The sequence below is a fragment of the Sturnira hondurensis genome, unplaced genomic scaffold, assembly GCF_014824575.4.
Source record: "Sturnira hondurensis isolate 20B ecotype Veracruz unplaced genomic scaffold, ASM1482457v3 Scaffold0003681, whole genome shotgun sequence".
Classification (NCBI taxonomy): Eukaryota; Metazoa; Chordata; class Mammalia; order Chiroptera; family Phyllostomidae; genus Sturnira; species Sturnira hondurensis.
This window is the reverse complement of record NW_028076312.1, coordinates 4,713,867-5,287,706: the sequence shown is the minus strand read 5'-3', so window position 1 is coordinate 5,287,706 and position 573,840 is coordinate 4,713,867. Positions and strand designations below refer to the sequence as shown.

At 47.6% G+C, this 573,840-nt stretch overlaps 10 protein-coding genes and 2 long non-coding RNA genes across 34 annotated transcripts; 4 read left to right on the top strand and 8 right to left on the bottom strand.

Moving 5' to 3' along the window:
* The first annotated feature begins 13,128 nt into the window (after nt 1–13,128).
* On the top strand, nt 13,129–19,554 carry LOC118984288 (uncharacterized). Its single transcript, XM_037042139.1, has 2 exons — nt 13,129–15,835; nt 19,475–19,554. Exons 1-2 carry the CDS (start codon nt 13,129–13,131, stop codon nt 19,552–19,554), a joined length of 2,787 nt encoding a protein of 928 aa, XP_036898034.1.
* A 17,814-nt stretch (nt 19,555–37,368) lies between these two features.
* Nucleotides 37,369–41,261, bottom strand: LOC118984253 (uncharacterized). The gene is made up of 2 exons (XR_005065886.1): nt 40,692–41,261; nt 37,369–40,587 (listed from the first exon to the last, which is right to left on the bottom strand). It is a non-coding gene; the product is annotated as an uncharacterized LOC118984253 (long non-coding RNA).
* Nucleotides 41,262–41,363: 102 nt separating this feature from the next.
* Nucleotides 41,364–69,797, top strand: GRTP1 (growth hormone regulated TBC protein 1). Its single transcript, XM_037042076.1, has 8 exons — nt 41,364–41,558; nt 41,951–42,102; nt 48,973–49,131; nt 53,352–53,476; nt 56,340–56,436; nt 65,548–65,720; nt 65,805–65,990; nt 69,585–69,797. Exons 1-8 carry the CDS (start codon nt 41,512–41,514, stop codon nt 69,672–69,674), a joined length of 1,029 nt encoding a protein of 342 aa, XP_036897971.1. The 5' UTR covers nt 41,364–41,511; the 3' UTR covers nt 69,675–69,797.
* Nucleotides 69,798–70,876: 1,079 nt separating this feature from the next.
* Nucleotides 70,877–87,546, bottom strand: LAMP1 (lysosome associated membrane protein 1). Of its 2 annotated transcripts, none has more exons than XM_037042075.1 (9): nt 87,287–87,546; nt 82,203–82,321; nt 80,157–80,373; nt 79,881–80,039; nt 74,303–74,523; nt 73,524–73,649; nt 72,631–72,697; nt 72,379–72,549; nt 70,877–71,851 (listed from the first exon to the last, which is right to left on the bottom strand). In XM_037042075.1, exons 1-9 carry the CDS (start codon nt 87,336–87,338, stop codon nt 71,712–71,714), a joined length of 1,272 nt encoding a protein of 423 aa, XP_036897970.1. In that variant the 5' UTR covers nt 87,339–87,546; the 3' UTR covers nt 70,877–71,711. The 2 variants fall into 2 exon arrangements, with proteins under 2 accessions (XP_036897970.1, XP_036897969.1); XM_037042074.1 differs by having other exon boundaries at nt 82,203–82,324; nt 87,287–87,545.
* A 15,458-nt stretch (nt 87,547–103,004) lies between these two features.
* Nucleotides 103,005–168,934, bottom strand: CUL4A (cullin 4A). Of its 2 annotated transcripts, none has more exons than XM_037042065.1 (20): nt 168,763–168,934; nt 167,588–167,703; nt 153,620–153,723; nt 147,602–147,671; nt 146,270–146,343; nt 143,344–143,506; nt 142,687–142,776; nt 140,874–140,956; nt 133,485–133,552; nt 131,209–131,327; nt 127,930–128,122; nt 120,178–120,282; nt 119,740–119,850; nt 119,546–119,631; nt 118,998–119,105; nt 113,540–113,653; nt 108,502–108,607; nt 108,145–108,317; nt 106,035–106,187; nt 103,005–104,102 (listed from the first exon to the last, which is right to left on the bottom strand). In XM_037042065.1, exons 1-20 carry the CDS (start codon nt 168,914–168,916, stop codon nt 104,007–104,009), a joined length of 2,286 nt encoding a protein of 761 aa, XP_036897960.1. In that variant the 5' UTR covers nt 168,917–168,934; the 3' UTR covers nt 103,005–104,006. The 2 variants fall into 2 exon arrangements, with proteins under 2 accessions (XP_036897960.1, XP_036897961.1); XM_037042066.1 differs by having other exon boundaries at nt 108,145–108,314.
* A 483-nt stretch (nt 168,935–169,417) lies between these two features.
* On the top strand, nt 169,418–191,630 carry PCID2 (PCI domain containing 2). 3 transcript variants are annotated; one of them, XM_037042069.1, is made up of 15 exons: nt 169,453–169,540; nt 174,011–174,044; nt 175,351–175,440; nt 177,149–177,222; nt 178,486–178,551; nt 179,535–179,576; nt 180,541–180,595; nt 183,842–183,945; nt 186,086–186,161; nt 186,891–187,032; nt 188,448–188,548; nt 189,534–189,607; nt 189,760–189,885; nt 190,677–190,800; nt 191,156–191,630. In XM_037042069.1, the coding sequence occupies exons 1-15, from the start codon at nt 169,473–169,475 to the stop codon at nt 191,243–191,245; spliced, it is 1,266 nt and encodes a 421-aa protein (XP_036897964.1). In that variant the 5' UTR covers nt 169,453–169,472; the 3' UTR covers nt 191,246–191,630. The 3 variants fall into 3 exon arrangements, with proteins under 3 accessions (XP_036897965.1, XP_036897964.1, XP_036897966.1); XM_037042070.1 differs by lacking the exon at nt 174,011–174,044 and having other exon boundaries at nt 169,418–169,540; XM_037042071.1 differs by lacking the exons at nt 169,453–169,540; nt 174,011–174,044; nt 175,351–175,440; ... (2 more) ...; nt 179,535–179,576; nt 180,541–180,595 and adding an exon at nt 183,313–183,541.
* A 1,931-nt stretch (nt 191,631–193,561) lies between these two features.
* Nucleotides 193,562–203,237, bottom strand: PROZ (protein Z, vitamin K dependent plasma glycoprotein). The gene is made up of 8 exons (XM_037042073.1): nt 203,067–203,237; nt 202,526–202,689; nt 200,489–200,513; nt 199,775–199,888; nt 198,616–198,747; nt 197,949–198,034; nt 195,184–195,301; nt 193,562–194,320 (listed from the first exon to the last, which is right to left on the bottom strand). Exons 1-8 carry the CDS (start codon nt 203,134–203,136, stop codon nt 193,806–193,808), a joined length of 1,224 nt encoding a protein of 407 aa, XP_036897968.1. The 5' UTR covers nt 203,137–203,237; the 3' UTR covers nt 193,562–193,805.
* Nucleotides 203,238–207,188: 3,951 nt separating this feature from the next.
* F10 (coagulation factor X) lies at nt 207,189–227,347 on the bottom strand. The gene is made up of 8 exons (XM_037042067.1): nt 227,204–227,347; nt 222,199–222,359; nt 217,445–217,469; nt 216,410–216,523; nt 214,620–214,751; nt 212,265–212,518; nt 209,118–209,235; nt 207,189–207,892 (listed from the first exon to the last, which is right to left on the bottom strand). Exons 1-8 carry the CDS (start codon nt 227,271–227,273, stop codon nt 207,297–207,299), a joined length of 1,470 nt encoding a protein of 489 aa, XP_036897962.1. The 5' UTR covers nt 227,274–227,347; the 3' UTR covers nt 207,189–207,296.
* On the top strand, nt 219,786–236,877 carry LOC118984250 (uncharacterized). Its single transcript, XR_005065885.1, has 3 exons — nt 219,786–219,849; nt 236,761–236,765; nt 236,866–236,877. It is a non-coding gene; the product is annotated as an uncharacterized LOC118984250 (long non-coding RNA).
* On the bottom strand, nt 231,403–244,798 carry F7 (coagulation factor VII). Its single transcript, XM_037042068.1, has 8 exons — nt 244,682–244,798; nt 241,072–241,232; nt 239,775–239,799; nt 239,583–239,696; nt 237,960–238,100; nt 236,913–237,022; nt 232,697–232,820; nt 231,403–232,067 (listed from the first exon to the last, which is right to left on the bottom strand). Exons 1-8 carry the CDS (start codon nt 244,749–244,751, stop codon nt 231,472–231,474), a joined length of 1,341 nt encoding a protein of 446 aa, XP_036897963.1. The 5' UTR covers nt 244,752–244,798; the 3' UTR covers nt 231,403–231,471.
* Nucleotides 244,799–247,209: 2,411 nt separating this feature from the next.
* MCF2L (MCF.2 cell line derived transforming sequence like) lies at nt 247,210–416,559 on the bottom strand. 14 transcript variants are annotated; one of them, XM_037042064.1, is made up of 34 exons: nt 416,380–416,559; nt 415,028–415,123; nt 409,259–409,425; nt 305,763–305,846; nt 302,393–302,507; nt 286,556–286,646; nt 279,044–279,163; nt 277,016–277,132; nt 276,329–276,478; nt 275,231–275,355; nt 273,786–273,900; nt 270,423–270,542; nt 269,932–270,123; nt 269,267–269,458; nt 268,454–268,613; nt 267,567–267,640; nt 267,216–267,292; nt 265,378–265,444; nt 264,410–264,525; nt 262,878–262,947; nt 261,596–261,688; nt 261,215–261,307; nt 260,164–260,289; nt 258,916–259,137; nt 258,605–258,697; nt 257,338–257,416; nt 257,092–257,158; nt 256,227–256,345; nt 255,883–255,975; nt 254,721–254,795; nt 251,149–251,270; nt 249,449–249,561; nt 249,262–249,365; nt 247,210–249,126 (listed from the first exon to the last, which is right to left on the bottom strand). In XM_037042064.1, the coding sequence occupies exons 2-34, from the start codon at nt 415,033–415,035 to the stop codon at nt 249,041–249,043; spliced, it is 3,645 nt and encodes a 1,214-aa protein (XP_036897959.1). In that variant the 5' UTR covers nt 415,036–415,123; nt 416,380–416,559; the 3' UTR covers nt 247,210–249,040. The 14 variants fall into 14 exon arrangements, with proteins under 14 accessions (XP_036897959.1, XP_036897945.1, XP_036897946.1 ...); XM_037042050.1 differs by lacking the exon at nt 255,883–255,975 and having other exon boundaries at nt 409,253–409,425; XM_037042051.1 differs by lacking the exon at nt 255,883–255,975.
* Nucleotides 416,560–426,925: 10,366 nt separating this feature from the next.
* On the bottom strand, nt 426,926–573,635 carry ATP11A (ATPase phospholipid transporting 11A). 6 transcript variants are annotated; one of them, XM_037042045.1, is made up of 32 exons: nt 573,281–573,635; nt 503,674–503,796; nt 496,380–496,469; nt 495,502–495,582; nt 492,816–492,923; nt 484,394–484,522; nt 481,776–481,879; nt 481,209–481,259; nt 478,214–478,278; nt 477,461–477,542; nt 476,067–476,217; nt 473,645–473,842; nt 471,159–471,332; nt 469,751–469,914; nt 467,983–468,054; nt 465,305–465,378; nt 460,871–460,974; nt 458,149–458,330; nt 455,768–455,810; nt 455,336–455,544; nt 453,387–453,561; nt 451,654–451,756; nt 451,249–451,394; nt 450,666–450,725; nt 447,906–448,033; nt 446,987–447,122; nt 446,476–446,499; nt 440,236–440,301; nt 439,153–439,256; nt 436,765–436,930; nt 432,449–432,552; nt 431,266–431,351 (listed from the first exon to the last, which is right to left on the bottom strand). In XM_037042045.1, the coding sequence occupies exons 1-31, from the start codon at nt 573,317–573,319 to the stop codon at nt 432,460–432,462; spliced, it is 3,444 nt and encodes a 1,147-aa protein (XP_036897940.1). In that variant the 5' UTR covers nt 573,320–573,635; the 3' UTR covers nt 431,266–431,351; nt 432,449–432,459. The 6 variants fall into 6 exon arrangements, with proteins under 6 accessions (XP_036897938.1, XP_036897939.1, XP_036897944.1 ...); XM_037042046.1 differs by lacking the exon at nt 432,449–432,552 and adding an exon at nt 435,340–435,426 and having other exon boundaries at nt 431,269–431,351; XM_037042043.1 differs by lacking the exon at nt 432,449–432,552 and having other exon boundaries at nt 426,926–431,351.
* Between the last annotated feature and the right edge of the window lie 205 nt (nt 573,636–573,840).

Here is a 573,840-nt window from a genome sequence, read left to right as displayed (position 1 = left end):
AGCTACTCAGTCTCCATCTTGTTGACAATTTAGGAGAATTCAGCCCATCCTTAGGAACCAGGGAGTGAGTTTGTTTATGGATTGATTATAAATTAAAACACATAAAGAAAAATGCATAAACATCATAAGATGAGTGAACCTGTTTTCCCCATTTCGTTTTCCTATTATAGGGAAGTGCAAAAGTTGAAAAGGAAAACAAAGGCATAGAAAGTAATGAAGTGAATACTTTACCTACTTGCATTTTTAGAAATGTAATACTTGCTGATTTCACTTTTATCATAAAAGTAATACATGCACACAGTTTCACAAATTTAAATGCCATAAACGGTGCATGTGGAAAGCAGGATTCCTCCAAACTCTCAACCAGACTCACATTACCAGGCCCCAGAGAAAGCTATAGGTCATGATGCCTTATGTCTCCTTCCAGAAAGTTCCTCTACACATATACTCAGGGGTCGTTGTGTATAGAGGAACACACATATGCAACCCATATTGTGTGGGTTGCATACTTGCATTTGTGTGTTATATACATGCATACGCATGATTTCTCTCCACAAATAAGAATTATATACTATTCATAATGGTTTCCTTTTGACATTTTTCACTTAACTGAGTTTTTAAATAGTTTTCAATATCCTCAATACATATACATGCCTCCACCTTTTTTAATTGTTGCTTTACATTCCATTTACACATGTGCCATATCTGTATAACCAGCCCCGATCGACATTGTCTTTACGTCATTTCTATTTCTTAGGCGGCATTTTAAAACACCACGCCTTACGTTAACTTCAAATTGTTGCTTCCCCATCTCCTCTGAAAAGGAATTAAACTGAATAGCACAGTAATTTTTCATTCCAGGATACATTTTTTTCATTTAACATTTCTAAAATTGAGATGCATCATCTATTTTTATTGTATTTGATCATTTAATTGGCAGAGTCTGTTTTCCTTTTCCTGAGAATTACAAAGTAAGGGCACAATCTATAGCATGTTACACCCAAGAGCACTGATGTTAAACCCATGTGAAATCACATCCCCTAGAACACACTAGGCGTGGGGGCAGGATTGCCTCTCCCTCCCAGGTGACCAGTCAGGATGACTGAGAGGCAGGCATGGTCCTGGCACGTGACCTACCGTTCCCTGCTTTCCTCCCTCATCTATAGCCCACCCCTCTTCACTCACGATCCCTTTGCTGGCACAGGCTGTGGGCATGTGAGGTCTGAATCTGGGCCGCTGGATAGATAGCGACCATGGCCAGGAGATGTCATGGCCATCAGAAAGGGTTTGCACTCTGGCAGCCACCTGTGTCCCCAGGGACGGCCGCACGTTTTCCCGACTGCAGGCTGATTTTGCTTTTGCGTTCAGATTTCAAAGCACTTTTTCCCACACGTTGGTACCTGGAAGCCAGATAGGAGGAGGGTTTGGCAGATGTTGCTGCTCCTCTCTGACAGCTGGGGGAACCCACTCGGGGCTCAATCCCTTGACAAGATGGGAAGAGCCCACTCAGGGAGTCCAATGACCATAGTGCAATGCAGAGCTGCCTCAGCGCCCAGTTCTGTGGTGCCACCACCGTTACTAGGTGCGCATTCCCAAAATTGGTATCTTCCTTGTAGGAGGTGCAGAGATGGGTACCATTAGTCCCCCTGTTCCGTAGGAATTTGGCGGGGTTGGAGTCGTTAGTGAATGAAGAGTGGGAACTTAAACCCAGCCAGTCTGACACCCCAACTTCTGCCTCTGAATCTCCAGTCGGCCTCCCTAATCAAGCAAGACTGGACCACAGCCCAGCATCTCCCAGGGAGATCCCTCAGTGAGTTATCGAACCCCAGCACCTCAAGCAGACAGGACTGGAAAAAATCAATCAAATGTCAACAGATGCAACTGGAAATGCCCAAATTAATATTCCCTCCAAATTATTATTCCCTCCAAACATCCAGGTTTTAAAAACTCCATCATTGAAATTCATCCCAAAGCTCGTCTAAATGAGAATAACTTGTGACAGTGCAGGCACCGTGACCACTTAAGTCCCTCATGTGTTGACTTGTTTCCAGTTATCAAGCAGAAATAAAGGGTAAGCACCCTCCCAATGTTACAGGGAGAAGCCAGCAGGGGAAGGAAAATGGGCCTCCTGGTGGGTTCCACCTACCCTGGTCACTGGACAGAGATGACCAGCCGGCAGACGGGAGGTTAAATATGCGAAACAGAAAGAGCAGCGGCGGTGGCTCCCATTGGTTGGCCATGACTGCATCAGGGTGGGCACGGTGGGCACCAGACGGTGCCCGAGCCGTAGGAAAAAGGATGGCGCCAGGCTCTCAGCCCAGTCCATGGCCCCACACAGCACCTCCACCTCAACAACTACTCAGACCACCACCCCGCAGCCATGGGGACATTACACAGAGAGGGCGACCCGAGGAATATGGGGCCTTCTCGGAGCCCGAAGCTCCCCTGGTGTAGACTGCTTCAGGTCATCCCACACGCCTGAGAAAACCCAGACCACCCCTGCCCTCCCCCTGGCGCCAGGCCGGCAGGTGTTAGCACACTGCCAGGGGCCCAAAGGTCACCAGTGACCCAGGGCGTATCTGTGCTTTCGGATCCTGGAATGCACTTACCACCCCATGGCCTTGCTTCCTTCCTGCCCTATCCTAACGGTTTGTTTCAAGTACTTCAAACACATAAGAGGTGACAAAAACGTGCAAAGAACTCCCACATTCTGTTCACCCAGCTTCACCAGCCATTAACACTGGGCAACATTTGCTTTATCATTCTCTCTCTCTCTCTCACTGCACACACAGAGACACACAAAGACACACACAGGCACATAGAGATATGCACTTGCACTCAGATACAAAAAGAGAGATGTCCACACACAGATACACACACAGAGGTGTGTATACACAAGAAGAGGGGTAACCACATACAAATACACACACAGGGTGTACACAAAGAGGGGTATATGCACACAGATACACACACAGAGGTGTACACACGCAAAGAGAGGTGTCCATGCACAGATATGCACACAGATATGTACACACACACACAGAGGTGTCCATGCACAGATACACACACAGAGGTGTACACACACAAATACACACACAGAGATGTGACCATGCACAGATACACACACAGAGGTATCCACACACACACAGAGATGTCCATGCATAGATACACGCACAGAGGTGTACACACACAGAGAGGCGACCATGAACAAATACACACACAGAGGTGTACACACAGAGACACACACGCAGACACACAGAGCCCACACCTATATACAGACACACACAGAGGTATACACAGTGACACACACATGCTGCACACATGGCAGTAGTTGGCATTAGGTATGACAGGAGTGTCTCAAGAACATTGCTCACGTGTTAACTCCCAGGGCCGGGCACAGTCTTCACGACTCCGGGGACCTCAGTCCTCCTGGGCTGTGCAGACGCCCCTTTATCCACCATAGCCAGGGCCATGCCTGGGAGCTTCAGGTGAATGGCCATGGGTACCCCAGGCCAGACGGCCACACACCATTTTTTAACCAGAATTATTTCCAGGAAAATGTAGAGGTTCAGGTTCTCTGATTGAGTCATTGGCACAGTTTAAACTGTTAGCTACTTAGTCACCAGGAAAAAATATGGAAGAGTTGACAGACACTTGTTATTGTGCTTTACTAGAAAAATAGTTACTGTTAAAATGATGCTTACAAATTATGATTTATAGCCAACACTAGATGTGACCTTACGAGCTCCCTGCTGTAACAGCCACATGGGCTGGCTCAGAGCCGCCCGCCCCAGGCTGCTGTCTGGTCCCTGCTGAGTAACGTGGGTGCCCCCAAAAGGACCACAGAGCCTGTGGGAGAATTTACCTCCTCCCTCACACACGCTCTGATTCAGTGACTTTGGGGGTGCAGAGCTCCATATTGTCACCCCCTGGGAGGATACCGAGAGGCCTCCTGGGACCAGTGGGGAGGGGCTGGCACAGCTGGGCCACTGGAAAGGCTCCACTGAGCAGGGCGTCTGAACTAGGACATGAAGGATGAGCGGCAGCTCCTCAGGAGTGTGGCTACTCCAGGCCAGGGGGCTCCGCGTGGGCAAAGCGTGGAACTGGGAAAGAGCCCTCACGGCCACAGAATAGAAGTTCAGGAGGACAGAGCCCCAGGGAAACGGAGTAAGGCAGGGACAAGAGCCTGGAAGAAAGTTTTGGGAGGGTGAGCGGCACCCGCATGCAGCAGGGAGTGGCACTGCTTGAAGCTTGGGGCGCACAGACCTGAGTCCCTCGGCCCTGGCTGTGACCTGTAGGGTGGACCAAGGCCTCCAAACAAGGCCCCCCCCGTGGGTGTTTGCCGAGTGCCTGCTCTGGCCAGATGTTACTGACAGCCCTGGGGGAGAGTGGAGAACAAAATGAGTTTCGTGCCCACATGGAGCCTCCATTCGAGTGAGGGAGCCAGACAAAACCCACGTGATATGTTTGAAACTGCACTCGAATCTCAGAGTTATAAATGCTCCGGTGAGGGTTACCCCAGGTGATGTACTGAGAGCACCGTGGGTTGAGTGCTCAGGGGGCAGCTTCAGGAGGGGACACGGGAAGCCCCAAGGGCAGACTGCACAACACAGAAGGAATGGTTCTAGCAAAGGCCTTGGGGTAGGAATGAGCTTCGAACACTGAATGGCCAGGGCAGATGGAGCGTAGTACAAGCTGGGGTCAGAGGGCCAGATGGGCCGAGCTCGTGGGCCTGACGAGCAGGGGAGGGTGTCTCTGCAGGGAGAGCAGGAGCCCAGCTCAGTAGTGACAGTGGACGTGGCTCAGAAGGTTACTGGGACATGGACATTGTGAAGATACACTGCTCAAGTGTCCTGCCGGCAATTCAGCATCCAACCTGGGGCAGGGGTGGTCCAAGGAGATCACCAGGAGAGCTGGAGCGGTCACAGGTGCAGAGCAGGCTGACTTCGCGGACGACCGCTCAGTGCACGATGCGCGTTAAACACGAACCGCTTATTGACAGAGGTCCTGCCATGTCCCTTCTCTATCACAGCCCCAGGACATCATCCTGCACCTCATCCACTCCAAACTGCCACGAGCTCATGGGCAAGGCCACCTTGGCAGGCACGGCTCACCTAAGACAGAACTCCATGGTCCTGGTTAATCTCCTATTCCTCGGCCTACAAATCTTAGAAAGGCAACCTGACCTTCTCTGGGAGTGCAAACATCTCTTAGGTGATCATGAAAGCATTTGGGAATATTTTGAAACTCCACCCATGGGCTGGTAGGTAAAAGCCAGCTGTAACATACACCTGGGGCTCTCCTAGGCAGCTTGGGGCATCTCTGGGACATTGAGTTTTTGGTGTCTGTTTGCTTAGAGGGACGCTAAACAATGCCTTGACGACCCATCAACTTCACGACTGGCTCACAAACGTACAGGTGGCACAGAAGCCCTGCCTGGCTGGAACAGCTAAACTGATGTAGGATGAGTCCTGTCCCTGATAATGTTTCATAAGAATGACACATGGCACGTCCAATCAAGTCTGTGGCCCCTTTTGTGTCACTGTCATCATGAAGGTGCACCACTGGGCTTCCCAGGAGAGATGTTCGGCATCACAGCCATGGCTTGGAGCATGTGGAAAGTGGCATCAGGTTACCGAGATGCACCGCAGATGGATCACAGAGTGATGGACATAATCAACACTGAACGCACATACTTTCCCCAGCTCTTCCAAATCCGCCTCCTCTCAAGACAGGAGGCTTACAGGAATTTGATGTCAGCTCTGTCTCCGCCTTTCTACTTAGGCTGTGGAACTCAGAAGCCTGTTGTCAAAGTGCATGAAGTGGCAGATGAGCTCATAGATGGCTGATCCTTGTGGCCTTTCTTCAGACATCTGAATGTCCCCGAAGCACATTGTCACTGTAACTATTTCAGACATCTGCATGACTCAACTGCGAAGTCATAAAGATGATTGAAATGACCAAGTGAGCAAATGACTCCAAGCTGGGTGTTGGTCCAGCAACAAGACTAGGCAAGTCTGGAAGCTTTTTCCTGCCTGGGACCAGGAGAGGCTGCTTCCAGGCCACTCTTGGAAACTGAGGTCCTAGGCCCCATAGGCTCCCAGGTCGCATGGAGACAGCAGGCTCTACTCTGCTGCTGAATTTACCGTCTCTGCTGCCGTTGCCCTTCCCCACTTAGCTGGGCTCCCCACACGTAACAGTCATGTGAGAGCTCATTGATAAAAGTGCATGATGATGTAGGAGGCCCTGTGCACACCGCTTAGTCACAGGCGTGTTATGCAGTCCACAAATGCTTACTGGGGATGCGCTGGGTGCCAGGCTCTGAGCTATGTGTTCCGATCCTGTGTGGAGAGGCTGGCATAATACAGTGGAGATGGATACTAAGTAATTAGGTCAAGAACTCAGTATGGCTCTGATCAGTGCTAAGAAATGTCCTGAGAGCGGCAGGGCCTAGTCCAGGGAGGCGCCAGGAAGGATCCCCTTGAGCGGTAGCATTTATGCCAAGACCTAGATGAGGAGGATGAAGGAAAGTGCGGGTAGAGCTGCTGAAAGAAAAAAGAGCACTTGAGGGCTAGGAAGAACTAACAACATTAAAAAGCACACACTACCTAAAACTATCTATAGGTTCGATACTATTCCTATTGAGATACCAATGATGTATTTCACAGAACTGGAACAAATATTTCAGAAATTTACATAGAACCACAGAAGGTCCTGAATGGCAACAGTGATCTTGACAACAAAAACAAAGAACAAAGTTGGAGAAATCACACTACCTAATAGCAAACTATACATAAAAACAGACACATAGATCAATGGAACAGAATAGAGCCCCAAAATAAACCCATACCTTTATAGTCAATTAATATTTGACAGAGGAAACCAACCCATATTCAATGGGCTAAAGACAGTTTATTCAGTAAATGGTATTGGGAAAATTGAATAGACACGTGAAGAAAAGTGAAGCTAGACCACCTGGCTCTGGCCAAGTGGAGGCATAGGGAGAAATGCCTCACACAACTGAAAGAAGTGTAACAATCAAGTTAGAAACAATAAACAACCAGAACTGCCAGAAGGTCAAACTGCATGCAACTCTGAAAACCAAGGAGTTAAAGAAACATTCATCCAGACCAGTAGGAGGGGCGGCGATGGGCAGCTGGGCGGAGAGGATATGGCTGCAGACCACGCAGGACAGGTGGGGCTGGCTACCAGGAAACTAAACGCTCTGTAATCTCTGGGGGTTGCAAAGGTGAGAGAAATTCCAGTCTCACAGGAGAGTCCATTGGAAAGTGGGGCTAGAGTGGAGCAAGCAAGCGGCATTGTTCATTCTCTGACCCCTCCCCTTCAGACAGAGCCTCAACACAGGAATGTGAGTTGTCCCACTTGGCAAATACCTAAGGCTCCATCCCCTTCCAACATATCAGGTGTGCCAATACAAAGAAATATGGCCGAAATGAAAGAACACATCAAAACTCCAGAAAAAGAGCTAAACAACGAGGAGACAGCCCATCTGATGCAGAGTTCAAAACACTGGTAATCAGGTTCTCAGAGAATGGATTTAGCTCTGTTACAAAATGAAGGAAGAAATGAAAGCTATACAAATTGAATAAAGGAAAATAACAGGGAACCAACAGTGAAGGGAAGGAAACCAGGACTCAAATCAACAATTTGGAACAAAAGGAAGAAATAAGCATTCTACTGGAACAGAATGAAGGAACAAGAACTCAAAAAAGTGAAGAGATGCTTAGAAACCTCTGGGACAACTTTAAGCACTCCAACATCTGAATCACAGGGGTGCCAGAAGGAGAAGAACAAGAGCAAGAAATTGAGAGCTTATTTGAACAAACAATGAAGGAAAACTTCCCCAACCTGGCAAAGGAAATAGACTTCCAGAAAGTCCAGGAAGCCCGAGAGTTCCAAAGAAATTGGACACAAGGAGGAACATACCAAGGCACATCATAATTAAGTTACCTAAGATTAAAGAGAAGGAGAGAATCTTAAAAGCAGCAAGAGGAAAGGTGACTGTTATCTACAAAAGAGTTCCCATAAGACTCTCAGCTGATATCTTGAAAGAAACCTTGTAGGCAAGAAGGGACTGGAAAGAAGTATTTGGAGTCATGAAAGGCAAGCACCTACATCCAAGATGACTCTATCCAGCAAAGCTATCATTTAAAATGGAAGGACAGATAAAGTGCTTCCCAGATAAGGTCAAGTTAAAGGAGTTCATCATCACCAAGCCCTTATTATATGAAACGTTAAAGGGACTTATCTAAGAAAAAGAAGATAAAAAATATGAACAGTAAAATGACAACAAACTCACAACTATTAACAAATGAACCTAGAAAAAAAAACCAAACACTAAGCAAACAACTACAACAGGAACAGAATCACAGAAATGGAGATCACATGGAGGGTTAGCAGTGGGGAGTGGAAGCAGGGAGAGTGGGGAAAAGGTTCAGGGAATAAGAAGCGTAATTGGCAGGTACAAAATAGACAGGGAAGAGGGGTTAAGAATAGTAAAGGAGATACAGAAGCCAAAGAACTTACATGTACAACCCAGGGACATGGGCAAAGTCGGGGGAAGAGTGCTGGAGGGTAGGGGCATGTGGGGCAGAGGGTGGGATAAAGGGAAGAAAAATACTGGGACAACTGAAATAACATAATCAATAAAATACACTTAGAAAAAGAAACCAGACCACTTTCTTATGTCACATACAAGAATAAATTCAAACTGGACTATAGACTTAAATGTTACACACAAAACCATTAAAATCCTAGAAGAAAACACAGACAGTAAAATCCCAGACTTTGCTCATAGCAATGTTCTACCTGATATAGCTCTCCAGGCGAAAGAGAAAAAAAGAAAAAATAAGCAAATAGGACTACATCAAAGTAAATTTTTTTGCACAGCAAGAGAAACCATCAACAAAATAAAAAGACAACCCACAGAATGGGAGAATATATTTGCCAATACATCTGATAAGGGGTTAATATCCAAAATTTATAAAGAACTCAATGCAAAAATAAACAAATAATCTAATTAAAAATGGGCAAAGGACCTGAATAGACACTTCTCCAAAGAGGACATACAGATGGCCAATGGACATATGAAGAGATGCTCAATGTCACTAGTCATCAGAGAAATGGAAATTAAAACCACAATGAGACATTACCTCACGCCTATCAGAATGGCTGTCATCAATAAATCAACAAGCAACAAGTGCAGGAGAGGATGTGGAGAAAGGGGAACCTTTTTGCACAGTTGGTGGGAATGAAGACTTGGACAGCCACTGTGAAAAGCAATATGGAGATACCTCAAAAAATTAAAAAAGGAACTGCCTTATGACCCAGTGATTCCAATTCTGGGAATTCATCTGAAGAACCCCAAAACACTAATTCAAAAGAACACAAGCATCCCTATGTCCACTGCAGTGTTATTTACAGTCGCCAAGACATGCAAACAGCCCAAGTGTCCATCAGTAGATGAGTGGATGAAACAACTATGGGACATGTACAAAATCGACTACTACTCAACCCTAAAAAAGAAGAAAATTTTACCCTTTGTGTCAGCATGGCTGGACCTGGAGGGCATTACACTAAGTGAAATAATCCAATAAGAGACAGACAGATACCATATGATTTCACTCATACGTGGAATCTAATGAACAAACTGAACTAACAAACAAAGCAGAGAGAGACTCATAGAGAGAGAGAGAGAGAGCAGGCTGTCAGCTGTGGGGGACAGAGTTGGGGGATGGGGGAATCAAGGAAAAAGGACTCATGATATGGACAACAGTGTGGTGATTTGGGGATGAGGAGAGGTTATAAGGGGGATAAATGGTGATGAAAAAATGCAACAAAAAGAAAAAAGGAAGAGCACCTGGGAGAGGGCAGAATGGGGCGGCTTGGCACAATAAACAAGTTGGCACAAAGGGAGGCTTGGGTCCTGCAGGGCTCACTGGCAGAAGTTCTCACTCAATTCTGAAAACAGTAGAGGCTACTGTGTGGATGCAGCCTTCACTGGTGTGACGCAGAGAAAGTCGTGGCCGAGAGTAGAGTGAAAGCAAGTGGAAGAGGTTTTTGTGTCACTAGTGAGGGTGGCAGAGACGGATTCTTCCCATCCTCAGACCATAGGATTGCAGGTGCCATTGCCAAGGCACAGAAAATGGGAGGAGGGACTTGGGGAGTGGGAGGTGAGTTCAGTTACATGTGATGTGCCCGTGAGACCCCAGATGTCCAGTCAGTCCCTGAGATCTGGGCCGTCCCCAGGAATGGTCCCCACAAAGTTCCACGAAGCTGGACACTGACCACATTGCGGTTCTGTGCTTAGCCAGAACCGTGATCTCCAACAAGTCACTGAATATCTCCACAGTTAGATTTCTCCAATGTGGAAGGGGTAACAACCTTGCCTAAGAGATAACAAGACACAATGAGATAAGTCAGAGCAAGGAGCCGGAGAGCTCACCAGCAGGCACTGGACAAGCGCCCAGAGAAGTTAACCATGGGGCATCATGACAAATTCTATTGAGGCCACCCAGAGATGTGCCTCTGGGAAATAAAAAATGCCACCAGCCAGTCAAGCTACTCACGAGGCCATGATGCCACCAACCACAACTCCCAGATTGGAGCACCTGTGTTGAGCAGCACTTTCTCCCAACACCCCCAGCACTCGCCACAGGGACCAGCCCCCACCTCCTCACCATCCCTGTGGGGTCCGGGACTAGGTCTCCTTCAGGCTGCTTTTGAATGTCTGGGAGAGATATTTTGAGGGCTCTGGAGGAAGCCCCAAGAGAGACTGTGGCCCCGATTACTGAGTCCCTGCATGGGCTGCGGACAACCTGCCTTCTCTGGAGATAGGAGGTCTCTGGTAACCTGATGCATCCTTGCTGTCATACCTAATCCTAATGGAGAGAGTCTGTTCCTGTAGACCCCTGGGGGTTCAGGGAAAGTCGGCATTTTGGCGATGATGCAGGTCCCGCAGATGGGTGAGGTGTGATGCCAACCTTCTCAAATAGAGCTCAGGGCACCAGAGCCTGATATGACAATACGGAAATTGGCCTGCTCAGCTGTCCCCCCAAATCCCTAATGTTGGTCCAGAACCTGTGTGTGTCCTGGGTGGGCTTACCAGTTTCCAGGACACAGGTGGGCATCTTCCCAGGGGGCCTTGCCCCTCCTGCCAGTTCTCAGTGAACAGCAAGCTGCTCAGCCTTGTTGGTGCTGGTGGGTGCCCGTGCCCCTTGGGATTTCTTTGCAGTTGCTATTTCCAGGCCGTGTTGGCTTGTACCACAGCAGGGCTTAGTAGTGGGTTCAGATACCAGCTCTGGGTTAGGAGCCTAACCCACTGCTTCTGTTCTCCAAATCCACAGCGGTCCAAGGTTGGGCAGCAGCATTGGCCACTCAGGAAACTTGTTTGAAATGCAAGTTCTTGGCCGGTCAAAGACAGACTGAGTCGGAAACCGTAGCCCAGCGCCCTGGGTTTCAGTGAGTCCCCTCTGTGTTCTGATGTCCTCTGGGGTCTGAGAATAACTAAAGCAGCCCCTTCCTGTGTGAATTCACCGCGTGGAGGTGAATTTGAAGTTCTCAGAGAGCCAAGGAAGGCAGACCTCCAAGGTTACTTCTGCCGTCCTCTTGAAATTTTCTGTATTGAAATCCACTCCCAAGCATTGGGTGATGGTGTGGGCTCACCTGGTGGGCGGGGCCAGACTGCCCCAGGCTGAATGACCTGTGTCCTGGGGGGGGGCACCAGCAAGGGGAGGGCTGCCGGTGCTCCCCCATCACACAGGTACACGCCTTTTTGAAAGGATATTTGTTTGTGGCTTTTAAAAACAGAACTCTGTTTTTTGGAAAAACCCATAGAAGTTCAACAAAAAGATGTTTGTATATTTCTTTCCAGCCTGTTTTTAGTCTGTGTGTGTCTGTCTGCACAATTTCTTAAGAACATAGTTGGGCTGAAATATACATTCAGCTTCACTGCTTGTACGTCAGGGTCACTGTCCTGTTCCAGACTATATTCCCACAAATACGGCCGTGCTGTTATTTAAGCAGGTTTTGGACATTTAGGACATTTCCAAAATTTTAATATTATAATAGCACTGTGAAGACTTTCCTTGCTCTCCATCCTGACCCTCTCATTGGGAAGAACGAGAATGTGCAATGGCAAGGCTGTAACTCTGGGTGCAACGTGACAAACCTACCACCTGGGGAGGCCGGAGGTGGTGCTGCCCCACCAGGAAGGACACTCTGGCTCTGACAGCGTGGTTGACAGACTCAGCGCCAGGCGGCTCAGCAGAGCGCTTCTCAGGCTGGGTGCTGGGTGCTGGGTGCTGGGTTGAGAATCCCCTGGATGTATCAGAGCCCCGCCCCCAGGAGTGCTGCGAGGTCACTGCCTGTCAGTAGCTGGCCCGGGGTGAAATCTTGGTAGCCTTGATGATGGGGTCTCACCAAGATAGAGTGGCTTGAGCTGATGGCTCACACCTTCCTCAGCCCCAGGGCATTTCTGGGAGAGTTTTCAAAGGGATCTGGGAAGGCAGGTCCGAGTGGTGGCACAGCCATGTTCCCATCCACTGTGCAACAAAGCCCACTCCTTCCCGCTCCGGGGCCCACCACGTACTCACCACCACGGTGTTCTACCCCAGCGACTCCCACCCCAAAGCTGAGTGCCCTCGAACCAACCCAGGGCGGGCGGTCTGACTGATCTCTCTCAGAGGCTCTTTGAGATTTAGTCAGGACATAACTTCAACGTCAATGTCACTTCTCATACTTACACTTAGAGACATGCACAGACCCACACAGAGAATATGCATTCTTTATGCTCGCTTTCCCCGCATTTATACAAGTATAATATCATCCATTATAAAAACATTAAGTACCATTTACATGCAGAGTGGTTTTCCAAGCCGCTTTCAGAAAACTATGTAATGTCAACCATCCAAAGCCCTCAGGAAGGTATTAAGTCAGAAACGACTGCTACTTAACAGAAAAAGGAACAGTGACCAGAGAGGCGCAGGGAGCCCCTGGCATCTCCGAGTTACCAGTGCGGATGCACTAGAATGCGAGCCTCTTGGCTCCCACTCTCTGTTCTTCCTCCTGGACTTCTTGTGCATTTAAAATGAGATTGTTTCACAAGACATGTTCTATGGGGTTACCGTGGAAGAAATGATAGCAATATCTGTGACAATTGTTTCTTTTTCCTACAGCCCCAAGAGGGTCAGGGTTTGCAACAAGCCGCCCATTGATGCCCAAGCTCTGAAAAAGAAGGTCAGCAAGGTGACCTGCGACCCAGCTGTCCGTGCGATCCTCAGCAGCCTGCTGCTCTACATCACCAACCACAAAGATGGGCCCCAGGGGCCGCCGTCCACTAACAGGGCAGAGGGTAGGGACAGCCAGGTGAGCCGAAAGCCGGAACCCCAAGATGCCAACCGGAGGCCCACACGTTTCCAGCTTCTGCAGGCCAAGTTCATGGGCACTGGCCGGGAGCCCTGCCTCAAGAAGACCCGGGAGGTGGGAAGGCTGATCTTTAAGGACAAGCAAGGCCCAGTCAAGAGTGTGGTGACTGCCACCATCAACAAGCTCCTGGAGAAGACCAGGGAAGGGGCCGGCAGCCCGGCACAGGGCCAGGAGCCCCTCTGCAGTGACAAACCCCGGTGGGGCCTGCCCACCGGAAAAAACACGGTGAAAAATATTCTGAAGAAGTTCTTGGCCGCAGAGGAGAAGGAGGCTGAGGAGAAGAGGCTTCGTGAGAAGCCTCCTGCCGAGCGACCCAAAACTGCCAGGGGCCTTCTGCCAAAGATTGTGGGCAAGAAGAGCTCGGTCCTATCCAAACTGCGGGAGAAGTTTGAACAGAGCGGCTGCCTTTGCTCAGAGGCCAGCGTGCTCCTGATCCACACAGAAGATCGGAAGAAAAAGAACCTGCAGAGGAAGAAGATGCACCGGCCTGAGGCCCGTGTGCTCTGCACGGCCACCATGGCCAGCACCTGCATCAAAATGCCCCCGGCCCGCTTTCTGGCCTGCTCAGCGGAGCCCATGCTGCCCTTCAGCATTGCCACCATCGTCTGTGGCCCCAGGAGCTGGCTGTCTCACTGTGCCAAAATCAGACACTCGGACCTGGGGCGCATGCCCCCAAAAGAAACAGGCATGCCCCCGAAGGCAGAGGAGATGGTGCCTGGCGGGAACAAAACACCAGGAAAGGAGCTGCTTCATGGGGGGCCAGCACAGCCCCTGATACCGCAGGCCATACCTCCCAGCCTGAAAACGGTGTCCCCCATTGCGGGGCCTGAGTGCGTCCCCGAGCCAGCCACCTTGCCTGCCTCCCAAAGGGGTGACACCCTTCCTGGCCTGGAACCCAAGTTATCCTCACTCAACCCAGCCAGCCCAGGGCACCCTGGGGTATCAGGAGGTGACAGGGTGTGGGACACCCCATCAGGGAGCATCACGGGTGATCCCCAGGGGGTAAAGGAGGCGAGAGCAGAGCCCCGTCCTGCACCTGCAGGCGAGGGAGCAGAGGAGGCCCCTCAAGTAGACCTGATGGTTTGCAGTTCAGAGGACGAAATGGAAAGAGTGATTTCAGACTCAGAGCAAGACCCTCTCTTTGCTGTCCAGGAGAATTTCCCAGAACAGAAAGTTCCAGAACACATCCCGCCGCTCAACATGCCTGCAGCCCAGGCTGCCCGGCGCACACAGTTGGCCTTCGAGCCTCCACAGGTAACTGTCAAATTGCCGGCTTTCCACGAAATGCCACTCCTTCCTGTCACGCTGCAAACGGCATCAGACAGGGAAGGCCCACGATGTCGAGTGCTGGGAGGAGGGAGTGTGTTTGAAAATGCGGAAGTGCTCTTTCCCATTACGACAGAGAGTGAAAGCACCAACACGTCCACGACGGGAGTGCGCACGTCTGCAGGGGTGCACGGGGGACTCAGCACCCCTTCTCTGTGGGACTCACAGGCAGACCTAAGTCTCACACCTCCAGGGGGTGCTGCCAATGTTGACTGTGCCATCCCAGACGTAGCCCCGATGCTGAGACCACAGGCCAGCCCCACTGGAGGAAAGGAAGACCGAGGCAGCTTTGGGAATTCAAACAAACTCAAGAGCCATGAGAACGTTTCAGGGGAGGATGCTCCTGAGAAGCATCACCTGCCAGACGCAGAGGAAACGCCCATCTGTGATGAGGGCGCCCCATCCCATCATCCCACAGCTTCAGAAAACCATCTTAGAGGAAATAGCCACTCTGCCCCTGGCAGTCACCAGGTGCCATCTCTCAATGAGGGAAAGCCAGCAGACATCCCAACGCTGCTGGTGGCACCGACCGAGGATTGGACAAGGTCTGAGCACGTGACCGCAACAGATAAGAAGAGCGGGCAGGAGCAAACACGCTGGAGGCCACAAGGAACTGAGTCCGCCCAGCCCCTACTGGTGGGTGATGGGCGCTGCAGCCATGATCTTGGTGAGAACAGACCAGCCTCGTTAAATGAAGGCCCAAAACCAAGAATCAAAGCCGCTGGGAGGGGAACGGCTACAGAGGTCGCTATAAGTCACACAGCACCAGCACCAGGTAATGCTGTGAACCCCGAAAACAGTACTGCTGAAAAGTGGGACACTTCACACAAGGGAGAACTCAGCTCCTCACCAACAGTCCACAGTCTTGTAGCCGAGGATCTTGGTCACGAGCCCACCGGCTACCTCTTCTTGTCACCAGATGGGCTCCTGAAGCATCCCAGCAGCAGGGCCACAGAGGGCCATGCCTGCAAAGACTTGGGACGGCACCTGCCTGTGACCTCAGAGTCACTGGCCACCCTCCCACAGGAGTCTGCAGGCCCCCTACTCACACCTGACGAACCCGGTGTGGGGCTTTCACATAAACTGGCAGCAAGCAAAGGGAGCACCGCGGTAGGGGGCAGAAGTGCTGCGCCTGCGAAAGCAGGTCCTCGGGGCAATAGCACAAAGTCCCCAGTGCCAGCCTCAAATCACCCCGCACCACAGGGAGTCGGTGTAGAGCGGGCCCCCTGCCACAATTTGGAGAAGCTGCCATGGTCTTCTGAGAAGCAACAGACCAAGGGTGAGAAGCATGTCATGTCTGAAAAGCCACTTCCTGTCCATGCTGGGGTTTCCCATCAGTTTCCGTCTGTGCTATTGACAGTAGCAGAAGAGCAGCAGGCGGTCAGGGCTCCCCAAAGGTGTCCTGACCTGCTGCCTGTATCCTGCACACAAGCAGGTGTCCTGGAGGAAACAGAGGTCAAGGAGAGGCCAGGGCCACAGGCAGGCCTGGTGGGTGGAGAGGAGGGGGTCTCGGGCACCGTGGGGCTGAAGGGTGCTGAACAGAAGAGAGTGGCTCCTTCAGACCCAGAGAAAATCAAGCTTGGGGAGAGGCCAGGGCCATGGGCAGGCCTGGTGGGTGGAGAGGTGGGGGTCTCAGGCACCGTGGGGCTGAAGGGTCCTGGACAGAAAAAAGCACCTTCTTCAAGCCAGAAGACCTCATTCTGTGGCTCTAAAGAGGCTCAGACACAACCCCAGAATGACACCGCGGGGAGTAATACTGTGACCGTGACCACCGAAGTGGAGGCTCCCTGCAGACAGGCTAAGAAAGGTCCAGAACATCCCCCAGGGCAATGGATGTGGATGGCAGGGGAAACCTCAGAGCAACACAGTGCCCACTCTGAAGACAGCCAAGCACCTTCCTGCCCAGAGAGGCTGGGGCTCGTGGCAGGGGCCCAGGCCAGAAGGACGGTACCCCACAGCTCGGTGCAGCCCACCGGCACCTCCACAGCAGCGGCAAGTGGGCAGTCCCAGAGGCCAGCCCCCAGGGAGGCCCTGGGGGCACCTGAAGTGCCACCGAAAGGAGAACACGGTGAGGTGGCCAAGAGCCACACACCCTCCTGCCCTGACCCAGGACAAGGTTCTGCAGTGCCCACACCCGAGCCTGGGCGCTGCCAGGCTCCCAGTGCCTCCGCCCAGGTGGGGCCCCCAGACATCTCTGGGGCAGGAAGAGGCACACTGGGTCTCGAACACCAGAGAAGGTCAGCACACCTTGCAAAGTATAAAGCCCAGAGCTTCAAAGACCAGAAGTCCTTTGATTTGTCCTTTAGAACAAAAATTATCAGGACAAATGACACAGTCAAGCTTCCAAAGTGAAGCCCCTCAGCTCTCAAACCACCGGCACCTCTGACAACTCAATTTCTGCTCCTCACTCAGGCTGTACATTGGTTTCCCACCTCCCGAGGGGCACAGCTTCCAACAGGCCCCCACTTCACTCCTGTCCTTTCACCCTTACAGTAACTGACCCCAGGAGGTCAAAGTCCCATGCCTAAGGCCAGTCTTGCCTCTGCGTGTTGTGGCGCTCTGCACCATTTTCTTAGCACGCGTGGGCCTTCTCCTCGAGAGATTTGAACAGTGAGGACAAGGAATGTGCCAGGCACAGCCGGCCTCTGTCTCCTACGGATCTGTTCCTTATTTTATTTGAGGCATCAATACTTGGAGTTCATTCGAGCACAGCTTCTACCTTTTCACAGAACAGTGTTGCCTTTAGCACTTGAAGGTTTGGTGCTGAACCTCGTGTGTCTGTCCTGTCTCCTCTCAGAAGACTCAGCCAGCTTCTGTCTTTGCGGGCACCTCTCTCCTTGCGGGTCATCAGCAGGCCTGGAAGTGGCTGGCCTCAGATTGCGGGCCCTGCCTCACGCAGACACAGCCAGCGCGGCCCCCTCAACATGACTTAGGCAGGTGAGCTACCCACAGCGTGCCTGGAGTCAGGGCCCGTGACACAGATGTAGACGGCCGACCCCAGCATTCCTGACACATTCTGGAGTGTGGGCTAAGTTCGCCTCATCGACTCCCAGGAGGATGGCCTCGGTCCATAATTTCTACTTGGCCTTGATGATGGTCAGGAAGGTGAAGTTAGGACATTGGGATCTGAGCTCTGGCACGTCCTGCCCCTGCTTAGGAAGGTCTGCACCTGGGGCCAGCTGGGCTGGAGCAGAACAGACCAGGGAAATGCCTGAGTCAGTTACGGAAAAGGTGAGGAAGCAGAGCCATCAAAAGGTCTTTAAGTGCTGTGTTTCCAGGTGCGCAAGGCTGAGGAAGTTTTTGTTTAGAAACAGGTGTGGTCAGGAAAATAAAGTGTCACACAATCTGTGTCTTTCACAGTCATCACAGCAGCCTCCACAAGGTCTCTGAGACCTGTTGAGATGCTGGACGGCCCTGCAGGTTAATGACATGATAGCGACGCTTTCTTGTCCGCTGGTACTCTCCTAAAAGCACACAAGCGCTTTCTATCACTGTCTGGGACGTTATAGTATTCTCATGTACTTCAGCCACTAAGATAATGCCTTTTCAGCCTAGACTATTTGAATGTTGTATAAAAGTATCAGGAAGGAAATTAAAATCACCGATAATCACATTACCTCAAGATAATTTTTGTTACCACCTGGGACTGTGTTCTCTCTCAACTTTCCCCTCAACTATTTTTTCTATAGCACAGACACCTTAGAGTCACTCTGGTGTAGTTTTACGATCCTAATGTCACGGCGCACACATTCGCAGGGGCTGTGCAGTGGTCTTTGAAAACCTAACGCGTGTGCGTCTCAATCGCTCCGTGGCCACACTTGGGCTTCGGGTTTTCAGAAGCTGATGCTGTGACTCCCCACTGCCCAGCACACTCTCTTCTTGATGATATTCTCTTGCAGAAGATGGATTTCTGTTTTTTGAAGATTTCTTGATGTTTGCTACCTTTTCTGCAGAACGATTTCCTAGTCAATCTCTATTCGTCTGGGAATAGCTTCCTTGATGTGCTTGGCCATCTCCTTTACTTTCTGATTTGAATGCTCATTTAGAGGAGGGTTTGTTTTTTTGTTTTAATTTAAGCTTTGTTTGGGTGCTCAGTAAGAGCTGCGTTTGCCAGTTTCCGCCCTCCCCGTGGCGAGGTCCCGGCTGCAGCAGTGTGTCCTCTCAGGACAGGTCAGCGTGCAGCGCCAGAGCAGCACTGAGGTTGGAGCGTGAGGCCCACACACGCCGGCCCTGCTGTGCCCAGGGGCGGAGCTCGTTACCCGGCGTCCTCCTCTCTCCAATCAGGCAATTCATTTAAAATCTGACAGATTGGAAGCTCCTCAGCTGTAGCGTCAGGTGAGTCTGAGTGCCCCACGGGAGCTCCCAGAATGGGCTGATCCTGGACTGAGGCGCTGGGTCTCCCTCAGTCACCCCCCAAAGGGCACCTTGGGGTGCTCCGTGTAAAGTAGCGGCAGTTCTCCCACAAGGCGTCTGCCTGGTTTGCTAGTTGTCAGCGGGGGTCGGTGCAAGGGACAGTTACCTGCATGGACCGCACTGCCCCATGTCCAGTGTCCGGACTCCTGGATGAGGAGCCCGGCTTCTGGGTAGGGGAGCACTGGGGACACGCCTCCCTCACTGCCTTTTGCTCTTCCTTGGCGTTGAGGGCTGGCCGTGGACAGACCTGGGGCCACTGGCCCTCATGCCATTTCACCCCCCCTGGGAGGTCGGGGTACCCATTCCTTCGAAGAGCACAGGCCGCAGAGGTCCGAGGTGTCCCTACCCCCGGGGGAAGTCCGCATCTAGACTTAGGATCCGCTTCTCAGAGCCGCAAACCCCAGGAAGCGCATGAGACAAATACTCAGGGTCTCAGCAAAGGGCCATGGACAGCAGGGCCATTTTCGGTCCAATCGCCCACACCTGCTCACACCCAGGAGTTTTTTTTCAGGGGCTGGGAAGGTGACTTCCTGCTACCACGCCTGGCAGGGCACCACCTTTTTTATTTACTTATTTTTATTTATACTTTGTTTCACAAAGGATCTGAAGCAATGTTTGGCAAAGAACTGGATGGCCAACAGAGGGGATAAAAATATTGTATTTACTGGGTGTTCCCTTTTTAAAATAAGAAGCAGTAGGGTTTCATTGCTATTTTTAAATAGACCAGAAGGTCCACTGGAGAACTCACTGAGGGGTATTATTTTAAGTGGTGGAAAAAACGATCAGAATCTCCTCCGCACCGCGGCCTCAGAGAAGTCGCACACTGAGTGCCGGCCGACACCTGGCAGGGGCAGGGCCGTGGGACCCCGGGCCAGCAGGCCACCTGCTCCGCCTGTGGGCCTTGCTCAGGTTTCACTAACTATGGCTGCAGGTTACACTGCCCTCCGTGCCGATGCCCGAGTGGCTCCGTGGAAGAGAACAGAGAGTGATTTTTCAGTGGTCTGTGCATTCACGATGCACTTGATACAAGAGTCTACACTGCCGACATAGCAGCCATTTCTATAAAAGAAAGACCCATGAGGCCTCCTGAGGTGAAAAAATTACTACAAAAGCGTTACTTTATTTAAATAAAGCCACGGTAACCATTTGTGCGCTTTTTAGTTGATGTACTTGATTTTGCTTATCTGAGTAGCTTATCAACTTACATCTGACTTCAGGATTTTACAGCTGCTTGCACTGTGTACAGACTCTCTGTGAGCCACGCCTTTGGTATGTACCCTGCAGGGAGGGGGTGGCTCACAGAGGAAACGCCTGTGATGAAGATTCAGCCCTGAGTGGTGTGGCTCAATTGGTTGAGCGTCATACCTGGTTGTGGATTGGTCCCTGGGCAGGACATGTGCTCCAAAGTTTCTCTTTCTCTCGCCCGCCCCCTCCCTCTTGAAATAAATGAATAAAATCTTTACAGAAAATAAAAGAATAAGGGTGAGCACACTTGTACTTCAGATGCTCCATCAGGAATGTCACTGTTTAGGATTTTACAGATTCAGCACTGCTTCTTTTTTAACGAGGGCATCTTTGCTGTCTGAGTTATGACTTTTTAATAACTGAATTCCGTATTGACCCGAATTATGTATTGCTCAATGCTCCTTGTTTTTTAATCCTTTGTATATAAACTCTAAGGTGATTCATGAGAAGGAAAATCACTACTTTGTTGTATTTTTTTTGAACTTTTACTAACTTTATCCAGTTAGAAATAATTTCAATAAAAGAAAATGAAATGTATTGCCCATTCTGAATCTCTTCCTTGCCTCTTTGAGGAGGGGCTGCGGAAATTAGATGTGGGGCCAGGAGCAAGAACAGCGAGTGGCTGAGGCCCAGGCCCCAGTGTGGAGTGAGTCGGTCAGCAAAGGAGAGGCGAGGCGCTCCCGCACCCTCCAAGCTGGAAGGCCCTGGGCTTGGGAGGAGAAATCCTCCGGGGACGCTGAAGGAAAACAAGCAGGACTTCCCAGGACACTACCTAGGCCTGCTCCCCAGGCCACGCCAAGTACAGGCAGAGTACAGGCCAGCTAAGGCACCCCTGGGAGATGCCCGGGACAGACTGCACAGAAGAGGAGCGTGGGAGGCCAGGGGTCGGGGTACAGCACTTCAATGTCCCAGGACATTCAGAAAAGCTGCTGGGCCCTGAGGGAGGCCTGCGAGTTCTCAGCGCGGTGGGAGAGCCAGAACTGCTTCCGCGGCAGCAAAGAGCACGAAGGTTGTCGAAGGGGGTGAACCTGTGCCGCTGCCTCCCGGGGCTGCCCCAGGGGGAGGGGGTGCCAGCACTGCTCCTGGGAGAGGGTTTGTCGAGGCCCAGGCAGGCTCCTCCCGAAACGTTACTCTGGGAGCTGTAGGTGAGTCCCCTTCCCTCCCGCCTGGGAGGCGCCCCCGTGTGGATCGGCATAACTATCGGAAAGCCCTGAGCGACCTCGCTTTCCGGCTGACTAGGACCAGCTCGGCTGCCGTCAAGGGCCCAGGGCCCAGGGCCCCAGGGCGGTGCCACGGAACTCACTCCAAGGTTGGGGGGCTACTGGACGCTCAGTTTGTGAATCTACCCTAAACCTGTGCAAGTGTTGGGGGAATTTTCCCTAAAAAAAACAAAGGGGCCTAGGAAAAAAACTGTTCCATACTCAAGATATTTCTGACACCAAATGTTCGGTTTTTCCATACCAGCCAATTCTCCAGTTCTCTGAGACACTGGCTGGGTGTCCTACTATTCAATTCAATTTGGACACCATATACCTGGGGACAATGCACACCCCACAGGTGAAGCGCTCAGCCCCACAGGGCTGCCCCGACTCGAGAATGATGGGTCCCCAGGTTTCCACACTTCTGTCCAACTTGGCTACAGATCAGGGGTTCCCATGAGCCCCTCCTCAGGTTTGATAATTTACTATAATAGCTCACAAAACTCAGAGAAACACTCCACTTACTATTCCCAGTTTATTATAAAGGATACAGTCAAATTACAAAACCACAGCCGGATGAAGAGGTCCACCGGGCCAGCTGGGGAGGAGTCCTGAGCGCATCAGCTTCTGTCTCTGTGGCATGGGGCTGCACCGACCCCCACATGGGAATGTGTTCACTCCAGAGGTTCTCCAGTCCTGTAGTTTGGGGTTTTTAGGAAAGTCCCATTACCTAGGCCTGATTGGTTAAATCAGTGATCACGGTAACGGCGCCCCGCCCGCCCCTTTGACTAGATCTGGGGTGGGGTTATAAATTCCAACCCTCTAACCACGTGGTCGGTCTCCCAGGCAACCAGCCTTCTTCCGCCCAGAGCAACCTGGTTACGTCAAACTCAAGTGTGGTAGAAAGGGCTTACTGTGAATAATAAAAGGTGCCCCCCTCACCCCATCACTCAAGAAATTCCCAGAGTTTTAGGAACTCTGTGTCAGGAACTGGGGACAAAGACCACATGTACCTATCTCGTTAGTCTTGTGGTGGAGGAAAGACTACCCTCTACCTTTCAAGGTTCTGCTGGCTGGACTAATAATCAAATTAACATGAGCAGAACACACATACCTCCTGGACCCATGGCAGAGGCCCCAGGAAACAATAACTCGCCAACACTGGCATTAGCGATCATCTCAAATACCACCTTCAGCCGAAGACCGAAGATGTTGAGGGTGCAGAGTCAGTTATAGTTGGTGACCAGGAAAAGTGCGGTGACCAGGGTGAGGTCGTTACGCAGATTTAAGAGACCAAGCCTTCTCCTCTGACAGCAAAGCTAGGCCTGGCACAGGGGGTGGGGAGACGGCTCCACAGACCGCGACTCCCACACAAATGCAAACGTCCTTTACCAAGGGTACCTGCTCCTTGGTTTGCAGAGCTTCTCCCTTGCCTGTTCTTTCTTAAAATCGACCAGCCTAGAATAGTCAACATCCCAAAGGGGCGTATTTAGGGGTGGCAGACTCTGCTGCCCTCAGTGACAATGTCACGGGGCCCCAGGCAGTGCTGTACTGTGCACGGGGACAGAACGACCTTATTATTTTTTTTACATTTCCCAGTTCCCCACAGGCAAATCCTGGCTCCTTTGCACAGAAGCCGAAACCCATGACCTCCCCCCTCCCCTCTTCTGGTGGGTCACAGACCCCCTTACATTCCCACCAACAACCTTTGTGCTACTCAACTCTACTTGCTTCGTCCCTCTCCCTGACCTTCGCTGGGGCGGGCGCATCTCCTACAACCAAGACCCAGGCGCGGCGCCACAGCGACACCCCACAGAACGCACGCGCACAGCGCCTGAGTCGGGCTAGGCGGATCTGGCCGAGCATGCCAGAAGGTAACAGACACCCGGCTATCGAACTGGAGAACCTTCCCCTCCACCCCACCCCACTTTTTTAAGGAAACATTAACACTCATTACTTTGGAGAATGTGCTGAGCTGGGCATTTCTAATGGGCCCAAATTGGTGCCTCCCTTTGTAAGAACAGCACGGTCATTGAAAGGACCAAGCCGCGCCATTCGCGGTTGAGGCACCGTTTGCTGAGCAGGCCTGTGACCTTGTGGAACTTATCTGCCGATTTACTCTTCTGCGCCTACATCCCCAGGACAGGGAAACAGTGAAAGCAGGAGCAATCTAGGACTAACCGCCCGCTATAGCCGCAGGCAAAAGATATCACTGGAGTCAACTGCAGTGGCTGCAAAATCGCCCAAAAGAAACCTCCTGTGTTACAGCGCCCCCAACAGCCCAGGGGCCACACAACAGCACCCCTCCCTCCCCTTTGCCCATCTCTCAGAGAATGAGTGAAAAACCTGGCTCACTGCACTTTGCTCTCCGTGAATTCTTTCACAGTCGGCATCTCTGACCACCCATACAGTGATCAGTATGAAGAACCTTTAGAAAGTGTGGGTCCTTAGCACAGCAACTTTACTTTTTTGGGCGATCACATTAAGCACATTTTTCTCATAAAAATGCAAAACAGCAATCTGTTCAGTGATATTAAACAAGACAGACACACGTGACATAAAAGTCTGCCCCCTCCCCAGTAGTGGCTGATTAAATGAATTATTGTGTGGAAGAAAAAGGGCCTCAAAAAAAAAAAAAGAAAGAAAGAAAAGAAAGGAGAGGAGGCCACAGAGTAGCCTGACAAACTCAAGGGTGGCCTGTGAGGCAGACTTGCACACCCAGAGACCCACAGTCACTGCAAAGGATGGTCTGAAATCAAAACTTACCAACCAAAAGCGGTTCACAGCAGGTAGTCCTGCAGCAGTATTTTTCCCCAACGACAGTCGGTCTTTATCTTAACCTGTCTGCTGTTGTTTTGCATGTATGATAACATGCCTTGGGAATGTCGGGGTGGCTTCCCCTTTTCTCAAACCCCTTGGGCACACACTGAGACCATACGTTCCCTCATTGTCTTGTTATTGTTATGGAAAAAACTCCATTCTTCTTGCCCACAAAACTCGGTTCTTCTTGCCTATGCAGTACAGAATTATAGATCAAGTTTATTAGTGATAGTTCTCATGGAAGAGAACAGGCTTTCCAAGGTGGGGGAGAAAGGCATTGGTAAAAGCAAGGGTGGCAAAAAACATCAGGTCCTTTGTCGTGAGGACTTATAAAGTGGGCGGGATGGGGTGAGGGAGTTGGCGCTACATACTGATTGGTGAGTAAAGGTGGTGCCAGCTTCCCCTGGGGGAACATGGCTACCTAAGCACAGGTGTGTGTGGAGCTCTGTGTTTGCGAATTATCTTGCTCCAGACCACATTTGGTCATCTTGTTGTAAAACAGATACTGACGAGGGACTCAAGAGTTGGAAAATTTGGGTTTAGGTGACAGCTAATAAGCTTAGTAATCAATGCATATAAAAGCTATTGTTCCAGGAACTGAAGATACACCCACCCTGGCTCCAGGGGACCTCGGCAGTCCCACCTTTGTGCCTCAGGAGGACGCAGGCAATCAAGATGGTATCTGAGCCATTGTGCTCCAGGTGTGACACCTTGCCGCCCACGACACAGATGCAGGAATGCTGTGCGGTTTTATCTGATTGGCTTTCCCCTGGAATTCCAAACCCCTTACTTACACTTTGTCTCCTTATTAAAAGCATCGGTTTAAAATGAAATTTAAGATGGTCTGTTAGGGTACATAACCCACTGTCTTCTCAGATCACCAGCCCTCTGAATAATGTGTGCTTAAAGATTCCATCCCTGTCTCTGCTTACTGGGTCTGGTAGGTGATAGGCAGCACAAATGCAGCTTTTCCAGTTTCAAAATGAGACAGGAGGCTGTTCATTAAAGTTGAGGCACTTACCCAGAGTTATTTATGGACTCTTTTGTAAGCACTAAAACAGATAAACAGATAGTGACTAGAGGCAGGCAATTAACCAAAGCTGTTTTATGGGCTTTTCCTCTGGGCATTGTGGACCCCCTCTTCGTCCCCCTTCCAGACCTTGGGATGAGCACACAAGTTTCAAAGGCTCTCTCCACGTAGTGGAAACGGTACACACAAAATTTCAAGGACTCCCCTCCTCCCGTGGTAGCATGGTGTTTCCTGTGCTGTTGGAACACCTGGCAATCTTATTGGGACCAGGCTTAGGGCTGCTGAGTCGGTGGGTGAGACATGCCTCCCTCCTGAAAGGACAGAGAAGCGCCATTTGCTGAGCAGGTCTATGACCTTGTTAAATGTGACTGCCATTTTACTTTTCTGCACTTACGTCCCTAGAACTGGAAAACAGCGAAAAGCAAGAACAGAGCATGACGAACGGCCCCCCATGATTGCAGGCAAAAGATATCACTGGAGCCAACTGCAGTGGCTGCAAAACCACCCCAAAGAAACCTCCTGTGTTACAGCGCCCCCAACAGCCCAGGGGCCACACAACAGCAACTTCCCCTTTATAATCTAGTTAGAATCCAATAAAAGCTCAGAGCCCCGGGCCCTCAGGACTGGTGCATATCTTCACACCTAGCACTTTCCCTCTCTTGGGAAAGTAAAATACAAACTTTTTTCTCTGTATTTTCTTTCCTTAGTGAATTCTTTCACACCCTAACACCTCCTCCTCCCTGCCTTGGTTTGCTATCCTGACTACCTAACATCATCATGTTAATTGTTGACTGTCGACTGTCCCTTCTCACCTATATAAAAGAAGTCTGTGTCTATCACTTTACCTTTTTTCCAACCCCAGAGGTTTCCCCACTTTGCTTTCTGCCTCCTCCTTAACCATCACCAGTGGATCTCAGGTAAGCCCCTCAGTCTCCTCCTGCGATGGGAAAGTATAAAATAAGGTGCTAAGCTGCCCTTCTCCAGAGCACTTCTCAGTCCATTGAGATAATTGCTTCCTGGCAATTGTCTTCATTTTGGCTCAAATAAACTCACCAAAAATTCGCTGGAGGTTTGAATGTTTCTTAATGTTGACAGTTACATATCTAACATCATACTTAATAATAATTTTGTGAAATGGATAATAGTTTACCATTTAATGCTTAAAACCCAATACAAAAATAGTAGATCTAAACACGTAAAAAACATGTACAGGGAAGAAAACACAAACAAAAAAACCCCCCAGAAAAGCAGGTGGGTTTCTGTGGGTGGTGAATGTACAGGTAATTTTCTTTTTCTTCTCTTCACACTTGTCGTTGTTTTCTAAGTTAACTTAAATGCATTGACATTTTATGACCAGAAATTAAGAACCTATGCTTTCATGTGTCACGGGACCCACCCAAAGCCTCTGTGAATTACAGCTGTGTGACTTTGTCCAAGTTAGCGCACTTCCGGATCTCAGTTACCTGTCTCTTAGTTTGGGACAGGTAGTGGCCCAGTCTGACAGGTTTCTGGTGGTCATGTGGTCACTCAGTCCAGGGCTGGTGGGGAGGGGTCTGTGGTGGAGTCAGCTCGAGCCTGCAGAGGACACTTTCCTGGAAGCACCTTAGACAGAGGGCGGGCCCAGCTCCACGTTCCAGCCCCATCCTGACCCATGCTACTGAGGAGGGGAGTCCTGTGCCCTTGCCGTAACAGTAACGATGTCCCCTGGGCCACTACCTTGCCCACCCTCTGTGACCACTCTTCCAGGGGAGGTATGGGGGCTGCTCAGAGACAGGACTCATGTAGCTGTCATCGCCCCCAGGCCTCTCAGCCAGGGCCTCCTCGGAAATCTTAGTGCTGGAAGTGACAGAGCCACAATCGTCAGCATGTCACCAGAGGGCGCTGTGGGCTTCTGGTGAGACCAGTCCTGAGATCTGTGACCCACGTGGTTTTGCTACACCCAGAGGAGAAAAGAGTGAGCTCACGGGCATCAGAGCACAGGAGAGGTAGACCACTTTGGTGGTCACTGCTTTCGACTGTGCACCACGGAGTGGACCCTTTTGAGTGGCTCGGCCCTGGCACACAGGTCCCTCCGAGCCTTCCTGGAGCAGAGCATAAAGGCAAGGGCGGGCTCTTTCCTCCCCTGGGGTTCCAGGGAGCTGCTGTGGCCTTGGGACCAGGGTGGAGCTGCTGGCTTTGAGTCCTGCCTTGCCACAGACCGCTGGCTACATGGCCTTGGGAGAGTTCCCTGTGTGTGCATATGTGTGTATGTGTGGGGTGGGGGGATGTCTGGGGGTGGAGGTGGAGAGCCTCGCGTGCATGTGTGGATGCTGCTCCTCAGCTCCCCCGACTCTGAGATGAGAATCTTAGCCCTTACCTTAGGCTTCAGGGGGCGGCGTGAACACTAAGTGAGGCCCTGCTATGGGACTCAGCACTGAACGTTGCCTGGCACTGCACGGCTGCATCGTTACTGTTACGGCTGAGTGTGGGGCCTCCCAGTCTCTGACCAGTAGCTGTGATTTGGGAGGAGCCAGGCCAGGCTCAGCACTTCCTCACTCTGGGGGATGGAAGCTTCTGGCACTGGCCTGGCACACCTGAGCTGTTCGATTGGACCCTCTGTGCTCCCTCCTGCCCCTGACAGGTGTCCGGCACAGGGAGTTTGTCGTGCCAACCAAAAGGTAAACCCTCCTCTTTTGTCCTGTACTTTTATCTGTGAGCCATTCACAGGTACCACCTCACTCAGTCAGCATCCCTGAGCCTCATGCAAACAAGGTCACGGCTCAGGAGGCATCGCAGGGTCAGGGACACACAGGCCAACCACATAGCACCCTTCCTCCAGCAGTCTTCAGGTGAGTGACTGCAGGAGTTTGCTATCAGTGCCCTTTGCTGGGGAGGAACTCATAAATCCCGCCCCTGTGTTTACCTACCGCCTGTGAAGGCAGCTCTCAGGGTCACGCCTTCCCACCGTGGGGCTGTGACTTCTCTGGAGCTCTGCTAGCTCCCTGTAACTTAGGACCCAATTAATATTTCTCCACGCCTTTACTGAGAAAAATGGGCCCTGTAGGAGGGCAACCGACTGTAAGTCTCAGGCTTGTTCCTAGGGAGAATTCACCAGATTTTACGCTGATACCCTCTTTTTTAGATGTGTTGTTTTGTTCTCAGTGGCTTTGGCGAACAGAGTTAAAAGGGTTCCGCTCGGGCGTGCTCTCTGTGGTGGGGCGCTTTCCTTTCTGACTCTCGCTGGGATTGAAGACCGACCTCTTGGAGCTCTATGACCCTCAGTATCTCCTTCTCCTCGCAGAGAGTTCTTCTCACTGTACACTGACCCACCCAGCCAGACACCTGTGCAGTACGCTCAAAGGGAATCAACTGAAACTCTCTCTCGAGTACTTCCCAGCAGTGGGAAGGGTATGCCGGCTACAAAGCCACGGAGACCTCCCTGCACTGTGTCATGGTGGGCCTTTGAGGAGGCGGTGTTAATAGAAATAGGCCAGGCACAAAGGGCTAAACACCGTGTGATTCCACCCACACGAGGTGCCTGGAGTAGTCAGATCTGGAGAGACAGAAAGTAGAGTGTCGGCTGCCCTGGGCTGGGGGAGGGGGTGAAGGTTAGGGGTGCAGAGTCTTCGTTTGGGAAGATGAGAGCATTCTGGAAACATGCGGGGGTGACGGCAGCACAACAATGTGAATACGCTTAACGACATGAAACCACACACTCTAACATGGTCACAGCGGTACATGTTACATCAATGTGCCTGGGTGGGCAGGAGGGGGTGAGTCAGGGCGGGACGGCTGGAGGAACAGCACTGACAGGAGGAGAGGGGAGTGGGCCACCAGCAGGTCCCCTTTCCTGCACTTGTGCTGGGGAGCAGCGGGGAGCCAGCCCCCATGCATAAGGCGAGGGGTTGCACCACCACCCAGCCCGGAGGTGGCGGTCAGTGGTCAGGAAATGTCAACAAGTCTCTACAAATACACAGCCCCCTGAACTTCTGCCCCATTAGACTTCTCTTTCAGTGATTTCTTCTCGAAGTGGTGCCTCCAAACACATCCTGGGAGAATAAGTGGAGTTATTTTTTATCAATTTGGTTTTGGGGTCATCGTGAACAATTTGCTTGACCCTTTACTTGAAGAAACGGGAAGTATACAAAATTAGCTTTATACTTGTTTGTTCTGGAGGCCCTTTGCCACGGTTTCAACCTATGCAAAATCCTCCAAAAAATCTGAGAGAATCTTTAGAATGTTTTCTAGAAAGCTTTAAAAACAAAGAAACAAAAAAAAGCAAGTTTCTCACCTTGTCTGGTTGAACTTTTTATGACACTCTTATTCCAAAGAGTATGCGGATAATTTTATTTTATTTTCTAAGAAAAAACCTCAATGGGAGAAAAATGGCCAAATGGTGATGAAGCTGAAGTTCATGAAGACCAAACAACAGCTGCAGAAAATCTGGTAAATCCTTAGCTAAAAATACCTGACTCTGAGTGATGCCACTTCCCAGGAGACACACAGTCGTCTCCGGGTTACCATGGAATTGGCAGAGGGGGACCTTTGGGAGAAATCTGCCACCAAACAGTCCCGATCTAGAAACCACAGCGGAAGATGGAAACTGCAGTAATCACACGTGCGGCACCTATAGAGTCGAGCCCCGTGTGACCGTGTTTTTAACATTGGTCATTTGTCCCTGGCATCACAGGACGCACCCAACAATGCTCATATGGAGGCAAAATGTCCTAAGGTAAGACAAATCCCCTCTGACGAGTGGAGCAGGCGAGTTCTTCCCGGCAGTGGGGAGGCGCTCCCTCCGGGCTGCGGGCCTTCCTGGGAGCCTGGCTGTGGTCTGAGCTGTTCTGAATGCTGTGGGGAGGTGGTGACTGCACCCAGGATTCCCACTCCGTCCTACCGTGTGACATCGTTGCTGGAAGCAGCTGCTCAGCCAGGGCCGCGTTTCCTACCCCCTTTGCTTCCAGGCCCTGTAACCTATGCTCCCAAGTGGGACGTGAGCAGAAGTCATACATGGGGCAGCTGGGATGACATGGTTGGTTAGGAGGCACTTTCCCCATGCTCCACCCAAAAGCTTCAGGGGACAGTAGAGCCACAGAAGGGACACTGCCCATCAGACACATTGGATTATTATGTGAGCAAGACACAGCCATTCACTGTGTGAGATCACAGAGAGGCCCTTTGCTTTGGGTGTACTGAATAGAATTCATGGAAGCTGGATTCTAACTGATGTAAATGGTTCTCTGATCATAAATATTTGTGGATGACCCATTCACAGCAACCAAAGAACCTTGGCTGAGGTAGATGTACTGCCCTGATAGATGGGGCAGCTTTTTCTTCTCCAAAAAGAAGCTCTTGTCCTGTGGCTCCAGAGAAAGCTACCATGGAGTGTCCATGCCTGTGTGACCAGCTTGGTCAGCACAAAGCAACTGGCCGACCCAGTGCTGAGTGCTCAGAACACAGTCAGTCTCTCTCTCTCTCTCTCTTTCACTCCCCCCACCTCATAACCAGTGGTCCCAGCACATTCTTCCTTTCCCCACCAATCTGCACTTTCTGCTATCAATCAGGTTTTTATATAATCCCAGTTCTGTTCTGGGGGTCTGTATTTGGTCCGCTCAGTGTACTGAATTGAACAGAGTCTCTGCAACCTATGTCCTCCTGGAGCCTCGTACGGTGACATTATTTAGAAATAAGGTCTTTGCAGACTTAGTTAAGATGGAGTCATCTTAGTTAAGTTAGTTAAGTTAACTGAGTTAGTGAAGACTGGATCAGGGTGGGCCCCAAAGCCAAGGACCGGTGCCCTCCTAAGAAGAGCCATGCAAAGGGAAGAGGTCTGTGTGGCCACAAAGGAAGAGGTTGGAGCGAGGCACCCGCAAGCCCAGGAATCCCAAGGATTGCCAATGGCCGTGGGAAGAAGGAAGAGGCAGGGAGAACCTCCCCCGACAGGTTTCAGAAGGAGCACAACACTGCCCGCACCTCAGCTGTGGACCTCTAGCTTCCAGAACCGTGAGAAAACCGATTTGTATTGCTTAAGCCACCCAGCCTGTGGTGCAGGGTTAGGGCAGCAGCAGGAGACAAGTTCGATTGGTCAGTCTGTCCATCCTCACAGAAACACCACACTGCCTGGAGCGTTATAACTTAATTATTACAAATCTTCGTGTCTGACCGGGCTGCTTTCTTTCATTTGGCTCTTCTTCAGTATTATGCTAGTTCTGCTTGGCGCGTTAATTTTTTTAGTTCTTATTTGTTTATCTTTAGAGTTACAGGAAGGACGAGAGGAAGAGAGGAAAACATCAGTCGGTTGCCTCTTGCACCCCCCAACCTGTGACCTGGCCCCCAACACATGCCCTGACCAGGAAAAGAACCAGGGACCTTTCGGTTCGCAGTCCAGCACTCCCTTCTCTGAGCCACCCCGCCCAAGGCTTGGCCTGTTATTCTTCTTCATAGATGCAGGCCTACTGATAAGGCATCACAGTTCATCTTTTCGCATTTAACAAACAGAGGTGAAATTCATGTGCAGTTAAATGCCCAGGTCTCAGGTGCACAGTTTAATGGGCTCTGACACATATAACACAGAGGTGGGCACATCTCCCTCACACCAGAAGCCCCTGTTCCTTGCACATCGGTCTCCAAGCCCCTTGACAGCCACTGTGCCACTTCCGTCACTGCAGATTAGATTCCTCGTTTCTGAACATCATACAAATCAATTATACCCTATATGCTCTTTTGGGTCGGGCTCTTTTACTTAGCATGATTTGACTTTTAATAAAAAGTCATTTATTAAAAGTCATCCGACGACATTTACTCTTGGTCTTACAGGTGTTAGAAAGGATAGGGTTTGGCTACTGAGGGAATGTGGGCTGAGGATGCAAGGAAGTCTCCAACGTTGTGTAGAATGAGAGCCCAGGAACAAGATTGCATGTGGGTGCAGCGCGTGTGTCTGGGAGTACATGTGTGTATTTGTGTCTCCCTTTATGTGTATGCATGTGTGTGCCATTCTATTCCTTGCAAGGATAGAAAGTCTGGAAGAAAACACACAAAACTCTACCCACCAGAGGCCCCTGGGAAATGGGAATAGGAGCGAGTAGTGAGGATTACCTTTCCTTTTTGCTTCAGTTCTGTATAATTTCAGTGCCTTTCAGGGAGCGTTGATAACTTTGCGATGATGCATTTTTGAGGAGTGGCCCCCAGGATCCTGGCCTGGGAGGATAGATTCACTGGTGGTGCCCAATGCCAGGTTGGAGCTGGGACAGGAGCACCGTGTTTGCCCAGGGATGAGCTCAGTTCATCGACTGAGTGGGAGGCACCCCCAGGGCATCTTGGTGGAAATGTCTGTTTGGTTGTTGAAAACACAAGACTAGAACTCAAAAAGGGGGTAGGAGCTAGAGGTAAAGGTCTGGGAGTCAGCACTTTCTTCAGGAAGGAAAGTGGACTCAGCACTTTCAGATCTAAACAGAAGCATCGCCCCCCAGGATGGTGTGAGTCTGTGCTTCCCAGCGCGGCATCAGGGAAGTTTAAAAAATCCCACGCCTGCACCTCAGCCTAACAACAGAAGTAACAATCAAATCTCCTTCTGGCCCAGGAAACCTCTCCACAAGGTGGGAGAGAAGAACAGTTGTATTACCGAGTGAGCACAAAGCCAGAACCTGGTGCTCATCACAGGCAGCGCGCTCAGAGGTGGTGAAGACAGAAAAAATCCCACCCTTTTGTGTGGTCAGGCCGGTATCACCCACAACATCCACTTCGGTTGACTTCATCCAAAGGAGAAATGAAACGCCTGTCTTTCCGACAAGAGGAAGTTCATCGTGCAGACAAGCTCCTGGGTTAAGGTTCCCCAGACAGGGGCACCCTCTCCCAGGCTCACATTTCAAAGACAGGACTGCACGCCCAAGAAAGACACCCAGAGACGCAAACTGATGACCGGCTGCTTCCGCTTTTAGACAATTTTACATGCATCTCAAAGAGGGAGAGAGGGCAAACGGTGTTGAGTTTTCTCTAGAAACTGTTGATGAGGAGGTGGGAACTGTCGCTCCCCCTTGACACTGGGAAAATTTTTAAATTAAATTTTATTGTTTAGATTTGCATTTGCCCTGACAGTAATTACCCTGTCCTCGACTAAATTTGTTTGACCAACTGACTGAACAAAGAAAGCCCTTAGAAGTTTGTGTTCTTGCTCTGGCAGACCTGTGAACCAAAGTGTCACTGGTCTGATTCCTGGTCAGGGCGCTGGCCTGGGTTGTGGGTCAGGTCCCCAGCTGGGGGCGTGTGAGAGGCAACTGATCCTACGTTGATGTTTCTGTTTCTCCCTCCCTTTCCCTCTCTAAATATAAATAAATAAAATCTAAAAAGAAAGTTTGTGCTCTTGTATTTGAATACAATTTTGGTATGACCCTAATTCCAGTTTCAAACATTTATTTTAAAATGAATATTCTGAGGATTGGGTTCTGCGCTGGCTGGTGTGGCTCAGTGGATTGAGCGAGGCAAAGGGTGGCCAGTTTGATTCCCCGTCAGGACACACGCCTGGGTTGCAGGCCAGGTCCCCAGTAGGGGGCACATGAGAGGCAACCGCACATTGATGTTTCTCTCCCTCTCTTTCTCCTTCCTGTCCCCTCTCTCTAAAAATAAATAAATAAAATCTTTTCTTTTTAAGTAAAGATTGGGTTCCTAGTCTAGATAGCCGATACTACCTTTGTGTATTCAAAACATTCCTGAACTGGCCTTGAGGAGCCCTGCATCTCACTGCTCTGAACTTAGCAAGTCCCCGGAACTCTTAACCCGAAATCCGGGTCTAAGCAGCTGAGGGAGACCTGTTTCACATCCAAGGAAGAAGGCGCTGCCCACTACTTTTCCAGGCGGACAGAGAGGCAGGTTGGTGCTCGGACTGTTAGAAAACGTCAAAAGCAAAAAGCCGAGGAAGGACATTATTGCGTTTCCTGACTAGTGGCCTCTTAAACAAAAATTCTGCAGAAAAAAGATCTCCTTATTCTTACTTAAAGCAATCTGGGTCGTCGTGTTTCCGACGTCCCCAGGGAAGGAGCGCCAGCTAAGGGAGAGAATGCCCCTCTCTCCTGAGGTGCAGACGCGCAGGAATGCTTTGCCGGTGTGAGTGTGTCCCATACTGGTGCTCTGTGTGTGGGTTTTATTTGCTAAATCTGTCAGCCCTAGTTCAGACTGAAGTGAAGTGGGTGTGGAGCTTCCATGTCATGAATCTGAGACATTTTTTCCTTATATTATTTAAGTTTCAAAGTTAAGAGCATTGTTACTTTTCAACAATAGAACTATTTTTTAACGTGACGGCACTTGGAGGTAGGGTCTTTCAAGGGGTGATTCAGTTAAGATGATTCTTTCAAGGGGTGATTCAGTTAAGATGAGGTTGGTCATCGGGACAGGTCCTATCCCATGCGACTGGTGTCCTTCTAAGAAAAGGTGGTTGGACAGAGACAGCACAGAGGAGAGACCCTATGAGGACTCAGGAAGACATGGCTGTCTGTGAGCCGAGCACAGAGGCCTGAGGAGAAACCAGCCCCGTGGACACCTTGATTCCAGTCTTCCCGTCCCCGGGACTGCAAGACAGCGAATGCCTTTCGTCCAAGCCACCCAGGCTGCGGCACTCTGTTCCAGTGGCCTGAGCTGAGCAATACAGCACCAAAGCCTGGGGTTCTCTGATGAAAGGGTGGTGGGGGCGCTGCAGTGACTGCAGAGTGCCATACGTGTCCCTGCCAGGTGTCCTTCTGCCTCTCCCCGGACCGTCTGGCAGGGGCGCAGGTGCAGGTAGAGGCCTGCTTCCCAGGTGTCTGCAGTGCAGACTCCCACGGTCAGTCAAGACCTGACAGACAGACAGCACTTCCTGGGCGGGGCTCCCTTTGCCTGCCCTGAGAGGAGTACCTGCCCCCTCTCCCCATTGGTAGTATCTGACACCAAACTTTGTTAGGGTTGTTACACAATATCATGCATCACAATGTTTTCCTTTAAAATGTTTGTTTTATTGCCCTGACTAGTGTGGCTCAGTTGGTTGGGTGTCATCTTGCAAGGTGAAAGGTCACAGGTTCGATTCCTAGGCAGGGCACCTGCCTGGGTTGAGGATTTGGTCCCAGGTCGGGGTGCCTGCAAAAGGCAGCTGATTAATGTTTCTCTCCTTCTCCCTTCTCTCCCCCACCTCTAAAAGTAAATAGAATCTTTTGAAAGCCCATTTTATTATTATTTTATAAAAATGAATCTTGCTTCTAAGTGCTACTTTCGTAAAATTGTCTCAGGAACCAAATTGAAAGCTTCCTGTAATGCCCAGAGCCCACAAACACCTTACATCGGAGTCTGTACTGAAAGGATGAGGGGGTGAAACAAACTGCGAGAGTCTGGTTTAGAAACTGTACTTGCAATCAGTCCCCTTGTTTTATAGTCCTGCCTCTCGTCTGCAGGAGGCAGATTACCTGGGCACAGCAGAGCAAGAAGCCTTTGGCTCTGCCACCCCTCCAAACCTGTTTTTCTTCTTTAAAGATCTTCACGGAAGACTCTAAGGTGATTTCCTGCAGGTCACGTGGGGCATGTGGGGCCTTCTGAGCCAGAATCTTCTCTCAGATAAAAACGTACGTGAAGCACCGAGTTTGGAAGATCAGGAACAGGGACAACAAAATAGCAAGCATTCACTGAGTGTGTTCCACCCTCTAGACCCTGCGAAGTCTCCAAGATGACAGGACTCAACCAGGGTCCCACACCCAGAAGCCATGAGCTGAGACTTGAACCTGCAGTCTCCAAGACCCAGGTTCTTACTCACTGCAGCCTTGAAGAGGCCCATGGAGGCTGACCCCGGGGCCTGGTGTTTGCTGGGCAGTTCTGGTTGTTGCCTGGGGTCCTAGCACATTTATTGCACTCTGTCATTCTGCCCTGGACCTCCCCCACAGGGCAGAGAAAAGGGCAGGAGGTGTGGAAGGGAAATGTGCCCTCAGAATAGAGCCTCCTGCGTTTGCTCGAGGCAGGTGTCCAGCTCCCGCTGGAAGATGTGGGCATTTTGTGGGGTCATTGGAAACCACATAATGTCCCCGCTTTGGTCTTTTTTGTCCCCCACCCCAATTCCTTTGGCTGGGGGTCAAAGTCAAGGCTTAGACTCAAGGCAACAGGGTCGGCTCCAAGGACCTCCAGCTGCCTGCTGTCCTGTTCTGCCCTCAGGGAGGGGACATCCCTCCTTTACTGTTTAAATAAATTATTATGGAATTTTCAAAGATGCCAAGATCCCTTCATGTACTTAATGCCCATCTTCAATGATTTTGCCTTTTCCCATCTACCACCTCCTTTCCCCATGCTAGAGTGTGTTTAAATCCGTCTCTAGACTTCATATCATTTCACCCACAGACACTCCTATTTGTCAAACAAAAACAAAACCCAGACTTAGTACCTCAATCAAAAGGATGGCTACAAATGTGTGGGGCACTATTGCCATAGTGAGAACTCTGACCGATCGGTCTAGAACCTTCTGAAGAGCTGAGCCTAAAGAGGTGCCTTGTGCGTGTGCGTGTAACAGAAAGGAGTAAGCCAGGTGAGAGAGAGCCAGTGTGGAGTCTGAGCTGAGACCGCAGACAGAGCCGGCTCCCACAAGCCACCTGTTCTTGGGAGGAGCCTCTGCTGGCTCAGGTGAGGATGGCAGGGGAGGAGGGACATTGTTCCAGCAGGTCAGTGGGGACAATGCTCTAGATCAGCACCCATGGGGCGAGGAAGGGAGCGCAGAGGGCTGCTTGGCTTGCCCTGGGTGGACAGGGAGCACGAAAAGTCTCACACAGATCACAGGGGACAGGGGCTCCTCTGTGGTGAGCCACTTTCCAGAACACAAAGCCGGGCAGGGGGGCTGTTTTTTAACTTTTATTATTTTCCAAGGTCATGGGGTTTGGAAAGTTCAACAGTTTCCACTAAAATATACATATACATACTGAAACGTATACTTGTATATCAAATCAGGGCTTAAGGACATCATCTTAATATCATTAACACACTCAGTATCATTCATATATAATTCCTTAATCTTACCCACTCTCCAGTCCATATTAAATTCCCTCCCAGTTGCCAGCCGGACCTTCACTCTTGTTTTTGGGGCACATGTTGCATCTCGTTGTCACCTCTCTGAAGCCTCTTTTCACCTGTAACAGTCTCCCCCACCAGCCATCTGTTGAACACTGGGTCGCAATGTTGTACAGACCATGGCTCATGGGCCGGCACCGGGAGCTGTGCGAGACACAGAGTCTCAGGCTGCGCCCCCCACCCCTGCCCTGCCACATCCGGTTCACACTGCACTCAGTCCCCAGCGGTGGGGGGGCGCTGGATCCCCCAGTCAGTGTCTGCACAGCACTGATGTGATTTGGGCAAGACACCCTTCCCTGTTTCCTGTGAGTCCTGTAACCCCACAGCCTGTGCAGAAGCTCTATGGGCCCCAGGTCCACTGATACCACAAGGAAACCCCCGTAGCCTTGGCTAGCCTATGACTCACACTGGGAAGCACTGGGCGTCTGGTGTGCCACTGTAGTGATCTGCAGTGGGTCAGCAGGTTCAGATGTCACCTTTGTCCCTCCACCACCTGCAGGTTTATGACTGTCACTTAAATAGTCTGTTAGTCTTGGGGGGATGGGCACCTCTAACAGCTCTTATGATCAGGCAACTGAGAACCAAGAAACAGCATTCCTGTAGAACAAGGGATATCCGTTGGGTGGTGACTCCAGACTGGGCTGCAGGTGGCCCTTGAGGTCCCAGGCCAGTTCAGCATGTCCTCCCCAAAGGAGCTGGGTCCCCTGTGCAGGAATTCTCACACTGCCAACTGGCCGGCCCCCTGCTGCCCAGAGGATTTAGTGCTGCAAAACAGGGTCCACCACACAGCTCCACTCAGAGCACCAGGGAGAGGTACTGGGGAGACCAGGATCGGGCTGGTCGCCCTCCGCACAGACTGCATGATCACTCCTGGGGTGTGTGTACAGTTGCGTTTCCTTACTCCAACATGACCTGTCCACCATGGATTGTCACAACTGCCAGCTCTGACAAAAGGGAGCCTGGCCAGGAAGGTGCCCAGGACACTCAGAGCACTGCGCACATGCAAGCCGCGGAGGCACACCAAGGATGCAGGGAGCTGGGACAGATCTTGGGAAGGGCCTGAGGGCGTGATGGGGGAGGGGGTTCCAGCAGCCCTGGGACCTCCTGGAGGCCTTTCTAGCCTCACTGCCTTCTGGCTGCTGCCCATCCTTGCCTGCCCTTGGCACTGGTCCTTTCTTTCTCTGTATCTTCCCTTCCACTCTTCCTGGAGGGCAGCCCGCTCTTATCTAACTCACCCCTGGCACAGAATGCTCACACTCTAGTTTTATCTGGCTCTGAAATAGACTAGGTCTCAGGTATTGCCATCACACTCAAATTTAAGGCATGGATCCCATGGTCTGTGCTTCCTGTCATGGCATAGGGCATTGAAGCAACAGGACCGGGGCTGTTCTTCAAGGCTCTTGTATATGTCCTGCCGAAGCGAGCACCTTCAAGGCTTAAATCCCCCTTTATCTCATCATGTCTCCAATGCAACATTCAAAACAAATTTGCAGTTTGGAAGCATAAGATGCTGAGTGCAAGAGACCTGTGGGACATGCTTGCAGAAACAGCGACAGGAAGTAGGAAATGGGGTTCAGATCCCAGAGAGAGGTCAGAGAGGGAGGGGTGTTGGGAGAATCATTCTAAGGAACAGACCAGGGCAAAAACAAGAGGATGAGGGTCTGAAGGGATTGGGGGAGGTCGCTATGTGCTTGTTCTGCTTGGTAAGGCCCAGCAGAGGTAAAACAGTGTGTAAGTATGTGCTACCCTGTCTGTGGACTTGGGCCTGAAGAAAAAGGACCATTGTTGAGAATGCGTCAGGAAGGTCAGAGCATGGATTCAGGGTCCTCGAAAGAAGTGACACTGTCTTTGAAAAGCAAAATGCCGTGAACTGAGCTGAAAGCTTGAGAAATGCTCCCAGAGCAAGCCCCCTGGGAAGGCTGGCAGCACTGGCGTGTGGGTTGCGCTGCCTCGAGCGCTGAAGTTCCTACAGTCTTTCAGGGTTTGGGGAGGCATGACAGTGGGCAGACGCACATCCCCAGTTTGGGGTGCAGGTGTGCCCCACACATTACTTTCCAACTTCCTTGTTTAGTTCTCTGATAGAACATTCCTGAAACACCAATGTTAGGTGCCCATCCTGGTTCACAAAAGCCCTGGCAGAAGGGGAGTGGAATGCCGACAACATTATTTCTACGAAACGTAGCAGTGGCTTATGGGTACTTTTCTGGAGAAAGAACATTTGGAATCCCAGAAGGACTCTTCCTCAGAGGTGGGCTGGCCGGGGTGGAGTGGGGTCCCTGGCACAGGAAGGTGGTCATGTGACATTTGCAGAGGCGTCTTCCTGGTTTGCCTGATTGCATACTGTTCTGAGACCATCAATTTCAAAAGGACTCTTTGGCGACAAAAGTACCTCAAATATTAAACTATCTGAAATCCCCTTTTATCTCACCACGTCTCCAATGCAACATTGAAAACAAATTTTCCATGGCCTCTCAGATGGGAGGGGCAGTTGAGGCAGAGTTTGCAGCCATAACTGTGAAGTCTCAGTGTGAAGGTGAGCAGGGAGCAAAGCAGGCACCACGCTGAAGCCGGGCAGCCCTGCAGTGTCGAGGGAGGAACGGCTGCTAGCGGCTTTTGTTTGGTGGTGCTTTCCCTCAGCAGAACGCGGCGGATGAAGCTGTGCGATCCCAGTGCTGTTCATTTGCGGACAGTACTGGGAGTTGACTCATGCTCCCAGGATTCTGGGCACAAGCATCAGGGAAGCCGCAGTCAGAGAAGGGACCCCTCACTTCTGCCGTCCGGGGATTGGTGCAGATGCCTGAGCTGTTAACCCGGTCACCCCAGATGGCCATCCTGCAGGGCGCAGCACAGCTAATTCGTCTGTTGCGCTGTAACAGCCATACAGCCAGCCAGTTCTCCTGACGCCGTGGCTCTTGGCAGGGGCAATTTTCCTAGGCCCAGCTCCCTGCAGGTGGGGTTGGAAGGGGCAACTAGGCAGGAGGGTCTGGGACCGACCCCCCCCCCTCCACAGATCCGGTTTGGGGAGGCAGGAAGGGACAGGACAGGTTCTCAGGTCTGACCTGTAGGCTGAAGGAGAGCAAATTAAAACAAACAAACAACAAGACTTGTTTTTTCTGCATAAAGCAAATTAAAAAGGGGTCACGAGTTAGAGCTCTGGCCTTTGGACCTACTGATCACTGAGGTTTGAAGGAATCTCGGAGGAATTCAAACTGGGTTCATCTCTTCCAATCTTTACTCAAGGCCTACGAGGCCTGGAGGTTGAGAGGACGGGCCGCCAGTCAGTGCAGCCAGCTCTTCTGCGCCCCGGCCCCAGGTTCCCCATCCCCCCACCCCCCTCATCCCTTACCCGGGAGGCGTCTGCCCTCTACCCGCCGCTGGGCACCCACCTCACCCAGCCCCACGTCCCCCCATCACATCCCCCAGGTCACCCCCATTCTGTCCCCCTTGTCCCCAACCACCCCCGTTCCTACCCAACATAATCCCACCCAGCACCAGGTCTCCCCATTCCCCAGCTCCCGGTGCCTCCTCCCTTCAGGCCTGGGAGGGAGTGGTGGGCAGGGCTACTACCCGCTCCCAGCCTCCCGGCTCCAGCACACTCCAACTGCGCCCTCGGGAGGAGCCGCAGGAGCAGGTGCAGGCCCCAACCGCCCCTCCCTCCCTCCCTCTTCCCCGGCCTGCGGATTCCAACACCACGCACTCTCCTCCCCATTCCCAAGCACTGCCTCCCTCTCCCTTGCCCCCTTTCCAGCACCGCCCTTCCCCCTCCCTCTGCCCCAGTCCCGCCCCCAGCACCGCCCCTCCCCCACCCGAGCGCCTCCCCCCCCCCCCCGCCTCCCGCCGCCGCCTCCCTCCACCCCCACCTCGCAGCACCGCCTCCTGGAGCCCGAGGCACTGGCAGGGCTCTAGCTGCCTGAAGTCCGGGGAGACGGACTAGGCACCGCCACCTCGCCGAGGTCTGGGCAGCTCCGAGCCGCCATCCCCCTTCTCCGCATGGAGCCTGCGGAGCGCGGGCAGGCGGCGCGGGACCGGGTCCCCAGGTGGGCGCGCAGGGACCCAGACGCCCCTCGCTCAGCCTGGGCGTGCGGGGTGGTGGTGTGGAATTTGGAGATGCGGGGACGGGACCGTGAGAGATTTGGGGGCGCGCGAAGTAGGACCGTGCGGTGGTGGGTGTTCGGGCGCTTGCGCGTCCCTGGGCAGGGGTGCGTCCTCACCGCTCTCGGCCCGCAGTCCGTCTGCGCTTCCAGAGGGTGCAGAGCGCGCGCCCCTCGGGTCGGTCACTGCTCCGGACGGGCCCCAGTCCCTCCAGGCCGAGTGCCCGCAGGACCCCGGGGACAGGCCCCGGGCAGGGTCTGGCCACTCTGTGCCACAGGTCGCACCGGCGTGTGGAACTTAATTCTGGAGCTACAGGGTTTTTCTTTTTATATTGTAGGATTGATCCATACGGGTTTGAAAGGCCTGAAGATTTTGATTATGCAGCTTATGAAGAATTTTTTTCCACCTATCTAGTGATACTCACTAGAAGAGCAATAAAATGGTCTAAACTTCTAAAGGGAAGTAATAGTATCCAGAAAAGTATGACAGGTGAGTTTGGAACTTGGTCTACGGTGCACTTAACAAACAGGTCACTGGCTAAGAAACACTCCTGAGAGGACCGACCAGAGTTCCGGGTTCCATAGGCCCCTAACCCACGGAGGCTGCCTGGAGTCTGGTACCCTTCCCAGGGATCCCGAGATGGTGAAGGTGCAAGGCAGGTGCGTGTGTGTCGTGTCCTATGTAGGCTCAAAGTTGAAGTTCAAAACGTTGAATTCAGCTAGAACTTGCACTTTTAAGGTACAGGGGCGTCCTTTCTTTTCTTTGAGATGGGCTTGTTTGCTTTCCAGAAGAAAATTGATTTTCTGCTTTTCAAAAATCTCAGAATGAGATTGCCCAGGGCTCTCCCCTTGCTCGTGCCAGTGACAGAGCCCTCCCTGCTTCCCCTACTGGACCCCTCCTCACCTGCTCTCCTGCTCCAGCCCCTTCCCTCCTTCATGCTAGGCCTGGTGCCCCTGCCCTCAGGTCTCCTCTCTGTTCCTCCAGCACACCCCTGGTTTGCACCTGACTCTCCCTCCCCACCCCACCCCACCCCAGCCTCCCTACCTGTACCTCATCTTTTTCAGGTGTTGACTGGAGTGCCACTTCCATGAGGCCTTCCTGAGCTCCCCTCTGGAATGACAAGCCCCCCGTTACACTGCACACCCACACAATTTTAACCCCTTCCCTGCCTATTTTCTCCTCTCGGCCTGACACAGTGCAGATCTTATTTATTTTATCATTCGTTTCCCCTGCCAGCATCAAAGCTCCCTCTCTGCTGGCAGGGACTGGCCAGGATAACTGCTTCAGTATTTGTGAAATGAGTGAAGTGTTTAGTCGGCACCTGCTGGGCTGGTCCAAGGGCTTTGGTAGGAGTGTGCCCCTTGGTGGGAGTTAAGGGAACACAGATAAATGGCACAGAGGAGTTTCCTGAAAGAGGACATTAATGACAATTAAGAGGTGAGGGCGGGGACAGCTGCAAGGGAGAGAGCTGTGTGACCAGACTGTTAGAGATGTGCTTAGAAGGGGTCAGAGATGGAGCCAGGGGGCCCTGCATGGGACCCTGTGAAGGCAGGCACGTATCACATGGACAAGGATTTATAAGCAAGGACGTGAAGAGATTTTTTGCTTTTAAAGATGTTTATGAATAGGGCCCGGAGTGGTCCCAGCACACAGTAGGTGCTTGAGAAACACTTGTGGGGTTGACCGAGAGGGCTGGGTGCAGGCACATGGACCTCGGAGCTTGCTGTCTGGTAGGGCAGGGGTCAGGGGGCTGTCCCAAGACAGTGGACAGCCCTCCCTTCTCAAGGCCTTCCTGATGGGGCTGCCAACTAGCGTTTCATGAAGTCAGCTGGAAGGGACCTTAAAGGCCGGTCCTTTGTGCCTTCACAGACCCCTGAGGCTAATACCCCGTGTTCCCTCCTACGTGGGCTGCACATGGAGGTCTGTCCCCGAGGCATGACCCCTGTGTTAACAGATTTCCAGCAGCACATCTGCCTGTAATTTTTCCTTTTGATTTCTTCTTAAAAGTTGACTTCTCTTTTTGGTTGAAAAAGTTACATTATAGGTATTTAAAAATAAACAATTTACATACATGGTAAATGTCTTACTCCTACTAAAAGATGTAAAGTGACATTAAGTTTCTCTCCTGCCCCTGGCCGCAACCTCCTGTAGAGGCGACCACTGGTTGGTTGTCCTCACATCTCCCTGCAGGAACGGGGGTGCAGGCGAAGGCCTCCTGCCCCACATGGTTGACTCTGGATAACTGACCCAGAGGTCAGTAAAAGCAGAGAATCCCTACAAGGCGCACATAAGTGCAGGATTTTTTTTTTGTTTTTATATAAAGCACAAATGCAGGCTTATTCTGCCATCTCTGACTTTGTCATCCGGTTCTCTCTTACCATCTCCTTTCCTTTGACTAGGTGGGTCCACTAATTTAAATTGTGTGTCTTTCCTGCAGAAACCACACTCTCAGTTCATTGTCTCTATTTTCCAGTATTGAGTTTTTCCCCAAGTAGGGAGCAGGAATAAAAGCAATCTGAATGCAGACTCATCCCAAATGTTTGCCAGATCGGCCCCCCCCCCCCCCCCCCGGTTGCAGCTGTCTTCTCCCTGGTTCAAAGATTCTGTATTGGCTTTGCTTTTGCTTGGAGCACCTGTCTCTTTCGATTCTTTCTGAAAATATAGCTTGGATTTTGTTGAAATAACAGTTCTTTCTTTTTGGCTTTAATATTTCTCTGATTTATGTCACATTAGTTGAACTGTGTGATTATGGAACAAGTGTCATTGGATAACAGGTGTAGGAGCAAATGTATGTGATTCCCGGTGAGCCTGCAGCCTGGGGGATGGATTCAGTGTCAAGGTGAACGGGAGAGCCTGTCAGCCTGATGGTGTTTCAGGAAATGAGGAGACAGCTCAGCGACAGTGCGTGGTGTGGCTTCCCAGGGTTCTGCGATCCAGGGTGTCACCGCTGGATTTCGGTGTAGTTTCCGGCCGTGTTGGCCTGGAAACTACAGGGAGCCAGTCAGAGAGCGGCTGTCAGGCACAAACACGACTGGCCAAGTTACTCCAGAAATGGGGATCCAGTTTTTTCCTGCTGTGTAGTCTAGGCTGACTGTAGTGTGCCAGGTGTGTGACTTCCCCGGGGAAGAAGTGACATCATAAGGGGGTCTGGTCCTACCTCGTGGACATGTGTAGTCCTAGGAGCTCAGCCTTGAGACCCTGTCCTGGACTATCAGCAAGCTCATCTTGAAATCTCCTTTTGATCCTGTTTTTTCACCTTATCTTGCTTTTTATGGTCCTACTAAGTTTTTTTCTCTTTTGGTAGGATTTTCATCTGTTATTGTCCCTCGTAATGTCTCCAGTAACACAAGCCTCTACAAGTCTGGACATTCAGCGTATGTCCAGATAACTTGTGCTGCTTGATTTTGCTATTTGTGGACACGATGAGTGTTTTCATTTTTCTTTGTAGCAAATATCCAACAGGAGCCCTTAAGACAGCTTGCTGTTCCTCCCTCGACCTTAAAGACCTAGTTCCACAAACTGCCCTATGTTGGCCTGGCTCCTGCCCTGGTTCCTGTTCGTTTCCCATCTTGGTGCGAAGGGACTCCGCAGCAGAAAAAGCCTCAGAGGCGTTTGCTTCTTCTCGATCTTCTTCCTCGTGGCTTAGAAAATCAGCACCACTTGAATTAGAAATAAATTACGGAAACGTATTTTCAAGGACAAATGCCAAAAAACCGAAAGATTTGCTTAACTTTGTTGAGTCAGACAGTTGGAGGTTAATTCTCTGGTGTCCAGCTTCCTAAAAAAAAAAACATTTCCCCACTGTTTTTCCTTTATATTTTGTTCTTCTGCAGACGTCAGGGATGACCCGTGGGTGAGCCCTGCCCTTGGGAGTGGCAGTCTCTGAGGCTGAGTAAACCATTCTCGCCTTTTTTCTGAAGAAACATTGTAAATTCAGATAACAAACATTGAAAAGTAGCAAAAGCGTTTGTTCTTCACCTTCTGGGTACAGTCACCGGTCACCGCTGTTACAACAGCTAAAATTCTCTGAGCTCCAACTATGTTTCGGGCACGAGGCTGAGGGCTTTATTTCTGTTTTATAGACAAGGAAACTGAGTCCCGTTCAAGGTCTGGGGCTAGGAAGTCACAGCAGAGCCGATGTCTGTCTCCGTAGTGAGGGATTCAGCTCTTCCGCACTTTCCCTCCTTTTACTTTACAGTTTAGTTTTTTTAATTTATAGTGACATTCACTCTTACGGCTACATCTGTGACTTTAGACAAACACGCGGAGTCACAGAACCTCACCGCAAGCAGGTTCAAAGCCGTCCTTCTCCTTCAGAATTCTGTCCCCACCCCCACCCCAGGCCACCACTGATCTCATTCCCACGGTTCAGCCATCAGATAGATGTTGTCCTATAAATGGGATCATATGCCTTGTAGCTTTTTGAAGTCTAGCTTCTTTCTTTTTTTGAAGTTTATTTTGTTATTGTATTTTTTCTATTACCATTCATGCCCCTTACAGCCCTCTCCCAAGTCTAGCATCTTCAGCTAACGGAGTGCATTTGAGATGTGTTCATGATTTGGGTGTATAAATAGTTCACTGTATTGCTGCGGCCTGTTTCATTGATGGTATACTATCATTTGTTTTTATTGTCTGTTCATCAAAGGACATTTGGGATGTGTAAAGCCAACTTATAAATATTCATCTATGGGTTTTTGCTTGAATTTAAACTTTCACTTCTCTTAGGGAAATACATAGGAGAGAGAACCCTGGGTCATATGGTAACTATATGCTTCATTTTTAAGAAATTGCAAACTGTCTTTCCAAAGGAGCTGCACAATTTTGCATTCCACCATCAGGGAATGAGAATTCCTGCTGGGTCACATTCTGACAGCGCTTAATATTGTTGGTATTTTAGAGAGGAAATCCAGCCACAGCTGCCTCTGCTGTGCAGATGCATCTCATCTGTCCTGACTGTGTCAAGGGATGGCTGCTGGTCGGTTCCCAATACATTGTATTGAATTTATAGATCAATTCGGGGAGGACTGACATCTTAGCAATACTGAGTGTTCCGATCCGTGGGCCAGATATGTGGTTGTGTCTCCTCTTATTCGTCTGCTCTGACTCCTTTTTCAGTGTTCAGCACTCAGATCCGACAGGTGTTTTGTTAGGTTTTTACCTAAGAATTTCTCTTTTTAGTTTTGGTGCTATTGTAAATGATACTATTTTCACTATTTTGATTTCAGTTGTTTGTTATTAGTGTGCAGAACTACCATAGATTTGCACATGTCTTTTCTTTTTTGCTACCAGCTAAGTTAGAACAGTCCCCACCCACTTTGGGCTTCCCCTGCCCCTTGCTGGTCAGCAGAGAACCATTCACAGCTCTTTCAGGTGTTTGTGGTCATGTTGCCTCCAGGGGCTCATGAGACCCACTGCCAACCTTCGGTTCAAATCATACTAAGTTGGGGGGAAAGTCAGACTGAATTATAAGTGTCTTTGATGGACTTAAAAAATAAAACAAAGCTTGTGCTTTTCACGTTTCCGTGACAGTATAAATAGACTTAAGTGTGGAAACGTTCTTGTCGAGGCACAGTTCTCCAATGTGCATTGAAACTGGCAAAGAGGGTTTCTGGGATTTTCTTGGTCTTTACGTGGGTTATTTCGGAAATGTTCTTTCCCTCTTCTGGATCTTCCCTTGTCATCCCTGCCTCCTTCTGCCAATTTTTGGTGTGCCCTCCTGGGCAGGTGCAGGAGGCTTGGCCTCCTGGGGTTTCCACTTTAAGGTGCTTGTGTACAGGTGATCCTGTGTGGGTTGCCTTGGAGTTTACGTTTTTGTCAGCAGTGCTTTTCCATACTGTGACCTAGACCGTTCTCCCCATAACTGTGTCCTGTTAAATGCAATTGGTGCCTCAGATCTTTTTCTTTTTATGGCTGCTTATAGAATTTCACTAATTGCATAGCTTTTGTTTTTTCCCTAAAGTGTGCTTTTTAAAAAAATAATAATATTTTGTCTACGGCCATACCACCCTGAATACGCCCCATCTCGTCTTAAAAAATAATAATATTTATAGTATCAAAGCAAAACAAGCCCGTGAATATTTCCTTGGAAAACGAACTGTTTGGGGGGTTCAGTTAAGAGTATTAAAAGCATTGAGTGGCATCCCTGGGCAACTTTAATTAACTTGAATGTTAATCTTAGACATTTGTTCATTTGCCTAGGAAATTATTGAATATTGATTAATTGAGGTCACTCATGGTTTTTGGCTTATTTTCCTTTTTGTTGTTATGGTCATTAGGAAATTACCAATCACCTTTTCACATATTTATTTTCAGTAAATACATCCCTCCAAAATGTGCTAGTTACAGATTCACGGAGACCAGCTGCAGAACAGGACGAGGACGTCTGTGGCTGCAGCCCGTGCTCGCCGTCAGGCGCTTCACACAAGTGCACAGCTTGCACACTTGCCGTCCTCCATTTTCAGTTTGTCCTCTCACTGGTCTCTGCCCTGTGGAGGGCTTCCCAGAACACTCAGGTGACCTCAGGCCCCACTGCTTCACGGTCACCTCCAGAGAAGGACCATGCACCTGAGCCTGATTCACTGGTGCCTCTGGGTCTGTCCCTACTTCCCGCTGTCCCTCCAGCCCTTGTGTCTCTGCTTACACTCCCTGGGACCAGCTGAGGGTCTCTTCCTGCTTCATGTCCCTTCACTTTGATGAGGTTGCCGTCACTCCTGCTCTCCTGGCATTTCCAGATGTGTGCAGTGCCTGGGTCACAGAGACTATTCCTGGTCCAGGTCACCCCTGGGCAGGGACTTGAGTCTGGCCCTGTGGCTAACCTGTCTTCACATCTCAGCATCTGTCACAGTGTGTGTGACAGGCAGCATGAGAGGACCAGAGGATGGACCTCGAAGCCCCTGGCATTGGGTTATTGTAGCTTCTTGCCTCATTGTGGTCAGTTTGGGCAGAAGAGCTGAATTCTGTGATGAGTGAATATACCAGTTTTGGTAGAGATGTGTGAAGTTTTGCATTTTTTGAAAAAATTTTTATCTACGATATGTTTATTGATTTTCAGAGAAAGGAAGGGAGGGGGAGAGAGAGAGACAGACAGACAGACAGACACACACACACACACACACACACACACACAGACAGATGTGAGAGAAAAACATCAATCAGTTGCCTCTCTTACACGCCCAAGCTGGGGATCAAACCCACAACCTTTTGGTGTGCAGAAGGATGCTCCAACCGACTGAGCCACCTGGCTAGGGGAGGCTTTGCATCTTCTTAATGTCTGACCTAAGGAGAGAATTGGTGAGCTAAAGGTATTGAAATTCCTGCCACGGGCCCTGTCCTTCTGACGCTGCCCTTCCTCTGTTCCAGTGAAGCGCTACATCCGGAAAGGCGTCCCCCTGGAGCACAGGGCCCGAGTCTGGATGGGGGTGAGTGGAGCCCAGGCCCGGATGGAGAGGAACCCCGGCTATTACCACCGACTTCTCCAGCGAGAGGGAAATGACAGCCTGGAGGAGGCCATCAGGACAGGTGACACCCGGTATCCATCCCTTGGGTGTGGGGGGGCCCAGGCAGGAGGAGGGGGGTGGGGCGGGGGGAGGAGGTGTGGGAACTCTCCTCCAAATTGGGTCTGCATCCAGTCTTTGAAGTCATGATGCTGATGAAGAAAGGGCATTGTGAAAGATGCAAAGACCAGGTTTCTTTCAAGAAGAAGCCCCCAAGGAGAATGAGAAGGCTGCCGAGCCAGCAGCCCTAATGGGGTGGGGCGTTTGGTGGAAGGGGTGTGTGCCTGACCGGAGCACATGGGACTGATGGATGCAGCTACACAAGCATCACAAAGCCACACACTGAAGTTTTCTTTCTTTGTGTCAATCTCTAATAATTCTCTAAGGATGCTGATATTTTTGGCCTTTAATCTTCTTCCCTTTAGTTTTCTCAATATTTATACAGGCTCCCTGTCTCTTAAAAGTTTAAAGCGCCCAAGGAAAAAAAAATGTTTAACCTAAAATGAATAATTAGATTTTAAGGAAATACATCTGCCTTCCTGATTTTAACAATTTTTGAGAAATACAAATTTAAACAAAATAGCTAATTAAAAAAATTGAGTTAATCTCCCCGGGCCGATGTGGCTCAGTGAGTTGGGCGTCAGGGCGGAAAGGTCACCAGTTTGATTCCCAGTCAGGACACCGCGCCTGGATTGCAGGCCAGGTCCTCATTGGCGGGCATGCGCGAGGTAACCAATAGATGTTTCTTTTCCTCTCTTCCTCCCTCCCTTCCTCTCTCTAGAAAATAAATAAATGGAACCTTTAAAAAAATTTAAAAATCAGTTACTTTGAAGTGCTGAGAGATTGGACTGACTTATGACAGTGAGAGTGGTGTGTCTCCAACATAATAAATGGGGGTCCTTCAGTCTTTGGGGTCTCATATGCCCAGGGCTGGTACCAGTGGGAACTGGGGGTCCTGAACCCTTTGGCTGCAACCTGACTGCACAGCAAACCAGGGTCAAAGGTCTCAGCACAGAGGCTGCTGCTGGCTTTCAGGCACAGCGGGGGGCCCTCACTCAGCAGGGCTGGAAATGCTTGTTTAGGTTGGGAAGAGACTTTAGGTCCGAGGGAGGCTGAACATACTAAATAAAACAGAATGTTGCTCCTGGTTTGAAAATTAAATTTAGAGGCTCTGTTTAGTTCCAAGCATTTTCAGGTAAATTTTCACTATTGTGATAAAATATACATAATATAAAATTTACCATTCTGTCTTCCCTGACTGAAACTCTGTCCCCATTAAACACTCACCTTCTGTCCTCCAGTGCCTGGTGGCCACCATTCTTTCTGTTTCTAGGACTTTGATGACTGAGTACCTCCTACAAGGGGGATGGACCAGAGAGTAGAGTGTCTGTCTTTCTGTAGCTGGTTGAGTTCACTGAGCATAAAGTCCTCAAGGTTCACGCATGTGGCAGAGTTTCCTGTGTGAGGCTGGATGGTGTTTCACAGTGCGTCCACACCGTTTTGTTTCGCTGCTCATCCACCGGTGGGCACCAGGGCTGATTCCACGTTCTGGCTGTTGTAAAGAATGCTGCTGGGGACATGGGTGGAAAAACGCCTTTTGGAGACCCTGCTTTCGGTTTTGGGTGTATTCCCGGGAGTGGCATTGCTAGCTTCCCATAGTAATTCCACATCTGTTTTTCTGAGGAGCTGGACAAATCCTTTTACGGGGTTGGTGGAGCTGGATGTTCTGTTCCAGGCACGCGCAGACTGAGTATCCCTGTTCACATCTGCTTCCACGATGCGAGGCGGCATTTCCTGTGGAAAGATTTTAACACATAATGGAAAACTTTTCATAATAAAAAATATTACATAGGAATGAACACAGCTGGTCATTCTAATCTGAATTAGTAAAAAACACTCATTTTTCTCCTGATCAGTTGCACTTTAGAATGCTTAGAACTCCAGAAAAGAAATGTTTTGTAGGAACTTTTAAAAAGATTTTATTTATTTATCTTTAGAGGGGAAGGGAAGGAGAGGAGAGAAATATCAATGTGTGATTGCCTCTCGTGTGTCCCCTGCTGGGAACTGGCCTGCAACCCAGGCGTGTGCCCTGATTGGGAATGGAACCCTGATACTCTGGTTCGCAGGCCTGTGCTCAATCCACTGACCTACACCAGCCAGGGCATGTTTTGTAGAATTTTTGAAAAATCTAAATGAATTATGGACTTTTGTTAATAACAGTGCTGTATTCATTAGTTCATTAATTATAACAAATGTGCCATACTCATAAAAATAAATAATATAAAATATATTGGAATATAATTTTTTAAAAAAGAAAAAATAAACATAGCCATGGTCAGTACAACAGAGGAACCCTGTGCCTTCCACCTCTTGTCCTTCTTGGGGGTGAGACCATTGAGTCGTGAGTGATGGTCAGGCTGCTTCTCACTGTCCCCAGTGACACTGTCAGTCCTTCGGGCCATCCGAACGCTGAAAGACAGGACTGAGGGAGGCAGGGACAGAGAATGAGACACCTTATGGGAGGCATTTAAAAAACAAAGCAATACTCTTTTAAGAAAACATACATGAAAAATAATGTGCTTTGGGACACCGAACTCCCTGTTCTGCGCAGACCTAGTGTTTTAGAAGCAGGGACAAGGCCTGAGGCTGGGGGCTGGGAATAGAACGAACGCTGCAGCATTTCACTGCAGGTGTGCAGGCCTCGTGCTGAATGAAGTGCAGGCTGGGTTTCCTCGGGCATGTGGGGAGCTGCTGTGCCTGTGGAGGTCGGAGGTCAGAGGTCGTGGCAGAGAGAGCTGCTGGTTATGCAGGTCCCGCACTGAGATCTGCGGGCTGTGGGTGTCCTGGGTTGTTCTGGTTATTGGACATAGCACAGTGGCAACCACACTGATCTAAGTGGGCAAACACACGAATCTAAGTGGCAAACACACTTTTCTAAGTTGAGTTAGAAAAGATGTAATGGTTTAGGTTGACATACATCCTCTCTGTTCTTGCACTTGGGTACAGAGTTAACATCTGAAACTCAACATGAAGGAGTCAGGCGTTGGCCCTGGCCAGTGTGGCTCAGTTGATTGGAGCGTCGCTCCGTAGCCTGAAAGGTCACAGGTTTGATTCCTGGTCAGAACACATGCCTAGGTTGTGGGTTCAGTCCCCATTTGAGGTGTGTACAAGAGACAACCAATTCATATGTCTCTCCCACTCTTTCTCTCTCCCTCCCTTCCCCTCTCTCTAAGATCAATAAGCATGGCTTTGGGCGAGGATTAAAAAAAATGTCAGGTGTCATCTTGGTGACCTCCACCAGCACCTGTGTTCCTGCACTGGGCCCCCGGTGGGACTGGCTGGGCCGGGCTGGGAGGGCCGGGCTGAGGAAGTGGGGGTCTGACGAACTGGAAGAGGTTGGCTGGGAAACTCTGCTGTAGACAGAGGTTGACAGTGCTGAGTTAATTTTGTTCTTAGTTTTCACTTTTTTTTTCTTTTACAATTTTTAAAATTTACTTTTAGAGGGGACAGGAGGGAGAAAGAGGAGAGAAACATCAATGTGTGGTTGCCTCTTGAGTGCCCCCTACTGGGGACCTGGCCCACACTCCAGGCACGTGCCCTGACTGGGAATCGAACTGGTGACCCCTTGGTTCTCAGGCCAGTGCTCCATCCATTGAGCCACACCAGCCAGGGCTAGTTTTCCATTTTGTCTGTTTATTTCTGAAAGGGGATCTCCATGTGTTCTGCTTCTTTATGTTTTTGTGATCTTCAGGATTGTGAAAATTTCCTGAATTTTGTGTAAAATGGTCATCTGTCACCTGTTGTCCTAGAGTTAGCCACCACTTAGCTAAGAGGGGCGGGCAGTGCGAGGACAGGTTTGTGGGGTGGAGACAATGAGGAAAAAATCAGGGCCCCTCAGTGGCCCGGGCCTCAGCTGGAGAAGCTCACTTTGTTGTCACTGATTTTGGGAGAACTGCTGCTTGAGCCCACAGTGTCCCTTTGACGTGGCTGTAGCAGGACGGGGGTCCTCGAAGTACTCTCTCCTTCCTTCCTGACTGCAAGTCAGCCAGGACCTTGACGGCTGCAGGTGCTCACGGCCAGGGAAGGGCAGCCAGGCTCTCCCGGGGCGATTCAAACCACAACCAGGGCTGAGCCAATCCCGAGACCCAAGACAGAGCCCAGCACTTCACCAGGTGGGGTTTGGTGCATCGCAGACCGTCTTCCATTCCCACCTTTTGATTAATTCTGCTGTTAATGTCTCTGCAGATATGAACAGGACCTTCCCAGACAATGTAAAATTCCGCAAGAGCGCAGACCCCTGTTTACAGAAGACCCTGTACAACGTGCTCTTGGCCTATGGGCACCACAACCGAGGTGTGGGGTACTGCCAGGTAAGCCCCCGGGAAGGAGAACACCATCGACACCCCCCAAACTTACAACAGACACACTCTCCAGGTGTACATTAAGCATTCTTTGTTAATGTAGTTCATAAACTCCCTAAGTTATAAAACCTGCATGACTGTGACTTTAGATATTTGCCAGTTACAAAGTTAGTGGAACCTCTATTAATGATTTCTTTTGGTGTCAGACTGCAGTGGGAGGGGGTGGAGGGGGGAGTTGGTAAGCAGGTAGGAGGAACTTAAAGGAACACAGAGCTGTATCTTCTAGGACAACAGGTAGACAAAGAGCACCTTATTGCCCTGGTGCATATTGTGTGTGTGTGTGGAGGGGAGGGTGGGGATGGGGGTGTTTCTTCAAGGTTGTTTTGGAAGTCAGATCTTCCCTGTGTTAAAAGTAACAGTATACCTCATCACCTGCCACCTTGTCACCCTGTTTTGGATTCGCTGTGTGAAGCACACGTGAGGTGGGGAAGAGTCATTTCTCGTTTCTCCGTGAAACGGTCCCAGCCTGGAGTGTATCAGCGGGACACTTGTATACATAACGGGGAACACAGGAAGAGCCTGAGTTAGGAGCAGCCGAAGCTGTGCCCTCTGCGGGTGCTGCATGAGACACAGCCGCCCCGCCTTTGAGACGGGCTGGTGCAGCCTCTGAGTTCGCTGGAGGCTGGTGAGGCCCAAGCGGCCAGATGTGCCAGGCAGGGTGTTGTCAGGAGCCGCCTGCTTCCTGTTGCCGGGAATGCTGCTTGTCACCATAGCTGCGAGCAGACGCCCATGCTGTCACGGGAAGAGAGTGGCGTTCCCTGTCCCTGAGGCTGCATGCTTCTCGTGCTGCTGGGGCCTGAGGCTTGTCTAAAGGTTTCCTGAGAGGAAGGTGAGTAAACCCTGTTGTGTGATGGGAAGTGTGCATCTAACAGCCATGGGTTCCAGAAGCTGCTCGTAAAGGCCAGGGGGCCACGAATGTCTGGGCCCTTAAGAAGGTTTGAACAAACGGTTGTGCAGCGGGGTGCTTTGGGGATTTGCGTGCCTGTGTGATCAGCACGTGGCGAGGCTCTGGGCTCCAGAGAGGGACGAGGGAGAAATGGGACAAGGAGAGAGGCAGATCATTTACAAAAGACCGGCAGCAGAGACACATCAGAGTTACTACTCACATTCACCTGAATAATTCATCAAGTTTGCATTGCTCTGTTACCCAGAGGCGGTGCCTTCAGAAAGACGAAGCTGGGATGGGCCCATTTTTCCCATATGGGATTCCTGTCATTCTTCACTTTTATGGCTGTCATTAACTTGTCCTGAAACAAGGACTCTGCCCTTTGGAGATGGGGACACAGGATGGCTGAGAAACTGTCCTAAGATCATTCTAGTTACTGTTCTTGTGGACTAAAAAAAAAAATAGCTTTAAAAAAAGCACACAATTTTAAATATTAGCATGATGACAAAACTACTGGCTTTAGCGGCCCCTGGCCGGGTAGCTCAGTTGGTTACAGTGTCGTCCCAATACACCAAAGAGTCGTGTTCCATCTCCTGTCAGGGCGCGTACAAGAATCAACCAATGAGTGCATAAATAAGTGGAACAACAAATCGGTGTTTCGATCGATGTTGGCTTTTGGAATGTGTGTGCATACACACACACACACACACACACACACACGTGTGTTGGCTTCCTGGGGCTGCCATGGCAAAGCTCCATAAGCTGAGAGGTAAGACCACCGGAAACCGTCTCTCAGTTCTGGAGTTCAGAAGTCTGAGATCAAGGTGTCGTCAGGGCTGATTCCTTCTCAGGCTGTGAGAGAATCTGTTCCAGGCCTCTCCCCCAGCGCCTGGTGGTCTCTGGCACCCCTTGGTGTTCCTGGGCTTTTAGACACATCACCCAGTCTCTGCCTTCCTCTCCACACGGTGCTCTCCCCGTGTGGTGTTTCTGTGTCCATATTTATCTTGTTGACTGACAAGAGCTGGATTTTCCCCTTGCTGTTAGAGACATACATACTTACTTTAGAAAATGCAGGCATGCCAAAAAGAAAATAGAAATTGTTTTAAACCTAGTCACCCAGAGATGACTGTAACTCACTGTTGTTCAGCGCCCAGCCTCCTCGCTCTCCCCCGGGTCTAGCTGATTCTCTCAGACGAGAGTCACATACCTCGGGTATTTTAGCCACATCTGCCCTTTGGCAAGTGTTCGCTGTGAATTTCTCGACAGTCTCAATCACGAGGATCTCTTTCAGCATCCCCCTGTGTCAGACCACGTTCCTTTGTGGATGTTATGAAATATGGTTACTGGTATAGTTTCCCCTCTGATATAGTTACATGCTATTAGACTGATTTTTACGAAAACAGTTGGAAGTTATATTTTATAAGGTAACCATTAGTTGAAGAGCTTTTGATTGTAGTATTCTAAGGCAGTATTCAGAAGAGTTTCTTTTCATCATTTTCCTTCCTTCTCTTGTAGGCTTGATTAAATGCATTACTAGATGTCAAATCCTTAGTCTCTCCAAAGTTGTACTAAAAGGTCCTTGGAGAATTATGCAAGTTTTAGGGAAATGGAAAGTTAGTAGTTAGCAGCCCAACAATTACAGAATCTTATGGTGTTTTAAAATTTGACATGAGCCCTGGCCGGTGTAGCTCAGTGGATTGAGTGCAGGTCTATGAACCAAAGGGTAGCCAGTTCCATTCCCATCAGGGCACATGCCTGGGTTGCATACCAGGTCCCCAGCATGAGGCGTGGAAGAGGCAACCACACATTGATGTTTCTCTCCCTCTCTTTCTCCTTCCCTTCCTCTCTCTCTAAAAATGCATAAATAAAATCTTGAAAAAAACAAAACTCAACATGAATTTCTGTTTCTCATTTTTCTAATTTCAGGGAATGAATTTTATAGCAGGATACCTGATTCTTATTACAAAGAATGAAGAAGAATCCTTTTGGCTGTTAGATGCTCTTGTTGGAAGAATACTGCCTGGTATGTTGAAAATCCACGCTGTTTGCCCCTCACTGTCTTGTTTCTGGTGTTATTGAAATGATTCAGCTGACCAGCCAAGATTTAATGAAAATATAACTGAGTTGTTTGGGAGTTGAGGTTAACAATCTTTTTGCAATGACGTTAAAGAGAAGAAAAATATTTGAGATGATCGGCAGCTGGCACAGCTGATTATTTTTGGGTCTTAGACCTTGAATTTGGCTGAGACTGTGTGCTGAGCTCACCTGTTCCTCAGTCTGTACCGTTCATGTTGAGACTTGTTGGGCCTTAGTATGTCCTGTGACATGGAATCTATGAGAGCTTCCCTCAGTTACATGTGTGTGTTCGTTAGTGAGTCTGTGAATAGCGCTAAGACTGAAATAATTGTCAGCTGTTGTTATTACTGTTACTAAGTTGAGGATCATTGTTTTCATGCATTTCTACCTTTCTATGTATTAATGGCTATGGTTTTAGTTAATAAGTGATTTGTTAATAAACACCGGCGGTTTGGGTGATGCACAGCATGGACTGTGAGCTGCAGGGTAGGACCCCTTCAGGAGAAGTGGCAGAGCCGTGTCAGTGGGGGAGGACTTGATGGTGGTGATGGGTCACAGTGAGCCTTGCGCTTGTCCTCAAAGACAAGCACAGTTGCGGAATCCTCGTGACTGGTGGACGGGGAGGTTGGAGGCCCCCCACAGCAGTGAGCCCTGGGTTGCTCTTGTTTTCTGTATCTGGGTCTGAGTTTTCTTTGTGCCCCTCCCCTCTCTCACACGGGCCTGGGTTAAGCTAGACCCACCCCAGGGCAGCTCTCTCTGGAGAGCTGGCACCCATCTCTGGAAGCTCTGTGCTGAAGACATGCCTGTAGCACATTCAGCTTCCATGCTACACTGCGCTTGCATTCTCATTTAATCCTCAGAACTACTGGACCACACAGACCCAGCTATGATGTCTGTTTCACAGAGGAGGACACTTAAAGCCTGAATCCCACAGCTGTCTGTGGCAGAGCCCAGGTTCACATCCACGGCTCTGTGACTCTAAGACCTTGGCATGGAAGAGTGAACCTGAGTGCAGCCGTTGGAGAAAGGGGGAATCTAGGAAGATAGAGGGGAGTGGGGGCGCTCCTCATGCTCCGGTGCTGCCGTTAACAAGGGCTCAGCAGTGGGTGTGCAGAGGCCAGGCTGACGAAGCTGCCCGTGAGGAAGGGAAAGGTGGAGAGGTCCTGAGTGCGAGAAGAGAGCCTAAAGGCGGAGAGGACTGGAGCAGGCCCAGCTTCCATGTGAAGGCCCGAACTTCAGTGGTGGGGAAATTACGAGGAAGGGGGAGTCAAGACCTTCCCAGATGAAATATTGACAGAGCTCTGTATCACCTTCACCGTTTGCTTCAGTTATGTCCTCAGACTGACTTGCAATGACTGTTTATATCCATGATCAGTTCACAGTTCTGGGGGTATGGGAAACATCGCTGAACCGAACACAGAAGGTCCTGCCTTGTGCAATGCCCGTTGCAGGAAAGAGGTCAAACAGTGAGCAGCCGCAACCGCAACCCAACCCATAATAAATAGGTCAATGGCGTAGTGTTCGTGTTCACATACACAGACCCAGCAAAATGCCCCAAGACTGAAAATCTACCTCCCTAAGTGGAGGGCAAGGAAAGACCTACGAAAGAGGCTGGCAGTTGATAATTTATTGAGAGCAACTTACATTTGAGTCATGTCTTCGGCAGCTGCAAGACAAAATGGGTCCCCGTGCCCCTTGGCAGGCGCCAGAGAATTCCACAGGGTGGAAGGGGGAACACTGTCGGTGCTAGAACGTGATGCTGCCAGGTACGGGAAATTACTTTACATGCTCGACCAGGTGGAGGCAACAACCTGTTCCAGAGACCAGCTCTTGTTCAAGGAAGGGGTACTGATTGTATCAGGATGAATGTCGATTAGGATCAGACGGCCTCTAAAGACGGTTTGCAGAAAGCAGCCTCCATTCTGGCCTGGGTCCAGCTTGAGGGACAGAGAGCGGCTGTGACGGAACAGTCTCCCCTCCACAGTTAACAAACCACATTTAACTGAGTAAATTTGAAGATATAATTGGCTTTATTAAGTGATTCATTAATCAAGCAGCAACTCAGCTAATAAGTAGATACTAGGAGGGGTTATACAAGATGGAAGGTTTTTATAGAAAGGAGGGCACATCAAAGAAATCATCAGCAAGAGAAAAATGAAAGCCCATTAAAGGAAGGTAAGAATTCAGGTGATGATGGCTTCTCATTGGCTGAGCTGTGCCATTCCCATTGGCTAGGCTTGTTGCTGGGTGGAAGGAAAATCTTCCTTCCTCCTGCTGGGTATTAAAGTAGTAAAGAGTTGAGGGCTGCAACTGAGGTCTTCCAGTTTGGGGTAGTTGACCTCTCGTGGTGGGGTGTGACGGCTCTCTCTACAGGCCTTCCCAACTCCAATTTTAGTTGAGGTTTCCTTTAAAATTCACCATAGATTAGTGGCAGGGGATAAACGCTTACTTGGAAAAGTAAAAAAGCAAAACTCCAGATTGCTCCCAAAATGTCATGTCCTGTCATTATTAGGTTCAGTCAGAGTGAACCGAAGAGTAAGCCGTTAGGTCCTGATTCAAAAACAAAAGAAAATACCAAAACAAAAATGTCAGGACTGTGAGGGAAGAAAAAGGGATTATCCTTGTCATTACAGCTGTCCAAACACAGAGAGGCAGCTCTATGGCCTGTAATTATATGGAAGACTCGAGAGCAAAGCCAAGCCAAGAAGGCTTGAGAGAAGAATACTGGAGATTTACTACAATGCTGCAATGATTAAAATTGTGTGGCGTTAGCTTACTGATGTACAAATAGCAAAGAGGCCAGACGTCAGTCGGTCTACTGATCTGTTAATCTATTAGGATCTATGTGGGATTAATGGAGGAAAAAAGATTATTTGAAATATCATTTGGTGACAATTGACTATTTATATGAAACAAGATGAAATTAGGTCCTTATTTCTGTTCCACATGGAGTCAGACTTTTGTGAAAAAGAAAATAGGCATTTTACAAAGTAAGAAACCCGAATGGCCAACAAAGTTAAGAAGAGATAACCAAGCTCTGCTGTGAGCAAGGAAATGCAGATTTAAACAAAATGAAGTAGGACGTCAAAGCCAGAGTAGCTGCCCGATGGCCACTGTCCTAGGCGACTGACACCCCAATTTCAGAGCACGTGAAATGGGATAAAAGTCAGTGTTGAGCTGAAGACCACGTTGTTACAGACCTCTCATGAAGGAAGTCTCGGTGACAGAGTCACTTGTACGAAGTCACAGAACTCCTGGTCTTGTGCACGCCTCGCTGGCCTCCCGTCTGGCCACTGAGCCCTCCTCAGGCACCGCTGCCTCTCGGAGCATTACTGTGTCGTGAACAGTCACTCAGATAAGGTTTCCTCAAGGGATTTCACTCTCACACGTAAAGGCCTCTCATGGTCCCTAGTCAGCAAAACCCTAGCGAACAATGTCCATGCAAGCTAAACTTACCCTTCGTACACCCACACCCAGAATCCTCTCTCACACAGGCTCCTGTGACAGGAGTGGCTTCTTGGGAACCAGTGGTGGCGCTCCTGATTAGCCACCACTCAAACCAAGGCATTAGGTGAAAGGGTACAAGAGAAAAAGCAGATTCACTTCGTGGATAGAAGAGGATTCCTGAGCCTGGAGGATAAGCCAGACAAGGACCAGGCTCTGAGCCCCTGGTGCTAATGGTGCCCGTCTGACTTCCAGAAGCAGAAGGGGGAGCACCATTCCACTTTAATTGCATCAAATAATGAGTGAGTGCAGCACTGAGCTGATAATATATTGGTGTCCTGAAAAGCTGGTCAGACCTGTTTTCCTTTGAAACACAGAAAAACAGGTTGCTAATTGCTGCTCACAGAAATAACCCAGCTCAAGCTAGAGGGTGTGGCTGAGGTGGGGACTGATAAGGCACATTCTGTGGGGTGAGGTTCAGAGCCCCTGCGGAGCAGAGCCGGGACCGGGTGAGGACCACTGGGCTCCACCCACCTCTGCTGCACCCGACTTTGTGAATCAAGGGTTCTCTTGTTTAACTTGCCCGTAGGGTCTCCCCTATAGTATTCCATGGCCCGTGGGACAAGCGCTTGCTTTTTCACAGGCAGGCGCTGCATCCGTGGGCTGCAGAGCATCGGTTTTGGAATTAGACTATACGGGCTTGAATCCCAGCTCTACCACTTACTACTCTTGTAGCAATAATCACGGGTGCATTTTAAATCTGTGTCCCCCACCCCCGCAGCAGCAGCAGCACCCACCCCAGAGACAGAACCGCTGCACCTGCCCTGCCCCCCGAAGCACCATTTAGCCTTTAGATGTTCTGACAGAGCCATTAATTAGGTTGTCTGCAAAGATGAATGTCCACAGGAGAAGCATAACTAGGGGCCCCAGAGAGGTGAGGCCAGCTCAGGGGCTACGGAGGGTTTCTCTCTTCCTGTGCACAGCGGGGTGTGGGGCCTGATGGTGCTCTTCTGCTCCAACAGTGGTTAGGGGAATGCTGCAGGCGGGGCCTACAAGAATCATGGTTGTCTGGCCTTCCAGCATTCGAAGGCAGAATGCATTGCGGAGGGAAAGTGGATACAGAGGGTTTCAGTGATCATCCCCAGGTGACCGGCTCAGGCCTGTGGCAGTCTGGGGTGTGACTTCGATGTCTATTTTTGGAAGCTGCCATAAGCCCTCTCCGTAATCAAGGACAAGGTTATGCAGTGCTCACAACTTAAATGTCCTTCTTGGAAAATCCTCTTATCTCTCCTGCACTTAAACCTGGTCCCCCCTGAGTCAGTGCAGTTGGGTTGGCCCTCAAGACTGTCTGGAAAGGAGAACAGAGAATCTTGGCTGCTCTCTCCCACTTGGACCAAACTATGGCTGAATTTAAAAGGAAAAAGGAGCAAATGGCCGAGTTTCAAGAAATAGATGCAAAATAAATAGATGAAAGTGTTTTTTTAATCTCTGGTATTTTATAACTGACTTGGCTTCTATTAAATTATTTTCAGTGTACAGTGTTTCAGTCTTGAACATAGTTTATTGTAGCTTACTCTTTGAAAATTAGCAACATGACAGTGATATTGTGTCAGTATTCATAATGACTGTTTAATTGACAAGACCGTCTCGTTCCTTTGCCATGGTGAGTGACCAAACTGTGACGGGGTGCAAAGCATGGGTCCCCTGAAAGTAGGGGAACAACCCCGGGCAGTCCTGCCTCCAGGCAGGAAGTGAGGCTGGACTGAAGGTGGAGCGAGCGAATGGTACAGCAGTTAAGATACATGGCACAACAAAGGGCAAGTTAATAGCCATGCCTTCCTGAAGGGAAGAGGGCTGCCGCCCAGTACGTGACTCTGAGCATGTGCGATGACTCGCATGATGTGGGGGGTGGGGGTGGAGGAAGCTCACACAGCACCTGCGTGAGAGGCAAGGGGCGGATGCCCACCCTGGATGCCCCTGTGTTCATGGGAACTCCTGCCCTGACTAAACATGGCAGCCAAAAAAGGGCAAAAGACACTGAGGAACTGACAAAACTGGCGTACCATAGGACGGGCGGGGTATAATATTGCATAGAAAGCTATGGGCTGACCTTTAAATTAGGGTGGGCTGAAGGTCAGGAGGAGAGAGAGCCATGAGGTCAGCAGTGAGAGAGGAAGTCTGCCTGGAGAAGGCGGCGCCAGAGCTGATGGAGCTGCAGGGACCCGCCTAGCCACCCAGACTCGTGAACAATGCTCGAAGCCGAACTATGACCAGGAATGCTGAGTCGCCGAGTTCTGCTTCTCTGGAAGGTGTACAGAGAAGCCACTCTCTGGGACATGTGCCCCCGGGGCTACGCTGCGATCCAGAGCAACACAGCACATGCTTTCCTGAACCACTGCATGAAGGCTAAGAACAGTGCACCCCAAATCCTAAGGAAAAAAGCTGCTGTGACAATACGGCAACTCTGAAACCCACATGTACACATCCTAAAAAGGGTGGAAATCTGTTTGCGTGACCGGCTAATGTAATGGACAGATAAGAGTATGGGGGAGCCCTGGCTGGTGTAGCTCAGTGGATTGAGCACAGGCCTGTGAAACAGTGGATCGCTGTTCGATTCCCAGTCAGGACACATGCCTGGGTTGCAGGCCAGTTCCCTGAGGCCAACTCCCAGCAGGGATGCACAAAAAGCAACCATACATTGATGTTTCTCTCCCTCCCTCCTTCCCCTCTAAAGGCAAATAAATAAATAAAATCTTTTAAAAAAAAGTTAAAAAAAAAGAGTATGGGGAACTTCTGGGCATGGNGGATCGCTGTTCGATTCCCAGTCAGGACACATGCCTGGGTTGCAGGCCAGTTCCCTGCAGGCCAACTCCCAGCAGGGGATGCACAAAAAGCAACCATACATTGATGTTTCTCTCCCTCCCTCCTTCCCCTCTAAAGGTAAATAAATAAATAAAATCTTAAAAAAAAAGTTAAAAAAAAAGAGTATGGGGAACTTCTGGGCATGGTTTTGGCTTGTAGCCTTTTGGGGAGCAAGGGAAGTTCTGCGTCTCGTGGGAGAGGAGGGCTCTGAGCAGGAGTGCTCTCAGCACCCCCAAGGCTGAACCCTGTTAATAAAAACCCGTTTCCTTCAACAGTAATTGCTGGGTCCTGTGTAAAGGCACCAGGTGGCCAAGCCCTGGTTCACTTGGTAACAAAACCACAGGTGGGTCGCAGGACGAGGTGCTATGTTTGACGGTGTACAGAATGTGACACGGTTTCCTATTTTATTACATGCGTCACTTAACTAAGCATTAAAATGAAATTAAGCATTAAAGTGTATTATAATACATTGCACTAACAAGCTAGGAAGTTTTGGGGCAAGGCAAGATATCCGTTCAAAAGTTGGACACGCTTTTGGAAGCCTTGGTCTGTCTGCCCATGGAGCGTGTGGCCGCAGAGCTGCAGGGGCCACCGCCTGGCAGCCAGTGCCTGGGCCCTGTAACCGCAGAGGCAGGGCGGCCATGAGCCTCCTCGGCAGGTGCTGCTTTCCGTGGTTCAGCAGCCCGAGGCCCCCAACCCCCTAAACCAAAAGAAAAGAACTTTCTCCAAATGAAGTCGTCAGCTGTCTTTGGAAAAAATTTTAAACTTAACACTGCCTCTGCCTTTTTGTATTTAGAGAGGTGGGGATGTTTGGCTCCTTCTAGAATATCTGGCAAATACAATGACGTGTCCTCTGCCCTTGAGTGGGAGAAAGCATGTAGGATTCCTTGAGTCTTCAGAGAGGAGAACCCTCGCCCAGCAGCTGTCTGTGTAGGCGTTCCCCTGCACACGTGACCACACACAACCGTACACCACCACACACCACTGCACACCAGCATCTGAACGACTATCCGTCAGGGGCCAGTGAAGTGGGTTATGGCCTAACCCTGCAAAGGCACCTCGAAGCAAAGAGGGCAGGCCATGTCCATGAGGGTGTGCAAAGGCATCAGGGAACTTTGTAAAGAGATGTCTGACAGGGTGCTGTTCGCAAGATTTGTCAGTGTGTTAGGTGGTACTACAAGTACAGAGGAGGCCCATCAAACTGCTTAGTGATGACTGGTTACCTAGGGGAGGACTTTGACTGTTCACCTCAGTCTCCAGTAGTGTTCAGATTTATCGTATGCATGTATCATCTTCATAACAAAAAAGAGAGACAGAAATAAATAAAAAACACAATACCAGCAAAGAAGGGAGCGCGCGTCCTGTGCTCAGAGGATCCTGGGATGTTTTGGGCATCGGCATGATACTGGAGAAACCGCCGTGGCCAAGGCAGCCACAGTCTCAACAAGTCCGTCCTATCAAGGGCACACATTTCACCACCCAGCTGTGGGATTAGAAATCTGTGATTTAGGCCAATTTAAAAAAAAAAGTGTTTTATGGCACTACTTTGTGTGCCTGTGCTGTCCCCTCTGGAGAGGTGGTGGGTGCAGGGGGGTGATGTAGAGGGACCACCTGCCTGGAGCCCCACCCCTTCCTCCCTGTGTACATGGGGGGCGGCGCCATGGCACCTCGTGGGCCAGGTTTGCCTGCACCTGCTCGCTTGCCCTACGTGGCCAGGCCATGGGCCACCTGCACCCGGCAGCTTCCCTTGCTCCTGAGACTGAGCTCACTGTCAGGCAGTGCTGTCCCTGCAGCTCCGGTGTCCGCCCCCCCCACTCCCGAGTCTGCTCCTCCTGCCCCCAAAGCCTCCCTTAGCTCGGGGTGGGCAGAGCCACTGGGGCAGGGCAGCAGGTCTGTGGCTGCTGGGCCTGCCCTCAGTCGGGATGACACGGAGCGGCAGCTGCCATTGTAGATTTTTAAGGTTTTATTTTTACTGTGATAAAATACACATAACATCACATTGACAGTCTTTCTTGTTTTGAAGTGTACCGTTCAGCGGCATCAAGCACACTCACACTGTTGCATAACTGTCCTCACCATCTGTCTCCAGAGTCTTCTCATCTCCCCAAACTCAAACTCTGTCCCCATTAGATAGCCACCCATCCTCTGCTCCTGCTCCAGCCCCTGGCTCCCTCCATCCTACTTTTGGCCTCTGAGTTTGATGGCTCTAGGCACTTCACACAGTATTTGTCCTGTGGGGGCTGACCAGCTTCACTTGGCATGATGTCCTCAAGGCTCATTCATATTGTAGCACATGTCAGTGTCCCTCCTTTTTAGGCTAAGAGTAGTCCATTGTGTGTGTGTATGTCACATCTCGTTTACCCATCTAATCACCCGCAGGCGAACTCTTGGTTGTGCCCACCTTCTGGCTGTTGTGAATAACACTGCTATGAATGTGGGTGTGCAAATACCCCTTCATCTGCTAGCAAATTTTAACTGACGCCCAGCAGGGCTTCACTATCCAGGCCCCTAGGGACCCCGGGGGCCCTTGCTTTGGGAGTCACTCCCAGGAGTCCCTTCATTCACCCAGCGTGGTGTCTCGCCCTGGGTCCTCCCTCCACCCTCCCCCTCCTCTCCCTGGGAAGGATCCCACATGGACAGCCCCATTTTCCTTCCCTGGCTCAGGAAAGAGTGAGGGATGAGGCTGTCAGGGACTGTGGTTTGTAGAATAGAGATGCATGTTTTGGGGTTTTTCCCCTTGTCTCTCTGACAGATTACTACAGCCCTGAGATGCTGGGCCTGAAGACGGACCAGGAGGTCCTGGGGGAGCTGGTGAGGACCAAGCTGCCCGCAGTGGCGGCCCTGATGGATGGGCATGGTGTCCTGTGGACTCTGGTCGTGTCCCGCTGGTTCATCTGCCTCTTTGTGGACATCCTGCCCGTGGAGGTGAGCATGTTGTGCGCCTCTCTGGGACCAGGGCTGGGTCGGGTCACCAGGAAGCGATGCACCATTTCTCTGTTTTCTCTGCAGACAGTACTGCGAATCTGGGATTGTTTGTTCAGTGAGGGCTCGAAGATTATCTTCCGGGTGGCTCTAACCTTGATCAAACAACATCAGGCTTTTATTTTGGAAGCCACCAGTTTTGCAGACATTTGTGAGAAGTTCAAGGAGATCACCAAAGGGAGTTTTGTGACTGAATGTCACACCTTCATGCAGGTGAGTGTCTGGGTGGCTCAGCCTGTGTTTTGCTCTGCTCTTCCATGTGCCTGGCCTGGGAGGTGGCTATTCTGGCTTTGCCCAGGTCTCTGTCGGGCAAAGCACCTGTCCCTGCATTTCCTTTGGGCCTCTGTCTCAGCTGGGGCCCTTCACCCCCGCCCCCCATCTTAAGCGGCTCTGGAGAGGGACTCCAGCCGCTTCCAGGCCCATCTTCTCCTGGAGCCTAGGGCCTGCCAGCAGATGCGTGGGTGCCACCTACCTGGAGTCCAGTGGCTGCTGCCCCTCCTCCTGTGCCACCAGCCATGGAGTGGCTTGCCCCAAGGTGGGCAGGGTCCAGTGCCAATGGGACACCCAATAGGGACAGTCCAGGTTCACTGGGATGGAAGCATCAGGGTACGAGTACACGACTTGTCGAATCCGGACCTGAGTTTCTCTGGGCCTGGGAGCCCGAGAGGTGGCAGAGTTCTGCGAGGTCTGGAGTCCTCCACAAGCCAGCTGCCCATGTACTTGGTCTCAGGGGCTTTCCTGAGGACCCCGTGTACAGCAGGTCTCCTGTTTTTCCTGATCCTAGGGCGGGGGTGCAGGCTATGAAGGTGACTCAGACCTGCTGAAGGAATGAAGGGGGAGTTGCATTCAACAGGCCTTCTGAGGAGGCCTCAGAGCTGGGACAGGCGTAGGCTGGGAAGGCAGGTTTTAGGTGGGCTAGCAGGAAGAGGGGAGAGCCAGGAGCAGAGCCCAAAGCTTGAACGGCCCTCGTGGGAGGTGTTGCGTGCTAGCACCTATGCGGCCTTCATCTAGAGAGCCTGGCCCACCTGGCCTTCACCTTTTCATTTGATATGGTTACAAATTCAGAGGTGGCAGAGGGCATGCTGGCTCCATCCACAGGGCACAGTGTCTAGATGCCTGGGAGGCCAGGTGCTTCTCTGGACCTCCCTGGGTGGCAGCAAGCACCTCGCTGGGCTGCTGTGCCTGGGAGTGACTCAGGGGCAGCCTTCTAGTGGCTGGGACTGTCTTGGAAAACATCCAGGGCTCTGAGCCAGAGAGTGCATGCCTTGAGCTTTCTCCACTCACTCTGGAGGTGAAGGGTGGATGTTGGACAGCTCCTGGGAGGGAGAGAAAACCCAGGCCCCTGTCCTGGGTTTTCTGGCTACATCCAGAAGAGGGTTCTGTTCCACCTGGCCTCAGAAGACATCCAGTTTAGGCTCTGTGCTGAGGACTGGTGTGGCCACGAGGGTCCCATGCATCCTCTAATTGGTTGGGCAGGCGTGGGTGCTGACATTTCAGCTGGTATCAAGCCCTGCTCACCTGCCAGCAGCCTCAATAAAGAGAAGGTAGTGACAGATGATAAATGTCAGAAACCTGTGACTGAGTCCTTTGAGGCATGACAGGTAGAGCTGGACCCTGTTACAGAATGCCTCCCCCAGAGGGTAACTTCTCCATCTATGGAAGTCTTCACACTGGCTGGTGGCCTCTTGGGGAGAACGTGATAGGGGAATTCAGGCAGCAGACGGCAGGACCGTGCTTCTCCCAGGCCTCACGTATGAGTCTGTGATTGTGTGTCGGAGTCTGCAGAAGCCAGATGCTGAACTCGGACAGAATCATTGCTTGCCCTCGTGTGTATGACTGCTGGCAGGTCTTGGGATTCCTTCTGGGCTCAGGTTCCTCATTTACAAAAGGAAGACGACAGGGGGTCCTGCATCCTAGGATTGTTCAGGGTATTTTGTTTGAATGTCACTCCCAGATGACAAAATTCACCCTTTTAAAAAAAGATTTTATCTATTTACTTTTAGAGACAGGGGAGAGGAGGGAAAAAGAGAAGTATCAGTGTGAGAAACATGGATAGGATCGGTTGCCTCCGCCAGGCCCCCAACTGGGGACCTGGCCTACAACCCAAGGCATGTGCTCTGCCTGGGAACTGAATTGGTGGCCTTTGTTTGCAGGATGCTGCCCAATCCACTGAGCCACACCAGCCAAGGCAAAATGCACCCTTTTAACACACACAGTTCAGAGGTCCAGTTCCATTACTTAGTTCCAGAACATTTTCATCACCCCAAAAGGGAGCCCCATACCCGCCCCCCTCCCATCCCCCAAGCAGCCACCAGTGCGCTTCCCATCTCTAAGTAGTTTCCTCTTCTGGACATTTCACAGAGGTGGAACCTAACAGTGTGTGCGCGCCTTTCTGTGTTGGCTTCTTTCACTCAGCACGCTGCTTTCAAGGGTTACTCCAACTAGTTTCATGTTCGTGTTTCAGAGTACCTTGCGTGTACGGTGAGTGCTCAGTGTTAGTACTTACACAGTGCGAGAGGCGGCAAGGCGACTGTTCTCCCCGTGGGCCTGTAGAGGCGGGGCTTTGCCTGTGTTGCAGTGCAAAGGTGCGCTGGGCCTGTGAGCTCGGTGGGCGTGAGGGAAGCAGAGGGTAGTGAGGACACCGCGTGGGTTTCACAAGTCTCCTCATGTTGAAATAAAAATGCTGTGTATCAGTGCACAGGATAGATTAGCCATTCAAGGGAAGCTGGCAGGGAAACAGCCCTCATACAGTGAGTCTCATTTTCTCCAACTCCAGGCAACCCCGTTGGGAAGACGACAGTTAATTCTGCGTCGTGGCACATTTCAGTGGTCTGATCTGCTTCCCACTTTTCAGGAACATGGACAGTTGTTATGTAAACACTCTACCCTGACCTCAGGTGCTGTGTATCACGAAACTCTGGAAGAATTCTGAAATACTTTTTAAAAAGAGATTTTATTCATTTTTAGAGAGGGAGAAAAACATCAATGTATGGTTGCCTCTCACACGCCCCCAATGGGGACCTGGCCCACAACCCAGTCATGTGCCCTGACTGGGAATCGAACCTGTGACCCTTTGGTTCACAGCCCTCGCTCAGTTACACCAGCCGGGGCTGAAATGCAATTTCTTTTTAAAAAAACAAAACAAAACTTTTAAATGACTAGCCCTTACACTTGGCCTAATTTATAACCACAAGTTCCTCCACAGTAACTGCACAGATGATTAAATTATGCATAAAAGATGCGACGGCACACCTGCCAGCCTGCAGTGCTGGTTCTGTCGTGGGCCCCACGGCCGAGGCCACCTGCCTACTGGCTCTCTGCTCTCCCTGCCTCCCCAAGATGCCACCTTTTCGCCTGTGGGAAGTAGTTTTCTCTTATTAGAAATGAATCCGAGTCTCCTCCCACTTCCACTTTTCAAATCTGATTTCTTATGCTTTACTTCGTCTACTCATGAATGGCCTGACTTTGGAGCTGCCACAGGATACAGCAGTTAAAGGATCTAAACTAAAACAACACAGACGACAGAAGCAAAAAATGCACAAACGGGTTTGCATTGAACTTAGAGTCCTGTACAGCTGAGGGAGTACACAACAGAATTACCAGAAAATATGTTTGCAAACCGTGGCTCTGATAAGGGTTAATGTCTGAAATTCACCAGGAACCCCTCGGGGCGGAGGGCTGTCTTCCCTCCAAGTGCCACAGGCCAGCAGTCTCTCCAGCTTCTGACCACCATGGCCTAGCCTTCAACAGGGGACAGATACGATGAAAGCTTGTTTGGTTTGTAAACCAATTCCATTTCCCTTGCAGAAAATATTCTCGGAGCCCGGCAGCTTGTCCATGACCACCATCACCAGGCTTCGAGAGAGCTGCCGGGCCAAGCTGCTGGCGCAGGGGTGACATGGGCATTCTGCCCCCTGCACTGACCACGGGGCTTCATTCCCAGAGTTGACCAATTTTTACTACTTTCCTTTTTAGTGCTGTAAATACTTGATGTTTCTATACTTTGGTCAAATTTTTTAAGAGTGATTTAAAAATCACATTTTCTGCAATGGATGAGCTATGAAGTCAAATTTCTACAGATATATTTTTACCCAAGACAATAATATATAAAATGTGAGATGTGTTTGTATTTAATAATAAAGTATGCCAACATTTATGAGTTTGTGATCACTAGCTTGCCCAGGCATCAAAGCCTCAGGGAGCCATGGAGCATCTGGGTCCGTGGAAACCTTTGCCCTAATGCTAAATGTTGCAACACTAACAAAGACCCGAACCCAGGCCAATTGTGGCTTTCTCTCAGCTATGCACCGAGTGTACAGTGTCTGCACTGCCCAGACTAGGAAACTAGAATCAAAACCTTTTAAGGCACTAACGCTTGTGGTCATGGTGTCTGTAGGCCCTGCGCTCCACCCCCAGGCAGCTTTCAGACCGGCCCCATCTTGCTGTCACATGGCCCCAGTCTGCTCCACTTGGTTTAGAAAGGACTGCTCGAGTTAAGAACCACGCAGGGCTACAAGCTCTACAAGTCAGTCTCGTACCCGTGTGGACGGTGGATTCTGGGGTGCAGGCATGTGGGTGGCGGTCAGCGGTACTTCAGTCCCGGTGTCTCACAGCAGTGATGCCGCCCTCAGCCTCAGCCATCAAGGCGCATGGATCCTCACAGGACACAGGCCATTGCTTAAAAAGTTAAGACCAAATAAACTGTAGGCTTGAGCTCCTGCTCTGCAGGCTCTGAGCACAGCCAGGAGGGCCACTGCTGCCATTGTCCTGGAGACTCAGGTAAGGGTGCACTTTCAAGGGGCGATCTTGTCCCCAGAGTCACAGGGAACCAAGCAGTGCTGTGAGGGAGCCCACACACTGCCCTGCAACCCCTCATTCTCACGGTGTAGGTAGAACACTATGGCTCTACTGTCACAACTGAAGACCACCCTTAAGACATGGTCTCAAACTGCCACCCAGCAGACTGGCTGCACATCAGCTCTCCCAGAAGCAGATGTCTCGGGCAGACCCTCCACTTGCAGTCGTTACCGGCACCCACTCCATCCCAGCTTACACACCACTCTCCACCGTTCATTCCGAGAGCTGACAAGAGCACAAGGTCCAGACAGAGAAAGAAAGAGACGTTTTATTAGCATTGTTACAGCAATGCGTTACATGAAGGGACCCTCAGTGCACAGCCCACCTGAGCCGCAAGCGGATAAATCAGGGAGTGAAACCGATTATTGTACACAAGTGCAGACACAGGATCACCCCGAACCTCCCACAGAAGACTGAAAATCACTTTACAAAAAAAAAAAGGAAATAAAAATAACACCCATTTTTCTATTTAAAAAAGTACCGCTCTGAGTGGCAGAGCACGCAGAGACCGGTTGCTTTAATGCCTGCTCAAGTGTTGAGCCGTGCAGCCCGTGGGGGCCAGGCCTGTCCCGGCCTCTGAAGCTTAATTTAAGCATTCCAGAGTTTCACCTTCTGAAGTACTTCTGTTCTACAATTTTTTTCTCTACTAATTTATTAACTCTGTCAGTCTAACAGTTAGCCAGCCTTCATCAGTTTTAAGTGTTAAGACCAGAGAACCTCCCTTTGTAAGACTCGTATCTGAGTCCAGAATAAAGACACCAAACACCAGAACCTTAAAAAGCCAAATGATAGTGGAGCCAGTGCCCATCTAGAAAAGCACTCTTACCCTCCCCCCCACCTCCAAGTTCTACTTTGGTAAATATTAACGTTTAACCAGTTAGCAAAATATTTAACCCCGTTAGCAAAATTAACACCGTCATTGCAATAGTTACTCTTTTGTGCATAGATGTTGCAAGATGAACTTCACATTGGATAAAGCAGATCTGAAAATCAGTTTGCAATAAAGTGTGCCTCCCTCAACATCAATCTAAGCTCAGGGAAATGAACCTCAGCCCTGCAGCTTCTGCTGGTCTTCGGCTAAATCGTCTGGTAGCCGGCATGGCTCCTCTTCCTGCCGATGAGGTAGGCGATGAGGACGATGAGGACCAGTCCCGCCAGGGCACCACCCACGGCGATGGGGATCAGCATGTTGTTCTCATCCAGCTGGCATTCTTCCACTGAGGGGACAGAGAGGTACACACCGCGCTCAAGTGGGCATGTGGACCTTAGAAAGGGCCTCGCCCTCCTCTCCACCTCTGCCCACTGTCCAGCGGGGGGACATTATATGAGGGAGAGGGGCCCCAATTCCAATCAATCATCATTGGAGAAGCCTCTCCAAGGGCAGGACATTCTGTATGAGCATGGAAATTATGGTCAGTGCACAGTCCAGGGAGCCTGGGCCCTGCTGGACACGGAACTCACCGGGTGGACAGCATTTTTATTCCAATTTCACAGGAGGAAGAGCCATACTATTTCTTTAAAACAATCTGCTTTGCTCAAATGTGATGTGTGTATGACTAAGACGTGCTGCGCATTTTGAAAGCAAGGTAACACAGGAAGGGGAACTTGCTCTAAAACTCTGACTGGGAAAGGGAACCCTCACCCTCACCCCTTCCCTGCACCACAGAAGCTGTTTAAACCCAACAGACTCAAAGCCTGCTGAAGCCCACTCAGGGTCTGAAACGCTGCCTTCAATGTTACTCACCAGACCCAAACTTGTTGCCTTCTACCTGGAAAGCCTGGACCCACACTTGGAAAATGTTGACAGAAAAGGCCTCTGTGACCCAAATGTGCTCCTCGGAGTTACACTTGTAGGAATTGCCCACGGTGGCCTGCAGTTCTCTCAGTGAGTTGTTGGTGGCCTTGAAGGTGGGGTCTGAAACGGCATGGGAGAGTCAGTGCTCTGAGAGTCAGTGCTGAGACAGCTGTACAGGCAGGTGAATTGTAGGGATCTTACCTTTGGCTTCAGGGAGACTCATGTCCAACTGGATTCCTTGCAGAAAAAACCGGCTAGAACTTGCATTCTTAAAGAGAAGAAGATAATCCTTAACCAGTCAACAGATCCACATGTTTACTATAAACCAGGTAATAAATTCAATCTCCCCTATTTCTAGCTTTAGAATGAAACTGAAGAGTATCCTGTCTGGAAAAGGCACCATATAAATCTCAAGAACACTAATGTTGATTAGTTCCTTCAGGATATTTTTTACAAAATCATATTCTGCTAAAAGGTTTGAAGGAGCCTTATTCCAAAAAGGTAAACTCCCCAAAAGTTGACTGAACTTTTAAAGAAGTTAAGCTTTAGGAAAGTTAAACTTTATTATGAGAACCAACTGTTCAGTTCATCAGCATATTGTATTATAAATATTTTTAAGTTTCATTTTGATTTTTCCCATATTATGTTAACTTTACATATAGTTCCCAGGCAGGTCTAAAGGAAAGGAGGCACAGAATGCAGTAAAGGGCGAGGGAGGCCAAACTGACCACCCCCAAGCTGTCCCTTCCCTCTCCGCAGCCAAAGACACCGTGCACTCTGGCATTATCAGTGGCTCCTGGGCACACGGCAGGCACTCCCTAACGTCTGATGAATACGGAAGGGAAGGCCCATTTGTAAACAAAACACAGGAAGGCAGAGCTGAGGGTCCAAAAAACTGTCAGGAAGGGAAGGCAGAGAAGAGAGCTCTAGGTTCCAGGACCTGTGTTCGATGTTCCCTCTGGCTTACACGCGGTGCGCTTGGCTCAGGTACGGGGCACCACGTGTGGGGAAAGCAGTGTTAAGGAAACCACATGGTAAGATGCAGGCAGGTCTGACAACGAAGTCCCCCTGAGTGAAAGAACAGGGACACGCACCATTCCAAAATGGAAGATTAGGAACCTGATGTTCTCGCTGTGCAACTCCAGGGTCACCAGCTGGGGAGTGCAGCTCCCATTGACATGGGTCTTATTCGGGTTGATATTGAACACTCCTGTCACCGTCTGAGCAAGAAAAACAGACAAGTTACTATTTCGTCTCATGTCTTGGGTCCTCCGTTCCTGAAAAAACACAAGCAATCATCAAAAAAGGCCACCTGAAGGTCAAGTACAGTAACCTTCACTTTAATGAAAACCAGAAGTTTACACTAGTGCAGATTTCATTTTAGTGCTACTTCTGATGTTTCCAGAATGGCATGTACCTGAGGGAAAGGGGCAGCAGATCCTAGCGCCCTTCTCTCTCAGCCTGTCTCCCAAAGGTCACACACTTTACCTTCATCACAAGCAAGTGACTTGTCACAGCCTCCACAGACTCTGTCATTAGGGAGAAATATTATTTCAAAGGAAAAGTATAAAAAATAACACTTAAACGTTTGAGTAGTAAGAGTTTAAGCAAAATTTAACATTCTCTCAGGGTCAACAAGCTTGTTCTGTAGAGTCAAACGCCGTATGTTTTAGGCTCTTGTGGACCACACGGCAGTCTCCGCCGTAAGAGTTCGAGACTCTGCTGTTTCAGAGGGAAGGAGCCAGTGTGTAAAGGTGTGTACGGCCGTGGGCCAACAAGCTGACCAGAGACACAGGCACACTGACTTGCAATACTCATGTGCACCAACACTCCAATGCACAAAGAGAAAGGGGGTCCTCAGAGCTGAGCCTACCGTGTTGTCCTTCCTCTTATAGGTGATGTTCAGCTGCAGCCCCATGGTGGCCAGCAGACAGGTCCCGTTGGTGCCACTCACATTGTACTTGTCTACATGGGGGCTCTCGGGCACTGGTGATGGCGAGGGGTGAGGAGGTGCCGGGTGGGTAGGGGGCGGCGAGGGGTGCGGCGTCGTTGGTGGAGCTGTCGGGGAAGGTTCATCTTGCTTACAGCGCGTCTCTGGAAGGACAAGGTAGAACTGATCATACTGTTCGCAGGGAAGGAGGGCACAGTTCTGGTCCCGCAGAACCAACAGGAGCCACAGCAGCCCCGAGCTCCATCTCCATCTCCCTGAGCTTAGCACACTTTGGAATGCAGACAGGCCACAGTAGGGGGGCTCGGGGTTGACCAGGAGAGGCCAGATTTTTGGGGGTGGTGTCTGTGGGGAGAGGTCACACTGTTCCCCCAGGGGACATACTGAGGATTTTGAATGTTGATTCCATCCCTCAGAATTTGACCCACCATGATTGTTTACAGCAAAAACGTATATTCAAAATCAAGGCGGATGGAACCCAAAGTAGAATAAAAATTTTCTACAGGAGTAGGCAGAATAAACAGGTGCCTTCTATGAAGGTTAGAGATTACTTAACGTTTTTAAAACACCAAGATATGCAACACTTCTAGGATACCACCAACCCCCAAATTAGGGTCTTTTACACCTCCTTGTTTCTGTGAACTATCGAGAAGTTTAAAATAATGTTCATACAACTTCCATCCAATTCCAATGCTTCCCATAATTTTGCTAGGCAAAGCCAAGGCAAGATGGCTCAAATATTCAGTGTGGGGAGCCAGGCAGGAGTTTGTGTAACTTTACCCACCACCTATTTCCACTTACTCTAAGCTTAACTGAAACTTCCATGCAACTCTTCTCCAGTTGCCCATTTCGCCTCCACATCCCATCTACTTGGGGGAGAAGAGATGGGAAAACTTCACCTCATAAAACTAACACAGGGGAAAAGTTAACACTCTCTGGGAGGTTCAATTCCCACAGGATGCCTTCTCATAATGTGATCTTGTGAAGTAAAATGCCTTTCTAGATGGAGGCTGAAGATGGGGGAAGTCCTTTCCAAAACGGAGGTAAACTTGGGCTGACTGTGGCAGGGCAAATACTGCCGCCGACGTTCCGACCTGGGGTGTGCTGGCCAACGCCGTCAGCTCTTACCTTACACTGGGCTACAGGCTGCCATTTTCAGTTGCACTTTTAAAAAGAGTTTCATCATTACTTGAAGAACTGTTACAGAACATAATTAAAACCACATCAAAACAAAAGAGGGCAGACCAGTCTCCAGATTCTGGACTAGGGGGAAAATAACCTACACTAATCTGACATTCATTACTTCCTCAGAGCAGGCTACAAAGTATCAGCTTGGAACAGGAATAACAAACATCAGGTCTAATCCCCTAGTCAGAAAACCTCAGGGCTTTGGAGATCTCTTTGAATAAAATGTCCTCTTCTTTCAACCTGACTTATAAATGCAAACCCCTCTCTCGAATCCAATACCACAGTCCTTCCTGCAGAAGGCTCACAATCCACAAGGAGACAGTCACGAACACAACCCACTGAAGTACATTCAGTGCCACCTGCGGGAAGGCCTCTGGAAAGACTAGCGGATCCAAAGGTTGCTCCTGGATCTCCCTCAGTTTCCCGCAAAGGAAACAATGGGGTGGGGGGGGGCAGGGCTGAGTGAGTGCCCTTCCAGATGCTCTTCTCACCCCTTCTAAAGCTAGTATATGCTAAGGCCCCAAAGGGTCTCTAGGCAGCAGTAGACATTCAGATAAACCTGAATGTTGCAGTTAAGGAGTCTCAAATAGAGATGCTTTGGCATCCATTTCTTCAATTTAAACTAGACTGGCAGTGAGACCCTGGTTCCTAAGGAATGAAAAAGAAATACAGCCAAATTGGGTAGGAAGTAAAAGTTATGAACTATATTTAGAAGTGGTTTCTGTTTTGAACTTCTAATGGGCCACAAAGGAGCTGACTGACAAGTACCCATGTGTCAAATTTTAAATAGAAAAAGATGAATAAATCCAAATCCCTTGGTGAGCCATTAAAACCAGATGCCCACAGGGGCCTCACCCCAAACCCACTAACCCAGCATGAGCCTGGGTCCAGAAATCCAATTCTGATGAACAGTGAGGCTCACTCACCTGGTTTCCCCAGGCAGAGCTACCTACACTCAGACCATTCCAGAATGATAATCATCTACCCTACTTTTACAGACCTTTGGGAAAGAAGGTATCTGTTTTCTTCAGAACTTATCCTCATCAGCAAAACTGACGGGAAAGTCAATGCAGCCTTGGCTTTTATTTATTTCCTTTTAAAATAAAATCTCTAAGTACTTAAGTTTTCTTAGGTAAAACGATACCTATGTGAAGGCAAAATGAACAAGGCCTTTCTGGTTGAGACAGCTACTATATTACTGTTAAGTAAGACCATAGGAGCCTACTTTAATACCCTGAACAGGTAGTCCAACAAACAAAAACTTTGAACAGCCTTTGTGACCAAAAATTTACTGACTTATTGCAAATATGTCAATTCAACAATTTATTAAGGATTCATGGGTAGAACAGGGTAGGGTAGGGGGCTATAAAAATATACTTAACATATCTGATATGGGAATCTTTTCCCTGAAGCAGCTTTCAATTTAGGTTGACAAGGAAAATATTTAAGAAGTACTTAAGAATCAAAGAAATGAAATTGGCACAGAAGGAGATTTAAAAAAAGAGAAATGGCTCCATTTTAATAGAAATCAAGTATTTTTAAGTGATTCAGCTGTCATGGTAGTATATGAGGCCAGTAACATCAAACCTCCCACTTCTAGGGAAAATACCGGTCCCTTTGATTGCAAAGTAACATTAATACCAACCACTGTAAAAAACAAATAAAACAAATAAAAAACACCCAATAAGACACTGAGAACAGACACAAAGTGGTGTGATGACATGCCACCCGGGAGGCTCCCCAAGGGCCAGACTCTGAGTCAGGTTCATGACAAGCTCAGTAACTGTGGAACATGCTAGCAGCCGAGCTTTAAAAACAATTCAGATCAATTGTATAAGGATATAAAATGTACGACCACTATGTTGTACACTAACACTGTATGTCAACTCTAACAGGAATTTTTTTTTAAAAAGGATGCAGATCATGTCATCAATTACTATGTTGCTGTGCAGTGACACCCTTCCTTATGGAGCATGAACCCATTTTGAGGTCCAGAGGCCTCAACTTCTCCCCAGCACCTCCACCCTGAGCAGCTGCCTGCCAGTCCCTAGGACCCAGACCACCGGAGGACCAAATCCCATAAAACTGTGTGAAGCAAGAAATCATGGTTGTGTGAGGTGGGGCAGGAGCAGCTCTCAAGAGAGTGTTCAGAAGCCTTCAAAGCAAAAGTAAACAAATTGTAAAAGTGAGGAGCTCTATCTAGGAAGGACCACGTTCAGGCCCAGTTACAGTGAAGTCAGTGCCATGAGCCATAACCCAGAGATACCATCATTTCCTAAGACCTTTGGACAGTTTTCACTTTATCTTTCTGCTCCTGAGACCTGAGCCAGACAATGATGCAATCCAGATGTATTCAGTCCATTACGAAACTCAGGTAGTCGGGAGATTTATAGCAAACAACTTGAAGTCTTTAGCTCCCTGGCCCAACCCCCACTAGGTTAGCCGCTGTGTGACAAGTCACCTTCTGTACGCCGGAGGAGGTGTACCTGCTGCTCTCCAACACTGCTCACACCAGCCTGAGGGGGAAAGGCCTCCCGGGAGGTTCCATCGGCCCTCCCTAGTGAAGGTGCACACTCACGCAGCCCTCTAGACCTGTCCAGGAAGAGGCTGCCCAGTGGGAAGGTTGAGCCCTTTTCCTTCAGAGCCCCTGCTGCCCCAGCTCATGCTGGCCTCCACCTTTAAAGACCTGTGTGTTCGCGACTAGTTGTATTTCCCCCAGCTCCACTCGGTTTCTCTTAGTCCTAGCTCGGTCGCTGACACTCTTCCCATGACATCAGGAGTCAGCTAATTTTCTCCTTAAGGGGCCAGAAACTAAACATTTTAGACTCTGTGGCTGTTGGGTGCCAGTCCCAATTCAGCTCTGCCACCATGAACATGAAAGCAGCCACAGAAACAGGTGAGTGAATGGTCATGGATGGCAGGTTCTAGTAACACTTTAGTTACGGGCACTGAAACTTGAATTCCAAAGAATTTCATGTGTCATGAAAATTCTCTTTTGATTTTCTTTTTTAACCTTAAATTTAACCTTAAGCATAAAAACCATTCTTAGCTTACTGGCTATACAGAACCCAGAGGCAGGCTGGACCGGGCCCGCATACGGGTGTGCCAGCCCCGTGAGGAGGGCCCCCATCTGAGGACTAACGAGCAGCACGAAGGGCTGTTCATCCTGCCCACTAGCTCTGGCGAAGGCACAAACCAGCAGCTCTCCGACAGTCACCCTGAGCCTTCAAGCAAGACCACTGAGGGACAATTCTAATCAAAGGCCTATCGGCAGTGGCAGGTGTAAAGACCAGAAGGAGACTGGGAGGGCTGCAGTAAAGGTGAGGGGATTAAGTGAAAACAAAACAAACCTCTTAAGACAGGCGATAACAGTATGGTTATCAGCAGGAAAGGGGAGGTGGGAGGAGGGAGAAGAGGATAAAGAGGGGACAAATGATGATGGAAGGAGACTTAGGTAGCCAACACACAGCACAATATACAGATGATGTACTGTAGAACTGTACACCTGAAAACTGTAATTTTATTAACCAGTGTCACCCCAATACATTCAACAAACAGACCAGAAGGAGGTGCTGTCCTCAACACACCCTCCTGCCTTGGGGAAGTGGTCTCCGCCACTTCCCCAAGGCAGTCAACTCCTTACCCTCAGGAAAAGGACAGGAAAATGTGAGTTGCCTGGGGGAATTTGGGGCAGAGAATTTTTTGAAGTCACGGTAAAATGACAGCCCTATTTATTACTTTCTCTGTGCCAGACACTGAAATAAGCTCTTCATGTAAGTCTTCTCTTTAATCCTAACCACCTTCTGGGACAGGTTACTATCCTTATTTTACAAGTGAAGGACATGAGAGACTAACCACCTCCCAAGGCCATGGGCAGGCAAGTGCATCCGGGTGGTAGTGGTAGTTGTGGTGTCATGATTCCAGAAAGGCACTCCTGGTCCTTCCCCGACCTGCCCCTGGGTCTATCCGAGCTGGACCAAAGTAAGACTAGGTCTCTTTGTAAAGACGGCTGGCTGGAATGGGAAGAGGTCCTGTGACCCTGGATCCTATTAGCTCTACCAAGGGAAGACACAGAGAAGGCTTCAATTACTTTGCCCTTTTATCTATTTTTATAAATATTTGCCATCCTAATTTAAAGAGATCATCTCTAAAAAGAAAAATGGTTTGGTGGACACCTTTCTAAAGCAGGAGCTTGTTTGCTCTGCCCCAGCTATGCAGGTTCTCATTCCCACACAACTCCCTCGGGCACAGGGCACAAAGCTGCTTCAGCAGTCACTGGAGTTGACTATGGCGTCAGGGTCAAAGGCAGTCTTACCTTCCTTGCTGAAGTTATTGTTTGACAGGTAAGCCTGGATAATGGCATCACTGAACGTGACAGTAACATTCTTCATGTGGATCTGGTTGCTGCTCACACATCTGTATTTTTTATTTATGTCTGCCATGATGTCAGTTATCGATTCTGCAGTCTTGACTTCTATATTTAAAAAAGAATTAAATTTTAAATACCCAGAAGCACTTAGTTAAAAGCATTTCTAGACACAACCCTAACCCAATTTTCTTCACTTCATAATCAGTCGGTTTTTGTTCTTACCCTTTGAGCTTGCATTGGGGAAAACCTCTGTGTCTGACAAGTTATAAACAAAACTCATCTTGTGGACACTGTAGCGTGTTGCATTTCTTGCGAAACTGAGGGTCAGTTTATGTCCTTTTCCAAAAGCAATCACGAGACTGGGGTTAGACACGTTCTCTTTACCACAGGAGCTGCTATTTAATACTCCTGCATCGGATGGCAGGTCGAAGGTCACATTCTAGAACAAACACAATGACGGCAGAACCAAATTAGAATGTAGGTTATTTAGGGGATTCAGAAAAACTAAAAAAAGATCTTTTTAGAGTCTGATATAAACTTAGTTCTCGGTTACACCTCAGATGTCACTGCTAAGGTTCTTTTAACATAAACAAAAACTACGAAGAAAGCCAACATTATATACATGTTAATAACAGAAAGGTAATTCAAGTGTAAGACAAAGTTGACTTAATTTTTCATATAATTACAAACTTTTCTTCATTAATATAATTTTAATTTACAACAGAACATTGATCTGTTGCCCAAATAGGGACCTGACCCACAACCTAGGCATGTGCCCCTAACTGGGAATTGAACTGGTGACCTTTTGACTTACAGGCTGGTACTAAATCAACTGAGCCATACCAGTCAGGGCTAAAGAATGTCTCTTTAAACAAAGAAAAGGTGTTTATGCAAGATGGTTTCAACTTACTATTATATGCAAAACAAGCAACCAGAAAACAACTTAACGTTCATCAAAATGGACTGGACTGATAAGGGAACTGTGGCTAAGCTGTATACTAATGCTGTCCTAAGAAAATGAAAAACTACACAAGGTGAGAAACACATGCTTTGTGAAATAGTAAGACACATAATAGCATATGGCTGATTCCATTTGTATAACAATTAAGATAAATTAATATTTAAAACATCAAGCACAAAAAAAGTGAATAGAAATTAAAATAAAAGGTGCTTGGCAAATATTTAGAATCTGAGACATTTCTATAGAACAGAACCTTCCCAGTTTTCTTCTACTTTCACAGAAACCACATTTGTATCCAGTACAAATGAATGGATGAGGCCGAGCACTGGCACAAAGTCCAGAGCGCTCTAAAGAAACTGCTGATCTTCCCGGCAACCCTGGGCCCCACTGCTGCTCTCGGAGAGGTAGTAAAAAGATACGGTGCTATCGAAAGAGAGAGAAAGAAAAATGGTGGTTTCAACAAGAACTTGAAAATAAAATTTGAATTAGGGACCTATTTAAAAGAGTACACATTAAATAGAACTACAGGTAACAGGCAATTGATGAAGACAGACATACAAATGCAGCTTATTTGTTAGAAATCTAGGAAATGCACCCTGGTTGGTGTGGCTCAGTGGACTGAAAGCTGGCCTGCAAATTGAAAGGTTGCCGGTTTGATTTCTTCATCCTTGGGTTAAAGGCCAGATCCCTGCGTGAGGGCGTGCAAGAGGCAACCGACTGCTGTTTCCCTCATGTCAATCTTTCTCTCCCTCCCTTTCCTCTCTGAAAATAAATTAATTCTTAGGGGGCAAAAATCTAGGAACTGCAAAAGCCTTACTCATCCTGTATCAGTACAGAGCTGTTTTAACAAAACTAAGAGACATTTTATCTCTTGTTTGTGCTGAAGCACTGCACAAACTAGTTTATATAAAGCAAATTCAACAGATCAACAAAGTTATATTCACAGAGCTTTATAAGGGGCATGAAAAAAAGAATATAAAAACACTTAACTACCAACAGAGTAGTTAACAAATTAGGTTGACTAACATAATGAAGTATTACAAAAAATAATCATAAGGAAAACTGAAAAAACGCTCATAGTAAAAGAGTGAAGGCAGAGCACAAAATGGTTTGCATATTATGACTGCAGGTTCAATATAAAACAGCACCGGCTACTGATGAGCCAAGAAGGCACTATGTATAGAATGAGAATTGTGTTAAGGTGGGATAATTTTTCAAACATTTACTTGAACATTTTAAATAATTTTGTTTCTCATGTGCGTGAACACACACACATGCACACACATACTCAACGTAAGGTTTCCTACCTTAGAGCCACTGCTGGTAACGTAGTTGGTCAAGAAGGCAGCAGAGAAGTTGGCCATTATACACGCCGTCTGGTTGCTGTCTTTCACCACAAACACTGCTGATGCACCGTGCATGAGGCCTGCTGACTCCAGGAAAGACAAACATTACCAAACGCCTTTTCAAAAACACTTTGGGTATTTCTGTGGTCTTCAACTGTAGCAATACCGGATTTTACTTCAGAATACTTATCAGGAAGTCACACGTTACTTTCTGGGTCACCCCTGGGCACAGGTGCTCTACACTCATTCCTCAGGGTTCCATGGGGAATGGAGATTCCAAGGGGTTCTGGAGGCACAATCAGCCTCTACGTTGACTTCCTAGAGAACTTCACAGTATGGATTCTTTCACTGTGGACACAAACTGCTATTTAAAGTAAGATTTGTTTTTACCTCCCATGGACTGGTGGTGTGGAGAGAAGTCACAGGTTCAAAGATCTAAGGTTTTTGCCTTAGAAAGGTCCTCAAAAACCAGTAATTCAGTTAAACCTGGACATGGCTTTGTGACCTTAGGACATCAATCTGTCCAGGTAGGGCCTCCATATGTCAGGGGCACAGGACAGCATGCAGCTCTCACAGGTCCTTCTCGCCTGAGAGTTGTCACTGCTAAATATTTCCTTTTTAAGTTCTCAGGGCCAGTGCCATCTGACTTCTTTATATCCCATTGTGGTATCAAGCAGTTTAGAAGCAAATGTAATCTGATCACTATGGCAGAGGTGTACAGCGTGTGTTCAGAAATAGTGTGCCCTCCCCCGGCTTCTCCACTGCTGCAAGCTCCTGCACGCCTTTACCAAGCAAGCATTTCCACATCTGGCTCTGATCACTCACTCTAAGCGTAGCTATGACTCAGGCATACTCTGAAGGCAACACACTGAGGACACTCAATTAACTTCTCCCTGTCCCTGGCAAGGTAAATGTCTCTAATGAAACCAATTCATTTTACCCTTCACGCTTTCACAAAAGAAAATCTCCAGAGCCAACAACTCAAGCCTAAAAAGCAAAGTACAGTCACAAACCTCAAGTGTTTTCTTCCCATAAGTCTCTGGTAAAGGTAATACCAAAATTGATGTGCAAAAGAAAAAGTTGCTACACCAAAATGAAACCAACTATAGCAAACAAGAAAACCTGTGCAATTTTTTTGGTCTGTTTTGATTTGCAAAATTTTAACCCACCTCTGGAATACTTGGGCAAGATTACACTAAAAGCACTTTCTATAAATTGAATATATCATTAAAAACACCTAGAAAGAACTATTCTGTAACTTGTTTTTGACACTGTAAAGGTTGTAAAAATGTATGTTTTCTGAGGATGGGTAAATGTACCAAAGCGGGAAAAAGCATGTGTTACAGCACAGGCCTTGAAGCCAGAGACACTGGACATTCACCCAACTCACTGTGTACATGGGCCACTGCCTGCCCTGTGCACAGGCTTCCTCAGGTCTGACACGCCTGTGCTTGGCCAGCTGTTGGAGGGTGGGTCACATGGGCATAGCAGGTCACTGCCTCCCATGGGAGCACACACAGGTCTGTTCTCACCAAGCCTGCCTTTGATAAACCAGCTCTCTGAATCATCAAAAAACCTACTGACTGAAAGCACTTTACTAGGAAACACTTCACATTATGTAACTTTCAGTCATGCAACTTTTTCAGCTAGTAAAATATGCTGAGGGTCCAAGCTTTTGAAGAAAAGCAAAATAAGCTTTAGCAGCACTGGATGCCCACATTTATTCTGGAAAGGCCAAAAAAATGTTCAATTATTAAAATAAGAAACTTACCCCAGAAACCAATTTTGGTCAAGGGAAAAATGTCTGTAAAAGCATCAGAACATAAAATTCTGAGACATTATGTATATTAATGGCCAAAAGTTTATTTTTATTTTTTAAAGCCGAAATAGTGGCAGTTGTTGGGGGGGGGGCGGGGAAGAGACCCATATCAAGTTAGTTAAAATGCCTGCAGTTACCTGAGGGGTGTCTCTCTCCAAGTCAGCTCCCTGGCCTGCTGGCAACTGCTAATCTCTAGCCGTCCTTCACTCAGATGCAAACTCTGTTTCTCCAGGAGTCATATAAGGAGTAACCTTGTCTCATTCCTTTAAAATACTCCTATTTGTAGAAATCCCATTCCCTAAAATAAGTGCAGCTATGGGAAACGTTGAAAACAGGCCTGCTTCAGAGTAAGAGATCTTGGTTCTCTGGTTCTCTGATAACCCCCTCCCCCCAATACTTACTAGGGGCATAACCTTAGGCCAGCAGCAACTACCAAACCCTGGGTTCAGGCACCTGTGAAATGGAGGTGAGAGTGCTGACACCCCAGGGTCATTAGAGTGTCAAATGAGCCAACCGTATGAGGAGCATCAGTACAGGGCATTAGCACTGACTATGATGTTAGCTATTATTATTTAAACATTCAGTGCCATACTGACCTCATCTATCAAGTTTATCATTGAATCCTCAGTATCTGATACAAAATGTCAAATACGTATTTTACTTAACAAGCACTTGTAACACATTTGCTATATGCCAGGTACAGCTCCAAACACTCCGCAGTCAAATTATCCTAACAATATTAACTGGTAGACACTGTATTATGATTTTCCTTTAGATACAGGGATAGGCAAATGCAGAGAGATGTTAACTAATTTATGCAAAGCCTCACAGCCAGTGAGTGGTACAGAGCCAAGTGTGCTGACTCAGAGCATGTCCCTGTCATGTTAGCGTGGGCTGGCTGGCTGCAGGGTGAGTGGCATGGCTGAACCCTGCTTTCTCTCCAGCACTTAGTGAGCAGGCAAATATGTTTCAAATTATGAAACATTTGCTTTTGAAATGAACCACAAGCTCTAGTGGCAGGGCACAAGCACGTACATTTCTAAAGAGCTGACTTATGCATGTTTACTTAGGGCCCACTACTGTGAAACTAGATGTCTCTGCATGTATGTACTGGGTACTTCCTATGTGTGAAGCATGACATAGGTTGTAAGATGGGGAAAGAGAAATACATGAGCAAAAATAATCCCAACTCAGCCGAATCGATGCTCTAGTAAAAACACATACTGTAGCATGTAATCAACTTCTGTGGTTGCAGACACAGGGAGAACTAATGTCTGAGATAAAACAAACAATATAAATTCAAAATTATGGACCCAAAACATTTTGACCTCAAATCTACATAGGAATCTGGTTGCAAACCTGTGGTAACTGACAAACTCCCACAAACAAGGGTAAGATTAGCATAAAACTTTTCAAACTTCCTAAGTGACAGTTCTTCGTTTGGACACGGAAAGGCAGCCGTCTAGTTGACTTCACTAGTTTAAAGAGGTAAAATTATGTAATTACATTGGATCCTACGTATCCATAGCAAAACGTTTCAGATCATGATTACCTATGCTTTCCACCAAGTATTCAATCGCAAAAGGTTAAGTAGTTTCTAATTGTTAATGCAAAAGATGTTAGTAATTTAGAAGTTTGTCATATATTTTAGAAAAGATGTTTCTGGTGCAACTGTGTATTAAAATACACATTATTTTAAATAGGCCGAAATTCAAGGTAACAGACCTTTTCTAAAAGCTGGGTTTTAATTGACTATAAAATTGAAAAGATATGATGCAATGGGCACTGAAAGGTAATTTCATGCACAACACTACAAGCGATTATAATGTAGGGAAGTTATGAACTTTTCATTTTTAAGCAGTTTTTAAAGCATGAAACAAAATATTCAAGTCCTAATGCTTGTGAGCTCTTCTAATAAAGAACAAACAGCCGTTCCGACACGACAAAACTTGTTCCAGCAACTCCTCTTGTAACTAATTACACCAGCCAGTAAAGGGCAAGGCTTCAGGTTTACTGCTGGAATAAGGTCATCCACTTGTGGCTACTCATGCAACTCAAAGAACTAATCTACACAACAGGCAAAACAAAAATGTGAGATTGAAATCCATGGAGTCACACAAAAAAAGAATTTTCGAGTAGGATGAGACTTACAGAGGGCCTCTACAGACTTAAAATGAAACCATGTAGTGATTCCCCTTTAAGAGAAAGCACATACTACACTTTCTTACTAGGACAAAAGAAAACAAAATTCCTCAATCAATAAAACTGAGAACCCACCGACAGCTACTATGACTGGTGGAGTGTCAGACGCTTCCCAACGTGTTAATGGAGTCTCTCATTTTGAGTCGCAGGAACCAGCACAAACAGAACAGTGGCAGCAGCTATTTACAAGGATCCACTAGCAATGCACACACACTGCTGCCATTGAGAAGTCGAGGCCTGGTCCTACCTCTCATTTTGTCCACTGTGGGTCCTCCTAAACTCTTAAAAATGACTTCAAGTCAGTCCAACACAATTTTAAATTCACAGTAACACACACACACACACTCACTCTCTCTCTCTCTGCAGGCCAAACTGAAAAGCAGGCCAAGGTTAAAGTACCAAGGACGAAGTCTAAAAGGCTGGCATCACCACGCCGCCCACTTCCCTTCTGGTAAAAAGAAAAGCCGAGGTGGGACATCCGCTGGGAGCACCGCAGGACCACGCAGGTCCTGGCATCTCAGGCCTCACCTGGACCTCCGTGGCTAAACTTGCACATAAGTTGAAGAAACAAAAGACACCTTCCAAAAATCACCAAGTCACCCAAATAATTTTCAACTAAACACGCCCCAAAACGAGTTTACTGACCCTTTAGTAACCCGAGGGCAGAACCGGGCCCTAGGCTGAGAACCTCGGATCCTCCCTCGTCCATCTCTGAGCAACTGGATTCGATGCCCCGTCAGCGGCCAGCAGGCTCCGGTCAGACCCCACGCGGACCTCGGCGTGTGCGAGGACGACTCGCAGTCCCCCAAGCCCCCGGCGTGTGCGAGGACGACTCGCAGTCCCCCGTAGCCCCCGGACCCCGAGCAGTCCTCACCACTCCCCGAAAACACCCTCCCCGCAGATGTAGAAAGCCTCGGAGTCCCAAGCCTCGGAGTCCCAAGCCTCGGAGCCCCACCGCGCAGCTCCCAGACCGCTTGGAATCCCTCCTCGCCCTGCAGACCCCTGCTCCCGGCCTGACCCTCACCAAATAACAGCAGGAGCAGCGGCTGCCACCGGGAGCTACCGGGGTCCGCCATGGGCACCGGGGCCACCGGAGCGGGAACCGGGCGGGGTCGGGTGGTTGAGCTGCCTGACGGCCTGCGCTGGGAGGACGGGCTGGGGGCCGGCGTGAGAGCCGCAGGTCCCACGGTCAGAAGGCCCGGTCGCTGTGGCGCCCGCCGCAGGAAAGAGACCCCCCGCAGCCCGCTGCGCCCGTCACGTGAAGCCGCGCCGCACCCACGCCGTCACGTGACCTCACAGATCTCGCGAGAGTAAGCGGGTGCAGTGGTGGTGGGGGCTTTCTTTCTCAAGTGCGGTGTCCTCCCCGCGCCCAGCGCTGGCTTCCTACGAGACCTGGAACCGGGCGCGTGACATCGCCAGGCATGTGACCGTGGTGCCATGTGACTCGGACCGGGCTCCAAGATTCCTGACTTTGTTAATCGCGGCCGGAGGCGGAAAGTGGGCGGTGGCTCGGGGTAGAGGAGGTGGTATCGGTGAGAAATCAGGAGGCGGGGCCAGGCGGCGGGGGGTCGGGCGGAAAGGGATTTGTCCTGGGTTCGTGAGCAGTGGGGTCTCTTAGCAGCCAGTCGGGCGGCCGCCGGAAGTTAAGACGAGTTTGGACCCGGAGAAGTGCGGCTTCCCGCCGGAGAACCGGGGACTAAGGTGGACCGCGCGGTGGATCGCTCCTGGCAATACATGAATGTTCTGCGGCATCCCTGACGGTCGGGAGATGACTAGCCCACCCGATAGGAGTATTTCCACAGGAACCTCTTTTTTGTGGGATCTCTTGAAATCCCGCCACTTTTAACTTTGGGGCGCCTCTATGCCACTACTCTCAAGGCGGATGGAAGTGAAATTTAGGAAGGAGGTGAGATGTTTGAACACGCTTACTGAATATTATTACAATTCGTGTTTCAAAACAAATCTTTTTAAAAACAACACGAAGTACAGAATTTAAAGCTAGACAGATCTTGGAGGACATTCAGAGGTTGCAGTGATTGGCAGCTGTCACACCCTCCTAAGGGTGCCTGCGAATGGGGGTGGCATTTATCAAAATAAGTTCAGAAACACTGGTCCATTCCATACAATCCATACATTCCACAGAAAAGAAAGTCGCTGTCTCTCTGTTTCTAGAACCCTTCTAAAGTACCCCTCTCTCTTCATTCCGTATTGCCTGCGAGTAAGGTCACTTTCCTTGGTTTGCCTCGAGGCGCTCTGGGTTTTCTCCGACTGCTGGCTGGCTCTCAGGCTCCAGTCACCCTTTGCCCTTTGCCGCGTCAGCTACCAGCCTTTGGAGAGAGGCCTACCTCTCTCTCTCTTCTTCCTGACCCTGCCGGCTTCCTTGAGACTTCAAATCCCTCTTTTTCCAGAAATGTGCCTTGAGCCACTTCATTTAGCCTTGTTGATTACTGCCTGTCATTGTAATGAATATTGTCACTTTTTTCTTAGTTCTTACATTTATTTCCCTTATGTAGATTTTTTTTCTTCTTTCTATTGTCAATTCTTCCTGCCCAGTTTACCTTCCTTTCCAGCTTTTGACATATAATCAGCTGGAAAAAGTCACGAAGCTGAAGAGCGCTACAAGTAAAATGGGAGCAAATGGGCTCTGAGAGAGAACCAAGACTTGTTGGGTTTTGTGCTGTTGTTGGGGCAGATACCTGCTTTTACTAAGAGTAGATTTGGTGATCTGGTTTAAGTTTGAGGACTTCTGGGGTTTTTTTGTTTGCCTTTCCAGATGGGGCAAGAGTTGAAACAGCAAGAATTCCGCTTAGGTGAAGTGCTATCCAATTGAGGAACACCGTAGAAAAGAGAAAATACTGAATCCAGGGTCTGTTTATACTTTCACTGTTAAGTAGTTTATGGACAGTAACTTTTCAGCGAATGATACTGGTGCGCTATGTGGAAATGTTACAAGAGCCTGGGTAGTTCCTATGAAGCAGAGTGTTAAGTTCAGACGTAACTGGAGAAATGCTAAAATACTTCCATTTTCTCCTGAACACCCTTATGACAAACTACCAAATAGTCTTGACTATAGAAACATAAAGGTCTCTTAGTTGTCTTTTCTGCCCGAAGCTTCTTTCTGTGTTGGGAGTATTCCTCCTTTTTGTGAATATGGATGGTAGGCAGAGCCCCTAGTAGAAACTGAAAAAACCAGATGACCACTTTCCCAGGCTTCCTAACGGCTAAGTTCTGAACTTGGCCAGAGTTCAGTCTTTCAGACTGAATCAGGAGCTAGTGATTGCAAAAGAAAGCTACTGGTATGCCCTCGAGGATCTGGTGTTTGGTGGGGACAGCAGCTGCAGCCTTAGCGAAGTGGAATTTCTGGAGGAAGTGGTGGAGGGCCGGAACTCCCTGGGTCATCGGCAGTTTGTGTTTGTAGTGTGTTTTTGTCTGGTGCTCACTGCTCCCTTGTACCTGCTGTTTCCCTGACATTGTTCTGCATCCTTTTTTTGGAAGTTCTGTGAGCTGCTCAGCACTTCATTCTGCTTGGATCAGTCAGTGCCCTTTCTGTCATGTACCACTTAGACTCCTTGCCCAGTGCAGGCTTTGTAATCATCTCCTTTTACTGTTACAGCCTCGTTAAAGACAAAGTGGTTTGTGTCGGCAGTAGATCAGGGAATACCAATGGAAGATGAAGACTGAAAATAAAAGCAAACATTTTGTGATACAACACTTTCATATGATAATATGAAACATTTATCTTACTTTCAGTATGATAAAGTAATATGGTGGATTTGTATTGTTTGTGGTGGTTGTTGAATCCTTGATATGGGCCAAGTGTGATCTATTGCTGACCGTGAACAAAAGACATGGAAAACCAAACACAAGGAATGACTGTATCTGCTGAACTCTTTCAGGGAGGGGAGACTTTTTTCTCCCATTAAGCAGGGAGGGCAGTAGGCAATAGAGAGATTTGTTTCAGAGTTACTTAGAGTTGAGTAGTAAAACTTATGCATTGCTTTGGTAACAAGTTTACAATTTAAAAGCAAGGGATTTTTTGTATCTGAAATGACTATTAAGCTGGAGACTTGTGCCACTATGAGGGTGTGGTGATTTATATATAAGCTCAGTATCTCACCGAGATAAAGTTAAGTGGTGATTGGCAGGAGGTAAAGTTGAGATGAGTGGCCTAGTAAGCAGTCTGTGCCTGTTTTTCTTCCTTTTCGCTCTATGATTTTTCTTGAGAATTGATGAACAAAAATAGTAATTTTGAATAGAGTGGTAATTTTTGTTTGTTTTGTAAAAAACATTTTAAAACAAAGTTGCAAATAAAGTGGAAAAATAACATTAATCCCGTTGATTATTATGACTTATTGTTGCCTCCTCACTTGTGTTGTTTTGCTTGAATATTATAAAACAAACCTCAGACATCTTATTTTTTCATGTACTCTTTTTACATAACAACAATGCCATTATGTCATGTAATATAAAAACCTAGTAATTCTTTAGTAGCTAGTTTCTAGTTCACATTTCTCCACTGGTGTCAAAAACATCTTTTTATAGTTAGTTGCCTCAGATCAGATCCAGCAAAGTCTGTACATTGCCGTTGATAATATGTCTAAGTTCCCTCCCACCTTTTGCATAACCACTTATTTGTTGGGGAAACTGGGTCACTTGTGCAATAGGGTACCCCGCATTTTGGACTGCGCTGATGGATTCCCTGGATGGTCATCGTTTCCTTTACTCCAGTAAACTAGGAGTTGGTCCAGAGGCTTGATTAGATCGGGCTCATTTCCCTCGGGTAGCGGGCTTCATCAGTAGTGCCAGACTCTCACCACTCAGCGTGAGGTGTGGGACTGCAGTTTTGGCTTGGCTTTGCCTGGGGGCTCGTTAGCAGTTCGGTCCCTGGCCCCACTGAATCAGAACCTGTATTTCAACAAGATCCTTGGGTTATTTATAGGTGCCTTCTAGGCCCTGCTGTATATTTCTGACTGCATTGCATCAGGTGTTTATTATCTGGTTGGCCCACTTTAGAGATGTTGTCAGCTGGCCCCATCCTTACAAAGGCAGGGTAAAGGCAGGTTAAGTGCCTGATTGTGATTCTTTTATTTATCTGTTTTCAGAATAATGATTTGATGGTACCCAAGCAACTTCCAAAAGTGATCCACATCCTGTAGAGTGAACCCTGATGTAAACTGTGGACTCTGAGTGATGATGATGTGTTGATGCAGGTTCATCAACAATTGTCCCACTCCTGTGGGAGAAGCTGGTAGTGGAGTTGGCTGTGTGGGGGGCGGGGCAGGGGGCATACAGAACTCCGGACTTAACTTCTCAGTTTTCTGAGAGTTCTTCCTAAAACTGCTGTAAAAACAATAAAGTTTAGCCCTGGCTGGTGTAGCTCAGTGGATTGAGTGCGGGTCTGTGAACCAAAGGGTCACGGTTTGATTCCCAGTCAGGGCACATGCCTGGTTTGTGGGCCCGGTCCTCAGTGGGGGACATGTGAGAAGCAACCACACATTGATGTTTCTCTCCTTCTCTTTTTCTTTCCCTTCTCCTCTCTCTAAAAGTAAAAAAAAATTAAAAAAATAGTTTATTAAATTTTAAAAAGTAAACCATAACATTTAAAATATATATTTTAAAATGTATTACCATGGATTTTTATGTAGTTTATATGTTTGAAATTCTTTGTGGTTATTATCATTTCGAAGTGGAAACTGTACTGTCTTTGCCAGTGCACCCCTGCAGGTATATGGAACTTGATGATACTTCTCTCTGCCTGGGCCATCTGAGTGCATGTATCAATCAGAGTGCTTGTTTCCCCTTGGCCAGAGTGTTGTCGCATGTTTAGACTGTGGCTGGTCTGATAGGCGAGACATTGTATCTCAGAGTTCTCATTTTCATTTTCCTTATGAGTGAGGGTGAACTTCTTTTTGTGTTTAAGGGCTGTTTGCCTTACTTTTTCAACAAATAACCTGCGTCTTGTGCTCAATTTTCTGTTGGATTATAGAAATACTTGTGATATAGGTTACATTTTTAAAGTTAGCATGCCATTTTAAAAATAGTTTATCTGAAATTTTACTTTGCTTGTGGTGTGTTATTGTTTTGCAAGTCGTTTTTTTTAAACATGATTTATCACTCTGCCCTGATGGCTTCTGGATTTTGAGTTATAGGTAGGACAGTTCTTCCTAGTCTGAGGTTATAAAAAGTACACTTTTTAAAGTAAAAATGCATTTTCTGCCAGTACATTTATAATTTCATTCTTTGCATTTATAGTATCTGTGGTTTGTTATCCCGAGTACTGCAAAGAATGGATTGCAGTTTTTCCATGTAGGACTCTGGCTATCCTAATGCTATTTGCTAAAAACCTCACCTTTTGACCACTGATTTGAGATTCCACCCTTATCCTGTACTAAATTTGAGACATACTTTATTTTATAACTTTTTACTGAGTTCCAGTGCTATACTTTTAAGTCATAGATGTTTTGTCTGCAGGGATAGCTCCCTCACTTTTCTCTTTTCAGTATTTTTCTAACTATTCTTGCCGGGTTATTTTTTCACATCTTTGCAATCAGTTTGCTTTAAAAATAAAATTAATATTCAACCAAGGGAAATGAAAACTTACATTTACATAAAAACCTGTATTTGAAGTTTATAGTGGCTTTATTCGTAGTCATCCCAAACTGAAGAACTCAGATGAACTCTAATGAATGGCGAAATAAACTGTGGTATATCTAAACAATGAAAAATACTTAACAGTAAGAGAACGCACTACTGATTTATGTGACAACATGGATGAATCCTAAATGCATTCTGTGAAGGAAGGAAAACCAGCCCCCAAAAGGTACATGTATGGTTTGCTGCATATGGCATTCTGAGAAAAGGCAAAACTAGGGATTGCTGGGGTTGGGGGTGTGGGGAGCAGTTGACGACATGGGTCAGCAAGAAAGTTTTTGGGGTGAATGAGATGTTCTGCATGGAATTGTGGTGGTGGATAGGGATTCTGAATATTTGTCACACTTACAGAAATGTACACTACAAAGACTGAATTTTACTGTATGATAATTCTTAAAAAACATTCAACTGGTATGTAGGGGTCAGGAGTGGACCTAAGACAGGATGTTGCTGTTACGTGCAGTTGAATTGCTCCTGATGACGCTGTGGGTGAGTGATGCCCACAGCACCCTGCCCTGCTCGGCTCCTGGAGACTCCTGTGCCGTGGCTTCTCTTGTGGAGGCAGTCCATTTCAAATTTGGTCTCACTCTTTCCCTGCTGTTTTCCCCAGCATTATTGTCTTGTCTTTTTTACTTAGAGAGGGGGGAAAGGAGGAAGAAAGCGAGAGAGAAACATCGATCAGTTGCCTCTTGCATGTCCCCACCTGGAGACCTGGCCCACAACTCAGGCATGTGCCCTGACCGGGAATCAAACTGGCAACCTTTTGGCTCCCAGGCTGGCACTCAGTCTATGGGCCATACCAGCCAGGGCCGTTGTCTTTTCTAAAGAACCCTACTTTCTCATGGTGTGCCCGAAGTAGGACAGCTTCAGTTTGGCCCCTTTTGCCTTCAGCGATGTTTCAGGCTTAGTACGCTCTGGGACCCACTGGTCTGCTGTCTGGCAGTCCTGGGAGCCAGGAGCCCTTCTCCATCACCAGATAGAATGCAGTTTGTGACAAAGGTGAGGAATGGGTCACACGACCATATTGAAAGATGTGGGGGAGAGGGGGCTGCCCTTAGTCACTTTGTGTTTTGACTGGGTATCCTGAGGCCAAAATACAGAGAGCCGTATGGACACTGTCCTCTAGTTAGTAAATTTGTTCTCATGGCAGTAGGGATTAGCATTTCTGAAACTGTCCACCAGTGTTCTTATCAGTAAGTAGATATTTTGCAGATTTCTCACTACAGAAGAAGTTACAAGAAAAGGGGAAGGTGTGAATGAATCCTGTGAAACTGGAGCTCGTGTGTGTGTGTGTGTTTAAAATACAGATACTGAAATAAACAGAGCTCTGTGTGTGTACTTGGGTTAGACACACTTGTCTCCTCTAACTGTCCAGCCAGAAGGTCAAGAAGCAACAGTGATCCAGATCATAAATTCTAAATACTGCTCTCTGATGAGGGGAACCAGGCACTTAGGATGAACTTGGTTCCAAGGCTGGGCAGGGAAAATACGAGAGGAGCTTGGAGCACCTTGTGGAGCTAGAAGGACAGGCTTAGAAAATAAGTATGGGCTTGTCTTCCGGACACAGGAGCTAACTTGAGAATGTTCCCAGTGGCCAAACTGGTCCAGTAATGATACAAAAGGCAAGTAAATCATGGCTGATAAGTGTAAGAATAGTAGTAACATATCAGAAAAATAGAAAACAGTAAGCTTTCAAGTAAATATATGCCAACAGGTGGGAAAATGAAGCAAGACTCCCATGATACAATTAAGAAGTACAAATTGTGAGTTAAAAAATTGTCATGGGGATGTAAAGTACAGCATAGGGAATATAGTCAATAATACTGTAATAACTGTATGGTGTCAGGTGGGTACTAGACTTAATCAGGATGATCATGTCACAAAGTCTCAACGTCTAATTACTATGTTGTACACCCGAAACTAATAATATTGTATGCCAACTGTAATTGAAAATGAAGTAAGAATTCTATGCAGCTGAAAGAAAGAAGGAGCTCCTACCCTTTGTGACTGCATGGATGCAATCAGAAAGCATTAGGCTAAGTGAAATAAGCCAGGCAGTGAAAGACCAATACCATATGATCTCACTTTTAAAAGGAACCTAATCAACAAAACAAACAAGCAAAATATAACCAAAGACACTGAAATACAGAACAGGCTGACAGTGACCAGAGGGGAGAGGGGAGGGAATTTCAGGGGAAAAGGGGAAGAGTTTGCAGGGAGAAGTATAAAGGACACATGGACAATAACAAGAGGGGGGTGGAAACAGGAGAGAGACGGGGAGGGCTGGGGGGTTGGCTTGGGGTGGGAGTAAAAGGCAGAAAACTGTACTTGAACAACAATTTAAATTTTTAAAAAATGAGAAAATGAAGTAAAAAAAATTAAAAAGACTTCCATTAAAAAGACTTTAATTATACAATAATTAAAAAAATCAGCCCTCTAACTTTGGGATATTTAGATTTCTCACACTTTTGCTATTTAATGCCATTGACATCTTTTCTCCATACCTCGTGTACATCTCTGATAATTCTTTGAAATACTTAAACCATGGTCATCTTCCTTTTAGGATGTTATGAAAGAGGATCTCTCTCAAAAAAGAACCAAAACTTTTATATTCTTAGAGAGCAGACTAAGTAGTTCCAAGTCTTTTGCAGCAGGAGAAACGTGGTCATTTCAATCATGCTCATGTTTCCAACGAATACACTCTCCTGGTTGCTGTCTGGAGCTTGGGGTCTGAGGTGATGTTAACTAGGGCCTCTGCTTGTTTAAAAATGAACAGTGGTTAACCAGAGCTTAGTGGAAGAAGACATGGAGTGGGCCGGGAGATCAACATTTGTAACACAGGATTAGAACTCGGGATGAGGTGGATTTCACAGTGGTTCTGTGCTGTCAGTTCCACACATAAGTTAGCAAGAGGCAGGTGCATCAAAACCTCGTTCTCACGGCTGAGCAGACTGGGGGGGGGGGGCGTGCAAAACCTCTTCAGACAAGGGCCTGCATTGAGACAGAGGTGGTATTAGTGGCAGTATTATAGTAGCATACAGATGGTTACATGGAAGCATTAACATCACCTACTTTGGCTGTTGTTATTAATAAAAAAAAGTTTAGGACCAAGAAAAAAAGGTTAAGAAAGAGCACAATCACCATGATTCCAATGGACAAAAAGGCTCCATCAAGGAGCCAGTGTTGTCTCCAGGTGGAGTCAGGTAAAAGTGCCCTGTTCATTTTCTTTCTTTTTTTCTTGTACTCTTTACCTTGGCAAATCAATTTTATCAATGCTAATTTATATACAATAAACATACTATCTTGGATTCACAGTAACATGAGTTTTGACAAACATACGCACCCATGAAACCACCATTTCAATCAAGATAGAAAACGTTTTCATTCCATGAGGTTCCCTTGAGTCTTTGTAGTTAACCCGTGCCTAAACCCCAGGGCCGCTGGTCTGCCTTCTGTCCTTTGGTTTCATTGAGTCCTCTGTTTGTCCGTGTTCTGTTTCTTTGGTTTCTGCTTTTAGAAAGGACTTTCATTATTTTCTTCCATCTATTTACTTTGGATTTAAAATGCTCTCATTTTTCTAGTTTTTTAAAGTGGATACTTAGGTCATTGTACTTACCCTACGTCTTTTTAAATGTAAGCATCTAAAGCTATAAATTTTCTTCTAAGCATTTCTTTAGCTTTATCTCACAAATTTGTGGTATGTTGCATTTTCCTATTCATTGAATTCAAAATATTTTCCAATTTGCCTTGTGATTTTTTTGACTCATGGGTTATTTATTTAAAAGTGTGTTATTTATGCCCTGGCTGGAGTGGCTCAGTAGATTGAGTGCCAGTCTGTGAACTGAGAGGTTGCTGGTTCGAGTCCCAGTCAGGGCACCTGCCTGGATTGAGAGCCAGGTCCCCAGTTGGGGGTGCGTGAGAGGCAACTGATTGATGTTTCTCTCCATTTCTTTCTCCCTCTCTTCCCCTATCTAAAAATAAATACATAAACTATTTTAAAAATAAGTGTTATTTACTTCTATTACCTACATTAGAATTATTGACTTATTTATTTAGGAGTGAATTGCCTAATTTCAAGCATTTCGTTATTTGCCAGTTAACAGAAAGATTTGTTACATTTCCAACTTAATGTCCTTGTAGTTGGAGTACTTTTCTCTATAATCTCAGGCCTTTTAAATATATTGAGATTTCTTTCATGTCACCATCTGCCTGCACTGGTCAGTGTTCCCATGCACTGGGAAGAATGTTTTGCTCCTGTTGGGTTTAGTATTCTTTAATTATCAAGGTCACACTGGTTGATAGTGTTCATACGAGCCCCAATTTTCTGTCTATAATATACTGAAAGAAGAGTGTTGAAATCTCCAAACACAATTACGGACTTTTCTGCTTCTCCTGTTGCTCTTTTCAGCTGTGTCATTTTTAGGTTCATGTATTTGAGGCTTTGAAACCGGAGGCTCCACATTTAGGATTAAATCTGATGAACTGCTTCTTTTGTCTTTGTGAAATACCCTCTTTATCTCTGGAAACACTCCTTGTCCTGAAGTCCACTTGATACTAGTATTGCCACTCCAGCTTCCTTACGATTAGTTTTCATGGTAGATCTTTTCCTTCTTTTACTTTAACCTGTCTGTGTTTGTTTTTATATTTTAAATACCTTTATTATAGATGAGGTTTACTTTGGTCTTAATTTTTTATCCAGTCTGAAAATCTTTACCTTTTATTTGGAGTCTTAGATCATTTTATTTCTAATTTTTATCCCCCTTTCCTTTGGACAGATTTCAGATTTATACCAAAATTGTTTTTCCTAACCAAGAATTGCACTATATATTGGTAATACGCACTAATAGAGCTATTCACCTTTTCGTGGCATGTGGCACATGTTAAAAGTACCTTAGTATGCATTAAGAACAACCTCATAAGCCCTGGCTGGTATAGCTCAGTGGATTGAGCACGGGCCTGTGAAGCAAAGGATCGCAGTTTGATTCCCAGTCAGGGCACATGCCTGGGTTGCAGGCCAGGTCCCCAGTAGGGGACACATGAGAGAGAACCACACATTGATGTTTCTCTCCCACTCTTCCTCCTTCCCTTCCCCTCTCTCTAAAAATAAAATATTTTAAAAAAAGACCCACCTCATGAGCTGACTAGCATTATTGTCTCCTTTTAAAAGATAAGAAGACCAAGTTTAGAGAATTTAAGTAATTTTCTTAAGGGCACCAAGGTAGTGACAGAACCAGGCTTTGACCCCTGGGTCGTCTGACTTCAGAGCTCCAGCCCATAACCTTTTCTCTTTGCTGACTCAGCGCCTTGAAACTTGCTAGTACTGTCACTGAGAAACTGACCAACAGTGTGTCCATTTACTTAGCAGTTGACTTTGATTCCCAGATCACAGATAATGCAAACTCTTAAAAATATCTTTAGCTTTTTATCCTGTTACTTAACCTTTGTCTACGTCTGTACCTACCTTTACAAAATGACCTCTTAGCAAGAACTCACATGCACACAAATACATATATACACACAAACATACACATACACACATACAAATACACGTATACAAGCACATGCACGTGCACACACATACCCTGGGCTTTGAATCCACTCTATCCTATCTTTGTAGAAACTTGACCCATCTGTTACTCCTCCTTTTTCCCAAGTTCAAATTCTTCCCTTCCCTTTCTGTCTGTAAACTTGCTCATTTCACCATCCAAAAGAACCTGTCTCTGCCTCTGATCCACGCTACCACAAACTGCACCCCACGCAACCTGCTTCTGTCCCACACTTGGACTGTAATGCCCCTAGCTGCCACAAAGACTGACTATATTTCTGTTCTCATTACACTGAACTATTTCTTCCTTAAAACTCCCTTCTTCCTTGATTAGTTTCACTCATAAAGAATATGTAACAGGGACTATATGTGGCCCACAAAGCCTTTATAAAAAAAGTTTACCATGCCTACCCTAGACATGAGGGAAGTACAAAGAACTTTAACAATCTGAATCATTGCCCTCAGAGTTTCAAGATGTTGCAGCCATTAAAAAAACTCTATTAAAGTTGAGTAATCAGAAACCAAATGATACTCTGATACAGAGGCCCCTGCCAGGAAAACTAACCAGAAACAGAAATGGAACAGTGCACTGTGGGCGGGGACTGTTGGGTTGCATTGTAAGATCGTCTGGCTTATTTCCTTAACAGAAATTCCTTAGTGAAAGTGAGAGGAAAAAAAAAAAAATGGAGGGGAAGATACGATAGAGGAAGTAAGTGAGGAACATTTCCCAGAACAGAAGGACATCACAAGTCTTTTGAGGAAGGAGGTTTGCTGAGTTCTGACAGGAAAAATAAAAATGGGCTCACATGTAGATAGGTTTCAAAAGTTTTGTGGGGAAAAAAAAGGCTAGTTACAAAATGGCATCAGACGTTAGGGCTGTAAATTAGACGACTATGGAGCAATGCCTTAAAAGTTCTGAGTAAAATGATTTTGAACTTAAAATCTGTAAGTAGCCAAATTATTAACCATAAATGCCAAGTAAACCAGACAAGCAAGGAAACGGAAAGTTCATCTCCCAGCATTCTCCTGAGAAAAACAAGTCAGGAAAATAAGTAAAAGGGAGACTGGAGATCTGAGTGGTGGACCTAAACAGGAATGGAAACAAAGGCAATTCCAGACCACAGCTGTGCATATGGTTCAAATTGAAAAGAATTTCAGAGTGCTAAGGAAACGTCTGTAAGAAATGGGACTCATGCGAATCACGTAATGAGAAAGTTGACCTTAGTGACAAGACAAACAGTTGCCCTGGCATCGCACCCACTTCACTCCTTCTGGGCTAGGTGCACTCCTTGCCTCTGGGGTGAAGAATCATGTCACAAATGCCACTTATGTGTTTTCAGCTTCTAGCTAAAACATGCACGATTTAATTATTCAATGCATAAACTCAAAATCTGACAAGCGCTGTCAGAGTGGGGGAAATCATGGGGAAAATATGGGCTCTTATTTTCTCATTTTCATAATAGATGTTCTTGAAAAATAGTAAATTTATGGATCAAGAAAACAGAGGTTCCAACATTACTTCATATAATAAAGGTAAGTATAAAAGAACTAAAAATGATACAACTGACCAGACTGGGAGAAGGGGTGGGGAGTGCAGTTGTTTGGGTTGGCTGCTTCCTCTTATGGTAGGAATAGGATGCTGTGCGGAATGGGAGGTGGAGCCATTTTGTTTTTAACAATTTGTGATTAATCTTACATTGTTTTGACCAAAATTCAAAAAGCACAGAAGGGTCTGCAACGAAAGCTTCCCTCTCACCTGTTCTGGCCTTCCAGAACTCATTTTGCAGGGACAGCTATTATTAGTCTATTCTTTCCTGTCATTATTCATATGTACATGTGTATTGGTATGTATACACATACATATACACACCATAACACTATTATTATACTTATTTTATACTGTTAAAAAACAAAATTTGAGTGAATTTTAAAGATTGCTTCATTTAATGGTTCACGAATTGGGCAGCATTCCATCTATCAGATAGAAAGGCGTAGGGAGCCAGTTCTCGTGGTGTGGAAATGTAGCTCAGCACCCACATGGAAAACCAGTGGGCAGAGAGTCAGCACACAGAACTATGCCCAAGGAGAGGTTTTCCTGTGGGGAATCTGGCCTGCATTGTACCTAGATTGCTGAGATTTGCTTTTGCTAAAGTCCCTCACCCTGAATTGAGGCAGCAAATGCTTACTGTAACTTCCTAAGATCTGTGCTAAACCTCCCCAGTATGAATGTAACTGGTCCAGACACTTTTCCCCCTGGACCTGCAACATCCTTCTCTTTGAATTAGCAACATGCTTTCCTTTGTTATCTGTAAATGGTAACCACCTGCAGCGAACTTGTGCATAGTAAATGAGGACCATCTTCCATGTAATGTACCCAGGAAAGCAATAAAAGCCTATCCAGGCGGGGATTGGGGCTCGCTCTCTCTCACAAAGCAGCTGTACCGTCACTTTTTGTCCGCAAGACTTCTGTAGTCCTCGTGTAATTGTTCATTGCAGCCACAACACACGTGGATCCTGCTGGCCAGGATCCACATCCGAAAGGAGCTCTGAGGAGCTGTACAAAATGGAAGACTGAGGTAGAAGGCAGTGGGTCAGGAGGTTAAACTAGCAAAAGCACACTATTTGTGGCAAGGTCACAGGGTAATCAAGCAGATTACCGCACTAGTGCTCACCAGGTCATCCCTGCTGACTGGGTCAAGGTTCTCTTTCTGGGAGGGGCTGCAACTGGCATTAAACTAGGTATTCTCATTTCGGTGATGGGCCAGCAGCATAGTGTTTCGGTTGTATCGTGGTAAAGGTTTTTAAACGGTATCTCACTATTCTTGCCTATTTGCTTTTCTGTTTTAACTTCAGGATCATCTTGTCCATTTGTGTTTTAAAGTAAGGGACATTTGCTGTCTTAAGATACTACATAAATGTACATATTTCATAAATGTGTGCAAAAGTGTTTTGAAGTGATTTAGGAATATTCCTAATATGCTGCTGTTCGTATAAAACAGATAACTTTTTGTTACTAGGTATGTTATTTTCGTTGCTATTGAAAAAATGGCCTTCTATTATGAGTTTTCTGTTAATTTTGTGTTCAATTAAAAACTTGGTGATATTTTTTTCAGTCATAGCTTTTCTGTTGATTTTCTCAAGATTTTCTGGGAATCGTTTATCTGTGAATAAATTTCATTTCCTTTCCAATTTTATAGCTTTTTTCTGATCTAAGTGCCTTTTTTTAAAGCAATGAAAAATAACCAAATTTAATACATGCTTTTATATATGGGCATCCTACATGCATAGGAGTCAGAGATAGAAGTTGGGGTGGTAGATTGTTCTGTATGTCATTAAGCCAGTCTCAGACTTGGGACGAGTTCAGTTCAGGTAAAAGTGGTGTGGCATTTCAGGTGGCAGTGATGCAGGCGGGCTCCCAAAGCCAAGCCTAGGGTGCAAGCAGTAAGAGGCATTCTCAGTCGGTCAGCTTGCCTAGAGCCTCTGCTTGCTCTGAGGAAGGACTGCTCGCTCATCCCCACGGTGTCGCTCGGACGGAAGGGAACTGGAGCCTGTGGCACGTTGCCTGTGCTGTCCTCCCACTTGGACTCGCTCCCTGAGCACCTGGGTGGCAGCTTGAAGGGCACCAATGGCGTGCTGGGAGGGGCAGGAGTGTCTGGCACTGGGGCAAACGGAGGACACTGCCTGTTTTCTGAGCCCTCCCCCCACAGAGCCACAGAGCTGGCAGGCTGGTGCCATATCTGAAACTCCACCAACCTTAAGTGCCTTTTCAGTCCTTTCCTCTACACTATTTGTTTTGCCACATTAACTTTTAACTGTAATAAAACATTAAATGATACTGAGAATAAATGGGTGGGAACAAATACAACAGGAGGTGCAGTATGTTGCTCTTAATCATCCCGAGGTCAAACCAGTCTGCAGTGTTCCACTGAGTAGTGGTTTGAGAACGAGGACTGGAAAGGATCCTTACCTGAGGGTGTCTGCACCGCTTCTGGTTCTGTCTGTTGTACTAGTGATGAATTTTAAGTTGTTAAAGAGAGGAATGTCATTTGCATACCACAAAGTTTTATTAATGTAATTTTAAGGCCAATTAAACTAATTTTATTCGGAGTAAGTCTACATTAAATTACAATATTAATCTCTAGAGACAGTGAACTTAAAGTATATAAGAAGTAGAAATCTATTTGGTCTTTTACAGACCACATATAGAACTCAAAGGAAAATATACAAATATAGAAATGATACTTGAAGAGGATTTTCATATGGAAACCCATGTCATGTTTTAAATACGCATGTTTCAAGAAGGCAGAATCTTTGAATTTAGCACAAAATCAAATTTATATAAACTTGGTATATTCCAGAAAATATTGCTTTAAACACTTGTACCATGATCAAAATTCCTTTGGTAGTTTTTAATCAAAATGAAACATGCTGCTATGTAAAATATAAAGTATTTTAAATGTTATCAGAAAAGTATCTTTGTTATAGTTAGCATACTAACACCATCTGCAGTTCAACCTCATCTACACATACACAACATGAAACCAGGTGCCAATGAAATCCTTTTAATCTTTTGACAAAATAACCTCTGCTTCACAATAAAGACTTTGAGTCTCCTATAAAACTTTTTACAGTGGTTATAGCAGAGAGAACAACGACCGTCCCTGCACATGACTGTAAAAACAAAACCAAACTTTATTATAGCAATCATACAAATACTGCAATTAAAAAAAAATCAAACAGCAGTTACCCACATGAAAAAAAGAGGGACTGCTAGACTCAATCTTAGAATGGTGAACACAAACTATCCCCCCAAACCCCTAAACAGAAAATTCACAAGTAATTCAGTGGAAATAAAGACGCTGATGGGTTCACTGCATCAAACACATCAGGCCTGATGTCCTCTTGGCACATCAGAGATCTCGCTGAGAAACCTCATTACAGAAAAATCAGTCACCAAAGTTTAAAACTTTTTGAAAATAAATGAAACTAACAGATCCCAGTATTCAGCTTGCATAATCAATAAGCCAGTTTTTAACACTGACTTCCTCCTCATGTTCACCAGGTTAAGGGTTCTTGTTTTCAATATGAGTGTTCATCGACTAAAACAGCTCATCCTCAGGAACACCTAAGTAATCTCTGTAGCTAAAGAATGCAGCATAGCGGGTCTTTTAAACTGTGCATTCATGATCACACACGAAACAAACCAAACTTGCAGGGTTTCTTTTTTTGCCACAAGAACATCTTGCAAAGGAACCTCATTTAACTAAAATCTTCTTGTCCAATTCCAATGTCATTCTGCACAGAGCAGTGGAAACAATTTAAACACTTAAAAGAACAAGAGGGAGAACTGGAGGGTGAAAAGATACATATGCCATTTGTAAATTCTTAAGCCTTGTGAAAGGTTATCCAAGAACCACCTCCCTTCCTTCTAATCCACAGTATCTGTGCTGGCTCATTCCCAGAAAGCCCTGAAAACAGCACAGAAGTGTTTCAATGCTCTGAAGATACATTCCAGTGTGTCACTGAAAGAAAACAGCTGGTCGACACATCAGGCCACGTAGTGGTACTGATTTGGATTGTCTTTGTCTCTCTCCATATAGTCTCTGTCTATGAGAGATTCGATTCTCTTTTTCAAATCTCCAGGCTGAAATAGAAAAATAAAACTCACAATTACAGTGGCATTAAATTTATAACTGGGAATATAACATCATGCACAAAGTTTGTGATTATAATTATGTATACGTATCACACATATAATTATATAAATATACATATTTATTTGTAGTTATAAACTAACTGCACAACACATAGACTAAAACTCCCCACTTCAAAGACAATGTCAGTGTTAACACTATCTCTTGATCAAAGTGCTTCCATGTGAATTTACAGCCAGAGTGGGGCTTCCTGTGGGAACTGTGAAACTTGTGAAATGTAAACACGTTATTTATGACCACTAATAAGTGCATACGCATGGCATGTCCTATCAGGTAGCACATTTCTGTTTGTTTGAAAGGGAACTCTGACAGTGTCCCAGGGCACTCTCATCTGTGGTTAAGGACATTTCTCCCTGAGCACCATATTTTATTTACTCCAGAGGCTACATTTATATAATATAATCACAGATTCTGAATGTTCCTTTGCTCTAAGTAGATAACTGAAATGACATGTCCACACCACGACACGTCTGCTCAGGAAGGGTGCCCTTTGTGCTCTTAGGAAGCATGACTATGACAATTACGAGCAAGTTTTTCCCTGTATATTCTAACTTCCAAACAGCACAACTTTCTGTTTAGTGATAGGACATACATTTTACAATATGTGGCTAAAACCCAGTTACTTACCAAGGAGAACTAGGTGCTATGGCTGTATGCACACCTTCCTGGCTATTTAAGTCTTTGAATTGTTGGCTCTCTCATCTGCAAAGGGGAAAATCAACACTTTCCCTGGCTCATGGCAGGGACGAATGGTGTCGAGCAGTGTTCCATGACCGCAGAGCACTGCAGAGTGCTCGCTGCCTCTGGGGCGAACAGGAGCCTAGTATTTGCTGAGGCAGGATGGTTCTCCCCCCCACCATTTCAGTGTCAAGGCTCATCTGTCCACCTCAACCTGACTCCCTTGGTGAGAAGGGAGGGTCAGCTGCTCTTTCTTCCAACTGTAACACGCAGCTAGGACACGTCCACCTCAAAAGCATGTGAGACAGGATTAGACACTGAAAGGCCAGGAGTTGTGAGTCCCACACTTTCTAGGGGGATAGATACATTTTAAAGAGCTTTTCATAACGATCCCCTTATCCTGTACTCTGCCTATAGCCAGGACAGATCTCAGTTCCGGAAGTACACACAGACTGAAAGATTTTCGGGTAGCCTTCTACTCAACATTAACAGGACATATTACTGAGGTAGAGAATGCTGTGTAGCTTGTAAAATGCTGAGTAACTTAGTTGTTAGTATGATCTTAAAATCCTGTGATACAACCTGAACTGTTAACAAGTACGGCGAAAAAAGTGTCTATTTCTTTTTTTAAAAAGATTTTTATCTATCTATCTATCTATCTATCTATCTATCTATCTATCTATCTATCTTTAGAGGGGAAGGGAAGGAGAGAGAAGGAGAGAAATATCAATGTATGGTTGCCTCTTGTGAGTCCCCTGCTGGGAACTGGCCTGCAACCCAGGCATGTGCCCTGACTGGGAATCGAACCGCGATCGTGTGGTTCGCAGGCCTGTGCTCAATCCACTGAGCTATGCCAGCCAGGGCAAAAAGTGTCTATTTCTATGTGGTACTTACTCTCCTTTCCCTTCTTGAAAATGTAAGCACTCCCCTACAAGTGGGAGTTTAGGTATCTAGTTTAGGTATCTACCATTCCTACAATGCTGATAAAGAATATCTGAGATAAAGTTCCTACTACTATCACTTGCCAGGTTTTCTACATTTAATATATACACAAAGGTAGATTTTTGAAGCAAATGATCACTTATAATGTAGAACAAATGATATGCTGAAGGTAGTGAGACTCAAACAGCTTTGTCAATCGTTAGCACAATACTACAGGTTTAATTAAGCTCATATACATTTACCTTCACGGGAAATTTCAGCTGATTATACAATTCAGAAACTAGGAGATTGTGGCCAAGAGTCTTCCTCATCTTCATTATTCTGACAATCGCAGCGTCAATCTGATACTGTCTGTCCTGAAACACTCTCTCAGTGGTGCTGACTTGTTCTTCAACCTGAACAAAAGAGACAAAAAATGAAGTATAAAGATATATTTTACTATGAGTTATTTCATACTGTTGAGTTGGATCAGCAACATTTGATGAAAAAAACAAGGCCAAACTTTGGATGAATCCTGTTCTGCTATGCATTTTTATATGTTCTAATAAAACCTAGCTTCCCAAGAACAGTACAACTTCAGTACCAAATCTTAAAAAATAATTTAAAAAGTTATAAAGAGGCTGTAAACCCTATATAATCTCTGGTTAAATCAAGAGCCCAGTAACAAAAACAAAGTATACTAGTCATCAGAATTTATTCTAGAAATTTAAGCTTTGGTCAACACTGGTATCCTACGAATACAACTGAGGTCTCCACAATAATCTCGAGGTTAGATCATAATCATCTTGATAAGGCATGGTAAAATCGAAAATCTATTCTTGATTTAAAACAAACGAGCATATAGGAGTAATGAAAAAAAAAGAACAACCTGAATAAAGAGCTACTATCAGAAGCAAAGAGCAAATACTGATAGCAACTTCCTGTTAAAAAGCCAGCTAATGGGGACCTGCAGATCCAAGCGGGGTTGGGGGTGTCGGGGCAAGTCTGTGTCTGTATATAAGGTATGTTTCAGGAAGGTAGAATCCAAGCTTTCAACATATTTTCAAAGGGATCATAATCCTCCCAAAAGTTACTGCTCCCTGTACTGGTGATTAAACAAGACAAAAACAAAACCAAAAAATACTGCATGAGTGTAAACAAAAGTGGTTTTATATGGAGGAAAGAGATGACAGTCCCATGTTGGAATTATAACTTCCAAATTGTATACCTCTTAATCACTCTGATTATAAATTCCTAATAGTAAAAAGCATGGATCAAAAGATAAGTCCATTTAAATCTTTAGCAGATATGTCAAATTACACACTAAAAAAGGTGTACCAATCCAAACATCTTAAAAAACATACCAACCCTGAATATGACAAACTTTTAAACATTTCCCAAATGGATAGATGAAAAATGGAACATTAATTTAATTTGAATTGCATAAGAATTACTGACCAGAGTGAACATATTTTATATATTTACTGGTTTTTTATATTTCTTTTGTACAATAAATATATTCTGGCTGGGCCACTTTACTACCTCTATGTAAGCGATCACTGTCTAATGCTGGAAGTGAAGGAAACATTTGTGACTAGACCCATTAAAAGCTGTCCTTGTATTGTCTGAACTGAACTCTTTCAAACTGCCTCTCCTCACTCATTTTCATGTACAAGGGGGCCAGCTGGACACTGTATCGTATAGATGGGTGCCACGGGTGCACCTGCCCACCTGGCCCGTACATCTGACAGCAGCCCAGGGCTGCAAGGGCTTCTGCATGAGGAAGGGCCTGTGGGCGGTGGGCCAGAACCTGCTCTGGACACAAACCTGGAGAATCTGGAAAAAGCTACAGATCACAAATACATGTCAGTGGGTTCCTGACACCCATAACTCATACCACTTCTACCCCAGGTCCCTGGCTGAGGCTGAGGCTGAGAGAATGACTGAAATGTGCTGTGCAAAAATAAAAAGATATGTCGCTGGGTTTTGGAAATGACACACTCTCTCCACTAACAGAATTTGATACAGGAATCTGATTTATCACACCATTTTTGTGAATATGAATACTTGTTATATGCATTTCTTTCTGATTTTTGTTCCTTTTACAAATATAAAGCGAATGAAGGCCACATTAAAATGAATACTCTGGGGGGGGGGAGGGAAGTGCAGGGTGGAGGGGAATAAAGGGAAAATGGGACAACTGTAATAGCATAATCAATAAACTATATTAAAAAAGTACTCTTATAAACATTGTATTCAAATTAGATACTTCAAAAATATGCTTACAACTCTTACAGTCAGGACATTATAAAACTAATGAATCCTTGATGAACAACCCTCCATATTAAGTAAAAAGATAAAGTTTATACATACAGTTTCCTTCATCTGAATTTGATTGATCTTTATCCGAAACAACTTGTGCTTGAATTCTCCATTAAAAATGAATTTATCTCCATCTTCTACCTCCTTTCCTTTGGGACTTTTAATCAAAACTCGTGCTTTGCCACAGGCCAGGGACTGTAATGTTCTTCGCAACTCACTGTCCTCTGAGGGGAGAAAATGCAGGCCCAGATCAGCATTGCAATGAATAAGGACACTCAACAAAAATGAAAGAAGGCGCACTGTCAAGAGCCACAAGCAGAGACAGAGTCTACCTCTTCTCTTAAATGAACAAATGTTTTAAAGACAAGGACACTCAGAACCACACATTCTCCAAGAGGGTTTGCACACCTATCCCAGTGGCCATTTTTATTTCTTCAAAGCTGAACTCGTCCCCTTCATTGAACATGAGCAGCACCAGAGTCTGGAAGAGGGACACCTGGAACTCCTTCTTCCCCTTAAAGAAAAGAGACACATCATGTATGAAGCTATTTTGCAAAATCTTAAAGAATTTTAAGAGGCTTCTTTTGGCTTTCGAACTTTGGGGGATGTAAGAAATTATTAATCAGCCACCGAATAAGAGATTATGTTACCAATTATGTAAGAATAAAATGACTTGGTTATTGCAGTCAAAAATTCTTCTCTTAAAGTATTTTTAAAGTAGGAAAAAAGTTCTTTAGCAAATTGTATTGAACAAGAAGGGGCTAACGACTACTTGCAGTCAGACACTGCCGACGCAAACCCAACAGCACCCTTTTGTGTTCAGCTCGCCGAGGTCCTATTAATGACGGTGGGCATGCCACGGAGTGAGTGGGCAGAGCATGAGAATGCCCAGTGACAAAACCTGTATGGACAGAAAATCTAGCAAAAGATTCAGCCAACATCGTTGTTAAAGGAATGAATAATGGAATAAGCACATAAATGGTTATCAACTGTTGGCCCAGCTTCCCTTCCTATGTGCCTGTGATGTACATGATTAACGTAATCCAGCTTTGCACCTTACAGTTTCCCAGCTCTATTCAGAAAGTCCCCACTTCGCAAACTTTCCACATGCAATCAGTTCTGAGTGGGTGACGGAGCATCCTGTGTGAGTGCTTCATCCTCAGGCCTAGCCAAGGAAGGCAAGAACTGTGTCATGTGACCACGCTGCAGAGGTGCAGTTCCGAAGTTGCCAGTGAGGGGAACATCGCTACACATTAAAGACTAGTAGGTGTGGCTTTATGTATATAACCCTGCACAGTAACACAGAGTGCAACATGTATGCATAATGTATATATATAACTATACACATATGTATATATAGTTGACCCTTGATCAATGCAGGTTTAAGTGTGTCCACTTATACTTTACTTTTATTGAATTTATTGGGGTGACATTGGTCAATGAAACTGTATCAGTTTTAGGTGTACAATGTATTGTGTGTTCAAGCCCCAAGTCAAATCTTCCATCACCATTTATGTTTACCCTCTTCTACCTCCCCCACCCCCTTTCCCTTTAGTAATCACTATATTGTTGTGTCTATGAATTTTTTTGTTTGCTAAATCCCTTCATCCTTTTCACCCACCTTCCCAACATGCCTCCCCTCTGAGAGCTGTCAGTCTGTTCTCTGTGTCTATGAGTCTGTTTCTATCTCGTGTGTTTATTTTATTAGCATAATGCTCTCCGGGTCTTTCCGTGCTGCTGCAAAGGGTAAGATTCTTTCTCACGGCTGAGTAGTCGTCCACTGTGTGAATGTACCGCAGCTTTTTTACCCACTCATCTTCTGGTGGACACTGGGCTGCTTCCAGATCTTGACTATTGTAAATAACACTGGAATGAACACAGGGAAGCATATATTCTTTCAAATTAGTGTTTTGGGTTTCTTTGGATATATTCCCCAGAAGTGGAATCACTGGCTCATAAGGCAGTCAATTCTATTTTTAAGTTTTTGAGGTAACTCCATACTGTTTTCAATAGTGGCTGCACCAATCTGCATTCCAACCAATAGTGCATGAGGTTTCCCTTTTCTCCACATCCTCGCCAACACTTGCTGTTTGTTGATTTATTGATAGTCATTCAAACAGGTGTGAAGTGACATCTGATTGTGGCTTTATCAATAACTTGCATTTATCTAATGATTTAGTGATATTGAGCATCTTTTCACCTGTCTGTTGGCCATCAGTATATCCTTTTTGGAGAAGTGGACATTTTTTAATTGGATTGGTTTGGTTTTTTTGGTGTCAGGTTTTATAATTTCTTTATAAATTTTGAATATTAACCCCTTATCAGATGTTATCAGTGGCTAGTATTTTCCCCCATTTGGTGGGTGGGTTTTTTCATTTCTGTTGATGGTTTCCTTTTCTGTGTAAAAGCTTTTTAGTTTGATGTAGTCCCATTTGTTTATTTTTTCTTTTGTTTCCCTTGTCTGAGCAGATATAGCAGGAAAAAACACTGTTACAAGAAATGTCTGAGATTTTACTGCCTGTATTTTCTTCTAGGATATTTATGGTTTTGAGTCTTACATTTAAGTCTTTAATCCATTTTGAGTTTCCTCTTGTGTATGGTTTAAGAAATTGTCTAGTTTCTTTTTTTTTTTTTTTGGCACAAATCTGTCCAGTTTTCCCACCATCATTTGTTGAATAGACTAGCATTTCCTTATTGTATGTTCTTGCCTCCTCTGTCAAATATAAATTGACCATAAAGGCATGGGTTTATTTCTGGGCTCTCTCTCTACTGTCCCACTGATCTGTGTGTCTTTTTTTAATGCCGGCACCATGCTGTTTTCATTACTACAGCTTGTAGTACGGTTTTGTATCAGGTGGCGTGATACCTCTAACTTTGTTCTTCTTTCTAAAGATTCCTGTGGCAATTCTGGGTCTTTTGTGGTTCAATATAAATTTTTGGAATATTTGCTCTAGTTCTGTGAAATATACCACTGATACCTTAATAGGAATTGTGTTGAATCTATGGACAATTTAATGATGTTAATTCTTCCTAACCATGAACACAGTATATGCTTCCACTTATTTGTATCTTCTTCGATTTCTTTCTTCAGTCTTGTATTTTCTGAGTATAGGTCTTTTACTCCCTGGCTACATTTATTCCTAGGTACTTTATTTTACCTGTTTGATGCACTTTTAAATGAGATCATTTTCTTAGTTTGTTACTGACATATATATATGCAACTGATTTCTGGATACTTATTTTGTATCCTACATTACTGAATTCATTAATCAGTTCTTAGCGGTTTTTTTGTGGAATCTTTAGGAATTTTCCTAAATAATATCATGTCATCTGCCATTATACATTAAAAATTTTTAATTATTTTTTAAAAGAGGGGAAGGGAGGGAGAAAGAGGGAGATAATCATCAATGTGTGGTTACCTATTATGCACCCCCTACTGAGGACCTGGCCTACCACCTAGGCATGTGCCCTGACTGGGAATCAAACAGGATATCCTTTGGTTCGCAGGCTGGCACTTAATCCACTGAGCTACACCAGACAAGGCCCATTATACTTACCAAAAAAAAAAAAGTTTTTATTTTTTAGAGAGAGAAGGGAGGGAGAAAGAAAGGGAGAAACATCGATGTGGGAGAGACACATTGGTTGGTTGCCTTTAGCCCACCCCCAATGCCTGGCCTGCAACCCAGGCATGTGTCCTGATAGGGAATCAAACCCACAATCTTTTTGCTTGTGGGATGATGCCCAACCCACTCAGCCACAGTCAGGGCAATACTTTTTTAAATTTAATATTTTATTTATTTATTTTTAGAGAGAGGGGAAGGGAAGGAGAAAGAGTGGGAGAGAAACATCAATGTGTGGTTGTCTCTCATGTGTCCCCTACTGGGGACCTGGCCTGCAACCCAGGCATGTGCCCTGACTGGGAATCGAATGTGACCCTTTGCTTCACAGACCTGTGCTCAATCCACTGAGCTACACCAGCCAGGGCACTTTTTAAAAATTTTATTTATTTTTTTGAGAGAGGAGAAGGAAGGGAGAAAGCGAGGGAAACATAGAATTAGTTGCCTCTCACACACCCTCAACTGGGAACCCCGCCTGCAACCCAGGCATGTGCCCTGACTGGGAATCAAACTGGCGACCTTTTGTTTTGCAGGCCAGTGCTCAACCTGTTCAGCCACACCAGCCAGGGCAGGGAATACTTTCTAAAAAATAAAATCCAGCCCTGGCTGGTATAGCTCAGTGGATTGAGCACCGGCCTGTGAACCAAACAAATGTGGTTTGATTCCCAGTCAGGGCACATGCCTGGGTTGCAGGCCAGTTCCTGGCAGGGTACACACGAGAAGCAACCGTACATGGATAGTTCTCTCCCTCTCTCCTTCCCTTCCCCTCTAAAGATAAATAAATGAAATCTTTAAAAATAAATAAATAAATAAACAAAATCTACATGTAAGTGGACTCGCACAGTTTCAATCCCAAGTTGTTCAAGGGTCAACTCTATAAATTATAGTGCATAGAGTATGTATTATAATAGTTCCCAAAACAGGAATTTTGTAATATTTTTGCTTAGTGTAATTTTATTTATAAAATTAAAGTTAAATTCAAATATGAAGATATTGTTTTTGTGACATGCTTCTTTCATTTAGTGATACATTACATACATTTCCCCTCTTAAATGATCACTCTGTTTTTGATTTTTTATTTATTTATCTTTAGAGAAGAAGGGAAGGAGACAGGGAGAGAAATATCAATGTATGGTTGCTTCTTGTGAGTCCTCTGCTGGGAACTGGCCCACAACCCAGGTATGTGCCCTGACTGGGAATCGAACCTCCATCGTGTGGTTCGCAGGCCCGTGCTCAATCCACTGAGCTACACTGGCCAGGGCAAATGATCACTTTTAATAATAGCACTGCAACAGATATTTTTATTCATTAACCTGAGAAAAGGTCTTATTAACAAGAATTCCCAGGACTGGAACTACTGCAACAAAGCATGTGACTCTGGAAGTTTTGAGCTACGCACGTCAAACTGCCCTTCCTAAAGCTCATACTCTACCCCCGCAGTGCGCAAGAGGCAAGAGTTGCTCTTTTAGTTTTAGTCTTCATCAATTTCATAGTCAAAAAGTGGCATTTTACTGTATTTTAAGTTGCAACCCTTTTATCGACAAAGAAGTGGAACACATTTTTATTGATGATTTTTTTAATCTCGCTTTTATGAGTCGCCTCTCCACATCCTTTGCTCTTTTTTCAGTTGGGTAAATAGCTTTCTATTCTGGTTGATTTCTTACTGATTGGGATAGTAATCATCAAGCTGGTTAATTTTATTGACCTAGAAAGCCAGTTTTGAGTTATACTGAATAATCTTTTCCTTTGCTACCAAGTTCAATCACGATTTAAAAAATTCTATTAACATACAAAAATAAAAAAAAAAATGTAACAGACAATGCACTTACTTCCTTAAACTCTGCTTTCAAAACAGCATGTCCCAGTGTAGTTTGCCATTGAAGTTTTCGACCACTGTGCTTTCCGAGATAAAATGTTTTAAATACTTCCTGAAGTTTAATCATCTGTAAAGCATAGGACAATGATTTAATTATGCTAAACACCATCAATCATTCAAAATATAATATTTTCACAATTTTTCACAGCTGAATAAAAAGGTCTGTTCTGACACTTATTTTTCTGGATTCTATTACCTGTGAAACTGTCCACCACTGTAGGACATTGGGGTTGCCCCTCACACCATGCAACAATACTTCCACTGGTGTTTAATGTACAAACGGGTTGCATTCAGCAGTATCTACACCCCCAAACCAGGCTTCCCTGGCCAGTGGCATATTAATGAAGACAAGAGCAGCTGTCCCATGGTAGATACTGTCAAAGGCACCAGTATAGCCTGCCAGGTCTTAGCTCGAGCTCTCACCGACTCCTGTCATGCACAGGAAGTATGCCATAAGCTAGCCATTACTTTCATTGTTATTTTCTTAGAAGACTTCTTACACCTTCCAAACTTTGTCATTTTAAAAAGATTTTATTTATTGCCCTGGTTGGTGTAAGCTCAGTGGATTGAGTGTGGGCCTACAAACCAACAGGTTGCTGGTATGATTCCCAGTCAGGGCACATGCCTGGGTTACAGGGCAGGTCCCCAGCAGGGGACATGTGAGGTGCAACCACACATGGATGTTTCCCTCCCTCTCTTCCTTTCTCCCTTTCCCCCTCTTTAAAAGGGAGAGAAACATTGATGTGAAAGAGAAACAGTGATCAGTTGCTTCTTGCACAGCCCCGACTGGAGATTGAACCTGCAACCTAGGCATGTGCCCTGACCAAGAATTAACTGGTTACCTTTTGGTTTATGAGTTGATGCCCAACACACTGAGTTACTCAGGACACTGTACTGCTGTCATCTCACTTTTACATCCTGAACTCTTCCTTCTTCTCTAGATGTCCCCTCCTTTCCCACTCCTGTATCTGTTCTTATTTATAGACAAACTCTTACTTCTCTGACCAAATTCCTGTACTTGTTCCTATGCACTACATCTGTTCCACTAACTTCCTTTGCTATTTTCTTTAGTTCCTTTCATATCTGCTTCACTCTGCAGCCAGGATCACCAGCGGTCTGTGCTGCCAAATCTAATGGCTCTCCTCAGGCCCCATCTTGTGAGATGATTGATCCCTCTCAGCTTCCCACACAGTAGCCTGCTCCCACGGAGCTCTCATTGCTTGAACTCCATCTCTATGTGTTGAGTTCATACCTTCTGAGTCTTTGGTTTGTCTTCCCACCCACCCCACAGAAGCCAGCGTTTCCAGGAGCCTGTGCCGCTCCCATTTTACGCTCTGGTCATTCCCTTGTCAGCATCCCCAGCCACTTGCAAGTTCTTCCTGAGAGTGAGATTCTTCCATGACTTTCCCTTGGAACTTGTGACCTCACTGGCCGGTCCTATGCCTCCCTCCCCCGACACTCCATGGTTCCTTTCTCCATTTCAGTGAGCACAGCTGTCTCATCCTCCCTCAGGCTTTCTCCCATGTTTCCTCCACCAGAGCTGGGAACGCACTTCCCTAAAAATATCTACTCATTTTTTCCAGAACTCTTTCCTCAGAGAAGCCTTCTCCAACCACTCTCAGCTCTGACGGCATTTACAGCAATTTGTGAGTATCTCCTTCGGACAGAGAGCTGAGAGAGGGCAGGACCAGGTCTGGACTTTCATTCTGGCGCACCGCACGGGACTAGCAGGTGCCACATGAGTACGTAATTCCTGCTGTTCCTGGGTCTGACGTGCCCTTTCAGTGAGCGCAGCGCTTCTGTCAAAGTGGTGCCCTCTGTCGGAAATGCCTGTCAGCCTCACATCTGCTTAGCAACTCCTCTTCATGCTTCAAAACTCAGCTCAACAGTCACGATTCAACAATGGCAAATCCCAGGCAAGGTATCACTTAATTTCTAAGTATTTTCGTATATATCTAAAAGATAAAAACTTTCTAGGAAACATATCTACTATACCATATCACACCTAAAAATTAAAAGTCAACACTGTGATAAAACTCTGAATGCACCCATTTCCTAAAAATTGGAAACTTCAAATTTGAAGTTATTAAACTCCATGTTCCCATCACACACCTTCAACAATAATCAATACAACCCCCATTTTATATCACTGTGTACACATTTCTTTGCCATTAATTCCTTATGTGGTAATAACAGCAATTATAATAAGGTAGCAGCAACTAACAGTGGATGCTTACTATGTGCCAGTTACCATTCCAGGCTCAATGGATGAAATACCTAAATGTAAGAATTAAAACTGTAAAACTCTGAGAAAACATAGGTAAATTTTCATGACCTTGAATTTGGTAATAGTTTTTTTTAAAAAATATGACACCAAAAGTAACAACAGAAATAACAGATTAGTTGGACTTTATCAAAGTTAAAATCTTCTGTATGAAAGACACTATCAAGCAAATAACAAGACAGCTCACAGAATGGAAGATTATTTGCAAATCACAGAACTGATAAGGACCTAGTATACAGAATACATAAAGAACCCTTACATTTCAACAACAGAGAGACAACACAATCAACAGGCAAAAGGTTTAAACAGACTTCTTTAAAGATCTGCGAATGGCCAGGAAGCACATGAAAGGATGCTCAGCATCATTAGTCACTAAGGAAAAGCACATCCAGTCAAAACGGGCTCCCACTCACTAAGATGGCTACTGTCAGTGAACTGAAGATAACAAACACTGAAGATGTAGAGGAAATGGAACCTTTGTGTGTTGCTGATGGTAATGTAAAATGGTGCAGCTACTATGAAAAACTGTTACAGTTGCTCCAGAAGTTAAAGAGTTATCACATGGCCCAGAAATTCTACTTCTAGGAATATATCCGAAGAACATACAACAGCTATTCAAACAAAAACTGCGCGCTGCATTATTCACAACAGCCAAAAGTGGAAACAACCCCAGTGCCTGCTAATGGATGAATGGATGACCAAAATGTAGCATATCCAAACAGTGGAAAATTAGTGAGCCTTAAAAAGAAGCCTTAAGAAAGGAAGCACTGACACGTATTAGACCATGAATGAACCTCGAAAGCACACTAACTTAAAGGAGTCAGACACAAAAGGCTACAGATGATCTGAGTTCATTTATACGACATGGCCCGCATAGGCGAATCCACAGACAGAGCGTGGCTTAGTGGTTGCCAGGGGCTGGGGCAATGTGTGTGTGGTGGGGGTGGAATGGGAGCGATTGCTTAATGGGTCCAGGGTTTCTGTTTTGGGATGATGAAAAAGTTTTGAGCATCAAATAAATAAGGTTCTATGAATTCATATTCATAGAGATAAGAGAAATACATAGTGAGGTAGAGAAGGGAAAGCTCTTAAGAGTAAAATGCTGATTTTCCAAACATAGAGAAATGATGAAGCTAAAAAAAAAAAGTCAGTGTTCATCAAGGTAAAAATGGACCCAGGCAGGAATCAAGCAAGTGAGAATCTGATTGGGGAAACAAGAGGCTTACACTGTCTTAAAATATCTCCCCACAAATTCCTTAATAATTACAAAAGGAAAATACCAACAAAGTGAGGAAACCAGGTATCACCAATGGGGGCAAATGAATATAGATAGTGTGTGCCTCTGGACATGATACTGAGAACAAGTGACACCTCCTGTGTGGGATTCTGGTTAGATACACATGATCTGAATCTAATCAAACAAACCCGAACTGACTGACAGTCTATGAAAACCGGTCTGTCTTTTAAAAACATCTCTTCCTTTCATGTCATGAAAGGAAAAGAAAGGCTGTGTAGCTGTTACAGATGAAAAGACACGACTAAATGAAATATGGGGTCCTGGACTGGATCTGGTACCAAGGAAAAATGCTAAAAGACACAGTTTTGACAACTGACAAAAACAGAATATGGCTGTATACTGGACGAAAGTATTACATCAGTGTTAACTACCTGAATTTGACAATGTGCTCTGATTATGTTTTTGGGAAATTCCCACTAAAGTATGAAGCCTCTTATGCAATCTACTCTCAAAGGGACCAGGAAAAAATGGCATATATAGGGAGAGAAACATAATAATGAAGCATATATGGAAATGCTTTAAAAAACCCCCAAAACAAACTCCCCCACCAAACCAAAAACCTCAGTCACATGTACTGAAAATTATCTGAACTATTCTCGCTAATTTCCTATAAGTCTGAACTACTTTAAAATAAAATAAGAAGTGAATCAACCTGCAATGCCACGAGAGGCATGCCCAGGGTGGAGCCTGCACCCAGCGGAGGTGAAGTGGGGTAAGGAGGTGAGGGAGGGTTTTCTGGGGAAGGTGACTGAGGAGATAAGTCTTAAGAACCTTTAAGTGCTAGGGAGAGATAAGCTGTGGAGGTTTTTCTGGAGAACGAGGTTCCATTTGGAGGGTTATACACAGAGGCCTGAGAAGATGAGAGAAATGGGTGGGTGTGGGGCCTACAACTAGTTTAGAATAGAGGGAACATGACATCCATGTGGGCAAGCTGGGCCTTAAAGAGACGTTTCACGTCTCAGAGAAAAACCAATTGAAGTGCTATCACCATTCCCCACAGGATGGAGAGGTTCAGGGAGGGCGAGGGCAACGGTGAGGAGAGAAATCTGGGTTTTTGAGTCTGAGAGCCAGTGTGGGCTGAGTTCACAGAGAGGGTGTGAAGTGAGAAAGGAGAAGAGGGGTGATTCCAGAGAATGTTAGCATTTAGGATTTGGTGGAGGAAAAAAACGAGAAGGAAAAAAATGGCAACTGACCAGTGAGTTTAGCAAAAAACAAAAAAATCAAGAAAAGATACTGTCTTGGACTTGGAAAAAAAAGCTTCAAGAGGGACTATTACTGATCCAGGCTCCCAGGCCTTTCTGGAAGATCCCTCAGCTGGAAGGCCCTCACCCTCGCTCATCTTTACTTCTCATACTCCACACTGGAAGTAGCTCTTTTCCATGTCACCCGGTATTGTAATTAACGGTGCTTGTGCTGTTTCTCCCACTGGATTTTAAGTTCCTGCGCCCTGGCTTCTCCCTTATACCTGAAAATTCCTGAGTACCCATGTCATGGCTGACATATAATAAGCCCTCAGTAGTAGCATTTACAAGACTTTGGCATTGTCTGTAATGGAAGGAAATAACTCGACAAGCAATATCTATTAAAACGAGTGTTGTGTTGATGCCTTCTTGATGGTTAGTCAGACTTGGGTGAGCCAGGAACAGTGGACAGACAAAAGCAATCACTTTGGTTTTTGGCTGTGTGGTTTCAAAAACACCTCTCATTAAATAATTTTTGAAAGAGAACATGTCTCTGCATGGTATAGGGAGAACAAAAGAAGGAGTCCTTAATGTTTTGGCAGCAATGATATATTAAAAATAAATGACAACCAGTCTTTAAAACACTTACTTCCGGAGTTAAATGTACTTCCATAGGTGTGTATGTTGGCCAGTATCCCATTGTAAGTATATTCACTGTCAGATCTATAGAGCCTGGGTCACTTTGATTCTGCATATACTAAAAGCACAGAAAATGAAGATAAAAGTAATTATTTTAGAATGTCATAAAAATAACTATAAAAAGGTAAGAGGTGTAATTTTCCAAATACAGTTTAACATTGTTTGAATTTATTTTACTCTCTAGAACATATTCCACTGAAGCCAGATAATGTGCTCCAGAGTCACAGGCAATTTTTTTTGCTTCTTTGGTTACATCACCAACATAAGATACCATTAAACTCATTTAAATCAAAGTTTTACTATACTTTCTTGGGGATTATTTTTCTTTTTCATTTTTAATTTAGGTTATTTGAATATGTGACATCAACAGTGTAATTTTTAAGGGTAAGGATTTTATGTATTTATGTAATTACTTACATACTTTACACAATCATATCATATTAATTTAAAGTGGGATACTTTCTACAAAGCTGTTTTACTCAAAAAAACACAACTTGCCTGCTTGAAATGAACCATGATGTCCTTGGAGAGCTCCATGTCCTTGAACATGCCTTCCAGTTTGCTGGTGAAAGCAGCGCCACACTCTGGGATACAAGTGAAGGGTTGGTGAAAAACACCAGGAGCAACGTGCTGTTAGTGCAATAAATTCCCAGCACAGGGGGAGGGCAGAACCCCAGGTTCCACGTGCTTACCATGCTTTAGTTTCGACAACATAGATTTTTCAGCATCGACTGAAGCACTTTTTCCGACAAGGAGTCTTTTTGCCAAATCTTTTTTATAAAATGCTTCAAAGACATCTTTACCTATTTATAATCCAATGAAAATAAAATGACATTAGACAGTTAATTAGACACACCTATCCACTTTAACTGCTGAAAAAAGCCAAGAAGTGGTTCACTCTGATGCAAGGCAGCTCTAATTTCACTGAATACTTGTGTTAAATTTCCACAAAGGAATACTTTCAATTTGATCAGGGGGTGGCCATCTCTCTAGTTCCTATATTCATATTAAAGTAGAAATGTTTCTCCATTTTTCTCAAGAGAAGATAGGGCCCAAACATACCTATATTTTGATGCTGTAGCATTTTTCTATCTGCCAAATGTTAATAAAAATAACAGAATATTTCTCACCATGAATAAACCTGAATATTATCATGATTTTGTCAAGGATCCTCTCCAGTTCTTCATCTGTTGCTTCTTTATTACCAGCTCTCAATTTTGAATCAACATGCTTTGCTGTGAAATCAAGAGTTTAAATTGTTTGAAAAATAAGCATTTGTTACATAATACATTTTCTAACTCAGAAAAGAACATCTTTAATTTCTATAAGCAAAAATTGGACCATAACACCTCGGAGCCTTTCCAAAATTATAATTATTATATGATAAAAAGGCAAATATCTGATTGTGTAAGATATGTTCTTTCAAGTCACATGAGAATAAATACTTTAATCACATGCTTTCATTTTTAAGAACTGGAATGTCCCATTTTCAAGATGTGGTATTAGAATCTGGGTAAGGCTGAAAGGGTTTTTCTCAGGGCTTCATGTGATTATATCCATGGTGACAGTGTCTTATCCCTGAATGCAGGGATTAGAGCAATTCTACTCTGGCTTCCCGTCTAATACACATCAACCGTGACCTGGCTTAAGCAAGGGAGAACCCAAGAAATCTAAGAAGCCTAAACTCCTAAGAGTTAAACATTCATCTTTAAAAAAACAACAATCCATAACGTGGTACAAAGACCAAATTAAATTGCCTTGTGAATTTCCTCTGTTGTTGCTGTTATTAGTATTTTTCTTTATAATTTTTATTACAAAATGTTCTGAACACACACAAAAGCAGACAATTGTACACTGAACTCCATGTTCCCATTACACACCCTCACCAATAATCAATACAACCCCAATGTTATATCACTGTGTACACATTTCTTTGCCTTTTGCCACCTATAAAGTAAAAAAACTTTTACTGACCAGTGAAATTCTATGAATCATAAACTGTATTTTGATGTTACCATGAAATAATTGTGTAATATGGTAATTTAAAAATCGCTTCATCTTAGGAACACAAAACCTAAATAGACCAATTACTAGTAAGGAGATTGAATCAGTAATAAAAAACCCCCAAACAAACAAGAGTTCAGGACCAGATGGCTTCAGTGGTGAATTCTTCTAAACTTCAAAAAACCAAAACCAAAACCCCCTTTCATTCATTCATTCATTCATTCATTCATTCATTCATTCATCTTTAGAGGGGAAGGGAAGGACAGAAGGAGAGAAATATCAATGTGTGGTTGCCTCTCGTGGGTCTCCTGCTGGGAACTGGGCCTGCAACCCAGGCAAGTGCCCTGACTGGGAATTGAACTGCGACTGTCTGCTTCGCAGGCCTGTGCTCAATCCACTGAGCTACACCAGCCAGGGCAAACCCCTGTCTTTCTTAAGTGCTTCCAAAAAATTGAAGAAGGGAGGATTCCAAACATATTTTACAAGGCCAGCATTACCTTGATACCAAAACCCAACAAGGACACCACAAATAGAGACATAAATAGGTCAATATCCTTGATGAACACAGATGTAAAAGATCTCAACAAAGTATCAGTAAACTGCATTCAACAACACATTAAAAGGATCACAGATCATGACCAAGTGGGATTTACTCCAGGTATGAAAAAATGGTTCTGCACATCAATCGACATGATACAGCATATTAACATAACAGAACAAAAATTTTATGATCATTTTAGTAGATGCAGAAAAAGCATTTGGTAAAATTTACATCCGTTTATGATTAAAAACTTTCAACAAAGTGGGCACAGAAGAACGTACTCAATAGAAACACGTCTAACATCTAACACTATGCTCAGTGATGGAAAGCTGTAATTTCACTCAAAGATCAGGAACAAGACAAGGATGCCCATTCTCGCCATTTTTATACAACATAGTATTGAAGTGACAGCAATTAGGCAAGGAAAAAAAGGCATTCAAATAGAAAAAAAGGAAGTAAAATTGTCACTATTTGCAGATATGATATCATATAAAAACCCTAAACATTTCACCAAAAACTTGTTAGAATAAATTCAATCCAGTAAAGTCACAGGACACAAAATTAATACACAGAAATCTGTGGCAATGCACAAGTAACAAACTGTCAGAAAAAGAAATTAAGAAAGCCACCCCTTCTACAATTAAGTCAAAGAGAATACAATCCCTGACCAGCATGGGTCAGTTAGTTGAGCACTGTCCTGAAAAGCGAAAGGTCACTGGTTCAACTCCAAGTCAAGGCACATGCCTGGGTTATGGGCCTGGTCCCCAATTGGGGTGCACACAAGGGGCAACCAATTCATGTTTTTCTCCCTTTCTCCCTCCCTTCAACTCTCTAAAAATTGATGAACAAAATCTTTAAAAAAATGCAGGAATAAATTTATTAAGGCAGTGAACAATATGTAAACTGATGAAAGAAATGGAGGAAGACATAAATAATGGAAAGATATTCCATGCTTATGAAGTGGGAAGAATAATACTTTTAAAATTACAGGTATTTTAAAGCAATCTACAGGTTCAGTGGAATCCCTATCAAGATTCCAATGGCATATTCACAGAACTAAAACAAATAATCCTAAAATTTGTATAGAACCACAAAAGAGCCTTAATAGCCAAAACAATCTGGAGAAAGAACAACAAGAGGTTACCATGATCCCTGATTTCAAACTATACTACCAAGTTATACTAATCGAAACAATATGGTGCCCTGGCTGGTTTAGCCCAGTGGATTGAGTGCTGGCCTACAAACTGAAAGGTCACTGGTTTAATTCCCAGTCAGGGAACACGCCTGGGTTGCAGGCCAGGTCCCCAGCTGGCAGGGTGTGAGAGGCAACCAATTCATGTTTCTCCCCCTCTCTTTCTCCAACCCTTTATCTCTGTAAAAGTATGTAAGTACAATCTTTAAAAAAATGGAACAACAAAAAACACATACATACACAGGAGAATCAATGGAACAGAACTTAGAGCTCAGAAATAATCCTGTACATATACAATTTATGGCAAAGGAGACATGAATATACAATACTGGAGAAAGGACAGAATTTTCAATAAATGGTGCTAAGACAACTGGTCAGCCACATATGGAAGAATGAAACTAGATAACTATCTTATACCATACATAAAAAATTAACTCAAACTGGATTAAAGACTTGAAAGTAAGACCCAAAACTATAAAATTCTTAGGTAAAAAACGTTGAGGAAAGCTTAGTGATGTTTTTCTGAATCTGATTCCAAACGCAAAGAAAACAAAAGCAAAATAAATAAATAAGGGCCCTGGCTGGTGTAGCTCAGTGGATTGAGCGCGGGCCTGTGAACCACACTATCACGGTTCAATTCCCAGTCAGGGCACATGCCTGGGTTGCAGGCCAGTTCCCAGCAGGGGACTCACGAGAGGCAACCATACATTGATATTTCTGTCCTTCTCTCTTTCCTTTCCCCTCTAAAGATAAATAAATAAAATCTTTCAAAAGTAAATAAATAAATAAGACAACATCAAACAAAAAAGCTTCTACACAGCGAAGAAAACTATCATCAAAATGATATGGGAGATCAAACGATCACATACTGAAATGGGAGAAAATATGTACAAATCATTCATCTGAAAAGGTGCTAATATCCAAAACATAAAAGAACCCATACAACCAAACAACATCAACGACAACAAAACAGTGGGCAGAGGAGCTGAATAGAAATTTTCCCAAAGAAGACAAAGATAGCCAACACATAAAAAGATGTTTAAAACCACTAATTATTAGGGAAATGCAAGTCAAACCACAATGAGATGATCACCTCACACCTGTTAGAATGGCTATTAACAAAGAGACAGGAAATATCACGTGCAGGAGAACATACGGAGAAAAGGGAAGCTGCACCCACTGTTGGTGGGAGTGCACACTGGTGCAGCGCTATGGAAAACGGTATGGAGACTCCCCAAAGTCAAGAATAGAACAGCCACATGATCCAGCTATTCCACTTCTGGGCATTTACCCAAAGAATACAAAAACACGAATTTGAAAAGACGCATGCACTCCTATATTTACTGCACTAGTATTTGTAACAGTCAAGATATGGAAACAACCGAAGTGTGCAATGATAGATGAGTAGATTAAGTAGATAAAGATGTGGTATATATTGGATTTGCCAAAATATCCATTTAGTTTTTGCCACAAAATAAAAGATACATTTTCATTTTACCAATAACTTTATTGATTTGGTTATTTCGAGTATGTTGGCTATCTCCCATCATTGGCTTCTAGTAGGTAGAGGCCGGGGATGCTGCTAAACATCTTCCAATGCATAAGACAGCCCCACAGCAAAGAATTATTGGCCAAAATAGTACCAAGAAACTTCACAAAACACTTTTGACACATTTGATCAGTCACAGCACCTTCTCCATACACTGCACAAATCTATTTCTGTGTTTCAGCTGCATTTTTACCTTTCTTGAAATATAAAACCGTAATTCGCCAAAAATGTTTGCGTACCTTCCTCCATCTTCAATATAAAATGGCTGCACAAAAATTCACCAATTTTGATGTTTTTTAAAAAAATGCACACTGATATGACAGCTGTCACAATACAATCTAAAATTCCAAATGAAGTTAAAGACAATTAAGCCCTACTGGGTTGCAGGCCAGTTCCTTGCAGGCTAACTACCAGCAGGGGACGCACAAAAGGCAACCATACATTGATGTTTCTCTCCCTCTCTCCTTCCCCTCTAAAGATATACAAATAAATAAAATCTAAAAAAAAAAAAAAAAAAAGAAGAAGTGTTAAAACAAACTGGGAAAGAATATTTTTCAACAAATGGTTTTGGGTCAAGTGGATATCCACATGGCAAAGACTGAGGCTGAACTGCTTGCTACCTCCCACCATATTCTAAAATTAACTCAAAATGGGTCAAGGACCTAACTAACTTCTATAGTTTTAAGAACTAAAATTAAAATAGGTAAAGATTTCTTACATAGAACAGGAAAGAGCAAAAGCATAAGAAATACATAAAATTGACTAAGTAAAAAAATTTACTTTTTAAATATACTTTTAAGGAATTAAAGCACAAGCTACAAAGCAGGAAAATGTTTGCCAATATTATGTCTGATAAGACATACACACTCATATACAGAGTGTGCATGTATTTTAAAAGTCAAAAAATACAAAGTTTCATCTTAAAATGTGTTCTTTTGCCTGTCCAATTTTAATACTGATTAAAAAAATAATGCAAAAATAATGACTAAATAGTGTCTCATGTTAAATATTAGTGGGACTGATGAACTTATTGTCCTAACGCAGAGGCATCATATACAATAAACTTTTCCACTCCAATTTCTGAGCGGAAATTACTTACAAGTAATTAAGACAGAGAATGAAGACTTTGGGCGAAGATGGGAGGTGTAGGTAGACACACTGGGCCTCCTCACACAACCAAAATAAGGACAACAACAATTTAAAAACAAAAAACAACCAGAACTGACAGAACATTGAACTGTATGGAGGTCTGACAACCAAGGAGTTAAAGAAACATTCATCCAGACCGGTAGGAGGGGCGGAGACAGGAGTGGGACCTTCATGGCACGGCAGCAGATTGTGAAGCAAGTGGTCTCACATTCACGTGTAGATAAAACGGGAGGAACAACTGGGGAGTGAGACACACCATACAACTCAGGGTTCCAGGGTGGGGAAATAAAGACTCAAACCTCTGATTGAAAACACTGGTGGGGGTTGAGGCGGCAGTAGGAGAAACTCCCAGCCTTAAAGGAGAGTTCATTGGAGAGACCCACAGGGTCCTAGAAGGTACACAAGCCCACCCACATGGGAATCAGCACTAGAAGGGCCCAATTTGCTTGTGGGAAGCTACAGAAGTGACTGAAATCCATCAGAGAGCAGAGCCAACACCACTGCTCCCTCTCAGACCCCCTCTCCCACACATATAGTGTCACAACGCAGCAAGGTGGGTTACCCTGCCCTGGTGAACACCTAAGGCTCTGCCCCTTACTACATAACAGGAGTACTGAGGAAAAAAAAAAAAAGGCCCAAATGAAAGAACAGATCAAAGCTCCAGAAAAAATACAACTAAGCAATGAAGAGATAGCCAACCTATCAGATGCACAGTTCAAAACACTAGTAATGAGGACACTCACAAAATTTGTTGAGTATAGTCACAAATTAGTTGAAAAAAATGAAGGCTATGCTCAATGAAATGAAGGAAAATATAGAGAACAGTGACAGGGAGGAAACTGGGACTCAAATCAATGGCGTGGACCAGAAAGAAGAAACACTCAACCAGAAAAGAATGAAGAAACAAGAATTCAAAAAAATGAATTCTTTTTTCAGAGGTTTAGGAACCTCCAGGACATCTTTAAACGTTCCAACATCCGAATCATAGGGGTACAAGAAGAGGAGAAAGAACAACAAATTGAAAATTTATTTGAAAAAATAATAAAGGAGAACTTCTCCAATCTAGCCAAGGAAATAGATTTCCAGGAAGATCAGAGAGTCTCAAAGAAGTTGGACCCAAGGAGGAACACACCAAGGCACATCATAATTACATTACCCAAGATGAAAGATAGAGAATCTTAAAAGCAGCAAGAGAAATCAGCTGATTTCTTGAAAGAGACCTTGAAGGCAAGAAGGGACTGGAAAAAAGTATTCCAAGTCATGAAAGGCAAGGACCTGCACCCAAAATGACTATTCAGCAAAGCTTTCATTTAGAATGGAAGGGGAGATAAAGTGCTTCCCAGATAAGGTCAAGTTAAAGGAGTTCATCATCACCAAGCCATTATTATTATATGAAATGTTAAAAGGACTTATCTAAGATAAAAAATATTAACAGTGAAATGACAGCAAACTCACAGTTATTAATAACCACACCTAAAACAAAAAGATAAAACAAAGCAAACAATTAGAACAGGAACAGAATCACAGAAATAGAGATCACATGGAGGGTTATCTGCAGGGGAGTGGGAGGAGGAGAGAGGGGGAAAAGGTACAGAGAATAAGTAGCATAAATAGGTAGAAAATACACCGGGAGGTTAAGAATAGTACAGGAAATGGAGAAGCCAAAGAACTGACATGTATGGCCTATGGACATCAACTAAAGGGGGAAAAGGTAGGTGGGAGCAAGTGTGCAGGGTAGAGGGGAATAAAGGATGAAAATGGGACAACTGTTAAGAGCATAATCAATAAAATATATTTTTTAAAAAAAGAATCAAGGTTCATCTTTACAAAAAATATAGCTCTGGGTGTTAGAACAGGAAATGCAAACTAGACTAAATCTTTATTGTTCCCTTTTTCTTTTGTGAAGTTAAACCTCAGTTTTCACAGAATTATTACTACATTGTCTCCCTTACGGAAATACCCCCCTCCACACACACACACACACACACACACACACACACAACAAAACAAAACAAAACACATGTATATGGGTGGAGGGACTGAGCACAACAGAAAGAAAAAACACTTAACGAACATGGACAGCAGCGGGATGACTGCCGGGGCCAGGGGAGCGGTGAAGGTAGTTGGAGCAGGGATAGATGGAGATGGGACCTGGCGTGGGGAACACGCAATGCAGTGTACAGATGATGTGTCCTGGAATTTGCACCAGAAATCTGTATAATTTTGTTAATCAGGGTCACCCCAATAAATTCAAGAAAAAGAAAAAAGTATATATACATGCACACACATATGTATATGGCTTTTTGAAAAAGTGTCCTCTAATAAGTTGTGATGCGAATCCTTCCCTCCCTCCACAAGGAGCTTGAATATTTTGAGAAAAAACGTGCTTGAGTTATGCCTTACCTTCCCATATTAAATAAAAAGGTATAGAAATACGTTTTTTTTACCGATCAGTTCAGCGGGCTTATTGGGCCTCTTGTTAATAAACGTTTCAAAGGACTCCTTCATCAAGTTGATGAACTTCTCGTTCCTCTGAAAGCACACTTCTATCACGTGGTCCACTCTGTCCTTAAAATCCAGCAGGTCCTGCACCATATCTTTATCTTTTTCCGGATTGATGACAATTGTTGTCCCAAAAGTCTGCAAACACACACACATACTAAGTCATCAATAGGCCCGTGATACCACACACTTATTTTCTCCTACTATAAAACAATCATGACAGTGTACAAATTTCATAAATTCAGCCAGTATTCTAAAAACTAAGTAAGTACTGTAGTTCCTCTCTATCCTTGGGGAATCCATCCCAAGACCTCAACTGGATGCCTGACACCACCCACTCTGTGGTTGGAGAGCAACTACACACACACACAGTTTTTCCCTTTACGTACAGACATACAAGGACCCGAGAGCAACTACACACACACACACACACACACACACACACACACACACACACACACAGTTTTTCCCTTTACATACAGACATACAGGGACCCGAAGGTTCCTCTCTGGCATCACCTGATTACCAGCACTCCTACTCTCGCACTTGGGGCCATTATTGAGTAAAATAGGGCTATCTAAACAAAAGCACTGCGATACCATGACAGGCTACTAAGTGACCTATGGGCAGGTAGTGGATATTCTGTACAAAAGGATGATTCGTTTCCCAGGTGGGACAGCTAGAGATTTCACCACGCTACTTGGAATGGCTCCCAATTTAAAACTCACAAATCGCTGATTTCTGACATTTTCCATTTAATGTTTTTGGAATGCAGCTGACTGCAGGTAACTGAAACTGCAACAAGTGAAAATAAGGATAAGAGGGGCACCTCTGTAAAAAATGCTTTAGTGTTACAATTCTACTTCGGGAAGGATTTACAAATTACTGGAAATTTTCTGTTGCTTTTTGAAGAACTTTTACTTATAAATTCCTCAAACAGGCTAAAACATTAACCCAATACACCTATTTGGACTTCTTGAGTATAGTTTTCTTTCTCCTTCATTTCTAATTATAAACAGCATGGTTTTTGGCCTGTAATGTTTTTCATGTTCACTGACTTGAGAGAGAGAGGAAGAAAGGGAGGGAAGGGAGGGGGAGAAAAGGGAGAGAGAGTGAGAGAGACACAGGACTGGCTGCCTCCCATACGTGCTCCGACTGGGAACTGAATCCACAACATAAGTATATGCCTTGACTGGGAATAGAACCTTCAGCGTTTTGGTATATGGGACGATGCTCCAACCAGCTGAGCTAAACACTGGCCAGAGTGTTTAGCCTGTACTCCTAATTAAAAAATGCTACATTACCTGGCTGGTGCAGCTCAATGGATTGAGCACGAGCTGCGAACCAAAGGGTCACAGGTTCGATTCCCAGTCAGGGCACAAGCCTGGGTGGCAGGCCAGTTCCCCTGTGAGGGGTACGTGAGAGGCAACCGTATGCTGATGCTTCTCTCCCTCTCTTTCTCCTTCTCTAACCCTCTAAAAATAAATAAAAACTAAAAACAAAAAATGTTATATTAAACATTACTCAAAGTCTGTGTGACAATAGTTAGCTATTTGAAGACATAAACTACCAGCTGAAAGGTGTTACAATTAATCAAATTTTTTGAAAAACTGGTCTTACGTATATATTTACACTTAGACATCATTTATGCACATGGAGGTAGATTATTGGTGAAAAGGTACAAATAAATCAGCATAAATACCTCCTGGCCACTATGACTGCCAGGGGTCGGAGGGATTTACTTTTCACTCTACCATCTATACTGACTGCATTTAAAAATAATGTACGCACATTGCAAGCATGAACTTTATTTTGTTAATAACACACCGCCGAATGTAATCTCCCACTCCGCCGCAGTGTAACTCCTTATCACTAATGAACACTCAGGAACTGTGGTTGCATCACTGCCTTTTACTACCCAGATCAAAAATTGTGAAGGGGATCTTTTTGTGCTCAGCACCCATTGCTGTCCCCTCAGGGCTACCGCCGGCAAAACTCTAAATTTCCATTAGCTTTTCCTTAATGAAAAGCTCTACTGCTGATCCAGCTTGTCAGTCATGACCTGAAGCTCATATCGCTGTATAGGATTTTGGGGCGGTTATGTGTGTGTGTATAAGCTTTCAACCTGCAGACTGGTATGAAACCTCAGGCCTGATATTCTAGAAAGCAGCCTGAAAGTTTTATCTTAAAAAAAAAAACCCCCACAAAACACAAAACAACAAAACAAAAAAAACTTTAAAAAAAGATTTTATTTTTTAGAGAGAGGGGAGAGGAAGGATAAAGAGAATGAGAAAAACACTGATGTGCAAGAGAAACCTCAATTGGTTGCCTCCCACATGTCCCCAGATGGCAACCTGGCCCACAACCCAGCCATGTGCCCTGACTGGGAATTGAACCAGGAACCTTTTGGTTCACAGGCTGGTCCTTAAACCACTGAGACACACCAGACAGGGCAAGTTTATCTTTTTTATTTGACATTTTTCTTGTGATAATTAGATTCACATGCAGTAGAAATAGAAAAGAGATTCCCCATAAACCGCCTATTTTCTTGTGTTGTAACATCTGACAAAACTCCGGAACAGCATCGCCTCCAGTATATTGGTACTGGTACACTCTACTCAACTCACCCAGTTTTAACTCTGGCTCATTTGTGCATGGATTATGTTCTTTAGACTTTATCACCTGTGCAGGTTTGTGTACCCACCAGCATGGTCAAACACCCCAAGGATTCCTCCCGTTGCCTTTTTTATAACCATACAGTACACACACGCACGCTACAGAAACATGGAAGAGTATATTTATTTCCTAGATTGCCAGGAAATAAAGTAGCACACACACCAACTTGACCTACCAAAGGGTGTCGATAGTTCTCACTGTGCAAAGGCATGAGATCAGGTAGAAAAAGCAGATTCATAAAAAAAATGACTACTTTTTGAAAACATGAGTGTAAAATTAAATGTATGTGCTTATGCTGAGGATAAATAGCCTTTTAAGTCATGTTTATGCTTAGATGGTGTTCATCACTGTTGGTGTTACCATAAAAAAGTTTGCACGAGTGACATGGAAGGAAATGGAAGACTACCTTCCACCCCATCACCTGAGGTGAAAAGACAAAGGTACTGCCGGTTGGTCCACTCGGCCAGGGTACTGCAGTACCCTCAAGACGGGCCACCCACCCCTTGAGTAAGACAGACAGTGTCACTGTGAAGACAAACCCCACACACCTTGATGTACTCGCTCCAGTGCTGCAGCAGGATCTGCTGCCCGCCCTTCACTCGGCTGAACAGCTGGTACATCTGAGTGAGGTCCGGCACTCTGTTCTCGTCAAGTAGGTGATCGAGTCCTGGGATCACACAGTAGGTGTTAGCATCTCACATCAGCAAGTCAACATGAATACCAACTACAGTAAAATATAGTGTGCCTCGCAAAAAAATACTTAATGTAGAAATTTAGGGAGCATTGCTTCTATCTACACAGGGCAGCTGGTCTAGTGCAGTACCTGAGATAGATCCTATCAGGTGAAGCTCAGCTTTCTGACCATGCTGGGAGATACACACCTGATTTCTTCATGTCACTAAAGCCCTTTTAATCCACCAAAGTAGCCATGATCTGAAAAATGCTCACACCAACTCTCTGACCTAGGAGGTTCATGATTCCAAGTTCCTTCTGATTTAGTACACCAGTCCAAAAGTGTATTTGTCAAAGGATAAGCTATCAAATCTAATCTTTTAGATGAATAATTTTATCTACATGCATAAGAAACTGAGAAAAAGCACTTACTGTGTATTAGATATTTTGAAATACTTAACATAGCGTTTTAAAAGTTTTCCCCATTTTACGTATTTTAAATTTACAAAGACTTTCTAAAACCATACCACCATTAGAAGAACTCCCACTGGAGATTTTCTAAATACTGCTTCAGGGTAAGAGGCAGCTAAGTCAGAGAAGCTGTGAGCTGGCCGCGCCACTTCACAGTTGCGGCCCTTCTATGAGCGGGCACGGCCTGGGCACACTGAAGGGGGTCTCAAGGTGTGCCTGAGGCACTGGGGGTTGCAGCGAAGACCCTCAGTAAAAACTCCAATGTTTGCCATTTCTCTGAACTATATTTTCATCTACTGGTGCAAATTATTGTATAACTGATCTTACTGAATCTCTAAATAATGTTTTCTTAAGAGTCCAAATTTTACAGCTATTTTTTTAAATGCCTCTAATAAAATTTAGATCAAGCTCCTACATATATAAGACACCATTTTCTTGAAACAATATATATGACACCATTTTCTTGAAACAATATATACAAAGTTCTGTTTACTTGAAGTCCTTTTTTTCTTATAAAATGATTGACTTAAAAAAAAGAAAATGCCTAGTGTGAGTTCTGAATGCATTTATTTTAGATGGACCTCATTCATGTGCAGATACACCAGCTGTACAGGCTCCAGTGAGGCTTAAGTAGAAGGACATCCAGACTTGCAACCTGGCTCTTGGCTTAGGAGATGTGACTTGAGGCACCAATGTCAAGCTGCTGTTAGCCTCAGTTTTCTCACTTGTAAAATGGGGTTAAGGATTTCAATGGGTTGTTCAAGGACTAGAAGATATGTACGTGAAATACAGTGGGTGCTCAATAATGTGATGCTCTCTCCTTTTGGCATTACTGTGGTTTCACTTGGAAGTTCCACTTTGACTACCTGGGGAAGTAGAATACAAACGAATATATTTGGGTGCTATTTAGGGCCTTCCCAAAGTTAAACTTTGAGGTTTCTAATATCTTGAAACAAGATTCTGTAGTCCAAAAAGGACTTCCAAATGGTAACATTAAAAGTTTAAGTTGCTCTTTATTTAAGAGTTATAAAAAGTAACATTAAGTACTAGAGTGTTTATAAATAGTCTCACTGTTGTTGCAAAGCACCCACATTTCAATTACTCTTTAAAGCTTTAGGATCACAAGGGGAATATAAAATTAGCAATGTAATGTGTTCTATTTTCTGTCTGCCTATTTTCCACGGGAGTCAGGGTAAGAGAGTGTACAGTTTTCTGGCTTAAGCAGACCATGTATCTGGCCATTCATTTGACATTTAGCTGCTCAAAGGGCACAGGGAGGAAGTCTGTGCAATGAAGTACACCTGCACCTGCAGAAGCATTCTGAGCATTACCTGTATGTCGGTTACAGGGACAACGGCAAAAAGGAAGGAAGACGAATATTTAAAAGTACCCAGCTGCAAGATGTTTGTTGTCTGAAGGGTCTCTTGGAACCTTTTAGCCTAGATAGTATTTCACTGGACTTCAGCATAAACTGTAGTTCTACCACATGCCTTTCAACATTTTTCCTAACTAATTTCTCAAAGGCTAATTACTATGCTCACTATTGTTGATGATTTTTAGAGATAGTCTTATGACAAATGACAGATGTCCTGACATTTTGATTTGCAGTGTTTCACTCACTTTTTTAATAAACTGAGGACTATCATTCAGTTTAGCTGACACAAGAGTTAGGGAAATCTACCTTTCTGCAGAATTGCTGTTAAATGTTCTCCTAATAGCTGTTTCTCCACACACGCAATCAGTGGTTTCCTAAAGAAGGCAAAAAGAGAACATGTCAGAAGTATGGTTAGAGGAGAGACTTCAGTTAATGGTAAAAGATGGGGAGCTGACTGTTCACACAGATACTCAATGGAGCCAATCAGAAGCCAACGGGTTACAGGACAACAAGCATTTCCCTCACATACAGACAGTCGCCACCATTGTTAACACAGACCCTGAAGTATTTCTAAAAACAATTTACTGAACAACATAAATAGACCAATGAATGCAGGGAAAGGTGACACCAGAGACAGGCAAGTGTGCCCCACCCCACGATAAAAGTGTGCTCCCACATCTGCGTGGCAGTTGGCGTTCATGCTGTGGTCATTACTTGAATTTTACGTTTGCCCTCCATTATGCACCTTACTTCTTGGATTGCTACTGCATTTCTGCCTTCTTCTTCCACGCCAATCACTTCTCCAGGTCCTGTGAAACCCTGCCCCCCACTGTTACAGCTAAGCCTCTCTGTCCTCACTTCTGCTTTCCACCATTGTCATTTATCAAAATCCATCTCATGGAAGTGCCTCCGTGAAGTTTAAGTGGCACACCACACCCATGATATTTGAAAATTGGGAAATTCAGCAAGCCAGACTGCCATTATCACAGGGTGTACACAACCCATTATTCTTCCTGGGTTCATTATTCACAACTTTTTTTAAAAAAGATCAGAGAGTATCTGCTTCATGCCAAGGATTATTAATTTTGGCCACCTTCCCAAGCCACTTTATAAGAACTTTTCAATGTATCATTGTAATTAAACCTCACAGCAACCCAAGAAAAAGGCACGACAGACATTCTGGTCTCCATCCCACAGATGCGGAAACAAGAGTTCGGATGGTGTGGCCTGCCCAGATCACATGGCCAGGGCTGTGCTGGGAGTCGAGTTCAGGGAGCCATCAGCACCGTCTCCATTCTGCCTCCAGGAGGAGGAGGGGCAGTGACCCAGGGGAGCCGGGGGCTGGGGGAGGTGGGCCAGAGAGGAGAAAGTCACAGAGGGACAGTAAGAGGGGTCCGTCACTGCTGCTGCTTTTTGTCTTAACAGCTTTATTTGAAATAAAAATTATCATGGTATAAAATTCACCCGTTTAAAGTGTACAATTCAATGGATTTTAGAATGTTTACAGAGTTGTATAATCATCACCATGATGTAATTTTAGAACATTTTCATCATCCTAAAAGAAACTTCATACCCATCAGCACTTCCATTCTCTCCATCCACCCATCCTGCCTCCTGGTCAGAGGCAGACAGTAATTTCTACAGATTTTCCTATTCTGAACCTTGTCTATAAATGACATCTTGTTTTCTATGTTTGGCTCTTTAACTTAGCATAGTGTTGTTAAGGTCATTCATGTTGTAACAGGCGTTGGCACTCCATCTTCTTTATTGCTCAATAACGTTCCATTTTCTTTTACCCAGTCACCAGTGGACAATGGGTTGTTTCCACTTTTTGACTATTATGAATAATGCTCCTGTGGACATTTGTGTACAAGTTTCGTATGGATGTGTTTTCATTCCTCTATATATTTAGGGGCAGAATTGGTATATTGGAGAATCATATGGTAATTCTGTTAAACATTTTTAGGAAATACCAAATTGCTTCTCACAGCAGCTGACTTGGTTTACACTCTCACAAGCAATGCAGGAGGATTCTAATTTCTCCACATCCTCGCCAATGCTTTTGACTGCTGCTTCCCCTTTTTATTATAGTGATCCTGGTATTACATTGTCGTTTTGATTTACATTTCTGGGATGACTAACAATATTGAGCACCTTTTCATGCGCTCACTGATCACCTTAAAAAAATATTTTACTGATTTATTTTTAGAGAGATCGGAGGGAAAGAAAAGAGAGACAGAGGGAGAAACAGAGAGAGAGAAAGAGAAACATCTATGGGTTGCCTCTCACATGCTCCCAACTGGGGACCTGGCCTGTAACCCCGGCACGTGCCCTGACCAGAGACCAAGCCACGCAAGCCAGAGTGACTCACCCCTTCTTGACACTGTGTGGCCTAGGCTTTAGTTCTGCAGGGCAAAAAACTTAAAATCATTTTTCATTTCAACAGTTCAAGGAGTGCCTGCCATAGCCTAGATGCAATGACAGGTGGTGAGCCCGGGGGGCAGATAATAAACACAGAGGTGAGCAGAGCTCAGGAGCAGCCGTGGGGAATGAACTGTAGCATCTGAGGCCCTTTAAAGACTGATTTCATGACTTCCGCCAAGATGGAAGCATAGGTGGAAACACTGTGCCTTCTCCCACAACCAAGTTTGAATGCAACAAAGGTTTGGAGAACAAAGACACAGCCAAAAAACAGAAAATTGAATTATGCGGAAGTCCGACTACAACTAATCGTTCCACGGGGACGGTAAGAGGGGTGGAGCCAGCAGCGGAGTGGGGTCGGGCAGGACAAATCCCCTGACCTAGGCGTGCAAGTGGCCTGGACCCAGGGTGTGGGGCAGGCTGACCACGGTCGCACATTCGCGCACAGTGAGACGGACCGCGCAGGTCCCAGGGGGCGAGGGCTGATGGCGGTGGCAAACTCGAGTGCAGTGGGATGAAACGTGTGGGCCTGGTGACGGTGGCAGCTGCCACACCTGTGGGGGCCACAGCAGGAGACGGCAGACGGGACGCCATTGCTGCTCTTTGACCCCGCCCCCACATACAACCTCACAACTCAGCGACTGAGTTGCCCTGCTCTGGTGAACACCTAAGGCTCCGATCCTGCTACGGAACAGGCACGAACAGCCCAAAAGATGGCGCAAGAAGAACTCAAACTCCCAGAGCCAATAACGCTAAGTGACCGAGAAATTGCCAGCCTCTCTGAAGCACAATTCAAGACACTGTTTATCAGGATGCTCACAGAACTGGTTGATTATAGTCACAAATTAGAGGAACATATAAAGGCTAAACTAATTGAAATGAAGGGAGATACACAGGAAACCAATAGTGATGGAAAGGAAACTGGGACTCAAATCAATGGAATGGACCAGAAGGAAGAACGAAACAACCAACCAGAAAAGAATAAAGAAACAAGAATTCAAAAAAATGAGGAGAGGCTCAGGAACCTCCAGGACATCTTTAAACGTTCCAACATCCGAATTATAGGGGTACCAGAAGGGGGAAAGAAACAGCCATGAGTGGAAAACATATTTGAACAAATAATAAAGGAGAACTTCCCCAGTCTGGCAAAGGAAATAGACTTCCAGGAAATCTAGGAAGCTCAGAGAGTCCCAAAGAAGTTGGACCCAACAAGGAACACACCAAGGCACATCATAATTACATTAGCCAAGATGAAAATGAAGGAGAGAATCCTGGAAACAGCAAGAGATAAGGGGACAGTCACCTACAAAGGAGTTCCCATCAGACTGTCAGCGGATTTCTCAAAAGAGACCTTACAGGCAAGAAGGGGCTGGAAAGAAGTATTCCAAGTCATGAAATCCAGAGACCTACAGCCAAGATTGCTTTATCCAGCAAACTTTCATTTAGAATGGAAGGACAGATAAAGTGCTTCTCAGGTAAGGTCAAGTTCAAGGAGTTCATCATCACCAAGCCCTTGTTATATGAAATGCTAAAGGGACTTAAAAAAGAAAAAGAAGATGAAAAATATTAACAGTGAAAGGACAGCAAACTCACAGTTATTAACAACCACACCTAAAACAAAAGCAAACCAAGAGGACAGCTAGATCAGGAGTGGAACCATAGAAATGAAGAACACATGGAGGGTTAGCAACAGGGGAGTGGGAGGAAGAGAAGGGGGGAGAAGGCACAGAAAATAGCATAGACAGTAGGTAGAAAATAGATGGGGGGAGGGCGAGAATAGTGGGGGAAATATAGAATCTAAAGAACTTGAGACACGTGGTTATAAACTAAGGGGGGAGAATGGTGGGGGAGGGAGTGTGCGGGTGGAGGGGAATGAAGGGGGGGAATAGAACAACTGTAATGGTATAATCAATAACATATATTAAAAAAAAAGACTGATTTCATGAACTTCAGGAACAGTTCACTGATTTGTAGTAAGAGAACTCCTGCCACAGCATCTATGGGTCCTTTCAGGAGACTCACACTGAGAGGCAAAGGTCCCTTGGGCAGAGCCTGTGGAGTGACCTGGCTGTGTTCTTTGCATGAGGTTTCACGTGGATCAGTAAGGGGGTAGGTCACAAAGTACAGCACTGACAGACTGCAGCTCTCAAGCACACTTTTCATCTGTACTGTCACCTGCTGTGCTCTGAAAGAAGGCAGGTGGGATGTATGGCTTTGAGTCTGGAAGGGGTGCTCGAAGCCCAGCCTCTAAGGCAGGTGTGGGCTGTTTCTCCTTAGGTTTCCCTCTGCATTCCTTGAAAATTACTTTTTGGTTCAGCAGAAGGGAGGGTCGTTGGCGGGGGCCCGCGGGATGCCACTTCGGTGTGGGGCTCAATCGCAGCCACCCAGCCTGCTGCTTTTCTGGTGCACTCCTCCGGCCCACCCGACGAGATGGGCTGGTAGCTGGGCATGATTCCTTTTGTGCTCTGGGGGGCTGCTTTGAGCAGTGTCACCCTTTATACCGGAAAGCTGGTGGGCAGAGCGTGGAGCAAACAAAAGAACAAGAGAGTGGGGGAGGTGCTAGAGGAGAAAAAGGTAAATGCAGTGGAAAAGTTTCACACCATCGAGTATAAAGAGCAAGGTGGAGCACTTCCTCAGATGAAAGGGGCTCCTGGTGAGGACAACAGGGTGAGGACAACACGGTGAGGACAACACGTGGGAGCTAGGAGAGAACCTGGACTGCCCCAACCTCACTGGCCAGTTTCTACAGTCACAGAAAACTGCATGAGAGAGAAATCAGAAGCAGCTTGCATAAATCTGTCTCTGATTCTGAAGGTAAAGAGGAGGAGAGCAAACCAAAGAAGAAAGAAGAGTCAGAAAAGTCAAGAGGCTTTGCCCGGTGTTTGGAGCTGGAGCGGATTATGGGAACTGCAGACTCCTGGGAAGAACTTGGTCCTGGGGAAATGGGAAAACTCTGATGAGGCTGACATGGTCCCAGCCAAGGAAACCAATGTCAGGTGCCCCCCAGGTTGTCATATACTTCTACGAGGAGAGGCCACCATGGCATTCTTACCCCTTGGAGATGATGACAAAAAAGATGACAAGCATTAACTCTCCAGAGTACCAGCCCCTGTCACATATGACTGTGGGTTTCAAGGGGGGAGGGGAAGGAGTTCGACTTCTCTTGACACCATAGAGATGTCTTGAGATGTCTTTTGAAAAACGAATATAGTTTCTGTGCCGTACAGCAGCCCAAGGGCTTTAAAGCCATTCCATGCTGTATGGTTTGCACACCCATCCAAGTGGAGGGGAAGGAGCGTAAGTGTTTCAGGGTAACCCATTCTCCACTTTGCTGAGAAAAGAAAAGGGCCTTTTATGAAGGACAAAACTTGCCGAACGGGTTTGGGGAAGAGCAAAAAGTCACTGTAGATCTTCGAAGAGCATCTCCACAACCCATAGCCTTCTTCCTAATAGTGTTAACTGCATTTTTACAGCATAGCATGTGTGTAGTTTTGGCTATTCCTGGTGTATTATTTAGGGGTGTGTTAGGAACTGCCCTGCTTGGTTTCAGCAGCTATAATCCCTCGTTACTAAGGCTGAATAAAAAGACCTTGGGACCATAAGCCATTAGGGAGACAAAGCTTATCTTCCTTGCAGGGACACCGCCTCTGCCCCCTTTTACTTCACCATGACTGGCACGAGGGGGATGACTGGTTAGTGAATGACAGTTCGATTCCTCAAAGGAAGGATGACCTAAGACAGGAATGGTCAATGAAGGGGCCCTCAGGGAAGGGCTTGGGTGGGCTATAGAAAAAGGGGGTGATGGACCATGGCCCCTCAGCTTTGACATAGCCTAAGTCCTTATTCTGTCTGCAAGAAGTCTCCTAATCTCTTGGCTGCCTTACTTCCCCCACCTGACTTAAGCCTGAAACAATCCCAGAGGTGGGTGTGGCCCTGTGCTGGAAACCCTGTGCAGGTTTCCCAGGGCAATCAGGCCTAAGAAAGAATGCATAAAATCCTGTGAAACCTGCTTTACTAAGAATGCCCTCAATTAAAATAATAAGGGTCCAAGCATAGAATGAGTTTGTTTCTCCCAAGTTTTATGGCCCTTTAGCTAACTAACCCTGAATCAGGAATTGAGTTCTCTGAATGTTATCTATTGTTTGATCCTTACTGCCTGACAACGATTGATGAGCTTTATGTATACACCCTGTATTCCTATGCAAATTAAACCCAATAAAAGCTCAGTGAGGAACAGGCTCCTGATCCTTCTCTTCTGAGAGATCAGCCACCTTTCCTCCCCAAGCAGATCATTCATGTCTAAGTAGACTTATTCTCATCCACAGTGGACAGGAGGACTCTGCGGGCAAAGCTCCCCCACAGGGGTGGGTAGGGTGGTAAGGGAAGGAGTTGGGTAGGATTGTTTTTGTTAAAATTTGGGGCCTTGTTGGGGAAATGGGGAAATAATGGATAGAACAAACAACTAATGATTCAGTTCTGTGTCTAGAATATTTTATTTTTTCAAAAATGTCACTGCCAATCTAACTGAGGACTGTGAGGGACTACTGAAAAGCTATGAATGCCTGAAACTTATGAGCCAGGGTATTCTCTGCCGGAGCTTAATGCTGTTCCCAACAAAGTACTAAACCAGGCAATCAGTTTTCAAAGCTGCCACTTGGGGGGTGGAAACTGGTTGAGAAGAGACAGTCTTTTATTGGAGCACACACATAGGCAGATCATTCTAGTCTAGTCCAAATACACAGAGGGAGGTAAGAGCATAATTGGTAGGCACAAAATAGACAGAGGGAGGTAGAGGAAACAGAGAAGCCAAAGAACTTACACGTACAACCGTTGGACATGAACTAAGGAGGGGCGAATGCGGGAGGGAAAGGGGTTTTAGGCAGAGGGGGATAAAAGGGAGAAAAAACAATGGGAAAACTGTAATAGCCTAATCAATACATTATACTTTTAAAAAAAGATTACAATCAAAATTGCCTAATATTCAATTATATCCCATCAACATAAATAGAATACCTTGTCTCAAAACCCCCAAATGCCAAGTACCTCAGCTTGAATTACTCCCTTTGGATGGTAATTCATGAAAAAGCAGTTTATCTTATAAGTGCTGTGTAAATCAAAAATAATATAAGTAAAGTGTGCTAAGAGCAAAAATACTCGAGACAGTACTGGATGAGTCTACAAAGATTTATCGGACATTACCGGAATTTTAAAAGCCAGCCAGGAAAAGGTTTCACCTATGACTGAATTGCAAAAACTAAAACGAACAGTACTTACTGTGTGCTGTGGTCTAAATATGTGATTACTCGGTCTCCTTCTTCCTCTAAACGTTTACTTACATGGTTAAGATATTCTGGAACCTTCCAAACAAAACATTTAAACATGTCAGTAACAAAAAGATTCTTGATTCTACCCAAGAAGCTGAAATACTGTTTTCCTTACAAATATTTTTTTAAAAGCAAAATATATGTTCAAACCAAATGTTAACACAGATTAATGGGGGTAGAGGAGAGGTAAAGTGGAAAGTGTATGCAGATTGGGTGAAATACAGAGATGTTTCCTTAAACTCAACTCTGGAGATTAAAATGAACCTCTAGAACTAGGGCCAAGGCAGTACTGCACTGTTGTGCCTTGTTCACAATGAAGTCACGGGGATGAAGCCACAGGGCTCTCCATCACTGAGGCTCCACGGACAGGTGAGCAGCAGCACCTGGGTCAGAGGTTACAGAGCCTAATGGCACCCCATGGCCCGCACACAAAGGGGTCAGCAAAAACTAATCAACAGACTGGCTGTTCATTTGGGAATGCCAAACAGCGTGGTTGCAGAAGATCTGAAAGTGCACTTCCTATTTCCAGGGGCAAAGCGTGCCCCTGCTGTCATCTGACAGTGCAGCAAAGGCCCGATAACACAGGTCTTCGAGGTTCTGATCTAGTGACAGCAGCAAGGCCTGGTATCTGACATGAAACTCCCTCTTCAAATGTACTAGGCTGGCCAAAAAGTTTGTTTTTCCCCTGTAAAATGGCTCTAGTAGCATTTAGTTGTCTCTAACTTCATTTGGAGCAATTTTGTTGAGATTGTATTGGGATAGCTGTTGTATCAGCATGTATTTAAAAAACACACATCAAAATTGGTGTACTTTTGTGCAGCTATTTAAATACTGAAGATGGAAGACAATACACAACATTTTTGGCATATTATACTTTATTATTTCAAGAACAGTAAAAACACCACTAGAAACGCAAAAAAACAATTTGTGCATTATACGGAAAAAGTGCTGTGACTGATCAATTGTGTTGAAAGTGGTTCGCAAAGCTTTGTGCAGGAGATTTCTCACTGGGCAATTCTCCATGGACAGCTCCAGAACAGCTGATGTTGACAGCAATCAAACTGAGACATTAACTGGGAACAATTGACGTTATACCGCACGGGAGAGAGCCGACAAACTCAAAATATCCAAATTGATAAAGTTGTTGGTGAAAGTGAAAAATGTGTCTTTATTTTATGGAAAATACTAAACAGACTTTTTGGCCAACCCAATAGGATGAAGGAAACAATGGTCGGGTTCATCCTGCACAGTATCAATCAAGTACCACCTGGGTGATGGTCCCCAGGGGCTTCCTCTAAGACTGTGCTCTAACACCTGCAAAACTGACTGTCAAGTTTTCTGGATTTATATCACTGTGTATTTCACATGGCTTCTGGGGTAAATTTTTTTTTAATGAGTCACATATGTAACAATTTTTCATGTGTTAAATAGTCATCTTTCCTACTTAAGATTTACCTCTTGCTTCAACTTAAGTTCCTTTACATACTTTCTTTCAGAAGCTATCTTACTGCCTTTATTTTTATTTGGAGGGAAGGCAAAAAATGTTTCTAAGGAAAAGAAATTAAATTCTTACTATAGTAAGAATAAAGCTCGTTAATGAGGATTTCAGCCACATTGTAGCTTTCAAAAGATTTTCAATAAAATGCCTGCATGTGTGAAGACATACATTTCAAAAAAAGAAAAAACACTTAGAAATTACACTTAGATGCACATCTATGGAAACGAAATAAGGCAATTCATAAACAAACATTTCATTGTCTCACCTCTCTTTCTTGCATCAACCTTTGGCCTTCTGCAGCATATAAACAATTTGTCTCTTCCAAAAATTTCAGTTCAAATGAATCTTTGTACACCTAAGAAATGAACAGAGTTATCAACCAATAAGGAAAACTACCTTTTGAAGTGTTGGTGTACCCCAAATTTCAAGGGAGCACACTTGCAGTGGCCTGTACTAATAAGCTGCCTGTACCTGCCATTCCCTGGCTGAGGCCTCACAGGCCAGCTCAGTTGCCTCCTGTGTAGCTGACCCCAGAGGCTTAGCTAACCTTGGGTCAGCTATTCTTGGCTGGCCGACCTCTACTCAGCTGACTGGGGCAGCCCAGCCCACTTCACTGCTCTCTTCTGAGAGCACCACCACGCCCTTGTCCTTTTTCTACAGAGCACTGGGCCCATGTGGTAAAGGGTCTTTCTTTCTGTGGCTTGAGGTGTGGTGTTAGTCTAGGAGTCATTCACTTTCTGGGGGTTGAAAAAAAATTTCCCATATTTTCAACAAATGCTTCTATGATTTCTTTTTTTTGCACTTAAATCTTTGGTACATTCATTTATTTTGGTGTAAGTAGTTAAGCAGGGACTCAATTTTTTCCTTATATACTTACTATTAAAAGTTATTGGTAGTACATGTAGAATAATGAGATATTTACCTGAAGATCAGAGAGCATACTCAGCAGACTTCGTAATAAACTTCGGTCAACAGCTTCACCATTTCTTTCTTTTTCAATCAACAGCAGAATTCCATCAATAGTTTTACTCTGAACCATTTTATCACTAATAATATGGTTTCTAAATAGTTCTAATCCCATATCCCTGCACAAACAATAAAAAACCAAACTATATTTTAGTTTCACCTTTTAGAAATTTTAGGTGAAGCTCTAGCTGCATTATGAGTATCATCCAAATCTGTTTCTTCTGCTAATTCTCTACAACCAGGTGTCAAGAATGTTTAACTTTCATTTCTGGCCAGTCTCGTGTGCCTCGTGTGTCCTTCCTTATCAAGGCCATTATGTTTTCCTGGGACGGGTAGGCCACTGTGGCATGAGGAGTGCTGAGGCTTCACTAGGTCAAGCATGTCACCGAAAAGTATGTGAATCTCGCAAAACCCACAATTCACGCCATTCTTTCTGGGGGCACGAACAGAGATGCTCAAGGGTTTAGGAAGGCACCCTGCTCCAGTGCCCTCACCAGCCCTCTGTGTCCTTCCCTTTTGCATCTCTGGTCCTTCTACAGAGCTTGTCATCTAGCTGCTCCTCCCTGGTACTTGGTTCTCTCCTCTCTCTGGCCCTTTCAATCAGAGAACTGACATTAAAATGTGATTTTAAGCCCTGGCTGGTGTAGCTCAGTGGATAGAGTGTGGGCCTGCACACCAGAGGATCGTGGTTCGATTCCTAGTCAGGGCGCATGCCTGGATTGCAGGCCAGTTCCCAGCAGGGGACACATGAGAGGTAACCATACATTGATATTTCTCTCCCTCTCTCCTTTCCTTTCCCTCTAAAGATAAACAAATAAAATCTTTTAAAAAAAGTGATTTTAAGGGTTCTTCTTACTTCCTCAGCTCACTGCCTGAGGGATTTAGGAGGAAATGAAGCTGCCAGCTACTATCTATGAAAACCAGCGATAACAGACTGTGTGCAAAACACTTCTGTAGATTCCCTGGGTGCCAAACACTGAGGGGACCAAAATTCAGATCCCTGGGCTGAGCCAGATCTTCTGAATGGGCAGCCCAGGGACAGCATTGGTGGTGAGTGGTGAGCAGTGGCGGTGGCAGCGGCAACGGGAGCACTAATGGTAAGCAGTATTAATGGTGAGTGGCAGTAGCGGCAAGCACTGCGCACGCTGGTGAGCACTGGTTCTGGGGAGCCCTGTCTGTGTTGGGAACCTTCTCCTCTTGCATCGTGCCCCACAATCACAATGGCCCTTTCCTGTTCCCCGGAAAAGCTGTCCATCACAGTCTTCCCTAAATTTCAAAGAAGGATCAGTAAAGTCCAGTGGGCAGCGTCTGAGTTCAAGCCAGTCACCTGAGCTTGAATTCTGGCCCCCCATTCACACGTTTGCTGTGACTCCGAGCCAAGGAACTTAACCTCTGTGTGCCTGTTCTTCAGTAACACTAAATTACACATATTATTTCACATCTGTAAAACAGTTCATATTGGCCCAGGCAGGTACCCATTGCATAGGAAGTTCTGTCTGCTAGAATCTTCTTCCTAAAATCTAAATCTCAATTTAAGGCTTCAGAAGCAGCCCACCGACAGCCATCAGGGTATTTCATCAGCTTCATCTCTCCAGTTCTCCCACACAGGACACATTCTGGGTATGCTGCCGTCTAGTTTCCAATGTAGACTTACTTTCTGTCCTGCCTCTTCCTCTCTTAGCTACTGGGCCAACACATGCTCCTCCTTCCTCGTCCTTCCCTGTGTTTCTCACACACCTTCACCACGATTCTTGTACTACACTATCATGCTCAGTTTTTCTGCCAGTTGCAATGGACCGAGTGTGGTACCGTTTATGTTCTAAGCAATGTTTATAGTTTACATCATGGTTATGTTATAAATAACATTTATAAATTAAGAGATCAGGCTAGGTACCCTGACAACCCAGCTATAGGAACTTTTTGAACTTTCTGCCTTAGTTTCCCCATCTATAAAACAGAGACAATAAGTCACCCCTTACAGAGTTGTTCTAAGGATTAAGTAAATTAGTAGGTGTTGAGGCCCTTAGAAAAGGGCTTTGCCCAGAGTAGAAGCCATGTTACCAGTGTTACCAACCTCATCATTTCTCTGAATAGAAGCTATCTTTTCTGCGCGGTGCCTGCCTTATAGAGGCCGTGCATGAGCGTCTAGCGTGAAATGTGTAGGAGTCAGAGGAGATCAGAGAGGTATGTGGAACAAAGGGAGAAAGTATCATTAAGGAAGGGGAGAATTTCAATAAAGACGGTGTCCAAAGCTGCAAAGGCGTTAGTTTAGATATATATAAAAGTGACTATCGGGTCTGGTAACCAGGAGATCACTGATGTCTAAGGCGAGGGCAGCACCCACGTGGTAAAAGGAGAAATTATGCTGCTTACCGTTAGGGTGAAAAGTTGGTGAGTAAGTTGGAAAACAACTTTTTAAAGAATTCATGTTTAAAGGTAATGAGAGCATACAACATCACTTCTGAACAGAAGCGGAGTCCCCCGACCTTTCTCTCAGAGCAGAGGTGAGCACTTTGCTATCACCAACTCACTCCAGGTGATCTTGAAGTCCAGTGCTCAATTACAGAAATGTGGCTTCACACACTACTTCTGTGCTTGCCTGCTGCCTCCGCTGGAACACTCACTGCAAACTGGAGAACAAGCTAGAACTTGCTTCCCCTAAGCTGGCCTGCCCCAGCTCCACCCTGTCACCTTCACTGGTAATGGAGATGCTCCAACGCTACGATTCACCTGGGCCCAGATGTGTGCACTAGTGATTTTGGCTGACATAAAGGACCACAGACAAACGACCACATATGCCATCCAATTAAACCAGAAGACACAATCCAACATGCGATTTTAGTTACAGCAGCAGAGGCAGTTCTGCTGACTAGGGCACTCACCAGATAGAAGGAAGCATGGAATTCTGAAGTACATAAGTACGATCCAAAAATAGGAAAATACTTCTGATCATGATCTGGAAATTAGAAAAGAATCTACTTACGTATCTCATTAACAAGCTATTCAAGATAAGGCCATTTGAACTGTAACTGTGCTAGGTGTCTCAAATCTAACAATCACTGTTTCTTGATGAAAGGTGTTTCCCTCCAAGACCCTCAGGATTTATATCCCCCCAAACTTAATTGTTCCCCCTTAATTTTTGTTTTTCATCTCTTTTATCCAGAAATCTGACTGTAGGGATTTTAAAACACTTAGCCTGAAAGATACCTTTGAAGTTTGGTTATTTCCTGACTGATGTGATAAATCTCATTAGACTGGGGAGATGCTGGAAGCTTTTTAAACACTTCTTTTTACATTAGAATGAGGCTCTACTTGGACTCTGCTTTGCAAGCAGAGTGAGGACACAGGTTAATCAGCTGCTTTGCCATGCTAACATGCACACTGTAACCCTGTAATTCTCCTATCAGGGAACTCAACAGACTCTGTTGTAGAGGTTTGCTTACACTTGTAAGCAAAACCTCCCCAACAGACATTTATCCGTTTCTACCATCTACCAGGTGCCTGGCCCAGAACAGAGACACATTCACTGTCCCCTACTTACTCACGTAGGAAACAAAAGAATTCAACCTACTTAGGAAAGCTATTGATACTATTTTCTCACTTACACAATGAACAGCCAGGCCACTCTAAAAACTCGTAACACATAAAATCAAATAGAATCTATACATTTACAAAAGCCTAATACATTGGTCATCTAGTTATAGTAAAGTTCTGGCATTTAGGATTGATTATCAGTCATAAGCTGGGATAAAGGAAAAACTTAAGAGACCCACTGAGGGATTATGAGTACTGTGAGCCTTCTATCATCTGTCAGGTCAGTTTGAAGGCCAAGTTTGCAGCCAGAACCATTCTGAAAGAGCACTGCTCACCTTCCCCGATTTTCTCTACTCTGGTGTCCAAATATGTTGGACATTTGATCCCAAAGAGAATCCCCCGAATAGAACCTCCCTATCTGAGCTCACAATCTGGCCCACACCTACCTCAGGTGGGTGAGGGGAGATGGATGAGGCCATGCTTTGATAAAAAAGAAAAAGGTGGCTGAATTAAAAGAGGGCACGTACTCCTAGCTACTCAAATTTCTTTCTAACCTAAACGAGGGGCTGAGTAACACCCAACAGGAAGTGAGATCAGACATAAAAAAGCAGTACTAATGAAGATCTGGGGAGAGTGTACCATATGTAAAATTGATATTAAAAAAAAGTCAATATGCTTACCATTTGTCTGCAATGATCTTGCCAGCATTTGTTAATCTTCTTTAAAAACAAAACACTATCTAGTGAGTCTGTGCAGACCTGCTAAGGAAAACTTTAGAAACACTGGGCAATTGATTGCAATTTTAACCTCTTAATTTCAGCTCTCTTTACCACGGAATACTACAAAACCAGAAGTTCAAACACCATAAATGTAGTTTCTCTTATTTCCGCATCTCGTAACCTATCTGTAATTACCCCCACCTGCACTCCCATTTTTCATTTCTGATTGCCCCCTTTCCGGTTTCCCTCCCTTCTGGTAGCACTTTATTGCCAGATAACTTTCAGAACCCTGCCAGCTGAAACTAACAGCCAGGTCATAGGTTTCTCAGACCTGGGGGACTGAACCAAAGGCCCTGTCCCACAGAGGGCAAATCCCGACTCAATCCTGTACCCGAGCTCCTCGAGACGCTATCCCAGGGACGAGGAAGCAGGTTGATTATTAACAGCATGAAGGGACTGGCAGCCATTGAAAAATGGCTGAGGTTTAACTTTAACTTCTTGTCTCCATGAAGACAAGAAGTCTCATTCATGCACTAAATGAAGAACACTCTCGGCTTGACTCTTGGAATATGTTTTAAAAGAAACACCTGAAATGTTGTTTATAGGGGAAAAAGACCCTGAATGCAGGCTCCTAGAGCAAACCACGGGTAAGTGCCATAAGTGCCTGGCAGGCTTTTGCAGTCAAACAGTCACAAATGCCTAACACTGCTTGATGGTTTACACAGCAGTTTTCGTGCCTGTGCTCATTTAACATTTGTACAGATGCACAAAACAGCTTGTTGAAGTGAAAGGACAGGTGTCCTAGGCTTCAGTTCTGCTCCACCACTTCTAAGCTCTATGACACTGGACAAATGATGAACTCTCCTGGACCTCAGTCTCTCCGTGTTTAGCAGACTCAGAGCTGATGTTGAGGTTATATAGAACTTTTAGCACGTAGTGAGGAGAAAAAACACACTACCCAGGGTGTGACTTGTAAATCAGACAGTCGTTGGGAGCCTTCAGTTGCTGAAAGGTCTGACAGAGGGAAGGGGGAGCCAGCAGAGGGCAGGACGGCAGCCAGGCCTTTAGAAAGGGGACAGAAAATCAGGACAGCAGAGATGGACTGACGGGTACATCTGTATCCTTGTCATACCAGTAAGGGTAGTTGACCACAACCAAAGGGGCCCTAGCCAAACATTTTATTTTCTCAAGGCTTTGCCAATACATTAAAAATAGATAATCGGTCACGGGGAAGACCTAATAGTTCAATGGTTAACAAATTATTCTGGAAGAACTCTGTTACAATTGCTCAAATTATAATAGCCCACTGCACTAGAACCTTACATGGACAGTCTGAAAAAACAAAGAATCAGTCACAAGCACATTCACACAGGTGCCACCGTGGCAGCAACCCAGCAGCTCTGGCACCCAGTCGGTGCTGAACACAAGGCACTTGCCTGGGGTAGACGCCCTGGCTGGTCTCCACAAGCAGCTGCAGACTGCGAGGCTGCACAGGGTTAAACTCACACCAGCCAAACTGACACCACTGGCTGGCTCAGGTGCTGCAACTAAGCAAGGCAGAGCTCTACCCAGGACAGGGTTTTGTTTCATTAGGATAGATAACTCCAATGTGAAGGGTTCAGTAAACAAAAGATACTTTTCTTTAAAGAGCTAGGTAAAACCAATATACATCTTTAATAACTGTTAGCCATTTCCTGGCGGGGGGGGGGAGGGGAGTGTGAAATGGTAGACTAGTATCACATAGTGAGGCATCTACTGAGCTCCAGCCTTCTAAATACTAAAACCAATTCCATACCCAAAGCTGCAACAGTAGCCACAAAGCCGCATACGAGTACTCTCAGGATGTAAGACACATAGGCATGCTTGGCATAGGCATAGACACATAGACAGCTTGTCAACAGTTTATTCTTCAGGTAGGTTCTCCGACAACCATCCTTCTTATCTTTTCGGAGAAGAGCCGATCCTAGTTAAAGAACTTACATAGTCTACTATGGTGAGGTAGGCAAGTCTTCAAATAACAGAAAAATCCAGTGGCAAAAATGCTCATAATACACCATGGAAAAAACTACACGTATGTGTGATTACAGTGATTTAAACAAAAGAAAAACAAAACAGTACTTACACTGGAGTAGAAAACAGATCCCGTTCTGCCAACATTTCCTAAACCAGGTTACCCTGCTTTTCTACTCCCAGCAAAGAGAGTGACACTGAGCTTGCCTCGCGGCAGTGGAGGAGATAGCAACGATTCTGAATCACACACTAGTAGCGATTACTTACCACCTGACACCCCTCATCTAAATTAGGTCCCCTTCTTATAATTGCTGAGCAATTCTCATTCATAATTATCAAAGTTTAGCCCTGGCTGGTGTAGCTCAGTGCACTGAGTGCCGGCTTGCAAATCAAAGGGCTGCCGGTTTGATACCCAGTCGGGGCACATGCCTGGGTTGCAGACCAGATCCCCAGTGAGGGGTGCATGAGAGACAACCATACATTGATGTTTCTCTCCCTCTCCTCTCCCTCCCTTTTCCTCTGTCTAAAAATAAATAAAATCGTATTTAAAAAGTTCACACTTTACAATACTTAATTACTGCCTCCCTCAGTCTACAGAGCACACGGCAGCAGGAACTATGTAACGTTCACCTCTGAGCCCCAGCACTAACTCACGGCAACTCTCCTGCTATGTGGTCTTGGGCCTTCTGGCTAGAGAGAGTACTTGTAACTTGGAATCCCGTGCAAATGTTCAACGCTTAGCCTACTGCCAAGTGCTCCGTGCGTGCTAACTGCACACCAGTCAGGTGCGTACAAGCAGTCTTTATAAAGAAGCCCAAAGCCTGCTGTCATCAGCAGGTTATAAAAGACATGCTTAAATGGTGCAGCTTCATGATTTCCCTAATAGCAAAGATTTTGTTTCTTTATGCACCCTTCTGTTTTTAAGAACTATAATTTTTGTGTGTGATCAATCACTGATGCCTCATGCTAATTAGCATTTCTCTGACTAAACAACGCTGCATAGCTATAAAGCTGAATCAGGGAAAGGAAAACGTGACTTCTGTACATAGTTATTTACAGGTTTAGATTCTCCTTTGGGGGAAGGGCATACCACACCAAGAGAAATTAACTTATTTTGAAAGGGGCAGGTAAGTGCAGAATTTGTCAAACATATGAACAGAGGAATGGATATGGTAACCTAAGAAAATAACAGTACATGATGCAATGCCACAGGAGTCCTGTATATCTGACGTTTACCTTTTGAAGGATTCCCTGAAGTTCCCCTGAATTCTTATGTTGACTTCAATAGCAGCATGCAACTAACACACAGTAGGTTGCGGTCCCTGAATCTTAAGAGTTATTTAACTTAGAGTATTCCTAGCCCAGTGAGAATCTGGGCATCTGCAGTAGCACTAACACTTGGCCACTTGTAAGACCAGGACAGGTCACACACCCCTCTCAGCAAGGATGAGTTCTGATGGCAGGACTGTGCCACTCATCACCTGCCTCTACCCCTAGTGCACCACTCGACCTCTGCACGGCCAAACTCTCGCTTAGGCAGGCTGGCTATTCCTTCTTTACACCCCAGGAGCTGTTAACTCTTACCACACTGTTTCATAAATGTGTATCTTTATGTTTCTGTCAATCTCAATGGAGTTTAAGCTCTAAAGGGCCAGAATCCCATTTCATTCATGTTTACTTTTTCCAGGACCTAGCACATGGTAAATACCTAATAAATATGTACTTTCTCTACCTTATTTGCTAATCTATCTCATCATTCTGTTAAAATGACTTTCCCAAAATACAGTCTAAATACACCGGGTTCTTGCTTTAATAAGCTGTAAGGACTCTCAGACACACACAGATTTAAGTCCAAAGACTTAAGATGTAGATAAAGACTCAAATTAAGTTGCAACTTAGTGTTATTACACCCTCAAATTTCATCAACTCTCCCCAGATACAGTCCAACCTCAATGCTCCAGGTGAAAAACCTTCCATGCTCTGCTTTCTGATGTCTCTTTACTTTGTAGCTGGCTATAACCTACTCATCCTTTGAGATGCAATTCAAGTGTTACTTCCTTTGGAAAGATTTGTCCCAAATGCTTCATGTATTGCAGTTCCTGTCCTTTATTACAATTTAACCCTCTGAACTCCGGATGCTTCACACTACTAAAGCACACATTTCATCTGGTAGTGTCTTTTTTCCCCCTTTCTTCTTTTATGAAATAAAGAGTACTTTTTAAAATCATGGCTTTGTCACAGCATCTAGGGAATACGGTAATTCCCTTGCACCTATCACAGCGTTGTTACTTCTTGGAGGGTAGAAATCAGGTATGGTAATCATTTTTCTATTTTCTAGTAGAGCAGACAGGAAGTAAGTACTTGTTGAATGAGTTAATGAACACATTCATGTAACCCACAGGACAGGATTAACCGGCAGAAGGATAATTTTATCAGATAATCAAAACGTAGTCTTCAAGTAACCTGGGACTAGATTATCACACCAGCTCACTCCTACCAGTTCCCGTCTTGGACAGAAGGCTTGGGAATCTGCTGATGACTCCAGGCCAGCTTGAGAGTCAGGCTACTTTTCAGATTCCAACATCCTGAACATGGGTTCCTGGGATTACCTACCCAGGATCACCTACCCCCCAGGATTCCTGAGGCACTGAGCGTGTCTTCAGAGGATGCCTCTGAGATATGGTACACAATGGCCAGGTTCCAAAAGGTCATCATTAGGACGAAGCTTTGCCAGATAATACTGTGGAGGTATATTTACAGATGTCAACACAAGAGAACCAGACTTGACCTCAATGACCCATTTATGGGGAGAACTACAAATATTATTCTAAACTATGACAGCTCATTTTGGAGCGGGATTTCATTGTCATTTATAATTAAGAGCCTCAATGTCAGGCAAGCGATCTGCCAACGGAGATTACAGTGAGCTCTAAATGCTTCGGTTTCTGAATGGGACAGAAAGAATTTCTTCAGCTAGAAGAAAACTTCCAAACTTCCACACTCCAAATAACTAACTTTACAAATGAAGAAACAGAGGCTCAGAAAAGTATAGCCACAAGCAGATGTCTTCAATCACAAACCCACTTTCTATGACATGTGGGTGTTGATAGTAATGGGAGGGGCCTGGGGAACTAGATGGAGGCCAAATTGTAAAGGACTGTCTACAGGTGTTAAGAAGCTCAGTTTCCCTAGCAGTCGTCTGGTTGCAGATTGCAAAATGAGTAGCAAAATTCTAAGATGCCCCTGCCTGTAACTTTTTCCTGTTGATTGTGAGTGGGGCTGTGAATACAATGGGTTACATCATATAAGGCTGTCTTAGCAGATCAGAGAGGCAGATTTTCCTGTGGACTCAGAAGAAGAAAATGACCACGTTGTCAGAGAAGGAACCTCATGGAAAGAAACCAAGGGTAGCCTCAGGGCACTGAGAGAAAGCTCAGTTCTATAACTGAGGGTGTGAACCCTGCCAACACCTGAATGAGTCCACGGCCACCTTGATTTCAGCTTGTGAGGCCCTGAGCAGAGAACCCACTGAGCCGAGCCACTACTCTTGACCTATACAACTACGGGCTGACAAATGGGTTTTGGTTCACAAACCAAATTTGTGGTAATTTGTTACAGATCACAGAAAACTAATACAGGTAGGTTTTTATAAGAATAAAGAATAGCAGAACTCAAACTTTAAGACATTTCTCAGAACTTTTCCTAAACACTTAACCAGACTCAATGAAAGGACACTGTTTTACTTTAATCAGATCAGCAAAGTGATATAAATTCTACTTAAAGAAAACCTATTATATTGCCACTGGGCCATGTGAAGCAAATTTAAGGTTTTTGTTCTGTAAATAAAAGGGAATTTTAAAAGCAATTGTTTTAACATTAAGGATACTCATTGGTTCTTTATCCTACTACTGTGCAGTTTCAAAATAGTTAGGTAATGAATAGAAACTTCACGAGCCAACAAAAGGATATTCTCTGAACTGAAGAATTTGTGCTTGGACATGATCTTCACAGACCTGGCGGAGCTGCTTGTAAAGCGTTGGCGAAACTTTATGAGAACAGAGATTTTCAACAGCCTAAAAACAAAACAAACAAAAATAAATGAATGAATTATTCACAATGAACAACAAATTAGACCTTTAAAAAAACCTACTGGTGCATGTAGCTATAATCGTAACAGAACACTTACATAATTGTATGTAGTTATAATCATTTGTGTGAAGCAGCCTCCCATACTTATGTATCTACAAAGGAGCATTACTGTTAGAACACTGGCTTGGTAAAAATGGTACTTCACAACAGGCAACATCAAACACAGATTCAACAGCACATCTATGACAGCCCTGTGATCCCTAGTACCGGATCCCAGCTGGTGTGCCTGTACTGTATTCGAGCATCTTACAAAACTCCATTTTTTCTCTACTGTAATAGTCTCTAAACCTTGCTGCACATCAGTTACCTGGGGACTTTAAAACAAGTTTGATTCCCACGGCCCTGTTTCTACATGTTCTAATTCATTAGTCTGAGGTGGGGGCCACAGGAATGTATGGGACCATCTTCCAAGCAGGTGGAAAAACAACCGGAATTTCAGTTACTTTTACTTTTACTAGTGAAATTGTTTGGTCTATAATGAGCAAAAGGAAAACAAGTTCAAAATGTCTGGGTGACACAAGGCCAGGCTGGATTGTTTCCTCCTGATTTTTCTGCAGGTGACACACAAAATTTATCTAGGTTTGTCTAATATTAATGAGGAGACAAGTTTTTAAGGCAGAAGTGTTTTTCTTAAAATAGTTTCATCCACATCAAAGACGTGTTTGTATATTCTTATCAGTTCTAATAAAAATTTCAAGTCTCATGCAATAAACCAGCATCTCAGACAATCCAAATATGAAAAACTATTAACAGAAATGTAGTTTTTCTGACTAGTTTTGAAGCATTTAAAAAATATGGAGGATATAGAATAGAAACTGAATTTAATTCAATAATATATTCCTGCCCTGGCTGGTATGGCTCGAGCACTGGCCTGTGAACCAGAGTCGCTGGTTCAATTCCCAGTCAAGGCACATGCATGGGCTGGGGGCCAGGTCTCCAGTGGGGCCGTGGAAGAGGCAACTACACATTGATTCTCTCCATCTCCTTTTCTCTCCCTACCCCTCTTTTAAAAAGTTTATAAATAAAATCTTTAAAAAGATAATACATTCCCAAGGGGTGGGGGAAGGTAATGTAAAATTTTAAAGGTAGTCACTGTAGTGATACAATATTAATAATCACAATACTTAATATTAGAACAGCTATATTATTAACTAAATTAAATAAATACAGTAATTACCACCACATAAAACACATACATATTTACAAGGGTCAAGAGAATGTGAAATAATGACAATAATTTAAAAATTATAAATTCTAGCAAGTTTCTTCTAAATATGATAACAAAAAAACCCAACCTTTCTCCTACATTTTCTTACTATAGGAAAAAAGGATTTCTACCTACATTTTGTTTTTACATCCTTCAAATCTTTTCTCAGCATTCAATTCTATCATTTTGTAGTCATATCTTTATATTTTAGTCAAAGATCTACTACCATTTTATCTCTTAAAAACTCTGGGATTAAAAAAAAAAACCAAACTCTAGGATAACCACCCTCTAGTTAAAGCTGGCTTATGGCATTCTGCCACTAGTAAACATTCCTACAGAAGCACTTTGCAGCGAGAGCCCAATTTTTTCCATGAATTCTCGTGCCTGGTTAGCCTAGATCTAACCTGTTTTTAGAGACAGAGATCCAGAGACATGACTGTTTTGGAGACAATGCACCAACTGCAAGCAATGACATTTCATGAACAAGCTAAGTCAGCATTCTAGAGAAAGGCTCCTGACTCTGGGTTCCAGATGGTGGAGCAGGAGGCTCTGGAGCTCACCTCCTCCACTGACACCACAACTACACCCCATGTGGAACAGCTATCTGAGCATGACCTGAAGACTAACACAACAGATTTTTCTACAACTACAGATATAAAGAAAAAGCCACATTGAGTCAGGCAGGAAGGGCAGGACTTAGTCTGGCCAGGACCCTTCCTACCCACAGTGACCTCCAAGTGGGAAGGATATCACAACTGCAGAGCTCCCCTCTAAAGACTGAGGGATTCAAGCACCGGCCTGGGGGAACTATGCCAGGAAAAGGCGCCCCCATGACATCTGGCTTTGAAAACCGGTGGGGCCTACGCCTGGCAGAGCCTAAAGGCTGTGGGAAACCAAGGCTGCGCTCTTCTTGAGTCCCAGCGCAGAGGCAGCAGTTTGAAAAGCACACGGGGCATGTATGAAGGTGAAACATTTTAGGGCATGTGCTGCAGGGATCTGTTGGAACTTTTTGCCAGGGTCAGAGGCGCTGGTGAGTGTCATTTTTCCCCTCGCTCTTTACTCTCCTTCCACCTAGCTGGTCTAACACTGCAGGTGCCATCTCTGATATTCTCCATTAACCTTGCTAACGCTGTTCACCCACCCAGGCGTTTCCCTAAGGACCCACCCAGGATGGCATACCTCCAAAGTGGCTCCTGCCCTGTCATACCCTGTGGGAAGCCTCAGTCGGCAGCACATGGAAGTGTGTCTGCAACAGCTGAGGCCAGCACTTGCAGCCAGTCACAATGAAGGCTTGCCCTGCACACCCGGCTCCTACAATAGTTGCAGCCAGGCCTCACAGCTGGCTGGGCTGAGGACCAGTCTTGCCTGCTAGTGCCCAGGGCAGATGTGGCCCACCCTCAGTAGGAGGCCACATTAGTCCACACAGGGAACACTGCTGGAGCACCAGGCTATGGTGACAAGGGGGGATTCAACCACTGAGCCCCACATAGGATACCTTCTAAATAGGCCCCCCTATTTCAAAACCAGGAGATGTAGCTGATCTACCTAATACGTAGAAACAGACAAAATGAGGAGACAAAAGATTATGTTCCCCAAAAAACCAAACCAACAAACAAAAAACCCCAAAACAACCCCCCCCAAAAACCAAGACAAAACCCTAGAAAAAGAACTAAATAAAACAGGTAAGCTGTCTACTAAAGAGTTCAAGGTGATATTCATAAAGGTGCTCATCTGCAGATAAGTAGATAAACTTGGTGAGAACTTCAACAAAGAGATAAAAATTGTAAAAAAGAACCTATCAGAACTGAAGAATGTAACAACAGAAATGAAAAATATACTAGGGTAAATTAAAAAACAGATCAGTAGTCAGGAAGACAGGATAGTGGAAATCACCCACCCAAAGGGAAGATCAAAAAAGAAAAAATTAAAAAGAATAAAAAGAATGAGGATAGCATAAGGGACCCTGGAATCAGCATACTAATGTATGATGTTAGCATACTAAGGTTTGCAATGGATGGAAAAGGGAAAGGGACAGAAAACCTATTTGAAGAAATAATGGCTGGAAACTTGCCTAACTTGGCAAAGGAAACAAAAACCCAAATCCATCCAAGCACAGAGTCCCAAACAAACTGAACCCAAAGAGACCCACAAAAAGACACATCGTGATTAAAATGTTATAAGTTAAAGATAAAGAATCACAAAAGCAGCAAAAGAAAAACAACTAGTTACATACAAGGTACTGCCCACAAGACTAAAAGCCAGTCTTTCAATAGAAACTTCTGCAGGCCAGAGGGAGTGACACAATATATCCAACACAAGGAAGAGAAAAGCTTACAAAAGAGAATACTCTACCTGGCAAGGTCAAAATTGAAGGAGACAGTTTCCCAGACAAGCAAAAGCTGCAGGAGTCCATCAGCACTAAACCAGCATTATAAGAAATGTTAAAGGAAAATCTTTTAAACGGAAAAGAAAAGGTCAAAACTAGAAATAAGAAAAATAATCTCACTACTAGAGGGAAGTATATAGTAAAGATAGTAGACCAACCACTTAAAAGCTAGTGTAAAAACACCTAAAATGGCAACAGTATGGACTTATTACTATTAAATAGTAGAGTATCAATAATTACTTTAAATGTAAATGGACTAAGTGCTCCATTCAAAAGGCACAGGGCAGATAAATGGATCAAAAAACAAGACCCCTACTTATGCTGCCTTCATGAGACTCACTTCAGACTTAAAGACACACACAGACTGGAGGTAAAGGGATGGAAAATGATATGTAATACAAATGGAAACACGAGGACAAAAGCCTGAAATAGCAAAACCGAGAAAACTATTTTACACCAGACAAAATAGACTTTAAAACAAAGACTATAAGAAAAGACAAAGCAGGACCCAGCAATTCCACTTTTGGGTGTTTATCTGAAGAAAACAAAACGTTAATTTGAAAAGATAACTGCACCCCTATGTTTAGTGCAGCACTTTTCACAACAGCCATGATGTGGACGCAACCAACCTAGGTGTCTACTGATAGACGAGTGGATAGAGAAGTGAGATACACAGACGCGCACACACAGGAATAATACTCGGCCATGAAAAATAACGAAATCTTGCCATTTGCAACAAACATGGACAGATTTAGAGGATATGAAGCTAGGTGAAATAAGTCAGAGAAAGACAAATATTGTACCATTTCACTTGTATGTGGAATCTAACAAAACTAAACAAATGAAGAAACAAAACAGATTCATTAATACGGGAAAACAAAATGATAGTTGCTAGAGTTGGGCAGTGGGGGATGGGCAAAGTTGAAGGGGATCAGGAGGTACAAACTTATGTCACAGATGTAGAGTTCAGCACAGGGAATACAGAATAATATCATAACAACTTTGTACTGTAGCAGATGTTGAGTTACTGTGTTGTACACCTGAAACTAATATAACAGTGTTTGTCAAGTATACTTTAATTAAAGAGACCTTTATGTTCCAGAATGAAAAGTTTTTAAAACGGAAAACAACTGTGCTATCTTTAATCGCTGCAATGTGTATGAGTGGGGTAGAGGTGAGACACACATTTGAAGAAGTTGTGAGAGCCAAAGGAAAGACTATCTGAACAAGAATATCTTAGCCTCTAGCTGTATCAACTTGGAAAAGGCATTTAAATTCTGTACACATAACTCTCGACCTGCTTACAACTCATTCTTCCTTGAATCTTACATAAATACTGTGAATTTGGGTTATATTATATGTTTATATATAATTATATATGAAATTAAATATATTCTAAGTCTTTTTCCAAGTATATTAACTTATCAGCATTAATGGAAGCCTTTCATAATTTTATAAACCTCATTAACACATTTTACTTATGAAATAAAGATGACAGATTTAAGAGATATGCTGCCTCAATATATATTAATTAATTTCTCCCTTGTTTGGATTTAACACCAAAAAAACCAACCAATCAACCCAGGACAACCTCATGACAAATGCTATTGCTAAAGTAGTTAATCATTAGAGAATCCCACAAACATAATTATTACAAAGTAAGTTTTTAGTATTACATGTGAAGAAAATGTACTCGCTTTGGTAAAAATCAGTATAAGCTTAGCAGTACACGTCCTTCACAGAACATCTTACTAGAGCCATTTTCTGAAGGCTCCAGTTCCTGAATTAGGAACCAGTGTCCTCCAAACAATCTTTTCCCACTTGCAACACATTGTCACTGTTGACTTTTACAACCGACTCTTTCTTGTGTCTTATTCGGCACAAACTGACTACTGAATGTGAAGCAACTATGATTTTGTTTTTAAAAATGAGATTTTGAGGACCTCTTAAAACAACTAGCCAAACCCTGAGCTGCCCCAGGTCTGCCGCTGTGCCATCGTCTCTCCACGTCTTTTGCTGAGTCACCGCTGGCGTCCTCATGTTACTGGCACCGCATTACCTAGAAGACAGAGGGCGGCCTGCTCCCCGCCCACACTGGCAGGGGTCCTGGCCGACTCCTCTGTACTGTTCCAGGGGCAGCACAACACAGGAGTTCCCTTTCCAAAAATGAGTTTTGAAGATTTAGTCATATTTTAAGATTTAGAAATGCTTTCTCTAGGTGTAGAGAGCACTGAATCTGACCTTCACTGTGTGCTTCGTATGGGGGTGTTGTTGCTGTTCACATTTTTAAGAGTTATAGCAGAGAAAAGGAATTTAATCCAACAACTGGAAGTAGGGAAGGAGAGCACTTGGGTTGTACTTGTAGTGTTAGTATCAAGATGTTTTTGTTGTATCAACTTAGCCAAGTGGAAAAACTGTGCTCGTCTGAATTTTCTCACCATGGCTGCTCTGTAATCAGTAGGCCTGTCAGGCTGCCACACCCGAGTTCTTCAGAAGGCAGAAAGTGTTTGGACAGACAAACGTATTGAAGCCAAGAGACAGGCCCATCAACATCAACCGCTTGCCTACTGGCAGTGTCAAACCCCACCCACCAAGTGCACTCATCACTGCGGAAACAAAATGCTCCCCTGCCAGTGGAATGCCAAAGCAAAACCTGAAGTGAGCTCTGGGGTGAAAGAAACCACAGAGCATTGATAAAATTAGGATGTACCAATGCTGGAAGACTGATCTATGCAAAGATTTTCAGGGCTATAAAGTTGAGACCAGAGAAAAAAGAGTAAAACATACAAAGAGTAAGAAATCACAAGAGCCCTGGCTGGTGTAGCTCAGTGGACTGAGCGCGGGCCTGTGAAGCAAAGGGTCCCAGGGTTGATTCCCAGCCAGGGCACACGCCTGGGTCGCAGGCCAGGTCCCCAGTAGGGGACACATGAGAGGCAACCACACATTGATGTTTCTCTCCCACTTTTTCTCCTTCCCTTCCCCTCTCTCTATAAACAAACAAACAAACAAATAAATGAAATCATCAAGAGAAAATGCAGGCAAGTACTAAGAGTTAGTTATGTAGAGGAAGGGAAAAAATGAAAAAACCACACTTGCCCCCGGGAAAATCACACCGCTGGTCGGATACCATCAAGAAAGGCACACCGGCTGGGGCACAAGGCAACCCCCACTCCACAGTGAGAGGGCGAGCACTGTGCTCTTCTTAGTGGCACCAGCAGCTGAGAACTGAACGATCGCTCTCCACAGCAGTGGTTCGGGTGAAGCAAAAACAGTTGAGAGGATGAGAGGACAGAACCAACTCAAAAGCAGGCTTGTTTAAATAGTGACCAGCTGACTTCACAAGAAGGTGTTAAAGGGCTCTGAACTCCATCAGGTTCCTACTGTGAAGAAATGAGTAAACAACGTAGAAACTAAATGAAGACTCAAATCTGAGCTAGAGGATAAACTGTAAGAGGGACATTTCCTATGACGAGAGCTCTGCAGAAAACCAGTGAGTCCACTGGCTGTATTTACCAATACTGAGTGCACAACAGATTCTCAGTTCTAAATGTTAACAGTGAAGTACCTAATACAAATGAAGAATTTTATAGAGCAGTGAGAGTTGTTGAATTATAAAATCCTTTCTACTAGGCCCGACATTTTTGAGTTGGAGTATTTTCCTCTTTATTTTTGAGTAACTTATGTATTAGATTCATTCTCAACCTATTACTTTCTCAAATTGTCCATCAAATAAAGTATCTATTGTCAAGCATTTTCTGGGCCTTTTCACCTTTTTCTAATCAGTTTTAGCAATCTTCTTAAATAAATTCAATACCTAACTCTACTTCATTCTCCTTCACTAAATCACCACCAGGTAGAAGGATTTCACAGAAACATCACTGTGACTCAAGACAAATAGAATGGCTTTTCTCCGAAATGCCAGTCCTCTACGATAGATTTTTGTTCATCAAAACTAGTTTGAAATCAACACTCAGCATTCCTCTGAAACTCTTCTTAAAAATGTAATCTTTAGTTTTCTGTTGTCTCATTAAGCTGACAAGTAGGACTAAAGTACACAGACAAAAAACACAAAAGTGTTGATTATAAATTTAAGATCAAGTCTTTCAAAACAGACAGACAAGGTATATATGTTCAAAGTATTCTCCTCCTTCCATTATAGGAGGAAAATGACTATGGGTGTTGTATGTATTTAAGGCTTTTAAAGAAATATTTTATTTTTAGACAAGAGGGGAAGGGAGGGAGAAAGAGACAGAGAGAAACATTGATGTGTGGTTGCTTCTCACACATCCCCCACCGGAGACCCAGCCTGCAATCCAGGCATGTGCCCTGACTAGTAATCAAACTGGCAACGCTTTGGTCTGCAGGCCTCTGCTCAATGCACTGAGCCACACCAGCCACGGCACATTTAAGACTTTTTAATCATTGCCTTGGCCAGATGGCGTAGTTGGTTGGAGCACTGTCCCATGCACCAAAAGGTTGCAGGTTTGATCCCCAGTCAGGGCTCGAACAGGAGGCAACTTATGGATGTTCCCCCCCTCCCCCCCGCATTCCTGTCTCTTTAAAATCAATAAATACATCCTTGGGTGAGTATTCAAAAATAAATAAAATAAAAGACTTTTTTAATCATTACACTTGGGACCTCCTTTTTTTTTTTTTACCAGACAAGAGCAAATAACAAACAATATGCAAGCTACTGCTAACACATTGTAATTGATTTCTCCTTCTAGGCAGTCCTTCTAAAGTGTCTGTATGGGGTAGAGAATGCCTTGGTAGGCAGAGAAGAGATCTTGACAGGGAGATACTAGACCTCGCTATGAGGAAACTGATCAACAGCAAAACGCAAGAAGTTCTCCATTAAATCATCCCCAAAACTGCCTTTAAAAAAATTCAAACTTTGGTGAGAACTGTCACAAGTCTTTGAAAAAGTACATAGCACACCACCTCAGTACAAACTTAAGACTTTATGTTGACCACCAGCAAGAGGTCAATATTTCTATCCCACTTGCTTCCATAAGATCTGAGCAGCTCACTCCGAAGAAATGGACTCTGACCCCCTGGTACTTTTCTCTGAATGACCAGGAGCCGGCCTGCGCACATGTTCCTCCATAAACTGATCAAGTGATCCCCACAAGGCCCTCCTGAGATCTTCCCTGGAATGTGTGAGGCTACCTTGGGGTAAGTGTCCCCAGCCCTTGGAGTCTCCAGACACCACCTAAAAACGCGCAGGGCATCTGGAAGACAGTATTTATGATAACATCCATGGTGACTATTATGAACTATATCACTGCGTAAAAGGCATGGAAAAGTCAATCTATTAGGAAAGATGATAGGCAAGAGATATCAGACAATCAAATCTCCAGGAAAGGAGAAATAATAAGCCCTAGCTCTAAGATAATATTTTATTAAATTAAAAACCTATGAAAGTTTCCACACCAGTAGACATTATACTTTAGGTGAAAATTAAGCAAAAAAACCAAAACAAAACTTTACCCTTGGAGATGTGCAAGGAGACCTCAAATGTCCCCCTAGAGTAGTCAGCAGAGCACTGACACAGGACAAATGTGCGAGAAAACTACCAAAGCCAGGGAAAGAACCACCAAAAATGTTTGGACAACAGTATCTGGTGTTCACACAGGGTCTCAAATAGCACCTTCCCACCAGCCAGATTAGAAAACCACAGGACACTGTGGGTGTATTCAGGAAGGTTTTGCCTTGGTAACAAGGGCAATTAAGCCCTTGAAAAACAATGCTCTAGTCTTGCCTAACAAATCTTAAAAGCAACACTTCAAAAGACTGAACTGTTTCCAAATAACTATGTAACAAAGCTCAAGAACATTTATAGGATACAAAATACCACATATGTCAAAATCCACAATGTCTGATATCCAATCAAAGATCATCAGGCACACAAAGAAGGAAACTAAAACCCTTAATGGGGAGAAAAATCACCTTGCTTTTCATGGGAAAAGCAAGCAGAGGTGACAGAGGTCACAGAACTGGCAGGCAAGGGGCACAAAGCAGCTCCTGTAACTGTACTCCATGTGTTTAAAGTAGTGGCAGAGAAGATGCGATACAGACTCAAGCTGAACACCTACAGAGGACAACCACTCTTGAGATAAAAATTACACAGATGGTATTAATGGCAGATTAGACATTGCAGAAACTAAGTGAACTTGAAGAAATGGATGACCAAAAACGTTCTACAAAAAGTTCTCTATCTCCTAAAGAAATCTGTAGTTTAAAAATCTTTCCATAAAAAAGGTCAAGATGGCCTCACTGGGGAATTCTCTCAAACATTTAAGGATGAAATAATCAAAATTCTATAAAGTTCTTCCAGAAAATGAAAGGGAGGAACTATTTCCAACTCATTTATGAGGCCAGTATTACTTTGATACCAAAGCCAGACAAAGGCATTATAAGAAAACAACATACCAGTATCCTGTTATCACAGATGCAAAAATCAACAAAACGTTAGTAAAGTGAATCCAACAATATATGAAAAAGATAATACCTCATGACCAATAAGACCAGGGACACAAGACTGGTTTAACATTAAAAAATATCAATGTAATAAACTAAAAAATAAAAATTATACGATCATCATCGATCACGGGAGCAACTGCACATCTACAGGGAAGACACTGAGCTGAGAATTATACCTCACAACATATACAAAATTCACCAAAACAGAGTAATAAACTAAAACATAAAAATTACACGATCATCTCAATAGTCACAGGATTTGTCAACACCCAACATGTTATTTCTGATAAACACCCAAGGCAAACTAGGAATACAAAGGAACTTCTTCAACCTGATATTGGCTAGTTTTGGAAAGACCCACAGCTAACATACTCAGTTATGAAAAACTGAACACTTTTCCCCTAAGATCAGGAACAAGCCAGGGATGTCTGCCATTTCCAATTCTTTGAACCATACTGGAGGTTCTGAACGGTGAAGTTAGGCAAGAAAAGGAAATAAAAGGCGGACAGATTAGGAACAAGTAGAACTGTATTCTACAGTTCTTTTACAGAAGAGATGACTGTAAAAAAAAATCAGATGGAACCTACACAAAGCTACTAGAAATGAGGTTAGCAAGATAGCAGCACACAAGATCAATATATAAAAGTCATTTGTATCTGTACATACTAGCGAGAACCAGAAACTGAAATCAACCTACCACTTATAACACATCAAATATATCAATGCTTAGGGGTAACTTTCACAAAAGATATACAAGACCTGTATGTTGGAACTGGAAAACATCGCTGAGAAAAACGAAGACCTACATACAGAGCTGTTCCTTGTGATCGACAGGCAGTCTCTGTACTCACTGTCAAGACAAGAAACAATTCTCCCCACACTTACCTACAAATTGACATAATTCCAATCAAAATTCTAGTAGGCTTTTTTTGGGTAGAAATTGACAAACAGATTCTAAACTTCATATGGAAATACAAAAGACCTATAATGGCCAAAACAACTCTGAAGAAAAATGAAGTTGGAGGACCAACGCTCCTGGTTTTCAAGACTCACTACACCCACACATACGTGACTGATTTCTGACAAAGGAGCAGAGGCAGTTCGATGGAGTTCAAGGACAGACTCTTGAACACATGGCACGGGAGCAACTGCACATCTACGGGGAAGACACTGAGCTGAGAATTATACCTCACAACATATACAAAATTCACCAAAACAGAGTATAGACCTAAATGTAAATCCTAAAACCCTAAAATGTCTAGAAGTCAATACAAGAGTAAATCTTTATGATCTGAGACTAGGCAAAGATTCATCAGATATTAAAAGCACAACCCAGAAAAAACTAAACCATACATATACTTCATAAAAATTTAAAACTTCTTAAACTCTGCAAAGACATACTGTATTTTTCAGACTATTAAGATGCACTTTTTTTTAAAACACATTTATTCCTTCAAATTCCCCCCTCCATTTCCCTCCTCTGAAACCTAGGTATGTCTTACGGTGCGGACCCCAGACATACCCAGGTTTGTAGAGGAGAAAAATAGGGAAAAATTCTTTGAAGGGAAAAACGTGGTAAAAAAAGTGCATCTTATAGTCTGAAAATACGGTAATTGAGAAACTCAAAAGACAAGCTGTGGAAGAGGTAGTAAGGGAAAGGGGGACAGAAGATTTGCCTCTGAGTGGTAAACACACAGTACAGTGTAAAGATGATGTGTTACAACTTGTACAAAAAAAGGGCAAGATGCAGACTGGGAGAAAATACTATTTGCAAGCAAATACCTGCTATAGGACTTGTACTCAGTCCTATGAATAACACATAATAAACTCGTACAAAATAAACCCTGTAAAAATGTGAACAAAAGATGTGAACACATACTTCATTAAAGAAGGTAGGTGTAATAGGAATGGACACCTAAAAATATGCTCAATATATTTATATTTCCCTAATAGGGAAATATAAAATTAAACCACAATGAAATTCCACTACATACCCACTAGAATAGCTTAAATTGAAAAAACTGACAATACCAAATGTTGGCAAGGAAGCGGAACAAGTTGAACTCTCATACACTGTTGGTGGATGGGCAAAATGGTGCAGCCACTTTGGAAAAAGGGAGATGTCATTTAAAGTTAAAAATGCACTTTCTATATAACTCTGAGAACCACTTCTTGATATTTACCCCAAAAGAATGAGAATATGTCCACACAACAACTTCTTTGTTAATGTTCACAGCAGCTTTATTCATAACAACCAAAACCTGGAAACCCAAATAACCATTAGCTGGTAAGAGGGTAATCAATTGTGGTACCAATACTGCACAGCATCAAGGAAACAAATTACTGCCACACAGTGTGCATGAATCTCAAAAGCTCTGTTCTTAAGTGAAAGAAGTCAGGTGTAAAAGGTTGCAAAATTCAGGCTTCCATTTGGATTAAATTCTAGAAATAAGGAAAACATACTACAAAAAGCAAATCAGTGATTGCCAAGGACTAGGAGTCAGGGAAGAGGACGGAGCGAAAAGGGGTCTCGGGACACTTTTGGGGAATGATTAAAATAGTCTACAGCATATAAAACTGTACCTTAATAAAGTTGACTAAAACATATAATGAGCTCACACAAACTTAAGACAAAAAAGGGACACGCCCAGCCAACTGTCAAGAGAATAGTTTTCTTTGGGGAGTGGGAACGTAGGTAGTTTTACTTTTCTTTTTTGTACTTTTTTGTGGTTTCCACAATTTTACAATGTAATCACTTATGTGAACAAATTCTTTTTAAATTCCTATCTCTGAACAGAAATTGTGATATCATATAACTACCTAAAATGTGGGTATTATTAGATTAGTTAACAAATGTTATTTTTAAAAATCAAGATGTTAGAAAAACCAGCCCATTTGTAAATAGAATATCCAAATAGAAAAATGAACTTCTGATCATTTTTTGTTAGAAATGGGACATCATTACTTTAAATTAAATGTAACAAAATTTCGCCCTGGCTGGTGTGGTTCAGTGGATTGAGTGCCAGCCCCCCAACCTAAGGGTAGCCAGTTCAATTCCCAGTCAGGCACATGCCTGGGTTGTGGGCCAGGTCCCCAGTAGGGGGCACACAAGAGTTGCGCAACCACACGCTGATGTTTCCCTTTCTCTTCCCCTTCCCCTCTCTCTACTAAATAAATAATGTAACAAAATTTCTTTGCTTGTTTTAATTGCAACAAGTGATCACAAAACACAATGAAGCAGTAAAAAAACTATTATCAAGTGAAACTGTAATAAGAGTTTTCTACATAACATAATGGGATTATAACATTATTTCCCCACATTATTTGGAAAATGTTGTCATGTGGTCCTTAGAAACACATTTCTGTCATGATGAGATAACTTTAAATACCTTATGAGGAGGTAAAGTCTGAAAATAAAAATCCCACAACCACCTTGTACTGCTCTTGTTGGACACAAATATTGGATTTCTATTATTTCCTTCATTATTGACCCTGAAACAATACCAGGGATAACACAATCCATGTCTGTAAAGCATTTCACTGAAGTTGGATAACTGCCTTTTTTAGACAACTTAAAAAACAATCAGGTAAGTGAAGGACAAAGACAGGAGGCTGGCCTAATCATGCCTTACAGTTCTCCTGGTCTAAGAAAATTCTGCATTTGTATCTCCAGGAGGACAAGCTCTACTTTTTGTCACACACGGTGTCTTACCTGGTAGAGCTCTTCCAGGTTGTATCTGATGGAGGTACTACTTTGTATGGCTTTCACTGCCTCATGAAGCTTCTGCCAGGTGTCCTGAGTGTAGTTATCAGGCAATTTAGGTCTGTCTGTAAATCCAGATAGAGTCAGTGGTGAATGAAATCCACGCTAACAATCATCCATCTTTCACACAAAGGTGTGAAACTCCAAAAATGTACTTTAATAAACACACACATAAGGAACACAGCAATTAGGTTATTCCCAGACAAAGTACTGCGTTTTTAAATTTGTTACATTACAGGCTATGCAACCATAATGTATTTGTTAAATACATTTCGTATTAACACTTAAATACACAAAAAACGCAAGATGGGCAAAAGTAGGCTTACAGTTGTGATGCAATACAATAATTAATAAATAGTACTACAAGAATAAACTGTTTTGCATACCCACAACTTTAAACCTACCTTTGCCCACTCCTGTATACAAATCTCCCTTTTACTTCAGCTGACTTTATAAACGTATAAAATGTAAAACTCTACACATTTAAAACTGAGTTAAATTAATCAATGCAGGAAGGTGAAGAATAAGCTTACAATTTTTACATCTGCATAAAGATGCTTACTTTGGGACAGTAACAGTGACAGAACTGGTGAAAAGTGATGGAAGTAATAAAAATTATATCACGAAGAACTTCAGGAGCTGCTACTTATTTTTGCTCCCTTGTGCTAAGTAAGACAACCGAATCATTTAGCCTAATTTATTCTGATTGGAGAGCTGCTACCAGTAAACTCATCATCCCACAGCTCTCACCGCAGCTTAAGTCGGGCATCGGAAAGGCCAGCACCCTAACCCGGGGGACCTGGAAAATCCGGGGACCCCCACCTCACTCTAAGAGCCCCGGGGACGGGCCCGATGATCGTCAATAGGGGAGGCCAACTCCGAACAGCCGGGGTTCAAGCAGACGACACTCCCCACCCCCCTCCCAACCACGTCGTCGCCACTGGCGCCTTACGGCCACTTGGCCCAAAGCCTCCAGCCCTGTACAGGGACCTGCAAACCCACTCCATCCCGGGCCATTTCCCGACTACTTCCGCGGCCCCCAAGACTACTCTCTGCGGCCGCCCCCCCCGCCCCCGCTCCGGCCCACAAAGTACCCCCCTCCTTAGGCCGCCCCGGGTACCCACCTCGGAAATTTTTGATCACTAGTTTCTTGGAGCCGCCGCTGCCCCCTGGCTTGGAGGTAACGGCAGCCGCGGCGAGGGACGCGGGCTTGGTAAGGCCGTTGGTGTGTCCGACGAGCGCCGAGAAGTTGCCCTTCCTGGGGGTCTCGTCGGCCATGGCTGCGGCCGGGAAGCAGTGGGCGCCCCGCCCCGTCCGGCCGCCTTCTCCGCCTCCTCCCGGAGCCGCGCGGTGGGGCCTCTCCCCTCCGCTCCTTTCAGCAACTCCCGACCTCTTCAGCGCCGCCCCGGCCCTGGCCAACAGCCGCACGGCCTCCGCCAAGCCCCGGCTCCGCTCCGACCCCGATCCGGCCGCGGTCCGGCCCCACACCCTATGCTCGCGAGCGCAGCCAGTCCGCGTCAGCCGTGGTCCGTGTGGAACTTGCAAAAGTCGAGGGGGCAACGGAATACAAGGCCTGTCCGCTCAGGGTGCTCGGCACACCCCGGGCTTGCCAGAGCACCCAGGGGGCGGGGACCAGGCGTCCTAGCCGAGGGGATAAGGGGGAATCGCAGTACAGAGAACCTCAGCCTCGCTCAGCCCGGGCAAGTCGCCATGCCGGTCCCGGGCTCGTGCTCCACGAACACTCCGTCCGGAACCAACGTGCGAGGAAAGTGAGTCCCTGGGAGCGAGACCGGAAACGGACCACGAGCCGGATGTGACGCGCAGCCCCTTGCGCATGCTCCGCCGGATCCGGCGGTGGGCGCTGTCATGGCGCACATCACTATCAACCAGTACCTGCAGCAGGTAACGCTTGTTCCCCCGAGTCACACGCGGTCTGCAGGGTATTCCTTTTGCTTTGGCCTGCCGGATCTTGGGATGCGGTGGGAAGCTGCCTCGTGTCTGGCTGGTGTCAGATTGGACACTGTCCGTCCTGTTGAGTCTGTTCGCTGACTGCACCTGGGCCCTTGCTGCCAGTTGGAAAGCAAGGATCTTGGGGCAGACGCAGTACTCTGTTTCTTGGGGACCCAGGGATGCGCAGGTTGTCGCTACCCTCAGTTTAGGGACGTGTATGAAGTTGGGGGGCGCGTCCCTAGTCCTTCCTGATGCTGAAAGATCCGTTAGCCACGCGAAGGAGTGAGGGCGGGGGGTGGGGGTGGGGGGCGTCGGCTCTTGTGTACCCAATGAAGGCCCGACCTAAGGGCCTGATGTCGAGTTTTTCTCGGAAGACACAATTGCAAGTAAGAGGTGGAGATAGCGAGTATTCCCTGCTGCGAGCTTTTAGTCATAGCTGACATTCAGTACATGCTCTGTGTTAGCACTTAGTATAGTTTATAACCTTTGGGAAATGTCTCTGGTAGGGATTTTGTCTTTAAAGCCAGTAAACGGCAGTGGTATATTTCAAACGTACGTGTTTATGTATTCAAAGCTTTCATTCTTCCGCTAAGTTTTTCTGATTTGCATAATTAGAACTGTGGTAATATGGATAAGGGAGAGAAGAGGTGGGTTTTTTAAGTATCTAAAGCAAACATTTACCAAGGCTTGGTGATAATGTGTGACTGAGGGATAGTGAGGAGTCCAGAATGATTCCTGGGTTTCTAGTCCAGCTTAAGCAACAGATAAGCAGATTTGGAGTGAAAAATTAATTTTGGACATGTTGAATTGCAGGTGTCTGAAGATTTCTAGTTGGATATAGGCCGAGATGATTATGATCGTTAGTTGCTTAATTGAGAAAGTTGGTTGAGAAACAGGAATCATGAAAAAAAAAAACAGATACATGCTTTTATTTTAATTTAAAACATACAAATATGTGTTCATTTACACATATGAACACATATGTGTAAATGATTGAAGCCTTGTGGTTGAGGCCTAAGCCCCTTTCTTAAGCATAAGTGTGCTGCAGCCTTATCTTTGCAGAGTTAGCATTTTCCAGTATCTGTTTATTGAAAGTCGGGCAAGGATTTAGACATTGAAGCACCAATATGAATATAGAATCTCTTTAGAATTTTATGTTTTTCTTAATCTTTTACATTTTTCTTGCTCACATGTAGTTCTGTTTCTTCTCTCTTTTTTTTTTTTAATTTTCTCCATTCTGGGTGCCTTGAGTAGTGTCCAACTCATGTGGATGCATAATACAATTTGTTGACTGGGTAAATGGAGGCAAGTAGACGGGAGTGAAGCCTGCCCATAGACCCAATGGTAAGGCTGAGTGAATTGCCAGTGCTTAGACCTACTCACTGCAGTGAGGGGTATAGTTAGGATTTGTGCTGGTCTGTCTGACTTTAAGTTTCAGAATTCCCATTTCACCAAACTACCTCTCGGTCTTGTCAGCATTCTCAGAGGGGCACTCTGAGAATCTCCTTTGTCTTATTTGATGAAATAGTTTGGGGTGATGATTAGAAGAACAACAATTAGTGCTTGTTGAAGAACTAGGCATTGTTGTATACAGAAAGTTGTTAATCACTGTTTTTGTAGGAGGTATTGCAAACCCCTTTTTACCGAGGAGGTTAACTGGTTTTCCAAAGTCATTGGCAAGTAAATGGCACATTCAAACCAGGAATTTTGGCTCCAGAGTTCATTTCAGTGTTAAGTTCATGCTCTTAACACAAAGCTCTCTGCCTTTGGTGGTAGAAGTTTCAGCCAACTTTTCCTGTTCTTGTCAGAATCTGGCTGTTACTTTCTGAAGTATATTGTTTCTTGAATCTCAGGGACCTTGTCAATTTGGATACATTGTCATTCCTTGTTTGATACTTGTCACAACATCCTCAGCCAGCAGATATCTTTGGACAAGTGGTATATCTCATTTCCCATGTTTCTGTGATCACTTCCTAATAGCTACTGGGTCTAAGGTTTGATTTTACCCTCCTCATAAGCTAATGATTTCTCCTGTTAGTTTCATGGATGCTGGTAGAACACATGTGATTCCTGGGTTAGAGACCAAGGACCTCATTACTCAGCATAGCAAGCAGCATGGCATCAGCATGTTGGCATTGGTTCCCCTGGAAACCAGGTGATATCAAGAGAAAAACATTGCAATTGGGAAATCCACCCACTTTATAGCAGGCAGAAAGCTAGTCTGCTTTTGTCCAGGAGTGGGGATGGCAGAGAGATATTACTTTATTTCTCAAGGTGACCTGCCACTTACATAGCCCTGAGGAATGGCCCGGGGTGCCTGCACACCCATCTCGAGAGGTCCAAGGACAGTTGTCTGTTACTAAGATGTCCCCTCATCTATTGAGGCCCATTTTTTAGTGCTGGGAGTTTCAACAGGCATTCATTCAATTTAGTTTCTGTTTGGAGGGGACAGGTTGAATTAATTTATCTTATATTTTCCCTTGTAGTCTACTTTTTGAAATTGTTCTATGCAGAAAAAGATCAGATTGTTCAGTTTAGAAAAAGACCCACCTTTTCCCCAGAGGTGGATGTGGCATTTCTAGCATCTCTTTAAGGTCTGGTATTTTTTTAGTGTCCTCTATTTCTTTTGTCTATTTTGGAAACACTTATTTCAAATGGCAAGTTACTTTTTAAAACCTGTGTTTACATATAAAATTTTTATTTTCCCTCCAACTTTGTATTCTGAAAAATTTCAAACTAACAGAAAACGTGAGAGAAGTACAATGAAGACACTTATACCCCTCCCTTGGCCTGCGTGTTTGCTCTGGTCCTTCCCTCTGGGCTTGTGCACTTCTCTCTCCAGAACCATTTGAACGGAAGCTGATGACCTTTGGCCCTTCGCTGTGCCTTTATCTAGGATCAGGGCTGATCCGCTGTATGACTGCGGTGTCTTTATTTATTATATCCAAGAAATTTAACATCAGTATGAGCATCAACATTTTCTAATATAAAATCTGTAGTTTAATTTTCTATGTCTCCTAAAAGTGTTCTTTAGAACTCTTTAAAGTCCAGAATCAAGACAGATCACATACATATTTTGGTTTGTGTGCTCTTTAGTCCTTTAATCTAAAAGAGTCCTCTTGCCTTTTTGCGGAGAGGGAGGCTTTTTTAATGACATTTAACCTTTTTTTAAATGTCTTGGCCAGTTGACTTGTAGATGCCTCAGAATCTGCCTTTGAGAGTCTTCTTGGTGATTACATTTAGCTTGAACTTGGTGGTGTGGATTTCCCACAGCCTCACCTTGGATGGAGCACACTGGTGATACTGATTCACTTGACATCCATCAGATCATCCCAGTGTTGAGGTACCTTTTTCCTTGTTATTAATTTGCAATCTGTTGGATGAACTAGGAGAACCCAAGAGCATCCTGTTCCTCAAGACTCTTTCACAAAATGTTTTTAGTTTTCATTCATGGCCCTTTTCCAAGTCATGTTATCAATTAGTGTTTGCCCAATGATGATTTTCTATCATACTTTCAACATGTATTAGTGTTTCATCAGTTAAAAAATGCTTTCCCCTATGCCCTTCTTTTTAAAATTATCATTATGGACCATTTTTAATGCCAAGTTATAATCCAGTACCAATATTAAGATGACCTCTGGGAGCACCTTCATACTGGTTTCTGTGGCTTTTTGATGTGTCTTCATCCTTCTTCAAGACCTGCTTTGCTCTCTGGCACAATAATATTTATTCCATGTTCACCTCAGTCTTTCCTTGTCCTGGCACTGGATCGGCTATTTCTCCTGGGACTTACTCCTTTTAGTGGGGAATGGCTTTGGAAAACCAGTCCGAGTGCCAGGTGTGCTTTTGCTACTGGGAGTCGTTCCTTCTAGGTCTTTTAAGGGAACACAGCTAGTAAATGTATTTTTGAGAAACTATGAGTTCCCAGAGTAGATGATTCCCGCATGGACCAGCTTGGAGCCTGGAGTTTTCCAGGGGACCAGCAACAGCCAAGAAAGTGAACTTATTCCTACAAGTGCCCAGGGCCAGAGAGCTTTACCTGGTGAACTCTGCAGTTCATGTGCCAGGCCCACTAGGTTGCTGCTAAACAGGGGCTCAACTGGAGCTCAAGTGGAAGGTGTTTAAATGAAAAGGCCAAAGCTTCTGGGACATGACATAGTAACTAACAGTGACTAGAGCAGATGACAGGTTGCCCATGATCGTAGTGTGCACTGAAGGGTTGATTAGTTCATTAAGAGAGCCCATCACCATCCCTCTGTTTTCCTTCACGTATATACACACCTACCCACACACCCCATGATGGGAACTTTGGCAGCCTTTTCAGCTTCCTTCCAAAATATTGATGGGACTAGTATTTTGTCATTACTCAGAATATATCAACAAGTCACCCGACACAAATGTCTTTTGTTTTTTGTTTTAAAGTAAATCCTTGGAAGTGGAGTTGTTGGCTCAAAATGTAAGTGCTTATTGTAGTTTTGTTGAACAGTCCAGTAGCAAAATCTTATTGGATAAGGTGGTGTAAACGTCCCCTGTCAATGCTCTGAGTGGTACAGTAGATGAGGGTTTGGATCCCGTGGTGTCCTGGTTATGCCTTCATTTTTTTCTGGCTGTGGGTGCCTGGGCATAGGTACGATTACTGGGTGGGGCAGTAGGGGAATGCTCTCCTAAGTTGCATGCCAAACAGTGTCCCAAAGCGGATGCCACTTTACTTCTCCCACTGCGATGTGTGAGACTTTCAGTTGCTTTATATGCTTGGAACACTTAGTGTGGTCAGCCCCTTCAATTTTCACTCTCCTGCGGACATATGGAGGTGTCTCGTGCATTTCACTGGTGGATAGGATGTGAGCACTTTCTTGGTGTGCACCGTCTGGGTATTCCTTTATGATGTCTCTGGGCAAAGTCTTGTGTGTGCATGCAATTTATATTTAATTTTATTGTAGATAAATTGCATAGTATATGCAGCTTCACGTTTGGCTTTCTCCTCACTTATTTTTATGTCATTTTTGGTGAATATAATTTAAAAATATAATTTCCTTTTCTAATTACAAGTGTCTGCTGTAACAGTCTTCCAGTATAGGAGTATACAAAATAAAAGCCCTCTCAACCCTCCCCACACTGTCCAAGGGGTCAGCTGCTGTGGCATGGGGCCCTGCATTTCTTCCTGTGCTTGTATGTCACACATACTTTTCCTTTTTCTGCCAGGTCAAATTATGCAGTTTTCCTCTTTTTTCTCTTGCTCAACAGTGAGCATGTTGCAGACACTTTCCCATGTTGTTACATGGAGATTTACTTCATTCTTTTTTACAGCACACAGGTATCTGTTTATGACTTTGACACTATTCATTTAGCCATTGCCATTGCCATTTTTATTTTATAGTTAGGATGACTGGAGGCCTTTTGAATTTTGGAAATAGGTTTTTTTCCCCATAAGTTGTGAAAGTGAATTTTCAGATGTCTGTTCATATGACTGAGTAAAACTAGAATAATTCACCATCACTAATAATCAAATAATAAACAGGCTTATTCTGCATTTTCATGGTTTTTAACAGTAAGTCACCTGTTTATTTGCCTTAAGGAGATATCATTTTGAAAAGTAGGTATTGTTTGCTGGCTAAAGAGAATACTGACCTGTTATATTTTGAATATTCTGACTGTTTTCAAAGTAGGGAAAATGAATTTTAGTGCTATACAATGTGCTATTTAGGTCCATTAGAATAGTGTTTTATTTTCTACTTAGCTTTTTCTCTTCTCCAATGCTTCAGGTATATGAAGCAATCGACACCAGAGATGGGGAATCCTGTGCAGAGCTGGTGTCTTTCAAGCACCCCCATGTTGCCAACCCACGGCTTCAGGTAGGTGGGTAGAGGGGGCTGCAGTGTAAACGGCATCCTGCGGCAAGTGTAGAGTTTGCACTCGTCTGTTGAGGGTTGTGTTCAGCAGCTTGCAGGCTGCACCTTAGGCCACGTAAACCAGCTTCTGGAGTAGAAGCAGGCTTTTTTTTTTTTTTAATTTAAAGTTCCCTAGGTTTTTCTAATGTTCACATTGAACACATTGAACTCCATTGCTGTACAGAGACTTGATGAGATTCAGGTTCAACCTGCTGGGCCGATACGCGGTAGCTGGTGCTCTGTGCTTCCTGATGCACTTCAGGGGCACACACGTCCGTCTGCCCGTTTGTCATCTAAGGCTGATTTCTTCATTATAAAATTCCCCGTTGACCTTCTGTCTGACTGTTCCATTCCCTGGTGGCCATTGTCCGAGTCAGTTATTTCATTAGGGACTGTAGAATGATGATTTTTCTGATGTTTTCCTTTTCCCCTCCCATATTCACTTATACATTGGATCAGTTTAAGAGTGGACTGATTCCTCTTTTTAAGAATTCCGTATGCTGTGTAATCCATTGCAATACTCATATTATCTAAAATCTGGCCATTGAGAAGAAAGGGTGAGTTAGAAATAAACGTCAGCTAACCTAGCCCAGGACAGGGAGAGGTTGGTTCTATTACCAGAAAGCTGAGAAGGAGCGATTCCTAACGTGGCATCTTTTCTAGCCCATCAGACTTCAATTATGTGAGGTGTTATANAGCAGGCTTTTTTTTTTTTTTTAATTTAAAGTTCCCTAGGTTTTTCTAATGTTCACATTGAACACATTGAACTCCATTGCTGTAAATAGAAATTAATGCCAGAGACTTGATGAGATTCAGGTTCAACCTGCTGGGCCGATACGCGGTAGCTGGTGCTCTGTGCTTCCTGATGCACTTCAGGGGCACACACGTCCGTCTGCACGTTTGTCATCTAAGGCTGATTTCTTCATTATAAAATTCCCCGTTGACCTTCTGTCTGACTGTTCCATTCCCTGGTGGCCATTGTCCAAGTCAGTTATTTCATTAGGGACTGTAGAATGATGATTTTTCTGATGTTTTCCTTTTCCCCTCCCATATTCACTTATACATTGGATCAGTTTAAGAGTGGACTGATTCCTCTTTTTAAGAATTCCGTATGCTGTGTAATCCATTGCAATACTCATATTATCTAAAATCTGGCCATTGAGAAGAAAGGGTGAGTTAGAAATAAACGTCAGCTAACCTAGCCCAGGACAGGGAGAGGTTGGTTCTATTACCAGAAAGCTGAGAAGGAGCGATTCCTAACGTGGCATCTTTTCTAGCCCATCAGACTTCAATTATGTGAGGTGTTATACATGCCTTACTTATTAAGTACGTAGTAGCTGCTTTCTAAATATTTCTTGACTAACGGATAGGTAATATTAAGATATGTGTGAAATATTAAGATACGTATTTAATTGCTTAGACTATTTCCTAGCCTGTGGTAGACAAAACAGTGTATTCATCTGTGCTTCCTACATGGCTCAAGCTTGATAAATATTTGTTAGAAGTAGTGAGCCTTTTATTTAGAAGTGCTAAAGTATAAAATGTTACTGTTAACTGTAAAGTGTAAATTCTTTTGAAACAGATTTGTCTAAATCTCTACACATTGTATTCTTTTTGTGCCTGTTAATTATAGTTTTGCCATTTCTGTTCTTATCATTTGATGAATTATTAGTTGGCTTCTCCAGAAGAGAAGTGTCAACAAGTTTTGGAACCCCCGTACGATGAAATGTTTGCAGCTCATTTAAGGTAAGGAAGTGAAACCAGCAGATCTTGAAATTGCTGAATTGATTAGGATTGTATTTAACATCATCTAATGCTTGAAGCAGTGAGTAATTACTTTGAAAAAGTAGAAAAGTGTGTTTGTAATTTACTTTGGTAAAGCCTGTGAAAAAAGAACTAAAATTGTAATAAACATTTTCTCATTTCACGTATCACATATGTTTTCAAAAGTTAAAATTATATTGTGCCCCGGCTGGGTGGCTCAGTTGGTCAAGCCGTCATCCAGTACACCAAAAGGTTGTGGGCTCGGTCCCTGTTTGAATTGCATGTGGAATACGACCGATTGATGTTTCTCTCTTCTTTCTCTCCCCCCCCATCTCCTCTCCCTCTTTCTCTCCCCCTTTCCCTTTCTTGCTCTAACTATATCCTCAGGATTTAAAAAAATTATACTGTGATTATGTATCTTATATGTCTATTGTGTGATACTTTTAAAAAAATCACTTGATATTCATCACTGACTGTGCACTGGTCTCTCATTTAGTAGGGTGCAGAGCTTACTGTTGACTTGTGTTTTTCAGGGAAATACTTACATGGCTGGTTTTTAACCTCTTTGCCTTATTGGGAAAGAAACTGCAGCTCTGCAAAGCAAATGAAATATTGCTTTTTATTTACACTTAATTTCTTCTATGTTGATTGCTAAACCATCAGTCGAAAAAAATGTGGTGTTTAATTGCCTTTCTGCCTGCAATGCTTCCAGTGTTTCAGAACAGGCTGGGGTTGTGGGGGCAAGTTGGGGTAGCCATATGAGATCTCTGGAAAAGTTGGGGTGCTACTGTGTTTTTGTAATGTAGGGTACCCTGCAGTTTCCTCGCTCTGTGCAGTATGCCATGGGATTACAGATTTGTTGATGAACTAATACTGACCTCCCCAGCGGGGTGGGGTGTCTAGTTAGAAGGTCATCACTTATTTAAGTGCCACAGTGTATTGTCAGTGCATGTTACTAATAAAACCTACTGGCAACTGGGTTCTCCTTCTGGGACTTGAAAGAGTAGTCTCACAACTTAATGTGTGATTTCATAATTTACCAGCTCATTTCCCTTCAAATAGTTATTTGTGTGTCTCTCCAACTTTTGTAGCCTGCCAAGCAGGAGGTCCAGCTTTCACTCCAGGATCAGTTGAGAACTAGGATGTTTGTGGTGAAAGATGGAGGGCTACCTAGTCCACTTGTAGGTTTTACCCCGTGACTGCACTTCCTGCACCTGCCCTCAGTCTCCAGTGTTTCTTTTCCAGGTGCACCTACGCGGTGGGGAACCATGACTTCATAGAGGCATATAAGTGCCAGACTGTCATCGTCCAATATCTTTTGTCATTTGTGTTAACTGTTCAATTTATAACAGGTACAGTGGATTGTTTGGGGTTTAAGATGTTGAGATCTTGGGCTAATTTTATTTATCCCTGTAATTAGGGAGGAGTTAAAACCTTTTGGAAGAGAAACTCATTTCCCCATTTCTCTTGGGTCCTTAAATTTAGCATACATCTCAAAGCTATCATTCTGTTAACTTTATATGGTAAGGATTTGGTTATAATTAAGGATTTATGTATTAAATCCTTTTTTCCCTTAATTCTGTTGTAAAAAATAATATTTTGTTGCCTCTAAGGCATTAAGTGTAGTTACAGGGACTAGTTAAGTCCTTGGTGGAATGTCAAACTACAGAACCCAGGTGTAGATGGACAAGAGTGGACTCGACACACATTGTCACTTAATTGTGGTCAGTAAAGACCTTAATCCAGCCTATTTCGGATGTAAATCATTTAAGTGCTATCTGACAGCTAAGGCCCTAGCCAGTGAGTGTTCTAGTATTTTTATGTACCTCTGCACTCTGTTTGCTTATTTTTTGAACCGTATTGTTTTAAGTATATGTGGAAGAGAGTTGGTTGTTAACTAGTGAGTCTCCTTTGAATTTAGGCATTCTATAATCGATTAATTAAACTTCACACTACAGACTCCACCGCCTATTACATATCACTTGTGACTATCTGGGCTTAGAGAAACCAAATAAAGTGTTTGAGATTGTCAGTTTTAAAATAATTTATAACAGTAGTCTTTTTCTTACTTTGGAGAGAGTATGTATGAAATAAATATGTTTAGTATTCTTGTACCATATGATACTCAGATATTTGTAAGTGGGTTTATACATTTTTTCCTCAAGAACTTACAGCTGTGATTTCACATAACTTTCTAAATGATGAGCATCCCCCTTGCAGTTGGAATTCTTACTTTGTATCCTCACTGTGACATCATTTGAATTTCACACGTTGCACCTTCCTTAACGTAGCACATCATTCCTGCGGGCGTTTCAGGCCCACAAAGAAGAAAACTGGTACGTATGAATGGTGGCAACTCGAAAAATTAGCCATGTTTTTTAGCAGCAGCCTTAAAAAATTTTTTTCTAGATAAAATTTCTATGTGGACACTTAATATTACGTGTTGATATAATAAAACCAACATGGATAATGGAATTTTAATAGTCAGTGTAAACTTAAATGGCAGCTCAGTCGGATTATTTGCAGTGTGTTTATATTAACATGAAGTGTTGTTTTTATTTTAGCCCTTCTGTGCCCCAAAATATGTATTAAATCCTTTTTTCCCTCAGTTGTCAATTTTGAATTTACTTTCGGTTTTAAACTCAGACAAAAGTAGTAGACCAACTACTTTGGGTGATATGATGCATAATAGTTGGGTCATTTTAAATTGTTTACCAAAGTTATTCTTAATTTTATGGTTTATGATTTATTAACAAACTAGGTAAATAATGAAATTTTGTTTACATTGGGGGAAAAAAGCCAACCCTTTTTAAAGTGAAGGCTTATCTTACCCATGAAAGGAAGCCCAATACTGCTAGCTAGATTTTTAAAAAATTGTTTTATGGCATTTTGTCTCTTGCATACTCTGGTTGCTGTTAGGAAATCTTACTAAACCACATCCTTTCTAATGGAGCTGTTTGGGTAATCGTGGGGAAGGAGGGTGTCCTGGGAAGAATGTGAGGAGGTGCTGCCTTTGACTGAGGACCCCTAGCTAGACCCGGATCTAGGCCTCTGAGGAGGGTCCCGGGTGGTATGTATGGAGCATTTTTGGGTCTGGCCTCTTTGTCCACCAGGAAGCCCAAGGGCTGCAAGCTATCCTAATGAAAGATGGGGAAGGTAACAGTAGCTGTTGAATTCTTGGAGGGGTGCTGACTCCCATTCTGGACATTTGCCTTGTGTGTTGGCATCATTCCCACCACTGGTAATGAACTCTCTGACCTCATAGCTTCTTCAAACACACCTGCTTTTTTGCCCCTGTAGGGCTCTGCCTGTTATGTATGCAGTAGCACTTGACCTTCGAGTATTTGCCAATAATGTAAGTTCATTTTTTATCACTATTGTTTTATAGTCTATTGGTATCTATTGCTTATTTTCATGTCATTCTTTACAGATGTTTTGAGGTGTGAGTCGGGGTTGGGATGTATTTAGTGTAGAGAGCAAAAGAACAGGGAAGGTCTTAAACTAATCGGTATGTTTGGATCGATGTGAACAGAGTTAAACAAACATTGGTTTTCACACTGTAGATATGGAAGGAGTTGTTTCTGTATATGGTTTATCATTAATGGCATGCAGTACTTTTTTAAAAGGGGATGGAGAAATAATAGATGAGCAGTTCTCTTCTACTCTTGAAATATGCCCTGTCCCCTGTTTTAAAGGATTGCAACTTAATGTAGATTGAGGCAATAGCTAGGGGTTTCTCTGGTGTGAGGAGGTAAGATCCTGGATTTTTTTAAAGATTTTATTTTATTTATCTTTAGAGGGGAAGGGAAGGAGAAGGGGAGAGAAATATCAATGTATGGTTGCCTCTCGTGTGTCCCCTGCTGGGAACTGGCCTGCAACCCAGGCATGTGCCCTGACTGGGAATCGAACTGCGATCCTTTGGTTTGCAGGCCCGCGCTCAATCCACTGAGCTATGCCAGCCAGGGCTAGATCCTGAATTTTATGGAGTTGCTTTCTCCTTGGTGGGGTCTACATAAGACAACTTTGGAGCAACATTTCTCAACATTTTGGTCCTAGTACCCCCTTTACAGTTTTAAAAATTATTAATAACTTCTGACTCTGGACAATACAGAGTCGGCACATTTTTCCTTTTCCTCCTGCTGGGCATTTTAAAGCCAACATGGCTTTGAGACGTGGAGAGAAGTAGGGACAGGGACTTGCAAAACAGCAGGAGTAGTGAATGTCCTGCATTTGTTTTCTGCCTCCTGTGTGGCCTAGCTTGGGTCTCAGAAAAGCTTGAAACTCATGAACACCAACAGGCAGAGATGAAGAAGCCCCAGGGAGAGCAGGAAGGGGCGAGGCAGCCCATCAAGACAGACCTCTTTGACAATTTCTGCTGCACTTCACACAAAGTATGTAGGTCTCCACCCCTGTCCGCAAGGCCCGTGGGGAGCCGGACCCCCATCTCGCCCAGTGCCAAAGAGGTGGAGCCTCGTTTACCCCCTAGCGTGGTATCAGCAGAGGCCTGCTGAAAGAAGATACATAAGGTCCACAGTCTTGCAAGGTAATAATGCCCTAAATGTCCAGGATATAATCGAAAATCACTTAACATACCAAGAATCAGGAAAATCTTGAGATGTTGCGTGAGGAGAGACGATCAACAGACGCCAACACTCAGGTGACAGTTGGAGTTCCCTAATGAGGATTCTATCCCAGCCGTCATAAAAAAGCCTAAAGGAGCAGTTAGGACCACACTTGGAATGCGTGAGGTGTGGGTAGTCTCAGCAAAGCAATAGGAGATGTAAGGAAGGGCCAAACGGAAATGCCAGAACTGAAATTATAGTCACTTAAGTAAAAATTACTGAGGTCCCAAAGAAACTTTTGTTTATATGTGTTAAATTTATTTATATTTACTGTATTAGAAATTTTAACTGGGAAAAATTTTAATATTTATTAAAGTAGTAAAGCTTTTACATGGTAACGTAATTAACATTTAAATAAAAAATGACTATTTTTCAGAATGAACAAAAAGTAGTGACAGTGGCATTCTTTTACAGTTTAAACTTTTTCATGTCTGGCTTAACAGAAGCCACCCAGATTCTCACGTCTGCTTCCACGTTTAATGTGTTGTTTTGGTTGAATATGTGCAGACAGTCTGGCCTCACACAGATGTAAATGGGAAAGGGAGGAGTATTTTAGTAGCCTTTTCAGATAATTGATATAGATTATTTTCAGATTATAGATAATCTTTGAGCTCTACCCAAACTCCAAATGCTAGTTTTTAAAGGTTAGTTTTAATGGGGCCTCTGAAACTTAGCAGTGAACTTTTTCTACTGTTCAAAATCTACTGGCGAGTCATGCACCCAGAATGCATGTTTTTGCCCTTGCCTGGTTTTGTAACATGTATTGAACATTTGGAAATTTTTAGTTCACTGAGTTATTTAGATATTCCCAGTGTTGATATATTTCCTTAGGTAAAAACAAAAAACAAATAAACCCCAAAATTCTGTATTTGTTAATATTTACAGTGACCTCGTCAGAAAAGTGCTGATGTAATAGAAATCTGTCAAGTTCAAGGTGCTCCATACAGGTTTTCCAAAATTCTTGTTTTTTTCTTGAAAGCACAAATATTGTCATTGGCAACAAACACTGTCAGTTGTTTGCCTGGAAGCGACAGGCCGAGTTCATTCACTTTCAGGCATGCCTGCCTTGCCGTGCCTGGCTGTTGTCGCCTGTGCAGCTGGCGGTGTGTGCCGGTCCTCCTCCGCAACACGGCCGTCTCCTCCGGTGTGTGGCTCACGCGCTTCGTGTGTGCTTCCTGTCTCGTCACGAGGGATTTAAACATTCCTGTGTTCAAGGACGAGGACAAAGAGATTAATATTTGCGGCATCATTAAGGGCATTTTAAAGTGAAATCAGCTTTATTAGGTGATTGATTAATCGATGGACAGTAAGTGCATCGTGTGAAGGAAACGATGGCTGCTTCAGTGTGGTGCCCCTGGGCAGGCTCTAGCGGTTTCACCGACTATTATGTTTGCACCATCAGTGCCAACAGTGCAAATGTCAATACTATATAAAGAAATAATGGCTTAGTGTGCTTATCATGAAAATAGTTCCACTCTGCGGGCCACGTGCAGGTGTTTGAAGCCTCTCAGGAGTTCATAGGCTGTAGTCTGAGAACCTGTGAAAGGGAGAGTATGAGTGGGAGAAACCCGGTTCTCCTTTACTGAAGACTATCCTAGAAACACGGAAGACTCAGCCTTGGCGATGACTTTGGTATCTGAGGAAAATGTGTTTCAAGGACGAGCTGTGTGTACAAGAAGGGGAGGTCAGTGACTGAGGGAACAGAACCGGGGTTACATGCAGGGTGGGCTTAAAACCCTGGTGATTGACCTGCTAGCCCGAATCGGTTAAAGAGAGGTTTGGTTTGTGGAGGAGTTGCACTAAGGTCTAATTTCTCAATTTTTAAAAATATCATGGTATAGAATAGATGATTTCACCAGAACCTTTGGGACTTTGACTGTTAGCTGTAGCCATTTTATTTTCTTCTAGCTTCACTGAGTTTCTTTTTTAATTAAGGAATGGAGCAGAAAAAGAAAGTAAATGTTTTTATGTTCTATTAGGCAGATCAGCAGCTGGTTAAGAAAGGAAAAGGCAAAGTTGGGGACATGCTGGAAAAAGCAGCTGAGTTGTTGATGAGCTGTTTCCGAGTCTGTGCCAGTGACACGTGAGTAAGGTTTTGGAGACCGAGCTGTTCCCAGTCCGCTCTCATCACACATTGTCCCTTCCCTGACCTTGTCTGTTGTTGACATTTGTTTTACTTCTGCGTGTGTTGTAATCACACCATCATTTATTTTTTGCTTTAAACAGTCAATTGTTTCGTAAAGAAATAAGAAAACAGAAAAATAATCCTTTATGCTTACGTACATATTTACCATTTGAGCTCTTTAGTCCTTCCTGTAGATCTGAGTTCCTATCTGGTACCATTTCCCTTTACTCTGAGAATTGGGTTTAGCATTTTGCTTTTAGTGTAGGTCTGCTGACAATGATTATTCTAAACTTTCATTTTTCTGGAATTATTTTGTCTTCATATTTGAAGGATCTTTTTGCTAGGTGAATTCAGGATTGGACTTTTTTTTTCTTTTAGCACTTTAAATGTCATTCCATCAGCTTTTCTATGTTTTTGATGAAAAGTCAGTTTTCATTCTTATTGTTGTCTCTTGGTATGTACCGTATTTTTCAGACTATAAGACATACCCCCCCCCCAATTTGGGAGGAAAATGGGGGTGTATCTTATAATCTGAATGTAGCTTATCTGGCTCATTTTAGGGGGTGGAGGGTGGCTGTGGGGCAGGGTCACAGGAAGCAGGAGCCTCCTATTTTTTTTCCTTTTCTAAAACCTAGGTGCATCTTATAGCCTGAAAAATACGGTAATGATTCTTTCCTCTGCCTGTTCTTTATTTCTACTGTTAGCTTTCAGGAGCTTGACCCTCATGTACCCATGTGTTTCCCTGTCTCTCCTGTTTGTTGTTCACTGGGCTTCTTGGCTCTGTAATTGATGTTTCTTATCAGATTTTTTTAATTTAAATTTTTTTGCTCTTCAACTATTTTTGGCTCCATTATTTTCCTTCTCTTCTGGGACTCCAATTACATACATGTTAGACTACATGATATTATTCCACAGGGCACTGATGCTCTGCTGATTTATTTTTCCATCTTTTTCCCTGCCTCTACTTCATTTTTGGGCAATTTATGTTGACCTTGTCTCAAGGTGAGTGTTGTTATTGGTCACTGTTTTTTGATTCTAGACTTTCCATCTGATTCAACTTACAAAGTTTCCATTTTACTCTTGAGGCTGAAGCTCTTCACCCATTATAAAATGTCTGTTGGACCAAGAGTTTTAGGGTATTATAAAGAGAAGAAAGAAAAAGTAAAGCTTTTACTGTGTAAATAAACAAGCAAGATCTCTCGTGTTTCATCATGAAAATTTTCAAATGTTCAATACAGTTGGAAGAATTTTATGGTGAATACCCATATACCCAGCACTTCTATCAATATTTTACAGTACCTGCTTTATCACCTGTTCATGTGTCTTTCCCTCTATCCATCTAAAAGTTTATCTTTTTTCTGATGCACTTCAGTGTTAGTTGCATCCATCAGTGCAATTTCCCCAAAACAATGCATCATTGAACTTGCCCCTAAGTACTTGTTTCTCTTTTGTATTTTGAGACAGAATTTACATCCAATGAACCACACAAATTGTAACTGTATATTTACTGAGTTTTGACAAGTGCATATACCTGCATAACCCAAACCCCTGTTGTAAGATAGGACATTATTACCACCCCAGAAAGTTCCCTCCTGCCCTCTTCTCAGGCAGTCCCTCAGCACAGTTCTGAGTGTTTTCCCCCATAGGTTAGTTCTGCCTGTTTGGTAACTTCATATGAATTGGCCCACTCCCTACGTGCTCCATGTCCTGCTCTTTCTAAGATTCATGTGCATCGTAGTGTATTTTAGTAGTTCATTTTGTTGTAATTGTAAGAGAAAATACTTTTTCATTTTTTAAAAATGTTTTATGGCAATTAGCTGTTACGTAATATTGCTGCAAGCTAAGCAGTTTCAGCTGCTGCAGCAGAGGGACTGTGTTCCCAAATGTTTACCTGGGGTTAGAGTTCCTGGCTTGGACTCCTCAGTTTTACTTACTAGGTAGAACACCTTCTTACATAATGTTATTTTTTTTTTGTTAGTGTGACTTAAGCTCTGAGATTTTCTCTCAAGATACTAATTTGCTTAGGCAGTTTATTTTGTGGTTTATAAATAAAGTTCTTATTTTTCTATGTAACTTTATAAAAATTATGTTCCCATAGTCGTGCTGGTATAGAGGATTCTAAGAAGTGGGGGATGCTGTTTCTGGTGAATCAGTTATTCAAGATTTACTTTAAGGTATGCTTCTGTTTGAACACTGTATAATATGTCTTTATAAATTTTCTTTTTCCCTATCTTCCCAGTTACCATTTCTATTAATTATCAGCTAGCCTCCTGGCATTGCATGGGAAATTGTCATCACCCAGCCGTATTTATAACCCTAAGAGCTAACGTGTGTTGAATGCCTACTAAGTGCAAGAAGCCATTGTAAATAGTGTCATGTTGTTTAAACCTCAGCCCTGCGAGGTAGATGCTATGAACTCCAGGGGAAACTGAGATGCCTGCATGTGAAGCAGCGTGCCCAGTGTGTTGAACTGGGCTTTAAGTGAGGAGTTTCACTCCAGAGCCTTTGCCTGCTGTGGTAATAATTAACTACGTACGGAACGGATGGGCGGGTGGATGGGTGGAGCAGTCATTCTTTGCTACATGAAGTTGGCCAGGTGAAAAGCAGCTATGTCAAAGCAGCTGCTGGGACCTGGCCCCTCTGGGTGGGCCTTCCATCTGGCAGGAACATCTGCCCTGGAAGCACCTCCGTCTGAAGTGCTTCTTAGGGCTTTTTCTAAAGTGGATGTGATCTATGCCATACAGACTGTGCTCTCGATGTTAGTATTCAATAGTCAGTTGTGCTGATATGGTGGGCTTTGTAATTCGCAGTGGAAGGGCGATGTGCTTAGTAAAGTGAAAGTTTAAGTTTGTCCTGCCTGTTTTTTTAAAACAGTGTTTTAAGTGCATTGTCATTTGTCATAGATCAACAAACTCCATTTGTGTAAACCTCTCATCAGAGCCATTGACAGCTCAAACCTGAAAGACGATTATAGCACAGCACAGAGGGTGACGTACAGGTACTATGTTGGGCGCAAGGCCATGTTCGATAGTGACTTTAAGCAAGGTATGTTGTCGATCTTCTTGCCCCGTATTCTAAAAACATTGCATTCTAACAGCTCTGTGGTGTAGCTTTAGAGAACACAGTGATTGCGTGGTATTATTACTTAGGGTGGAATAAAGGTGTGAACCAAGCCCAAGTTATATTTTTGTTGTTTATTTTTGACACTAAAGTTGATTAAATAAAAGGAAAGTTGTATTGAAGTTTCTTCATTTATATAGGGTCTCTGAAATACTTGGAGAATCTCAGTTATTCTGGACATCTTTGTTTGTGAGGTGATTGAGCAGCGGTGTTCTTGGCATTTAATATAAGTAATCATCTTCTCCCTTTGCCCGTGCTGGTCACGTTGGCACAGGATGTGGAGCTGGGGGCCGCACTGCGCTTGGCCGCCACCCTGCTGCGTAGAAATACGACGTGGAGTCCCCAGGCGAGTGGCAGGAATGTGTCCTTGGACTGGTGTCATTTTTGATATTTGTGTCCTTGGGTGACAGTGTCTTTTCCACAGCGGAGTGGCACTTTCATAAAACTCCATCACTATGTAGTTTTTACATCATTAACTTTCTGAAGGACGTGATGCCAGTATTTTTCTTTTTAAACTTTTTGACTAGCTGGCATGAGGTGGTGCTTTATGACCTCTTTTATTGTACTCAGACCAGTCTTTTTAAGATTTTATTTATTTTTTAGAGAAAAGAGAAGGGAGGGAGATAGAGAGGAAGAGAAACATTGATCAGCTGCCTCTCACATGCCCTCAACAGGGGACCTGGCCCACGACCCAGGTGTGTGCCCTGACCGGGAATTGAACCGGTGATGTTTTGTTTGCCAGACGGCGCCCAGCCCACTGAGCCACACCAGTCAGGGCAGACCAGACTCATTAAACTACTTCTTCAGTAGCTATTTGCACACAAAGCAGCACGAGATACAAAAATTACTTTTCTCTCCATGTCTTATAGTCATGGATTCTCTGAGAACAAAAATAACAGCACTTTCATAGTCATCGCTCTAGTTTTTTATTCTATAAGCACATACAGACCAATTTCAAATTTTCTTTCACAAAAAACTTTCATAAAAATCTAGGGCTTTTGAAGATGGCCTTTCTTTGGTTATTCCTCATCACTGGCTTTTTTTCCCCTTAAAATATGAAGCGTGAGAATAGAAGCTTTTAAATTTTATTCTACTGATGTCTGCTAAGGCATATGTTTCTCCTCTGAAGGTTCATCGAACAGTATTTTTGAGTACCTAACACAGCGAGGAGTGGTTTATTAGTATCGATGGTAGATATTTATATTTCTGAAAATTTTAGCGCTTTTGGGTCAGGGTCGGTGGTAGAACAAGGGGCAGGGAGGCAGCTTGAGGAACTCTGCGCTGTGTGCGGACGAAGCCCCGCACAACACGCGGGTCTGACTCCGGCCATGTCCCCGCAGCCGAGGAGTACCTGTCCTTCGCCTTCGAGCACTGCCACCGTGGCAGTCAGAAGAACAAAAGGATGATTCTGATTTATTTACTGCCAGTTAAAATGCTGTTGGTGAGTAATTGGTATTTAGCTCTTATAGGTCCTGCTGCTTTGAAGAAGTTCGTAGACTTTTTAAAATAACCACAGATGGCCTATAGTTGAAGATACTCTCAGCTGCATGGAAGCACACCCCACAACAGAGGAAGAATAGCTTTGTGTGTAGCCTGAACCATGTGTCTGTATGGTTGACACTTTCAGATCCTTCTAGATAGGCTCCGTTTGTGTTTCCTTTGTGTTTAAAGTATCTTCAAAAATGTATCATAATGTAGGACAAAGAAAATAAGTTCATATTATTTCTGTTCCCCCTCAAAGTCTACATTAATAGAGATGGATTAGCCGAGAAAAGTGTCATTTCAGCCTTTCTGTGGTCATCTTAGTCACCAAAAGTTATTTTTGATACTTAAAAAGCCATGACAAATAATTAACATGTTAATTGACTAAAACATTCAAAGTGATCAGTAGAGCTTTCTTTCCTTCCATTTATAACTTCTTAAAAAATTATCAAAGTGGTACACACATTTGGTTAAAACTTGTGGCTCCCGATAGCTTGTAATGGAAAAGCAGCAGTGGTGTGTGCACGCCCTGCCCTGCTTCTGGCTCTGCTTCCCAGAAACAACCAGGGTAATTTTGTTTAGCTGATTCTTCTAGAAATTGTTTCTGTATTTCTGAATCTTAGGAAGAAATACTAGGATTTCTTCAGTTATCACCCTCCTCCTATGATATAAAGGATAAGAAACTTGAGAAGGTCAAAGTCATATGTAGTTAAATGACAAAACTATTCTATCAGAAATCAGGTTTCTGATTTCTAGACAAGCTTTTATTTTTTTCCTAGCATACTATGGTGTTTTTAATCCTTGTCCAGCTACTTAAGAAGAAATTCTAAGAAAGATGGGGTTGCACGTTTTTAAAACTTAGTTCCTTGATAAGGATGTTATCAAAAACAATTCTGTTAAAAATGAAAGTTCTCTTATTCTGGAAAATTAACTGTTTGTCTTAGGGTCATATGCCAACCATTGAGCTTTTGAAAAAGTATCATCTCATGCAATTTGCCGAAGTAACCAAAGCTGTAAGGTAGAGTATTTGTCCTTTTCCATTTGGGATTTTTGAAAACGTAAAATTACTGAAAATTTCACATGTGTCGAAGGAGCGCTGATTGCTTTTGACACGCCCTCGCCCTGAGGTTCTGCCCTGTGACCGTACTGGTGCTTCTTTCCCCACCGCAGCGAAGGCAATCTCCTCCTCCTGAACGAGGCCCTGACGAAGCACGAGACCTTTTTCATTCGCTGTGGCATCTTCCTTATCCTTGAAAAGCTGAAGATCATTACTTACAGGAACCTTTTTAAAAAAGTGTGAGCAAAATATTTCTTTTAATAAGTTTATACTCTCAGTATGACTCATGCAGTGGAGTTACAAGAGCAGGCACTGTGTCCTCTGGGGTGGGGCGCCGCTCTGTGTGGACCAGGTCCCATCGCTCTTCCTTTGATTGTGTGGGATAAACTCAACCTTCCCTGGGTCACCCACTGCCTTGCAGGCCTCGGGGCCATGAGTGCTGAGCAGAGGCTCATCTGTGGGCGGACTTACTCGGGTGGTGAGTGATGAGAGAACTCTGTAATAAGTATTTTAAAACGCCACGCCTAAGAATAAAATATTTCACATTTCATCAGAGTGTGAGGGGCTAATTGTTCCTTTCCTTATTCATGACCGACCAAGCCTCCTCCTGCCACTCCTGTCTGTCAGAGTGTTGAGTTCTTCTGCAGATGTGTTTTTCCACGTAGCCCTGGAAGTTGACTCTTCCCCGAGGTTCGGTCCAGCAGGGTCTCAGTTAGTTAAACTTCAAACAAAGGCAGACTTTTTATAGCTGTGGCTAGATTTCGGAGATATTAAAATGTGAAAATATCTGCTTAGATTCAATGAAACATTCAGCATGTATAAAAGATTATATTTGTATTAGTGGTTTTTTAAAATTGAGAAGTCAAAACTATATTTAATAGTTCTTGTTTTAGAGTGCATTGAATAGGTGGGAGTTTTTCTCATTCTGTTTGAGTGGTATCTGCTGACTCAGTCAGTGCACCTTTTCTCAGCCTTTGAAGTGTCTGCATCCGGTTGGTGACTAGTGTGGGCCTTTGTTTTCCTCTTGCAGGTACTTGTTACTCAAAACACACCAGTTGTCTCTGGATGCTTTTCTAGTTGCCTTGAAATTCATGCAAGTGGAAGACGTGGACATCGATGAAGTTCAGTGTATTTTGGCCAACCTGATATACATGGTGCGTGAGCCCCTTGGTTCAGGTTAGGACTTCGCCTAGAATGTGAAGCTTTGATGTAGTGTCATTAAAATTGCTATCAGGTCCTTTGCTTTTCTGAAGGTATTTTCTGATAGAACTAATTTTATCCCAGGAAATACCATGATACTCAAAGAGTTGTATAAAGGGGTATGGGTGGGTTGATATAATATATATTTATGTATTTTCCATAGATGTATTTATTCTTTGTCCTCCCAATGACCTGAATTGCATTATGATTGGGTCAGAATGCTTATGCCACAGGCCTAAGTATTTAACTCACTCAGCATCAGTGATGTGACTCAGAAACATGAACCAACCCTCTGTTTTTCTCCTACAGGGCCACATTAAAGGCTATATATCACACCAGCATCAGAAGCTCGTGGTTAGCAAACAAAACCCATTTCCTCCGCTGTCTACAGTGTGTTGAATGTATGAGCAGTCCTGAGAAGGAGTGTGTTCCTCTGGTTTTTATCATACTGATGAACTCAGTAGTTGGCCATGATGTTATTTTCTACAGCAGGGACTTCTCTGGGGCTCTTTTCCCAGGGATGTTGAGTCTGAGTTTGCTGGCCTACACAGATGCCTTGAAGTTCCTTCATCACTCAACTAACGTTGACCTCACGGAGACTTGGAACTCTATTTTCAGACGTAGCAGATGCCTCCTTTGGCTCTGGAGTGTTGCGGAAACTTCTGTGAAGGAGGCGGTGTCTCCAAGGCAGCTACAGTTTACTTCTCATGAGAGTTATTCATAAATGTATCTTTGTAACTTTTTATATTATTTGTTCTGTAAAAAAAAAGGCTTTTCGAATTTATACAAGTGATATGTTTTTTATTATATCTTCCTGGAAACCAAGTTCTGCTAAGACTTTAAAATTCATTCTTGTTCACGAATTGTCCTTACCATTAGTCTGTGTTTGATTAGCATATTTATTTTTTATTGTATTTTTTCCATTACCATTTAATCCCCTTATATCTCTCTCCCCTTGCAATCAATCACCCATCACTGTCCATGTCCATAAATCCTTTTTCCTTTTTGCTTAATTCCTCCACCCCCTAACCTCCTCCCCACCCAGCATAATTTATTTTTGCCAAAGTCCTTTCAGAGAAATGGGCCAGGGCACCTGCAGATTGGAGAAAAAAAGGTTTTATTCTGGGGTTAAAATACAATAATAGAAATGAAAGAGATATGTACAGTGTTTAAGACCTATAAGGCTTAAACATCTGAATTGTGTTTAATTCCCTATACTTCACTCACATTTTTAATCCCTTAAAAAAAAATCCCCTCCACTCTTCAACAACTCTGTGTAACAAGGCCTGCAGACCACCGTGACCCTAGCACGTGTGCGTCGAGTCAGAGCTGCCCCCCTCCACTGTATGCTGGTCCGCACAGCAGTCGGCCTGTAGAAGCCCCTTTATTTCACTCGAGGAAACTGGGGGACTGGAAATTTTAGGCATGTAGTTGAGCAGTTTTGCTACTTCCTTAAGAGTTAAGAGATTAATTTAAAAGTGAGTATCATTTCTATTTGTTCTCACTTTTCATTTTGGGTCTCGCCTTTTTTTTAAAGTTTTTTTTAAATACAGTTTATTGATTATGCTATTACAGTTGTCCCATTTCCCCCCCTCACTCTCCTCCACCTCGCACACCTTCTTCCACCCACATTCCCTCCCTTTAGTTCATATCCATGTGTCATACATGTAAGTTCTTTAGCTTCTACATTTCCCATACTACTCTTGCCCTCCTCCCCCTGTGTATTTTCTACCTACCATCTATGCTACTTATTCTCTGTACCTTTTACTTCTCTTTTTCAAACTTGGACCTCCATGTGGAGTTCTGATCTGCAGGGAAGCACAGTTTGGGGCTGAGTTCTGTCTTTCTACTTGTGTTGAAGCGGCAGTCTCCGTGATGACCATAGAAAATCACTGTGATTCAACACTTCTAATTCTTAACTCAGCCCTGTTTGATAGATGCTGTTATTCCACTTGGAGCCCAGGGGAGAGGCGCAGGGGTGTTAAATAACAGAGTCAGCTGGCTGGTTCAGAAGCAGAACTGAGAGGCTGAGCACGGCCCTTCTCCAGCAAGTCCCGGGAACCTGTCCGGGAGGTTTCCCTCCTTGGAAGTGCCCGTGTGAGCACACAGCCCTGTTACAAGGCCCCTGTCTTCTTTTAACCTCTCTCGTGCTTCCTGGTTCTTTCTCTAAAACTGTATAACATATCCCTCTCAATGTTATTTTCTTCTCCCATGTTGACTCTTTCTGGTTGCTTCTTCCAGCACCAAGCAACGCTTTCACTCTCCCAAGCAATTGGCAAACCTGGCCAACTGTGAGGCCATTCTTTGTCTCTATCTAGCGATTCTTAGAAGCTTTCATCCCAAAGACATACACTTACTAAGCATATGTTTGTTGTTAGGCTGACCTACGTTTGTTGACTCGATGGTATCAGGAGTCATTAGACTTAGGAAAGGAGGTGGTTTTAAGAGACTGGGCTGTTAAGATTGACAGACGGGTTTTTGTTGTTTAATGTATCTCCCGTTCTCCTAAGGTGCCTGTTTGGATAAAAAGTCCCGGGGAAAGAACTTTCCACCATACTCAGTAATGATTCCATAAGCCAGTGATTTTCAGCCCGTTTCATCTCATGGCACACAAGCCAGTTACCAGAATTCAGCATACCACAACATACATTTTTTTGCCAGTCTGACAAAAAATAATTTTGATTCATTCACACAAGATGACTGTTGTTGTGTTGCTGATGACATTTTTTTTTATTTAGCAGTCTAAGGGGAAAGAGGTCAGCGCCCCTGATCAAACAGTCAGGTACAGCATGTTTTAAAAATCCCTGTGAGGCACCGGCTGAAAGTCACAGTCGTAAGCAGTTAACCGGTGGTGTGTGGACACAGTTGTGCTGAGGCAGTCACACCATTTTGCTGTGAGGTTTCAACTCCATGGGCAATCCCACCACATGGTGTACTCTTTCTGATTAGTGGGGTGTAGTCACTTAATGATTTGTCTGAACCAGAGTGAATATCTTGAAACCTTGGTGAGGAGAAACTCCTGTGCATCCTCTTCTGCGGGTGCTGAGCACAGAATCCCTGTCAGAAACCAGGTGCCCTTGTGCTGTCGGGCGACCACGCTGCCCTCCACCCACTGCACCCCTCCAGCCGCTGCTCCTCTCTCGCAGTATGTCCTCGTCGTGACTGTCACGTTGAGGGCTCTGCCACACTCCTCGCTGTCCATGTGCGTGACTGGCAGCTGCATCAGAGCGTTGCCCAGCTCGGAGCCGTTGAGCGTCCAGCCAACGAGGAGGCCCCGTGTCCTGGGGATGAGGTTGCCCTCCGCAAAGTCGCTCTCGGGCATACAGATGGGGAGCCCCGTGTCTGGGCACTGGACGGGCAGCTCCAGCTCCAAAAGCGAAATGTCATTGTCCCCCGTATCTTCATCGTACCTCATGTGCACGTGGATGCTCTTCACCTTTATCGTCAGGGGGTCCTTGCTTGTCCTGTGAAAATCTGAAATAATGGACAATCACTGGTTTCCGAAGCCCGGTTTTCAAGGCTGCAATAAGAAGAGACCAGTCCCCCCCGCCACGTGACAAGGCAGAGACCAGGCGCAACCAACTGCCGTGGCTTCTTGCAGTGACCCCTTCCGCCACCTGGGCACTGAGGGAAATCGCAGAACGGAGCGTTTCACCTCATTCCTCATATTCCTCTCTTTTAGAAAATCAAAAGGAGTTATTTTGGTGAAATGGTCAAAAAAGTAGGGAGGATTTATGAGGAACGTCCTCAAGCTTACCAAAACTTGGCTGTTTAGAAGTAGTTTTTCAGGCTGACATTCTGTTTGACTGACAAATAGTAAAAAATGAGGAGTAAAGTATATTAGGGTTCTTCAGAACCATTATAGAGCACTTTCTCAGGTTATCATGGGAAGTACAGCATAGAAATCACTCCCAAGTTTCACGGGTGAGAAACTAGGGACAGGCATGGTAGGTGCCGGGCCCCACGTCGCAGCCCTGGTCTTGGGCAACGGGAATCTGAACCCAGGTCCTCTGACTTGGAGTCAATTATCTGGCTTTACCACGGCTTCTCCCATTTCCGAGTCAAGTTAGGTTACATTTTACTGGCGGAGGTTTCCTCTGACGGAGTATTAGCATTTGCCTGCACGTTCTCCCCAGACGGGTCACCAGATGTTTTATACGTGCCTTCTCATTTTAGAAGTATCTCTGTAGCATTGAAGCTCAATTCAGTGGTATTGCATTCAAAACAAAATTCTAGTTTTAAGATTTTAATTCTATGCAGGAGAGTGTTTTTTTCCAATGCAATCTTTTTTCACCCCCCCAATGCAATCTTATAAAAACGAGTGCTGAGATACTCACTTGTTTTCACACTGATATTTCTGTGTGCAAGCGAACACTTGGCTGTGGTCAGCACAAAATTTTCCTGTATTATAACGCCACCACAGAAGTCTTTGCCTTTGGAGTCCGTTAGTTTTACCTAAAAGACCAAAGCAGACAATGAGCGACCAGAGACAGTTGGCAGGCTTGGGGCAGCGGAGTCCACAGTTAGGACTTGGGCTCCAAAGTCAGCCGTCGAGCGGGTGTGTCAGCTGAAGGTGCCTGAGGCTGTGACAGCAAAGCCGGGCCCTGCACCTGGAAGCCACCATTACACCAAGCAGTTCCAACCAGTAAGTCAACAGAGAAGCTCAAATGGAATTATAAAAAGTATGTAAGTAACCCAATAGAAGGCAGAAAATGAAAAATGGAAAAAGATGCATGGGGAAATTAAACCAATAGCAAAATTATGAATTTATACCTATATAAATAAGTATAAAATGATCTAAGTACCCCAATTAAAAGGCAAGGCGTTTGTCATATTGGATAAAAGTGAAAGCCAACTATATACTGCCTATGAAATTACTTTAAATATAATTTACAAGAAAAGATGGGGGGAAATTACATGTTAACACTAATCAGTAGTGTTAACACCAGACAAGGGAGGTTTCAGAGCAAAGAAATCAGGGATATAAAACAGATAAAACGTGAGATTATTTCGAGGATTAAATGGAATAAAACATGTACACTTACAGCACAGGTGCTGGCTCAAGAAATGTTAATTATAGTTTTTGTTGCTTAGTAAAAATGAAAAATGCTGAGCAAAGTGAAAGTTCTTCAAATTTAATAGCCTCATTTCTGGGACTCCTAAGTGCTTATTAACAATACTTGCCAGTTACTGGCCACCTACGTAAGTCAGGTACATTTTCCTTAGCCCTCACTGCAACTCTGGCATTATTGTCTTTGTTTTGTAGGTGAATGAAACCAAGTTTGAGGGAAGATGGCATTTTCAGTGTTAGTCTGCTAGACTCGTAATAAAATGCAGTGGAACACAGTGCCAATTCTTATCTAGAATGTAAGAAACAGTTGTAAAGATAACTTTCAACTTTATATCCTAGGCCAATTAACTCAGTTAAATAACTATTTATTGTGCAGAGTAAAAATCTGATAGTATTAAGCTCGCACAAATCAGTGTGTCTCTGAATGTGTTTGATTTCTACGGAGAGAATGCTCACCTCGCAGGTAAATAGCTCCTGCTCCCACTGGGGCTAACACTGCTTCCACGGATGGAAATGGCACCTGAGGTTCCCTTGATGGCACTGGGAGACTGGAGGTGCGCGTTGGCAGGAGCACTAGACCACCAGTGTCGTTTATGAAGGTTGGATTGCACACGCCTGCCTCCCCACACCGCCCCCAGCATTCTGAGGCTTGCCTTAGGGCACTGACAGGCAGATGGTGATCATAGTGCGAGTATGAATACCGGGTCTTAGAAAGCTTAGGGAGAAAAAGCAACAGAAGATAAAGTTCACCAGCTGATAACTAGACCCTTCTGGGTTTGCCCCTTTCCGTCATTTCATCTCCACTCAGTCGCCTTTCAAATCTGGATAATTAGAGTAGTCACTGAGCTCTGTTCGGTTTTCTGTCCTGGCCTCCACGTGGCAGCCAAGTGACCCTGCCGGCTACACTGGCTCGTGGGCGTCAGGCTGAAGTAGAAATGTGAGACACAACGCACTCGAGGCTCATTACGCACAGATGCTCTAAGGACACTTGTAAAGCGAGGCTGTCCAACACGGTAGTCACATGCGGTTACTCAGCATTTGAGATGTGACTGGTCCAAATTAGAATGTTCTCCAAGTGTGAAATATAGCCCAGATGTCAAAGATTTGGCAATGCAGAAAAGATGTAAGTATCTCAATTTTTAATATTCATTACATGCTGAAATAGTAGTATTCAGACTTACTGGAGTAATTAAGTATTATCCCAAACCATGTCATCTGTTTTACTTTCATTAGTACAGCTAGGAAATTTCGGTTACATGTGTGGCTTACATTATAATTCGATTGACAGGGCTGTTCTAAAGGTATTTCAGGCAGAAGGAGATGACCTGCATTAGAGGCAAGGAAAATGGAAGCCACAATAATAAAAATAATACCTATTTCATGAAGTTACTAAAAAAGAAAAGAATAAAGTACTGGTTGAAATAGCAGATGAGCCAAGTGTGAGGTGCTTGAAATAATTTGGGGGGAAGTGAAAATACTAACTTTATATGTTAAGTTAAAAGTGAATGTTTAAATGTCAAAAGTGACTGTTAAATAGAAAAATAATAGAATGTTTAGCTTCCAAACCAGTCAGGGGAGGAAACTGGAAAATAATAAAAATGAATGCCAAAGAAGAGAGAATTTCTGCACACAGTGCAGCTGGAGTTTCAGCGAGGTGGTTGGGGAGTGGAGCCTGGGCCCTTAACTCCGGCCACCTGCCTTTCCTCACAGTCGCTTGCTGGACCCCACGTCAACTCATCCGCCCAAGTGCAAGTTCAGGATGCTTATTTTCCAAGAAATGACCCTGAGAACAGTTTTTGAACTCCGTGAGAAAGGCCCAGGGTGCAAAGGCTGAAGACAGCTGAAGTTGTGCCTTCAGCATTAGAAAGTGCTCTGAAGTGGATGTTGAGATTAGTAAATAGTTCACCTAAACCAGGGTGCCTCTTTCACTCTGTCATTATGTTTCTATTTGGTGGGCAAAGAATGTAGAAATGACAAGCAGGATGGAATCTGTAACAAAAACGTAAAACAAGTCTATAAAACGTTTGTTACCTGCCACGGGAAAATCTGAAGTTTCCACTTGCTTTTCTGCATTGGCACGATGCACGTGGAATGCAGGGCTCCACACGCACACTTGTCTTCATTTATGGCGACAACAGAAGAAAAGTCAGTGCCTTCTGAACCGAACATCAGGTTTTATCTGCTGGAATGGTGCTAACTACTTGCACCTAATTTCTTTCTTTTTAAAAGACTTTTGTTTATTTTTAGAGAGAAGGGTAGGGAGGGAGAGAAACATCAGTATGTGGTTGCCTCTCGTGCATCCCCTACTGGGGACCTGGCCTGCAACCCAGGCATGTTGCCCTGACTGGGAATTGAACTGGTGACCTTTTGGTGTGCAGGCAAGCACTCAATCCACTGAGCCACACCAGCCAGGGCTTGAACCTGATTTCTTAATACCCATTATTTTGAGCTAACTCATGGACACAGAGTGAAATGAAATCATCTGCTCTTGGTCCTGTGGGTTCGCTAAGATACTGCTGTGACCCAGGCAAGCTCCAGTGTGGAGGCAAGGAGGGCTGGCCAAGGCATGGTGACTCCTCCTCTCCTGGAGAAGAAGTGGCTTTTCAAACGTTATTGTAGGAGAAGGAGCCGGGTGTGGGTGTGGATGGGAGGAGGGAGAGAGACCGCCTTTTCCCATTCTCATTGATTGCGGACTCACCGTGTGGGATGCATGACTTGTGGTCGTGGCCCAGTTTATACCCCTTTGCACAGCTGCACACGTAGGAGTTCTCTCCTGGGTGGCAAAAGTGCTGACATCCATCAGTCCTCAGTGGGTGACATTCATTTTTAGCTGAAAAAGAAAAACAAAAGGGGAAAACCAGGAGTGCTGACATGGAAATAGTTGCTTTTAAATTTCTATGTGCCTTGGGGTTCTGGCTTTTTTCAGTCCAAACGTTCTCATTCTTTTCAGACTTTTGGTTCCTGGTGTGAGCATTCCTCACACTTCCGCATTCAGGAATGAGCAGGGAGAAATCCAAGGTTCAGTGAGTGACAGCCTTGTATTTGTGCTCGGAAAAGGTAACTTGGTCGTGGAAGTATATGCACATGTACTGCAAGGCGTTGGCCCATTTTCCTGACTGAATGTGCTCACTTGTTGTCATCTTCCACCTCCTGCTGCAGTCGAGGTGGGGATGTGGGAGGGAGGGTGCTGTGTGACCCCACCTGGGTGGGCTGAACAGCTAGGGTCAGGGAAGGGATGCACATGGGTGAAGGTCAAAACCTTGCTTCAGCACGTGTAAGGCTTGGGATGTCACAAAATGTTATGTGAGGCTCTCAAGGTGGCAGTTAAGAGTAAAAGCTGGACTTCAAGGACAGGTCTGGGCTGGAAATATTTTCCCCCCCAAATCGACTCTGTAATGACCAAAAGCATTGAAAGGATTAAGTGAATTTATTTCTATGACTGATAATTACTGATAGGAAATTGGTGTCTCCCCATCCCACAAGTAAATTTTGCATTTCATTTATTTGTATTTAAGGAGCACTGGTTCCCATCCTGCCTCTGAGCTGGACTGTGTGTGACCCCCCTCATGGACTGGCCCTCAGAGCCCCTCTCCCCTGCCTGGGATGGGCCTGGTTTCAGGAATTCTCAAGGGTAGATCATAACTGGTGTGGGTGGGGATGGTTTGGGAGGAGGAGGAGGGGCCTCTAGGCCATGGGAACTGCAGGTAGGTGTATTCGGAAGGCAGGAGGGCCAGTCACAGGGTGATTTACAGTGGGCAGAGAACTGGGCTGGAACTGGGCTCCCACAGGCACCCTCTGCTCACTCCTGGGAGCCCACCACTGTGCCGTTGGGGGGACCAGGGAAGGTGGGGGCTCACCAAAGGCGCAGTCCCTGCCCTCGTAGCCTGAGGGGCACGTGCAGGTGTAGCTGCGGATGTTGTCATGGCACGATCCGTTGTTGAGGCAGGGCTGGGAGAGGCACGGGGAGCCACCTGCCGAGAGCATTGTGAGAAGCTTGTGCAGGTGGCAGCCCTGGGTTCTCCTGACGCGCCCTGGCCCTGCTTCCCAGGACACCAGGAGGCTGAATCAGACTGCCAGGAGCACCTCACATGTCCCCAGGGCCCCACTAGTCCATGTGTGTCCACAATGCTTGTCTCAGTTCCCTTCCGTAGCCTCCCTCTTTCTTTGCTGAGCAACCTCCGTGACTGTGGCTGTCCCTGGCTGCCGCAGCCCTTGGCCGAATCCCCCTCTCTCACTCCTTCAGCCCCAGTGTCTGGGAGCTCCTCCCACAGGGGCGCCCAGCTTACCCTCAGATTAACCAGCTTCTGATCTGTCAGCCAGAGGCCCCAGGGAGCCTGGGAGGCCACAGGAATGAGAGGGGCTGCTAGCATGGGGGACCCCTGGCCTCTGCCACCCAAGCCCACAAGGGGGCTTCTCCCAGACCCTGGCAGGACCTTGGGAACTTTCCCACCCTCGCGCTTGTCCTCAGGGTCTGTCCAGGTACCGAAGGTTAGAAATGTGGAATGCCTTACCTCGTCTCAAGGAAACAGAAGAGAAAATCATCCTCGCAAGAGTTGAAGAAAACCACTTACCCATATACTTTCCCCAAAAGTCATTCTGTAAAAGAAAAAGTGTTGCAAATAGATCGTTTTTTAATATTTTCTCCTGTAGATTGGCTTAAAGATTAAAAAATGTTGATTTTATCCCTTTATAGGAAAACATTGGTTGAAACAAAGTGTGAAATTCTTTACTAAATACCCTATTTGAGATATATATGTGTGGGTGTATATATATATATATACATATATATGAAACATCCTATTTCATGAGTATTTACTGTAGCTTATTTAAAGAAGGAGAAATAATAGCCTATGACATGGTACAGGCGCCACAGCCACGGCCTCCCAAGGCCGCCTTCCCCACCCCCCCGGGCAGTCTTCGTTAGTGTCCTTGCTCTACAGGGTGCACTTTTTTATAAGCCAATTAAGCAGCAATTAAAAAACTAAAAGTATGTATGTGTGTGTGGGGGGAGGTTAGCTTGGGTGGGGGTGTCTAAACTCAGGAGAATTACTCAGAATTAAGGCCTAGAAAGTAAACAAGTGATTGTATCTCCCTAAACACACTTGGACTTGTCATAGCCTGAGTGATGTCACAAGTGCAGATTAAGCAGTTCTCCGGCTGGACCTAGAGGGCATCATACCACGTGATGACAGACAAAGACAAAGACTGTATGATTTCACTTACAAGTGGGATCTAAAGAACAAAATACAGGAACAAACAAAACAGACACAGATTCCCAGATATGGAGAACAGACTGATGGAGGCCAGATGGGAGGGGGTTGGGAGCTGGCTGAGATGGGGAAGGGATTGAGGAGTACCAATCGGTGGTCACGGGGTAAGCATGAGGGTGTGAAGTCCGGTGCAGGGACCACAGTCAGTAACACTGTGGTAACTGTGTGTGGGGTCAGGTGGGCGCTACAGTGACCGGGGGACCACTTCGTGAATTATACGAACGTCTAACTGCTACACTGTGCACCAAAACTAGTATAAAATAATATTCAATGTCAACAGTAATTGAAAAATAAAAGTCCCCCACACTCTTCCTTTTACTCTTCCTTTTACTAGGAAGTTTGAGTTTCTCCTAGTTTTATTAAAGATGATTCGTTTCAGAAGCGTTCTCTCATATATGAGCATGTAAGAAATGATTTTTAGACTGTTTTAAAAATACTCCCTGACTGGTGTGGCTCAGTGGGTTGGAGCATCGTCTTGTGCACTGGAGCATTGCAGGTTTGATTCCTAGTCAGTGCACATACGCAGGTTTCGGGATGGGTACCCAGTCGGAAGCAACCAGTCAATGTTTCTCTGTCTGTCTGTCTGTCTGTCTCTCAATCCTGCTTCCTGCTCCCCTTTTCCCTCTTTAAGAGCAAGGACAACATGTTCTTGGGAGAGGATAAAACATAAAAATAAAAATATTTTAAAAATATACTAGAGAAACAGGTGGATAATTTATTCAGAATAACTTTAAATATTGTTACTTTTATATGTAGAACTAGGAAACCTTTATTAAGTATTTTGCTTTTCTGAAATACTTACAGATAGTCAGCCTGTCAGTTTTGACTTACTTCTCTGTCTTCTGATACACTTATGAATAAGAACGAACAGTTTGCCTGTATCATTTACAGTATACACGCAGTCACTTTTTATTCAAATTATAGATTGTGAGAGATTGTCTTATTATGCAGCACTGTAGAGAGGATTTTTGCTTCTTAAAAATTTGTTGATATACTGACACAACTAAGTATCTATTAAAAATGTCAAATTCTTTCAGAATCATGACAAGCTGAGTGATGTTGGTGATGAGTAAATTTAATTAATGAGCGAATTTGCTTAATCAGAAGGAATTTAGGGGTGTGGAACTGAGATAATATCCAAGTCCCCTACTTAACTACATGCGGAAAATCATTTTACTTGTCTGTGTTTCCTCATCTGTAAAATTAGGATTAAGTCAGCCCCACAAGGCAGTAAATGAGTCGTAAATGTGGCTTTTTCTCTTTGAGAAACCGTGCCCTCAAAGGCAGTAGGAGTCGGCATGATCAGAGAGCATGTGAGTTCCTGGGGGGGGTACGTACGGTGATCACGTCGTCTTCAAACACTTCTCTTGCTTCTTCATAGCCACAAATTTCTTCGTAACATTCTTTTTCCAAATTTCCCTGAAAGAGCTCTTCCAAAAGGTAGGAGCCAGCACGCTTCCATCTTACCAGAACTTTGTTTGCTTTTGAAGCAGAAAGAAAGACTATAGAGCAAGATAAGAATGTAGACACTGTCAGCATGGATGGGCTTCCCCAAGATTTGCGGCGCCTGCTTTCTGGGGGTCAGAGTACATGGTGCTGTGATGGCCTGACATCTGCCTGTGGCCTGGCTGCCACTTTTCCTGTCCCCACCAGACCAGGCTCAGCCTCTCTCATGCCTGATTCTTTCTGGGCATCTCTTCTGGGAGGACCCCAAGGGACATCATTTCCGACACTTTTGTTGTGAATGGTAAAGAGATCAGGAGGGCTGTTTGGGAGCTGAGTTAAGACCTGTTGGTCACGCAGGGGCTCCTCTATCCTCGGAAAAGCACCCCCGACCAAAACGACACTGTCCAGGAGGGCACAAGCAGCAGACACCAACCTGAGGGCTCCGCGGGGTGGAGGACCAGGACGACCAGGAGGAGCAGGAGCAGCTGGACGCAGCCCGCCATTCTGACCGCAGCCCAGGGACCAGTCCGCAAACACAGGTGCCAAAGTCCGTCCTAGGCCGGCTCACAGCGCAGCAGCTGCTTCAAACCACCGCCAGCCCCAAGCTGTGGCGCCAGCCTAGCAGGAGACAGAAGCCAAAAGTGAGAAAAGTGTTTCCTGCCAGGAGGACATTTCACATGGAATTTTATTGCATAAATTTACTGTTCTAAATATGTGCTTCGGTTTTGCATTTTTCTGTTTAAGACAAAGATGGAAAAGGAAAGGCAGAGAAATGAAAAGCCAAAGCAAAGAGGGCCTTGGGGAGGTATTTAGGACACAGAGAACTGGGCAGACTTCTTGGGGGTGAGGCCAGGTGGTCCTGTCCGAGGAAATAGGGTAATAGACCAGAGAGTGCGATCTATCCTCACACTCCTGCACAGCCTGCCTGATCAGCGTGGGTGGGCTTCCTCCCCTAGCAGCCTGGGGATGCAGCAGCGAGCCAGACCATGGCCTGGAGCCTCCAATTGAGGTGTGGGGGGGAGGGCGAGAAATCATGTCACATTTCACTCTCAGGAAGAGCTGATTAGCAGGTACAGGGCAATACGGGTGCTGTTTCAAACAAGTTGGGCACAGAGGCTCCCTTTGGGAGAGAAATCTGAAGGGACTGAGCCTTGTGAGCCTTACCAGATGAGGGGCTCATGGGTGGGGGCAGGTGTCCAAAGGCCCTGGGTAGGGGCTGCTGCTGCCTGGAGCACAGCAAGGTCAGTGTGGGGAGGGCGTCCACAGGAGGGCAGCAGAGGACCTGAGATCGCAGAGAGAACTGGCACTTGGGGTGGGCCAGGGGTCAGCAAGCTTCTCTGCTAACAGTGGACCACAGCACGGGGCCTCACCTAGTTGTCCATGAAGCCAGCCCAGCCAGGCTTCCTGGAACGCTAAGTGCCACATGGAAGAGTGGACCTAGAGGACATTGTGTAGGAGCCGAGTGTGTCTTTGAACCGAGAATCACACTCAGCACCATGAGGTGATTAAATACCCTGGGGGGTGGACGCTCGCACACCCCACCCTCGACTAGCTCCTGGTCACGCACTTGCCTGTGGATCCGCATGAAGGATCCACTGCCTGTCTGTCTGTCTCTGGATCCCTGTCTGTCTCTCTGCTTTGCCCTCTCCCTTCACCCCATGCACAGGGGACCCCCTTCTGTTCGTTACAAGGCATGTGATGAGATCCTCCTGCGGTGTCCTCTCTCACTGCCTCTTGTTTCCACCAATCAATTAACTAGTTTCCCGGATGCTTTGGGGCTTTGGGTGCTGACACTTGAGGAGTGTCCGGGCCTTCGTCGGCTGGGTGTGTCCGATTGACCTCTCACAGTTAGACCCAGGGTGCTCCCTGCACCGGGGACGTGTGACCTCCCACTGCACTGTGTCAGGAAAGGCTCACGGGACAGCCCATCTGGCCACTTGGATAAACCTGGGCAGCAGATCTGGCCACTGTAAAGCTGCCCTGTCCTGTTTGTAATTAACAGTCACTTCTGGGGGATGCTCTGAGACTGTAAACTCTTGTTTCTCAACGGCTTTTCCACCAAGGTTTTGGTGTTCCTTGATGGCTTGCCTCAATCAATCAGCGGGTGATTCCTGGGGGGGCTGTAGCAGTGGGGGTCCTGCTACAATCGAAAGGTAAACCCTCTAGTTCCCGTTTAGGTGGCATCCATGTTTAGGTGGGGTGGAGCAGCACCCCACCACCATCACCATGGTCCCCTGGCTCATCTGCTAGGAGGCCTTGGTCTCTGCGCTGCCCCTGCAGCAGGGCCTCAGGACTGGCCGGACCCGCAGTGAGCCAGCAGGCCTTTCTCCCGGGAGGCCGCCTGTGTGCTTGCAAACCTACCACCGCTGCTGCTGTTGCAGCAACAGCACTGGGCCCGGCCCCTTCATAGCTGGCTCGCACTCTCCTCTGCTTCCTAACTCACACTCAGCTGGGCCTCCCTGTCCCTTCAAACCTCACAGCACTATCCAGAGCACCCTCCACGTTTCCAGGTGTGTGCTCCCAAGGTATCCCCTTCATTCTCCTACCCTCAGGAACGGAGTGTGCCTGTGTTAGGGGTGGCAGTGCCCGGGGAGAAGATGGCTTTATTGTAGTGTTGTAAGCTGTCCCGTACCCCGAGAAGAAATCCATCAAACCCTTGCTTTGTCCTCTTCATTGGCTCCCTTGGCTTCCTACTGGTCTCTGTGCCTGTAGATGACTTCCCTGAGGAAGCTCTGGTGGCAGCAGGTAGGGAATGTCCCTCTGCGCACAATCCTTGGCCCATGTTTAGGGTTAACATGTAGATGAGGAGGTTTCATTAGCTCCGTTCTTCCGTGCAGACGGAGATCCTCAGAGATGGAGTTGCACTGTCCCAGGGCACCCAGGAATGAGCAGAGCTGGGGGCACCTCATCTGTGAGTTCCAGGCCAGGGCCCTCCCCAAAGCACCCACCCACCCACATCACTTCCCCTTATTTCCTCTAGAACGTCACAGAGCGAATCTGTTTCTGGATGGGGGAGATAAGCAGACCCATGAAGGGGCGGAGGCTCCTCCCACACTTCTCTCTGTCTTGCCTCAGTATCCCTCCCTCTCTGATACATCCATGAACTCCATCGCCAATGATAGTGGCCAACAGTGAGAAATCAAGTAGTAACAGCAAAGGCAGGTTTTACTTGTAAAACTCTTCTCTTCCCTGGTGTCCTCTCTGGACCCCAAACAACCTTTGACCTCCAGAGACAGGAACCTAAGTGTGGGGCTTGCCTGGGGACAGAGACCAGTCAGCGGCACAGAAAACTCTCCACCCAGCAATGCAACGGTCTCCTGCCACCAGAGACCTTTTCCCCAGGAGAGAGAAGCTGAGGTCGGCAAGCAGAGAAATGTCTCCCTCAGCTTTTCCTGCTCTCCTCAGACTGTTTCTGGGAAACTGCATGCGTGTCAATATTGACTTTTCTAACTGTGCAATGTCTTTTGTTTATAAAACACTCCAACCTTGCAATAGCTCCTGTTTATAAAAGGGGAAAAAAGCTACTGACATTGTTGGGAGTCTTTGTAGTAGAACTTTGAAACTTTGCTTAGCAAAGTTGTGCAAAATGCAAACCGTATAGGGACTTTTGGAACTCACTGGTCTGGTCTGAGGTGACCTTTTCCATTTTCTAAAATGTTTGGTTTTCATGCCCATTTAAGTTGAGGACCTGGAGCCAGTGTAGACAGAGCTGGGATGGGAAAGGACTTGGCATTTAGATGTGACCCAGTCTAAGAGCGGGGAGCCCTCCCATAGCCCCCAGCAACACATGGCACACATGCCAGGATCAGCTGAGAGGAGCTGTAGAAACCAAGGGGGCCCATGCCCCCCCTACGGGCTCTGATTTAAGTGCTCTGGGCTGTGGCCTGGATGAAGGACTTCAGTGTCTCCCGGTCTGGGGGCAGTTGGTACCTAGTGGGCATGTAAGTTGCTCAGGAGACTGTGCCAGAGTGGACCCAGGCCTGGGGACATTTTAGAACTGCCCAGTTGATTTTAGTGTGAAGGCAGATGTTAAAATGTCCCCACCAGAGAAAAGCTCTCTGGGCCTCCCCTTCCCAGGGAGTCTGCCTTTCACAGGAAAGCCCTGGAGGACACATGGCCACGCTTGTCTCATCCCAGAAGGTGTAGGGAAGCTGTGCGGGCACCTGTGGGGAACGGCCCCGCCCCCTGCCCCGCCCCCCGCCCCGCCCCAGAGTGAGGCTGCCCAGTCATGGTCTGGTCCTGACCCTTGCTGCGCCTTCTCTCTGTGCTCCCAGAACCTTGGCCATTTATTCTCAAGTATGCATGTGGCTGGCCAAGACGGCGTTTTACGTCAGTCAGAAACAGAAAAATGTGCTGTGAATGGACATGGCTCCCTCCTGGTTTTGAGAAGAGGAGTCATCCCAGGGAGCATAAACCCCTGTCCTATAAAATGTGACAGTCCCAGCAGGAATCTTCCAACCTGGTAGGGGAAAGGCAGGGTCCAGTTTCCAAAAGAAAATTTCATTTCCCACTTCGAGAGAGCAAGAGCCAAATCAGGATAAGGAACCAATACAGATCTAATCATCACAGAAAGGAAACTTATTCCAGGATACAGCCTGCTCGGAGCGGCAAGTGTTAAGACAAAACAGGACACCAGTGGCTGCCAGTGGGCCTTTTGGTGGGATCACTGCAGCATGGGGGATGATGTAGGGTCCTCCTGCTCACTGGTGGCCCTGACCTTGGCTTTCATGGACCTATTGATCCACCTGAGGAAGTTGGTAACTTTGGTGTAGATCCCGAACTTTCCTTTCTGTGCACATCCTTCTCCCCAGCTCACAATGCCGGTGACAAAGTAGGTGTCCTTGAACCGGGTGACATGAGGACCCCCACTGTCCCCCTGACAGGCATCCTCAGGCTTCGAGTCATAGCCAGCACAGAACATGTTTTGGGTGATGGTGAATTTGGTGGACAGTTTGCACGTGTTCCTGTCCACGTAGGGCACCTCCAGCATCTTGAGGGTGGCGGACGCGCGGCCCTTCTCATGGGTGCGCCCGAAGCCGCTCACGATGCCCGACTTCTGTGTCATGAGCGAGGACTCGGCCCAGTCCTTCTCAGGCAGGCAGGCGGGGGCCACGTTTCTGCGGAAGCTGATGGGCATCTTCAGCTTGAGGATGGCAATGTCACAGTCGTAGGTGTCCTTGTTGAACCGGTTGTGCTTTATGATCACCTCCACCTCGTGCACCATCTCGTTGCCATCTTCCTGTTCTGTGTTCCGGTCACCTGGAGCGGGTGAGAGCACACGGTGTCGGCTCCACCTGGGCCGGGCACTCCCATGGGGTTGCTCTCTAAAGTAGCTATTGGGTTTTTTTTTTCTGATTAAAAAATGGTCTATGGTCACTAGAAAATTTGAAAAATGTAGGAAATCATAAAGAGGTGAATATAAATGGCCTTCAATTTCTTGTCCTAGGGGCAACTCTGTGTCATATTTTTCTACCTATGTTCAGTACCTCGAAGACGTTAGGTTCACTCATCGGCAGACAGATATTTCCTGAGTGGGTGTCATGTGCCAGGGACATGGGTCAGCTGAAGGCCTTATGTTCTCGACCCGTGTGGTCTAGAGAGTCACCACCAGCCACAGGGGCAGCCGGGCACTCAAATGGGGCTGGTGTGAATGGAGATGCTGGGAGAGTCAAATTTCAGACTGAGAAAGAAAAACGTATTCAAAATAGCTCATAAAAAATTTTATAATTGATTACATACCAAAATGATAATATTTTGGAAAAACCGGGTAAGATAAAGTGTATGGCTAAAATTAACTTTTCACCTGTAAACTTTAAAATGTAAAAGAAAAACAATGTAACTAGAAAATTAAAATTCTCTATGGGGTTCACATTCGGTGGCTTGTGCCAGACAGCGCTGGAGTGTGGTAGAGGGTCATAGACAGGACAAAGCACTCCCACCGACAAAAACATGAGAGGCAGAGGGGCTCGGTGCTCGGGTTCCTGAAGTGGGGCTCTGACAGCCTCCCCAGAGGAAAGGTCCCGGGGGGGGGGGGGGGAGGCCCACCACCCAGGGCAGGGACACTGAGTGCGAGGGCTGTGCAGGGATGGTGGGGCTCTGGGCTGGCTCAGGGAAGGCCACCCCGCCCCTCCTGGGGCTCCCGAGCCTCCTCATTTTTCTCCTACCCCCCATTCTCCATCTTAACTTCCCCCTCCTCCTTCTCATCTACTTCTCAGTCCTCTCCTTCCTCCCCTTTTCCTTTGCTCCCTTCTCCTCCCTGTCCTTCTCTTCCCTTCCTCCTGTTTCCCTCCTCCCCCTCTTCCTCTTCCTCTGCCTCCCACTCCTGCCCCTCTCCTTCCTCCTCTGTGAAACTTCTCCCAGTCCCCAGTCTGGATTCCAGGAATTTTGTCTCATGTTTCCAACAAATCGGGCCAGTTCGAATGGTCCCTGAAAGTATGAAGCGGCGGTGGCCCTGCAGGGCAGCTGAGGGGTTGCTGGCACTTACCTACCCTCACCTTGAAACTCTTCGCTTGGAGAAGGCAGTGAGCCGCGGTGAGGACATGGAAATTATCCAGGATGGTGCCACCACAAAAGCCCACGTTTTCCTCGTTGATGAGCAGAGCCTGTGAAGAGAATGCCAGAGCCAAACAGGTTGAATGTGACTTTCTGGAAAGAGGAATTCGGAACCCTTATTTCCAGTCTCCCTCTCCACTGCACCCATCTGCGTTGGGGTGTCCTCCTCCCCAGCTGGTGTGCCTGCTTGAGCCTCCCCCTGTTCCTGCTCCCCCCTCTGCTGCCCCTTCCCGCCAGAGGACTGTGGGGCCTTCAGACCAGAATGCAAGGCCCAAGCTAGCCCACCTACTGTGCCCACCAGACCGCTTGGGCTGTGGCCCGGTGTGGCCAATCCTTCTGACCCACTTCAGACCCACTGGCCATTCAGTCCAGTGTTCTGGCACATTCTCCGAGAGGTGGCTCACGGTGGACCCCGTGGCACCTTCCTAGCTCCTCCCAACCCTCTTCCTGATTCCATAGCACAGGTGTGGGCAGCACCTCGCGCCTTCTGGCCTTTGCTTCACCGACCAGCCAATGAATTGACTTAATCATTCACGCCACAGACCTTTGTTCAGGCCCTACTAAGCGGCAAGTGTTAGTCACTGACTAGGGTTCTGTCACGATTTACCCACTCCTTTACCACTTGCACTACAAACTCAACAGAAGACAAAGATTAGTTTTCTGTCTTTTCTGGGTCTGTCATAGCATTCTCTGAAGAGTTCTGTGCAGAAAAACAATGTTCACTATGGTAAAAATCCTTCTTGTCTGTGCGGCTATGAGTTATTATACACCCTCGACCAGCCCGTGAAGAAAATGCTCGCCTACGCTGGTGTGACTTCTGGGCTCCAGAGCAGTTCCACTGTCCAGGCCACCCTCCCCTTGATGGAATGCCACCATCAAGGTCGATTTCTAGGGAAGTCTGTACGGCCCCTTCTGGAAGGGGTTTTCACCCTGGTTTGAGATTTGGGAGTGAGGAGTATTCCACTGGGAATGCGCATTGACAGAGCAGGGGAAAGGCACTATAGGCAGACAATTCTATTTCCCGCCCCCCAAAGGACCAGGCTTGCAAATCCAGAGACAGAGCATTTTGTTTGTTCCTTTCTCTTGGGAATGCCACATCCTCTAAGCAACAATTATTGGCTGGGGATATGTGTAGGTTGATGAAACAGTTAACATCAAGCTCTAAAGGAATCCTTGAAGATGTTCCTGCCTAGTATGTGGTCGAGGTGCCCCTTGACTTACAATGGAGTCACATGCCAATAAGCCCATTGTAAGTTGAAAATGCATTGAATACACCTATCATGCTAAATATCATAGCTTAACCTAGCCAGCCTTCAAGGTGCTCAGAACAGCCCTGGCTGATGTGGCTCAGTGGGTTGTGTTCCGGCTTGCAAATCAAAAGGTTGTGGATTCGAATCCCAGTCAGGGCACATGTCTAGGTTGCGGGCCAGGTCCCAGGTTGGGGGCAGGGGAGAGGCAGCCAATTGATGTATCTCTTGCACATCCATGTAGCTCTCCCTTACTTTCTCTCTCCCTTCTCCTCTTTCTCAGAATAAATAAAATTGAAAAATAGTGCTCAGAACACAATAGCCAAAAATACTGACAGCATAATTCACTGTGACGTTTCAATTGTTTACTCTCCTGACGGTGTGGCTGACTGGGAGCTTTGGCTCACTGCCCAGCATCGGGAGACAACACCATCCTGCCTGTCTCGTCCTGGGAAGACCCACACGCAGCACTTCCACACCACCATAAAGTTGGAAAATTATAAGTTGAACCACCTTAACGAGGACCCACTATAATGTTTATCTGCCCCTTTTTGCATGATTTATCAACTCATAATGCAACTTGGGGAATGAGTGAGGGAGAGTCAGTCTTTTTGAGATTTGGACACTGCCTGCTATTCTTGAAGATGGAGATGTGGCAACTTGCTTAGACTGGAGCCAGGAAAGTGAGAATCACGGATGCCCACAGCCTCATCCATGGAGGGACCCTCCGGTGAGGGTCCTCCTGCTCGAGTGCCCCTCCCTGTCCTCTCTGCCTGTGGAGTCCCGTGTAAAGCCTCTCTCAGAGCTCCGAGCAGGACACCTCCACCCTGTGGGGGGCTTGTCCTATTCTTCCCAGTGGAACTTCATCTGTGCCCACCAGTACCGCTTTCGTGGCCTTTATCACACACCAACTTGAACTGTGGTCATTTGGGTGCCCCTCACCTCCCAGATCTAGATGGCCACACGTCAGAAAATTTGCTCTGATGGTTTAGCAGCCTATGTCACAACCCTCAGCTCTGGGCCCGGCATACATGTTCTCTGTAAACAACCAGATGTTGAAACGCCCTCCCCTTGGGCTCTTCACAGTTCAGACAAATGCGCACTTGCCATGTACCTTGGGGGTGAGGGTGAGCCGAACACATTTCTAAAGGAAGGTTGTTGGTGGCTGTGGGATTTGTGCTTGTAGGAGAAGCCGTGCTGGCTTTGGGCACTAAAAACATGAGTCCAAGTTAGATCGCCAGATAAAATAGAGGACATCTAGTTAAATTTGAATAAAATAAACAGCAAGTAACTTTTGGTACCATAAGTATGTCCCATGTAATACCTGTCATATGTTTATATTAGAAATTATTCATTGTTTATGTGAAATTCAAATTTAAGTGGAAGTCCTGTTTTTATTTGCTGAATCTGGCAACTTTTGTCCAAATGAACACCTAAATTAGAATTTCTAACTAGTCTAATTAGAAATTAGAAATGAAACAAGGAGAGTAAATCTTTCTGCCTCCAGTCAAGGAGAACAGTAAGCGAGGCCCCACCCACCACAGGGAGCTGCCTTCTACCTGCTGACCGAACCTGCAGCCCCAGCTGGCACCCCATCTCTCCTTCTACTGTAGGTAGAGATTTGAGGACTCAAATCCAGAGCCCACAGATGGGAGTGGGCAGCAGGGCTGGGAGGGCATTGGCAAGTGCCCAGCTTCTTCTCCTCTCAGGCTCCTTCAGCCTCTCAGCAGCGGAGCCCAAAGCCCGTTGGGGGTCCACTTGTGTGCCTGGGCAGCGCCCAGCCAGGCTAGGTTCCCCCATCCAGTCAACTTGCAGGCGCGCTCAGCAGTTACCTGCCAGGGGCACTCGCCGTCTCTGCAGTCCCTCCCTCCCACTATCCGGGTGAGTGTCCTCTCCTCGTCCACAGAACTGGGAGGCTCCGTGCTGTTGAAGTCCAGCAGATGGAAAGGGTCCACGGTGGGTTCCAGGTCTCCAGGGTCATGCAGGTCCGGCATGATGGTTTGGGAGGGATCTTCGCTGTCGTCAGAGGTCTGGGCCACTGACCTTTTCCTGTTTGTCTTAGTGTGTTTCCCACAGGGAAAAGGATCTTAAGAAAAAAAAAGGCCTGGGGCTTCAGCAAAGAGAACATCTCCCTAACCTCACACATAGGTCACTATGTGGTGGGGGTGGGGGCGTGGAGGGGGGTGTCAGGGAGGGCCCACCTGCAGGGTACTGGGGTGAGGCAGCTGGGAAATGCAGTTGGGAAGAGTGAAGAGTGTGCTCAGGACCTGGGAAGGGGTGTGAGGAACTTCTGGGGTGTGGCGCACTCTGTGTCTTGGTAGGGTTGGGTCACAGGTGGATGCAATTGTCACAATGCAGGGAACGTGCACTTCATACCAGTGTACCCACTGTGTGTCAGTTTTACCGAAATGACAGTGCCATGGTCACTGACCTTTGGGGGTTGACCCGTATGCTGAAGCATTGAAGGGAATGTCTGTAATCTACTTGGAAATGTGTCAGAATAATGAAGTGGCTGGTGATGGACAGAGGACGAACGGGGGCGGGGCAGACAGGTGGTGAAGCAAGTAGTGGGAGATGTTAATGGTAGAACCCAGGTAGGGGCCTGTGGGTGCTCACTGTCAAACCCTCTCAGCCCTGCTGTTTTTGAAACATGCTGATGAAATGTTTAGTTCACAGGCCTGTGCTCAATCCATTGAGCTACACCAGCCAGGGCTGAAATGGTTTTTTGTTGTTGTTGTTGTTGTTTTTTTTTTAGTATCCTGGGGGAAAGGGACATCACGTGCAAATAATCTGAAGCATAAAAAGGAGCACAATGCCATGGCTTTGTATGATAATGTCTAAAAATGATAGCTATCCTTAAAGGCACCACGCACAAGGGAGATGCCAAGTAAGTGTGAGAAAATTTCCTCTCTGTGTTGCCACCAACTAGGGAACTGAGGCAGAGGGAGGGAGGAACCAGAGCAGAAGAGAGAAGGGGAGAGGCGTGGAAGGCCGATCTGGAGATGGACAGCTGCCCTCCTCTGCTGTCTCATGTTTGTCTAAGATCAGAGAAGTGAAACTTAGTTCTTTTTAGCGTTTACATGGGCTCCTGCGGGGACCTGGAGGAGCCTCCCCCCCACCCCCATTGGACTCTGCCAAATGTGTTAGCTGGAGATAAAGCATTCGTCACCCTATGGTTTGCTAGGTCTTGTTAATTTTTGTACTCTCTGCTCTTCGAAATTCTAAATTAAGAAGTAGTTTATTTGATTTTATTCTCAAACATCAAAGTTTATTAAATTAATTTGCAATTATTCCTGGAATTTAAACAAAATTTGCATGCAGGTCTACTTCCAATTTTTGAACCAGCTTAGGTTTAAAATCTCATTACCAATAGACAGGTAAATGACATTGTCTTTTACTTGTTGAGAGAGCTGAGGTTACACAACCACAGTCACCCTGGACTGTCTCTGCCTTGGTGGGGAGCGGAGCTGGGACTCTGTACATCCAACTTCCCCCCTTCCCAGCCCCCCACTCCTGCTGTTGACCCTGAAGCTGTTGGTCAGTCAGGGAACCACACTTTGAGGAGCAAGTTGGAGTCACTGTGAGATTAAGTTCAGGAAAAGGGGTGGCCTCTCAGGCTGGCCCCAGGCTGGCCTTGCAACACGGGGGGACCTCCTTACAGTGTATGAGAGCTGGCCTCTCTCTCCCCGGGGGCCTGGCACACCATTCTTGATAGGTCACGCCCTCTGCAAGTTTCTAGGTCAGACTCATGGTATCCAGTTTTTATCAAGGAAAAGAAAAAATAAATTTGATGGACACCGGGGCCCATGCAACCTAAATTAGTTCTTGAGGGTCCTTGGTTGCCCTTCTGGCCCCTGCACTCTCTGCCCAAGTCCATGGCTCCCACAGCCAGTGCCCCTCACCAGCCTGCGCTCTCACTGTGGTCCACTGTGACACCCAGCCTCCCTGGCCGCCTGTTCTACCTGGGGCTACAGAACACGCCTTCCTCACACCCATTACACAGTTAGGGTTTGCAATGAGCCAGGCACTGTGCAAAGCGCCCTCCATGAATTACTCCCTTACTTTTCACACTCACTGAGAAGTTGGGTAATATCACTGGTTCCATTTTTCAAATGCTCACAGAAACAGTGGGTCTGTTTCCAAATCTTGTGGCCCACCTGGGATGCTCCAGCCCCCTGCTCCCTCACCTGTGGGAATGCAGGACTTGCCGTTGTCACCCAGGATGTAGCCCCTGGCACAGGAACACACCACGGAGTTCTGCTGCTCGCTGCAGAACTGGTCGCAGTCCCCGTTATCCAGGCTGCAGAACTTTCGCGTGGCTGTGGGAGAGGCATGCTGGCTCTCAGGACAGGCTGGGGAAGCTGAGGCTGCAGCTGGCTGGGAGGAAGGACAGCAACCCCAGGGGGACAAACACCCCCCACCCCGTGAGCCCTTCAGCTGGCCACCCGACTAGAACAAAGGGCCAGAGCCAGGTGGCTGACACATGAGAGATGGCACAGACAGGACAGGCTGCCCAGGGCAGGCTGGAGGCGTGAGGGACCCATGCCTCCGAATGAGCTCTTCTCACTACCCCTCTGCCTCCTCAGACCATCTGGGGAAACCATGAGTGTCTGCTGAGCCCAGGGCACCAACTTCTTGAAGGTTCTTAAGTAATCTGATCATGCCCAGTGAAGGCCCTGGAGGCTGGGAGGGTCTTAATTAAGTTCAGCCCTAAAAAGGCAGGAGGGTCCTGACCAGCACGGATGTGCTGACTGCAGGAGGGTGGTGGGTTCCAGCACCAGTTGGTCAGGAGGAGCCGGTCAGAGTGGCCAGAGCCGCCCCCCCCCACACACACACACGCCGAGGCCAAAAGATCTGGGCTCCAGCGTGGCCGGACAGGAAAACAGGCAGTGCACACCCTGGGGCCAGGCCGACCCAAATTCTAGACTGGCCCCTCCATCACTTGTATGAACTGGGCAAGTTATTTAAACCCATGGGCCTCAGTTTCCTCACTGGTAAAGTGGTAGAGGTCACACCACTGCACAGGATAACCCTCACAGGTCATGTGAATCTCTTGGCACAGCGCCCACATGAAGCCGCATCTGGACCTCAGAGCGGGTGGAGGGGGACCCCCGCCCGGTCAGCAGCTCGGCTAAGCCGGAGTCACCCTCCTGCTTCCAGTGCGCACTGTGATGCCACCCTGGTAACTTACACTCCACATTTAGGTTTTGATGAAAAAATAATTATAGTGCAAAGATCGACATTAATGAAGCGTTAGAAAGCATTCACAAGGGCCCCGGCGTCAGCCAGAAGTTGCGCAGGAGCGGCAGCTCTGGACGGAACAATGCGCAACTGATATTCCCACTGGGGAAAATCCAAAGTAACTCAGTCCAAGAACACCTTCTCAAGATTACAGATTAAGTAATTTGAAAGAAATGCAATTTTTTCTCGTTAGGGAAAACTTAGGTAATACTAACCTGATTTTTATTTAATTTATTTTCCACAGTAGGAAAACTCTTAGTGACTCTTCTGTGTAGAATTAATTAAATGTTTCAAATTTTTATAGTTGGACAATCCCGAACACTTAATATTGACATTTGCACTAACAAATGTCAGTGAAAGGTGGTGCGTTCGAATCACTGTCCAAGACGACAAGGAATGTGAGTCACAGGGGTCAGGGAGACATTCTGCTCCAAGGGGAAGAAAGGCAGCCCTCGTTTCCGTGTTAATGGACCACACACTTCATGACTGTTCAGAGACGTGACTATGTGTCTTACGAATGTACTCCAAAATTGAGTGATTGGAGAACATTTTGGGGCTTTTACTGTATCTTCTCTTTTTTTCTTACTACAGTGGCCCATCATAATGGAACACAGGCTCTGAATCAGAAGTGACATGAGACAGTTTCCTTGACGTTTTAGCTGCTTCCCCCCCCCTTTCCCAGCTTTGATTCTTCAGGTAACTCTGGCGTGAACGCACACCAAGCAGAGAAACTCACGTAATTCACAGTTTTTGCCTTCATAGCCCTCCAAACAGGTGCACGTGTACTCCCCGAGGCCGTCTTTACAGCTGCCCTGGTTCAGGCAAGGGTTGCTGTCACACTGGTCACCATCTGCAAAGAAAGGGTTTATTTGGAAACCCAAGCTTGCGGACAAAATGACTTTGCTGTGTTGATCTTGGCACACATTTTTCAGATAAACATGAGTGAACTTCAAATTCTTCCTTGTTTCCCTGTAAACAGTTTCTCCTACCTGAACTTCATTTCATCCCTACCTTTTTTGGGTGAGCGTACGTGATGCCCTTTTCTAAGTGGATCATTGACTGAGGTTTCCGGTTTTTGCTGAAATGTGTCACAGAATTTCTACCTCACAGTGAGGAGCTTTGGGCTGGCGGCCAGGTGGGGCCAGCTGGAAGGATGGAGGATATGCGGGTGCCTGTACTGTGGGCTGAGCATTTTAACAAGAGGGTTGTTAAGGTACCTCTTCCCAAATACCCTGGGGGTGAAATGAGATTGCAGAGGCAACTGCTCACCACTGACACGGGACCTCACATTTCGTGGTGCACCTGTACGATACGATCTAATTTACAAGTAAGTCCAATAGTCATTTTGAAACATTTGAATGCTGTTACCAGAACAAAAACACTAGGCATGATTAACACCATTTCAGGTGCTGTCAACATTAAACCAAGGTGGTTACCTTATCAGAGGACCCAATCTGTCGGTCTCTGTTTCTAACTAATATAGTTGGATTTAAAAAAATTATCACCAAATTTGGTGTTCTTCAATGAGAGGAAACTGATTTGAATCTATATTTAAGTAACAAAACTAGAATTAGCATCAAGTTACTATTAAAAGACTATTTGACAATAACTTATAAAAATACTCGTGGGGAAAAGTGTTCAGTAAGTAAGATCTACACAGGAGCAGAACGGCAATTCGGGAAGCATTTTCAAAAATTCAAATACAATTTCTCCCAATTTAAACATCCTGATGAACCCCTGTCACTTAAGATTAAAAAAGAAAACATCTCACCTTTGTATTTATTCCAGAATTCATTCTAAAAGGAAAAAAGATTGTAAAGCGCATTAGGGAAATCACAGGCATTTCAACAACCATAACCCAGTAACTCAACCTGAACAGGGTACTTTCCCAAACAGAAGTAATTTTCTGGGACAAATTGCTCTAGAAATTTTCAGTCTAAAAGAGAAAGGTTTTCAGATCTTCTGCATCTACAAAACTGTGGCTTCATTTACCATCTCTGTTGAATATTGAAAATTTATTTTCAAATTAATTACCAAGAAATGGATTGTACCAAAATGCTTTGCTCTGTTTGCTGCCCCAATGGGTTTTTAGTTGAAGTACTTGGGTCGAAGATTCAACAAAGGATTGAATTATTGGTGAATAATGGTGGTAATTTAAAATAAGATAATTAGCCCTGGCTGGTGTAGTTTAGTGGATTGAGCTCGGGCCTGAGAACCAAAGGATCATGGTTCGATTCCCAGTCAGGGCACATGCCTGGGTTGCAGACCAGTTCTCAGCAGGGGACCCATGAGAGGCAACCATATATTGATATTTCTCTCCTTCTCTCCTTCCCTTCCCCTCTAAAGATAAATAAATAAAATCTTTAAAGAAAATAAAAAAATATGATAATTAGTAATTAACTTAAAACAGAGTATCAAGAGCCTATATTACACTATAGGAAATATTCATGGTCTTAACCTTTTTTTTTTCTGTTTGTAGCATCTCTCCAACCCCCAGATTTAGGTGTGAGCTCACATATAATTTTAATTGGAAATAAGGTCTTTGCAGATGTAATTAATCAATTGAGATGAGATTATACTGGATTAAGGTGGGCCCTAAATCAATGAGAGTGTCCCTGTAAGAGATATCGAAGGACACACAGAGGCACACAGTGAGAGAGCCACGTGAAGATGGAAGCAGAGCTTGGAGATGTCCCCTCAAGCCAAGGAATGGGAAGGCCCGCTGGCAGCCACCAGAAGTGACGGGAGGGGCCTGGAACAGAGTCACCCCAGATCCACCAGAAGAAACAAACCCTGGTGACAGCTTCTGGGCAAACTTTGTAGTCTCCAGAAATGAGAGAACAGATTTTTGAAGCACCCAGTTTGTGGTTTTATTTTGCTTTTTTTTTTTTTTTTAGTGTCTTAGGTGGAAGTTTCAGGTATCAATTTGAGACATTTCTTCTTTTCCAATAAAAACATTTAATACTACAAATTCCCCTGTAAGCTATGTTAGTGGAGTCTCACAGATGTTATATGTTGTATATTCACTTTTGTTCAGCTGAAAATATTTTCTAATTTCCTCTGAGACTTTCTCCTTGGCCCATATATTATTTATAAGTGTGTTGTTTAGTTTCTGCATGCTTGTGATTGATTTTTGGTTCATTTCATTATGGTGAGACAACATATTTTATACAATTTCAATCTTTTAAATTTGCTAAGATGTGTTTTATGGCACAGGATATGGTCTATCTTGCAGGAAGTTCCATGGGTTCTTGGCAAGAAAGCGTGTTCTACTGTTGTTGGGAATCCTGTAAATATCAGTTCAATGGATTCAAGTCAAGTGATGTCTGGACATCTGGAGCAAAAAAAAAAAAAGGCAAACTCACAGTTCTCTGATACTTTGAAGTCTAGTCTCCCTCTATGCACTGCTGCCGTTTATGTTTCAGAGCCCTCAGACAGCTGCTCCGTGCACTGCGTCCGGGTTTTGCAGCTGTACTCACTGGGGGCAGGGCAGACTGTGCTTTCTCTACATCACTTGGAGCCAGAACTTGTTGATAGACTTTGGTCCAGTAATCCTTCTCTGGAGCAGCTGTTCTTAGAAGACAATCCGGAAGAAATATATGTGTGTGTGTTTTCACAATAACAAAATAGAAATAACTTACGTGACCCAAACACGAGTAAAGTAAGTATGTTGATACAATAAAATATAATTTAGCTCTTTAAAATTATGAGTATGGTAGCTACAGAGAAGAGAGGGAAAGTGTTTGGGAAATGATGCTGAGAACTTGGATTGACACCACAATTACTTTTATTATTTAAAACAACTATGTATGTGTATGTGAATCGAAGGAACATTTAAAAATGAAAATAGTTCTTGAAATTATGAGTAACATTTTTAAAGAGGCAAGTCATTTATTAGGTAATGAGTAAAAATGAATTCTCAATTCCTCCTCTCTCTTATGGCCGCTGGAATGAACTCTTGCCGTCAACTGGAGAGAAATACACAAGAACCCCTGGCAGACCTTGATCTTCTGCAGAAATACGAAGACATCTGAGCCACACAACTTAACAATTGCTGTTTTCTAGACAGAAGTGCCAGTTGTGTTTTCCGATGTATTAGTGGTGGCTACTTTCTGCTTCCTATCATCAGGCTTTATGGTAGTAAACAAGTTCTCCAATGTTACTGGAGTCTGTAAGGTGATGTGGTTATTGCCTGTGCTGCAGCCAGCTGTGTGTTTTCCACGGTAGTGGAGAGGTTTTTGTCTATGAACACAGCCTCCTCCTCATCAGTGGCTTTGGCCTGTTCTCCCTTTCCTTCCACCCCACCCTTCCTTTGAGTTTTTATGAGTTTATTTGAACCCAAGCTGATGCTACTTGCCAGGACGCGAGATCTCGAATGCTTTGGTCTTGCTCTTCAAAAAGCTGCTTGCTGCTGCATCGAACTATTTAACTCATTGCAGGCACTGCATCGTTCCTTCATGACAAGCAGTTCAGAGTGCTCGCTGAGCTCCAGAGTGGTCCATTGGGCCCTGGATCTCGGTATCTGGGGATGATCACAGGTGAATGTGGGGTTGCTGCACCTGGCTTTCAGTGCCTCTCGCACAAAATTATCAAAGAGTCTGGCTGAGGTCTGAGGTAGAGGACATCCAATAGCTTTTGCCATACAGGTATTATCAAGAATTTTTTAGTTTCTTCAGTTCTGAAGAGGCTAGTTTCTTGCAGGCTCTGGCAGGTTAGTTGGAAACCTTCCCAGGGCTTTCTCAAGTTCTTCTACCATGCTGACTCTTTGGAAGGATGGGGTGAAGGGTCATTCTCTACCTCATGGGTTTGTCCTTCTGGGCCATCGGAATGGTGTGTGATCTTGTCTGCAATGTGCTTCACCATCTCTGATATAATCTCCATGATTTCATGAGATCGTAATAATCTGTAGAGGCCGTGTGAAGTTCACAGGTGGCGAATCAAACTCAAATCATCTGAAAGTGGCAGCTAATTCCACAAGCCTGGTCAACACCACTGACCACTGGCATCTTATGGTAGAGTTCTGGAGCAATTCTTGTATGTAAGTTCATGTCCAGCTTATTGTGCTAGGTGATGAAAAGCTTGACCACAGCTTCCCTTGGAATAACATTTGTCCTAGGAATTTCAGTGCCTAGGAATCCCAACTTACCCTCAGACAACTTATATATGTGATGCTCTTAGTGTGAATGATAGAATTCTTCTTCATTCAGGTTCAAGGCTAAGTATCTCCAATGATAATGTGTTTCCTTGTCTTTGAAGCCACAGTGAGATTAAGGTAACACGTGTGAGCAAGGAGGCAGTAGTGTGATTTTGTGGAGAATGACCCTCAGCAAACCCTTTTTTTCTTTTCCAGGGTTGTCCTGAACTCCAATTACGTCTCCCCAAGGTAGTTGATTATTGATATGAATAAATTCTTTTGATTTAAAATCCTTGAATTGGCCAAGATGTGCAATTTAACCTGATCTCTAAGGGCACAAAAGATGAACTGCCCCCCGAAGCTCTTTTGGTGTGGATCCTATGTGCCTCCTTTAAGGCGATATTTGCCAGGTGGTCTCCAGGTGCAGCAAGTGAGTGGGTCTACCTGGAGCCCGTGTGATGGCGGGTCTCCCCAGTGCCTGGCATCTGGTGGATGCTTCACTGCAGTCTTGCAGTGTGGATGGGGGTCTGCCGTCAGCGTGTGGTGGCGACAGCAGGTGCCTGACCTAGCTGTCTCTCATGGAGCTCCTGCTTGGCCTCCTTCTCTGTGACTTTCTTCTCAGCTTTCAGGCATCTTCAGTTCATTCGCACCCAGTTCCACTTGCTGCCATCCACTGTCATCTCACCTCTGCATGGTGGCCATCTTTTCCCAGGGCCCTACCCAAGGTGGGCGAGGCTTATTAGCTATTTCCAAGAAAGGGACAAGGCCCTGCCTGTTCTAGGGGGAGGGGGAGGTGCCTTGGAGCTGCCACTTTTCTGCTATGTGGGCATGATGTTGGGTCTCATGGCTCACCGTCTGTCATGCACCTGCGCACCCATCACTCTAAAGGATGCAACTCAAGTGCCCACCATCAACTATAGCTGTGGGTATGGATTTGGGCAAAACCACAATGGGTTCCGTGTCTCTCTCTATCTTCCTCTCTTTCTCACACTCTCTCTCATTTGTGCATGTGTGTGTGACCTGTTATATTTTAGAATCAATGTAACAATACCTTCAGAAGTTTTCTTAACTCACCATGACTGATTTTGAGCCACACCTTCCTCTCAGTGTCCCTCCCCCACAACATGGTGATGTGCCTCACCTGGTGGGTGAAGACGCAGAGACCAATGGCACTGTGAGTGACAGAAGGAGACAGTCTCCCCACTCCCCATGCCAGAAAGTCTCTCTCGAGCTGTGCTCTCCTGGCTGAGCCCACAGCACATAAGAACATGTTGTGGGTGCTCAGCATAGGCTACAATGACAGCCTCCAAGGGAGGGGTAACCAGGCCAGAAAGCATCTTCATCTGGGCCCAGCGTAGTTCACAACTGATCTCTGTCTCACCGACCCTTACCGTCTTCTCCGTGTCCTCAAAGATTTCTCGGGCCTCTTCATAGGAGCAAGTCTCTTCTAAACACTCTCTTTCAAGGTTTCCTTTCTTCAACTCTTCGAAAATTGTATTAGCCCTCCGGACCCTTTCCAGGAAAGTATTGGCACGTTCCCGTTTAATGAACACTGGAAGACATGGAAGGACACAAGGTACCTTATCAAATTACCTGCTCTGCCCACCATGTCGTTTCTGTGCTACAAAAGACTGAAAACACCTTCTCCTTGCACTAAGGCAGTTGGGAAGGAAATGCCTATCTTCCTCACGACTCCTCCTTGAGTTATAGAGTAAGACACCTGTCTAGACTCCACACGCCCTTCTCTGGAGAAGTAAACACATTCCATACAATCAACTTAACATTCTCCCTGCACTTTCATGCCCAAATTTAGGGTGGTCAACCCAAACCCTTTTTCTTGAACTCTCTCTTCTCAGAGTGGTTCCAGTTCACTGTCATCCCTGCACCTCCCACCCCAGGCTACTCTACTCTGTGTTTTGGCTCAGGCTGTACTCCTCCACTGTCATCCCTACCCTGAATCTCACCTGCCCTTCAAGGTCTCAGGTCTGAATTAAGTGGGGAGTTGTGATACTGTTTTGATTGCAATCTACAATTAAAGGTATGATTTATACCAAGTCTCAGGATTCACATACACACAATTAAGACAGAAGTTTCAGGAAGTAGTACTTACTACTATTTCAACCCACAGTACTTATAATAAGTACTTAGTACTTATTACAAAATTGTCTACTTGATTCTATTCTGTTTCATCAAAAAATAAAACCCCAAGACTTCCAGTTAAGATGGTGCCATAATTAAACACAGCTCACCACCTCACACAACCACATCAAAAATACAACTACACTGTGGAACAACCAGAACTCAGAACCATTAGAAATTGAGCTGGATGGAAGTCCTATAACTAAGGAATTAAAGAAAAAAACCACACCAAGACTGGTAGGTGGAGTGGAGAATGCAGATGGGCTGGTCCCACACCCACATGGGGCAGATAAAAATTGAGAGAGATATCTCAGGAGTGAGAGGCCCAGCCCCCATACCAGGCCCCCTGCCCAGGGTTCCAGTGTCAGGATTATATGTCTCTATAACTTCCGACTGTAAAAATCAGTGGAGATTGAGACTGTGGAAAACAAACTCCTGAAATCCCAGGCAGTTCCTCTAAAAGGACCTATGCACACATCTACTCAGACTCACTCCCCTTGAGCTCCAGTGCTGGGGAAGCAGATTGAAAAACATCAGAGACATCTGAGGAGGAACTGAATTGTCCAGCATCAGGGCGAGAGCTGGGGGACAACTTTCTCCCAGACAGAAGTACTGGCAGAGACCGTTTTTTGTTTTCTGAGCCTTCCCCCCTCCACCACTGAGCCACAGAGCCTGCAGGTGCGCACCATACCTGATACTCTATCAGCCTGGCTCACATTGTTTGCCCCATCCTGGTGATTCCCCAGTGACCTACCCCACCCAACTCCTAGGGCCACCCAAACTGTTTTCAGTGGCTTTTCCATGTGAATGGCTTGTCTTGGCCCATGCTTCATGTTTTCCTAAATTGTCTCAGACAAGCAGCATCTGGCTTCAGTGAGCTCCATACCTCTTGCCAAGTTGCCCCAGGCCCTGCACTAGCAGCAGCCAGTCTTGGTTCACAGCTTGTCTTCTCCTGAGCACCTCCAAGCCCAGCACAAGTAGCAGCCATCTGCAGATCACTTTGTAGCTAATGGCGTGTGACCCTGGACAGAACACAGGCAGTGGCTGACCTTGGACATGCAAACAGCAATCAAGGCTCAACTACAAGAGGAGGGTGTACACAACCCATACAGCAGGTGCACCTTGAGTACCCAGCTTGGGTGATAGGGGAGACTGTGCCACTGGACCCTACATAACACCTACTACATTAAGCCACTCTATCAGGCCTGGGAGACATAGTAGATCTACCCACTGTATTTTTCCATGTATAATAAGCATGCTTTTGCCCAAATTTTTGAGAGAAAATAAGGATGTGCATCATACATGGGTATAATGACTACATACCATGGACATAAAAATGGGTATAATAATCCCATGTATAATTCCCATGAAAACATGGGTGCACATTATATATGGCAAAATATGGTAATTAGAAACAAACACAGGGAGGCTGTCAAACTGAGAAGACAAAAAAAACATGGCTCAATTGGAAGAGCAAAACTTCAGAAAAGGAGCTAAACAAAATGGAGAAAAGCAATCTATTAGATGCAGAGTTCAAAACACTGGTTATAAGGATACTGAAGGAACTTCATGAGGAAGACCTCAATAGCATAAAAAGATCTATTCATAAATGAAGAATACACTAATTGGAATAAAGTACGATCTATAGTGAATTAACAGTAGAGTGGTTGAAGCTCAGAATCAAATCAGGAACATGGAGCGTAAGGAAGAAAAAACAACCAATCAGAATTGCAAGAAGAAAAAAGAATTAAAAAACAAAAAGGATAGTGTAAGGAGCTCCTGGGACAACTTCAAGAGGTCCAACATTAGCGTCATAAGGGTGCCAGAAGGAGAAGAGAAAGAGCAAGAAATTAGAAACCTATTTGAAAAAATAATGAAAGAAAAGTTCCCTAACTTGATGAAGGAAATAGACATACAAGTACAGGAAGCACAGAGAGTTCAAACAAAATGGATGCAAAGAGGCCTATTTCAATACACATCATAATTAAGATGCCAAATGTTAAATACAAACAGAGAATCTTAAAAGCAGCATGAGAAAAACAGTTAGTTACCTCCAAGGGAGCCCCCATCAGACTGTCAGCTGATTTCTCAAAAGGAAGTTTGCAAGCTAGAAGGAATTGGCAAGAAATATTCAAAGTGATGAAAAGTAAGGACCTAGAAGCAAGATTATTCTGCCCAGCAAAGTTATCATTTCGAATAGAAAAACAGATAAAGAGTTTCTCAGACAAGAAAAAGCTGAAGGAGTTCATCACCACCAAGCCAATATTATATGTAATATTAAAGAGTCTTCTTTAAATAGAAGGAGAGAATCACAAATATGAACAATAAAATGGCCATAAATACGTATCCATCAATAATTGAATCTAAAAAACAAAATAAACAAACAAGTACAACAGAAACAGAATCATAGATACAGAGAATGTTTTTGTGGTTGCCAGATGAAAGGGAGAGCCGGGGGGATGGGTGGAAAAGGTGAATGAATTAAGAAGTACGAATTAATAGTTAGAGAATAGTTGTGGGAATGTAAAGTACAGCATAGAGAACAGAGTAGCCAAAGAAGCTATATGCATGACCCATGAGCATGGACAATGTGTGGGGATTGCCTGAGGGAGTTGGGGAGGGAGACAAAAGATAAAAGTTGGGACAACTGTGATAGCATAAGTAACAAAATATAATTTAATAAACCCACTCAATTGATTTCATGACTTGCAAATGAGTCACGACCTGCCAATGAAAATGTCTTGGGTCAGAGAATCTCTGGATCCTCGCTCTGGTATCTACCTACAGCTGAATTGTCCCACCTCTCTGCCTGAGTCTTATCTGTCACTCACCCACTCCTTTTCCTCTTTTCATTGTGGTACAGGAGGACCTCAGATTCTTTTCTTTGCCCTCTGCACTCTGCTCTCTCTCTTTCTTCCACTGAAGAAGTTAGTCTCATGTAATAAAAACTCTCCAAGTTGATATTTCCGGTCCCAACTTTCAACCTAGCTCTGTGTTTTCAACTCTCACCATGATGGATGTCTCCCCTCATCTCAGAACTTCAAACTTCCCATGTCCAAAACTAAAAAAACAAAACAAAACAAAACAAAAAAAAACNCCCCCCCCACCACCAACCCCCCCCCCCCAAAGACAAACCACTACTGCAGAATCAAGAAAGCTTGAGTTTCAAATACATCTTGGTCATTTACTACTTAATATTGGCAAATGGGAATTACAGTGCATACTTATGAGATGTTTTAAAGACTGTGTACAACTCCTCGTGTTCAGTTTGTACACGCTAGGTGCTCAGTAAAGGTTAGCTTCATTCCTACCTCAAATTACTTTCCTTTCCAAATTCCTCATTTCTTCTAGAGACATCAATATTACCCAACAGCATCAGGTTCAAACTTGGTATTTGTGTGCCCCTCCCCCACTACTCCGAGTATCTGCTACAGTACCAAGTGCTTGCTTTGAAATAAAACCCACACATCGATTTCTCCCCTCCATCACTCCCCTGCATGGGGGTCTTCCCTGTTCTGTTTTTCTCTTTCACTTTTCACTGCTTTCTCAACTCCCACACCTGGGTCTGCACCTCAGTGCTCCTGCGCTTGCACTTGACCCAGAATGCAGACAAATCCCCAGGGTGATACCACCTCTGCTCTTTCTCTTTGATCTGCTTCTCTCCTCGCTGAGCCTTTTCTCTTTGGACAGACCCCAGGGTCCTCCTGGAAGGCCCAGAGTCTTCCAACTGTCCAGCCTCATGTTGGGCAGTCCCTTCCCATGGTTGGGCCAGCTTGAGGGTGAGGGCACCAGCTCTTCCCTCATTGTCCCCCTGCTGCGGGAACTCTTCTCTGCCTGTTACCCCCATCTTCTTCTCCCCCAGCTCACTTCGGCAGAGAAAATTCCCTTTGCTCTGCTTCTGCCTGCCGTGTCTCTGTTCTCTCCCTTTTTTCCTCCATCTCCCTCTCTCTCTGTCTTTGTCTGTTTCTATGCTCCTGTCTGTCTGTCTCTGTCTCTCTACCTCTCTCCCTCTCCCTCTGTCCATGTGTTTCTATCTGTCTTTATGACCTCTGACCCACTGCCTGTCTTTCCAGCCACAGGGAGGCACACCTGGCCCTAAGCTACCTTGGCTGAGACCACCAAGCCCAGCTGTCCCATGTCAGCCTATTCGGCACCCACTATCCACACTGTGGAGATTCAAGAGCATCATCCCGATTCCCCACCTCTCTCCTCCTCCCCGAGGCCACCTCTCCAGTCTGCAAGTTGAGGGGCACTTACCGCTTCCCCCTGGTGACAGGAGGCTGGCCAGTGAGGCACTGAGCAGGAGGAGGCACAGCGGGCTGGCCATTGTGTGGCCTAGGACAGCGTCTCTGTCCCCACTGTGACAGGCCTCCAGGGCAAGGTTCAGCCACCCTGGCTCAGAGGGTGGATGATTGTCCTTCTGCTTATCACAGCCTTCTGATTGGAGCCTGGGCCAGTGGGGGGTGAGGGACAGGGGCAGGCCACTATGCCGGGGCATTGTCACCTGGCCTGTGCAGCCTTGGGGAGGTCCCACTGGAACTTCATTGGTAGAGGTATCCAGTGGGGCTTGCTTTGGGCATAGCAACTTTTTGTTCTAAGACAATAAAAACGTGATTTTATGGTTTTCAGATGTTTATGTGTGGCTCTCATCTCATCCTTACAATCTTGATGAAAGCTAAGTATCACTTCATCTTTTCTCTGGAACGGAGAATTGAGGCTTAGAGAGAGGTGAAGCATCTGTGGTGTGTGTGGGATTTGAACACAGGATTTTCCACTTTAGGGTCCCGCTTTTCCTTTGTCTGAACTGGTCCTTCTGCTCACAGGCCTATCTCTCTAGGTGGTACCAGGTGGGGACCCACAAAGCGCCTCTAGCACAGAGGGTCCTGATGTCTGCGCATCATTGACATGTCAGGCTTGTACCTCCATCCCCCAAGTTAAAGGGCTCTGGGAGGCAGAGCTTGTCTTGTGACCCTTCCAGGCCACACAATATCTCATGCCCAGCACCCCCTACACATACTCCTGGTAGGATACCTCTGTCTGGAGGACACTGAGTGCCCTCGGGGCCAGAGCCCCGAGTGCCCTGTTGACCACAGGACAAGTTGGTTCAACGTCAAGAGGGGCTGGGCCAGCAGGAGATACTCAGCACACCTCTTAAACTCACGGCTAAGCCATGAGACACATGGCTTCTCTTGACAACAACTTTGCCTCACACACTCTAATGGGGGCTGGGGGTTGGGGGAGGGAGAATGAGCCCTGAGTCAGAGGCCGCACAGTGTGGTGCATTTCTCACGGATGTGCGGCTCGGTACAGGTCATCTGGAAGAGCACTGGGAAGCTGGCAGGGTGCCTCAGGACCAGGACTGGAGGCAGCCTCATTGTCCAGCCCCTCCCAGAGCTCCCCTCTCCACTCCCCCCAGGCAGGGCCAGGGGATATGGATGGCACTGTCTCCAGGGAATACAGGAGTCTTGTTTCTTGGCTATCATCTTGGGGAGAGTCCTGAACTCAGGGTTGTGTCTGTTTGCAACAAATGACAGGTGTCAGGGAAGGACGAGTCACATTAGGCCAGTGAAAGCAGCCTGCTACCTTGGCAGCCAGGCTGGAGAAGGAGATGCATGTGCTACGTGCACACCGAGTAGCAGCGACGTCCCAGGCATCAAGAGTTAGGAAACAGCCTGACCAGGGTCTCTGCAGCCAGCCTCCAGGCTCTGGAGGAAAAGGCCTGGGAAGTGGCTGCAAGGCTAGTACTGCACCGAAAGAGACAGAAACAGAGGCAGAAAAAGACTGTGCTCTATTCCACAGGGTCCACTGCTCACAACACTTCTGCACTCAGTGATCATTTATCCAAAGCCCATGGTCACTTGGATGTAAGTCTCATCATCTGGTTTGTTGGTTGCTTTGCCTGCAGTATCTAGAGGGCTGTCTGGCACACAGTAGATGTTTAATAAACACCAAGAGATGGAGTGAGTCAGTTCATTCTGGAAATTTGCCTGTTCTGTGCTCTGAGGCCAGGCAGGTCTTTTGCGGGGTGGTCACTGTGACATGCAGAGCCTGGTCCTCAGGGACAGCCTGTAGGTGGTGCCTTGGGCCTGTCTCACCTGGTCAGTTTGTGCTGTGATGCTGTTTCTGGACAAATTTCATCTGTGTGGGGAGGCCAGATGCTGTGTGACCCTCCCTGTCCGAGCGCCTGGTGGCGGGGCAGGGAAAGAACCTAATTGCCCCTCATAGAAAGATAGAACTGACCCATACAGTCAGCACATCTTCACGTCAAGCGTTAGCCTTCAGGGGCTGTCTCAGTGCTGCTGGGCACCCATGCAGACACCAGCTCCATGAGACCGAGGCCTTGCCACCCACTGACAGCTGGGGAAACTGAGGCAGAGCCAGTGACCTACCAGGACCATGTTTAACCCCATGTGGATCCGGGCGGCTTCTGGCCTTGCCACTTCAATCCCATTCCCACCCTTTTCTTTCCAGGAACAGGGTCCAGATAACTTTCATTCCCAGGAAGAAACTAGAGCCTTGCTATGCTTAGGGCCTCCGGAGAGCTCTTGCATTTTGTGGCAGAATTTCCGGTAAGTGTCGGTAGCCTGGATAGTCGATCTGGAGGACATCTGGATGTTTGCCAATCCACTTCACCGTCTGTGATGACATGATCGAGCTCCTCCAGAGGCCTCAATCCACATGCACTGGTTCCATTCCCCTGACAAGCGTTGAGGTGGGCTGCCATCTTATAGAGGAGGCAACAGGGCACAGAGAGGGTAAGCGGCTTGGCCAGGAGCTGCAGTCAGAGTCAGGCCAAGTCCAAAAAGGTGTTGGCTGCTTCAGTGCACGACCGACCACTTGGTGAGATTCCTAAAAACTACAGCTTCACCAGGGCAGCGGACCTTTTCTGTAAAGGCCCAGATCAATCGTTGGGTCTATGGGTCAGGTGGTCTCTTTGGACAGAGGGTCTCTGTCTCAAACACTCAATGCTGTGGTTTTAAGCAGCCATGGATGACTTGTAAAAGAATTAATGTGTCTCAATAAAACTTTATTTACAAAACCAGGTGGCTTGCACTCAGCCTTAACTGTAGCTTGAGGACCCTGGTCTGCTCAAAACTAAACGTGGCTTGACTGCCCAGCAGAGCCAGTGACAGCACCCGAACTCACTTGCGTTGAGCACTGTGAGCATTCCAGGCACACGACAGGCCAGTGCCCATCCTCCTGTCCTGTCCTGAGGGAGGGTTGTGCCCACTGGGTTTGCTCCACCCGCCTTTACCAAGTTGAAGCAGGGCCCACTTGAACTTCGATTATTTGTTCCATTCTTCCCTACCTGAGGCCTATGTGACCCTAGGTTTAGTGAGCCCGTAGTCACCTGAGGGACTTGATAACAATGTAACCCACCAGGCCCCACCACCCTCCGATCCCATGGATCTGAGCAGGATGTGTGGACATGCATTCTGGGGAGCGTCTGTTTTGTGGAGTGTCCCTGGTGGTTCTCAGTCCCTGGTGGTCCTAGGGACTGTCTTTGGACTGTCATTGATGAGGGAAGTGACAAGAAGAGAACAACCAGGTCGATAGGGCTCTGGGAACTGCAGCCTCCAAAATCCATCAGGGAGCTCTCGGTTTTAAAAACCAGCCTCTGTATAAAAATGTTCATTTTGTGACTGGTGATGTTACCAATACCTTGACTGGTGATGAACGGCAGGGTCTCAATGACGTGAATACAGACGACCTGTGAGTGGCAGGCAGGCTGCTGGGGAAAATGCACGGAGGAGACTCAGCTGTTCGTTGTTTGAGGGGAGAACCGGTGGCAAACAGTATGCAGAGCATTTTATGTGGTTTGCTTTAGGGTAAAAGATACACGTGCAGAACAAATCTGGAAGGATATCCAGCAAAGTGAGTGGATGACGCTCCCGATTTATTTGAAACAAAGGTGAAATACTTGTATAGAAAGGAAAAAATGTAAGTTAAAAGACAGACCTCAGAATGTAGCACATGTCACCGGGTGAACGCATACACACCGCTCTGGCTGCGTCCACAGGGAAATTGAGCAGAGGTGTGCACACGAGATGCGGTCACTTCCCCACATCTGCTGCTGCAGGGCTTCCCGTCCTCCTCACTGGCTGTCCTGTGCCGCTCATCTTTCTATTCCCTCTGTCCGTCTCTGTGAATCCCCAAGTCTCTACCTCCTTCTCTTTAGAGCCCCTCCCCTCATTTTATCTGAGCTTCTCGGTCTCTCTCAGGCCCTCTCCTTCTCTCCTCGCTCCTAAGGTCTTTCTTTAGGCTTGTCTCCATCTCTCAGTCTCTCCCCACCCCTCATTCTCTCTACTTTCCTTCTCTTAGTCTCTCTCTCTCCTCTTGCTCTTTCTTTCCTTCTCTGTCTCTCTCAGTCTCTCTGTTTCTCTCCCTCCCCCTCCTTATCCCCTCCTCCTCCTATCCCCTCCCCAACAAGGGCAGAACAAATTACGGGATTGGAAGCCAGGACAACCCAAGCAACAGCAGCTTTATTTCGCGGGAGCCGGGTGCTTGGAGCCAACTCTGGGGGACTAGCGGAGCGGGACTCGGAGGAGGCCTCTCGAGTGGACTTCTGAGCTCATGAGCCTTTGGAGCCACTCAGTGTACTGGGAGACTCTGGTGTACACCCCGAACTGGCCTTCGGCTGCACAGCCCACACCCCAGCTGACGACGCCTGTCAGGTACCATGTACTCTGGAACTTGGTGGCATGTGGGCCCCCGCTGTCCCCCTGGCAGGCGTCCTTGCTCCCATCTAGGTACCCAGCACAGAACATGTTCTCTGTGATCTTTGGGGAGCCCGGCTTCTGTTTCGACTGCTCCAGGCAGTCCTGGGTCATCAGCCTGGGCACATCGATGACCATGAGCTCAAGGGCCGTGGCACCCCTGTCAAGAAGCTGCCCCCAGCCACTGACGGTTGAGAATCGAATGAAGGCCAAGGTCCTCTCAGAGAAGGCCTTCTCAGGCAGACACAGGGGCACTGTGTAGTTGGTGAAGTCCACAGGCCTGCTCAGGCGGAGCAGGGCGATGTCGTGGTCCGTCTTCCCTGAGACGTACTTGTTGGGGACCATGACCTGAGTGACGTGCCGCTCTTGCTCGTCACCATCCTCCTCACTCAGGTCATGCTCACCTGTGGGGAGACCAGAGCCGCTTGCACCCCTGGCCTTGCAGCCTTGAGGAGTGGCCCTTCCCAAACCTCAAGAGGGTTGGAGCTCCCTTTGGGGAAGGAGCAGCCTGCGTCCAACTCCAGCCTGGCCTGGGTGGCTACCGTTGGGCTCCAGACAGAGCATGAGTTGGGGGTGGGTCTGGACCCTTGGGTGCTTAAGGCATCGAGGGGGGGTGCTGGGCCAGGCAGCTGTGGGTCGGTCAGGAGGACTACCCAATTCCCGCCATGCTTTCCAGGCAGGGCCTGGCCCTCCCCGGGGTTCCTCGCCATCCCATAAAGCCACCGGGCAGAAGCCTGGCTGTGGTGGCCCATGGAGCCATGGGTGGCTGCACTACCCTCAGGGCTCTTGGCCTGAGTGAGACAGGTGGGCATGGCATCACCTCCCGTGTCTTTATTTGGGGGTGGGGAAGGGGCTGAGGGGATGTGGCCACAGTGGCTCCCTGTGGGCGTTGGGGTTGCCCCAGTGCTGCCCACTTCCCTTTTTGGAGGAGTTCACCTGGTTGTGGAAGTTGGAGGTTCAATATCCCGAGTCTTAGCCCCCAGTTGTTATCAAGAACCGGTCTCTCATCAGAAGATGGGGAGAACAAACTTACCCACTACCACTGTCAGGTTCTTCCAGTTCTTGATTCTGTCGAAACAATGGGCTGCGGAGACCACCCAGGTGGCGTTGATCAGGGTGCCCCCGCAGAGCAGCATCCCATTTAGCTTCAGCTCAGCCTACCAAGGCACAATAGACATTGGAAGGTCACATTATTGTCCTGGGGTCCCCTCCCTGGAGAATCCCCTTCCCCCTGCACCCCCAGGGATGGGCTGCACTAATAGGAAGGTGTCTGAAATCCTGGAGGCTCCCCAAACAGGGCCCTTCCTGAGCAAAGCTGCTCCAGGCCCTCTCCAGCAGGCATCTCCCCATGCAGCGCAGGAAAGGGAGGCTCGAGGACACGGCCTGGCAACGGGAGTGTTGGTGCCCGGTTCCTCTGTGCATCTCCCGGGACTGTCACCGTGCTTGACTCAACATGCCTGATTTGCAGAGATGTGGCCAAGCTTTGTGCTCCTAGAGCGTGTGAGGGGTAAACAGAATAACAGAGGGAAGTACCGAGCATGTTCTAGGTACACGTAGACCCTCAGTAAATGTTTCCTTTCCTTTTTTTCTTCCTAAAAGCACAGAGGATGCCAAGTAGGGTCGTAGCATGAATCCTGCATGGAGACGTTTTCCTCAGGGTGAGCCTTCCACCATGGGCGGGAAAGGAGCCGCGGTCTCTGGCCAGGCTGGCCCAAGGACGGTGAGGAACTGTGAGGCCAGAGGAGGCTGGCTGAGGCTGAGGCAGAGCCACCAGTGAGCAGTCTGGGTCTGGTTTCCGACCGTTTCCTTCTGTTGTGTGAAACTGGATCAACCAGGGAGGGAAGAGACTGGACATGGGGTTCGTCACTCTCAAGCCTGGTGTCCCGAGTTGTGTGGGCAGCAGGAAGAAGGGTGCTGGGGAGCCTTCCTCACCTGTCTGGGCTGAGAGTTGCACCTACTTCTTGGCTGGGATCATGGGGGTTAAATGATACTGAAAAGGGTGGTCTTGGTGGGCGGGGCACAGGGTGGGGAACAGAGCCTGCAGCAGTCACCCCAGCAAGCCCCACCCCCGAGTGCTCCCCACTGTAAAAGGCACAGAAACCCACATCCATCAGCACCGTCTCTGGCTTGGAGAGGCTTTGCCACCCATTGATGGGAGAATCTGGCAAACATATCAGTCCTATGTGGATGTATCTAACTCAGATTATTCCTCTGAACACCAAAACCAGGGTTCTGCAAAGCGGTGGAGCGGGGCCCTGGACCGCAAAGACCCCACTCAGGCCCCAACTGCTGTGGGAGGTGGGGTGGAGCAGGGGGAGGCCAGGGCTGCCAGCTTGGTAATAAACGCAACTTCTTTCGAGGCCGGTCTGGAAGGGCCAGGTTGCTGTGAAAGGAGGGATTTGGAGTTTTCCCGAGCCTGAGGTCAGGCGGAGAATGATTGGTGCTTTTCCACTTTCCTTTACAAAGTTGTCATATGTTTATGTCTATTTCTAAAAATTCTTGACTGTTTAACTTGGGGTGTCCCAGAATGAGAGGTTAAAGAGGAGACATTGATTTGGGCGCAGACCTGAGTTTGCCGGTCTCAGAGTGGCAGCTCTCCTTATACTGCGTGCGGTCTGCACATATTCCCAGGCTCTTGTGAAATGCAGATGCTGGCCCAGTGGGCCCGGGGGCCTGAAACTCTGCATTCCCACCAGGGACCAGGCTCGGAGGCAGCCTTGCAGAGACAGGCCCTGGAGGGGCCACAGCCCACGCACCTGACCACATGCCAGGCACACAGCCTCCCAGCCTGTGGAAGGATTCCGCTACAGATCAGAAATCATCCCGTATGGTCTTGCTTACATATGCAATCTAAGAAAACAAAACAGACTTCCAGCCAAGACGGAGGCATAGGTGGACACATTGTGCCTCCTTAAACAACCAGAAGGACAACAACAAGTTTAAAAGCAAAAAACAACCAGAAGTGACAGAAATCTGAACTATATGGAAGTCCAACAACCAAGGAGTTAGAGAAGAAACATTCATCCAGACTGGTAGGAGGGGTGGGAACAGGCAGCTGGGGAGGAGAGGACTCATGGCAAGGTGGCAGCTGGTACAGTGGGCAGACCCACACTCGCATGCAGATAAACTGGGAGGAACAACTGGGGAGGGAGACAGACTGCGTAACCCAGGGTCCCAGTCTGGGGAAATAAAGCCTCAGAGCCTCTGTGCGAAAAAACCTGTGAGGGTTGTGGCATGGGGGGAGAAACTCCCAGTCTCACAGGAAAGGTGGATCTCATTGGAGAGACCCACAGGGTCCTAGAACATACACAAACCCACCCACCTGGGAATCAGCACCAGAAGGGCCCAATTTGCTTGTGGGAAGCAGCGGAAGTGACTGAAAGCCAGCAGAGAGCAGAGCAAGCAGCACTGTTCCCTCTTGGATCCCTCCCCAGGGACAGCATCACTACAGAGCAACGTGGGTTGCCCCATCCTAGTGAACACCTAAGGTTCAGCCCCTTACTAAGTAACAGGCACACTGAGACCAAAAAAAAAAAAAAAGGCCCAAATGAAGGAACAGATCAAAGCTCCAGAAAAAATACAACTAAGTGATGGAGAGCTTGCCAGCCTATCAGATGCACAGTTCAAAACACTGATAATAAGGATGCTCACAGAATTGTTGAATATGGCTGCAAATTAGATGAAGAAATAAAGGCTATGCTGAGTGAAATAAAGGAAAATGTACAGGGAACCAACAGGGATGGGAAGGAAACCAGGACTGAAATCAACGGTGTGGATCAGAAGGAAGAAATGAACATTCAATCAGAACCAAATGAAGAAACAAGAATTAAAAAAAAAAAAAATGAGTAGAGGCTGAGGGACCTCCAGGATCCGGAGGATCCATGTTTGGATGTTAAACATTCCAACATCCTAACCATAGGGGTGCCAGAAGGAGAAGAACAAGATCAGGAAGTTGAAAACTTAGTTGAACAAATAATGAAGGAGAACACCCCAAGCTGGCCAAGGAAATAGATTCCTAGGAAGTCCAGGAAGCTCAGAGAGTCCCAAAGAAGTTGGACCCAAGGAGGAACACACATAATGTAATTATTACATCATAATTACACTAGCCAAGATTAAAGATTAGGAGAGAATCTTAAAAGCAGCAAGGGATAAGGGAACAGTTACCTACAAAGGAGTTCCCATAAGACTATCAGCTGATCTCTCAAAAGAAACCTCACAGGCAAGAAGGGGCTGGAAAGAAGTATTCAGAAGTCATGAAAGGCAAGGACCTACATCCAAGACTCCTCTATCCAGCAAAGCTATCATTTAGAATGGAAGGGCAGATAAAGGTCTTCCCAGATAAGGTCAACTTAAAGGAGTTTATCATCACCCAGCCCTTATTGTATGAAATGTTAAAGCGACTTATTTGAGGAAAAGAAGAAGATAAAAACTATGAACAGTAAAATGATAACAAACTCACAATGATCAACAATGGAATCTAAAACAAAAACAAAAACGAAAACAAAAACAAAAATAAACTAAGCAAACAATAGACCAGGAATGGAATCCCAGAAATGGAGATGGCCTGGAGGGGAGCGGGAGGGGTAGAAATTGGGAAAAGGTACAAGGAATAAGTAGCATAAATGGTAGGCAGAAAGTAGACAGGGAAAAACTAAGAATAGTATAGGAAATATAGAAACCAAGGAACTTATATATACCACCCATCAACATGAACTAAAGAGAAGGAATGCAGGTGGGAGGGGGTGTACAGGGCAGAAGGGAATTGGGCCAGGGGAATGGGACAACTGTAATAACATAATCAATAAAATATATTAAAAATAATAAAAAAGGAAACAAAACAATGAACAAACAAAACAAAGCAGAAACAAACCCCTAGATAAAGAACAAGCTGATGGTTGTTGAAGGGGCAGGGGTTGGGGAATGTAATTTAGAAAAATTCAAAAATAAAGCACAATATCTGGCATACAAAAAGAAAAAAATATATCAGCTTCCAGAGGCAGACAGTAGGTGGAGCTGTGAAGGTGAGAGAGCTAGGTTCAGGTTGTAAGGCCTCAGTCTCCTGTCTGTTAGAGGGAGTGAGGACAGCGGCCTGTGAAGAAGCAGTGTGCAGAGAGGCACAGGATGGCGGGGCTGCTGCTGGGAGCACTGAGGTCTGAGGTGAACGGCCTGCAGCTTTAAGAGGAAATCCACTGCCAGGAGCAGTGGTGATGTGGGGCCTGGGGTGTGACCCCAGGGCCCTGAAGCCTTACCTGCCAAGGACACTCTCCTTTGGGGCACACCTTGCCACCCACAATTCGGCCTTGCTGTTGCCCGCCACTTCTTTTTTCCAGAACAGGTATTTTTCCACATGGATATTCAACTGCATAAAACAAAAGTCACAAGATGTGAGGGGTTATGAGGGAAGAAGGGGCGGTGAGAGGGGGCTCTGAGCCCTGCAGGGGGTGGCTCTGCCTCGGGTTCCCACCCAGGGTGGAGGGGGCCTCTGGGCTCAGCGAGGCCCGTGGGAGCTGCTGGGTGAGCAGAAGGGGCAGAGTCTGGTTTTGCAGGCACAGAAGGCCCTACTTTTTGAAACTGGTTTTTGCTCATTTTTCTGGGGCAAGATGAAATGCTGCTTGAGTTTGCTAAAAGATGAGTGATATTCTGTCTAAACCCTTGCAGCCTCTCTGACAGCTGTCAGTTCTGACCCCACTGCTGGTTTTGGTCTGCTCCAGTGCAGCCCTTGGCCCAGCAAAGAGAGTGTTTAGAGGCGGCAGCTGAATTTCGAGCTGTGTTGACCATGTTGGGTACCTTCACCTCTGAAGAGACACAGGGTTTGGGGTGTCCCAGCCTCTGGAATTGCAGCCCCATCCGTTTGAAGTTGGCTTACAGAAATTTCCATTTTCCTAAAAGTGCTTGCCTTTAGAAAGATTTGGAAACCGGAACTGTGCTGTAGTCAGTATCTCCCATGGAGGTGGCAGTGTAGATTCCCAGCGGAGGGGACCGGAAGTGGGGTGGGGAGAGCTTTGTTTTGCTCCTCTGGACCCACCCGAGATGGGCAGGGGGTCTGGGGCCCACCCAAGGAGCTGCTCCCAGGTCTCTGTCCTGCCCCGTTGCCCTGGCCCTCCCTCCACCCTTGTCTCCTCCCTGCCTCTGAGCATGTGGTGGTCAGCACGTAGTAGATGCTCAGTGAATGGCATGTGGGCCCCCTTCTCATTTTTAGCCAAAGAAGAACTTGTGGCCAGACAGAAATGGCTGACTGCTCATCTGGCAGTGAAACGGCACATGGCCCTTGGAGCAGATCCCGGAGGGCCCGTTACCTGTGGGTGCACAGGACACCCCGTCGGTCTGGAGTGTGTACCCCTCGTGACACCAGCAGGAGCGCTTGGCCCCCGTGTGGTCCCTGCAGTACTGCTCGCAGCCCCCGTTCTCGTTCTCGCAGATCAGCTGGTCATCCTTTTCTGGGTGCAGAAAGAGACAGACTGAGAGGGGTCTGCTGCTGGTCAGGGAAAGCCAGCCCTGGTGGCCGCCCCTCCTTGGGCTGGGGGCAATGATCCAGAAACGTGGGCCGTGGGTTTGGGTGCTCATCCATATCCGAGCAGCCTAACCAGTGGGGACATGGGGCCAGCATGGAGTGGTCTCCATACTGTCACCCCTCCTGGCAGCTGGTGGGTGCTGAGGAGGGCCCGGGGAAAGTAAAAGAGCCCAACTCTATCAGAGGCCTGCAGAGTGGTGAGACTTCTCTACAGCTGGGCCCTGAAGCCCAGTGACCCCTGGTTCAAACAGACAGAGGGGAGACGTTCAGCCTGACTCTGCAGGACAGCACTTTGGGGTTGGAAACAGGGTTGGCTTGCCGTGGAAGGGCGGCTGAGCACCAACGGCCAGGCCAAGACACTGAGGCTTCCCAGCCCGTGTAACTGGCAGAAAGCAGTTTTCCTGAGTCTTTCCTCCACTCTAGCTGGCCTCTGCTCTGCTTAGAGCAGAAGTCGGCTGTGGTCCACAAGATTTCACTCCGCATCAGAACATAGACCTGTGTGGGGAGGGATTAAACTTGCCCAAAGAGAGGCCTGGGCTTTGCCCTCAGCTCCTGGAAGGTGATTGCCACACTCCGCCGATTAAGTTGGACACTTAATTTAATCTGCCTGAAAAGAGGATTATTTCCTGGTTCCCCTGGGCCAGACTGGATGGGGACTTGGGCCATATGTGGTCAGCTCAGCCTCTAGAGGGGCTTCGGGCTGAGGTCAACCATGTGGGTTGTCAGCCATGTCTACGCGACTGAGCCCCAATAAAATCTCTGGGCACTGAGACTCAGGTGCACTTCCTGGCGTGGTGATGCTCCATGCATCTTGTCACACATCAGCCTCGGAGAATGAAAGACTGTGCATATGGCTGCCCTGGGCGAGGACAACTGGAAGTTTACTCCTGGTCCCTTCGCTGATTTTACTCTGTATCTTTCTGCTGTAATAAACTGATTATATCAGTTTCCAGTGAGTTCTGTGAGTCTTTCCAGCACATCATTGCACTTGAGACTGGTGTGGGGGATCCCTGAACTTTGCAGTACTGTAGTATACGAAAGGTGAAAAAACCATCTCATGCCTTTGTAATAGCACGTAGGGAAGGTCAAGTTTACCCAACCATCCTGCCTGGCAGGATATGTGGAAGCTGGGCAGTGACGTAATGGTTTTCACCTGTGCTTTTTTCAGGTGTATCTGAATTTCCCAGTGCCAGGAGCCCAAAGTCTATAGTTCCCAGAAGGGAACGGGGGCAATCAGATTTGACAACTGACACCTTAGAACACCAGATCCAAGGCTCTCAGTTGGCAGAGGCCTTCAAAGTCACCAAGGCAGACTTCCCACCAGGGCTGAGGCCAGCTCCACGCCTGGCCAGGCCGTGCCCAGCAGCCCCCTCCAGGGACCCCGTCTGGGAGCTGGGGGATTTCTCACTTGTCTCACAGTGCCGGCCCTCGAACTCCTCAGGGCAGAAGCAGATGTAGGACTGGATCTGGTCCTCACAGGAGCCTCCATTCTGGCATGGATTCGAGGCACACTGGTCCCCATCTGTGGAGTGAGTCGGTGTCAATATGCCGAGGAGAAGGGCTTGAAGGCGGGATATAAATGGACCATTTACCTACTCACCTATGTAAGAAATCCAGAACTTCTCCTGAGGGAACAAAGAGGAAGCTGCGTGAGAGACACGTCCACCAGAAGCACACATTTCTGGTGTCCACAGAGTGGCCTGATGAATGAGGTGCGCTGGGGGCATCTGACCTGGGGCCCTCGCAGCGGGCTCTGGAAGTCAGGCTTTCCTCTGGGTTCCTCTGGGGGACAATGGTTTTTCCTCATCCCTTGAGCCCCACCGCAGATCATTAAGGCCGCCAGAGGTCAAAAATTTCCACCTCCCGGTCAAACTACCCAAGTTTCAGCCCCAGTTAGCTCCAGCTCCACCACCTCTGAGTTGTGGACCTGGGACCAGGCACACATGCACGCTGAGCCTCCATCCCCTCCTCTGGTGCTGGGTCATCACCCACGCACGTGGGCGGACTGGAGGAGCAGGTCAGTGGTGGATGGAAAGGCATTCAGGGAACGCAAGGGGCTCCATCAGTAACACTGATACCCTCAGGAATCTTTTGGCCAACTGAACTTACACTTATAGCGTTGCTCTGAGAATAAAACAAGATAAAAACTGTTGAAGCTGCTTTGAAAACCTAACTGGTACATGGCCACCAAGTATGCCCATTTTCAGCTTTCACAGAAAGGGTCACTATTAGCCTCCGTCTCAAACAGCCTTGCTCCCTGTTGGCTGTGAGGTGTCCCATGAGTGCGAGCCTGACCCACGTGCCTACTGAAGTGTTGAAAGGGATGCGATATTTTAAATACGTCTCTTAGAAAATGGAAACTGAAACAAAAACCCTTCTAGCCACATGGCCCAGAGCAGGTGGAGGAAGCCGTGGTGCCCGATGTGTCCCCACATGTTTCCCTCGGGAGGTGCCCACGGCCACCGTGACACTGAGAGGCTCACCCAGGCCAGCGTCTCAGGCAGCTGGAAGCAGGGGCAGCTTTAGTGGGCTGGGATGGCAAGGGGCACATTGAGTGTGCTTTTCAAACTGTATTTTCTGATGCAATGATTGGGATGCGTGGTGTGGCTGAGAGGAGGATGTCCCTGGGAACAGGGGGAGGTAGGGAGCATTGCAGGACCTCGGACTAAGGAAGGTGAGGCAATCTTGGGAGGAATAGTGACCCAGACGTGGAGGGGCTGTGCATGCCAGGGCCACCTGCGTGTTCACCTGTGTGTGTTCACCTGTGCACACGGCACTCCCAACCACAGAAGTGAAGAGACTTGGCCTCTGAGACTCGGGGCGACCCCCACTGTCACAGAACTCCCTTCGGCAGACTCAGCACACTGTGCTAGGGTGTCCCCTCAGGGCGAGCTCACCAGTCTCTCCTCGTTCCTGAAGATCTCCCGGGCCTCCTCAAAGGAGCACTGTTCCTCCTTGCACTCTCTCTCCAGGGAGCCTGGCTTCAGCTCCTCCAGGAACCAGTTGGCACGCCTTTGCCTGCGCAAGACACTTTGGGCTTCCTCCTGCGTAATGAAGACTGAGCAACAGGAGTTCCATGAAACGTCCACAGCCTGCCACGCCAAGGTGGCACAGAAACCCTCCACTCTGTTCTCGTCCACGCAGGGTCAGTGGGGCCCTGCCTGCAGGCTGGCTGATTTTAAACAGGGGTGCTTTCTCATAGCTGCCTGGGGACAGACTTCATGTGCAAGGATGAGGCAATATGTTCACAAAATAACATTTTAACACACTCACACCGTTCGACCCGGTCGCTTCACTTCCAGGAACTAATCCCAAGGAAATGCTCAGTGGCATGCACAGACCCCTAGCCACAAGGAGAGCTGCTGCTGACAATCGTCTGAAGCAACCAGGCGACGGTGCCCTGTGCCGCCAGGAAACGGAACACTTGGGAAGATGCGGTAATAAGTGAAAAAAGGAGATAATAAAACAATATCTACTATATAATCTTTTCGTTAAATAAAAAAGTATATATGAGTAAATGAGATTTATTGAAAGGATGTACATAAGCAATTAACTTTGGGGATTAACAGCTGTTGTGTTCCAAAAATGCGCACCATCGACATGTGTAATTCTATGACTGACAAAACATGCATGTGCCGTGTCCCTGGCACCTAGAGCATTTCGTCAAGAGTTGCAGAATAAGCGAGCTGGAGGGTCCCATGCAGGAGGGTGGTCCTATGGGATGTGCATTTGAGAGAGTCAGGCAGCAGGGAGAGGCTTGGCCTGGGGGTGGTGGTGAGGTAGGCAGAGGTGGAGGTGGCTGAGACAGCAGGAGAGAGGATGAGGGTGGCCCGACTGCAGGGGCGGGTGGAGTGGGGGCATCCCTTGTCTCCATTTAAAAGCTCAAGGGTCCATTTGCTGGCACCCCTCTCCTCTCCACCCCTGCAGTGCTGCCTGAACTGAAGAGCTCCGGCCTCCTCTGGTCCTTCCTGAGTGTTTGTCTGCTGCCAGCAGCACAGAGCAGCTTCGTGGCCCCTCCTGGAATCTCACAGGGATGCCCGTAGGTCCTTGCAGGTAGCTGGTGTCCCCAGTTTTGCTTATGAGAAAGGGAGGTGGGTGAGGCTTAGAAGTCACCCAAAGCTACTCAGGGCGGGGGTGATGGAACCAGTCTGAACTCCTTGAATTTGGGGGTTCTTTGGACAACCAGTCAGACATGGGATCTGCACCCCAGACGAGGGCTTGGTGATGGCGGTGAGGATATTGAGGTTGGTGAGGTTATGTGGGGGTTGAAGTCAAGGGCATGGATGAGGCAGGAAAGTCCCCAGAGCCCCTGGTGCTGACCAGTGCTGTTGGAGGCTGCATAGTAAGTGACCCTAGCGGTAAGCAGGGTGCACATGGGGTGAGAAGAGGAAGCACAATGAAGCCAGCACTGAGGGCAGAGACCAAGTATGGAAACAAGTCCCAGAGGAGAGAGGAACCAGAGACCAGCTTGGGAGAGGCTGAGGCTTCCAGACAGAAAGGGTGAGGTGTCTGTGCAGCCTCCTTCTACCAGAAGCCTCTGGTGAGCAGGGGGCCTCCAGGGCAGGTGGGAAGGTTACAGAATGTGGGGACAGGCAGGCGGAGGGGAGGTGCCAGCTCCCGGGCCACCCAGGCTGAGGGAGACCATATCATCTTTAAAATCAGACACTTTCACCCATCTGTATCTTGGGGAACAAAGAGTCTGAGGACAAATCAAAGAATGGAGGCTCCTGAGAGGGGAGCTGGCTGCAGAGCCCACGTGGGGAGGGGGTGGGGGAGGGGGAAGGCGGGCACTGGAGGCAAGAGACCTTGAAAGAGGCAGCGGCTAACCAGAGCGGAATCACCTGCCCGTGGAGGGGAACAAGTGTGCACCGGGAAGCCCTCAGGGAACCAGAGATGACTCCGATAAAGTAACACACGATCACTGCAGACAATTGGGAAAAGACAGACTCCAACAAGGAAGATGATGACAGCCACTGGCAACTTGTCACAGTTTTCCTGGCATAAGAAAGGACAACGGGCAGCACCGACTTTCTCTGGAGCAGGACACGCTCTCCTCTGGGCACCTGTAGTCATCAGGGCAGACAACCACCGCTGGGATCCCCGGCCAGATTCTCACAGTGGGATGTGAAGTGTGGCAGGATAGGAAGAAGCTAGGGAAATTCCTTGACAAGTGTAGTAAGGGAAACTGAGACGAAATCATTAAACAAGGCCAAACAATTTGAATAATTGACAGCCAGCTAACCAATCACCAGGTCTGATCTTCTCTAACTAAAGGACACTCAGGAGCATGTGATTCACACATTCCAGAGTGTCCAGGGGCAGAACCCCCCTCCGTCCTGGTCCCGCCTCAATAACGTTCTTTAAAAATATAAAAGTAACCAAAAAAGCCCTTGATCTCTCTATACACATATTTCGACAAATCAACATATTGAAGGACACGTCAGAAAAGCTAATAAATATTCTGTTAAGACCTTCCCCTGAAACCTCCCCTAGGATTTGGCCAACGGCCAAGGAAAGATAAGAAGGCTTGAGACAAAGAGTCCTCAGCATGCTCTTGCTGGAGCCTGCCGACGCCTTGTGCGTCTGCTGAACTCTAAGCGTCCCCAGTAAACTTGCAACCAGGCGGAGAGCGGGCAGCAGCAGCTCGTCCCAGGCCACCCCCCAGCACCCATCTCCAAGGCCCCCTGCTTCTCACTTTCTCTCTCCTGCTGCTTCTTCTACCTTTAAGCCCTTCCTTTGTTTCATTGTCCCCAGCTTTCATAAACATGCTCTCAAAATCATGTGGACTCCTGTTGTGGAGTCTTTCTTACACGAAGCTGAGAACCCACATGCTACCGGCGGGCAGAGGCCGATGCGCTCCACGCCCAGACCCTGCCTGGCAACGGAAGGAGGGCGGGAAGCAGATTCTAGAGGACGAGTCAGCACCTTGTCTCCACCACACTGCCACTCAGCACTGTGAAGTCGTGATGAGGACAGCTGGTAAACATGTCCCAGAGCTTCTCCTCTCAGGCCTGTCAGCACCCTCGAGGGGCTGGGAGGGTGGCTGCAGTCACAGCCAGGGAGGGTACAGAGCAGTGCAGCCCAGTGTCCCCTCACCGTCCCTGGCACTTGCCAATTGAAAACCCAGGAGAGCAGAGCATGGGGTTAAGCACACCCCCACTGCACACACCCACCCCACATCCCTGAGCCCCAGATTCTGTTCTTGTCCAACTGCACATGTAGGTCCCCACCAGTGAACAAAACAGCACTGCAAGTTCCCAAGTCTTTGAAAAATAATTCCGCCAAAGTCTGCAGAATCAATAGCACTGTTTCCGCCAATGCCTGCCAAGTACCTGGCTACTGTTTGCTTTTGGAAGGAAAGCAGATCACACTGTAGCCAGCAAATGCTCCTGGTGAACAGGAATGAAGGGGAGGTTGGGGAGGCTCGGCTGCCAGCAGCTGGGCTGCCCTTCTCACTGGGTTTATAGGAAAACCTCTACCCACCCTCCCCCCAGTCCCCTAACATACCTGCAGCCAGAGACCCCTGCAGGCTCAGCAGAAAGCAGAGGAGGGCCAGCCCACCAGGCTGGGGAAGCATGGTGCGGTCCACTGTATCACTCCCTGTCTGTGGACATTCCAGTGTGGGCGGGGTGTGGGGGGTGAGCAAAGTTCTCAAATTGCCCAGAGGGATGGGGGAGGGAGAGCCTCCCAAACACTCTGGGCCAAAGGCATGCTGGAGGGGGATTAGAACCAGAAGGACAGGGCCTGAGCCCAGGACACCAGGCCTGGAGAGCATGGCCAACTGAGTCTCCGAAGCAGAGGTTCTGTCTCTGGAACGTCAGTGTTAGGGTGCGCATCTGGCCATAAACATCTCAAATCAATTTAGGATTTAAAAAAATATCTATTTATTTTTAGAGAGAGGGGATGGGAAGGAGAAAGAATGGGAGAGACACATCAATATGTCGTTGTTGCCTCTCATGTGTCCCCTACTGGCGACTGTGGCCTACAACCCAGGCATGTGTCCTGACTTGGAATCGAACCAGCAACCCTTTGCTTCACAGGCACATGCTCAATCCACTGAGCTGCACCAGCCAGGGCCAATTTAGGATTTTGAAGCCCACAGGACTTATGACTGCAATTGGGAAAACAGGGTTAAGCTGCAGTGAAAAACCATCGCCTACAATAATAATACTGGTCAAAGGAGAGCACATTTTGGGTGTGAATGTTACTGTTTTGAAGAGGGCCACAGAGGAGGCCAGTGGGGCTGTCCTCCCCTTGGAGGGGTATCCGCCCCTAGTTGAACCACCAACTCCGTTTTGGCTTCAGGTGGCACTCCCTGTGCCCCTGGCATCCGGGTCTTGTCCTGTCCTGTCCTTGTGGTCCCAGAACCCAGGGGCACTGCCAGGCAGAAAAAGGTTCCCCAGGATGCCGGGTTACCCTGGCCTCCCACCTCCGGGGGCCTGGGCTGCTTCTCCAGAAATCACATCCTTTCTGTGGGTGGGTGGAAACTGGGCACCCCAGCTCTGCTTATTTTTGGCAGGGTCCCAGCCCATTCCCCAGATGGAAGAATTAGTCCTTAGAGGAGATGTTTTATTGATCAAATTTGGAATTTTTAATGATTGCTTAATTCAGGAATTTAATTATACAGGAATGTACTTGTGGAGGAGGGAGGGAGGAAGGAAAGGGGTGTTTGACCACCTCCCAGGCAGGGCTCTTTCTGGGGGCATCTCTGCCCTTGACTTTCCCTGGATTCTTCTCCTTAAAGGAATAGCTAACCCCAAAGCACCATCTGAGTCCGGGACCTGGGGTAATTTTCTTAAACTGCAAGTCAATTTCTGTATTATTCATCCACCCAAGTATTTTATTTCTCCCTAATTAATGTGAACAATTTGCCTTCTTTAAAAAAATCCTACTTTGTTTTCAAATGTATTGGCAGAAAGTTGTTCATAATGGTCCTCTCATTCTAAAGCCTCTGTGTGTTGTAAAGGTTATCAGTTTTTTTTCTATAAATTGCTGTATTTTATTATTTTCCAAGGAATAAGGTTTTGATTTTATTAATTTGTCATGATTTTATTATTTTCTTCTCTGAATTGTTCTAATTCCTCCTTTATACTTTCTTTGGGTTCTATTGGTCTTATTTTCAGCTTCTTTAAATGGTCAACTCATCAATGTTGTCACATAAAATACTAAACACACGGGGGCTATCCACGCCACTCTGAACTACGTGTTAGCTGCACTTGTGAGCTCTGAGATGCATAATTCTGCCTAGTCCTACCTAGTCCTTTCCAACAGTATTTCTCTCCTAACCTTTAAAACTGGTTTTTCATTGGTTTGTAGATATTTGGGTATATTCCATGCATGTTGGAAAGTAATGCATTTTTTCTATCGTTATGGACAAATGTGTATTAATTTCTGTGAGATAACTAAATTTTCGCCCATGACTGCCGATCATTGCTCTCTTTCTAGCATACTTGTTAATACAAGGTCTAAATTTAATTTCATGTGTTATCAATATTGTTATCCCAGCGTCCTTTTGCTTTGAGTTTGTCTGCTTTCTCTTTTTTCTTTCCTTTATTTTCAACCTCTCTATAATTTTGTTTTATGGTCTCTTTTAGCAGTTGTTACACCCAATTTGATACTCCTTCCATAGGTCAGTTTCACATAATGACATTGGTTGTGGCTGAGAACTATCGGGACGTTTCTCTTCCACCGTCTTCCGTGTTCCTGTCCACCATGATTCCCCCCTCCACACCCTGCTCCTCTGCTGTGGGATCGACAACCCTCTCGTCTGCTCCGCCTTTCTGGTTTGAAAGTCACCAGCTGTGTTCTTGTTCGGGCATGGCAATTCTACATTTCTTTTGTGACCTTTACATTGTTGGCACACATAAGCTTGTTGTTGTTCTACCTTGACTACTTTCTGACAAGGTGAAGCGTAGGAAACGTACCTAGGCTGTGCTCACTGCCTGCCGTATGTCTGTCTCAACACGTTCTTGCCCTCCTGGGAGTAGATGAGCAAAAGAAGACACCACAGTTTTGCGAACTGAAGACAGAAGGAACTCGGTGCCTTTGCAGATGAAGGCAGACAGCAAGAGCTGCTGGTATTTATTCAAACTTCATCCATACAATAAAGGGTTCTGGTTTTTAAATTTTGTTTACATCCGCAGGGGAAGAAAAGAACAGTGGCCGAAACATGGAGTTTTAAAGTGCCTTTACAGGAAGAGATCACAGAGTGGTGGCCAGTCCCAGGCCGAGATGGCAGGAACGGCGTCTGAACAATCCATATATTAATTAAATTACGAGACACATTATTTTTCAAATAACTTATACACCAGAAGAAAAGCTGCCAAGTCTGACACGTTGTTTCATTTTATTACCACACTCCAGAGAGGCCTGGTGGGCGAGGACGGCCTTGCATGTGGGGGTGGTGGGGAGGAAGCCTGCTGGCCTCAGCTCCAGTAGGGCCTGGGGCTCGGGGAGGGCTGGAAAGTGACACATTGCCAGCAGCATGGAGGCTATAAATACGTCCCTTACATTGGATACATATGTACACACATCCACATATATACACACATATAAAAATATCTGCCCCGACCGCACACAGAGAGCGTTGCCAAAGAACAGAATTTGTTTCTGAAACACAAAACAGGTAAAACAGAAGAGCTTTCTTCCCAGTTCTGCATTGATTGGAATAAGACAACTCTGCACCTTTAGTTTTCTGTATTTAGGGTGGTCCCACACAGCATGCGCAGGGCGATCTCGCGGCCTGTGCCGGGGCGGGTGGGGGGGGAGGTTGGGAAGGAGGCAGAGGTGAGGTGAGCTCAGGTTCTCACCCAGCTGCATGTGATGTCATTGGTTCAGATGAGACCCTGCGAAAACTGCATCTTCGCGTAGTCTTTAAAAACAATAAAAAATCCTAATTCAGTGACGTGTGTTAAAAAAACCCAAGAGTCCTCATTATTTTTTTTTGTAGAAAAGAAGGTTAGTATTTTAAATTTTCTTTTGAAAATCAACTACCCGGGTAAGGAAATTTTCTTGGTTTCTAACTGCTTTCCTTTGTAGAAATGCTGCTTGCTCTTATCAAGGATGTGTTTTCATTCCCGTCACGGGGTGGGCTCGGAGAGCGCCGTCGATCTCCATGAGAGAGTCCCCCAAATCATTCAGGGCATAAACAACGTGCTGTAATGTAAACCCCAGTAACAAAAAAATAGTTTTATATCAAACGCAGTATCAAATTGTCATTTCATGTAAACACAGTGATTCTTGGTAAAGATTAGAGGCCAAAGTACCACCAAAAAATGGCCATGGGGTTAACCCCTGCTTTAAAAAAAACTTGTAAAAGACAAAATAGTCCCCCCACCCCCTCTCTCTTCAAGCTGTTGGGTTGGTGAATCAGTCACTTCTCTCGGAAGCAGCCCCGCAGTGCACATCCCCGCAGAAAGCACCAGACCGGGCAGGTCAGAAACCAAAGCAGAGCGGTTGGGACCGGCTCCTCCTGGCTGCCTGGCAGAGGCCTGGCAGACAGCCCCCGCCCAGAGCCCTTCTGCACAGGTGGTCTGCCGGCCTGCAGCCACGCTCTGTTTGTTCAGATGTTCCAAGGAAGCTTGGTGTGCTGGTCTTTCCATGGGAACCGGTTTCTGTGCCCTGGGAGGGAATCCTGGCTTGGAGGCTGGAGGGCAGAATCTTCCTGAACCACTCCTCTGAATGCCCCCCGTGTCCTGCACCATGAGTTTCGGTGGGCAGCAGGCAGCTCATTGTTCGGGTCTTGTCAGGGTCCTCCTTTCCCAGGGCGCATCAGAGCATCGTCCCCTCACCAAACTAGGCAAGCCCAAGCAAAGGAAAACTTAGAGGCTCGCAGGCTGGTCTCCTGCACTGGGGGCCCGGCCGGCGCTACCCCTGCAGGTCAGAGAGGGGGCCGCCGCAGCTCTCGCTGCAGCTGGAGGAGTTGCTCAGCAGAGCGGACCCTGTGCTGGACTCTGCGGGAAAACCAGGCGAGAACGGCTTCGGCTCTGTGCGTGTGCACGCAAGTCCCTCTTTCTTGTTAAAACAGGCTCAAGGCTGTGAAACCCGGTGGGCTCAGGGCACGGTCAGCGTGGAACGGGGGGTCTTACCTGAGCTGCTCAAGCACTGTGCTGAGCTGGACTTGCTGAGGAGCACGGACAGGCTGCTGGCCGGCACCCAGCCCTCCTTGCTGGAGGTCAGGTTCCTGACATACCTGTGGGGGGTGTGGGCCGGTCATTGGCTTCAGCCCATGTGCCCAGAGTGGCTTCAGGGAAAGCACCCCGTGGGGCATCTTACCAAAGGCCCTCGTCTCCCTCCTGAACCACCTCCACCATGTCTCCGCTCCTCACAGCAAGCGTGTTGGGGCCTCCCTTCTCATCGTCCACCACGATGGTGTACTTCCCCGGAACCTGCGGAGAAAGACATAAAGCCCTCTGCTTCTGCCTGCAGGCACTGAACGCAGGCCACAGTGACTATTCAGCAACAGACTGGAGTGGCCTTCAAAGGTCCAGTGGTAGAAAAAAGGGAAGACATGAGTACTTTGTCAGAGCCCCACCATTTGGGGAGCATCTGGTGTAATGACTGCCTTAAATGGGGAAGGTCTCTTAGTTGTAAAAGATGCTAGGTCCCATATTGTGACCATGTTAAAAAACAAACAAACAAACAAAAAACCACCAAAACCCCCTACTTGACCCACAGAGTGCCTGCAGCTTGTTCCTGGTGGTCTGGCCTTGCTCTGCTGCCCCTTCTACTTCTGCAACACTGAGCAGGTCACAAATACTCCAAGCATACCCGTTGGCCCCAGGATCTTTGCACCTGCTGTTCCCTCCTCCTGGAATGCTCTTGCCTCCTTTCTGAAATGGCAGCCACCCTCATCTAAGTGCTATATATTTTACTTTATTATTATTGTTTTGCCTCCCTATAGAGGACATTCTTGTCTATTTTGGGCTGTTTTGTCTTCAGCGCCTAGAAAAGTGCCTCACACAGTAGACACTCAACACGTATTTGTGGACAGTGTTCTTTGTAGAGGGTGTGGGCCCTCAGAAGAGCAAGCTGTTCTGATGGTGCATGGGGGGACCTCAAGCCTCAGCTGGAAACAAGACAACATGTGACGGCACATGGCTGAACTGCAAGATGGGGCTGCAGGGCTACAGGGTTTGGAAGCCAGGATGTCGAGGGTCGGAGTCCTTTATCCTCATTGGAGCTGCCATGCCCTCTCAGGGTGATCGGCATTGGCCCCAACAAGCCCTGAGCAGCCAAAATCATGTCCCCTGCTACACTGAGAGCAGAATCCTGACCCCACAGGAGACTACTTGGCCTCCAGAGCCCACCCACCTCCTGCCCCGCTCTCCCTGTGAGCCTGCCTCAGTGTCCTCCTGCCGGCCCCCCGCCCCCCGTGCCTGGGCTCCCCGGTGCCTCCTGTGTCCCCCCGTGTGGCTCTCCTCCCCTCAGGCCTCTAGGGCAAGGCCACCCTGACCATGCTGAGACTCTCCCTGTTTCATCCATTGGCTTGTGTCTGCCCCGCCACCCCGTTCTGGGATGCCCTGTGGGCTGCGACAGCCCTGGCGCTAGAGCCAGGATGGCACTGTGTGTGCAGGAAGTTCCCGTTGGCACGACCCCGATGGTAATGACTTAATATGTAAATAGCTTCTCCCTGACGCGCAAGTTATAACAGGACCTTGTTTAGAGTGCAAAACCTGAAGACAGTGTTCCTCTCTTCAGAATGAGACAGAGGCGCACACATAGCTATAAGGACACTTATGGGAACATTCCACTTTCCCGAGGGGCAAATTGGTGGGCGTGGTTCCCTTTGAAGGACAGCCTCCTCGTGTGGTGGTCTGATGGTGGTGAACTAACAGAGAGGTGGGGCCACAGGGCCACAGGGAGTCCTGGCACCTAGGAGTCCTTCCCACTGGCCATGGGAACTGCAGACTACCAGGCTGGAGCTTTGGGGACCAGCAGAGCCAGGCTGACTGCCCTGGGAGAGCCAAGATTACCAGCTTCCTGGGGCCCACTCCGCCTTCTTCCTCTGCATCTGAGGAATTAATTGGCTCCTCAGCACTCGACCAGCCGTCATTGTCCTCAGGGGCCTCCAGTGGGTGAGACGTTTTGCTCCAACCTGAGAGAGAAACAGGCTTCAGTGAGGACTGCCCTCAGTGACGAGCCTGTCTGAGGATGATCTACTAAAGTCTCTGCAATCCCCGAAATGTGCCACCCACGTGGAGCCCACCCTCTTCCCAGGAGCTTGTAAAGACTGCAGGGCACACTGCTGATTTCTGAAATGCCTGTGATGTTTGCTTCATCTGTGCAAAGAGTCCAGGGAGATGGGGTCCAGAGAACCTGCTTCCACTGTCGGGCCAATCAGTGGGGAGAAAGGAGCTGCCAGCCCGCCCCTGGATGGCTGTGCACTTCTCCAGCAGGCCCTGCGGCTTCCTAGAGGAGCACAGAGACCCTGAAAGGCCACCAGCTGGAGGTGCTGCCACTCCTCTGTGTTGGAGCCAACACATGGAAGGGAAGATGTTTTCAGTGAGCGCTTGTACCACTCAACACCCACCAGAATGGGCCAGACGAGTTCCTCCCACGAATGGCTGAGGCTCACCGACAGCCCTGCTCCAGACACACTCCCAGCTCTGACACGTGAGGTAAGGGGGTTGTGACCCTCACGGGACTGACACTGTCATGTGTCTGAGCTTCTTCGGACCACGGAGACAAAGCTGGGACCCTGGCCCAGGCTGTTGGGCTGCAAAGCCAACCTGCATGAGCTCTAACCATCTCCACTGGCCAGAAAATGAGGGGAAGAAAGCTTTCCTTTTAGACTTTATAAGATACATATATTCCTTCATTAGCACCTCTGCTGGCAAGGATCCCCAAAGAGAAGCAACTGTTTTTCCCATTTGGGGGGTGGGGAATGCAAGTCAGTTGTGAGGAGATAGGAAGTGATGAATTCCCGGTTCTGAATAAATGTAATAAATGCCAGTAATAGAGCACCAAGCTGAAGTTGGACTCCTCTGGTATTTGATCACAGCCCCCACATGGTCTTAAACCGCATTTCAACAGGAAGCGAGTGAATGTGGGCAATAAGCAGACTGCTTGTAACATCTGGCCTTGGGCACATCCAGTTCCAAGTTACATTGGTGGTAGCTGGAAGCAAGCTTTTCCCTGAGAAAGAGAGGGTGCTGGGTGTGAAGGAACCATCACTAGTCGAGCGCAAATGCATGCTCCCCTTTGTAAAGTCGGGGCTGCAAAGGGGCAGGCTGTGTAATGGCCGGTCCCCAAGGCTGAGAATGTTTAAGCTTGGCAATGAAAACCTTGTGATGACGAAGCAATAGAAAGCCATCATTGCCTTCCTAGAAAAGGGAGCTGGGGCCCAGAGTTCCCCATCAGCCAGCAGAACAGCGAGCTCCTGGAAGAATGCATGCGTGCACCTATATCCTCAGAGCCAAAGAAGCCAGCGGATGCCAGCAGCCCTGGAAGCCCCTTCGAACACTGCAGCAGGTTGGGAGAAAGGGGGGTGCGCCGAGCACGGCACTGCCAACGTCCCTCCCAGGCTTGTGTCTGTGCACGAATTGGGGGCTGCACGTTTCCAGCTACAAACCACCCACCCTTGCCTGCTTCAGGCACATCTGGAATTGTCCCACAGTGTGGGACACTAATCAGAGCACTGGGCAGGGGACACTAAGAGGGTCACAGTGACAGTAGCCTGGATACAAACATCTTCCCCCTGCCCCCCATCACCTATAGATAACAGTGGGGTTTCTGGCAAAACAGGCAGAAGTCTGAGGCCAGTGAGGACAGGAAGGCGAAGCTGTTCTATGGGCAGAGCAGGCAGGGCTGCCTGGCCAAGGGGCCTTAGGTTAGCCTGTGCTTCAGAGAGCCACAGGGTTGTGTGTGTGACGAACTCTGCCCTCTGGTGCCTGGGGAGAAAGGCAGGCTTTCTAGAAACAGCAGCATCGAGGCCTGTGGTTACTCCCTTCTCTGCTCAGGAGCCTCTGGGTAAAGCTCTTTAACAGGCTTCAGGGGCATCACTGTCTTAAAACAGTGTGACAAAAGAATAAACAGAAAGTTCTGAGACCTGAGTGTGCCTGGGCCACAAAGTGTGAAATGAGAGGATGCTATCGTTGGTCAGTGTCAGAGCCTCGGACCAGGGCAGCATCGCTCTCCAATCTACATAAGATGGTGGGGATTTTGCAGGAGGACATTGGGCCAAGGTGACCCCGAACATGGTCACCTCAACTTCCTGTAAGAGTCCCTGTTTTGATATTGAATCACACAAGGACCGACGAAGCTTTCCAGGAAGCACTGCAGCCTTTGCGAGGGGGGCTCTGGGTGCGGCAGGGATGCACCTGCTGCAATCCCGGAGGTGATCAGTGACCACGGGGATGAGGAGGCGGAGCACTGGCTGCTGAGCCCCAGGCGCTGTGCTCAGGACTCTCACCCACATCCTCTGTGACCCCGTGAGACGGCCTTGTCTTCACTGTACGGATGAACACTCGAGCTTGTAGAGGGGACGAAATTTGGCTAAGAAGAAGTACAAGCCGCAGCTGAGTGGCTCTGGGATGTGCCAAGGCCGCACTCACTACCGCCCCTCGCCAGCCTCCAGCACAGGGACAGACCGCAGGGGAGAGGCCTCAGGTCTCAAATAGAAAATGTGTAAGGGACAAAAATAGCCCTTTCCAGGAGAGAAATGACTTTTTTACCCAAGCACCTGGGGCAGGCTGGGTGTCACCCACGTGAAGGCTGCTGGAAAGGATCGGCCTCTGGCCTCTGAGCTGCCAGGTCCTGGGACAGCGTAAGGGCTGCAGCCTGGGTCCCCAGGGAGCAGAGCCTGGTCTGAGGCCAGAGGGGGCGTTGGGTGTCCTCTGGGTGGCTCTGGCAGTGTGTGTGGGGGGATTCTGGTTCCGTGTACGCTCCTGGGGAACCTTCGTGATTGTTTGCAAAAGATTCACAAAGCGCAATCTTCCCTGGACCGGGAAACTCTCTGGGTTTCCCTGGGTGGCACGGGTGGGGGAGTTTGCCCTTGCAATACGAGAGGGCAAGAAAGGAGGAGGCCCGATTCCCAGCATAGAGCTTGACCCCATCTGTCTGCATGATCGGTCATCTCCTCATGAAATGGGAGGCCTGATGGGATCCCGCAGCTGCCATGTCCCGTGTTTCCACCAAGAAGCGTTGGGACAAACTAGTAAAGCTGGGGGCGGCAGGAGCAGCGGGGGCCTGTGGACAGGGGTACCTTGCTCCCTATGAAGCCATTGGGTAATAAAGTCCAACCCAACCCAACCCAAACACCAGCCAGGTCTCAGCAGTCTTGGACTAGCAGCCAGTGGGTAGTTCTGTAGGTTCCAGGCAGACTTGGTGTGAGGAGGTCACCCAAGACACGTGATGTCATCATAGTATCTGTGGCCAGAGCACTGTGCGTTGGAACAAAACAATGAGTTTGCTTCCTACTCAATGAGGTGAGCAGCGACCTACTTTGTCTACATTCTAGATGACGTGTAATGGCAAGACAGACAGCATCCCTAACCGGACGGGAGAATGGGTGGCAGACTGTGTCCAGAAGGTTGAGCCACTCTACCTTGTAAACCAAAAGGCGTTGGATCGCTCTTAACTTCATGTCGCTTAGCTTTTTTGTCAGGACTGGTAGGAGAAGCTGCAGAAGGAGGAAGAGGCAAAAATATAACAGGAGAGAAGAGAGAGAGTGAGGAACAGCATGCAGAGCTCTGAGGAGGCCATGGGAGAGTGCTTTCATGCTGGGATGAGACACAGACATCGAAAGGCTGACTGTCACTGACTCAAAGCAGCTTCCTGGGAACCAGGCCAAGCTGGCTGGAGGATCCTGCAGGTGGACAGAGAGCGTGAGGGGTAAGGAGAGATGAGGCCCGGCGTGCCGTGACTGTAGCAATCGGTATCATCATTCGGGGGCTGTCTCGGTTCATTTTCCGAGTTCTAGGTGCATTTTCTCAGCTATGCACTTACTCTCCATAATTAGCAAAGTATGTGGTACCAGAATTTGTCTTTTTTTTTTAGTTTGAGGCTGACTTAAAAGTGTTCTATAGATTGGGGAAAAGAAGTATTTTATACATTGGGGAAATAATCTTTTGGACCAGCGTCTGGCCCAATGAAAAGAACCCGGATGACACTGGCTCTCAGTGTCCAGCAGAGAGCCCTGTGAGGCCCAGCTGGAACTTCTGGGCTTGCGTCCTGAGCTACCTGATGTATCTCCCTTCCATTCAGTTCATTGTCCAGGAGCACGCAAAGGTGATCAAGCTTTTAGAGGTCTCCTTCGAGGGACCCTCCAGCTGCCCTGGGCACTAGAGGCCTTCGGGGGCAGCTGATACCAGCACTTCTTCAGCTTCTGGCCGTGCAGAGTGACTGCATCGGGGACAATGAGTGCCCACAGGGACGGACAGGAAAAAGCAGGAAATGGGGGGAGTTGGACCAAAAAAGCGAATGACAAGTTATTTCTGAGCAAGCCTTCCTTAGAAAAGTTCCCCTCACCTTTTCCAAAAAAAAGGCCCCCAAAAGAGAACTTCGGCTGCATGTACAGCAGACCCAGCAATGTCAGTAAAAAAGGTGATTCAGTGGAAAAATGCTTCTGAATGGCTGTGCGTGGGTGGAGCAGGCAGATGCCCTTCCCGAGAACATCCTCATGAATGATCACCACACAAATGGATGACAGACATGCCACCTTGGCAAGGGACATGTCCAGAAAATGATTTTCGGTGGGTGCCTTTTACCTTTCTGACCCTTGAGGTTAGCAAAGCCCTGCAGAGTAAAGCGCTTCTTGGAAAGCGCAGAGCTTTCTGAGGTAGAGCTAGTGACTGTGTCATCTACAAAGGAAGAGAAAGGGACAGTGCACAGGGTGTCCGCAACCCAGGGTGGCTCTGGAAAGGGCACAGGCCAGGTCAAGCAGGGGCTCGTTGGGGGGGTTCCAGTGTCTGTGCAGAGGTCAGGGCACCCTGAACGCCTTACGAACGCTCCTTTGGGCCCACAGGAGGCTGTGCACCCCTGATACACCTGCTAATGGACACCTGTGATGCCGCTCCCAGTGCACCTGGGCTCCATAGCCGCAGACACCCACCTTTGCCCTTCTCGGGGGGTTTTGGCAATGTCGTTGAGCTCACATATCCTTCCAGACTTAGGGGGTCAGTTTTTCTTTCTTCCAACTTTTTGACGTTTCTTGTATTCCCTTTCGAAGGACTGATGACATCAGACACATTGAAAAAGAAATAGAACATTGGTTAGTTTCTGAAAACTGTCCTCCAGGATTCAAAGCATCCAGACCTAATTGAGGACAAAGCCACCTTCTTAGCCATGGAGCAGGAGGCGGTCTATTTTGGGGGGAGATGGAGAGGGGCCGTTTTCTTTTAAAACCACCATTCTATAGATTACCCATGTAGACCGACCGTACCCTGTTCCACAAATGCTCAGAGGTAGAAACAGGAACAATAATGTCAAAAAGTAGTGATTGTACAAAATAAGGAAAGTAAAGGCAGAAAGGGTTTGACAAAGCCATTGTGAAGGCTGGTGCCTGCGATGTGTCCCACGTCTGTGTGCTGTGGCTCTGGGTCTCCATCCCCAGTGGTCCCTGTCAGAGGGGCTCCTGTCACTCAAATGCCAGTGATGAACTATTACTGGGAACTGTCCTGTCATATGCTGATCGTCCTGGGAAAGAACTAACCCACAGACGGAAAGAAACGAGAGGGACTGGCCTCTGCCTGGGAATGGGGCCAGAGACCTGCAACAGCGAAGCTGGCCCAGGGGCATTGGCCCATCAGCCTGTGAATCCAGAGGAGAAGCACTCCAGGAGCACTGGGCAGACGCAAAGTAATCCCACAACCAAGAGAGTCAGGTGACAAGGGCCAAGTAAAGTTTGTGGCCCATGCAAATGCCTACTGTGACTCTCCCCACAAAGTGGCGGTGTTCCAAGTGCAGGGGTTCCTCACCTCGTGTTGGACGAGGCCGGCAGAGGCAAGCTCTGGGACTGTTCCAGGGCCCGGTGCTGGCTGGCTTCTGCAGGAGGACACAAACACACCGCCCATGCAGGGCTGATGAACTTTAACCCTGCACATTTACTTCTAAATGCTACGTTTGGTCTTGAATTGCTAAAAATTGCGAGATTGCTTTGAATTTATGTAAAAATGGCCCTGGAGCAAAAGCTAGCAGAACAGGATAGCCAAAGACAGCCTCACCTCGACAGGCCTGCAGCTGGCTGGTCAGCACCTTCCGAATCTCATTCACCCACGCTGCCTTAATCTCTGGGGTTGGTGCCTGTCCATCCAAGAGAAATGCCAGGAGGTTAAGGAGTCTCATTCCCTACAAACACATACTTTGGCCTTTTACTCTGGAAACTTCTAAGGGCAATCTTAGAAATAGGCAATGAGAGCACTGTAGGTGAGAACAGAAAAGGGAGCAAACCACGGCACATTCCCTTGCTTCGGGACTTCCCCCCACGGGCAAGGGCCTGATCCGACAGGGCTCAGGGCACTGCACCAGCAGCCAGTGGACAGAGAGCCAGCCTAAACGCTTGCACAACCACTGAGGGCTGACTCAGTGGAAGGACCCTGTGGCATACACTGTTCCTTGAGAGTAATGTTCTCTGGAAAGGGGCCCTGATGCCATTTTAGGGGACAAAGATAGCCAGATTCTGCCACCTCACAAGTGGATTCTAAACTTCCCGGGGGGAGAGAGATTGCAAAGAGCGTGAACCCTGGCCAGGGCTTCATACTGCCTTGGTGAAGTGGGGGGCCTGAGGGGCTGTGCTGGGTGGGCAGCTGAGCTTTGCAGACCCTGGGTCTGGGGAAAGCCCGAGTGTTGAGCCACGTTCTCACCTCAGCCCTTGGGGGCCCTTGGGCCTGGCTGTGCTGGTGTGTGTTGTGAATTATAGACCAGTAAGTATGGTATGATACCGGGTTGCCACACAGCCCTGGGCCCACACCACCCAGTGGGCCAGAAGTTTGATGGCAGCTGGGAGAGGCACCTTCCCATGCTGGCTGACCCATCACAGGGCACCTGGGGTCTTGCATGGGCTCACAAATGTACTATGGGCTTATCCACCTCCCACTTTCACCAGTAAGGCGAGGACAGGTAAGGACTCAGAACACACTTCCCGCCAGGAGGGCCTGGCCTTACGTGTAGGTGCGGCAGAGGCTAGCTGTGCTCCAGCGTGGCGTCCAACACACCTACAGGGATGCAGGAGCCTGAGCTCATTTTTCTGGAAGGACACTTCTAACACCCCTAACTTGGAGTGCTTCCCTGTACTTTGCTCTGGGTTCAGCTCAGGTTTAAGATGGTCCAGGGCAGTGCCCCCAAATGAATGGCGGTGTTCCTGGCCGCTGGGTACTAAAACTTCGTGGAAGATTCTAGACCCCAGGTCTCACTAGAAGCCTTTCAGTGGCAATCCTAAGAGACTCGGGAGGCCCTAGCGCCTGATCAGAGAGAGCAAGATTGGGGTCCTACCTGAATGATGTACACTTCCTCCCTGGCATTGTACCAGATCTCAAACTTCTTCGCATCACCTTTCACGTTCTCCGTTATGCCAACGGCTGTCATCTGAGAGCACACCACAGGGGGCAGGTGTTAGTTTTGAGATGGGGGTTAGGGGTGCCAGAAATCCGGGACACCCACACCCAAAGATAAGGGGCGTGTGCCAGAAGGCGGACGTCGTGACCAAGGCTCAGGTACGACGTGGAACGGTCCCGATCCTTCTCTCTAGGATCCAGGGCCGGCACCAGGAAGGTTCGCGGCTGCTGGGAACAAGCCCTACTCACATTCAAGGACTGCTTGTAGCTGTAGGACGGGGCTTTCTCGTACCCCTCCCCGTTCTCCTCTCGCTTCTTGCAGAAGAGCACGGCCTTCTCGTGCAGGAACAGATGTCGCTGCATGGGCTTGAACCTGGCCAGGTCCTTCACCTTGGTATGGCCCTTCTTGTGGTCCGTCCAGACACTGAACGAGCCCTGCATCAGCAGCTTCCCCAAGTCACTCAGATTCCCCTAAAACGTGGCGCAACATGAGGAGCATTGAAAACCCAGAATGAGCGTCGGGGGTGCCTTAGAGGCATGTTGCCAAGTGAAGGAAGCTCGTTGGGGAAAGCTGCGTTCCAGGTTCCAACTACGTCACATTCGGAAAGAGGAAAAACTATGGAGGCAGTAACAGATGAGTGGGGCTGGAGGGGTGTGTAGGCAGAGCGCAGGGGTGCTGAGGGCAGTGAAGCCACTCGGTAAGGTAACTCCCACGGTGGACGCACGGCATGAGGCATTTCGTGCAAACCCACAGAATGCGCAAGCACCCAGAGTGGGCCCTGATGCACACTGTGGACTCTGGGGGACAGTGATGTGTTGGTGTTGGTTCATTAATTGTAACAGACGTCCCACTCTGGTGGGGATGCTAATGATGGGGGAGGCTGTGTCGGGGGGTGGGGGGCAAGGAGTATATGGGAAATCTCTGTACCTTCCTTCAAATTTTGCTGTGGACCTGAAACTGCTGTAAAAATACTCTAACCTAGAATGTGAGTGCTGAAGAGACTTAGAAAAATGCAAACAAATTAATAATTAATAATTATTAATAATTGGCCTGACACAGGCATACAGAGGAGAAGGTAGAAACCTGACTTTAATGCCCACTTGTTACATGTTATCAGCCCACAAGCAGCATCAGAGAAAATGGATTTACACCCGTTTCCCGAGACATGCCGACCTCAGGGAAAGACCAGGAATGAAGAGGGTTTCCGAGGTGCACCTCCAGGAGGAGAAGACTTCCTCATTTTCTTTACACGGTGCCGAGCCCCTGTGCAGACCTGCCCAGACCCCCTGAGTCAGACTGGGTTTTGACTGATTCCTGGTGATTTGCATGCTTGTTAAAGCTCAAGGGCACAGCTCTGCTCTGGCTCTGGGCCCGCCTTAGCTTGCTGCCTGGCAGACCGCCCCCACATCGCCCCCCCCCGCCCCGCCCCCAAGCAGGCTCCTTAGCACCTCCAGCAGCATGTGGAGAACCGCAGGAGCACCCTCAGCGGTCCTTACATCATAGCCTGTGATTGCGATGAGGTGCATGGAGTCATTTACAGCCTTGAGGATGCCCAGGATGGAGCTCAGTGCCTCCTGCAGGTCCTCCGCCCCCTCGCAGTTCTTACTGTACTTCAACATTTCCTGGGAGGGGGGTGTGGGGAGAAGAAGCTGTGCTCACAGACTCATCCTGACACTGATCCCTACCGTTCCCTTGAGCGCTGCTGGAACGCCAGTGCTCTGTCCCGGCAGTGCAGACCCTGGTGGCTCCCTGCTCAGTCATCACTGGTGAGGATAAGACCACGCATGCATGTAGACACGCATACCCTCCTGGGATGTGGGGCCTGCCTGGGGACCACTGGCCTAGGAGCAGTTCAACAAGTTGTCCCCCACCACCCTGAAGCCCCTGTACCCCACCCCACAACAGCTAGACAGATGCTGCAAATTGGGGACGCTCCCTGAGCCAGTGGACAGTGAGCTGAGCTTGGCAAGTGCAAGCCCCTTGCACTCCCCCAGGGCCAGCACCCTTGTGCAGCTCTGACCCCCGCAAACTCAGACTGAGAACTCTGTTGCCTGTCTCCCCACTTCTAAACTGGTTACTTCTTCCTTTCAAATTCAACACCTGAGCGAACATCTGCTCATTACGCAGGCACACTCCATGTCTGCTAGCTCGCTCCCTCCAGCCTGTAATGCTGCCTGTGCTGGGCCCACAAAGATAGCCGACATGGGCCAGGCCTGGCTGAGAAGGCCAGTGTGGGAGCACAGGCCAGTGTCGGGTGGGGGCCCTTTGAGCCTGTGCTCCATGGGGTGGGGTTTGTCCATCTGTCCACCTTGGTGTCCCTGCCTTTGCCCTAAAGATGGCCAGCACACAGGAGGCTGCCTCAAAGGTCTGGGAGAGCCCGGCCCTCACAGAGATGGGAGGAAGGCGGCTCAGAGACCATGGGGCAGCCGTGGCCGGGCGGGTGTGGCTTGGAGGGGAATGTGGCAGTGAAGGTGGCCACAGTGTGGCCACTCCAGGAGGGGGGTCTCCAGGGGCTGCCCAGCCAGGCGTGGCTGCCCGGTGTCTCACCTTAAGGAGCAGTTGGTATTTGGTGATCCTCTGGACTGGCTTCAGCAGGTAGGAGTCCAGACTCAGCTTGTGGTCCAGTTTCTTCTGGCATTCCTAAAACCACCGAACCTCTGGTTTAGACGGTTTCCGTTATTCTTCGTTTGAGAGTCAATTAGTCGAGGAGATTATACTCTAGCGGGGGTGTCCAACCTGTGGCCCACTGGCCACACACATCCCAGGATGGCTGTGAATTTACTTCAAATGTTATGAGATTTTTTTTTTTTGTGATTATGTGTCGCAAGGCATTTAATGTGCAGCCCAAGACAACTGTTCTTCCAGTGAGGCCCAGAGACGCCCAAAGGTTGGACACCCCCGCTTCTGAAACAGAGCCCCGACACGCACCTGGAAAAATGGGCAGTCGGAGCACTGCCGCCACAGGCTCTCCGAGCGGGGCTTGTTCTGGCAGTACTTCTCGTAGATCTGGAACTCTTCCATCTGGGCCGGGGCAGAGATGTGTCAGGCGTGGCTCGGGGGGCCAGTTCGACCTCCTCCCGAATGCCCGCTCACCCCCTAGAAGTTCGCGTCTCAGGGCTATCTTACATGAAGATGCGCTCAATCCGTATAGCTGGCTTTTGCCATAGGTCTAACGGTGCAAAAATAAACACAGAACTAACACGGACTTTCTAAATGATCTCCAGAGCTCAGCCTACGAGGTGGTGCTCAAACTTGCAGGCACGTCGGAATCACCTGCAGGCTTGTGCAAACAGGCTGCTGCCCTCACCGAGGTTCTGACTGGGCAGGTCTGAGGTGGAGCCTGAGAAGCTGCATTCACAAGTTCCCAGGAGACTCAGATCTGAGCTGCTGGCCAGGGGACCCACTTTGAGAACCACTGGCCTTCAGCACGACTGCCCCACCCTACTCCTCGCACAGCACCGAGAAGCAGCACAGCCAGGCTGCGTTGAAACATCAGCACGGCTCCTCCCCTTCCCGCCTTTGGCCTCCTCATATCAATTTATTACAGCACTCTAGCTTGTTTTGGGAAAGTGACCCAGTTTTATTGCTGTTGGTAAGCTCAGCTGCATTTTCCACACTGCTACCTTGCAGTTGACGGAGATCAACGTAAGAGGGTCACGTGGGACCCTGAGGAGACGCAGCAGGCCCCGGTACCCAGCAGCCCTTGCTGCTCCCAACGCCTCTCCTCAGCCCCCTTCCCCTCCACACACACATTCAGGGGGATCATCACGCCCCAGAAGGAGGCAGACACCTACTATCTCAAAGAGCTGACACAACTAACGCTCAGAGAGAGAACAGGATGACTTGCCTAAAGTCAGCCAGCCCATGAGGGCATCTCAGATAGAACAAGACCAAACGCAAAACAAAACGCCAGCCTGAGACACGCTCAGCTTTATCTAACACCATCAAAGCCTTAGGCCTTTGATAATTTTGGCATATCTCAGAGCTCATGTTTTTTAGTTTTTCTCTTTTACAAGTAGTTACTGGGCTTTAGAAAAAAGCATATTCTTTCAGCCCCACCAAAAATCGTCAGGTCAACCTAGCCAAACTGAAACGTTGGTACTATGGGACTTCAGTTGGGGACTGTAACAGAATTTCAAATGATTATTTTAAGTGCTAGTAATTTTAGGAAGTAAGGCACAGGAAAGTACACATTTAAAAAAACACCTACCCTTTCCAGAAAACACCTTCCAACCAGCTCTGGGCAGTCTATGTAGTTTTCTAGCTCTCTCAGGAATATTCTAGATAAGGAAAGTATGCATTAGGTCGCATGATAAACAACCTGAACAAGACGGCATCTGTAGCAAATTAATAAGCTATTATTTTCCAAAGAACTCTAACCCCCCAGTTCAGCAGCCTCTGTAAGAACACAGTCTGGTTTCAGGAACCCGCAGTCCACCTCTGGCGCTCCCAGGGCTCTGGCTGCATTGCATTCTCGGGTTTAAGTAGCCATGGCCCCCATGGATCCCTACATGTTGTCGGTGTTGGTGTCCACACAGAATTCAGGACTTTTTTCTTTTTTCTTTAAGAATCAGCACAGACATGGGATGAAGAGGCCATGAGCCGATAGAGCATCTGGAGGTTCTGGAAGTGCAGTCTCACAGCTGCGTGCTCTGCCAGGTTTCTGCGGATGTAAAGGGGGCTCCTGTCTCCCCCCGAGACCTTCCCCAGTGCAGCTTTGTTCCTGAGCCATGTGCCGAGTCTTCCTCCATTTCTGACTTACATCTGCCCATGAGGGTACATTTCCCAGGGAGGGAAGCTCCTGGGAGATCAGCTCACTGCACTGGTCCTGCAGCCAGGGTCCCGGTGCCCAAGCACTGGCCAGAGCCCCCGGGGATGCTGAAGGTCCAGGGTGGCCTCTGGATTTAACTCCCAAAGGAAGACTCTGAGGCAGTGTTAAGCTGTGACCTGGTACCTCCTTTGTCAATGGGCGGGTGAGAGATGCTAAGGACTGAGGGGCAAAGTGTCCCCTGACACCCATAGGAGGTGGGGCCCGAGTCCCATGCTGGCTGGGCTCCCTGAGTCGGCTCATAGCTTTTAGTCTTTTAGCTCATAGTCTGGCCCTTTTTCAGGAAACACAGACATCGCCATCATCTTCCTGCCTCCCTACCCACTTACGTCTGCTGGCTCATTTCCTTTCCCATGGGCTCCCGCAAACTGCAGTGGGAACTCAGGGACAGCAGCACTACGAGGACTAACCACATCCCCCCAGAGCACGAGGGTGCCACAAACTGCTGTCCCAGGGTATAACGGGCAGGAAAGGAACGTCTGATGTCACCACCCTCTTCAAGAACGGGCTTGGGAACGAAACCATCTTTGCTGAGTGGCGTGGCCTTTGGTGCTGCCCCAGTGTGCTCACACTTGGGCTGGGGCTGGCTCCTGCTGGTCCTGAAGGACAGGGAGAGGCAGGGGGCGGGCTGCTCCTCCATCTTCCTGCTGACAAAAAGCTCTGAGGCATCTTCCCACGGGTGGAGGCCCATTTCTAACCAACCACCCCGGCTCAGAGAACGAGCCCTGGGCACTTCCCACCAAACCGCTCTTGGTTGGTGGCCCCTTTGAGAGCTTTTCCCATCTTGAGAGAGGGAGGGACAGATGTCCCCGACCAGGAAGGCACAGTCCAGGGGCTGATTCGGTCGCAGGTCCCTGCAGGAGGCCACGTGAAAGGCTAGGCAGTGCTGTGACCAGAGGAAGGGTCTCTCTCACCTGTTATGAAAGTGGTAAATTTCTTCCATGTTTCCAAATAAAACATCCTTCTTGTTTTGAAGGCCTGCTGTGAGGAGATGCGTCATCAGAGGATTATCCATCTCAGCAGCGTAGCCCTGTGGGAGGGGAGAGGGGTCAGCCGGGAAATCCTGAGGTACAGCTCTCGGACATTTTAACAGCAGTCCAGTCGTCCACCATCAAAGCCCCGTCTCTGCGTGGCTGCCCAGTGGGGCTCCTGGGGCGGGTGACACCGTCTCAGGTGTTAGCAAATCCACTTCGTATTTAGTCACTGACCATTTTTAAGATGATGATCTGGATAAGCACCACACAATACGAATGAATTACAAACAGTGCCAATTTTGGGGGGCGCGGGGAGAGGAGGTTCTGTTCTTCTTCCTTTCAGCCTTTTCAAAATCGAGATATTTCTATGAATGGGACAAATCTTATGCACACATCTTCATGAATTATTTATGTCTACAACCCTGTAACCACTGCCCAGATCAAGATGGAGAACATTCTAGCACTCAGAAGCCACTCTGCCCTCCCCAGGCTACTGCCGCCACCGGCAGGCTCCTCCCAGCCCTCTGCACCCGGACCGGCTCCGCACATGCCCTGGGCTTCCTCTGCAGGAATGGCACGCACGCTGGTCAGAGTCTCTGCTGGGCACGGTGCTCCTGAGGGCTGTGTTTGGTCTGGGCAGTGCTGTGATCAGCACTGGGCAGTGGAGGCTCCTTTTCTGCTATAAATATTGTCTCTGTGCAAATCCACCTAAGCCTACTTGCCCCGTGTCCCACTGACAGACATTCGAGTTGCTCCCGTGACAGACATTTGCGTTGCTCCAGCTTTGGGGCTGTTGTGAGTAAAGCTGCCGTGAGCCTTCTTTCACGTGCTTGGTGGTGGATGCGAGACCACCCGGGGGAATCCCAGCCCACGGCACGCGCCGGGCCGTACGCCAAGGGCAGGCTCACCTCCAGGACGCAGAGCAGCTCCTCCACGTAGACCCGCTCCGTGTCAAGGAGTTCGTTCATCACGTGCCTGTGAACGAGCACTAGGACTTACAATCCAGGAGCAGCTTCCCTGGCCCGCCTCCCTGCTGTGGGGCCAGCTGCACAAAACCAGCCCGGTTGCTCGAGCCTCCTCCTCTTTCAGGTCACCTCTCTGAGTCGCCTTGCCCCTGTAGACTCATCCCTACTTCCTTCACCAGCCACCCCCTCTCTCCCCCAGGAAGAGCCTCTCCTACGCATGTACACCAGGCTCCTTGCCTGGGGGCCGTCAAGGCATCACTGTAGCCAGTTCAGTTTACACCTCGCACACAGTGGGGTACAGTGATGATGTGTGGAAGTATGTGTTCATCATGTTACGGAGTCCCAGGAGGGGCAGGGGTTTGCAAACCAGGGGCTCAGATGTCTTTTTAGGGATGAGGACCACCTTCTAATTGCTTACAACTAAATATCCCATTTGCATACATAGGGACTAGAGCCCGGAGTAGGGGCGGGCGTGCTCCCAGGTTGGGAATATTGAGCACAGTCCATTCCGAAACAGTTGTCAGCACTTAACAAGGTGTTAGGCCTCAGTTCAAAGAGGCAGTGACCCTAAATGGGGAGGTGGGGGCAGAGGGAAGACAGAGGCCTCAGGCTTCCTTCTCACCATCACGAGCTGGAGGGGAGCACTGTAGTCTGGGGGCAGAGAGCTCCACGTGGGCACAAAGGGGAGGCTGTCCCTGGTGGAGAACTGAGCTGGACGCTGAGGGCCAGGCATTGTGTTTGGGACGGGGCGGGGACAGCATTCCGTGTCCGATCTCAGAGAGTGTAGACCCAGGAAGGCGGCAGAGAGCGGGCTGCCTTTGTGGAAGGGTGGACGGCCTAGCTAGGCTGGAAGGTACGGTTTGAGGAAGAAAGTGCCTGCCAATCCTGAGAAGGACTTTGGAAGTGCCTTCCCTGTCAAGAGTTCAGACCTCATCAGAGCTCTGTGCCCGGGACTGCCTCAACCCCAGGGTGGGATGTGCAGGACCCCCAGCGAGCACCATGGCAACAGCCCAGGTGTGCAGTGAGAAGAGCCGGGGGTGGGCCCTGGCTGGTGTGGCTCAGTGGACTGGTTGCGGGTCTGCGAACCAAAGAGTCGCCAGTTCAATTCCCAGTCAGGGCATATGCCTGGGTTGTGGGCCAGGCCCCCAGTAGGGGGCGCATGAGAGGCAACCACGCATTAATGTTTTCTCCCTCTCTTTCTCCATCCCTTCCCTTCTCTCTAAAAGTAAACAAATAAAATCTTAAAAGAAAAAAAAAGAGCTGGGGGTAAGGCATGGTGAAAAAAGCAGGAGGGGAAGAATGAAGAAAGAGAAGTGACCCCCAGCACATGGAGCTGGGAGGGCCTGGAAAGGCTTCTGGGAGGAACCAAGTCCTCCAAGGAGACAGAAAGCTGGGTCAGGGGGCAGTCGCGTGGCTGACCTGTGCCTGTGACCCAAGGGCCTGGGCAGGCTGGATCATACTTACCTTGAAGGAAAAACAATCCTTTTCACATCATCACAGTCCTGCCCAGGGCCCGGGGCAAATGTGACTTTTCTAAGGGCAACCCAAATTCCTCTCAGTTTCAGATGCAGACATGCGCAACAGACACATGCCCTCCAGGCCTGTGCACTGCACACTCGTGTGTGGGCCCCATGCCTCCAGCTGTGCTCCCACATTGTGGCTTTGGGGGAGAGTCTGGCATTTTCACCAACACTGGCTCATTTGTATTCAGACCGTCCTGGCCAAAGGCTGAGACCTAGGTGGGTCCCGTTCAGTGGTGCCTGGAAGGGCAGCCCACCCACCTCCTCAGGATGGCCAGGCTCTCCTCCTCTTCCCCCGTGGAGCTGCTCCGGCCTTGCCGGCCCTCACTCATTTCACTCTGGAGAGAGAACAGCACACGGCATGTCAAGATTCCAAAAGCGAGACGACACAGCCGGACGTGCTGACCAAGGCTGTGGAGTTTGAGCTCACTTTCTAAGGTGGGAAATCCGAGACCTCGCAGGATGAGAAGGGGAGGATGGCCCTGGCACGCAGGCCGCAGGTGGGAGAGGGCTGGGAGGACCAGGCTGGGTGCCCGCCAAGGAGGGTGAGGTGACAGGAGGTGGTGGGGCTCGGGGCAGTGCAGGCTCCGTGCCAGGGACAGCGGGCCTCACCTTGGCCCTCCTGTAGGGCCCCCTCCGGAGTGCGCTGCCCTCCGAACTGTTGTTCTCAGAACCTCTCCGGACACCTGGTTTGGGAAGAAGAGGAGAAAGGTGGGTGCAACTTTGTATCTTATTGCCTGGAGAGGAAAAAAACACCCAGGAGTGTCTGGGATTTATTTCTTTACTTTCGGAGGAAAAAAGCAAGAAGCCTAGAGAAGGGTGAGGAAAGCACTGCAAAACCAAAGAGAAGGAAAATGGGAGATAAGTTGGAGGTAGGGGACACCGGGGAACCACCTGGGGTCAGCCCACTGGAGTTAGTTCCCATCCCTAGAGGGGCTCCCAGCCAACAGGGGAGGAAATCCTCAGCCAGGAGACCTCTCCACACTGGGGGCTGGGAGCCAGCTCTCCAGGGCTCTCACTAACTTAAAACGTTCACCAAGGCCTCCCCACCCCCACCCCTGGAGGAAAGCAGCAGGAGGTCTCAGCTATTGGGGAAGAGTGTGTTTGGGGACAGGGAATGTGCTGGGGAGAGGGGCAATGAGGAGCCACGGCCCACTGGTTGTGGTGCCTCGGGGCAGCTGAAGTGGCTGAGACCTTCTGACACCATGCAGGGAGGCTTTGGGGCTGAGGCTGGAGCTGTGTGCAGGGAAAACTATTTTGGCAACAGCACTGAGAGCAGATGGATTGGGGAGAGACTAGAGCATGGAGAGGAGGCCCAGGAGGGTCCTGTGACAGTGGGTGGGTGTTTCAGTTCTTTGCTGCAACCAATTGGCTCTGCTGTGCTGAACACAGAAGCAGCAGAGATGAGAGTAAACAAGTAATTGTACAATTATTTACAAAATAAATCTTGGAACAGAAGGAGGGCACTCCCTGAAGGAAAGAGGTGTGCCTGCACATACCTGGGGAGGGGCAGGGCGACTTTGTGAGCGCCTCTGGCCGGGGGGCCACTGGCTGCACAGGCCTGGTCTGCTTGGCCGCCAGCTTCTTCAGGCTGGCCTGTCTCCGGTGAAACATTTCTTCCATGCTCTCTTGCTTCTGGAAGACCTTCTGCACGTGTTCCTGAAGTGTCAAGGTATGACAGACTAGTTAGCAAGATGTTTTGTAAGTGTTGGTGTCTGCAATTAAAAAACAGAACGACCACGTGTAGTCCTGCCCTCAGCATGAGCGCCCTTCTAGACACGGATGACGCGGCGCCCGTCACCAGCACGGCAGTCCTGCACTGGTGCTGCCCACTGTGGCTGCGGAGGGTGGTGGCCCCCCCGACGGAGGGAGGGGTGCTAGGCCTAGGGGAAGGCCAGCTGGAAGAGGGGGACCCACAGCTCTCTCCGTGCATCAGAAGGCTGCCTATGGAAGGGGCAGTGAACACGTGGGCTGCCCAGGGGGTGGGCTAAGCGCAGCTGGCCGAGATGGAAGAGGAGTCCCATCTCAGCACAACCCTGAGAGGGGCAACAGGAAGCAGGGCCAGGAGAATGGCTACTTCATTGAACACACGCCCCCTGCAGGGGAAGGACCTGCACCTTTTGAGAGACGCATGACTGTGACTTCTGTGTAAGCGAAGTTGAACCAGATGACCCCTCCCTCCAACTCTGTATCTTTCTCCATTGCCGACTGTCCTCTAAGAATCCATTAAATGATTCTTTTGAACATCATCAGGGTGACTCCCCACCACTCAGGACAGGTGAGCTACAGGTGAAAGGCCCGAGTTGGCATACCAGCAGGTCTTGGGTGAGGATGGGTTCGTAGTCCAGGTAAATTTTATTGAGCTCCTGGATCTTATTTTCCGCACCGGTCTCCAAAAACTTCTCAATTTCTTGGAGGGCTGCCTCAGCCCCATCTTGGGACTGGCACTTGTCCACAGGCTGCGAGGCCAGCAGGTAAATCCCCTCATCGCACCATTTCATGGACTGGACACGTGGAGCGTTGCAGAGGGAGAGAATGGCGCTGTTAACAGCTGTGTGTGGGCTCCCTTGCTGGGGCCTGCTGGCTGCCTCCCACACCGTCTGCCAACCGCTATGTTCAGGGGAATATTTTCAGCACTGCATCATCCTCCTTCTGCTGCTATGTCCAGAGGACTGCCCTGGAGGGAATGCAGCACGTCTCCCCAGGAAAGGACCCCTTTACACACACAGGGAAGCAATGCAGTGGGTTAGGAAGGTGGTAAGTTTCCGGGCCTTTAAAAGAAATTGCTAGTTGTTGCTAGTGAGTTCTAGAAAACAGCTGTGTCGGGACAGGACCAACTAGGCCACTGGAAAGGCGTCCAGACAGGAGGGCGTGGGCCAGCTTCTAATCAACGACTGGTGCATCCCACACAGAGGGAGCCGGCTGCGTGGGGCCGGGAGTGACTTGGCCATCAGGGGCATGGGGCTGGGGGGCCTACCGCCTCCAGGAGGCTGTGCAGCTCCAGTGACTTGTTGAGTAGACCCCTCCGCTGCCCGACCTCCGCAGTGAACTGGTCGCAGAGGTGCCGGAGCTCGTGGCACTTGGGGCGGATGGAGTCCACGGCGTAGTGCTTGTTGTCGATGAGCTGCTCGCCCTCCAGGGACAGGGCGCGGGCCCGCTCCACGGCCGCCTGCAGAGAGCCGCCCCAGACACACAGCACGGCTTAGGGTAGGTATAAGCGAGAGGGTGCTATTTCCTTTGAGGGATCTGTGAGGGGAGGGTGGGGGGGAGGGCGAGGGAGCAGGGGTCAGGGGTGGGTGGGCCAGGCAGCTGCCCTGCCACCTGCCGACATCGCTCGGGGTTGGGGGCTTCCACTCTGACAGTAGAAACCCCAATTCCTGTGCCTCTTAAAGCAACTTTGGTGACAACCCTGGGTACCTCTTCACTAGGCCGTCTCCCGCCCATACCAGTCCGTGTCCCAGCCCTTACGCTGGACTTCTCCTCAAAGCTGGTAAGGTCCTTCAGGAGGTGCTCCGCATGTGCCAAGCTGTTGCCCACATCCGTGAAGGTCGCTATCTTCTGAGCCAACACATCTAAGGAGGCCTTCACCTGAAACAGAGAAGCAGGTGAGAAACTCAGGCCCACGTCAAAACAGCCACAGACGGAAGGAAAGGGATTGGAGACATAACCGAAACCGGGCGTGAGGGAGGAGAGGGCAATTGTAGGATCTCCCCCCAGAAACACAGAACAGGAAGGAACCCCCCCAATCTGATAAAGAGCATCTAAGAAAACCCTATAGGCAGCATCACACACGTAATGTTGGTGAAAAGACAGCTTTGTCCCTAAGACCGGAAACGGGGCAAGGACACCCACTCCCACAGCTGTCACATGGGGGCTGGCAGCTCGGGCCAGTGCAGTGAGGCAAAAAAATAAAAAATGTGAACAAACAACAGGCATGCAGATGGGAAAGGGAGAAGTCACGCTGTTCCTGTCTGTGCGTGACCTGATCATCTGTGTAGAAAATCCCAAAGGGGACAGAGAAACTCCTAGAAGAAGCGTGGTCAGCATGCTTTCAGAAGAGAAGATAAATACTCAAAACCCAATTGTATTGCTACACATAGCAATAAATGCACCGACTCCACAACCCAAAACACGATACCACTTATAACTGCCTTTTTACAAGTAAAACATGTAAGTGTAAATCAGACAAAACATGTACTGAACAGGTACACAACATCGATAAAAAAGTCTAAGAAAAGCTAAATAAGCGGTGAGACATATCGTGTTCATTGACTGAAAGAGTCAACATAGTGATGATGTTGATTCTCCCTCAAATGGAGGTTTAACAAAATTGCTATCAAAATTCTAGCAAATTTCTTACAGATGAAGACAACATTACTTTAAATTTGCATGGAAAGGTGAAGGGACTAGACTAGCCAAAACAATTTTGAAAAAGAAAAATAAAATGGGAAGATTCATCCACCTGATTTCCAGGCTTATAATAGCTACAATCAAGGCCATGTGTTGACGGAGGGACAGACTGCAGACCCAGAAACGGACCCAAACAAATGCTCCCAATGACCTTGGACAAAAGTGGAGCGCAGTCAGGTGGGGGAAGGTGAGTGCTGGGCGTTCCAAGATCCAGAAAGCAAGCCTTGACCTAATTCTCACGCCTTGCACCAAAAGTGCCTTGAAGTGTAAAAACTGAAATCTTTCAGGAAAGGTAGTTTAGGGGAACATCTCTAGGTTCTGGAACTGACACCAAAAGTACAGTCCTTTGAAGGAAAAGTGTAACCTGGACTTCACACTGTACGCTCTGCTCTCTGAAATACCCGGTTAAGAGGGTACGAGGACAGGTGACGAGCTGGAAGAGAACATTTTCAAACCACATGTCTGTCAAGGGGCTAGTATCTAAAGTATATAAAGAGCTCTCAAAACACAATAGTAAAAACAAAACTGGAAACAGTCCAGTCAGAAAATGGGAAGTAGAAATACAGACATTTCACCGAAGAGCGCATACTGATGATAAGTAAGCACTTGGAAGGATGGTCAAGGTCATCAGCCACTAGGAAAATGCAAAACAGAACCACAATGAAACATCACTGCCCACCTAGCAGAATACGTGTAGAAGATTTAAAATAACACCACACCAAGTGCTGGTGAGGATGTGGAGAAGTGGGATCCCTCTCCCACGGCTGCTGGGGTGTAAAATGGTGCAGCCATCTGAAAACAACCTGGCTTTTTCTAAAAAAGCTAGACACGAAACTACCATACGACCCAGCAATTGCACGGCTGAGCATTTATCTCAGAGACATGATAACTCACGTCCATGCAAAGATCTGCACACGAATGTTTATAACAGCTCTTTTTGCAACCGCAAACCCTGGAATCAGCCAGGAGCTTTCAGTGGGTGAATGGTTCCCCGTGGCCCGTCCACACCACGGATACCGACTACTTCGCAGTGAAAAGGAACAAAGTGTGGGCACAGAACCACCTGGATGAATCTCCAGGAATCACGCTGAGTGAAAAAAGCCAACCCCCAAAGGTTATGGATTGTGTGATCCCATCTACAGCACATTTTTGACATGACAACATTATGGGGGTGGAGATGGGTGGCGGCCAGGGGTTCAGGAGAGGGTAGAAGTGGGAGGGAAGTGGGTGCGTGGGGGGGAAAGGGAAACGTGGGGGGTCCCTGTTGCGACGGAATGTTCCAGGCATTGAGTGTGCCAGGCACAGCACCTGGCGGTAATCCTGTGCTTTAGTTTACACGTCACCATCCAGGGAAACTGAGTGGAGGATACACAGGACATCTCAGAATTACTTCTTATGACAGCGCTGGAATCTACAATTACCCACAAGTACAAAGCCTGGCTGTCTGAGGCGCCTTCTTCAGTCCCCACAGAAATAAGTAATCAATGACTGTTCTTCAGGTGCTTCCTTGCCTGCTGTTCACACTGGCTGCTGTGACCGCTCTGGCCCGAGTCAGGAAGGCTGCTTCGGCTCACCGGCCGGAGCTCGGGCCCCAGATCCACAGCGCTCAGTGAAGGCTGCGGAACGAGTTTCCAAAGGTGAGATTCCTGACTCTCGGAAGAGGGCGAGAACCGGAGGACGGCCCCACAGCACCGTTTGGCGGTCCTCCTCACCTGGCACCTCGACATGGCCCCCCACACCAGTTTTTTTTTCACAGAACTTGATGTGGTTACTTATTTCCTGTGGATGCGTGATTCTTCCTTCTTGACCAGAGGTTCCTGAGCACAGGGAAGACGCTGCCCTGGGTCTGTGTTGCTCCGGACGGCGTAGCATTTTACATTCCTACGTTGTACCACTACCAGACCGCAGGGAAGTGTCAAAGTATGCATTCTGCACAATAAATGATTAACAGGCTTCTGAAGAGCTGGCCCCCTCTAAGTACCTAACACAATGACGGCCCATCACTCCTACTACAGCCGGTCACACCGAATCCAAGGCAGGGCTGTATCTCTGATTTGAGTGGACCCAGGGCCCATGCAGATACACAGTAGGTACATGTCAGAGAAAAGAGCACACAAATGACGCTGAAGGGAGAACAAAGATTGCTCGACTAATTGACAAATAATGTGGAAGCACATGCCAATGAACAGATTTTACATAATCTTTGCATGTAATGGTTTACTCACCAATCACATATTTTAAGGTTAAGCCCAACTTGATCTTGTGGCCTGCTATGGCTAATGGAGACTATCTCGCATTGAGCCACCGTCAGCTGGGCGACTCAGCTCCGGGCATGCAGGTGACCCAGCCCACCCACTGGCTCCCTGCAGTCAGACGCCAGGTGCCCATCTGCAGGTTCTGTCTATGCTCTGGGCCACTCACCTCTCGGAAATCCTGCTCGAAATGCCTGAGCTGCAGACACTGTTCAAGTTTTTGCTGATGCTTTGCCCAAAACTCATCAAAGGCAGCCTCGGTTTCATTCAGCTGGGCCAGGAGCCTAGGAGAGAGGAGAGGCACCTGTGCTGTGTGTTGGAGCGACCCGTGGGGCCTTGGGAAGAATCACCCCTGCGGTGTGAAGCAGCGGTGGGGGGCTCAGTCTCCAAGCAGCCTTCCTAAGACTCTTGCCTCCTCTTATCCTGGGAACAGAAGCCCAGGATTCGCAGGTAGGAGTTTCTTTAGGGCCCACTGACTTGAAAGGGAGGGTGGCCGGCTGAGTCTGCTAAGTTTTACAAGGTTGAGATGCTAACGGTTTGGGGTTACTATTTAAAACTTTGTTCAGGGGTAAAGGAAGCAGTGAGCTGCCACAAGGCATGTGTGGGTGAAGAACGGCGGCTACCACTTACTGTTGTCATTCCCATGGGCTCCATGCTGGACAAGTGTGAACAATCTTGTCCCACACCCACTGCGTCCGGTGTGTTCAGGCTAGCCCCACTGAATAAATGAGGAAACTGAGTCTGGGGAAAGTCGACAGTGTGCTCCAACCCCCTCCGTCAGTGACATCCCATCCACACAGGCCTGCCCAGTGCCCCAGGGCCTACTCTGTGTCCAGAACACCTGCTCGGCGTGTGAACTTCAGACACAAGGCAGGAACAAGGGCTAAGAGTCCAGGGTCCAGGCCTGGGTTTGTCTGTGAGGGTCTGGCAGCCCCCAGGTAGGCTGTGCAGCTGCTCTGTGCCTGTCACCCACCTGTCCCCGAACAAGGAGATGGGGTCTCAGCGCTGACCTGGCTTGCGTGGTGAAGAGCATGGAATGGGGAGGAAGTGTGTGCTGCGTGGACATCGCAGAGCATCACAAGGTATTAACTAACAGCAGTTAACTGTGTGGACACTTAACCCTGTGTTCCGTCATTCAGCTAGAAACCAAGGGAGGGAAGTACACAGGATCCCTTTCCAGGGAAAGAAAAGACAGGCTTCTAAAACCTGGAGCTGGAGTGGAGAAAGGCCTCAGGTGGCTCCCTTACCTGCAAACAAGCGGAGACCAGGTGTGAAACGGGGCAGGAAAGCACAGAGTGCAGAGCTGCAAGCCTGCCAGCTCCTGTCACCCCCATTCTCCCTTAAACAGCCCTTCACGCTTACGGATATGAGTGATTAAGGCATCTCCCAGAGAAGCTGCTTTCTCTGGCATCTGGGAGTAAAGCATTTCAGCGGTAAGGACTCCGAGGTCCTCTCGCTTCTCTTTGAGGTGAGTACACAAGGCTCAGAGAGGCGACAAGGCAGGTGGGCTGGGCCTCCTGCTCCTGTCTGTCTGTCCCTCTGCCCTCGGCCTATTGCCTCTCATTTCCACAGAGGCTGGCCACCTGAGAGGCCCCTGCAGCCCGAGGTCCTCACCTCTGCACGGTGGTCTGATTGTCCAGCTGGTCCTGGTTCAAGCTCTGCTCCGGGCTCTTGGCCAGAGGCTCCCTGATGCTCTCGAGGATGTTCTGCCCCTCGTTCAGCGCCAACCTCATGTCTTCCTGCGGGAAGAGCACAGCACCTTGCACCCCAAGCCCACCCACTCCCCAGGACTCCATCCAGGTTGGAGGGAATGGTGGGCTTTGTGGGGCATTCCCCTGCGAGGGGAGCGGGAGGGTCACAATGAGTGAGGTGGGCACAGCACCAGCGCAGTGGAGTCTTCCTCCCCCTGTGCTGACAGCCCGCTCACTGGGAAAAGGAGACAGGTGTCGGGGAGACTCCTCCTGCTGTGACCAGGGCAAAGCTAGGGTTACGGGTCACGCAGGGGCAGCGGGATAAGGTAGGAGAGTAACAGGACACCAGACCTCTACGTGCCTGCCTCTGCAACCATCCTCACTGCCAGGAGTGAAAGGGAGTGAGGGGTTCTCTGGGTGTGGGTGGGGGCGGTCCCCGAGGACCATGTGCAGGTCAGGGTCACTGCTGACTCTAAGCCTGTGATGTGCGGGTGGGACAGGGGGTGCAACAGGCGGGGGGAGCAGGTTCCCCTCAGAACAGTTAATGGGGGGTGATGGTAAATACATGGGCACAGTGACTACTCGATGAACTTCAGCCTTTCCAAGTCAGCCCACCACCTCTCTGCCCACCTTCCCTGGGACCTTGGAGGCAGAATTCCTGTCTCGGTTTACTACCAGGCAACAGAGACACCCAGAGGAAGGGCGCTGTTGTAAGACAGCTCTGGGGCTGGTTCGGAGAGAAGCCGCCTCTGAGAACCTGCTTCCGTCAGATTTCACAAGCCACTCGAGCCAACCACACGAACTGTCTGCATTCACAGCATTTGTTTATGCTGCTTTTAAAAAGGAGCATGTTTCAGGTTTCATCACAGAAGTGACCTGGACCATTAGCATCAAAAGGCGTCTTTGAAACCCCTTCGATTCTGTCTTACCTCCTGCCGACATCAGCTCTTCCTGCTCTGCTACCTCACACTCAGACATAAGACCCACCCCCCACCCCACCCCCGACAGAGGCCGCACATACCTTGGCTTTGACTTTCTTCTCCGTGTGCGCGCAGAGCACTGAGCTCGTAGACTGGACATCATTGGGCAGTTCCGTTTCGGCCAGCTCGGTCCCGAAGGACTGCAGCATCTGGGCCGTCTGCTTAACCATGAGGGCGAAACTTTCGATGGCCTTGGGAAGAGGGAAAACACGGTCACAACGTTTGCGCACACCGCACCCTCCTGCTGCCTGAAAAGCACCAGCAAGGATCAGATGGGCATCCCCAGAGGGGACAGAGCCACAGCAAGCCTGGTCTGCGGAAAGTAAATACCTTCCCACGGCTTTCCTAGCCTCACGACCTCCTCAGACACATACCGGACACTCTTTACATACGCTTTCATCACCTAGAGTCATTCTAAGCTCGAGGTCCCTCTCCTTGTCGGAGAGGTGTGAGTGCCGCAAACTACAACAGCATAGGCTTTTCCTTTCTTTCTTTTCTGTCTCTTGGCCCAGAGCAAGCCACTCCCGAATTTATTACTCATGTTACTTCTTTGGATGACTAAGGTCCACTGAGACCATCGTTGTTCGGGAGAAAACTTGGGTGGACACGAACACATCTTTGGAAAAGGCAGTGTCAAAACGTAAAAGCAATTCTAGGGGATTTAGTAGGGGTTATGGAGAACCACAGCCCGAAGCCAGCATCCACCGGAGAGTGCCGGAAAGACTCACCGTGCGGTGATACAACCACCTAGTGTGGCAGTAGTCCAGGGTCCCGCCCAGGTCCTCGGTCAGCTGGGACTTGTCGATGTAACCGTGTAATTCTGGTACTGAGCTCAGCATTATGACCTAGAGGAGAAAGAAAGCCGTCCCCATAAGCAGAATGCCCAGCATGCAGAGTTAGGAAATGCTCTCCCGCTGGTTGCTAAGTGTGGCGGGGTGGACAAAAACCCCTGGTTTGGCACCTGGGTTTAAACCCAGCTCTACCACTAACTGGCTGGTTGACTTGGGCAAGCCACTTATTCTTTCTGTCTCAGCTTCCTCATGCATGGAATGGGCATGTGATGGCTGATCCTGTCAGGTGACAGCCATCCGAGTATGCAATGCCCTTGGCACAGCTGGGCTTGCAACGGACAGCAGGTGTCAGATAAGCGGTTGGATGCTCCTCCGGCCAGGCGAGTGCAGCAGGGCAATCGACAGTGATCGCACTGCAAAGAAGCCGGTTTTGTCTTTACTCCCGCTGAGCTCCCGTGAGGTCATCGCAGGGATGAGTCAGGGTCAGCACAGCGTGATAACCTGCACGCGGTTACGGTGGCCAAGCAAGCTCTTCCACACAGGACAAGTTTTACGTTTTTATATTTTTCTTGCCCTGTCCGAGGTTAATCTGTCCATGAGTTTCAGATAAAAATAGTCTTTCTCTGTGAGCTGCCCACAGATACTACAAAGTAGGTCTTGAGAGGCTCAGCTTGACTGTTATATGAAACCACCTCATGTTTTATTAAATACTGTATTAGTTTAAGGCAGGGGTTCTCCCCCAGGGCGATCCGGTCCCTCAGAGGACATTTGACGAGTCCGGGGGCAGTTTTGATCGCCACAGTGTTGAGGGTGGGGTGGGGCTAGCATTTGGTGGGTGGGGGGAGGGGTGCCGCTAAAATGGTGCACAGGACAGCCCTGCCTCAGAGAGTGGTCCTGCCCAAACTGTCCCCAGGGCCGACCCTGAGATCGCCTGATTGGAGCATAATCTTCATTTTAAAAACAGGCCAAAATGTCATTTTAAGGTAGAAAACTGTTCTTAGCAGACGTGACTCCATTTTCTCTTCGTTCATCTCATGAAACTATCTATATGCAGCCAAATAACCCCGATTTGCAAGCAGTATGACCAATGACTAGTCGACTAGGCAATCTGTCAGTGTAAGCCGCCTTCCTTCATGATTTCTGTGTCTCGGTGAGCAACCTGTCTATGCTCCATATACATTTAACCATGACCAGAAGGGCACAGGGACCCACTATGCCTCTTAATGCTTCCTACTGAGCCCTGAGTGCCTCACATAGCACTGGAACACGGCCTGAACGCACTTGTCACAACAGCATCCCAGTGATGCATTCTGGGATGCTAGAGAAAGACCTAAAGTGGGCCAGTGCATTGAAGATGTCAAAGACGGTATTTGTGAAAACCGCTTTTGACAAGTCACTAATTTGGCTGATACCAGGCAGCACCCCTTTCCTAAGGCTGCCCTGCAGGAGCTGGAGTCAGGAGATGAGGTAGTGTTCTCTTTGCCAGGCCCAGGCCAGCCACCCCCACCGGCCGCTTGGGGCTCCCTCTACAGGCCTTGGGGATGCTCACACCCACTTCCCTGGCCCCTCTCTTGTCTTCAGGCCCTGGCAGAGCCTGGCCCTTCCTCGCTAGGAGGCAGGCGATGGCACTTGGCACACTGGGTTCTCTTGTTCTTCAGCTTGACTTGCTGTAAGAATGTTCTAGACTTGTGGCTCTGACAAAATGCCTGTACTTTTAGGTGGTCCATCTGATGCCATGCTTTGCACAGTCGACCAGGGGCGGGGCATGGCAGGTGGGAAAGAAGGATTGTACAGCTCCAGGCTGCACAAGATGAAATACAATACAATTTCCTGCTGAGTCATTTGGGGCTTTATTTTTGCTCACATCACTGAGGTAAGCACCATGAGGATTTCAATGATCACAGATGGGCCAAGAATGCAATTAAGTTTAGTTCTGCCTAGGAAACCAAAGCAGCATATACTTACCGGTACCTTCATCTTAAAGTCATCTCTATTGAATTTGAAAGCAAGGTCAGAGAGAGTCCTTTGGAAAAATCCTGTTGGGCGCAGAACAAGGACGAGCTGGAGGTTTGCTGGGAAGGAGGCCTGCAAGAAAACGGAGGGGTTGGGCATTGCCTGTGGACTCCGGCTAGAGCTGGGCTCAGGGTCCCCATGCACCCGCAGCTGACTGCACGGGCGGGGCAGGGAAGACCCAGCCCAGGGGTCCAGGTGTTTCCAAGACATCAATGTCATACTAAGATACAGAGACACTAACTCTGTCAGAGATCGCTGTTTCTAAAAACAAAAGGGAAAAAGTCACACAGCTTGGTGCAGCTATGTTATGCTACTTATAAACGAAAATGTCTAAAGCTTATTACACCTGTTACAGACTGAATGGCATCCTCTGAACTTCAGATGTTGAAGCGCGAACCCCTGGTGCTTCAGACTGTGACCTGACTTGGAGAGAGCGACTTTAGGGGCAAACAGGCTAAAGTAAGGTGTGGGGGTGGTTCTCTAACCCTGTGACCCCCTGTCCTCCTAAAAAATAACCCCGCCCAGTCCCAGAGCTAGGTCCAGCTGGTGAACATGGGTGACTGTACAGACCGCAACTTATAAAAAGAGGACGTTTGGACACAAACACACACGGGGAGAGGGCCACGTGAAGACGAAGGCACAGACGGGTGATGTGTCTACAAGCCAAGGGTTGCCACAGATGTCCAGCTACACCAGAATCGGGTGAGAGTCTGAGATAAGCTCCCCCTCACAGCCAGGAAGGGGATCAGCCCTACGGACACTTTGGTCTTGGACTTCCAGCCTCTAGGCTGTGAGGTCAACTTCTTTTGTTTAAACCATCTGGTCTGGGAACTTGTTATAACAGCCCCTGGGAACTAAGACACTTGTCACGTAGAAAAGCCATATAGATGCATATATGTATTACCTAAAAGAAAGATAAAAATTAGTGTGTATACACATGCCCTTAGATATAAGTGTGTGAATATGTTCAGTTATCAGCTCTGCTTACAAGGTATGGGACCTTGGGCAACTACTCAATCTCCCGTGCCTCAGTTTCCCCACCTTTGAACTGGGGACAACACAGTGCCTTCGCTGCACACTCGAGGGTTAAATGACTTGAGGCACAGGCAGAGCTCAGCACAGCGCTCACGCGAGGTGCTAAAAATGTGCCGACGGCAGATCTGCCGGGGAAGGCTGTTCTGGACGCCAGATTGTTTCCAGATGCTGGAGCCCGGGGAGGCCCCGTCACTGAAACAGGAAAGCTTGAGGCGAGTGAGTCTGATTTCCGGGTGCCCAGGCTAGAACGCACCTGAAGTATGATACACAGGAAGGAATGGCATGGCCCTAAGGCCCGGAATGGACAGGCAGCAGGAAATGGAAGTGGGGAAACAGCTTGCCCCGTGTCTTGGCTAAAAGGTCATTCCCGAGTCCCACTGTAATGTCCATGCTGGTCTCAGCAGGCCTGGCTGGGGGCCCTGAAAGGCATGAGGCGGGAGAGTCCCCCATCGGAGACCGGTGGGCAGCCCATCTGCACACCAAGACCCCACGACATCTGGGGGTATTCCTAGGCTGCGTGGCGATGTCCACGCTGTTTCTACGACCTGGCTACTCCTTGAGCTTCCACCTGAAGGTCCTTGGTACCTACTGGGCACCTCCATCCTCTTCCAGGAAACTTGAAAGCAGCTCTAAGACTTCAGTGACCTGCTGCCTCTGAGTCAGGTGTAAGGCACTATGCTTCCTGCCTGCAGCCCCCTAGACAACCCCCATACAGGTACCCCAACATGTTTGCACCACTGGCATAGCCCTGGAAGACAAGGACCATGTGTCCTTGGTCACCAGAACCTTAGCAGGTGCTTGCTAAATGTCTGCAGCTGCGTGGACAGTGAGGTGAGCTGTCACGAGGTGCCATCTGCCCAGTTGCGGTCTGCACAGTCACCCATGTTTACCAGCTGGACCTAGCTCTGGGACTGGGTGGGGTTATTTTTTAGGAGGAAAGGGGGTCACTCAGCCCTGGGCCCTGTGTCTCACCATCACACTCGGTGCTTGGACACAACACTGTGGGGGATGCACAGGGAAATGGGTGGGACCTGGCGGCTCAGTACCAGCCCAAAAGGGAACTGTGAAACCAGCACTCCTGCAGTGACCTCTCCTGCTGATCTGGGCTGATGCTCACGAGGTTTGGCTCCTTTGAGGGGTGGGAACCCAGGACCACGCAGAGTCAGAAACCCGGCTAACTTATCAGCAAGAGGACTGTGCAAACCTGCCACCCTCATTTGTGAAACTGGCCACCACTATTTAAGGAAAATGTCCTTATGAAAGCCTCTTTCTACAGGTCACAATGAGTCATGCTTTTCTAAATTTCAACATCGTTTTCATCGCCCTAACTTACACCTCCTGGCAGATGTGCTCTGCAAGAACGAGTCTGAACTTATAAGATAAAGCTGCGCCCTTGTCCTTCTGTGATTTCCCTTGGATTAACAACGCGGGCGGCAAGGGGCCTCGTGGGCAGGGGTGCTCCGTCACTCCGTCGCTGCACTGGCTGAGCCTGTGGCTGGAGGAGACTATCAAATCAGTTATTGCTCACTCTCCTCCTCTTCTCTGCCTCAGTGCCTCCGTTTCCTCCAGTTGGTGAGTCTTTACAATAAAGGGAGTAACTGCAAGATCCCAGCCAAGTGAGAAGGCCTACTGACATACACAAACACATTTTTAATATAAACAACAGTAAATTAAATTTTCTCTGGGTTGGGGCCAGCCATATGTACTAAAAGCTGGAGAATATAACAAAATTAAAACTTCATTTTAAAAGTAAAGGTAACTAAATGGAGGATTTGGGAGGAAGGCTATAAAGTAACATCTTTTTTGTAACCTATTAATCAAGTAATCATAAAATGATTATAATAGGTTTCTATGTAATATAAAAGCAATATTGTTTGTTTTCAGGATCTGACCTTGGCGGACTTGGGAGCATGTGTAATGTGATGACTGTGTACATGTAATTTGGGGATAGAAAAAGAGGACCTAACTGGCTTCTGAAGTAATATTCTTAGAGCCTTGCAAGATGAAGGGGCAACACAGCTAAAGACAACAGAAAACATTAGAAACTGTGGAAGCCGGTGCTTGGGGGATGCTGTCTGAAACCCCGCCAAGGTCAAGTAACTGCCTTCACTTCTGCTCAAAGCCACGTCTATTCAGCCTGACGTTATGTTTCATTTCCGATGGAGCAGCTGGAGCCTGACCGATGACATTTGTCTCACAGGAGCCAAACAACAAACTCAAGTGTATGCAATAAATATGACTTTGAATGTTTGGGTCTCACTGTGAAGAGACAAAAACCCAGCGTCTGAACCAGAGAAGCTGAGTTTGAGCAGAGGCCTCCGACCCTCAGGGCTGTGTTCCCTGGTCTGGACACGAGCAGCAAGGATGGGGCATCTGACACCAGCCCTGGGGACCACTGCCGGGACTGTCACAGACGTCACCAGGGAAAAGACGCTGAATGGAAAATAAGGGGAAGGGCACAAGCTCTGAATGACAGACCATCATGAGCCTGAATGCTCTCCAGGTTAGGAGCCCTGCACAGCCTGCCCTTCCTCCCGGACCCCATGCGGACCAGCGGCGCTACTGCTCACACCTTCGCCTCCACGGGGCCCTCGCCTCCTGTGCTCAGGCCTCTGGTAACTGGCACACAGTAGGAACTTACTAGCGTTGTTTAATGTAACATAATCTTGCCACGCACAGTGTATTCACTGAATGACCTAAGGATCCTGGGTCCCTCGGACGTGTCATTTTGTGTCCTTCCTGCGCCCACAGGCAGCATGGGCTCTACAGAGTCTTCCCCGTGCAGACTGAAACGGCCTCACCTGCGATTTTCTTCAGCGGCACGCGCTAGGGTACAGACTTAGCTCGGGTGAGGCTGGCTCTGAACAGAAACATGTATCCTCTGTGCGAAAAGGCCAGCGACAACTCCACAGGCTGTCCTGCACACCTGCTCACACACATACTGAATAGAAGGGGAAAGGGGGTGAAAATTCGAAATGGGACCCTAGAAGAGGCACGTGGGCATTTTATAAAAGATACTCCTACCCCAGGACAGAATCAGCCGTCGGACAAAGAGCGCTGTTTGAATAACCAGCTCCATGCCTTGCGTCTGCCCGCGTCCACCTGCTGAGATCACGGTCTGTGGCAGGTGAGGACCCCTTGCCCCCTCGCCCCGTCACAGCTGATAAAGGCTCTATTCTTCGTGGAGGCACAAGCCTGATTTTCAAGAACAATGGACTTCAGCTCCTCCAACATCTTGTGTTTCTATTCCAAGCCAAGCTAAAGGCATCCAAAAAAGAAAAAAAAAGATGCCCAAATTAAGGCGAGCTTGGCTCACCAGACAGCACGCACAGCAGCTAAAAACAGCCCCGGGGCCTTGGCACCGTGTGAGTGCTGGGCCTCAGTCTGGGTGCAGACACATCAGAGATAAACAGAGCTCTGCCACTGACTTGCTTTTGTGGCACACGCAAAGTGGCCAGGGTGCTCTGGCAGGACTGTGCGCGCCGGGGCACCGGTGCATGTGCTGGTCCGAGGGCGCTGGCCTGGCTGATGCCAGCTGGTTGTTGCCCAAAGCCCCCTCAGGTGACAGCACAGACCAGCTAAAGGTGATGCGGTCTGGCTTCCCAGCCCCAGGTGACAGCAAAGGTGCACCAGCTCTGCCCTTCCCAGCTCCCCGCATGGGGACACTGTGCCAGCTATCTTCCACCTCCTGGTCCCACCAAAGAGCCATGCCGGTGGTCAGACCCACACCCTGGCCCAGAGACGGACACATGCCCGAGGAAGGCACAGGCCTGGCTCGAAGTATCCTGACTGCCCGAGACCTGTACTCTGCCTCAGGAACCCTGTAAATCTGTCTGACGTCTTTGGGCATGACCCTCATCACAGTGCCCTGTGGACTGCCTGTGCCCTGCCTGGTGTGTCTGTCTTGCTTACACGCCCATCCGCCCCAGCACCTCACACAATTCCGGGCACAGCAGGGCCTTTGTAAATGTGTTGGGTACATGAGTACAATCGGCAGTAATATCAGTAATTTCTTATAACAAAAACATTGGAGTTCAAAGAGAATTTTTTGATGATTCTGCTGGAAAAATCCCAACTTTTGGGATTTCCAAACAAGTATTGGGGGACTCTGAGACTCAAAGGAAAAAGAATGGGAAAAAAACTATATTTTTATTGTGTATGAATCAGTGCAAACCTAAAAACTCAAACACCAACTTTTTAGCTAAGGTTTTCACAAAACGAAGTTCTCAAGCTGAGCCAGCTTGCTTCAGAAGGTAACCTGACCATGAACTTGATGACAAATGAAACTGATTATACTCAGCACCTGGAAAGCTTGACTGGGACAGCCTGGGCCGGTGGTCTTGGGCCCTACTGCTGAACTGTAGGGCGATCGAAGGATCACTTCCACTTAAAAAAAATCAAAACAATTTACCTGTTTCTTAAATAGCAACCCTATGTTTGGGAAAGTTCTTGTCTCTAACCAGGAACAACCGATGGGCTTGAGAGAGATTCCTGGTGAAGCTGCCTCACTGGGGCCTTGGCTGGGCGCCCAGCCACACGACCGTGAACAGGGCTTGGCCTTGACTTTAAGGACGCCCTGATATGCAAGTAAGGGAGGACTGTGTACCTCCACAGAGCAGAGGAAAAGCAGGAGACTCCCAGAGAAGCGCTTCTCCGTGGGAGGCTGGGCAGGCGGGTGTGGGAGGCTGGGAAGCCAGCTGGGCCGGGGGTGGGGGCATTTCGGGAAGAGGTGTGGGGCAGCACTCTCCAGCAGTGGAGAGACCTGGACCCCCCACGGGCATGTCAGGAGTGCCCTGTACGTTCCTGAGGACAGTAAAACAAGGGAAATTGGATTATAAAACAGCAATTTTCAACTGGCGAGCCCCAAGAATTTTTAAAACATACAGTGCCTGGCTATTTGGTTAGGGACCCTGACCTCCTTTCCCTCAGATTGTCAAACCAGAAAATGACAACAGCCAGCACAACAGCCAGCACAACAGCCGTTGGCAGGAGTGAATCAAAATCATACCTATTTATTTTGTCAGGTTGGCAAAACATATATCTTTTGGTGTGCCGCAGCATTTTTGTGGTCACTTTCTGTGTCCTGAGATTGAAAACGGTTGAAAATCACTGATATAACATACTGGCTTCTTTTGAAACACTCGGAAGTGTTTTGATTTGCTTCAGATAAGTGACATCACAGGAAGTGTGTGCCAGGTGGGGACAGGGACTGGGAGACACACCTGGGTGGTGACACACCTGGGCGGTGCAGGGAGAAGCTTTATCAGAAAGACACAGGTGGGACCCAGAAGCTCAGGAACAGGTTTGCACCCAAGCAACGGACACCGTAAGGGCCAGAGCGGACACTGACCCTTTAAATGTCATCAAGATGAATCTCAGCCCAGAAGCCTCCCTGAGGCCAAGAACCAAAGATGGTTGAACACAAGACCCAGAACAAGAGGTTAGGAGAATTTCACTCTCCTGGGGGGGTTGGTTTTTGAAAAATGCTTGGGAGCAGCGGAGCCCTCACAGCTGGGGGAGGACCGGGCCACAGTCGCTTCGGGTTGTCACCCTGCTGGCCAGGAATCAAAGTTTCCTTGTCCGGTGGGTGGCTGCCGGGAAGCGAGTGAGGGTGAAGGTCAGCACGGGGAGATGGGCTTATGGTGGGGAGACGATAAGCGGGGTGGACGCTACTGACCAAAATGAGACTCAGGAGCTCTCTGCCACCTCCCCTCCTCACCCTAAATCAGTACCGCAGGCTGCAAACGTCCCCAGCAACCACCACAGACCAGCGACTCTGTGGCCCTGGAGGGCAGCCTGAGAACCAACTCTACGGATGTGAAGATCAACGAAGGCCTTGGCAATGAGAGTTGCTAACTTCCCAGGCAGGAATGGGTTGCCAAGGAAGGCGGAGGCATCTGATCTAGCTGTAGAACTAAAGTATAAGCAATCCCTTTTGAAAGGAGAGGGTCACTTAGAAGAAGCTATAGTGTCAAACTTCTAGCCTGAGGATTCTCGGTAACGCACTCAACACCCTGCTTGCTATTCGGGACCTGGTGCTCTGTTTAAGAATGAACACACCGTAAAATCCTGAGCCCCTCACATGCTCAATGGTCAGAAATAAACGAGCCAGTGGAATTCATTTCAAATTAAAATGGCCCCCCTGAGTTAACACAGCTGAGAACAGACACACACACACCCATGTCCTAGCAGCTGGAGACACTGAAGAGGCGTGGAGGTGGAGCGCCCAGGTGCCCTTGGGCCTGGCCTCAGGCCACCCTGGGCAGGTGCTCTGAGCTGGCTGCACACCCTAGCTCTGCATGGCATGGTGACAGCCCGAATCCAAACTGCCACCCAGGCAGATGGGTCGCCAGAAGAGAAACACTGCCGTCACCCAGCCTTGGAGAAGAGTGGGTGGGAACCTCACGGAACCAGGGCGCTGACACTTACTGCTATCCGCAGGACTGATGCCTTCACCGAGGTCCATTTGTCCTGCCTTCGGTCTATGACCAGGATGAATCCGATGCCAGCATCTTGTAAGCTGAAATGAGGGGGAGAGATATCAGCAGTTAATGTGCACAGCAGGAAGACAGGCTTTCGTGTAATTTCTAAAAGAACCTTAGGATAAAATGATTCCTCCAATAATCATGCCACTTTTGCACCACAAGGTAAAACGCACGCCAAGTGGGTGTTGGAGCAGACTGCAGCGCTTCCAGGAGCCTCATCAGGGCGATTTCCAGAACTCACTCTCATCTAAAGACGGACCAGTGTTTTCTGTGTTTTGCTGATTTCCCAGCCTAACAGCAACCGTCTCACAAGGCAAAGATGCAGGCGGAACCCATCCTTTCTGGAGCTCAGTCCAGATCGTTCCACGGTCAGAGCCGAGTCATGTTCATCTCTAGGCTGACTAGCCGGCTCAGTCCTCCAAGACAAGGTCTGAGACCCACATGTTATGTGAGTCCTGGCATCTGAGGTCCCCCAGCTCATCCACGTTAGAAAACTGCTCTTGATGGCATTGCTGCAACTTCGGGAGGAAATCCCTGAGGCACCTGAAAGCTCACAAGCATCTCGTGGAAAGAGGAGAGGAGATACGGCTCCTTGCAACAGCATCTGTGGCAAAGATAACACGGAGTCGCTGGGTAATGACAACCTCAGTCCCGACTGAGCCTGATGCGGGAGCCTGAGTCACCGTGCAGAAACGAGGAGGTCCTCCTCCGTCGGCTAATTTTACACCCAAGCCAATTGTGTAATGCCAGCAGCTGCCGCTGCCAGCCAATCCACGCAGGCGTGAGAGGGGCAGCCTGAGGCAACGATGGGAATTGCTAATTTCCAAGTCTCTGAACCTATGGGAGCCACTTCTGGGTTTAAACGAAAGTCAGAATGACACGGACATATGTAAATGACGCTGTCTGTGAAAGCCCGCTGTAACCACTGTGTAATAAAGCCAGAGCTGCCACACCCCAAGTCCTTCCTGACGCTCAGATTCAATGGCAGTGACAGCGATGACACACAGTGCACACCTGTGTGTGCACAGCTGCGTGGGTAGGTGCACACCTGCCTGGCTGTGTGTGCACCTGTGTGGGTGTGGGCTGTGGATGGTGTGTCCTCATCCACATCTGATGATGAAGGACTCTGTGTGTAGGAAGGAGTCTGGTTCAATGATAGCAAAGGCCTTCTGGGTAAACACACAAATCAATGTTAACTTTCATTCAAAACAGCCTGCCTGCTGTTGGTAGTGCAGCCCACGGGCACGCACACACGGCGAGAAGGCGATGCTGCTGCTTCCCCAGCGTGCTCCAGCCGGACCCATCACCTGAGCCGGCTTACTTCTTATGGATGTAGGTTTGTTTCTGTTTTGTGTATCACTCGTGTTTCAGGGCCAGACACCTAGGCTCACAGCAGTCTTGCTCCCCACTGCACCCCAGCAGCAAGTGCCCCACACAGATGGCCAGCCAACTTGCTTGGTTCAGGCCAGGCTGGTCAGGCAGGAAGTTGAGACAGAGCAGAAACTCTAGTGCCCGGGCCTGGACACTCCTTCTGGGAGGAGGGGTTCTTTGTTCTCTGGGGTTGCTACTGGCCAGCCACCACACACTAAAAGCTTGATTGATAGTCTTCCCTTAATCTTCAGAACAACCCTATGAGGTAGCTGAGAAATGGGGCACAGGGACACAGAGGGGTTAAGTTGTCCGCCCACAGTGAAAGCCAGTGAGCCCAGGCGGCGTGTGCCCCGTGAGCTGGCTCCGAGCCAGAGCTCTCAGCTGTCTGCCCACTGCCTCCCAGGCCAAGCCCACCCTGAGGGACAAAGCCCACCCTCCTACCCCTCCCATCCCTGGGCTTCGTCTTGATGCTGGGCCAGGCAGAGGCCTCCTCTTCAGGGGTTGTTCCACCACTGCTGGGTGTCCGGGGACATGCTGAGGGGGTCCAACTCCAGAAGCAGACAGCAAAGATGCCCATACACCAGAACCCAGCTCAGGGTCCAGTAAAACTCTTCCATGCCCCGCTTATCTTGTCTTCACCATATTCTGGGAACAGCGACGCAGAGGCGCATAGACTTGATAAACACACAGCACCTTCAACAAGAATGTAGAGCCCCTTCAAGGCTCCCATGTGCCCACGTGACCGCAGCCCCAGAGCAAGGCCAAGCCATTCGCCCCATCCCCCAGGAGCTGAGGCTCAGCAGCCCATGGGCCCCACCAATCCACCCCCAACAGGCTAAGGAAGGTCTCGGTCTGCCCACGTGAATGAAGGCCCGGGAGCTCAGGAAGCTCCGCCGCTCCGCCTTTCACTACCCAGTATGTGACCTCATACGCCCAGGGGAGCAGGGCAGCTCATCTCCCCAGAAACTGCTCCCCATGAAGTCCCTTGCATGCCAGCCTTGGGCTGACTGTGCTGAAGGTGGTGGCAGTGGAGTTAACAGGGAATGAACAGTTCAGAAGCTGGCAGCCACACAAAATGTCCCAGCACCCTGGGCACACACAGCCTGCAACACACAGATGTTGGCCTCCAACCTCGAAACACTTGGATCAGAGGGCTGCCCTGGCCAGCTGCCCAGCAGCTGAGTGAGGCCGATGAGCTCACTTTTGACCTAAATAATCAAAAGAGGCAAGGAGCTTCCACAAACTGTTTTTGGGACTCACCCATTTGCTAATGCCATCTCTAACACCCTGGGGCTCACTGGCTTTGGGTGCCCGTGGGCCTGCTAGCTCCACCTGGGTGGCCCTCAGAGCTCTGGGGCACACAGGTCGTCAGCTGTGTGTTTGACCTCCTAATGCTGGGCAGGAGCAGTGAGCAACCTGAGGGCCATCCAGACACAAGCCTGGGCGGTACCCTGCCAGTGAGTGTGGTCTGCCGTCACCCGGCATTGTATTTGTCTAGTTCTTGGCTGGGCTGCATCTTGCTCCCCAGCCTGGGTGGGTCTGGCTCCCTCCTCCTCCTCTGGTTCAGACCCAATTTATCACAGAGCAGGGATGGGCGGAGACACAAGGAGAAAGCAGAATGACAGAAGAGGAAAGGCATTCACAGGGAGAATGGCCCTGGTGGAGAGGGCTGGGGGACAGAGCGGGTGATGAAACGGGCCTGCTCCTCCACCTGCAACGTGTACCCAGGCTCCTGAAGAGTTTGTTGAAATGCTGACTCAGGCTCAGGAGGCCAAAGTGGGGCCCACCTTACTGCATTTCTAATGAGCTCCCCACAATGCTGATGCTGCTGGTCCCAAGACCCCACCCCCAGTGGTGAGTGGCGGGTCCCATAGATGAGTCCTGAGGACTTCCTGTGTGGGGCAGAGGGGCTGTATCTGTCTGAGTGCCTTCGGTTTCTGCCCGGAGGAAGAGCCCAAAAGAGAGGTGGGGACACCTGGGGTGGCTGCTAGACTGTAGGATGAGGGCAGGGGCAGGAAAGGAGGATGGGAAGGAGGGGAAGTGGTGGAGTGACAAGATCCCCCCCTCAAACATCACAAGGAGCTGTCCAGGTGGAGTGAAGCGCGGAGGATGCGGCAGGGACAGCAGTGCTGGAGGGCAGAGGGTGAGCGAGGTGAGCAGTCAGGTCTTCGGTGGGGGAGGGGAGGCGCTGACATTGGTGAGGCCAGATGGTATTTTGGGGAAAGAGGCCACTGGGAAGGAATCCTGAGGGACTGGGAGGTCGCTGCCCCTCTCCAGAGCAAGCGGGCCAGGGCCAGGCATCACACACCTTCCTGCTGGGCCTCAGGCCCCACACTTGTTCTCTTCTTCTCAAGAGGCAGGGCATTCAGGAGACGACACAAGGAGGGCAGTTGCCTGGGAGCACCTTGAATTCCAAGCCTGGCCATATGCAGTTTAAAACATGTTGTGTCCTAGTTACAGGAATAATAAACAAGCTCCAGTGAAGGGCAGGAACAGGTAAAAGCGGGAGGAGCAACTTGTAAGGCAGAATTTTTAGATGTGCTCTGATTGATGGCGCCCTCTTGTGGTTAGAAGTGAGTGCTGCATGTGGCCAAGCAAACACTAGGTGCCCCAGGCAGGAATATGAGGGAGTAGGCCAACTTTAACCAGCTGTGAAGTGGTTACTACAGAGACTTCTGGACACCACCCTCTCTGGCCCCTGGACACTGCTACAGTGTCCCGGCGACCTGTTGGGATGCGTGTGTGGGAGTCCTGCCTGGCCCAGAGATGTCTGAAGCGTTCAGAGCCTGAGGAACTAAGTCTCTATGTGATAATCTAGTACTCAAGTGTGCTTTTCTGGGCTTCTAAAAACCAGGATGGCAGGATGCTCTTAAGACAGCCCAGCTTTGGGACAAATCCCTTAATGCTGGGGCCTTTATCCTCTGGTCAGCACGTGGCTGATTCCTGTTGGGTCTGGACGTTTGAGCATGGGAGGGGCCATCACTTAGGGAGGTGCAACAGGCTGACAGCATCACAAAAGATTCGCTGGCTGTCTGTGCCCTCTGTGAGCTCCCCGCCCCAGGCTCTCCTCTCCATCCGCTGCTGCTGCTGCTGCTGCAGCTGGAGGTCGGGACAGAGCCACTGACCCAGTTTTAAATTACTGCAGCTGATGCGAAGGCTCGGCTGGCTTGGAAGCCACTGCCCTCCTCCTGGGCAGCGGCAGAGGCTTCGCAGGAAAAAGGCCATGTTAAACCCCCCGTTACAGAAATCATGGGCTCACTGCTCTTTCTTGAGAATCAGGAATTAGTGATTCTAATCCCACGGCCTGAAAGACCTTTCATATGACTGTCCACCCTCACTGGAGAGACCAGGACAGGGCTGGGTTCTGTAGCTGGTTTGGGGTACACCAGAAAGGACCCCCGTTATGCCAAGCTGCCTCTGCCCTCCCCTGGTGGCAGGGAGAGGGTTTGGTGCCATCAGATCCCTGGCTGCCAGGAGGTCAGTGGTGCTGCTGCAGACACTCTGGCCTTCCCTGAAGCCGCTGCTGCTCCAAGGCCTGCCTGGGAGCTGTGTCCACTGACCCTGACCTCACACCGGCTCAGGCCACACCCTGCCGACCTCCGCCGTGCCTGGCTCCAGTGAACGAATAAACAGGGGACAGAGAGGCAGCGCCAGCCCCCCTCGTCGGCGTGGTCCAGAGCGACCGAGCACCTCAGGCCCAGTCTCTGCCCCACTTTGGAAAGGGGCAGGTCACCAGGGCACTGCTCCCTTCCTAGGTTCCTCCAGCTCCGCGACAGTGGTGTCCCCGTGTCCTGTGTCCAGTGCTGAGGAGCCTGGAGTCTGTGCCTCCTCTGCTGGTGTCAGCCAGTCCCTTGCCTGGGTTTACTCCTCCAATCCCACAGCCTGTCCTCAAGCAGCACGTGAAGCCCTCCTGCCGTCCTGCTGGCCTGCTGGCCGCTGGCCTTCTAGTCAACAGCCAAATGATCTCTTTAATCATGGCTATAACTGTCTTTCAAAGAAGTTAAACTTGTTATTGTCACCGAGAGACCGAGTGTACAGATGGACAGTGGCCAGGCCGATCTATAACATTACAACTCTGACCCACACCCAGCACAGGAAAGCAGCCCGCCGTCTCAGCACCCAGCCCAGGCAGCCAGCCTGCCTCCAGAAGTCACCCTTGTAGAAAGTTGGCCACTATCTGCAGCAACAACATCAGAAGCCAAACAGCAACCCCACACCACCTGGCCCTGAGGGTCTGGACTTCGGGTTTCCCAGTATCTGTCCCTGCTTCTAACTCAGGACCAACCACAGAAAGCAAACTTGCTCCCCTAACTGCCGCTGCACCCAAGTGTCTGCCATGGGTGTGGCTGCTGCTCGTGAGGGAACATCCAACACAGCTAAGGCAGGTCCGTCGGCCTGGAACGATGTTTTCTGGGATGTAAACATCAGCAGGTCGTGGCAAGCCAGGGAGACTTCAACACAGGCTGATTGGGTGGAACGGGAGGAGGCGTCAGGCCCAAAGAGCAGCAGGACCAGACTGGGGGTGTCTCTGAGCACGCCCACGGCTCCAGCCGGGCCTCGCTCCTCCCTGCACCCTGGGCTCACAGCTCAAAGCTGGAGGACGGTGAAGCAGCCCCTTCCCAGTGTGAATGGCCCACAGCGACGCTGAATGCCCTGGAGAGTGTTCTCAGAGCCACCTCTAACAAGGCCTGCTCACCCTGGCACCAGGACCAGAGGAAACAAGGCCAGTGACGGGGCGGCATCAGACTGGGGCGTGCTCTTGCAGGAGGCAGCTGCGGGCTGGCGTCTGTCCCAGACCATCCCTGGCAGGTGGTGGCATAGACATCAGGTGGAGCTTGTTCGTCCACGGTAGAGCCCCAGGGTTTCATGGGAAAGGAGGTCCGGCTCCCCTGAGGGGCTGGGCAGGATGCCAGGGCCCCAGCTAAGCAGGGGGGTCCCCAGGGCTGGGCCAGCCCAGAGGGGCAGGGGATGGGCAGGCTGGGCAGGTGGCTGGATGGGGGTGGAGGCAGGAGGCACAGCTTGCGGGAGGCGGGGGGGACTACAGTGGGGGAGGGATGCACACAGCCAGACATGCAGAGCACACCGGTTCTGGCGATAGGCGGGGCCCCGCTCCCCTTCTCGGCCTCTGACTGCATCTCTTGGCTTCTCCCTCTCTTTCATCCTATATTCTGACACTGGTCTACAGAAGTTAGCAAATCTTAAGAAAGCTTTATTTCCTTGTTTTCCTTTTGTAAGTGAAAGGCTACGACCACATTTCTCTCTGCCCATCTGACTGACCTGCCCAAGTTCAAACCCTGTGACCTTGAATGTAGTCCTTGAGCATTCAATAGCGAACCGTTTTTTGCTGGCTATTTCTTCTCTTTTCTTATGATTCAAAAGCTTAACCTGTTACAATATCATTTGTGCGCTGTGTTTATCTTAATACCGGTCAGTTTTTTAGCCCAGAAAGCAAAACAGCAGGAAAAACATCAAATGCCTTTTTAAAAACTCTCCCAGACATGGTAACGTGTCTGTTCTCAAAGCCACACGCAACCCCAGTTAGAGCTGGCGGAAACCAGACTCGCACAGTGGACGACCCACCGGCGAGCAGGTGCCCACCTGGGAGCCCTTTGCTGCAAAGCAGCGGCATTGCCTCTCTTCGTCACAACCTAGAAGGAACAGCCCGTGTCACAAAAAACAAACAAACAACAGTTATTTCTCTAAAGAGCAAGAAAATTTGCATTTTTAGGTTCTTTATATGAAAGCGTTTTTTTTCATATCAATAAATATAGTCTTTTTGACAAAAATTAATAAAGAAAACCCAAACTTTGATGCTGGGGAGAATCACCATGAATGCATTTGGAATCTGTTTGAACCACCAGTGTGGGGAAGGAGTGATAACATCCGTTCCCAGGCCACAAAGAGGTTGACCAGTTCCTGGTCCCCACAAGCCTACAGAGGAATCCAGAGTATCTTATCTGTTTTTCAAAGAGTGATTTCTAATCCAGCTTGAAAACATAGCCATCGACGGATGACTGGAGACACAGCAGGCGGTCTGTCCCCACGACGGGGCACTGTCTGCCTCCGAAAGGGAGGAAGTTCGGACTGCGGCAGCTCGGACAGACCTGGAGGACATCACACTCAGTGTGATGTCCTATTTACCCACAACGACAAACACGGAAAGACAAGCTCGGTGTGATTCTGCCTCTGTGAGGTCCCTGGGGCCCTCAAGTTCACAGAGACAGGAAGGAGGAGGGTGGGTGCCAGGGGCTGGGGCCGGGGACTGGGCGCTGGTGTGTGAAGGGGACCGTGCGGGTTGGGAAGGCGTGAACACTCGGAAGGCCTGTTGCACAGCAGGGTGGACGCACTCAACACACCTCAGATGTAAGCTGGGAGAGGGTCAAGGTGGTAAGTTGCATGTGTAAATATCTCACCACATTTTAAAAAATGCCATGAAAAACACAAAAGTAACAACCACATACATTCTTTGAATGCCTTTAAAAAATTTAAAGGTGCACCCCTTGCCTGCTTCTCTGTGATTGTGAGTGACCTGCTCCCTGGGCGGGGGTGGGGAGGGGACATAAAGGCACCCCACACCTTGGGAAGTCAAACCCAAGCTGATGACCTTCTGGAATCTGCTCATTACCTGCCTTAGGTTCGCACTTCCAGCCCCAACCGTCCGTCTTTCTGCTCCTGGGCTCCCGCACAGGTCCTGGACCAGGCACCCCTCCTGTGTTCTGACTCTGCTGCTCGCCTGGAAGCTCAGAGCTTATCTGGTTTCCCCGGATCTGCTTCAGCGCTCCTCTCCACCTGGGGCTGAAACTCGACCGGACCCGTGTCTCCCCTCCTGCACCACCCAGGCCCCATGGGGCGGACGGGCTGGCAGGCAGCCCAGGCGGCAGGGGAAGGGCTTCCCACAGGCCAAGCCCACACTTCCTCCAGTTTCCTTCACTACACACCTAGAAATGGTAAAGATGGTAAGTTTTATGTTACGAACAGTTTTCCCTCACAGCAAATGTCATTATTTCCAAGTAAGGCAAGGGCTGTGGTCCCTCCTCCTGGGCAGGGAACCAAGGTAATATGCTCTTGGCCTTTTCTCCACAAGGGAAGGGCCTGGCCGCTGTGGGACCCCACCCCATCACAGCCCATGTGCTGCAACAGGTGGAGACGCTCCCCCTCTGAGCTGCTCAGTGTGGCCGCCACTGGCCACGCGTGAATTGAAATATGGCCAGCCTGAGCCAGGTACTGAACTTTTATGTGAATTTAGTTTTAATTTTTACATTTAAATAGCTATGCCTGGCCAGTGGCTGTTACACTGGATGGCAGTGACAGAGAAAGGTCACAACAACAAAGGAAGACGTCTCAAGGAGATGGGCAGCCTCTGGCTCCCCCAGGAGAACGGGAGACATAGAGGCAGGACCTGTCAATGTGCAGGAGGTCACGCACCCCCAGAGCTGCAGACCACGTGGAACCACGGGCTGAGCAAAGTCGTGCATGGCAAATGGGAAGAACGGCCCTTTACTTGCTGAAGACAGGGCTGGAGGGGCAGGGTCACAGGGCCAGAGTGTCTGAGAATGACTACAAGTGGGATCATCTTCAAGGTGCCCGATCTCATTCACAGAATGCCAAGGCCAGCTAGGCTGGACTCAAGGAGATTCCTCAGGGCAGGACTCGGGAGGGAGTCCTGGGAGGGTGAGGGGCAGGCTCAGTGAGGTCGGTCTACCTCCAGCAGAGGGTTCGAGGCAGCCACTGACAGACCCACTCGAGACGTGCGTGCAGGGGCATGTCCAGGACTCGCTGTTGACTGAGAGGAGGAGAGCTTCAGTGGCACATGTCCACGCTGGCCCATTTGGGAAGCATGTGCTTGGGACAGGACAAACTCTTACCTCTGGGGGACAGAAGCAGGGGGTGAGGTGAAGGTCTCACTTTTTTATGTACACATTTTGAATAGTTAGGGTGCATTCTCACACACACTTTTCTGTCTTTACATTTAAAAACCAACAGAAAATTCCACTGGAAATCACAGTGGCACTGAGAAGTAGGGTGCTTCCGAGGGCTGGAGTCCCACTGGTCTGAAGCTTTGATGGCCTGATGGACACGCACCTCTGGGAAGGAGCAGCTCGAACAGCGGGCAAGGTGGAGAGGGAGTCAGCTTTCAGCTTGGCTCTGGGGTCAGTCTTAGAATTCACACAGTGCCGGTGCGCGGAACTTGCCCGGGAGCCCGAGACCACATTCGAACTCCTGTTTCCTCCCATAGGCATCTGTCTGTCTCTTTTCTACAGTCCATACAAACCGCACATGGGTGCCTGTCCGTGCCTGTGTGCCCCTATGTGATGTGCAAACATGCCTACGTGTGGGCATACCTGTGTGCGCATGCCTTGTGTAAGCGTGAACATGGCCCGTCACTGATAGCGGGCTGGGAGATGGGATCTCTGCCTGCCAAGCAGCTGGGTGATTTGAAGCAGGTCCATGGAAAGTCAATGCCACTGTCAGCTTCAATTAACTTTGAGAGCCCTTGGATTGTGTTGTAATTAGGCGGAGGAGCAGTGGAGAGAGGTGATCCTCTTGATATCATCTTCCAAAGCCTGGGGGTAGGCGGTGACTAGAGTTGCCGGGGCCCACCCCAGGGCCTCCCGTGGGGGCACCGAGGGGAAGCACAAGCCCAGGGCTGCTCTGTCTGTTTTTCAAAGGGAAGCCAGAAATCTATTCCCTCAGTGTGGGCCACCCTATGCTTGTGTGAGCGCACTCGGATGTGTGCATCTCTCTGCATGTGCGTGTGTGCATGGTGTGTGTACTGTGTGTGCACACATACACGGTGCCCGTGGCAGGAAACCTGGACCCCACTCACGGGGGGCGCAGGATCAGGCCGGGTTTGAAACATGACGTTCACCACACAGAGCGTGGGGTCAAAAGAAATAAGGAGGCAGGCTGGGGTGCGGGTGCCTGGGGCTGGGGGAGATCCAGGCTCTGGAACTTTAGGAGCAGAGGGACTGAGGGGCCAGCCCTGGAGCCTTGGCGTTCCTGCCGCCCTGCCCCATGGGCTCTGTACCCCCATCACAGTGTGTCAGTGCTGGGCGGTGCACAGAGAACCCGTGCTCAGTGTAAAAGCAATCACACGTTGCCGCCCTTTCTGTTCTGTTGTCGGGTCATTTCTCTCAGCGTGAACATGCTGTTAGCGCTCTCACCTTAAAGGAAAACCCCACTTGCCTCCTTCTCACCAGCTAGCTGACCATTTCCCTGCTCCTCTGGGGAGCAAATTCCTGGAAGGAGGTGTCTGCACCCCCTCTCTCAGCTCCCCTGCCTCCCATGTTTGTTGAATTTACTCTAATAAACATTTCACCCCAAACCCTTCACCCAAACTATCCCTGGACATCCCTCAGCGTACCCAAAGACCTGCACGCTGCAGGACTCCCACTGAATGCCTCATTCTCACCATCGGTCAAGTGGCCATAGAACGCGCCGTCACAGCCAGGGCACTTGGAGGGAGGGGCCTGAAGCAGCTGCAGCTGCAGCATGACACTGAGCTGGCGCCCTTCCTGCCTGAGGCCCCAGCTGGGGCTGCCCCCTCCCTCCCATTGCCTTTCTTCTTCCCCTATGACCTCCCCCAGCTGGAACACCTGGGGGCTCCCCCTCTGCCCACCACCCCAGCCCTGGGGCCCAAATGCTCACAATCCCCAAATCCACACACCAGCTGGAACCTTGTCCCAGAGTTCCAGACTCACCTCACAGTTCCTAGAGGCACCAGCCCTTGACCTGAGAGGTCCCCTGGGTGTGCAAGTGACACCTCAAACCTAACAAGACCTTTCCACATGCTTCTCTGTTTGGGGGTGACTGCTGCCCCCAAACCATCAGGCCATCTCTAATTCCTCTGCCCCCCTCCTGGGGACCTTTATAAGGACTGTCCCTCATGAGTCCTCTACATCACTTTTCATGGGGGCTCCCCTGTCACTGTCCCTCCTGGCACCCTGCACCTCCTTTGCCTCTCATCCTTCCATCTTTGGATTCTAATTCCTGTGCATACTTTAGTTAATTTGTGGAGAATGTGAGCAGCAGGATCTTTATTTGTTCTGTTAGCTGTGGGGTCCCCGTTGCCCAGCACACAACAGACCGAAATGGGGTGAACCGACCAGAGGACCCTCCTGTGCCTTTCTCTGTCATTTGACTGTCCGTAGGGAGGTCCCAGGCCCACTCTCCAGGGTTGGACATGTGGTTCCCTGTCACTTGTCTTCTAAAGTTCCTGGGATTGCCCCCTCCTAGGCCTGGCAGATGAGGGCAAACAGACTCCACTAGGGTTTGCAAGTGTTGTAGGCATCTGAGCGTGAAACCCAGCCCTCTAACCAAGGCAAGAAGAGCTCACAGTGACACCCCCCAACTGGTGTGGCTACCCTGTTGGTGACATGCCAGCTGATATACTACCAGGGGTGTCCAACCTTTGGGCACCTCTGGACCTCACTGGAAGAAGAAGAGTTGACTTGGGCCATATACATTAAATACACTGTGACACGTAATCACCCCCAAAAATCTCATAATATTTTAAGTAAATTTATGATTTTGTGTTGGGCCGAGCTCATAGCCATCCTGAGCCATGTGTAGGGCTGCAGGTTCGACACCCCTGGCCCATAAATCACAAAGTACTCCCACATGTCCTTTACTGAGTCATTTTTCTTTTCCAATCAACACCCGAGGACATGCTCATTGATCTTAGAGAGAAGGGGAGGGAGAGAGACATCGATGTGAGAGAGAAACACCGATGGGCAGCCTCTAGCTTGTGCCCCAACTAGGACCAAACCTGCCACCCAGGCACGGGCCCTGACTGGGAATCGAACCCACTACCTTTCAGTTTACAGGACGATGCCCGACCAGGTAAGTCACACCGGCCTGGGTGAGTCGTTCTTCTGAGGGGCAACAATTGCCTCGTATTCACATATGTCTGCTAGAGCTGGACGAAGCCTGCTAGTTTCAGGGTAATATTCCACAATGATCAATAACTACTAATCAAATGTAATGGCTAAAGCTGGTGCTCCTGTCATTTGCATTAATAACAAAAGAAGGGCTAAAATCATCACACAATATATTTTTAAAAAAGGATAAAATTAACACATGGTTAACAACTGCAAGATTCAGTGTCTCTTAAGGCAGCCTTCATCAGAGTTGTCCATTTAATTTACACTGACATTTAAGAGCACACATCTGATTCTGAATTTCACTCTACTTAGAGGCTGTTCTGGCTCAGCAGCAGTGTGGAATAAATCTCGCACCAAAGACTTGCCTTGGCGAGGAGTCGTTGCTTCTTTCTAGAAGCGCCTGCCCAGCTCCCTGACTCCAATTGCTTTAGGAGGGACACTCCAGGGGACCAGCTGCAATGCCGGCTGTGTCCATCAGGTGGCGGCATGCCCTTCTCCGGTAAATGGGAGATGATGGGGGTGGGGGAAGACTCTCCCCAAACTCCGCCAGTAGAACATGGGGATTGCCCCACACTTGGAAGCAGCACCCCAGGCCACTATACATACTTGTGGACGTGTCTCTCAGCGGTCACTATCTTCCCCTGTAAAGACACGGCTGCGGGGGACCCCGCTTTACCTGTAGACACGCTGTTTCTCCCCTACATTTTCAAGGTACTAAATTCTCTAGGAATACAACTGCTGTGGGAACTGGTGGAAGACTGCACTCTTGTTTTCTTTAGTCTGTAACCAAGAACCATTCCCTCTTTCAGCAATGATGTCCCACATCACACCCGCCTTCGGGTGCTGTGACTGACGCAGCACCCTGGAGGCTGGTGGACTCGGAGTTGGACACACGGGGGCAGGTACCTGCCTGACCTTCATGACCCCTGAACAGCCTGCTGCACACGTAACACCTCGCTTCTCTCTGTCGGCCCCTCATCTGTGAGTTCGGGCACTGCAGCTGTCTTTGGAAATGATGGAGGTGCTGGATTTCCCTATTGTGGAGTTTGATTTCTGGATGGAAAGGGCACATTGGGTCTGACTGGTTCAGATCCACCACTCTGGCACTCTGGCTTCTCATCCTCCTCAACAGTGAAGACATGTGAATAAAACAAACACAAAGGAAAGCCCCCCACGCACACCACCTTCCCTGGAAACAGAGCCCTCGGGTCGAGGCTTCACACATTCAGACTGGCCTCTGGGCCACTTTTACAGCACTACGCACTATAAAGTCAATGTAATGTACAACGATCCCTCGGCTTTCAAAGGGAAACTTGTGTTTCTTGCTCTCTGATCTTATGTATGTACTGTGCATGCATTCTTGGAGATCAGGGTTTTGAAAAGCCTCCCTTCTACTGGGGATAAAAACCCCTAAAAATAAGAGAGGAACAAAGGCCACTTATTCTAACTGAAGGGGAGATAAACACGCTGGAGCAAGGAGTCACAGGGGACATCCCATGTCACATTCGGCAGCCTGGCCTGTGTGAAGTGACTTTCTGCACCTGCAGATGAAGTTTATTTGTGTAGCAAATATTTACCTAGGAGCCACGTACCCACCCACAGGACCTACATTCTAGGGTGGACAGAGACCAAAACCTGCTGCAGAGGCATTACCACCATTTCCAACAAGCCTCATAAACCAATAAGCCTGATAGGCGAGGGGTCTGGGCATGAAGGGACAATGGGCATGATGGAGGGCTTCCCTGAAGAGGTGGATTAGAGTATGAGAAGGAGCATCTCCAGAGCCCCAGCAGAGGGAGAGCAAGTGCAAAAGCCCCGAGGCCCGAAGGGCTGAGGACGAGTAAGGGGAGTGACCCCCAGGGGAGAGATGGCACCAGCCTGGAAGGTCTGGAGAATGGGAATCCAGCTGCTCCCTTCCCAGCATCCTGCCTGCCTGTGGCCTGGGGAGAAGGGGGTTCACCTCTATGTTAGGCTCAGAATGTTGGGTGTTGACATTTCCAGACATAAGATAATTCTTAGATCTTTTAACATCTCAGAGTGACCAGAAAACCTGAGTTTCCACCCACAGGCAAGCAAGGATTTACTCCACTGAACCCATCTTAGGTGGGCAGTGGGGGCCAAAGAGAGCACCCTGGGACCCCCACTCCTGCTCGTTCAGCCAGGCGCTGAGCGGTTGCTGTGGCAACACTGCCCTCTCCAGGCACCGAGTCCAGAGCTAGCCACTGCCTCGGCCAGGGCTCGGGGACTATGCCAGTGACCACAGAGATGGCTTGTGGTGCGTTTCCATCTCCAGGACTTTTAGATCCCTAAACGAGGGTAGGAGGAGTACAGCCAGAGAGAAGACGAGCTGGCGAGTGAGGAGGCCCCGGAAGGTTCGAGAGCCAGTCGGCAAGTGAAGACCGTGTTGCACATGCGCATGCTGAGCTCCCTTAGCTCTCACAGCCCCTGATCCTCAGGTCCTACCCAGTTTCATTTCAGCAAAGGTGAACAACCTTGGGGTTTTCTAAAGTGGGAATGAATGGAACGAGGTTCAATAAAAGGAAGGAGGTGCCCCAGCTTGTAGCTCAGGGGTGTAAGACCAAGAATAGCTTTGGCATCTGAGAAGTGACTGTATACTCTTAGCATTCAGTGTTCATCAAGTCTTGCTGAGCTCCCGCTGTTCCCTGAGCTTTAAAGAGAGGCCCGGGGCCGAGGGGCCACACAGGAGGGAGGGATGAGGGCTCTGGCCTCTCCTGGGTGTGGAACCACCTCCTGCCCCTCCCTGGGAGACGGTCCTTGCAGGGGAGGCTTCAGAAGTTGGCGCAGAAGCTCACCCTCTGGAAGACCAGCCAGACTGCCAACCACAGCCGTCCCCATTTCCTTTTTAAATTATTTGAACCTGTCCTTCCCTAAAGCCACTGCTGAATTCAGTGTTTCATGCTCAATGCGCTGCCCCTTTCTGCTTGCTGGTTTGTCCCAGGGAGTCCCCAGGGCCATTCAAGCGTCCCACCACTGAGCACACAGGGCTCTAGAGCAGGAGTCCTCAACCACTGGGCTGCGGACCAGCACCTGTCCGTGGCCTGTTAGGAACCAGGCTGCGAGGGACGCTCGCCTGGGTTTTGCCTCCTGTCCAGCATAGGAGGCGGCCTCCTCACCACTTCTGAGGACAAAGCCTCGGCCCTGGAGGGTCTCATAGCCATCTCTGCAGGGCAGGCTCTCTGCTGGGGAAAGACAGACCCTTTCCCAGCACTGTCTTGCTCATCTAATGAAAGACTGGACACTGACCCTGAGGGAGGGGATGTGCTCGGGCTCCGTTGGACGCCAGGAGGAGCAGGCTGGAGCTGGACACAGGCTGGAGCCGGACACCCACAGGTGAGGGGAAGGGGGCCAGCCCTGGAGCTCAAACAATCGAGCACCTGGACTCTGACCCAGCATCTTCCCCTGCTCCGCTTTGTAACGCCAGGCAGGCTCCCGAACTCCCCTTGGCCACAACCCCCTATCCGGCAAAGACCCCTTGCAAAGCCACAGGGGGCCTCAGCGACACGCACCTGGGGATGCTGGTGAGATAGGTCATGACATTCTGGAACTCCTTGTCCGGCACGTCGCTGAAGGCGGGGTAGTCCGGGAAGGTGATGACAGGGCTGCCGTCCTGCCCCCGCCCGCCTGTGGAGAGAGCAAAGGCGGCACTTAACTCGGGGCATCTGTGCCGCGGCACCAGCAGAACGTGCCTGATTTTTCACAAGCACTGACTACTTCCCTTAAAACTGACAGTGTGCTCTTCAGTGTCGCATTTTTATTATGAAATACATGCTGCATGTTGAAGGAAATACCGAGAATGTATACAACGGCGAGATGAGTGAAAACAGTCGCTTGTTATTTTCCCACAATGGGGCAGCCACCGCAGGGCTGGGCACATCTCTTTCCAAACCTTTTTCAGTGTATTTTTCTGCCTAATCGAGACTGTGTTGAATATACAGCTGGCATCCTAACTACAGTTTCCTGTGCTTTACAAATGATGGGATGCTATTTTAAGCACTGAGTGGCGTTCCATTCGGGCTGTGTCCTGATGCCACTCCCAACGCCCTGTGTGCGGGCATTTGGTGGTTCCCCCGATGTTCCGCGCGTCAGACGATTCCGTTCTGAAGGGAGTCACCCCTTTCGCACCTTAAGGTGGAGGAGGGTGCAGGTGGAACGAGAGGGGGGCTCTCCCAGGGGAGCGAGACCTCTGACGTGGCACGAGGGAGACGGATTGGTGCACAAGGAGTCAGAAACAGCAGCCAGGGGTGTGGCCTGGGGTCTGGGAAGGTGAGCGTAGCTCTAACCTGGTGGGGCAGGGGGAAGGAAGGACCCGAGAGAGGAAGGCTGTGAATGTGGTCTGGGACAAATTTGGTTTGAATTGTCCTACAAATGATCAGGAGAGTTAGCACAGAGGGCACGTGAGAAAAAGAGACAGGGCTTGCACGGGTCCAGACTCCAGTCTGTCTGCTTGCCTGTGTCCTACGCTGGAGACAGATGCCACTCTCTGCCACTGCTCCCTCCAGGGACCGGTCCATTTCTCTTCCACTGAACCTGAGACTGGCCTCGAGACCCACTCTGGCCCATCCGCTGTGGCAGAAGTGATGTGCATAGCTCCCAAGGCTGGGCTGTAACATAATGCAGGGTCCACCCTCCTAACTCAGATTCCCTCCTGGAGACCAGTTATCACGTAAGCATCCAACAGCCCTGCACCCATCATGCGCTAAGGTGCCCAGACACTGCCTGGGAAGCAGGGGCAGCCTGCGTGAAAGGGACCAAGGTACCACATGTAAGCAAAGCCCCCAGTGTTCCAGCCAGCCCCTGAGATGGAGGCAACCAGAGATCTTATCCTGAATCCTGATGGATGGGAGGTGGGATGGAGAGAAGAAGGACTCCTTCCAAGTTTTGCTTGAGAGTTTCCATGAGCTTTGATGAAAACCCACAATAGTCTGTGTTTGTTTCAGACATTGAAACTTAAGGTGTCTGCTCATTTTCTAACAAATGCCCACAGGACTGGCAGCATAAACCAACAGCCCACAATTGTGTAGTTCAGAGTCGTGGCCTGGCCCAGCAGGTCCTTGCAGGCTGAAATCCAGGTGATGCCAGGCCTCAGTTTCACCTGGCTCGTGTTCCAGGCCCATTTAGGTGCTCACAGAATTCAGCTCCCTCCATTGGAACCCTGAGGTCCCCAAGTTCCTGCTGCTGTTGGCTGGGTGGCTCTCAGCCCCCAGAGGCACACTCCTTGCCAGCTGCCCCACCCCCCATCTTCAAGGGCAGTGGCCAGAGACCTCTGTCACATCGGTTCCTCATACTCAGAATCCCTCCTGTAGGAGGAACTTGGTCCCTTTGAGGACTCAGCTGATTAGGTCAGGCCCACCAAGGCCGATCCTATGGTCAGCGGATTTAAGACCTTGATTACTACTGCAGGCCCCTTTCCTGAGTGCTGGGACAGCATCTGAATACCAGAGAGAAGATGTGTCTGGGTTGGGGGGCAACCTGGGGTCCTGCCTCCTCCCCAAGTACTGAGGAGGCAACATAATGCTGAGGGGCGGTGGGACGGCAACCTGGAGGAAGGTCAAGGTCATGAGTCTGGATCACCAGTGCATGTATTTGTGAGCTGTTTGGGGACTCAATGGTGGTGTGAAGAGGTTGGGAGCTGCAACGAGCCAGTGGAGCTGGCAAAGAGACTGCAGCTCCTTTTCTATGTGCTCTGTTGCTGTTGGCCATGGCTCGTCCTATTGGGGGGTTTGTATTTCCCCTAAGGATACCCATTCTCTCTCCTTCCTCTGTGAGGCCAGCGGCCCTCACGGTGATCACTCATAAAAATCGGTGGACTGTCTCACCGTCAACAAATCCCAGAGGCCCCGTTTTCCTGCTCACACTTTCGGTGCTCAGCAGGCTCATAAGCCCCAGAGCTACACCTCGGGTCTGAGTGTTGAGGACAGCTCGGGTGAAACCACATGGGGCTGGGCTGAGGGCAGCTGCCGGCACTGGGGAGGCCAGGCAGGCCCTGGGGAGCAGGGCTGGTTCCTGAGGTTCAAGAGGGAGACGCAGCCTGCTGGCCAAGGGGAAGGGCTGGCTGCAGGAAGAGGGTCAGGAAGACGGCACAGGTTGAGTTCCTTCACTCTCGGGACGCCCCCTAACTAACAGCAGAAGAAAGGCATGCTTGACTTTTTCTGAATTTGCCCAAGGCGGGTAGACTTGCCCGCACGGAGAGGCGGCCCACACAGCTCTGAGAAGGGGCTGCTTCAGGTGCAGCCAGCAGGCCCTCTGCAGCCTTGATGTACCAGCTCTGTCTGGTGCTGGGGTCACACGCCATAGCCAGCTGGACAGGAGGACACCTCACAGGGGTGGAGGAGGAAGCTGGACCTGAGAGGGGGACAGCACCAAGATGGGCTTGGGGATACAGGGCTGCCCAGGACAGACCCCAGCACCAGTGCCAGCCTTTGCCCACATCAGCTGCACACAGGGCCTTCTCCCAGCGGATGGAGCCACAGAAGCCAGAGCTGCTTGGTGAGGGAAGTGCCCAGGCCCTGGGTGCTGCAAGAACGAGGCCAGTCTGCCACACCGACCCGTTCCTGCTTTACCTGTCACAGGAAAGGTCTGGATTCCAAGAGACTGCAGCCAGCCCTACTTGGGGATGCTTCCCTCCCAGGACCCCAGTGCCCTCCAGCCAGCTCTCCCATGGCTGTTTGCCAGCCAGCACTGAGCTGCCCTCTACACAGGCATCGCTACAGCATGTCCTGGGTCTTTGGTTACATCGAAAGCCAGCTGCGAGGGGACTGTCCCCAGTTCCCACCATGTGGGATAGGACCACTTAGGTAATGGAGAGCCAGAGCTGAGGGGATGCCAACCACTCACCATGCAGAACCTGACCCACACTCCCCGACCCTCGACACTCACCGGACAGGTAAGCAAAGCGCTTTTTCAGCTGGTCCTTGATGTCGGCAGCACAGAGTGGGGTGATGTCCTGGTGCATGATTTCATCTGCGGGGAGAGCAGACAAACACACCTGTCACCCGGTGGGAAAACCGCCCCACGCGCTGCAGGTCTGGGTCAGCCCCACGCAGCCTCGCACATCAGCAGACCACTGAGGGGCCGGCGGTCACGTGCTTGGAAAAAATCTGGTTCCAATACGCAGAAACCTTTGTTTCTCAGAGCACAAAAAGCTGAGTGCTCAGTGATTCATCAATATTTAGAATGTGGTGTGTGTCAGCGGCACAGAGAAGGGCAGAGAGAGAGAGGAGGGGGGAGGGAGGGGGACAGAGAGGGACATGCAGGCAGAAGGGGAGAGGGGGTGAGCCGGGAGCTGCAGGACTGACCCCTCCAACCAGTAGTCAGTGAGCAGCACCAAACACAGACACGCTGTTCTCTGAGTCTCCGAGTCTCCACCCACGCTTTGGAAATGGTCCAGGCAGCTCCTGGGGCCCTTACCTGTCGCCTACGCAAAGACTCGCTGCTTAGAGAGGAAACCTGGTCTCTATAGTGGGTCCACAGCCTCCACACACACAGATGTGCGGGGCCCCCCTGCCTGCCTGACAAGGACACCGACGAGGGTGTTGAGTCAAGTCCCCGAGCCTGGTGCTGAGAGGAAACACGGCTTAGCAGGCTGCAGGCTGCAAGTTCTAGATGAGGAGTTGGGGAGTGAATTGGCAGTACCTCAAGCCACACCCTGGTGACATCGACCAGGAGCAAGGTTTTGCAAGACCCTAGGGGAAAACCTGGAGACTGACTGAAGACGTGAAGTCACTGCGTAGTGTGTGTGGCGGGGTGTCGGCAGGGGGGCCAAAAAGGCGGGTGTGCTCAGGTGTCTGTTCTGAGCCGACGCCAGGCTAGCAGTACGGCAACTTTCGCAGTCTCAGGCATGGACACACTCTCTCTAAAGACACTCACAAATCACACTGATGCCTTGCAAACGGCTTAAACGGTCAAGTCTCCTACACCCGGTGCAAGACCCAAGCCATGAACAGCCAGGAAATACGGCCCATGGAGATCTTTTACCCTGAAAATTCCAGTGGTGGAAGCAAAGTGCTATCTGCACAGATCAGCCCCAAATCCTGTTTTTCCGGTCTTGCAAACAAGCAAGTGTAAACAGGTGACACACTTAAACACAGAGGCGGCTCCCAAAGGTCCTGGCTGCGACATCTGTGCAGCTACCAACCGTCAAGACTGGCTGGCCCTTCAACTCTGCTGGTGTTGCGGAGAAAGCGACAAGAGATAGGGCTACCGGGGCTGCTGGGGCCCGACAGAGCGGCAGCAGCAGCAGCATTTGGGGGCAGGAAAGGAATGATGGTGAATGCTCATTAGACTCAGAAAGGCAGGGATCACACCAGGACTCCCGTGCATGGCTTGGTGGTGTGATGCCGTTTCCGGCTGTGCACTTAGATGTCTCAGCTGCAGTTTTCTCTTGTGGGAGAGAAACTGGACTGGCAACAATCACTCCGGGAGAGATAGGATATATATTTGTAATTTCAGATGAGGTGATTTAAGGCAGTCAACACTCATTTGTTTGGGATGAGCGTCTGGTGCGACTCATGCAGCACATTACGTCCCTCTTTTCTTCTCTTGACAGAGAGGAAGAATCGTGCCATCAGAGGTGCTCCTCTCCTCCAGTTCAGCCCTGCAACCCTGGGAGAAGTGTGTCACTGAAACAGAGACCACGGGAGGTCAGGTCTCCCTGAGGTAGGGAGGCATCCCAGGGCAGCAGAAGGTGGCACGGTCACAGTGAGCTGGCAAGTCCTTTAACAAGTGGGGACCCGACGGCAGTGACAAGCATAGATGCTGGTCCAGAGCCGCTGCCCAACCCTGCCGTGATCCCGGAGACATCCACCCCCCGTCTTGTCATCTCCCACCGGGCCTCGACTTCCAGATTTCACTAGCTCATGAGGAAATAAAACAAAGAATATCACAGCCTCTGATAGTGAACATTTCTACAGGAATTCTTGGACTTGACCCTGAAAGGCTGAGGCGTCAAGGCACCACTTCCTCTCACGAGCAAACGCTCGCATTCCTAAGCTCACGTAAGGACACCGAGGGTTGTTCTCTGTCCAGCTCACCCTCTGGCACACGGCTTTCCTGCATACTAGTGACGGGGCTGATATTACTGACCACCCCTATACTTTCTGGGACAGAGTGACAGTCTCGGAGGACCATTGTTAATGTGAATTTGGTTCCACCGAGGGACGTTCGTGGGGCCTCCTCGCCTACTCTTCTCTCGGGGTTAAGGCTTCCCTCAACTTTCTTACACGGGCCAAGGCCCTGCTTGCACAAGCTATTCCCTCTGTGATGCTTTTCCCATATCTGTTTGCCAGGCTAATCCCACTTACTTCCTGGCCAAGATGTCACCCCTCAGGGAGGCTCCTAGCCTGGGCCAGGCCTCGCAGCAGCCTACCAGCACCCGTGGAGCACCCTCCACGCCCGCCACTCACAGCTGCCCTGCCCCCAGGGCCTGGCTCAGTGGTTCTCGTGGAAGGAGCTGAGGGAACACGTGTCGAACAAACATGGCACGAGGAGAACAGTGGCATGCCTTCCCAGGGCATCACTTAGCATCCAGCTGGTTGGGCCAAGTTCCTTCTGGCTCGCACCTAGGCTGGCTCTGGAACCTCTGAGCAGTCGCGGGCCACGCGGGGTGCAGAGCCCCAGCCTGCCGACCGCTGCAATCGTTACCCTGCACCAGGCTGGGGAAGCCAATGCTTGAGAACTTTCTGGGGCAGAACTAATTCTAATATTGTACCTTAGACCAAGCGCCCCATTTTAGGTTTGAAAAATGGGGTGACTCTGTGACAGTCTGTTGGAAACTGCACAAAGGTATGTTCATACAAATGGACTATTAAAAAGCAGTCATATCTTCAAAGGTAACTGGCCACTCCTCGGAAAATAAAAAATAATGAAAAACATCGCTGGCTGGGGTTAAAGCACGAGATTTTCAGTTTGTCGTGCGATGCCTTCCGTGGCAACCGCCTCTGGACATTTGCGCTGTTTCATCCTGCCTGCAGCCTTATTCTCATTCAAGGACTGGGCAATTTTGCACTTTGTGCTGACTGTTTCTTTAAGGTCCTTGTCCACTGTGTTTAATTGTGTAAAAGATTACGCTGCAGCCACTGGTTCAGAAGGACATGGCGGTGCTTGACGGTGACACAAGTGCGCCTTAGACCCTCAGGGCTCCTCCAATGTCAGAAGTCTGGGACAGGAAGTCGGGTCACCCAACCCACCAGTTCACCAGAAGGGTCAGGCAGGGCCCCAGTCCCTCACAGAACGTCTCTGTGAGAGCACAAAGCCTTACAGACAGCCACCCTTGCCAGCATTCCGGTCTCGGCCCGACGTAAATGGAGACTCCCCGGCAATTACCCGTCACAGAGTCACTTTTGAGAAGAAAGGTTAAGAAGGGCCTCGAGCTGGAGGGGCGCAGGATGGGAGGACAGTGCTTCTCTTCTGATCTCCTATGGGGTGGCGAGGGCCTGGGGGTTGGGCGTGGGGCCCCAAGGCTGAGTGGCCTCCCAGTATCAGCCCTGGGAGCCCATCTGGGAAGGGGACAACCGGCCCCCCTACCCCTTCTGTGGGAATTATCCCCGACTTGCAGCATCTCATCTGGCCTGGGACGCAGCTCAGCTCTAGAGCTGAACAGGGTGACACCCCAGTGGCTGAAACGAATTCACACGAAGTCGTTGTCCAGATCCCGCCTGGTTTGGGCAGCGCCCTCGGCGTCCAGGGGAGGCATCACACTTTGTAAATCTCTCATCCTAGCACAGTTAGACTGCCGCAGCAAGCTTCCTTCCTCTTGCAAACCGACTAGAGGACCTGCTTCCATGTCAGACAACTTTGTAACGGAGTGGGGCAGCACCTCACCGCGCCTGTCCACTGAGGGGGCACGGCGTGCCCCGGCTCTGCTCAGCGGAGGCTGCCTGAGGCGGAGAGGAGACAGGGCACCGACAGGGGCTGCAGTGGATGTGGAACACATGGGTCCCCAAAACCCACCGGCCAGTGGGAAACGTCCCAGGTTAAGTGAGCCCCATGCACGAGGAGGAGCCGCGAACTCCATCCAGTTCGAAGGCTGGTCTCTGAACTTCACTGGGGACCTCGGACCTCGTTCAAAGGGAGACAGGAGCCTGAGAAAGGCTCCTACAAAGGGGCCAGCAGCTGGTGGCAGGCCCCAGGCCACAAAGTCTATTATGTGCCAATTCTCTTATTTAAATCTGTCTGAAAGTCTATACCCAAGCCTTTGGGGCGGGGTTTGTTATTGTTGTTTTGTAGATAATTAAAAATTTAGTATCCTGCTCTTTTTCGAAGTATGTTTTGTTATGTTACTACAGTTGTCCCAGTTTTTCTTCTTTGCCCCACTCTGCCCAGTACCTGCCTTCCCTCCAGCAATGCCCCCCTTAGTTCTTATCTGTGAGTTGTGCATATAAGTTCTTTGGCTTCTCCATTTCCTATACTATTCTTAACCTCCCCCTGTCTATTTCGTACCTACCAATTATGCTTTTCAATCCCTGCACCTTTTCCCCCCTTTTCTTCCTTCCCTCTCCCAGCTGGTAACTCTCCAAATGATCCTGTTCTTGTTCTTTGCTTAGTTTTTTTCCAAAATAGCTCTTCAGTTGTTGATAGTTGTGAATTTGTTGCCTTTTAAATGTTCATAGTTTTGATCTTCTTTTTCTTAAATAAGTTCCTTTAACATTTCATGGGATAATGGCCTGATGATGATAAACTCCTTAGTTCGACCTTGTCTGGGAAGCACTTCATCTGCCCTTCTATTCTAAATGACAGCTTTGCTGCACAGTCATCTTTGTTGTGGGTCCTTGCTTTTCATGACTTCAAATACTTCTTTCCAGCCCCTTTTTGCCTGTAAGTTTTTGTTTTGAAAATCAGCCGATAGTCTCACAGGAACTCTGAGAGAGTCCGCTTTTCTCTTGCCACTTTTAAGCGTCTCTCCTTATCTTTAACCTTTAGCATGTGGTTCTCTTTGTGTCCATCTTGTTTGGGACTCTCTGTGCTTCCTGGGCTTGAATGTTTATTTCCGTCACCAAATTAGGGAAGTTTCCTTTCATTGTTTTTTCAAATAAGTTTTTGATTTCTCGCTCTTCCTCTTCTTCTGGTACCCCTATAATCAGATGAGGCATATTTGGAAATGTCCCGGAGGCTCCTAAGCCTCTCCTGATTCTATTTTTGAATTCTTATTTCTTCTTTCTGATCTGGTTAAATGTTTATTTCTTCCTTATGATCCAAATTGTTGACATTGATCCTGGCTCCCTTCTCTTCACTGTTGGTTCCCTGCAGATTTTTCTTTATTTTACTTAGTGTAGCCTTCGATTCTTCCTCTATGTTGTTGCCATACTCAGTGTGCTCTTTGAGCATCCTAATCACCAGTGTTTTGAACTCTGCATCTGATAAGTTCACTATCTCCTTTCTGTTTAGTTCCCTTTCTGAGGTCTGGTTCTGTTCTTTCATTTGGGCCACATTTCTTTGTCTCCTCAAGTTGACAGCCTCCCTGTGTTTGTTTTCGTGTATTAGGTAGAGCTGCTTTGACTCCCTGTAAAAGACACCTGTAAATTGTGTGGTGTGGAGCCTTAGGTAATCGCCAGGGTGGAGCAACCTGCTTCACTGCTCTGTGGCTCTGTGTGGGGGGAGGGCTCGGAGAGGGGACTGTGCTGCCACCTGGCTTCTGGGGATCTGCTCGGAACTCGCCCCATTTCCAGTCCCTTTACTCGCTCCCCACATGCGACTAGCACCCTTCCAGCTGTTGTCCTGGTGTTGCATCCAAGGGTTTTGTTTATTTTCTTTTTTTAAAGACTTTACTTGTTTATTTTTTAGAGAGAGGGGAAGGGACGGAGAAAGAGAGAGAGAGAAACATCAATGCGTGGTTGCCCCTCATATGTCCCCAACTGGGGACCTGGCCCACAACCCAGACATGTGCCCTGACCGGGGATCAAACCGGCAATCCTTTGGTTCACAGCCCCATGCTCAGTCCATTGAGCTACACCAGCCAGGGCGGCTTTTGTTTATTTTCAGTCAAAATACAACAGTGGTGTCTTTTCAAAGTCCAGGGTGGAGAGTCAAGTGGGGTTATTTCAACAACTCACTTGGGTAGGATTCCTATTTCACCGAGCCCACCCCAGGAATCTCCAAACCAAGAGCAAAGTGTGTGTGGAAGGAAAGAGAAGAGGCCACTGGCTCCAACCAAGCCCCATTTGAAGCCCTACAGGCCAGGGTGGGATGGATGCCTCTTCCACCAGCTGTTGAGTCCTTGTGGTCCGGATGGGAGCGACGTCTCCGTTGCTATTTATAATTTATGTGGAGGGCTCTGTGGTCTAGCCTCTCAAAATGTTTGAGATCTCTACTGATTTGGGCAGCTGACTGCTCATTCACAGCACATCCTGGGTTATTAGTTACTGAATTAGGCATAAATATTTCACATCAGATGCAAAGCATCGTTAACTTACTCAGTTCACCAACTGTTCTTGATTTCCTAATCTCAGAAAGCAAATCCTTACAAAGTGTAAAATAAAAGGCCCCATATGAAAGGTGCTTGACTGGAACTGTCATCAAGGAAATGCACCTCCCTCCACAAAAAAGTTTCGGTTCCCATGCCCCCCGTTGGAGGAAATCAGGAAGCCAGACCAAATTGGGCTGGAGCCGCCGTACTCTCCTCTGTGGGTAGTGGGGGTCACCCGCCACACAGAACGGGCTGAGTGGGACCACAGTGGGACACCAGTTCTGCAGACGAAGCTGTGCCCACCAGAGGCCCTGTGAACCTCCTCACAGTGCAGTCTCCAGAACTGCATTTTCTGAGAATGTATGCCTACTTGCTCAGCACATCTGTGACTGAAGTCCGCATAGGAATCACGTGAAAACCTCACTAAGGCACACATGCAGAATGGCCAGTAAGCCTCACCTGAACGCATTCAATGTTTTCTATTCCATCCTGCTGCCTGTTGGCTCCAGCAAGCCCCAGCATCCTCCTTAACACAGGCTCCAGGCAGCCTGCCCACGCATCCGAAGATGGCACATGAGCCAAGGCCCCTGAGCTGCTCTGACCTATATCAGAGTATCAGCAGTGCCCATAGCCCGTCTGGCTCCCCCGACCAGCATGCAGCCTTTTCCCAGCAGCCTCGACTGCCACTGCTGGGGCCTCTGGGGTCAAACTCCCAGAAAATCATTTTTCTGCACATCCCACAGGGCCCTCTTCCATCAGGGAGAGAAGGGTTCTGTGGTCAGACAAGCTTGGGAAGTGTTCCAGACAAACCTTCTATCGTAGAGGCTCTAGGAATGCCGGCCGTGCCACCCCCAAACTTGACTGGTTGTGAACTCAGAGGGTGGGGGACAGGGTGTGCACAGCACCCCCGACGACTGCAGAACTAATGCTGAAAATAACATTCTCCGGGCAATGTTACTCTAGCTAGCTTATCAAAACAAAACAAAAAGTCTTGAATGAAATTCCAACCCAGGACTCACTAAGTCAATGACACAGATTCAAGTAAAGGAAAAACAAACCCCAAACTCCACCAAGGTCTTAAATCAGCCAAGAAAGCAAGTGTGCCTTGGACATTTACACTATGACCAGTTGGCATAATGGAAAGGACGAGAGAAATATAAGAATTTCTTAATCTTGCAGGCTGTCTGGAGCAACTAAATTACATTTTTCACTGGTTTGCATAGGAAATCTATAATCATAGTGGAAATAGCAGTCACAGCACAACTATTACTAAAATACCTGTTATGTATTAATACACTTAATTGTCACAACAAGCCGAGAGGTGAGAACACTGTTATCCCATTTTTTGGAGGAGCAAAGGCACAGAGAAGTTGAGTGCCTTGCCTGAAGCCACACAGCAGTGACAGAATGTGGGGGAATTCTAGATGCAGCAGCTGGAAGAAGGGAGGGGCAAGGGTGCCAGCCAGTCTGCAGCAGCATCGAGGTGGGCATCTCTCAAGGCATGCGCTTTAGGGAACAGAGGTGCTAAGAGGGGGCATGTGTAACGTAGGGGAGAGGCTCGGCGTTCCAGGAGGAGGGGCCATGGAGAAGAGTTCCAAAATAACAGATACAGAAGCTGGGCATCTGGTGTCTCCCTCACGTGACTCAGATGGATTATAGTGATAACAAGGTCCTCACTTCGACATTTGATTTCATAAGTCCCTTACCCTCCCATCAGTGGTTAAAGAAATAAATAGCAAACCTCATTGTAATTTTGTATCAATTCTTCTTTTCCAGGCTAAGTAGTCTTCTGATTCAAGATCTTAAACAGACTCTCCCTGCTGTGGGCAGCGAGGACAACACTGTCAGTGAACGGGAATTGCCTTTGCCAAGCCCGCAGACCGTGGCTGTGGCGGCTCCGGGTTGGGGCTTCCCAGAAAGCCAGCAGGACACAGACAAGTGAGCTCACTGTAAGTGTCTTCCAACCTGAACACTGACTGCACATTGTCCCCGAGGTTCACAAAGACATGCTGTCTGCAGAACTGCTCTCGCCTCTGTCAATCTTCTCCGAGTCGCTTTAATGGGGATGGGGCCCAGAGGCTGCATTTCACTTCGCTGAAAGCACCTTTTATGCACAGGGACCCCCGGTTTCCCAGCGAGTGAGCCAGCCCTCTGAGGGCAGTTGGGGCTGTGTGACCTTGGGCACGTTACATAACCTCTCTGAGGCAGCCACTTTGTCTGTAACATTGGGATAATCATGGCGTCTTAGCTCCCAGGGTGGCCGTGCACTTCGCGAACACCTGCAGCACGGTGTCTGGCATGTGTGCGCAGAAATGGTCACTAATGCCCGGGGATGAGCAGTCTGTGCCGTGTCCTGGCCGCCAGCATTGTGTGCTGTGGCTTTGGTTTGGTTTTGAAGAAAAAGCCATTTTGATTGAGTNGCAGCCACTTTGTCTGTAACATTGGGATAATCATGGCGTCTTAGCTCCCAGGGTGGCCGTGCACTTCGCGAACACCTGCAGCACGGTGTCTGGCATGTGTGCGCAGAAATGGTCACTAATGCCCGGGGATGAGCAGTCCATGCCGTGTCCTGGCCGCCAGCATTGTGTGCTGTGGCTTTGGTTTGGTTTTGAAGAAAAAGCCATTTTGATTGAGTCAAGGGCTCCTTCAGGGCTCCACAGGGGAAACCACTCTCATAACACAGCGGACTTTTGCCTTCCCCCCTCGCCCCTACACGAGTGTGCAGGGCTTTCCAGCAATTACATCCGGTGCCACACCACCAGGAGAGCAGGCGTGAACCCAGCCAGTTCCCATCTTGTCAGAGATTAAGGGCACGTGCAAAATGCAAAACAACACCTGTTCTTTCACATTTTTTTGTTCTGGTGTTACTTGTACTACCATAATGGATTTATCATGGTTATTTTTATTTACGTTAATATTTTAAGAATTTGTTTTTATTTCCAATACAGTCCATAATGTAACACAATGTTTTCCATGACCCTCAGTAAAGTATTCACAGTGGAAAGGTGCTGAGACCAAAACGTCTATGAAGCGCTGTCCGGAGCAACATGGAGGCTGGGCTGGCTGTCTCACAGGGGTGCGGGACTGGGGAGACAGGTCCTTCCTAAGTTTAGAGACCTCGGCCAGCCCTCTCCTTTTTCAGCTGCTCCCCCCCCCCCCGCCCCGCCCTGCCTCTCCTGCAGGGTGAATGCAGGGCTGGCTCTGGGTTCTGCTGCCTCAGGTCACAGCTCCCACTGGGGGCTCAGCTCTCGTCTTGCCACCACAGGACTAGGCTGCCCATGGAGGGGTCATCCTGCAAGGGGACTTTGAGATCTGCACATGTTTGAGGCAGGGGGCTCCAGGCTGCACCTTCTGGGCCATGGGTGCGGGCAGGGCTCAGTGCACAGCTGCACGGGGAGTTCGCAGCACAACGGTCACCAAGCAGGCAGGTGGGAGAGACCCAGCCCTGCCCCTGCAAGGAGCATTCCCACACAGTACAGACCCTGAAGGTCTTTGCATCTAAGAGGCGTCCCCGGGCTCCAGGAGGGGAGGCCAGTCCTGGGCAGATGAGCAAGACTCTCTCTCCCCTTCTTACCCCTCCTCCCCTGGGCACTCTAGCTTTCAGAGGCCTCCTAACGCCACTCTTGCTCTGATGGCTATTGAGTGGGCTCACACCAACCCACCACCTGCCCTGCTGGACAGGGACCCACCAGCTGCCACATCCCAGCATCGCATAGCTAGCTATCTGATGGGCGTAGGTCCAGAGACCTATCCTGACGGAAGGGCAGGAAGAGACCCAATGACAACAGGTTTCATGTAGCCACATTCTCCTTGGGGTTTTTCTGCCAGTGGTCAGCATGGCTTGGGGTCACAGATGGACTGGGGGATGGGATGGGGTTGGGTGCTGAGCGGCTCAGAGGTACCTGCTTCCTCCTCACTGGCCTGGGTGGTGGGCAATGGTCTCCTGAGGCCAGTCTCCCTGCAGGGCGATTCCCCCCTCATGTGCTGCATGAGGTTTCGGCTCTGCCTGTCTCTGTTCGGGAACATTCTAAGCAGGCTGTTCAAGAGCAAAGCTTCTGTGTTTGAAGTCGAGGGAGCTGGCACTTGTAAAGAGTCTGATTTAGGGATACAGTCGTCCTGCCCTGAGGCAGAACTGAGGCTGGATTTAGGATGAGTGTGGCCACGTCGTCATGACCCTGGGCTCCTTAGACCTTTGCTCTTGTGTCTCCTCAGCAGCCTCGTTTCTGCTTCCTGGGTGGGCAAGGCCTCTTCTGTCGGCCCCGGGATCAGCCATGAATGAGCATCTTCACGCGGCTGCTGGAAATGGGCAAGTCCTCGCAGGAAAACATGGCAGGGCTGCTGGAAGCACTTCTGTGAGCTTGCTCCATCCACCAAGGACCCTGAAGGGCGAGGCCTCCTCAGCTACTTCAGAAACAGGGAAGGTCAAGGTCAAGGACCCTAAATGGCAGCTCAGGCCATGGAGGTCAGAGTGCCAGGACTGGAACCTTCATCAGCTGGGAAACTGAGGTCTGAGGAAGGTGGAGGTGCTGAGGGTCATCCAGCAGCAGCACCATTGATGTCTGCTGGGGTCCACGAGGATGGGCGTCTCCCAGCAGTCAGGACAGNGGCCTCCTCAGCTACTTCAGAAACAGGGAAGGTCAAGGTCAAGGACCCTAAATGGCAGCTCAGGCCATGGAGGTCAGAGTGCCAGGACTGGAACCTTCATCAGCTGGGAAACTGAGGCCTGAGGAAGGTGGAGGTGCTGAGGGTCATCCAGCAGCAGCACCATTGATGTCTGCTGGGGTCCACGAGGATGGGCGTCTCCCAGCAGTCAGGACAGGGCAGGCTGGGGAAGAAGGCAGGACACTGCCTTGCCCAACAGGAGAGATGACGAGGCAGCTGTGCACCTGATTGTTTCGATTACACCATCCTGTTCATTAAACTCTTCCCTGCGTGGCCATCGTGAACGTAGTCTTCAGCTGGGCGAGTGCTTTCTGAGTCCACAGTTTCTGTTTTGTCTTAAAGGTCCACAGAGGCGATCAGAGAAATGGGTGCAAACAAGGGCCCTAACAGCAACGTTAAATGCAGGTCTGTCTTGCGCTTGGCACCCGACACCGTGCAGATGGTGGCAGAGCAGCTGTGGCGCGTGGACTCCAGGCCAAGCCCTGCAGCGAGTGCATCTGCGCGTGTGCTCTGGCCACGCCCTGGCCACAGTCTCTCAGAGCTGCATCAGCCGCTCAGGGTCGTAGCTTCTCTGCCCAGGGGCTCCCCTGAGCCACAGAGGAGAGGGACCTGGGCTGCAGTGCAGGGGGGGAAGGGACTCATGGGAGCTGGCTCTCCACAATGCTACTTCACTTACACCTCAGTTCTTTGATGCCGCCCTCCCCTGGGTTTGCAGAGCTGGGGTCCTGGGCTGTGTGGCCAGTGGCCAGGCCCACCGCTGGGCTCAAGGCAGGCACTGTGGCTGGGCTGAGAGAGCTCACTCAGACAGAAGGCCCAGAACAAAGAGAAGGGGACCGAGAAGGAACCCTCTTGCCATAGGTGAGGGCTTTCCTTCACTGGTACCTGATGCAGTCACACACCTCATCCTTCCAGACACACTGCTTGGCCAGCCTACTTGGTATCAAGCCATCCCTCACTCCTCTGAGGCCTCCTTGTAGCCCCTGCTTGTCCCAACCACAGGCCTCTCCCATCCCCTCTGCTCAAGCACCACCCAAGGGAGATGGTGATTCAGCCAAGGATGGGAGACAGCAAGGAGCTTTATGGGACCTTCTCAGCTTGCATTTCCCATGCTGAGAGTCTCATTTCTGTTTAATTCAGCAGAAGCCCATGTCACTTCCACAGCCATGGGGCAAAGTGTGCACATGCATGGGTTTGGACACCAAAGGGGTGGGAACAAACTTATGTCTCAGAAGTTTGTTCTCTGGGGTGCTGGGGAACAGGCCAGGAGGGTGTCCTCACCTGTGGGTGGGAGCAGGGACCTGGAGCTCAGGGCTGTTCCCCCACCCACTGCCCAAATGCCACAAGCACGGCCAAAGAGAAGCAAGCCGAAGGGCCTGGGGACCTGAATGTCCACACTGTTGCCAAAATGAGAAGTAAGTGCGGGGAGTCTTGCAAGAAAGGGCTGAAAAGGGGCTCTTGGTCACGCTATGGGAAAACACACCTTCAGACCTTTTCTGCAGCAGTGGCTCAGAAACCCGATGGTGGCACAGTGAACATCGGACCTATTTTCACGTGCGAATATCAGGGGATGTGAAGGTGATAATAAAACTAAGTGCACTGTTCGCTTTTAGAGTCATCAAACCACACTGGGCCGCACAGCATCACAGCAAGGTCCCAGATGAACCAGAGCTCCGAGGCTGCGCAGCTGGGGGGAGTGAGTTAGGTGCTGGACTCTGCCTACATGGCGTGGGGCCCCCTGGGAACAAAGGATGGACTGGCGGTCATGCCTGTGACTTTGTAGCACAGACACCGGGCCTCACTGACATTCCCTGGCAGACGCCTCTCTGGAGACGCAGCGCGTGATGAGACCTGCAGAACCAGGTGCAGGGTAGAGTGAGGTAGGGCCTGGGGAGCCCGGACACAGAGGCCTCCTGGGCACATCAGGGATTGAATTTATTACACGCTGCTATGTCTGGTTGGTTTTCAGGGCCCAGAACGGGCCAGGATGGGTAAGGGCAGTTCATGGAGATGTGCCAGGCCAGTGGGAAGCTAGGAGGATGGGGTCCAGGTAATACGGAGGGAGAACCAGCACAGATGCTGGTGGGCACATGCTCAGCAGGTGTGACTGAAAGCCCTCCCCAAGTTCGTGCGTGGGTCTGAGGATCTCTAGTGGGAGTCGCAGCAGGAGATACCTGTGGACCTTTCACTACTGATAACCTTTCTCTTCACGAACTTCCTGCCTAGTTCCAGGAGTAGGCTTGATTTTTCACAGAAATCAGCTTATGTGGCCCTGACAAGCCCACAGACATGACATCATATGCATTTCTGGCTGAGGTCAGGATGGAGCAGGGGCAGAGGTCTTGGCCCAGCTGACCCCAGTTGCAGAGCTGGCATTTCCCATGCCCACTCCCTGCCTTCCCGAGGAACATTCAGAGCCCGGCAAGCTCCTAAAAGTGGGAAACCATCTGCGGGAGAAGGGTGCCGGTGCAGGGCCCCGCCTTGGAGTGCCACCCAGACAGGGGTGTCTCCACCTCTGCCAGGCCCCTGATGTCACTTATAACACACTATTCTTTCAACGGACTAAACATTAAAGAATGTCCTAAGGAATTAAGTCATGTTTCCAAATGTTCTTTTTCCGAGTGTCCCTGTGCCTGAGAGAGCAGCTGGCTAATTCAGTGAAGCTGCCACTTAAACGCACTCACCCACGGACTCAAGCTCTCGAAGGAAAGAGCAGAACTTACGAGCAGCAGGGCCGGCGTCCGCGCTGGGGCTGTGCTCTCCTCTGAGCCCGTCCCGTGCTGCCCTGTTGGGCGGAACCTGCCAGCTGCGCTGTTTGTGTTTAATCCACCTGGGCGGCGCCTCCCTGCACACCTCCTTACCGGCAGTCCAGCCCTCGGGGCGGAAACAAGCCGTCCACAGGGGTCAGGACAGGGTCAGGATTAGAAAGCCACCAGGAGATTCCAGTCTCCCCAGAGATGACAGGGAACAAGGTTGCCCACGGTGGCCGGTCCAAGGGCTCCTTGGGGCTCACGCTGGCCTGATGTCTCCACAAAGAGGAAGCCCCAAGCAGCCAAACCGAAGACAGGCGGCCATTGCGAGAGAACCGGAGCAGACTTCCAGGGGTGGGCAGACAGGCAGGAGGAGAAAGCAGGGAGGAATACTGGTGCCATTCCAAGTGTGTCTGGTGACCACCAGCGCATGCACGCCCTTCACAGTTAACCCGCTGTCTCGTCCCCTCTGCAGAAGCTCCGATGCTGGGTTTCAGTGACAGCCAGTAATGTCAGCCCTGAGCAGTGTATGTGACAACAGGACAGTCCCCTCACTCTGGTTCTGGGCTGAGCTTCCTGTCACACTGGGCCCCCAAGAGCATGTTGTGCTGGCTGCTTCCTGGGCCCTTCTGGAGCTTAACCAAAGTCCCCAAACACCAGGCTCCCCAAAGTGCCACAGTTTTATGTTCTGACTGCAGCATCTTTGCTTCCTCTGAAGTGGCAGATAATGGCTTATGCATCTCACCCAGGTGCACGCACGGCACACACACCACAGACACAGACACAAACATCACCCCCCACCGCCACAGGAGTTCATTGCTGTTCGGAAATAAAGGAGATTTTTCTGAGAGCCTTTTTCTTTTCTTACTCATTCTAAAATAACTATGTGACAACATTAAAAACAATAACTCAAGGTCAGGGAAATCAATGCAGTTTCTACAGACGTCATTCCTTCCTGGCCCCACGCGGTGGAAGGCACGCTGGGGCAGGTGCTCATGTGTTCGTCCGTCCAGATCTGCTCTCAGAAAGCTGCGCACAGAACACAGCACGCAAGGAAGGGCAGAGGTTCCTATCACTAATACCAACACCAACACCAACACCAAGTTCCTTCCAGAGACTCCAGAAGGTCTCCAAAATTCTTCCCTAAACTTCAGGTGTGCATATTTATTCCCACGTTCTGGTAACAGAATTCTGTAAGTCTAAAAAACAAACAAGCAATTGTCTAAACCTTCCTCAAAACGCCACTGTCAAACAAACACCATGACTCACGGTGTGGAGAAGGTCAGGCAGAGGGGCGAAGGGGGCCACAGCAGGGCACACTTGCCGCATGCCAAGCCTCACCCAGGTGCCCCCCTGACAGGGTCCCTGCTGGCCAGACGTCGGGCACAGAGCCCCGTGGGGGCACAGGGGCTTCATGGACTGCCTCATGGGAGCCCGGCCTCGGAGCCCTCATCCTGCTCAGGTACATGCAGGAGACGACAGAGAGATAAACAGAAAGACGAGGCAGAGTGAAAGAGGAAAAAGAAGGAGGAGGCTTATGGTGGAGAGTGAGCTGGCAGGCTTAGGGTTTTGGTGGTGGCAGGTTCTGCACAGGTGTCAACCTTTTCAATTGGATGACCGCCAGGACAGGAGACCTCTAAGCTTGGAGAGATCGTGGTTCAAGCCTGCCATCTTCCTCAGCTTGGGTTCTCGGTGGCCTTGGACAGAGCAAATCAGCCTGTGGTCTCCCTCAGGCCACTCTCATCCCATCCTGAGTGTGTTCTGGGCCCAGCTCCCGACCAGCCAGGGGCCAAGCTTCCCATCCGGCTCCCTCCCCATCCGGCTCCCTCCCCATCCAGGCTGCACAGAAGTGACTAAAACAGAAGCACGTGACCTTGTTGGTAAACAGCAGGCTCTGAGGAAAATCAGTACCCACTGCACAAACCTATGCGGACCCATAGAAAAGGGCCCCCCGGCCCAGAAGTATTCCACAGCCATCACAGAAAGAAAGATTCACTATCACGTGCACCAACAACTCTCTTGCTTCCTAAATTCAGCAAATGGGGATTTTTGGAGGGGAAAGAAAACAGATTATTTCTAGAGAGTGGGGAGAAAGCCCTCCAACCCTTAATTACACAAACTCCCTTAGGATATTAATTCGAATGCACATTTATCTTAAAACAAAGTACAGGTTAGAAAAACGCTGAGCATATTTAGTGGAAAGTTATAAGAATTACAAGTGGTATTTAGCTAGGAAAACACCTGGAATGATTACAGATGGTCACAGTGAGGTCTCCCCCCACCAATAAAGTACACGTGGTCTGGGACGGCGAGAAGACACCTGTCAGGCTGCGTGTCTGAGGGATCACCGACATCCCAGACCACAGCTGCATTGTGAGAATGTGTTCTTTTCGGGGGTCCTTCTAGCATGGTCACTGCGACACTGATTTTGAAACAAAAACCACCACTGCTCATCATACATTCAAGTGCTTACGTTTCGGGTTCAGAAATGAGCGAATGAGCTTTCCAATGTGGCCACCTGAGCAAGCATTCATAATCCTCTGAGTCTCATCTGGTGGGGAAATTTGTGCACTCAGCCATTAGTCCCACACCGAGTCTCTTCATCACCAAACTGGCAACTTTAGATGCGTGCCGTGGCCACTGATGGCTGGGGTTTAATCAATTCATTAAAATTTACCAAAAAATGCTTATTTGAGGAATTATTCATCCATCCTTGGCAGAAGCATCTGCTGGAAACTGCACTTATGACAAATCACTTCCAAACAAATGCTGTTCCATCCTCAGAAACGCAACAAGGTAACCTGCACTGCCCCCTCTTCTTGGGCCCTGGGAGGGATCCCTCCTCAAGGGCCTTTGTTCTCAGTCTCCAGTGGGAGTGAGTCAGAAGTACCTGCCCTCTAGTGAGGCTGGGAGCAGGGATGACAAATAAAGATCACAGAGAACCACCCAGGGCTGGCCCCTCACTGTCCACGGGCTCCAACAGCCCAGTCCTAAGCCCTGCCCCCCAGAGAGCCCTTGACCAGGGAAGGCAGCCATGGGAAAGCGCTGTCTGAACCACTGCCAGGGGCCAGTCGCGCACCCACCAGGCTCTGGCGCTCCCTCTCTGTGCCCCACCGCGCGTCTGCAGGAAAGCTGGAACAAAGGAGCCCCGCGGAGTTCATTCCAGCTTCCAGGGGGACCACAGCGACTGTGCACCTTTCCTCCAAGAGCAGGGACACCCCAGGCAGGGGGCGAAGCCAGGTGGCCACAGCGCCAAACCAGCTGGGGATGCCAGACATCCCCCACCCCTGAGGTGCGGGACTCCCCTTTCCACCTTCATAGGCACCTCCCCAGCCTGCATCCCTCTTACAAGGCCGGCAGAGCCTGGTTCCTCGCTGTAGCTCGCCTATGTAGGTGACATGCAAGCCATCCCCAGAAGGTCACCCGGCCTCTCTCTCCCCGAACACCATCCATTCACAGAAAGAGCAGGCTTGACACACCTGTGCTGGTCTTCAAGACAAGCCAGAGCCCGGAGATATCCTGGGACAGCAAAGAGATGAGGCTTAAGGTCATGCTGTCGCCCGCCAACGCGCCGGCGTCAGGAGGCGGCGACCTGCCTCCTGGAACGCCCGTCCGGGGCGCACAAAGGAAGGCTGCAATGCTCCATCTTTGGGCTGGCCGCCCGCAGCCGGCGCCAAGGGGCTGCGAACCCCTGGGGCTCTGCAGGGCTGCCTGCCCAGCAGGCTCCCCCGGGGCCTAGGGCTGGCCGTCCCTGAAGCAGGAGCCCTCGGCGGTGGCTCACTTCTTCTGCCTGCGGACTGTTAACTGTTGAGACCCCAGAGGCACCAAAGCTTCTGCAGCGGCGGCTCCAGCCTGTGTACCGTGTCGCTGGTCCAGACCCTCCCTGCAGGAGCCCTGCGCTTAGCCGCTGTCGGTCCACTAAGCCAGTGGGGCTGCCACCAAGGGGCAGGGTCTGGACCCTCTGGCCCCAAGACACCTCATCAGGATGAAGACGCACTGGAGAGCAGCACACTTAGGCAGCTGCTCGGTGCTGCTCTTTCTGGGCTCTGAAAACTGTGTATGCCCCGCTATTCCTGTGTGCGAGAGGGTCCTCGGCAGCTGGCTAGAGAGCGCCCCCCAGGGGCGAAGAACGTGGAAGGTGTAATAAATGGGATGCTTCATAGGTGGGGATCCCTGGGGAGCTCGTTAAACAGGAGGTTTTGATTGGAGGCCGTGGCGCTGAGACTCTAACAAGCCCCCAGGGGATGGGAAGCCGCTAGTCTGCAGGCCAGACTTTGAGCAGGTAGAACTGGAGTGGTGAAGGGGACCAGGCGCTGAAGTCCAGTGCTGGAGCTGACACACCTGGAGAGGACGGTCCTTTAAACTGGATTAGGAATTGGCTTTGGCTCACGCGTAAGGGCCAGCACTGAGCAGAGGTGTTCACAGCCACTGCAGGTTTTGTTCCTACATCTGCCATCGGCATGTGACGTTGCAGACACATGTTCTCCTGTCTGTGCCCTGGGGGGAGAACCCAAGCAGAGGCCACGGAGTCCTGCTGGCTCATGCTGTTGGGAGCAGCAGTAGATGACACACACCCTGATCCATACTGCCCCCTTCCTGTCACGTGGCTCTGGTTCCAACCTGGTCTTTGTTGGGTGGTTCCAATTGTTCTCTTTCTAATGGCTCCTTCTCAGCCTGACACTGCAGATGCATTCTGTAAGCACAGCCCTCTCAGCGTTTCCCCAGGGGACCTCAGGACATTAAAGTAGATCAGGGCACAAGCTCCTGGGGTGGGGGACAAGGCCCATTAGAGCCCAGCTCCTCCTGTGGCCAGACTGCGCTCACATCACCCAGCCCCCACATTCCCCAGCTCTCAGCACACGTCACCCCCCCCCNTCTCCGTCCCCCCCCCCCCCCCCCCCGCTCAAATGTGGACAGGAGCATGGCATTAATCCTGCCTCATACACAGATGCAAGAAAAGCTAACTGAGGCACCAAACAGTCTTCTCGTAGGCAAAAGTGTCCCCTCAAACCTTAGGAAACGATTTGTGTAAACTTTAAAATGGGCTCAGGGCCCTGGACCATGCAGAGAAAGGAACCAAAGTGGTGTGTGCTCTCCAGTTATTTTCTGCTGGATGACAGACTGGGAGGAGCCATCCTTGATCCACAGGGTGTGCCCTTATTTGCTGAGGCCTTTCCTCACCACCTGGTCTTGTTTCACTGTCATGACAACTAGGTGAGGCAGGTGTCACTGATCAAGAGTCAGCTCAGCAAAGCCTCTGGAAGAAGGGAAGGCTGGACACAGTAGTCACTTAGCCCTTTCCATGCCCAAGGGCTGCAGCTGGCCACTGTCCTCCTCCCATGTCCTCCTCCTGTGTCCTCACCCTCCTTCTCCCATATCCTGCTCCCCACTCTCCTCCTGCATCCTTCTCCTGAGCCCTCTTCCTGCACCCTCCCCCATGTCCACCCCCCATGTGTCCTCCCCACAGTGTCCTCAGGGACCATCTTTGGGTCCAAAATCATCGCAGCTCTAGTTCTCCCTCTCACCGGCTGATTCCCCCTGGGGGTTATCCCTTCCCTTCTCGTGTCCTGCAGGCCCAGTCCACTCAGCTCTCCTGAGCCGAATGAACCATCCCTTCCCCCACTCAATGCACTGTTGCAGAAAATAAGGCAGACTTTTGGGGGTGGCATGCAGGCCTGCAGGAGGAGCTGACCGCAGTGGCTGTCCTGCCTGCCTTAACCACCCCACTTCGGTCTCCCCACTTCCACAGTGAGCTCTAGCCATGGAGCATGGCAGCGACCCCAAGCAAGGTGTGCTGGTGCCTCTCCATCCCTGGGCCATGTGCCGCCATGGCCTGAGGGCCTGCAGAAAGGGCTCAGAGGGGCAGCACTTTCCCCCAGAGCAGCTCTGGGCACGCACAAGCACCTCAGTTCCAGGTTCCTGCTGAAGTGTAGCTGCAGACTTTCGTCTGGTTCAAACTGACACCCACCCAAGAACTAAGCGGCCTGAGAGAAGACAAGGTGGACTGACAGAGCAAGCACAGATGAACAAAAGATGATGGGCAGTCCAGTAAAACCCGAGAAAGCAGTGCGCAAACAATGAAAACTCCGGGTCAGTGTGTTTAACTACTGTAAGTGAAAAAGCGACAATAGTGTCCACTAAGCTGAGAGCATCTTCCCAGATAATTTTACGTGTGCTATTTATAAAAATGCATATGCACAAAAGCAAGTTTCTCAACAAAATAATCTAATTAAATAGTTAGTGAGTTTTGAATCCCATAAACACATTGAAGCATGAAAATTTAACAACGCCTCCTTCGTTTGTCAGAACAACAGATTCGCATTAAGATAGGCAGATGGTTAGCTCCTTGACATCCAGGAAAAGGGAAACTCACCAGCCGAAATCCAACACTATCTGCATAACCACTGAAGGAACCAGGACCCAGGCAGGGACCCCAGGCCCCTGCACCTGCTCCCCTTCCAGCCCTGGTGGCCGTGAACACACTTTGTTAGAATGGAAACATGATGAATATGGAATCTGGCTTCGACTCCCTGTGTTGACTGTGGAAACCCCACGAAGCCTGTTGAATTGTGACTCTTCCTAAAACATATTTTTGTAACAATAATGAAAATATTTTTTCATACTATTAATAACACTAGCCCTGGCTGGTGTAGCTCAGTGGATTGAGCACAGGCCTGAGAACCATACAATCGCGGTTCGATTCCCAGTCAGGGCACATGCCTGGGTTGTAAGCCAGTTCCTAGCAGGGGACTCACGAGAGGCAACCGTATATTGATATTTCTCTCCTTCTCTCCTTCCCTTCCTCTCTAAAGATAAATAAAATCTTTAAAAAAAATAACACTACAATGCATCCATATTTAACCCCTCACCATTTGAGCATCTTGGATCTTTGCATATACAGCCGACCCTTAAGCCAGTGGTCCCCAACTTTTTTGGCATCAGGGCCTAGTTTCGTGGAAGACAATTTTTCCACATACAGGGTTGACAGGGGGTGGTTTCAGGGCAATTCAGATGCACTACATTTTTTGCTCACCTCCTGCTGTGCAGCTGGGTTCCTCACCGGCACACAGCGGTACCACGCCCCTGCCCAGGGGTCAGGGGCCCCTGCCTGGAACAGCACAACGTGCGTCTGAACTTCAAGGGTCCTCCTACACATGGATATTTTTCAGTAAATGTATGCAGCACTGTGAACTATTTTCTCTTCCTTGTGCTTTTCTTAATGACATTTTCTTTTCTCCAGCTTACTCTACTGTAAGAATAGACTATTTGACACATATAACATACAAACATGGGTCAAATAGTTGTTTATGTTATCTATAAGGCTTCCGGCTGTTGGTGGTTAAACTCTGAGGAAGTCAAAGTTATACGCAGACACTTCACTGCCTGGGGGGGCTGGCACCCCCACCCCGGCACTGTTCGAGGGCCAACTGTACTTCATAACTAGCAGAGTGGTACTTGTCTGCAATTTACAGGCCACCACACACGGGTGGGGTGTGCCCAGATAAGCTTTCCTGATAAAGAATCACCACCCCCCCCAGGCTTGGGACCCTCCACATGTGCCTCCGCCTCTCTGTGCCCCTGGCCTAGTCCCTGTGAGTCCACTGCCAGGCCCCGCAGTGCTTCCTGACCCTGAGGTAGGGCTGGGACCAACCCACCTTCCCAAGAGGACCATCAAGTCTTGGTTCCTTTTTTTGAAGAGGATTCGAGAATGGAAGCCAGGTTCTGTCACCAACGATCCCTGCGACACTGAGAGCTGTCTCCTCTGCTCTGCACAGACATGGTCACCTGTCCCTCAGAGCCCCTACCAGCCCCCAGGTCCCATCTCCTGGCTCGGGGATCTGGCTGGGCCCCTTGGCCCCATGGAGCTCTCTCTTCTGGATTTCTTTATCTGCCTCTCGAGGTTTTCTGTTGGTTCCAGTTTTGGTTTGAAGCCTGGACTGCAGTCTTCTGTACAGGCAGGTCGGGTGGCCTGCCCTCCCACCGGCTCCTCACACGCTGGCCCTCAGCCTCTGTTGACGGGCACTCAACTCACAGAAGGACCTTCCCACCAAAGGCAACATGGCTCTTCTTCCTCCTTAAACTCAAGGTGGCTTATACCTCGTGGTGCAAGTTCACAGTGAGCACAGCCAGTTGTGATTGCCTTTCTCCTGGCTTTCCCTGTGCGTTTTCCCTTCTGCCAGAATTGTCAGACTGAGCATGGCCTCGCTCACTCTTAGCACGGGCACCTTGGAGTCACAGGCTTCCTGTGACATTGTGATCACAGACGGCTGCCTGGGGATTGCACTGGGATACAGAGGTCCAGTGATCTTCGTCTGTGGAGTTCAAGTGGCCAAAGTCACCTTTTTCTGGAGGGCTGGTTTCTGTCTAGTTCCCACATCACTTACCATTATGGGCAGTCCAAGACCAGGACAGTTGAAATCAGGTGAACACACAGAAGCCGAGTCATATCCGTCCGCCCTCCCTGCACTGGCTGTGGCAGTCACTGGGCAGAGCCCCCGTGGGGCCAGGGCCCCTGCTGAGGGCAGGCTGGTTCTCTGCTTTCTCTCAGGCTCCCCTTCTACCCAACTTGAACCAACTCTGGCAGCCTGACCAGTTTGGTAGAACAAGTCACCAGGCCTCCAAGACGGCGCATGGCCAACCTCCTGACCAGGCCCCCCCTGCATGGGGACCCAAGGCCCTGGCGGGCCTCCTCAGCTCTGCCTGGCTCTGAGCGGCCCGTTCTCGGAACGCCACCCGGTCTGGTGCTCTGCTGTACTCTTGTGCCTTGTTCATGCCTTCGGCTGTCCCTTCCCAGTCACAGCAGTGATAAATGCTTTGGGGTTTTCTAGAGCGGGATCAAAGCGGGCTATGGGGCTTGTTCCCCTTACATTTATATTCTGTTTGGTCCTTGCTTTTATTTGTACAGTGTTTTATACTGCACATAATAAATATGCTGGAAGTGCCAGTGTGGGTGCATGCTGATGTCTGAGTTGGTGGGTACAAGTACATAAGGACTAAAACACGGCTGGAGAGCCTGGGTTAGAATACCTGACGACTTGGACAGAACTGAACAAATACCAGCAACCCAGGACCCTCTCCTGCAGGTCCCCGAGAAGTGTCCCCCGCAGGGGCTGTGAGCTGGGCCTGGACAGCACCCCGCCTGATCTCCACAAGCTGAACAGGAAGACTGTCTTTGTCTGACTGGAAAAACGGACACAGGGGCTCCAGATACCAGCTCTCAACAACGAGCTTCTCCCTTCTCCCAGGCGGGGCCCGGCACCAAATTGTTTATTAGAGCCGGCCCATCGGTCCCCACCTCTCTGGAAGCGGTAATAACTGCTCTATGTTTTTCCACACAAGCTGTCACCTGGATGGAAACAACCCGGGCAGGGAGCAGCCTTCTCCTCCTCCTAGATCAACAGCTTCATGTCACAAACCCACCAATCCAGGTGGGTGCTGTGGGGTAGGTACACACTGCAGAGAGCAAACACAGCTGGAGCCTCAGGTTAAATAAAACGCCACCATAGCTGGACGTGGGAGGGTGTAGAGATGTGACACGGGCTTTTCCGAGTCGGACCACAGTAATCGTGGTCTCAGGACCCACCAAGGCTCTCGACGGGAATTCTGGATTCTAAATTCAACCACTGCGCTGGCCTCAGTTTCCTCCGTGGAGAGCAGCAGGACAAGGCGGCTTCACGTTCTGAGGCTCACAATTACCTCTCCCTCCACACAATGCCGGTGCCCTGGCCAAGGGCGCAGAGGAAGGCAGCCGCAGGGATGGACCCCTGCGGGGGTGCCAGCCCACACCCGGCATGTGGAGGTGGGGACCAGCCGGAGCTAGGGTGCCAGGTGTGCCTGAAGGTCTGAGCTGGAGTTTCGTGGGGGTGGTGGGAGAGGGAGGGGCAGCTCAGATTCCAGGAAGGAGGCTCGCCCATACGAGCCAAGCTGTGGAAACACAAACAGCCCTGCGCTTGCAGCTAGGTGGGTGCTGCCAGGTGTCTGCACTCGGGAAAGCTAAGGAGGCAGGGGCCAGACCTAGGTCCTGGGCTCCCCAAGGAGCCTGCACCCAAAGGCCCATCAGATCCGTATCTGAGGAACATGGTGTTGGGATGCCAGGACAACAGATGGAGGGGACACACGCGGCAACGGGAAAACCCCTTAGGAGGGGTGTCATGCACTTCTTTAAAGCTATTTTCCAAAACACGGTCCATATCATGGGAACACGGGGAAATCGTGGTACAAACGGTGCCTGGTGTGCTCACGGCTCTGCCACCGCCACACACAGCTGGGCGGGAAGGGGCTCAGGGTTGGCGGGAACGATCCGCAGCTGGTTGCACCACAGACACGTTAGGACACTTTGCTGCTTTATTTTAAAAGCTCTCTGAAGTAGACGTGCTTTATATTTAAACTTAACCTTTGCATTATAGAACATGTTGGGTTGGCCAAAAAGTTCATTTGGTTTTTTCCCCTAAGATGGCTCTAGTAACACTTAGTTGTCTTTAACTTCATTTGAAACGATTTTGTTAGACTGAACTGTGACAGCTGTCATATCAGTGTGCATTAAAAAGTTATTCAAAATTGGTGAATTTTTGTGCAGCCATTTTAATATTGAAGGGGGAAGAAGATATACAACGTTTTTGGCATATTATGTTTTATTATTTCAAGAAAGATAAAAATGCAAGTGAAATGTAAAAAGAAAATATCTGTGCAGTGTATGGAGAAGGTGCTGTGTCTGATCAAATGTGTCAAAACTGGCTTGTGAAGTTCTGTGCTGGAGATTTCTCCCTGGACGATGCTCCAGTCGAGCAGACCAGTTGAAGTTGATAGCGATCAAATTGAGACAGTAATTAAGAACGATTTATGTTATACCATATGGGAGATAGCCGACAGGCTCGAAATATCCAAATCAAAGTGGTTATTGGTGAAAATGAAAATTGTGTTTTTTATTTGACAGAGAAAACCATATGGACTTTTGGCCAATCCAATAATGACAATGTCTGAGAGCCTCAGGCCAAACCTGGGGGTCTACAAGAGACTCTGATCACGCTGGGAAAGACGGAGGGAGGCACAACCCTGCAAGGGGAGTGGGGGCTTTTGTGGGAGGAGGATGGAGCTTGTTAAGTTCATGTCAGAGTCCTGCTGAGACAGGATGGAAGCCTGTGCCATGTGGACGGGTTTGGGGACAGCTGGGAGGCACTCAAGGGAATGTCCTGGTATTGCCTTGTTCGTGGGGGGTGTGCCCAGGACTGAAGGGGCTGTGTGTGGGCCAGGACCGCCTGCTGCCTTGGAACTCAGCGGCCCCGCACATACAGCACTAGTGCATGGAGGATTCTCCACTGCTCCCCATCCACCTCAGGTGACACACAGAGGATGTTCTCCCCCTCTCTGGGACCCCCACCTTCTATCCCTGAAACACTCCCAGGTAGTGAACGGGAGCTCCCTTCTGCGGGCGAACAGGGCCAGGAGCTGAGCTGATGCCCTCTCTAGCCAGCTGCAGGGCCAGAACCTGCTTCCCCCTCGCAACTGCCTGCTGCTCTCCCTGCCCAGGTCACCAGGCAGAGGGGCAGCTGCAATGACTGAGAGGGGACAAAACTAAAAGGCCTGGAGGCAGACCCTTACACCAAACAGGTGACGGGCTGGGAAAGATGACAGTAATGACTGAAATGCTAGCGGTTCCTGAGCCCTGGCTGAGAAGTGACTCTCCTTCCAGGACCAAGGGGATTTTAAGAAACTAGGACATCTAGATAATAACGAAGATAATAAATATCTAGAACATCCAAGAAAGATTTCTTCAAGTTGGCTAATCATCTAGAAAAGGTCTTCTTTTATCCCAGAAATTTTCTAAGGCTCCACTTTTGCTCTCAGATAAATTTGAGACACACACTAGCCAGAGTGCAGATGGAGAGGCAACTCAGGGCAGGGCTGGTCCTCTCCTCCAGGAAGTCACAGGTTCCTGCAGTCTCCGATCACCTGATCGACAGACTGAAAACAGGTGACACAGTAGTAGCTTTGGGACCATCGGTCTGTTCTCTTTCAAAGTCAAGCTTTTACTTGGAGGTAACTGTGGACTCACACGTGGTTGTGGACAGCGATGTGGAGGAGCCCCGTGGGCCTCGTTTCCCCAGTGGGGACATCTTGCGAAATTACAGCATGAATTACAGCATGGCATCAAGACACAAACAGTCCCTCTATGGCCACGCCCTTGTCTTTGCAACCCCCCCCCTTTTTCTTTCAGTGAAATGGTGTTTATTTTGTTGTTGTATTTTATGTGTGTTTTTATGTCAAAGGGAGAATGACTAGTCAAGTGGGCTGGTGACCTTTCCAGCGCTCTCCACTGTCCCTACGCACCTTCATTCCACGTAGGAGAAATACCGTATTCGACCGAACAAACCCATCTTTTGAATTGAAGCAATTTCCCTTGTATTTGCAATGTCATCCCTGAGGCGGATTTTTTACCCATTTAGACCTATGGCCCAGCTGTCATGGACACTGCCAGCTCTAAATGGGCCCCAGTCCCTAATCTCCCCTGACATCTGTCTCCATCAAAGGCACCATCACCCACCCCCCAAATCTCAAGCCAGACATCTTAGAAGTCCTTCATGACTTTCCCTCCCTCTCTCTCTACAAAATACCACCAGTTCTGCCTGTTTTTCCCCTAAGTCTCTCTAGTCACTCCACCTCCCAGCCCTTCCTCTATTACCACTATAGTTCAGAACCTCATTATCTGTGAGCTGGACTGTTCCAGAAGGTTCTAAGTAACTGCTTCCCCATCTCTAGTCTCTCCCTACCTCCACACTGTTTCCACATTTCCTTACTGAAAGAGAAGCCTAAAGCCCTCAAATCTCTGGTTAAAAGTCAAGTTCCCAGACCAACACCCCCCCCACCCGACTACTCCCCCTGCCGTTTGGAACCACCCCCGTGTTCATACACCATGTAGGTTCCTTAACCTGGGGCGTCCCATCCCCCTGCCTCCCCCGCCCTTCCCGGGTGCACTGTAAGCACCACAGACGACAAGCCCCTCCGGGACCAGGAGCCACCCGGACCCCTCACCTTCGCAGCCCCCAGCCCGAGCAGGATGCCTGGCACACGTGGGGGAAGACGGCGCCAAGGCTGCCATGCGAGCATTTTTATTTTTATTTTCTTTTGGATTTGCCCCGGGGCCCGAGCCCTGTGCAGACAATGTGAGATAAACACCAGTTGCTGACACAGAGCATTTTCTTTCATCTTGTTCAGAGCTCAAACCTAATTTAAAAGTCAGAGTTTTTACAATCAGAATGTAAGTGAACTTTTTGGCGTGTTAGATGTTATGCTGCTTTACAATACATATAGAAGTCCTAATGCAATTTTAAAATAATTGATGAGTGGAGCGGCTGTGAAATGTTAGGAAGACGGGGAAATTATGGAAGTGGCACGTGCTTCCCTCTCCCCCTACAAAAAACCCAATCCAGAACATTCTGTATCAGTTTCATAAAGAAGGAGATCGGGGAGGAATTATCTTCCAACTCAGCTGGCTCAGCTCACTGGTTCAACACTTGCCTTCTTAGGAGTTGTGCTTATTTCCAAAATCTACCCTCAAGGGACAGAGACTCCACCACTGACAGGGGCCAAGAAAGAGCCGCTGGAGTGTGTCCCAAACCCTTGGCGGCTCCATCAGACAGGAACGCGACTGCCTGTGTGTCTGCCGCCCTTGGGACGGACAGCTCGGGGTGCGCTCACACTTGGCCCGTAGCACACACAGCGACTCAGGTCAGGCACAGTCCTAAGCACACGCTGGTTTCTATTAATAAAAAGGTAATACTGTCCTTATTTAAGGAATCATTTTGAATACAATGAGCAGATCACTAAGGAGTATACCAAAAAAGGAACTTTTAGCAAGAAATGGCACTCATGGCCTGAAATCCCACATGCAGGCTGAGCACTATTGAGTGGGCATGAGGTCAAGACCAGACAATCCAAATCCTGACTTACAATAAGTTATTTCTGGTAACTTCAGACACGAGGAGGTCTCCTGACTTTGGAATTCACAGCATTCTTTACAGGCCACAGAGGGCAGCCAGCTGCAACTCCAGGTCTGACCCGGCTGAAGGACGGGGCATGAAAAGCAAACGTCTAATGAATGGGTGGTTTTCCTCGCTATTTTGTTCATTAGATTCCACGTATTAGTGAGATCATATGTATTTGTCTTTCCCTTGCTTATTTCGTTTAGCATAATGCTCTCCAGGTCCATCCATGCTGTCGCAAAGGGTAAAGGTTCCTACTTTTTTACAGCTGCCCCTAACCCCAACTCTAACCTTAATCCTATGCAAATTTCAGCTCAGCCGTGTAGCCAAGTTGGTTGAAGTGTTGTCCCATACACCAAGAGGCTGCGGGTTTGATTCCTGGTCAGGGCACATACCTAGGTCGTAGGTTCAATACCAATGTTTCTCTCTCACATCGATGTTTCTCTCTGTCTTCCTTATTCTGTCTCTAAAGTCAATTTAAAAAACACATATCATTGGGTGAGGATTTTTTAAAAATGCAAATTTCAATTGTATTCTAAGATGTCATCTTTAGGGTGACTTTTTCACCTAATCCATTTACAAAATCTGATAGATCTTTTGGAATGCTTCTGATAAATTTTCCAATGCTCCAATGAAATCACAATTTAAAAATATCTGCTTTGCTCCACAGAATGAGTCATGCAACTGGACATGTGTCTGAAAGGTGTTGGTGTCATTTGGGAAAGCACCCACCATAACAAGGGAATTAGATTACCCAACATGTGGGACAAGACCGACCAAAGAGGAAGGCAGGCTGGCCGGCTTTCTTAGGGACAGTAAGGAAGTCCCAGGCAGACTTCTGGGCTCACTTCTAGGTCTACTTCGGATGGTGCTTTTTTCAGCTCAGGTCCCTGTGCAGAAGCCTTCGGCCAGCCACCAGGTGAAATGGACCCAAGGGCCAGACCTGGTCTTCCGCTGGATGGCCGCCGGAGCTAGCTTCTCAGAGTAGGAAGAAGCAGGTTTCAAGAGCCCCATTTCAGCTCAGGCAGCTCATCCCACCCGTCTCTCCCCCTGAGGCTGACTGCTATCCCCGGCGGGTTCTCCTAGCCCAGTTGTTTTCTGTCCCAGTTGTTCACAAAGAGCAAGGGTTAGCTGTTGCGGCTTTCTCTCCAGCAGTGAGCGCAGGCTTGGCACACAGTTGATATTCGGTCCCTGCTTCTCAAGGAATGAATGAAGAGGAGCACTTCTTAAGTCCTTGAAATCTTTGGTTAGTTCATTGGTTCTCAGCTTAATACAGGAAAGTTTATTGTTCTGACTATTTGTTCCTAGAGTACTCCTGGAGAGTGCTCTGATCACCTCGCTCCGGCAATCTTAGGAAGTAAAAGTTTACTTGGAAGAGTAGATGTATTTCACACATACTCTGAATAAAACTGCAAATGGGCCTTGTCAACCCATGGCCTCCCACCTTGTCTGGTCTGGCGGTGTATTCTTTTATATTTCTCAAGGCTCCATAGGCACGATGAGCACTTGTGTTCATTTTACTTAACACACTTTTTACCTTCTGTTCTTTTTTATTTTTTATTTTATTTATTTTTAGAGAGAGGGGGCGGGAAGGAGAAAGAGTGGGAGAGAAACATCAATGTGTGGTTAGCTCTCATGTGTCCCCCCCTGGGGACCTGGCCCGCAACCCAGGCATGTGCCCTGACTGGGAATCGAACCTGCGACCCTTCGCTTCACAGGCCCATGCTCAGTCCACTGAGCTACACTAGCCAGGGCTACCTTCTGTTCTTGAAAAACTATTCTCTAGAGACGTAGAGGAAGTGGTCTCCCTGACCTCAACTTTTCTGATGTCATAGGATTCCGAATACAAATTCCACACCAGGTTTTTACACTAGTGTGGCCCACGCATTTTATAATCCTAGTGATCTTTCGACATAAAGCAGTGACAAAGGAGGGTTTTGTTGTTCATGCTTCTTGCAGGGTAGTTAAGCTTTCCTACAAATCTGAACTATGATAAGATTCATAAATGAAAAGGAAACCATTACTGAATTATGAATCCCTTTGCATCTCACACAGGGCCTATGAGTTAAGAAAGGACTCCAGACATGGAGCTTTATTTACTGCTGAGCTCAGAATGCTCTTCACAGGTCTCCACGGAGCCAGCTGCCCGCAGAGTGCACAGTGCACCCCCACGCAAAGCCCCCCACTCAGGAAGGGTTGCACAGACCTGGAAGGCTCTAAGGAAGAGGTTCCAGCTCCTGCTCCCAGATGCCAGGTGCAAACACGTGGCCTTCACCCCTGCTTGCTTTCCTTTCCGGTTCTTTTGTATACTTTAAGTACACATTTTTATAATGGTAGAACTGTGCCCCACAGATACTAAACAACCTTTTTTTCCTGCCATATAATACGAGGGGGAAAAAGTAGTAGATAAAGAATATATAAAGTATCATGAGCCCTGGTCTGGGGCAGCCATACCCACATAGCAAACAGCGTGTGCTGCCGGATGGCACTCATGTTTCCTCCGAGTCACCACACACTGGGCAGCACCCACGCCCAGTCGTGGGGCAGCCACTTGACCTGCCGATGCACCGTGCCCACCTCCCTGAAAAGGAGCTCCCGCCCTCCACTCCTTTCCCTGAAGTTTTCTTCTAGACACAAACCCTTAGCTCAGAGCAGCCTGCCTGACCCAGGCCTGCTTCCCTAAGGAGCACGCACATGCCGCCGGCAGCCAGACCTCCGCAGTTGCAGGCAGGACTCCCATCTGGGCGTGTGCCCTCCCCGTGGCATCTCTCAGAGACCGGCCGTTGACGCAGCACTCCCGGTGGCGATCCCGTGCACGCTCCTTACACCCTGTCAGACGTCCCACTTTCCCAACACACTTGTCTCGATCTATATTCTTAACGTGACTTCCACGGCACCACATCAAACATCCAGTTCGAACAAGCACTCCTGTGTGAGCAGCACTCTGAGCACAGGCTCTGAGGCTCCTACCTGCTGTCCACGGGGTCGCTGCCCCCGGCCACCGCTCCCGGCCTCCTGCTCTTCCAGGCTCAGCAGCCAGTCTTTCTGAGACTCATGCCTCGATCCGACGGGTCCAGAAGGACAAGTTTCACTTCCCCTGTTTTGCCGCTCTGACTCAGTTTTAATTTGCCAAATGAGTATTTTTAACCGAATGGGGGACAAGGGGCACCCAGCTCGTGCCTTCCAGTCTTGCGGCAGCCATCCTGTGTTGGATTTCACTATCACGTGAACAGCAGCTCGGGGGAAGCCAGGAGGGGAATTTGGATGTTAAGTGAAAAACAAAAGAGGAAAAGGACTGAGAATCAAAACAGAAACCCTATTGCCGGTTAATAACTTGGCCCTGGGAGGTTTGGGAGGACACTGGGCTGTGTCCCGCGCAGCCCCTGCCCCACACTAGGGGGCTGCGGCTTCTGCCTGTCAGTGCAGGAGGGAGCACGTTCGGTTTACATAAGAGCATTTCTGAAAAGTGTGGGAAGGGACTGGTGGGGAGCCTGGGTCAGACACAGAGGAGACCCTGGGGCCCCCAGACTGCGTGGCTGCTCCGGCAGGTGGCTCCACGCGGCTCCACTGTCCTCTGGGGAAGGCCGGGGCTGCGCCCCAGAGTTGGCCCATATGGCTGACTCTGCTGAAGTGAGTTCATCCCACGTCCAAGCCACACCTGTGCACCAGAACCAGTGGCAAGGCCACTGAGGGGCTGTTCCTGACTCTGTGACCTTAAGTGTCTAGGGGCACGGTGGCTGTGGGTCCCAAGTCACCTAGACATGCCTTTCTTGGTTCTCAGACATGAGGACAGAAGAGCAAGAGAGGGAAGAACCTTTGAGAAGGCCTCCCCAGAGGCTCCCAGGGGGCCCTGAGGCTTATTTTCTTGGTAAAACCCGAGCTGGACATTGGCCAGAAGTGCTTCCTCCAAGGCCCAGAGTCCCCTGTGCCCCGGAGAGGACCCGAGAGGGCGCAGTGTGAGAGGTGCAGGGTGCCTGCTCGGGCTCTAGTCTCTGTGATGCAGGGGAGGCTGCTCCAGGAACAGGGTGTAAGCGAGGGGCTCAGCGGGCCAGGGCTGCAATGACCAGGAAGAGAACAGAGGCCGGAGGGCACTGGTCGGGTGGCCGCTCAGACAGCCCTGCTGCACGGTGGGGAGGGGCAGCCATCTTGGCTCCAATTCCTCCAGATTCCTAGTCCTATTCATGTGGTTCCCTCCAAACACGCTTTAGAGCCAGTGAAGTGTCCTGGAGATCACTAAAATGGTACACTTTCTCAGCCCCCAAAAGACCTTTCCATCTGGTCTTGTGTTTTAAATGCGGCTTTCAAATTCTGAGCCTCTTCCTCTGGGAGGCGGGTTCAGCACAAAGTGCTCACTTTGCAGAGACCTGGGGAGGGAGTGGAGAGACCAATTCGGCTCCAGGACAGAAGGGGGCGCAGTGGTCCCCTCCAATGGGTCACTGCCAGGCAGTGCTGGACCACGCGGAGCAACGACGGGAGACTGACATGATTTGCTCCCTGGGGGTGGCTCTGGCTAGTGTGCAGGGCTAGTTTGTCCAACTGTGGATTCGGCCCGATCACTGATTTCAGAACTCAACCTCCACAGAAGCTTCAATTACCCTGAACAAAAAAGCATTTTACGGTTTTACAAACAGATAAACTGAGGCAGCCACCAATCTCCTGGGCAGAGCGCCAGCCCCAAACCATGCAACCAAACGCAATTCTGCCATCAAGGTTCGTCCCCCAGGCTGCAGGACCACTGATTTCTGAGAATTCCACCTGCCAGCCTTCCTCTCTGCTCCAGCCCAGACATCCTGAACCTCCCTTCCAGCTGGCCCATGGGGGTCGTAGGGTGGACTCCGTGGCCCACACACCTTCTATGTGCCCTCCCCGATCACTCACTGACCCAGCTCCTGTCCTTGGCATCCTGTGGCTACCGTGACAGTAACAGGAGCAACTGGGAAGCCTGGCCAGCCTTCAGGTCCACGCAACAAGCCCAAGCTGCACTCTCGAGTTGCCTGTCAGCACCTATACCCGCATCCCGATCACTGTAGCTCTCTCCTGACAGCCTACCAGGACAAGCCGAGTTAACTCTGACAGCTCCTGCCTGACCCTCCTGGTCTGTAGAACGCATGACATTGAGATCAGACAGTGAGGCTAAGCTCTCTCAATAGCAAAGCTCTAAATCTGATGGTGAGAACTCAGAACCAGGGCCAAATAAAATGCCGCAGAAACAGCTAAGGGCTTCTGCTTTCACTGTGGCTGTGTCCTCCCCAGCAGGCCCAGGCCCAGGTCACAGGGATGCCAAAGTTCTCATCACAGAGAAGTGGGGACTCAGCCAATTAAGGAGCAACATGCACCACCACATTCCAGGAGATTTTCTGAATTTCAAGGTTGGCTGAAGGCAGCCCTTCCCAGACAGGGGACTTGCTCAGCCTGCCCTGGCTCTGGGGCTCTGCCAGCCCTGTGCCAGGAAGACCCGCTGGGATCTGCAGCTCCCTGAAAAGCTGACAACGGACACAGCTTTGTGTCGTGGGACTGTACTTAGGGTACAACTAAGTCATCACCAGGCTTGCATCACTCTGTTAAGGAGCTAATCAATGCCCTGTAGCTGACGGCTTTGGTTTTGTTTTGCATTTCCCACGTGCACTGCCTTGTACTAGGTGCCTGTAGAATGAGCTCTGCCTCGGCTCTGATGGGCTTGCTGCTGGCTGAGCTCCCTCCTCTCAAGTCCAGACCAGAGCCCTGGAGCTTGCGCTCGCTGGCCAGAGGGAAATCGTTTGCTTTTGGTCTCTGAGGCCGTGACTTAGAGTCATCTACTGATAACTTCGGGTGAAAGACTCATTCACTCATAATCCCCGTTCCCTGAGCTACTCCAGACTCCACGGGGACAGAGATCGCACGTCAGTCACGAAGACATCCTCCGCCACCCACACAAGGAATCTGTAAGAACTATCTCCGCAACGCACAACTCAGGCAACTGCTGCCGTGAACAAGGGCTGCCACGGCCAGGAGCTCAGACCATTGCTGGTCCTCCTCCCGTGGGTGACTCTGGAGGGACGGTGGGTCACGGGACCCAAGGACTCACCGTCAGCAACAGAGAGCAGCCAGGAGCACCACTCGGAATAAAGGTAGTAGCTTTTCATTTCAGACACGGAGATTCGGGTAGCATTTCTCTCTCCCATAGCTGATAGGCAGCCGGGGAGGCGACTCCCCTGCGGTCAATCCTGCAGCCCTCCTGTGGTTACCCATTAGCCCTCTCCCACTGAACTTTGCTCCCTAAAATGTGCACGAGGGACCAGCTGACTTTTTACTTTCGTTTTTAGTAAGACGAAGCATTGAAAGGTGATTACTCTCTGCAGGCTAACAGCTGCCACTCTGCCCTGCACATTTACACAGGACTGCAGGCCAGCTGGCCGAGCCAGGGTGACAAAGAAAAAGGAATGTCTAGGTCCGCCTTGGCCTCAGTTCAAGGCACAAGGGACATCTCTGCTGGCACAACTTGCCCGTGCTTTTAAGGGAGATCAAACACAGCCATGCTCCAAACCACTCGGGGAGAGAAGCATATTTGCTGGAAACTTTAAATCGGACAAATACTGTCCAGAATGTCTCCGCGTCACTACCTTCCTCCATCTGATAAAATCCAATTCTCTGGATCCTAGAGACATTTGCTGGAACAAACAGAGGTGGGGCCTGTCTTTGTTTAAAGGAAGGTGAGTGGAGCAGACATACAGGCACCATATTCCCAGGTTCCTCTCTTCCCTTCTCAGCTTTTCATTCAAGGTCTGTGCGTCTCTAACAGTTTGGGGTGTAAAGCATGTGCCCCCACTGGGACACCCTCTTTTAAAGCCCAGAGAAAGCTTAGCTGCCTCAAATCCCATCACAGCTGGGCCTCCCCTGCCCGTCACATGGTCTGGGCTCCACAGGGGCAGTGGGAGGGGTTTCCCCTCACTCCACGCTCGGAGATCAAGGCAGTGAACGCGGTCCAAAGACCCCAGCCAGCAGGCGCCCAGCGGCGTGCTCCGTTACACGGCGAAGTCCAGCTGCTTAGACAATGGGCCTGGGGGGCTGGGGAGTTCTGAGGTTTGGGCCTGTAGTTCCAGGACTCCCAAGAGGGCAGAAATCTCAGCCTCCCAGCTCCGTGCTCTCCTAGGGCCTGAGTCAAGCAGGCCTGGCAGGTTGGGGTAGGAAGCCAGAAGCAGTGACTTTTACCAAGTTGCCCGGTATTTTTTAAAATTTAGTAATAACCAGATTTCTTCAAACCATGAAATATCTTTTTTTTGTAAAGATTTTACTTATTTTTATTTTTAGACAGAGGGGAAGAGAGGGAGAAAGAGAGACAGAAACATCAATGTGTGGTTGCCTCTCACATGGCCCCCACGGGGGACCTGGCCCACAACCCAGGCATGTGCCCTGCCTAACTGGGCACAGGAATCCAACTGGCGACCCTTTGGTTCACAGCCCTCACTCAATCCACTGAGCTACACCAGCCAGGGACAAACCATGAAATATCTCATACACAAGTTGACTAGACCCCCTAAGGAAATGTCTCAATGCAAGTATTTCTCTTCCCAATAAGCACACTTTGAATAAAACAGTACACTCTCTCTCGTCTTTTCAGGTCTCCCTGGCTCATCTGGGAGTTTCAAACAAGTCAAAGAGAATGGAACAATGAGGATAAGCTCTTCCCCTCTGCTTTCTACATCTCTTTAAAGATAAAAAACAGGTTTGCAAACAACTGTATTTCCCCAGATGCTTGTATTCACTTAAAACTACTTTGAATGAAGCCTGGGGCTCCTCAGGCACCCTCGCCTCTCACTTCTGGCCTCAGCACAGACATGGACCTCTACCTCGCGAGGTCAAAGGGAACGTCGGCCCCACATCTGGCAGCCGTACGCTGTAAGGTGCGACTTAGCACAGATGGCGCTTGTCTTGCGGAGCGAGACAGTGTAAGTCGCCGGTCAGATCTCCACTTGTGTCAGGCCACTGCCCTGGAACAGGCAGAGGGACCGGGCAAATGCTAGAACCACACTGTTGTCTCCGCTTACTTGGGAAAGGGCCTCACTGAAATTTAGTCTTACGTTTCCAACATGTTCACATGCACTGATTTTTCCAAAAGAAAGGAAACATTCCAAAGGTGCCACCTGTTGAATGACCCAATGTCTCCAGGGCACATGGCTGAGGTACTGGTTTCCTCTAGAATTCCTTCTGGCGGAACGTTGTTTTTTTTTTAAATTGATATCCAAACCTTTCCTCTTTCTGTATTAGCTACCAGGAAGTTCAAATTTGTGATCACTTGCAATAAACAACTCACCCAGTTATCTGAAATACATTTATTTGCTTCTTTTAATTAATTCTGATTCAGTTTAAAATTGTCCATGCCATCCTGAAACACGTTTCTAAAAAGAGAAATTTTCAATTCTAAGTCAAACTACCAGTTTTTTGGCCTGTTGACACTATATCCTAGGGCGGAAGAGCCTCCCGTGCACACCAGCGCCCGCTGTAGGCGGTGTGCTGTTTCTGGAGGTAGGACCCATCAGAGGTGACAGTCAAGAGATTATCTGTGGTTTCCACTTAATTCATTGATAGCACATCCACTTCTGGTTATCAGGGAGAACTACCCTCTTGCAACTGTACCTTGTCCCCATGCCCTCCACTTGCAGCGACAAGTCTGACTATGGGATCATCGCCTGACCTGAAGGGGCTTCTTTCAATGCATAGCCCAAGGGAGGAGCTGCAGTGCGGGGGGAGGTCTGTCTGCCAGCCGGGCCCAGATGCACTTGAACCTGCTGGGTTTTCGGGGAAAGAACCAGGCCAAACTCACAGGCAGGAAAGAATGCCCAGGCCGGACCACTTCTCTGGGAGCAAGGAGAACTTAAGCAACAGGTGTCTGAGAGCTTGGTCACGGGTGCTGCTGGTGCTGCTGGTCCTGGGGATGTAGCTGGGAAGTGCCAGGCTGCACTCATGCAGGGAGGCCAGACGGTGAAGGAGGCCAAGGGAAGGACAGTACAGGGGCTGGAGGACTGGACAGTGCCGGCACCCAAGAGGGCTGCGTGGAGCCACACTGACCCAGGGCCTCGTGTGCCACACAGCACTCAATCACCCACTGTGCACAGTGGGTCCTGGTCACCAACAGGCAGAACCACAGCAATAAAGGCATCTCATGAGTGCTGATGATTAAAAGAGAAGCCACTCAAGTCAGACGGCAGCACCCCTGCTCCTTACCTCTGCACGGCTCAGCAGTGACCCCAGCAGCAAGGGCTCCTGTTTCACAGCAAGGGGAGGCCCCTGGGGGCCCCCATTTCACCATAGGGGGTACCTGGGGGACCCATTTCACAGGAGGTACCTTCGTTTCAAAGAGAAGATGCCTTGAAGCTCTACTTACCCCGGGGGGACATCCCTGGAACAGTAGAACCACTTGCCCAGGCCTTGCCCTTGCCCTCTCCCTCTAAGTCTCCAGGCTCCGAGATGATAACTTGGACGAGTCCTTTCATAGTTGGGGTCCCTGGGACCACCCTAACAGAGCCTGGGCACAGACACCCCAGGGCCAGGGCAGGTCTGGTCAGAGAACTTGGGGACTCCCTGTCCCTCTCGGACCCAACCAGTGTGGGGAGCTTTCCTGACAGCGGGCATGGCGGGAGGATGGAGAGGCAGACCAGAGCCCGCCCAGTCCCAGCCTGTGCTGGGCAGGGGCAGGGCCCACACACAGCCTCTGGTAGCCGCCCCACTCACTCTGAGTTAGGGCAGAAGTCAGTGGACTCAGTGAGAAGGTTGAGACCCTGTTATGTTGACCCTGAGTCGTCTGTACTGATGCCACTGAGCTCAGAATCACAACCAAGAAGCAGAAGCAGTATGGCTTTGGCGTGTGGGCTCTGTTTCTGCCCCAGAGGGAAACTGGGTCTGTGCCTGAGTCCACCCAGGCTCGAGTCCGCCTGGGGCCACCAGCCACACCTGGACCACACACTCAGCCCTGGTCCAGTCCCAGACACCTGGTGTCAGGGCAGGCTTCACGCAGGTTTCCCGGTGCTGCGCCAGGCTGCTGACGTCCGCTCCGCGGGGCCATCTAGGAGAGAGCCCTGGGGTCCCCAAGGCATGGAAAGGCATGGGCCTGGCTCTGACCTGTTATTTCTGCTGTCCTGCACATTACATTAAGGGCATCTGTCCAGGGAACGGATGCCACCCTGACACCCTAACAGTGTCCCACAGCAGGCCAGGGTCACAGAGTCAGAGGCTGCCCCAAATTCAACAGCAAACCTGCTATCGGGTTTCTGAAGAAGGGAGGGGTTGCTCAGGGAGGAAGGAACAGACATATGTGACAAGGCTCTTTTCTCCAGCCCACTCTATTAGAATACCCCCACTCCCTTGGAAGTCAGTTTGTAAAAACATCATTTTGAGACCTGTGAGAATTTCAACTGTGCCGTCTGGCTGAGCAAATGCTCCAAGCTGCCATGCCCTTCTTCTAGTAAAAACAGTGCTTGCTATTCAGAGAGAAATGCTGCCTGCTGACTCCCTGATGTCTAGCTGCAGACGACAGGGGCTTGGGGGCTGGGGCTCCAACCCTGCGGCTCGGACACCCCTCGAGGCAGAAAGGGCACAGCACAGAAGCCTCACTTGCAGAGTGAGCTCCCCTTACAAATGCGCTTCCCTTGTGTCTGCCCCCTGTCATCCCAGCCACAGCAGAAACGGATGCATGAATCCAGATTCCTCCAAACCCGAGCACACAGTAAATCAAATACAATCGGACTCGAAAATTGCCCAACATGTCCTTTCTAGCTTTTGTAAAAAGTCTTGCAAACGGCACACGTTTTTTAGTTAAAGAAATATACAGGGAAGTCTCCCCACCCCGCTAAGGGGACACTTGGAGCCTGTCCCTGTGCACCTTGGATGGCGCTATCCCATCCCGCCTCACCCGACTGTGGATGCCTTGAGGTTCCCCGGCGCCTTCGGCTCAGGGGCCAGAATCGACGTTGGAGACGCCCTGGAGCTCCCCGGGATGCTCCCTTCTCGGCCATCACTTTGTCTTTCCACCAGAGATGCGCGGTTGCGGCAGCAGCAGCAGAGGTGGAGGCTTCGATTCTTTGGATAGGCTTACACAAGGGCCAAATGCGGCCCCTGTGCCAGGGTGACGTGGCCGAGGGCACCCAGGTGCTGCTCCGCACGCCAAGTCAGGCACACAGTCTCTAGTGACTAAGTGCCGAGTCTGTCCTCTGGAGTCCCTAGCCTCTAACTCCAAGCCTCACTGCGTAATGACCACTTGTACCGACAGTCCACTCTGGGCAGCTCAGACCGTGCCCTTGCCCCTGGCCTGCCTCCTGCTGCCAGTGCAAGGGGGGCCACCTAGAGAGAACAACTCCAGCACTTGCCTGCCCTCCACACCTTGCAGGACAGGCAGGGGCAGACAATGCCTGTGGTATCAGAGAAACACTCCTGCAGAGTGGGGGCAGGGCCACACCCTACCAATCTATTTGCAAGTTCTAGGCATTTCCTTCCTTAGAAAGGGGGGCTTGTGCTGGCTGGAGCTCCGAATGTCAAGGAGCTGCTTTGACTGCCCAAGCCAAAAACACCTTCCAAGGCCAGGAAGTCTCAAGTTCAAACAAACAGCTATACAACTACAAGGCAGGAGGAAGGGAGGGGAAGTGGCCCCAGGCTTTCTTGAAATAAACTGGAAGTTCCTGCGCCTGTTACTCCTGTCTGCTGTCCAGCTTCAGAAAAAGGAAATGATAATGCTGCTTTGCTTGGCAGGCTGACACTTTCCACACAGAGACGTTGAACTGCCCCAAGCCCAGAGGTTCCAGAAGCTGGTGCCCATGCCACTGCCCCCATGGAGGGATGCTCGGGACTGCCTTGGGACAGCAGGGGATGCTCCTCTTGCCCCAGATCTGGTGCCTGCTGTGGACACACTCTGCTGTTTCATTCAGATCCTTACTTTTGATTCGACAGGCAGTGAATTTCAGTGCCATTTAAAATACAATGCTGTGGCTTGAAGGGCTTAGGCATGCTTATTGTATGCGGAAGGACCCATGATAAGGGAGTAATGGAGGTTGGCACCTACGTCTGTCCGAAAGACCACGCTTCACCCAGTGCACCACGGGCACCTTTTTATGAGCCAATGTGATTAGAGCAGGTGTCTCTGGTTTATAGCAAATAATGTTTTTATTTCATTTTAGTCTTTCAGGGCGCACCCCTCCTCCCATGAGTGTTAAATAGGCTGAGGGGACCCTATGAAACTGGGGTGCGCTTCCCACTGGAGAATGTAAAGCCAAGGGGACAGGCTTGGTCCCGGGAACATGTGCTTCCTCGACCTCTAAGAGGCAGCAGCTCTGGTACCCATTTCAACAGTACAGTGACTCTGCCTGGCACTTCGCTTGGTTACGAGGAGATTTGTGCTTCTGTGCACCAAAGTTGCCAAGAGAGTGGAAAGGGCAGGAGAAGCCGGTGCTGGCTGCTCAAGCCTCCCCTCCCCCACCCTCCATCCCCACCGGGTACCATGGGGTGTGGCAAACTGGCCCCTAGGGCCACCTGAGAACTCAGGAAGTGAAGCTAACTCCCTATTCTGCATCCTTAGGAAGGTACAAGAGGAAAACCACGCAGGCGCAGAGCCTGGGAAGTCACAGCCTAACACTTCCTCTACCCAGAAGCACAAGAAAACCGTGACTGAGAGTCAAACACTAGCAGTGGGTGCTGTCAGGCTCTCGAGGTGGCATTTCTGTCCCTTCACGCTGGCTTTTAAGCAGAGGCCAATCCCAACACACAATTGGGAGGAAACAGATGGTGTTTTGATACGCATGTCCAGGACGCAGGTCCTCCTTCTGTGGCTGGGGAACCTGCAGTTAGGTTCAGTCCATGGGACCCCAGGAAACGACCCAGGGAAACGCGAGAGCTAAGCCCCCCAGAGGCTGCCTGCCAGGTGATCCTTGCTGCAACAGCCGCCTGTCAGGTGCCGTTTCTGAGGTGAGCTTGTTCGGACTTTCTGCGTGTCTTTCCCTTCCCCCGCGTGAGTGTTAGGGTATGCAGAGAAAACGGTGACAATCTGGAATGTCAGGACCGTTCCCAAATGGCTGGTAGGTCAGAACACTCACACGTGTGCATGTGATGTTTACGATTCAATGTGCTCTTTCATGGAGTGTATCTGGGTCCGACCGATTTCCCCCAAGTCTCTAAATAAGTTTTAACAATGTTACTAATTAAGACCTTTCCCAAAAGTCAGTTCTGAATGTGAACCTCACTCACAATCTGTCGGTTTCTTCATCTCACATGTTTACAGCCTCCGGGGTTGGCAAACATCTTGAAAATTCTACGGGATTTTCCCAGCAGTCAGTGGGCATGTCTTCCTCTAAGATCTTCAATAGCTCCTTGGTGAAAAAATACAGGAAACACTTGAGATCCAAGTTCCCCCTCACATGACGCTGGCCCTCGCCAGGTGTGCTGAGTGAGGCTGGGGGAAGCTGAAGGGCTCGGGCCATTCGAGGAGTGGACTGACTTTGATTTTGTGCCCCAAGAGTATATTTTATACAACACGATCTCAAGTTATTGTTAATTTCATATCAATAAATGGCATGAATTTTGGCAGTAAAAGAGTCTTAAATAAATCATGTCAGGAGAGCAGGGAATTATTTAATGTAGTTTTCAACCAAATGAGATGCTGGGTAATTTAAAATTCAATTCTTCTGGGGCTTAATCAGGCAGCGAAGGGACCACCTGTTGACCTGCCTCATTGAAGCCACACTGGAGGACTCAGGTACAAAAAAGCCACATACAGAAAGCCGCACACGGCGCTGACACTCAGTGGGTGTCCACGAGGCTGGCACATGCTGGCACCGCACACCAGCACTGGGGAGTCCCCGCATCGCCGGCATGCCTCGCTCCCAGGAACAGGTGCTGCTTCAACTTCTCCTCACTTCATCCTTTCCCCAGTTTTTTGCCGGATGCGGTACCCAGCACCCGCCTGGCTATGCGTAGATAATTCATTCTCCTTTCCTGTGGCCGGAAATCCCTGAGGTCCACAGGCAGCCGCACACCTGGAGAACCCTCCTCCTGTTTAGCGCCAGGTACCTGCCCCATCACCTGGCACTGCTCTCAGCCACAATGTCGAAGCCTTACCTGGTGGCACTTCGTGGGGAGCCACATTGCTGGTCACTACTAAGTTGTTCAGTGTTTCATAGGGGCTTCCAGTCAGATGCTTCTTGCCATTTTCAATGATGACAAAGGCAGAGTGGTCCGGGAGCGGGGCAACAGCGTCACATGCCAGACACTCTGTGGTATGAAAAAGCGATCCCGCCAACACTAAGGACTGGATCTCAGAAAACAGTAAGTATTTTAGCCCTTTCGGAACTGATGGGAGCATAAGATTACAGAACTGATAAGCTGTTGAGACCTAACATCTGGGTGCATCCCGTGACTTCCTGTATTTTGTTATCACTTAAATACAAAATGATACACTTTCCCTTCTAAAGGACTCAGAACTCAAAACCCTCAAAAAATTTTTTTGTCTCTAAAGACAAAGCATCCTTACCAAAGTGAAGTCACATTTGGGGCATTAGTTCAGCATTCCTGAAATTCTGCCAAATGTGTCATCAGTGAAAACTTAACACTAGTTCTTTCCTTTGGTGAGTTAAGTGCCACAGCCACCTGGTGTGACTATAAAAATAAGAAAATTGGTTGTCACGCTTCGGGGACTGGATTCATTTCTTTAATACTATTAATCACGAAATAAAGCAAGAAGCTAGAACATTTGCTGAAACCCTACTGTAGACACACACAACCACTTAGTCTCTGAAGTGTAGGAAGAACACCCCCCTCCCCCTTTGCAGGGTTGGACTCAGAGCTTTAAATGCTATTGAAGGTCTCCTCCGCAAAGTGACATTTCTCCTCAGCCTTGGTGTATCTTTCAGGATTGAAGCTGGGACAAATGTTCCTCTACGGGAAAGACGAAAAGGCTCCGCCATGAAACTCCTCCCTGAGGGGCGGTGCGCCAGAGCCACGCCCACGGGCCGGCAGTGTCGAGGGCACCCCTTTGGAGAATCGCCTCTAGGTGGCATGGCCCCTAACACGTCCCTTCCTTTCCAAGCCATGGCTTCTCGTATGCTTCTTTTCCTTCTCGCGTGTCTGGAAAATCTTCATGTTTCATTATTGTGATTGTTAATGGAAGAACACAGTTATTAATATGTAATAATAATGGCTACAACACATACTAAATGCACGAGCAAGGCACTCATTAAGTGCGTTCCCGTGTGACAAAGGCACAGGTGGGCGTTCGCGGAGAGCCTCCTGCAGGCAGCTCCCGGTGCCTTTACGTGAATTTAACTTACTCGTTCTTCACAGCAACCTGACAAAGAAGCTGCTCTCGTGGACCCACTTTACAGGTGGGGAAAGGGAGGCACCTCATGCTGATAGATGGCAGAGCTGGGATTTGAACTCCAAGTTGCGGTTCCACCTGATGATTTCAGTTTCTAATACTCACTCGCTCTCTGCAGGGGCTCTATGATTACCGCCCCCCACCCCAAAGAAGAAAACCTCATTTCACATTTTACCCAAATAGAACTACAAGAATGTTGCTATAGTTCAACTTTGGCACTTAACGAGAATTAGAATTTAGGCAATTAGGTTTTTGTGTGTGCATCAGACAACCGCAACAGCTTGTTCTGAGAGCTACAACAAATGCTTCTTTCTCTAAAACCAGAGGTATAAAACAAATGTGATCAGAGAAATTCTTAGTTGATCAGAAATACAGGAATGTGAAAATACTACTTGTAATAGTACAAACCCAGCTGCAAGGGTTAATGATCCACGCAGAGATGGCTGTTCTGGCAAAAAGGTGAGTTTAGACACGCGGACAGCGCTTCCAGCCCTGGCTACCTCTGTACGTCAGCCCCAGGGGAAAACAGTAGATAGACCGCAGGCGGCCTCACTGTGTGGAATTAAGCTGCAGAAGACCACGTTTGGTTAAATTGTGAACCAACGGACCTTAAGGGACTGTTAAAATTATTCTCTTCTCGAGAAAATGTGTTTACCAATTTGTCGAGTAGCTGAGGCTTGGAAAGCTTTTCACTGCAATGTTTACGCATTGTTAGTAATTACAACAAAAAAAGAGGTTGCTCAGATCACGTTCTTTTATAGACACTAGATCCTGAAAGTCTGGTTCTGGGGAGGATTCTCAGTTATCAAACTGACCTCAGTTACTAAGTTGGTCATCACTCAGATGACCAACAGCAAAGGTTCTCTCACCAGGGACGTTTGCCGAGGGAGCTGCGGAAAACACACACATTGAATAAAGACTGGAGCAACCTGGCCACCCTCAGTGGTCTCAGCAGAGGCAGCACCACGTGGTCCTAAGGGGAGGCCCACAGGTGTCCGAACATGGTCATTGTTCTTTACGGAGCTCTGAACGTGGCAGGGAGGACAACACTGATCTGCCAAGCGATTAACAGACAATGCAAGTGGCACACAGTGAAATGTTATAAGGGAGCTATGTGGAAATAAAGGGAGGTGTTGGGAAACACTCTGACTGGTTTCAGGAACTGTAACTACCCCCCATGGCTAAGGATGAGTGAATGACCTCTGGAATGTGAGCCACAGGGGACAAAGCTTGTCGCTGGTAGCAAACGCAGCCTCAGCTTCCTCCCCCTGCCCCCAAAAGCATGGTCGATGTTGATGAGGGTACAACACCTCACAGCGAGGGGCAACCTAAGCCAGACTCGATCGCTTGGGAGGTCATCATGGAAGGACTCGGTGGGAGCAATGGACCCTTGCCCCCCGGCTATGTGACATAGCCTGAGTCCCCATGTCCTCTGGGAGAAATGCTTCCTGGCTCTGATCCATTTAAGTCTGAAAGCCTGATGGGGAGGGGTGCAGCTCCTTGCCTTGCTAGAGTGATTTCTGGAAGAAATCTGGCATAAGAAAGAATTCCTAAAAGTGCTGTGAAGCCTGCTTTGCTAAGAGTATCTTCATTTGTATGTTAAGGGTCCAAGCAGGAAATGAGTATGTCTCCCAAAGTTTCTGCAACCCCATTTCCTGACAGACACTGACTCAGACTAAGCCCTCAGATTTCTCTGAAATGTTATCTACTGTTTGATCCTTGCTGCCCGTATTCTTGCGTATTACAACCCAATAAAAGCCCCTGGAGGAAGGGGCTCCAGGCCTTTTTCCTCTGAGAAACTGGTCACCTCTCCTCCCCAAGCAGATCATGTCTTGATAGTGTTTTTCATCTGTGGCAGACAGGGGGACTTGAGGGCAAAGTCGCCCCCACAGGGAGGCAGGCCAGCTGACTTGTCCAGGCCTTGGTTCTGGCAGGAGGGAAGCTGTGTGTTAGTAAAGGTTAGGAGGATACTGAGCATACAACTGTCATCTGCAGACACCGGACACGACAGCCCAAGGAGGGCAACCCATGGCGACAAACATGTCGAGTTCATGGATGTGGTCCCACCAACACAAGTCCCACTTACGTCAAAACAGTTTTACATTTGTTTGTTTGTTTTGCTTAAACAAAGGGATAACTACCAAGCAAAAGCAGAAACATAAATGGGATCAATGTCTACAAATCCAAATTAAGCTTGTTCTCTTCGAGATGGTCAAAGCCTGCTTTGTTTGAATTGCCTTCTAAGACCCTATTATGCAGCAGGTTCTGATAAGATTGTCCAGTACAACACTGTTTGGTTGTAATGTTGATGAGAGAACATAGGAAGTTCAATTTCATTTATGGTCTTAAAGTCACAGGCACTATTGAGGACATTGCATGAGGACCTCACTGGAAAGTATGTGCAGTGCCTTTGGCACACCCTTCTTCAACCACCAAGAGTCTTTATTTTTAAAGACTCATTCTTTGTAACCACGTCCATTGAAATTGGAAATCTCAGAGATGTTTGCAAAACATTTTGAGCAAGACCAGCAATTTTTAAAGGCACGGAATCTGAGAAGTCACTGGAGCTGCCAGGGCCACTACGGACCCCCAGCTCCCTTTGAGTCAAGAGGACAGCACGCACGAACTCCACGGCAACAGCCTAGGAGCATGCTCACATGCTCTCCGGGAGGCTCTCTGGTTTCGGAGTCCTTTGGAAGAATATTTCCTTTCAGTCAAAATCTGACTTCTGTAATTTCTACTCATTGACTCACTGCTCTCAACTGTGCCACTTGGAAGCCGAAAGAACACCTCCGCTCCTTCTCTCACTGGGCAGGAGCTGGTATGCTGGACAAGCACGCACGTGTTTCTGGTAGGTCTTCTGTTTTCCAATAGGCAAAGACAACATTTCAATATCTATTTTAAAAAGTGAGAAGATAATGGAGTCACCCTGCAGAGTATCATTCTCCCACTCACTCATTCATTAGGGTTGTTCAGCTCCAGTCAAACCTCTCTATCTGCGTTAGTCAGCGAGTGCCATGCTAATGCTGCCCGACGAGCTGCCCCCAACTGAGTGCCATATAAATGTAAGTGTTATTCTCATGTTTACAACTTTGTGGAGGTGGCTCTGCTCCACATGCCTCATTTTGGACTCGGGCTGGAGGGGCCATGGCAGCCTTGGTTATAGCCTCACGAGGGGTCTCTGGGGAGTGGGAAGGGCCAGCCCACTGTGCGAGCACACAGAAGCATCAGATCTGCAGAGCCCAGTCACATGGTCAAGTGCAAGTCAGAGGGGCACACGTGCTCCTCCCGCAGTGGAAGGGGAGAGGGAGTGCTTGCTAAAAGAGGGTCCAAACAATCTCAAAATCCTAGTCACTCTCTCTCCTCTGTTCATGGAGGACAACACAGAATGCAAAAAAAAAAGGCCTTTTTCAAAATGCAGATACCAAAATATGAATAAAGTTCCTTTGACTTTTACCCTCACACTCTCACAAAATAATTGGTTTATTAAGAATTCAGTGTATTGAACAACAATAAAGTAATTTAAAAAATTTAGTGTATCTTTGTTGCTAGCTGGAGATGATCATTTTCCTTTGAATGGACTCACAATTTTTTCATTCATTTATGAAGGCTAAGATAATTAAGTTGTATTTTCTCAATAAAACATTTTCTTTCTGAAAATCAGAAAAATATTCACAAATATTTCATCTTTAGGTGTTTCACCGCCTGCCACAATTTCTCAATTCACATTAACATGTGCTTTCTACCTCTTGCTAGTTCCACACATATGGAGCACATTTCAGAGCCAGGCCTGGGGACCCAAAGGCAGACGGGGCACCCCCCAGGCTCAGTGAACGGATGGATGTGGTAAAGGAGCCACCAAGCAGACGGTAGGGTGGGGAGAGCACCGCACCCAGGGCTGTGGGCACAGGACCCGGGAATGCCAGAGCAATTCGGGCAACAGGAGAAGGTTGCCTCCCGAGCAGCCCCTGAGCAAGTGCCCGAGGGAGGGCCTGTATTAGCTGAAGGGTGAGCAGAAGCCCCAGGCGGGGATGGCATAGGCCTTAGGGGTCCTCCCTGTGTCCCAGTTGATTCCATTTCTGGAGTCCACTGAAGGACGTGAGGGCCCAGCTTTCATCTTCTCACTGACCAGAGCCGTGCCGTCCTCCCAGAACCCCTCGGCCTCAAGCTTGGGCAGCAGACTCACCTGGCTAGGCTGGGCCTGAGAATCTGCATTTCCAACAAGCTTCCAGGTGATGCCTGGTCCAGGGCCATACCCAACGAACACTATGTTAGATGGAGGAAACCAGGAAAACCTCCAATGGACAATTCAAAAAAAAGAATAAATCACTAACTGCCTCCCACAAGCTTCTCTCTGTGCTCAGTTTCTCCAAAACTCATTCTCCAATCCCTGCTAACAAGAGTCACAAAATATTTCCTATGTAAGCTATTGGTTTATTTTTAAAACTAGTTCCCATATTTCATAGTCACACCAGCAGGCATGGGTGGGTACTAATGCCCGTGATGGCAACCCTGCTGGACAGAGTGTAATGCTGCCAGTGCTGTGACCCCTGCATTTAAAGCTCCCACGTTCAGTATCATGAACCTCTCTGTGCAGAAACGTGTGCACCAACACGCCGCCGGCTGAGTCAGCCTAGAAGGAAGGGACTCTTTCCTCTGACCAGTGCAATCGGGTGGTGTCAGATCACTCCACCTTTAGGGACGTCCTGGGAACCTTCTTGTCCCTGAAAGCCCATACTTGATACCCTGGTCCTTCAGCCCCCAGCCTGCTGCCACACTAAGCACGTCTCAGCCAGACACCACCTTCCTAGGGAGGGTTTATGGCCAGAGAGTGGCAAGCAGCCCGGGAGGTTCGGGTAACGGCAGATGGGCCTCACAGTCCTCCTCTCCTCTCACTGCCCAGGTCCAGCTAGGTCAGCCGACCTTCAAAGCATGTCCAGTGCCCCACTGTCTGCACCACCTGCCACCCGTGCTTCTGCTATTCTGGTCCCAGTGGCCGTCTACCTTCTCCTGGACCTGAACTGGAGGTGGCCTCCCTCTCCCTTAGATTGCTCTGTCTCTTCAACAAGCAGTCAGACAGCCTTTAAAATTCTAGAGGAGATAATATCACAATTCTGCTGAAATGTCTCAAAGGCGGGTGATTCCCCTCAGAGTCTGAGCTGAGCTGGAGCTGGGGCCCCACAGTTCACGTGCAGTGTGGGTGTCACGGATGAACTGTGTCCCTCCAAAACCTATAGGTTGAAGTCCCAATTCCCCGAACCTCAGAATGTGACTGTATTTGAAGATAAGGTCTTTAAAGACATAATTAAGGTAAACTGTAGTCATTAGAGTGGGCCCTAATCCAATGTGACTAGTGTCCTTATAAGAAGAGGAGATCAGCCCTGGCTGGTGTGGCTCAATGGGCTGAGTGCCCGCCTGCGAACCAAAGGGTCACTGGTTCAATTCCCAGTCAGGGCACGTGGCTGGGTTGTGGGCCAGTAGGGGGTGCACGTGAGGCAACCACACATTGATGTTTCTCTCCCTCTCTCCTTCCCTTCCCCTATCTCTGAAAAGAGATAAAATCTTTTTTTAAAAAAAGAGGAGGAGATCAGGATGCAGATCTGGGGGGGCCACCCTGCGAGGACACAGGAGGAGGAAGATGGCCATCTACATACCAAGAATGGAGGCCTCAGGAGAAACCAGCCCGGCCAACACCTTGACCTCGGACTTCCTGCCTCCAGAACTCTGTGAAGTAAAGGTCTGTTGCTTAAACCTCCCAGTCTGTGGCACCTTTGTTACAGCAGCCGATGTGACTAGTGTACTGGCCGAGCCCCTCTGCTCTCACTCGGGGCTCCTCCCCACTGGCCCAGCCGCCTCTGTGCTATTCTGACCTCATGCACCAAGGACTTCCAGGCTTCCTAATGCAAATGTGAATAGCTGCATTACACACAGAAGAGTCTTCCAAAAGCTTGTGAAAATTTTACACAAACAGTTCCCAGGGTGTGTTTTGGAATTTCTGGGTTAACTATTTATTTTCGTGTAGTAACCCAAGCAGACCCTTCATGGGACTGCCTGGGGTCGGAGGGGCGAGGCAGGGTGGCCAGGCTCCTCGCAGGGCTGTATGGTTTGGGCTGGTACAGAGCCAGCTGGGAGGGTCAGCCCCGGCCATGCCAACAGCAGGTTGCGGACCTCAGCTGGGGGGCCCGAGGGAGAGGTGAGCATCAGGGACCCTGGGGGTGGGCAAGTCACAACAAGCCCTGCTAATGAAGAAGGAAAGGAAGCCAGACACCAGCGCCCTGGTAAGCATGAGGGAAGTGTCCTTCCTGGCAGGAGCAGGGCACATTCCAACAGGGGACCCGAGATGACAAGAGGGCAGAACTCTCCATGGGCCAGAAATGGGGGATGACACAGGCAGAGGGGGGGTTGTCCTCAGCTGGACAGGCTATCCTACTGGGGGACCCAGGGACCCTGAGGGCAGAACCACAGGGTTTCATTGAGACAGTGACAATCAACAGCTGTGGAACTGAACGGTTTCTTTAGGGAAACCCAGGACATGGACAACTAAGACCCCTCAGAAGGGAAGGCTTTGTGGGGTGCAGGCTCCACAAATTAAAATCAAGAATGAGGCCACATCATCTCCCTCACGGAGCACTGTCTACATATCTGGGCTTGTTGTTCTATGTTCTTACCTTTTCTATCCAACAGCATCTATCTATGCTCCCTAGAACTTCACTGGTCAGGTCTGCCACCAAAGCTACCTCCACTTTCCGGCTTCCAGGTTCTCTAGAGATCTCAGCAATGGAACTTGCTAAAGGAAATCTCACTGCTCCTCACACCTGGATTTGGACATGGCGCACAGAGAACACTGCTGTGGTTTAAACTCCTTTAAAAGGTGCCCGTCAGGAGGATGGACACGAATTACCCGAACGTTGCTATAGTGATAGTACAGGGCAACATCCCCATCCTCCCAAAGTGGCTGAGTTAGCAGCTGAGATAGTAGTTGATATTTAGCTTCTTGAACTGTGGGATGCTTGGTGCAGGAGATGAGAGGATGGGACAGAATGGGTGGGAAGGAAGATGTTTGGTCCATAGAGTGTGAGTGCCCTGGCTGAACTCCAACCAGAGGAGTGAGGCAGGCTCACAGCACCCTCCCCCACCATCACTCATGTTCTGATGTGAACCGGGATCTGTTCCTTCAATATGTAAAGAGCTAAACATGGCTGGTCTTCACTGGGGAAGAACCTTAAAATGCAAAATATGATGTTGCTTCTACTTCTATCGTCTCGTGTGCAGCCCCATCCATCCATCCATCCACCCATCCACCCATCCACTCATCCATCTACCCATCCATCCTCATCCACTCTTCCATGACAAGAGTTAACATTTTGCAGACAGTTAATTAATGGAGGAGGTGGCACTAGATTTAAAGACTTCTACTGCAGTGGTTCTCCAAGTTTGGTCCCTGGGCTAGCACCATCAGCATCACCTGAGAACTTAAAATGCAGATCCTCAGGCCCTGCCCCAGACTTCTGAATCGGAAACCCTGGGGGCGGGGCCCGGGAGTCTGGGATGGTTCTCTACAGATGTATCAGTTGCTCTAGCTTGAGGACGACTGCTCTACATTTAAAAAAATGCTTAGTTCATCTAAATCCATTAACATTTCTCCCTCAAATATTTATTATTTTTTCACCAATTTTGCAAATATAAAGAGAAAACCAAAACAGTGCACATGCTGGGAAAGAAGCCCTACCACAGAGAAGGGGAGCTTTTCGCTACTGGAAAGTGCTCCTGGCCTTGTGGTTAAAGATGAGGTTCAAGAATGTATACAATGTACATTCTCAAGGTCAAAAGATAAGATTCCCAGACCACATGGGCAGTGTGCTTTGTCCTCCTTTACGTACAGACTAACCTAAATAATGCATGTCCTTGCAGAGGGGGAGCAGCATATTTGAAATCTGAATTTCAAATAGGGCAGCCACATGTCCGAACCAGAGGACAAAGATAAAATGCCTACCAGAGGTTCAGCGTAGAGGCAGGGAGGGTCCAAATCTGTGCAGGTGAAATAGCCACAAAGCTCTACGCAAGGTCACTGAACCCAAGTCCTCAGCTGTGACCCTGTCCTAAGTGGGCCAGGCCCCCTGCCCTGAACGTCTACACCAACATGCAGACAAATGTCCTGGAGCCCCAACCCACACCTGCCATCTATCCCAAATCACCCTGGAGGTGGGACAACTCTATTACCTCTGGGTGGAAGCCATTCTGCTACAGATGGGGAATTCTTTTGAGGATGGACCTGGGCTTTAGGCCCCAGTTGGTGAGTAGGTTTACATCGACCTATGTCCCCGTCCCCACGCTTAGCGGATGGCACTGTGTCAATACACAGCCTGGGATACAGCCTACAGCCCCTGTCATGTCTCACAGCCTCTGTTCAGTGTTGCCTCACGTGTAGAGTCAGTGAAAATGGATTCGTGCTGAAGGGAGAAGCAGTGTTAGCGGGAGGTAAGCAGGGGGATGGATGCAGGATGCTCGCCCCTCAGAAAACGACATTGGATAGTCATAAGGCTGGGTATCTGCTGACCTGGATTTAAGAGTCTTGGTGAAATCTGCAGTAGCTGGCAGCACACATGGGTCAAGGGACGCCCACTTGAGAGTTTCTGCTTAGAATGAGATCATGGTCAAGATAAGCACCTGGCTCGCATGCCACATACATTCAGTGAGTGGTCAGCATCATTCCTGCTTTCTGGAGACAGCCTTTAAACAATTCAAAATGCACATGCGTCTCTCAGAGCTCAAGGAAAAAATCTCCATCCCTAAAACCTAGGGAATGACATCACTCTTGGAACAGTCCCCACTCTGTAATTCCGACTCCAGGCCCAACGCAGTGGGTGTGGAGAGCCGCCCCTCCCCCTCAGGGGCCGGGGGAGAGCAGCCCTGTGAGTCTGCGGTCGGTCCAATGTGCCCTTCACCTCAGCCACTCGCCAATTCCTGCACCAAGCAAAACGCGACTCGTGTTTCAGAAAAAGGGAGCCCACTACCTTTCTAAGAATAAGGGGCCAGATGGCATAGAATGGTTTCATTTTCTTTTGACCCACACACAATAAATCCAGTAGCTTTAATCACAAAAATCAACATTAAAAACAGAATGTCTCTGAAAGTCTTGGTTAGACCATCACGCAGAATGGTGCGTATGCCGATTTAATCACTGCTTTGCTCTCAGAAGCCACTGGGATCTCCCACTTATGGGGTGGGGGGAGAGAGAGAGAGGAAAGAAAGATTACCACACCTAAACCACATAACGGACAAAATCAAATCTTTCAGGCAAATATTATTCAGATAATGAGGTAACGGCATATAACACAACATATAACAATGTCAGGCAAACATTTGGCGACTTACTTTTAATGACACAGGATTATTTCCTCTTCGTTTCAAGGAGAACTAGGGAATGCCGACCCTCTCCACCCGCACAGAGCAGCAGGGAGACTCAGCTGTGACCGGCCAAAGCCAATAGCAGGACGCTGCCAGCTCAGCTTCTCCTGAAACCTAAACGACTCCATCCCACCTGCTCCTAGAGGCTGGTCTTAAGCCATCTTTTCATTAGTACTGAAAACAAATGTCTGAGGATGCTGTCCTTCCACCCTGCACCCGTATCACTCTCAAACATTTGTCTCAGGTGAGATTATAGGTGGTGGAGAAAAGCACCACCTGATTAGTCTGGATTTTTCCTCCTCAAAACAAGCAGGTATCGCCACCATACCCAACACCAGGCTCGAAAGCCCTCGGCTCAGATTATTTTTGACCCACAAATACTTATGCTTTCTCCATCGCTATGGTTACAAATGCAGGTTGAAAGAGCAGATTTCAGACAGCCGCTCCACGCACAGACCGCGGACCTTCTAGAAAGCCTGTGGCATCAACCGCAATTTTTCGTTCTCCTAGGCAGAATAAAATCACGCTGACTGACCATGGAAATTTATCGGCGGCTGATAAATGCCCGTCTTAGCTGCCCGTTCCTGCTATTACTGCTAGGAAAAGAAAGGAAGGCTATTATATAAAAATTAGACACATGTCCCTATGATTCAACATGATGTCAAGCTTAAGAACATAGAATTCAAGGCCAGCAGCTCCTCCTACCAGTGTGCTTGGAAACCGCATTTAATCTCTGCACCATTTCTTCCAAAGCCATCTCTTCACTTCTCAGCCAAAACCTCATCCTCCGGCAGAACAAAACGATCCTCTGCAGCTGCTTTCCTCTGCACCAGAAGGTGCTTCAAGGGTGGGGTAACACAAGTGGGGAGGGGGGCGCGGCAGCGAGGCTGGGGGGGCACGGCAGCGCCTCCCTTCCCTGGATTGGTCCCCAGCCCCGCCAAGGGGCGCGCCCTGCGCCAGGGTGGGGGCTGCTCAGCGGAAGCGGAAGCCCGCCCGCCCCGCATGTCCCCACGGCCACTAGGGAGCTCCGTGTGTGCCCCTGCGGTCACCTGGAAGGCTTGAATGTGCACTCCCGCAGTCACCTGGAAACCCCACGTGTGCAAGCCCAAGGTTACCTGAAAGCCCCAAATGTGCACCCCCAAGGTCACCAGGAGCCCCGCGCGCGTGCACCCACCCCAGTAACCTGGAACTCAAGAGTGTGCACCCGCCGACTGCCCGACAGTCCCCTGCGTGCACCCTGCGGAGATCTCAGCCGGCAGTCTTCCCCCGCAGAGAGGCAAGCCCAGCCCACTCTTCCCAGACCCGATTCTCTATGTACCCCTCCTCTCTCCCCTCCCCCAAGAGGAGGGAGGGACTGAGGAGTGGCCACAGTCAAGGGAGCCCTGGAACCTGCCGGCCCCCCTTTACCTCCAGCAGTTCCGGGGCAGGTGCAGAGGCTGCAGCAGCCCACCGCACCCTGCCCACGCCGCCGCATGGCGACCGGGAAGCCCCGCGTCCTTGGGTCCTTGGTGGGTCCTCAGGTGACTGGGTGGACCAGCTGCTCCCGCAGAGCGCCGCCTGCCCAAGGACGCAGGCGAGGAGGGAAGCTGCCCTGCAGGCCCTCGGAACTCACCATGGTTGGCACGAAGCCACTACGTGCATTCTACACCTCACTGCCCTGCAGAGGAGAGTCATGTGTGTGCAAGGCTATGGCTGCTGCATCCCAAGGACGTGCAAGAACACATGTGTGCACAGTGGGCCCTGGATGGGGCCTCTCCTGCCCAGGGGGCTTGCAGCCCTTTTGTGGTTGACATTACAGGTGGCGTGCCTTTCCTTACGTGAGTATTTCAGGGAGACGCGCCTATTTCCATGCATAGTCTGGGAAATTCAAGCAAGTAGTGACAGAGATTTGAACTGTCGCTCATGTCATTACACTGTGTGTGCCGACAGCTCGGTGTGATGACGGCCAGGCACCAAGAGGTGGGCCCATGGGGTGGAAAAGTGCAGGTGACATAGCATCTGCCCTCAGAGAGCTCAGTGCCACAGGAAACGAAAGTGTAATAACCGCACAGGGAAGATGTGGGGTAAAACTAAGAAATTACGGTATTTTTAAACATCAAAACCTATTGAATATCAGCAGTTTTTCATGGTTCGAAATACGGCCCAATGAGGGGAGAGATCTGGAAAGGCATCACCTCAGGGCAGCCTTTTCCTTGTGGGCCGACATCCTGGTCTGACGTTCACGGAAGCAAACCCAGCTTTGCTATGGCCACTCGAGCCAGACTTCAGGAAGGCCAGCCACCCGACAGGGTGTCTGAAAACACAAGCCCTTTCCTCCCCACAGTGAAGTATGTGGCATCTACCTTCCTGCCTCTCCAGTGGCAATGACACCCACACTTTTCCTTGGCCAGACTGGCCCCAGGAGGCCACATTCCATCGGGCCTGCGCAGACACACGGGCCCAGGATGTGCCCTGTCCCGGGCAGCTCCACCCCCTCCTCCCTTCGCCTGGTCCCCACCGTTTCCAGCACAGGAGTACCTGAGTGGCACTCAACCCTGAGGCTCATTGGATTTTCCCATAAAGGTTTGTTAACCCAGACGACCAGAGTTGGTGGTCCCATGGCAAGGGTGCAGGAATGTGTGTTTCTAACAGGACCCCCGGCGGCTGGTCCATGTTTGGAGAAACTCTCACTGTGAGAGCGTGTCCCACCTTTAAACCAAAAGCAAAGGAAAAGGCACAACCTTCTGCCCACTCTGTTCTCACGAGCTTCCACCATCCAGTCCTGCTCCCGCCTCTTCCCTGGACCCCGAAGCACCCCTGGCTGGCGCCTCCAGTGCTGCTTCCAGGATGGGTCTGACGCCCCCGTGATGCTGGCTCCCGTGGGTCCACTTGGCCAGGCCTCGGTGCCCAGGTGTTTGACCAAACACTACTGTGGTTGTGGCTTTGAGGGTCTTTTGTGGATCTGATGAACATTTAAACAAGTTGACTGTGAGGAAAGCAAATCATCCTTCCAAATGTGGGTGGGCCTTGAGCGGTCAGCTGACTGACCTCCCTGGAGGAAGAGGGCATCTACCTCTGGACAACTTCAGACTCGAGCTGCCAGGCTGGCTCTTCCTGGTCTCCACCTGCAGCCCCGACTGACCAGCCCCCACAGCTGTGTGAGCCACTCACTTAAGATAAACCTCCCTCCTTCCTTCTTTCTCTCTCCCAATTCCTAACACACCTTTACTCTCTCCTTAAATTATAGCACAAATGGCACTTTCTATAAAACTCATTTACTATTTGCTTAAAGTGTAACAATGACAAAATACTACCCAATGTACATTGAGTACTCACTAAGTTCCAGTGACCCACCTAAACTCATAGAGTGTGCAGTGATTTAATCTTCACAAGGACCTAGCAGACGGGCACTGTTTTTATTCCGTTTTACAGAATAAGGCACAGAGAGAAGTTCAGTAGGTTGCCCAAGGTCACACAGCCGGTAAGGGGCAGAGGCAGGATCCAAACTCAAATGCGCACACGCAGACCTAGAAAATAAGTGTTTGCTTCAGAGAAATGTCATATCCCAATTGGGACACTATCCCCAGTGTCCCTTACAGTTAGATGGGGACAGTTAGGTAGGGTCCCAAACCCAGCAGGGTGTGAAGAACCTTAGCCCAAGTATTCCAAGAGCACAGGTCTGCTTTCTGTACTGTGTTGGCCCCTCCCAGAAAGAAGCAGGACAGGCCGCTCATCCCTCTGCCTGAGGACAGATGGCGCCCAGGTGGGAAGGTGGAACGTAATGTTACACCTGGATACCCAGCACATCCTCTTAGCAACTGTTCCGGAAAGTTAGCCATGAAAGGGAGGTGAGAAACAGGAGAGCTGGAGGGGTGCGCAGGTCAGGTTCTGAGAAACAAGGAGCCCTAAGGAGCCCTGAGGAGCCCGCCCTATGAGACAGGTGGGGGGGAGGGGAGGCAGAGATGCACCTTTGTAAGAGGTAACAGGAGCCAGGAGCAGCCAGGCCTAGGTGCCGCTGGATGCTGGCCATGGAAAGGGAGCACCCGTGTATTTCCTGCACTGCCTTATCCCACTTCAAGGGCATGGGGACAGGCAGCAAGGAGAAGGGGGAGACTCGGGAATGGCCCTCTGAAATTTGCAGACATTGGAGCACAGCCTCATTCCTGAGCTGCCGTGTGAAGCAGGAGGAACCTCTGACAAGAGCACCCTGAGAGGTGGGGAATCAGACCGCTCCTGGACTCCTGAACAACTTCCTGGGAGCTGGGAGCCAGGCCCGGAGCTGGTTCCAGGGTGCAGGGCTGAGAAAGGCAGGCAGGCTCCCTGCCCTCACAGGGTTCCCACTCCAAATGGGGGCCAGCCACTGATGGTGACACATACTTGACGGCAGAGGGTGAACAAGCTGGTGAACAGGTGTGCCAGTTGGTACGATGCCCTCGGGAACTGATGTGACGTTGAATGACAAAATTGGAGAGAGGCATAGCCCTGTTGTGGCAGTGTGCTCTGGCACGTGCACACACCGGGGTCTGTCCACTGACACCTGTGTTCCCCGCAGTGTCACTGACAATGAAGGAGGACGGGGAGAGGAGGAGGGAGAGGGAAAGGAGACAGAAGGGGAGGGGAGGAGCAGAGAAGGAGGGAGAGGAAGGGGTGAGGGGGAGGGGAGAGGGGGACTGGATAAACAAGGAGAGGTGTGCTCACATAATGGGAAGCCACACAGCAGTGGAAACAAAGTGACTTACATCAACTGAGCTACAACAGCAAGTTGCAAAGACTATATGACACCACTTATACCTAACTCAGAAGGAGGCCATACTAAGCTATGCAGTATTAGGGACATACGGCATTGGTCCCCCAAGGCCTCAGGCAGTGGTGTGGGGAGCTGCAGAGACACAGCGACCTTCCTTGAGCAGGCATGGGGTACAGGGAAATGAACCACGTTACAACACGTTTTTACGTAACAGCACATTTTACACGATGAAGAGGAAGCTGCAGGGTTCCTCCGAAAAGGAGCAGGTTGTGGGGGGCCGGGTCTTCGTCTGTTCGTCCCTGAGGACGGGATTCCACAGAAGGGCAGGGTCTGGGGAGAGGTGAGAGGCTGGAAGAGTAGAAGAAAATGGACAGGGGACTTAAGCCCCCAAGGTGCAGGGCTGGCGGGGCGGGGCAGGGGTGGGGAGCAGGCAGCCCGTGAGGAAACTGACCCTGGAGATGCCGGACCACTCGCAATGCAAATCAAACCCACAAGGGGATGTTGCCCTCGCACCTGTTAGAACCGATGTCGTCAAGAAGACAAGACATAACCAGTGTTGGTGAGGGCAGGAGAAATGGAACCCTCCCACACTGCTGGTGCGAATGAAAATCAGGGCAGCCAGTGTGGAAAACAGTACAGAGGTTCCTCCTCTAGGTACCTGCCAGGGGAATGAAATCAGCATCTCAAAGAGCCATGTGCGCCCCACGTTCACAGCAGCCTCATTCATAGCAGTCAAGATACGGAAACAACCCCATGTCCTTCCAGGGATGAATGGATAAAGGAGATTGGTGTATACATACAGTGGTTAATTATGCAGCCATGAAAGGAAGGAAATCCTGACATCTGCGAGCACATGGATGAGCCTGGAGGACATGATGTTAAGTGAAAGCAGCCAGACAAAAGACACAAGTTCACAGAGACAGAGAAGAACAGAGCGGTGGTTGCCAGGGGTGGGGGTGGGGTGGAGCGGGAAGAGGGAGGTGCAGGTGGAAGGGCACGGACCCCCAGGATAAGACGAATGAGGCCCGAGCACCCAGTGCACAGCGTGGTGGCTGCCGTTAATAATAGGGTATTGTGCATGTGAAAGTCGCTGGGAGCAGATCTCAAACATTTCCACTGAACACACAAAAAATAGTCATGTGAGTTGATGGATGTGTTAATTATCTTGATCCTCGTAATCACTTCACAATAGATATAAAATCATCACACCGTACAGTTAAAATACATACAATTATATGTGTCAATCATTCCCTAAAGAAAGTTTTTAGAGGTGTGGGTCAGGTTGTGTGAGGATGAAAAGTCTCCTTGATTCGGCACTTGGACCAGGCATTTCCTCTCTGCTTGGACGTGCACGAGCCCCAGTCTTGATACGTATCCCGGGCTTCACCGCCCCCCGCCCCCCACCCTCTTTTTAAGAACTTGGACTTCTGTAGAGCAACAGCCCCCATGAAGAGGCACTCCCAGTTTGCACCTGCAGGCCCCGGCGGGGCACTGCTTGGACTTGTTCCACGGTGGGAACAGCTGAAGCAAAGGTTGAGACGGGAGGTGGGTCAGCCACCTCGAATGCAGCCCTCGGAGAGCGTCCCGCAGACAAAGCCGGGCAGGGGCATTCTGTGTCCGTTCCTGTCCGTTCCGGGGGCATTCTGGCGGGGACACTGGAGATGGAGCTCTTAGGTTTCTGTCTTTTTCATGGCTTTTCCGGTGAGGGTGTCTGAGATCCACATTAACACAAACTATAAAAGGACACTGAGTAAGTAAGTTTCCTTAGTTGGAAGATGGCCTTCTGGTGAGAAAAATCTGATAGGATGGGGGATTTTGACTAACGCTCTTTCCTACAAACGATGATTACATTTTGATGGCTCAAATAAGTCCCTCAGGAGAACATGTATTTTTTGCGAGTGCAAAGATCATTGTGTTCACTTTAGAAAGGGAAACTAAGCTGCAGCGTCATGTAGAGTCTTTGGTTTGTCCTCCTGCCGCACTTCTGTACGAACTGTAACTGTATATCGTTTGTAACAAATTTTCCGCTCCAACTTTTTTTGCTGCTGCTCTTCCACACGGTCTTAGTAGCTGTGTGAATATTACCTTGTGTGTTTCACAATTTAATCACATTTTAAAGTAATTCTTACTTATTATAATGATAAAAAAATCCCACAGGCATAACATTTTTTTCTGCATGTCTGATTGTTTCTCTGTTACATTCCTAGAAGTAGAATGACAGAACAAAGGGCATAGGCCTTTATTTCAAGCTTCTGAAACATCTCCTTGGTGTGTGCATGTGCAGACATGTGTTCACATGCATCCTCACCAAGCAAATGCACAAAGGGCTGGGGTCAGTAGTTCTCTCTGGATGGGGGCCCATCACAGGTAGCATCCTGGTGGGCTCCCCCAGTCCCCCAGCCCAGGGCCAGCCCAGCACCGCTAAGAGCTTACATGGTAAGGGTTCTCTTTTCCTAAAATACAAAATTAGGGGAAAAATCACCCCCAATTAGAAACTAGCCAAAGACCACTGCCTGCAGCGAGGCAGGAACTGCTCACACCAGTCCAACGGCAGCGCAAACCGCATCTCAAAGCCCCACACAGACTGGGTAACGGAGGCACCTGTGGTCCAGGGCTACGGCCCCGGAATCTCAGCAGATGGAGAGGTGAGGGTTCGGGCTGTGCCTGAGAGCTGTCCGCCCAGGTCCACTTGCCCCTCGTTGGAGCCCACCACACTGAGGGTGCACCTGTGGGGCCAACGCTACACCCTTGAAAAGCATGCTTGTTTAGGGCGATTCTCAGCTCTGCTCGAGGAGGCCTGAGGAACGCAACTTCCCCCCATGCTGGCCCTGTTTAAACTACATGCCATGCACAAAATCTCCCGCCCGGGCTACAGGCCAAGCCTTCTGGTGTCCACAGTGTCTCGGGGGAAAGAGGGGCCAGTGGTGGAAGTCTTGGGGACAGAAGAGGGGGGTGTGGTGGCCTCCTGGGGCTGCTGTAACAACACGCCATGAACTGGGCGGCTCGAAACAACAGGAAGCTGTCCTGTCACAGTTCTGGAAGCTTGAAGTCTAAAATCAAGGTGTCCACAGGACACACGTCTCTGAATCCTGTGGGGGAAGGTTCTTGTGTGCCTCTTCCAGCTTCTTGGTCGGGGTGGGCCGTCCCTGATCTGTGGCCGCATCACCCAGTCACAGGGCCATCCCTCCCTGTGTGTCTCTCTGCTCTTTCCTTACAAAGACACCAGACATTGGGTCAGGGCCCACCCACCAACAGCGTGACCTCACCTTAGCTAAGTGCACCGACAACAACCCTATTTCCAAATAAGGTCACGTTCTGAGGTGTTCGGGGTTAGGGCCTCAACATATCTTTTTAGGGGACACAATCCAACCCATAACGATGGATAAAGAGCTAATAAAATTTACCTAAAAGACAAACACAGAGAGACTGGGACAATTCCTAAGGGACAGAGGTCGGCATTGGTGACCAATGATGACCGTTTTCCCCACCGACCACCCTTGTGGCCCGCCCTTCCACTGTGCTGCGTGGGGGGCTGTAGTCCCCACACAGCTGGCCATTCCCTCCCACCCCCTCTAGTTGAAGAGTTGAATGAATACAGAATTCTGAGATGGCCGACGAGGTTTAAAAAACAATCAGAGAACCCTCACCTCAGGTTCCCCTTGTGCCCATGACACTCTGCCAGGCATCAAACCACAGGCCCAGAAGGAAAGTCGAGACATATTCTGCAGAAGAAGGACAAGGCCTCTCCTCCAGAGCTTCGCATGCCCCGTGGCGTGCCCCGGATGGCAGGACTGCATGTGGATGGGTGAAGCGCTTGCACAGTGCTCCGCTGATGGGCGCTGCTGGAGGGGAGCAGCTTTCACAGCTGATGCCTGCGTCCCGGGTATCAGCTGGTACCAGACACTAATGGGGTGCAGCCAGGGGCCTGGCACCTGGCGGGTATGCTCCAGAACTCCTGGGTCCCATGGGCTTGTGGAGACCGATTCTCATGCACCTTTGGGATGAGATGAGTGAGTAAGTGGATTTGTAGGATGATCTGAATCTTAGACCCACTATGCTTGTTCTGTGTAAAGTGACACATACGGAGAAAGGAAAATTAATGTCCTCAGTGCTAAATTACTGTAGGAAAACCTCCAGCCCACCCAGCTAATTAGATTGCTTATTCATTTCCCAGCCTCTTCTCCTCAGGCGTGTTTTGACACCTTCCCCTGGTTCCTGCCTGCCCTGTGGGACGGTGGCAGGGAAAGCAAACTGCACTGGAGGCATCTGTCCAGCAGGTGTCTCCTGCTCTGCAGCCTCCAGATCAGCCTCAGGAAGAGACTTCAGGGGCCCATCAACAGCGACACTGCAGGGCTGTGCCTGTGCTTTGCCCAGCCCTACCCCAACCTGCCCCACGCCAGTCCCTGATTGTGCCAGCTGCTGAAGACACCATGAGCCCCAGAACCGATCACCCCCGCTGAGTTCCTACAAGCACCTCCTCTTGCAGGGGACATACAACCCGTTCCCACACATCCCAGAGGCCCTGGTCCCAGGACAAGCCCTCACAAGTGGGCTTTCTCCTGTCTCCGCCCTTCACCAGCAGCTTCCAGCTACTCAGAGGAGGGGAAGCACAGCCCTGGAGGTGGGAAGGAAAGGTGCGCAGGCCCAGGTGAGGGGTAGATCCTAAAGTGAGCAATGGAATGGCAGGTGGGATTCTTCCTGTTGTCCCAGAATTTCAGCTAACAGCCAAAGATGTCCAAATTCTGAATTCAGAAAACTGGGGTGTGCTGGGGACAGCTGCCTGCCGTGGGACTCAGAGGCCAGCTCCCCGCACACCACCCTTCCCCCACCCACCCTTCCTGCACCAGCCCTGGAGAGAGGGGGCAGTGCTGGTGCAGAGATGATGCCTTTCTCCCACCCTCCCAGGGCAGGGGACAGAACCTCTCCTCCCCAGAGCCTAGGAAAGAAAGGGTGATTCACAGTGCTGCGGCTTGGCTTAACAATACGTGTTGTGTGCTTCCTTGAAAGCTGCTAATAGAATCTTAAATGTTCTCACCACAGACAAAGGAATGGTGATTACGTGGCATGGTAAAGGTGGTAACTCACCTTGTTGTGGTAACCATTCTTATTACCTACCTAGATCGCATCATCACATCATCTTAATCTTATATAATGTTTCTTATATGCCAATTATATCTCAGTACAGCTGTGGAGGGTGGGGGCAGGGAGAACAGTCATGAGAAATGGCGGAAAAGGGACAGCCACCCAAACAGTTGAGAGCTCCTCATTGCTGAGACTGGGTAAGGCGGGTGAAGCAGGAGGCACCTGGGAAGGCGGCGACCACTGATATCGGGTCCCACACAGGGCAGTGAAAACGGTCAGCTCACACCAGCATGTGCTCTCGTGCACGTGTGCATGCATCTTCCTGCCCTGCCCTGACCTGGAGGCCACTGGAGAAAGGGCGGTGAGTGAAGACCAGTCCCACTCCCATCCCCAAGCCTCTGGTGCAGCTTTGGGGGCGAGAGGGAGTGGCAGGAGAAGAGATCCAGGTTGAAGTTTTTAAATAAACAGGACTGAGCCTTACAAACTAACCTGAAGCTATTTTAAGGACTAAGAAGAAGAGATAAGTTATGGAATCAGACGTTATCACCAAGATCCCCTCTGTCAGGGTAACAGAAGGGGCTGGCTGGGCCACATCCGCAGGAGCCTGGTGAGAGTTCCGGGAACTGGAAGAGATAGGGCCCCGCTCTCACTGCAGGTTTCCCAGCAGAGCGGTGGGAGGCTCGGGTTCATCAGATAACCCTGGACAAAGGCCCCTCCCACCCCCAGGCCCTGCTTCCCCAAGCAGGAGCCAGTGACAGGCTCTGAAACGCCATTCCTGAGCTCAGCAGAGGGCTCAGTCCCCTAGAGACGAGGAGCGGACTTGCCAATGGTGTCCTTCTGTAAATATCCTTCCTGAATGCTAAGCAGAGATGCAAAATCAGTGTGTTTCCCTGTAGCACCGGTTGCACAGGGGCAAGGCACAGCCTCAGCTTCTGTCAGTTACTGGGGATTGTTTATGGAAATTTCACATGGGTCACCCAGCAGGCCATAAACGACCTCTAACTGATTGGGACAAGGACTCTGTGACACAGGGCTGACCTTCCAGAAGGACCCTACGTGAGAAATAATAGGCTTCTGGAGTCTGAGCCCTGCCCTCCGGCAGAGAGTGGGCAAGCAGGAGGAGGAGCCCCTGAGGGGACCCCTGTTCTGCTGAAACCATGAGAATGAGAACAGGAAGGGCCAGGCCAGGGCCTCAGGATGGGGTGGGGCCTGCGACCTCACACCAACCCGCTCACAGTGACCCAGAGCACTGGCTACCTCAGGCCCCAAATTTATTTAAATATGTCACCAGACTCCGTGGCAGCCCTGCCACCTCCCAGCTGTGCACCTTGAGCAAGTCATTTGGGGGCATCAGGCCTGTGCACCCACTCACAGGGCAGACCAGTCTCCAAGTCAGAAAGATTTTGCATGGCAAACATGCTCCCACAGACATAAAGCAGTAAAGAAACATGAAGTGGAGAGTGGCCGCTTCCCACTTGCGTGTTAATGCCTGTGATAGTCTGTGCAGGGTGCTATGCAAAACAGCTTGTAAACAAACAAGTTCATTTCTCATAGTTTTGTAGGCTGGAACTCTGAGATCAAGGCATCCACATGGCTGGGTTGTGGAGGGAATCCCCTTTGTGGGGCCTTCTCTTTGCATCCTCCCATGGCGGTGGGGCCCCTGGTGTGGAGAATCCTGCTCCTGATGCTCCGCCCTCATGACCTAATTGCTGCTCACAGCCCCGCCTCCTGACACCTCTGAGTCAGGCATGAGAATTTGAACACATGAATTTCAGGCAATGTGGACGTTCAGGCCACAGCAGCACCCACGTCTATTTTATTTTAATGGCAGGGGAATGGTAACGTAAAATTACTTCACGTTTCTCATTTATGACTTTAAGCCACATTTTACGTCCAATGTCTAACAGATGAGACCTTCGGCAGATCCTTTAGAAGCTCAGCCACTTCTCTTGCCCACACACACCTGAGAGCAGAGGCAGCGTACAGCATGCCGGAAGCTCCCTTGGCAGGGATGCTGGGCGAGCCAGACACCCTGTTAAGGGGAGAGGAAGTGGAGGCAAATAGAAGTTTAACATACCTTCATATTTATATGCATGCCTAAGTGACAACGGTCACTGTGACCAAAAAGACAGCCGACCCAATGGGGCTCCCACCTGAGCTGATGCCACAGCTTGGAACAGGACAGGAAGAGCCTGTGACCCCAAGTCTGTAAAGGGCTGAGAAAGCCACTGTGATGGGCTGAGTGACAGCTCCCAAAGACGTCCACAGCCCAGTCCTCGAACCTGAGGATGTATTACTTCACATGGACAGAGGGACTGTGAGGACGTGGCTAGTTGGGGACCTTGAGATAAGGAGATCACCCTGGCAGGAGGGCAGGGGGGCAGGGGAGAGATGTGCTGACGGAAGCTGAGGTTGGAGCGATTGGGGCCACAAGCCAAGGAAAGTGGGTGCTCCCAGAAGATGGAAAAAGGCAGGAAAGGGACTGTCCTCTGGAGTCTGCGGAAGGAAGTAGCCCCATCCACACCTTGGTTTTGGGTGTCTGACCTCCTGACCTGGGAAACAGACAATAAGTGTGCATTGTTTAGGCTGTGGTGTGTGGTTACTCGTGATAGCAGCATGATGTACACATGTACACCAAAAGCTCATGCCCCTTCCTACCCCCGGAAAAGAACCTGGCCACCCACCGCATCCAAAGCCCCCACAAACTGACTAAAATGAGCAGGGCCATGAGGACCCACTGAAGGGCCGACAGTAGGGACAGGGCCACCTCTGGACGCGGCAAACTCAGGTGCCTCTTACAAACCCTCTGGCATCAGGAGGAAGAGCCCTTCTTTGTGAGGACACCACGTCCGCTGTCCTTGGAGATAAGCAGGCTAAACACTGAAATTGCTCCCCTCTTACCATGGAAACACTCGTGACTATTCAGAAAACCTAGTGCACTCGCGTGTCCACTCCCAATATTGCAAATCTGATCGTACGGTCTTGCCAGGAGCGGAGAGTCAGACCCAGTGTCACGTGTGCTCGGGAATAACAGAGACGGTAGGCCAGGCCACTGCGGCAGTTCGATGTCATTGTGCGAGGTTGTGTGGTTGTGAGGAGTCACTTGCTTTTTAGATTTGGACACACTCGTGCCAACCGACATCCTGCCTCTGCCTAGGCTGGGAGAGCACAACAGTAGTTCCCATCGTGAGAAGACAGGACTACGAAGACAAACACTCTGAGAGGTGGAGAATGCCTTTAACAGCTGAGGTCCAGGAAAACAGTGGGCAGTTTCCTTTATCGCCTATTGTTCTGGGAGCCGGCCTCCCCAGGCCAGCACCCCCCCCCCCACGGGATGACTCACCTACCTCACTGCAAGAGCAAAGGACACCGTGTTCTCAAGAAGGAACAGCCCTTCCCCTGGAGAGGTCACCCCCCAAATGTGGGAATCTGTGCTGGGAGTGGGGCAAGGAGTGTACAAGACCCTCCTCGCACCACGCATTGCTCTTAAAAAAGGGTGTTCTCATGTCACACCAGGTCTGAGAAATTCTCCACAAGGGCCCCGGATGGCAGGGTATGTGCATGAAAAGAACTGCCGCACAAGCTGCTCAGAACAGAGGGGAGACGTGGTAGGTGCCTGCATGCATCAAAGGGGGCGTGGAGGGGAATGCCGGGCGGCATTCTAGCATATTTGTTAAATTCCTTGTAAAAGGGGCATTAGAAGAAAAAGCAGCATTGGAAGTGTCTCAAACAAGCAGAAGAGACTTCAGAATTAAACCGGAACTTTAGTAACCCCCTAGGTTTCCATTTGATAACAATGCCACCACTAAGTAGGAATGCAACGGCAATTTATTGGGGATGACACGTTCCTCATCAGTTTAGGAGAGGCTTCTCAAAGATGACACAGCAGGTCACAGCTCCCTCTGGCTTTCTTGCTGCCATTCCTCGTCCTCATCTCCGAACAGGGGACAGTGGTGCTGCTCGGCCCTCCTGTCCAGGGTAAGGTTCTCAGCACCTGCCACATTTGTGTGTGGCTTTGGGTCCATCAAAACCCGCCGAGGTGAGGGCTTCCAGGAGCTCACCACGGACCTCCAGGGGCCCTGCAAGCCCCAGGGGAACAGAAACGGAACCCCACCATGCAGGTTGCTTTGGCACTAATCAGCCCATTGCCCAGGTTGTGACGCACTGAGGACTGTGAGAGTCCTCACAGTGGACTGTGAGAAAAGGAGAAGCTCATGAGGCAGTGGAAACACACCTGCCCCTCACAGGAGGTGCATGGGCGGCAGGAGAAGGAAAATGACTAATGTAAGAAAAATAAGGGAGTCGAGTCCAGGCGAGACTGGGCCATGAAATGGTCAGTATACACGTCAGGTCACGAGGTTCTTGGCCCATCATGCAGACCAGCACTTGCCTAGGAGCTACTACAGAGGTGTTTTGGAGATGTGGTTAATTGACCACCACCAGTTGGCTTTAAGGAGAGCAAATCACTCTCTATAACGTGGTGGGCTGTGTCTAATCAGTTGCAGGCCCTAAAAGAAAAGACAGATTTCTCTGAGGAAGAGGAATTCCACTTCAGGACTGTAACACAGAAACCCTTCCTGAGTTTCCAGCCTGCCTCTACCCTACAGATTTCAGACTCTCTCGTTCCTACCATCGCATAAGCCAGTTCCTTGAAATAAACCATATCAGGACATGCATATGATTTACGTGTGTATCTCTCCTACTGGATTTGTTTCTCTGAGAGCCCTCATTGACCTGGTCATGAGAGGCCACGGACGGCTGAAAGCCTTCATGCATTGACTGATGAGGCATCAGTGAACTAGAAGCATATTAATAAGTTATCAGCCCAGGAAGACTGGTGGTGAGGGCACAGGGCACAGGGCACGTACAAGTGTGTGGGACCTCTTAAAGGGATTCGGACGAGTTGAATGCTGGGTGTGAAGAAATTTCAGAAAAACATTAAACAAGTTATTTTGCATATGTTTTCCATTTGCATACATGTACAATTGATGATAAAAGTCTGCCTTAAGTCAAACAGGGCTCTTCAAGTATAAAATAAAAACTCTAAGAGATAAGAAAAAACCCCAAATTTACTAAGTTTGAGCTGGCCAAAGCATCATCCTAAATTAAATATATATTCATTAACTTCATATAAATCATAAGCCATAGCAAACTCTCCACATTAGGATATAAGCAATGGGAAAATGAAGAAAACTACAAGAATCACAAGTTAGAGATAAGGTAGCCATAAAAACTAGTGAAAAAAAGGTGGTGTTGTAAAAATGCACATACAGGAGTGTACATAATGCATAAGCCATATTCCACTTCTTGGATAAAAAACTGAAACAACAGCAAGAAAGACGAACAGAGCCTGGAAACAGATGAGTAGCCGAGTCCGCCCAGGCAGAGTGCGCTGCACAGAGCCCGGACTGGAAGCCCGCTGTGCCCAGGACGAGGCTGCGTTCCTCTGCATCTCCGGGCCCCCGACCCTCATCCACAGAATAAGCTTCAACTAGGTGTTTCAGATCCTGGATCTCCACAGCTCTCAATTTTTTAAAAAATCCTCACTTGAGGACATTATTTTCATTGCTTTGAGAGAGAGAGGAAGGGGGGGAGGGAGGGAGACAAGGAGAGAGAGACAGAGAGAGAGAGAGAAGCAGACAGACATCGACTGGTTGCCTTCTTGAACTTGCTCTGACCAGGAATTGAACCTGCTACCTTTTGGTCCATGGCAAGCCACTCCAACCAACTAAGCCACACCGGCCAGGGCTCCCCATAGTTCTTTATACACATCATGGAGCTAAAAGTACAGAGCTCTCTATAATTTAGAGACTTCATAACTGGGCTGCTACTGATTCATGAACACAAGCATTAGCTCCATGTCTGAGAACACTGCATCCTCTAAGAAGAAAAACACCAGGGACTCCTGGAAAATGCTTCTGCGCTGATCAGCTGTCCTGTGATGGCAACTGTAAAAACACATCTGCCCGTCTATGAGCAGCAGTGAGCCTGTGGAGCAAGGATCTTCCATCAGTGCGGTCCAGTAAGACTTTGCCAGGCTCACATTATCACCATTGATCCTTTGCTCTCTGTTCTCCTTCTCTGGGGGGTCAGCCTATAAATAAAGACTTCAAACACAACATCACAAAGCCGTCCATCCATGGAATATGAGACGAGGAAGAGGCCTGTCAGCAGGCACTGATGTGAGGAGAAATAGGTGTACTTCTAAAATTTACACCAGAGACAGACCATGACTAGAGCCTCTGGCTGTGGGCACAAAGGATTGGTCCACCTGGGGGCTAATAAAGCCCTGAGATGGTATATAGATCCATGTAAAATTTGACAGTCTCACAGACATGCCTGATATTTAAGGAAAACCTCATGCACGGTGTGTCCTCTTTTGATAGATATACACCCGTGGTCAGATAAACAAGAATTTGAGATCTCAGGTACGATGTTCCTGGCTTTCCAGGAGACCTGGTTTGAAAGCCAGGCCTGGGACATACCTGGACCCAGGATGCACCAGGTAACCTCCTGTGAATCCAGCAGCAGGAGATGCCAACCAAGAAAAGTGTGCAGGCAGTGAGACGTGAAAGTGTGCAGGTGGTGAGACCTGAAAGTGTGCAGGTGGTGAGACGTAAAGGTGTACAGGCAGTGAGACCTGAAAGTGTGCAGGCGGTGAGACGTGAAAGTGTGCAGGCAGTGAGACGTGAAAGTGTGCAGGCAGTGAGATGTGAAAGTGTGCAGGTGGTGAGATGTAAAGGTGTGCAGGTGGTGAGATGTGAAAGTGTGCAGGTGGTGAGACGTGAAAGTGTGCAGGTGGTGAGATGTAAAGGTGTGCAAGGCGGTGAGACGTGAAAGTGTGCAGGCAGTGAGACGTGAAAGTGTGCAGGCAGTGAGACGTGAAAGTGTGCAGGTGGTGAGACGAGAAATGCAATGCTTGTTCAAACCACTTCCATGAGCAATGCCGGATCCTAGAGACAGAGAGGGGGCTGCATGCTGCCCCGAGGACAACGGCCTGTCCAGACCTCACCACGCTGTCATCACATGGGTCAAGTACGTGTAAACAATGTGACAAAACAGTGAGTGTTGTGAACATACCAGGTGTTCTATTACATAGCAACAGACCTCGGCTAAAAGAGGAGGTTCCAGAATGTCAGTGCAACTTGATCCTAGAAAACAGATTTTCATGTGTCTTTTCCAGGCCATGTCTCCTGAGAGTTGGCCCTAAAAATAGGCTCCACTGTATAAAACAGGCACAGGCTGAAAATCCTATCATTTGTAAAAGGCGAAATACTTAAAGCTAACTTATACTTGGACTGCTAATATTCTCCCCATGTTACCCGAACGTGAGTTCAGGTTTTCAGTACAGAACTGTGCCTCCTCAGCTCAGAGCAGGGACTCTCGTTGGTTGGGGTGGCCGTGCGGGGACCGGGCCAGCGCCACTTGGTCCTGGCTTGTATTTGGCTGTGTGGGTTCATTGGTAATCATGCCCCCTGGGAAGTAAGAAAAATAAACCAACACGCTGCGGCAACCGGACTTTATTGCTACGTCTCAAATACTTTCTAAGAAACCAAATAAAACTAGAGAAAAACCTATCATTGGCCTTAACGGATCTGGCATCAGTCCCTTGGGATGCAACGCGACATCTCAACTCAGTTCTGTCACCCTGAGTTGACGGGATTCTCCAGAGCATCGGGGCTTCCTGGAGATACTCCTATGTGCGTATGTTTGACAGGCCCAGGCACTCAGGATGTGTGGACCTGGCCTCGCCCCACAGTGAGCCAACGACCCTGGTCCTCTGGGATGACATTTCACATTCAGAATGCCAAATGCTTGAAGGTGTTCTTTGTAGTGATGGAAATGCCTGTTCAGGAAACGTGGCCTTGCAATGTGGGTCAGGGTTTGGGTTCCAGAGTCAGCTACCTGGGTTCAAATCCAAGCTTGGCCACTTACTGGGTGGGCGACCTTGAAGAAGTTACTTAATGTTTGTCTGCCTCAGTTTCTCTGTTTGTAAAATGGGGCTCACAAAGTACCTACGTCATTGGGTTGTTTTGAGGATTAAACACATACAAATGATTAGAACAGTGCCTGGCATGTGGTAAGCATTCAATAAATATTAGCTGACATCATAATACTCAGAGAGTCAGCCTGCGAAAGCCAGACTGGACCACAGATAGGGTCCAGACCCAGTCAGATCTATGCCCACGCTCCCTGCGTTGCAGAGTTTGCTCATGACTTCCCACGGTACTGGGCGGGGACCCAGTGCTCCCTCCCACTCCCGACCCACGAAACCCTGACTGAGACTTGAGGTTTGCCATCCTCGCTCTGTGTAGATTTATTTATCCAGCACCTGCTTGAGCCTCCACCTCTGTGGCTCAGATCCTGGCCATGCCACTCTTCATTTGTCCCTGATTTCTGAGGTCTGAGGGTGCAAGCCCCGAGCCTGGCGCTGGCCAGGTGTGACACAGAGCAGCTGTGAGTGTCCCGGCATTGGTTCTCTTGGCACAGAGCAAGGCAGCTATAACGAAGAGCACCTGCTGTCTGCAAAGTGGTGTGCCCGACCCTTCAAAGAGCACACACAGCAGCACAGCAGAAGCCAGAGCATGGTCCTCCCGGTGCCCCGCTTTTGAGCCAGAGACTCTGGGAGCCCAGGGCTTGCCAGAGGGGTCACCCTGAGAGGCTGTGCCAAGGGGGAGAGGCAGAGTCCAAGGAAAACAATCTTTCGGGGGACCATTTTGGCTCCTGTGGATGCCTAAGTTAGCAGGATAACCAGGTACAAAAGAGTAAAAAATAAAAGTGGTCCCACTCACATCTCTTTACATTTTTATTTCAATGATTTAGCTTTAAAACAACTTCACTGAGGTTTGGTTACTATATGGAGCACTGTACCCGTTTACTGTGCACGGGCTGAGGAGTCGATACCTACAGGAACCCTCCCCACGATCTTCCCAGACACGCCCCTCACCTCCAAAGGCGACCTTCTATCCCACCTTTTCTGTGCTAAGAGCACGAGATTTACCCTCTAACACATTGTTAAGGGCAAGCACAGTGTTGGTAAAAAAGGTAACACGTTGCCCACCAGCCCTCTATCCTACTCATCTTGTACAACCAAAACTTGTACCCTCTGAACACTATCCTCTCCCCTCTCCCGGCAGCCTCTGCAACCAACCATCCTGCTCTCGGTTTCTATGCATTTGACAATAAAATCTCTCTTACAAGTGGAATCACGCAGTATTTGTCCCTCTTTGCCTGGTTTATTTTACTTAGTATAATGTCCTCAGGGTCGACCTACATTGTCCCAAATGGCAGGATTTCCTTCTTTTTTAAGGCTGGACATCTTAGGGAGCTGTTCAGAGTACAGACACCAGTTTAAGAATGTAGATGGTGGGGGTGCCAAGGGCCCCAGATCCTTTGGAATATTAGGAAAGGGCCACCTTCTTCAAAGCAGTGTTCTTGGCCACCTTCCTGTCTCTGGGAGGTGTCGGACGGAGCAGGGAAGTGGCACTGAGAACAGTAAGATGTCCTGGAGCCCCGCGTCCAGCTCAGAAAGAACCCAGGAGGGAATGAGGCAGAGAGTGGGGATTCGACAACAATAAGTGACAGAGCTGGAGAATGTCATTCTCTTGCGGCCACTGCTTTTGAAGCCTGGGATGACTGGTGTTACAGGAAAATAAAATATGACCCCTGGCTCCAAGGCATGCACAAGTTCATCGGGTGATGAGACAAATGCAGTAAAGTTCAACAATGAAAGCAAACTGAAGTAGCACTTCAGTCACACTTAGAAATGTCAGGTGACCACACGAGACTGTCAAACAACGTAACATTCAGGGAGCACCGGGGAACAGGGCTCAGAGCACACATAGGCAGCCTCCTTGGTCCTGCCCTGCCGCTGCCTGTTCCTGTCCTAGCCCCGTGGGTCTGGGTACAGCTCCCAGATTTCCAGCTGGGAGGCCGAGAAACAGGGATCATGGCATCCCTGGTGGCTGGGGCCTGGGTGGGCCGAAAGAGGGACATGCCCCAGTAGACTGGACTGACCTCTCTCTGGGGACAGTGGTTGGTAAGATCTACAGGGGGGATCTTTCCCACCCACACTTTCTGCCACTGAACTTTGTGTCTGTGCAGAAGTAGGCCCTGTAAAATGACAGAACACGTCCACCTTCTGTGAGTGCCTCCCCCCATAGGGTTGGTGGCTCAGCACGTATCCATTAGTGCGAACACCGCCTCTCAGTCAGTGAGCCTCACCCCTGTGAGGGGTGGCTTCTGCTGCTGACCTGCCATGTCCCCTACCCCTACCCCCCTGCAGTGAGCTCCTGAAGTGAGATGAGGTGGCCACCTTCACCTGATGGAACCTGGAGGACATGGCACCCCTGGCTAAAATGTGCATAGATGTCATTGTCGGATGGCTAGCCCTTCACATGGTCCTACAGGAAATCAGAGCTGGAAATGTACCTTCCAACTCACCGAAAACACTTCAGATAAATACTGATTCCAAAACAGGGCTACCAGCGAAGTGTGGCCTTCTATGTACCTCCTGCAGTGAACAGAGGTGATTTGAGCTGCCACTGGATGGCTGCACTCAGAACACCGGCCCACAGGACAGAGTCACCTGTGGGAAGCAGCCCCTCACCCAGGCAATGCCCATACTCACACTTGCCCCTGTTAAGTATCCATGCCCTTTGTAAAAATAGAATATATCCCCCAAACAGACAGGTAACTGTCATCTGCCTCATTCATTTTCACACTGAGTGCTCCATGCCCCATACTCTCTCTGGCTGTGGATTTGACATTGAAGTGGAAAGGAAACCGGTAACAATAGAGCCACCGATGGGAATGATAACGTGGTCTGTAGCACGGGGTCATCCCCGTTCTGACGCAGATTGCTGTTTATAGTCCTGCTCCGTGTGAATTCAGTCCAAAACAGTAAACACTGGAGAACATGCCAATTTATAATTAGGAAGTTGGTTTACTGCTTTGCTTAGCAAACTGACAAATTTAAATTCAATTTTATCATACATTTTCAGACTCTCCCCATCAATATTCCCCACACAGACAATCCACAAGAGACCAAAAAGGCCGAGAGAATGGAGGCAAAATGAAGGAGGTTCTGCAGAGCTTGGGTTTTCAATGAGTCCCGAGGGTCAGGAGCAGGCATGTGGGGGACTTGCGTGTTTTGAAGCAAATGGAACTCCCTCCCTTTTCTCTGGAAGAGGGTGTGGTTAGCAGGAGAAGACTCAGTGAGGACACCATTGCTGAGATGTCCGGAAGACAGAAGCTAGGGGACCCGGATGTGTGTGTGAAACAAACCTACCAACATCAGCCCAGGCAGTGAGACAAGGCAGGTTGCCTGTCTACCTTGTCTGTCCTGAGCTTACTTTGAAGGTCCAGTTGAAACTCCAGAAGCAAGAGGAAATGATGTGCAGGGCCTGGCACTTACCTTGGAACCGCTCTGCTGCCTTCCACCTTCCTTAGCCTGGTGCTGAATATTTAAACACTCCTGATTCAATTTCAGAAATGTCGTTTATTCAAGCCTTAAATTAGAGGCGGTATTTTCCAAGGCTCAACACCAAGGTCACTGAAATTGAGTTAACCTACCTTGACATCTATTTAAACTTTTAGATCTAGACTTATGAATCTGTAGCAAATACTTATTTTAAGCTAGTCAAGGTCATAGCTATCTAAAGGGCAAGCTCCTTTTCCCTCTCCTTCCCACACAAATATGACTCCACGAATTGGCGCAACACTTCGATGCAGCACACACGTGTGGGCTTGGCCCTAGGCTGTTCCATGATCCATTTCCGGTAGAATGCAATGTGGTGGTTTGTGCATCTGACCCAGTTGTCAGTCGTGGGTAGGTTTGTTCAGTCCATCCCCCTTTTTACCTTTTGATGTCTGTAGAGTTTGCAGTGGTATTTCCTGTTTCATTGCTGGTATTAGTAACTTTCTTTTTTTTTTTTTTTTCAGTCTTGCTAGAGATTCGTCAATTTTATTGGTCTTTTCAAAGACCCAGCTTGACATGTCATTTTCTCTATTGTTTTTCTGCTTTCAGTTTCATTAACTTCCATTCTTGTTATTTCCTTCCTTCTGTTTTTGCTTTGGATTTATTTTGTTTCTCTTTCTCTAAGTTCTTGAGGTAGGAGCTGAGATTATTGACTTGAGAATTTTCCGATTTCCTAACACATGCATCAGGTTGACTCTATACATTTCTCTCTCAGTACTGCTGTAGCTGTGTTCCATAATTTGGTCTGTTCTATTTTCATTTTCATTCAGTTCTATGTATTTTTTGGCCTACCTTTTCCCTCTTCGTTTCTTGTTTTTATTGTTGTTCAAGTACAGTTTTCTGCCCTTCCCCCCCACCCCTCCTCACCATCCCAGCCCACTCCACCTCCTTCCTCTCTGTCCATTCCTCTTGTTATTGTCCATGTGTCCTTCATCATTATTTCTATAAACCCTTCAACCTTTTCCCCCATTTTCCCTCCCCCCTCTCCTGCGGTCACTGTCAGCTGGTTCTCAGTTTCAATGTGTGTGGTTATATTTTGTTTGCTTATTCGTTTTGTAGATTAGCTTCCACTTATAGGTGAGATCATATGGTATTTGTATTCACCCCCTGACTTACTTCACTCAGCATATGCTCTCCAGTTCCATCCATGCTGTCTCAAAAAGAGGAGCCCCTTCTTTCTTCTGCTGCCTAGAATTCCGTTGTATAGATGTACCATAGTTTTTTGACTCTTTCATTTACTGATGGGCACTTGGGTTGCTTCCAACTCTTGGCTATTGTAAATTGTGCTGCTATGAACATTGGGGTGCATAGGTTCTTTTGGATTGGTGTGTCAGGGTTCTTAGCATATAATACTAACAGTGGAAATGATGGGTCGAAAGGCAGTTCTATTTTTAGTTTTCTGAGGAAATTCCATACTGTTTTCCACAGCAGCTGAACCAGCCTGCATTCCCACCCACAGTGCACTAGCGTTCTCTTTTCCCCACAACCTCTCCAACATTTGTTGCTTGTTGCTTTGCGTATGATGTCCATTCTCAATGGTGTCAAGTGGTAGCTCCTTGTGGTTTTATTTTGCATCTCTTTGATGGATACAAAAACTGAGCATCTTTTCATATGTTTCTGGACTCTGTATGTCCTCTTTGGAGAAGTGTCTGTTGAAGTCCTTTGTCCATTTTTTAATTGGCTTGCTTGTCTTCTTAGAGTGGAATTGCGTTTGTTCTCTACATATTTTGGAGATCAAATGCTTGTATGAGGTATCATTGACGAATATATTTTCCCAGATGATTGGTTCCCTTTTTGTTTTCATGCTGTTTTCTTCAGCCATACAGAACATTTTTATTTTGATGAAATCTCCTTTGTTTATTCTTTCTTTTATGTCCCTTGCAAGGGATATATCTGTAAAAATATTGCTCCATGAATCAGTCTAATGTATTTTTAAAATTTCCCTTGAATCTTCCACTTTAGTCAATACATTATTGAGGAGGATGCTACTTATCAGTTTTCCTATTATCTTTCTGTGCTTCAATTTTAGTTTCATTTAACTGTGGTTAGAGAACACACTCTGTATGATTTCAATTCTTCAGACTTGTTGAGGATTGTTTTATAGCCTAAGATATGGTCCCCCTTGGTACATGTTCCATGAACTCTTAGAAAGAATGTGTATTATGCTATTTTGGGTGGAACATTTTATGGATGTCGATTAGAGCTTGTTGGCTGATGGTGCTGTTGAGTTTTTCTACATCCTCGATGATTTTCTGTTTAGTTCTCTCAGCTTGTCAAAGTGGAGCATTGAAACTTTACTATATGCGTGGATGTCTGCTTTAAGTTATGTGAGTTTCTGCTTCACGTATTTCACAGCTCTGCTGCTGGGTACAAACCCATTTAGGATTGCTACGCATTCCTGCTTAATGGAGCCATTTATCACTGTGTGATCTATCTTTCTGTCCTTTAATGTCACTTTACCTGATATTAATATAGCTACTCCTGCTCTCTTTTCATTGGTGTTTACCTGCTATATCTTTTCCACACTTTCACTTTCAACCTGACTATGCTATTATATTTGAAGTGAAATTTCTTGAAAAGAGCTGGGTCATATTTTTTAATCTATTCAGCCCATCCTTGTTTTCTAATTGGCCTATTTAGACAACTTACATTTAATGTAATATTGATATATTAGGGCTTAAGATTGTTTTCATTTCTCTGACTTCCTGTGGCTACTTTTACATATTTGAGAATTTAATTTTGGTTTGCTATTATGTTTCTGTATATGCCTTTTTTTGCACAGGTTTTTAACATATATTTTTAAAGATTTTACTTATTTAGTTCTTTAGAGCAAGGGGAAGGAAGAAAGAAAAAGAGGGAGAGAAACATTGGTGTGTGAGAGAAACATCCATCAGCTGCCTCCTGCACCTGCCTCAACTGGAGACCAGCCCCCAACCTAGGCATGTGCCCTCACCAGGATTCGAACCAACAACACTGCATGCCACTGCACAATGCCCAACCAACTGAGCCACACTGGTGAGGGCTCCGCTTATGTTTTTTCTTTTACATTCTATGTTCTCTCCGTTGCTCAGACTGAGCAACAATTGTTTTATCTTTAAGTTTGCTGATTCTTTCCTCTCTTCTCTCCCTTCTGCTGCTGAGACCATTCATTGAGGGGTTTTTTTTTTTACTTCAATTATTGTACTTTTCATTTCCAAAATTTCTCTTCTCTCCTCTCTGCTTCTACTTTGCTGAGACTTTCTATTTTTCCTTTTTTGAAGTATGTTTGCAATTGCTCAATGAAACATTTTGTGGCGGCTGCTTCAGCATGCGTGTCGGAGGACTGCCGTCTAGTCTCGGTCATCTCAGCCTTGGCATCTATTACCTTTATTTAAACTCAGGTTGGGAAGTTCTGGTTCCGGATATGACAATGAATTTCTGATAGAAACTTGGACATTTTGTATTATGTTATGGGACTTTGGCTCTTACTTAAATCTTGTATTTAGTTGGCTTTCTCTGGGAGCTACAACAGGGAGGGAGAGTAAGGGCACCACCTCCTTAATGTTAGCTCGTGATAGAAGTCCAGGCTTCTTCCAGTGACATGTGGGGCTGGGGGCAGGGGAAGATCTCCTCCTCACTGCTGGGTGGGGCCGGGAGCCTTGTCTCCCCACTAGGCCTCACTGATGCCTCCTAGCTGGGGATGCACGAGGTGCCGGCCTCTGCACCCCATAGGTCTCCACTGTCACTGTGGTGGGTATGGCCTTGTTCCTCCTGGGTAGTGGTGAGAATCCTGACCTCACTAGGACTCTTCTGCTGTCACCCCAGCAGTGCGGGGCGGGGAGACCAGGCTCCCCATGTGGCCTCCACGCACCAAGTGTCAGCATCAGGGGAGGGAACTCACTACCACCCAGTGGGCATGAAAGTCAGGCTCCTGCCTTGCTCTCTCTGCACCACATTGTGGGGTGCAGGGGGGCCTCATGCAGCCTCTCAAGGGTGGGAGTCTAGGTCCCCCACTTGTCTTTGGGATCTGGGGTGATGGGGCCACAGTGCTCCTATGGTATCCGGCTAGAATAGACACTGCCTAGCAGTTTTCTGCCGGCTACTCATGCCCCCTCCCTGGCCCTTGGGCAGGGAGAGCAGGCTTTCTGTACCGGTTGGTGTTCCGAGGTGGCCAGCTTCTCGAGCATCCAGACTGAAGTGCGTGAGGTGGAAGAAATTCCAGAGACACACCACTGTGTTCTTCCTCGGGCCCTGGGTCTCTGGCTGGTTGCTTCCTCTCTCTCTACCTTTCAGAGTCTTCTTATGTTTGTTTTTTTTTAAGTTTTTTTTTTTTTTTTTTAAGAAAGAAAGGAAGGGAAGGAGAGAGGGTGAGAAACACCAGTGTGTGGGTGTTCCTCATGGGCCCCCTACTGGGAACCTGGCCTGCAACCCAGTTATGTACCCTAGACTGGGAATCGAACCAGTGACCCTTTGGTTTGCAGCCTGCGCTCAATCCACTGAGCTACACCAGCCAGGTTCTTATGTTTTTTCGTATACAAAGTTCAGGGTTTGTCATTTCACTTGGTAGAAAGATTAGAGAAAAGTAGATCTGCTCTCTCCTCTTCCTCGGGCCCTGGGTCTCTGGCTGGTTGCTTCCTCTCTCTCTACCTTTCAGAGTCTTCTTATGTTTGTTTTTTTTTAAGTTTTTTTTTAAGTTTTTTTTTTAAGAAAGAAAGGAAGGGAAGGAGAGAGGGTGAGAAACACCAGTGTGTGGGTGTTCCTCATGTGTCCCCTACTGGGAACCTGGCCTGCAACCCAGTTATGTACCCTAGACTGGGAATCGAACCAGTGACCCTTTGGTTTGCAGCCTGCGCTCAATCCACTGAGCTACACCAGCCAGGTTCTTATGTTTTTTCGTATACAAAGTTCAGGGTTTGTCATTTCACTTGGTAGAAAGATTAGAGAAAAGTAGATCTGCTCTCTCCTCCCAGAAGCAGTCTTTGTTGGGTTAATTTTTAATGTTATGTCATGGCACAAGCATCCTCTTAAGCTGCTCTTCTGACCAAAGGAGTTCTAAATATACACCTCAGGCTGGCTCTCAGGCTGAATTCATTCAAAAAGAATTCCTGAGACAACAAAGGATGTTGCTGTTTCAGTGTCACAGATAACAGAGAACCTTGACCCTGAGGAGAACTCTCGCCCAATTTCATAGCAAAATCTCAGGAGGGCCAACACAGCTCTAACCTCCTCTGACCTTCGTGGAATAAAAGAGCGACTTGTCACTCTTGTTTCTATTTTAATTTCAAAGTGTTTATTTTGCTGTAGTAGACCATGCACATCAACATAGGTTTCAATAAAATAAAGCAATATATTGGCTTGCAAGGCATCTAGCTAGGAATTATGTTTATATGGGTCATAATGACATCTATTTTACTTTAAAATTAAAATTGCTATAGTTTTAATGTGAAAGGGAAGAAAAATTATCCATAGCGATGTCTACTAGGATTTTAGCTAGCTTTAGTTAGAATAATTTGGCTGGGTAACAAAATAATGCCTACCTGAATTGTGACATTTCAAATTAAAAGCTGATAAAGCAAAAGAGTGATTGAATTTTAACATGAGTCATCAAGAGGTCTAGAATTTCAACAAATACAAATGGAAAAAAGTTTTAGAATTTCAGCGAGAAAGCCCCCCCAAGCACAATACCCTGGAGGAGGCAAGGCCCAGCCACCGAGGGGTGAGCTGAGGTTTTTCACAGCGAAGGGCCAGCGGTGTCCAGCCCGGCTCAGACCACACGGAAGCCACGAGAACATCCGTGCGTAACCCCGGGAAGTATGAAGAATACAATATACGGTGAATATTCATGTCCCAATCAGGTGCAGTCTCCTCAGTTCACCCATCTCTGTTTCCTGTTTGCAAGTCTACGATGGGTGTTAGGAGCAACCCAAGTACTGATTTTAACAACCTCACTCACTGAGGGTGTAGGAGGTGACAGGTGGGCAGTGATGAGCGCAGCTATTTGAGTGGCTGCCTTGTCATTTTATCACATGACCGCCCTGCTCAAGGCCAGTGTCTGGATGTTTAGATAAAAGCCGAACTTAGGATTCCCACCTCACATTCCTGCTCTGCTTTTCTGGGGGCGCCTTTTAAAATGACCACTCGGGAAGAGGGCAGAAGGGAGATAAATGGTAATGAAAAAATACAATAAAAATTTTTAAATAAATTAAAAAAATAACAACTCAGAGTTGAGCCTTTGAAAAGTTAATGCCCTCCGCCCCAACCCCCTTGTAAGTCAGTACTAGGTGCCTGCCACCCTGCGGTCTGTCTCCTGCCTGCTCCTGACCTGTGAGGGAGGGCTGCCCGGCCTCCCCTGCCCCGCCCCTCTGTGCTCACTGCATCCCATTCTGCCATCTGTGAGTAATAGATATTGTCACGACTTCCCTTGTGTGAGCAGAATGAAAATGAGCCTCCAATGAAAATGCCCCCCAAGTGTTCACTTCCCAAAAGAGGGAGCTCAGAGGCTGAGGGACCGACCCGCTGATCTTGCCTGGGTGGCTTACGCCTCCTCATCCAGCAGGTCATAATCTGCACATCCCTAATTTAATATACCAGCTACCGGCTCTATCCCACTGAAACAAGACCCTCGCTCACAGGACACCGCCCGCATCGTACAGGTGCAGACGGGGACGCGGCTACTCAGGCAGATCAGGAGCTGTGTTCACACTCGCCCCAGGCTCTTCCAGCTCAACGAGGCGGGCAGGGCCTCAAGGTCAGAAAGGTCCCGCAGAGGGTGACACTGCAGTGACATCGCTACAAATCCACCACCGCTGCTTTAAACACCTCCCGTGGGAAAAGGTCCCAAAGACAGTGAAGTAGAATCACTTCCTTATATAGCAGGCACTTAAAAAATAATACACTTAATTTTTAGAGCAGTTTTAGGTTTATAAAAAAACGACCAGAAGATGAGAGTTCCCGTACGTTTCCCCTCTCGAAGCAGATTCTCCTATTACCACCAACTTGCTCTCAGTCAGCTGCTACTCTGAGGCCCGCCCCACTCAGCGCTACCCGAGCCGGCACTCCAGTGGCCAGGGCACCATGGCTCCAAGGTCCCTGAGTCCCACGCCGCACACACCATCCTCCTCGAGTGCGTTTTAGAGTCAAGATGACAAATGGCTGCACTATGTACATAAATGGCGTGGCATCGATTTCCTTCAGAGCCGCTTTGAATAGAGTGATTTCCAGGCACCCTGGAGGAGGCTGTTAGTCAGTGCCGTCCCCAGCTGTGTTACACACAGGTCCCTCGAGAAAACACAGATGATGGCCTAGTCCAAAAATTCACCATCTTGAGTAACTCCATCTTTTTGGAGAGACCCTTAACCTTTGTGATTTTTCTCTCTCCTCTCCAAGGTGGCATCTGGAGGAGGGGAGGAAGGGGGGGGTCTGTGTGCTGCTGCCCTTTGGCTCTTGAGGGGGCTGAACTCTGTCTCAGGCAGACCCTGAGGGTCTCTGTGGCTTTGACCCCCTCCCCAGCCCTGCTCTCAAATGCTGGCTCCCACTAAGTTCTGGTGGCTACCATCCTCTGAACCCCCAACATGGGGCCCCCTCCCCTAAGCATCCTACCAGTGCACCCCTCCAGAGGCCTTGGGAAATTTCCAGAAGGTGCACTCAGGCTGTCTCACTGCCTAGCCCATTGGCCCCCCTAGGTTGTTTTGGGGGTCCCTGTGATGTGGTCCTTCCCAGAGCAAGCAGGGAACCTGACATGCTGGGTGAGGAAACTCAGCCTCTGTCCATCGGCTTGCCCCTTCCACTTCCCCACAACTCCCTGTCCCACGCCCCCACGACTCCCACAGGGGTGTCCTCTCACTCCCAGGGCCCTTCTGCAGACCGCACCCTGGAGGACAAGAAGACATGTGCTTTGGGGCGCACAGATCTGCAGCACATGACAACCCTGGACATACACTGCATTAGGAAGGCATCGCCCTCCTTTTGTTTTCTCCACGAAAACAGTTTCCTCTGAGGAACTCCATGTTTGAGTTTAAACACATACATCTGTGTGTTCACATAGACCCAGGGACACACACAGACTCATACACGCAGGAAACCCCAAACACAGTGAGTACATTTAGCGAAAGCAGCCTCTTACGCGGAGCAATTCTGACACCTAGGGGGCAGTCTTGGTTGTCACAAGCTGGGGAGCTACTGGCCCCTAGTTGGAAGCTGGATACCACGAAACACCCTCACAGGGCACAGAATGCCCACAGCAACAAATGGTTTGCCCAGATGCCCACCGTGCAGAGGGGAGACCTGAGCTAGAAGCCAGTGAGCTCAGAGGGGCCCAGGAACGCGTATCCTGAGCACACAGAGCACTCTCCGACCAAAAATCACAAGGCAGATGCCCCACTGAAAAGGGAACAGAAGATCTGAGCAGACTTCTCTGTAAAGAAGATATAAAATGGCCAGTAAACACAGGAAAAGATGCGGAGTGTCACTAGTCAGCGGGGAAACGCAAAACGAAGCCACAGTGAGGCGCTACTCAGAAGGGCGGGCTGGATGACAAGGGCGGACGACAGCAAGTGCCAGCGAGGATGTGGTGAAACCGGACCCTCACACTCTGCTTGTGGGGATGAGAAACGGTGCAGCCACCGTGGAGAACAGGGTGGGAGTTCCCCCAATAGTTAAACGCAGAATTACCATGTGACCCAGCAATGCCACTCCTAGTTATAGACCCAAGGGAAGTGAAAACATATTTCCATACATAAACTTGTACATAATGTCCATAACAGCATTATTCAAAATAGCAAAAAAAAATAGGCAGGAAAAACTGTAAATGGATAACCTGTGGTCTCCCCGTACAATTGAGCACGCTCTAGACACAGGAAGGGATGAAGTACTGATGTTCACTACGACACGAATGAGCCTTGGAGACATTAAAAAGACAGACACAAAAGGCTGCATATCAGATGAGTCAAACTCCTTGAAACGTCCAGAACCCTGAGACAAAACCACAGAGACAGGACGCGGGTCAGTGGTTGTCCGAGGTTGGGGGGAAGGGGAGAGGGGGAGCGACTGCTAGTGGGTGTGTGGTTTCTTTCCAGGGTGATGAAATGTTAAAATGAGTGGTGATGGTTGCTCAGTTCTGTGACGAGACTAAAAACCACTGAATTGTACAGTTAAAAAGGTGAGTTTCATGGCATGTGAATTATGCCTAAATAGGCTGTTATTAGAAATAAAGTGAATAGAAGACCAGACACTCTGTACAGGCACACACTCACACACACATTTATACCCACACACAGACTCGCACACACACACACCAGCCCCTCCTGAAATATGCCAACCCTGCTCACAAATCGCTTTCGCCCGCTTTCTCTGCCACAGTCCAGGAGCTGATGGAGGAGCTCGTGAGAACACTGTGCTCACTGAGGCATTGCTCAGAAGGGCGGTGATTCCTAAGCCGGATGCTCTGTGCCTTGATGTTGCTGTATGACGTTGTATCACAAAGCTTGTGGGACATCTCTCGGGCCTAGATGCGTACTTTTCTAGATCTTGATTTCCCTGTGTTCCAAGTTGTATTTTTCTAGAGTTTCCACATCATTTTGACATAGCATATCCTTACACACTTCAATCCTAAATGTGCAAGGGAAAAATAAAACACCTCTCACCACTGTGCCCTCCAGACTTTGCCTGCTCAGCAGCACCACCTGCTGGCACATAGGGGTCATGCAGGGGTGGTCTCCATAGAAGAGGCCCCTCCACAGGTGGTGGAATGAGGGAATTTTAGGTTGTCCATTACAGGGGCTCAAGACTGCATGAAGAACTGTCCACGTTCTGCACCCCTCTGGACACTACTGTAGGTAAAAACTTGTTTACATGTGTCTCAGCCTGGAAATCCACTCCCCTTTACACATAACCAAACAGTATTTTTGCCCAAGTATTAATATGCACTAAATTTTCTTACAATAAATTATTGTGTAAGTCAAAGTAAAAGTGTACCTTGGTTCTTAAGACCTGCACCCAGACCTTTGTGCCATTTTGGAAAACTCCATGGCCACACCAATGCTGTCTGGGAGTTCGGTCACCAATATCCACGGCTGCCCGGTCTGCACCTGTGTTTCGTTCATGGTGTTCTGCAGGGTCACCAACATCCACACTTGCACCCACGTTAATTCCCAGGGTCCCTGTGTACCTCGGGGCTTCAGTATGCCTTCCTGGAGCCTGCCAAGCACTTACCTACAAAAATACATTGTACTGTCAGCTGCTTTCTTTCTTTTCTACTTGTAACACAGACGAGGCATACTATCTCTTTTAGATGGTATTTAGGTAGGTTTGTCATCTATGACGTCAGCTTCAGAAGGTGAAAGGAGACACCGCTGCAAGGTCTGCTGTGGAAAGGATGCTGGGTTTGACGCGGGGACCACTGTGCTTTTCCGCTACCTGTCCCATCTTTGGAGCTTCCCAGAGGCTCCACTACGTCTGTCAGCTGTGCTACTGCTCCTCTTCCTAACACTTCCCCTGGCTGGGATGGGAGGCTCAGGGAAGCGCACAGGAAGCAAGCAGCCTGCCTAATGAGCAGCCCGTTCTGCACTGTCAGAGTTCCTGAAGGACTGTGCTTGCCTGCAAGAAACTTGGAGCTGCTGCAGCCCACTTTCTACAAGAGGTTTATTTCTGTTCTCCATCAAGCACTCAGTAGGCAGCCCAGAGCTGGCATTGCAGCTACACCTTGTCTCAGGACCTCGGCTCCTCCTAGCTCCCTTCTCACTCAGCCATGTCAGCTGATTGCTTTGGCCCTCATAGACACAAGACAGCTGCTGCCCTTCCCGCAATCACATCTTACTCTAAGCGGGGGAAAAAGAAGGAGGAAGCCCCAAAGCCTCTCCACATGGGGCTGCCTACAGAGCAGTCACGTGGCTACCTAACCGAAAGATGAGTGGGAAGACCGAGCATTGCTAACAGGTGTGGAATCCTCACCACAAGGGAAAAACATCCAGGTACTGCTAGAAGGACATTGGGGATGAATATGAGCAGGAAATTGCAATTCTGTCTCCCCCAGGGCCGGGGCGGGCAGCATATGTCACGGGCTTGTCAAGGTTACGTGCCATTGCAAGGACATGGCTGTGGCTCTCCCCCTTCTTTCTTAGTTAAAAATAAACTTGTATGCCTTTAAACGCAACATTTCAAACAAAGAAATTTTTTGCCTATTAATAATAACAACACTGAGAGAGCTGGCCCCCGCCCTCTGCCATCCATTTAGCGAACCGTTCAGCTCTGGTGCACATGGAGAGCGGCATCAGAGCTGCTGGCCTCTATCCCCGGGGGAAACAACTGCCGACTAGAACACGGAGCTTGTGCGCGGCTCCCACCGCCGTCGGTCTTACAGACTCCACTCATTCCCGCGGTGACCTCAGTGTCTCAGATGCCTTCCCAGGATCCTGCATTCCTTCCCAGGATCCTCTGACCACCTACTTTCATATGCATTAAGGTTCAGTCTTTGTGCTCTAAAGTTCTGTGGGTTTTGACAAATGTGCAGTGTTACGTATCTACTGTTACAACATAAACAGAATAGTTTCACTGCCTATAATCCTCTGTGCTCATTTGTTCTTAGCACTGAATAAAACCATTGTCTGGATGTACCACAGTTTGTTTATCCACTCACCTGCTGAAGGACATCGTGGTTGCTTCCAAGTTTTGGTGAGTATGAATAAGGCTGCTATAAATACCTGAGTGCCGGTTTCTATGTGGACACACGTTTTCAGCTTCTTTGGGTAAACACCGAGCAGTGTTACTGCTAAACCAAGTGGTAACATTATGCTAAGCTTCATAAGAAATTGCCAAACCATCTTCTTTTTTTTAATATTTTATTTATTTATCTTTAGAGGGGAGGGGAAGGAGAGAGGAAGAGAAACATCAGTGTATGGTTGCTTCTTGTGCATCCCCTGCTGGGAATTGGCCCCTGCGGGGAACTGGCCTGCAACCCAGGCATGTGCCCTTACTGGGAATTGAACTGTGATTGTCTGGTTCACAGGCCCGCGCTCAATCCACTGAGCTACACCAGCCAGGGCCCATCTTCTGAAGTGGCCATACCATTTGCATTTCCACCATTTCCATCATTCCCAATGAATGAGGTCCCGTTGACCTGCCAACAAGTCCCAATGTCCAGTGGGAATAACAAATGTCTAAAATGGGTCTCCTGATACAAGGAAGCATGTGCACAAGAGGAAGGAAACCAGCCAGTGTCTAGGCACTCACTAGAGGACTCGGGGCAGAGACTGAGCCAGGCCCCTTCCCCGCCTTACACTCACGCCGTGAGGCCGGTCACCAATCTCTCCCTGCCAGTGAGAAACAAGCTCAGAGTTGGTCAGGCGCCCAAGTGGTGATCACAGCAGGCTCCAGATCCTCGTCTGCTGCTGACTCTGTCTACTTCTCACTCGACATCATTGCGTGTCAGCCTGAAGGCAAAGATAAACTCTGCCCACTTCATAGATTTCATCAGGGGCCTGGAAGACTTAACCTGGACCTGAGTTTCAAATCAAACCCCCTTTGTTTTTTTCAGACTTTGCTGATGCCTTTAAGAGAAGGCGGAAATGGCAGGCTCACATCCCCGATGAAAGATAAATGGCTTTATTCCATTTCCTGACTTCCAAGCGGCTGGACTCCAGCAGATCAGGCTGCTGACTGCATCCAACAACACGTTTCAAGTTCAGACCACGTTGAACAAGCAGCTGTGTTGCCGGGGCGATGGATGCAGGGATGGGAGAACAGGGACACATACAGGACCACCAAGACTGCAGAGCAAACACTCCAGCTCACGCACAGACCCAGCTGCCATTTACGGGAACAGCAAAATCAATGAAGAGAACCCCTTTGAAGGTGATAAAAATGGACATAGCAAGACTCCACTCTACCTACTCTCCTGGTGGGATGCACGAGGAAATGCGTGTCAGAGGAGAGACAGACTGTGCCCTTGGCCAAAGTCCGCCAAGCCCGGGTTGGCACTTGTGGTCCAGGAAGCTGGATGAGAGGACGTGGGCAAGGTCCTTCCTACCACCTGTGTTCTGAATGTCATCCCAGCGAAGGCTGGTGAGTGTGTCTTGGTTCTGCGCTAACCTCAGACAGCTACCTCACTTAGCAGAAAGCCAGGAGGGAGTGAGCACCCTCAGGCTTCAGGTGCCCCGAAAGGCCACTTGGCACAGAAGCTTCCAGTGGGGAGCCTGACACACACCTGTCCATTTCCACCACAGGCCAGCACCACGAAGCTTCTAAGAGACTCTTTTTCAACTCACGGCCCTTTCCCAGTGCCAAAGCCATGACCATTCCACGGTGACTCTGAGCCCCACGCTTGCCTGCACAAGTGGCAAACTAAATAGCTCCACACTGCCTACTCTAGCAGTGAAAAGAAACTAAAAATGCCAACACTCTCCTCCAGGAGGAGATAGTCATCACAATTTTCTGTAAGGAGGAAAAAAGCACTGTATTTATTTGAAAGGTCAGGAAATAGTTCTTTTACATTCAGGTCACGTCTTCTGAAGCCACATTAACTTCCGGTGTGGCTAGCTGGAAATGACCTCTATGACTGTCTCAAGGACAAAATTAGGCACATCACACAGAATTAATCCCGGTGCCGAAGACCAATGGCCACCGCAGCACTCGGGACACAGATGAACACAGGGAGGAGGGAAGTCTCTCCCCCCGCGCACAGGAAGAACGTGAGCAACAGAGCATCAAACACACACAGACGCAGTGGGAACGCCGCACGGACGGCAGGACCTCACCGTGCGGCCAGCCGGGCCTCAAACGTCCCCGCCCACGGATGCCACCGCCACTCGTCTGAGGCAGACCCACCATCACCACACATCCCCATGAAAATCACTCAGGGCATATTTCTGAAAGGTGGTGACTTTTTCTCAAATCCGAACACAACACCATCAATAACACTATGGCCACACAGAGCTGATAGTGCTTCAGTGCAAAACGTCTAACCAGCGTTCTCATCCTTTACTCTGTATTTGCTGAGCCCGGTTTGTGTGTTTGCACTGGGACCCACACACGGTCTGGTCCAGTCCTCATGCTGCCACTGGCTGCTATTCCCTGAGGTGTCCTTTGATTCACAGGTTCCCTTTCCAATTTTTTTCTTTGCAATTTTTTTGTAAAGAAAAAATTGGTCATGTGAATCTCACAGCCTGGGTTTGCCAATTACATGCCTTCTGCGGTGTTTCTCATGTACCTCTGTCCCCAGTATTTCCTATAAATTGTTAATCCAGAGGCTTGTTCAGATCCAGTTTGGCCGTTTCAGTTTTTTACTTGGTTGTGACAGCCCCTCCCCAGGGGCATAGCTTCAACTCTTCCTTTGTGTCCTCTCTTTCCCCTTCCCTTCCCGTCACCCCACGTCTGCTCTGAGGTGAACACCTCCCTATCCATAAGGCAATGCAGTCCCCGTTTCGGCCCATGTCTGGGGTTGTACTTGCCCTGAGCAGAGAGCCGGCACACACCACACCGCGTCCCTCAGCCTGCATGGGCCTCTTCTCCCCACCTGCTGCCCGCTGTCTTCTCTCGCAGGCCCACAGGAGCGCTGGCCTGTGGCACCCACCCCCATCTGCGGCTTCTGCCCTGCTTAACAGCTGTCTGTACTCACGCGGAGACAGGACAGTGGGAAGCTAGGAAAATTTCATGGCAGGTGGAATAAGGAAACCAAGACAGCTGAACCCAATGGCTGAGCAATTTACAGCCAGGTGCAGTTGGTCATCAGGGTGGAAGTCGACCAGTGCCTGGCAGGGGGTAAAACTGAGAACACAAGAACCTCACTCCCACGGTAGCTTTTCCTCCCTGGAGAAAACATCCAGGCCTCAGCTGTATTCAGCTCCAGGCCCAGAAAAGCAGCAAAACCAGGTGGGCGATGCCAGAACCAGCGGCAGCGACTGAAGACCCCCTGCCCTGTCACTGACCGATCAGTGGAGACCACGACTCTGAAAGGGCACAAGGGGAGAACCGATGACTATTCTACCGAATCCTCCCCTAAGATTCCCACCTGTGAGAGAGAGAGAGACTTCAGTCAAAGGACCCAGGGTGGGTGCCCTCCCTCTGGGGAGCAGCCCAGGCCATTCCCGTTCTCTCCTTCCCCCACATATTTCCTCGCAGGCACCGTGTCTCCTAAACTCTACAGCTATGGGCAGCTGCCAGCTCGTCCCAGGCTGATCCCCTGAACCCGTCCCCAGAGCCCCCTTTCCTCTGACCTCCCAGTGAGCTCGGGCAGCCCAGCCCAGGCTCTCCTGCTGCTTCCTCTGTGCTGAGCCCTTCCTCGTTTCACTGTCCCAGCTTTAATAAACGTATTCTCCACAGTTCATTTATGTTGTGAAATCCCTCCTACACAAAGTCAGGAACCCACTCACTACCGGCTGCCCCTAGGCAGACCCCCTCAGGGCAGGCCCTGGTTCGGTAACCACGTGACACGCACCCAACCCCTATCCTATCCTGAGTCTCTGTCACTAGGCCTGGACCTCGTCTCCAACCAGGGAGTGAGTTCTGGTCATTCTGTTCAATGTCACACCTCAGGAATCCGGCTCAGCCCAACAGACACGTAAATGCCCCTAAGTGTCAGAAAACTGACCACATGCACACATCACTTTTCACAGCTACTTACCAGGAAAAATTTTCTTCTGCGGCTACAAACAAAACATTTTATTTTGGTTAGACAACCACAGAGACTCAGCGGCCTCCTCCAGCTCCCCAGTGCACAAATCCACGTACCCTCCCCTCTGCGGGACAGTGAGGCACAGTGGGGCTTACATGCAGGCCCCCTTTCCTTAAATACCTAACTTTCCAGATATTGTGGTTATCTTCCTTTGTCTAGCTTCAGGGAACAGAAAAAGTCCAAACTGCATAACAACCTAAGAGCAGGTGGGAAAAACTTAGCATAGTAACTTCAGACACAGGAAAACACGGCATTTCAGGAAGAGGTGCAAAACGAATACTTGGGGTGTCTCTTTATCTAAGAAAAGAAGGAAAGAAAATGATTGACCATGCATAATTCAGCCAAGACTTGGGGTCTGAAGGAGGAGAAATTATACACAGGAATCATGCTGGTGGCTGGGTCCTTCAAAGCGTGGAGAAATGCAATATTGCATCTCAAATACATTTCATGGTCTACTTAATTTAATAAATAAAAAAATTGCATTTCAGAGTCACAGATGGCTCTGATAAGATGAAGGAATACATGAATACTGTTACCAACAGTGTAACTGAAAAAGTTATCTAGCTCAGTAGTGAGATGAAATTTTCAACTATCTAAAATAAGACTACCAATACAGACTTATGGGAAAAACAAACACATATACAATAAAACAATAAAAATTTGCATATTTTATATGCTTCCTATGTTTTCAAAACAAAACAGTGGTTTCTAGCATTTTTATATGAAAACACCATTTTCATATAAAAATGGCAAATTCTTACTGGATAAGTCACATTTAAGAATATATAACTCAGAAAATACCCAAAGACTGAGGGTTACATTGTACAGTTTCACTCCCTCCAGATGAGTTTGGATGACTGCAGTGGTCTCTGGCACTGAGAGAGAACGGCTGAATCTGACGAAGACGCAGGTCCCATGGCAGAGGCCAGCACCCGAGAGGCCTGGCCAGTGCCGGAGGGCGTGCAGGCAGCCGGGGTCTTCACACCTGGTATGGATATGCCCCAGAGCAAAGAGCAGTGGGTAAACCACGTGTGAAAACAAACCCCCAAACTGCAAATCACAGGAAAGTATTTCTATATCAGCGTCGGTGACTGGGAAGCTGCAAAGCTGGGCCAGTAAGACTGTGAGGGGACCCACTGTGGGTCACAGAGGTCCCAGCATTTGCTTCCTCACGGAAGAAGAGGGCTGGGCCTGACAGGGAACCAGCACTGTAGGCTGAGGCAGGGGAGCCAGGAAGAAAGCCACAGAAGGTGACAAAGGGGCCGAGTTGTCAAGGTCCTGGCAAACCACCACAAGGATGTTGACTTTGGCTTTTGCCCTGAGTGAAATGGAGCCGTTTGGAGGGTTTTGAGCAGAGAAAGGGCCTGACCTAACATCTTAGGAAAAGCCATTTCCACGATCTTTTGAGAGTGGGCAGTAGGAGCAGACAAGCATAGAAGCCTTTGACCCGTAAGGAAGCTATCGAGGTGATCTCAGTGAGACAAAGGTGGCAGCCTGGGAAATGGATCAGGACAGATGGTGAGGAGGGTTGGGATCCTGCGTTTATTCTGAAGATGCAGCCAACAGGGTTTCCTGGCAGAGTAGAAGTAAGTGTGAGAGAAAGCACAGCCAGGGCAATAAGCTTTGTGGCCTGTGGAACCAGAGGATCCGCGGTGACTAGGGCACAGGAGGCTGGGGTTGAGGCGGGTGTGGAGCCAGCCATGACTTCCACAGGTAGAGGTGTTGAGGAGGCAGTCGGGTGTGGTTCCGGGGGGAGGGCTGGGCTGAAGATGTAGAGTTGGGGGTGACTGGATGGCACCAAGAGTCAAGAGACTATGAGATCACTAAGGGATTGAGTGCAGACAGAGATGGGGAGAAGGTTCTAGAATGGGAGAAATAACAGCATCTTTGAGCTGACAGGAATCTGGTGGAGAATAAAGACTCTACGATGCAGGGAAGACAGGGAGGAGCAGCTGGAGTGGGTCGTAGTGTGGGAAGAGGGGGTGCTGGGGCCCAGGTGGCAGGGCCATGTGAGGACAGGTCCTTGTCGCAACGGGCAGGAAGGCAAGTGCGTGGTGGAGAACAAAGGGGTGGGCGGTAGGTGGAGAGACAGACAGGAGGCACTCTTCTGGCAGATGCAACTCTCCCTGTAGAGTAAGAATCAGGGTCTTCCACAGAAAGAGTAAGGAGGGGGGAAAGCATTAGGGCTGAGGAAGGAAGGGCTGAGCTGCCATTTGGGAGCCGGTGGAGACACAGCAAGATTGACTGAGACACTGAGGACCCACTGAAGCCCATGGTCAGGAATTTAAAATTGAAGCAGTCTGCAGGGTAGAATATTTTGTATAGCTTTGCTGAGACCTGATTGACACACGTAACGCCCATCTTCATCTACCCAGGTACACACCTGGGCTAGGCAGAGAGATGGAGTCAGCGGGGTTCTGGTTTTGCAGTGTTGCTGCAAGGAAGCAAGAGGATATCCAGGCTGAAGTGTCACAGGTGTATGAGGCCTGACCATGGATGGAATACTGGGTAAGGGGACAGAGGACATAACAGGGGTGGGGGGAATGGTAAGATTAACAGATTCATTCCTTTGTTTCCCAAAAGACTGAATGAAAAACAAATGAATCTTGAACACTGGGGGTGGGGGTGGGCTGGGATGGGAGTAAAAGACAGAAAACTGTACTTGAACAATCAAATAAATAAATTTTTAAAACACCAAATGAATCAAGAAAGATCTCAAAAGATTTTTAAATTAGAAATAAAGTACAAGAAAGAGAGACAAAGCAAAAACAATTAATCAGAAATTGGAAAACCAAATTGGGAAAAAAAAGAAATTGGAAAACCAATAGAACTAAAGTTAGAAATGGGTTGCCAGAAACAAAAACAATTAAAGAAATCCATTTGCTAACCTAATTAAGAAAAAGAGAGAGAAAGTAAAAACATTCACACTAAGAAGATGGCAGGATGGATTCCCAGCCAAGATGCAGGCGTAGGTAGACACACTGTACCTCCTCGCATAACCAAAAGAAGGACAATAACAAATTTAAAAACAAAAAACAACCAGAGGGACAGAAAACTGAACTATTTAGAAGTCCAACAACCAAGGAGTTAAAGGAGAAACATTCATCCAGACCAGTAGGAGGGGCGGAAATGGTCAGCTGGGCAGAGAGGACTTGGGCAAGGCAGGGGCTTTCGGACCCGGCGGTACCAGATTCACCTGCAGATAAACCAGGAGGAACCACCAGGGAGCGAGACAGACCGTGCAACCCAGGGTTCCAGTGCGGGGAAATAAAGCCTCAAAACCACCAACTGAAAACACATTTGGGGGTGGGAGGGCCTGAGAAAACTCCCAGCATCACAGAAGAGTCTGTTGGAGAGACATAAACAAAACTGCCCACCCAGGAGTCAGCACCAGAAGGGCCCGACTTGCTTGTGGGTAGCAGAGGAAGTGACTGAAAGCTGGCCAAGAGCAATGGCATTGTTCCCTCTTGGACCCCTCCCCCACTGACAGCACCACACCACAACTCATCAACTTGGGTTGCCCCACCCTGGAGAATACCTAAGGCTCTGTCCCTTACTACATGACCGGCACACTGAGACCAAAAAGAAATATCGCCCAAATGAAAGAACAGATCAAAGCTCCAGAAAAAATACAACTAAGTGATGAAGAGAGAGCCAACCTGTCAGATGCAGAGTTTAAAACACTGGTAATCAGGATGCTCACAGAAATGGTTGAGTGTGGCACAAAATAGAGGAAAAAATGAAGCCTATGAAAAGTGAAATAAAGGGAACCAACAGTGAAGAGAAGGAAACTGGGACTCAAATCAATGGTTTGTAGCAGAAGGAAGAAATAAACATTCAACCAGAACAGAATGAAGAAGCAAGAATTCAAAAAAATGATGAGGGGCTGAGGAGCCTCCAGTACAACTTTAAACATCCCAACATTTGAACCATAGGGATGCCAGAAGGAGAAGAGGAACAGCAAGAAACTGAAAACTTATTTGTAAAAATATTGAAGAACTTTCCCAATCTGGTGAAGGAAATAGGCTTCCAGGAAGTCCAGCAAGTTCAGGGAGTCCCAAAGAAGTTAAACCCAAGGAAGCACACACCAAGGCACATCATAATTATGTTACCTTAAGATTAAAGAGGAGAAAATCTTAAAAGGAGCAAGAGGAAAGAAGAGAGTTACGTACAAAGGAGTTCCCATAAGGATATCAGCTAATTTCTCAAAAGAAACCTTGCAGGCAAGAAAGGGCTAGAAAGAAGTATTCCAAGTCATGAAAGGCAAAGACCTACATCCAAGATTACTTTATCTAGCAAAGCTATCATTTAGAATGGAAAGCAAGATAAAGTGCTTCCCAGATAAGGTCAAGTTAAAGGAGTTCATCATCACCAAAGCCTTATTATATGGAATGTTAAAGGGACTTATCTAAGAAAATGACGAACATCAAAAACTATGAACAATAAAATGACAACAAACTCACAATTACTAAAAACTGAACCAAAAAACCAAAACACAAACTAAGCAAACAACTAGTGCAGGAACAGAATCACAGAAATGGAGATCGCATGGAGGGTAATCAGTGGGGAGGCAGGGAATGGGGGGAAAGGTACAGAGAATAAGTAGCATAAATAGTAGGTATAAAATAGACAGGGTGGGGAGTGTTAAGAATAGCATGGGAAATGGAGAAGCCAAAGAACTTACATGTATGACCCATGGACATGAACTAAGGTCAATCTATGTGAATGGACGTGGAAAGACATCTAAGACATATTATATACAAATATCAAATGGAAGGATGGAAGGAAGGAAGAAAGGAAGGAAAAGAGGAAAAAAGAAAGGGAAGGAGGGGTATTAAATAGAACTGGCAACATATTTAAAAAGTGATATCATGACTGGAATGCAGAGAGAAGGTTGCAAAAATTAAACGTGAAAAATTTCATTAACATATTACCTCATAATTAATATCTAAATAAAAATGTTATGATCATCTCTACAGACATTGAAGAAGCACTTGATAAATTCAACATTTATTCTTGATTTCTGAGGCACTCAGAAAGGAAATTGATGGATATTCTATCTAATATGATATACGCACACACACGTACACATGCACTGAAGTATATACATCTCAGCCCAAAAGCCAATACAATGTTGAACAGGAAAATTATAGGAGGCATGTTCACCAAAATTAACTACACAAGGATGCCTACTGTCTCCACTACTATTTAATATTGTCCTGGAGATATTGGACAATGCAGTTGGATAAGGAAAATAAATCAGAGGTATTAAAAATTGTAAAAAATAAAACAATAATTATTTTCAGGAATTATGTAATTAATTGTGTAATTACGTAATTGATTTTGCAATTATGTAATTAAACAGAACTTTGATTCATATAAAAATAAAAAGGTAGCATGAATGGCCAGGAAACCCTACTGATGAGCAATAAAGTCAAATGAACCTGATCAGAATGAAAACCTGCCATAAAGCCCCAATAATTATTGTGGTGCCAGAAAATGAAAAGCAAATAGACTAATGATAGAGAACAAAATTTTTGAAATTGAATCAAGTGCAAATGGAAATTTAATGTATTTTCATGGTGGTGCCTTTAATCTGTGGAATGGAGATTTGCAAAAACGGCATTAGGACCACCAGACTAGAAAAAAAAAATGTTGAATCCATACTTGACACTATACAACAAAATAAACCCAAATGGGTCAATAAATAAAAGTACTAAGAAAAAAATGGGTGGTTTCCCTATAACCCTGGAATAAGAAGGCCTTTTACAATTTTGACTCAAAATCCAAAGCCACAAAACACTGAATTCAATGACATCTTTAAAATGGCAAAAAGAAAAGTCAAAAAAAGGACGGTCTGAAAAAAATACTTTTAACTCAACTCTCAAGGACTAGCCTGCATAATTCATAAGGAGTTTCTAGAAACCATTAAAAGATTAGCAATCTAATTTTAAAAATGGGCTAACAAGAAATATAAATAACAAACAAATGAGAAGATGCCCAATCTCACTTGTAAGACAAATGCAGTTCAAGCCCAAGATGACACAGCCTTTTTCAATTCTCAGACTGACAAACACAAAATAGAAACCAGATCCCACTGGGAAGTCTTTACAGAGGGCCACCCATGACTACCTGTTGGTAAAAAATGGAAACTATGGGACAAAATAGTAACTTCAAGCAAAACTGTCAAAAAGCATTTGCCTTGACTCAGCTGCTGAGAACCGGAAATCCAGCACATGTACAAAATAAAATATGAACATACACAAAGGGTCATTAACTACGGCACGTATGCAATAGCAAAATCAAACAAACAAACAAACAAAAACCCAAGCATCCACCAATGACTGATGAGCTACAGTCTATTCACACAAAGCATTATTGTGTGACTAAATAAAGAAAAAAAGACACTATTGATACGGAATTATCTCCAAGGTACATTTAAAAGGGGGGAAGTACAGAACAGCATTTGTAGCATGCTATTTCTTGCATAAAACAGGAGAAAACCGAGAATATATCAGTGTCTGTCTGTACGTGGGTAAAGACCCGGGAGGTGGTCCATCAGATACTGGTGAAGAAACTTGGCTCCTGGGATGAAGAACAGGCACCTAGTGGCAGGACCAGAGCAGGAATTTTTAAGGTGTACCTTTCATATTATAGATGCTCCTCAATTTATGAGAAGGTTGTATCTTGATGAACCCCTCATAAGTTGAAAATATCCTAAGTTGAAACTACATTTAATACACTAACCTACCAAACATCATAGCTTAGCCCAGCCTACCTTAAACATGCTTGCAAATTAGCCTACATTTGGGCAATTACACTGAGTTTCATCTCAAGACTAATTGCCTTCCTCTGCTTCTTACCAAAAGCAGGAGATGTGCTGTGATGCCAAAACACGAAACACAATATCCCAAATCACTGGCGACCTAGCACTCTGTAGAGCATCAGTGCCCACCCCTCCCCCACCCCGTCGTGGGTGTGGGGCTGCCTGGGAGCCGGGGCTCACTGCCGCTGTGCAGCCTCATGGGAGAATGTCCTATGTATTGCTAGCCCAGAAAAAGGCCCAAATTCAAAATTCAAAGCAGTTTCTACTGAACGTGTATCACTTTCACGCCACTGTCAAGGCAAAATACCATGAGTCAAACCATTGTAAGTCAGGGACCACTAGTATTTTGACTTGAACCACAAAGATGTTTATTATTTATTACAAATCAAAACACAGAAAAAAGGAAGATGAAGGAAAAGGGCGAGAAAAGAACTGGGAGAATAGACTGGAACACTGAAGGATTCAGTACAAATACGAAAATTAAACTTTGGACTCAGGATAAAAACCGAATGGGGCATCCTAAAGTTATCTCTCAACAGCCGGGAAATAATATATTCCAATGCCCTATATGTAGAGCAACTGAGAAATAATCTGCAAGGTTCAGAAAAGAGGAGATCTGTTTAAAAAATAAATGTTAGTAGAATTCCTACACAGCATACGAAATTCCAATACAATGCAATGCACTGTTACTAGCGGCCCATCTTCCCGAACCCCGGGGTCCAAAAGTGCTTTGTGAACCATTCTCACCTGAATGAACAAAGATCCCATTTGTCTCCTGGAACAAAGGAGCCAGACACATTCCACAGAGGTCAGGATTAAGGTAATCTCAGGAGACCTCTGCAACTGAGATGCTGCAAACCTCTGAGAATCTCTCCGTAGCTTTTGCTTTGCCAGGTGAGTTAAACCATAATGCTTTCCCATGGCCTTATTCCTATCTAGCCCTTTCCTCAAGGGCCACCAGCGAAGTTCCAGGAAAATTCTCCCGAGACATTTCTCCTTCAGAATTGCTGGGTGAGCTCCAGCCTTTGGGACAAGCACAGGCGCAGTGCCAGTGAGACAGTGAGGATGGGGACAGTTCCTGCAGAAATGGCACCTGTATGAGTAGCCGGTAGGGCAGCAGGGAGAGACCTCCATCCCTCTGTGAACAGGGTCAGCCTAGGACTGGAGACCGGTCCTCATGTCTACAGGGTACAGTCTCACAACCTGCTTCTGAAACCCTGTGTTCTCACAGAGATAAATAATAAGGTTCCCCAAGTAGAAAAACAGAGGAAAACAAATTATAAATGTGTGATAATAAATGCCTACATTTCAGTGCATATTTTGTCTTTTATCAAAATGATTCATACTTTGTGTGTAGAAAATTGTTATCGTATTACATCATTTTATAACTGGCTATTTCTCTTACAGCATAAGACAGGAGAATGATCATCCCAACAACTAAATAATTTCACCAAACCCCTCATCCTGTAATTTTGCTTTTCCCCAAATATTCATCATCATAAATAATGGCCACCATAAACGTCCTTGTTCATGAACCTTTTCAACAATTTCTTTTAAAAATTTTTTAATTTATTTTATTTTTTATTTATTTATCTTTTTTAGAGGGGAAGGGAAGGAGAGAAGGAGAGAAACATCAATGTATGGTTGCCTCTCATGAGTCCCCCGCTGGGAACTGGCCTGAAACCCAGGCATGTGCCCTGACTGGGAATCGAACTGCAATCGTGTGGTTCGCAGGCCCGCGCTCAATCCACTGAGCTACACCAGCCAGGGCAACCATTTCTAAAATTAATTCCTTAGTTTAAATTTCTACAAGTGGCCTGGCTGGTGTAGCTCAGTGGATTGAGCGCAGGCCTGTGAACCACACGATTTCGGTTCGATCCCCAGTCAGGGTGCATGCCTGGGTTGCAGGCCAGTTCCCAGCGGGGGACTCACGAGAGGCAACCATACATTGATGTTTCTCTCCTTCCCTTCCCCTCTAAAGATAAATAAATAAGATCTTTTAAAAAGCCTTTAAAAATAAATAAATTCCTACAAGTGGAAGTTGTTGATTGAAAACAAAATATCCAAAGATTTGTACCCATTCCATCAACCTGTTTTCCAGTGCAGCTATAAGGACGGGCATTCTTCCCAGCAGTGAGTTTTAACTTTGTCCACACAGATGGGGGAAAAGAGACCTGGGTAAATTCATGCTTCTCATTTGTGAGTGTCTCTTGTCTCCATGGTGGTGTGCTACCTCTGCAAGCCTTGTAAGGAGCTTTCTGCTGAAGCTTCATCCTGTTGCTTCTGCTTTGTAAGAGAGCTGCATACATAAAGGCCGTATCTTTTGTCATGTGGCGATCTTTTTCTAGTTTTTTATTGGTGGTTAATCTTCTTCCTGGAGATCTCTAGTGTTCAGTTTTAGTGCTCAGGTAGTAAAATCTCTTTCTTCTCCCCACTTCACTCAGACCCTTCAGCAGAACGCATCTTCACAGAATCACTTCCAACCAACCAAGCACCACTTGCCGATCAGTTTGCCCAATCCATCCATCAGCTGCCTACCCTGTGTTAGGGTAGTGCCTCCGGAACATGTCCACAATGCGCACATGGAAGATGAAAACATCCGCACGGGACTTGGGGCTGTCCCAGGCCCCCGAAGTAGACCGAGGGGAACAATGCTGCAGCCTGCCCTAACCGTGCTGGGCACAGCAGCCAAGGAGCCTGCTGCTATAGGCCCGAGGTTGGGGGGGTGGAGTGGGGATGAAGATATCCCCTGCCCTCACACTGCTTAGTGACTCTAGAGATACAGGAACCCAGAGGGCCAGAGATAAAGACAGCAAGCCCTCTCTTGGAGTCCAGGCACATCCCCAGGGCAGATGCAGAAACAGCTGATATTTTTGCTGGTCTTGGACAGATGGACAGGGTTTTGACCAGGAAGGAAGAATTTCTATGACGTGGGGATGGTTCAGACAAAGCAAAGACCCTCTCCCCAGAAGATCTGCTCAGCACGGCTGGGAGAAGGTGGGGGAGCACACGACAGTTCCGTGTCTTACTGACCAGCATGCTCTCCACTGGTTGTACGCTGACAGACGCACTTTCTCTGGGGAAGAGTTTGGCCCCTTAATAACCTTAATCATACAGCATTTACTATAAAGCGCACAGTTACACAGAAAACCCATTAACTCTCTGATCAAACACTGATTATACCACTGCTGCTCCTGGACCTGCCACCAGGGGGTGCTGGCTGCCAGAGACAGGGGGGGGGGGATGAGGAGATTTGGGGCTCTGGTAGCTGAGCTGCTTTCCACGCACCCTCAGTTCACACGAAGAACATTTCTTCACAAGCTCAGAGTCATTATTCCCGGTTCTAAGTAATATGTCACATCCATTTCAATCAACGACGAAAATCACCCAGACGATAGATAGCACTTATAAGAGTTCATGTAGGAGGTCTTGGGAGACCAGAGGACTCCCTGGAGTCTCCTAAGGCCTTGCAGAGGTGGTTGGGGAACTGATCTATTCCAGGGCCTTCTGACCTGCGACCTGGAGAGTCCTCCGTAGCCCCTACCTCCTCCCTCTGGTGACCTCCACACCTGGCCCTGGCCCTTTGAGAGCTGCTATGAGAGGAATACCGTTTGTGCTCCTGGCATCAACCAGTAACCCACCAGCTAGTCCCCAGTCATTTGTAAATTCACGTGCAGTGAATATGTATTCCAAAGAATTGGAACTCCTGCTAGCTTCCTGAATGTTATAAAAAGTCAAAGTGAAAAAGACCAAGATATCAGGAAAAGTTAAAAAGGAGAACTAAACCATTCATAGCAACGATGAAATCTCCGTTTCCATAAGCAATGAATTCACCTTTTGAGAACGTCCCATTTGGGACTCCTAAAACCACAAAGACAAGAGCCATCAGGCGCAGCCCCTCCCGTACTCTTCTCTCACGGTTCTGCCTTTCCTTGCCTGTGTGGGGCGTTCTCGGAACGGCCGCTTCCCAGGACAGCTTTGCAACATTCGGTGGCATACAAGGAAAAAGCAATGACTCTCCCAAGAAAATGACACGAGCTTTGGAAGACAACATCTATCATACTCTGCACAACTCGACCCCCGGAAAGGCCACAATCACTGCGATTCACTCAGTCTTCATCAAGCCATGATTACCATCCAAGCCAGAAACACTGGAGATAATCAAAGAGCCAATTTCCTTTCAAGCAGCAGTTTCCTGTGGTCATTTCTGCCTTTCCCAAAATACGTTTTCAAAGCCCAAGCTAACTGCTTCTGCAACGCCCCCTGTAAAAATCTCTCATAATGTGGCCTCTGTTGCTACAAAGTTTTCAAGTCTCCCTCTTCCTGCAGTTCTTTCCAACCCCGCAGACTTCTCCAGGAGGACACGCTCACACCTCCGGGTCCACTCCCAGAATTCTATGGAATCACACATCACAAGGCATTTAGTTCAGCCACGTGAAATCACTGATATTCAAAGGTGTTTGACTTGTACAATGGCAACTTCATGATTCAACTTAATATTTCAGATGGTCTTTGTTTAAGTCCAAGACAAGGACTGCATTTCATTTGTGGGTTTCTTTCCCAGTACCGGTTCAAGATACTCAAGAGGTTTGCTTGTTGGGGGAAAAAAATGGTTGGCATCATAAAAGATACTACTCACTGATTAGAGTACATAAAACCTTTTAAAGAGCAAACATGCATGGCAGTGGGATTCTAAAAACAGGAGCGCTCACCCGGGCCACCTGACAGTCCATCCCAGCCACTGGCACTGGTTCTGCCCCCTCACCTCTGCCGTCACACGGAAACTGCTAATCCGTACACGTGCGCCGTCCCGATCTCTCACGCTGGCGTTAAGATGAACAAAACGTTCCCAGACCATTGCTCCCTTGCCAGACTTGCAGCTCGTTGGGTGAAGTGTCTCCAACTGACACTGGAGGAACAGGAAGTCCAGCCAAAACTTGGCAGCACAGAACTGCTGTTACCGTGGACATCAGGTCACCTACCCTGTCCGATGGGGAATGTGGGCACGTGTGAGAGACTGGAGCAGGCCCCATCAGTCACGCACATTAAGGCAAGAACAGCAGTGGCAGCGCACACATATCTGGCATTTACATGCAAAAGCACCATATAGAATCCAGGGAGCAAGAACTCTGGACAGCCAGACAGGCTTTAATGCCCTCCTTGCTAAAATGTACTGTGTGTGCATGTGGGCGTGGCACCATGTCACCCACACAGTGGAGAGGTTTCAAGACTTGCCCACACTCGTGGGGCTGGAGAGTGACAAAGTGACAAACTGGAATTTGAACCCGGGTGCTCTGCTCTCGAGTCATGCTTCTCAACACACAGGGTCTCGTACTGCTCAGCCGGGGAGACACAGCAGAATCAGGGAACAGTTCAGGCAGCCAGGCTGGTGACCGAGGCTCTTCATTTCCGCCACAGGTCAGCTCCCTCATAGGCCGCAAACCTGACACAAAGCAGGTTCCCTGGTGCTTGGGAAAGCCCACCATTGCTGGGTTCCAAGTGGTTACAGGCAGCTAATGGGCAGCTGTGCTGAGGACTGAAAGACTAGACAAACTTCCAGCCATATAAGCTGATGATAAGTAGGGACTAGCACCCTTTCAATCATCCTCTTGCTTAAGTTGGAAGCTCGACTCCTTTCTAAGTCCTTTTCATGGCACAGGAGCAGAGGTTTTAGGCAGCATTTTCCCAGGAACCCTCTCCTCCCTTCGCTCTCCTAAGTGGTGACCATCTCAGCACCGACTCTGTTCCTCACAGGGGTGCATATCAGAGAACCAGAACTGCGACTGGTTCGTAAATAAGAAAACTTATTGGAAAAACAAGGTGCTCCCGTCACGAAGAGATGAACTTAGAGGTACAGGCTTCAGCCTCTTGCTTGAGAACCATCACTAAGGAGGAAAGTGACAAAAATCAAGTTTCTCAACCTACAAAACTAAACACATTGCCGGTGGGGTGACCACGCTGGAATTCAACTCGCCAGCCAGCCAAGTTCAAATGGCAACCATGTTCACAAGTGCAAGGGCCCACCAGCAGAGCTGTGGCTCAGAGCTGCTGGCTCTGGGGGTATGCACGGGACACCCCTCAGGAGCAGACATGCAAATGCCAGACGTCCGAAGATGGCACAGCTATGACCCTCACCCATGGATGAACATCTCAGGGTGGAGACCCTGGACCAGCCCTGAGGAGGAGGCCAGGGGACAGCAGCACAGGCTCAGAATGAAGACCTCGCTGCCCAGCCAGTTCAACCGTGCAGGTTAGGCACAGCGAGCGTCAGCGCAAGGCAGGGCGGAGAAAGTTCCAGGTTTAAAGAGCAAGCAGTTTCATCAAAGTGCCCAGATGAGCCTCTGGCTGCTGGCTTGGGGGGCCTGCCTGGTTCTGGCCCAGCCCCAGGTGGGCACTGTGGTACCAGGCAGCACAACTGCCACCAGATTCACCCCTTCCCCTGGGCAGTCTGTGACTGCACTAGCCTTGCCTAATGAAAATGGTAGTTTTGGAGTCCTTCCATTAAGAAACACATGAAAGCTCTCAGATTAGCCAGGAACAAGGGGAAAAGCTTCCCCAGGCTGGGACCAAGGGGCCAGGCTGAGCTCTGGGGAGTGTGGGTCCTTTCACCAGGGTGTGCCCTGCTCATTCTGCCGTTGGGCAAGGGTCACTGATTCCGAGACTGGTAAAAGCTTCCTCCCCATCTCAATATGACAGCAAATTTAAACAAAAGCTCTTGTGTTTTTGAAAACTGAAGCAAAGGCTGGGAATAGTTCCCTTCAGGTGCACTGTGCTTTGTCTAAAACCCAAACAGACATTTCTCATGATCTCTCACCAGAGCCAACTTCATTTTAATGTGCTAAATTAAATAACCACCAGAAAGGCAAATGAGCAAACACCTTGAGATGTCTCACCTAGACGTGTCAGGTCACAGCTGCCTGAGCTCAGTATACACACCCCCAGTACACGACCAGTAAGGCCTGCAAACTGTTCTCCCAGATCCAAAACACTTCAGTCCCCACAAAGACCAGAATAACTAAGAACAAGACGTTTGAGTCCAATTAGTAGTAAGAGCTTCTGCATCAAAATGAAGTTTAAAACTGGCCTCTACCTGTTCCTGCCTCCTCTAGGTGATCTTGGACAAGCCTGATGACGTCAGATACATCAATCTGATGATCACTTTCTTCTGTTTTGGCCTCATTGGATCCTCGTGGGCAAGAACAATCCTTGCCTCCGGTTTTCGTGCAGAAGATAAATCTCCAACAGTCAAACATTAGTCTGTGGTGTGAAAAACAGATTTTAAAAGGAAAATGAGTTCACACTGCCAACACACATCAGAATTATTTCTTTGAACAAAGCTAAGATAACTAGATGCAGCCTCCAGTAACATCTATTCTGAAATGGATATTGTGTGTTTAAAATTAAATTCATTCTTTTCCAACGAGTTTCTACTATGTCAATGTTCAATGAACTGGGCCAACTTCTTATACGATATTGAGGCGAAATCGAGTTGCATAAGGAAAAATATTTACTTCTGTCGCTTACAAGAAAGCAAAACCCAGATTTTGCCCCTTGACCTTCAGTCTCTTATTTCAAGGATATAAAAGTCTCGATTCTCCTGGTCTCAATGTCACAGTCTACTTCACTGCACTGGCAAACTTTCAACACCATCGCTGATGGCTTATTTAGATTACTTAAGAACATTTTAAATCCCCTAAGTAAAGAATGCCCTGAGAGTTCCAGAACAAACATTAAAATCTTATTCCTCCAGTGAAAATTTGGCAAAGAAACTTAAATCAAGTGTTTTGGAAGCAGTCTTGAATTTAAAGAGATGACTAATAACTATATCTCAAACAGAAGCCATCTGAAATTATTTGCTGGACAAAGGATTCGCCTGCATTAGGTGACTACCAATACACTTCTTTGTACTTCGTCTTTTAGCGTATTTATGGTTCATTATTATTTCCCCCTGTTGGCTTAATACCTGGCAGGGTTCCTTCTTCGAGAATGAAGGTGTAAATACTTTGACTGGTATACACCTGACTTGTGGACCCACCAGTGATCCCACCTTTCCATTTCACTGCTTACACTCTGCTCTCTCCATTTCGGGTTTGCTTTAGTCCCTGCCTCAAGTGCCACCCACAGGGAAGCCCTTAGTGGCCCTGCAAGGAGAACACTGGGAGATTAGAAACATCTCCCCCTTTTGGAGGCCCTCACCTTCCCCCACTGTCCTGAGACAGGCCCCAGCCACTCGTTCCCTCCCTGATCCCTCGCTGGCCACGGGATGCCAGCCTGCACTCAGTGAGGTTCACAGGTCTGGCCACATTTCGGACACTTGAGCACCTTCATAAGCTCCCCCAATGCTGGCTGGCCCTAGGGAGGGGTTCCAATACACCACCTACAGGAGCACCTCAGCACTGAGTCTCAATGATCATTCCAGAGAGAAAGGAGTCACCACCGGACATCAGGAGCGGGGTCACACAGTTCAGATCCTCCATACTTTGGGATGTCACTGAGTCCACATCTGTCCCTAACAAGATGTCACATTTCTCCCACCCCCTCCTCTTCCTGCTGAAGCATGCAATTCTGCTGGGCTTCACTGCTGATCCTTCAAGACACTCCATCCCTTTGTTTTTATTAATGCTATTGTTGGTCAATAACTTGCTTGTTACTCATATGTGTCTTTCATGCCACTTTTCCAGGAATGTTTTCCTGATTCCTATAACCTTATTCCTTAAACTCCTATGTGCAACCCCATCACCAGGACCCTTCACAGTGAAAATGAGAGAAGATGAGCCGTATCTCACATCCACTCTCCTCTGGCAAGACCTCGCGCCTCAGTATTTGTCACGTGTCCTTGGTTCCTGCTCTTTCCAAGAAAACCGGAGAATGCCTGGTGCTCCCGGGAAGGCGTGGGCTGTCGAGCGCAGCCAGGCCCAGGTGTACAGACTTCAGATTGCTTAAATGTAGTTTTGACATCAAAAGGAAAGATTTCCCTGATTAAAAACAAAACAGCAAGTCCTGTTTTGTCCTCTTTCCTGCCAGATTCTACTGGGAGAATCTCAAACATGAGCAGGCTGCTTGTGATCGTAAACCTCCAGAAGGGACCAAGAAAAGGCCCAGTGTAGCCTTGCCCCTCTGTTCTCACTTCCCGAGATCTGCCCGCAGGTCCCAGAGAGCTGTCCATTGTCTGAGCCCTTCCACCAACCAACCTGAGAAAGGTTCCTGCTGCTGCTGTCCTCAACTTGGCAAGATTTTACAAATTATCAGTATTCACTCAGTCTCAGGATACGATTGAGAAGATCCAAGGCTTGGTTTTAATTTAGTTTGTTCTGAAAAACAGAACAAACGTGCCCTTCTCCTTACTGGACAGGGAGGCCATCCCCCACTTGGGGAGGACAAAGTCTGACGCTGCCTCCCCTCCGGGGCAGGTCGGCCGTGGGCACCTGAGACTCCTGGGTTTTGCTAAGGACAGCTGGTGCCAGAGGCCTGGGGAGGGTGGGGCTTCTGCCCTAGGATCACCCCTCCCACTAGGATTTTTATTTTTCAGCTGCTCTGGACAATCGCATCCCCCAAAGTGAAGGGCATTGTGGTCCAAACAACTCTGAGACATGCAGGCGGGCACAGGTACAGGTGAGGGGGTGGCTTCCCCAACAGCGGATTTTCTGCAGCTAAGTAACCCCTGGGGCACAGAGGACAGATCCAGATGTCAGACCCACCTCAGTTGTCACTGATGTTCGTTCATTTTAAAAATCTCAAGGTGGAATTCTGGCTGGTGGCTCAGTTGGTTGGAGCATCATCCCATAAACCAAAAGGTTGTGAGTCTGATCACCGGTAAGGGCACGTGAGAGAGGCTACCGAGTGATGTTTCTCCTATCAATGTTTCTCTCTCTTTCTCTTTCTCTCCTCCCTCCACCCCCCGCCCACCCCTCACCCTTCCTCTTTCTCTAAAATCAACAAAAATATCCTTAAAAATAATAATAGTAAACTAAATGAAAATCTCAAGACTGGCATACCATAGAGCAGCAAACTGTGTCAGTACCCTTTGGGCATTCTGTCTCCCACTGGACAAGTCCCACTAAGCACCCAGGACCAAGGCGAAATGACGGTGGGCCCAAGGCTGGCCTTCATCTCTCAGAGCTCTAGGTATCTCGCACAGAGCACACAGATGACAGCTCCATCACTGGACGGCTAGGACTCGACCAAGCCCAGTGGGAGACCCAAGTCAACTAGCTTCATGTCTGCTTGGCCAAGATTCCAGCCCACCTGCATGGTCCACCTGGGTGCTGAGGGAACAGTCATCAGGGCAGCCCCCACCACCCAGGAGCTCAGAGTCCTGGAAGAGCCAGTTGGCATGTGGGCCAGAGTTCCACACAGACACACATTCCCATGTCCGGCTCAGGGGCACTCCTGCTCAGGGCACAGTCACAGGGCCCTTGGGAGAGTCTAATGGAAAGAAGCGCAGAGGGGGTTCCAGCACTGTGCGGCCTCTCACTAACAGGAGAGGAATTGTGTTAGTGTGAAAATCTGACTCTGCTGACTCCAGCTGCTTCTCTATTGAAGCAGGAACCCTAGAAAAATGCATTTATAGAAGAGAAATATAGCACTGGCTGGTGTGGCTCAGTGGATTGAGTGCCGGCCTGTGAACCAAAGGGTCACTGGTTCAATTCCCAATCAGGGCACATGCCTGGGTTTCAGGCCAGGTCCCCAGTAGGGGGCATGTGAGAGGCAACCACACATTGATGTTTCTCTCCTTCTTTTTCTCTCTCCTTTCCCCTCTCTCTACAAATAAATAAATACATAAAATCTTTTAAAAAGAGAGAGAAATATCCCAAACTGGCTGCATTGTCGTCACTCATAACACATAGCTTCTCAGTTAAGAACTGCCCATGTTCAATATGTAGTCGTCTTCCCATTCAAAACAAAAAGGAGGTGGGCCTAGGAAAGGGAGAGCCCAAGGTAAGGGGGAGCTGCTTTCCCTGCCCGTTTATCCCCCTACCTCATCTCCTCCTCCCTCACTGCTCCACCTCCTTCCCCTCCCCCATCCATCTCCAGCCTCTCCCCCTCACCCAGATGCTGCCTCTCACACCCACTGTGTGGACAAGAGCGGGGCCTTTCCCTGCAGGAACCGGTCCTGTTCTGCGCTCTGGCTCCAACCCTTAATTCTGAATAAGAAATAGACACGGGAGGAGGGGGACACTGAGAAGGTCTTAAATGCCTGCCAGCTGGTACGCTCATTGGCAATCACATCACTACTGTCTTATTTGTTCAGCATTTTCTCTTTGTTTCAGTTTAGTAATTTGAATAGTATTCTTCACTTTCTCAAGAGATTAGGCTGAATGGCCCCCAACTGTGAGTTACAGACAACAAACATGTCATCTGACAAGTCTCAGAGGTCACCTGCCTGGTGCAGGCTCTTCAGATGGACACTTGGTTGTTTCAGGGCCACCTCGGTCTGGTAGGGACTGGTCCTTTGGAGGTTCTGGGAGGGGCCTGCATTTCCTGCGGATTCCGGAGCTGACTAGGTCGGCCATGATGCTTCATGAGTCACATTCAGGATATGCCACAAGCCACAAGGTCAAAATGTCCAGCCCCCGAGATGTCCAAGAGTTTCTTGGTAACCACGGGGTGTCTGGTAAGCTATTGTGGGCTGGAAGTTCTGGAAGTTTTACTCGAGGAAGCCGGTTCTGTGGCTGCAGCCAGGCCACACCAGCACAAAGCCTGCGAGGACACTATAAGCACCTGGGCAGTCCTCAAGGGGTGCCGTCCTGGGCCTCTTCAAGCTACCCCGTGACGACCGAGAAGCCAGACTCCACCCAGCTCCTTGCAGCCTTTGCTGTAATTCAGGCGCTCAGCCCAGGGCAGTTCTTTCTGCAGGTATTTTGGTACAGGCACCCCACCCCGCTCCTCTAACTGCCCTCCCCAAGGGAGAAAAGTCACTGAGCACCATCAGGCTTGCTTTGGGTGTGGCTCCAGGCCCAGGCCGGTCAGGCTCGGGGCCTTGGCGGACCCCGGAGCCTGCGTTCTAAGGAGCAGCCCGTGAGACTGCACGGAGCTGGGGGCCTCTCTCCCTCGAAGATCACTATGAAAACGAACCTGTGGGTCCTGCGCATTCAGCCCAGAGTCTTCCTGCTCTGTGAGCTGACATAAAGGGTGTAATGAAGTGAATTTAAGAGGAAAAAGCTAAGCTTTACACAGAATGTTACATTTCTGTGACTGTTGCTATTACTGTACACTTCTAACTGCTACTTCTCTTACAATCATACCACACCAACTAAATTGGGGGCCAGCTACTGTAAATCAGAAACATTTTGGAGGATACTACAGTATCCTCTATTTCAATTTCAGCCCCCCCCCAACATGTTACAAAAGCTAATAACCTAGGGGCAGAGGTCTCTCCTTTTGAAGTGATTGTAAACTCACTGCAAGTCACTGAGAGAAATGTCCAGATTTTATTTCAAGTCTTCAACCTCAGAAAAGGAACATAACTAGAAAGTTGATCTTGGACCACCGGGTTATAACATGAATGCAATAAAGCCCAGCGGTGGAGTCTCAAAATCAAAAGATGGGGTTTCCCGCGGAGAAATGCCCCTCCGCAGAGTCAGTCACCTTTGTAAATTGAACTACGGCCGCCCTCCTAACTGTCCTTGCAGGCTTCTCATAAGAAAACTTCGCCTCTACCACTGTTTGTAATTGGGCACATGTAACACAAAGAGGATTGTAACTATGCTTCCAGGTCCCTAAGCCCACCCCCCTTAGTGGCACGCCCCTTTATGCAAAATTTTACAGCCTTTCACACAAGTCACTTTTTTTCACTGTTCTGTGAGTCAGCCAGGGAAGGCGTCACTCCCATCTCACATAAAGCAAAACTGAGGCTCACAGAGGCATTGGTGCTCTTGACAATAACTGCACCCAGGAGTGTTAGCTGCAGGCGCCCAGGCTCCTGCCCAGTTGTGAAGTCAGGACTTGGAGGGTGCTGCAGGGCCCAAGGAGGGGAGTGAACAGTTAAGGGGGTCCTAAAATAAAGCAGAAAGCCCTCTCTTCCTATTGGTCCCATTTTACCAACTCAGCCTCCTCACTACACATCCAGGACTGCAGGGCAGGACTGTGCCCTGTCCCCTGTAGGTGTGAGAAGGTTGGTCCCTCCCAGTCGCAGCTGATCTAAGGACAAAATTTTGGTCTGAGAACTCAGGTCGCAAAACCAACTTCGGACCAGTCAGTCCATCAGACTTGCACATTAGAAGACCCTCCAGTGTGAGGACCCTCACCCTCCACACTTACCAGCCAAGGGGGGTCTCCTGCCTCCACCAGGTGTGGGCTGCAGACACTCCACCACCAGCAGTCCCTGGGGATGAACTTCTATTTTTGTGGCTCAGCCCTGACACTAGGTGGCCACACATCCTGGGGCCTCCCACGGCCCTCCCCTGCACATCCTGCCTGGGAGCTTACGGTCACCTTAACCCCTTCCCTGGCCAGGGTTCACAGGCTGTCACAGGCATTCTGTTAGGGACAACATCGGGCCAGCTGCCCCTAGATGGGGACCCTTCCAATCGAGTTAAGATTGCAGTTGCTCTAGGAAAAAAGTCTCCCCCGGTTGCTCTCTATCCTCACCCTCCTCCGTTATGGCTCCTTTTTAAGTGTTTAGTGCTACATTGGAGCCAAAGGGATGAAGAGCAACAAAGGCGATTTTAAAAACACGCGGTAGGAATAGCCTAGGAGTTGAATGAGAAAAGGATATTCTGTCTTTTAAACTGCAGGAGTCTTCTTTTCCGTACCCGTTTGAAGGGCAAAACGGCTAGATTTCTGTCCCTTCCCAGCTGCTGAGCTGGGAGAACTTCCCAGAGCGGCACCGCCAGGGGACACCCAGGCCACACTGCCTGTCCCCACACCTGTCCCAGAAATGATGCATCAGCAGGCTCCGGGTGTGGCTCTGAGAGGCATCAGGGGACCTCTGGAGGAGAGAGCCCCCTCGGGTGACACCTGTCGGGATGTGAGAGGACGCCCTGACCATGATCCTGAGGAGGGGCATCTGTGCACCTGCAGCCACATTCTCAGGCCGCATGGCTCCCTAGGCAGGGATCCCCTGGGATCCCAGAGGCCAGAGGCCGGGCGGGGCGGATGGTGGGGGAATCGTCCCAGACCGCCCAGGCCACAGTCCCTCTGCCTCCCCGACGCGGTGTCCGCACCACCTCCTCCAGCCACCCTCCTCGCTATCCCCCCACCCCCGCGCACCTGATCCGGCCGTGGGACAGTCCTGCCCGCGGTCTTCGGCTCTATGTCCTCCACGCTCGCAGGTGCCCACAGGTGTCAGCGCGCTGACGCCACGGTCTCCTCGCGTCCCCGGGCAGGGGAGGAGGGGGAGGGGAAAGGGGAGGAGAGAGAGAGGGGGAGGAGAAAGGGCAGGGGAAAGAGGGGGACTGGGGGAATTGCCGAGGGGAGGGAGAGGTCGGAGAGGGGCCGGAGAGGGAAGGACGTGGGGAGAGGCCGGGGTAAGGTGGACCTCGGGGACAAGTTAGAGGGAGGAGAGGGCAGGAGGCAGGGGAGAAGTCCCGGGGAGAGGGAGAGAGGGCGGAGGGGCGGGGTGGACAGCTCGGGGGAAGGGGAGGGGCGGGGAGGGAAAAGGGGAAAGGTCTGGGCGAGGGGCGGGAAGGGCTGGGGTAGGGCGGAGAGGGGAGGGAGCGGCAGGGGAAGGGGCGGGGTCTCGGGAAGGGGCGGGGCCGCCGCGAGCTGGGTCCTCCTCCCCCCCAAGAGAGCGTGTCCTGTTCCTTTGCCAGGGGTCGCTCCGCCCCGGGCCCAAGCTGCGTGACCGTAGGGCACTGGACGGAGTTGGGGCTCTGCTCCAGATTCTCCCGGCCGCGACCCCACATCCCGGGGCTCACCTGCCAAACTGGGGTTCCGCCCGCTCCCTCGAGGTCGGGGCCGAGTCGGCTGGAAACCAGCCTGCGCGGCCTCCCCAGAGCGCGGGGTCCCACGCTGGGCCTCGAAGCAGCCGCCCTGGGTCCCCTGAGCTCTGAGACTCCCCTGGACCCGGGCCAGGGCGGCAATCCTCGAGGAGGGAGGAAGCGGATCGCTGCTGCGCGTGGGTCAGAAAACGGGAAACGAGGGCGCCGAGACCGCTTGGGATCACGGTGCCCGTTTTTGGTTCTTTGGGCGCTTGAAGTCGGCCACCGCGCCTCCCGGCCTTTCCGCCGAAGGGCTCCCCGGAGAGGAGCTCGCAGGGCCTCGCGCCGCGCAGCCGGTTGCGCGGGTGCCGGACCTTGAGACACTTGCAAGGAAAGGAGAAAGACCCTGCCTTTTCACTCTTGTGTCTTCCAAGGTTCCGGGGAAACAGAAGTTTTCTATCAGAACAACAAAAAGAAAGGTATAGAAACACTAAAACATCCCCAGTGTTGATCTAGACAGAAACTTTAATTGGAGCTTTAAAATGTCTGCATTTCGTGGATAAAGATGGGCAGCCCCTTTGAATAAAACAAAAACAGAGGTCTGCCGAATGGGAAACACTAAATATAAACCCAAAAGGCAACTCCAAGTGCAGGACACACCACATTGAGGAGCCACAGCGCTGCCTAAGCCCCGCGCGAGCATCCGCGGACACGGACCCTGGCGGAGAGTGCGGGGGCACTGACCCGCTTGAGGCCAGACCGGCCGCGCCAGCCGCCGGGGGCCTGGTGGGAAATCGGGGTGTGCGCCCTGGCGCCACCCTGAGGAGGGGCCCGGGCTCTCCCCGCCTGGATGCTGTGTCTCCAGGCTCCACACTCTCCTGCGAAGGTCCTGGGGGAGGTGGCGGGCGGGCACGCACAGCGGGAGAACAGGGGTTACTGAGCGAACAGAGCCAGCAGGGTTCACTGAGGAAGGGGGCAGGCCGGGCTGGAGAAGATCTGGGGCAGTTCGAGGGGGGTAGAAAATTAAACGGACGGGGAATTCCCTCAGCCCAATAGTTTTCCCTCACCGAATGAGCCCAGGAGACAGGAAGGGCCCATGACTGGAAACACCCGCAAAAACCTGCGAGAAAGAGGTGAGAGTGGGCTAACGTGGTGTTCTTTACCTTTTTTTTAAAAAAGACCAATTCCCCATTTCCCATGGAAGCATCAAAGACTATCGTAACAGATTCTTTCTGACAGGCTATATTAAATATTGTTTAATTAAGCAATAAAAGTCCAAACGGAGGTAGCCCAGGGGGCCCGCCAGGGAGGAGCTCTCTGCAGGATATGCGAGCAGAGAGCTCCACTGGTGCAGAAAACGAGAGGAAATGGCCAGTGACCTGAGCCTCGACCCCGGCAGGGGAATGCGTGCAGGCTGCAGGCTCAAATCCCACGGCGGGGGGTGGGGGGGGGGGCGGCGAACAGCATCGGCTCCAACCTGAAATGCATTCTGCTATAATTTGAGGACTGCCACCAGGATCCTGAGCAGTCATCTCAGTTACACACAGCCCCCGAACTGGCAGGGAAATGGGAGGCACCTCCCTGGGAACCAACAACTCATTAGACGCAGCCTGTTGGCCTTTCCTTCTCCACGAAGGCTTACTGTTTTGGGACACAGTCACCAATGCAGTGAAAATACAGAGAACACAACCCTGAGAGCTCTGTGCTGTTCAGAAAAGCTTAGGGCTAATTCTAAAGTGGAGGTAATTCAAGTAATTCAAATGAATTCCCCTAAGAACAAAAGCCCAGCTCAACTTATCACTGTCTGGAGTAGTGTCCGGCTGATGTCTAGCTTGTTATGGCCAGAAGAGTTCCTTGTGACTCTGTGGCTCTCACAAATACAGAAGCCTCAGGGAGGCACAAGGAAATTACCATCACAAAAAGGGGTTCTAGAAAGTGCAGGGGGAGCCCACACTGACGGGATAATTCCTACAGGGCTATATCATGCGCTTGCAGTGGAGGGCAGGGCTCCTTGCATCCAGCCATCATTACACGTTCAGAGCACATATTTAGTGTCTTGGCATGTGCGTGTCTTGGGCTCTGTCCTGAGAGGTGGGACTTAGAAGTTTACCTGCAGCAGAGCCCACGTCAACCGCAGACCTGGAGCAGTCGTGCTGCATTTAGCTCCTCTGCAAGCTTGTGAGAACGGTATAGGTGGCCCCTTGTGGCTGGACCCCTAAAAGACATCCCCATTTGGTCACTGTGCCCAGGAAGTACCTGAAAAAGGCTCATCCACCTCCCCAGTTTTCCCCAGTTTCTCTCAGTGTTTGAGATTTTCTCATTTGAGATGAAATCCTTTATGTACAGCGTGACTCTGCAAAATAAGCAATAACAGCTTAGCTGGTAAACACCCTTCTCCATATGAGATGAAGGGAGCAAGGTGACAGGACACCCTTCCTCCCTTCAGAAAACTGAGGGCACCCTCAGAGCGTCTCAGACTGTGCCCCGCCCAGCTGGGTCTAGGGTGGGGAGGGAGCAAACTGGGACACACCGGGAGCAAGTGAAGGGCTGGCTGGCTGCTGGGAGTGCTGAGATGCTCTGAGGGGCCAGCCCTTCAGGAGGGGCTGCTGCCTATCCCATCCCTAGGGCTTCAGAGAAGGAGTCTGGAAAAGGAAGGGGGGAGGAAACAATGTTTTCTTGTCCTGTCCCCCAGATCAGCAGCAACCTGGCCTTGACCCTGACGGCAGGCATCCCTCACTCCCTTGCTGCTCCTGAATGGAGGCAGCAGGCATGGCCTCTGGGTTTAACTGCTGCTCTTCGATTCATCTCTGGCCCCATGGCTCCTCCTACCTGGTGCCTCAGCCCCGCGAGGGGAGGGCTCCTACACCTCTGCTCCTGACAGCTGATGGCCAGGCCTGGCCTGGCTGCCCACAGACCCAGCACCACCCTGTACCCAAAAATGCTGGCTCAGCAGGGCGGGTGGGTTAGCGCCTAGGGCCCTCCAGCTATGGAGTTTGTTCAGGCAGCAACATGGTGCCAGGCCTGTAGCTGGACCCTGGGCATTCACAGGGAACAAAGCATAGTCTGCAGTTTTGTGGAGTTTACCTCCCAGTACCAAGTGGGGCTGTGAACTAGGCCACAGCAGGGGAAGAGGAAGGCAGGGTCCTGAGTGATGGGACATCCCTGGGCCTGTCCCAGTGGAGCAGGAGACAAAAGCCTGACTGGGCCGGCTGAGTGGCAGGTGACAGAGACAGCAAATATGGACACCTTTGGAAGATTTTTAAAAAGAGGGCACTGAGCAATGTGTCAGCAGCTGACAGGAATCTTCCATTTCGGATAGGCTGTCTGGTGCTGACGGGGACAACTTGGCAGACAGGGGACACCGGTGCCACACTGGAGGGAGGGGAGATTGCTTACCTGCCGCAGAGCGCCTCTTCTCTGTTAGGGGGAAAACTGAGTTTTGAAGAAACGTGCAGCCATGAGAGGTGGGTCACATCCTAATGTCTACCCTTCCGTTTCATGAGGACTCTCTGTCAATCAGGTTCTGCCTGCCAATGAGATGCCCTCCCAGGCTCAGCGCCCCGAGGAGGCGTTGCTCTCCAAGGAGGACCAGCTGGAAGTCCAGGTGAGCAAGCACTTGTGCAGCTCTGGGCGGGGAGGTGAGCCCAGGCGCAGCGGAGCCTGCCCCTAGTTAAGCACCGGCCCATCGTCTGCTGCTCACCTCTCCACTCGGACCCTGCAGGCACAGGGGTCTCAATGTTTCCCCCAAACACTGTTATGGCTTGAATTGTGTCTCCCAAAAAGATATGTTGAGATTCTAACCCCCACTGCCTCAGAATGTGACCTTATAGAGGTCACTGAGCTCAAATAAGGTCATTAGGCACCTAACCCAATATGACTGGTGTCTTCATAAAAATGGGAAGCACGGACATGGACGTGAACCAGGAGAATGCCGTGTGAAGGTGAGGGCAGACATGGGTGATGCGTCTGCAAGTCAGGGAACACCAAGAGTCCCCAGCTACACCAGAAGCCAGGGGTAGGGGAAAAGCATGGACTGGATTCTCCCTCACAGCCTCCGAAGGGATGGACCTGCTGGCGCCCGCTCTGGGACTTCTGCCTCCAGAACTGACTGTTGAGACAATCAATTCCTATTGTTTAAAGCCACCCAGGTCACGATGCTTTGTTGCAGCCATCCCAGGAAACAAACACAATGAGCAAGCACATACCTTGTTTATGTTGTTCTCCATTGAGTGCTGTCGAAGACAGGGTGATTTCCAAGCAGGGCGGCCATGTCTGTGCTGCCTGATGACTCTTTTATACCGATTGTCCACATAGTAGCTATCTACTCTTAACTGTTGCAAGACAACCTACACAAATGCCGAAAACAACTGCAAGTTCTTGGGTTTGATACGTTTATTGTCACTGGTCAATATTTTAATCTTCATTTACCCCATCACATATATATATATATATATTTGTATTTTATTTATTTATCTTTAGAGGGGGAGGGAAGGAGGGAAATATCAATGTATGGTTGCCTCTCATGAGTCCCCTGCTGGGGAACTGGCCTGCAACCCAGGCATGTGCCCTGACTGGGAATCGAACCGCGATCGTGTGGTTCGCAGGCCCACGCTGAACCCACTGAGCTATACCAGCCAGGGCCACATATATATATTTAATATTTTATTGATTATACCATTACAGTTGTTCTATTCTCCTCCACCCTACACACCCCTCCCCCCATTCCCCCCCCTTTAGTTTATGACCATGTGTCTCAAGTTCTTTAGNATGCCGAAAACAACTGCAAGTTCTTGGGTTTGATACGTTTATTGTCACTGGTCAATATTTTAATCTTCATTTACCCCATCACATATATACATATATATATATATATAAATATATATATATATTATATTTTATTTATTTATCTTTAGAGGGGGAGGGAAGGAGGGAAATATCAATGTATGGTTGCCTCTCATGAGTCCCCTGCTGGGAACTGGCCTGCAACCCAGGCATGTACCCTGACTGGGAATCGAACCGCGATCGTGTGGTTCGCAGGCCCACGCTCAACCCACTGAGCTATACGAGACAGGGCCACATGTATATATTTAATATGTTATTGATTATACCATTACAGTTGTTCTATTCTCCTCCACCCTACACACCCCTCCCCCCATTCCCCCCCTTTAGTTTATGACCACGTGTCTCAAGTTCTTTAGATTCTATATTTCCCATACTATTCTTGCCCTTCCCCCTATTTTTTACCTACCATCTATGCTATTTATTTTTTGTACCTTCTCCCCCCTTCTCCTCCTCCCACTCCCCTGTTGCTAACCCTCCATGTGTTCTTCATTTCTATGGTTCTGCTCTTGATCTAGCTGTCCTATTGGTGTGCTTTTGTTTTAGGTGTGGTTGTTAATAACTGAGTTTGCTGTCCTTTCACTGTTTATATTTTTTATCTTCTTTTTCTTAGATAAGTCCCTTTAACATTTCATATAATAAGGGCTTGGTGATGATGAACTCCTTGAATTTGATCTTATCTGAGAAGCACTTTATCTGTCCTTCCATTCTAAATGAAAGCTTTGCTGGATAGAGCAGTCTTGGATGTAGGTCTTTGGATTTCATGACTTGGAATACTTCTTTCCAGCCCCTTCTTGCCTGGAAGGTCTCTTTTGAGAAATCCGCTGACAGTCTGATGGGAACTCCTTTGTAGGTGACTGTCCCCTTATCTCTTGCTGCTTCGAGGATTCTCTCCTTCATTTTCGTCTTGGCTAATGTAATTATGATGTGCCTTGGTGTGTTTCTTCTTGGGTCCAACTTCTTTGGGACTCTCTGAGCTTCCTGGATTTACTGAAAGTCTATTTCCTTTGCGAGACTGGGGAAGTTCTTTATTATTTGTTCAAATAAGTTTTCCAGTCGTGGCTGTTTCTTTTCCCCTTCTGGTACCCCTATAATTTGGATGTTGGAATGTTTAAAGATGTCTTGGAGGTTCCTAAGCCTCTCCTCATTTTTTTTGAATTCTTGTAACTTCACTTTTTTTCCGTTTGGTCATTTTTTCCTTCCTTCTGGCGTACCCCCTCGATTTGAGTCCCAGTTTCCTTTCCATCACTATTGGTTTCCTGTGCATTTCCCTTCATTTCAATTAGTTTAGCCTTCATATGTTCCTCTAATTTGTGACTAAAATCAACCAGTTCTGTGAGCATCCTGATCACCAGTGTTTTGAACTGTGCATCTGAGAGGTTTGCTATTTCTTTTTCCCTTAGAGTTATTGGCTCTGGGGCTTTGAGTTCTTCTTGAGCCTTATTTTGGACCATTCGAGCCTATTACCTATGGGGAGCGGAGCCCTAGGTGTTCACCAAGGTGGGGCAACTCAGTCACTGGGTTGTGATGCTGTATGTGGGGGCGGGGGTCAAAGGGGAGCAATGGCGGCCCCCTCTGCTGCCTCCCGCCACTGGGCCCTCGAGATCCATCCCACTGCTTGCGAATGTGCAACCGCAGTCAGCCTGCTGCCTCGCGTCCTCGCTGGGTTTGCCGCTGGGGCCTGCGGGTCCGTCTCATTACTCACTCCTCTGCTTGGTTTATCTGCACACGAATGTGTGACCCCAGTCTGCCTGCCACCCTGTGCCCTCACTGGGTCTGCCCTGCGCCCTCACTGGGTCCGCCCAATGCTACCCCGGCTGCCTGGGCACCTGGGGTGGGGAGATCTTTCCTGCCCGTCCCTGCTCCACTGCTGGCTCCGCCCCTCTTACCGGTCTGGTTGAAGGGTTCATTGTTGTTGGACTTCCGTATAGTTCAATTTTCTGTTTTTTGGCTGCATCTTTGTTTACTAAGCCTTTGTTGTATTCAAACTTGGTTGTAGAAGGCACAGTGTTTCCACCTATGCCTCCATCTTGGCAGAAGTCCCACATATATATATTTTTTATGTAACTGGTTTATAAAGATTGAGGAACTGTAATCATAAATGACACAAAATCTTAGCTAATGAAAAAGCATTATGTTTATTTTGACATTTAACTCATATTTTGAGACTATTTTGAAAAGATTTATTGATTTATTTTTAGAGAGAGAAGAAGGGAGGGGGAAAGTGAGGGAGAGAAACATCAATGTGAGGTTGCCCCTCATTTGCCCGCTACTGGGAATGTGGCCCGCAACCCCGGCATGTGCCCTGACTGGGAGTCAAACTGGTGACCCTCTGGTTTGCAGACTGGCACTCAATCCACTGAGCCACACCAGCCAGGGCTATTTTGAGAGTATTTACAGCAGGTATTAAAACTATATGCAATTCTCAAGAGCACATTTATCCTTTTTGTAAAAAATTTCATTTATTTATTTTTAGAGATAGGAAAATGGAGAAAGAGGGACATATTGATGTGAGAGAGAAGCATTGATTGGTTGCTTCTCCTATGCTCCCCAACTGGGGACTGAACCCCAGCCCAGGCATGTGCCCTGACTGGGAATTGAACCAGCGACCTCTCACTTTTGGGGACCACATCCAACCGAGCCACCTGGTCAGGATGACGTTTATTTTTAGTTTACTTAAATCTCCTTCCCTCTCTCTCAGTCTTGTGAAGACCAACTGAATAAGAGCATTGATGAGTGTATTTTTCTGAAATTATGAATTTGTATAATTTTAAAGGATAATATATATTCTTGATAAGTAATCCATCCAGGAACCCATATTTTTCATTAAAATTTTAACAACTACATTAGGACAGTGTCTGTCAATAGGCCCCTACAGTGCAAGGCCCGACCTTCTAAGGCACAGGTGGTAAACACAGGCCCGCGGGCTGAATCTGACCCTTCTCCGCCTTGTTTCTACCCGGCTGCAGCACCAAGCTCCTTGCCCCTGGTCAAGGAATAGTTACATTCACACAGTCCTAAAATTACATTTGGCCCTTTGAAGACAACCAGGAGGCTGATGTGGACCCCGGTGAAAACAAGTTTGACGCCCCAGTTCTATGGCTCCCAGGGCATGCGATTTCCCATGTCTTGTGGGCCCACAGAGCAAAGTGATGTAAAGATCGGTGAGCCTTGGACATCTGCTGTGTGCAACGAGTGTACATTTCTCCGGACATTGAGCAGCAAGTGCTTACTCGAGATCCACCTGCTTTAGCCCTGACACCTGTCCACTGATTGTGGAGTTTGATAGCTTCGGTGTCTTCATCTTTGGTAAGCTCTCCATCTGATTTGTAGGTGCTGGTTTCCTCAGATGTTCGTTGGGCCTCTGTCAGGCCTGATTCAGACTCCTAAATGTCAATGACGAGTTAGAAATTCACTATCTGATTAGATGTTTCTGAGTGATTCTAATAACTCTCTGAATAATAAAAATGTCCAAAGGTGAGCATTTCCCTTGAGGAAGTTAGTGTGACTGTACAATTTTACTGGTATCCCATAGTGCAAGAAAGGAATTGAGAAATTGTGTTCCAGGACTTTTCCATGAAAGAGGAAGCTTAATAATGTATGAGTGTTGCCTGGGCTGGGTAGCTCAGTTGGTTAGAGCATTGTCTCGATTTGTCCAGGTTGTGGGTTTGATCCCTGGTCACGGCACATATAAGACTCAACCAATGAACACATATGCAATCAGACAACAGATTGATGTTTCTCACTCCTTCTCTCCCCTCCTCTCTCTGAAATTAGCCAATAAATTAAGGAAAAACCAAAACCAAGTCAGTTAAGGAAATAATGTATGGGTGTGATCAAGCTGGGAGAGACCCGTGAAGTAAACAGTTGTGCACACAGGTGGATGGCAGTGGCTGCTCACACCTGCCAAACCTTGTGCCGGTGTGCAGTCCCTGGGCTCATCTGAGTCACTTACTGCTTACTGCTCGGGTCACTTACGTCACCCGAGGCAGATGTGGAGCACATGCAATCAAGCTTGTGGCACTGGGACCTGGATTCACCTGTGGCACTTACTGCTGCAGCGCACTTTGCAGAGTTCGGCTGCTACTGGGATTTGACCTGGGACAGCAAAGGTCATTCATTTGGTGAGTGTTACCCAGTGCTAATGGTGTGCTTGCTTGGTGGTATTCCAGAACTGGGGAACCAAGTCCCAAATTCAGAATTGCACAAGTAGAGCCTGAGGCCTGACTCAGTCCCTCCTGAGTCAGGGGGTTCTGCCGGTCCCTGAGGAAGTGACACCAAGCTGAGCACAGCCAGCCTTCAAAGGGGCCTTGTGTGCTCAGGGGCCTTGCACCTGACTCCACATTTGTCATCCCAGCTAGTCAGAATCCCAGACCCTAGGACCTGGGATCAGGTTTTGTGAAGGGGTGGCAATGGCCAGTGGGTGGGGAGGCAGGTTGTCACCAGAGGAAAAGTATAGGACAGCGGGGGGGTGGGGGTGGGGGGAGATGGGGTAGGGGCTAAGCCACAGGCCCTCCAGAGCCAGATAGGGAATTCCTGGGTGTTTAGGAAGTGCCCAGGATCTGACTGAGTAGGCGAACAGAACTCTGTCTCATCACAAGAGTGGGTGTGACCAGCAGAGCCCTGGAAACCTATGTAGGGCCTGGGGGCCTGGACTCTGGACAGGAGGAGAGGGAAGAATCTAGAAGGGGAAGCTCAGGCATGTGGCTGAAGGCGTGGGTCTCAAGCATGACAGTCAAGGAAGCGGGGTGGGGATGAACAACAGAGTGTCAATAAACCCAACATTGCATTTTGTTCTTTGGGCCCCTCAGCCCACAGCTGGGCATCGTGGTTTCAGTGAGTGGGGGGTTGGGAGGGGCAGGCGCCAGCAGGGGCAGGAGGGGGCCGAAACCACCTGACCCCACACACTCTCAGGGAAGCTGTTTCCATAGTATGTTTTCCACTTCATCTGAAAAGGAAACACTCACACTTCGAGCGTGCTTTTCTCTGTAGCTTCAGTTGGCAGAAATTTAAGTCCAAATTCTCAGATGGTGTTTATTTATAAAGAAACTAAACCAGGCATTTTTTCTTCTTTATTGCAAGCAGATTCAAGTCTCCTGTTTAGATTATCTGCAGAGAAGTCCAATATAATTAACTCATACTTTATCGACAGAAATAAAAGTTAAAAACACCATACAAAATAAACTTTACAGAAATGTAAGATTTGGTTTAATTTACAATTCAATTTTTCAAAGCAGGTTACTGAAATATTATCAATTAAACATGACTGTTTGGAGGCTGATTTATTATTTTAAATGCACCTACTATATTCAATAATTTAAAAATAAATTCCAGTACTTGTGATGAGGACAACTATAGATTCCATTCCTGTTTAATACATTTTTAAAGATTTTCTTTTATTACATTACATATTCAATGGACATTTTAAACAGCAATGCAGACACACATAATTTTAATTCAGAGACAATATATGCATATTAAAATTCTGCATGTTTTGATATAAGGTAAAAAATAAAGCTATATAAACTGATCTTTAGATTTTTTTCTGCAAAAGTAGAATCACGCTTTAATAATACTTCCAACATATCTTCATGAAAACTTTGTTTATAGACAACATCAGAATGATTCTCTTTCTTATTTACCTATCTTCTAGCTTTAAAGAAAATGCATGTGCAAACAGAAATTTCTCCTGGTTTTAAAGTGATGGGAAATCTCCAAAAGAAATGTGGAACACAAGAAACTGCATACCAAACTGTCATATTGAGTTGTCAAATAAGTAATATTAATTTAAAGATAATGTAGTAGTGGTTGCTTTAGGTTATTATTAGTCAGTGCAAAACAGGTGAAATTAGTGGTTTTAAAGAAAAAGGCCAGAAAACTTCCTTTAGGTTGCACTGAACATTGGGTTGATGCCCAGCAAGTTAAGAATAGCTGTAACAGCATGGGTGAGACGTTTTTGTAGTTAGTAGTTACAAAACCTCACCAGGCCAAACTACAATTCTCTAAGCCTGTTATTGCAGAAGCAGGTCATCCCCAGCCTCCTTCTCTCGTCCAGGCTGCACCAGCACCAGGTGTTATCTGGTCTGCATTCACCCTATTGAGTCAAATGCATAGGGGCGGGTTGATTGGGTCCTAATAGGAACTGCCAAGAGAGGGACGCCTTTTCTCCCAGCTGCCCTGAGGCGGAGGGCCTGCCTGTGCTCCTGGACACATGTGAAGACACTGCAGCTGGGAGGGTCCAGATGCCACTTTCTGCCACTTGTCCTAAGGATGGAGCTCTGGGGAGGTGTCAGAGGTGGGAGCTAGACTTCCTGAAAAGGAGGAGCTTGTCCAGGGCACTGCTGCTTGGGTCACCCAGCAGCTCCACTACAAACCCGGGGGCTTCCCAGCAAAGCCTCCTGTGACCTGCCTGGGCACTCTGCACGAAGGCCCTAGGAACCTTGCCTTCTGGAGGCTCCTTGCAGGACCCCCTGGAAGGAGGCAGGGATGCTTGGGCCTAGGGGGTATGTATGTGTGTGTAGTTGTGTGTGTGCATGAGAACTGGCACATATGCACAAATGTGGCCATGAGTGGACCTGGAGCTGCAAGCGAGCGAATGCGCCATGGTCAGACGGACCTCTCACACACAAAGGACTTGCTGTGGCAGGGGGTGTGGGTTCGGAAGCACGTATTCTGACCAACATGGGAAATCAGGAGTTAATAATCTATTAACATATGCAGTCATGAATAAGATTTTCAAACTAAGAAAAATGCTTAAATAAGTTGACTTTACTTGCTTTAAAGTTAAAGGCAAGTAAATACTAGTTACTATAAGGTGAAAAATATCACATTAATATCTGAATATCAGAGACATATCTGAAATGTCATTTCAGCGGGGTTCTTCTCTTCCTCCCATTATTTTTTATCTCACGCCCCTTATCTATTTCAAATTATCAGGCTCAGTCCCTTCATTTCCCAGACAACTTTTCAAAAACATTTTGGAGTCTGTAAAGATTTAGTGGCTTCTATGAGGAGACCTGGATTGTCCGAGGTAAATGGCAACTATTTCAATACGGGCGGAAAGAAGATATGGAACCGTCAAGTAAGAAGCTTCTGTTTTAAGGCTGAAGGATAGAAATTAAGAACAAAACAACACACAGATGAAAATGCAATGAATTGTGAAGAATAAGCATTGCAAAATACACTCTAAATACGCCTTTCAACTGATCACTGCCGCCAGAAACACCACAAAACAAACAGGCGCAGAGAATTAAATCAAACCTGAAAATTCACATTCATCAGATACTGAGACATTCAGTGAAGACTCTCACCAGAATTTAAAGTGGCCAAAATTACATCAACTTAAAAAATAAAAGCTTTAAAAACATACTTTAAAAATTAGATATGATACATTAACAAATGAATGAGTAAGAGATATAAACGGCTATGAAAATACTTCAGTGCAAAGGCAATTTTAGGATTTCTAAAAAAATACATTACAAAGAATTTGTTAACTAAACATACAGAGAATCTGTCCCCCCTACAGGTATTACATTTATACCCACATTAGGTTCTTAAAAACGGCTGTAAAAATGCACACACCAGTTTGCGGGGGCTTGTGTGGACCGGAATGGCCAAGGGCGGCCACCACACAGAGGACACGGGGATGTCACAGGAGGACGAGACAGGGACTGGAGCGTGTGGTGAGGAGGCCCCTCGGGAGGGACGTGGTGCCCTCCTCACTCCGTCTCACTCTAAACCAAATGTTCATCACCTCATCTTTGGTATAGTGTCTACACTCACCTCAGTTTATCCCAACTACTTTATGTTCCCTGTTCTTACTGTTAATTCACCCCTATGTCAAATAAATATTTTAGGTGAAATACTATACAATCAACTTGTGAAATCTGCACTTTCAAAAATACCTAAATCAAGCATCTCTGAAACAAACTGTGTCCAGTCACCAACAGCCCCAGGTTCCACGGCACGGAATCTGGCAGCAGACCACGTGCCTGCTGTTGGCTTAGCTTCCAGTGACGCTTCTCTGCAAAGGCATCCAATTCAAGGTCTGAAGTTTGAATCTCAAACTGAAATGTTTTCTTTAAGGACCATTAAGGCTATGTCAACTAGGTTATTTCTAGAAATAGAAACACCAGTACAGAAAAGTGACAGGAACTCCGCAACAGAGCAGCCTCCCGATGGCTCACCTACCAGACAGCACGCCAAGACGAAACAGAGATGGAACAGAAGAACACGCAAAGCAGGGCCTGGTCAGAGTTGCCAGGGAGGTGACAGTCCAGGGTGGCAATATTGCTTTTTAGAACTCACAGGCCATCTCGCTGGCAGACCCATGATGGCCCAAAAGAGATCCTGGAAGGTGAACGCCGCCCCCAGAGACCGCTTCTCCGTGAAGACACTGAAAGCAGTGGACTACCACAGCCGTATCTGTCCAGGGCACCCCAGACCACCACCCTTCCCCTGACATTCACAAGACAAATGCTTCCCAACAACAGGAAACTGATAAGCTTTACTCTTGGGAGAGTGAAAACAGGTATATCAAAACTTGTGCTGGGAGAGCTTAAATGGCCAGGATTACCTATTCCTTCCTCGCGATATTCCTTTTTTATTCTCCACGGAGGCAGCTAGGGGTTGGGAAAAGAGGAGACATGGAAACATTCAAAGACACTCCCAAACATACAGGGATAAATCGCCCTAGAGAAACAAACCTGGAGTCAGACACAACCCTAAAAATCAGCGTTGAGAGGTGGAGGGCTCTGAACAAAAGCAACAAACAGCACAGTCTGCAACGAGAACGGGAAATGGACGCATGATTATTCGAGTGTTTGGTGTTGAAAGCGGAAGTATCGGAGGGCTGTGGAGAAGGCGGGGCAGAGGCCAGACCCATCGGTCCCACGGCCAGGGCGAGTCACGTCTGTGCTTGCAGGACGGTTGGTGGGTGTGACTGCCTCTGGCTTGAAGCTGGACGGCCCATCTGCAGGCAGATGTCCTCCTCAGGTGACACACACATGTGGTGGGGATGACGGAGGGTGCAGACAGAGACCCTGACCCGTCCTGTGCACGGCCCCCTTGAGCAGCCCAGCTGCACGCACGGGGCCGCCAGGCCTGCGAGAAACGAGGGCGCAGACTGCCTGCCCATGCACTCCAGCCAGGTCCCGCACCCCTTCCTCTTCCTTGGGGGCAGAGGAAAAGCACTTGCGTGCACAGCACACACTTGAGGTGCGGCTCTTAAAGGCTTGAACTGGTGATCGGTTCGCCATCAGTCTCCCCGCAGGGCCCATGGGGGCAGGGCCTCGGGCTGGGATGGCGACGGCTGTTTGAGACACTGACTGTGGGAGGGAGGACCGAGCACTCCCTGCTTTCGGGGAACATAAGTGTCACCTGTCTGGAGCAGGAGCCTGGCTGTGTGGCCGAGGGACTGGGGCTGTGCAGGGAGACGAAACGGCTGACTTCGGACAGGTGGTCCTGACTCTGTGTGCGCGTGCTCTGTGGAGGAACAGAAGAGACGGGGTCAGGACCCTCATGAGAAGCCCACTAACCACGATGGTGCAGTCGCTGCCATCACCGCCGTGGCCAGGGACTCGCACTACTGGACACGGGTCAGAGGGTGTGCGTGCCATCTGAGCTGGGCACAGAGGCAGCGTGCGAGCCTTGGCCTGGCCACGAACTCCCCTTGTCGGTCCCGTCCTGGGTCAAGACAATGTCCATAAACACGCAAGGGCCCCAGCGGCTGAGCGTGATTCCTCTACTGTACAAGTGTGGAATGACCCCTCCAAGAGCGGGGTCCGCACGGCACTGACCGGCTGTCTCGCTGCCTCCAGCCTGTGCTCACCTCTAGACACACAGACAAATGGGGCCTGTTTGGTTTCTTGTCAACAGCCCGAGGAGACGGGCGACACATTCTAGACGTCCTTACACTTAACAGGCAGGGCGGGAGTGAGGGGCGGCTGCACAGAAGTCCACTTTAAAGGAAAAACCATTCCAAGCGCGCCTGCTTCTGGACAGAGAAGGTGGGTGAGCGTGTCGGGCCTGTGGAGTGTGGCTCGGAAGGCTTTTGGACATGGCTGCGTCTCCTCTCTGTTTTTCAGGCACTGGCTCCGCTCCCTGTTCTGGCTGAGGGATGACAATGTGTCCATACCACACATCACTGCAAATCACATGATACTCCCTATTTTATTTCCAAATGAAAACGGCCTTTCCTGACAGACCTTCGGGGTGAAGTCAGTCTCACCACCAGGGACGCTGAACGCGGGGCGCACCAGGTGAGCACGCCACATCAGTGCGTGTGGAAGCACGTTCACCACCGCAGGTGTGTGTACGTGTCGGGGATGTGTGCGCATACACACGTGTGCATGTGCGCGTGTGTGCACGCCACTCAACCATACACAGTCCAGCCACTCTGAGGCGGGTCACTTACCTGGGATAGAGATATACCTGTGTGTGTAAAAATCATTTTGTTTTTTTGAAAAATGAACCTTTGTTACTGAAATGGCACAGCACAGCAAAACTTTGGAGGAAAAACAGACAGTTTGAAAGGCTCACAGCACACCCAGGAAGCCTGCCACCGTGGTGGATGCCGTTACCTATCCTTGGGCTAATGGCGCCTGGGCCCCGGCAAGACGTCCTTCAGAAGTGGCCTGTCCGTGCTTGGCGCGGCACCGACCGCTGTTTTGAGCTTCGAGCTCCTCTGCAAGGTGAGGAAAGACACTGAGACAGCTGTCCCATCGGGGACCTAGAGAGCTCTCCGGGCGGAACTCAGCCCAGCGTGCGGCTGGGGCGTGGGGACACACCCACAAGGGCATGAAAAGAGAGCATCAGTTCATGTGGAAGTCTGTGCAAGAGGTGGGCTAGTGGGGTGGGCTAGTGGGGTGGGCCCCTCCCAGGGCCTCCGCTGAGGGAAAGGGTGGTCTCTCTAACAGGGCCCTTCACGTGAAGGAGACCCAGGGGCAGAGCCACTGCTGAGAGGACTGCGGTGGGACAGCGGGGCCTCAGCGGGAAAGGCTGTACGGCCGGTTCCCAACACAGCCTCAGCCAGCGGCTGCTGAGAGCACAGGAAGTGCTTCTAGATCCCCCAAGCTCAAAGTCCTACCTGCGAGCTTTTTGAGTGTCGTTTACTGATCAGCTCTCCCCACCACAGAAGAGAAGCAGGGGTCTCTGACGGGAGGCACTGTGTGCCTGCCCAGCCCCACCTGTCTGTGCCTCTGTCTCCCCCTTTCCTCCTGACCCTCAGCCCCCCCCACCCCCCACTCAGCCCCGTATGTAGTCACACAGAAGAGGCCTGCCCGAGGCCAGAATCCTGGCAGTTCGAGGAGTCACAGTGCTGCAGGTCAGTGGGACTGGGCATCTGAACACTAAGATTTTCCAGTCAAACCATATTAGTTTCTCAGTAATAGGAAGANCACTGTGTGCCTGCCCAGCCCCACCTGTCTGTGCCTCTGTCTCCCCCTTTCCTCCTGACCCTCAGCCCCCCCCACCCCCCACTCAGCCCCGTATGTAGTCACACAGAAGAGGCCTGCCCGAGGCCAGAATCCTGGCAGTTCAAGGAGTCACGGTGCTGCAGGTCAGTGGGACTGGGCATCTGAACACTAAGATTTTCCAGTCAAACCATATTAGTTTCTCAGTAATAGGAAGAAGGGATTTTAAAACGTGAAGAATTTTAAAAGGTTATAATTGCAGAATGCCTTCTGGGGAGAAGAATGAACTAAACAAGAGGTGGAGTTGTTGCCCTTCAAATTATATATAATTCAACTATATATAAAAATATAGGTAGACAGAGATATATAAATACATATATAAGTTATATATGCATATACATATATACACACGTGTATATATATGTCACCTGGTGCCAGTGATGCTTCACTTTTTAATAGAACAGATTCAGAGAAAAAAACATCCATCTGAAGTACTCTGTATTCCACATAAGGGTTAGTCAGATGTTTATTCCTCCAAAGTTTTGCCGCAGTCTGGGTGGCCTTACAGCAACACAAGCATTCACCTTGTGTGAGCCAGGGGCGTGCTGGCTGCAGGGACTCTGTGAAGGTGTGGCTGTGGGGACACCTGTGGGCCACGTCCCCTGTGGCCTGGACACCACAGAGCACTCAGTGCCGACCTTCTCCGAGCAGCTCAAGCCTGGCTTCTGCAAAGGTTCAGAAGCAAACCAATTCTTTTAGAAATATTCTATTTATTTATTTATTTAATTTGTTCATAGAGAGAGGGGATGGGAAGGAGAAAGAGTGGGAGAGAAACATCAATGTGTGGTTGCCCCTCACGCGTCCCCTACTGGGAACTGGCCTGCAACCCAGGCATGTGCCCTGACTGGGAATCGAACCAGTGACTCTTTGCTTCACAGACCCATGCTCAATCCACTGAGCTACACCAGCCAGGGCGCAAATCAACTCTTAATAAACCACATCAACAGTTAGAGTATATATTTTTAGTCAGAGCTGGCATGGCTGAATCAATTTCATAGGCACCTCCTGTGACTTACTGAAGTGTGAAGTGTTCCTAATGATTCCATCCCAAATGTTTTCAAGTGCGTAAATAATGACATGAAGTTATGTTATTAGTTCTAACAAATTCTGATGGCACCAGGTTAGAAAACTTTTGATTACCAATAATTACTGTGGTAATCAAAAAGTACCATCCTGTTAGCTAAAAAACATCGTTTAAAATGTATAGAAGATAAGCTGTTATTTAGTGGGAAAAAAAAGCCTTTTTCTTGCTTTAGGTACTTTCCTATTAAACAAGCTACACTGGTAAAATAGTATTACAGAAAAATGTCTTTTCAAAGTATCAATAATTTTGGCTCTATATGGCTAAGAAGCAGACCACGACAGCCATTTAAAGCAAAGTAGAAGGTTTCTCTAGAACTTTGACCCAAAACATGTCTCTCCTGGCTTTGTCCACAGCCCTGACGGCTAGCCTGAGTCCTGCCATTGTGCAGTGCTCTGCAGGGCCCCGAGCACACCTCACTGTGGAGGCCTCAGTGTCCCTGTCTGCAGAGTGGGTTTACAGAGGTGAGTGAGCTAGGAGTCTTGCTACCCATCCTGTCTGGGATGCGGAGAGAAGGACGGCACTGTGCTCGCTCAGGGGCTCCTGTGACTGAGGAACCATCACACCCACACCTTCGGGGGTAGGAATTAGGAGTTTAAGGCAGCACAGCCCGGTGCTCTCAGCTGGGCCCGAGTGAAGACACAGCTGCCCCTTGCAGGTGGGACGGATACTTCAATGGACGCTGAGAGAGAAACAGCGGTTAGTAGAACAATGGTATTGATAGAAAACACAGCCCACGTGCCCTTTCCGCATCTCAAGGGACACGTTATCCACGTATTTCCCGGTGTGGTGGCGGTTAGAACAAGCACAGGAGTCATCAACACCGGGTATGCGTTCGATGGCTCTGGATACAAAAAGCCAGCCCTCTGTTGTTGTGTGACTACAATCCCAAACATGCAGAAAGACAGAAAGGCATCACCTTGTTCCATCAGAAACTCAGACTGCTGGAGGTCTGAGAAAGCATAAAGATGGTTGACTGTTCAACAGAAAGGCACTGGTTCTTAGTCTGCCAGTCCCAGAAGGTTCAGGAGGCCACGCACATCATTAGACAAGGCAGTAGTGGTTATTTAGGCAAAGCAGTCAGAAGACGGAAGGGAGCGAAGAAAGGAAAAGAGAAACAAGGAGAGACTGTGAGTCTGACTGAATGCCAACAATGTCCCGCGCACACCAGCGCTGCCCTGCGGCACTGGCTTGTAGCACATGGAGACCGGACGATGCACCGTGGACAGTCCGGCCCCTGTCCAGGGGCTCTCACTTGCTGGAGGGCACTGTGGACCTCCCATCCCTGCTACATTTCTCTTTCTTGCCACCAAAGCCCCGAACACGTCCCTGTCCTACACTGCTCATTTAAAGGTGGTGACACGAGTCAGTATGCGGTGAAACTGGACATGCGTGCTCTCACTGAGCTTCCCGAGTTTGTGGCAGCACCGACTTCACAAACATGACAGGTGCTCAGAGGAACTGGTGGCACTGGCTTCAACATTTTCCACTGCACCAGAGTTCTAAGGAAGCTCACCAGCCCGGACCCCATTCAGCTGCCAGGATTGGTGGGGGTGGGGCCAAGTCAGGGCCGCACCACTCCCACTGCAGTGCTGGGGAGGGCTACCTGCCTGCTGGCCCAAACATGGGCCAGCAACACCCTCCCACCCACCTTCACCTGCACAGCCACCTGTGCTCTAGGAGGAAGGCATGCTACCTGCAGGGACAGTCCCAGCTCTGGCTTCTGACCTCTCAGCAGGACCTTTCCTTCTCATTGTCGAGGTTCTGCACCCCCACGGGCAGATCGCAGGGGTGAGGAGATGGGGGACGTGCCCTCCCTGAGAACTCCGGGAAGGGCCAGAGTGTTTTGGGAAGCTCTGACCAACACTTTCTGGTGACCTATGCCAGTTTGGGCATTTTGCATCTCACTACCTGATATGCAAATCCAGAATTAAATCCAGAATTCAACTTGTTGGGATCAATTTGGAAGCATGGAAGTAGACCTCCTAATTATCAGAATTTCCCAATATAAATGTTAAAGTTTAGAGCCAATTTCACCATTCCTAAAAAATGCAATTTTACCTTTAAAGTAATGATTAATTAAAAAAATTTTTTAGATTCACACAAATTTCTTTTGTGTTGGCATCATCTTTTCCTTATTTAATTAACTGCTTAGGTGTAAACATTGGTCACCTTGAATTTTACCTAATGTTTAAAACAATCTATTATAAAAGTCATTAGTAATACTTGCACTGATGGTATTCTCAGCCCAAAGCTTTCATGCCACCCTTTGTCGTGGCCCTCCCCACTCTGAACCTGGGGGGCTGCAGCGCAGCCCACCCCACCCCTGGGAGCAGCTGGGTACCTGGACTCTCTCTGTGGCGCTAGGCCACAGCTGCCTGCACAAGACTTTCTTGAGAACATCGGGAAGGAGGCTGACAGTGATGAGCAGAATGATGGCTAGCCAGGCAGGGCCACTGGATAGCATCTGTATGAACACATAGTACATCCTTTGATAGCTGAGGAATGGCCTGGAATGTGGAGGGAGAGAGAGAAACATGAGGCAGGTCAGAATCGTCAGGAGGAACACTAGAATCCCACCCTGTTTTCTCTGCATCAAGAGCCCATTTGTCCGGGCAGTTTTTACTTGAGGCGCGGATAGTCACTGGGCAAGCCATTTAGCTGGCCTGCTGTGAATTAAGCAGTTAAATAACTGGACGTTGAACTTCCTCTGCAATGTTATAGATGGGCAACAGGAGGAACTCTATGAGATCATCCCAAAGGGAAAATAAGTCCCTGAAGTGCAGTTTCAGAACAACAAAAATTATTTTAAAACATTAAAATAGGTGATTTTTTTGTATTGCAAAATCACAATGGTTATAATCATGAAGATATACAACAGTTCTGATCTGCAGAGCTAGTTAACTACCTAAAGCTTATGCCATAAAAATCTTAAAATTTCTCTATAAAAATACAGAGTATAAAATGACTTCCTCATCAGGCAAATCTATAATTCGAAGAAAATATCTATATTGGGCTCCATGAGAGAAGTTGAAAAGGATGAAGCAATTGATACGATGCTGAATTTAAGTTATACGGTTTCATGATCCCTAAAGCCCAGGAGCTAGTCAGAGACGTTTTCAGGATGGAATCTTCCTCTTACACAGCCATAGCTTCAGAAGTTCACGAGAACTTCAGGGACTTTTAGCCTGGGGCAGGGTTGTTGGAAACCCAGCAAAAGCTTATCTAATTTTTCTGTACCTATTTCCAGGTCTCAAAGAACGTGTAATGCATAGCTCTGGTCACTAGAGGGCAGTAATGTAATGAGAGGTGGTGGGTATCTGGGATCACCAACAAACCTATGGGTGAGACTCATCACAGAGGCTTTCTATTTTCAGGGCCTGCCTGTGTGTTTACCAGGAACTGTGCTCCATATTGAAGATGCAAAGTGGAGAGGACATTGCTTCTGGCCACACATCCAGCCAGGCCTAGGGCCAGGCCAGCGCATCCAGTTGAAGGCATTCCCTCCAGATCACGGCCCCTGGGGCCTGCTCACTGGCCTTCTCCCAGTCCCAGCCCTGCTCAGGAAATGCTTGGTCTTACAGGGAAGGTAAAAATGTAAACAGGAGAATTACAGAAAAGTACAGTACATGTTTGACAGGAGAATGATGAAATGTGTGGGGACGAGGTTGGAACCATCTGTCTGTGATGTGGTTCAAGGGCAGCACTGAAGAGGACAATGAACCACTGGGTTTTAAGGGATGAATAAGAGCTCCACAGGCACGCTGGCTGGAAAGGACATTTCTGGTGGGAAAGCGTGGGCAAAGGTGTGCTTGTGGCAGTACCGGGATAGATGCCAAATGCAGCCCCTTACTGCCTTCTTCAGGGGTGACCAAGCCAGCACCACAGCTTGACCACTTTGTTGCGGTAATATCCAAACCGCAAGTCCTGTTCACTCTTGGCTCACATGTCCATGTTCAGTACAGTGGTCTTTTTAAAGCAGCAACTGGACTCTGCCACCCTCTCTGTTTACAATCCTCGGTGCTGTCCCACCGTCATCAGATCGGGGTCAAGGTCCTACCTGGCCCGTGGGCCCCCTGTGGCCTGCTCCTACGCCCTTCTCCAGCTGGACCCAGGCCCCTGGGCCGTCACAGTGGACTTCCCTCTGCCTGCCACGGCCCCGCCTCGGGCTTTCGCACGTGCAAGTTCCTCCCTTGGGAGCAGGGCCCCGCCTGGAGTCAGAGGGCCCAGGGGAGCCGGGCTCCCTGTCCATCTTATCGTTTGTAGGGGCAGGGAGTGTGGCTGTGAGAAGACGGAGTGAGACAAACCCTGTCGAGTATTTAACTCATCTCATTCTAGGAAGCATTTAATGAGTGTGGCCTATTGTGATAATGATGGTGATTTTCTCCCGGGTTTCGGTTTAAATAAAAACTTTATTTGCGAAGCCTTCTCTGACCCTCAGTCTTGCTATGGCATCCAGTTCGTTTCTCACTTGTCAAAAGCCCGAGTAGTTATTATCTAGCATGTGCCCCCACCCCACTGAAAATGTGGGGTCAAAGGAGCAGGGACCGCACCTGCCTCATGCCCTCCATGGTCCCCCAGGCCTTCTCACAATGCCTCGCACACACCAGGCATTCGACAAATATTTGCACACAGGAATGAGGGTGTACGGAAAATGTGTTTTGAGCCCCCAGTGAAAGATACTGCAGGACTATAAAGGTAGTGATGATTACATAATACTTCTAATCCATACCAGATAATTCCTCCCCAGAGGAGGGAAAAGACGACGTAGAACAGCAGCGACCCCCAGATAACAAAATGGTTTATCCAAGTCCAGTAGTGTGTATCTAACGCCAGCTGAAAGAAAAGATCATGAATGGTGATGTTATCTAGACACGCCAGCGTGAGCCATGGCAAGGAAACAGAGCCGGGAAATAATGAAACCAACCAAAAAACGCTTCCCTTTTAGCCAAAATGCCCACACGAAACTGCTTAGGGAAAACAAAACCTTACTCTTCCAAAGAAGATAAGGCACGTGAGCATCAGGTGTGCAATCACACCTTCCCAGTAATGCTCACGCTCATGGGGACCTGGGAGGCTTTTGGGGGAGAGGGGGTCTCAGGGCAATGGCTTAAGGCCTTGGCTATATTTTTACTAAGGAAATTACTTTGGGATTTTCTTTGTGACATTTAAAAAAATTCAGATTGATAGGTGTGGGGATTTTCATAATGCCATTTCACGTAAAATTTGACTTTGAAAATAATTTAAATCTGAATCCTTTTCTAAAGACTCATTGACAGATGGGTGGATGAGGTGACAGGGATTAAGAAGTACAAATTGGCAATTATAAAAATAGTCTAGGAGTACAAAGTACAACATAGAGAATATAGACAATAATACTGTGATAACTATGTATGGTGTCAGACGGGTACTAGACCTATTGAGGCAATCACCTCATAAAGTATATATTGATATGTGTACATATTGATAAATCACTATGATGAACACCTGAAACTAGCATACTAGCGTATGTCAACTGAAATTACAAAATAATAAAAAAATGAGTTAAAAAAGAAAAGGCTAAATGCCTTTACCTGTTTTCTGTGTATTCCAGAAATGTGCATACTGGATCCTGGGGTGGGTGACCCCAGTCTGCGCCTGACTCATTTGAAAGGTGGTAAGAAGACCCCCCACCGGGCCCTGGGGCTGTCTGAGCGGCATGCAAGTGTGGGTTTGTGATTTGCAACAGACTGGTAATTCACCGACTGGGAGACTGACACACGCAGGGGCCTCCTAACTGGGCCAGGAGAAGAAACATCCACGTGAGACAGTTTACCTTTAGTGTAACTGTAAACACCATCACAGTGAACACCAGTGTCCCGAAGGTCCAGTTTCCAAATATCTGTGGGGGCAAACAGTCCAATCAGTCCCTTGGGAATAAGTATTTTCCTCTTTTCACATTCAAACGAGAGCGCCTAGAGAATACATCTCATTGTTCCTGTGTGCCAACACCTCACACCCCGAAGATGCAGGGACTTTGTCCTGTTTCTACAAAGTAAGAGGAAATGGCAGTAAACACCCTGGGCCGCTCGAGACCCCCAGCTTCCCAGCACCACCCCTACACTGACAGTCCTGTCACCCCTGACATCGGCCCCTCGGTGCTGCCGACAAACATCAGCCCTGACATCACAGACTGGGAGCAAGAAAAATACTGAGGAGCTGGCATCACTATTGGCAGGGCGCTAGCTGTTTTTTCTGGTTCGTGTTTCAAGTGGAAGCCACATTTACCCGTTACCTAGTTCTATGCCTTCTGCGCGTTCGAGAATAAACCCCATGGAGTTTCTGTCTACTCTCTTTTGGACTCAAGCCAAACCCCCGCCTGCTTTGCGAGAAAAACAAGTGCTAGAATGTTTGCTAGCAAGCAATGAGAGAAAATCGCCCAATCATGTAGGGGGGACACATGGAGGCGACTTTCCTCAGGAAAATCACAGGGAAGGGAGAAAGGCAGGCAGGCAGGCAAGATGGTGGCGCAGGAAGGTCCCCAGCGGCCAGTCTGATGGCCAGAACCATAGACACGTCAACAGCCCCTCGGAAAAGGCCACCGAGAGGAGAGAACACAGAGCAGGGCTTCGGTGCTCCCGAGGGCTTGGCAGGATGCAGGGAAACGGGAATGTGGCGGAAACACGTAAGAGTCGCATCGTGAGAACAACACATTTCTTAACTACAGACAAAGACACAAGCAAAATAAAACACTGTTACTTGAGACTCTTTCTGTTAGAGGGAAAAGATTCAGTCTACAGGAACTCGTACGCTATGAGAGTAAGTTTCTTCAAGATTTCCACACAAGGAATCTGGCATGCCAGATACTTTGAACCCATGCCTCTCAGAAAACACTCCTTGTACTTCTTTTAAGAAAATAAAGCTGTATTTCACAAAGAATTTAAAAACTGGAATACAAACGGCTTTCTTCTGTGGTTAATTTTCAACCACAGAAATATGCCTACACATAACTCAATGCAGGTGAATGTGTAGGCTACCCGTTGTGGGATGTATCTCGTGAGTAAGAACCACTGGTAGAGTTCTCCTCACTAGGAGAAAACCTAACTAAAGTATTTGTACTTCACAGTGGTAAACAGACTTCTTAAGGGCCAACCTCACCCCGCCCCGCAAATCAACATCTCTTTACAATTCATTCCTCACTTCCTCGCTGTGACTGAAACTGGTTGTCACCCCTCAGACCCACCTACGCCAAGAGCGCTCACTGAGGAGTGGGCGCAGGGCAATTCTGTACCCAGGGGACATCGGCAATGTCTGGAGACATTTTCCGTTGTCGCAGTGGTGGGAGGGGCGCTATTGGCATCTAGCCAGAGGTTAGGCAGAGGCCAGGCATCTTTTAACTGCAATGGGCAGCGCACAGCCCAGGGACTGTCTGGCTTTGAATGGCAATAGTGGTCAGGCTGGAAAACCCTCAAAAAAGTGTTCTCCCTTCAATGCTTAGCTTTTTTAAATCCTCACCCAAGGATACGCTTATTGATTTCAGAGAGAGGGAGACAAACATCAGTGTGACAGAAAAACATTGATTGGCTACCTCTCGTAAGTGCCCTAACCAGGGCCTGAACCCTAATCTAGGCATGTGCCCTGACCCAGAATCGAACCTGTGACCTTTCAGTCTGTCGGATGACATTCCAATCAATTGAGCCACACAGGCCAGGGCAATGCTTAACTTTTAAGGGAGGAAAATTTGACAACTCTGAATGGGGCTGCAGTTTGGCAGAGACCCACGAAAACGCTCGGCCAGATGGATGCTGGAGAACAGAATGGCTCCGTGTTGTTTTCACCGGAAGCCGAGGTTAGCCAAAAGTGAAGGGTGAGCCAGAGGCAGCTCTGAATCCCACATGGGCGTCCTGGTGGGACTGGCAGTCAGACCACCACCCTGCCCTGCGCTCCACTTCCTTATACCCCAGGCCTACTCGTTTGCCACCCCTGCTTGGCAGGAAACCTGAGACTCTTCTTAAAAAGCAAATTATAGAATTGGAGTTGCACAGAAGAGAGTGATAGGACATTACCAAGGGCACCACAAGTCAGGGACAAACTCAGTCATTCAAGTGACTTCTCTCTCCCTCTCCTTGAGGGTAGGCGTGCTTCTCTAGAGCATTGCTGGGCTTTCTCAGATTTGGTAGGTTATGGTAAACCTGGGATCGCAAGTTAGGCATCCTAATGCCTAGTCTAGTAAAATACATGGGCCCTGCCCATGGCTCAGTTGGTGGGGCATCATGCCACAAAGAGAAAGGTCGCCAGTTCGATTCCTGGTCAGGGCACATGCCTGGGTTGCAGGTTTGGTCCCTGGTCCGCACATACAAGAGGCAATCGATCAATGTTTCCCTCTCACATTGATGTTTCTCTCCCTCTTTCTTCCTTTCTCTCTAAAAATAAATAAAACTTTAACACACACACACACACACACCCCCACCCACCTCGGCCTCAGGTGTAATTTTACAGGTGAATAGCAACAAAGCACAACTCTCTTGAACCCAGAGCTGAGAATTTTGGTTAGAGCCCTGGGCAATGTTGGAATCTGCTCCACCCTCGCCTGTGCCCTTCAGCTATTTCTGGCTCACTGGCATAGAGAGTCATGGTGACATCTCTGTAAGTTCCTCTTCATTTCCTTTTTTGTTTTAAGGGAGCCCTCAGGCTCATTGCTAACAGTTAATTCATGATTAAAACTGCCATCATCTCTACAGATTTTAGAGGCGGGACATGGGGTGGTTAGTTGGGATACATTCTCCTTTCTCAAAGAGTTGTCCTGAAGGATGATGTTTTTCTTAAGCAACATAAGTTCCCGCCCCTCCCCCACGAAGCTCTGAGCCTGATTTCTTCGCTGTTACCCCCACTGAGCCTTTCGCTGGCTTTACCGGCTCATTCAGATGATGACGAGAACTCAGTAGATGTGGCGCAGCCACTCCACCGGATCCGAACCAAGTCCCTTCACACACAGTCTCTCTCTTCCGAGGTTTGTATTTTGCAGAAAACTTTCCTGCTTTTTAAAGCCCTAAGATCCAGACCAATTTAATTTTTACGTGTAAAAATATTCCACAACGGACATGATTTGAGTTTCTTTCAAGATCACAGTCATAAGAAACACCTACTACATTCCCTTCGCACACAGATTCCGTACTTCTACCAAGTCTGCTGGCATAATCTGCCCTTGCCATACCGGCTGGCAGTGGCTCAAATTTCAGCAATGCTGATGCCAGCCGGCTCACACTGTACCGTGCTCCAAACTCTCCAGTTTTCATCTAGGAATACCCTGCTGTCGTCTTACTATTCTCACTTGAGAAATAACTGGCTCCTGATGTCTGTGTGGAAAATGCCCCAAGTGAATTTCTCTTTTTCAAGAGTTACCTACGATTCTAGTGTTCCCTCAACACTATGCGTGCTCCATAAACATTCCTAGCGAATGACTTAGGTCTTAAAAGAAAGTGGTCCTCAGTAGAACATCCAAATTACACCACCAAGAAGATGCATTCTTGTCCAGCAGGGAGCGCCACCAGAAAGGGACGAGCACTGTAGTCTCCACATTGCCCTGCGAACTTAGAACCAAGGGCATCATCACTGGTCACCCAAGACCACCATATTTACTTGCACTTTGCAGGTTTACTTGAATTACCACAGAACTAGCCTATGATACCACTTTTAGTTTTGCAAGTGATCTCATACTCTCACCCCCAAGCAAACAAGAGTTTAAGCGTCAACAGTCCAGGATAAGGATATAACAGCAGACATCCGGCCCTGGACTTGCCCTTGACCTGGAGTGGCCCTGGGTTAGCTCAGCCTCCTGGAGTCCTGCGCTCCCGGTGACAGGGGGTAAAAGCGTCCACATTAGGCCCTCGACACACTTGTCACTCATAATGAGGGGTACTGTATACTATTCATCTTGCCCTTACAACTCTTAAGTCTTTAGATTATTTAACTTCTATAGAGCATTAGTGAGCTGAAGCAAACTCCACATCTCAAACGTGTAACTACAGACAAACACCTCGAAATAAACACCATGTGCTGCTAGATAATACTGTCAGGTAGGACAGATAGTAACCCAGGCAGGGAGGAGGAGGGAGACATGTCTCACCCACGGACTCCGCCGTCCTGAGTTTGGTCCGATAACATTGCCAGGTGTTCCCACATCACCAGAAACACTATGCTAACACAGAAGGAGGGAAGCCCTGGAAATTCTATGTATAATTTCCACTATTTGGGAAAGAAGGGCTTGAAACGGTGTATTCCCCCCAAGGCCTGGAACTGGGAGGGGGACTCAGGGGGCTCAGGGCACCCTTAAGGAATCAGGAAATAGGAGATGTATAAGGATTTTATAGAAATCCTTGGACCATACGAAGGGCCTTGAAACACCACTGCACTCACAGACCCACAGCAGTCTAAGAAGTGGCTGGACAGAAGTTTGGCTGGAGAACTGCAGGAATCTGAGCAGGAGAGGGAGATGCCAGGAAGGTCTCTTTATGGTCTGTAGCCCAAAGCCACACCACACTGGTCGGTCAGCACTCCCATTTCTGGGTGCATGAGCCAAGCATGCCTTTTTTGGGGTATCCTTTTCCCCACTTAAGCCTTTTAGTAGTAATTCTTGAGACATGCCTATCATTTTACCATGTAACACTGAAATTGAAACAATTAAGAAGCAGCATAGAAAAAAATAGTACAAAGTTTGTACCAAACATCTTGGGCTTGAGTTCTAATTGTCTGACTTTAATTGATGTGAACTTTAATCTCTTTGAACTTTAGTTTCCTCAACCATGACTACGTCCAAGGGCGAATGAAGTTGAGAGAGGGTAAGACTTGTGAAAATAAACTACAAATAAAGTGTCAGATGAATGGCACCTATTTTAGCTACTATGATCCTGGAATTTCAGTCCTTAGGACACAAAATCTTAGTTCTTTTTAAGATACATGCAAGGTGCTCACTGAAAGCCTAACCATAAACACATTTTATAAAAGAAACATAAGAACAACAAGACAGATCTTTTTTTAAAAAATATTTTACTTATTTATTTTTAGAAAGAGGGGAAGGGAAGAAGAAAGAGAGGGAGAGAAACATCAATGCATGAGAGATGTTGCCTCTCGCATGTCCCCAACTGGGGCTCTGGTCTGAAACCCAGGCATGCGCCCTGACCGGGGCTCAAACTGGTGACGTTTTGGTGGATAGGCCCGCACTCAGTCCACTGAGCCACACCAGCCAGAGCAAGACAGCTCTCTTCAATGACGTTTATGACGTGTTCGCATCCGGAAATTATTCAACTAAAATAAACTAAGACAAAAAATAAACTCTAGAAAAATGTAAAGTTTGTAGAAGAGTGAAATAAAACTTTAAAAAATTCCCACGATCCATTGAGTGAAAATTGTTTTTCATTATAATGAAAGATAATAGCACCTTTTAGTAATGAGGAATAAGAAACAACTATATAAATGGGTACACAAGTTCTATGGGACCTGTTGCAAGACCTTTCAATCCAACAGTTTTAAGAGATAAATGATACAGGAAGACAAAATGGGAGGAAGGGGGTGTTCTGTCACATGGGAAATGAAGTGAACCTCTGTTCTTAAGTTACCCTTCGTTCACGCCAACAGCAGGGTTTATTTTTACGGCAGGTATACATTCAGGCAGGGAATGATGCTGAAGTGTATTCCGTGTCTCTCCCAGGGAGCATGGGTTTCCCACTTTCAAAACAGTATCTCAGCAGGCCTTGCAAGCCTCTGTGTGTTGCCTCTCATTGAAGGGAAAGGGAGGTTCAAACAGGTCAGGTTAAGAAACATCACTGACTCAGTGACGATCCTGACACAGAAATTCAGAGATAAACACCGAGTGCAAACGGTCAGATGCCTTCTCCAACACACGATGCACAGACTTCTCTACGCAACTCTCATCTACAGGGAGGGGAAGGGAGCAGCGGCTAATGGTGTTTCTACTGACAAAGCACACGGAAGAAGGCACACTGGAAAATATTTTCGAGAAATATTTTATCTAGAATGCACTCCAAAAACATAGAGGACACACCCACAATCGTCTTACCATGTGTGTGTTGGTGGTCATTATCTGAGAGTGGGAAGGAAAGCGAGTCGCAAAAAGAAAAAAAGCAAGATACAAATAAAACAAACCCTAGAAATTATGCAAACAACCAGAGAGCTGATGTCTATTAGAAACTATCAACCTATTCAATGCAAGGAGAATAGATACTTAAGTACACGTGGAAAAATGCTAAAATGTATTAAATACAAAATTAATTCTCATATTAGATAAGCCATGCCTGAACGATCTAACTAAACCACTAGACACATAGCTGACGGTGAAATATAAGTTACAGAGGTGAAGTCCGCACACCCTCAGGACGGGTATTTCCCAGTCTGCAGAGCTCCGCAGAGCAGGGCATTTGCGGATGTACTATGTCCTTTATAGCGATTTGGTAGCTAGGTCCCCAAGCATCAGGAGACCCCACAGGCTGTGCTGAGTGACTGCACTGAACAATAATCACACGCAGTTATTCCCAAGTAGCCAAGTCAACAAGACCCAGTTCCGTACTAACCTGTCCGTTGCTGGTCACTGTTGTATTTTCAAACATGAAGTAAGCACCAAAGAAAAATACTAGCGCATCGAATACTCCTAAGAATGTCCAGTAAATGAACACTCGCCAGCGGAGTAGAGCATTCTTGGCAATATCTCTGTGTAAATGAAACGGTGGGAACACAGTGAGTGCATTTCAGTGAAACCAGCCTCACCCCATGACCTGGCCACCCCAGTGTGCTCTGTAGTGACCAGTCTAGTAGGGGGCTCTCAGTCACTGGAGAGATTCCCTCAGTGATGACATGCGACAAAAATTCACCAAGTTGTAGGGCAGTATCACAACCAGCGTCCTGACGAGGACACCACCCACCCATCTTGCTTGGTATCCCAGTTTTACAGCATCTACCTGTATTTTTTCTCACAACTCCACGTGAATCTAAACTTTTCTGATGTAAGTTTAATTTAAAAAGCCACAAAATGCCCACGTTGAATCCGCCCAAGACCCTGGAGTGCAGTGCTGAAACAGCAAACATCTCTTCCTTATTATTAGAGAGTACTTTGTAGCAGAAAAGAGCACACCAAGATGTGATCCGTTAACTCTTCTCCCCCTTCACTTAATAGCACATATGTGGTTTTTAAAGACTAATTTAGGCCACAGATCCACTGGGGCCACAAGGGGATAGAAACTCTTCTCCCTGGTCCTTTCCTAATTATTAAAAAACATGGCAAGATACTAACTGGTTTAATAGGCACATTTCAAGTGCAACGTAAATCTATATAAATCTGAAGTATGATCAGTTGGTAAAAGCAAGTGTACCAGCTGACACTGAATGTTTTTGGTTTTTAAATAATTCAAGGGGGCGTTTATTTGAAGGCACTGCTCTACGGCTACCGCAGTATTCCCTGAGCGCTACAGCAAGTGTGTCTCTGCGGCCCAGCACCTGTAGAGAGAAGGGTCCCTCTTGAGCGTGTCTACGCTCACGTGCTGCTCCATCAGGCTGTACAGGAGAATCGGGAGGGAAGTGAAACTGATGTTGTACAGTGTCAGGTAGGCCGTGTCGTACAGAGTCTGCAGGAAGGAAAAAACCAACTGAAAACAATACTCGTGCACCTTGATAAACTTTTTTGGTGTTTTGTTAAATATGTATTTTTTAAATATATATTTTTAAATTTGCAAAGACCTCGTAACACAAGCATTCTGAGATACAGACAGAGCCTTCTTTCTACAGATTCAGAAGGATCAGGACCATTTTCAAAGCTTCATGATGTCAATCAGCCAGAATTAAAATCGTGGCCAAGAGAAGGCCCAACCATGACCCCCTCCATTTGGCCACTGCAAACTTGCAACAAAAAGAATTGTAATTGCAGAAAGTTTGTAATTTTTTTCTGCCCTCTTCAAGCTTCAATCTTCCCCAGCCCCAGACCCTTCAGATGAAAGCAGCTGGCCCACAGTTCATCTGAGTAGGACGGAAAAACAAGTGAGTGACAGAAAGAGGGTGCCCGAGGGTCCCTTTTCCTGCCAGATGGTTTCACTCCTCCACTCTGCTCTTGAAGGTGTCAGAAGCTGATGGTGAGACAGCAGGAGAAGATCTCAGATTTAGATTCGGTCCTTTTAGGCTCTCCTGGGCCTGGGGTAGGCAGGGCATGGGAGAGCCTGCAGTCAGCAGAAGTGGGCCCCGCCACGCCACGCCACTCCTTCGCCCTACCTGCTGGTGGCACTGCTGAGGGCAGAGAGACAGGGCAGTTGGGCCCCCCTCATCATCATGACCTGCCTGCCCCCGCAGTCCACTCTCCCCCCCATGCAGCCACCCACAGGTGGGAGGGAGATGAGGCTCCGGGGAGCTTCTGACTTGAGATATTAGGACTCATCTGTTGGAGCTTCCGGCCAAGATGGAGGTGTAGGTGGAAACACTGTGCCCCCTAACACAACTAAATTTAAAGACAACTAAGTTTGAGAAACAAAGACGCGGCCAAAACAGTGAAAACTGAACTATACAGAAGTCCGACAACAACGATCCACTCAGCCAGACTGATAAACCAAGCAAAAGAGCGAACAGTGAGACAGACCGCTCAGGCTAGAGCCCCAGCGACGGGAATCAGAGCCTGAAAGTACCAACTGGAAAGACTTTCTCGGGGTCGAGGGGCCAGGAGAGGCTCCCAGGGTCACAGAGAGTTTGTTGGACAGACCCACAGGGTCCTGGAGAGTACACGGGCCCACACACCTGGGAACCAGCACCAGAGGGGCCCAATTTGCTTGTGGGAAGCTGCAGAGGGGACAGAAATCTGAGAGAGAGCAAAGGGGAGCAAAGCACCATTTTTTTCCCTCTCTGACCCCGCCCCCACATACAGCATCACAACCCAGTGACTGGGTCGCCCTGCCCTGGTGAACACCTAAGGCTCCGCCCCTGATACATAACAGGTGCGAACAGACCAAACATTATGACTCAAGAACAGCTCAAAGCTCCAGAGCCCACAATTCTAAATGACCAAGAAATAGCCAGCCTTTCAGATGCACAGTTCAAAATACTGGTGATCAGGATGCCCACAGAATTGGTTGATTTTAGCCACAAATTAGAGGAACATATGAAGGCTAAACTGATTGAAATGAAGGGAAATGCACAGGAAACCAATAGTGATGGAAAGGAAACTGGGACTCAAATCAAGGGAGTGGACCAGAAGGAAGACAGAAATAACCAAACAGAAAAGAAGGGAGAAACAAGAATTCAAAAAATGAGGACAGGCTTAGGAACCTCCAGGACATATTTAAACATTCCAACATCTGACTTATAGGGGTACCAGAAGGGGAAGAGGAACAGCCATGAGTGGAAAACTTATTTGAACAAATAATAAAGGAGAACTTCCCCAGTCTGGCAAAGGAAACAGACTTCCAGGAAATCCAGGAAGCTCAGAGAGTCCCAAAGAAGTTGGACCCAAGAAGGAACACACCAAGGCACATCATAATTACATTAGCCAAGATTAAAATGAAGGAGAGAATCCTAGAAGCAGCAAGAGATAAGGGGACAGTCACCTACAAAGGAGTTCCCATCAGACTGTCAGCGGATTTCTCAAAAGAGACCTTACAGGCAAGAAGGGGCTGGAAAGAAGTATTCCAAGTCATGAAATCCAAAGACCTACAGCCAAGATTGCTTTATCCAGCAAAACTTTCATTTAGAATGGAAGGACAGATAAAGTGCTTCTCAGATAAGGTCAAGTTCAAGGAGTTCATCATCACCAAGCCCTTATTATATGAAATGCTAAAGGGACTTATATAAGAAAAAGAAGATGAAAAATATGAACAGTGAAAGGACAGCAAACTCACAGTTATTAACAACCACACCTAAAACAAAAGCAAACTAAGAGGACAGCTAGATCAGGAGCAGAACCATAGAAATGAAGAACACATGGAGGGTTAGCAACAGGGGAGTGGGAGGAGGAGAAGGGGGGAGAAGGTACAGAGAATAAGTAGCATAGACAGTAGGTAGAAAATAGACAAGGGGGGGAGGGCAGAAATACTATGGGAAATACAGAATCTAAAGAACTTGTGACACACGGAAATGAACGAAAGGGGGGGAATGATGGGGGAGGGGTGTGCAGGGTGGAGGGGAGTGAAGGGGGGGAATGGGACAACTGTAATGGCATAATCAATAAAATATACTTAAAAAAATAAAAATGAAAATATTAAGTTAAAAAAAAGGACGCACCTGTTGTGAAAACCCACAGAAGAACTGGTATAAAAACTGAGGGAAAATGAAGCAGACATTCTGAAAGACAAACCACATGCCTGTTAGTTCCAGGGCATACTGTAAGAGGAGTCTAATCTCCACGAGGTTGTCCATGTGCCACCATTTATCTGAAGAAAGGGACCCAAAAGTGTTCTAAGTTCTCAGAAGAGCAGGCAATGGGCTTTACATTTTTCTCTTTTTTAGTAGCATCTGCAATGCATATGTGACCACATTCTGATCACTCTGAGAACATGTACTGTACAGGGAAATTGGTTAGAGAGAAAGGAAGAGGCAATGTTTTCAGTATAAACAGAAAAGAACCACACTGCCTAATGAATAAAAATTATGTCAAGGAATTTTAAAAGAATGCCCCATCCTCATTCCTTTCATAACTGATATCTTCTTATTGGTTCCACCTCAAACTGGGTGAAGTTGCTAGGACCAATCCCATGCGTGCTGACCGATACTTCTTGTAGCGCTGGGGTATCTGTCAGATGTGTCACTCTGTTGTGGACCTTGTATGTCACTGAAACAGTGACAGGAGCAAGGGAATCCTTCCTACCTTATAAAAGAAGTATTGCACAAGCTCAGATATCCTAATGTAATAAAAATGCCCATGAACGAGTAGCATCTTCTTTAAATGCTTAAATTTCGGTATTGCATAGTCACTGTTCCTTGCAGCCTGACGCCCTTCCTTTCCGATGACGCCTGTAAGAAGGAAACAGATGTGCTGAACACAGCCTCTCGACACCATGCATGTGAAATGGGGAATAAGCAAAATAAGGTTAGATCCACCCACTGATGAGACATTTCCTAGTTATGAATGTGCGAAACCACAGACGCTGCTCTAAATGTGCCACCTGAAGCTTACGGTCTTGCCCTTTGGCTGAATCCCCTTTGTGGTCTAGCTGAAGTGATAAATCTCAGCCACTAAGGTGTGCAGGCAGGCAAAAAAGAAGAGGCTTACCTATGCCCACGTGGGCCTCCAGAATCATGCTGACGTCGTTTGCACCGTCACCAATTGCTAATGTAATAGGGTGCTCTTTTGAAAATTTGATTAGTTTAACAATCTGGAAAAGAAATAAATATAGAATTGATCTCTGTTTTATTTTTGCTCAGGTTACTCCTTAACTAGGCATAAATAAGAAATATATAAAGTTAGGCAAGAAAAATGAAAAGACTATTTGTTTAGAGTGAAGTTACTACATTCAATCTATTTTATCAATATATGAGGAAATCTATTTCATTTCAAAGGCAAAACAAAATAAAGCAGAAGTAGCTAAGGCATGACTACAATGAGGTAAGTTGGAAGGGCTGGTGGGCAAACTCTGAAGCTGGAGACGTAAAATATGGAAGCAGTTTTCAGTAACTGCTACACTCACATATTTAAAAACACGGAAAAATCTGAAAATTGCATTCTATCAGAAAATACTGCTATTCCAAACTGTTTGATAGCAAGCATCTACTTTTTAAAATAAGCTATCCTTAATGCTATTTAATTTTCAAATTTGTCACGTGGATAAAATGAAATCTGACAATCTAATAAAATTGATAAATTTCAAATGTTTTAGCCAGTTTCTTTATAAAATATATATTTTTCCACTTACATGTCTGTATGATGGTTTGAGTATAAGACTAAAAAGACGAGGGAAAAAATGCAAGGATTGCCTTCTTGTGTCAAGATGAGAGACTGAGACACAAATTAATTTGTGCAAAAGTTTGCTAAACTAAGAACTTAAAAAAAGGACCATGCAGCACATATAAGGGTCACACAGAATCAAACACATAAGTTGGAGGGCAGGGAATAAAAGCACTTTTACCTCAGATACAACACTATGAATTTTTGAGTCTTAGCTTGTCCTCACGTAGGTTTCCCCAGGGACACCCAGTGCATATTTTGGGTGACCCGCCACCTAGCCGATGACTGCAGCACACATGGGAGAATGCTAAAACAAGCTCTTGCATGTGGTTTTTAGCATTTTACCTTAATCACTGGGATACTCGGAGAAGTTATGGTTTTCTCTCATGAACAGTTCACTAGAAATTGATCTAGCCTATCTACAATGTGGTTTAACAAAATTGGAACTGTTTTAGGTTTACTGATATCAGAAAGAAACCCACGTTCATATATATATTCTATAATGCTTTAAAAACACTTTTTAAAACACCATCAGGTGTGTGTTTCCACATGACTATGTTGCCGTGGGTAGAACATGAATTTGGAGTCTGACAAACCAGAAACAAAACTCTTTCCAAATCCATCGTTTTAGAAAAACTCACCCTTAACACCACTCAGCTAACAGGGTCATTCTGACGGTTAACTGGGTGGGTCCACGTGTGCGTCTGTTCTGGCTCAGTGGCCCTAGTGCCGCGTCTGTCACCTGCAGTTAACATCTCTATCACTGACACCTTTGGGACATGGTTTACTTTATAACAGACGCCAGAGACAGGTCCTCTGGCCTTTGCACAGAAAGGGTCATTCACTTGATTCAGTTAGCTCTTACTAATCATGACAAGCAGAATAAGACATGTGTTTTAAATTTCCATCCTATTTGCTTCTATGTAAAAAAAGGTGGTAATGTGCTAGATTTCAAAACAAACAAACAAAAAGCCACAGGCTGTAAGAACTGATGAACCGCCTTTGGTATGTAAACACCCAGCAACCAGGAGCCAGCTCCGAGGAGGGGCGGGCGCACGGACCTGGGCCTTCTGCAGCGGGGCCATCCTGCAGCACAGCACGGCGCTGCAGTTCCGGCAGATCTCAAGAAACAGTTCTCGGTAGTTGCTGGAGCTTCCGTCTTCTCGGGGCTTCATTATTAACGAGAGTGCCGCTCCGTCAATAATTAAGCCATAATCATGCATATCTGTTGAAAGTCTGTTAGACACACAAATCAGAGAGTTACTCAGAACTAAATTTACAGATTTTAGGAGACTCTGTAATGTCCCCTAGTACCTACAGGTGCTACAAATCCAGGATCAGGGATTAAGAAACCAGCACAGTAAGTCCTCATCTGATGTCAGTAGGTTCTGAGACTTCCAGCAAAGCGATGTGTCAGGAAACCAGTTTTACCACAGGCTAACTGATACTCACGGAAGTTAAGTTTCTATGGCACCCCATCATAACAAAAACAACACTGCATGAAACAATGTTATTCGAGGACCTGCTACACAGTAATCCCCTGCTTTACCGGGGGTGGGGGGGTGGGGTGGGGGACACACACACGACATTTGAAGAACCCCCCACCCCCCGTGGATGCCTGAAAAGGAAGGTAGTACTGAAAACCCTATATATACTATGTTTTTTTCCTATACAAACATACCTATGACAAAGTTTAATTATATAAATTGGGCACAGTAAGAGGTCAACAATAAAAAATAATGAAATAGAACAATTATAACAATGTACTGTAAACAAGGTTATGCAAATGTGGTCTCTCTCCTGTGACATGCTGAACAAAGGGACAAGTCGCATTCCGGGTGGGATGGCGCAGGATGGCTCAGGATTTCACCGCACTCCTCAGAACGGCGCACAGTGAAAACCTATGAATTACTTGTGGAATTTTCCATTTAATATTTTCGGACCATGGCTGACCGCAGGTAACTGAAACTGTGGAAGGCAAAACCACGGGTGGAGGAGAGTGACTGTATTTCTCGTTTTATCCATACAGTCTTTAGAGTATTGAATGTAGTGCCTTTGACTAAATTTTAAAATTGTGTTTTAATTAAACATTCACATTTCCCTTAGGCAAAGCAAACACAGAGTTCTAATTGTGGATTCATGGGCCATCCCAGTATTTCTCAACAACAGAAGGAGAACATTTATCTTGCAGTCTAAAGAGGTCAGTCTTTATTCCCAAACTTCCTGCCACATCGACCGACCTCAGTCTTCATGTTTACAACTACTGTCTCCTCGGTGTTCTGGTGAATGACCTGAGTTGGGAAGAACATGGTCATAACATTTGTCTTTGATGGGTTTTGAAATTATAAGGAACATCTCTTGTCCCCAAAAGGAATTCTGCAGGTCAGGTGAAGGGAAGGATCTTTGTACTATTTATGAACAAGTTAAAACTTGCATATGATTACAGAGACACTTTTGTTTTACCTATAATAATGACAATCTAAAACAACTCAATCTATTCTTACATCGTGCATCTAACACCAGCAGGGAGAACATGGATAAAATGTGTCAGAATAAATTCTGAATATTGCTGGTGAAAGCCAACTCTGGCCCACGCACTGTTTTGTCTTAGATAAGCAACCACACTTTATTACTATTTCCCTCCTTGGTCTGGCAGATGCACCCAGGAATGTAGAATACGGCCCACTGAATGTCTTAGAAACAGATGAGAATTATCCCATGCACGATATTTTGTAACTGAATCAATCAGGTCTTTTGCATCCTTTACCCAGCAGTTTGATAGTAAACAAACACATACACCGTCTTGTGTAATAGGACATGCTGTAGCTGCAGAAAGAAATAGCTCGGGTCACGATTCAGGTGGTCCCTCTCACCACGCCGCGGGGTGATGGTGGGGGAGAGCAGACCCACGCTCCCAGCAAGGGTGCTGAGGCACTCTCCTTGCACCTGGGGGTCATTTCAGTCCTTCTGAAAACATCTCTTGCGGTGGGGAAGGGGGGCTGCCACCTACCCTGAGAGGTTGTCCCTGGTTAAGCTGCCGCTGTAGCGCAGGACAGTTTTACTCAGCTCAAACAGGACATCGTGTAAACTCTGCTCCTCAATTTTCTTTGTGGTTAGCTCAAGCAGCTGTGTGTTTCTCCTGAAAAGCTTGCAGGCGTAGCAGGTGGCGGCTGCCGTCTCCATCTTGTCTCCGGTGAGAACCCAGACTTTGATCCCCGCCTTCTGCAGAGCTTCTATGGTGTCGGCCGCCTTCTCCTGCAGCCTGACAAGGCAAAAACGAGACAGGACACACCCCAGGGCTGGCAAAGGCAAATCTAAACGAGTGCCTCAGAAACCTGTGGTCCATGAACATACTCAGGCCCTCCAACTCAAAAAGCATCATAGCGCTGGCAAGTGATCTANCCATCTTGTCTCCGGTGAGAACCCAGACTTTGATCCCCGCCTTCTGCAGAGCTTCTATGGTGTCGGCCGCCTTCTCCTGCAGCCTGACAAGGCAAAAACGAGACAGGACACACCCCAGGGCTGGCAAAGGCAAATCTAAACGAGTGCCTCAGAAACCTGTGGTCCATGAACATACTCAGGCCCTCCAACTCAAAAAGCATCATAGCGCTGGCTCGTGATCTTAAAGTGCCCGAATCTGTTTTTAAAATGTGTTAATTTTTTACAAAAAACCTACTTCCTAATAACAAATAGATAAACAGAAAATAGATTAAGAAGCAAGTGGCCGTCTTGTGTAGCTGTCATATGCCAGGATGGACGGCAGTTCTCTGTCTAGCTGGGACTCATTACCTGGAGAGGAGTTTAGGCAGAAGGACCACGTTTCCAAGACGACAACAACACAAGTCCAAATCTGGGGAAAATGAGATCTGGAAACGAGTGATATTCATGATCTTTTCTTTTGGCACAAACTATCTGAATTCTGCACTTATCAATTTGGAGCCCAGGCGCCTCCAAATCACGGCAAACGCTGACAGCGCCCGTAGTGATTCTGCAACTGGCTGACAGGCACTGCAAGCTTAGGGTGGCAGCTGCTGTGTGAAGGGCTTTTCCTGGGACATCTCACTTTTACAACCAACGGAAGGGTCGAGGACTTCACTATCACCCCATTTCACGTTTGGAAGACCCAAAGCTTGCAGAGGTTACAAAACATATCTGAGGATACATGGCTCTCTTAACGCGGGTCCAACTGTCTCGCTGTCTGAGGAAGCCTGGCATCAAAACCATGCTTGTCTCTTTTCATCAGGAGGGGGGAGTTATTATTATTTTTTTTTTAGATTTTAGAGTTTTGGGTTTTGATAGATCATGTGCAGGAATATACTGTGTCTCTGCCAAGCACTGAGCAAAAGAAATGGGTTCAGATTCTAAATGAAATGATTTGGCTGGATTCTGGAACCAGTCTCCTGGGTGCAAGTCTGGAGACTGCACAATCACAGCATTCTAGATACAGAAAAAACTGACTCCATCATTGTTTTGGACAAAGGAAACTTGGGCTGAGAGCAGTCTTCAAAGATGCTGGCTAGAAACGTTAAAGACGTAAACAAATACCATCACTTTCAAGTCACTGGCGCCCATAAGCTGCCCCCTACCCCAGTATCTCCTCCTCAATACTTAGAGCTCCCATCTCCCCAATGAGTTAATCTGCTCCCGCAACCTTCTTGAGGGGCCCCTGTGCATCAGCCCTGCCCGCTTCCTTCCTTCCTTCCATTTGTAAGAGCCTTTCGCTTTCCCACCACTTCCTCCGAGGACCAGGTCCAACCCTGCCCCAGGCAAACACCACCCTACCGCGTGTCTCTCTCCGTCCTAACACACAGCCCCGTCCTACGGCTACGGCTCCCGTGCTAAATCTGTGTTGTACACATTATGCGTCTCATGTTCATGCCTGTGTCTGTACCTGTTACAGTCTGGACTAAATGAGGAAAGGAATAACAACAACGAAAGCCCCACACAAACTCAAAACTTCCTACATTGTCCGATCTTCCGCTGTTGAGATCGAGAATGCAGTAAGTGCTCGTTGAAGACACCAGAAAAATGTAGATTTCAAGCTAAGGATTTAAGTTTTGGATCAATATATAGATCATAAAGACTTTCAAATTTTATGAGAAATAAAGGCTCAGTAAATTTCCTGAAGCTTGTTTCACTCTTTTAAATCGGGATTGTTTCTCTTTTCCAATCCTTCCAAATAAATTGTCATCCATTCCTTTCACTCTGCTCTTAAGACAAGACCAATGACCATTTCTTAGTGCATTAAGCCTTAAATAACTTTTCGTTCTTCTTACAGGCTTTGACAAATTACAGGCTTTTTCTTTGGAGGCATTCGAAAGTCTGTAATCAGTAATTTTATCAGTTATTAATATTATATTGTTATTTTTTGCAATATTCCACTCGACTATTTTAAATTTCTTCAATGAGCAGTGACCAATACCCTGAGTTTTAGGTGAGGACCTAAACTGTTACACCTGTATTTGGAAAGAACTAGGAACAAATTCAGGAACAGGGTTAGTTATTGATTTCATTCTAAAGAAGAACTTACAACCCTGCGCCTTGACGGCACACAGTGTAACGCAAAAGTGCTGACTTGTCTGGCTCCTTCTGGGAAAGCGCGAACGCAGGCATCTGATTCAGGGGAAGTAAAACATCATCCCGCCGTGAGCTCCCCGGGACAGCACGCCAGGGCACGCAGGCAGACAGCCCGCCTCTCCCTGTGGCGCAGGCTCGTCCCCTTTGAAACAGCCAACATACTTCCTCCGAAGCGCCCAGTGCAGCCCAAACCTTCCCATCGCATTGTGCTTGGCTTCTGGGGACAAGGCATAGCGTTTACTTTACCGATCCTCAACGGCGGTAGCACCAAGCAAGATGAGATCTTTCTCTATCTGCTCATAGGCTTCTGCTAACTTCTTTTCTCGATCTTGAAGTGCCACCTTGGCAGCCTGTAGCAATTTACAAATGCCTTCATATTCTTCCGGGATGAGCTTTTTGTAGGCAACGCACAAAGTCCGAAGCCCCTCCTATGGGACACAATGCATTTCACATGAATTCAAGGGTCCCTGTGCTGAAATAGTATTTTTTAATAGCTTTTTCAACATTTCCTTTCTTGAATTAGAATGACTAACCAAAGAATTATAAACCAACCAACCCTAAAAGGGGTTGATATTTTACAATGGAGTTATTCATATCCTCATTAAATAGAAGAATCATGATAGATTGTATAAAAATTCAAACTGGTAAGCATGGGAATAAATAATACAATCAGGGCCACCAAAGATAAGCCTTTTTTCTTTTATTTGACAAATGTAGAGAGTTAAACTTTTCTGAGGATAGTAATATGAAATTTTATGGTGACTATAAAATGATATTTCTAAAATCACGTTTTGTGTGGGAGTTTGTAACACAATTTGATCTTATTTAGCACTCACTGAATGAAATGGCTGTTATTTATTAAACCTACCAGGTCCACAGAAGAGTGAAACAAGAATCTAAGAATGACAGATCCTCTAATGTGACCATAATTCTGGATGTCACCACAGAGAATGTGCCGTCCCAGCCAGGGAAGCACAAGTGGGCTGGATTCTTGGAGCCTGAAGGCACCATGCCCGGAGCACTTTGATTCCATCAGTGTGTTCGTCTGGGGCTTTGACAAGAGGATGTGCCTGTGCCTTCCTCACTGTCTAGCAGGATGGCTACGGGGAGACGGTTTTCGGTCCCCTCGAAGGGGTGCTGCCAGATTCCCAGGACGGAGAGGAGGCTCACGGCACGAGCTGAAGGAAGTGGGCACCTTTCCCTTGTGAAGTGCGGGCAGACAGAGTGGCTACAGCAAATCTCAATGCCAGAAACAAAGTCATTAAAAAGAACTGAAAGAAGAGTTTAAAGCTAGTTATAAGGGAAAAGGACTACATGATTAAGAGACATGTCATGGACTGGAAGTCCTGTTCCCACTTCTGCAGAAGATCCTAGGTTAGGAGATGCAACACCATAACCACATAGAAACAGCAAGTTTTAGCGTCCGGATTTTTCCGGGGCCCAAGCAGCCGGTGTTTGCTAGAACACACTGAATGCCAGTGCTGGGGCCACGAGCTTCCTCTCACCCAGATACAACTCCTCTGAAGGAGTGGGAGGGAGGCCCAGGAGAACTGGGGGGCAGAGAACACGGCCTCCCCGGTCCTGGGCCGAGATCCCAGGGTTCAACAGGGAACATCCTCTGTCCAGAGGCCATCCTTTGCACTTGTGTGGTGATCAGTGTGGCCAGTGTCACACAGCCATCTGGCCCAGGGTAAAAAGGCCTCAGGGCCATTGCAGGTGGGGGTATGGAGTGACTTGCAGATGGGGCTGCCCCATCTGGGGACACCTCACACACCCTGTGTTAAAACTCATGGCCTGCGCCCTGGCTGGTGTAGCTCAGTGGATTGAGCTCGGGCCTGTGAACCAGGTGATCGCAGTTCGATTCCCAGTCAGGACACATGCTTGGGTTGCAGGCCAGTTTCCTGCAGGGGCCAGTTCCCTGCAGGGGATGCACAAGAAGCAACCATACATTGATGAAAAAAAAAAAAAAAAAACTCATGGCCTGCACGTGGACTACGTTCTGTGAGTGCACACATAAGGGCTAAGAAGCGCTTCATCTTCCACTCCAACAGGCTGCTCACCTCTGTGGGTAGGAGACATTAGGGACATTGATATTTTTATGATCCCACGCACAAAAGGTTCAATAATCTTAAACTGGCTGTTTATTTATTAATTCCTGCTGGTTTAATGGCAACTGCTTTGTTTAACCAGCAGGTAATACTAGGTGCTTTAATAAGAACTTAAGGCCAAAGGATCTGCACACGACAGCAACATTTAACAAAGTTTAAAATTGCAGTAGCTGCTGCAGGCATGCGTAGAGTCACGCTGAAATGGGTGCATCTTGGACAACAGAGATTTATAATGCTGCGATATCTAGAGTAAAGATGGGGGAACGTGTCTGGGAAGAGCCCGCTTAGGGTCTGGTGTGGAGGGGAGGAGGGTGGCAGAGATGCACAGCTTGCCCCACACCCACGGCAGCCCTGGAAGAGGGGGCACTGGAGCCACGGGTGGGGTTGATGGGAGGGGAGAATGCTGAGACAAACAGAGCAGTGTTGCTGAAGTTACAGAGCAGACTGAGCTACGTGCTTTAGAATGAGGTGAGGGGAGAAAACCCAACAGGTGAAGATACACAAAGCACAGGTGCCAACTGATGTTTGAAAGGAATCACTAGAAAGCCTTCAGGGTAAAGATCTATTCTCTCCAATACATCATCACAAATATGCTTATTATTTGGACCCCCCCAAATCATCAACCAACTGACCTAGCCCCCACCTCAAAATTAAAAAAAGCAAAAACCACGCCACAGTCTCCTGAGTGAGCGTGCGGGGGCAGCGCCCAGGAAAGGAACGCGGCACCACACACGGCCCGTTCTGACTTGCGAGTGGCCCTCTGAGGGAGCAGCACACGGCACCCGCTCCGGGTCAGGCGCTTCCCTTCCTGATGCGGGGGCGAAGCAGCATGACCCGGCCTGCCCAGCCCGCCAGCTCACCACAGCGTTGCGCTCCACTCTGGACCGGATCTGGTCCACTTTGCCTTCTATCACTCGGGGAAATATTGAAGAATCTGCTCCTTTGCAAAACAGATAAATTTCTCCTATAAAACAAGAAAATAAAGGTGTTTAATTTAATCACAACTTGGGGAAGACCAAATTATTTTTTATATTATGCTATTCGGAAACGAAACAGGGATACCTGTGCCGAGACCACTACGGGGGAGACGTCAGTCGATCAGTGAACCCGCAAACTCAGGAAAGCAGATGGCCCCCAAGTCACATTTTATCCCTACAGCCCTAGGACTGCACAGGAAAGCCCCAGACCAGGAAAAGACCTAGCTCCTGGGTGTCCTTCCTCCTGTCACTCCTGCCGCTCCTCTGGTTGGGATATGAGTGAGGACCACAGTGACCTTGGGCCCGGCGAGTGGGGTAAGATAGCTAAGGATGCAGTTGACCAAAAGTGTCCACAGCAAACCAGAGGCTAAACATCTAATCCCATTAAAATGCAACGCATTTTGACATAGAAGACGCCATCTGAGTCATCTTTTGCATTAACACCAGTTACAAGAAACATATTTCATCATTTCTGCCCCACCCTTCAAGTAATGTCCCAGTGACTTCGCACATATTTGTACTCTAGACGGATGCATACTTCTCCTCCCTCGAGATAAAAAGATTTCCTCTTCCAGATAAGCAGGAGGAACCTCTCTGGTATGTGACAAAAAGGAGGTCAAAGAGACAGAAGGCACTGAACCCACAGGCCCCGGCACACGGGGGCTCCTCCCCTTTCAGTGGGGAATCTAGCCTGCAGAGCTGAGTGGCACTTTGCCAGGTGGGCTTCGTCTGTATTCGGCTTATGGAAAGAAATACCGTGGTGGCCCACCACAGCAACTCACGGGCCTTGAGCAGGGGCATTGCCATGGTGATCTGTGTTGTATTCTTAGTTTATCTTCAGACATTAAGTGAGTGCTGAGCTCCCTGGCCTGGGGTTGGTCCCTAGAAACCCTGGATGCAGACGGCCCTCAGAAGTATGTCTGGGAAACCAAACCCACAGGCACCAGGAGAAGAGGACAACTGTCCCACTGCAGCCAGTTCCCCAGGTGGACGTGTCAGGAGGTGCTGGGCAGGGATACTCCCGGGCCTGTGGCTAGTGAGACCATAGCAGCTGGTGCACATGGCGGTCCCACACAAGGGCCCATGAACTCAGCTGTAGCATACAGAGCCCACCTTGGCTTACTTCCTTAATCCCAGAAAGAACTAACTCCTGTGGTGCACACATAAACACAGCGAGAACATTAAAAACACACCACAATTTATGCTCATGTAAGTCCTGAAAATACACTGAGGGTAGTGTCAACCTTTGGGCAACATGGATGGTGTCTGGTGAGGTCTCTGCCGCCAGCACAGGAACTGAGCTGTGGCTGAGCAAAGGCTGGGCCAGCACCGGGAGCACGGCCAGCTGCCCTGAGCAGGAACTGACGAGAGCAGGAAGTCCGATCCCCAGAAGACACCTACGCACCCACACAGGTTTGTGACCTGGGATTCTTAGTCACATACCAACTGATCTGATGTCAGAATGCATTCCTGACTACCACATCACTTCTTGCTAATGCTCCAGGGCCATCAGATACAGTTTAGAACAACAACTGTAGTCCAGACAACACAGGGATACAATCTTAAACAACAATACATTCTTTTCCCTAGGAAAATCATGGATGACTGGCGGTAATGGCTTAAATTCCCCACTGTCACAACTTGTCAGTTCCTCTACTCCCACTTCAGACATGGGACATGTTCGGCCTTAGGTCTGGGTGAGGAGAGCCGTGGACATAAAACTATCCACAATAGAAAACAAAATTTAATCTGCAAAGGACAAGAGCAGGTAGTATTTGGCACCAGCTTTAGATCCTGCTTCTTCTGGTTTTGTAGACAAGCAGGGAGTTACTACCAGTGCACACACAGGTGATGGTAAGAAAGCTGTACACAGGTGACGTGATCTCTTAACCCACAGCAGAGCAAGCTGTGGCACTGAGGTTCAACTTGATGACCGCAGCACACTTCTCGTAAAGGCCCCTCCGAGATAAGTTCAAGTTGTCAACTGGCTGCTGTGGCTTAAGGCCTCCAGTCTCCCCTAATGGAGTCAACCCTCCATTAGGCTCTGAAACCAGTGCAATTAGCGTCATCTCCAGGGATGTGTTCCTGCTTAGAGAAAAACTTGTTGAATTGAATATTTAGACTTCTCTTAAAATTAGTTGGTGCAGTGGCCAGTTTAGATGGCCTCAAAGACGCCTTCAGAAATATGTAGTATCTCGTGGAAGGGATATCCTAATGATGTGAATGCCTGGGGCATAAATTCTTAATGTGACCCAGCTTCTTTTTGAGCTCTTGTGATGCCCTTTTTGATAAATGGAGGCTGTTTACAAAGATTCCCCGGTATGTCCCCAGGTACCAGGGCTGTGGCTGCACGGTTCAGGAGAAGGTGTGCATAGGGCAGAAGATGGCTTGTGGGTACTTAGGCATTGCTTCCCGAGATTGTGATCATTACTGCCAGCGCAGGGCCTTTGCTGAAGCATGATTCAGCTCCGAGACTTCACATTTGTAAGGGGGAAAAGAAATCACAAGACAAAAAGTTTTCCACAAGGCACTGCCTTTCTTCTGGATAATTCTGAACGGCTTACATTCATTCACACACAGTGGAATGATTTTCTGCCCTTCGGCGAGCATTAGCGCATCTATCTGAACTCGTTCCACACACCACAGGGTGTATGCTCCCCACGTCCTGCTGACCCAGTGGTAAAACCTGTTTCCGTGTGCACGGACAATATTATATTGTATGTTACTTTGTGTCCCATGACACTCAGGGCAGGTCGCATTGAGCCACTCCTGCCCATGTTTGACAACTGGTTCAGAGCTGAGGGAAGCGCGTGGATAAAAAAACCAGCTCTGCGACAGCCGGCACCATCTCAGCGCAGAGCCCTCACCAGGCCCGTCATCCAGCACGTGCAACTCAACTCCTTGAAAAATGATTCTCGAAGTGCTGCTGAAGACAGGCCTTCCGCAGCCTCCACAGACTTGGATGAGAAAACAAGGGATTGCTGGTTCTATCAGAAGAAAGTCGCAATGGCTCTGTTTAGGAAAGAACACTTTGTTTACTTCCCATTAACACAAAAGTCTCTCAATGTGAGTATGAGATACAGGCTCACGTAAAATTCACCAACATGCCCTCAGATCTCTATTTTAGGCTCAGTCTGTTTAGTTCCAGGTAGTGGCTGCACTTGGTTGCTTACCAGGCAACTTTCCAAAGAGATAAACACAGCCTGGTATTGCCAAGTTTTAAGAAACCAAAAAGAATAAGATCCTCCTGGCTGGTGTGGCTCGGTGAATTGAGCATTAGACTGAGAACCAAAGGATCGTGGGTTCGATTCCCAGTAAAGGCACATGCCTTGTGGGTCAGGTCCCCAGTATGGGGTACATGAAATGCAACCACACATTGATGTTTCTCTCCCTCTCTTTCTCCTTCTACTCTCTCTAAAATAAATAAATAAATGAAATCTTAAAAAAAAAAAAAAGATTCCACATCTCTCGATATAAATGCCATTTTGAAATTGCATTAGTAAACTGAATTTAGCAGTATTTACTGAGCAGTCAGAAGCACTGTGGTGGTATACTGCTGAGAAAAGTGTAGGCTCTGTGTCTAGGATGCCTGTAGTCTAGCCAGGTCAAAGACAAACAGCTCATCTGACTGAGGCAACCAGGCCGGGCTTATCAGGTGGCTATTGAGCTGTGCCTGAGAAGGTACACATGAGTAAGAGAGCTTCTAAGTGAAAAAGTCCCTGCCAGGTAGAGGCCCCCCAGCTGGAAAAGCCCACACCAGGTAGAGGGTCCCCAGTTGGAAAAGCTCACCCAGTGCACATTCTGAGGAGGCCTGGGAATGAAAGCTAAGAAGACAGTTCAGGGACTCATTGAAAAAATGGGAGATGTGGCTTCCTCACACAGAACAGGAGCCCACCAGGCCCTGGCCAGGGCAGTGAGCATTCAGGGGTTTTAAAAAGACTGACAAGGGAGCAGGATGAAGAGGGGCAGACAGTGCTGGTGGAGCCCTCTGCAAACAGGTGCCCTGTGTGAGGACTGAAAGGGCATGAGCAGGGCTTCAGTCGAGGGGAAACCAAAGGTGAGTGACCCTGCCAGCCCAAGGTGCCTGGGAGAGGAACAGGCACTGAGCCTAGGAGTTTCGTCACCTACAGTGAGTGTGAGCAGTTGCGTGACCCACCATGGGGGTGAGGAGTTGTGTGACCTGTAGTTGGTTCATCTATGTTTTTTAAAAAAGGGAGTAAATGGTTAATTCTTTAAAGCTCCTAAAGAATGTAAGTGTCAAAGTAAAACACAACCACAATGTATAATTTAAGAAATTGAGGTAAAATAAATTTCTACCTGTAGCAGATCTCACAATTACACTCATTCTCCTTCGTACCGAGTCAAAACTCAAAATTTCCAGCAATTCAAACCTGGAGAAAAGATTAAAATGGCTTTTAATATCCATTTCGCTTCGTGTGCCACGACATCTGGGCATTAATCAGCCTTCCCAGAGGAGTCTCTGGGGCAGTCCCCTCCCTGCCCCGCCCAGGCCATCCTGCCCCACCCCCACCTCTCCCTGGAGGGCAGCCACACCGAGCATCTCTCTCAAGGAGGAACCTGGAGGCAGAGCGGTTCCCTCCACACACTCAGTGCAAGTGTCTGGGTTCCTGTGACCGGTGATCCTGCCCCTGCTGCCCGTACCAGTGTCCTGCAGGGCCCAGAGGAAGGCTCTCCTCTCCCTACCGCTCGGACCCTGGCCCGGAGAGCCGCCTCCCAGCCCCAGCATGGTGCTCACGGAGTCTGCACATCGAACAGACTACGTACCTCACCTGCCGATTCGCTTTCCTAAATTCTGTCGAACACAAACCCACAGGTTGTATAACAGAGCTTTTGATCCCTGATAATAAATCAGTGCCCTTTAAATTAATGAAACTCATTTAAAAGCAGATTGCTGACATTCAATCAGCCTCTGCAGTCTCACTATCAGAAGATGCATGATTTCCGCCTGGCACTTCAAATTCTGAAAATGGCTCAGCCGCCCCTGACACCACCTCTGCCAGCTCCTTGGGGTCTGGAGCAGGGGCGTCAAACTCATCTTCACCGGGGGCCACGTCAGCCTCGCGGCTGCCTTCAGAGGGCCAAGTGCAATTTCAGGACCGTGTAAATATAACTATTTCTTAACAGTTAAGTGAGAGCTCGGTGCCGCTGCCAGGCAGAAACAAGGTACCAGGCTGGATAAAACAAGGATTCAGCCCTGGGGCCTTGTGTTTGCCACCCGTGGTCTAGAGACTCCAGCCAGAAGCTGCAGAGTGCGTGAAACCTCTGCCCTGTCAGTCCCTGCTCACAAGCTGGTGAAGGGGGTTCAGGAAAGGGCTTCCCAGGAGGTGCATTTTGAGCTGAAGACAACAGAGACCCTGCAGGCCCATGAGAAACTTTTACCTCTCCCTTAAAGAATCTAAATTAGGGGCCTGGCCCACAACGAGTGTTACACCAGAGTCACCTTTTTATGACCTGTCTATACGGCAAGGGGAACAGCTAGCGAACATGTGCTCTTCTCGCCGTCCTGAGAACGAGCCCCTCTGAGGCCGGGGCCTTCAGGGTAACACACACACCCCATCCGTTCAGAGTGTCCAGAATACCTCATTTACCCGCCTCTGAACTTCCAGGGCGTNATTAGGGGCCTGGCCCACAACGAGTGTTACACCAGAGTCACCTTTTTATGACCTGTCTATACGGCAAGGGGAACAGCTAGCGAACATGTGCTCTTCTCGCCGTCCTGAGAACGAGCCCCTCTGAGGCCGGGGCCTTCAGGGTAACACACACACCCATCCGTTCAGAGTGTCCAGAATACCTCATTTACCCGCCTCTGAACTTCCAGGGCGTGGGGTGGGGGCGGGATCCCACTCTCTTATGTATGTGGGGTTCCCAGACACACGCATGCAGTGGAATGTGGTTATTTACTCTCAGTCTGCCCCACATCTATCTCACGCGCATGTAGTGGAATGTGGTTACTTTCTCTCAGTCTGCCCCACATCTATCTGATTATTAGACCAGCTGAGACCACCTCGAAGGCTAAAGGCCAGTTTCTTCCTCCCTCACCCTGGCGCAAGGGTTCCCTGTGGATTCTGAGGCAGCACTGTGCCGTGTGCTGTAATTCCAGCAGCACCTGCGTTTTCAGTTACAAAGCAGAAGCCGGACAGCAGCATGTCACTCTGCCCCCGCTCCCAGGGGTGGCCTCACAACTCCTAGGAAGCCCCTCACTGCAGGGAGGAACCCCGGCTACTCGGGTCTAGGCCCCAGCAGCCAGTTCTGGAGTCACGGGATTCATCACTTCTGACAACCTGGGTGTTTATTTTTCACACGAAAAATTTAAAATCCATTTTTTTTGAAGCCATCACCACTAAGTCTTATGTTTTTCCCCACCTGTCTTTGCCTATATCCATTCCTGCTTATTTATGTTTATCTACATAGGGCAGACGGACTACCTGATCTTCTGAGTCAACATTCAAGACAGAACATCTTTATCTAGGACCAGTAATTTTAGAGAGACGGTTCCTAAAAGTCAAAGCGTGTGGGCGCTAAAGACTTGGAAAGGGAAACCACGCAGCGTCGGTCCCGCTGGTTAGTCCAAGGCTGCGCTGCCTCTGAGGGCCGCCCAGCGGGGAGCTGGCGCTCTGCGGGCACTCCCAGGGGGTGGCGTTTACTCCCCCCAGTCAGGGGGAGTCAGAGCCTGGCTGGGGGAGTGCTAGGACACGCTGGAAGCTCTGAGAACCCCTGCAGTAAAACCTGATTTTAGGTGACTTAACCCGAAACCTTTTCAATGATGTGGCATCACCCAACCAGCTTCTCCTCTAACTGTCCAACTCAGATTCTCCAGGTGTTTCTGTGACATTTTCGGGGCTGTTACTGAGAAGAGGGGGGAATGAGTTATGGGAGGAGTGCAGAGAATCTGGTTGGTTTTTCCCCCAGTGGATAGACTTTGTCAGAACAATTTTTGATTACCATCGTAATTTAATGTATAATAATATGCTTACCTTTCAATGTCATCGTCCCTGTTTAGTATCTCCATGTAATTATCCTTCAGCCTGAGGTATGTGAAACCAAGTCTGCAAAAGAGAAGACAGACCCAGTGGTAAATTCGAAATTTTGATATTTCTCTTTCACAGAATATTTGTTTTACATTTTGGTAAAGCTTTCTTTTTTTAAAAAAGGATTTCTGGTCAAACAAAGGTAGTAAACTGAATTATAAACTTAGGAAATTATAATACTGAATTTATTTGCCATCTCAAAAAATTCCCCAAGAACGTAAATAAGTGTTGGCTTCCTCTCCCAAGCGCCACACGGATGAGGCGCATTCCTATTGGCAGGTGTCGGCGGCTTTCAGGGAGACCCTGGGTCTGCGGGTTGGTCCCTGTCTGTACTGACCCACTAATTAGCGGGATGGTTTAGTAGAGGTTACATGTCAGAATTAGAAGGACTCTGAGAGACTGTCGGTCTCCACACTAACTGTCATTTTGCTGATGAGAACACACGCCCAGGGCAGGCAGCCAGTCAACAAACGTCTGCAGAGACATCACGTCGTGTGCTGGTTGGGCACCTGCTGGGACTGTGAGGAGAAGGGCATGGCTTCTGGCCTCTGGGAACTTATAGATATGGGAGGTGGACACGTACCATTTTAATACAGCACGGAGCCACAGTGGTATAAGGGTGCTATGGGACCCTGGGGACCCAACCCAGGCAGGAGCTGGTAGGGCGGGTGCGGGTGAGTCTAGAATGACAGGCAGGAACAGCGAGTCCTAACTTCTTACATCTATGACTGAATGTGATTTCATTCTGAAGACTCATTTTCCAACGAGAGAGAATTCTAGCTTTGAGAAATCTCCCATACGTGTGTGCGCATTTCTACATTCAGTAAGGTCTGAAGTGGCATGACTTGCATACCTAATGTCACGACTTAAACTGCACGGAAAACACACATTAGTTCAGTCTACAGCAAAGATGCTGTTCTACCTGGATGAGAGGTGCTCGACGCCTGCTCGTCCATGGCAGCAAACAGGGCAGATCAGTACCATTAGTGTTAATCCCAACTGTATGCTGTGATAACCGGGAGAACATTTCCCTTGACTTGAAATTATGCCACATAGCTGGAATACTGGAAGTATTTTTCCAAGTGTTTGTTTAAATGCCACATGTCATGAGGCAGCAAGAACTCTCAGTAAAAAGATGTCGAAGGCGGGTGAGTATTAAGTCTACGCACAAAGCACAGACTTAACGTGACCGACCCAAAGAAAGGGAAGCTAACGGCAGCAAAGCCCCAGCACTCAGGCCTCGTCCCTTCCCACGCTGCAAGACTCTGGGAAAGCTGTGTGACATCTCTGGGCATCGATTCCTTAGCACAGATGAGAAAGACTTTTCATAAGGGTGTTGAAGATTATTTGCATCTTTAAAAGCCTGACGTTATTTGGAATGGCCTCTAACCTACTTATTGAAGAAGTGAGGAGGAAAAACTACCCATCAGACAGTGACAAACCCTCTGGCAGCTGGGACCAGGCTGCTGCTCACACCGATGGCAGGTTGTATTCAGGAGAAACTGCTCTGCCAACGTGGAGGTCGAGACGACACTGAGAATGAAGGCAGTACGCGCTTGGCTCACCCCCCAGCAAACATCCCAGGCCCAGGGGCCTGACTTGGATGCCTCCAGTAGGAGTCCAGCAGCACATTGTTGGGGGTTGAAAAAGACTCCACTACCAGATTGGCACACCCCTCACATCTGGGACCAGACCCGAGTGCAGCCAGACATACCTCTGGATACCCTCGACTAAGGCCACCTCATCGGGCGAGGACGATATGTACACACAAGATTTCCCCGAGTCTGGTGACTTCCTGGGCCCATCCACGTCATCGTCATCTTTCACTTGGACGGTGTGGCACAGACAGAGGGCCCGGAAAAATAGCTCTTCTCGCTCCTATAAAAACACAGTACAAAAACCCCATACATCTATGGATATCAGCTTAAAGGAGTCAGGAAATAAACAGAAGACAACAAAGCAGGACAAGCAACTTTTAGGGTTGGGGAGTATTAGTGTGCCGTTGGTGGTCGGGAGATAGAGTGTAACTGTGGCTTTCATTCATTCTTGAGCACTTCGATGGTAGTTACAGTCAAGACCACTGGGCCAGGAAGACTGAAAGGAAATGAATGTTTAGTAAGATGAGGTGATAGGTTCAAGGTCACAAGAGGAGAACACGGCAGGATGGAGCCTTAGACCAGCTGAGGCAGTATTGCAGGGCTTCTGGATCCTGGATTCCCTTGGAGTCCAGAAAGCTTCCTTGGGGGTCCTGGATGCCACATGGCTGAGGGAGGCCAAGAAAGGCTGGACTCACATCACACATGCCAGGTGGGGGGAGTTCCAGCAGGTGGCAGGAGGGGGCAATGCCTGTGGAATGCTGCACAAAGGCCAAGACCACCTGCCCCTCTCCTCTCAGACTGGGATGAAATGGCGGTTTCTGTATTGGAATCACCTGAGACTAATGTGGTGGGCGTGCGGTTTGCTTGGACACAAAAGGCTATCACAACACAGCTCACTAAGGCGGGCATCCTGGTGCCCCAGGGGATACCACACAGGGCTCTGCAGTCACCAAGCATTCTGGAATGGCCTCTGGCTGACCACTGATGAGGGTCACGGCTTCCTCCTAGAAATGCTGAGATCTGAGGCCACAGCAGATGGTGTATGTGTGCACCCCACATGTGCATGCATGCATGTGCATGTAAATGCAGTGTGTGCCTGTAACTGTGTGGACACATGAGGGTACAGCCACGTGCGCATGTGTGTGGACATGCATGCATGAGGCACGTCTGTGCACACATTGGGGTATGTGTGCGCACGCAAGGTCACGTGTGTGCATGTGTGCTTGAGTGTGAGTGTGTACATGTTTATGAGCACAAGCACATGTGGTGTGCAGGTGACTTTGACCACAGTCCACCATTTGCCATGTTGGTCCACACTTCTAAAGCTGTCCCCAGAAATGTGACTGGCCAGATTCACTGGTGAGAAATGGAGGCATCTCACTGTTCTCACTCAAGTTGCTGGAAAATTCATGTCTTGCCTGGGTCCCAGAACAAGAGGTGACACCAGGCTATCTTGTAAACTGGGACAGTGTGACAGTGACGGCCTCTAAAGGGAAAACACCTGCCAGGAGAGGGGCTGCCTACCTTCCCACTGACGCCAGGGGAAGAGTCAATCATGTCGATTCCAGAGGCGCTGGGGAGGACCTGCCCGTTGCAGATGGCATGTGGCACGTAGACGTGGCCCTCAATGCAGCACTCCTTGAACTCCATGTTGTTCTCCGTGAGGGTGCCGGTCTTGTCTGTGAAGATGTACTCCACCTGCGGGCACAGGGCTGTCTGGGCGGGGTGCTCTGGCTGGGAGGCTCCCCAGAATAAAGGCAGTTGTCCTTCTCTCTGGATATGAAGCTCAGAGAACACATCCTCTCGGTCACTTTACGGTGGGTGGGAACAGTGGGTGGAGCTAGCCTTCTAGGGGCTGTAGACTTAAATCTTATCCAACAAAAAACTCAAGGATGGAAATACAATAAACTCATTCGATAAGGTCTGGGAGCTCAAAATCACCCTACCATTTAAGGTTTAGCAGATACAATTCAAACACATAAAAGAACAGAACAAATGTCAGATAGAAAAACCATGAAAAGTGTGACAACTACAACTAGCTTTGAATCCTGAATTTAGATAAACTCAGGTGTGTATTCCTCCTGAGTAATTGAAAAAAGGCGAGGAGTCCTGGCAGCCAGGCAGCACAGCGAGGAGGTGGCAGGAGCGAGCGCGCCTCACCCTGTCAGACACCTGCTGGTCCAGGGTGCCGAGTCCAGGCTCAGTCCCTCCAACACATGGACACAGAGGCAGAGTTTAAAATAATAAAGTACAGGGTGTGGGAAGCATGAAAGACCTATAATAAAACCAGCTAAGTGTTTCACGTTTTCAATCTGGTCTCAGAAAATGTTCTTTTCTGCTGTCAATCCCACAGCAGAAAATGCCTTTTCCAAGTATGCTTGGCTCTAATATGTAATTGATAAGCACAAAATAGTGCCCTATGAATTATTTAAATAAATCTGCCATTAAATGCTTGCCTAAAACACTGCTGAGTCTCTCCCCGTGATCTGGGAGATTAGCCACACGAGCACTGTCCACATGCAAGATCACTCCCTAGCAGAGACGGCCCCGTTGTTTGAAGTGAACGACACCTGACTTCTTTCAAAGTGAGGATTCACAATAATAATGAATATTTCACAACGTTTGCTCCTCTAAAACAAGCATTTGCACAAATCTCTGGAGCACTGGTGTTATAAAGTCATTCTCAGACTTTGAGTTGGAATAATTTGCTGCTGCTCTGCACACAGCTCTACATTTTTCTTGTTACAGAAAAAAAAATCTTTGCTCCACGAATTTCTCAGGAGTACACAAAATATGCCATTTATTATTGTAAAGGAATAAAATCCATAGAGGTAAATATATTCTAGTAATGAGCATTCAAATTGCGATTTATGCCTTGCTGACTGAGATAATACGCCACACCAGGGCTGTGGGATGTCCTAGAGGAATGCATTCAAAGTCAAATTCATGAACAAGCAAAATATGTATCTAGCAGAGTCTAAGCATCTATTACAGACTGCTGTTCTGGGGCCACAAGGGAGTGGATTTCAGCTACTAGTCTAAAATAGCTCTGTTCGCAAAAATACTACTCAACATTTCTTCCTGTTAAAAAATAATAATAAACTAGCATTTACCAAATGCCCTTTCTTGCAACTTAAAGGCTGGGAAAGGTTAGAATGGGGGCAGTGGGAAGGCTCCCAGTAAAGGCCAGAGAACCAAAGTTGGGGGAACAGGCCTCTCCTTAGCTCTCTTTTTCCAGGGAGAGGCTGAGTTTGGGGTCAGGGAGACAGGAGTGAGTGTGGGCTCTTCCCTGCATCCAGGTGATCCTGGATGGCAATGATTCCCAGGCATGGCAGCTCTTATTAGACACTACAATGGGTGCCTCACCTATTACTTCATTCAATCCCTACTACCCTCTGGCAAGGCAGGTACCTGTTGTTATGCCCATCGTACAGACTGAGAAGCTCTAGGTGCACCGAGCCCTTGTCCCCTGCCCCCTGCCGTGAAGTTGTCAATGTGCAGCAGAATTTCAATGTGGGAATTTTGAACCCTGCAACACAACAGGCAATTGAGACTGCCTGGGGTCTCACTTTGCTCGTCTTTAAAAAATTCACTTGCTGTCAGAAGTGAAGGAAATCAGGGATCAAAACTGAGGGCAATGCCTGTACAGCAGGCACTCAGTGAACGCCAGCTCACTTTTACCCCTTCACCTCAATGCACAGCATTACCCTAAATGAGCACCATTTAGGCCATGGATGAGCTGGTATCCACCAGGTAATGTAATTCTGCACAACTTGTAAATAGAAAAACTACCAGTTGTCATATAATGAAAGTTAAAAAAAAAAAGCTTGTTGTTTTTTGCCAGTTAAAGGCTATATCTCTGCACAAATTAAAGTGGGAAGGCTGTCATTTGACCAGTTGGATGATGTGCCTACATGACAGAAATCACTTAGAATCTAGCTGCCTGGGAACAGAAAACGGAGGGGCTCAATCTGCAGAAGATTATGAAAGACAATTCGGGAGAAACTGACCTGTCCCAACTCTTCATTTAAATCTGAGGTGTTGACCAGAGGCCCTTCCCCTAGTTCTTCATCAAACATGTCTTCATCCCAAGTGATGAAATAGGAGCCAAGGAACTTCTGCATCTCCACTGTGACGTACATGGACACGGGGATGATGTAGTTGAACAGAACCATGAAGGCCAGAAAGTCCGTGAAGGCCCTGAGAAACTGAGAGCACACTGTGTGATCACCCACATCTGTGTAACAGCAGCACCACCACTAAAACTTTGGAGCAATTCATACAAGTGCAGCTTTTACATACAGATCTTTCAAATCCAAAGATAAGGTTTACTTGCCTGTCACTGCAATTTTAGCACTGCAGTGGCCTCAGGGCCCGTGCTGGGCCGAGGATTAAGTCACCTGTTGGACAGTCCCACTGTCAGGAGACAGGTCTCCCAACAGAGAGCCAGTGGGAAACTTTATATTTTGAACACTCCAAGTTTTCCTGGAGACTCTGACAAATGTCCCACTGGCTACAGTGTAATAACCCATAGATGACAAAAGTATCAATCTGGTACAAATGAGTTTTCTGTATAGTTTTGTCCTTATCTCTAAGCCATCTAGATTATGGGAGGCCCAACGGAACACGGAAGTAGGAGCCCTAGTCTGGATTTACATAAACCCCACGCTGAACTCAGTCAACTCGGGTCCTACTTTGTAGGACTTTGTACCCGCCCTGCTCTGGACTCAGTGGGCCAGGATCTGGATTTGCACAAAGCCCCACTCTGGACTCAGTGGGTCCTGGTCTGGATTTTAATCAGACCTGATCTGGACTCAGTGGGCCCTGGGTCAACAGTTATACGTAGTTCAGGTCTGCACTGAGTAGACACTGGTCTGGATTTGCACACAGCCCCACTCTGTACTGAGCTGACACTGGTCTGGAGCTGCACACAGCCCCACTCTGTACTGAGCTGACACTGGTCTGGATTTGCACACAGCCCCACTCTGTACTGAGCTGACAATGGTCTGGATTTGCACACAGTCCCACTCTGTACTGAGCTGACACTGGTCTGGATTTGCACACAGCCCCACTCTGTACTGAGCTGACACTAGTCTGGAGCTGCACACAGCCCCACTCTGTACTGAGCTGACACTGGTCTGGATTTGCACACAGCCCCACTCTGTACTGAGCTGACAATGGTCTGGATTTGCACAGTCCCACTCTGTACTGAGCTGACAATGGTCTGGATTTGCACACAGTCCCACTCTGTACCGAGCTGACACTGGTCTGGAGCTGCACATAGCCCCACTCTGTACCAAGCTGACACTGGTCTGGAGCTGCACACAGCCCCACTCTGTACTGAGCTGACACTGGTCTGGATTTGCACACAGCCCCACTCTGTACTGAGCTGACACTGGTCTGGATTTGCACACAGCCCCACTCTGTACCAAGCTGACACTAGTCTGGAGCTGCACACAGCCCCACTCTGTACTGAGCTGACACTGGTCTGGATTTGCACACAGTCCCACTCTGTACTGAGCTGACACTGGTCTGGATTTGCACACAGCCCCACTCTGTACCGGGCTGACACTGGTCTGGATTTGCACAGTCCCACTCTGTACTGAGGTGACACTGGTCTGGAGCTGCACACAGCCCCACTCTGTACCAAGCTGACACTGGTCTGGATTTGCACACAGCCCCTCTCTGTACTGAGCTGACACTGGTCTGGAGCTGCACACAGCCCCACTCTGTACTGAGCTGACACTGGTCTGGATTTGCACACAGCCCCACTCTGTACTGAGCTGACACTGGTCTGGATTTGCACACAGTCCCACTCTGTACCAAGCTGACACTGGTCTGGATTTGCACACAGTCCCACTCTGTACCGAGCTGACACATAGCTCAGGTCTGGACTAAGTAGGACCAACCAGAAAACTATACTGTTCTCAGGAGAGGAGATTCAATTAAATCATTTTAATATACTGATTTTGGGAAAAATACTTTTGATAAACATGGGCAGCTGAACTGAAATCTTCTAAGGAAAAATGAAACCAATTTTTACCCTAATTTCCATATAATCAAGATTCTTTTTTCCACGTACATACCCTAACCACCATTTACCTCACAACCATTAATGAGCATTCACTGCGCATCCTCTAAATACGGGTCACTGCACTGAGTTCTGGAAACACCAAAAGCATTTGAAGTGTGTCCGTATGAATTTACTATGGAAATGAGTACCTTTCCGGACCTGTATATTCAAATACCCAAAGAAGGCAAGAGCAACCAGTATCTACAGCTAGAGAGGCAACTGATACTTTCAATATCAATGAATGAATCTATCACAAAGACTTAATTCATCACACCTTCACCAGGTTCTCATTAACACATTTTCATAACAATGGCCTACAGGGCATCTTTGATCACTGCAAAGGATATCACTTTCCATACCAGGTTCCGCTGTCTTTCTGCTTCGGTTTTCTGATTATACCACGGCTCATCTCGGAATGGTTCACTCTGCCACACATATTTCAGGGCAGTATTTATCAGCGCTTTACTGATCAGAATGCAGAGGTACACAATGAGGAATACATTCATTGACCTGAAACGCAAGACAGGGATGTATGTGACTGCGTTCTTGCTCTCTGAAGAACTGAGAGCGACACAGCTGTGTGTCTAGACGAACACACGGTGACAGAACAGGTCAGCAATAGCACAGCTGAGTTTTAATGGCACCCCCCCAATCAACTGACACAGTGAAACAGAAATGCATCTGTCTCTCCTCTGTGGTCACTGGCTGTGATTCTAGATGCCACAAGGGAAACAGCTAAGTGAAGGGAAAGTTCTGTAAACAGGAGAAAGAACACCACCACAACCACATTGCTGACTAGGGTTTCTGCATGGTGCAAAATTCTATCATTTAAAGAACATCCAGAAATCAATTTCTTCTACCACTAAGCATCAATCAGTGAGTTCCAAATTTAGAGATTACTACCACAAAGGAAGGAGGGGGGGAGGAAAGTCCACGCTAAAGGAAATGCTCTCAGAGTAAGAATAATGCTGACTCCTTGGCCAACGTCCTAGCAGACCTTGTAAAGAATCTGTGATTTTCCAGTATCTATTTCTGAAACCTACTTGTCAAGGTAGACTTCTGGAAATAAAGCATTCTTGCTTAAGAACCAAACCTGCATTTTCATACTTGATGTAGCCAGAGATGGACCAGGAACCAGGATCGCATTTTGAGACTGACATTTCCAGTGTACGCAGAAAACACCCTAATAGCCTTACCCCCGATCTCTACATAGTGGGCAGAATTTTGTTAAATAATTTGTATCCACTCAGTGGTCCACTGCAAGTCGAGGATACGCTTTAACATGAAGCAAAGACAAAGAAAATCTGGGCCACATTTTCTTATAAACTCGACTTTCTCCTTGACTTAATTTTATAAGGATTTCCTGATTTACTAAAAGGAAGACTCTGTTCTCTCTACCAATGCTTTCCTTAGCAAAACGTGGTTTTCAACACCCCAGATTAAAAACAATCCTATTTGGACTTTTTCACGAAGTGGTGGGAGGAGCTGTCGAGCATCTGCAAATGCCTTGGAACCGGGGCTTCTGGGCGTCCACATGAGGGAGCCTGCGGAAGGGGGCCGACGGTGTGAGGCCATCCACACCCCCACAAAATAAGACCATTGATCTACGCAATTGCCTCTACTGTCTATGGAGACACCATGAAGAAATTGCTAATAAGGCCAAGAGAAAAACGTTTTCATATGGACAGTGGTCTGGGATAGTGTTAAGTCACAGATTTTTATGCACTTCAAACAACAGGGGGCTGGAACTTACTTTTCTACAGCAGATCGTTTCTGGGATTTTGACTGGTAATTTAACGCCATCTTGGTTTCCATGCCTGTGTAAATAGCAACACCTATAACATAGAAGAATAAATGTCAGAACAATAACATAACTATATTTGCCTTTACACAGTAAGTTACACACAGCTAAAAATTAAAATGGAATTTTGGATAAATTCCAAAATTCCATTTTATCCAAAATTACATATTTAATTTAATTTTACTAGGCAGCTAGCTGTTCATAAACAGTCACGCATCAGGATTCTTTAGACTAAAGGAATTCTTTTTCATTTCCTGCATAGAGAAAATCTGAATTATTTTTTAAACTTCAGATTTTAATAAGTTGAGTTTTCCCATTATAGGCCACATCTACATATTTGTTTCATTTTAATTAAAATATAAAAATAGCTCACCAAAAAATGGGAGACACTAGCAAAGAAATGCAGCCACCAGAAGAAGTTTGTGACCAAACATACTGTGTGAACTCTTCCAAAGATTCACTTCATAATTCTGAGTCAAAAACTATAGGCGCTTAATAGAGACACAGCACCCTCCGAGGCCGTTGCCTTCCGGGCTGTGGTGACACATCAGTGCCAGTCTTCTCAGGGATGCAGGACCGTCACTGCCATCGAGTCCACAGTGCCTCCACGCACACGAGATTCTTTCACGGCACCACTATTTTAATTATGTAACGTACCTTAATTTTAGAGGCTATTATTAACAACTGACTAGTTCAAACATTTACCAAAGATTTTCTCAGTGTTCTTTAGTGTGGCTCCTCTAAGAAGCAAGTTTTCCGATCCTAATGGCCTGCAAAGACAAGAATGGCCAGAAACAGGGCGATGAAGGCATCGCGAAGGCATGCTGCAAGGTAAGAGTCGATTCATTTGCAGACAGACTTCATTTTAAGAGGAAACTGTCTAAATGCAGATTTGCTTATATTTACATTGGCAAAGTTGGCCTGGGTCCAGGTGAAAGTGTGTGATCTTTACCTGCAGGAGGCTAAGGACTTGCTCTGCTGGAGGAGCTCCGTGGAGTCCCAGCCTTGCAAGCACCTGCTGTCCGAGCATGGCCCTTGTCAGGAATGCAGGCTCCCGGCCCCACCCCAGGCCCACTGAGGCAGATCTGAAGGTCTTAACAACATTCTGTTAAGAGATTGCTCATGAGGGTGGTGGGATGACAAGTGGGGTCCCCGCACCAGTGCCACCAGCAGCACCTGGGACTTGTCAAAAGTGTCGACTTGACAGACTGAACCAGAAACCTGCCTAACAGGCCTCAGGTTTGAGGATCAGTAGAATGGAGCACCCCAAATGCTCTGGAAAAGTGGAAGGGTGGTGCCTGTGACTTAGGTGGCATCAAGCTGTTTCTATCCCATCCTTAGGGAGACTCGGAGTGTCTCGTGTCATACAATCATACAACCAAGATGAAGGCTGGGACACTGTGCATTTATAAACACTGGCTACCAAGTCCACAGAGACCCTCTGTATGCAGGTGCCCTACAAATCGAGAACAATTCGTGCATTCCTGCCTTGGGGGGAAAGAGGCAACAGCCACGAAATCAAAAAATCACTCATGTAAGAACAAGCACTGCCCTAAGCACTCAGCACTCCAGGGGGAGCGACAGACAGAATCTCTGCCTCTAGAAGGTTCATATTCTAGTAGTTCCCTTTGCTGGTGGAGTAAAAATGTCTTCTCATTTCCCACAAATAAAACAGAAATGGGCAGAATTCAACTCTACAAATTTTGCTGTTGTCACCCTTCTACTGATTTTCATTGGAAGGGAGAGGGAACGAGTTGAAGGCATTTGCTGAAGTTTGCTTTTTTACTTTTTCAGTATATTTAATTTTCTTTAACTATCAAATGTTGAGAACTTACTGAATGCTATGAACTTAAAGCGTATTCAGTAAACTTGGCTGATATAGCTCTGGACTGTGTCCAGCTGAAGACGAGACCGAGAGGGAGGAGTTGCCCCGGACACCTGACTGGACACACCTGCCCAGGGCTGCCGGAGGGTCTCAACCCCGCCCTTCAGCCTGCAGCCAGGAGCAGCCTGCCTGCCGGAACTCCCTGGACTGCACGCTTGCGGCTGTCTGGCTGCATCGTAAGTGCTGTCAGCTCCTGTGAGCAACACTCCTACAATAATTCACGTTGAACGTGCTTATGGAAACAAATGGCCCCTTTAAAAGGTGGCTCTCGGAAGTCTGAAAGTAATTTACTTTAAAAAGTACGTTGCTTCTAGTCTGGACAGGAGGATGAAGAAATATTACCCTGAATGGATTAAGAACTTACATATATAATTCATAACTATCCATACCACAAATTTACAAATATCTTTAAATACCCAAATATTAAAAGCCTAAATAATATAAATACATAAAAAGCTAAGTAGAATTGTTCTCAAAATACAAAACATATTAGTAATTACCTTCCCAAGCTGCTCAGCATTAAACTTTGTCTAAGTACAAAGCATGAAAAGCCTGCTCTATTTACTTTTTTGGATTCATCCCATTAGTAGTACGAAGAAATCTAACCCTATTACTTGTTCAAACACTAATTCACACAAGACACAGAAATACACATTGTTTCTGCAAAGTAACTAGGAATTAGCTGTGGACTAATATTTCAGAAAGACCATGGCAATGCCTTCATAAGTTCTGAAAAGAACCAACTAACCAGCGGATAAGTAATGATGCTAAAAACATGCTAAGAAGTGCACGGATTATTTCCTTAAGACAAATCATTTCAGGGGCCTCCCAAGGGGATAAGCCCTAATGAACTATATTTCAGTAACATTATTTTGCAGCAATCTCCCATTGACTTTATTTTACATCTAGGTACCTTTTTTAAAAAAATATAGATAGATAGATATGAAGTACTATCAGGACATCAGCAATTGGGAGACTGCTTAAATTGGAAAAAGATAATTAGTCTAACAACTGAGGTTTACAAAAACGACCAACTTCTAAACCCACTTAAAGACAATTTCCTAAACTGTAGACCTTGAACACCTCAGCAACAAAGAGCTGCCAGGATCTTGAAACAATATCCAGGCAAAATGTCCACAGGCCCAGGGACACAGACATAGCACAGAAGCAGAGAGGTGGGGGCTGGATGGGAGCAGCTCACACCTGTCCTGACCACAGGCATGGGGGCACACCTGCCTGTGACTTGACCTGCACTGGTCACAACAATGCCTGGATGACAGGTTCCTACATCCCCGAGTGAATGTGAGCCTGGGCCAGGCTCTTGTGAGGTACACGCTCTCAAGCCTAGATGAAATTCAGAGCCAAAAATGTATCCCAGTGATGACCTTGACTAGGCTCATACATTCTAATAAAAGGACTTCCAAGTCAGAAATCTCTCAGCTTCATGGTTGAGGACAACATACCTGTATGTAAATTATGAAAGGGAATTTCTAATGGGGGAAACCGCACCCTCTCCTTTGCCTTGGAACTGTAAGATGCTCCTGAACTTTCCCTGCTGCAAGAAGACCCTCAGCAGAATCTTGTGAGAGAATATTTCCCAACAGCGTCTTAATTCATTAACATATACAGTGTGCACACAAAAGAAATCAGAAAACACTAGAGCCAGGACTTCTGGGAAAGTTGAATTCTGTTTGCAAAACCCAATAAGCAGCAACACCGCCCCCCCAACTCTTATCAGTAAAAAAACTCACTTACAACTTAAAAACCTAGAGAAAGAAACCTCCAGAAGCGTTTAGAAGAAGCACATCTCCTTACCTCACCACGGGGTCATTCTGATCATTGTAAACATTTATGCGGCCCACAAACCTGGCAACAGAAAAGTGAGGTCACTGAGATGGCAGCAACTGGGAGGCGGAGGCAGACCAAGTGTGTAGATTACTGTCCTACACACCTGCCTTCCTGTCTCTGAGAAGGAAGAAAATGTGGGCGCATGACCGGGGATTCTTTACTCAAGACCATATCCACATGTGGCTAAACCACTCCACCTTCTTCCTCTTCTCTCAGTTTACTTCCTATTCTTATTAACCCGTGACTTGCATGATTTTCCTTCAAATCACTTTCTCGAAATACAGGAAAAATGTTATTTCCGCAACCAATTTAGTTCCATTAAGTCACTTCTAATGTTTATATAAGTAGCTATAGATTTAAGTGTTGCTGGACTCTGAAAATATGTATGCAACCTATTTTTAACGTGGTCTTAACTGTTTAGCAGTGATTTACACTCTCTTTCCTAACCACTGGGCAGCTGGACTATTTGGGGCGGAGAGCAAGAACCCCGTTGGGGATAAAGAGACACTGACGGGGAACACAGATCCCGCTTACTTGTAGAGGTCGGGCTGGGGCTGCTCGCACTCAATGGTGGCGTGTAGACCATCTATATCTTCTTCAGTATGAAATCCCTTTGTGTCTTGAACGGCATAATGTGTCTACAGATAAGAAATATGAATTCACAAGAAAATGAGAAACACAAACCAACCTAGCAGCCAATGCCTCCAATCCTAGGGCAGCCCCGACATCTAATATTTTGTGCATGTAAACAAGACCAACCACAAAGCCTGAGGAGGCAAGTATAATAAAGAGTGTCCAAGTGTTGAAAAGTTATCGATTTATAGATTACTACTGTTATTTCTATGTCTATTAGGTGTCAGAAAGTTCTTCCATTCTCACCTAGTGTCTTCGACTTAAAACTAACAACAAGACTTGGAATTCTTCTTCAAAACTGGACACCTCAATCTATCAGTCATGGTGGTGACTATTAATTCGGCAATGAATTTAGAAGCTAAAATATTCCTTTTTGTCCACATAACACCCTGTTGTTTACAGAGCTGCCGCCAGCATCAGGAACTGCCTCGCCCGGCACTGTTAGGGGAGTGTGGGCCTTCTCAGAGCTCCTCACCTGGCCTCCACCCAAGGGCCCCTCAAACCTGAACGTTCAGCAGAATCCCCATGGGGCCATAAGGCACTGACTCCTGGATCCCAGGCAGGATCGCCCAGGAAACGCAATTCTTGGGTCCCACCCCAGAGCTTCTGCTGCCCTGGGGCAGGGGTGGGCCCGAGGATTACATTTCCTACATGATCCTGTGTCATGCCTGCACTGCTGGTCTGGGGCCCTCCTGGGAGACCACTGGCCCAGACAGGATTAGTCAGCACGACCAGGTGGGCTCACCTTGGGAGGAGGGAGGAAAGAAACGCTTGTGCAGGAGGGCCTGGGGAAGGAGAACACATCTTTCAATCTCTCTTATCTTTCTCTCCAATAATCAAGTGTTAGACAAATTGAAGGGTTCAATAAATCCACCACAGGAGATACAATCATGTCAGCACTATCAGCATTTATAACATCTCAGAGGCATCTATTGTGTGTCACACACTTCGGGAGACTTGCTAATTATGTCCTCACAAGAGCCCCTGGAAGGCAGGTCTGTCCCTGTTTACAGATGTGAAAACTCCAGAGAGGTCGAATGTCTGCCAGGGTCACACAGTACGTGTTACCAGTGTGGGAGTCCCACTCCCTACTCCTCTTTTAAGGAAAGGGCTCAGATCCACCCAGCCCCTGAGCCAAACCAAATGCACAGAAATGACACCAGAGGGCACATATTTAAGATGCTGGTCACAACACACAGAAGGTCAAAGTGAAACATGGAATCTATAATAATGCCTGCCAGCCTGGACTGCTACAAAATTTTATCCTGAAAAGAGTGATGCACATGCAGGCCTGCAGCATCTGTTCAACAGCGATGCTGAGAAGCATCTGGACAACAGCATCCGTCCCGTGGGACGGGATGGGGAGGGCAGCCCGCTGCCAACGGGGGACGGGAGGGGGAGGGCAGCCCGCTGCCAACAGCGAGGGTGTGTGGCTCTACTTGTTTTGTTGATTTATCACACACTTCATTTGTCCAGCATTCGATGATTAGAGAGAAAGATAGGAGAATATTTAGACACATTTATTATCGGGAAAGACAGGAACATAAAGTTCCCACACTCCAGAGACCTGTGGCAGGTTACAATAAACACCTGAGACCTACCCCGGGATTTCCAGGCCCAGAACCACTGTTGCTCACAATTGCTTGTGCCAGAAGGCCCACTCTCCTGGGGAATGCCACACAGAAAATGTGAACGTAGGTGCTGGAAAAACTCCACGGGGCCTTACACAATAATACCTTGAGTTATTCATAAAATATTAGCATATCCTTTAGCCTTTTTGCAAAGAAAATTTCTTTTTTCCATTCTAGGAATTACCTATATCCATAGGTATTGCTTAAGTACTGTGTTAGAATTCTAGTTTTGTGAGCTGATGCCTTAGAAATAGTTGAATCCACTGAGACATGCTCACTTTTATAAACCTGAAAGCTCCCAGATTTTTAAAATAATGAAAACCTTAAAATTAACAGTGATCTGTCCTATTCTTTCATGATTGTTAATTAAAATTTTGTAGCATCAGCTACCGGTACAGAATTCCATACTGAATGTAAGACATTAATTATACCCTCAGATATTATTTAAGTATTTTAACAAAAAGACACTCATTGAAGTAACAGTGAGGCAAAATGCAGATTCATGAGTGACTTCTCACAGAATTCCAGGGTCATGAAGACACTAATTTTGACCGGTAAAATGAAAACTTTCAAAGCTGAAACAATCTATTCATTACATCCTTAACTTTGTACCTCCCCTAAATGACACAGCTACCTAAGTAACATGAAGTCATTCCTGTTAACTCAAGATGGTTCCATATTACAAATACTGAGGGTGGAAAGAAAAACTACAAAATAGAGAGAAAGAAACAAAAGTCAAAAAACAATTTGGTCAGCACGACTCCCTGGGTTTTCACTGAAAACACTGATTTTCCAAACATGATGACTTCACTAGTTTCTAGCCACACGAGCACAGCTGGGGATGGCAGGTAAGGCCCCGCACAGGGTCTCCAACAAAAGGCACGTTACTTTGTGGCTTGATTCTCCATCTAAGCTGGCGGTGGTCACATGGCAGGTCCCATCTCCATGGCTGCTAGAGAGGAAGATCAGGTCGCAGGGGAAGGTCTCATCCTCCTTGACCATGACGATGTCCCCAACCTGCAGGACAGACAGACAGTGCCATGAAATAAACCTGCTTCTGTGCAGCAGGTTTTTCTTTTCCTAAAGTGCCAGTCGATACTCACAGATACCATTATGGTGTTTGTTTACAGGAGGATATGTGGATGCTAATGTAACTCTAGAGAAAGACCATTTCCCAGGCATTCTGCCCAAAACAAGGACAGACCAGGTGAGGTTGCAATGTACCAATTTTAGATCTGTGAATTATCAAAGTGCATTATGATTAAATACTTCACAATGGAAACATAGACAAACATCCATAACAGGCTTATCCTTGATTCAGCCTAGCGGGATGAATTCTAGTGTCTTATTAATGTGTCCAAGTGGGAATTATTCTCGTAAGAAGGTGCTGATTTAAAATTAGGTTCTATAAACCAGGTATAAGAGTTGTAAAAGCCAGCTGAAAAACAGAGCCAAGATACTATCCACGTAACTCAAGCACGACCAAGAATAAAGCAGAAGGGACAACCACACACATTACAAAAATTAGAGCAAATATGAGCCAAGGATTTTTAAAGAAGATGAAATCATCCCAGTTTTAATACCATCACCAAACAAGACATCTGATTTCCCCAAAAGGCCCATTTTCTCCAATTGTGACTTTAGACTTTGGGTCTAGAGGGCAAGTAACCATCAAAACCCCACCAATCTGGACCCCACGAAGCTAGAGGGTTCAAAATCTTTCCAATGGCTTGGATGTTCCTGCTGCCACGTGCAAAGTGCTCCCAGAATCAGGACGTCACCACGTTTCTGACTATCCCGTAAGTGGAGTTCCCTGTCACACTCCACTACTGTTCCAACTGAGTGTCTGAGAACTTAAAATTGGAGGACTGATCCTCAAACAGACCTCTGGGTTCAGTGAAATTCCTATCAAAATCCGAGCAAAGATTTTGTAGACACAGATGGGCTTATTCTAAAACTTATGTGGAAAGGTGTAGGCCCTAGAACAAGCTCCAACAGTCCTTAACAAGAAGAATGAAGTGGGGGTATTACCCTGCCGACAGGAAGGCTTTCCATGCAGCCGCAGTGGCCGGGACTGTGCGGAGGACTGGCCAGAGGCCCATGAAATAGAACACAAAACACTGAAACAGACCCGTACAAACATGCATTCTGACTTCTGACAGAGGGACAAAAGCAATTCAGTGGAGGAGGGACAGCCTTTCCAAAAATGATGGTAGGACAACTGGGCAGTCATAGGTAAAAAAAAACAGGGAATTTTGCCCTGGCTGGTGTGGCTCAGTGGATTGAGGGAAGGCCTCCCAACCAAAAGGTCACCAGTTTGATTCCCAGTCAGGGCACAGGCCTCTGTAGTGGGCCAGGTTCCTGGCACAGGGTATGCGAGAGGCAAGTGATCGATGTGTCTCTCGCGCATTGATGTTTCTCGGTCTCTCTGTCTCCCTTCCTTCCCCTTTCTCTAAAAATAAATAAATGAAACCTTTAAAACAAAGGGGGGAACTTTGCCCTAAACCTCACATTTTTAGATGAAAATTAATTCCAAACGAATCATGAACTTAAATGTAAAACTGTTAGAAAAAAGCACAGGAGAACATCTCTGGGCTCCAGGTTAGGCAAAGAAAAAAAATCAATAAACTGGACTTCCCCCAAATTTTAAAAATTTTGTGAAAACCTCATTAAGGGATTTCTGACAACTAATATTTAGATGATATGAACATTCAAAATTCATCAGTAAAAATCCCTGCCCCCCCAAGAGGACATAAGATGACAAATAAGTGCTAGGAAGATATTCAACATAGTTAGTCACTAGGGAAATGCAAATTTAAACCGCACTGAGATATCAGAATGCCTAAAATTAAAAAAACCAGTGCCAGCACCAAATGCTGACGAGAATGTGGAGGAACTGGATCTCCTATATATCACTTATGGGAAAGTAAAACTGTCCAGCACTCAGGGAAAGTTTTTGACAATTCCTTTGAAAACTAAAAATGGATTTACTCTATGACCCAGCAATTTGACTCTTGAGCTTTTATACCAGAGAAATGGATGTTTTATTCACTCAAAAATCTGTACACAAATGTTCATAGTAGCTTTATTCATAATAGCCCCAAACTAGAAAACACCTAAATGTCCTTCAATCTTTTTTTTCCTTTTTTTATATAGTTTATTGATTATACCATTACAGTTGTTCTATTCCCCCCTTCATTCCCCTCCACCCGCACACTCCCTCCCCCACCCTTCTCCCCCCTTAGTTTATAACCACGTGTCTCAAGTTCTTTAGATTCTATATTTCCCCCACTATTCTCGCCCTCCCCCTATCTATTTTCTACCTACCATCTATGCTATTTTCTGTGCCTTCTCCCCCCTTCTCCTCCTCCCACCCCCCTATTTCTAACCCTCCATGTGTTCTTCATTTCTATGGTTCCACTCCTGATCTAGCTGTCCTCTTGGTTTGCTTTTGTTTTAGGTGTGGTTGTTAATAACTGTGTGTTTGCTGTCCTTTCATGGTTGATATTTTTCATCATTTCTTTCTTATATAAGTCCCTTTAGCATTTCATATAATAAGGGCTTGGTGATGATGAACTCCTTGAACTTGACCTTGTCTGAGAAGCACTTTATCTGTCCTTCCATTCTAAATGAAAGTTTCGCTGGATAAAGCAATCTTGGCTGTAGGTCTTTGGATTTCATGACTTGGAATACTTCTTTCCAGCCCCTTCTTGCCTGTAAGGTCTCTTTTGAGAAATCCACTGACAGTCTGATGGGTACTCCTTTGTAGGTGACTGTCCCCTTATCCCTTGCTGCTTCTAGGATTCTCTCCTTCATTTTGGTCTTGGCTAATGTAATTATGATGTGCCTTGGTGTGTTCCTTCTTGGGTCCAACTTCTTTGGCACTCTCTGAGCTTCCTGGATTTCCTGGAAGTCTATTTCCTTTGCCAGACTGGGGAAGTTCTCCTTTATTATTTGTTCAAATATGTTTTCCACTCATGGCTGTTTCTTTCCCCCTTCTGGTACCCCTATAATCCGGATGTTGGAACGTTTAAAGATGTCCTGGAGGTTCCTAAGCCTCTCCTCATTTTTTTGAATTCTTGTTTCTTTACTATTTTCTGGTTGGATGTTTCGTTCTTCCTTCTGGTCCACTCCCTTGATTTGAGTCCCATTTTCCTTTCCATCGCTATTGGTTTCCTGGACATCTCCCTTCATTTCAATTAGTTTAGCCTTCATATGTTCCTCTAATTTGTGACTAAGTTCCTCTAATTTGTGACTGTACTCTACCAATTCTGTGAGCATCCTGATAAATAGTGTTTTAAATTGGGCTTCTGAGAGGCTGGCAATCTGTTGGTCGCTTAGAGTTATTGGCTCTGGGACTTTGAGTTCTTGCACCATCTTTTGGGCTGTTCGTGCCTGTTAAGTAGCAGGATCAGAGCCCTAGGTTTTCACCAGAGCAGGGCCAGTCAGTCGCTGGCGTGTGACGTAGTATGTGGGGGCGGGGTCAAAGAGGGACAATGGCTTCCCTCCGGCGCCCGCCTCCGCGACCCCCACCAGCACCGCAGCCACCACCGTCACCAGGGCCACGCACCCCGCTCCACTGCACGCGAGTGTGCCACCGCTGTCAGCCCTCCACCACTGGGTTCGCCCCCTGGAGCCTGCGTGGTCCGTCTCACTGCGCGCGAATGTGCGACCTTGGTCAGTCTGCCCCACACCCTGACTAGGTCCGGGCTGCCTGCGTTCCTAGGTCTGTCCTTCCCGACCCTGCTCCGCTGCTGGCTCTGCCTCTCTTACCGTCCCGTTGAACGGTTTGTAGCTGTCGGACTTCCGTATAATTCGGTTTTCTGGTCTTTGGGTGTGTCTTAGTTCTCCAAAACTTTTGTTGTATCCAAACTTGGTTGTGGGAGAAGGCACAGTGTTTCCACCTATGCCTCCATCTTGGCGGAAGTCTTCAATCTTTGAATGTAAACAAACTCCAGTCTACCCACACCACGGACTCCAATAAAAGCAAGTAGCTAGTGATGCACATGTCTGGGCGAAATCAAGGGAATCAGGCTGAGCGAAAAAAGCCAGTCCCAGAAGGTTCCAAACTGCATGATCCCATTTATGTAATGACACTCCTGAAACCGACAGACAGGTTGCAGGTTTCTTCTCCCACAGCCTGGTGCAGCCTCTGGAGGCCTGAGCCAGGAGGGCCTGTGGAAGAGGGTCCCTGGAGTTGCAGGGACAGCCTGATCTCTCTTCCTCGTCTCACACAGTCCACTTAGAATCCTCAGCTTAGAACAGGCTGGATACAGAGCAGACATTTCCCATAGGAGAGCAGTGCATTAAAAATTCAATTTTCTGCTGGTAGACACTGTTTAGGTGTGTTTTTAAAGAAAGAGACATTTATTAAAAGTAACAAATTGCCAGTTATAAAAACAGTCATGGGGATATAAACTCTAGGAACACAGTCAACAATAACTGTAATAAGGATGGTTACTAGACTTATTGGTGTGATCAATTTGTAAGGTATATGAGTGTCATACACCTGAAACTAATACAGTACGTCAACTGTAATTTAAAAAATAATGAAAAAAAAAGTGCAGAAGGCTTTACAAAGGAAATAGAAGTATTCAAGGAAACTGCATTTAGGGTCTGGGATCCCTTTGCAGAAGCCCATTAACACATACACCAGGTCCCCACTGCTATTCTGACAGCTGCGAGGCCCGTGCACCCAGCCCCTCACCTCCCTGACCCCATGACCACCGGGAAAACATCGCCAATACAGACTGAGGGGACGCTCATTCAGAATTACTAAAACACCTGGACAGTAAAATTTATAAAGCAAAGAAAAGGTTGTTTAAAAACTTTAAAATACATACAATAGCATGTGTAATACACATAACATCTGAAAGCAGGTTAACAAAGATGGATCACATGCTGATGACATGTGAACATGCCTCTTCATATGTATTCTTATATCCTGGACCCTGTCCTTCCCTGAGACAACCACTGATCCCTAGGCTGACGGGGCCACCCCTCTTCAGGATGCACCTGACACTGAAGGCCCACTTTTCTGTCACTTTGTGATGAGGGCTGACAACACTCCTTTACTGCAACTTCCTGGTGGCCCCACCACAATTTCTGGTCAGGAAAGCAGCCCAGAGAGACAGTGGAGCTGCCAGACAAGGAAGGAAGGTCGGTGGGTGGGGGAGAAAAGGTGTGGGCAGGGTGACAAGGATGGGAGAAAGTGACGAAGGAGGACAGTTGGGCTCCACCCCAGGGTCACAGCTAAACATTACCCCAGACAAACTGTAAAATTACACCTATGATTTTTATACATATAGGTACTTCTAAACAGCTAGTAGAGATATGAATGTAATCCACTTTAAACACACATTTAGAGACATAAAATTACATTAGTTAATCATTCATTGGAAAAAATCAAAATGAAAACTTTAGTGAGGCCAAAATGGACGTGTAGGTAGATATATGTTGCCTCCTTGCACAACCAAAAGAAGGACAACAAATTTAAAAACAAAAAATAACCAGAACTGCCACAAAATCGAACTGTACGGAAGTCTGACAACCAAGGAGTTAAAGAAGACACATTCATCCAGACCAGTAGGAGGGGCGGAGACGGGCAGCTCTGGCAGAGGGAACTCATGGCAAGGTGGTGGCTGGAGAGACGGTGGCTGGTGGTCACACATTTCCGTGAGGATAAACCGGGAGGAACAACTGGGGAGTGAGACAGATCGTACAACCCAACATTCCAGCGTGGGGAAATAAAGCCTCAAAGCCTCTGACTGAAAACACCTGTTGGGGTTGGGGCAGCGAGAAACTTCCAGCCTCACAGGAGAGTTCACTGGAGAAACCGACAGGGTCCTAGAACATACACAAACCCACCCGGGAACCAGGGCCCTAGAATATACACCCACCCAGGAACCAGCACCAGAAGGGCTCAGTTTGCTTGTGGGTAGCGGAGGAAGTGACTGAAAGCCAGTGGAAAGCTGAGCAAGTGGCATTGTTTCCTCTCAGACTTCTCCCCCGACATACAGCGCCATAACACAGCAAGGTGGGTTCCACTCCTCGGCGAATACCTAAGGCTCCGCCCCTTACTATGTAAAAGGTACTCGGAGACAAAGAAATATGGCCCAAATGAAAAGAACAGATCAAAACTCCAGAAAAAGAACTAAGCAATGAAGAAATAGCCAACAAATCAGACATGGAGTTCAAAATACTGGTTATCAGGACACGCACAGAGATGGTTGAGTATGGTCACAAAATAGGGGGGTAAGTAAAATAAAGAAAATATACAGGAACCAATAGTGAAGGGAAGAAAACTGGGACTGAAATCAACAATTTGGACCAGAAAGAAAAAGTAAACATTCAACCAGAACAGAATGAAGAAATAAGAATTCAAAAAAATGAGGAGAGGCTTAAGAACCTCCAGTACAACTTTAAACATTCCAACATCCAAGTCACAGGGGTGCCACAAAGACAAATGAACAAGAAATTGAAAACTTATTTGAAAACATAATGAAGGAGAACTTCCCTAATCTGGCTAAGGAAATAGGCTCCCAGGAAGTTCAGAAGCTCAGAGAGTCCCAAAGAAGTTGGACCCAAGGAAGCAAACATCAAGGCACATCATAATTACATTATCCGAGATTAAAGATAAGGAGAGAATCTCAAAAGCAGTGAGAGACAAGGAGACATTTACCTATGAAGGAGTTCCCATAAGACTATCAGCTGACTTCTCAAAAGAAGGCTTGCAAACATGAAGGGGCTGGAAAGAAGTATTCAAAGTCATGAAAGGCAAGGACCTACATCCAAGATTACTCTATCCAGCAAAGCTTTCATTTAGAATGGGAGGGCAGATAAAGTGCTTCCCAGATAAAGTCAAGTTAAAGGACTCCATCACCACCAAAGCCTTATAATGTGAAATGTTAAAGGGACTTATCTAAGAAAAATAAGAAGATCAAAACTATCAACAGTAAAGTGACAACAAACTCACACCTATCCACAACTGAACCTAAAAAACAAAAACAACTAAGCGAACAACTAGAATAGGAACAAAGTCACAGAAATGGAGATCACATGGAGGGTTATGGGGGGGGCAGGGAGAGAATGGGAGACAAGGTACATGGAATAATAAGTATAAATGGTAGGCACAAAATAGGCAGGGGGAGGTTACAAATAGTATAGGAAATACAGAAGCCAAAGATTTTATATGAACAACTCATGGATATGAACTAAGAGCAGGGGAATGCTGGTGGGAAGTGGTGCAGGGCAGAGGGGAAGAAAAGGGAGAAAAAAATGGGACAACTGTTATAGCATAATCAATAAAATATACTACAAAAAACTTCAGTGAGTTTTTAGAGCCAATTTCCATAATTTCCAACTACTAAAGTTTATATTCATATGATTTTGCCTTGCTCTAAAACAGATTTTTAAAAAATATTAAATTTTTATTTATTTATTTACTTTTAGAGAGGGGAAGGGAAGGAGAAAGAGAGAGAGAAACATCAATGTGTGGTTGCCTCTCACATGGCCCCCACTGGGGACCTGGTCTGGCCTGCAACCCAGGCATGTGCCCTGACTGGGATTCGAAACAGTGACCCTTTGGTTTGCAGCCCAAGCTCAATCCACTGAGGTACACCAGCCAGGGCTAAAACAGATTTTCTAAAAGTGTTTAGAGCTTTTCTCTTTTTGACTGGTTAGTACAATTCAGCAATTTTCAAGTGGTGTGCTGCAAGAATTTTTAAAACAAAACAAACAAAAAACAACAACAAAAAAGGATTTTTAAAACACACAATACCCAACTATTAGTCAGGGGCACTTGACATCTTTTCCCTTAGATTGTCCAGAAAAAAAAAAGACAACAGCCAACACAAAAGTCATCTAGAGTGAATGAATCAAAATTATACCTATTTTCTTTTTGTCAGATCAGCAAAAAACATACTTTTGTTGGAACACAGAATTTTAGTAATTAGTTGATGCGTGCCATGAGACAACATTAAAAATTGCTGGTATAACCTCATAAACTTCAGGTGACCCTGGTGGAGCTGCTGATAGTGGTGGGACAGGGTGTATATGGGAAATTCCTGTACCTTTTATTCAATTTAGTTTAACTGTGAACCTAAATCTACTCTAAAACAAATAAAGTTTATTAAAACTCTAAAAAGTAAGTAAGTAAAAAAAGAAAAGCTAGTGTAAGAGTTTGCCTGAAATATTTGGGGAAAGAGGTTAGAGTTTGGGTGTCTAATCAATAAAAAAACCTGTCACATTGTTTTTTTTTCTTTAATTGTTACTGGTTTTAGGCCAGGTAATTGTGTCAATTATCACTCACTCTCAGCTTTCGGCTCTGCTTCCGAACTAGCTTGCCATGCTGGATGAAATGGACAGGGCACTGGTTCATGGCGTTATCTGCTTTATGGCGAAGCCAGTCTTCATAGCCCTAAAAGAACAAAAAGAAAGAATTCCATGTGACAAGTGACAGAAACATGGAGGGTCCCTCAGCTCTGAGCCCATCCTTCTGGACTTTGCTTCGAGGGGCCATGAGTGTGAGTAAGATAGAGCCAGGCTCAGCCCACTGGACAAGTGAAGTGGCCAGGTGCCCTGCGGCCCCGCGCTCCGAGCTGTGCCCTGAGAAGGACTATGAGGCTGCAGTAAAACCACAAGGCACCTTGTAGTCTCGTTTTTCTCACACCTGAAACCCACCCACTGGCGAGTCCTGGCACTTTTCCCACAAGTGGGTCCTAAATCTTCCACTTCTTCGTGTCCCCTGGTCACCATGCTCGTCAAGGTCCCACCCTTCCTTGGCCCTCCCTGGGCTGAATGCAGACATGACTAAGCCGGTCACTCCTGGGAGCCTCAACTCTACATCATCTAATGGTGTTTTCCCACACTTTATCCTGGCTCCACATATGGAATGGCCATTCTCCAGTCCACTGAGGTGACACACCAGGTGGCTCACTGTCAGGGCCATGGTCTGGGGTCCCTGAGGGGCCAGGGTCTTTCATGGTCTGAGGTCTGGGGCAGGGGCGGTCCTGTTCCCCTTCCACTGCACTCACCTGGTACCCCATCCAAGTGCATGTACCAGAGAGGCCCCCTCCACTAAGACCATAATGCCCTATAATGCACACGTGGGTATGTGTATGTACACACATGTGCATGTGTGTACATGTGCATGTACACAGGGCTTCTTGGTGTCTGCCTCCCTCACTGGAATGTCTCTTGTTCAACATTATCATCTCTAGGGCCTATAAAAATTTAGTGCATGAAAGAAGCTCAGTCATATCCGTAGAATAAATGAATAAAGGATATGTATAATGCAGAAAATTAGAAAAGAAAAGCAGCTTTTGAACTGTGTATCTAGGCTGTATCCCACTGTGTCTTCTGCCTGTTTTCGTATCTCCACTCCGCAACTCGTGCAGAAGAATGCGTTTTTGAAGATAAAATCAAGACATAAATAAAGGAATCAGAAATAACTCCTGCAAATCACTTTTTACCTTATATACTACAAAAGTATTATGTGGTCTGTGGACAGAACTAAGAAATACATAAGTCACCCCTCCCCCCAAAGAAACTAATCCTATCATTCTGTAAAATATATTAATATAGAAATTATCAACATATCGATATAATTATACATAAACATAATTTTAGCCTATGGGGTGTAGTTTTCAAAATTTGAAACGTACTGTACATACTATTCTACTTTGTACCCCTGTGATATCATAGACATTTTCCACAGCAATTTGGGTTGTAGTTATAAGTATATTTTTGATAAACATCTTTACAATTGTATTTTTGTGCATATTCATTATATATTCTTAGTATAGATTCTTAAAAAGAAAATGTTTGAGTCAAAAGATGGATAAAACTTTTAGGCTTTTAATATGGAACTGAACAAAAGTCCTTAAGAAACTCAGTACCAATTACATTTCTACCAGATGAACTTAAATATTCTACCTGAAAAGCACAAGTGAGACCGTACATAGTTGCCGACTATGTCTTTTACTGAATCTGGCCACCTAGATTCTTAGCAAACTGAGTAAAATTCTTGATTCACTGTGATACTCACAAAAAGTTGGGTATAGTTCTCCATGCACATATACATTTTATTGATGGCAATGAGCACTGGAAATTACCAATATGCGCTGTTCCTGTGTCAACTCAGATACCAGATCAAGCCTTGTAAAAGCAGCCGGACCTAATTCTCATAACTAACAACTCCGCTAAATCCTTTTGCTCTTAAATAAGCATACTTTTGAATTCTTTCCCCAATGGGAGAAAACACACTTTCCAACCAAGCATTTGGTGTTTCCTAGATTAACATGCCTTTGAATTGGATTTTGCTGGATGTGAAAGGGCATTTGAGTTAAGGGGGATGAACTACTACTTCTCTGTAGTATCTCCCAGCACATGAAAGGGAAGCCAGCTGCCCAAAGAGCTGTCTACAGCTTCAGAGGTGGCTACACCTCAGTGCCCATGAGCTGTCATGGAGTGGAAATTTTCTGGAACTAGATAGTGGTGATGGCTGCCACACTGCACTGGCTAACTGGACAGTATAAATAACTGAGATGCATTCTTACTGTTAGTCACTGGCTTTACTCCTCTGGACCAGAAAGAACAATTTGATCCGCACTGAGTGAGTCAGGACTTAGCATGCTATTGTGAAGCCACAATAGCATCCCAGACCCTCTGCAGGTAGCCACAGAACCTTGCAGCTGAGATGATGGAAAACGCAGTCAGGTTAAGCAACTCGTCTGAAATCACACACCACCTCTGGCTGACTCAGGTGAAAACCATAGTTTCCTCCTCACACTCATGGGGTACCAAATTAGTAACGAAGTTATATAATCTCTATTATTTTAACTTGAGTTTCAATCTATAGAAGTATGGAAATGAATTTTTAGAAGACAGTTTAATTTTTCTATAAAATGGCTAAAACAAATCTGATTGCTTTGGCTAAGAGGCGACATGACACAACAAAAATCACAGCCTTCTCCATCTGTCTGTAAAATCCTTACCTGTTTGATAGCTGTGACAGTAATGACAAAGAACAGTGGAAGTCCACTCGTTACTGGACTTGTGGGTGTATCGATAATCAACTGCAAGTAGAAGAGAATGTAGAGCCATTTTCAAAAACATGCGTTAGTGACTTTAGACAGACTGACAGGCCCCATATACCACCACCTAACATTTGCTTTTACTTATTTTAAGTTGCTGTACTGTTACCCCACTTTATCCCACCACTAGAGATAAATTGGCTAAGAAGTAAATCATCCTATTTTACTATAAAACTGAGGGGCAGTTCTTTTAAATTAAGGAAAATGCTTAAGAAAATGACGTTAGCTGTGGCAAAGACACAAGTCTGATGCCAGTGTACATTTTATTTTAATTTACTACCCTGTTTCTGGTGCTACACTTCAACTACATTATTTGCATAACTTACTGTGGGGGAATTTAAAAAATCCTTCAGTTGTATTTTGAATGACTGAGAAAAACTGGGTTGCTGTTCTTAAAATATATCTGCTCTATTGCTCCCTAATTCAAACCTCATTGTGGTTCTCACTCTCCTTCCCCACTGCCTCTCTCCTTCTCTTAATGCTTTTGTTGGAGAATCTGTGCGTGCTTAGGAAGGGTAACAATGCTTAGCTGGGCTGGCGAATTTCTCCTAAAGATTAGGAAGCTCCTGACCGCCCCTCCAGTGCTGGAAGGTAGCCAGAACCAACTCAAACACCGAGTGCTCCTGTGTGTGTTTTAGCACACAGGTCTCCCTGAACCAACACGCTGTCCTGGAAAAAAATAAAGGAGGAAACTGTAGATGAGCGGCACTGAGTCCCTGCTCCTTCCTTATTAGCAAACCACGGTTCGTCACCCGAGACCAAAGGGTCACTGGCCTCACCTGTACCAGAAATATGATAAGAAAATAAAAGTTGGCGATTCTTCTGAATTGTTCAAATAAGTTCTTGGGTATGAAGTTCCAAAATGTGTACTGTAGAAAAGAAAAACAAAGAGGGGTCATTTTGATTACATTTTACTCCACATGATAAGTAGCAGCACCAGATCTCAAGGTACAAAAAGTTTCATTTTAGTTACAGAACTCATGGTTCAACATGTAGAGTGTTTGTGGACATTTTGTCAATTTGTTGACCACAAAAACAAACTGCTAACAGAGAATGCATTCTCCAAAAGTAGGAAATGTGACTTACCTTATTATACATTAATCAAAGTAAGCAAAGTAATGCAAAGTAGCTTAGTAATAGTTTTTATTATCAAAATGTCTCCCATAAAATATAAACCTATGATTATTAAATGAAAAGATACACGTTTAGCATTTTTCTGGATTGTCACTTCTTCATAAGCTCTTTTGGTGTGTGACGAGATGCTAAAAGGAAGCTAAACCAGAAGCCAACGGTGTTAGGTGCTCCCCAGCAGCACACACAGGAACCCTTCCCCCTTACTTAGAAGGAGTGGAGGACAAGCGGGCAGAAGGGGCCTGGTGTCACTTATCATCCAAACCCTTCCTTTTTGCCACGGGAGGAGACGTTCCCTAACTCTCGTGCTGAAGACAACAATGTCCCAGATGCCATTAATCTGCAGTAAACACTGAGCTGGGAAATTGTTTTGAAAATTCCATTTGAAAAGTTTTGTCTTTATGAAGATAGTCTACTGAAGAGTGAGAAAGGGCTCTGTCCAGTCTGTATGGTGACCCTGGCCCTCTGTCCGTACAATGAACAGAACCTGCATCAGCTCCTGCCAAGCGCGTTTGCTGGCGTTGCAGACCCGGAGGTGAGTTACCCAGGTCTCCTACCAAGAGATCCTTTAATGCCAGAACCTCAAACACAGGTTTTTGAAAACAGAATATAGTAAGCAAAGTCTGGCATAGTCCTAATATCCAACGTATTCTGAATTTGGTTTTTACATCAATTTTACCATATAGCCACAGTTTAAATAAAAAGGTCCTTTGTCTCAAGTTGCTGACTGCTTAGAGAGAACACAGGGAATTTCCATTTTCTATCTAATTTACATTCACAAATTCATAATGAAGTTCATTAGTGAGCAGGAAAACAAAGGAGTAGTTCCCCCATCCCATGACAAGTATGAATATATTTTTAGTTCTCTCTTAAAGTTGGCCCCAATAAAATACTCTAACAGGGTCTCTAGAGGTTTAGAAAAGAAATTAATTTTCTAGGTGCTAAACCCACCACACTGTACCCACCCTGATCTCCCATGCATGATTTCATACCAGTCCTTTACAGGATATATGTTTTGGAAATATCTTCTCTCAGTGACTTGTCTTTCAATTCTCTTAACAGTGTCTTTTGAAGAGCAGAAACTTTTAATTTTAATAAAGTCCATCTTATCAATTTTAGCTTTCATGCTTAGTGTTACTATCAAAAAACTCATTGCTAAACTCAAGGTCACCTAGATTTTCTCCTGTGCTATCATCTAGGATCTTTATAGTTGTGCATTTTACGTTTAGGTCTATGATCAGTCTATTTAGAGTTAACTTTGTAAAAAGTATAGAATCACTGTCTAGATCAGCGTTTTTCAACTTTTTCATCTCATGGCACACATAAACTAATTATTAAAATTCTGCAACACACCAAAAATATATTATATTTTTTTCCAATGTGACAAAAACATAGGTATAAATTTGATTGGCTGTTTGTTAGTTGTTGTCATTTTTAAATTTGACAATCTAAAAGAAAAGAGGTTAGTGCCTCTGGCTAAATAGTCAGGTACTGCATATTTTAAAAATTCTTGTGGCACACTGGGTGATAATCACTGGTCTAGATTTTTTTCCTTGCACGTGGATGTCCATTTGTTTTAGTGCCATTTGTGGAAAATACTTTTTTTTCTTCACTGCACTGCCTTTGCTTCTAAGTCAAAAATCAGTTGCTTATATTCCTGTGGGTCTAGGCTCTCCATTCTGTTCCATTGATCTATTTTTCTGTTCGTCCAGCGGCACCATATTACTACTGCAGCTTTATAGAAAGTATCAGGTCAGGCGGTACCAGTCTTCCAAGTATGTTCTTCTCTTTCATATTGTGTTGGCTATTTGGGGTCTTTCATATAAGCATTAGATTTTGATTAGAATCAGTTTGTCGATATCTACAACATAACTTGATGGGGTTTGGTTAGCACTGTTGAATTTATAGATTAAGAACTCACATCTTAACAATGTTGAGTCTTCCTACTCATGAACATGGAGTATTTCTCCATTTACTTAATTCCTCTTTGACTTCTTTCATTGATGGTTTAGTTTTCCTCACACAGCTCTTACACATATTTTGTAGTATTTATACTTAAGTATGTATGTGTTTATTTTCTTTTGGGTGCTAATGTAAATGGGGCTGTGTTTTTAATTTTGAGTTCTGGTCTTCCAGGTAACCAGCACAAATTTGGAATTTAAAGTCAGTTATTTATTCTAATTGTGTGTGGAAGGCCCATGCTATTGCTTTGACATTGAGTTTTGTAATTTTCACATTTCACAAAAAAAATTACTACAAGATATTACTCTGATTATTACTATAAGGTGATTAAAAAGAGATAATTCCTGATAATGTATGATAGTAAAATTGAAAACCAAATGAGATAATTTAAACATTCATGACTGCATTAAATAGTAACATGGATAAAATAAAATGAACATTACATAAGAGCTGAAAAAGTGATAATGGTGGGTCAATTGTACATTTTTCATCTTTGACAAGTGATCTAAATATTTGCTTAGACATGCGGGCCACAACATAATGTAATGCTTTGTGCATTACAAGGAACAATAAAACACTTTGATCTGTACTGGGCTATTAACTCCTGCCTTCTGTTGTGACACAGTCACCAGAACGGTACTTAGAGTCAACAACCCCCCGGCATTCGGCCACAGGCATGGAGTGAAATGGGGTTTTCTCACTGTAAGAAAACTGAGAAGTCTGAGTCTGTCAGAGAATCTCTCTTTATGATAAGGCATTTTGGGAAATGTTAAATTACACAAGGCAATTAGTATTCCTGGCATTTATTTAACATCACAAAAAACTACATACCCGGAGTCTTTGCATTTGTTCTGTGAGTCATTAGATTTCCCTGAGACAGGAAATCTACAAGAGCATCTGAGCTCATATTTGTCCAATCTCTTCTCCTTTGTGCATGTGTCCGCTCTGGTTCTGAGTCACTCACCGAGAGCAGGGCTCATGACAAAGAGAACAGTCTCACTTGGTCTACCTTTAGTCATGTGGTGAAAGAAAAACTCTAAGAGAAAAGCCCTGCATGCTGTTCTTCTTTGCCAGCTGCCAGGAAGTAAAACGAGAGCACCTGGAAACCGCACTAAAGCCTTGGCTACTACGACCTGAAAGTGGATCCCGCACCACAGCCGTGCAAGGGGCAGCATAAAGGCACACCGGAGGCCAGGCGCTGCTTCCTAGGAAAGGCAATCAACTCACACGGAGTTGAAGCTTCTCTTTATGATTGGGAGACAGGAGGGTAAAAATAGAACGTTATGCTCAAATTCTGGATGACTAATGTTGGAAACTGAGTGAGCAGAACAGTGCGAGAGGCAGCGCGGGCTCTGCAGCAGGGGTGCAGGGCTGAAGGGTCGGCTCATCCATGTCGTTCTGAGTCTCGGCGTCTCCAGGAATAGGCTGGGCTTAACAAGTAACAGTGACCTCACAGGGTTGCTTTGGAGCTTAAATGACATGGAAGTCACTAAAACGCTGCTCATATCTAACGGGTAGAGGTAATTTTCCCTCTCCAACACTCAAGAATTACTTGGCTTTGTTGACGGTTGAAGTGACAGCACAGTCTGAGCCCACTATTTAATTATGTAGCGTCTTAGGGCAGAGCTGGGAGCAGCATGAATTTTGTGCCCCAAAGTACAGTTTTGTGAAACTGAAGAAGCGCTCCATTGCTCTCTTGAGTCCGGGATCTGCCCGCAGGCTGCGCTGAGGCGGCCCTGGGTGGGTGGCAGTTCTGCATGTGGTCAGGAGGTGGGAAGGGGGTCATGCTGGGGAGTGATTTCACGGTTTTCCTTTTTCTATCTGACGCCTGTCCAGTGTGTCTCCCCCAAAAAGGAAATGGAACTCAAATCAGTCACTGATCACCCTAACTGTTCTATGCTGCAGGTCCAGAAGTTTAACATAATTAGATTGGCCTTTTCATCCTTTAGTACAAATATGCACATGATAAATGGGACTTACTGAGCATTCACTTCTGATTTCTGTGAACTTCGGAAGTGTTAGCTACCAGTCTTTTCCATTAAGATAGAACTATGACTTGTCTTTCCAAGAAAAGGTAGATACCTTACCACAAACATATTCTCCAAACTTGTTTGTAAACTTATGTTTTATAGATTCAATCATATTTTTATATACCCTGAGCTGTGTTTAAATGAAAACAATAATGTGCTCTACATTTCCCCTCCAGCTGATCTAAATCAATGCCACCGTCCACCCAGCTACCAACTTAGATTCTAAACCCTCGTCTTTCGCAGGTCCTCTTGTAAGCAGAGTTCGATTAGCAGTAGAGGTGATGCTGTACATAAGTTTCCCTTGAAATTACACACTATCATCTACTGATATAAAGCCACTGATTCTGCTCTTTGAGGAATGAGGATCATTCTCTGCACACACATAAATTGGAGAGCAGTCCCCTCTCTAAGCTGAGATGAAAGTCGGTAAGCACTTTACCCGCCACTTGTCCCCTCTTCTGTGGAGCCTCAGCTGACACGCCTCCTGGAGGATGTTGACTTAATTCTACTAGTTCCTACTGTAGAGTCTTCTGGTATGAAGGCGTTTTCTTAAGAAGAAACAGTTTCAAAAAGGCCCCCAGGAACCCACGAGGCTTTCTCATACCCCATGTCCAGCACAGGACTTCTTTTGTCAAAAACCAAGGAGGCTCTGGAGGCTCCAGTTCATGTAGGGCAGCTGGGGACAGGAAGGTGCCACCGCAGGGAGGGAAAAGGAGGAGAAAAGGTGGTGAATTGCAGAGTGAGGAGGTAAGACAAGGCACCTCAGACTTATTGTTGGCTACAGACTACGGGAATATTTGAAAGAAAAATAGAAGAATACATTGGCTGTAAAACTTGAACCAGATAACAAAGGATTGGATTTAGAAATCACTGCTTTCAATTTTCTTGCCCGAAACACTGACAGGACCTTTTAGAATAAATAAGGCATCCCCCAACTTCCAGCTACATTCTGCCAATTGCATCAAGAAGGCCCTCTGATGTCTCCAGTCAACCAGGTGCTCTGTGCTTCAGAGAGCTCCTCCACAGAGGCTTGTAGAGAACTTTCCACATCTACTGGAAGAAACTGGGGGCTGAAACACTCAAGGCCGATCTTCGTCCCCAAAGGGAGAAAGCAGCTGCACAGGGATTTAGATCAAAGGCCTGAAGTGCCTTTGACAAACATCCCACCCAAATGAGACTTTAGGTAGTCAGGGCAGGTCACACGCTTTTTCACCTTATCCCAGATTCCTGTCCTGACAAGTTCACACGTGGCACAACATTTTAAATGCTTTTCAGTGCATTGCCCCCTTTCTTTCTTTTTTAAAAATTAAAAAAAAAAACTGATTTGAGAGAGAAGAAGGGACAGAGAGAGAAATGCCGATTTGTTGTTCTACCCACCCATGCATTCATTGGTTGATGCCTGTAAATGCCCCAACCTAGGGTGGAACCCACCACCTTGGCGTATGGGGATGATGCTCCTACCAACTGAGCCAGGGCCCTGACCACTTTCTTGAGGCATTTGTACTGCGAAGAAGTAGATTTTTAAGAAATGTTTTTGATAGAAACAAACCTATAGATACAGAGAATAAATTGATGATTGCCAGATGAGAGGGGTTTGAGAGGAAGTGAGTGAAAAAGGTGAAGGGATTAAGAAGTACAAATCGCCAGTTATAAAAATGGACGCAGGGATATAAGGTATGGCACAGGAAACATAGTCAATAATATTGCAATAACTATGTATGGTGTCAAATGGGTACTCTATAAATTACATAAGTGTCTAACCACTGTATTGTATACCTAGAACTAATATTATACTGTATGTCGACTATAATTTAAAATTTTTTTTTAATTAAAAAAAGAAATGTTTTTGAGATTTTTTTCTTTGGCCACACTAGTAGGTTGACAGAGTACATACACTCTATTCATAAAGATGAATTAAGATCATCTTTAGTGACCTCTACTTGGGACTGTGTCAAATTTATAAATGTCACTACTATTCAGACTTGTCATATCTGAGTACCATGTACTACATCTGTTTGGTTGAGATTTTGTTTACAAGCAATTATTTACCCACATTGTGTTCTGGAGATTAAAATTGCTACTATGATTATGATGTTACACTGCAGTTTTAAAATAAAATAATTCCATTAAAAACTGCCTTGAAAAGCAAAGTTTTTCTATGCGCAAGTATTGTTAACCAACACTCTTTGATAACTCAAAATAAGTGTGTCTCCCATATGGATCCACACATCCAGTGAACCCAGGGGTGTGCGTGTTCCTTCATGACACGTGTGTGTGTGTGGCCCCTAAAGGGAAAGTGCTCCATAATCTGAAAAGCCATCATGTACCTTTCTCATCAAAGCCAGCTACAAACTTCTCCGCTCATTCTCAAGACCCATTTTCCAGGTTACTCTCAGTGTGTACAATGCGGCTCTGTAATACCACTTTCCAATCAGCGAACACAAGGCACTTTGTTGAAATGATGACATTTTAATCACGTTTCCTCCTCTTTGCATTTATTGCTCCTAATTGACGGGCTCAGTGTTTTTGTTTACAAGGGGGTTGTGCACACACCCTTTCACGCATGACATCCCATGTCATCTCTATTTTATAGGAAACTCTAGCCTGTGATTGTTCATGGCTAGTACATAGTCAGAGAGCAGATAAGTAAGTGGCAGTAGTAGGAACTGAACACCCTAGACTTCAAATTGGACACTTTATCTGTGATGTCACTAAAAGAGAAATGAAGACAATCTTGTGCTGTGACATCCTGGCAAGCCTGAACAGTGTTTGGGGGACAACCAGAGGGATAGTGAGTTCACGATTTGCCCCATGCAATCTGTAATCACAGCCCTCGTTTGGGAGTGGATAGCAGCTGCAACAGCAGTTCTAGGAGCAGTGTTGCTGGCTGCTGTCAGAAAGTCCCAGTGCTCCCCAGTGGCCATCAGTAAACACTCAGACGCAAGGTTACCTTGGAGGAGACGATCCTGTTGTCTGGGTACCTCTGCGGAATGTAGGCCTCAGCACCTGGAGGGGGCTCCTTATGTCCCACGTAAATGGTCCGACTGTCGACCCAATTCTCTTCTCCGGCACACTATGGAAAACAGAGAGATGTTAGCACAAGTGCCTCACACTCGGGGTGTGAAAGTTCCTCCCTGAAGTGTTCGCTTTAACACTTGTCCATATGAATAGAAACTAGTGCCATCTGACTTAGAGCATCGAGCAGGGCCACGGGGAAGGGCTGGGACCACCTGCCATCGCCAGAGCTGCCCCTGATTTAACTAAGCCCCTATGGGCTGAGTTCTTCAAATCCTTGCCCAATGCCTGAAGAGAACAGTCTGAGCAGGTGTTCAGTACTCCAGTGAGAGTTAACAGGTAGCCATGAAAAAGCTGATTGTCAGTGGAAATAACACAGGGTGGATTCATGTAAAAAACAGAACACAGCAGCAAAATCTTAAGGCTTCTAGAAGAGAAATGACAATGGGGGTTAGAAATCTGGGGAAAGAAAGGTCTTTAAAGAAGAGAGTAAAACCTTGAGTTCAGAAAAGAAGGACTGCCCAACCATTTTAGGTATTTCTATCAATAAGGCTTTCCTGGAAAGAGAAGACCGGGGTCTGACTCATCTTTGTATTACTCAGAGTGGAATCTGAGTACACACAAGGCATTAAGTAAATATCTTCTGAATAGAAGGATCTTTAAAAAACACCCAACCAGACCATGTGCTGTCAGCACTTAAGTGCCTCCTAAAAGCACTACAGTTACTGATTAGAGACTAAAATGCAGCCTCTTACAGAAGCTCCAGCTCAGGGTCCTGGTCCCCCAGACACTAGCACCCCAGAACGTGATCCTAGGTTCCTCCTTAACTGGCTGCCCCAGGATGAGGTCCGAGGTCCCCTCTAGACTAACATCCCAGCACAGGGTTGTGGGCATCACATCCCAGGTCCCTCTGAAGGAACTCTGAAGGTATCAGTTCTCTGGGGGAGAGCAAACAGTGCTGAAAGGGGGATGGAGGAGAAAGTCAGTGGAATAGGACAAGAAGAATGAATGGGCATCAGAGAACATCTGGCTCAGTTGTTACTGAGACATTCATGGCCTGAATGAAGTGAAATGATGACATTTTAATCACGTTTCTTCCTCTTTGCATTTATTGCTCCTAAGTGACAGGCTCAGTGTTTGACACCCATCCCTGATGGTGGCGATAGCACTTTTCTCAGAGTTCTTGAGAATGAACTGGGGCAACAAAACAAAACATATGGCAACGCTCCCGGCCTGGTCCCATCACTGTTCTCCAGCACTGGGTCCACCCTTTGTGGCTGGAGAGAACCCTCACTTTCTGACCGAACAGACAGGTGTTAACAAGAAACCCAGCATTTCTGCTGTTTAAGGTTATTAGAAGTCTTACATTGCCCTTTTTTCTTTTTTGCTTATACTATCATCTCCTTTGCTCATCTACCAATGTCTTGGGAATAATTTTAGAAGACTTTTCATATTTCCCTCCCACCCTCACCCTTTGCCCACCCAGTACATTATCCACAGTAGCTGCACGCTTGCACATTCTCTTTGTAAATTCCACCTACGTTTCCTCTCTTAGGGCCTCGCTTTGCAGGACTGTCCATGTGACTTAAAGGATAAGGAGCAAATCAGTCTCTGTAACTCCACCCATGTTTCAGAGATGCTCGGCAGGGACACAGGAAATGGCACAAGGTCCCTGGAACAGAACGGGCACTGGTGCCACCTGCCTCACTCCCCATGAGCAGAGTGCTTCCTCCTTGGCATGTACTTGGCATGTGGCTCACTCCCAGGAGCCTGCTGCTCTGTCGTAACAAGGAGATGCTGAAGGCCAGGCGCAGTTCCCTGGCAAGCCCGAGCCCTCCCTCCTCAGGCCGGCTCAGTGCCCACAGCCCTCCCGTGTGGTTTTCCTATTTTGGGTGAGGCCGCCCATGAGGGATGTTTACTTTAAAAACCTGCCTAAGGACTTCATAAATAATCTCTGGATATGAAAGTTAAGAAAATAGAACAAGTCCCTGACTTCCCTTTATTTCTCAGAGCGGGGCCAAACGTGTGCTTTTCATTCCTGTGGATTCAGGAAGTTACATTGAAAACGAATACATAACAAATGAACCAGAAAAGGAAAGGAACAAAAATACATAAATTTTAGTGCAAAAATTGAAAACATTTCTTTCAAACTTCAAAGACAGCAGTTGGCTTTCAGCCTTATTGCTAACCTTGGAAGCTCAAATCTTCCCACAGGTCATGCCATGGTGCCCAGTCTCAGGAGCTCGTGCTTCCCAGGCCTGGGTGGGACAGCAAGGACCCGTCTCAGGGGGAGCAAAGTCAGAATGAATCTTATTAAGGCTCATTCATATTCTCAACACTGTCTAGTAGGTGCTTATTGTTTTCAACGTAGTTATTTAATACCTCCAATACAAGGCAACAGTGCAGTGCCTTTTAAACGAATGCAAGTCAGAAGAACACAGAGTGGGGAAAGGAACCGAACACCAACATGCAGTAGGACGGCCAGGATCACCACCACACAAACATCATTCGGGAATGTGTCATGTACTGGTTAAATGAAAGCTGAACCCCATATGACAAAGCTGCCTTTGTACAGGTCCCTGAGGATAAAAACAGAAACAATGACCCAGAAGTTTCTTTACGCATCTTGTTTCGATTAAGAGGTTACAGCACAATGGACTGAAAGCGTGTCGGTGAAGCTACGCTTCCACCTGACTTTGCTCACTGCCTGGCATCGCAGACCCAAGCAGGGACACAGAGGAACGACACTTTCTGAAGTCATAAAGTGACCGGGTGATCTTACACACAACACTGGCAGGCAGGGAACATTTTTGAGTTCAGGTTAAGACCTAGGTGAGCTCTGTATGCTGTTCTCTGCACAAATGTTCAATTCGGAGAAGGCTAAATGTGTAGTGTTCCAAAGGTGTAGAGACTACCACAGACAGGACACTCCTGGGGAACATGTGGTATGACTGCTGCAGTCATACCTACTCCCACATGATCACATGTGTGACCTGCTGCTGATGGGCTGTGCGACTATGCAGGAGGTACTCAACATTTTATTTGATTGTATTTTTCCCATTCCCTTTTAGTTCCTTTATACTCCCCCACCCCCAGCAATCACCACACTGCTGTTCATGTCCATGAGTCCTTTTTTGTTTTTTGTTCAATTCCTCTACCCTCTAACCTCCCCATCCCAGCTGTCATCCAGCTCTCCATCTATAAGTCTGTCCCCATTGTCCTTTTTAGTTCGGTTCGTTCATTAAATTCCACATACAAGTGAAATCATTTGTCTTTCTCTGCCTGGCTCATTTCACTTAGCACAATGTTCTCAAGGTTCATCATGCAGTTGCAACAAGTAAGAATTTTCTTTTTCACAGCCAAGTAGTATTCCATTGTATAAATGTCTCATAGTTGTTCTTTCCACTCATCTATTGATGGACACTTGGGCTACTTCCACAACTTGGGGATTATAAACAATGCTGCAGTGAGCACGGGGGTGCTGGTGTTCTTTGGAATCAATGTTTTGGGTTTCTTCAGATATATTCGAGAAGTGGGATCACTGGGTCAAAAGGCAGATCCATTTTAAATTTTTTAAGGTATCTGCATACTGCTTTCCACAGTGGCTGCACTGATCTGCATTCCCACCGACAGTGCAAAAAGATTTCCCTTTCTCCATATCCTCACCAGCACTTGTTTGTTGAATTATTGATGACAGCCATTCTGACACGTGTGACATGGTATCTCACTGTGGTTTTAATTTGCATTTCTCTGATGAATACTGAAATTGAGCATCTTATCATACATCTGCTGGCCATCTGTATGCCCTCTTTGGAGAAGTGTCTATTCAGATCCTTTGCTCATTTTGTAATTGGGTTGTTCATTTTTTTGGTGTTGAGTTTTGTTAAGTACTTTGGAAATTGGACATTAACCCCTTATCAGATGTATCAGTGAATATGTTCTCCCATTCTGTGGGTTGTCTTTTATTTTGTTGATGACTTTTTTTGCTGTGTAAAAACTTTTTAGTTTGATGTAGTCCCACTTGTTTATTTTCTTTTGTTTCTTTTGCCTGAGGAGGTATATCTGATAAAAAAACTGCTACAAGTAATGTCCGAGATTTTGCTGCCTATGTTTTCTTCTAGGATTTTTATAGTTTTGGGTCTAACATTAAAGTCTTTGATCCAGTTTGAATTCATTATTGCATGTGGAGTAAGAAGGTGGTCTAGTTTCATTATCTGCCCAATTTTCCCAACACCATTTATTGAATAAGTATCTTTAGCCCATTGTATGTACTTGCTTCCTCTGTCAAATATTAATTGACTATAAAGGTGTGAGTTCATTTCTGGGCTCTTTATTCTGTTCCATTGATCTATGTGTCTGTTTTTACAGCAGTACCATGCTGTTTTGATTACTATGGCCTTGTAGTATAGTTTGATAATAGGTAGCATGATTCCTCCAAATTTGTTCTTCTTTCTCAGGATCGCTGTAGCTATGTGGGACCTTTTGTGGTTCCATATATATACATTTTTGAAACAGTTGTTCTAGTTCTGTGAAATATGTCATTGGAAACTTGACAAGAATTATACTGAATCCAAAGATTGCTTTGGGTAGTTTTTACTACTTCCTTTCCAATTTGGATGCCTTTTATTTCTTCTTCTTGTCTGACTGCTGTGGCCAGGACTTCCAGCACCATGTTGAGTAAGAGAGGTGAAAGCAGACATCCCTGTCTTGTTCCTGATCTTAAGGGGAAGGCTTGTAGTTTTCGCCTGTTGAGTTTGAGGCCGGCAATGGGTTTGCCGTGTATGGCCTTTGTTATGTTTAAGTATGTTCCCTCTAATCCCACTTTGCTGAGTGTTCTTACCATAGATGGGTGCTGGATTTTATCAAATACTACTTCTGCATCTATTGATATGATTGCGTGGTTTTTAGCCTTCATTTTGTTTATGTGGTGAATCACACTTACTGATTTGCAAATGTTGTACCAACCTTGCATTCCTGGAATAAATCTCTCGTGGTCCTTTTGATGCCTTGCTGTATTCAGTTTACTAATATTTTTGTTGAGGATTTTTTAGCATCTATGTTCATCAGGGATACTGGCCTATGATTTTCTTTCTTTGTAAGTGTCTTTATTTGGTTTTGGATAATACCATATTATCCAAATCTGGCTTCATAAAGTGAGTTTGGGAGCCTTCCCTCCTCTTGAATTTTATGAAACAGTTTGAGAAGAGGTGTTAGTTATTCTTGGGATGTTTGGTAAAATTCCCCTGTGAAGCCTTCCAGTCCAGGTCTTTTATTGGGAACCTTTTATTGGGAGCTTTTGATTAGTACCTCAACTTCACTAAATATCATCTGTCTATTCAGATTCTCTGATTTTTCCTGATTTAGTTTTGGAGATGGTATATTTCTAGGAATTTATCCATTTCATCCAGGTTGTCCAGTTTGTTGGCATACAGTTGTTTATAATATTTTTATAATCTTTTGCATTTCTTTGGTGTCAGTTGTTATTTCTCCTGTTTCACTTCTGATTTTATTTATTTAAGTCCTTTCTCTCTTTTTCTTGATGTCTAGTTTGTCAATCTTGTTTATCTTTTCAAACAACCAGCTCTTGGATTCATTGATCTTTTGTATCTCTTTTAGACTCTATTTTGTTTATTTTTGCTCTGATCTTTATTATTTATTTCTTTCTACTCACTTTGGGCTCTGTTTGTTGTTCTTTTTCAAGTTCCTTTAGGTATGAAGTTAAATTGTTTATTTGAGCTTTTTCTTGTTTTTTGAGGTAGGCCTGTACTGCTATGGATTTACTACAGATTTTGGATTGTTGATCCTTGTTTTCATTTGTTTCAAGATATCATTTGATTTCTTCCTTGATTCTGTTGTTGATGCATTCATTGTTTCAACATTTCTTGTTGAATTTTGTCAGCAGTAACACGAAGTGATTAGATTAGATAAAAATCTATGTTTTAACATTCTGGGTCCCTGTATATTTAGCAGTGAAAACAAGCCCCGATTGTGCGATTCTTAATCTAGCCAGTCTTGAACCACACATCAGTCACACTGTCCCCTGTGAAACTGTGGTGTAGATAAAAAGGAAGTCATGCCACGTGCAGCTCTAAGAATGAAGACGTGCATCCTAACAAAATCTCCCGAGGACAGCAACACGGAGACACTAGCCTAGCCTCATTTTTTAGGTATTTCTCTCAGGATGGGTGATACCAAAAAGCTTTAGGGGACTTCTACCCTCAGAACCCTGGAGATGGCCAGAGACATTCATCAGCAAGGCGAGGTTGAAACCTGGCACTCATCGGCCCTTCACAGATAATAGGCCTCCTAATGATTCACTCGAACCAGGTGTCCAGACTACATCAAGAAGGCACCCAGCACACTCCCCTGGAAGGCTGGCATCGAAGTTCTAGCCAAAAGTACAAATCTAATCCTTAAGGATGGGGCTGAACCCTCAGTTGCTTCTAAAATGCAAATTTACCCCTCATCACACGCTGAGCTGTTCCTAGAGCAACCCCTCCACCACTCCCCTCTGCCTCATGAGGCACAAGAGCTGAAAGGTGGCTACCGCCTGGGGAGTTGCGAACTGCCAGACGGTACCGGGTCAGAGAAGGGAAGACAAAAAGAGTCCAACGAATCTGTTTTCTTATTATTTTTTCCCTTTTTAATTTAGATGATGCTATTATAGTTGTCCTATTTTTTCTTATTGTTTTTACAAAATCAGATTGTCACATAAAGACATAAGGAAGACACACATACACGAAAGCCCAAACCAACAACACTGGCTGGAAAAAATGTACCATCAGAGAGACTGGCAGAGGGAATGGTGGCCAGGTGGGGACTTTGTTCCATAAAAAAAGTTCCAGGAAGAATGTAAGTTTGAGAGAAGAACCACAAATAAGGGAACCTCTCAGACAGTGAGTGAGACCAGGGATGGAGAGCGGACCGCACACGTGTGTTGTGGAGGCTCTGCTCTCACAATCCCTGGTGCAGAGATAAGCACTGCTAACAATGCTGTCGCCCTGAAGTGCCGAAGCACATCCACACGTGTACATACACTTTGGAGCCCTCAGTAGCTGTGTCCCGATGAGCTAGAAATACAAACTTGCATTTTTGCTGTGTAGTGTGGAAAGCACTACAAACAAGTATCATTTCGCTAACATATACAGTATTTTACAACCAATCTAATCAGATGTGTAGGTAGATGGTATAGTTTACTTTGGCAAATTCCACATTGCTAATAAATTCTTACAATATTACTCATTGTATAAACAGATTCTTTTACACAGAAATTGTGTATGAAATCCAGAACACGTGTAGATGTGACATTTGTCAATAGCTTATGTTAACAGCAAACCCTCCTTACTCTACTTCCGATCCAATGAAGCACTCAACCCTGACATGGTTAAAATTCCTGAAGGATCTAATGTCCAGTCGGTTCAGGTCACAAAGACGAAAATTCAATAAACTGTTATTTAACAAAGCACATGGATGTTGAACACCATTAGTTTTGAAGAAATGCACATCAAAACCACAAGGAGACACAGCTTCACACCCAGCAGCATGGCTATAATAAAAAATAAGAAAGAAGGACAATAACATGTGTTGGGGAAGATATGGCCAAACCGGATCCCACATACATTGCTCTTGGGAGTAGAAAATGGTGCAGCTGCTTCAGAAAAGTTTGTTGGTTCTTTGAACAGTTAAGCAGAGTTACCATATGACCCAGCAATTGTACTCCTGTATATATCCTCCCCACAAAGAAAAACATGTACATGAATGTTCACAGCAGTATTATTCATAATAGCCCGAAGATGGGAAAACCCAAATGTCTATCAAGTGAAGAACGACAGACAAGGTGTGATATAGCCATCCAATGGAGTATTACTCACCCATAACAAAGATCCATAGGACATCATGGATGAACCCTGCAAACGTGTAAGTGAAAGAAGCCAGACACAAAAAGCCACATGTCTCTACTCCTTTTTCTGCTTCTTCTTCAATGCAAGGTTCATCCACGCTGCAGCATGTTTACGGTGAATAGTACTCCATTGTGTGGATACACTAATAAGCAAAATAGAGACTCATCCTGACATCCGCAGGGAGCAGGATGACAGCTGAAGGGGGTGGCAAGGGACTGAGCAAAAAGGAAAAAGGACTCATGGGCATGGACAACAGTGTGCTGATTGTGGGGGGCAAGGAGGGTATAAAGGGGATAAATGGTAATGGAAAAAACACAAAAAATAAAATAAAATAAAAGCTACATGTTGTTTGAGTCCATTCACCTGAAATACCCAGTACAATGTTTGCCAGAGACCGGGCAAGTAACGGCTTTGGCCTCTCATGGTGGCGACGAGCGTGTTCTGGATCAGGGGTGGTGACGGCTGCACAACTCTGTAAATACATTGCAGCTGAGATCAAGGAGTCAGAGTATGTGAGCTATATCTCACTAAAAATATTTTAAGTATTTTGCTTAAATGAAATGCATATGTAGTTTGTGTGCATGTGAGATAATGATTTCTCCTCCTAGAAAGTTAATAGGTGACATTTACATCAAAATTCATGTAACTCGTATGACTAGCATTAGATAACTCCTCTTATTTTCAGTTTGCCTTTGATTCTGTTTTTCTAGTGCCTTCTGTATTTTCTTAGAGGGAGCAGTCGTTCTTCGGTATCGGAACTGCTTTCGCTTTTCAGTCTCCCGAGTGAATTCTAGAAACTTAGGCAGAAATCTCTCTCTAAAACCTTTTAGGGAGTAAAAAATTTACCAGGGGACGTATCTCATACAAAAGACCTCTTGTCCAAAGTGAATTAGTTCTTTTTCTTATCTATTAATCTACGAGCAAATGACAAATTACCTCAATGAAAAAAGGAGGATGTGTCATTAGCTACATCGGTAGCTTTTTAGTCTAACTCTGAAAACTAGGATTTGGTAGGGTCTTATAAACACTCCTCACCTGGTTCAACTAGATGGGAGGCTAGTGTTTGCAGACACCTTGGAAGCTACTAAGCTGGACCCTCTCATTTTGCGGAATGACTGAGCTCACAGAGCCTTCCTCTTGCCAAAGCCTGGCACTGTTAACCAGAGGCATGACTAGGCTGATATAAGGTCTAAGGACCCCTCAAGCTTCTGGGTGAAATAGCCACCCATTTCACCACCTGCTCACCTGCCCATTAGCAATGTACATTTTTGTCAAAGGTGTGTGTTTGGGACATAGGACATTAAATATGCCCACCAGTTTCCTTTTTGTGATACACACGAAAGAGGGTGACAAAGACTGAGGGGGACAGAAAAACCAAACACAGTGAGCCTTACAGGCAAAAGGTCCGAGACCCAGGCTCCATCTTTCCGTCTGCCCTCTTTCTGGGTGGGGGAGAGTGTCCCGGGAGAACCCTGTGTGCAGCTGCAGGAGGAAGGCCGGGGCAGGCTGGGGTGTGGCCCCGCACGAGGACAGGTGGCTGGAAAGCCACGTGAACGGCAGAAAGGCCTGGTTCATGCCACACAGAGGGAGCATTGGCCCGCCACCTTCCACCTTTCCAGAACAAGGGAGGATGGCTGCAATTCCATCAAACAGGGACATAGAGAAAATGTCACCATACATCATGCTGACATAGCTCTCTGAATATCCTTCATGGCTCCTTCCCTTAATTCTTTTTGTCTAAAGATATCCTTGACATTTGGGGTTGATCCATTGCTGTCTGAGAGAGTCTTCCTGACAGGTAGGGCGCCTGTGTTGGTGGCTGAAGAAACCTTCTGAGCCCCAGGGAAGTGTTATCTGCGGGGGAAGTGCACCCTGAAATATCCCGTGCCCCTCCCTGCTCAAGTGACACTCAGGCTCAAAAGACCTACGGCGTACACTCCAGTGTGTGCCAAAGCATTCCGTTAAATATTAATTCCTGCTCTCCCGAGCCTCTGAGCCCAGGGCTCGGAAATGCACACCCCACAAGTCACTTGACTGATTTTCTCGCTTTAAATAGACTTTAATATAACCTCCCTCTTGACAGAGAACCACCACCAAGGAGGCCTGGATCATAACAGGAAAATGTCATAAATGGGCAATTAGCAAAATGGCTTAAACAGGGTTCAATTAGCTGTTTAAAAAATGAGCACTGATACCAGTCTAGCCCACCGTGTGATCTTACCCACAACCAACAATGAAGTACCGGGAGGAGTGAAACAGTAATTCCGAGAGGACAGGCAAAGCTGAGGGCACTGAGTACTCCGCTGGAATTCAGTGCTTAACCCAGGAGGGTAAAAGGAAGGGTGCAAACTCTGGGCTGCACTTGTACACGAGTCACCCCTTTGTCCGGCACATCTGTGGTGCATGTGCTCCCCACCTGGTGGTCACTCAACAGCATCAGACCGACTGCTGTGGTGTTCACAGTGGCTGTGTTCATGTAGCCCTTATTTTACTTAATAATGACCCCAAAGCACGAGCAGTGATGCTGGCAATTTGAATATGCTAAAGAGAAGCCATAAAAGGATGTGGAAAGGATGCATGTACAGGAAAAAACCATAGTACATATTGGGTTCAGTACTATCCGTAGTTCAGGCATCTTGGAACATAATCCCTCAAGGATAAGACAGGACTACTTACCGTATTTGGTGTCTGGCTGCTCCCAGGTTGAAAGTGGGGGCAAAACCTAAGTGTCCTGGACAGAAATCTCAACAAACTATTGATATTTCTAATCTGTTTGCCTTGACACATACATAGGTAAGGAAAGGTCACTGTCGGCACAGAGACTGCTTGCTCTTCAGAGGAAAGTTACTGAAAGGTGCTAAGCCAATGCACCTTCACATTCGCAGGAGTTCGGAACGATGAGGGAAGCACTTTAAGAGCTACGTGGGAGAAGGGAGCATCTCCAGGGATGGAGAGAGAAGCTGGATCAGGAAAGACATGGATCGATCTGGACTGCGTGGACTGGTCTGGCACAAATTGGGGCAAATGAGCTGGATCAGGGAATCTTCTAAACACCTTGTACCCCTTCCTCAAGTACCAGCCCTGATGCCTCCCTTCCTCTTCCAACCCCCTCAGCCCCCGGGGCCATGAAATCTCCCTCTCATCCCCGGGGCAGTAAAGGCACAGTGCAGTGCTTCCCCAGGGAGTGTGGACAGGTTGGAGGTGGAGTGGGCTTTAGAACCCGCACATGTCCCTAAATGGCGGGCACAGCAAGCATGGCCCATGGAAGTAGACGTAACTGTGCAAGTACTTTAGTGTGGGCACCTGCAACCCAGAGGGCTCTGCAGTGAGAAAGGTAAACTGACTCCCACAAAGGGCTGAATGCAGGTTATCATGTAAAAGGACTCCTTAACGAAAGTGCTGTCTATCTCCTTCTGTCTCTTCCCTAGTATAAAGTTGCCTGGCAAGTCTGCAGGGAGTTAAATCTACAAAGTACTACAGTTTATCTAGTGGCTCAAAGGGCTCTATTCTGGTAGGGAGGAGAGGCAGGGGAGGAGTGGGAAAAAGCCCCCCCACCTCACCTGAACCTGAGAGGTGACAGAGAAACTGCCTGACACCCTCCCAGGGGACTAGAGAGGTGGTGGGAGATGGTCTTGCAGGCCTCCACCTCCGTATTCCTGGGGGAATCACGAGACACTCTGCCAAAGACACCAGTGAACTAGGGCTCAAGCCTTTGCTTGACTCATATCCTTGGGGACCAGTGAAAGGTCCCTGGGGCTCCATGGTAGAGCCGGTCCCCTACAAAAATACTGGAGAATCATATTTCTAATAAGGGATTTATACATGGACTACATAAGAGACTCTCACAACTCAATAATAAAAAGACAAATAATAGGACTTAAATAGACATTTCTCAAACAATCTACAAATCACCAATAGCTCATGAAAAATGTCCACATCAACAGTCATCACCAGGGAAATGCAAATCAAACCTTGGCCAAGGAAGAGAAGCCAGACACAAAGGGCCGGGCGTCACGGGACTTCGTGTTGTGAAACCTCCAGGACAGGCGAATCCACGGCGGCAGGAAGAGGACTGGCAGTTGCCGGGGGCCAGGTGTGGGGGTAACTGTTCACTGGTTTTCTTTTGGGGGTAATGAAATGTTTTATAATTAAATGATAGCGGCGGTCCCATAACCTGGTAAACAAGCTAAACACACTGAATTGCACCTCTTTAAACAAGATAATTTTACAATATACAAATTATATCTCAATAAAGCAGCTGGTGGCTTCCCCCGCCCCACCAATTCTGGGTTCCGGCACTGCACACCACCTGTTTCCGAGTCAGTGTGGTCCTCCCCGTGGGGCAGCAGTGCCCCACTTCGTCGAAGATGCTTCCACCTGCCTGCCTCTCTCACCACAGCAAGGAATGGCCTTCATCCAAATGCAGGATTCTCTCCATTTTAGGGAAAACGAGTAACATTTCTAAGGTCTGGTTTTCACTACAGAGCATTTCCTAATGGACAAAAATGAGTTGAAAGCATTTCCAAAGAGTATGTTTAATAGTGGGTAAACTTGAAAAATTTATACCCAAATACAACGGGTTAAACACAGCTGAGAGCAATCAGGATACCCTCACACTCTGCGTGGAAACCAAGGAAAATAACTCACTCCCAAGGACACACAGTGGCTGCCAATGATTGTGGACACAATGGCTGCGTCTCTCCCTGAAATGCAAAGCCAAACAGTCAAGGGAAGAGGAAGGGACCCTGCAGCTGTCTCATTAGTGCAGACATGCTGTCCCCTCCTTTCTGCCACTCCAGTAAGGACAAGGTTTTTCTGAATTTAGAATTCAATCAGAAAGTGGCTTGAATTACCAAAAGTAACCAAGTTTCGGCAGTCATGGCTTTACCAGCTTTGCCATCAACTTTGTTACGAGTTGGAGTATGGCTGCCTGAGTATTAAAAAGCACACAAGGACAAGAGAGATGTTTAAAAGTATGTTGAAATCAATTCTAGCCAGTGTTAGTCACCTAATGGAAGTTTTGAATTTCAGCTGAAACAAACAAAACCTATTAGCGGAATTACATTGTGGGACTAGGAACATAAGCATGTAACCTAACCTCGAATTATTAGATGAATTTTTAAAGAGGTGGTTCCTCCCAACAACCGTTTTTCAAATTTACAGAGATCCAATGACAAAGCAATTCCTTGATCCGGTATCCGTTTATAGCTTCAAAAGGCAACATTTCTTGTTTGATGGGTAAGTAGACAATACAGGGCTTAGGTGTTCCTAAAAATAGGCATTTTCCTGTCTCCCTTTTCACAGGTAACTCCAGCATTTTTGAGACAGTGGTGACACTGGCTCCTTTGTCCTTCCAGACACATCGCACACACGTCTGGGTGCGCAGAGCTGGTTCTCACTCTTGCTGTGGTAAGCCTCACTCAGGCACAAAATAGAATATGAAGGGGAACCTGTGTTGATAAGATCAGAGTTGTGCGCCACGAATCACCAGACTCTGATGGCCAGTAAGCACGTAACAGGGTACAGGGCGAGGGCTGCCCCTGGGAGTACAGGGGAAGCTCCCACAGCCCTTAGTTGGGGAGTGAGGGGAGCAAAAATATCTTAAGATATTTTTCATAACACAGGCAAGACGATAACTGTGCTGCCTGAGTCATGATGTAGCAAGGGGGGCGGTCCCCCTGGATTACTGAGTCACACTTGTCCCGATAGGGGATGGCAGCCGAATGAATGTACTTTATACAGAAATCCTCATTCTGGCAAATGTAGTCCATTGTGGGAGGAGTCAGAGATGAGGTCATGCAGGAGGCTCCAGGTCAGGATTTACTGTATTTTGCCATGTATAATGTACACCCAGGTTTTGGGCCCAAACTTTCAGGAAAAAAATCATTTTAATTTTTAATTCAATTTTTATTTATATTGAGATACTTGGTTTTTGTATCATAAAAGAATTTTAGTGTTTACTTTTTAATGTATTATGGTATAAGAAGTTTTATGTAACAAATAATTATAAAACACAAGAACAGACACAAGGTATTTCAGGTACTACCCACGTATAATGCTTATCCTTAGTTCTCTCTCAAAAATCTGGGCAAAAAAGTGAGCATTATATACAGCAAAATACGGCACACTAAGGGCAGCCAGTCGGGAGGGGGGGCAGCCATGTGGCCTGGAAGGGAGTAGAAGAGCCACAAGGGAGGGGTGATGTAGCAGCCAGGTGAGAGGGAGAGGTAAGCAACTGTGCGGTGTGTAGTCAGGACCCGGCCAGGCGGCCTGGTGCAGCGAGGAAGGAGACATGTTGCTGCTCTGGTCGTGCCTGCTCTAGCCGACTCCGAAGACTCCTTCACAAGATGCTGACCTGCTGCCTTGCAAACCCGGACTCCATCTGGACTCTCGGGACTTATGTCTTTCCTGAACTTGTGCACCAGTGCACCACAGCACCTGCTTTCCTGGGCTGTTACATGGAGGCTGATGACAATGCACCCCGGATCCTAAAGAAGAAAGCTACTGCATGAGAATGGCAACTTGGGTACATCCCAGGGGGACTGGAGAACTGTTTGTGCAACTGGCTGAAGATAAGAATACAGGGAACTATTGGGTTTGCTTTTGGCTTGCAGCCTCTTGGGGAGCAGGGGAAGTGCTGATCTCATGGGAAAGGAGGGCTCCGAGCATAAGTGCTGTGAGTATTCCTCAGGCTGGAATATTGTAAATAAAAACCCGTTCCTTCCAGTACTGATTGTTGGGTCATGCACCAAGGCACCATGTGGATGGGCCCCTATCTGCCTGGTTACAGGGTCTGGACCTCAAGGCTTCAAAGCCTCCCACGGTGAGGCAGAAACCAAGGGCATGCCCCCTCTTCCGTCCACACTGGACCTGAGCCCCAGACACCTGCTGGTGCCCAAGATAAAAACTTCACTGCACCCTTCTCATTCTCACCACAATCAATGATAACAGCTGGTTTCTCCTTCCCAGAAAATTGAGGTATTTACCAGGCTCTCAGTGGCATTTATCCCCGGTGAACATATTTCTAATACACAATCACTTGGATCACAAAAGCACAAGGGATGGCCCACTTCACCTGGAAACAGCGACCATCTGGAAAATGTGAAACATCAGCTGACCTAAATATGTAATTTACTGGGTCCAGAACTGATACAAAAACATAAATTGGACTCAGAAAACTATAGAGACTGAAGATGCTTGCATGGGCAGTAAGCACTGAAAACTGATTCCCTAGTTTTTGTAAAATGCAATAGGGAAAAAACAGCACTGATGTCATCCATCTGACCCTACGTTTTTTACAAAAGTAAGTTTCCTGATGAGGTTGTATATGAAGAAACCACCATCTTTACTATGATGTGAAATCCAGAACAGCAGGAAAGTGGTCAAATGGACCAGGTTTTCCATCCAATTTCCCACTGTGGCTCTGAGCGACTTCCTTATAGCGCTCTTTATTGCCGCATTTGCAGAAATGGAAGCATGGGCATCTTTGTCATGGGCTCTCAGGAGGGTTCTGAAGCTTCACCATGGGGAAGGCAGCTTCCTGTTAAACTCTGTAGGTAAACTACCTTCACAGCCACTTCTCAGGTGTGTACCACAGAGGCTCAGCTCACCTAAAATGCCAGGGATGGGCTAGGATTCACATGTCTCTGGGCCTGGGGTGGGGCAGGGGTTGGGAGAAGAATAGCAGGGCAGTATCCCTGCCTAGAAGGAGCTGCACAGAACCCAGCTCAGGAGACAGATGCACCTGTGCAGGGTGTGTTCCCAAGTCAGAAGTCAGGGAGCCAGGACCTGTCGTTAACAAGAACCAACAACTGAAATGTAAACTGGCATTAAAAAATGGGGAGGGGGTAGTGGGGGAAGATAAGCCAGAGTGAGTGACAAAGTGATAAAACAAAAGAATTCTAAGAAGCCTCCAGGAAGAACCATACAGTAAGGTATTAGAATTTGAGGCCAGTCCCACCCCTGCCCCAGGGATCAGAGTGAATCCAGTTGGGTCCTAGCCACAGAGGAAAGCCCAGCATAGAAGCCATGGTGCCCAGCTCCAGCCCCATCATCAAAGATGCAGGCCACTGTGGCCCCGCCCTCTCGGCTCTTACCCCAAAGAGAAAAGGACAGGAAATCGTGAGTCGCTAGTGAAAGAATTACTATCCTTCTGTGAGCCAGAGGCCAAGGGCTCTCATGGCCTGCAGCACAGTACTTCAACCCCGTGTCCCCTAGAAACCCACAAAGGGACGTGGAGATGGGAGGCCCAGCAGCCCCCCCTTCCCCGGTGGTCAGCAGCAGCATGCTGGTGCTGGAGGACTCGGACACTGGTGCCAGCTGTGAAGAAGGAAAAAAGGCACAGGGAAAGAAACCAGGTTCCCAGGAGGAGAGGGGCGAGGAGTGGGCGCACTGCTGGTTCCTCATCCAACTCCTACATCTGCTTCCCACCTGGCTAAACTGCACCTGAAGCTGCCACTCCTGTCCAGACAGCCCCTGAGAACATCCCACTCATTACGACAGAAATCAATCAGGGTGTGTCCCCAGCTACTAAAATCGCAATGCACATTCAACAGCTTCTCAGTAGTAAAATGTGGGTTAAGATTGCAGAACACTGAAAAGCCAAAGAAGTTAGCCAAAGCACATGGGTCGGCAGAGAACACTGCACTTAGGATGGTGGATTAAAATCAGTTAGCAGGAGAGATGCTCAAATAACCAACTATCCAACTCCCCAGTTCTTTATAAGGCTGTAATAGCTGTCACCCAGAAGGCCGGCGTGAAAACCATGTGATTTCTATATTTACTTCCCATTACTGAGTCTCTCTTTCTAGAGATGAATTAGCCAGAAAGCTAAGCAAACGATGTACCCAATCCACAAACAAGAACATGTTGGTATATATACACAGGCTTTTAACAGCTGAAATTATATACCTTCAACTGTCGTGTAGGCATATTTTCTAAATACTGAATATATATCTAATGAAGGCAACTGCGGGACTGAGTCAGGAATTACGGCACACTGTTCAGTGAAAACACTGACAAATTGGATAACAACATACACAGCACAGCTTCAGCAGTCGTGGTTCAGCTGGCTGGCTACATTCTGGAACCAGGCTGCCTGAAACCCAGCATGAATCTCAGAAACAGAAGCGAAGATTCCATTTGGAGAAGATAACCACACTGGAGCCCAAGGCTGAGGTCAAGCCCTCAGCATCAAACCTCACAGAGGGCTGTGTCTTGGGACGGGGGAGATGACCAGTCAAAGACGTCCAGCAAGTCCTTTGACCTGAGGCTGTGCTTGGGTGGCAGAAACCAGAGCAGAAAGTAGGGGACGCTGTGGGCAGGGGTCCCCTCGTGGCTGCCTCTGTTGTCTGAATGTCGCTCCCAATGTGGGGCTGTCATGGGCTGTCCAGGACCAAAGGCCAGAAGAAGGGAAGGACACGTGATGAGGATGCAGGATGAGGCAGAGAGGCACAGCCCCAAACGCAAACCTGGGCCTGGGAACCTTTCAGAAGAAAGGACTGCGACTCAGAGCTCAGCCTGAGGGGAGAGGGCCACCTCAAGCCACCTAAGCCACCTAAGCCACCCAGAGAGCTGTGAGCTGGAAGGTTGTGGCAAAATTACAGCAAAATTCTGGCAGTTAATTGTCATTTTTGTTAATGTAATAAAACAGCCAGTGAAACATTTCCAGGCTACAAAGCTCATGAATTTCTAACAGGTAGTGTAACAAAATACAGGAGCCATGTCCTTCATAACGCACTCTGGTTACCGAACTCCACTCCTCCCCGCACCTCCGTAAGTGCTTCCTATACCAGGGGACTGGGTGAGTGAGAGAAGCTTCCAGAACAGGAAGCTGCAGGCCTGGAGGGATAGTCAGCAACTGTCCCAGCACCTCTGTAGGAGGTGAGAAATAGCACCCCCCCATAGATAAGTGACAGGTGATCATAACAAAAGTGCACACCTCACAGAGAAAGGAAGCAAAACTAATCCTCCCCACTCTTACTCGGTGACGAGCTGATCTTCCCGATGACTCTGGGGAGGCAGCTGTCAGACCTTTTAGCAAAAGATGAAGAACAAGCAAAAATGCAATGAGGACGGCTCCGAGGTCTCAGCTCCAACAGACCCCACAGGCGGAGACAAAGATGCAATGCTGGCGATGTATCATTTGGAGACAGTGGCAGGGGCACACACAGGCCCACTGTTCCTGGGCAGCAGGCCCAGAGGGACACTGGCAGCCAGAGGAGTCATTATTAAAGCCAGGAGATAGGAAAGCAGCAGCCTCACAACTGGCTCCCACAGGAAGAGCATTTGGGGACCAGGACGACGAGGCCCAGTTGTCGTCTGGAGGTCCTGAGGAGCAAGCCGCCCTCCCAGACCCTGGTCCTTAGGAAGAGCGCTGTGGGATGCAGGGCACGCATCTGCTGCCTTCTCTGCTGGAGGAAGCTGCCCCTGGCCGGGGAGCCACGTGTCCCATGCAGGCCACTAGCCCACATGATGACAATGTGTAAAAATGTATAAAAATGATGGGAAATGGGTAGCCACACAAAGAACCTCCACATCCTGCGCTCCATTCCCTGGAGCTACAGGGGCATGGCCCTGTGTAGGGGGGCAGGAGAAGCTGTGTACTGTGGAGCTGGCCTCCCACTCAAAGTCAGGGAGACAGGCCAGACCTGCCAGCTCCTGCCCTCTGTCGCTCCATGGCTACGTGACCTAAGTAAGGCTAGAGTAAAACGCCTCTCTCTCCTTATGAGGCCAACTCTGACCCACAGCAGAGCAGCAGCCCTGGGGCTGTGCCGCCAGGGGCAGCCCGTCCATACACACGGAAAACAACAAGCGTGGTTAATAGTGCCATGTTCCTAGAACTTTCAAAGTGCTAACAAAAAAATCACCGAATAGAACTTTGTTTCCATGTGAAGTGGAGCTAGGTCCTGGGTTCAGATAACAGCAAATGTGGGACAATTTTCATGATCTGAGTTGTCCCACACACTGCAGAATGTCAAACACCACTCACTGTCTTGCCTCCTCATTGTCCACAGACCACCTAAGTGTCTCCCGAATCCCCCAAACTCCCTAGGCAGGGGGGCTCGGCCTCCATTGAGAACTGCAGTGTTGGGCAGCACCTTGGTTCTCCCTCCCCAAATAAATGGAACAGAATTAAGAAGCGAAGTGCGTGTGCCCTCACTGACTGCTTACCAAGGGATTGGTCACTGTCACCTCCTTTCTAACTCCCAGCTTGCAAGCGGCTCCTACTGGTGGAAGTGGGAATTGTGCAATTTGTCACACTCCAATTAAGAACCCACCCTACTCTGTGCCCTAGGACACTATGGCTGGAATGTCAGCCCAGTCGGGTTGCAACAGCTATACTGAAGTGGAAAAACACAGGGCAGGAACTGAGTAAGAGTTGTGGGAACATGGGTGAACAAACCCACGTAGTCAAGACTTTGATGTTTCCAATCTCAGAAAGAGAGGAGAAAGGAAAGGAAAGCTTTACGCAAAGTGAGAGGGTAGGAACTGTGTGCAGCTCTGGGTAAGTCATGTTTATGTCTGGGACTAAATCACTGATCAGCTTCCTTCCACTTCATTTTATTTTTTTCAATCCTCACGCAAGGATATGGGTACTGATTTTAGAGAGAGAGGAAGTTGGGGGGAGAGAGAGAAACATCAATGTAAGAAACACAGATCAGTTTCTGCCCATAGGCACCCCTGTCCGAGGAGTGAACCCACAACCTAGTAGGGACCCTGACCGGGAATTGAACCCACAACCTAAGTGTATGTGTCCTGACCAGGAATTGAACCCACAACTTAAGTGTATGTGTCCTGACCAGGAACTGAACCTACAACCTTTTGGTGTGTGGGATGATACTCCAACCAACTGAGCCAACTGGCCAGCGCTCTAGTTTGCAAATTGTATTATACCATGAACATTTTTCAATAAACACTTTTTACTTCTGATGTTTTAAGTTATAAGATCCTGAATCAAATTATTCCATGGAATGTGCACTTTGAGCATAAATGGGTGTGAAGGTCACTGTGTTACAGTGAATGATTGAAGTTTTTGGACAAGGACACAGAAATCAAGTCCCACTAACTGCTCCTTGGATACACCACTTGTGGTACATTCCCTAAAAGATCCCATCAGTGGCTTTCTCTTGTCTTCAGGTAACAAAATTACTGAACAACATGCTGGAAGATTTGATCAAAATCCACCTTGAACTCCTGTTAGAGACTGAAAAAACAGTCTTTCAATCAAGTTGCTGAATCCGGTGCAGAGCAGTTTTATGGGCCATGGTGTAGTTTGCTGATGGAGGCCTGGCAGGTTCCTGCATTCTAACTAAGCGATAACGGCCCCAACTCACAATCTCAGAAACAGCCCCTTTGACTCTGACGACAGCAAGAGAAAAATTTCAAGGTGGAGCATGCAGTGATTACTGGTTCTGCTGGGATTTCACAAATCCAAAAGGAGACAACAGAAAGAGTCTTGAGGGTTCTCCATGCCTTTAAATTCTATGGAAACTTTGTTTCTAATGAAGAATACTACCTAGCGGCATGTGATAAGCGACCTTGTCTCTGCTGTCCAAAGTTGGCAGATGCTAACATTTTATGATTTCTGACTTAGTGCTTATTTAAGAACTAACACCTCAGTTTTCCCTCTTCAGCCCCTCCTTTCACTCATCGGTGAATTTGCTTAACTCCCAGAACTATGAGATTCCTGTCATTTACCCAGTTGACCCATTGGGCTTCCTTTTTCCCAGAGTCTTGAAGTTGGCTACAGGTGATACCCACTGATAATTTAGGTAGAGTTCTGCACATCCCTCCCTGAGGTTAATCACCTCTCTCTTTTAATTTTCATAGTCTTATCACACAGAAATTTTACACTGTCATGCAAATTTACCAATCTTTCTGAAAACACTTCTTTTATCTTGATAGTTTTAAAGGAAGTGTTATCTGACTTCAGCTCTTAGGTGATAGGAATTTGATGGCTGACTTTTCCAATGAGGTGACAACCTCCAAAGGAGGGAAGGAAGGAACAATAAAGTCCAACAAGACAAGTGACTTGGCCGAAGCAGCATGTCCAGGGCAAACCCCAGTGGGTCCGATTCCCTGTCAGTCCCCTAGCCTAGGGGATCAGGTGTGCTATCCCCACTGGTCAGGACCTGGAGCACTGAAATAAGATTCCAAGCAGTCAAGCTGTGAATAAATAAATGATTAGGAGAGAATAAAAAACTTGCATGTTAGTTTTCATGATCGTGATTAGATTAAACTCCTTGATAACAGGAATTATATTTAACGTTGGTTTCTATCTTCTATCAGGGTCAGAAACTCAAATATCTAAAGGGCCAGGTGGGTAACTAAGTGGGGAAGTGGGCGGGTGTGTCCCAAGGCCAACAGCCTTTCCAGGGGCAGCTGTGGGCAAGCAGGAATAGAGGCTCCTGTCCCCTGCTGCAGGGCCACTGGCTGAGGTGAGGAGTTTCAAGGCCTTTCTGAAAACACAACTAGCAGGAGCCATGGCATCTGGCCTGTGGGCCATGCTGGCTGATGAGCTGGCTGTTTGCCAACATGCTACGGTATCACCATCCCAGCACCAGTAACTACTTGTCAGAACTATCAAATGAACTAATAAAACACTACATAAAAAATTAACTTCCACGCTTCCCAGGCCATATTTGAATATCAGCTTGATTTGATCAAATTCATATCAAAGCAATAAATATGGACTGGTAGCGCTGTGAGCACCACCTTCATAAGTCTCTTAAGCAATTGTGAGTCAGTGACCTGGAAGTTCAAGTGTCTGAGTGTGAAGGAGCAACCTTCCCAGCTCTGAATGTGTATTTAGCTGCCTGGACAAAAATCAGGCAAGTATGTTTGAGATAAATCTTTGTAAAAAGGAACATGAAAATGACAACTTAATGACCCGGTTGTAAGACAACACTGATACCACTTGTGCAGGTTACAGCTGAAAATTCTTTGCACTGACTGATCCCACCGGGCAGCACGTGACTCTGCACTCGGTGGACGGTTCTGTGGTCTGGCTATGGCTCCACACTTGGTGCCCAGTGCACAGTAGGTCTCAATTCCCAATTGTGGGATGACTGGAAGCACAGAATCTTGCACGGAGCAACCTTCTAGGACATTCTCTCCTAAATTCTAGAAGTTTGAGAAAGATAAGTAAGTGGCTTTGCTCCTACCTTTCGGACTGCATACGTGGGAGAGGATGAGGAGGGAAAAGGCTTGTGCTCTGGTCATAAAACCTTTGATGGACTCTGGCTCAGGGATGCCATACTGCGTGCTTCAATCAAGTGAAGTCTTTATATTTCTCTCCATTTAAAATCCTGAGCTGCATCTGTCACTGAGGCATATGGACAGAAGGCTTACTGTAGTTCTTACTAAGCTGATGATGACAGGAATTAGTACAGCCATTGATTGAACAAGGCTTTGTTTTCTGTTGTATACAATTCTTAAGTGAAAAGCAACTCACATAAAAAATACATAACTTGTTCCTACTAGGTTACTACAGTTCTCTAAGAGAATAACTTACACAAGATGTTTTTTCCAACTGATATACCATTAATTAAGAATTTGCCATTTCAGAACTGATGCCATTCTGTCTCCTTGGCAAAAACACAAACAAAAACTCGCGCCATAAAAAGGAAAAATAAAAGCTTACAAAAAAGGCTTCAAGGCCCTTTCAGATAATCTTGGAAGCATCTTTAACACAGCAAGTAAAAGATAAAGAATGCCCATCTCTGTCTTTTATATCGATACAGCAAATAAACTGGCTAAGCCACTTATGATGACAGACATATTACTGGTGCACAGACTCAGTGTGCTGTTAGCATAACCTGAGAAGCAGGAGTCATGGCTGGCTTGACCTCTCTGTTGCACATATCAAGTAGCTGCACCCACACATTGCAGGGAAGGAGTACAAACATCACAGTGTAAATCTGGTCTAGACATCACACAATTGCCTCAAAAATTAAGATACACGAAGACAATGGGAGTTAGTCCTGAGGGAGCCCAGACTTCGGTTCTTTTTGTATTACGGTGCCATCATTCAGTTGCCCTTGCTTATCCTGGAGCGCTGTGTTTGCCCATATTTTGATAAGCAACACTGTCCTAGAGGCATATCCCATAGGTCCACAACGTAATTATATTTCTTATATACAGCTCTGTGTCCTCCACACAATTATACCTATAACTTTTTAAAGTAAGTATAATGCATATACATTAAGTTCTGAATTTTAATCATTTTAATACATTTTTGCTATCAGTTTTCTGTAGGTCTCTTGAGTCCATCATCAAAAGCAAAAATATACCTAAATGGAAGAAATATATAATAAGATTATAATAAAAATAATTAAAAATTAAAAAGTAAATATACTCTGCAATGAGACACCACTAACATAACTCAGAAAAATTACCATAGGACCCAGCAAATATACTCCAAGGTGTATGCCCAGAAGAACGGAAGCGTATGTTGACACAAAAAACCTACATAAATATTCAGAGCCACTACTTTCTACTCAAAAAGTAGAAGCCTCCCAAAGGTGCACCAGTTAATGAATGGATAAAGTATGTCCCACATAGTACAGTGTTATTCAGCCCTAAAAAGCAACAAAGTGCTGACATAGGCTATACCATGGAGGAACCTTGAAGACATTATGTTGAGTGCAAGAAGCCAGACACAAAAGGCCACATACTCGATTCCATCTGTATAAAATGTCTCGCACAGACAACTCTAAAGAAACAGAAAGCGGATTAGAAGTCGCCAGGGGCTGAAGGGAAAGGGGGATGAGGAGTGACTGGTAGTCGGTGCAGGGCTTCTGCTGGGGAGGTGAAAAGGTTCTATGTCAGACAGTGGTGACTTGTGCACAACTCTGTGAATCCCTAACACACAGTGACTTGTAGACACTTTAAAAGAGTGACTATATGATATATGAGTTCTATCTCAATAAAGTTGTTGTTTAGCCCTGACCGGTGTGGTTCAAGCTGGTTGGGCAGCATCCTGCGAAGTAAAAGGTTGCTGGCTTAATTCCAGGTCAGGGCACATGCCTGGGATGCAGGGTTTGCTCCCCAGTCAGGGAGTGTACAAAAAGCAACCAATCAATGTCTCTCTCTCTCTTTCTCCCTCCCTTCCTTTCTCTCAAATAAATAAATATTTTAAAAAAAAATTTAAAAAGCTGTTATTTACATATGAAGTCTGTAATATAACAAGAATGGTTTGCACAACATCAACGTAACTTAGCAGCCAAGGAGAGTGGGCTGGAATATGCATGCATAAACGATGACTTCACCATACTAGTCAGAGGGGGAGGTACACACTGTTGAGTGAGCATATGTACTGTGTGGCCATAGCATTCAAAATGACTGAGCAAGTAGAGCAACAAACCTGCATCAAATTTTGCATTAAGCTTGAACATTCCTCCACGAAAACCATTCAGATAATTCAGAAGGCCGCAGCTATGGGCAACTGGTGATTGGCAGCTTCATCACACCAACATGCCTGCTCATGCATCAGGTCTAGTCCAGAATTTTTTGGCAAAACATTAAATCACCCAGGTGACTCAGCCCCCTACAGCCAAGATTTGGTGCCCTGTGACTTCTGGCTTTTAACTAAAATAACCTTTGAAAGGGAAGAGATTTCAGACCCTCGATGAGGTTCAGGCAAATACAATGGGGCAGCTGATGGCAACTGGGAGAACTGTGCGAGGTCCCAAGGTGCCTACCTTGAAGGGGACTGAGGCATCATTGTCCTATGTACAATGTGTCTTACATCTTATATCTTCTTCAATAACTGTCTCTAGTTTTCATATTACATAGCTGAATAAATTCTGGGCAGACTTCGTTATGAAAAAAGACAGTGTACCATAAATTCTGGAAAGGAAACGAAAACCCATTCTTGTTTTTTAGCAGTCTATCCAAATTTAAAATATGTGTAAACTTATTACTATATCCTTTTAAATTTTATAAAATCACTGAGCATTTTGGCATAAAAGACGATGCTAATATAGCACTACTGGCTGTGTTCCTAGTGACTGAAACAGTGATCCAGGATGCCTGTGAAAGGAAAGAACAAGAAGTCTTCCCTACTCACCACCTGGGGCAGCCCCCAGGACACCTGCTCCAAAAGTCGCCCTCACCGTCATCTTCTGTCAGGGTTGAATCCCTCCCTGGAGCAGCTCTTCTCTCCTAGCTACAAACATCCATCATCGGCTTCTGCCCCCATTACTTAAACCCTCTCTTATCTTTCCTACAAGACTTTTAACTTCTTGAGACAGGATCTGGTTCTAATTCTTTCTGGAACAAACCCTCAGCTCCAGCTCAAGACCTTACGCAGGATAAGAAGGAAGCAAAAGGTGTGAAAGTATGAATGGCATGTTGCCAATTTTATAAGATTAGAGAGGAATTTGGTATTACTTTGTGAGGGAAGAAGAAATTTTCCTCTACTGTTCAAGATTCTTTGGTTGGTCTTATTAAAACAACATGAGACAAATTAACAAGAGGAAATGAACAAATTGAATTACACATGGACACACAGGAACCCCACATGCATGAGAGAGTCAGAGGCCTTACGTATACGAGAGGTTCAGAGACAGAAGGGATAATGAGGTAGATGTGACATTCTGAGCCAAGGGTCACCTTAGGGCTTCGAAGAGGAGAAGAGTCATTACAGGATGACAAGAGAGATGCTCAGTAATTAGCAGCTTGCCCTGCCATATAGATAGGTCAAAGAAGTTATTTGCTGTGATATCTCTTACTAGAGGCAAGGCCCATAATTTAAATTGTTCTAAGTAATTAAGGAAAGGCAGAAGTTTCTCTTGAGCCTGGGTCTTGGTTGCCTTCAGCTCAAAATAATACACATACTACACAGGAACATCTTGGGGTGACTTATTCTGAAGCCATATGGTGTTTTGTATTGACTGAATACATTTGTTCAGTGATTTTGTTTTGCATTTTAGCTGATAAATTCTGGTACCTTCAGCTACAGGGCTAACCTTGGTTGAGATCTCAACAAAAAAAAGGACAAGGAGGAAGAGAAAGGGAAGAAAAAAGAAGAAGAAAAAAAGGGGGGGAAGAGAAAAAAGAAGAAAAGTTCTCCTCATGAGAACTTATTGGGTTATAAGTGAAAGGAATGCCTTCCTTCACATTTTCTTCCAGCTTTGACTACCAAACTGAATATTCTAAAGCCCATTTCTTCACCAGGTGCTGCATCTGAGTCAAGCTTATTTTTATGAAGAACACACACCTAACGTAACGAGCCCTTTGGAGATAACGCGTTTTGAAAAGCCGTCAGGTGGGCGACAAGTGTAGTTATTAGAGTGACTGATTTCATGTATGAGGCACTGGCACGGCAGATTACAGCAAGGTGGGGATGTGTACTGACCCACTCATCTTGAGTCAAGGATCTGCAGAAAGCAAAGGCTAAAATCAAACGAAATCTAAGTAGTGTGTGTCTGCGTATACCCAGCTCTGATAAGAATCCTGATGAGTAATGTGGAGTTGGCTCCGGAAAAACTCATAGCGCTGCTGTGCTGGGAAGGCTTACCAGCCAGTTCTCTGGGAAAACCACCAGCATCCGGCTGGTTTCTAGCTACCCTGACGCAGAGCTCCGAGGGATGGATGGCAGCCCATTATTATGTCTTATTTCTGTACCCAAGCCACAGACAACCCTGGAGCATAGAGAGCACAAAACACAGCAAAACAACGAGGAAGTAACATGTCTGGAGGTTTACCACCTCTTTTTCGTGCAACTTATTTAAATGTAAGTCTGCATAATTTATTTTGTAATCATGGCTCCTAAGACGCCTGAACACATAAGTCAGCACAGGCTGGCCCGAGCAGACCGTGGGCTCTTCCCAGTGCAGGCAAGCCCCCCCAGGGGCTCTCTGAGAAGTCTGCATTGCTCTAACAATGCTTGCACAAGGGGACACCATTCCTGGAATGTCGTTATTGACAACTGTCCACTTCTGTGACAATACATAGGCTCGATTGCTGGAAGGTAGAATATGCAACTTGCACATTTTTAATCCCTTGCACTTAAAAAAAGAAGCCACACAGTACAGATGAATTGAATGAACAAGGATACCTGGCGCACGGTGGAGGCCCAATTATTATTTTCTGAGTGAATAAATACCTGCATACTGCCTCCATACAGACAAATAAATGCTTTAACCATACTGGACAACGACCCCATGCTGGAAATGAAGTACTTGAGAGAGTCTGGGAGTCTTATAGGAGCTATTAACTCTAGACTGACAGGAGGTGTATTCACAAATAACATTAATGTCAAAAATAATTGTGTTAATGCTATTTGACATTATGCTTTACAGTTTGCAGCTCATTCATATGCATTATCACATATGAACCTTATGATAACCCTGAAAGATACCATCTCGCTTGCTGACAAGGAAATTGAGAAACGATCTGGAAAGATGAGTCAATTGTAACCATAAACTAACAATCAAGTTCCACGGCCTCTCAAGCTAAGACATGCTCTGGTCACCCATCAAGACTCACTGAATATATGGTGTCTGCTGTGGAATCCGTAACAGCCACATATGTGGACAATATACCCATTTTTAGGCCCGCTTTAAAAACTCAGACCAAAATCTAAGACAGTAACCACTGCCATTTCTGAATGCCTAGCAGGCAGCCAGAAACTTTAAATTCCAGCCTTTGCAACAATCCTGAAGAGCAAGTACTTCTTGTTCTCATTACAAATAAGAAACTGAGGTCAGAGTGGATATGCAAATACCACACAGGCCATTTGGAGTCGCTTAAGTTAGATGGTAGGAACATGTATGTTTGTTATCTTCTCTGTATTTTAACTTTTTTATAGGCATTTTCAAACACACACAAAAAACTTTTTCAGGGTATAGATGAAACAAGATAGGTCATAAATTAATTATTGCTGAAGCTGGGCTAGATCATGTTCATTATGCTATTATTTCTATATTAGAATTTTTCACATCAATACTTTTATCTATATATTTTTTAATCTTCACCTGAGGAAATTTTTAAAATAAGGTTTTTTTTTAAGATTTGATTTATTTATCTTTAGAGGGGAAGGGAAGGAGAGAAGTATCAATGTATGGTTGCCTCTCTTGAGTCCCCTGCTGGGAACTGGCCTGCAACCCAGGCATGTGCCCTGACTGGGAATTGAACCGCAATCGTGTGGTTCGCAGGCCCACGCTCAATCCACTGAGCTACGCCAGCCAGGGCATACCTGAGGAAATTTTTTTGAACTGATTTTAGAAATCGAGAACAGGAGAAATAGAGAGAAAAACATAGATCGGTTGCCTCTCATATGCCCTGACTGGGAACTGAACATACACCCTTTTGATGTATGGGATGATGCTCCAACCAAGTGAGCCACCAGGCCAGGGCATTTTTATCTGTATTCTAATGGCTTTATGATATTCTATTATATTTCACAATTTGCATTTTAATTCAAAAGCAGTATAAAAATCCCACACACATCAAAAAATGACTTCAAACCTGAAGATACTTCCCTACTAAAAACATAATGTTCAAGCAGGCATTAACCACAGCACTAGAGACGGTTTGCCCAGGGTAACTCCCCCATCGGGTCTGCCCTGTGCATTGTGGGATGCGAGAAGTAGCTTTGGCCTTTGACGGGAGTATCCTCCAAATCGTCAAATGTCCCTTGATGGCAAAATCGTCCCCCACTGAGAAATGCTGAGTTAACCATGTAGTATTAAAACTTTAGATAATGGACCACATATAATCTACATGTTCACATGGTAATATAATCCTACAGCTGCATTTATTTTTCAAAATTTGGTTCAAAAATTATAGTCCACCACTAAGTTAGTCATTTTTCTTGAAGTATTTCTGCTTTCAGACTCACATGTCATTATTGCAAGTTCCAGTTACTGATTATAGTTCTTTGTTTCTATAATAACAATCTAGCTTCCTGATGGCTACACAAGAAAATACAAAATTTGCTAATTGATATCCAACACTATTTACTGTATAAATCTGTTACGTTGTAAACATTATCCTCACTTTCAGATCAGCTCATTCTCAGGCACAAAAGTCACAGCCTTTCACCCACTCAGGCATTTCATTTCTCCAAACAGGTGTCTACGAAGTAAGTTAATTTTGGAAAGAAAATGTTGATGGTGTTAAGTTACCAGTTTTGGCCCAACTGTATTCCCCAGACTATTACTGGCCAAGAAATATTTTTCATAACTGCCATGGGAATTCACCGTAGACCTGATGTTCTTATCTTCCACCTTATCTTCTATCTCTTGTCATGAAACTTTAGGAGAAAAATGAAAAGACAGCACTTAGCTTTTGGCTTGTCTGTGAGCAGGACTTCTCCATCATCTAGCACACATGTAAATCTTCCTGTCTGAGTCCAGAGAAAACGGCCCCCAGGGAACGCCCAAGCAGGCAGCTGCCAGAAAGCAGGTGGAAGCCTCCCTCATGCATTGGATGATCCTGGAAATTCTCGATGTACGCGATGCGGACCCTGGCCCTCGGGGCCCATGTGCTGTGGCTATGACAAACAAATTCACACAGACTACAGAAGTCCTGTGGCGAGTAAGGGACAGCATGGCTACTCTCTAAGTGAGAGAGAAGGCCCCAACCCCAGCCTGGACAGGCTTTTATCGTTTTTTTCTGGGTACATCACATCGAGGATGGCCTCATTTACTATGCACAGGTTTGCTGTAGGTGATTACCTTTCACAGATAACAAAGGAAAGAATGTTGCTAATTACTTCAAAGAGAAGGATGTTGCAGATCAATGGGAAAAGTGGTTGAACTGGTTACACTCCATCTTTGGGACGTTAGCACAGACTTTAGGAAACCATTTTAGAGATATGCAGTAGACATTTTATGCCTCAATTCAGGGTAAGGGAGTTTTAGCAAAAGGAAGCCTCAAAGCAGCCTAGGTACAACGCAGGCCTGAATCCCCATGGGAGAACTTATCTGTGGGTGTGGATCTTGTGTGCCGACCTTGCTCGCCATCGGTTTTCCGAATCAGGGCCTGGGCTACATTCCCTACACCACATGGAATGATCCCCTATATATACATTGGTGACTACATTTTTCTTTAGCAATTTTAGGCCAGTGAGAACATACTGCAGTCATCTGTGATAGAAAGTGACTTGTTGGCATTCCATTGGTATTCCAGACTACTAAACTATATTGTGGCATTCTGTTTGGTAGAGACACGTGTAATTAAAACTAACAAAAAATTCTCTTATCAACACTCAGTCCCACCTGACTTCCTGGAGCAGAGAAGGGTGGCCTGGCAGAGTAGGTGTGGGCTGCGCTGCCAGGATGCAGCGAGGGCCTTAGCCCCTGACTGCTACCCGTACCATAAAAACAGCAGCCCTTTGAAAGGAGCCACACCTTTTTATGACAGAACTAGATACAAAGTTCAAAGTGAAATGCCCTGGGAAAGGGAGCACATCTTAAATTTCCTGGGAAGAATAACTTTATGACTGTGGAAAGGGAAATAGTCGTATAAAAAAGCATGTGACCCCCCAGGGGGCATAAAAATATTATCTTTTGGCCACATAACTGTTGTGAAAGTAATATTACAAATACATACATATGTATCATACGGTATTTTATATTGTAAATATAGGCATACATATACCATTTTATACATATAAGCACATATACATACATATTCATATATCTATACACACACATTTAAACATACACACACACCCTAATGTCAAAAGAAATGAAAAACTGGGAGAATATCTGCAACATGCATATTAGTCAAAGGAATAATTTCCTTAATACCTGTGAAAAGAGCTCTCATAAATCAAGAGAAAAATTGAACAGCCCAATAGACAAACAATAAGGCATATTAACAAGCTATTCACACCAGCCTTAGTGATTAAAATTCAGGCTCAGTATTTGCCGCAAAGCATGTCTGTATTTCTGTTTGACCCAAGTGTATCTCCTTTGCCCTCTTTTACCTGTAGGGCTCATAATACTTTCTCAATGAGTTGGAACTCTCTCATGAAAAATGTATTAAGCCTTTGACCAACATTGGGTGTATTTCATGAGAACACTGTTAATTCAAAGAGTAGTTATTCGGTGATGAAAGACTTTAAAAATGAATGTTATTAAAAATGCTATGGCAGAAGACGGGATTTATATGGTCAGGAAGGACACACAGGAGCTGTAAAAGTATTACTGATAATCTACTTATCAAGCTGGATGTCTGTGTTATCAGTTTCCTTAAACATCACAGATATGTCACATATACTCTTGTATGCATGATGCTTACAATCCCTTCCACCAAAAATGCTAAAAATACCCATAAATGTTCCTCCCTCCCTCCTTCCTCTCTCTCTCTCTACCTCTCTTTCTCTGTCTCTCTCTTCGGAAAAGTGCAGCATCGCAAACAAAATGTTGGGGGCAGGGTGACAGACTCCAACTTGCTGTTCACTTTGACACTAGGGGCGTGCCATGGGGCCTCCAGGGGCTGGGGACACAGCGTCAGCATCTTCACACCCGGCCTCATCCACTTACCCAGGGCATGGTGCAAATGCTACTACTCTGTACACATTCTGTGGTGTGAACAGGTTGGAAAGCACAAGACACAGGACAGTAATGGTTGTCCTTGACAAACTTAAGATGTGGAAAAGACACCAGCATGACCTTGGGGCTCTTCCAGCAATTAGAGCTGACCACACTGAAAGTTTTATGGTACAAACACTTTACACACTGACTTATAAGTAGCATTTTATGCCTGATAAGTGGTTTTAAAATATTTCTAACATTATCTGTATAGCTGACAACACACCTGTTTATTCAGATGAAAATTAAGCATAAATTCCCATAAATTTAAAGTTGCATTCATACTCACGGTTACTCCTCAGAATAAATATGCCAACTACATGCTTGCCAAAATTAAAAGGTAATAAAGACCCATCTTGGTTTGGGAGTCCTGTAATAGCTTCTAGCTTATGCCTGTAAATGTTTTATATCTTCATTCTATCCTTTCAATTTTGTCTTAACCTTTCTTTCTGCACAGTCCTACATAATTTTTTTAATTGCAAAAGGCAACAATAGTACTGTGAAATGTGCACATAATGCACTCTCTAAGAAAAGCATTCTTTCTTTGAAACAATGCCAAAAAAACTATTTTGTCTTTGCAGTATCTTGGCATAACCAGCCCACAGGCTGAGTGGGGTGAATCCCTGCCAGTCAAAGGCAGGGTGCCCCTGGAGGCTGCATCAGTGTCTGCCAGTCTGCAGGGACATCCTGCACAAAGGCTTCCCCACCCCCATCTCTCTCAGTGTCGACTTCCTGCAGGCCCCTAATCGGGGGCTGGGATCAAGGTCTTTTCCCTTAGTCTCCCTCAAGGATCCACTTACTTTCAAGCTTTAAATATCACCGGTCAGTGAACCGCTCCTGAATCCACACCCTGGCCCTGACTCTGAACCGAGTACTTGTTTGCTAGACATCTCACTGTCAATGCGCACGGCAGTTACCCGACCTCCTACAATCGACCCATCCAGAGATACTCTCCCACGCCTCCCCCAACCTCCTGAACACGCCAGTGTGTATGAGGGCACATAACCATGATGTAAGATTAGATCTACTACTTACGTGCTTATTTTATATCTAGATCAGTGGTTTTCAAACCTGGCAGCTTATCGTATCACTTAAGAGGCTTTTTAAAAAATGATACTAATATAACTCAACGACAACAAAAATTACCCAATTAAAAAATATGCCCTGGCTGCCGTGACTCAGTGGACTGAGTGCTGGTCTGCAAACTGAAAGGTCGCTGTTTGATTCCCTGTCAGGGCACATGCCTGTGTTGCAGGCTGGGTCCCCATTTGGGGGTGAACAAGAGGCAACCAATTGATGTTTCTCACACATCGATGTTTCTTCCCCTCTTTTTCTCCCTTCTCTTCTGTCTGAAAAGAAATAAAATCTTTAAAAAAATAGTCAAAGGACTTGAATAGACATTTCTACAAATATATACAAATGGTTAACAAACATGAAAAGATGCTCAACAGTACTCATCATTAGAGAAATCCAAATCAAAACTTCAACGAGATACCACCTAACACCCATTAGGATGGCTGCTATTAAAAAAATAAAAAGAAAGAAGAAAATAACAAGTGTCAATAGGATGTGGAAAAAGTGTGCACTGTGGGGGGAGAATGTAAAATGGTACAGCCGCGTGAAAACAGTACGGAGGTTCCTTAAAAAATTCAGTATAGAACTACTGTACGATCTAGTAGTCCCACTTCTGGGTATAGATCCAAAAGAATTGAAAGCAGGATCTCAAAGATATATTTGTACACCCATGTTCGTAGCAGCATAATGAACAGCAGATGAGATCTGGAAACCCAAACATCCATCAGCAGACGAACAGACAAACAAAATGTGGTTTATCCAGACAATGGAATACTACTCACCTTGAAAAGGAAGGAAATTGTGACATACGCTACAACATCCATGGATGGACCTTGTGGACACTGCACTAAGTGAAATACGCTAATTACAAAGAGACAAATATTGTACAATTTCCCTCAAAGTCCCTAGAGTAGTCAGGTTCGCAGAGACAGAAAGTAGACAGATGGGCACCAGGAGACAGGGAGGAGCACAGCGAATTCAGATGGGAAGTTAGTGCTTACGAGATTGAGTTTCAGTTCTATAAGACGAAAAACTTCTGGAGATCTGTTTCATACTAATGTAACTATAGTTAACACTACTGGACTGTACACTCAAAAACAGTTGAGACAGTTAATTTTATGGTATGTGCTCTTTACTACAATTATAAAACATTTTAAAGTAAAAACAGTGCTTGGGCTGTGTCTCTAATTTAACTGGGGTAGGACCTGGGTATCTTTGTTTTTTTAAGCTTCTCATAGGATCTGAATGTACAGCCATGCTAAGAAAATTTATAAATTATAAAAAAACATAAAAAGTCTCTTTAAATAAAGAATATTTATTCACTGCATGTATTTTATCCTTTGCATACTGTGTACACAGTACTTATTAGATGTTTGCATGACTACCACTGAAGGAAAGAATGAATGCTTATCTCCGAAGTGATGACACTCTAACTATTTTGAAACCCTGGGCTGAAGTCATAAATAGCTCAATTCTGCTGCCAATTCACCTCAAACCTTGTGAGTCCTCTTTGGCTACGCAGTGCCCTGTTTTCCTGCCAGTGAAACAACAATGCTGACCCACCACTATACCCCAGGCACTGATCTGTCCCCCCATCCAGAGGGATTCTCAGTATTTTTCACTTCAGAGTTGAGGCAATGCAAGCCACAGCCTAAGTAACTTCTGTGTGGGGCAGGGATCGGAACTGGGATTTCGTGACTACGTGCTCTAACTTGGGGTCATAAAAATGTCCCAAGAAACAGTAATGATTAACAGAAGTTAGCAAAAGCCAGTGTCACATAAAAGTTTATGTTTTATGTCCTTTCCTTTTTAGTTAAGGTGACAAAAATGAACCTGCAGAAGTACAATGGATGTGCTCCTGTCATCACAATCTGTGTGTCCAGCCCAAGGCAGGCCACGCTCTGGAGGGACACGGCTGACACGGCCACAACCACGGGGTGTGCGCTTCGGAGGAAAGCCAGACTAAGGTGCCATTGGATGGATGATGGACAGCTGAGGTGTCGCAGCACCTCGCCAGCACCCCGCCAGCACCAGGGCTGGAGACCCATGATTCTGTGGTCTCAGGGTCACGACTGAGCCCGGGCACTTACAGCTTGCTAGACAGCAGACATGAAACCCACCTGCTAATTCTCTATACAAGCCCTACTGTAGGCTTCCAAGCTTCTGACTGGACAATCTTTTCTCCCTAACTCTCACCTGGTCAGAGTGCTAACTTCACATCTAAGTGAAAAATCAAAGAGATTTACATCATCACAGCTTTTTCCTATACTTCTTACCCCATGGAGCGTTGTGAACTTGGATGGGTGGGAGGACTGGGTGGCAGAGGTGCAGTGTGAAGGGAAGTAGTGGGGAGAGATGGCTGCTGTCCTTCGCTGGCCTAACCCCAGTCCTCCCTCCGGAGTAAACCCGCGTCTTCGCTCCCTGATAAACTACTGAAGCTAGTTTTAAGTCAGGCTCCTTTCACTTGGTTTGAAACACTGCAATTTAGGATGACTTTTTCAGATATAATTTAACTCATTTTAAGGAATTTTACTGTAGACTCTACCTTAGGTTAAAGCTGATCTATATATGGAAATTTATCTTAAAGCAACTTAGCAGCAACCAGACCTTAGAGGTGTGTTTAAAGCTCTAGCTTTTCGGAAAAGAGCGGCATGGGCTTTGTGTTTCCTGTGATTGTGGCTTGCAGGATTTAAATTTAAAATGGTTCCTGGTGCTTCCTCTCACACGTTTCTCACTACAGCTGCGTGCTCGGGGGCACACCACACGGCACTTTGTTCCCCAGGAGGATTGCTAAGAGTTGGCGGGTGAAAAAGTGTGGGGAAATGTGTGTCCCCGACAAAAGCTAAATGTGTTCCCACAGGGAGATGAGAGGTGAGCGTGGTTCAGCAAACGTCACAAGACTCGCATGTCACTGGCTGTTATTTTAATTTCAAAAATGCCTCCCTGGATTACCCAAGAAAATGAAGTATTATCTAGCAAACAGTCTAAAGTTAAACAAAACTCAGTATAAGGAAAGTTAAATATAAACCACACATGCTACAGGAAATGTCCGAAGCACAGATTTTTTTTTAACTTAAGCACTGCACATCTTACAGTTTCCCTATGAAATACGCGTCATGGAGAAAACTTGCCTTTAAAAGATGGCATCTTTTCCACATCTGGGGAAGGCCTGGAAACCTTGGCAGGCCTCAGGGCCTTCCTCCAGCTGGCCGAATCCTGGAGCGTCTCCTCAGCGTGGTGGACTGAGCAGGCGGCATGCCAGGCGGCTCGCCCAGACCTGCCTTCCGGTCCCAAGGCCTCAGAAGCACAGCTCCAGCCTTGTCGGCTGAGACGCCAGGCACAACCAGCACCCAAGCATGCCGTGGGCTGGCTTTGAAACCATTCCTCCCTTTCTTATTTCAGCAGCTGTGCTCAGTGTTCCTGGCAAACACCCTCCAGCAGAAATGCCCCCAACCCCCAAAAGGCCAGGCCTTCTGCTCAGCTGGCCTCCTTCCTCCAGCACCAGAGTAGACAGTCCTACCAACAGCGGCAGGGGATGGGCAGAGGCCACCTCTTCTCCCTCCCTCCTCTCTGTTCTCACGTTCAATCGCTCCTTTGTGGACACACAATGTAAATGCCACACAAGTTTGTTCAACACTTAGTGAACAGAGGACTAAATACCTTTCTGAGTTGCTAATACTTTCAATTCAATGTGACAATGCAATTGCAGCTATTACATCTGAGGATTTGCTTTGGAAAGCTGCCCCAATGAGCTGTGAATTCTGGAGGGCTCTGAGAGCAGTTTGACTCCAGGAAGGAGTGGGAATGGCCACTAGGGAGTACCTCTGAAGCTCACACAATAGCTTCAAATGGCAGATCTTAGGCCTCTTAGAAAGTTCTGGAAGACTGTACTAGAAGCAGCCCTTCCTGGCACTGCAGTGAACTGGTTATGGAGAACATGCTCAAGAGCATTGCCACGTGACTGCAGGGCCAGTGCAGCACGAGGGACTGCTGCCGCCCGCCCCCTGATGACTTGCTCCACACCAACCAGAGTGATTCTGCAGAACCAGATCTCTTACAGTTTGGCTCATTTCACTGCTTTCCTCAAGTTCTCCAGGGTTTCCCATCCAATGCAGAGCAAGAGTGACAGGGATGCTGAAGCCCCCATCACCTCCCTGACCTGACTGCACATTGCTCTCCTGGTCGGTCACTGCTCTAGCCATTCTGCACTCCTCACTGTGCATTCGTCAAGGCCTTCGCTGTGCTATTCCTCACCTGGACCGCCTGCCCCCACCACACACAGGACCCCTTCCCTGCCCTCCCCTCCTCAGGTCTGAATGTTAGTTCATCAAGGCCAGCCCTCACTCTGTTTAACACTGCAACCCAACCCCGCCCAAGTCCATCATTCCCTGGCACCAATCCCCCTTGGAGGGTTTACCATAATACTGCTCACCTGACCTACCCTATGCTTTGATGAACACCTCACTGAAAAGTCCCTTACATACAAACTGCACCGATCCTGGGGGTGCAGCCCAGCCTTCGGCAGGGGACCCAGACCGAGGTCAAGAAACAGAGCATTGCTCCTGCCCCAACAAGTCCCTCCTGCTGTTCCCAGCCACTCCCACCTCGAGGACTGGCATGTGACCTCTGGGCCTGGTGTGAACTTCATGTGAATGGAATTGTAGAATATGCACTCTTTCCACCCAGCTTCTGAGGTTCATGTTATTTCAGGTACACTATGCCACTGTATGAACATATTGTAAATTATTGTTTTTCCCCCTAATGTTGACAAATGTGTGGGTTGTTTTCAGGTGCGGATATTTAACTTGACTGGATATTGCCAAACAGTTGTCTGAAGTGGTTCTTAGTTTCACTCCCACAAGCTATATGCATATATGAGTTCTGACAGCTCCACACCTTTGCCACCACTTGGTACTGCCTATTGTGTAATTTTATAATTGATTTGTTTACTGTCAGTCTCTCCTTTTAGAATGGACACTCTATTGGGCATATAGCATTAGGGCACATATTTTCAAAACACCTTTGTCAAGCTATAAGGATAGAAAACCTGCACACTATAAGGTATTATAAGCACTATTTTAACATGCTAGAAACTATTCAAATTCTAATTTAATTTGTGGTGCCAGGTTAATACACTTTTCTTGTGAACAACTCAAAATAGAACATTTTTTATGGTTTACAGCTTCACACTGATTTTTGTCCTCTTTGATTCCAGCAAGCTACTTCAAATCCATCCTGAGAGAAGAAGGAACAGAACTTTAGCTGTCTCTTCTCTTATCAGCCTGACCCTCCGGCTGAATGGCGCTGCTGACTTATATTACTTATACTGCTTCCTAGAAACTGAAGCGAAGCTGAAATAACACTCACCTCCCAGCGCTGCTATCTCAGGAGGAAGCTGTGCTGTCTTTTACCACATTTTTCCTGTAAAACTAGCTACTACTTTAGTCAGATACTATTTGGCTGCTTCACATATATCTTCTCATTTAATCATCTTAAGATTCCTATGAAGAAGGTATTATTATAACCCCCACTGTACAGACAAGACAACTGAACTAAGAAAAACTGAACAGCTTGCCAAAGGTCAAACCTGTGTGAAGTGACAAGAGTCCAGTTTGAACCCAGGGTGGTTGGGTGGGGCTCCAAGGCTCTCCCTCCAGCCACGCTGCCTGTGCTTTCCTAACCAGCATCCTAGCACCATGGTCCACCTGTAAGCAACCTGCAATGCAGGGCATGGCACACCTGCTCCGCTCACGCCCACATCAAAGTGCGAGGGCAAACACACAGCACGAGAACAGATGCATGTGGCTGAAAGTCATGTTTCATCTGCAGTGTATCCAGTGTAGCAACTATTCTAAGATTTGGGTACACTGTTTGACTTTTATCTTTAGAAGCACAGGCAACTGTTAGGTGACATCAAGCAGCTGTTACAGAATTAAGCTCAAGACATGCCTCTTCAGGGTTCTGGAACTGTTTGGATGGCAAAGGGAAGGGCTCTGAAACCTGTCCCCATCTACGAGCACTTGTTTACGTCACTAAAAACTCCCTCTACACGATGGAGCCAACAGCACCGGAAACAAGGATACCGACTCCAACAGGTGCCCCCACCTCCACTTTCCAATCTGTGTTCACTGAAGTCTCCCTTTCTCACTGAACTTATAGTAAGGAAATGTTAAAACTTGGAAATTATAAATGTATACAAATAAAACACTTTAAGAAGCGGTTCTGCTGCCAAGGATCTGACTGCTGTGGGCTCCCTACTGCGCAGTCTTGGACGAATCAGACAACCAGAGAGCAGAGTCCAATTAGCACGCAGAGGGCGCCAAGTCTTTAACATGCTCACAGAATCACTTCTCATCTACAGATGAAAAGCTCAATCTGAACACTTTGGTAACCTCGGCAAAATCACAGTTCAGGTATTTAGATCCCCAGTGTCCTTTTATAATGAATTCTCACTGGAATGGAAAAGTGTGTTTCGCCGAACAAATGCATAGAATGTCTTATCAGACCCAGATGGACATTTCCTTTCTTTAACTGCCAGAAAACGAAGGGCTAACGTTAGCAACTGTCTGCCAGCATTTATCTTTAATGTCCTGCCTTATGTTGCACTTAATCGCATAAGCTCCTTCAAATCTTTCCTGGAAGCAAGAAGACTAGCGCATCTCGCTAGCAGCTCTCTTCATCAGCCTGACCTCCTAGCCAAGCAGCGTCAGCAGCTCACACCACTTCTGCTATCTTCCGGAAACTGAGGTCTACTGAAAATAATGCTCAACAATTGGGGTTACAAGCCCAGGAGGGAGCCCATACTTTCCCCAAACGCTCTGATGATGCTCCCACATGCAGGAGTGGGGGGTTTGCATGGTGTCAAGGAAAACAAAGGGTCACCAACAAGGCACAAATCCATATTGCTATTCACTTTGAAAACTACAAAGTCATAAGAAGGAAGTTACATAGAGGAGAAGTATTGGGTCACATTTGTTACTAATATTTACCATACTAGTAAATTTACTTTGGGCCCAAGACAGATGGGGTTTGGCTGTTCAAACAGTCTGGCACTGGACTCCCGCTGGACGGCTGAGGTTTCTGACTGGGCAGCTGAAACCTCCTCTCTGCCCAGCCTCGCTTTTTTAGTTTGCAGATCAGAAATAAAGATAAGATTTCCTACTTTCATCTTAAACTTCTGGTTACTACAAATTCCTTGAAGACAAACCTATTTCAGTCCAGCCTGGGGGAGTGTGTATGTGTGTGTGTATATATATACACACACAATATATATATATCAGATTTTCTAACGTAGGCAATTGATGAAACCCTCAAGAGGGCTGGATGAGATGTAGGCTGTGAGATTCCAGCTGGGAAGCTGATCAGTGTTAAGTAAATATGTTGTTCTGTCATAGTAAGAGTTTGAAACTTTGCCTCTGTCTTTGCTCAGATGGCATTTCTCCTTTATTTTGTGATAAAGCTAATTTTTAGCCATTTTACTTTGTTTTATTTAAGAAAGAATGCATAATAAACCCAACCACCCTCCCACGAGAAAGTGCTGTTTCAACACCCTCTTGCTCCGCGTCCTCACGATAGCATGGAGTTTAGAGAATCCCGTCACGCCACTTGTGCCGGTCATCTTTGACTCGGGCTCTTCAGGAGCTCCTGGGCCCATTAATCCCTCACCATCTGACGTATCAGATGTTCCCCCCTAAGAACGCTGCTCTTTGGGTGATGAGCTGAAACCACGATTGTCTCTGGTATCATACAAAACCCTGAAGTGAGGGGGGGGGGTCTGTGAGTAGTTACTACTTACCCTAATGAAAATTCATGCAAACAAATCAGGAAATACCTATTAACTTCCACTTAAAAATTGATTCCCTTCCAAATATTTGAAAGTCTCCCCTCTTATAGAATTATTCACAAATACTGTGAATAATATTTTGTGAATAATAATTCACAAAAATTATTCCCATTGGGGGTTATATACTGGCCTGACCCCACAATCCAGTATATAACCCCCAATGGGAACCTAGCTCTGTAATCCCATCCACCCTAGGCCTGCATGAGGCCTCCAGCGTCTGCACTGTGTCTCACTGTCTGGGATACCCCCGTCACTGTATGTTACTGCAGACCAGCGGTGTGGGAAGAGGAAATGTGTGCATCTCCTGAGAAGGAGAAAGTCAACCGCACTCAAATTGTGGAACCAGTACTGAAATCACAAAACGGTGTGGACCTGCGTGATCTTGCTGTGAGCATGAACTCCGTACATCAGGAACTGGCCGTCCTCACTTCCCTGGTCAACACCACTCCTCCCCCAGGCTTCAGGGGGCATCCCTGCTCTGTGCATATGAAGACAACACATCCAGTAAAGAAATCTGGAGGCTTCCTAAGGGAGGCCACCAAGTCCCTCCTCACGTGGAGATCCAGCAGACCGGACCCTGAGCCTTGCCTCCTCACTCTGCAATGCCCTCCCACTCGGGGTGGCTAGCCCAAGGACAGCCAACCCCACATTCTACTGCCTGTGTTTACCGCTGCTGAGGTTTCCCGCAGGTTATCTTATTTCCCATCAGCGAACACTCGCCGATCATCCGGAACACACACGTAACACAGAAACAGAAGATGGCAAATGACGTGGCCTCTGTGTCCCGCTCTGGAGATCCAAATCTGCAACTAAGAATTAGGCTGTTAATGTTCTGAATGCGTGTCGGCCAGTGGAGAGGCATGACTGCTGTCCTAACTGAAGTGTTTGCTGAATCACACTCAGGAGCCATTTAAGAGTGATCGTTTTTTCCCCAATCCACTCCAAATCAGATTCATTACTGATCAAAATAGCAGTTCACGAGACTTCCCAAAATAGCAGCGTCCCAGGTTTCCTTCGCTGCCTTTTTAAGAGGTGGCGAGCCAGCCTCACGACTTCCTTAAACCTCCTGTGAGAAGGGCAGCCTGCTGGCCCCACAGCTTCCTGACTATGTCAGCCAAAGACAGCAGGATAACTAAGACTAGCTGGGCACTGTGGCAGTCCCTCTGACGTCACTCACTCGCAGGCACACTGGCCTCTCTGAGGCTGCTGTCACAGAAGGCAAACAGGCTCGTGTGCCACCTGGGTGGGCAGAGCTAAGGTAAACCCATGACGGCTGCAGGGAGGAAAATGTGGACTCAGTAACACAGAGTTACGAAAAGTGGTATCTGACCAATAACAGAATGGCGTGCCACAGAAAGACACACTCAAGCAGAGACTGGACGGAGATCCGAATCCCTGACCGTCCTGGATGCCACCCTACCAAAGGCACCTTCCAATCTTAACATTTAACCGCTCAGGTTTTTAAGATGGCTGGACTCTCTCCTGGACGTGAGAGGGAAGAAGTCCTTGCTTTAAATCCATTAAATAACAATGCACCCCAAATGCTGCCAGTGTGGAAACCTGCTTTAGCCAGACCCCTCCATCACTCTAAACCCGTGTGCCGCTCACCCATCCCTCCACGTGTGGAGAGGCTCCGGCAGAACCTGGAGCAAGGTGGCCCCCTGAGAGGCAGGCTGGGTGGCTGGAGGCAGAGGTGAGAGGGACGCTTTCACTGTACATTCTCTTTCACGTGTGAATTTTGAGCCATGTGTATGTACCATCTATCCAATAAACCCAACCAATCAATAAGGACATCCAGTTAAAGACGGAGAAAACAAACACCAGAGGCAAGCAATAAATAATACTTTTGGTTAAAGCCACATCGACGCTGCTGATGTGATACAGGCCAACAGCCACCCCTTTGGTCCAGGACAAAGGCAAGAAACTGCCTTGCACGGTTTCACTGGCACATGGCCACACTCATTTGTCACCTGTTGTCCACAGCGCTTTCCTGCAAGGCAGCAGAGTTCACTTGTTGCCACAGAGCATGTAACCTCATAGCCCTAAAATATTTATTATATGTTAAATGCTTAGGCCCAATAAACCTAAATGATTTATCCTTTTCAGAAAAAGTGTGCCAACCCCTGGTCTAGGAAAATGGTAGGAAAAAAGGGAAGTTTCTCCTTTGCCCCTCAGACAAGGGCCCTAGCTAGAAACTTAAGTGTAACTATTGCTTGTTCTGGAATTATGAGTGAAAGAGATAAATCACGTGTGCAAAGAACACGAGAAGGGTGGGCTCCCCTCTAACAGATGCTCCTGCAGCCCTAGTTACTTATCTAACCCCCCACCATCAGCTGAAAAAACCAAGGCCGACTGCCCTGTGGTGGGTTGAAGTTTCCTTCTAGAAGGACAATTGGTGTGAGGTGAAGGCCCCGGCCATCCTCAATGAAATGGGCTGACTAGGTGACTAGGGATGTATGCGTCCTAGATGTGGGGCTGGGCAGGGTCTCCACACTATGTAAAATCCTTTCCACTTTACAGGACATGATTCCTTCTCGTGCAACGAACAGGAGCATGTTCTCTGTGGTAACGTGTCATCTATCGAACTTTCTGAGAAGTGCCCTTTTGTTGGATTCTCTGACAAGGTTTTAAATTCCATGGGCAAGAGACCAATTTTTATTTAGTTGTCTGTTTATTGTTTTTTTCTTCTTTTTTTGATACTCCTAGCAACTGTGGATACCTGGTCTTCAGTGGGAAATCAGTAATTACTGGTTGAATAAAGGGAATAAATACAGAGCTAAAAGTGCTAGAAACAGAGGAGGAAGACATCACTAGAAACCGCGTTCAGACTTACCTACACCTCTAACACCGAGTCCCTTTAATGAGTCTGAAGAAGATAGGCAGGAGTCTCAAAGCCGCAGACGGAAGGAGAAGCCTGCTGTGTCCCAGAGTGCTCTATGGGGTTTTTCCGTGTCCCGAGGTTCGGAACTGCGTGTCAAAGGACACACAGCGCTATTAGGATGGCGTCTGTATTCTGATTAGGACTTTCCTCAGGGCACAAACTCGCCAGGCCTAAAGTTTACACATTAAGCTACACAGTTTTGCGACACTCTTTACCACCACCGACCCACTGATTCCTACCCCTGTGAGCCCTTCAAATCACCAACATAAGTGGATTTTTCTTCCAGTTGGAAAACCTCTGGCCAGTGGATGTCTCTGCCCCCTGCCGCCCCAGCATCAGCACACTACCGCCAGCAACTGGTCAAGAGGCCACGTAAGTAACACAGACGGAGACCCACGCAGAGTTCCAGCCTGGGGCCCGGCTAATGACCACTGTGGGCTCATTTACTGGATGCACCTGGGAATCTGCTGCGAAAAGCTCTCAGAAGTGCAAGCACTAGCAGGCCTGTTCCCTGCAGCAGCAAACACTGTAATCTGCAGAAACTTCGTTTCTTTGCTGTGACCCTTTCTCCTTTCTTTCCTTTTGATTCACACTGGACTCACCCAGCACCCTGACTCACCTGCTTCCTTCTCCATTGCATGTCCATTCCCTTAATCATTAAGCCCTCAGGACAATGAAGTTCTGATCCACAAGGAATAACCTTAGGAATAAAGCCTCAGGTCTACTGACCTCAGAGACAGAGTTTTGATGACATCCAGGCCTCAGTAGTGTTTCAGCTCCAGGCCCCAAAGAGCAACCAAAACCCGATGAAGAGATGCCACAGCTGACATCAGGATCAGATGCAATCAGTGATCAATTACCCCTGGCACCCACCAATCAGCCGAGACTACAGCCCTGACCAGGCCTCTAATTCCCTTTTTCACTAGGATTAATGGTTTTCCCCCTGTATGACCCATTCCCTGGAAGCCACTGGGGAGCCAGATCTTTGAGCATTAGCTCACCTGTCTTCAGGCATGGGCCACTTCCTAAAAATATACCTTTCTTTCTTTCTTTTTGCTGCATGTATACATTGCATGTATATATTCATATACATGAATATATGCTCATGTCTTACTGGGCTTTGATGCATGAAGGCAAACCCCTTACTTTCAGTAACAACACCCCCTCCCTGCTGGCAGACAGAATCCCTCCCCTCTGTCTGCAGGAGAAGGTGCCCCCAGCCCCTCCTCCTGCAGAGGCCTTGAATTTCATCTCCAGGCAACAGATGACTGCTCCCTCCAGGGATGTCTTCTCCCCCTTCTTTATTTTCAGGGCCACACTGGGACTCTGGCACCAACTGAGTTTACAGGAAAGCAGGGAGCTCGTTTGGTGCGAGGGAGAACCTACCAGCACTCGGGCCAGCAACAAATGCAGGGCAGGCTGCCTCACCCACCAGCGTCCTCATCTTCCTCACCTACACAACCACCTGAGACAAATGGTCCATCCCAGACCTGGAAGACTCTGATAACCACCAGGGAGACCAACCTCGGGACACAGTCTCCAGTCCCTCATCACAAACAGAGGCTCCTTAAATTGTTGAAGATACCCAGGGATGGGCATTTCACAGCTACAGTCTGCAACTAATCACACAACCCACCTGTCTGGGGGGATGAGGGCCTTTGCTTTGCTTTGTATGATTCTGTGATTTATAAGAAATACATACATTTGTTCATCTATTCCTGGCACAAAACTTCTAAAACCCCTAAAATTCCCTAAGTGACCAGGGGCGGGGGTGGGCGGGAGTGTGTTATGTTAATGAGGTGACTTTTAGAAAGACCCCTTGGATGTGTGTTGGTTGCCAAGGGGACCAACGTTTAATTTGGGGTTAATAATTTTCAGTCCACTCTCCTGACCTCTAGGGAGGGGAAAGGGGCTGGAGCTTAAATCAATCACCAATGGCCCACGATTTAATCAATTGTGACTATGTAGCAAAGCCTCCATTCCAGGTTGGCAAAGATGTGCAGATTAGGGGAGACTGACGCCCTTGGAGAGGGTATGGGAGCGCCTCGCCCCTTACCCATACCTTGCCCTACGCGTGTCTTCCATCTAGTCCATCTGCCCGTTCCTGCTGTCTACAAGTATAAATGAATCAGGTGGCTTTGTTTAGAACTATTTATTCAAAGGGTCTTAGCACTTGCAAAATGGAAACACAACTAGGCAATATCCTGCATTTAAAAAAGAAGGAAGAGCCAAGAGTTCTTACAGTAAAAGGTCCACTCTTGAGAAGAATCAGTTACACATTCTTAGCTTCTAGATTGGTCTGAGATAGTAATCTTCCAGATGTCTGGGGATCTGGAAAATGGATGCCAGGTGGACCTGGTACGTGAACATTCTTCCCTAAGTCCTTCTAGAGGTAATCAGAGAGTTAACTCTAGGACATGCATATGTCTCCAGGCACAATTGAAAAGTCAAAAGCTCAAGTTTCCAGGCTAAAGCAAGAGCAGAATCATTTCTTCATGCCTTAGCCTACTTGATTTTAGGAACTCAGCACTTTGACTAATAGTGACTCCATTTTACTACTTTACTCTTTCCTCACTAACTTGTATGTTTTTATAATGAACTGGTAATCTAATAAGTGAACTGTTCCCCTGAGTCCTGTGAGCTTCTCTAGCAAATTCATCAAACCCAAAGTCAGGCTGTGAGACCTCTGACTCATAGCCAGTAGGTCAGACTGGACAACCTGGACTTTCCATTTGCATCTGAAGCAGGGGGAGGGGTGTTGGGAATGGGGCGTGCACTACTTTATGACCGAACCCTTAACCTGTGGAATCTGATGCTTTGTCCCGGGTAGGTAGTGCTAGAACTGAGTCCGAACATCCTGCTGGTGTCAAAGAATGGCTTGAATATGTGGGGGAACACCCCTCCCCCCAGTGGATTTAGATCCAGAACCTACTTTATCTTGTGTCTATGCCATTACATCACTTGTTCTAATTTTACACAGAGGGGGAAAATGACGTATACTTGGTCTGTAGGGTTATTAAATCCATTGAGCACTTACTCTCTGCAAATCATTCCGAAGTGAGGATAAAGACAAGCAAAGAGGACCTCGTGTAGTGACTAAGGCGGGGGAAACCCTATTCACACCTCCAGGGAGGAGAGGCAGCCATTTTTAACACACACATGTATTTGTAAAGCTTTTAAAAACAGTACTGTTTTTGTCCCTACCACCACTGTTTAATGAACTCAATGTCAGACCTTAGGGATTTGATTGGTTTTGCCAAGGCAAACAGTGCAAAGAAGCTGAAAATGATTAACAAAACCTGAAGCCTGTAAACTTAACAGTAGTGTTTTACAATACAGCAACATAAAGACCACAACCAGATGCACTAAAATCACAAACATTTACAAGAGTATCTGAGGATGCAGAAAATATTGAAGAAAATATTCAAATGAAGAAAATACTCATTTTCAATGCAATTAGGTTTGGTTGTTAAAACACTGCTTCCTAAAACTGTGTTTTCTAAAGAATTCCATGTGCCTCCTTGACAGGAAAGCTAATATCTCTTCTGGTTTCAAAGGTACATTTTGAATAAAAGTAGCCAAATAGGCTGAATGTGATTTGGGAGAAAAAATATAATATATATAATGTATAATATAATATATATTATGTACAATGTATTATATATAATATGCATGATTTCTATATAGTACGTATAACATATAGAAATACATTTTGTATATATGAAAACTAAGCTTTGAACTGTTCATGCACCTACTTCACCAGCCTTTTATTACATATAAATAAAACCACAGTTTGCATTTTACATTTTGTCCTGATCATTCGAGTTTCTATACTTTAAAACAAGTTTTTTCCCCAGGTAGAAGACTCTGTTTTGGTTCTCATTTCTCAGTTACGTACAATTGCTAGCAGAGTCCCTTGTTCTCAAAATGTGCCTGCACCCTCCCCTCCCGCTTGGCCCCAAAGCCCACCATCACCAGGTTTGTCGTCCATGGACCCCGTAGGCCCAGAAAGCACAGGAGTACAGGCTGACCCTGCTCCCAGCCATCCTCTAAACTGCTATTATTTTATTATTTAAACTTTATGATGCTTGTAGTTTGCCAGAAGCAGAAAGAGAGGATCAAAAGTGGGGCAGGGAGAAGCACTTGCCTTCCACGGAATCCCCACCAACACCACGGAAGGGCCTCCCTGACGTGCTGGGATGGCCACGCACAGTTCCACTGAATTCCCACCAGCAGAACCACGCTGGCTTCCTAGCCCTGCACCTCCTGTCCCACTTCCCAGCTGCCCACACATCACTATGTATGTTTTAATCATGTGACGTGAGCAGTATAAGAACCAGGGCCAATGAGCAGGAGTCAGGCTTTGGCCTGGATGAGAGTGAGTGAAGGAGTTTGCCCTGGTCCTGGCCGCCCCCCATCTCCCCCCCCCCACCCCGCCACCCAGAAAGCAGAGTCAGTACCTATGGGATGATGGAGAAAGAGGGCAGACAGAGTGGCTCTGGAGGGGGTGTCAACCACCATAGATCAGTAGCACCAGGTGGCTTCCACTGAGTGTCCCTGAGCTGTGGTGGAGTGAATGTGAGGTAACAGCCAAGGTCACAAGCAGCCACCAGTAGTAACACCTTCAGTGGGTTCAAACTTCAGCTCCCAGAGCAACACAGAACCCCCCAGGATGGACAGGTCAGGAGGCAACCTAAGCCCTCTGAGAACCCTAAGATCTGGAACCCATACGATCTGGAACCTTCGGGCCTGAGGCCACTGCTGTGTGCTGATTCAGACAGGACTGCCAGGGACAGAGAGCAGCCCTTGTTGGCTCTGCCAAGTAGTTCACTGCAGGGATACCAGGCAGTATACAGCATCTCTAAGAGGCTGGGGAACCAGGCTCTGAGAACAGGCCACAGGGAATTCTCAGTGGAATTTGTCCCCAGTCTCTGCATCATCTCCCCAGTATTCAAAGTTCAAAGAAACAGCTTATGGGCCACCCCCTGCCCCCACAAGACTCAAGGCTGCTGGGGAGCAAAACATCCAAACACTAGGAGACATCCAGCTTTTCTGGCATGCAAATGATTTCAGTGTGAACAAGGGGAAATGTACAGCATTTCTAAGGAAGAGATGCTTTCAATTCCTGCATTCCATCCCTCAGGAGCAGACAAGTCCCTCCCCAACCCTCTGAAGTCAAGGGCAATACCCACACAGGGGAAGCACGGAGCGTCCTGTCCCTAAGTAACAACCCAAGTTACTTAGGAATATTCACAGGACAGCAGAGAGGGCACAAATTAACACATGCAAAGCAGCCACACTTGCGCCAAAAGGGGACAGGTCAAGCCTGCCTTTGAAAAAAGTTAATCTGTAAAGAATTCCCAAAGAAAGGGAGATTTTAATCAAGTGTAGAAAGACCAGATGGGGCAGTGCTGTGGCAAGGAGAATGGCAGACCAGGTGTGGAGGGAATACAGCCAGTGCCCTACAAAGCTGAAACACACAGGCCCAAGTTCACCAGGATCCTGCTGCCTCTTTCACAGACTTAGAGCTGTGCCAACACGGTCTTCTCAGGTAGCCTGGGACAACCTGAGGGCACTAGTCCTTTCGGCAGGTTTTGGGTCCATAAAAATTTCTTAAGGAAACAACCCAAGTGTCCACTGACTAATGGATAAACAAAATGTGTGACATATATATACAGTTATTCAGCGTTAAAAAGGAAGGAAATCCTAACCCATGCTGTAACACAGGGTGTCAAACTCATTTTCACCCGGGGCCACATCAGCCTGTGGTTGCCTTCAAAGGGCTGCATGTAATTGTAGGACTGTGTAAATGTAACCCCTCCTTGACTAGGGGTAAGGAGCCCGGCATTGCTGCCGGGTAGGAACGAGGGGCCGGGCCGGATAAAACAAGGTGGAGGGTGGGATTTGGCCCGTGGGCCTTGTGTTTGCCACCTGTGCTGTAACGTGTATGAAACTTGCGGACCTCATGCTAAGTGTAAAAAGCCAGCCATAAAAGGACGAATACTATATGAATCCACTTATATGAAGCAGTTAGACTAGTCAACGCCATGGAGACAGAAAACAGAACGGCGGTTACCAGGAGCCACAGGAAGGAAAATGGGGAGCTAGAGTTTGACGGGGAGAGCTTCAGTTTTTACGAGGAAGAGAGTCGGGACGGATGACAGTGATGGCTGCACAAGAGATAAAATACAATTAATGCCACTGAGTCTCAGATCATAAAATGGTTAAGATGATAGGTTTCAGATATATTTTATTCACAATGAAAAATACTGCTGCACAACTATGTATCTACCTGGTCAGAAACTTCGGAACAAACAGCTTTGGGTGTGTGCAGCCATCCTGTGGCCAGAAGCTATCTCACCTTCACGTTCTCTTGTATCTCCATCAAAGCTTTATCACAAAGAACACTTGTTAATATATATTATCGAAGCATACAAAACAAGTGCAGGACGTGGGGCTGGAAAAGCAATCTGCCCAAAGGAGCAGCCAGGCCTGCTCCCTGACCCCAGTCCCTCGGCTCACCCGTGCCCCTGTGGCTTAGCGCTGGAGGAGTGGCAGGGGTGGGGGCCCCTCATGGGGCAGCCTCAACCACATCCATCAACGCAGGAAAACCACTCCCAGCACGCTCTCCGGTTGAGATGAGAATGTACCTAGTCAAGTCTCTGTGGCTCATGAGGGACCCCGGGACCCAGAAGATGCTCTCAAACGAACGGGAGGTGAGGGGTGGAAAAGGCAGGGGAGACGGGGCTTATCGTGGAGGAAGAAGAGACATCAAGGGGAGGGGAAGCCCGGGAAGAGCCAGAGAGAACACAGCTGGAAGAACGAGAGGTAGATGTAATTAAAACCGCACATCTCATCTCACTGCTCGGGGCTACACCAGCCAGCCTGGCTATCACTCTTCATCAGCATTCCTGGCTTTCTTTTTCCTCGGTTGGGTACAGCCAAAACTGATATCTGGTTTCATTTCATCCTTATCAACAGTTAGCTGACAGCAAAAGATTAAATGGCCAGAATGAGATCTTCCCACAACTGAATGGGGAATGAAATTTCCAACCTGCTGGAACATCGGGAGCTGTGGAAGCCACAACATCAAACAAGAACTAAAAACCCACTGGGGTCCTCCTCTAAAAGAGAGGCCTGACGACGCTCAAAGGAGACGACAAGATGGCCATTTACGCAGTTTCTTTTTATTCGAATATGCTCAATAATATGAATTCTTACATTCCCAAGAACCATGAAATTTTTAAAAACCATTTCACAAATACTTGTACGGTTTTGTGGACTGTGTTACATAATTCTACGGAGAACACTAAAACAGATACATTTATTGTATTACAAGTCCACCGAAATTCCATTGAACTTGTTTGGAACCATCGTGCCTCCATTCACATTACCCAAATGTGTCTCGTTCCCGTCCTCAACAAGATGCCAACCCAGGGTCTAGTCAAAGGCTGAGTTCCAATGTGGCCGCTAAGAACCCACCCACTCTGACAGTGTTACAATAGTAAAGGCACAGCCTCCCATGGGTACTTGTTTAACCCCAAGCCCCAAACAAGACTCAATGATAAATACCTCTTTGTTAGTTTGTCCAACACACATAAGAAAAGGCAGCAGTGGGCACCATCTGGCCAGAACTGGTCCTCAGCCTGACTGCGTTCACTCCAGCCATAGCACTGCAGGCTGGAATTAGGCTTTTAGCCTCAATTGCGCAATACTAGGCTGGTCCATGAAAGGGGTTCCAAGGAAAAGGACAGCCAGGGCCTGGGACCAGCAGCAGCAGCAGCAGCATTTCCAGCAATAAAGACAGGGCCTCTGTTCCAGGACTGCCCCTGGGTGTTTCTCTCTCTTCATGCACCCACTCTTTATTAGCCCAACTATAGAACCTAGCTGAGTTTCCTAATGAAGGTTCATGAAAGAACCTGCCCTGGGAACAAACCAGCCTCTGCCGCCATACAGCCCAGGGGTGATCTGGGACTGGTGGCCTGCACCCTCTGGGCCTCACTCTACCATCTGCAAGTTGCGGGTAGTCTAACTGATACCACCTAGGCACATGGGCTGCAGGAAACCAGCCATCATACCCTGATCCCCTGGTATGCTGAAAACCTTAAAGGTAGCATTTGATGCATCTCTGGAGGGTGGGAGGAGATAGATTTAATTAGGCTGTTCTTTACCTGTACGGACACTGCATTGCTAACTGCTGGGGAGGTACTGGCCAAATTATGTGGGAATGTGAACAAAGAAGAGGCCACACACCAAACCTGACAAGCTCTGGGTGGGGAGGCGGTCCTCTGTGGTGGCCCTTAAAAACTCAGAGACTGAAAGTAACCACAGAGGATGACCTGAACATAAAATTGCTAACTGAAAGTATCTCTTGGAGGTTAGTTATATCCTAGGTCTGTAGCTCCCTTAGCAAAGATCCGCCTCTACCTTAACTGAGCATGTCCATTGTCTTTTTGCACCCTTGGAATGTCTGAGTAAGCCCCTGTCTCTGAACCCCTCAGCACACCCCCACCGCAGCAGAAGGGGAGACCCCAGAACCCATCGCTGTTACCTTATTCCCCCAATACCATCACTATCTGCTGTGAATGTAAATGGCTAACTACCCTATACCCAACAGTGCAAAAGACACACCTGTCTCTCCCTGTTTTACTCTTCATCCAATCCCAGAGAGTTCCCCACTTTGCTTTCTGCCACCTCCCTAATTTACCACAAATGGATTTCATGTAACCCCCCTTGCACCTCCTCCTTTATTACTAATGTATAAAATAAGCTGCAAAACCGCTATTCTCCAGAGCATTTTATCAATCTGTTGAGATTTTGCTTCTAGGCAATTGCCATCCATCAGTTTGGCTCCAATAAACTCATAGACTCTACAGATCTGGATGCTTCTCATGTTGACAGGAAGCAAAAAGCAACTGGCAGTGATTTTCGAGTAGTATATAGCACCAAGCACGGGGAAAGAAGAGTGAAGAAAGCATTTGGAAGCAAAGATGGAGAAAAGGCACGTGTTTTGGTTTTTAAACTGCTCACTAAGACATCTTGCAACTCACACACAGGACCGATGTTACTGGAGTCAGATCTGTCCAGAGCTTTGTCCCCCAGACATCGATGGAGTGAGATGCCTTGGATTCAGAAATTTAATTAAAGCTTCTCCCCTCTCCCCCTTCCTCATCTGCAGCCTCCAGAACTGAGGAAGGCTAGGAAGGCTCCTTCAGGTTATACTTAGGAAAGCAGGGGAAAAGTCTGGAGCCGCCCTTCCAGTCTGTTCCTATCAACCCAGAAGTTAAGTCTGACTTCACACATTGGGCCAACTCCCAGTTCCTAGAGATCCACTCTCTCGTAAATTCAAGTCTGGAATTCCAAAAAGCCCCAACTCCCAGCTGCTTCAAAATGAAAGCGAAACCTGTAACCCCTGATACCTGACCCTGAGACAAGTCATTTTTGAGCAAGTTTGGGGGGAGGAGTTCCTTTTCCTTTCCTTCTTTTTGTCTTGTTGGGTAGAGCTGAAATTTGATGTAACTTAGCTTCTTTCTCTCTGAGGTTTTATTTTGAATAGCTAACTTAGGACATTTTTTCCCTTGACTATAAGTCATTTTTTTTAAAACCACAAAATATTACAGTCCAATTCTGTTCTAAATTCCAAGTAGAAGAGAATTGGACAACAGAATTGGAAGAGGAAATGGCTCGGACTAGGAAAGAATGTCAACCACGGATCTGAGGCCTCCGGTCAACCTGCCCTCTCCACACTGGGCATCAGAATCCTTAGAATTGCGCCCCCCCCCCCCCCCCCGCAAGCGAAGACTAGGTGTGTGTGAGGACCACCTGGAGGGGAGACTGGAGGAGAGCCATACCTGCTGTAGGCTAGGTAGGTCTGGGGGGTCACATACAGTTGGCCCCAATCCTGGCCTCCGTCACCTGCTATGGGCCTGGCGGGGCTGGGCACTCTTATTTCATTTCACCTGCCACCTGCCCTCTCATGCTGAAGTGGCACACAGTGGCTGGTCACCTGTTGGGTCCCTTCTCCTTCCCACAAATATACAAAAACACGCATAGCTCCCTTTCCTATTTCATCAGCTATGAGTGACGCTAATTTCAGTACTTAGAGAACCAGTCCCTGTTGCAGTGATGCGGGTGCTTCAGAGCTCCTGGCATGGAGCAGCACGACAGTGCCCACCCTTTGCCCCTCCTGCTCGTCTCCCTAGCAAGTCCTCCAGGCTGCCCTCCATCCAATCACTGCCCCCTGCAACCTTGACCTCCCTTCTCTGAGCTCCCACCACTCCCCATTCTAATTACAAATCATCACCAGGGTTTGCATCACCGAGCCTCTGGGGTGACGGCTGTATGTTAATGGGTGGTATTCAGGCCTCTGTTTCTACCAAAACATTAGGAGCAAACATGGGTAGGAATTTACTTATAAAGTAAGAGGCTTCACTCCACGAGTCACACAAATATAGATGCTAACTGCTCACGGTGCTGATGTCTAGATTTTGTACGTTTGGGGGCCATGTCCCTGCCAGTAACATATAATTCAAGATGTATTTGAGACTGCCTTTCCAAAAGCACGCACAAGACTAGCAGACATAACTTAAATGACATGTCCCTGCACACCCACAATAAAAAAAAAGGCTGAAAAACCTTTGTAAAATGATTGTTGACTACTGATTTAAAAGCTGGTCTGCCCCATTATATGGATGAAAATGTTGGACACCGAGTAAGCAGAACAAACACTGTCCACATCCCTAGCATTTCCAGGTCTCCACATACCCTGGATTCCCAGCTTACGTGACCAGCACAGCAACCAGGGGACAGGCGGGCAGAGGGGAGTATGCTATCGGGAGCAGATCAGCACAGTCTCCAGTGGGCAGCTCCGAGCAGGAGGGGCACAGAGGCATCGCCATGGGTCCACGTGGGCTACGGCACCAGCTGCACCTGCCACAGCGCTCTGGAGGGCGATCAATGACAGTCGCCTTCTGCCCAGTTCTGCTCTTCTCTCCTTCCCTTCAGTTGTTTGATCCTAGTAAAGAGTCTGCATTCTGAACTCCTTCTTAGGGTCTGCTCTTAGAGCCTTGCCAGTCATTAAAAAAATAAAACAAAACAAAACAGAATCTGATACACATGACCCTAAATTCCAGACACCAGCCCCGCTGGATGAGTTCACAACACAGGCAGCAGGAAAACCACTCGCTGGGAAAAGGACGGAAGGCGCGTGCACTGTCTGTGGTGAGAATGGGATGAGAACGAAAACAATCAACGCTGGGAGCCAGCCCACAGTTCCCACCTTTTCAGGCCGCAGCCTGAGTGAGGGTGCAGGCTCTGCAGGTGTAAGACGTTGTACATGACAGACAACAACATCCTGAATTTGCAAGATTAATAAGTTAATAAAAACCAATGTCAACCCATCGTTTTAACGAACTAAAATTGTGAGGATGCTAAAGAAAAGCCACGGATACTCTTTTTTATTTCTAACGTTTATTTTTCTGTCAGCTCCAAAGATTACCTGCCAAATATGGCATCTAGCCAGCTGACTGTTACAAGTGTGGTTTTAAATGAGCCAAACTATTTAAGAGATATAATTGTTCAGTTTTACAATTAAGTTTCTTGTTAAAAGATCAAAAACTAATAAAAGGGACTTGTAGCTTTTGAATCCATGCAGTTCTCTAAAAATCAACCACACAATTTATGAAATCAAAGAATTAGTTCAGTTTAAGAACAAAAAAATCTCATATCCCCTTTACAGTAGAAATACCACAAAATAGCTTCACATCAAATCAATAATTTTATAGAAAAACATTCTCAAGTATAAGTTTAAATTTTAAAAACCCATTATTAATGTTTTAGGTAGTAAAAGAATAAATGCTATAGATTAACTGAAAATAGAAAACTTATTTAAACCAAACAGTCAGTTAGTAGAATGGAGTTTCTAGAAGAAAATTTCACATAAAATGCTTTAATTCCTATTTCTTATAAATGTACTTGGAAAAAGGTCAATATAACTTTATAACATCATTAAGCAAACTTATTGTCATGCCTGTATTATTGAATGTACTGCCAACTAAACATAATTTTTATGATAGTCTGTCTCTTATTAAAATTAAAGAATTACTTGCTCTAAGGCAAATGTCAGATTTTCTCCTCTGGAACAATAATCACAACTTTGATTGCTCTCAGACAAGCACATAGCAAGCAAAATATAAAGCTCAAATGAATCCTCACATTCAAGTATTTAACTTTTAAGAAAACTTAATATCAGCAATTATTTAAAAGAAAAAAAAACCTCTTACCTGGGTACATTTTCCAATAAAACAATTAATACTTAGGTTTCAATAAGTCTTCTCATGACCCTGTTAAGGTCTTTTTCATTGATTTTTCTTTTAAGTTTCAAAAAAAGCAAGATACACAATATCAAATGTAGAATCAGCTACTTAAAATTGCTCATAAATTAGTTTCTGTTTTGGGATGATGGAAGAGTTCTGGAAATGAACATTGGTGACAGCTGTGTAACAATGTGAATGCACTTAAACTCACTGAATTATGTGCTTACTGAAACATGGTTATAATTGCAAAATTTGTTATAAATATTTTGCCCCAATAAAAAATTGCCCATAAATCAACTCATTGTATATTCATTCAAGAAATCAACACACCTTTATAATGTTATAAATTATCTATTTATCTATTATGTAGCATTTTCAGTCGCCCACATAACTTTAAAACAAATTTAAAACATCGAAAAGCAATACATATAACCTATTTCATAATTTAAGCAATGAAACTTTGAGGGGAAGCCACATATTCCTATTAAATGAGATGTAGGTAACCAGCCATCTATCCCTCTGTTCACATCCCCCTAGGCCCGCCCTCATTCCCGTGGCCCCTTCTCCTCAGGCCCTGCATCCTCTCCCATTAGGCTGCGTAGTGGGTCCAGCCTTCAAGTTTCCTCACTCTGGAACCATCCCCCAACTTGCCCCTGGCCCCCTCAAGACCTGGCTCCTGGCACCTTCCCACGGAAGCGGGCCTTTACCCTCTCTCCCACCCTAACACTTCTCCTGACCCTCCTTCCTATCTCATTTTTGTCCACATCACTGCTAACACCTAGTGTGCTGTGTGCTTATTTCTTTTCTATCATCCACCACTAAAATGCAGTCTCCAGGAGAGAGCCAGGATGTTCACGCATCTTGCTCCCCACAGACTCCCCCGTGCATCCAAATGGTGCTCAAGAAATATTTGATGAACATGTTGAGCACCCAGTATGTACTAAATACATCCAAAAGCTTTTCTTTACAAGGATCTCGCCAGGTTTACCCCTGTACACATTCTTCAGCGCCAAGAGGTTGTGTATTTTATTCCTGCGTTACACAGGAGAGGAGGTGACATGAGTTAAGGAACATGGGAAATGAGGGCTGAAAGCAACTCCCACCACCCACGACAGTCACTCCAGCTTTCTCTGTGCGCATGCGGCTTTCAGATTTATATCAAGGTTGGTTATCACTGGGGAAAAATGCATGCCTATACTTCACAGTATCTATCCTAATGGTTTGTCTATATTTATCAAAACAACTGCTTTCCAACACTTTCTTTTATAAAGGGAATTTAAATTATGCCACATGCATAGAATTTACATTCAGATATTTTATCAGGTATTTTATATGAAATGACAAATAAGTCTAGGTCTGATTTACTCTAAAATGGCATATCTTTAAACCAATGAGCATTCCTGGGTTTCATGACTATACTAGTGTTTTAGTGGACCATGGCTGAGACCTCCTTGAAAAATCACACAAAAATCCAGATGCCATTCTAACACAGAACTTCGTTGCCCCTAATCCTTTGCTGAAAATAGGTTGGAGGAAATCCTCTTTTCTCTGAGGCGGGGAGCTTATGTAATGCCCAGGCAGCGGCAGCTCCTTCCCAGGCAGCCAGGAGGTCTCTCAGAAGAGAACGGCGCAGCAGGCAAGCTGCCTCTGTGCCTGGGACAGGTGTGCAGGGGGGCTGTGGGGCAGGGGGGCTGTGGGGCGGGGGGGCCGGGGGGGGGAGAGGACACCAACACACCAGTCTCAGACTCACATCTCCCAAAGTATGCACTTGAGAACTTCAGCAAATGGATCTCTCAACTTCAGGATTTCTTTTGCACAGACAGTTCAGAGAGGACCATGTGGTGAGACGGGCGAGCTGCACTGGGTCCTGCAGCTTTAAATTCCGTCACGAACACTCATGGTTTCCATTTAAGGCTAGAACCGCTCAGCCTTGCACTTGTAGGCAAAATGAGTGAAAAGCATCCAGAACCCTTCCAACAATCATAAGAGGCCCTGTTCCTGATCAAAGATGATAATGCTTTAGGATCATTCTGATATATGCTTATGACAGCGTAAGCAAATATTTCACGAAAGATAATGAAGCTGTGATCACACATGTTACAAACAAAAAACAAAACCCGGACATGAAGAGGTAGACAGCAGGTGGTTTGGGAACTTACAGATTGCCATGCACACACATGAGTTACAGAAGTTCAGGTTACAGAGTGCTGATACAGCATATGTTGGTCCCACTCACCACGGATCATCGCAGAGATCAGCAGCATGTCCCTATTGTTTAACTAGTATTCAAGCTCTACTTCCAACTATCACTTTCTAATTCTGACAAAGGTAAAATGTCATCCTGTACAAAGGCAGGTCAATAGAACGAAGTCCCTAAAATGCAATTCCATTTACTAGGAGAACTGGATTGGCGGCGGCAGCCTCCTCCTGTAATGAGCAAATGTGTCCAACCAGTTATGTGGCATATAGTGTGACATCTGTCCTGTCAACAGCCAGACACAGTGGATTTGGATTATAATACAAAACCCCAAACACTACACTATACGGCCCTTTAAAATACCAACCACCATTCTCCTCCCAACTCATTGCAGTGGGGGAAAGAGATGCATCAAAAAGAAAAGAAAAAGATACAAATACACAGAACCTTAGACCCGATCAAATCTTGGAAGCTGTGCTCTATTATATCTAATACTGGTCCAATCACCTAAACCTGTTTCACAATTAAAAAACAACCCTTTCCCACTAAATATCTCATTCTGCTTTTGTCTTTCCAGATTTCATGGAACATCTGTTTCTGTATTTATTAGATAAAACAGGAAGCAAGTAATGTGCTTTTCCCAACTGTCCACTTTGATCACTGCCCGCCTGTTTGAATATTCACGATCTAAACAGTGCCTACTTTAACAGGATACTGCTGTGGACTGAACTGGGCTCCCTCAAAATTCTTATGCTGAAGTCTTAATCCTCAGTATGACTGAATTTAGAGAGAGGCATTTTAGCAGGTAATTAAGATTAAATAGCATCATAATGGAGGGGTCCTAATCTGACAGATCTCTCAATCTCTCTCTCTCCCTCCTTCCCTCCCTCCCTCCCTCTCTGTGCACACAGGCACCTCGAAGCAGATGATGGTGATGAACCCTAATGTCTCTGTATTTCACACCTGAAGCCTCCAAAGAATGCCCTTATCTATTCTTGAGTTCACTACTGAACTACCATTTCACTACTGGTCCATTAACTTCTGCCTCCACATCCTTCTGAAAGGATTATGGCGACGTACAGGCAGACCGCTCCCCTCAGCAGTTGCCTAAATCTGATCTCAAGGGCAAAAGCGGGTCCACCCAGGTACACCTGGGAATAAATCCACCAACAAACTAAAAGAGGGAGGAACTTTAATGAAGTGATCACCCTAGTGAACTGTGAGTGAGAAAGGGCACTCTCAATTAGTACACTAGGACAGCAACTAAACCGGGGCTGAGCTAGCCAAACTGTGCGCATGAGCACCGGGAGCCATAGACAAACCCTTCACAGCAGGGGTCCCCCACTCCTGCGGCAGACACAGACCAGGACAGGCCTGGGCTTGTCAAGAACAGGGCCACACAGCAGGAGGTGAGCTTGAATGTAACGCGCTTCAGTCATCCCGAAACCATCCCCCAACCTGGTCCGTGAAAAAATTGTCTTCCACAAAACCAATCCCTGACACCAAAAAGGCTGTGGACCGCTGCTTCGCAGGATGCATAGCCCAGTGGACACCAGCAGAGTTAGTTTGACAAAAGGTCTGCCTGTGTCTGCTATGTAGAGATCAGCTTTCTCGCACAGAATGAACACAGCGCTCCTTCACAGGGCTGATGTGCAGATACAGCGAGAGATTATGACTACAGCTCTTGGCAAGGACCCAGCACATCAGACACCAATGAGTGACAGCTCCCTTTGTCCTCTGAAAAGGCACCAAGATGTCCCAGGCTGCTTTAGGGAGGCACCTGTCAGCACAGTCATCGGGTCCCCTTCACAGCAGCCCTTTTCTCTACGCCCTTTTTGGAAGCATGAAGAGAGGGGACAAGTAGAACAACGATGGAGCCGTATTTTCCAAGCTAACACACTCCCACCTCTGTTGAACTCTTAATTTACTGGCCTTTGGCCACAGTCTCTTTCACAAGTAACAAACCTTCTCTTGAAATTCTTGTCTTCTAAACCAGGAGAAACGACCTTATCTTCATTCCCTTTCTGAGTCAAAAAATATTACCTTTGTCATATGAGATACACAAGAAACTGACAGCCCTTTCCTGAGTTATTTTTACAGCCCCTTGCAATGTACAAAATATCTTCACGTACATGAGTTCATTTGGTCCTCAAGACCCAGACAAGCAGAGACAACAAATGCCATTAGTGTCATTTTACAGTTGTCTCTGGGGGTTAAGTGAATTGCCAGGAGCAGGGCTGGATTAGAGGCAGGACTGCCATCCAAAAGGCTGCTGGCACCTGAACCTAGGAGATCATTGCTGGCATGAATCTCAAACAAGGCGCTGGTTAACTTTGGCCTCTACCAATTACATAATCCGTGAACATTTTGAAACAGGTGATGCCCACAATACAGCAGAAGTAAAATGAATAGAAGTTGAAACACTTCTTGCCAGTGGCAGCCTAACTTTGTCAAAGTTTTTTACATGCAAAACAGATTGCAAATATCTCAATGGACCACCAACCATGAGTACAGCCAGCTAATGGAAATTTCGATATTAAGTAATGCATGGCATACTGCTGTCTCCCAGGAAAAAGTGATTTCTTCTATTGTCTAAATTGTAAACCCTTTAATATGCCTCCCAAGAAGTGTTGATGCTGCAACCCATAAAAAATAAAATTAAAACCAAAGAGAAAGGGGAAACACTGTTGACAGAAAATCAGGAGGGCTTGGAGGTGGCTCCTTAAGCACATTCAAAGAATTTAAAAATATATCCACCTAAATTAAATTAGCTCTCTCCTTAGAGGATGACTAACTCAGTTGAGTTATTTGTGACCAAAAAAAGGAAAGGCAATTGCAAATAAGTATAAATATGTTACTAACAAATTCCTTATTAGGAACATGTTGCAATAAAAAAGAAGTATATCATTTTTATTTGTAGAAAATGAATTTCCTCCCACTCCACTTAAAAAGGTGAAATAGCCCTGGCCAAGGAGCTTAGTCGGTTGGAGCATCATCCCATACACCAAAAGGTAGTGGTCTGATTCCTAGTCAGGACATGTATGGGGGGGCAACCAATTGATACTTCTCTCTCTCCCTTTCTCCCCCAAATCAATAAACATATCATCAGGTGAGGATTAAAAAAAACGTGCAAAGAAAAAAAACTATTTAAGGATAGGTCTGCAGAGGTAACTACTGATTAACTTGCCCACAGTGCTCATGTGTTTGGGTTTGGCCTTCACCCAGGTTACAAAGGCGACAGGTGACAGAGGAAACCTAAAATCCTCTTTTGAGTCTCACTCTAATGCTTTGGTTTTTTCCTGTCCTAGCATGCCAGCACGTGCAAGCCAAAACAGCCTACTCTGAACAACGCTGAAAAGAGCGTCCTTCTCAGGACATGTACTAGAGGAAACAGAGACCTCCTCCATCCATGTGGACCAGAGCCATGGACACCTAAGACAAGCAAGCACACCAAGGGATGGAAGCAGATAAAGCACACTGAGAAACTTGCAAAACAATGTGAACAGTTTGCACTGGGCTCCTCAAGTGCCCACCCAGACGGGGAGGGCCTGCATGCTTCCTGGAAGAGTTAAGAGGTCATGAGCAGCTCAGGTGCAGTGACGGAGGCGGCCAGAGGACAGGGCTGAGTTCTCTGAATGGCTGCTCGCTCCAGGGGCCGTGGTCATGGGGAAGCCATCCAGTGCAGCATTGCCACATCACGCCATTTTTTAAAAAGTGGGGAAATTTCTGTTACTCATCCATACTTAAACGCTGACAAGAAATACAAACATTTTGAAGCCGCTGAGTGGGCCAACACCGTCACACGAGAGGGCTGGTTCCCTGTGTTCTCGGACAAGGGTTCTTAGCCTTAACCGAGGCAGCCACTCCTCTGAGAAGCTAACAGAAACTGGGAATCCCTGCCCAGAAACCAAGAAGTATATGAGCAGAAAGTTCTACACACAGTGTCAAGGGAGCTTGGGTCCCATCAGGGGCCAGAAAAAAGCACTTGCTCTTGACCAAGCTCCAGAACAGGGGCACTGCTTCTGGTCTCTCCTTTCCAGGCCCTTGTGGTCCAAGGAACAGGGGAAAGAGAAGAGGACACAAGTCCCAGGGACCCCTGTTATGAGGGGTCAGCCCACAGTCCAGACAGAGCACTGTCTCCAAACACGGGGATGCAGTGCACATGGAAGCCACGCACCTAGTCAGGTTGACCCATTAGCAGTGCAGGGACCCTGAGCTGAGACCCTGGGGACTTAATTTCCTCCACCTTACTGTCTGTTAAGTGAGGGGTTGAGCCAGAGACCTTCCCAGTCCATTTCCGAATGTTTACAACTCTATGAAATGTACCAAGGAAAGAGAGTCCAAAAGTTTGAAGTGACAGTAAAATGATTTTCAAAACGGTCAATGATCACTCAAGTCCGTAGAAGTACCACAGAATTTCCTTCAGAAGCACCAAGGTTCTTATTAACAGCAAGGATAATAAGTGTAATCACTCACTGAGCAGATGCAGGTGGAGAGCCAGCTATACCCTGCACTGGGATTGTCCCAGGCATAGTGGGGAGAAGCTGAGATCCAGAAAGCAATGTGGGATCATGGACATGGAGAAGGTATCTGGGGTCTCTCCTGGTGGAGGTGTTGATGGAGAAGGGACAGGGGTGACCTGAAAAGGGACCTCGGCAATGAGAAAAGGCCCCAAGGCTGCTAATGCTACTGCATGGCTTTTCTCTCTGCCTGGGATGCACCTTCCAGGCACCAAGAAGCTGGCCGCTCACCCCTTCAAGCCACTGTTCAGTGAGGTATCTATAAAGCCTCAACTTACACTCCCCCATTGTACTCTCGTGTTTCCAGCACATACACCTTGCAGGACCCTTTAACACTTGTTTATGTGATTTGTTTCCTTCCTGGCATGCCCTAATCTGAAGGTGAGTGCCACAAGGACAAGGATTTGGGTGTCTTCTTCCTGTTCGGCTCACACTCACTAAATGTATGCTATATTTAAGTACACTGAGTGTTTCCTGAGGTCCAGCATGAGGGCAGAAAGGTGACAACTGGAGAGGGCCACCTGGGAGGTGAGGGAGATGGTGATGAGAGTGCCCCTCTGGAGCGAGATAAAGATGCGCCAGCCGCGTTCCAGAAGTGCGCTGTCTGGGTCAGACAGATGGTGATGGGAGGAAATCTGACTCCGGGAGGTAGACCCACAATGCAACACACAGATGATTTTCATATGGAACTGTACACCTGAAACCTGTATAATCCAATGTCACCCCAGTAAATTTCATTGAAAAAATTTTTTAAAGAACTACATAAATGAGTGAATATTATAACCATCTTTTAAGAAAAAGAAAGAAATTTAGCTGTGAAGGGAACAGAAGAGGGGGTGACATCAGGAGAGGGACATGGGGTTGAGAAAGTTGATATTTGAAAAAAAGGATATTGGAGGCAAAAAAGGTGATGGAAGCCATGATCACATGTGCCAGGGACTGATGACATCACCCTAAAGAAGGAGACATTGGTGATTCAGGAAGAAGAGGAACGGGGGTGTGGAGGGACAGGGGGTGGTGGCCCGGAGTAAAGCTACAGGACAGGCCTTTATTAGACTGAGGTCCCTGCCCTACAGCAGGAGGGAGGCCAGAGCAGAAAAAGGGAAGAGCTGGTGGAGGAAGTGGGATGGGGCGGGGGTCCTGTGTGACCACTGCTCTTCTCTCCATGAAGTGCAAGGCCAGGTCACCCACTGCCCACAGGAGAAGGGGTGCAGGAGGTCTGACAGAGCGAGACTGTGGGGCTGCTGAGCAGCACTAAATCCCCTTTCAGACTCCATGTCCCTTGACTGAGCACCTGGCTACGCAAACACAGCCCCCACTCAATTCCTCCAGTTCCCACCCCCCTGCCGGGGGGAGGCCCATTAAGTACCTCCACTTCTAAATGAAACCAAGCGTGAAGAACTCAGCCAGCTTCACACCGTGGCTGAGGCAGGATCTGAACCAGAGCCCAGGTGGCTCTTATGCTGAGCTTTGACCTCCACAGTCTATTTTGTTTTTCTCAGATACCAACAACCGAATGAAAGCAAAAACAGTCCCTATTCAATCTTGTCAAATTTCTAGTGCTGTAAAAATTGCTTTTCATTGATTTTCATGACAAATAAATAGCACTTTTGCCTACATTTAAGTTGGTTAAAAAAGCATGTATAAGTCTGGGACTCGGAGATCTAACCACATCTTAACTCTGTTTCTATTGGAACAGACAGTCCAAGCACCAAGGAACAATTAGTGTTGGGTTTCAGAATCCAGCACATCTATCAACAAAGGGTTTCCTGTGCAGTTAAGCAGCTAGGTGTGTTTGCCAGTGGATTCGGTGCAGTTTTACCCAACCATAGGCTGAGGACAGTGTTCTCATCCCTAGAAATTTAACCCAATGATATAGATTCCTTTTCTCCTATGTTATTAAATTTACCCTCTGGCATTAAATAAAAGCATCTCAAGGTCACTTGTTTCTAATAAGCAGATATTAAATAGGGTTTGAAAGAACAATAGAAGAAAGCTAACTTAATAGCTGCAAACATCAAGGTTAAATTGCACGTCTAGGCAGATGATTTAAAATGTCCAGTTAAAAGAAGTATTCCAAGTCATGAAATCCAAAGACCTACAGGCAAGATTGCTTTATCCAGCAAAACTTTCATTTAGAATGGAAGGACAGATAAAGTGCTTCTCAGATAAGGTCAAGTTCAAGGAGTTCATCATCACCAAGCCCTTATTATATGAAATGCTAAAGGGACTTATATAAGAAAAAGAAGATGAAAAATATGAACAGTGAAAGGACAGCAAACTCACAGTTATTAACAACCACACCTAAAACAAAAGCAAACCAAGAGGACAGCTAGATCAGGAGTGGAACCATAGAAATGAAGAACACATGGAGGGTTAGCAACAGGGGAGTGGGAGGAGGAGAAGGGGGGAGAAGGTACAGAAAATAGCATAGACAGTAGGTAGAAAATAGATAGGGGGAGGGCGAGAATAGTGGGGGAAATATAGAATCTAAAGAACTTGAGACACGTGGTTATAAACTAAGGGGGAGAGAATGGTGGGGGAGGAAGTGTACAGGTAGAGGGGAATGAAGGGGGAATAGAACAACTGTAATGGTATAATCAATAAAATATATATATTAAAAAAATAAAATAAAACACATGAGACCTGCAAACAGGCGCTGGGCTTGGTAGACTCCTGTGTAAACACTTGACAAGGCTGTACTGCAGCCTTGCTTCATACTACCAGAGCCTGACCAACTACAGTCTTGGATAATATGCCTAAGGGTCACCTATTTCAAACACCTGAAGGCCTGGGTGGTTAAAAGGCTTAACTTTGTGGTCCTGTGGTGTAGACTCCAGAAGCTGGGCCGGACTGGGAAAGACAACAGCAAAATTACACAGCTTTTGAAGTTTTTAAATTAAACAGGACTTGTGTCCAACCTGCGGCCCACAGGCCACATGCAGCCCCAGATGGCTATGAACGTGGCCCAACACAAAGTCGTAAATTTACTTAAAAGATTATGNTAAGGGTCACCTATTTCAAACACCTGAAGGCCTGGGTGGTTAAAAGGCTTAACTTTGTGGTCCTGTGGTGTAGACTCCAGAAGCTGGGCCGGACTGGGAAAGACAACAGCAAAATTACACAGCTTTTGAAGTTTTTAAATTTAACAGGACTTGTGTCCAACCTGCGGCCCATAGGCCACATGCAGCCCCAGATGGCTATGAACGTGGCCCAACACAAAGTCGTAAATTTACTTAAAAGATTATGAGACTTTTTTTTGTGATTAAGTGTTGAAATGTATTTAATGTGTGGCCTGAGACAACTCTTCTCCCAGTGTGGCCCAGAGATGCCAAAAGGCTGGACACCCATGTTTAAAACAAAGTGGTATAACTGAGTCAAATCAGCAAGTCTGTCTTTCAGAACAGGAAACCTCACAGGTGAACAGTGATGTTCCCATCACAAACTTTTCGGTGATTAAAAAAATAAATAAATAAACGCAGGCACAAGTGCCTGGACAAAAATGGTTGAACTTTTTAGAAGGTTTAAAGCACTCTAACATAGCCATGCCTAAGGTTTTCCAGGGACCAGTGTTTTTTCTCTTAAGAAAATCCTAATGTAACAAGCTGTTTCAAAAGTAAATACCTACTGTCCTCAAGGAAAACTACCAGATTTGTTTTGTAAGTTTACTACTTTAAAATGTAAAAAAAATTCCTAGAAAGCAAAATGATAAGACGGAGTCTCGAGTGGGTAGATAAGTTGGTTAGAGCATTGTTCCAATACGCTGAGGCCGAGGGTTCAATCCCAGTCAGGGCACACGTCCGAGTCAACCAGTGAGTGCAGAGATGCGTGGAACAACAAATTCTCATTTTCTCCTTCTCTCTCCTCCTTCCCCTGCCTTTCCTCTTTCTCTCTAAAATCAGTAACTAAACAATAAAATAAAAATAAACCTTACCTTAAAAATTTGTAAGATTGAAATAAGTAGAAACTCTGATAAGCAGCAAAACAAAACTAGGAAGCAGTATCCAGGCTGAAGTATTAAAAACAAATTACAGAGACAAAGTTAAGCTGTTGACCTATAGAACCTGAGAGTCGGACCTACTAAAGTGGAAGCAGGATGAGAAGGAAGACAGGAAGTGTCCTGCCAATGAGGTTGTATGGCCATGCGTGGCCTGCAGACTTTTTGTTTGGCTTGCGGAATTTTAGCACACCTTGTTTAAACGCTGGTCAAATCCCATCTAGGCCCCACACACTGCTCAACAGCAGGATGCCCAGTGTACCCCTCCACCGTGACCTGGGGCCCTGCTGGCTGCTAATGACTGACCAACAGAACTGCTTGCTCTCTCCTTGTCAACCTTCCCAGGGACAAAATTATGTTAACAGCTAGCAGTGGTAAATTCACGGAGCAATTCCACAGAGCCAGGCACCATTCTTAGCTCCTGGCCTGTATTAACCCATTTAATCCTCAAATAAGTCTATAAAAAAGAGTACTGGTACTATTCTCAGGTGAGAAAGTGGAAAGAGAGAAAATGAAGCAACCTGCCCAGGTTACACTGTGAGTGTGCCTGTAGAATTTATAGGTAACCCATGAAGCGACACTAGTTTCTCTCTGAATTTAAACAACCTGAATCTAAGTTTCCCATTGCATACCTCCAAAAGCTTTAGCTCTCTATCCACTTGGGTAAAATTTTCTTTAAAAAACAGATCAAACTACTTCATGATACATAAGCACTGTGCCATTTATAAATACGAAAAATCTCTGAATGTCTTATATTCATCAAACGTCCAAAGAACAAATTAAGATACCCTTCGCAGTATATATTGCCTATACTGGAACAGAATTCTCGCATTTGTTTGCTGATTCTCTCTCTCTCTGGAATTAACCCAGAATAAAATACCTGCAGTAATGTTTTCTAAGGAATTCTTTATCAGTTGGCAGCCCTCATGCATCAGAAGGAGCCGAGAGTTTTCTTCATCCTGGAAATTCTGGCTATGTGAACACTCATGGGTATAGGAGGGTATGGGATTTAAGCCACTGACTCAAGTTTATAAAATAAGTCACATTTTAAAAACTGTAGGAAATACAAATATTCAACCCCAGACCTTCCCCCTGCCCCTAGCAGAAGGAAATATAATTTGGTCCTATGTATTAAAATAACCAAATTATAAGAAAACAGATCCTGACTGTTTCTGGAAAAGGACAAATCAGCTTAATAGCAAAGACAAGCGTTCAACAGCATAGACACGAATGATTTGGTATGTGAATAAGGGGAAGTAGCCAAATGGTTAGACTGCAAAAAAAATGTAGAAGGAGAAAAATACAAATAATAGTAATCATAATAATATCCAGGGACATCGCCGAAAACTCATATGCTGGGAAAGTTCATTAAAAATATTTATCACTTGGATAGGAGAGAAATATTTTTTTTCATACGTCTAATAACACAGCAAATGGGATTTTTAAAAAATGTAAATTACACTGAAATTTATATTCACATAACATAAAAGAGCTGAAGGCCTGGAGGAAGGACGTAAAAGACAGCATAAAAATTGGACATATCTGCCCCAGTTCCAGGATGAAGGAGTCACGAACCAGCAGAAAGGTCAGACGCACCAGCCCTATAACCTGGGCCAGGACAGAGGAAGCGGAATGAGGGCCCATCCACTCTTCGCCTCTCATGGAGACAAAACCGCACGGTATTTCTCACCATTCAACCTCCTCCCCCTGCTTTTTAAAAACTACCAAATGTTGGAAGAGAATTGGTATCGGCTGAAAAATATTAGTTGGGCACATTTGAAATAAAGGCTAATTAGTTGGTCCGAAGGTTGTGGGTTGTTGTCAAGCTGAAATAAAGGTTAATTCCATTCTCCCCTTTTCCATTTTCTCTTTGAGGAAGAGAAAGGCAGTGCAAAATCACTTGCCTGGGGACCCACACCTCCTGGGTGATACCATCTGAGAAAGAAGGGCCCTGCCCAGATAAAAAACTGTCTCTCACAAATCTGGTTACCGGTATCTCTGTTACTGGTTCTTCTAAAGCTTGTTACTACAGAAAAACAAAGGAGTCCTGATGTTTAGCACTCAGATCACAATATGGACTTACGGGAATAACTTGAGTCTTTCATCTGCTAAGCTTTTCCCCATCCCTTGAGTGAGAGAGAGAGAGAGAGACAGACAGACAGACAGACAGACTCCACTTAACTCCACGGCAACTCAGATCGACCTTCCTAAGGGCAGAGCCATGAAAGGTGCACACCGCTCCCAAGACTCGGGAGTCCTCCAGACAGTGAAGAGATTCAGGAGAAAAGCTGTGATTTGGCGTTCCCCTTAGATGGAAAGAAACACTTTCGTCTTCTGCCAAGGGCTCCTTCTAAAAGAAACCTCATAAATAGGAAAGGCTGCCTAAGGTAATTCCTACACCTGGAAGAAAAATAAAGTTCCCATCATAACACCTTCTTCTAGTCCCAAACCTCTGCGCGTTGGACTTCTCAAACCTGTGTGACTAACCACGGGCCGGGCTGCCAGCCGCTGGGGAATAATGGTCTTTTGTTACAGACAGTGGCAAGGAAACAACACCCTCCGGACAGTTTTCTTTCTCTTCTGCACACACATCCCCTTTTTATACCCAGTGCCAGCGGTTACTGCCGCACACTGTTTCCCCTTGGTCTGATGCAAAACGAAAAGAACTTTTCCCCTCCCAACCTTCCCCCTGATTTCACCACCTGGGCACCACCGACGGTGGATTCCCGAGGAACTTCAGAACACCCGGGTCCTCTAACCTGATTGGTTACTTTCAGAAAAAAAATATATTCCAAACTTCACTTCTGAATCCCCCAGTGGTGTGACAAACAAGCAAAATCACCGCCTTTCCTGTAGAAGTGTAACACCCCCAATCCCTTAATCCTCGGGCCGAGGTGGTGGTCGGAGGCCGAACCTGAACATCCCTCCCAGCCCTGGGCCTTGAGCTAAACCAGAGGAAGATCGTTGCGGGGATTGCTCCAACCCAGCGCGGACTCCAGGGAGAGACGCGGTGGTGGACCGAGAGCAGGTGGGGGCCGGGGAAGAGCGTGAGCGCGCGGTACCCGTCGGAAGCCCAAGGGTGCAAACTCTGCAGGTCTTTCCTTCGTCCTGCTCGTCCCCCGGGAGGCGGCAAGCACGACGAGGCCACCCAAACCCGCAGGGACCACGGCGGCATCAGCAGAATCCGGGGCTGGGGGCGGTAGCGGCCTCTGGTCCCCAGGTCTCGTCCCCGCCCGGTTCCCGGTCCTCCCGAGGGCAGCACTCACGTATCTCTGCACGAGCGTCCGCACGAGGCTGCAGTCCATGGCTCCTCCGGCCGCGCCGGCCCGCGCTCAGCGGCCCCGCGCCCGGCTCAGCGCGCCCATGGGCCCGGGCCGGAGTGTGGCCGCGCGCCCCCGCCCGGGTCACGGCCTGGGCGCGCCGGGAGGTGCGGGGGGCGGCCGCGGCCCCTCAGCGCTCATGCCCGGCCCGGCCCGCGGCGGCCGGCGCGGTGGTGGCTGCTCCGCGGTAGTGGCTTCGCGCCTGGGCTGCTGGCGGTGTGTCCGCGGGTTGGGAGCGGTACGGCCGGGGCAGATCCCGCTGCTGCTCTGCTGCTCAGCTCAGCTCCTCTGCTCTGCTCTCTTCCCCTCGCCTCCCCTCCCCTCCGCCCGCCGCACCTCTCAGCCCTGCCTCCGGCTGCCGGTCCCGGCGCGCACGTCACTAGCGCGTATGAGCATGCGCCCCGCGGCCCCCGCCCCCCCGCCCCGGCTCTGTCGCCCTAACACACTAATGCAAGCGCGTGCTTCGGTCGTTCCTCCCTCCTTCACTTTGCCCGGTCCTGCCCCCG

What these genes read in the sequence shown, in the direction of transcription:
- MCF2L (XM_037042064.1), bottom strand. An exon ending in CCTAGAGGAGGCAGGAACAG is followed by an intron (nt 305,847 to 409,258) that starts GTAGAGGCCAGT and finishes CTCTCCCCGCAG; the next exon opens with ATGAAATCATGCACCAGGAC. An exon ending in GTCGCCCTGCCCCTCCCCAG is followed by an intron (nt 267,641 to 268,453) that starts GTATGTGCAGGC and finishes TTCCCAAACCAG; the next exon opens with GTGTCCGGAGAGGTTCTGAG.
- PROZ (XM_037042073.1), bottom strand. Translation starts at nt 203,136, where the DNA reads ATGGCGGGCTGCGTCCAGCTGCTCCTGCTCCTCCTGGTCGTCCTGGTC. An exon ending in CCACCCCGCGGAGCCCTCAG is followed by an intron (nt 202,690 to 203,066) that starts GTTGGTGTCTGC and finishes CTTGCTCTATAG; the next exon opens with TCTTTCTTTCTGCTTCAAAA. An exon ending in GGGCAGGGACTGCGCCTTTG is followed by an intron (nt 198,748 to 199,774) that starts GTGAGCCCCCAC and finishes TTTCTTTTTCAG; the next exon opens with CTAAAAATGAATGTCACCCA.
- ATP11A (XM_037042043.1), bottom strand. Translation starts at nt 573,319, where the DNA reads ATGGACTGCAGCCTCGTGCGGACGCTCGTGCAGAGATAC. An exon ending in GAGTGGAGCGCAACGCTGTG is followed by an intron (nt 458,331 to 460,870) that starts GTGAGCTGGCGG and finishes TGTGTCCCATAG; the next exon opens with GAGGGGCTTCGGACTTTGTG. An exon ending in CAGTGACCAGCAACGGACAG is followed by an intron (nt 446,500 to 446,986) that starts GTTAGTACGGAA and finishes TCCCACTCTCAG; the next exon opens with ATAATGACCACCAACACACA.
- GRTP1 (XM_037042076.1), top strand. Translation starts at nt 41,512, where the DNA reads ATGGAGCCTGCGGAGCGCGGGCAGGCGGCGCGGGACCGGGTCCCCAG. An exon ending in GAGGTGTGGGGTACTGCCAG is followed by an intron (nt 53,477 to 56,339) that starts GTAAGCCCCCGG and finishes TTCTAATTTCAG; the next exon opens with GGAATGAATTTTATAGCAGG. An exon ending in TGTTGGAAGAATACTGCCTG is followed by an intron (nt 56,437 to 65,547) that starts GTATGTTGAAAA and finishes TCTCTCTGACAG; the next exon opens with ATTACTACAGCCCTGAGATG.
- F10 (XM_037042067.1), bottom strand. Translation starts at nt 227,273, where the DNA reads ATGGCCAGCCCGCTGTGCCTCCTCCTGCTCAGTGCCTCACTGGCCAGC. An exon ending in CAAGTCCTGCATTCCCACAG is followed by an intron (nt 212,519 to 214,619) that starts GTGAGGGAGCAG and finishes TTTTTTCTTAAG; the next exon opens with ATCCTTTTCCCTGTGGGAAA. An exon ending in ACGGCGAGTGCCCCTGGCAG is followed by an intron (nt 209,236 to 212,264) that starts GTAACTGCTGAG and finishes TTCTCTTCACAG; the next exon opens with GCTCTGCTCATCAACGAGGA.
- CUL4A (XM_037042065.1), bottom strand. Translation starts at nt 168,916, where the DNA reads ATGGCCGACGAGACCCCCAGGAAGGGCAACTTCTCGGCGCTCGTCGGA. An exon ending in AAGATCATTGCAGACAAATG is followed by an intron (nt 146,344 to 147,601) that starts GTAAGCATATTG and finishes TCTAATTTCCAG; the next exon opens with ATCATGATCAGAAGTATTTT. An exon ending in GTTGTCGAAACTAAAGCATG is followed by an intron (nt 119,632 to 119,739) that starts GTAAGCACGTGG and finishes CTTGTATCCCAG; the next exon opens with AGTGTGGCGCTGCTTTCACC.
- PCID2 (XM_037042069.1), top strand. Translation starts at nt 169,473, where the DNA reads ATGCTCCGCCGGATCCGGCGGTGGGCGCTGTCATGGCGCACATCACTA. An exon ending in TGCCAGACTGTCATCGTCCA is followed by an intron (nt 178,552 to 179,534) that starts ATATCTTTTGTC and finishes TTAACGTAGCAC; the next exon opens with ATCATTCCTGCGGGCGTTTC. An exon ending in GAAGTAACCAAAGCTGTAAG is followed by an intron (nt 189,608 to 189,759) that starts GTAGAGTATTTG and finishes TCCCCACCGCAG; the next exon opens with CGAAGGCAATCTCCTCCTCC.
- LOC118984288 (XM_037042139.1), top strand. Translation starts at nt 13,129, where the DNA reads ATGTTCTATGGGGTTACCGTGGAAGAAATGATAGCAATATCTGTGACA. An exon ending in ACTCACACCTGACGAACCCG is followed by an intron (nt 15,836 to 19,474) that starts GTGTGGGGCTTT and finishes CCCCCCTGGGAG; the next exon opens with GTCGGGGTACCCATTCCTTC.
- F7 (XM_037042068.1), bottom strand. Translation starts at nt 244,751, where the DNA reads ATGCTTCCCCAGCCTGGTGGGCTGGCCCTCCTCTGCTTTCTGCTGAGC. An exon ending in GCAGGGGTCTCTGGCTGCAG is followed by an intron (nt 241,233 to 244,681) that starts GTATGTTAGGGG and finishes CCTGTTGCTCAG; the next exon opens with TCTTCATTACGCAGGAGGAA. An exon ending in TCAGGAACGAGGAGAGACTG is followed by an intron (nt 239,800 to 241,071) that starts GTGAGCTCGCCC and finishes TTGTTCCCTCAG; the next exon opens with GAGAAGTTCTGGATTTCTTA.
- LAMP1 (XM_037042074.1), bottom strand. Translation starts at nt 87,338, where the DNA reads ATGGCGGACCCCGGTAGCTCCCGGTGGCAGCCGCTGCTCCTGCTGTTA. An exon ending in CCCCAATGCAAGCTCAAAGG is followed by an intron (nt 80,040 to 80,156) that starts GTAAGAACAAAA and finishes TTTTAAATATAG; the next exon opens with AAGTCAAGACTGCAGAATCG. An exon ending in AGGCAACAAGTTTGGGTCTG is followed by an intron (nt 71,852 to 72,378) that starts GTGAGTAACATT and finishes CTGTCCCCTCAG; the next exon opens with TGGAAGAATGCCAGCTGGAT.